At 39.2% G+C, this 568,670-nt stretch overlaps 24 protein-coding genes, 1 long non-coding RNA gene and 2 other non-coding genes across 44 annotated transcripts; 12 read left to right on the forward strand and 15 right to left on the reverse strand.

Annotated features, from left to right (window-relative positions):
- Positions 1 to 1,467: 1,467 nt before the first annotated feature.
- On the reverse strand, positions 1,468 to 4,618 carry LOC125239161 (gastrula zinc finger protein XlCGF57.1-like). Its single transcript, XM_048146671.1, has 3 exons — positions 4,067 to 4,618; positions 3,746 to 3,886; positions 1,468 to 2,967 (listed from the first exon to the last, which is right to left on the reverse strand). The coding sequence occupies exons 1-3, from the start codon at positions 4,386 to 4,388 to the stop codon at positions 1,685 to 1,687; spliced, it is 1,746 nt and encodes a 581-aa protein (XP_048002628.1). The 5' UTR covers positions 4,389 to 4,618; the 3' UTR covers positions 1,468 to 1,684.
- Positions 4,619 to 6,431: 1,813 nt separating this feature from the next.
- Positions 6,432 to 10,805, reverse strand: LOC125239170 (gastrula zinc finger protein XlCGF8.2DB-like). The gene is made up of 2 exons (XM_048146683.1): positions 10,596 to 10,805; positions 6,432 to 7,619 (listed from the first exon to the last, which is right to left on the reverse strand). The coding sequence occupies exons 1-2, from the start codon at positions 10,672 to 10,674 to the stop codon at positions 6,787 to 6,789; spliced, it is 912 nt and encodes a 303-aa protein (XP_048002640.1). The 5' UTR covers positions 10,675 to 10,805; the 3' UTR covers positions 6,432 to 6,786.
- A 5,813-nt stretch (positions 10,806 to 16,618) lies between these two features.
- Positions 16,619 to 28,796, reverse strand: LOC125239156 (oocyte zinc finger protein XlCOF6-like). Its single transcript, XM_048146661.1, has 2 exons — positions 28,572 to 28,796; positions 16,619 to 19,162 (listed from the first exon to the last, which is right to left on the reverse strand). The coding sequence occupies exons 1-2, from the start codon at positions 28,648 to 28,650 to the stop codon at positions 17,115 to 17,117; spliced, it is 2,127 nt and encodes a 708-aa protein (XP_048002618.1). The 5' UTR covers positions 28,651 to 28,796; the 3' UTR covers positions 16,619 to 17,114.
- A 336-nt stretch (positions 28,797 to 29,132) lies between these two features.
- LOC125239191 (zinc finger protein 791-like) lies at positions 29,133 to 65,337 on the forward strand. 3 transcript variants are annotated; one of them, XM_048146707.1, is made up of 13 exons: positions 29,133 to 29,394; positions 34,296 to 34,421; positions 41,158 to 41,661; positions 47,874 to 48,008; positions 48,841 to 48,965; positions 51,513 to 51,587; positions 52,689 to 52,818; positions 53,087 to 53,281; positions 53,655 to 53,864; positions 54,512 to 54,613; positions 55,711 to 55,809; positions 56,437 to 56,532; positions 62,381 to 62,711. In XM_048146707.1, exons 1-13 carry the CDS (start codon positions 29,242 to 29,244, stop codon positions 62,564 to 62,566), a joined length of 2,136 nt encoding a protein of 711 aa, XP_048002664.1. In that variant the 5' UTR covers positions 29,133 to 29,241; the 3' UTR covers positions 62,567 to 62,711. The 3 variants fall into 3 exon arrangements, with proteins under 3 accessions (XP_048002664.1, XP_048002667.1, XP_048002665.1); XM_048146710.1 differs by lacking the exons at positions 56,437 to 56,532; positions 62,381 to 62,711 and adding an exon at positions 65,007 to 65,337; XM_048146708.1 differs by lacking the exon at positions 56,437 to 56,532.
- Positions 65,338 to 66,100: 763 nt separating this feature from the next.
- On the reverse strand, positions 66,101 to 82,743 carry LOC125239320 (zinc finger protein with KRAB and SCAN domains 7-like). Of its 2 annotated transcripts, XM_048146864.1 has the most exons (13): positions 82,626 to 82,743; positions 81,906 to 82,015; positions 80,554 to 80,685; positions 78,511 to 79,689; positions 77,479 to 77,606; positions 75,077 to 75,151; positions 74,440 to 74,569; positions 73,701 to 73,816; positions 71,538 to 71,631; positions 70,025 to 70,174; positions 67,958 to 68,059; positions 67,238 to 67,336; positions 66,101 to 66,490 (listed from the first exon to the last, which is right to left on the reverse strand). In XM_048146864.1, exons 3-13 carry the CDS (start codon positions 80,578 to 80,580, stop codon positions 66,365 to 66,367), a joined length of 2,226 nt encoding a protein of 741 aa, XP_048002821.1. In that variant the 5' UTR covers positions 80,581 to 80,685; positions 81,906 to 82,015; positions 82,626 to 82,743; the 3' UTR covers positions 66,101 to 66,364. The 2 variants fall into 2 exon arrangements, with proteins under 2 accessions (XP_048002821.1, XP_048002822.1); XM_048146865.1 differs by lacking the exon at positions 70,025 to 70,174.
- A 6,543-nt stretch (positions 82,744 to 89,286) lies between these two features.
- Positions 89,287 to 112,240, forward strand: LOC125239544 (oocyte zinc finger protein XlCOF6-like). Its single transcript, XM_048147159.1, has 13 exons — positions 89,287 to 89,449; positions 90,078 to 90,209; positions 90,787 to 91,057; positions 92,272 to 92,498; positions 94,967 to 95,094; positions 103,452 to 103,526; positions 105,273 to 105,402; positions 106,150 to 106,271; positions 107,026 to 107,122; positions 108,675 to 108,827; positions 109,627 to 109,728; positions 110,080 to 110,175; positions 111,274 to 112,240. Exons 1-13 carry the CDS (start codon positions 89,309 to 89,311, stop codon positions 111,412 to 111,414), a joined length of 1,815 nt encoding a protein of 604 aa, XP_048003116.1. The 5' UTR covers positions 89,287 to 89,308; the 3' UTR covers positions 111,415 to 112,240.
- Positions 112,241 to 113,320: 1,080 nt separating this feature from the next.
- On the reverse strand, positions 113,321 to 136,730 carry LOC125239545 (zinc finger protein 345-like). Its single transcript, XM_048147160.1, has 14 exons — positions 136,548 to 136,730; positions 134,759 to 134,893; positions 133,188 to 133,658; positions 131,805 to 131,948; positions 130,995 to 131,138; positions 129,422 to 129,549; positions 127,470 to 127,683; positions 124,988 to 125,088; positions 123,106 to 123,202; positions 121,846 to 122,013; positions 121,595 to 121,708; positions 119,831 to 119,932; positions 114,846 to 114,941; positions 113,321 to 114,448 (listed from the first exon to the last, which is right to left on the reverse strand). Exons 1-14 carry the CDS (start codon positions 136,674 to 136,676, stop codon positions 114,308 to 114,310), a joined length of 2,184 nt encoding a protein of 727 aa, XP_048003117.1. The 5' UTR covers positions 136,677 to 136,730; the 3' UTR covers positions 113,321 to 114,307.
- On the reverse strand, positions 122,216 to 122,289 carry Trnas-cga. Its single transcript has one exon. It is a non-coding gene; the product is annotated as a tRNA-Ser (tRNA).
- Positions 136,731 to 139,590: 2,860 nt separating the features above from the next.
- Positions 139,591 to 157,338, forward strand: LOC125239226 (zinc finger protein 44-like). 3 transcript variants are annotated; one of them, XM_048146757.1, is made up of 8 exons: positions 141,128 to 141,217; positions 144,879 to 145,003; positions 146,521 to 146,595; positions 148,279 to 148,473; positions 150,001 to 150,174; positions 152,863 to 152,961; positions 155,504 to 155,602; positions 156,669 to 157,338. In XM_048146757.1, exons 4-8 carry the CDS (start codon positions 148,324 to 148,326, stop codon positions 156,834 to 156,836), a joined length of 690 nt encoding a protein of 229 aa, XP_048002714.1. In that variant the 5' UTR covers positions 141,128 to 141,217; positions 144,879 to 145,003; positions 146,521 to 146,595; positions 148,279 to 148,323; the 3' UTR covers positions 156,837 to 157,338. The 3 variants fall into 3 exon arrangements, with proteins under 3 accessions (XP_048002711.1, XP_048002713.1, XP_048002714.1); XM_048146754.1 differs by lacking the exons at positions 144,879 to 145,003; positions 146,521 to 146,595 and adding an exon at positions 139,591 to 139,701 and having other exon boundaries at positions 141,092 to 141,217; XM_048146756.1 differs by lacking the exons at positions 144,879 to 145,003; positions 146,521 to 146,595; positions 152,863 to 152,961 and adding an exon at positions 139,591 to 139,701 and having other exon boundaries at positions 141,092 to 141,217.
- Positions 157,339 to 162,473: 5,135 nt separating this feature from the next.
- On the reverse strand, positions 162,474 to 198,375 carry LOC125239240 (zinc finger protein 813-like). 2 transcript variants are annotated; one of them, XM_048146773.1, is made up of 13 exons: positions 198,164 to 198,375; positions 193,526 to 193,654; positions 191,603 to 192,382; positions 189,457 to 189,591; positions 187,509 to 187,636; positions 186,849 to 186,923; positions 183,966 to 184,083; positions 181,673 to 181,678; positions 179,999 to 180,208; positions 177,878 to 178,072; positions 176,965 to 177,063; positions 166,601 to 166,699; positions 162,474 to 162,750 (listed from the first exon to the last, which is right to left on the reverse strand). In XM_048146773.1, exons 1-13 carry the CDS (start codon positions 198,296 to 198,298, stop codon positions 162,595 to 162,597), a joined length of 2,265 nt encoding a protein of 754 aa, XP_048002730.1. In that variant the 5' UTR covers positions 198,299 to 198,375; the 3' UTR covers positions 162,474 to 162,594. The 2 variants fall into 2 exon arrangements, with proteins under 2 accessions (XP_048002730.1, XP_048002731.1); XM_048146774.1 differs by lacking the exon at positions 181,673 to 181,678 and having other exon boundaries at positions 162,475 to 162,750; positions 183,969 to 184,083.
- On the forward strand, positions 191,485 to 191,559 carry Trnaa-ggc. Its single transcript has one exon. It is a non-coding gene; the product is annotated as a tRNA-Ala (tRNA).
- Positions 198,376 to 218,169: 19,794 nt separating the features above from the next.
- Positions 218,170 to 238,421, forward strand: LOC125239558 (zinc finger protein 569-like). 2 transcript variants are annotated; one of them, XM_048147184.1, is made up of 5 exons: positions 218,170 to 218,367; positions 230,881 to 231,019; positions 232,258 to 232,329; positions 235,960 to 236,022; positions 237,690 to 238,421. In XM_048147184.1, the coding sequence occupies exons 1-5, from the start codon at positions 218,239 to 218,241 to the stop codon at positions 238,250 to 238,252; spliced, it is 966 nt and encodes a 321-aa protein (XP_048003141.1). In that variant the 5' UTR covers positions 218,170 to 218,238; the 3' UTR covers positions 238,253 to 238,421. The 2 variants fall into 2 exon arrangements, with proteins under 2 accessions (XP_048003141.1, XP_048003143.1); XM_048147186.1 differs by lacking the exon at positions 235,960 to 236,022.
- Positions 221,204 to 223,238, forward strand: LOC125239557. Its single transcript, XM_048147183.1, has 2 exons — positions 221,204 to 222,113; positions 222,669 to 223,238. The coding sequence occupies exons 1-2, from the start codon at positions 221,253 to 221,255 to the stop codon at positions 222,777 to 222,779; spliced, it is 972 nt and encodes a 323-aa protein (XP_048003140.1). The 5' UTR covers positions 221,204 to 221,252; the 3' UTR covers positions 222,780 to 223,238.
- Positions 238,422 to 241,047: 2,626 nt separating the features above from the next.
- LOC125239555 (zinc finger protein 883-like) lies at positions 241,048 to 278,744 on the reverse strand. 2 transcript variants are annotated; one of them, XM_048147182.1, is made up of 12 exons: positions 278,509 to 278,744; positions 276,956 to 277,081; positions 275,354 to 275,920; positions 273,686 to 273,820; positions 271,354 to 271,481; positions 268,671 to 268,745; positions 268,049 to 268,178; positions 251,073 to 251,273; positions 247,572 to 247,727; positions 245,652 to 245,753; positions 243,657 to 243,755; positions 241,048 to 241,513 (listed from the first exon to the last, which is right to left on the reverse strand). In XM_048147182.1, exons 1-12 carry the CDS (start codon positions 278,644 to 278,646, stop codon positions 241,337 to 241,339), a joined length of 2,034 nt encoding a protein of 677 aa, XP_048003139.1. In that variant the 5' UTR covers positions 278,647 to 278,744; the 3' UTR covers positions 241,048 to 241,336. The 2 variants fall into 2 exon arrangements, with proteins under 2 accessions (XP_048003139.1, XP_048003138.1); XM_048147181.1 differs by having other exon boundaries at positions 276,956 to 277,093.
- Positions 278,745 to 279,369: 625 nt separating this feature from the next.
- Positions 279,370 to 311,767, forward strand: LOC125239554 (zinc finger protein 234-like). 2 transcript variants are annotated; one of them, XM_048147179.1, is made up of 12 exons: positions 279,370 to 279,629; positions 280,464 to 280,592; positions 281,648 to 282,253; positions 284,871 to 285,005; positions 289,129 to 289,256; positions 289,427 to 289,501; positions 293,024 to 293,153; positions 302,591 to 302,785; positions 303,483 to 303,638; positions 304,878 to 304,979; positions 307,749 to 307,847; positions 311,565 to 311,767. In XM_048147179.1, the coding sequence occupies exons 1-12, from the start codon at positions 279,501 to 279,503 to the stop codon at positions 311,739 to 311,741; spliced, it is 2,061 nt and encodes a 686-aa protein (XP_048003136.1). In that variant the 5' UTR covers positions 279,370 to 279,500; the 3' UTR covers positions 311,742 to 311,767. The 2 variants fall into 2 exon arrangements, with proteins under 2 accessions (XP_048003136.1, XP_048003137.1); XM_048147180.1 differs by lacking the exon at positions 281,648 to 282,253.
- Positions 311,768 to 312,971: 1,204 nt separating this feature from the next.
- Positions 312,972 to 314,714, reverse strand: LOC125239268 (serine protease inhibitor 77Ba-like). The gene has a single exon (XM_048146800.1). The coding sequence runs from the start codon at positions 314,399 to 314,401 to the stop codon at positions 313,127 to 313,129; it is 1,275 nt and encodes a 424-aa protein (XP_048002757.1). The 5' UTR covers positions 314,402 to 314,714; the 3' UTR covers positions 312,972 to 313,126.
- Positions 314,715 to 319,027: 4,313 nt separating this feature from the next.
- Positions 319,028 to 334,750, reverse strand: LOC125239115. Of its 2 annotated transcripts, XM_048146609.1 has the most exons (4): positions 334,696 to 334,750; positions 334,486 to 334,598; positions 332,405 to 333,258; positions 319,028 to 321,347 (listed from the first exon to the last, which is right to left on the reverse strand). In XM_048146609.1, the coding sequence occupies exons 3-4, from the start codon at positions 333,222 to 333,224 to the stop codon at positions 320,809 to 320,811; spliced, it is 1,359 nt and encodes a 452-aa protein (XP_048002566.1). In that variant the 5' UTR covers positions 333,225 to 333,258; positions 334,486 to 334,598; positions 334,696 to 334,750; the 3' UTR covers positions 319,028 to 320,808. The 2 variants fall into 2 exon arrangements, with proteins under 2 accessions (XP_048002566.1, XP_048002567.1); XM_048146610.1 differs by lacking the exons at positions 334,486 to 334,598; positions 334,696 to 334,750 and having other exon boundaries at positions 332,405 to 333,672.
- A 13,154-nt stretch (positions 334,751 to 347,904) lies between these two features.
- On the forward strand, positions 347,905 to 358,541 carry LOC125239546 (zinc finger protein 490-like). Its single transcript, XM_048147161.1, has 9 exons — positions 347,905 to 348,067; positions 350,527 to 350,655; positions 350,829 to 351,431; positions 352,565 to 352,692; positions 353,272 to 353,346; positions 354,202 to 354,328; positions 355,293 to 355,475; positions 357,235 to 357,357; positions 358,327 to 358,541. Exons 1-9 carry the CDS (start codon positions 347,942 to 347,944, stop codon positions 358,468 to 358,470), a joined length of 1,638 nt encoding a protein of 545 aa, XP_048003118.1. The 5' UTR covers positions 347,905 to 347,941; the 3' UTR covers positions 358,471 to 358,541.
- A 4-nt stretch (positions 358,542 to 358,545) lies between these two features.
- LOC125239385 (zinc finger protein 878-like) lies at positions 358,546 to 385,027 on the reverse strand. Its single transcript, XM_048146953.1, has 10 exons — positions 384,511 to 385,027; positions 382,160 to 382,294; positions 375,334 to 375,461; positions 373,271 to 373,345; positions 370,996 to 371,125; positions 363,310 to 363,504; positions 362,735 to 362,902; positions 362,518 to 362,616; positions 361,834 to 361,932; positions 358,546 to 359,385 (listed from the first exon to the last, which is right to left on the reverse strand). Exons 1-10 carry the CDS (start codon positions 384,973 to 384,975, stop codon positions 359,236 to 359,238), a joined length of 1,644 nt encoding a protein of 547 aa, XP_048002910.1. The 5' UTR covers positions 384,976 to 385,027; the 3' UTR covers positions 358,546 to 359,235.
- Positions 385,028 to 393,018: 7,991 nt separating this feature from the next.
- Positions 393,019 to 404,355, forward strand: LOC125239547 (zinc finger protein egl-43-like). Its single transcript, XM_048147162.1, has 4 exons — positions 393,019 to 393,358; positions 402,489 to 402,632; positions 404,107 to 404,282; positions 404,347 to 404,355. Exons 1-4 carry the CDS (start codon positions 393,049 to 393,051, stop codon positions 404,353 to 404,355), a joined length of 639 nt encoding a protein of 212 aa, XP_048003119.1. The 5' UTR covers positions 393,019 to 393,048.
- On the forward strand, positions 404,293 to 407,739 carry LOC125239229 (zinc finger protein 260-like). Its single transcript, XM_048146760.1, has one exon. The coding sequence runs from the start codon at positions 404,355 to 404,357 to the stop codon at positions 406,173 to 406,175; it is 1,821 nt and encodes a 606-aa protein (XP_048002717.1). The 5' UTR covers positions 404,293 to 404,354; the 3' UTR covers positions 406,176 to 407,739.
- Positions 407,740 to 408,373: 634 nt separating this feature from the next.
- Positions 408,374 to 427,720, reverse strand: LOC125239099 (zinc finger protein 225-like). 2 transcript variants are annotated; one of them, XM_048146584.1, is made up of 12 exons: positions 427,456 to 427,720; positions 426,200 to 426,325; positions 424,029 to 424,517; positions 422,396 to 422,530; positions 419,427 to 419,551; positions 418,589 to 418,663; positions 414,514 to 414,643; positions 412,791 to 412,982; positions 411,198 to 411,416; positions 409,858 to 409,959; positions 409,568 to 409,666; positions 408,374 to 408,803 (listed from the first exon to the last, which is right to left on the reverse strand). In XM_048146584.1, exons 1-12 carry the CDS (start codon positions 427,606 to 427,608, stop codon positions 408,483 to 408,485), a joined length of 2,166 nt encoding a protein of 721 aa, XP_048002541.1. In that variant the 5' UTR covers positions 427,609 to 427,720; the 3' UTR covers positions 408,374 to 408,482. The 2 variants fall into 2 exon arrangements, with proteins under 2 accessions (XP_048002541.1, XP_048002542.1); XM_048146585.1 differs by lacking the exon at positions 418,589 to 418,663.
- Positions 427,721 to 429,427: 1,707 nt separating this feature from the next.
- LOC125239103 (gastrula zinc finger protein XlCGF57.1-like) lies at positions 429,428 to 453,716 on the forward strand. The gene is made up of 2 exons (XM_048146594.1): positions 429,428 to 429,588; positions 451,802 to 453,716. Exons 1-2 carry the CDS (start codon positions 429,510 to 429,512, stop codon positions 453,403 to 453,405), a joined length of 1,683 nt encoding a protein of 560 aa, XP_048002551.1. The 5' UTR covers positions 429,428 to 429,509; the 3' UTR covers positions 453,406 to 453,716.
- Positions 441,144 to 448,627, reverse strand: LOC125239102. 5 transcript variants are annotated; one of them, XM_048146593.1, is made up of 5 exons: positions 447,519 to 447,913; positions 447,331 to 447,432; positions 446,926 to 447,051; positions 446,662 to 446,816; positions 441,144 to 441,608 (listed from the first exon to the last, which is right to left on the reverse strand). In XM_048146593.1, coding segments are annotated over exons 1-5 (810 nt in total). In that variant the 5' UTR covers positions 447,521 to 447,913; the 3' UTR covers positions 441,144 to 441,183. The 5 variants fall into 5 exon arrangements, with proteins under 5 accessions (XP_048002550.1, XP_048002549.1, XP_048002547.1 ...); XM_048146592.1 differs by lacking the exons at positions 441,144 to 441,608; positions 447,519 to 447,913 and adding an exon at positions 448,453 to 448,627 and having other exon boundaries at positions 442,766 to 446,816; XM_048146590.1 differs by lacking the exon at positions 441,144 to 441,608 and having other exon boundaries at positions 442,766 to 446,816.
- Positions 453,717 to 460,313: 6,597 nt separating the features above from the next.
- On the reverse strand, positions 460,314 to 514,799 carry LOC125239100 (zinc finger protein 852-like). The gene is made up of 12 exons (XM_048146586.1): positions 514,522 to 514,799; positions 513,564 to 513,689; positions 512,279 to 512,782; positions 499,931 to 500,065; positions 481,209 to 481,333; positions 475,134 to 475,208; positions 472,297 to 472,426; positions 467,512 to 467,703; positions 465,504 to 465,686; positions 463,946 to 464,047; positions 462,006 to 462,104; positions 460,314 to 460,691 (listed from the first exon to the last, which is right to left on the reverse strand). The coding sequence occupies exons 1-12, from the start codon at positions 514,672 to 514,674 to the stop codon at positions 460,431 to 460,433; spliced, it is 2,085 nt and encodes a 694-aa protein (XP_048002543.1). The 5' UTR covers positions 514,675 to 514,799; the 3' UTR covers positions 460,314 to 460,430.
- Positions 514,800 to 515,233: 434 nt separating this feature from the next.
- Positions 515,234 to 520,093, forward strand: LOC125239101 (gastrula zinc finger protein XlCGF57.1-like). Its single transcript, XM_048146587.1, has 2 exons — positions 515,234 to 515,403; positions 518,206 to 520,093. Exons 1-2 carry the CDS (start codon positions 515,325 to 515,327, stop codon positions 519,834 to 519,836), a joined length of 1,710 nt encoding a protein of 569 aa, XP_048002544.1. The 5' UTR covers positions 515,234 to 515,324; the 3' UTR covers positions 519,837 to 520,093.
- A 40,425-nt stretch (positions 520,094 to 560,518) lies between these two features.
- LOC125239222 lies at positions 560,519 to 563,769 on the reverse strand. 3 transcript variants are annotated; one of them, XR_007178506.1, is made up of 7 exons: positions 563,442 to 563,769; positions 563,069 to 563,235; positions 562,598 to 562,769; positions 562,314 to 562,485; positions 561,894 to 562,000; positions 561,266 to 561,393; positions 560,519 to 560,700 (listed from the first exon to the last, which is right to left on the reverse strand). It is a non-coding gene; the product is annotated as an uncharacterized LOC125239222 (long non-coding RNA). The 3 variants fall into 3 exon arrangements; XR_007178508.1 differs by lacking the exon at positions 563,069 to 563,235; XR_007178507.1 differs by lacking the exon at positions 562,314 to 562,485.
- Positions 563,770 to 568,670: the final 4,901 nt, after the last annotated feature.

Here is a 568,670-nt window from a genome sequence, read left to right on the forward strand (position 1 = left end):
ACTGGTTAACATTCAGTGCTGAGATCACGTCCTCTGGTAGTTTGTTCCACGTTTTGACCACTCTGTTGCTGAGAAAATGTTTGCGAGGGTTGTTTTTAGACAGTTCAGATATTAGTTTGTACTGGTGGCCTCGCAGACGGGTGTTATTATTGCGCTTGTACAGGTCTTGAAACTGGTCTATGTCATAGTGCCCCATAGCCCATAGTGTATAGCCCATAGATTTAGAATTATTAAACTAGATTGTGTAGTTAGGTCAAAAAGTGTGTCCACATGAGAGGTCATTGTTTGGGCTGGTGTCTCTCTCGCACTTACTGACAATGTCAACATTATTCAGTGACGTCATCACTGTCATACATTGGGGATACCAGTCAATTTTCAAAGTTACTACCAAATCTACTAATACCCAATTGAAGGTATTTTTTAATTATACAAATCTTTGATTTAAGCTAGGAACACACTACGCGGACGTCCGTCGTAAATCGACCGCGGACGGGAATCTGGACAATGGAAATACACATAACCGTGCAAACTATCGGTCGACGGACGCGGACGTGGCCTTGAGCGCACGGACGTCCGATCGAAATCTGGCTCTCTGGATGTTTTGTTCCGTGCACACTGATAGGTCGCGGTCGTTTTACGACGGACGTCCGCGTAGTGTGTTCCGAGCTTTATTGGCATCAAAATAATTACATTATAATTATTTTCCAATTCTTTGAAATAAATCGAAACCCTAGTTTGAATATAACACTAAAATGTATTTATTATTTATTTAAGAAGTTATAAAGTCAGGTAATATACAGATAAAAATACTACTACTATGGTAACCTCATTAACGTGCGATAGGGACACCAGCCCAATTAACAATGCCCTCTCATGTGGACCGTTTTCGCTAGTCTAATACGATCGACTTTCTGATTCTGTGATAAGGTTCAATTGGGTCCATATTGGCTCATATAAAATTATTGCTTATACCGATTTGTGCTCCGAATGATCATTTCTCATAATTTTACTTATCATAATTTTGTTTCATTATTATCAATAGTACTACTATCACTGTTCATAATAATCATTTAGCCGAAAATTTTAATCATAAATTCTATACAAATATTTAATAACATTCATAATTTTGTGTTTAAGAAAATCATTCATCATAAAATTATTCAAAAAGTTTTGGGGAAGTTCTATGAAAAACTTGTGCCATTTATAGAAGCGCTTGGAGCTTTTACAGTGACATATACAATTTACATTAAAAAGTCGTTTCTGGTTTGCTCACGGTCAACCTAACACGCTCCTCCTCACTACGCTCGTCGTCGCACCTAACTGGACTGTCACATGTGATTTATGTTCTGTTAACAATAATATAACGATAAATTATATTACTCGCAATCGTTATGATCACTAAGTATATAAACATAAACATTAGTATAAAACGTATTTATGATGAATGACATTATGAACATAAGTCATTCGAAGTTACGATAGTTATTAACATAAAATTGTTATAAATAATGATCGTTATAATGTAAAATTGTATGAGAAACATTTTCGGATAATCTATATACCAATTTTATATGAACTTTGGCGCACCCGGTTCAATTTCGTATGGAAAAAAATGTGGTTTCGCTGTCCCCTGTAAAGGTCTTTGATGTACTGTGACTACAAATTATACTTTGATAGTAACACTCTATACTCGATCCTCTTTGGTGTGCGTCATCAGGTGAGACTTTAAATGTGCTTTTCGTCTACATTTGTAGTTACAGTGGCTACAGCTAAATGGCTTTTCGTCTGTGTGAATCATCAGATGAACCTGTAATTCAACTTTTCGTCTACACCTATAGTCACAATGGCTACAGCTAAAAGGCTTCTCGTCTGTGTGAGTCATCAGGTGAGTCTGTAAATGTGCTTTTCGTCTAAACTTGTAGCCACAGTGGCTACAATTAAAAGGCTTCTCGTCAGTGTGATTCATCAGGTGACACTTTAATTGTGCTTTGTTTCTACACTTGTAGTCACAGTGGCTACAACTTAAAGGCTTCTCGTCAGTGTGAGTCATCAGGTGTCTCTGTAAATCAGGTTTTCGTCTACACTTGTAGTCACAGTGGCTACAACTTATAGGCTTCTCGTCAGTGTGAGTCATCAGGTGAGACTTTAATACTGCTTTGCTTCTGCACTTGTAGTTACAGTGGGTACAATTTAAAGGCTTCTCGTCAGAGTGAATCATCAGATGAACCTGTAATTCAAGTTTTCGTCTACACTTGTAGTCACAGTGGCTACAACTTAAAGGCTTCTCGTCAGTGTGAGTCATCAGGTGCCTATGTAAATTTGATTTTCGTCTAAACTTGTGGTCACACTGAGTACACCTAAAAGGCTTATTGTCAGTGTGAATTATCAAGTGAGACTTTAATTGTGCTTTGCTTCTACAGTTGTAGTCACAGTGGCTACAACTTAAAGGCTTTTCGTCAGTGTGAGTCATCAGATGTGACCGTAATTGATCTTTCCGTCTACACTTGTAGTCACATTGAGTACACCAGAAAGGTTTATCGTCTGTGTGAGTTCTCAGACGAGTCTGTATATCTGTGTGTGTTTGATGTCGTTTTGAACCATAATTTTCTGTGTTAGAATTTTGTAAAGGTGAGTGAGTGTGAACATGTTTCTTTAAAAACAGCTTATTCCAGAACAGTTGGCCGCAATGGTGACACTGATAGCCGGTGGCGATGGCGCTGGGTGTGTGTGCGGGCTCGGCGGACACGAGAGCGGACGCTGCGACACGATTAGACAGGGCGGCCGGGGCGACTACGGGGCGGTGCGGGCGCTCCGGCCCCAGCACGAGCTCGTCCTTCACCTCGTGCTCGATGTACAAGTCGGCCAGCATGGCTGCCTCGCTCACGCCGCGCCCGGCCGTGCTGCCCGACCACTCCTCCTTCACACGCGCCTCTTCATCCAGGAATACAGCTTCTTCCTTCACAGGGGCTGAAACAAATGGTTATAATTACAATTCGATCAAGTTAGTATATATTTATCTATGTATGTATGTCACTTTAATACATCTAAACAAATTACAACCTATTTTTAATGATTTCCGTTAACATTAAGGGAAGGTTCTTTGGGTAATTATTTACTAGTGTCTTAACTCTTACTGGATTACTAAATTCAATAGTTACAGTGACCACTTTCCATCAGGTGGGCCGTATACCTGTTTGCCACCGATGTGGTATTAAAAAAATAGTTAAACTAGTAGAAAGTAGTTCAACAAACCATACATTACTTCCTAATAGTAGGTATGTATTTTTAACCCCTGACGCCAAAACGACGGGGTGTTATAGAGGTAAGTTTGCAAGTAAGCGTGTCTGTGGCATCGTAACTCCTGAACTGTTGAATCGATTTAGATTTAGTTTTTTTTGTTTGAAAGCTGAGTTAGTCGAGAGTAATCTTAGTCACGTGTCATGAAAATCAATCCACTATGTCGGGGGATTTATCAAAATTTTAATTTTGTGCTACATACTACATACAATTTGTGTGTTCAGTCCAGGGTTCGAGGATTTATATCAGTGGATGTAAATATCCAATATGTATATTTTTTTACAAATATTACATACATACAATCACGCCTGTTTCCCAGAGGGGTAGGCAGAGATCACGAATTTCCATTTACTATGATCCTGCCAAACCATTCTCGCTTCACACACTTTCATTATGTTCCCTGCTTTCATTGACCCAGTAACATAATACAACCTGTATAAATGTTTACCTGATCCCATGTCCCAGTCTGTGTCGCACGTGCCGGTGAGCAGAGTCTCCAGACCGAGGCGCTCCAGCCTCACGGAGCAGTCCCGCAGGAACGGTCTCCGAGGGACACATGACTGCTGCACTTTGATCACCCGGTCCAAAGCTGAAACCAGTGGCAGTTTAAAAAACGACTGGCAACCGGCCTGGCTCAGAAAAAAGAGGCTATATAGATAGATATTATATATATCGTTGTCTGAGTATCCACAACACAAGCCTTCTTGAGCTTACCTTGGGACTCAGTCAATATGTGTAAGAATGTCCTATAATATTTATTAATTTATACCCGCTGATGCGTGTCGCACGGGGCGGCGCTCCACTAGCTCGGTGCCGAGCACGAGCTCGTCCTTCACCGCGTGGCCGGCGTACAGCTCCGCCGCCGCGCGCGCGCTGGCTGACTCCTCTTTTACACTCACTTCTGAGTACGATGGCTCTCTTTTTATAGACACACCATCAGATCTAGGTTCGTCCTTGACGCACACATCGTCCAGCAAATGCTCCACTTTCACAGACACTGCGATCGTTGATAAATCCGTCATACACGCATCCTCACCGGGCTCAGTCTTCACGGTAATACTTTCAGTGCCCTGTAATGCTGACGACTCCATCGTGAAGATGTGTACACTATTTGCTAGTATTTTTGTTCAAGCGAAGTGGGCAGAAGGACCTTTGTCCGAATAAGTATCTTATCGTTTTATATCTGTAAAACATATATTGACAGACGATTCATGGCTATTACACAGATTTATATATGTAGTTTAATGTCTCTGGGTCCCGGGCTATTTATAAAATTTCGACTTAAAAAAATCCGCTGTCAAGATCATTACGTGAATGAATGGCGTTGTGGAAAATGTGGAATGGCGACATTCGACATTGAGTATTGATTGCTCAATTCTATTATCTTTGGGTAGCTCGGCCTTATGGGCCAGACCCGACGAGCTGATCAAATCGGTCAAAAGGAAATTGTAAAATCAATGTAAAATAGCCTCCAGGCACAGACTACTAAGAAGATACTACCCTCTAGGCTATGAGGATGAATATTTTGCGGTGCGACTTCTTGGAGCGAAAATATCGCGACCAGGGTAATCTTCGGACGATGTGATAGTCTGTTAGCGTTATTAAATTTGGTTAAATTAGCTTGTCACTTGGAAAAATGCGTAATCAAAATTTTCTTTGGCTCGACAAAATTGCCGTTCTTTTGCAGTGACAAACGGCTCAGCAAATTTTAGTTGTCATATGGGACCAACGCGCGTAGCCGAATGCACAAACGCTTACGAAACGAAACGCTCTTAGATATCTATCTATATCGCTCTTGCGTATTGGCGCGACAGAGCCAGATAAAGAGATGACTGATATAGGATTCCGTTGTAGGTAAACGTTATTAAAACTACTATTATTTTGGATAATATGTTTTATTTGTCGTGCGATTTTCGTTCCGGAGGTCGCGGGTTCGAACCCAGGCTCGCACCAATGAGTTTTTCGGAACTTATGTGCGAAATGTCATTTGGTATTTGCCAGTCGCTTTTCGGTGAAGGAAACCATCGTGAGGAAACCGGACTTATTCCAATAAGGTCTAGTTACCCTTCGGGTTGGAAGGTCAGATGGCAGTCGCTGTCGTAAAACTAGTGCCTACGCCAAATCTTGGGATTACTTGTCAAAGCGGACCCCAGGCTCCCATAAGCCGTGGCAAATGCCGGGATAACGCAAGGAGGATGATATTTTAAGTATGTATTGAGCATACTCTTGTACGGAGCCGAGACCTGGACGACGTATGCCAAAGTCGAACGCCGTGTCAACTACTTCTATATGCGCTGCCTGCGTAAGATCTTGGGCATATCATGGCAAGACAGGCTGACAAACCGGAGGATTCTAGACTAGAAATCAGCTACCCCAGTCTGGCCTCGCTTCTCAAACAGAAGCGACTGCGTTGGCTGGGGCATGTGCACAGGATGGAACCCTCCCACGCCGTGTTCTTCTAGGCGAAGTAGCGAATGCCAAAAGAGATGTTGCCATTTCGCTTCAAAGACTGCGCCAAGAGGGACATGGCAGCCTTTAAAATTGACTACCAAAACTGGGAGAAGCTTGCGGAGAAGCGGACGGAGTGGCAAAAGTGCGTTGGAGATGGTCGCAAGTTCGTCGATGAGACCTGGTTTGCGGCACTTGCTGACAAAAGGGAAAGAAGACACCATAGCGAAACGTCTCAATCGGTTGCAAGCTTCCCTTGTCAGCTGTGTGGCAAAATGTGTCGCTCTCGCATAGGTCTCTTTAGTCATCAAAAGCGATGTCTCTCGGACATTGCAGTACAAATCGTCTGAAATAGACGCTAAGGCCAGTAGTAGGTAGTATGTTTTATTCAGAAACATGCTGCGTGAAGTGTTGACTGTTACACATGGCACATAACCGTTTACATATCATACATTTAGACCGGTTGATAATTTATATTGCTTTTTATTACAGATTAATAACACGAAACCATATCATCTGTCAAAACCTGCAAAAAATCTCACCAATGGTTTTTCTTTACGGAGGCTGCTCGTCACTACTTTGAAAAAATCTCGTATCTCACGCTGCTCCTCAGAGTTAAAACGCAGTAAGTCTATATGCATTCCATACATACTTACTACAATTTTCTTTTCATTGACAGACGAAATACAAATACAACAAAACAAAACAAACAACACGACGACGAAATATAAGTTTTTAAAGTTTTTAAAGTAGTGACGTGCTATTGGCTTGGCTACAGTAATAATATTAATTTCATTAAAGTCAACTATTCAGAACAATGAATGAAAACAAAATCTCGCTAAATGTAATTTTTATGAGGAATACAATTTTTATAGTATGTGTATTGAAACTTGAATAGTTTTTAACCGGAGTGATTCAACAGGTGTGGCCGTAACTCTCATTTCCTCCTGCACTTGAAGTCTCACTACACATAGTATACATACATGAAGGGTGTCTCCACAGGTGAGCCCCTGTTCTCTTCTTCATTTGTAACCGCAGTCGCTACAAAGGCTCCTCTTTAATGTGAGTCATCAGGTGAGACTTAAAATCTGCTTCTCGTCTACACTTGTAGTCACAGTGGCTACAACTAAATGGCTTCTCGCCAGTGTGGATCATCAGATGAGACTTTAAGTGAGATATTCTTTTACACTTGTAGTCACAGTGGCTGCAACTAAAAGGATTTTCGCCAGTGTGAGTCATCAGGTGAGTCTGTAAATCTGCTTTTCGTTTACAGTTGAAGTCACAGTAACTACAACTGAATGGCTTCTCGTCGGTGTGAATCCTCAGGTGAGACGTTAATTGTGCTTTGCTTCTACACTTGTAGTCACAGTGGGTACAACTGAAGGGTTTGTCGCCAGAGTTAGTCATCAGGTGAGTTTGTAGGGTTGTTTTAAAATTATTCTTGTAGTCTGTGTGTTGTACTCTTGTAGTAGTCAGGTTAGGCTTTGTCGTTTGCTGTCGTTCTATACCATCATATCCTTCAGTTGTAGTATGAGGTAAAGGTGATTGAGAGAGAACGTGTTCTTTTAAAGACGACATGTTGCTGAACCGTCTGCCGCAATGGTGACACTGATAGATGGGTGCGATGGCACTGGGTGTGGGCTCGGCGGACACGAGAGCGGACGCTGCGACACGATTACATAGAGCGGCCGGGACGACTACGGGGCGGTGCGGGCGCTCCGGCCCCAGCACGAGCTCGTCCTTCACCTCGTGCTTGGTGTACAAGTCGGCCAGCATGGCTCCCTCGCCCACGCCGAGCCCGGCCGTGCTGTCCAACCAATCCTCCTTCACGAATACAGCTTCATCCAGGAATACAGCTTCTTCCTTCACAGGGGCTGAAACAAACGGTACAGTTGGATCAAGTTGTAGGACAAAGTTGAGGATGAATCAACATAGATTATTGGCTACTTGTGTGTCCAGGCTGACAATCAGGTCAAATTGCCCCCCCAAATTGCGTTACGTAATACTTGAACGCTCCCTTAGACAAATATACATTATATTTCTTGGAAGTACCCTGTGACAGAAATCTATTCAATTGTTCATAGCCTGACTGAAGCCAACTGTTTATAAAGTCTGTGCGAACAGTGTGAAAATTTCAATTTATTTATTGCATACAATTAACACTAACGGTTAAACCTTACGTGTTTACTGGCATTATATTTCTTAATATCTAACGTGCATTAAACAATATCAAGTGCAGTGAAATGATTATTATAAATAGGTAAAGGTATTAAATTGAATTCAATGGACATTGCAAGATAATAAAATAAATAAACCGAGGGATTACATGTGAAAGGATAGATATGTCAAGGAAATACAATAATGATTAATAGTCATGGCAAAACAAAGAGGAAGTCATAATATTGATATAAAATAAATAGTTCAAATGATTTATAAGCAACGATAAATTGGTCAATTTAATAAAATTAAAGTTAAGTCAAGTGACAGATATATAAACTTAATTATAAACAAATTTGAATAAAGTATTACTACTTATTGCGCGCATTAGGTTAGATTATGGAACTGGCGGTAACAATTGTCTCAACGTAGCGATTTGCTGCAGCTAGAAATTTGGCTTCCGTTGTTAAGAAAATGTCCAGCTCTCTGTCGATGTCCAGGATGGCGTTTAGTAACGTCAGTGCCTGGTGGAGAGGGGACGCAGCGAGCAGGCGCGTGCGGCCCGCAGGCACGGCAAACAGACCACGGATACGGGGCCGTAGCTGTTTCGCAGTGAGACGGGGACTCGCAGTGTTATTTGCAGTAATAATGATGGGTTTGTTACTTGTCCTCGGATTAGTTGAAAAAATATTTTATTAAGTAAATGTTTCTGCGTGCCTCTAAGGATGTATAATCTACCATACCTAAAACGAACAGAGTGGGATAAAGAAGGGGGTAAAAACCGTAAAGCTTCTTATAAAGGAACCTTATAAAACATTTTTGTACCTTCTCTATTAGAAGCGTGTAGTGTTTTTCGTGGGGACTCCAAATAACAGCATTTGTTTCAAGTTTACTACGTTACGAATGCGTTATAAAGTGTAGTCATAGCATGTTTATTGGTAAATGGTTTCGCTTGGTGTAAGACGAATCCCAGGCATCTACGGGCTTCATTACAGGTTTTTGCAATGTGCTCATTAAATGTAAGCTGAGTATCAAACCATGTTCTTAAGTCCTTTATTACCTTGGTGCGTTTTAACAGGTTGCCTTCTGTGACATATGGATGGGTTATGGGGAGCCGAGCACACGAATATGTAATGACTGAACATTTATCTTTATTGAGGGATAGGCTATTGTCACATGCCCAGGCGCAAACGTAGATAGCTATGTCAAGTTGCAATAAAGAAAAATCTTTGTCTTATGTACAATTTCTTTTTCAATTTGCTTAGTATGATTAGATTAGATTTCTTTATTTCATGATAAAAATTACACTAAAAATTTGTTACATACCAAAGTTATGTTTATCTTCTCATCATGATCGTCAAAAATTACATTATAAATTTAAAATAATAAAATGAATAGTTTCTCCCAATAAGGATCGTCATTTACAAAGAGAAATACACAAAACACACCGGTCTGGCTCAGTCGGTAGTGACCCTGTCTGCTAAGCCGCGGTCCTGGGTTCGAATCCCGGTAAGGGCATTTATTTGTGTGATGAGCACAGATATTTGTTCCTGAGTCATGGATGTTTTCTATGTATATAAGTATGTATTTATCTATTTAAGTATGTATATCGTCGCTTAGCAATTTAATTTTCAAGTTTTAAACCTCCATTTATATTATAATCTGTGTTGAAAGATTGCTTTGTCTAGGATTTATACCCTAATAAATAACTAGGAGATAATGCGGTAGAAAGTATTTCCGAATAAATTGGAAAACATACAGCAGCTCCGTAAATCCTGCTTACATTTTTCACGAGTGTAAACGGTTTCAGATTAGATCAGGTATTTACGACGTTGACTGTACTTTAATATAAATTTATATCCCTAGTAGGTTTAACGTATATAAATCAGAAAACTTTGACTATATTCCTTTAATCTTACTGCCAATTAGCTCTGGTCAATTTAGAAAGCACAATCAAATAAACCTTGCAGTATTCCTTTTTGTAATACAATGTCCAATTTAAATCCTTGTTTAAAAAAAGTAAAATAAATACACAGTGTGTATGTTTTGCTTTGCTTAGTTTGGGGCTAAGTTGATCTGTGTAAGGTGTCCCCAATATTTATTTATTTATTTATTTTTATTATTTTATTTACAATAAAATTAACAAATGAAATAAAATCCGAAGTCAGTGTAATCAAATGCATGCTATCACAAATTCAATTCCATGTACTCATTTACAGAGTACAAAGGGTTATCTAACAAAAGGTTTCTCAATTTGCGCTTAAATGCCTTGTCACATGGCTCATTCCTAAGATCAGCAGGTAAGTGTTCATAGTAAGTAGGGCCAATGACACGCGGGTTCTTTCTTGAAAGTGCCATGCGACGGGGGACTGTTCTCAGACGGCCTGTAGCTCGAAGCTGTTTGCCCGGACAGGCAACGCGAGCAAATTGAGATATATTTTGCCTAACAAATAACAGTATATCAAACATATATTGTGAGTAGAGAGTAGTGTGTATTTGATCTCTTTTTTGTATATTCTGTGTGTATTGTGTCGATAAAATAAACGATGGATGTCTATCTAGCACGCAGTAGTTTGCCTGGAAACTTAACGCGCGCTAATATGATAAATATTAATAACATGCATCCACAGATCACACAAGTATTGTGAGTAGTGATATCGGAGTAGATCGCGGTTGATATTGTATGAGCTTACCCATTTCCGACTGGTCCGTCTCGGGCTCCAGCTTCACGCGCGCCGGCGACATGCTGCCAGACTCGGCACTCGTCTCCATCTCTCACTCTCAAAAGTTATACTATTGTGCTAAAAGCGTCTTACTCAACAGTCAAGACGTTTAAATGTGTTCGTATGCCTCCTATGGAAATAAATACCAAATGCAAATAAAATCAATAGCCAAGCTCTGAGGTAGAGACACTGACAGAACAGAAGTGACATCATTGCATTTTGAATGACGTCATCAATGTCATAATTTGGGGATACCAGTCAATATTCAAAGTTACTACCAAATCTACTAACACCCAATTAAAGGTTTTTTTTAATTACGCAAATCTTTGGTTTTATGGCCTCTTAGGCCGGCAACAGACAGTCTTAAATTTCATAATCTTATAAATTCAGATCGAGTACCTTGCCACACACATTCTTCAAAATTGAGATTGTTCGCAATCTGTCAGATCAATCTGAAAAAAATCATAATCTTAAAAAATAAGTTGCGAAATTGTATGGAAATCCGTGCACTCGATCTGATTTCATAAGATTATGATTTATTCAGATTATGAATTTTAAGACTGTCTGTTGCCGGCCTTAATAATGACTTACCAATTCGTTACAAGGTCCCTTACCTCGACATAATACAAAAATAATTTAAGAAGTTTGTAAACTTAGTTATCATACAGGTAAAAATATTACTACTAAGAACTGGCGCAAACCTGTGGTACTAAGTACTGCGGACCGCAAGGCGGTATGGGAGAGCAAGCAGCTACACGGGCGGTTCTACAAGGCCCTCACGGGACCCGATGTAGATCTGCTCGCATCGGTGAACTGGTTACGATTCGGGGACCTCTTCGGAGAAACCGAGGGTTTTGCCTGTGCAATTGCGGACGAAGTTATGATGACGAACAACTACCGGAAATATATCCTGAAGGACGGTACGGTCAACATTTGTCGGGCATGCCGCCGTCCCGGAGAGTCACTCAGGCATATCATTTCCGGTTGTTCTCATCTTGCTAACGGCGAGTACTTGCACAGACATAATCTCGTAGCCAGGATTATTCACCAGCAACTTGCTCTTCAATACGGCCTTGTGGACCGCGAAGTACTGTACTACAAGTACTTACCTGCGCCGGTTCTCGAAAATGGTCGTGCCACGCTCTATTGGGATCGATCTATTATCACTGACAGGACTATTGTAGCCAATAAGCCTGACATTGTGATAATAGATCGACTGCAACGCCGGGCAGTGCTCGTTGACATCACCATCCCCCATGATGAGAATCTCGTGAAAGCCGAGAAGGACAAGTCCAGTAAGTACCTAGACTTGGCTCACGAGATAACCGCCATGTGGGATGTTGATTCGACGATCATTGTCCCGATAGTCGTTTCAGTGAACGGTCTTATAGCGAAGAGTCTCGACCAACATCTCGAGAGACTCTCGCTAGGTGGTTGGATCAAGGGTCAGATGCAGAAGGCGGTGATCTTGGACACGGCGCGGATAGTCCGACGGTTCCTCTCTCTGCAGCCTTAACCACCGGCAGCCTGGGCCCCGCCCCGCTGCTGGCGGCACCCTAGGTTAGGTTTTTTATAATGTGTTTATATAATTTGTATTGTTTTGTATTTGGCCTAGCCTAAGAATTGAAATGAATAAAGAGAATAATAATAAGGGGATGTGACGACCCCGTCGCCCATTGATTTTACCAGTGCAATCAGTCAACGCAGGGCAGCTTGTGGCGAGCTGTTGGGGAACAGCGACCCCACGTACCCGAGTGCTCCTGGGGAGTTCTGTTACCCGTAAGGCGGGTGGGTGGGACAGTACTCTCTACCTCTGGCTTGCCTTGGCTGACCGTCCAGTGTGGAGTCGTTAGGGCTACATGCCCCAGGGGTGGAAGTGAAAATTTGCATAAGACGCGAGTTGGTACAGTGGCTTAACAGCCACTGGGCAGAAAGCGGTGTACACCTCTCGACACTCTTGAGTTCTCACACCGGTGTTGCCCTTGAGCCATCTTGGATGTCGCTTTTTGTGGGGGCCCATCTTGTGGGGACGAGTCACCGTCTGCCGGAAATAAAATTGGATACCGTTTTATTAGGCAGGCGTCCGGTTTTTTATCCATAGCCCAGTATTTATTAGTCCATCACTTTCATCAAAATAGACCAGTTAATTTTAGATTCCATTATCTTTCAAATAGTCCTTACACCCTGGCGGGTGTTACCTCTGCGTGTGTCCCATGATACGGGCAAGGGCAACATCCGCTCGGTGTACCCCTTACATTTCATTAAAGTGTCGAAAGGGCCTCTACGCGTTGGCTTCGGCCCCGCGCACGCCTCCCAAAGGTCCGGAATACCATTGTTCCGTGATGGGAAAGAAATAATAATAATAAAATACTTTATTGTGCACTACAAAAAAAGATGCAATTTACAAAGCCAAGACTAAAATAGCAGATTACAACAGGCGGTCTTATCGCTAGAAAGCGATCTCTTACAGACAACCTTCGGATAGCGAAACGGTGGTAGGAAATAATTTATTGGGCAGTGCAAAAAACTACACTTACTATAGTAATCTTTTAACACTGGTCACACGTGCGAGAGGGAAACCAGCCCCAACTTTGACCCTCTCATGTGGACATACTTTTGCTAGTCTGACAAGAACGCCTTTCTGCACTGGTGATAAGGTTCAATTTAGTATGGCAAAAAAGTGTGAGCTCAGTCCCTATTGAAAGTCCATGCTTCTGACTGATACAGGCTTCCGTTCTCGGTAAGTGTTATTCAAAGACCTTTACAGAGGACAGCTCAATCACATTTTTTGCCATACGAAATTAAACCTTATTACTGAAACAGAAAGTCGATCGTATCAGACTAGCGAAAACGGTCCACATGAGAGGGCATTGTTTGGGCTGGTGTCCCTCTCGCACGTGTTGCCAGTGTTAATGAGGTTCCCATATTAGTAGTATTTTTATCTGTATATTACCTGACTTTATAACTTCTTATTTTATTTTAATGTTATATTCAAACTAGGGTTTCGATATATTTCAAAAAATTTGAAAATAATTATAATGTAATTATTTTGATGCCAGTAAATCAAAGATTTGTATAATTCAAAAATACTTTCAATTGGGTGTTAGTAGATTTGGTAGTAACTTTGAAAATTGACTGGTATCCCCAATTTATGACAGTGATGACGTCACTGAATAATGTTGACATTGTCAACAAGTGCGAGAGGGACACCAGCCCAAACAATTACCTCTCATGTGGACACACTTTTTGACCTAACTAAACAATCTAGTTTAATAATTCTAAATCTATGGTGTTATTAAAAATACTAGGTATTATTATATAATATATGTTTTATTCAGAAACATGCTTAACGACTGTAATTTATCATTAATACTATATGTTATAGCCTAAACTTTTGGCTTGAAACGTGTCTTTAAAAAGAAACCAACAGTGATTGGGTGGAACAAACATGTCCGCGCGGTGCACTTGGAGGCTAGAGATAAATTTAAGTTATGGGTATGGCATGGAAAACCTAAAGCCGGACATGTCTATGATGACATGCGAAATAGTCGTAATGTTTTTAAAGAGCGCCTGAAGTGGTGTCAAAACCATAGCGAACAAATTAAAATGGACATATTGGCAAGTCATCATAGAAATAAAGATTTTCGTAGCTTTTGGAAATCAACTAAGAGGTTAAATGGCAAGCCGAGTCTTCCGGCAAGTATAAATGGCGTTAGCGATCATATCAGTATTGCTAGTATATTTAAGTCTCATTTCACCGTAACATCGCCTTTGGTGGCATCGCCGACAAAAGGTGATGAATGGCCGCGTGGACAGGAAGTTAAAGCTAAATTTGATGCCAGCGACGTTCATGCAGTAATTAACTCAATGGCTCGAGGAAAATCTCCTGGACACGACGGTCTTAGCATAGAACACCTTAGACATGCTGGCTCACACCTTCCTAGAATACTGGCCTTATTATTTAATCTCTGCATCAGCCATTCTTACTTGCCGGATGCACTCATGAAAACTGTAGTTGTGCCAATAGTTAAAAATAAAGGTGGCGATATTAGCGATAAGACCAATTACAGGCCAATTTCTTTAGCAACGGTGATTGCTAAGGTACTCGACAGTCTGCTTAGCACTCAGCTTGACAAATACCTGGTTCTTCATCACAACCAATTCGGTTTCAGGCCGGGGCTGTCAACCGAAACGGCAATATTGTGCTTGAAGCAGACTGTCAGGTATTATACGGATCGAAACACGGCTGTGTATGCTTGTTTTCTTGACCTCTCTAAAGCGTTTGACCTGGTTAATTATGATATATTATGGCAAAAGTTAAAAAGCATCAATATGCCTGCTGAACTTTACCACATTTTTAAATTCTGGTATGTTAACCAGGTCAACGTGGTGAGATGGTCAAACGCATACTCAGATCCATACAGGTTGGAGTGCGGGGTGAGGCAGGGGGTATTTCCTCACCCAAGCTCTTCAACCTGTATGTAAATGCATTAATAGAGGAGCTCAGCAGCACTCATGTCGGCTGCCATATAGACGACGTATGTTTCAACAACTTAAGCTACGCTGACGACATGGTGCTGTTGAGTGCCTCTCCGTGTGGCCTGAGGCGGTTGCTTGGCATCTGTGAGCAATTTGCTCGTAGTCACGGCCTCGTCTACAATGTTAAAAAAAGCGAATGCATGGTCTTTCAGGTCAGAGGTAAAGACCTGCCACCTGTTCCTCCTATACGTTTGTATGGTACTCCATTGAATAGGGTAGAATCTTTTAAATACCTTGGCCATGTGGTTACCTCTGACTTGAAGGACGATGCTGATATTGAGCGAGAGCGAAGGGCGTTGTCTGTTAGGGCAAACATGGTGGCCCGCAGGTTTGCTCGTTGCTCCGCTGAAGTTAAGTTAACTCTCTTTAGAGCCTTCTGTACAACTTTCTACACGAGCAGCCTGTGGATCTCCTATACCCAGAAACAGTACAACGCCCTCCGTGTACAGTACAACAATGCCTTCAGGATGCTGATGGGACTGCCCCGCTACTGCAGTGCATCAGGTATGTTTGCCAATGCTAGAGTAGACTGTTTCTACACCACGATGCGGAAGCGGTGCACATCCCTGGCGCGTAGGGTGCGGGACAGCTCTAGCGGCCTCCTGAGGGTATTTGCGTCAAGGTTTGACTGTCAGTACATCAATCATTGCCATATGATTCATGTACTGACAGGCAAGCCTATATACTGTACATAAATGTGTCTTTTATGTTATGTCCTGTCCTGTTTTATATCTACTAACCATAGCTGCTATAATTATTTATTACTAATTACTAACACATGTTTTGTTTTGTAAATTTTGTGATTTTTTTTGTATATTTTAAATGTATATGGACCTGGTCTGAAATAAATGATTATTATTATTATTATTATTATTATAACACATGGCTTTAACTTATACATTTATCCTTTTACATACCTATCAAACAAATATTTAGATAGTAGGTTGATAACTTGGCATATTGCTTTTTCAGATTAATAACACGAATACAACAATACAACCATATCACAAGACATGCAAAAAATATCACCAATAAAATAAAACTATGGAAACGGATTAAATCGCGTATAATGAATTTAAAATACATCCCGACGTTTCGAACTCTTTACAGCGTTCGTGGTCAACGGGTGACTGAGGAAAAATTAAAATGTGCAAAAGCTACCCACATACAAGAAATATTAACGAACCATGACCACACGATCTGGCTAAATGTAGAATTTATATGATGAGTAATTGAGTACCTATTGAATTGAAACTTGTTTTTTTTTTACCGGAGTTAGAATCAGAATGCTTATTTGAAAAATCTATGTTTTTCAAATAAACATTCTGATTGTAACTCAAATCACTCGGGTGCAAATGTATTTTACTTCTCGTGTGTTAAAAAACTCGCAAGTTCAGGATTCTATTCTCGAACCACTCACTTCGCTCGTGGTTCAACTATAGAATCCTTTCACTTGCTCGTTTTTCAATTCCACACTCGGCGTTAAAATACAACTTTGCCCCCTTGTATAACAAATAACTATTCTTTTTGAACCACGCCCGCGTCCATTATGTAGGCATATCATCTGAAATTTCATCTCGAGCTAAATTGCGCCGCAAAGCCCACTCCCGGTCGGGAACTTTTTAGACCCTACGTTTTTTAAACAATAATGTGGGTAAATCAGGTCGAAACAATTCCCTGAGCCTATTATCATTGTATCACTGTTCATAAATACTTTTTATTAAAAATCGATGAGATTGAGCCAACTCACGCTTGACCGATTTCTTAATATTTTATTAATCAATATTTCAAACACGACCTGTGTGCCAAATTTCATAACGCTAGGATAATTGGAAGTGGCCTTAATGTTTTGATTACCGGTTACTGAGTGAGAGAGTCAAAACTGAGGTACAAAAGGAGTCTGTGTCGAGAGAAGGCAGAAACTACACATTTTACTTTGACAGTAACACTCTATACTCGATCCTTTTTGGTGTGGGTCATCAGGTGAGACTTTAAGTGTGCTTTTCGTCTACATTTGTAGTCACAGTGCTTACAACCAAAAGGCTTCTCGCCAGTGTGGATCATCAGGTGAGACTTTAAGTGTGATTTTTTTTTACACTTGTAGTCACAGTGGCTACAACTAAAAGGCTTTTCGCCTGCGTGATTCAACAGGTGTATCTGTAAAAGTTTCTTTCGTTTACACTTGTAGTCACAGTGGTTACAACTAAAAGGATTATCGTCCGTGTGAATCGTCAGATGAGCCTGTAGCTCTGATTTTCGTCTACACTTGTATTCACAGTGGCTACAACTAAATGGCTTCTCGTCAGTGTGAATCCTCAGGTGAGACTTTAATTGTGATCTTCTTCTACACTTGTAGTCACAGTGGCTACAACTAAAAGGCTTTTCGCCTGCGTGATTCAACAGGTGTATCTGTAAAAGTTTCTTTCGTTTACACTTGTAGTCACAGTGGTTACAACTAAAAGGATTATCGTCCGTGTGAATCGTCAGATGAGCCTGTAACTCTGATTTTCGTTTACACTTGTATTCACAGTGGCTACAACTAAATGGCTTCTCGTCAGTGTGAATCCTCAGGTGAGACTTTAATTGTGATCTTCTTCTACACTTGTAGTCACAGTGGCTACAACTTAAAGGTTTATCGTCTGTATGAGTCCACATGTGAGCCTTTAATGCTGTTTTTCGGTTACACTTGTAGTCACAGTGACTACAACCTAATGGTTTCTCGTCCGTGTGAGTCATCAGGTGGGTCTGTAAATTTGATTTTTTTTTACATTTGTAGTCACAGTGGCTACAACTAAAAGGTTTAATGTTTGTGTGAGTCATAAGGTGATTCTGTAATTGATTTTTTCGTCTACACTTGTGGTTACAGTGGCTACAACTAAAAGGCTTATTGTCAGTGTGAGTCATCAGATGAAACTTTATAAGTGCTTTTGTTGTACACTTGTAGTCACAGTAGTTACAATGTAAAGGCTTCTCGCCAGTGTGAGTCATCAAGTGTATCCGCAAAACTTCTTTATATCTGCATTTGTATTCACAGTAGCTACAACTAAAAGGCTTTTCGTCTGTGTGAGTCATCAGGTGCCTACGTAATTGTGATTTTGTTTTAAACTTGTAATCGCAGTGCTTACAACCAAAAGGCTTTTCGCCTGTGTGAGTCCTCAGGTGAGTCCGTAAATCTGATTTTCGTCTACTTTTGTAGTCACAGTGGCTACAACTAAAAGGCTTTTCGCCTGTGTGAGTCATCAGGTGAACCTGAAAATCTGCTTTTCGTCTACACTTGTAGTCACAGAGGCTACAACTAAAACGCTTTTCGTCTGTGTGAGTCATCAGGTGAGTCTGTAAATCTTTCTTTCGTTTACACTTGTATTCACAGTGGCTGCAACTAAATGGCTTCTCGTCAGTGTGAATCAGCAGATGAGCCTTTAATTGTGTTTTATTCTTACACTTGTAGTCACAGTGGGTACAACTGAAGGGTTTGTCGCCAGTGTGGGTTATCAGGTGAATTCGTAAGGTTGATTTAAAATTACTCTTGTAGCTACATTGATTACACCTAAAAGACTTTTCTCTGGTGCACATAATCAGGTTCGCCTTTTTACACAGTTGTTTGCTGCCGTGTTGATGTCGTTTTATACTATCACCAGTTGAATTATGTAAAGGTGAGTGAGTGTGTACGTGTTTCTTTAAAACCGACTTGTTCCTGAACCGTTTGCCGCAATGGTAACACTGGTAGCCGGTGGCGATGACCCTGGGTGTGTGTACGGGCTCGGCGGACACGAGAGCGGACGCTGCAACACGATTAGACAGGGCGGCCGGGGCGACAACGGGGCGGTGCGGGCGCTCCGGCCCCAGCACGAGCTCGTCCTTCACCTCGTGCTCGATGTACAAGTCGGCCAGCATGGCTGCCTCGCTCACGCCGAGCCCGGCCGCGCTGTCCGACCACTCCTCCTTCACGCGCTGGCGCTCCTCTTCATCCAGGAATACAGCTTCTTCCTTCACAGGGGCTGAAACAAATGGTACAATTGGACAAAGTTGTACAACACAGTTGTGGAGAGAATCGACATAGATTATTTTTTTCATCTTATTTTTGTCGAGGCTTTGGACACTCTGGGTGAACATGTCAGCCTCATGGGTGCTTACAAATCTCCCTACTGAAGGGAGAGATCTATAAAGTGGTATACACTGATTGCCTTGTCTGACATTGGCTCTGCCAACCAGCAATTGATCTGTCCATTGTACATGGAGCCCGAGCCACCAAAAATTCTATTCCTCAAGTCCAAATTCCGGACAAAGTACAACAACACGTGAGACAGGTTATCAGTCTTCTGGCAGTCTAAACACAGTGGGGATGGCTTAACACCCATCATACACAAACTTGTTTGTAGGAATGTGCACAGACCGGACTCGGAAAGCTGAGACTAACACTTTTCTAGCGAGATTGGCAGAGTCAAACCAGGGAATCCATAAGGGTCTAGCTTGAATAGTTCTGTACCAGATTTCTACACCCTTTGACAGCGATTGTTCTCCAAAATGGTATACCCATTTTTGTAAACTCCTGTAAGGAGTATTCAATTAATCGAGGTATATTCCCATTAATTTATTGTAACATTTCTAATTATAAGATGAAATTACATATTTAATACATTTAAAAGTTGTTAAGTTGACTAGTTCCGGTGGCGCCACTCGTCCCCACCATTACCAATACCGAGGTGGCCCCACCGAAGCTGGTGAGCGGGACATTATCGGACTGATTGCGCTAGCGAGCGGTTGTATTAGCGAGGCTTGTGAATTGATAAAAATTAGGCTTGTGCCGTTTCGTTCGTTGATCGGAGCGCTCCGATCTCGTTCAGTCGCTCTCACGAACTAGTTCGCTCTTTTAGGTCTTTTGCTCATTTAGTTCAGCTAGACCAGCGACCATTGCGGTCGGAAAGATCAGAACGAATGGGACCGAATAGTGTCAAAATGATACGAATAGTCCACAGATAGTAACATTCCGGGCCGAAAGGTTGTAAGTAAACGAAGTTTAATATGAAAACTTGACTTTTTTTTTGTTGCTCTGCTGCTCTCGCTCTCGGTCGGCGCAGTCACACATTCGTTCTCGATCCAAACCGCTCGCGTTCGCCGATCCTGTACTGAACTAAATGAGCAAAGACCGATTCTCAGAGCATGGAAAGATTCAGTTCATTTCGGTCATTGATGGGATTTTATTCCTAACAGTTCATAGTTCGTGAACGACACAAGCCTAATAAAAATGATGTACCCTTAATGTTAAGTGATTTCAAATAAAATACAGTTAGAAGTGCACTAATGGGTTTCTTTGTTAAACGCCCTGAAGTTTCACCCAATAATATCAGAAATTGGGATAAACAGAGATCGAAAGGATTTCTGCCACGCCCCACAAACGTTAAGTTATTTTTTTTTCTCTTATCATTTTTATTATTTTCTTTTGTTACTTGCTCTCACGTTATAATTTACTTGGTGCATGATTTATTGAGTAAAACAAAATATAAATATATTGTTGCTTATGAATTTCCGTTCATTGTGAAATATATTACTACTATTATTCTGTGAAATCTATGCTGTACTGTGTTTGAGTTTAAATTGTGCACAAAACAAAGTGTTAACTATAGAAAGGAATTGAAGTGAATAGACAAAACTATATTTACCGTAACGGAGTCAGTCCGGAGGTTTATATGGTTAATCAATTATGTTTATCTTGTCCGGGTTCTCCTTGGAGATAGACATATTTGACGCTCTAGTCAGGTATTATTAGGAATAGACAAAACTATATTTACCGTAACGGAGTCAGTCCGGAGGTTTATATGGTTAATCAATCATGTTTATCTTGTCCGGGATCTCCTTGGAGATAAACATCATTGATGTTCTTTTATGTAGAGTCGAATTATATGTAGAGTCGAATTATATGTAGAGTCGAATTATATGTAGAGTCGAATTATATGTAGAGTCGAATTATATGTAGAGTCGAATTATATGTAGAGTTTACTCGTGAGTAGAGAGATATGCCCTTGTTCAAGTGCTAGAGACACTATTCTAAGACAGTCTGTCATAAGTTTCAGATGGAAGACGACCCAGAGGTGCCCAGGCGAGAGGGCAGGGGCACGAACAGACACCATCTGAGCCCAGGTTAATGGGTCAGGATGATGGTGGAAACTGATACCCAGGAGTGCCCAGGCGAGAGGGCCGGGGTACGGACAGACGTGTGAATTGATAAAAATGATGTACCCTTAATGTTAAGTGATTTCAAATAAAATACAGTTAGAAGTGCACTAATGGGTTTCTTTGTTAAACGCCCTGAAGTTTCACCCAATACTCCTTTTTTAGGGTTCCGTAGCCAAAATGGCAAAAACGGAACCCTTATAGTTTCGTCATGTCCGTCTGTCCGTCTGTCCGTCTGTCCGTCTGTCCGTCTGTCACAGCCGATTTACTCGGAAACTATAAGTACTACAGTGATGAAATTTGATGGGAATATGTGTTGTATGAACCGCTACAAAATTATGACACTAAATAGTAAAAAAAAAGAATTGGGGGTGGGGCCCCCATACATGTAACTGAGGGATGAAAATTTTTTTTCGATGTACATACCCGTGTGGGGTATCAATGGAAAGGTCTTTTAAAATGATATAAAGTTTTCTAAAAAACATTTTTCTTAAAGTGAACGGTTTTTGAGATATCAGCTCTCAAAGTCGTAAAAACAAAGCAAACAAACAAACAAACAAAGCATTTATTGCAAACATAATATGTTTAGGGTCATATAAAAGTATGTCCCCCCCCCTCTATTTTTATAACTACGGGGTATAAAATTCTAAAAAAAATAGAGGTGATGCATGCTAATTAACTCTTTCAACGATTTTTGGTTTGATCAAAGTATCTCTTATAGTTTTTGAGATAGGTTGATTTAACTGTAATTTTGGCAGGTGTATAAATTGACATAATAAGTTTATTATATTTGCTGCTACGGAACCCTTTGTGCGCGAGCCCGACTCGCACTTGGCCGGTTTTTTTTAATTCTGGGAATTACTTCACTTGAGTATGGTTTAGAATCTAGTACAGAACCATCCATTACAGCGGTCTTAGCAAGCTTATCTACATTCTCGTTTCCGGCTAGACCTATGTGGGAAGGAATCCACTGTAATCTGACCACCCTATCATTGCAAGCAAACTCATTAATCAACTGGAGAGCTTCATATGCAATAGGCATGCCTCTTTGTCCATGAACACAACGGTTAAGGTGTTGAAGTGCACTCTTTGAGTCAGATAGTATTACAACGGGAGTACTATCAGCTAGATTATTTGCATAAGACAACGCCTCTTTAATAGCTACAAGTTCAGCTCGCATAATGCACGCGTCATCATGCAGCTTCCACATGAGTGAAACATTGCACTGAGGATCAAACAGAGCTGCTCCAACACCCTGTGCACATCTCGAACCATCAGTGTATAATTTATAGAATTGATCATACTGCTCAGAAAGCATTCTCAATGTAGAATTTTCCAACGCCTCATTCTGATGGTGCCTATGATGCATCGATCTAAACTACCAAGATACACTATCACCTACAAATTCGACACTCAAAAGTGTCCGATCGCCAAGTTGCAAATGTGTGCGTCTAGTTGACAAACGAAAACTTCGCAATGTAGTAAAAACTACTTTAATTTTTTACAAAAACAACGTTATTTCTTAGTACTTAAAGTTCAATTTCAAATGCAAGCAATTGGCGGTTATGACATTAATGAATGTGATCATCGCGAAAGCCATAAAATTTTATTACCGCAGATCGCAGGTGTGCATATTTTTAAACAAATCTACGTCTTATTGCAACCAACATAAGTTTAATTTCGTTCGCGCTGCAACAATCTAAACGCCATTTTTACATTGGGAACGAGGATGGACAGAGGCATAATGGGAGTCGCGCTATGAGATGAAAGGCGAGAATGAGGAAATTTGCGGTATTTTTGCGAAAAACTGTTTTAAAAAATCCTATTAGATAGAAAATTTCTTAAGGAACAAAACGTTTGGTATAACATTTTTCGAGATTTTGCGTATTTTAAGCGAAAAAAGATGAGTTTTTACTGTATGATATTTTTATTGATATTATCTCAAATAAAAAAATATATAAGGTACGGCGGGACAATTTGGACTGGGGGAAAATTGCAACTGATCAATATCTCCACGTTTTGCAATGTTTGCATTATTAAATAGAGTCAACTGAGGTATATACAGGGTGTCCCACGGCGATGCCACATGGAGGGAAAGTACCTTAAATATCGTAGATAGCATATTTTGCTGAAAGAAGACTTCATTTTATTTTCAAAACTTAGTAAAAGTGCATTTAATTTTTTTTAATTTTTACTATGAGGACTTATACAGGGTGTATTTTGATAGCGGGTCAGTAAGGCCGGTATGAGATCCCGTAGTCCTACATGAAAATAGTCTAAGGGGACCATCCATCAATTTCAAATTTATGAAAAATGGCATTTACAGATTTTGGACAAAACATACAGGGTGCTAGAAAAAGGGCATTTTTGACAAACGTATGTATGTATATATATATATATAACATACGTGTGTGTGTGTGTGTGTGCGTGTAGTGAGTGTATGTGTAGCGATTATGTGAAGGTAAACAGTTGAGGGATTGTATGTGGTGCCGTGTGTGTGAGGGATGGTGCACTTGGAGAATATGAATTAAGTAGCTATTAAAACAAAGAAGAATTGAATGATGACATTAATTTATTATTCTACGTAATTTCTTTCAAAGATTTGTGTGGGTAAATCTTCTCTCCGCTCCTCAGCTATAATCTTACGCCATTTTTCCCTTTCAACGTCTTGTTTTGGGAATCTGGAATAAAAACCTTTTTTATTACTTAAAAACGAATTTGCTATTCCCGGGTTGTTTCTTTTTATAATTAAAGTAATTTATAAGATATGTATTAATGTTATTGAATTGAAATCATTTATTTCAGACTTATTGGTCCATAATAATAAATAAATACATACATTATTAATATGAAATAGGCTTCTTTTACAAAAAATATAAATTAGCGACTCCATCATTCCATTTTTAACTATGTTCCACTTCAACCATCTTTTGTCGCCGTCCGCTCATTACTAGTATAGCGCGAGAGAAAGAGACAAACTGCGTGAGACCAAATCAAGGAATTTACTTCAATTATTCTAGAAAATAAATGTTTTTAGTAAGTTAGGAAGCCATTTTGGCCACAAATGCATAACATTATAAAATTATTAACAATTACTTACCTGAAATACGATACGTCATCCTTTTTTAACGTATATAAGGTGTTATTTTTGCACTTTTTTACGGAGCACTTAGGCATGTTGCCGACACGGCGGATGAAGCGCTACTGACCGCCCAATTGTGCTTAGAACATTTTCAAGCACAATTTGCTGCGGACACATTCTAAGCCGTGATGGTGCATCTAGGTAGTTTAGATCGATGCTATGATGCCAGACAGACATGTCAAGCGTCAAACCTATTATTATTATAACACTCCGTCGTTTTTGCGTTGGTGGTTAAAAACAAGAAACCTCCTTCAAAACTTTAATAAAACACAACTTTCTATGAAAATCGGTAAAGTGCGAGTCGGATTTCGACATTTCCATACAAAAAGGTCATGAGCGCCTGACGACATGTGATAGCAACGTACACTAGATTTGTACTTTAAAGATTTTGCGTATATTTTGGAAACTATAAGAGATAGAGCAAATAGACTTCAGATTTTGGTTGTCGGTGGAACAATTTTTTTGTTTTCGTATCTAAACACCATTTTTTGGACCTATTAGGGCAATATTATGGTCAGTGTAGTTCTAAACAGCCGTAAGCGCCTCTTTTTTAGTAGGAACTTAAGTCATTTTGGCAAATGCTTAAAATTTTTAACAATTTCTAAACAGAAATGAATTTCTTTCTACCTGTCCATGGCGCTCACAAAATTTCAAAACATTTAGTATGTACTTGCAGCGGCAGTAAGTGAAAATCTCAATTTGAGTTTTTTTTCTCTTAAGTCCGACTTACGCTTGACTGTAGATTTCTAATAGGTTTTCCTGTAATCTACAGGTAGAGGGCTATCTGGTGTATTTTTTTGAAAATTTTACGCTAAGTAATTTCGGAGATAAGGGGAGGGAATGGTCATTTTTTGCTTATTTTCTTAAATTACTTCTAAATTACCAAAATAAAAACTATAAAAAAAATATATTTGAGATGCTTATAAAATGCTCTTTCATTTGATATGTAGCACAATATAGTTCTAATAACTTTGATTTTTAATTTTCAATTTTACCCCCCAAAAGTGGCCCCTATGATTAAATTTCGTTTAGTTTTATTTAATTATATTACATGTCCGTCTTTGGGCCACTTGTTTACATACGTGTGCCAAATTTCAAGTAAATCGGTCTAGTAGTTTCGGAGAAATCGGCTGTGACAGAGGGACAGACAGACACGCGAGTGATCCTATAAGGGTTCCGTTTTTCCTCTTTGAGGAACCCTAAAAAATGAGTTATGATTCTTAGTATGGAGACTGTAAATCCATACTAATATTATAAATGGGAAAGTGTGTGTGTCTGTTTGTTTGTGAGCTCCTCAAATCTGAAAGGCACATTTATAGTGACTTTGGTATTTTTATAAGAACAGCATGCGCTTACGTCCAGAACATTGACATTTGGTGAAGTGGAACTGCTGATGATTGTCAGAACCAAACTCCTCAAATCTGAACGGCACACTTATAGTGACTTTGGAATTTTTGTAAGAACAGCATGCACTTACGTCCAGAACAGTGACATTTGGTCCAGTGGAACTGCTGATGAAGATCAGATCGGAACTCCTTAAATCTGAACGGCTCACTTATAGTGACTTTTTTAAGAATAGCATGTATTTATTTAAGTTCAGAACAGTGACATTTATTTAGTTATGTTTGTTAAGAATATTGAGTTTACAAGTCAAATTTTGTCAAGCTTCGATTTCTTATAATCGGATTCATTAGGAATTGTTGAGGAAACTCCTGAAACCTGAACGGTATACGTATATGCATTTGTGTTGCCATCAAATAATTAAAATATTAAAAAAAGTTTTAAAAATACCTACACGGTCGCAAGTAGCTTTCACCAGAACCCCAAAGGCGGCGGTTTTTTTCTCTTAAAAATTATTTTTTAATGTATGTTCCACGATATCTCCGTCGTTACTGGACCGATTTTGATTTTTTTTTTTGATTGAATGTATGTGCATACAGATTGGTCCCATTTTTTTCAGAACCCAGTTCTGATGATGGGATCCTGGAGAAATCGAGGGAACTCCTCAAATCTGAATGGCACACTTATGGTGACTTTGTTATTTTTATAAGAACAGCATGCACTTACGTAACAGTGACATTTGGTGCAATGGAACTTCTGATGATGGTTAGAACGGAACTCCTTAAATCTGAACGGCGCACATAAGTGACTTTGGTATTTTTATAAGAATAGCATGCATTTAAGTTCAGAACAGTGATATTTATTTAGTTATGTTTGTTCAGAATATTGAGTTTTCAAGTCAAATTTTGTCAAGCTTCGATTTCTTATAATCGGATTGAGGAAACTCCACAACCCTTAACTGTATACGTATATTCATTTGTGTTGCCATCAAATAATTAAAATATTAAAAGCAGTTTTCTACATAATCCAACATTCGCAAGTAGCTTTCACTTGAACCCCAAAGGCGGCAGTTTTTTTTTTCTTAAAAATTATTATTTTTATCTATTTTTAAATTAAAGGAAAAGTGGAAAAACGTTTCTGCATAAAAAAAAAAAAATTGTTTTTAATATTTTATCCTCTCTTCAACCCCCCTTTTTAAACTTTCATTTTTATTTTATGATAAATTTATTCGCAACCCATAGGCATTAACCCAGTAAATCGGTAAATCATTACCATACCGATGTGCTTACCCAGCCATGATTGCCTACTGTACGCAGATGACACAACTATTATTGTAAAATGTGAAAATATGAAAACTTATAATGATGATATAATCAAGAATAAGTTAGACAAGCACAGTGCTAATTCCACATAACACCTGAAACCTCTACCGACAACTGGATACAGGCTTTATCAGTTACTACAACTGCCTGCCTGCTTTACAAATAATAATAAATAATAATAATAATAATAATCAGGGCGTTAGTTAGCACAGTAGAATGGTTGAACGTGAATAACTTAAAAGTAAATGTAAATAAGTCTAGCTATATTCAGTTCAGTACAGCAAGAGGAAATACACAAAAATTAAACATTGTTCTAGGTAGTGAAGTAGTACAAGAGGTGCAAAATACAAGATTTTTAGGTATAATCATTGACAGCCACTGTGATTGGACGGCGCATGCCGCCAATGTCAGATCTAAAGTAAATGGTATTATCTTTGCACTTAGACGAATTATCCAAACTGTTTCAACCCAGGCAGCAATACTCGCCTATAATGGTTATGTAAACTAAATTTTACGATATGGACTTGTAGTTTGGGGAAACAGCATTGATAAAGATGCCTTATTTATAACACAGAAGCGTTGTATCAGGGCTATGTTTGGCATAAAACATTTGGGCTCATGCCGCAATTATTTTATAGAAAATGACATACTCACCTTCCCCTTTTTGTACATTTTTGAAGTCTGTGTTTTTGTCAAGTATAAATACTTGTTTGCACATAGGTTCGGGCGATGCACAGTGCCTGTCAAGATAACTTAACTTTGTTTAAAGCTTTTTGCACATCACTATACACATGTGCACTATGGGCCAGCTGTACGCAAAGGGCGCAGGGTGACCTCCGCATCCAGTATAACAATGCGTTCAGGGCGCTGTTGCGGCTGCTGCGCTGGTGTAGTGCATCGGGAATGTTCGCGCATGCGCGCGTAGATGGTTTCCAGGCCATGCTGCGCGCGCGGTGCGCGGCATCTTTGTGCCGCCCGCGTGGCAGCCGCAACAGCCTTCTGGCCGTCTTAGCTGATCGCTGGGATAGTCAGCTCCTCATACACTGGACTAAAATGGACTCGGTGGTGGCCACCTACACATATAACTGAGTGTGTATGTGGCTGTTACCAAGGCACTCAGCTTTTTGTCCAGTACATAAATGTTAACTAGTAAATAATTTAATTAGAATAAATTTTTAAAAATGGATTTGCTCACCGTATGGACTTTGGTCTGAAATAAAGATATTTTTTTTATTATTTTTTTATTAACCAAACAAAAAATTTATTGTAATTTTTATCTAAAAATAATCACCATGTGCATTTAACCTGACATGACCTGACAAGACGTTTATGACGCAATTGCGATATATTAATTCTTGTATTTATCAACAGATCACACAAGTATTGTGAGTAGTGATACCGGAGTAGATCGCGGTTATTGTATGAGCTTACCCATTTCCCACTGGTCCGTCTCGGGCTCCAGCTTCACGCGCGCCGGCGACATGCTGCCAGACTCGGCACTCGGCTCCATCTCTCACGGTCCCGCGTCACAACTCGCACTCTCAAAGGTTATATTGTGCTAAAAGCGTCTTACTCAAAGTCACTATGTAGAAGATGTTTGTGCTCCTATTGAAACAAATACGATACGAAATCTAAATAAAATAACTATGAAATAGCCACGCTATGAGGTGAAGAGACACTGACACTATTGACAGTTAAGTGACATTGACATTTGACAGCTTGGCTTTAAGGGCCAGGTCCAACGGGTTGATCAAATCGGTCGGCAGGAAATTGTCGTCAATATCATAGTTTTATGACGTCAGCAGAATCGTGGCACGTGGCACTAATATGACGCAAAGAGATTATTATATAATCTAAGTTTTACTTTACCTTGCTGTGAGGGAGAGAACTTGTCAGATACCTATAAGAAAAATTCGGCTGAATGCGTCAGGAGCGCGATGTCAAAAAAAAAAAACGGGCACATCCCCTGTCATGTCATGTCACTGTCAGTGGACCCGTGATTAGGGTTTTGTTTGATTGTGGTTTTTAACGAAATATTATATAAAAGTAAATACTGTTTTTATTTTAGTTGCACGTGCTTCATGTGTTTAATCAGCCAAAGATGAGTTCTGCAAAGAAAAGTGTCGGGAAACGTCCAGCTAAGCGTAAAAGCGTAGTGAATTGTTGTCGAGCGTGTCTCGCGACGGACGTGAAGCTTGTTCATATGCTCGAGCACAAGCTTGATGAAGAGTTCTTCCGTGTGACGGGGATCGTTGTGAGTATAATAAACTGTTCAGGGTTCGAAATTATCGGATAAATATCTGAGCCCAACTGGTGCGAACGAAAAGCCGATGTCACTCTCCATCGCGTCAGCTGTCTCCACGGAACAAGCTACCAGAGGAAGTAGTCTCAGCACCCGTTTCAACGTTAACAGTTTTAAGAACAAATTAGACAAACATAATAATACGAGGTAAACCTAGAAGAAGAAATCAGAATACAGGCCATATCAGTTGTATTATATCGCGGAAATATCGCCGAAATTCGGGATAGCACATGTGATTGCGTACCTGACAAATCCAGACTGGTTTTGTTGAAGTACCCTCATATTTTGATACACTACATGCCTTTCCCTCGGGATAGTTCACTATAAATCACTGATAGTTCACTAACACTAATTTTCACTGTTTATCGACAGTTCACTAACACTATTAAATTGTCTGTAACAAGGTCCTTACATCCTATCATGCATTTATACTAAAACTAACATTATCATTGTCTATTAAAAGTCTTGGTTTGGATCTTCTGTCTGTTCATAATCAGACTCTGACAGACTCTCATATGAATCCATGGCCACTCTCTTTGCTTCCATGTTTTGTGGTGATAAGGCGATCTCATTCGTTTGTTGGTTGGCGGTATGCGTTCTTGGCTCTGATTGAGTGTATAATCCTGAGGACCGGAAACCCCTATGATATCAGCCCATTGAGAGGCCGGGGTGTAGCATTTACTTTTACATTAAGTTCTTCATCCTCATCACTATCTTCACATGGTTTGGTCTCAGTGTCACGTATTACTTCATGACCTGTATCTTCTGTAGCATTCTGACGGATATCTTCCGCCTTTCCCCCATGACCTTGTATCTGATTAATATGTCTCTTCATTAACTTTCCGTTCCATTTTATTATATACCTACAAATGCCTTGTCTCTTCTCGATGACTCCTTTCAACCAGCGCGGTCCTGAACTGTAATTCCGAAAATACACCATCTGTCCCGTCTGAAATGAACGTACTTGAGTGTTTTCATTCTCGTCACACACTTGCGTCTCTTCCTGGTTCTTAAATGTAAGTGGATTAAGGTGATCAAACTTGGTCCGGAAACGCCTGTTATTTAAAAGTTCCGCCGGTGACTTATCATTTGTACTATTCGGTGTAGTACGCAATCCATACAATATTGTAGGTAATCTTATGTTCCATGGAAGTGTGGACTGTTTCTTTAATTTATTCTTGACCGTCTGTACAGTCCTCTCAGCTTGCCCATTAGACGCTGGATGGTACGGTGGCGTCAAGACTTGTCTTATTCCATTAGCTGATAAGAATTCTCTAAACTGGTCCGAAATAAAACTTCTGCCATTATCACTGACCAAGGTCTCTGGTAACCCTTGTTCTGCAAATATGTCCCGTAAAACAGTTATAAGTGTCCCTGAGCTCATATCCGAGACAATCTTTACTTCAGGCCATTTTGAATAGGCATCTATCAATATGAGAAATGTTTTTCCTTGAAATGGCCCTGCATAATCAACATGCAACCGTGACCATGCTTTCTCCGGCCTTATCCACTTATGGCTCACTTGTGAGGGCATATTTCTGTTTTCAGCACAAGTTTCGCATTTTTTTACCAAATTTTCTATTTCCCTGTCTATAGCCGGCCACCAAAAATAACTTCGCGCTAAGGCTTTTGTTATCACTATTCCGTCATGATTTGAATGTAATTCCTGTAGGATGTACGGCCTCATCTTATCCGGTATAATCACTCGATTGCCCCACAAAATACAGTTTCTATATTCTGATATTTCGTTGCGTTTCTGCCAGTATACTTTATATTCGACATCTACTTTGCTGGGCCACCCGTTTCGAATCCAGTATAACACCTTGCTTAGTGTTTTATCTTTAGTTGTCAGTTTCGCCACTTCACTGGCGGACAGTTCCAGATCTGATGGAGTTTCTTCTATAAGGAGGACTCCTAAATATTCCTCTTCAGCTGATTGGTCCCGGGACGGCCACCTGCTTAAAGCATCAGCATTTCCTAATTTTTTACATTCCACATATTGTATGGAGTAATCATAAGAGTTCAATAGTAATGCCCAGCGGAGCATTCTTGGGGATATAACATTTGTAATGGGTTTTTTAGGTTCAAACAACCCCAATAACGGTTTATGATCGGTTCTGATCGTAATCTTCCTACCACTAATAAACTGGTGGAATTTCTTGAGGCCAAATACTATAGCTGCTGCCTCTTTATCTATCTGACCATAATTCCTTTCATGAATGTTCATTGTCCTTGAGGCAAACATTACCGGTCTGACTGATCCATCTTCCATCACATGTTCTAGAACTGCGCCCAAGCCAAATTGTGACGCATCACATGACATAATTATCTCCTTATTTACATCATAGTGGACTAGAGTGTCAGTACTCGACAACATCTTCCGCAGCTTTTCAAATGCCTTCTGATGCTGCATAGTCCATTGCCATTTCATATCCTTATTTAGCAACTTGTAAAGTGGTTCAGCAATATTAGCCTTGTGCGGTAAAAACCGATCATAAAAATTAAGCAACCCCAAGAATGCTTGGAGCTCTTTTATATTACTTGGTGCCGGCGTACTCTCGATTGCCTGTATTTTATCTTCACAAGGGTGTATGCCACATTCATCAATGAGAAACCCTAAAAATTTCACACTCTGTACTGCAAAGTTACACTTTTCCTTGTTCACTCTTAGGCCAGCTTCTTGTAATTTTTTTAACACCATTTCTAATCTGGAGTTATGCTCGGCGACATCTCTGCCACTTACAACAATATCATCCAATAATACAGCTATTCCTCTTATTCCTACAAGCAAGGAAGACATAAGTCTCTGGAAGATGCCGGGACACGCCTTGACCCCGAAGGCTAAACGTTTCATTTTATAAAGGCCTTTCGGTGTATTTATTGTTAGTAGCTGTGCCGTTGCCTCATCCACACTAACCTGAGTGTAAGCCCTTTCTAGATCAATCTTACTGAAAATGGTGCCACCCTGTATAGCGGTGAAGGCCTCATCCAGAGTAGGTAGAGGGTATGTATCGGTGTCAGTTACCATATTAACCGTAGACCTATAGTCACCGCAAAGCCTTACATTACCATTTGGTTTCAGGACAGGTACTATCGGAGTAGCACACTCAGAGTGTGCGGTTGGTTCCAATACTCCTTCCTCTACTAACCTGTCTATTTCTTTCATTACTCTTTCTCTCAGAGCAAAAGGAATGGGTCTACTTTTCAAAAACTTGGGCACCGCTCCTTCCCGAGGTTTAATATTCACCATTGGGCCTTTATACTTCCCCAAACCTTCTTGAAAAACATCACTATATTTTTGGAGAAGCCTTCTAATCTCATCATTGTTTATTTTCAGATGCATAACTCCCTCAACCCGTATTCCGAATGGCCTGAACCAATTACGTCCTAAAAGACTAGGTCCATCACCCCTGGCTATAATTATCATAAGGTTATCTTGTAATCCCTTGAAACAAGCTTGCACCTTAACTGTCCCCAATATCTGTAATTGGTCCTTTGTCCACGTAGACAATGTGACACCATCTTTCTCTAATATAGGTAATTTCCCCTTCCATATGAGTCTGGCTGTCTCCTCAGAAATTAGAGTATATGCACATCCCGTGTCCACTTCCATTTCAATAACAGAACCTTCAATTGACACCTTTACCATAATAAGGTCAGCTTTATTTTCTCTAACATTGTTTACATTTGCATATAATCCATTGCAGTTTGATTTATGCCTTATATCCATATCCTTTTTATTTTTAGTAAGACATACAGCCTCAATGTGGCCGGTTCTGCCACAAGAATTACATTTACTCCAACGGAATCTGCACTCTCCTCTATGTTGCCTACCGCACCTGAAGCACGATTTATTCTGTTTGTCAACCTTTATGTTAGTGATTTTGTTTACCTCCATGGGCTCATCAACCTCCATATCTGGTTTAGATGATCCTGGCAATATAATAATACTGGAATCAAATGTGGCACTCTCATGCGAAAATGCTATCTCTGTTGCTTGTTTAAATGTTAACTTCTCACATTGCAACAGCTTTCTTTGGACCTCTTTACTCCGAATACCACAAACCAAGCGATCACGCAAAGTCCTCTCCAAGTCTGTGAAATTGCAATGAATACTCATTTTCCTTAAATTTGCTACATAATCTTTGACTTTTTCCCCCTCCTCTTGATTTCTTGAGTGAAACTTAAATGATTCTACAATCTCATTAGGTGTAGGGTGAAAATGAGCCTTCAAAAATTCCAAAATTTTTTTATAGGTTATGTCACCTACACTAGTGGGAGATGACAAAGAAACTATTAAATCAAATAGTTGAGAGCCAACAAATTCGCCTTTTTCTTGTCCTCATCCACTATATCATTTGCACTTAAACAGAATTCAAACCTTGTAATGTAGTTTTCCCAGCAGCCATTAGCCATATCAAATTCACCAAATTTAATACCCATTTTTTGCACTTTGCACTCAAAACCTCACAAAAACTCACTAACACAGTCTTTACACACGCTTTTACTACCAAATTGTCCCGTCGCCACTATTATATCGCGGAAATATCGCCGAAATTCGGGATAGCACATGTGATTGCGTACCTGACAAATCCAGACTGGTTTTGTTGAAGTACCCTCATATTTCGATACACTACAAGTTGTTTTTTCAGCTGCCTGCCTAAATAATATAAATAATAATTTAGATTAAATTGTTCGAAAGCTCCTCTGCACTGTTGGCTTCGGCCCCACATATGCCTCCCAAAGGTCCGGGACCCCATGGTCCCGAGATCTGGAAAGAACATACAAATAATAATAATATTAGTATGGATTTCAAAATTGACAATTGACCATTGTAATTTCTGTTACTTTAGGTAGTTGAGAAGGACATGCTCCCGCTGCACTTGTGCGTGTGGTGCGCCGCGTTCTTGCGGAGCTGCGCTGCGTTCAGGAGCAAGTGTGTCCGGGTCAACGAGCTAATCCTACCGCTGCAAGGCAAGGTAGCTGATTGTGTTACAAGGGAGCAAAATTACACACTTGTACATTTTCAGAATTTGGGACCCTGGATAACGTAGTCGTAAAAAAAAAAACCCACTGTCAGTTTTGGGACGATAATTATTTATTATGTTATTATCATCAATATTGATAATTCAATATATTTTTATATAATAATTTTTTGACATTGACTGATCTCTCGCAGGTCATACAACAATCCTCATAGCCATTTCTTTAGTAATAGAGTGGTAAAAGCTTGGAATCAGCTCCCGGAGGATCTAATATCGGCCCAAAGTGTAAACGAATTCAAGAATAAGACAAGCACAGTGCTAATTCCACATAACACCTGAAACCTCTACCGACAACTGGATACAGGCTTTATCAGTTACTACAACTGCCTGCCTGCTTTACAAATAATAATAATAACTAATAAATTTAGAATTTATTCTAGAAGTTTCTAGATCAGTCTTTTTTATACAATTTAGATTGATATTATTTTATTAAGTAATTCAATATTGTTCATTGCACCAATAAATTGCTCTGATATTTAGAATAAGATGATAATCGTCCATTGTTGATTATTTAAAAGTGCTTATTGCAAGCCTATTTGAATAAAGAATGTTTCTATTGATTGATTGATTGAAGGGTGTGTTCAGAACAGAACACAAGTTTAATTTGTATTAAAACTTTTTGTGTGTGAAACTTTTTAAGTAAAAAGTCTATAAAGCCGCGTATCGACTGCGGGCGGCTGCCGCGCGAGCCATGTTCGACCGCGCCAAACCTGCGTTTTGGTGCGCGAGCCAATTTAAAGCTCAACATTTTCATATAGCGCGGCAGCGGCGCGCGGCAGGCGATCCGTGACCAAACATTCATTTAGGTCCGTCCCAATTGCGCACGCACAACACACTGACGCTCCTTTGCCGCGCCACCAAAAACCGACACGAACTGGTTCGCCGCGCGGCACGTTCGAGCGCGCCAATGTTCAAGCTGCCGCGCGCGGCAGACCCGTCCCCATATTGCGCGGCCGCCGCGCGAGCCAATGTTCGATGATTTGCCGCGCGCAGTCGATACGCGGCTTTACTGGTTTATGGTTGAAAAACAATAGAGGACAGAAGAAAAGAAAATGGGGAAAAATATGTAGGCGGATTGAATGTATTTTTTACTTTTATTATGAAATAAATGATGCAGTGAAAGTTAAAGTTGAGTTTTTTATGTGGAAGCTACAAAAATTGTGGTGACCAACATAAAATGGTCCTTCGAGATATGGAGATGAATTAAGTGAAGAAGTGAGTTGTAGAAGATAATAGTGAGTTGTGAAAAATATAAGCTGTTTGCTGAAAATAAAAGTTAAAAGAAGATTACGATTTACAAATTAAATTGATTTTCAAGATTTTCCTCATAAGTCGCTTTCAAAAATTTTGTCGACATTACTAAAACCATCGATGATGTTAGCTGGACAAAACGTTATTTGAAAATTGTGCCAGCACTAGAAGGGCGCGATCGAACATCCTGTCCGAAGAAGTCGCCGTCCGTGCAGTGATTTGGAGTACGCGGTTCCAGTCAACGCTGCAGCAACGGGTTACGAGTATCCGAACGTACCCGCTCACGTTCAACTCTTCGGCCGGCAGAACTGTCAGTGTCAACGCTCCGTCGGTGTGTTTCAAAAGTTTTCGCGACGTTCAAAGGCGGGCGTAGTTTGTATTAATTTATCGTAATACAATTGTGTAGTTATGTTAGTGACTTATGTAAACATTTAGTGTAAATTGTACAATATGTCGTCTGAATTGAGTCAGTTGAAGGCCAATCGGGGCTACCATAAAGGCGCGATAACGCGCATCGGAACTTTCTGTATGTCAGAGGATTTTAAAACTGCTTCTATCGAATTGATTTTGCAGAAAAAAGAGAGGTTGATAAAATCTTTTAATGATTATGAGTTGTGCAATAGGGCCATCCTGGCGTTAGAGCCGGAGGATGACGAATCATATGAATCCTACGAGACCAAGCGGGATTTGTGTCTTGCACTAATCGAGACTCGTTTAAAACAAGTATCGCCGACTGCACAGGCGACTCCATCCTCCGAGCTGGAAACAAGTAAGTTTAAAAAACTTCCCTGTATTAATATAAAAACCTTCGATGGTGTATCCATTATGGATTACCATCCATTTGTAAATATGTTCAGAGCTGTCATTCATAAGGATGCGAAGTTAAGCACCTGCGAAAAATTGTATTATTTGCGGTCCTTTCTAGCAGGGGAAGCCTTGGACTTGATAAAAAACTTGATGTTAAATGATGAAAATTATGAAGTAGCTCTAAAGCTCCTTGATGATAGGTACAATAACATACCTAAAATTGTAAATTTTCATGTAAATAGCATTCTTGACATGCCAGTTTTGACAAAGTGTACAGCTTCTGCCCTGCGGTCTGTAGTGTCAACTGTAAATATGCATCTTGCAGCTTTGAAAAACTTAAATGAGAAAGTTGAGTTCTGGGATACTATATTGGTTAATATTTTAGCTAAGAAGATTGATTCCTATACATACCGTGGATTTCATCTTGAACATGATGTGAAAGAGGTTCCTAAATTGTGTGAATTCCTTACTTTCCTAGAAAAGAGAGTGATTGCCTTGGAAGCTACCAGTACGGAGGAGCCCAAGAAGACAGTAAAGTCTACTGTGAGTGCCGCGGCCACTATGGGAGTTTCTTGTAAGTATTGCCAGAATTCTCATAAAATATATAAATGTCCCAAGTTTAAGTTGCTTCCTTACCAGGAGCGATGCCAGATTGTTGAGGCCAATGAATTATGTATGTTATGTCTCAATAGTCATCAGGGCAGATGTCTACTGAAGTTGAAATGTGCCACATGTCATGAATTGCACAATACATTATTACATCCTCCAAATACAGGAAAAGTAACTAATGTCTCCTTAGCTGATGAAGCCTCTCAGAAGGTAAGTGACAATTCCAATACTGATGATTGTTGCTTGCCTACCCACTCATCTAAAACTGTGAGCTTTTCTGCTAGGCCGCAGAAAGCCAGTATATTGCTTCCATCCATAATTGTTAAACTAAAGAAAAAGGATGGCACTTTTGTTCATGCTAGGGCCTTGCTAGACTCATGCTCACAGGTGCATTTTGTTAGTGAGGAACTGATAAATGAGGTAGGTGTTTCGGTATACAAGTCTGATGAGGTAGTAACTGGTGTGTGTGATAAGGATAATGAAATTGCAAAGATGGTGGATTTAGTTGTTTATTCGACTGTAGGTGATTTTAAGGTTGAAGTGTCATGCTGTGTAACAAAAAGGGTTACTCGTGCCCTTCCACAGCAGTCATTTGATACTTCTCAATTTAATATGCCATCTTATGCCGAATTGGCTGATGAGAAGTTTAATGAATCGAGTGAGAATTCGTTATTATTAGGGGCCGATGTCTTTTTCCAGGCGTTCCAGTATGTCTGCAGGCAGCTGACACCTGTGGGTCCTTACTTGGTGAAGACGAGATTCGGTCATATTGTAGGCGGGAGGCTGCCCTTCCCTGCTGGCAAGAAGTCCATAAGTAACTTTTGTGTTGCTTCCAAAGGTAAGGCTTTTACTTGTAATAATGTTGTAGAAGATGATTTACAAGCTCCCTTTCCTTGTTTTAAACAAACTGAAGTTTCCTCCCTGTCAAGGAATTGTGAGGCTTCCGAAGATATTGCAGATATAATGTCGAAATTTTGGGATTGTGAGAAGGTACCTAATATCATCAAAGAGACTGGTACTGAGGCCGAGCAGGCTGAACAGATTTTTCAGGAGTCTGTCAAGTTGGAAAATGATAAGTTTACTGTAGCCTTGCCGGTGAAGGTTGATATGGATAAATTGGAGTTAGGCGATTCTTTTAGTAGCGCTTTGCAACGACTTTACAATTTAGAAAAGCGGTTTGCGCGAGATGTTGATTTGAGTCAAAAGTATAAAAAATTTATACTTGATTATATACGTCAAGGTCATGCCAAATATTTTGACATGTCTAATTATGACCTTAATGCGGGAACTGTCATGTTTTTGCCCCACCACCCTGTAATTAGTGCCAGTAAAACAACACCTGTGCAGGCTGTCTTTGATGCTGGTGCTGTCACAAAGAATGGGATATGTTTGAATGATATTTTAATAAATGGTCCCGTGGTTCAAAAGGATCTCTTTGAAATTCTGATTTTATTCAGAACTTTCAAATATGTATTATTGTGTGATATAAAGGCTATGTATCGGCAAATCTTGATTGATGATAAATATCGTTGTTTGCAAAATATTCTGTGGCGTGATTCTCCTGACGAGTCAGTCAAATGTGTGCAGTTGCAGACAGTAACCTATGGGTTAAAAAATTCTGCCTTTTTGGCATGTAGGTGTTTGTTAGAGCAAAGATACAAGGGCCAATATCCTTTGGCTTCGTTCGTGTTGAAGCATACTTGCTATGTGGATGACATTCAGTGTGGTTCAAATGATTTTGATGAGCTTTGTCAGATGAAAAAGGAGTTGATTGATATCATGAGGTTGGGTAGTTTGTCTCTACACAAATTGTGCTCTAATAATAGGGAAATATTGAGCGACATACCAGTCGAGCTGCAGCAGCTCGACAGTAGGAGCTTTGACAAAAATAATGAATATGTCAAAACTCTTGGACTGACATACGATGTTATTACTGATACTCTTCACATGCAGTGCCCTGTTAAGGAGGTTCAAGAAAATACGAAACGTCAAATGCTTAGTTTCATAAGCAAATTTTTTGATCCGTTAGAATTGTGTGGCCCTGTGTTAGTGCAGGCAAAGATTTTGATGCAGCAGGTTTGGTTTGAATCGTTAAAATGGGATGATTTTCTATCTCAGGATCTAAATAAAAAATGGGTTGACTTTAGTATAGTTTAGTTCAGATGTCTGATATTTCTATTGGCAGGAATATCAATGTTCACGGAGTGAAATCGTTGGAGTTAGTAGGATTTTCGGATGCTTCCAATGCTGCTCATGGATGTTGTTTGTACTTACGTGTAATTGATACTGAGGACAGGGTTTCGGTGAACCTTTTATGTTCAAAGTCCCGAATCAATCCTAAGGATAAATTACAATTAACGGTCCCAAAATTGGAACTGAATGGCGCGCTTTTACTTGCGATTCTAGCTCGGAAGGTGTATTCCGCTTTGTTTTTGAAATACTCGGTAAATGTGTATCTTTACAGTGATTCTATGATTCTGCTGGCATGGTTAAAAACACTTCCAGTATTAAAGCTTAACGTGTATGTAGGTAACAGAGTTGACAAGATTCAAAAGTTATCCTCCGGCTTTGAATGGCATTATGTAAATACTCAGGACAATGCCGCGGATATGTTATCTCGTGGTGTAGAGCCCCAAATATTGGAAAAATGTAGCTTATGGTGGCATGGGCCTAAGTTTTTGTCTGACCCTACTTTCCATCACAAGACTGTAGAAGATGATGTTTTCAAATCTTCTGACTTGCCAGAGTTCAGGCCTACAACTAAATGTTGTAGTACGTGTGTTGATGTAAGCTCGAATTCTATTGATGATCTGATACAAAAACATTCAAGTATTAACAAATTAACAAGGATTGTAGCATTTCTTCTTAGATTTGTATTTAATTGTAAAAAGGTAAATACTAACAAACGTCAAGGATTTTTATCTCCTCGAGAACTAGATTGTGCTTTGCATATAATAAATAATTAAATGTGAACAAAGAAAGTTTTTCAGTAATGTTATTGATAACTTAAATAACAACTTGCCATTGAGATCTAGCTTGAATAGTTTGCATCCCTTTCTTGATTCTGAAGGGTTATTACGTGTAGGTGGTAGATTAGAAAATACAGGATTATCCTATGACCAAAAACATCCGATTGTATTGCCGAAAGGTTCTCATGTAACTAAAATTATTATTCATAATGAGCACTTAAGATTGAAACATGCTAGTACCACTTTGTTGTTGAGTACCCTTAATGAAAAATATTGGATTATGAATGCAAATAGGGAACTCAAATATGTTCTGTATAAATGTATAAAATGCTTTAGAATTAAGGCGAAACATGCTTCTCAATTAATGGGTTCTCTGCCTCTTGATCGTGTTAATATGACTCGTCCATTTCAAATGGACTCCTAACTTAGAAATAGGATCTTTAGTTTTGTTGAGGGAAGATAATATCTCTCCGTTGTGTTGGCCAGTAGGTCGGATTGTGGATGTTCAACCCGGTAAGGATGGTAAGGTCCGAGCCTTGCATGTAAAAAATACAAAGGGTTTTATTGTAAAAATGAGTGTCACTAAAATATGTCCCTTACCGATTGACTATAGTGAAGTAGATAAGTGTTTTGTTTAATTTATGTTAATTGACAGAATTAGCTTTCAAGTTTAGTTCGTTTTTTAACGTTGTACATATTTGTTATTGCTTGGCCTGGCCCCCAATATGTTCAGAACAGAACACAAGTTTAATTTGTATTAAAACTTTTTGTGTGTGAAACTTTTTAAGTAAAAAGTCTATAACTGGTTTATGGTTGAAAAACAATAGAGGACAGAAGAAAAGAAAATGGGGAAAAATATGTAGGCGGATTGAATGTATTTTTTACTTTTATTATGAAATAAATGATGCAGTGAAAGTTAAAGTTGAGTTTTTTATGTGGAAGCTACAAAAATTGTGGTGACCAACAGGGTGAAACTACATTCCATAATATTTTTCTTTTTTCTCTTTCTTCTTTTAATGTACTTTTATTTCTAGTTGACCATAGATTCTGTTCGCGCCATGGACCGCTTCGCTAACCAACTGGTAAACCTGACTCTGACTGACATCGAAGTTGAAGGTACCGATGAAAAATCAAGTGTACCGCTTGATTTGAAACCAATAGCAATGAACAATGAAAAGAAAGAATTGTTTGTGGATATACAGAGCTCCTACGAAAATGAGATTAAGATTCATGTAAAGGACGAAATAAAAAAAACTGATCTCGATAATGATGAATATCATGAGACATTTGAAGATGGTTTTGAAAATACAGTGTTTATCGAAGCCAAGTTAGAAAATGTTTCAGATAAGATACATGATACAACGCAAAGTGTAGATACATGTATGGGAATAAAAGGGCAGAAGGAAGTTTGCTATGCAAGGAGAAAAAGGAGGAAAAAACCTCATTTGTCGAGGTCCGCAGAGAACGATTTTTTGCCGGCAGTGGATGTGGAAGAACTCAAGAAAACCTGGAATGTGGATGTCGAAATATTAACACATGTAAGTATAAATAAATAATTATTATAGGACTTTCTTACACTGGTTGACTGAGTCCCAGCTCAAGAAGGCTTGTGTGGTGGGTACGCACACAACGACATATATAATACAATAGCTTTTGCCCGTGGCTATTAAATTAGAAAATTGTGGAATTTTCCATACAAACTTCCATCCCATATTTTAGGGAAGTTGGGGGGGGGGGGGGGGGGGGGGGGGGGGGGTTGGAAAGAAATGAATTTAGCCTATGTTAGTCTCCATCCCTTCAACTATCTCCTCTTAAAAAATCACGCTCCGCTTGCCGCTTGCCGTGAAAGACGGACAAACAAACAGACACACACCCTTTCCCATTTATAATATTATTATAATAAATAAATGTTGGGGACAGCTTACACAGATCAACTTAGCCCCAAACTAAGCAAAGCTTGTACTATGGGTGCTAAGCGACGATATACATACTTAAATAGATAAATACATACGTAAATATATATAAAATATCCATGACTCAGGAACAAATATCTGTGCTCTTCACACAAATAAATGCCCTCACCAAGATTCGAACCCAGGACCGCGGCTCAGCAGGCAGGGTCACTACCGACTGAGCCAGACCGGTCGTCAGTATGGATTTAGCCATCGTGGTTGTAATGTTTAGGAAAAGTGCAATGAAACAATCCGTTTGCCAACTCAAAGAGAACTGATTTATTTCGATCAAGCCTACCCTCAATACATGCATTCCTATTCTACCTACATATACAACATGTCCCTTCTTCGTAACGGGCTAGAATAGGTATAGGTACTTAGGACTAATACTTGTGGTAATCTTAATTACACTTTTCTTACAAAAGTCTAACAAGATAACAATGATTGCATAATTATCATGCCAAATTATTTACAGTTAATTATTTGTTATTTATTTCTACTATTTATTTTTACATTGCTATGTTATTTATTTCTACATTATATTTATTAAATGTACTGTATCGTTTTATTAATTATATTTATCATCTCACAGTGAAGCGGTTAAGATAAAACATGTAGTTACATAGTTATTAAAAATTATTACATTGAGCAGAAAAGTTTAAATAGAGGTATTTTAATAGTTAGGTAACAATATTCCTTCATTGTAAATGCATTTATTTTACTTACATGCTTTATTAGCCTATATTAGTTTACAATTTAATAAGGAACAAGCAGATTGTTGTTGTTTATGACATATGTGTGTGTTTTTACTATGCTTAATTGATAAGTTCCTACCTATATCTATAACTATTATCACAAACGGTCGGGTGGATGGACCTGCCGGCCGGAGCGCGTTACGTAACAGCCAGCTGTTTGCGCGCGCCCAGGATTATCATTGCTGACGATGCGTTGCGATTGTGCATTGGAAATCGTGTTGTTATTGTCTTCAAAATCATCATAATATTTGTTCGAATTGTAAGCAGAGTTATGGTTTCTTTCGCATATAGGCTGGCTATACATTTGGTTATTTTGTGGCTGTGATAGAATGTGCTGTCTGTTTCTACGATACCGTGAGCCGTCCGGCGCGCGAAGCCAGTAGGAGCGAGGCTGAGCCGCCTCTCCCTCCACTCGCGCTGGCACCCAGCGTGCTTTACGGCCAGTGTTCGGCTCCCGCATTCGGACTTGTTCGTTTGGAGCAAGCTGTTTTAGTGGCCGGGTTCCGATATCATATCGTTCTTTTGCTTTTATATATTTATTTAACCTAAATTTTTGAACAGTTACTGAAGTAGGTACCTTTGGCGCTAGTAATTGTTCTGAAACGGGCAGTCTAGTATTGAGCCTTCGCGCCATGAGGAGTTGTGCCGGAGAGTATGACTCGCCGGAGACTGGAGTGTTGCGGAAGTTTAAAAGCGCCAAATATGGATCGGTGCCTTCACTGTGCGCCTTTTCCATAAGGTTCTTAATCGTTTGCACGTTTCGTTCAGCAAGGCCGTTGGATCTTGAATAATAAGGAGAACTCGAATATTGCCGAAAGATTCGAATATTGCCGAAGTAAACTGCCGACCATTGTCCGACACGAGTTTTTTGGGAATGCCGTGACGGGCAAAAATAGATTTTAGCTGGTTAATAATGGTTTCACTTCGAATATCCGATAAAGAAGCAACTTCGACATATTTGGAATAATAATCCACTACTATAATGTAATGTTTATTTCTAAATTCAAATAGGTCAGTGGCTAGCACTTCCCAGGGTCTCCCAGGTACTTGATGTGGGAACAGCGGCTCGCGCGGCTGCGCGGCGCGGCGCTCGGCGCACGTGGCGCACGCCGCCACCAGCGCCTCCACCTGCGCCGACATGCCGGGCCACCACATCACGTCTCGCGCTCGGTATTTGCACTTTTCAATGCCTAAATGTCCCTCGTGGATTCTTTGCAGCATTTCTTTCCGGAGGCTAGTAGGTATTACCACGCGATTGCCTCGGAAAACTATGCCCTTTATTACGTGAAGCTCCTCCTTGATACCCCAATACGGCTTAGCCTCACTTTCAAGGATATTTTTGGTATGTGGCCAGCCTTTCATACAGTACTGCCTGACGTTGTCGAGCCCTGGTTCTTTGTCCGTTTCCTCTTTGATCTTCTTCAGCTTGTCCGAGCTAAAGTTGACGCTGTCGTATAGAGCGTTTACGTGAACGTCAATGTCACTTCCAGTTTTGTCGTCGCACGCGTCGTCGGTCGGAGCGCGTGAAAGTGTGTCGGCGACATACATTAGCCTCCCGGGAACATATTTAATCTGTATAGAGTATTTTTGGAGTCTTAATAGCATCCTCTGTAGTCGTACAGGCGTGTCATTGAGGGCCTTTTTAAAAATCGCCTCTAGAGGTTTATGATCACTCTCCACTAATACATTTTTATGGCCATAAATAAATTGATGGAATTTTTGGCAACCAAACAGAATTGCCAATAATTCTTTTTCAATTTGCGCCCAACGCGTTTCGGCAGGCGTAAGTGTGCGGGCAGCAAAGGCGACCGGCCGCCCGCCCTGCAGCAAGCACGCGCCCAGCCCTCGCGAGCTCGCGTCTACCGACACTACCACCCCCTCTCCGGGGTCATAATATCGCAGCGTTGGCGCCTCCATCAAACATCTTTTTACTTTATTGAACGCGTTTGTGTGAATTTCATACCACTGAAATTCGCTATCCCTCTTTAACAGTCCTCTTAATGGTTCTACCAATTCAGCATAGTTTGGCAAGAATCTCGACACATAATTCGTCATCCCTAGGAACCTCTCTAAATCCTTCCTGCAGCCAGGAGGGGGCATGTCCCTGATCGCTTTCACTCGGTCGCTGTCGGGGCGCATGCCCATTGAATCAAACACGTGACCTAAGTATTTGACTTCCTGCACACCCAAAACACATTTCTCTTTATTAAATCTCACTCCGTTATCTAACGCGCGCTGCAGTACGGCCTCCAACCTAGAATCGTGCTCTTCTTTTGTTCTCCCGTATACGAGCAAATCGTCTATAAAACATTCCACTCCCTCCATTGAAAATATCTTTACCATAGCATTATGAAACACCTCCGACGCGGAACAGATGCCAAAAGGTAAACGTAAGAATTTCCATCTTCCAAATGGTGTAGCAAAGGTACATAATTTTGAACTTTCCTCGTCAAGAACGATCATGTAATAGTACATTACATCAGAGGCCGGGAAAATGAGGATTTCCGGCCAAGTGGGTATATACGGCCGAGCGAGCGTGCGAGCGAGGCCGGATAGGGATACGAGGCCGGGAATCCATTTTCACGCCGAGGCATGTATAGTGCTTTTCTCAAACATACAATGAAATAAAAAAAAATGCTCTAAAGGACAATATTTTATTTATTAAGTGACAAAATACAAATACACTCAAACGTCAAGTGTGACAAGTATCCAGGTCACACAAAAATTAAAAAAAAAGTGACATGACCGTTCTGACAGCTTACTTAAAAAAGTTACTTTGCAGGCCTAGGCCTAAAAAATAATATGAAATCCCTTTACAGTCCTCTCGAGTTGTTGCGCCCAAAAAGCGATACTTCCCAGCCAATTTTAAGGAACGTAAAGACAATATTTCATTGCATGTTTGAGAAAAAACCCTTGCTAGCATCTAAATGTGAAAAATATTTCGCTCCTGCTAGATTTGCTGTAACCTCGTCTAGTGTGGGAAGTTGAAAGTGACTACGTTTAATGGCCTTATTCAAATTTTGGGGATCAATACACAATCGCAATTTGCCGTCCGGTTTCTCAACGAGAACAATACTCGACACCCAGTCGGTAGGTTCATCCACGGGCTCAATAATGCCCAGCTCCTGCAGCCGATCCAGCTCCTCTCTCAGTCGCGGTCTTAGTTTAATAGGTATTTTCCTTGAACATCTTACGACGGGAGGAACTGAATCGTCTACAGTTAATTTGTGTACACCTGGTAAACGACCGATTCCCTCAAACACAGTTTTATATTTGTTTACTAAATCAATGCAATTACTATTATTTGAAATCTCATATATCCTTTTAACTAAATTTAACTCACTACATAAATCTCGTGACAGTAAATTATTACAATTAACGTCTAGCACATAAATTTTGCCTTTGCATTTTTTCTCACTGTTATGATGCGAAAACTCAGCTATAAAATATCCCACCACAGGTAAAATGTTCCTACTAACCTCACGTAATACCGTACCGGCATTACTCAAAATGTCCTCACTGTAGCCTGCCGCCCGGAAGCTGTCGCGCGACATGACGCAGGCGTCCGCGCCGCAGTCCAACTTGAACGTCACAGGAATTCCATTCACCGCTACACTCTCGAACCACCCTTTGCTGTCGAGCGACAAAATCTCCACTCCATGTATGATTTGTTTGCGAGTCGATGGGTAAGTGTGTGCAGCGTCTGTCTGAAGTATTGCGAGATGATGGATGGCAGTGCTGTTTTATAAAACTGTATTTGTAAAGTGTTGTCTTGTGTACCTACCTACTCTAGTATCTAAGTCTGAATTGTACAGTTATTTGGTATATTCTGTTATACTGTATTAATTTTTGTTTGAATAAATAAATAAATAAATTATTAGTTCATCGCAATCACTTATCTCGTCCGTAGTATTATACACTTCCCGTACGTAATTACTTCTGCAGCACCGCATAAAATGTCCGAAACGATCACATCTGTAACACTTGACCTTGTACGCGGGACACTGGTCACGTTCGTGTACGTAGTCGCAGTTTGTACATTTGAATTTAGAACCACTCCCGCCACGATATTGTTGTTGTGGTCGTCGCGGTGCTGGCGCGCCCGCCCCAGCGGCGCGCGAGTTGGACGGCGTCGGCGTCGGCGCCGGCGCGCGGCGGTGAGGGCGCGCTCGAACTTGCTCGACGTCGGCGAGCGGCGCGCTCGTACTTGCTCGTGTCGACTCCGCGCCCGCTCCCCCCCCGCACCACTCCCGCCTGCTCACTCGCTAATTCTGCTGCGCGACACCAAGCCGTCGCATCCTCCAATTTTAAATCCTTTTTCCTTAACATTCTCTCTCTTAATTGACCATCTTTAATTCCCCGGATCACTTGAGTTAGAATCAAACTTTCCCTCAATGTCCCAAACTCACACGTTTTACTTTTAACACGAAGTGACGCTAAATATTTATCGAAATCTTCATTCGTTTGATATGTCTCAAAAAATAAGTGCCGTTCGAAATTAACGTTTTTCTGTGGGTCACAGCGGTCACTGAACTTTGTACATAAAGCCTCGTAATCACTTTGTTCACTCGAACTGATATCAAACTCTTCATAAAGGTCACGGCCAGTTTTACCTATTACATGAAGTAACAGGGCACATTTTTCACGACTTGATGACTTTTCTCGACCCGATGCAATTAGGTACCAATCGAACGTTTGCTTCCAGTCCCGCCAGTTATCGGCGAGGTTGCCCGTGCCCAACATGGCGGGTGGTTGCTGCACCGCCGTGTACGCTGTGCCGCTTGTGACCGCGCCTGATTTATTACGCGCCGCCTTATCACTTTTGCTTTCATTGTCACTCATGTCCACTAAGCAATTGTCACAATCTTTTGATCAATCTAACACGAATATTCACACCTGACACCATGTAATGTTTAGGAAAAGTGCAATGAAACAATCCGTTTGCCAACTCAAAGAGAACTGATTTATTTCGATCAAGCCTACCCTCAATACATGCATTCCTATTCTACCTACATATACAACAGTGGTTATGTTTGTCGACAGGAACAGCAGCTGGCGGAGATAGCGGAGCGCCGAGACTCCGCCGAGTACCGCCAGGCGCAGTACCCGTGCGAGCCCTGCGGGCGCTACTTCCAGGTGGAGAAGGCCTACAGGAACCACATGCTCAAACACGACAGGGTAAGATTTTATTGTGCGCACTGCCAAGGCACATCTCGGACACTGGCGGTCAAATATATGAAAGAGGCGCGTTCCTAGCACACATCCTAAGCTGGTATAGGTGAAGGCGTACCATACTGGTATGGTTAGCATTATGCTGAGGCGGGACCATTTCGTGGTAAACGATAATTTTTATATTATGTTTTAATAATTAAATGTTTGTATTTTTAATACCTATTGTAATTTACCACGAATAAACGATTTCTATTCTATTCTATTCTATACTTGTATGAGTGCGATAGGATAGGTTGACTGTTCGCGTTTTTGACAGGCGGTAACTGTGAGGTAACCGAGAGGGGGTGGGTGGCGCTTTCAACGGGGAGCGGAAGTGGCCATACTGTACGATAGTACTCTTTATTATACTGTGGCCAAGGAGTGGAATTCCTTGCCGGTGGATATGTATTTTTTTTTATTCATATTTAATTTTTAACCCCCGACGCAAAAACAAAGGGGTGTTATAAGTTTGACGTGTCTGTCTGTCAGTCTGTCCGTCTGTCTGTCTGTTTGTCTGTCTGTCTGTGTGTGTGTCTGTTTGTGGCATCGTAGCTCCCGAACGGATGAACCTATTTTGATTTAGTTTTTTTTTGTCTGCAAGCTGAGTTAGTCGGGAGTGTTCTTAGCCATGTTTCATGAAAATCGGTCCACTATGTCGCGGTCGGGGGTTTTTCAAAATTTTAATTTTGTGGTTAGGTTAGTGATATCTGTTTTCGAATAGCAAAGTAAGCCTTAAACAGTTGGTGTGGTGAAAATATTTTTGTTTTTTCTTTTGGTTATAAAAAATGTACTATTTCAGAAAGGACAACACAAGTGCCCAGTGTGCACGATTCGTTTCAGCCTGCAATGCAGGATGTGGCGCCACCTAGACACTCACCGCTTCAAGTACGTGTGCCGCGAGTGCGGGTTCGTCTCCCGGACCAGGTATGTTGTGCCAGGGGCGGCTCCGCGATTTGAGCAACTGCCTTGTGTGAGTGTACTAAATGTACTAGAGAGCAGAATCATTTGGGAGTAGTTCGGTCTAGTACAGTGCAGGGAATCGTGTCTTTTGTACTATTAGTACACGTCCTACACAAGCCTACTAAATAGAATATTGTTTTTTTTCTCGTCTGTATTTAATCTGTTTTTTACTATTTGAGCAGTTCCCGGCAACTTTGTAGATCAGCCACGTCAGAAAATTGCAATTGATCCTATGTTGTTACCAACATTTAGTAATATAAGTCGACTTTCGTAAGATATATACAGGATAATTGTTATAATTAAGAAAATATAGATACTAAAGAACCTTAATGACCAAATAAAACTTATTAAAATCTCAATTCATCAAAAAAATCTTGGTAACAAAATAGGAATAATAAAAACAAATTTTACTTTTTCCTTAATTTTTGTACAAACTTTTCGAGAACTGCTGAAGTACATGCAGTCGGCCGCGAGTTCGCGGCCTCATCAGGGGTGGCGCGCGTTCTCACGGAACGCTCGTTCGCACTTTATATTGTTACTTTAGTGCGTTTTCACATTATCCGATCCGGTATCGGGGGTAGGACCGGACCGATAATCCATACATTGAAGCCGCCATCTTTGATTTTTGCCTTTGAAATCATACGGACATCCGATATCGGATCGGATAATGTGAAAACGCACATAAGTCGCAAGATTTCTAAGGTTCATATACGATATCCGCGTGTGGATTGTCTAATAAAATAATGCTTAGTTAAATACACATCAGGCGTCATCCATATATTACGTCACAGTGTAAGGGGGGGGGGGGTCATACTAAATGTGACAATCCCTGTTAAAGGGATACAAAAAAGCGTGACATGGGGGGGGGGGGGGGGGGAGGGGTCCAAAAACCTGAAATTTGGTGTGACGTAATATGTAGATGATCCCTCATGACTAAAATAGGACAATCTTACACAGATCGTTCAGGATCGTTGACCCAAAATTGCACTAAAAAAAAAGAGCAAATAATTAGTGTTATATTAATTAGGGATGTCACGAATGTCGCATGTGTCACATTCGCGAATGCGAATGCGAATATTCAGAATGCGAATGTGCGAATGCGAATGCGAATATCGCTGAATTTCATAAAAAACCAAAATAAAAACCAAGCAATCACGGTCACCAACAACCCGCTAGGTAAAAATGCTTACTATTGGTCAAAATGCCTAGTACGAACTTCACGCCGTAACGAATTTGAGCTATCTGCGCATGTGCGAGTCGTCAGTCGACAAGTAGCAATTGGAGCGGCCGGCGCGGGCGAGGAACAAGCTGCGACTTGCACACATTCGCATTCGCAAAACATTCGCATCGTTTGAAGCGAATGCGAATGTCAATGCAAATGTTTAAAAGAATGCGAATCATTCGCATATGCGAATGCGAATGCAAATATTCGTAACATCCCTAATATTAATGATATTTAAATTTTAATTGTGTAAATTTTGTATATTATTTTTGACTTGTAAAATGTACTTTTATTTTATCAATAAATTCTGTATTCTGATCTAGGTAATATTGATTAAGTCCCACGGAAAAATTCAAGGCTTGTGATGTTGGGACTTAACAAAAATATATAATTAATAATTTACAGTTACTTAATAACTATTAATTATATATAACTATTAACTATATACTGTATACAAGGTGTATTTTGATAGCGGGTCAGTAATGGCAGCTATGAGATCCCGTAGTCTTACATGAAAATGGTCTAAGGGGACCATCCATCGATTTCAAATTGATGAAAAATGGCATTTACAGATTTTGGAAAAACCATACAGGGTGCGAGATAAAGGTCATTTTTGACAAACTTTTTTTTGACGCCAATCGTTCCCATTCTTATCCAGGGTCTAAAGCTTGTATGGGACCAAAAAAAAATTCCGGCTAGAAACGTCACAAATCGCGAAAAACTTTTCCTATACAATTTGTATGAAGATTTTTTTTTCGCATGGTGTTTTTTTGAAGCCAATCGATTCCATTCCTTATGTGAACAAATATCTGTGCTCATCACATAAATAATGCCCGTACCGGGATTCCAAATTGCAACCCAGGACCGCGGCTTAGCAGGCAGGGACACTACGCGCTAGGCCAACCTGGTAGTCAAAATATTATTAACTATATCTCTTCAATGTAGGTAACAAATCCAATTATTATTAAACATTTTTTTCTTTGATTTGTTTTTTTTAAGTAGTAACACTACTATATATAAATTATAAACTGAAATAGATACCATACACTAAATAAAAAGCGATCAAGCCCACTGGTGGAGAAGCCGGGAATCGAACCCGGGTCTCCAGCTAACGCAGCTGACGTGATAAACCGCTACACGCGGTCGAGGTGGTGTAGCGATTTATCACGTCAGCCGCGTTAGCTGGAGACCCGGGTTCGATTCCCGGCTTCGCCACCAGTGGGCTTGATCGCTTTTTATTCAGTGTATGGTATCTATTTCAGTTTATATATCTCTTTATTTATTTTTAGACAACAAGCGGTTCTACATCACTCTTATCACGAAGGCAAGATGTATACCTGTCAGTACTGCAGGAAACAGTTCAGGTAATTACTGTAGATTATTAATTAAATAACTACTAATAGTACATTACTACACTAGTATATAAGTACCTTCTGGTCGTAATAAATGTATTTTCTTTCTTTCTTTCTTACACAGATTGACAGTCCCACGGTAAGCTCAAGAAGGCTTGTGTTGTGGGTACTCGATATATAATATACAAATACTTATACACCGTATTTTTATTGAATTCCTTTAACTTCGGCATATAGTTAGGTTATAGGAAACAGAATGGCATAGTTAGTTTTCTTAAATTCATTTTTTTTTTTATAAAAAATCATACACCTGCCATAGATGTTACTTTTATTGCTGATTGAGAAACGGGCTTTACAATTAACTCACACTAAGTAGGTGTCAAAACTATGACATGTCCATCGTATATCGATCACACAAAGCCCGCTTTTTCGGAAATTGATGTAACATTTATCGCAGGTGTATGGTGTTTTTCAGAAAAAAGTTACGAATTAAAAAATATCGGGAGCTCGACAAAAATCAAAAAGGTAATCACCAAAGAGCGGAATTCTTCATAGCAAAAATCCAACTGTCAAAGGGATTGACCTAACTGTTTCATCAACTTATCGATGTTACGGAATAATATCGCATTAGGTATCCATAATCAACTTAAAAGATTATTCTGTAACATTTGACCTTTTTGATAAGCAACTTGCATCTCCATATTAAAGTAAATCATGTCAGCGTTACATATGTCATCACTTGAGTTTCCGTGCCGTGTTACTAAAATGGTTAATAATCCTAAAAGATAAACAATAAAAAAATGGATACAGAAAAATTCTTCTCTTAGTTTCAAAGAAGATTCTTCCACAATATATTGCTCTAAATGTTTAACCGTTAATTGGTTTGTATGTATATCCAAAAACCTGATTTCATTACTTTAACTTTGTTTCGTTAAGTGACAAATATTTACCGATAAGTCGATATAACAGTTAGGTCAATCCCTTTGGCAGTTTGATTTTTGCTATGAAGAATTCCGCTCTTTGGTAATCACGGTCTATATCCCGGTCAATATAAGTCTAATGAAAATAACTGTGAATCATTCAAAACTCTTAGTCTTATTTATTATCCATCAGAAAACTTTCGACGTATCTCGGGCACGTTCGGCGACGGCACAAGACGATGCACATCGCTTGCGAGATGTGTGGCGAGACCTTTATCAACAACAAAGGCTTGAGCTACCACAAGGCTTGCGAGCACGGTGTGGTGAGTACCTTACAGGTCTAGAAGAGCTGGCATGGAAAAATGTGTGTTGTACATGACGAGTTAGTTTTGCCGATGATGGCATTAACATGAAGTAAAGTTAAAAAAGCGTAGACGGAACAAATTTTGTTCCGTGGGTCCTTCCGTCATCAGTACACCGCACCCTCGTTGAGCTCTGGCAGCCTTACTCACCGGCAGGAACACAACACTATGAGTAGGGTCTAGTGCTGTTTGGCTGCGGTCTTCTGTAAGGCGATAATTTTGTTTTCAGTCGCTCAAAAAGTATCGTGAATGCAAGATCTGTTCAGTAACGTTCGTCAGCGAAGACGCGTTGAAGAAGCATCAAGAAACCGGCGCACAGAAAGACCACGCTCTGCTCAGCCCGTGCGCGCAGTGCGGGGACAACTTCGATACTGCGGACGCGCTGAAGGAACACGTGGACGGCGAGCATCCGAGCTGCGAAGAGGTGAGTAGTGGCGGTAAAACACTCACAACTTAAGCGAATGTACATAAAACTAAAAAGGTGCTATTAAAAAAGTAGGTTGCACTCCATACCACATGGCGACCGTGACAGGACATATGGCGTGGAGCGTATGAAAGACATGGACGGTTCCTTATTCGTTTTCTTACTCCTTTTTCTTCGTGATTCTTATGCAAACTTAACTCTGTGTCTGTAATACTATGTTATTTACGCTACATATAAATACACACCTCGGCATTTTTATTCGTTTTAAAATACAGCTTTCTCAAGTATATGTGTTTAACGTTACGCCTGCGAAATAATGATGCTATGAAATTTTCATGTGATATTTTTGTTAGAAATTTTATTTCCTTTTTAGTGCAATACAACATTCGTGGACGCGGAGTCATATGACGTGCACATCGAGCGCAAGCATTACGGCGACCCACAAGCCGCCTGGAGAAAGGAGGCCAACCTCCACACGATGGCACTTGGCCAAGAGCCGCCCTTCCGGTTCCGGTGCCGGAATCCGGTAAAGAAAGAAAAAAAATATACGTCTTGTTGCGAGCATTGCGGGAAGGCGTTCACGGTGAGTATTTAATCTTGATTTTCGAAGACAGTTTTCTCAGGTATATGTGTTTAACCCTTCGAGTCCCAAACATCTATATGTATTTACTTATATTTTACTGACATCATATGATGTCGCTGGGGCTCGAAGGGTTAACCATACGCCTGCAAACACTGCTACCTGTTGATATATCCGTTTTCAGTGGTTACAAATCTCATTGTATCTTTAAGAATCGTAATTTTATTAATAAAAACTACCGTCTGTTTTGTTTTATTAGGTCTATTCCGTACCTCTTACGGTCTTATATGTTCTAAGTATATAATTGCCACAAATTGAAGAAAACTTTTTCCACATTTTCCCCATAGTAAAATTTATGGAAAAGGTATCCAATGATTTGTGGGTTTTAGTGCATTGCGGTGAGTTGACCCCTAAGCAAGTAATGATACTGAATAGAAACGGAATCGATTGGCATCAAAAATACAGTAAAAAAAATTTGGGTGCTTCATACATTTAGTCTATCATGATGTCGCTCATTTCTATGGAAGAGACATTTTTTTTTCGCGATTTCAGCATTGGTCCCGTAGTAAAAGTTATTCATTATGTATGACGTCAAAAGTCACTATGCAAAGTTTAAACGGCCCTTCCTTTTTATTTCACTGTTTACGTAGAACATTGGTCTCCTGCGCCTGCACTTGAGGAAGCACACGGGAGAAACACCATACGCTTGCGAGCACTGCCCGAAGCGTTTCGTCACAAAACAAAGAATAGCGGTAAAGTATTCTTTTACTGTACTATATAGTACATTACGAATTTAAGAGTATTAAATTTAAGAGAATTTAAGAATATTTAAATTTTATAATCGTTCATTTACTTTCCAAGCTATTCGACTGTGGAACTCTCTCCCTGTTGAGTTAAGACGTTCTCAATCTATTGCCTCTTTTAAATCAAACCTTAAAAAATACTATCTTTCCCTTCCTTAGATTTTATGAATGACACTGTTGTTTCTTTCTTTATGAATATAAACCTTTTTATATGTGTATTTATGTGTGTATGTTTATGGTTATACTTATTTATGTATGTCTATTTGAATGAGTGTTTTGTGTTGTTTGGTTGTATTTAAATTCTACTCATATTTCTTAGAGCCACCTACCATATATTCTGATTATATTAACTCCAGTACCCAAAGGTTGTCTGGAAGAGATTGCTCTTAAGCGATAAGATCGCCTGTTATCTCTGTTTAATTTGTTTTATTTCTTGTGTATTACTTGTAAACTATGTGAGGTGTGCAATAAAGAATATTGTATTGTATTGTAATATTACGATTTTACGAAACGAGTGGCGATAAATTAAAACACGAACGTAAAGTGTTTTAAATATACACGAGTTACAGATTTCCTTTTTGCATGTGTATGGTACGACGTTTAAAGTGTGCCGACCTATACTAAATCTGTTTTTCTGCATGATAAAATATTAATAGGTATAGTTTGTATCACTCACAGACGTTTCTGAATGATCATCATCCGCCTTGCGCTATCCCGGCATTTGCCACGGCTCATGGGAGCCTGATGTCCGCATTGATAACTAATCCCAAGATTTGACGTAGGCTAGTTTTACGAAAGCGACTGCTATCTGACCTTTCAACCCGAAGTAACTAGGCCGTATTGGAATTAGTCCGGTTTCACGATGTTTTCCTTCACCGAAAAACGACTGGCTAATATCAAATGACATTTCGCACATAAGTTTCGAAAAACTCATTGGTACGAGCCGAGGTTTGAGCCCGCGACCTCCGGATCGTAAGTCGTACGCTCTTACCACCAGCGCTTCTGAATGATAAAAACAAATTTGAATAGTTTCTGCTTGTGTGCAGGCCCATATGCCCGTGCACACGGGGGAGAAACCGTTCAAGTGTGAGCAGTGCGGCGCCGCCTTTACCAACAAGTGCAACCTGCATCGGCACGTGCGAAATGTAAGTATACACCGTGTATTCTGGAGTCAGCTGTCATGAGGACGCACACTCAAGCTGACAGGTGGCCCCATCTTATTACACACCCCCGTATTCATAAAAAGTTACTTAACTTAGGTAGTTAAAAATGTGTTTTGTCTCTTTTTGTCATGCTGACTTCTGTATTTGCGAGAAAGGGACAAAACACTTTTTAACTAATAGGTTCAGTGACTTTTTTATAAATAAGGGGGTAAGAAGTTACTTCTTGCTTTATCTTTAGGTTGTCGTAAATAAATAAATAAATATTGGGGACACCTTACACAGATCAAGGAGTGTACAAGTTTATAATGGGTTGGTAACGCGCACGTGACACTCCTTGAGTTGCAGACGTCCATAGGTGACGGTGACCACTTTCCATCAGGGGACCGTATGCTTGTTTGCCACCGACGTTGTACAAAAAAATGAAATGACGTTTACCGGTAATGTGTAGGGCTATGACACTTAGTGACGATTATAACACTTAAGTTCCCGCGTTTTGTTGCTGTGTTGTAGTGACAGATTGTGAATGTCAGTGACATGCTCGCTTGCACAGGCGCCGCCTGGCTGGATAGAATGTTAGTGTGCCTCCTCATTGTGTCTGTGTGCGTGCAGGCCCACATGACACACGCGGGGGAGAAACCATTCACGTGCGAGCAGTGCGGCGTCGCCTTCACAGACAAGTGCAACATGCAGCGTCACGTGCGAAACGTAAGTTAAGATTAAGGTCCTCTCACACTAATTAATTCATTTATTATGGAAAGGAATAAAATATTTTTTTTTTTCGAATTTAACGAAAAACCATGTACTGCGTGTCGAATTTAACGGAAAACAAAAAAAAACATAGATATAAGAAAAGCATAGATATAAGTTATTTTGAAATCCAATTTATATTTAATAAGTCAGGTAGAAAAATATATAAAGTAACTGAGTTGACCGTGACGTCACTCAATTCGATTTCATATTATTTCCATATTAGCAAGTCGTTCAAAATCGTTTTGACAGTTCTTAAAAAGAAGCTGATTTGACTAGGAGGCAACTAGCCTGAATAGCAATAGGCAATAGCCTTAATTCCGCAACATGGCGCGTCGTCGTATTTTCTGGTATGGCTTTACACCGCGTATTTCATTTCATGGTTAGGCCACAGAATATATAATATTTAGTACAAGTACAAAAGGCTCACTCCTTTGATATTGACCAAATGCCGCCATTCTAAATTCTTACCTACATTAACAAACGGACCGCACGCGAGCAGCACAAATGCGCACAAGCACGCTACAAAGTACATGCCGGCGGCCGCGAGTTCACGGCCCATTCAGTGGTGACGATCTTCGCGCGGCACAATATGATTCAGCTGGTCGCGTGCGGTCCGTTTGTTAATGTAGGTAAGAATTTAGAATGGCGGCATGTGGTCAATATCAAAGGAGTGAGCCTTCTGTACTTGTACTATTATACATATATTCTGTGGTTTGGGACTGGGTTGATCTGTGTAAGGTGTCCCCCAATATTAATTTGTTTATTTTTTATTTATGTACTATCTAATATGCTAAGCCGTGCTTCTGGGTTCGAATCCCGGTAAGGGCATTTATTTGTGTGATGAGATCAGATATTTTCCTGAGTCATGGAGGTTTTCTATGAATGTATTTATCTATTTAAGTATGTATATCGTCGCGTAGCACCCATAGTACAATCTTTGGTTAGTTTGGGGCTAGGTTGAGCTGTGTAAGATGTCCTCCAATATTAATTTGTTTATTTATTTATTACTAGCTTTTGCCCGCGGCTTCGCTCGCGGTTGAAAGAGACAAAAAGTAGCCTATATCACTCTCCATCCCTTCAACTATCTCCACTTAAAAAATCACGTCAATTCGTCGCTCCGTTTTGCCGTGAAAGACGAACAAACAAACAGATACACACACTTTCCCATTTATAATATTAGTATGGATGTATTTATCTATGTAAGTATTTATATCGTCGCCTAGCACCCATAGTACAATCTTTGCTTAGTTTGGGCATAGAAAAATTAGACTACAAAGAATGGGAACTCCGTAGTCCAATTTATATGTTTGACTCGTAAAACAATAGATGGCATTACTATACTCTCGCGACAAATGGTATTGTTCAATTCACGAAATAATTTCATTTAAATGACCCAAGTCGTAATATTTAAAAATTTGGAACTTGATCATACAACATTATCATTATATAACACCGAAATTTACAAAAACAATTAATTATTTTTTTACCAATCGGGTACTTGAATCAGGTTCAATTCATGGTGTTTTGTACGTTTGATGACTAATAGCAAACATTATAATCCGGTAGATGGCGCGTATGCAAGATGCACAAAACTGCATGCGCTGCATGCTAAACAAAATTGCCATATTGAAGATAACAGTTTTAGTATTTGTTTTGAGTTTTTAATAATATTTTATTCCAAGATAGTTCTAAATTACCTTGGACGTACATTCCAGAATAGGCAAAATATGCTACGTAAAATATTACAACACTAAGTGCGTTTTCACATTATCCGATCAGATATCGGATGTAGGAAAGATTTCAAAGGCGAAAATCGAAAAAAGGCGGCTTAAATATATGGGATATCGGTCCTACATCTGATATCGGATCGGATAATGTGAAAACGCACTAAGACGGAAGTATTACTTTCTGATTATTTTATTTTTATTAGTATAAAAATGTTTTACCACAAACAGCTACATATATGTATATCAGCACGACAGAATCAGGTGGCACTATAATCAAAATGAGACAAAAGTTGTCAAATGATTTACGGATTTTTTTTATACTACGTCGGTGGCAAACAAGCATACGGCCCGCCTGATGTAAAGCGGTCACCGTAACCTATGGACGCCTGCAACTCAAACAGTGTCAAAAGCGCGTTGCCACCCTATTAGAAACATGTACACTCCCTTTTGCTGTGTTAAGTACACAGCAAAAAGGAATGTACAAGTTCTAAGGAGGGTTCGGGTAGCCGACGACTCAAAGGACAATAGACGGAACAAGTTAGTTCCGTAAGTGCTCCCGTCATCAACACACCGCACCCTCGTTGAGCTCTGGCACCCTTACTCACCGGCAGGAACACAACACTATGTCTAGTGCTATTATTTATTTGGGGTATTTTTTACATATCGAATATTAATGGGGAATAAAACAATATATTTGTGGGATATTGTTATGCCTCGAATGAAAACCCAGCAATAAACAACGAATAACTTTTATTAAGCAGCAAATAAGAAATTAACAGATTTTACTAAATTCTTTCACGTTCGATCGCTCATCGTTCAAAACTGTTCTCCCATCGCCTTTCACACCTCCTGTCATTCTACTATCATACAACGTTCTGTTTCACGCCATCACCTTACGTTCCGATCCCACATTCTCGGCTGTCCTGCTCTCATATCTGCCTTCAGATGGGCATTTCTCAGTGTTTAAATTTTTTTGTTTTCGGTGGCAACAGTTTTACATGAATCCTGTAAAGAGTCACATGAAATTCTGTCAATTTAAATAGAAGTCGCGGATTTCTACCAGAAACAAAGAAAACTCATGCTACGCTTACGGGGTTCGGGTACTAATGCTGCCACCGAAATCAAAAAGTTGAAACACTCTGAGAAATGCCCAGATATACTTCAACGTTCATTCATCTAACTACATCTCATTCATTCAACATTACATTTCAACATAAATTGAAAAACATCCGACAATATAAGCATTAGATATAAAAACAATGACTGTAACAACTTTTAGCATTTTACAACACAACAACATTTTAAATATTCACCAAACTTACTAAACTTAATAAAGTAACAAATCAAGTTAACTTTTAGGCACCAAGAATTTCTTACAAAGTTAAAGTTTCATCTTCACAGTACTTCTGAAAGCTCTTTTCTTTAATGCTTTACCTCGGGCAAAGGTAATATGTATAATAGGGTTACCAAACGTCTGTCGCTGCAACTGCCACTTGCTAATCACCTCTGCTCTAGATGTCGACTTCATCGGGTAGGGCCACACACACTTGGTGAACGCATCAACAACTGTAATTGTGTGATCGTAGGGCTTCTTCGTCTCAGTGAATGCCCTTTTCCTCGTTCTCATAGCAAAATGACCATTACTATGCACCTTATATGCAACTTCCTTCCCCATTACCTTAGGCACCACCGTTTGCTGTTGGTCTCCTTTGTTTGGCATGCCATTTTCCAAACACAAGTCATTATAGTCACCATCTTTCAAAACTTAATTATTAATTAAGTAATTTATCTATGCCTATATTTGACATCTTAGCTGTGTAATTTATAAAATGTAATAAATTGACTCAATCCTTGTGTATATTTGTAATGAATTATTGTGTAACAAAGTATATTGACATTATATTGTACATACTTTAAATAATTGTTAAATATTGCATGCCTTGCTTGGTAGAACATAAGAACTGCTTTTCAATGTTATCATCTTATGTAATCTCACTATGTTCTTGCAATAAACGATTGACTATTGGCTATAAAATCAGCTGTTTAGTCGCATTGAGCTCTTCATTTCGCCACAGGGATATCATCTTTCAGAGTGATCTTGAGCTCGATCGGCGCTTCCTTAGTCTCCACCGGTTCATACTCGACAACCAAATGCTCGACGTTTTCCTAACAGTACCATCGCGATCAGAAACAGTGAAGTCCTCACTCACGCAATCCACTTTAAATTCGTCGAAAGAGTCTTTGTTGATTAGGTTATATCCACTGCCAGAGTCTATTAACGCCTGCGTTTCTACGTCACATAAACTTTAAAGGTTTTTTTTAGTAGTTTTCGTCTTCATATCATCTACATTATCGTATTAAGTATTTTGTTGCAATGTTTACATCGTGCCGACAACTGTTTCCGCCATGTTGACAGCTGTCTCGTCATTGGCCAATATTCCAAATATGACCGCTTGTCGACGAATATCTGTCGCCGCGGACTGCTTTACCGATGGAGCCGCTTGCTGATGATTCGCCTTTTCTCCCGAGCCATAGGTGCAACACTGCTTTACCGACGGATCTGCGCAACCAGCATGGTCGCGCGATAGACGATAAAATATCAGGCCGTCCCTATCGCACTTACAAATAGTGCGATTGGGACGGCCTGCTATTTTATCACTTATCGAGCGACCATAATTGCTTGCCAGGTCTTCGAAGGACACTCGCTGAGTCGCTGCTTATATGGTCATAAGTCATAATAGACGGAGAGCTGGCAGCTCCTTTTGCTGTGGGCCACCGTTTACGAGGTATTGACGAAAAACGGAGCATGTAATCGATTAAAAAAAACTTTCTTACTAAATTATCCATTTATATATTGATCCTATCGAAAAAACGTACATAACCTTTCTTGTAGGAAATTAAAATATGACGTCCACATAGATATTTTCTGTTTGGGCCCCAAAAAATTAAATCTTTAAAAATTCATAGCTCGATAAAGCCCCGCCCCTTTAGCTGCCAGACTTGCAGACCTGATGTTGGTCATGATTAGAGAAGCATCTGAGCACCTTTCCAGGTTGCCTCAAGGACCTACTCTAAAATCCTGCCAGCTCTTGGACCATAATCATTGCAAAAAAACACTTCAGTCCTTTAGTACATGATCCTCTTGACATGGCGGCAAGTGATTGGAGAGTCGAGTAGGTAGATAGGTACTTCCCTATGGGCCTATCGGTTTTATAAACACACATACAACAAGTAGGCGCGAACAATTTATACTTACTTTTCTATGATTCAACTTCACGTCATATTTTATTTTTCTAATATTCAATTATATATAAAAAAAGTAAAAAACAACAATATAACTGTTTTTCAAACATATTAAAAAAAATCCGGACCTGGGTCTCGAACTCGGGATCATAGACGTGCATGTCAAATACACTAACCCCTAAGCCAAAAAACAAGGAGCCGCCCGGCTCAAAATATTGAATCATATTCATATAAGGTTACTCGGCAATGTAATTAATTATTATCTCACTAGACGACACTTTTAAACATTGAAAATAGCGCCATCTGTAAATAACTCGAAAACTAAGAGGTACCAGCGACGATAACTCGCGTTAAGTAGGCCGTGTAGCGATGTACTGAGTTACCAATCTTTCTTGATTTATCTATGGTTTGGGCTAGGTTGATCTGTGTAAGATGTCCCTCAATATTTATTTGTTTATTTATTTATTGGTTTGACGACCAGTCTGGCGCAGTCGGTAGTGACCCTGCCTGCTGCGCCGCGGTCCCGGGTTCGAGTTCCGGTAAGGGCATTTATTTGTGTGATGAGCACAGATATTTGTTCCTAAGTCATGGATGTTTTCTATGTTGTATAAGTATTTGTATATTATATATATCGTTGTCTGAGTACTCACAACACGTTTTCTTGAGCTTACCGTGGGACTCAGTCGATCTGTGTAAGAATGTCCTATAATATTTATTTATTTAAGTATGTATATCGTCGCTTAGCACTCACAGTATATAATCTTGGCTAGGTTGATCTGTGTAAGATGTCCCTCGATATTTATTTGTTTATTTATTTATTCTTTCTTATCCAGGTGCACTTGGGCATTCGCAAGAACTCCGTTTGCGACATTTGCGGGCGAGTGTTCTCAACAAAGTTCGCGATGATTATGCACGTGCGCACAGTGCACAACGGCGAGCCGTGGCCGAAACGTGCCCCCAGGAAGAAACAAACAACTATAAAACACGCTCAAGATGAAGATATAAACGTATATCCTTGAAGAGATCACAGGATGAACATATGGAGGAGTTTTGAATGATTCACGGTTATCTTCATTAGACCATAAATTAAATATAACAAGATCATACCATCCCATACATTAAAATGCGACCGCCTAAGACCGCGCTTACACTCCATCACACATAGATGGCGCCACAAAAAAAATGTCTTGTAGCTTTCGATTATACTTGTAGATGGCGTTAAGTGTCATTTTTGACATAGATTTACGGATCGGAATTGACACTTAATGGCATTTTTGTGGCGCCATCTATGTGTGGTGGAGTGTAAGCGCGTTCGTAGGCGGTCGCATTTTAATGTATGGGATGGTATGATCTTCATCATCCTCCTTGCGTTATCCCGGCATTTTGCCACGGCTCATGGGAGCCTGGGGTCCGCTTGGAATGGTATGATCTTGTTATATTTAATTTATGATTAGAGTTATATTGACCGCGTGTGAGTGTAGTGTGTTTGGACAACCCATCGAGTGTGAATGCGACCAGTGGTAACGCTGAAAGTGAACGCAGCCGAGGGTAAATCGCGCGCTGTCTACGCAACTTTGACATCCACCCGCCTTCGTCAGTTTTCCGTGATCATGATTCATGCAACTGCGTCGCAATATCGGGAGCTCGACAAAAATCAAAAAGGTAATCACGGTCTATATCCGGGTCAATATAAGTCTAATATCGAGGAGATTATAAGAGAAATAGAAGAGGAAGTATATAAGAGAATATTTAACTCGTCGCCAATTTATATTACCAAAGTATCCCACTTCTGAAGTTTTTTTCCGTAAAGAGGACTTATTTTAATTTTAATAACTACCGTGAGACACTGATATATAAAATCAGGTCATTCACGTAAAATTGTCGAAGATCGCTCGATATGTGTCGCTCCGTAACGAGGAGCATTTTCATTAAGCAGGCGCGATGGTCTTCTTGGTGATTGAGCGATCTTCGACAATTTTGCGTGAGTGACCCGATTTTACATGTTTAATTTGTTATTTTAATATTAAAAATTAATAGTAACAGTGTGTTTTATTACTTCTTTTCTGTATTTCTTCGGGAGATAATACCAAGTTATTTAAGACTAAGTGAGTGTGTTTAGTAAAACGTCTGACTTTTTCGGTTACCAGTAAGGCGAGATTTACTTGTATCTTTATATGAATAAACTGACAAAGTGGCTTTATAGCAATCGACAAAGTGGGACGTTTTCCCGTGCACACTCACATATGTTCAGGCACAATAAAGCACTGTGCACCTACGTAGGCGGCACTGATACTATCCGATCGCGCGCTACCAAATATCAATATTTTTTGTAAATTAATTACTAAAGTAATAAAACTAGTATGTAATTTTAAAGTGCATTAAATTTATTGAAGAACTCCTGATGACACCTTTATCACACCTCGGACACTGGCGATCAAATATATGAAAGAGGCGCGTTCCTAGCACACATTCTAAGCTCGTGTAGGTGAACGCGTACTATGCTTGTATGAGTGAAATTACAGATCGACTTTTCGCGTTTTTGACAGGCGGTAACTGTGAGGTAACCGAGAGGGGGTGTGCGGCACAGCGGGGAGCGGGAGTGGCCATACTGTACGATAGTATTCTTTTTTTAAACTGTGGTTTGGTTGTGCGTGGCGCCGTGCATGGCGGCGGCGTGCAGGCGCGCGGCGCTCGGCGACGACAGCCAGCGGCGGCACACCGCGCAGCGAGCGTACTGCTTCTGGCCCAGGTGTACCTACACACACGACATTAAAGCGTTTAGGTTTTACATGCTTCGCAGGTGAAGGGGGTTTTACATCTTTCGCACTTGTAGGGTGTTTTACGTCTTTCGCGGTGATTTGGTTTTACATCTTTCACAGCGAGCGTACTGCTTCTAGCCTAGGAGTATCTGCAACCGATAATAAAGTGTTTGGTTAGGTTTTACATACTTTGCAGCCGTAGGGGGTTTTACATATTTCGCAATGGTTTGGTGTTACATCTTTCGCAGTGATTTGGTTTTAAGTCTTTCGCAGCGAGCGTACTGCTTCTGGCCCAGATGTGCCTGCCGCAACGATAATTCAAATCGTTCAGGTTTTACATATTTCACAGTGATTTGGTTTTCAGGGTTCATTCATGTTGTACAGTCAAGTGCAAAAATACGTATCGAAATAATCGTCTCATAAATATGGTACTACGCTCTTATTACACCGAACTAAGATGCTATGTTGTATAAGTATTTGTATATTATATACAATATATCGTTGTCTGAGTACTCACAACACGTCGTCTTGAGCTTACCGTGGGACTCAGTCGATCTGTGTAAGAATGTCCTATAATATTTATTTATTTAAGTATGTATATCGTCGCTTAGCACTCACAGTATATAATCTTGGCTAGGTTGATCTGTGTAAGATGTCCCTCGATATTTATTTGTTTATTTATTTATTCTTTCTTATCCAGGTGCACTTGGGCATTCGCAAGAACTCCGTTTGCGACATTTGCGGGCGCGTGTTCTCAACAAAGTTCGCGATGATTATGCACGTGCGCACTGTGCACAATGGCGAGCCGTGGCCGAAACGTGCCCCCAGGAAGAAACAAACAACTATAAAACACGCTCAGGATGAAGATATAAACGTATATCCTTGAAGAGATCACAGGATGAACATATGGAGGAGTTTTGAATGATTCACGGTTATCTTCATTAGACCATAAATTAAATATAACAAGATCATACCATCCCATACATTAAAATGCGACCGCCTAAGACCGCGCTTACACTCCATCACACATAGATGGCGCCACAAAAAAAATGTCTTGTAGCTTTCGATTATACTTGTAGATGGCGTTAAGTGTCATTTTTGACATAGATTTACGGATCGGAATTGACACTTAATGGCATTTTTTGTGGCGCCATCTATGTGTGGTGGAGTGTAAGCGCGTTCGTAGGCGGTCGCTCGATATGTGTCGCTCCGTAACGAGGAGCATTTTCATTGAGCACGCGCGATTCTGATGGTCTTCTTGGTGATTGAGCTATCTTCGACAATTTTGCGTGAGTGACCCGATTTTACATGTTTAATTTGTTATTTTAAAATTAAAAATTAATAGTAACACTTTGTTTTATTTAGTTCTTTTCTGTATTTCTTCGGGAGATAATGCCAAGTTATTTAACTCTTTAACTATTCTGACGTTTGTTCTAGTCATTCGATTTTGAACTGTAGTTCTTATGGTAGATGCGTTTTTGTTTTAACTATGATGGCATTTTTTTACCGCTACCTATTAAAGGGTTAATACTATATGTGAGTGCGTTTAGTAAAACATCCCACTTTGTCGATTACCAATAAGGAGAGATTTACTTGTTTCTTTAAATGGATAAACTGACAAAGCGGCTTTATAGAAATCGACAAAGTGGGACGTTTTCTCGTGCACACTCACATATGTTCAGGCACAATAAAGCACTGTGCACCTACGTAGGCGGCACTGATACTATCCGATCGCGCACTACCAAATATCAATATTTTTTGTAAATTAATTACTAAAGTAATAAAACTAGTATGTAACTTCAGTGCATTAAATTTATTGAAGAACTCCTGATGACACCTTTATCACACCTCGGACACTGGCGATCAAATATATGAAAGAGGCGCGTTCCTAGCACACATTCTAAGCTCGTGTAGGTGAACGCGTACTATGCTTGTATGAGTGAAATTACAGATCGACTTTTCGCGTTTTTTACAGGCGGTAACTGTGAGGTAACCGAGAGGGGGTGTGCGGCACAGCGGGGAGCGGGAGTGGCCATACTGTACGATAGTACTCTTTGTTTAAACTGTGGTTTGGTTGTGCGTGGCGCCGTGCATGGCGGCGGCGTGCAGGCGCGCGGCGCTCGGCGACGACAGCCAGCGGCGGCACACCGCGCAGCGAGCGTACTGCTTCTGGCCCAGGTGTACCTACACACACGACATTAAAGCGTTTAGGTTTTACATGTTTCGCAGGTGAAGGGGGTTTTACATCTTTCACAGCGAGCGTACTGCTTCTAGCCTAGGAGTATCTGCAACCGATAATTAAGTGTTTGGTTAGGTTTTACATCCTTTGCAGCCGTAGGGGGTTTTACATCTTTCGCAATGGTTTGGTGTTACACCTTTATTCGCAGTGATTTGGTTTTATATATTTCGCAGCAAGCGTACTGCTTTTGCCCCAGATGTGCCTGCCGCAACGATAATTCAAAGCGTTCAGGTTTTACATATTTAGCAGTGATTTGGTTTTCAGGGTTCATTCATGTTGTACGTTGTACAGTCGTCATCGCCAATGGCGACTGTAGTTATGTGACTTCTGAGTTACATACTTCACAGTTGTAGGTTTATTCACAATAGGCTAGTTTCCTACTAGTCAAATCAGCTTCTTTTTAAGAACTGTCAAAACGATTTGCTAATATGGAATTACTATGAAATACTGAGGAGTGACGTCACGGTCAATTCATTTACTTTATATCTTTCTCTTTGACTTATTAAATAGAAATTATGTTTAAACATAACCACTGTCCATATATTTCTTCTACAATTATGTGGTGTGGTATTTCCTGCACTGTATAAAATATTTTATTTCAAGTATAGGAAACTAGCCTATTGTATGGTTTATCAGTTTATCTCCTTCTCGGCACTATGCCTATTACATGGCGACCGTGACAGGTTACTTACGGTTTTCTTGTGCCTTGCGAGGTTGTTGGCGTTGAGGAAGGCGCGCGGACATCGCGAGCATTGGTACGGGCGCTCGCCTGTGTGTGTGCGGATGTGAGCCTACACACACACACACACACACATTCAAGATTAGTTCACAGAATAGTACATTACCCTCTAAAGACCCACAATTGCCAATCAAAGAACCAATACCGTTAGAAAAGGGAGTAGATTTTTTTTTAAATCGAACGAAGCAAAACAAAAGCAATTCTATTTCGTTTGTACTGTATGCCATCTGCAATTCTCCTTCAATTGATCAAAGGTTAACTGGAAGAGATCCCTTAAAGGGATAAGGTCGCCTTTGTACTAGTGATAAGCTCTTCTTGTGTGTTGTATTATTTTTTTGGTACAATAAAGTGTTTTACTACTACTTAACTTGTACTTTGTACTAGTATTAAGACATTGAACACCAAGCGGTTACGATACAAGTGCGGAAAAGAGGAAGTTCGAAACAAGTTGCGATAAATTAAAACACGACCGAAGGAAGTGTTTTAAATCGACCGGAGTTACGAATTTCCTTTTCGCACGTGTATCGTACGACGCTTTACAGTACATTTGGTTACTTTCATTTTTAACATAGTTGCGTAATGATCTCATTACCTAACATGTGCTGTAAATTGTCTTTATGTTATGTAATAATGATCTTTCGCAATTGACAATAAAAGCCTGTATTGAAAGTACCTGCAGCGAGTGGTTAACGGCGAAGCTTTTCGGGCAGCGCGTGCAGGCGTAGGGTTTCTCTCCCGTGTGCGAGCGCTGGTGGTACGACAGGGCGGCTGCGGACTGGAGGAAAAAAGGTGAGCTACGTAAACCGTTGCGAATAGATAGACAGACATACGTGGCGAGGGACTTTGTTATTATTAACATCTAAATACATATATAAAAGAAGAAACTGACTGACTGACATATGAACGCACAGCCGATACCGCTGATTCTAGAGATTTTTTTAATACTACGTCGGTGGCAAACAAGCACACGGTCCGCCTGATGGAAAGCGGTCACCGTCACCTATGGAAGTGTGCAACTCGAGGAGTGTCACGTGCGCGTTGCCAATCCATTAGAAACTTGTACACTCCTTTTTGCTGTGTTAAGTACACAGCAAAAAAAGAGACTGAGGTACGTTTTTTTCTTAGACTTTATCCGTCTATACGGAGTTACATGTCTTTGGTACAATAAAGCTTATACATACAAACAAACTCTTGGAAACGCTCTGAGAAATGCCCTTTTACGGTTCACGCCGATCGCGAAGAACTATTTTTTTAGTTTATTTAGAGAACAAACAGCCATTTACAACTACGATTTACAAAAATATATATAAATCTAGGCCTTGAGTTTCCTACATTACTGGGTAATTAAATTCAAGAATGAGATACATCTTAAAAAATCTACTTAATGAAAAAATGGTACAGTTAATAAGGCAACAGTAATTTCCGAACCTTGTTCTTGAAACTGGACAAATTATGAGTAAAAATATCAATATTATTAATCGAATTGTTATAAAAGTTATAAGTGCGCCTACAAACATGCATGGCCCGCCGCAGACAAACATGCATGGCCCGAACCAGAAACTACAAAAAACGAATAGCAATTAAAATAATTGTATTATGTATAGAGAACACAGTTCAGATAAGAAAGCACATCAAATATTTTATATTTTATGTTGTGTAGGTAAATTACATATTTAATGATATTGAGATTCATATTATCTTTTTCTTCTGTGACAATTTGATATGTTTTCTCTGAAGAAGAACGACGTATTATTAAGCAATAATATAATTTATTGAAATTAATTTCCATAGAGTACCTAGTCTGTTCATATTCTTTGATGAATACTTTTGCATGTTAAATTGTATCTTGTTATTTAATGCATGTTAGTTATAAGATGTAATGTTTTGAAAAGAAGTTGCCCGCCGAGTTTCTTGCCGGTCCCATAGTGGATACCCCCCTCCCAACTGAGGGGGGACTGAAATCTTCTCGAGGCTGAGGCGTAGGGTTAGAGCCGGCGTAGCTTTATTTGACGTTCATATGCGCATTGTAATATGCCTACTTGAAAAATAAATATTTCATTTTCATTTTCAAAGAAAGAGTTTTTAGCATACTGTGTGCTACAGCAGGAAAGAGCGAAAGTAGGTTTAGACCGTGAGATGAGCATTTCTTTTTTTTTGCCAATAAAAAAAATTTGATAGTTTTAGGGAATTTTAGGTCAATTACCGGGGTAGACGACCGGTCTGGCTCAGTTGGTAGTGACCCTGCCTGCTAAGCCGCGGTTCTGGGTTCGAATCCCGGTAAGGGCATTTATTTGTGTGATGAGCACAGATATTTGTTCATGAGTCATGGATGTTTTCTATGTACATGAGTATGTATTTATCTATTTAAGTACGTATATCGTCGCTTAGCACCCATAGCAATACAAGCTTTGCTTAGTTTGGGGCTAAGTTGATCTGTATTAAGGTGTCCCCAATATTTATATATTTATAATTGTACTCAGAATCACGAGTACTTTCAATCTCACTGGGAGAAAAAGTGTCCCAGAACTTCCATACATTTTTGTTACTTTCCTCTTTTGTTACCCCATACAACATGTACGGAAAATGGTAACAAAATAAGAAAAAATCCTATGGGACAATTTTTTTAACTACTAGAATTGGAAAAGGTAGTAATTCTGAGTAGAAATAGCATTTTTTTTTTTCAAAAATATCACACTTCATAAAAGTGGCAAAAATAAAGAAATGCTCAGATAATACTTACGTGGTACTTCCTCCCGCAGTGCTCGCACATGGCGGGTTTGTCTCGGGGGCGGACACGGCGCGTGGTGGCGCGCGCGCGGGGCGGGGCGGCGGCGTGCGCGCGCGACACGTGCGCCTCCAGATACCGCGCTGATGAGAACCAGGCGGGACACTGCGAGAGGATTAACCCTTAAATGCATGATTTTTTCTTTTAACGAGATATTAATATATGTGATCTGATAGACAATGGTTTTCTGACTCTGGGAAAAATAATTAAAAAAATATTAAAGATCGATTTTTATACTAAATCAGTGTTATAAGTTAAATAGGCCAAATCTTATTTATATAAATATATCGTAATTGGTAAGTTTTGTTAAAAAAAATGCTACTATTATAAACGTACACTATTTGTGAAACCTTTATGATAAAATGTTTAAACATAAACTAATTACTAACTCCGAAAAAATCAACCTAAATCACATACTAAAAATCGCCATCGTCCTGTTTTTCACACTTTTCCGCCATTTCATCTAAATCCTTAAATAATAAATAGTAAATCGTTATATTATTTAATTTATTTAATTGTATATTAAACAATCATAAATAATGAATAATAATTAAATTCGGGTTAATAATTAATTCCCAATTTCGGGTTGGGAGGTCAGATGGCAGTCGCTTTCGTAAAAACTAGTGCCTACGCCAAATCTTGGGATTAGTTGTCAAAGCAGACCCCAGGCTCCCATGAGCCGTGGCAAATGCCGGGATAACGCAAAGAGGATGATGATGAAATAATGAATAATAATTAAGTAATAAATGTGATTTTGGATAACTAGCTATCGAGCTACGGGCCATCAAATATATGATGCATATATACATCACCATGCATTTAAGGGTTAATAGATTACATACTGCCCAGTACAGAAGGAAATGTCTCACATGTGGCGCCATCTATGTGTGGTGGAATGTATGCTAGGCTTGTGTCGTTCACGAACTATGAACTGTTAGGAATAAAATCCCATCAATGACCGAAATGAACTGAATCTTTACTTGGTCTGTGAATCGGTCTTTGCTCATTTAGTTCAGTATGGGATCGGCGAGCGCGAACGGTTTGGATCGAGAACGAATGTGTGACTGCGCCGACCGAGAGCGAGAGCTACTTAGCAGAGCAACAAAAAAAGTCAAGTTTTCATATTAAACTTCGGTTACTTACAACCTTTCGGCCCGGAATGTTACTATCTGTGGACTATTCGTACCATTTTGACACTATTCGGTCCCATTCGTTCTGATCTTTCCGACCGCAGTGGTCGCTGGTCTGGCTGAACTAAATGAGCAAAAGACCTAAAAGAGCGAACTAGTTCGTGGGAGCGATTGAACGAGATCGGAGCGCTCCGATCAACGAACGAAACGGCACAAGCCTAATGTATGCGCGTTCTTAGGCGGTCGCATTTTAATGTATGGGATGTTATGCTAATCTTATATTCAATCTATGACAATAGTGAACCGTTACCTGCATTATACGAGAATGTAAGACATACCATGTGGCACTGCGCTGGCGTGTCGGCATGCAGTTTTCGGTGACACAGCAACGCCTCATCTGACTCAAAACCGTCTCCACACGAAGAGCAAAAACTGTAACAAAAAAAAAAATTGGACATGAAACAAAAAGAAATGAAAGAACATTTTATGAACATCTGAAAAAAAAATAATTGGACATTCTTTCATACTACGGCTTAACAACGCTGGTGTGAGTACTCAGATAAGGATAAATAGAATAAGGTACAGCGGGGCAAATCTCGACTGGGGGGCAATTGTAACTAGTCCATTTTTTTCATTATTACACTATCATGTTGAGTTCTACATGTATCCATTGAACACACCTACCATATATAACCGGTGGACACTTTATTTAATACTACAAATATTGTAAAACATGGAAAAATGGACCAGTTACATTTGCCCCCCAGTCGAGATTTGCCCCGCTGTACCTTATACAAAGACTTATACATATACAGAGTGTGGATTTAATACGATTCGCCCATTTAAAAAAAAAGCCATTAAAAAAACCCATCTACCTATTAAAAAAAAAATTGTTATAGGCTTCTTATACTCAGTTCAACCTTACTTGTCCAACCATGTAAACGAACACTGCTGGAAAACATTATCTCTCTTTTCTCTGGAATTGCACATTAATCATCACTTAAAATGTTATTATACACTTAAATAAACTCACAAAGTATTGAAATCAATCAAAAAACCACTGAAAAATATCATTTCTAAAACGATTTTCATCAATAATTATAATTACGAACGGATGACATTAAAAACTCCTGACATTACGAAGTCTAGATTGTCTATGAGTCGTAATGTTGGGATGACAACTTATCGTTATGAACGATCGATATTAACGTTTGAGTTTGTATAGCTTGGAAAAAATGCGTTGATATTAACTGCAATAATTTATCAGATTTATTAACCGACTTCGTTACGTTTTATTTCCTACCTCTTTAAAGTCGCCGTCAATAGAATTTGTGAACAATGTAAACAAACCTTGTAGTCAAAATGACTTTAATTTTCATTCTAACTCATCAGATACTGGGTGTTATTTAATCAATTCATATCAAATTGTGATCCTCAACCTTTGAAATAATAAAATTGTGCTAAAATATTGATATTTTGTATAATGGTTTGTTTACATTGTTGGCAATTTCTATTGACAGCGATTTTACAATGAATATTTTACTATCAGTATATTTTTTGTTGTATCAATGTTAATGTCAGGTACTATAAAATGAATAATGTACTAGCCTTTTCCATATGATTGTTGCAAATGTGACGAAACCTAAATAAATTTTGGTTTTTACATAGATGTTGTGTGACGTAAAATTGAAAATCCTCTGATGACGTTAGCAGCGTTTATTTACAAATTATCGTTAATACATCATTTTATCGACATTTCCAATCACTAGTAATTGTCTTTGATCATATTTGACGTTTCGTTTGTTTACATCAGGTTTACATGATAGGACAAGTAAAGATGAACCGACTGTAGGTCCGATACTAATCGTTATTAAGATATTCACCCGTATACACACGCTGTATACAGAAAACATCCATGACTCACGGACAAATATCTGTGCTCATCGCACAAATATCTGCCCTTACCGGGATCCGCCAAGTATCAGCTGGCGGCCCTGGATGCGATAGAGCATCGGGCGCATAGGCTCTTCGGCGTTGACCCTACTATTAAGGCTAAATTGCAGACCCTAGAACATCGCCGTCGAGTCGCTTGTCTGTCGATAGTGGTTTAATAGTGTCTGTTTCTGGGGAGTGCGCTCAAGAACTGCACGACCTAATTCCTCCTTCTCCTTTCCATCTTCGGACGTCCACGCGAGGGGAACGAATGCACCCGTATGTGGTTAGTGTTCCATTTATCCGCACAAAACGATTTGCCTCATCCTTTGTAATGCGGACTGCAAAGGAATGGAATGCGCTCCCAGCATCGGTGTTCCCAGAAAAATACGACCTCGGTCTCTTTAAACGTAGAGTGAATAGGCTATTACTGAATCGGTGAGCTCCATCTTAGACTCTGTCTTCACTTCCCATCAGGTGTGACTAGGGTCAATCGCTGATCAGTTCATAATAATAATAATTAAAAAAAATCGAACTCAGGACCGTGGTTATAAATGTGTGAGAGTTACCGTAGGTCTGTGCAGGCGGTGCCAGCCTCCTTGTGCCGCAGAAACGCCGGCGCGTTGAGAAACTGTATGCGGCACGTGAAACAGTACCACTCCACACAACCCTCACTGTTCGTTACCTAAAGACAAAATACATTTCATAATCAATGTTGTTGTGACGAAGCCCCGCATTGCGGGGCTTCACGCCGAAGTTTCGTGATACTCCTAAAATCTGTTGTATGAGCCGCAGGCAGGGCCCATGAAACATATTAATAGAGAGCTAAATCACGTCTTGATGCCTACACCGCATATGTGTGGCAAAGCCCCGCAGTGCGGGCCACACGCTGAGTGCTATATGTGAATCTGAAAACTGTAAATGTAAATCTGAAAACAACCTTAACTCATGGTGGGGTAAATGCGGCTCACGTTTGTGTGACGAAGCCCCGCAGCGCGGGGCTTCACGCCAGTGTTGTATGAAACTCCTAAATTCTGAATAGGGAGTTGGCTCACGTGTGGATGCCTGCGGTGCATGTGTTGTCTAAGCCCCAGAGCCCCCACGTAACATCTGAATACAGAGTTGAGTCACGTGGGTGCCTTGTCTACACGTGTATGTGTGACGAAGCCCCGCACAGCGGGGCCACTCGTGTCTTAATCTGAATACAAGATTAACTCACGGTGGGGTGACTGCGGCTCACGTTTTACGACGCCCCGCAGTGCGGGTTTTATATGACACTCCTAAAATCTGAATATCGAGTTGACTCACATCTGGGTGCCGGCGGTGCATGTGTTGTCTAAGCCCCAGGGCTCCCACGAATGGGGCCCCGCAGTGCGGGCACCACACGCACGCGGCCGGGTGCTGCAAGCGTATGTGCGACAGATGTGTCGACACTTTACTGTGACATAGAAAAACACAAATATTATCAATCACTATTAATATATTCGTACAATCACCGGTAATCTTATTTCTAAAGCCATCAAAGAGTGTCAGATATTTATGCAGCCTTTTTTTTAACCCCCGACGCAAAAACAATTTGTCTGTCTGTCTGTGGCGTAGCTTTCGAACGGATGAACCGATTTAGAGTAGTTTTTTTTTAATTGGAAAGCTGAATTAGTCGGGAGTGATCTTAGCCATGTTTGGTCAAAACTGGTCCACTATTCCTTTGAACTACAGTATGGGGTTCTTCAAAAAGGAGTGTACAAGTTTCTAATGGGTCGGCTACGCGCACGTGACACCCCTTGAGTTGCAGGCGTCCATAGGTTACGGTGACCGCTTTCCATCAGGCGGGCCGTATACCTGTTTGCCACCGACGTGGTATTAAAAAAAAAACTATGTCGGGATTTTTTCAAAATTTAAATTTTGTATCGTGGTTATTCAATTTTAATATGAATTATGAACTCACCCGAATTGTTCGCCGCAGTATTGGCACGAGAACGTCTTGCCAGCGTGCCAGTGGTAATGCGCCTCAGCGCGCTCTCTGTAAGAATCCGTACTAATATTATAAATGGCAAAGTGTGTGTGTCTGTTTGTTTGTCCGTCCTTCACGGCAAAACGAAGCGACGAATTGACGTGATTTTTTAAGTGGAGATAGTTGAAGGGATGGAAAGTGACATAGGCTACTTTTTGTCTCTTTCTAACGCGAGCGAATAAATAAATAAATAAATATTATAGGACATTCTTACACAGATTGACTGAGGCCCACGGTAAGCTCAAGAAGGCTTGTGTTGTGGGTACTCAGACAACGATATATATAATATATAAATACTTATATACATAGAAAACATCCATGACTCGGGAACAAATATCTGTGCTCATCACACAAATAAATGCCCTTATCGGGATTCGAACCCAGGACCGCGGCGTAGCAGGCAGGGTCACTACCGACTGCGCCAGACCGGTCGTCAAAGCGAAGCCGCGGGCAAAAGCTAGTATAACCATAGAGGAAATAAGTAAGGGAAGAGTTGTAACTCCATACATCAGTAAATGCGAGTTATTTGTAGTGACATCTATCGTCATTCACTCGTCAATCACGCGCCAACTAGCGTAAATTATCAGTACTGCTACTTGTCAATAGACGTCACGACGAACAAAAAGTCTATTGCTCAACAATTTTTAGCTAATATTACAATAGTATTAATCAGTACTTTGCTTTCAATTACTTCAGCTTAAAATATAAGGTGTAAACTGTTTTAATATTACATTTTTGGCAGACGCAATAGTGTCGGCACCTACTGTCGAGTAGCAGTACTGATAATTTACGCTAGTTGGCGCGTGATTGACGAGTGAATGACGATAGATGTCACTACAAATAACTCGCATTTACTGATGTATGGAGTTACAACTCTTCCCTTACTTATTCCTCTATGGTATAACACAAAATCAGGCCTACGTCACTTGCTCGCGGTCGCGCGTTAAGTACCTACACGTTAGCCGTTCATCCGAATGAACAAGTGGCCGAGGGGCAAATTTATTTTTTAACGATGCAAAAACGACGGAGTGTTATAACTTTGTCGTGTCTGTTTGCTTGTGTGTGTTTGTGGCATCGTAAATCCCGAAAAGGTCAACCGATTTTGATTTTTTTTTATTAAAAGCTGAATTAGAGGGAAGAGTTCATAGAAATGTTTCATGGGAAATCGGTTCACTCTGTCAGGTTTTTTTTTAATTTTGTGGTTAGGTTATTGAATAACTCGAATAACAGTAAGAGTTAAGACACTACTTTCTTAGAAAAATTAATTGTAATTGACAAAGTCAACTGAAATCAATACAAACAGATTGCAATAAGCATATCGTCACTACTTTTAAAAAATCTCGTATCTCACGCTGCTCCTCAAAGTTAAAACGCAGTAAGTCTATATGCATTCCATACATACTTACAACAATTTTCTTTTCATTGACAGACGAAGATACAAGTTTTTTTAAAAGTACTGACGATATTTACAAAGGCGGGAAATCATACAGTTGCGAAAGATGTAAAACTCACCTGGTCCTAGCGACGACCTCGCAGCGTGTACAATACAACAGTACTTGTACCGGTGTGTATCGGAGTGGCGGCGGCGGCGCGCCTCGGACTTGTGTGCCAGATATAAGCAAACCATACTGTTGCGAAAGCTGTAAAACTCACCTGGTCCTAGCGACGACCTCGCAGCGAGTGCAACAGTACTTGTACCGGTGCGCCTCGGACTTGTGTGCCAGATATAAGCAAACCATACTGTTGCGAAAGCTGTAACACTCACCTGGTCCTAGCGACGACCTCGTAGCGAGTGCAACAATACTTGTACCGGCGCGCCTCGGACTTGTGTGCCAGATATAAGCAAACCATACTGTTGCGAAAGCTGTAAAACTCACCTGGTCCTAGCGACGACCTCGCAGCGCGTGCAACAGTACTTGTACCGGTGCGCCTCGGACTTGTGTGCCAGATATACGCCCCTACAAAGCAAACCATACAGTTGCGAAAGCTGTAAAACTCACCTGGTCCTAGCGACGACTTCGCAGCGCGTGCAACAGTACTTGTACCGGCGCGCCTCGGACTTGTGTGCCAGATATAAGCAAACCACACAGTTGCGAAAGATGTAAAACTCACCTGGTCCTAGCGACGACTTCGCAGCGAGTGCAACAGTACTTATACCGGCGCGCCTCGGACTTGTGTGCCAGATATAAGCAAACCATACTGTTGCGAAAGCTGTAAAACTCACCTGGTCCTAGCGACGACCTCGCAGCGTGTACAACAGTACTTGTACCGGCGCGCCTCGGACTTGTGTGCCAGATATAAGCAAACCATACTGTTGCGAAAGCTGTAAAACTCACCTGGTCCTAGCGACGACTTCGCAGCGCGTGCAACAGTACTTGTACCGGTGTGTATCGGAGTGGCGGCGGCGGCGCGCCTCGGACTTGTGCCGCGAGCGGCAGATATCGCACGCGAATGGCCCGTAACTCTGAAACGTGGACCACTATCGAATTTCCTATCTTCCGCACTTGTATCAAAATGTACTATTTCTTTAATCACTAACGCAAACAACTAGGGAACTCAAATTTTTTTATTGAATATTTTTTGATTTGTTCTTTTTTTTCAAGTAGTCACTACTATATATAAATTATAAATTGAAATAGATATCATCAAGAAAAAACGACAAGGCCCTCTGGTGGCCGAGCCAGGAATCACCAGTGGCCACCAGTGGGCCTTGTCATTTTTTCTTTCGTGTACCTATGATATCTATTTCAATTTATCACTAACGAAAACGTTCAATGTTTTGTATCTATGGCGTGTAAAACTACCCCTGTGGCCTATTTGCTGAATAAATTATTTGTAATTTAAGTCGACTTTCGTAAGATATATACAGGATAACACATACTACAAATTACACTATTAAAATTATACTAGACTTAGAAAACTAAAACTAAACCTATATAAAAAAATAAATAATAAGTTTTTTGCAAAAAAAGTCATTTTTGGCACAAGCTTTTATCGCCGACTGTACCTTTCTTTCAACAGTCATCTACTGCTTTCCGAGATCTTTCTAAAAACCCCTTACTCGATGGGGATACGACGTTTCATAACAGAGTTCCTATGACCACCTTTCTGCTGCATCATCAGATCAGCTCCATGATACCATAATATTGCATTGTCACGTGATTTATACATGAGCAAAATTTCAGCTCAGTCGGAAACCGGGAAGTGGGTCAAATTTAGCTTTTACGTTTTGAATATGAATATGAATACGCGTCTCGGAGAGCAGTAGATGACTGTTGAAAGATAAGTACAGTCGGCGATAAAAGCTTGTGCCAAAAATGATTTTTTTTGCAAAAAAACTTTTATCAATTTCCGTAAATATCACTCACCGGTTGATGTACTTTTAGATGGTTCTCATACGTCGCCACAGTCTTGAATCCTTTCGCACAATCCACGCATTTGTACGGAGCGATCACATACAGCGTTCCTTCTCTCTTCTTCTGCAACTCTTCCAACTGCTCTTCTCTGCTTAGCTCGAAGATTCTAAAGTTAAAGTCCGCTCCGAACTTGATAAACTCTTTCGATAGTTCTGATTTAATATTATCATCTATAGGAAGTTCTGGCTTGATTATTATTGGTTTAGTAGAAATATTATCGTTGGAATCTTCTGTTTTTATAGTTATGTTACATTTATTATTCGTTTTTGAATCTTTGGTATCTTGTTTACCTTCTTTATTAAGAAGTTTAAGTTTCAAAAGATTTTTAACCGGTTTGATTTTCTTATTCTTAGTTTTAATATCGCGTTCTTTGAAGGTAACATTCTTATCCTTAGTTGTGTTAGGTATTATCTCTCTAAGTAAAGAATCTTCATCTGCTTTCTTAGAAATGACATGTTTTTTCGTAAATTCAAGATCAGTGCTTTCAATTAAGAATTTCTCGTCTAAATAATCGTGGTCTAGAATAAAATTGTTGAAAGTGTCGACTAGATTTGAATCATTATCGTTTACATCATTAGCAATCATTGAAACATCATTGTATGTTATATCTGGTGGTAGATCATTAATGTTTGCTTTGAGCACCTCTTCTGCATCACGAAACGTGCTATTAGTATCTTCATTTTTTAAAGCAATAAGATTTACTTTCTCAGAATTTTTAGTATAAACTTTCCCTTTAAAAGTTTTGTTAATAAGATCTCCAATATCATGACTTATATTTTTACTGATGTCACTTAAATCATTATTGATTTTTCCTCTGAACAATTCCTCGACACTAAAGCTTTTAGCTCTGTCTATGCAAGGGCTTCCATAGTTCATGTCCAATTCATTATCAATTAAATCTAAATCTACGTCATCGTTTAACGTTTTTGTTATTTCCTCGAAATCGTCTAGGACATCTGTAAGTCTGTCTGTCTCATCTTTATCGATAGTTTTGGGATCTTGTTGGTTGGATTTCTTTACGTCGCTATCTTCGTGTACAATGTGGATAATTTTTGAGTTTATGTCGATTGTGAAGTTAAGAAGGAGCTTATTTGATACTCTGTCGACGTTGCGAACTATATTCGTAGTGAGCTGAAAATGTTGGTATGTGTTACCTGATTTCTTATCTGTTTATATGCATATTATATTACGGTCAGTGGTATAAGAGGTGATTTGAAAAATATTTCTGACTTTCAGCACTATTGTTTAACTAATAAAAAAAAATACATCAAAATATTTTTTCCTGAGTCATGGATGTTTTCTATGTATATATGTATGTATTTATCTGTCGCCTAACACCCATAGTACAAGCTTTGCTCAGTTTGGGGTAAGGTTGATCTGTGTAAGGTGTCCCCCAATATTTATTATTGTTTTTATTAAAACGATATGGTCTAAATAATGCATTCAAACTCAGAACATTTACGGTTTTTTTTTTCTTTTTTTTTATTATGGACTGATCAGCGATTGACCCTAGTCACACCTGATGGGAAGTGAAGAAAGAGTCTAAGATGGAGCTCGCCGATTCAGTAATAGCATTAATAGCCTCTTCACTCTTACTTTTAAGAGACCGAGGTCGAATGGAGGTGAAATATTAAAGTATTTTTTGTAAATTATGACAAAACTAGTACCTGTACAAGGATTAAGTACGTAAGCATCACAGTTTCATGGAAGTTTTACATTAAAAATAACATTTCCACCGACTGGGCTGTCAGAATCAATGCCTAGAGCTCTGTATCACACCTCGGACACAGGCGCTCGAATATATGAAAGAGGCGCGTTCTAAGCTCGTGTAGGTGAACGTGTACTATGCTTGTATGAGTGAGATATAACAGGTCGACTGGGGGTGGGCGGCACTTTTAGCGGGGAGAGGGAGTGGCCATACTGTACGATAGTACTCTTTATTATACTGTGTCTGTATTTCTACATTTTAGCTATAGCGTTCGGAAAGGGACTCACCCCGCAATGCTGTAGTATGTCGCCCATTATCCGGTGCGCGGCGCTGCTGCGCTCCTTGAAGCACCTGTATTTGGTGAGCAAACTGCCGCAGCAGCCGCAGACATGCTGCGGCAGCTTGTCTGTTTGTCACACCTGGAATTTAAGATGTCTAAATTGGCATTTTCGCGAAAAAACGAGCCCTTTCGATCCTACTAGGTAAAAAAAAACTTTCCTAATTTATCCACTTGGTTAACATTTTTGAAACACTTTGTATGTTGCATACTTTGGAAAGTATGCAAAATAATAGATAATTTCGGACCATTTTTTGTCTCTTGTTTTTTATGATCCTTAGTAGCAATAATATTTTAAATTATAAAATTTACCTGTCTTAGCAAAAATATGCCTCGTTATTGTTCTCGTGAAAATGCCCAAATGATAACAAGACTACTATGTGGACTAGAGTAGGTACTTTAATAACACAATAATGGTCTAGATCTACTCAAAATTTAAAATCTTTTTTATATATGTAAAGAGAAAATAACAAGTCTTACTGTTACTAGTCTTGTTACAAGTCTTAATTATTAGGTCGGACTGAAAACCAGCATTGCAGTAAAATTTATTTATTATTTAATAAGCAGGCATGCAGTTAAAAAACTGATATAGCCTGTATCCAGTGATCATTATGACAGTAATCATAGCCGAGTTGTAGATGTGATGCTTGTCAAGTCTATTTTTAAACTGATTTACTGCAACATTATGCTGACTCGCGGCCCTTTTTAATATCAAGCTGTTTGATATTGATATTATTTATTTCATAAAATTACATTACTTTATACATTAGTATGTTAATACAACGTGTTTTTTTTTAAGTTTTCCGTTAAATTCGACACGTAGCTAGGTTCATTATCAGGAACCATCCTGTATACCACTTTTAGTTAAATTCGCGAAAAAATTTTTTTCGTTATTTTCATACATAATAAATGAATTTATTAGTGTGAGAGACCCTTAAGAATAACATTCAAGCTAGTGTCAAGTGATTGACGGCGCATGTCAAAACAAATATCATTAAGAATTGGTAAAGGCTGTCACACACGTGTTCAGTAATTATCTTTATTTTTATAATAACTCGAGAACCGTAACAGTTAAGACGCTAGTTTCTTAGAGAAATTAATTGTATTTGATCTAAAGAACCTTGCCTTAAAGTTAACGGAATTCAATAAAAACAGAGTGTATATAAGAATTAATGTGATATTAAATAAAGCCTTTCTATGTCTATGTCTATGTTTTTAGTGCGGACATATAAATACTATAATTCTTAAAATTTTGACTCTAAATCTGACACTAACAGAATGAATAGAGTGTATAATACTTACCGGCAGGCCGGTAACACACTCATAAGTGTCCTTCAGTACACCAACAAGCTTGTACAGTTTGGTGTCCGTAGCGAGACATGCCCGGCATGCGACTAGGTCCGCCTCCAAGCCTGTTTTATCAGGAAAAATAAAATAATACAAAATACATGTAATAATGTATGTAATTTCTTTATTTTAGTAAGACTTACCAATGTAACAAATTAAATTGTGCATGAACCTAAATTTATAAAATGTAAATAAGGTTTTTGAATAGTAAAATGTTTTAATAAAATTGTTAATTAGGATAATAGTCAGGGCTCGGATACCAGTTAAATTTATCAAACCGTTATCATGTACTTGCGGCGAAACCTTTAAATTCCGTTTTTGCTCGAAAATAAAGAGAAAGAAAAAAAAAACCGCTATTTTGAAACCGTGAACGTGCGTCTCGCCGCTCGTCAAAGAAACCGGTTTATTTCGGTTGAAATAAAGTTCTCATAACGTTCGCGTTCTTTTCAAAGTTCGGAGTAAAATCGAAATAAACCGGTTTTGACTGGTAAAAAATAGACCGGTTCCGAGCTTTGATGATAGTTGTAACTATAACTTAATATGATATATTCTGACGACAAAAAAATATTAATTTTTATCAATAAATGCATCTTATCTTATCTTTTTGTTCTTATTGTACCTCATAAAATTGATTCTTGTAACTAAATACTATACAATAAAGGAAAGAATAATTACCAGGAGACACCTCTGAAAACCCTGCGTTATAGTGATCGGTAAACATCTTGATTTCCTTCATTTTGTTGTTTTAAAAACTTGTTATTGATTTTTATAACCAACAATACACATTCAGTTTTCAATATACCCGTAAGTTTTATTCATTTGATTTTAACTGCGATAACTTTGACCAACCCTAAGGTATTATATTCTTTAAAAAATAGGTAGATTCTAGAATTATAATATTGAATTATTAATTTATTAAACAATATTATCATTGGAGGGCAGTGACCTAATTTTCAGATATTCCTTTCTGTCAATTTGACGTTCTTAACATTGCCAGTAAAGAATTTGTTAAGTGGTCTCTTCAAACCAGACCAAAATTCATCCAGTACGCCCGTCTGTTACAGGATGCCATTCGAGAAGCCTTAGGCTCCCCACAGACAGTCTTAAAAATTCATAATCTTAAAAAAAACTTGTATGCAATCTGACAGTTCAAACTGACACTGACAAGACACTGACAGATCTGAACTGTCAGATTGCATACAAGTTTTTTTTAAGATTATGAATTTTTAAGACTGTCTGTGGGGAGCCTTAATCGAAGAATAAACGCTAAACAACTCCATACTAAAATACCTTATTTTATTACGGTATTTTACGGTACCTACAATTTAATAAATGGAGGGAAAAAAATCCATTGACGATCCTGGGGGGACACCTACTTCTATTACAATCCAGAACCCTCCTTCTCCCGCTGCATTTGTGACTGTTCGCAATAATGAGCTTGATATCGAGCCTAAGAATAAATCCTTATCCCGCATCCCCATTAGCGATCTTAAGATAAGAGTGATGTCAAGCTCTCGTCCTCATCTCTCTCAGGCTGGTACAAGTGCCAAGATCGCTAGTCCTAATATAATGGTGGGAATTCCTCTTAAGAATTCCTTTTCTAGTTTACCGCAGATAGTCTCCCAGGAATCACAGGACTCTGAGTTGCCTCTTGGCCAAACTCTGGATTTGAAAGATGAATTGGACAGTAATACCTTCCCAACCCAGCACCCAAAGACAAAAACTAATTCAACAATTAGTGTAAAAGTGAAAAAGATGCTACAGGGACAGGAAGTAAAACTGCCGATGGACTCGGACGATGATACCGATAACTACAAAAGTGAAGATGATGAGCGATTGATGGATGTGTCCAGACAATCTACTAAAAGACAAAGGGAAGACGAAAACGGGAGTACAGATGAAGATCGAGGTTGGAATTCTATAGAAAAAAAAAGGAAAAAAGAAAGGAATACCCCAAAGATCCCAACGGATAATGATGCAGCTTGCCTTCAAGTACATGTCTCTAGTAAGGACATTTTGCCGAAACAGTTTGCCATGGCCCGTCTACTTAAAGAATTTAACATTTCAGGCATCTGTGGCGTAAAGTACGTTAACCCTTATAAAGTTCGGATAGATTTTGATAAAAAAGAAAACATGAATAAATTATTTAGTTGCGACAAAATTTTTGATAAAGGTTGGGATGTTCAAAATTTAATGGAGTCTGGATTGAGTTATGGTATTATTCGAAATGTAGATCTTGATGTGACTGATGAAGATATATTAAAACTAGTGTGTTGTAGTGAAAAGGTAATTTCTGCCAAAAGATTAAATCAAAGGGATAAAAATGATGGTCATTGGTGTCCCAGTGAAGTGGTTCGTCTCTCTTTTAAATGTACAAAGTTGCCCGGCTTCGTGCATGTAGATGGTCTACGGATTAAAGTTGACCCTTACGTGCATCCTGTTATTCGCTGCTATAAATGCTGGAATTTTGGGCATAGCATGAGAAACTGCGCATCGAAGTCGTTTATCTGTCCGAAATGTGGAGGAGACCACCCAAACTGCACCACAACCTGTTTTGAATGCGTAAACTGCCATGGCAATCACCTTTCTATGGCTAAGATCTGCCCAGTGTACCAAAAGGAACGAAAGCTTCGAGAGTTAATGTCTGAACATAGTTGTTCTTATAGAAAGGCATTAGCTATTTATACTGCTTCCATTGACAACCCTTGTTCTACAGAGAATCGAAACGTAAGCTCAAGTAGTCACTCGTCCACACCTTTCCTCCAACATGTCCCTGATAAATCTACCCCAGTCACATCATACAGTACTGCTGTTGCAGAAGGTAAAGTTCTTCGCAACAATAAAGCTCCTGTTCCTGACGCAGTACCTGGTACTAGTGGCACTTCTAATCTTGGACCATTAAAACAAAAGGTGAAAACACAAAAAACTAGCGAAAAAGTGAAGATATCTGCTGCCGAGCCACCAATGACGGAATTATACCATAGTAATAATGATCAAGGTCATAGTCGGGAAAATGAATGCAAGTTTGATAACACTCAAAACGATGATGGTAATAATCGTAAGACTACAATTGGCGAGCTGTTGAGAAGGGTAAAGGAGGTTATTTTTATTAATAGCATTAGTATTCAGGACAAAATCCAGGGCGTTATTAAATTGTTTGTAGAATGGCTAGTTATTCTGGTGGCAGGATTTTTCTCAGATTCAAGCATAATGAAAGGTTTCTTACAATTTGTTAATTATGGCTAGCTCTCGTAAATTAGTTAAATTGAATATCTTGCAGTGGAATGCCCAAAGTCTTAGACCAAAACTTTTAACTTTAGAAAATATTTTAATTATGGAAAAAATTCACATCGCAGCGGTGTGTGAGACTTGGCTAGAACCCAGTAGCTCTTTAAAACTAAACAAATTTAATATTTTCCGAAATGACAGAGACGATGCTTACGGTGGTGTGGCCCTTTTAGTCCACAAATCTATAATATGTAAAGCTATAAAAGTAGAAATCAATAACCGAGGTATAGAAATTGCTTGCGTAAAATTATTCAACTGCGATAGACTACAATATATTGTTTCCGTGTACTGCCCTTCATCTGTCCAAACTAGTGATACCGATTGGGAGGAACTTTTCTCAAAATTTAACAGTAACTCATTAATATTAGGGGATTTTAATGGTCATCATACTAACTGGTCGTATAAAGTAGATAGACGTGGTAGTCAAATATATGATTCCGTACTTAGTCATGATCTAGTAACCTTAAACGATGGATCTTCCACTAGGATTCAACTTGTTAACGGGACGCTAAGAGAATCATCTCCTGACATATCACTTATCTCTACTGATATAGCATTAAACTTTAACTGGAAAGTCAGTAACGAATCCCTTGGCAGTGATCATTTGTTAATCTTAATTACAACGGAATGCATGTCTAATCTAAAATCCGCAAAAAAGCGAAATTTTAGTAAAGCTGACTGGTCGGCCTATTCTATGGAGTTGGAAAAGTCTCTTTCTAACTTCATGATCCCTGATGACTGTCAACGTGCGTATGATCAATTTACATCCGAAATTAACAAAGCGGCAGATTTACATATTCCCTTCATTAAACGTTGTCAGAACCCTAGTAGCAAATTTATACCTAAACCATATTGGAATGCCACCTTATCCAAAGTCGTAGCTGAACGTAGACTTGCACTCAGAACTTTTAGGAAAAACCCCATACCTAATAATCTCATATCTCTAAAAAATAAAATTGCCGTTGCACAGAGACTAATCCGACAGGCTAAATTCAAATCCTTTCATAATTTTTGTACATCAATCGATAACGCGACTTCATCTAGTGATATGTGGAAGAGAATGAAATGGTTAAAAGGCATTAAACACCATAACGAATATGTGGATAACGAACGCGCAACCTTATTACTAAAAAGTTTGACGCCCGACTTTGTATCTTATGAAAAACCGGTTTTTACTTCTAACAATAATACTTTAGATGCCCTAATAACAGTTCAGGAGTTAGAAAAAAGTATTAAGGTATCAGACACTGCTCCCGGGTGTGATGATATTTCTTTTTCAATGCTTCGCCACCTTCCATCCGTAGGTAAAGATATCCTAAAATGCTTGTACAATAGGTTCCTTCTCTATGGGTTCGTTCCGTTACAGTGGCGTGATATTTTCATTATTCCGATCCCTAAACCGGGGTGTGACCCAAATTCCGCGTCATCGTTAAGGCCTATTGCTCTTATGTCATGTATATGTAAAGTATTTCACTCAATAATAAATAAACGGTTAGAGTGGTTTTTTGAGAAAAATGAACTATTCTCTGACTATACCATTGGATTTCGGAAGTCTAGGTCTTGCCTGGATAACCTATGTTTTTTGATATCATGTATACATGCGGGGTTTGCGAAGAAGCATGTCTCATTAGTCTGTTTCATTGACATAAAAAACGCCTACAACAATGTCGATATTAGGGAACTGTTATTGATTTTAGATAGACTTGATGTTCATAAGGCAATATGTACTTACCTGTGGAACTTTTTAACTTTCAGGAACTTAAATATAAAGTTAGAAAATTCTATTGCGTCTAGGAGATCAAGCCAGGGTTTGGGGCAAGGAGACCCACTGTCTCCGTTGTTATTTAATATTGCCACAATCGACATTTGTAAACATATAAAAAACGCACATATTTCCCAGTACGCTGATGATTTTGTCATATTTACAACTGGGGCAAACTTATCAGAGTCAATAATTTCTCTGCAGTTAGCAATAAATACTTTCTCCGTTATATTAGCGAACCTTGGGTTGGAGATATCATCGGAAAAAACAAAATTGTGCTTGTTCAATTCTGGAAATAAGCCGATAAGACATTGTGTCGATATCAAAATTAATGACACGTATTTAAATGTAGTTGACACTGTTAAATATCTAGGTCTCTGGCTTGATCGTTCCTTGCGGTGGGGTAAGCATATAAATGAGATGTGCGTTAAACTTACTAAGCATATAAATCTAATTAAAGTCCTAGCAGGCTCAGGATGGGGGGTACACCAAAAACATCTTAGACGATTGTATATATCTTTAATTCGAAGCCGAATGGATTACGCTTGTTTCTTGTATGACAGTAGCTGCAAAAAGAACCTTATTAAATTGGACAGGTTGCAGAATCAAGCCTTGAGAGTGATAGGAGGGTATATTAAAACTACCCCAATTCATGTCATGGAAGTGGAGCTTCACCTCCCGCCCCTTGAGATTAGGAGGAAATTCCTAGCAGGAAAATTTTGCCTTAAATTGAAATCCTTTAATAACGGTCCTGGTAATACAACACAAAATAATATACATATTATTAAAAATAGCAGGCATTGGAGTCGGAAAAAGATGCCTTTACTTGTTACGTCTCATGATCAGTTAAAAGACACACCTGTTCACTCCATCAAACAGTTAGAAATGTTTACATTTAATACTTGGATCCACAGCATTGACTTAACTGCCATAATAAAATTTAGGGATAATTTTAAAAAAGCTAAACGAAAGTACGATAGGTTAGAGATAAATAAAATTTGTAGCGAGGTTATAGCAAAATATTCTTCATTTCATAAAATTTTTACCGATGGTTCCAAAGCAATGGATAAAAGTTTGGGGGCAGCCTTTTTTGATGAAACAAGTAGGTCTAATATAAAACTTAAAATAAACTGTAATGTATCCATAATGCACGCGGAACTGATTGCCATTTCTGAAGCGCTTTCTTACGCGAAATCCATAAATGCCAACAAAATAGTAGTCTTCACCGATTCTAAGAGCGCACTGCAACATTTGGCTCGGTGTACCACGACCTTTCGAGGAGTACCGATAGCCTACACAATAATAAAGTTAATTCTAGAATTAAAAGATTTGGCAAAAGATGTAATTTTACAGTGGATTCCATCCCATGTAGGTATAATTGGCAATGAAACAGCTGATTTGCTAGCAAAACAGGCATGCATCGACGGGATCGATTTTTTCTTGCTTCCCCAATATAATGATTGTTTTTATATAGTGAAATTTAATTGTCGCGAATTGTGGAAGGAATATTTTGATAAAAGGTCTCGGGATAAGGGTATCTGGTATAGGACTATTCAGCCACAACCATTTCTTTCCCCTTGGATCGACAACATTGAATTGGGTAGGCAGGACCTAGTTCTACTGTTAAGATTGCGTTCCGGACACATTCCATTAAATAAATTTGGCTTTCTCATGCGCAAAGTGAACACGGAGTTGTGCTCCTTATGCAATCGCGTCGAAGATGTGTACCATATTTTAATGGAATGTGTCCGTAACGAACACCCTAGACGCCAATTGTTTCATGGCAGTTGCGTGGGATTGTGCAATTCGTACCTGTCAGACCCCAGGTCTAAGGTTATAGAGTTAATTTTAAATTTGGTTAAATGTGGTCTAAAAGACAGAAACGTATAAGTTAGGTTTGGTTGTAGTTTGTTTTAAATTTTAACTCTGTTAATTAAGTCGTTATGTTGCTGTAGAGGCGACATCTTCGTGAAACGAAAAAGCCTCAAATAAAGAATGAAAAAAAAAAAAAAAACTCCATACTAAAAGTGTAAAAATTCAAGGATAAGACATAAAATATATCATTCTGTAAACAGAACAATTTTTTCAGTTAATCAGCTATGTTTCGCCGATTGACCAAGATACTTTTTTCTACTATTATTCTCAAGAAAACTACTATGCTAATGTGGTAACATTAGACAGTAAACGTCAAACGAAATTACTGAAAATGCACTAACGAAAAATAGAAATACACGAAATGAATAACAATTCATGAATTTATGAATTACAAATAGTACTATTTACTATTTTACTGGGTTCCTTAGTAAAGATGCGTCCAGTGAAAACAGAAATTGCTAGCAGCACCGAGCGTTTGCTTGCTTGCCGGATTTGTTTAGCTACTGAAGCTAAGTTGTACGGTATTCATGAAAATGGATTAAAAAAAGAAATTCTAGAGCTTTTAGGCATCAAGGTGAGGTTGTCGTGCGTTTTTATCTATGTGAATAAATATAATTATAATGCTTATAATCCATACTAATATTATAAACGGGAAAGTGTGTGTCTGTTTGTTTGTCCGTATTTCACGGCAAAACGGAGCGATGAATTGACGTGATTTTTTAAGTGAAGATAGTTGAAGGAATGGATAGTGACATAGGCTACTATTTGTCTCTTTCTAACGCGAGCGAAGCCGCGGGAAAAAGCTAGTACTTAATAAAAATATTACCTAAACTTATATCATAAGAAACAAGTGAAAATTACTGATCATATTCATCCGTTTGAATCAACTTTTTCTTGTTTGTTATTGCCATGGTTACTGTCTCCTGAGTCACGCTGGTTTTATGCAAAAATATGCTACTTAAACTATGCAAACATGCATTTTTCTGGTGTTAACAAGCCCTTTCCCTAATTTGCCACCTATAAACATGGACTACATGCATGCTTATTATGAACCAGCGTGACTCAGGGGTCCATAACCATAACCATGGCAATAACAGACTAGAAAAAGTTGATTCACCCATCATTAATGTTTATCCCATCCCAGATGGGTTATGGTGTAACACTTAATATGCTCTTGAGCATGTTTTGTCTATTTGTTGTAGGTGTCAGCATTAGATGGGTATCCACAGCACATGTGTGTATTCTGTCGTACACTTCTATCCAAGTATAAGCAGTTACGAGTGCGAAGCCAGCGGGCTCAAGAGCTCCTGTGGACCCTTAAGAAACAGCATGGGGTGAGTTCCAAACTATGTAGTGTATATGTAGTCATTCCTCCTCCCCCTACTAGATGGTGCATTCAAATTACTGCACCCATGCAATTAAAACTGCACGAGGCCATGCGCTTGGCGAGGAATAGATGCCTATGGAGGGACCTAGTCTTCAACAGAATGACATGATGTCACCATCCTCAGCATTGAGGGACCGACTGAAGAAGATGTAGTTATTGTGCTTGTTGCCATCCACATACTCTAGTATTACATTTTTAACTATTAGTTAGGATTATTTATATACTATTTACATACTTGATTTTTATTTGTATTAAATACTATCATAACTACACTAATGATGCCGACAAATTTATTTTCCCGGTTTCTGATTGATCTGAAATTTTGCACACATATGTAAATCATGTGACAATGCAATATTATGGTATCATGGAGCTGATCTGATGATGGAGCAGAAAGGTGGTCATAGGAACTCTATTATGAAACGTCGTATCCCCATCGAGAACGGGGTGTTGAAAGAAAGGTACAGTTGGCGATAAAAGCTTGTACCAAAAATGAAATTTTTGCAAAAAAAAAAATATTGCAGATTACAACAAGCACCATCGCCACCATCAACCCTCAGTTCGCCATCCTCACCAGCCACACCAACACGCTTATCGAATACCAATACCAAGACCCAGAACTACCCATTATAGTCAAAGAGGAAGAACCCAAAAATGAAGATATTGTGAAATACGAAGATTCAGATAATATAGACTATGAAGATGAGGATTATAAAGACGAAGTGGACAAGAAAAGAAAGAGGAAGAGGAAGGTTGAGAAAGAAGGTCCTAGGGAGAAAAAGAAGATACCTAAAGGTATGTAGGCCACCATACCTTTTTCTACATACAGAGTGGGGCCTGTAACAAAGGCGAAGAATTGAACTCTAGGCTATTCTCCTTATACTGATCAACATTTGTTCGTCGACTTTTAAAAATAACTTGTATTTTGATTTTTATCACCCTTGAAAGTTTTTTCTAAGAGGTAATGTATTACGAATTCTGTTAAGTCTAAAGTGTGACAGACAACGTCAATGACAACAATAATGGCGTACGTTGAAGCTAATATTTATTTTGTATGAAAAATTAAAAATTTAGAGACTTCATAATTTTTAAAAGTCACTGAACAAATGTTGATCAGTATAAGGAGAATAGCCTACAGTTCAATTCTTCGCCTTTGTTACAGGCCCCACTCTGTATATGGTTCTGAGGTACGTTTTTTAGGGTTCCGTAGTCAACTAGGAACCCTTATAGTTTCGCCATGTCTGTCTGTCCGTCCGTCCGTCCGTCCGTCCGTCCGCGGATAATCTCAGTAACCGTTAGCACTAGGAAGCTGCAATTTGGTACCAATATGTATATCAATCACACCAACAAAGTGCAAAAATAAAAAATGGAAAAAAATGTTTTATTTGGGTACCCTCCTACATGTAAAATGGGGGATGATATCTTGTTTCATTCCAACCCCAACGTGTGATATATTGTTGAATAGGCATTTAAAAATGAGTAAGGGTTTACTAAGATCGTTTTTTGATAATATTAATATTTTCGGAAATAATCGTTCCTAAAGGAAAAAAAAGTGCGTCCCCCCCCCCTCTAACTTTTGAACCATATGTTTAAAAAGTAGAACTTTATAAATACTTTCTAGGAATATTATTTTGAACTTGATAGGTTCAGTAGTTTTAGAGAAAAATACGGAAAACTACGGAACCCTACACTGAGCGTGGCCCGACACGCTCTTGGCCGATTTTCTATAATATGATTCTGAGGTACGTTTTTTTCTTGCACTGTAGCTGTCTAACCTCGTAAGGCCCACCATAGTTAGTTTTCCCATTTTGAATTTGAACCTTATTCTATAAATAAATTGGTAACATTTTCGTTTGTTTCTAAAATCAATGTAACAATGGAAATTCTACTTTATTCAGTTCAAGGAAGGTTCACATTAGATTGCAATACTATGTACATTGTAATGTACATTGGGCCTTACGAGGCTATACGGAGTTACAATATGTATTTGTTACTATTAAACTTTACAGAAAAGAAGATAAAGAAAATGTTTGATTGCGAAGCGGATTTCCCCGCATTCGAGGCCAAGTACAACATGGAGATAGTCGTGTTAACGATGGAACAGCAGCTGGAAAACATGGCGGCCAGGAAGAACTCCTCCAATTATGTCAACTCTCCGTTCAAGTGTCAGCTGTGCTTTAAAGGGTTTTCGTCGGAAGCCACGTTTAAGAATCATACTTTGAAACATCATGATCCGGTAAGAATTCATTCGTAGCTCATTTATTGTACCAAAGAGGATCGAGTATTATAAAGAGTTATTAAGGAAAATGTGTAATCACAGTGCATAGACTGCCATCTCTTGACACAGGCTTAAAACTTATATATTCTTAGCTTGATATGTGTTAAAATGTCAAATATTAATATTAGCGCCATCTAGCCGAGCGTCCTCCAAAGGTGTAAAGCCATCTTGGTCACCGTACCTTTTTCTGTCTGGTTCTGAGGTACGTTTTTTTAGAATTATCTTTCTACCTCTATACGGAGTTACATAATGTCTTTGCTTTCGAGCCATAAAACGATGTCAAAAGTGACACTTAACGCCATCTACGCGTATAATCGAAAACTACAAGACATTTTTTGTGTCGCCATCTATGTGTGGTGTAGTGTATGCGAGTTCTTAGGCGTATTTTAATGTATGAGAGGATGGTATGATCTTGTTATATTTAAGAACTTATAAACTGAAATAGATACCATGCACTAAAGAGAAAGCGATCAAGCCCACTGGTGGCGAAGCCGGGAATCGAACCCGGGTCTCCAGCTATCGTGGCTGACGTAGTTAAGAACTCCTCCAACTTCGTCAACTCTCTGTTCAAGTGTCAGCTGTGCTTTAAAGGGCCTTCGTCGGAAGCCACGTTGAAGAATGTCAATGTGATTCATAATTTATTTATTGTACTGCCCCTTCTTCTTTACATCCTGTTATAGCACGCCTAACGAAGACATTTAACTGTCCGTCGGCGGAAATAATTCGTGTATAGGCGAATTTTGGCATAGTTGTAGGGAATGGTGTTCTAATCCACATACTCAAAGTACTGATGGGTAGGGGAGGAGCTAACGGGTGGAGGGGGGTGTAAAGGTCCCTTTTTTTAGTTTTTCGCGAATAACTCTTAAACTGTGGCACATAGCAAAAAATGTTCTGAAACACAAGTAATCTTCATAAAATTCTCTACAAAAAAGTCTTATACACTTTTTATCTGGGACCAATCGTTCATGAGATATGGAAGGGAAAAGATGGACAATAAAGGAATAAACTCATTTGTTTATGAACAATACGTTTATTCTTATAGAGACGCGGTAACGTGTCAAGCCAGGTTCAAGTAACAAAAGTAGCAAGCAGCACCGTGTGTAATATTACACGAACCGTTTGGAGCCACATTTGACCCCCTTCTAACTCAAAAACTATTTCACATAAACGTGTTATAATGCAACGTAAAAAGATACCAACGCGCGTAGTAAAAGTATGAGCTATAAGCGCTCCTCAATAAGCCCGGTACTAGCAGCCCGCCTTAGTGCGTTTTCACATTATCCGATCCGATATCGGATGTCGGAAGGATTTCAAAGGCAAAAATACGCCTATACACGAATTATTTCCCGCGAGATAGGCTTCATTGAGTGTGCTATTACCCTCTGCTGGGGTCTTGGACAGTTTGGGTGATGATGATGATGAAAACTCATAGAAAAAGTATTGTATTGGGCGAATCCACTTCTTCTTGCCAGTTACTGCCATGGTCCCCTGAGTCACGCTGGTTTTATGCAAAATTTTGCGACTTAAACTATGCAAACATGCATTTTTATGGTGTCAACAAGCCCTTTCCTTAACTTGCCACCTACTTACAAACATGGAATACATGCATGCTTGCATAATTTCAGCAGCATAATTTTGCATAAAACCAGCGTGACTCGCGGCGCAGCGGGGACCGTAACCATGGCAATAACAGGCAAGAAAAAGTTGATTCACCCGTATACAATAGTGATATATTTAAGCTTTTCACTCTTGTACAGTACTATTAGGCCACTCAGCAAGCTTCGTAGCCTAAACACTGTACTCGACTGAAAAGCTCTATATTATATCACGATTGTATAATAGTACATTACGATACGAGTGCGAAAAAAAGTAAGTTCGAAACGAGTGGCGATAAATTACAACATGACCAAAGGGATTGTTTTTAATCGACTCGAGTTACGAATTTCCTTTTCGCACGTGTATCGTACGAAGTTTATCAGTACAGATGGCCCTCCGAAGTTTGGACTTGATATGTTTATTAGAACCACTTCTCGCACTAGTGCGTAAAAAAAATCACCATCTGTAATGAAAAATAGTATTTTGTCTGGTAGTGAATGTTAACACATTATGTTTGTGTAGAGTGTGGGAGCGCAGCAGTGCGAGTTGTGTTTCTCTCGATTCCGTATCCCCGCCTTCCTGCGCACGCACGCCGAGACGCACCGCCTCAAGTTCGTCTGCAAGGACTGCCGCTTCGTCGCCAGCAACAGGTGACACATTACGTTTGTGTACAGAGTGTGGGAGCGCAGCAGTGCGAGTTGTGTTTCTCCCGGTTCCGTATCCCCGCCTTCCTGCGCACGTACGCCGAGACGCACTGCCTCAAGTTCGTCTGCAAGGACTGTCGCTTCGTCGCCAGCAACAGGTGACACATTAAATATGTTTGTGTACAGAGTGTCGGAGCGCAGCAGTGCGAGTTGTGTTTCTCTCGATTCCGCATCCCCGCCTTCCTGCGCACGCACGCCGAGACGCACCGCCTCAAGTTCGTCTGCAAGGACTGCCGCTTCGTCGCCAGCAACAGGTAAATTAATATAGGACTTCTTACACGTTGACTGAGTCCCATGGTAAGCTCAAGAAGGCTTGTGTGGTGGGTACTTGACAACGATATATATACTCGTATGTCGGAGACAAACCGAATATTGGCTTGGACAGTCAATTGTAGCGCAGCGCGCGAAGAGTTGTCCCCACTTCGTGCGTTAGGACGGAGCCGGGATACCTGAGACCCAGCACTCTCTGGCGGACCACGCTAGAGACAAGAAGTCTTAGAGCTACCTCGGAACTGTCCACGCTATAATTGTTCTAAATCAAGTTATTGTAAAATCTTAAGTATGTAACATAAATCGTTGATTACTATCGTCGTCGTCTTAATCTTGAATGACCCAGCAACGCCCTGATGTCTGAAGATGGTGGCAATCCGGACCTATCCCTGTCATATACAAATACTAACTTATATTATACAGAGTGGGGCCTGTAACAAAGGCGAAGAATTGAACTGTAGGCTATTCTCCTTATACTGATCAACATTTGTTCAGTGACTTTTAAAAATTATGAAGTCTTTAAATTTTTAATTTTTCATACAAAATAAATATTAGCTTCAATGTACGCCATTATTGTTGTCATTGACGTTGTCTGTTACACTTTAGACTTAACAGAATTCGCAATACATTACCTCTTAGAAAAAACTTTCAAGGGTGATAAAAATCAAAATACAAGTTATTTTTAAAAGTCGCCGAACAAATGTTGATCAGTATAAGGAGAATAGCCTAGAGTTCAATTCTTCGCCTTTGTTACAGGCCCCACTCTGTATACAAACAAAGACAACATATATGACTCCGGAACAAATATCTGTGCTCATCACACAAATAAATGACCTTACCGGGATTCGAATCGAGGACCGCGAATTAGCAGGCTAGGTCAAAAGGTGAGATACACCACTGTGACTCTCTCTCTCTCTCCAAATAAGTATTATCACTCAGAACATGATTCTTAACCTAACACAATCCCTACTAGTTTTTGGTAAACCTTGTTTGTTTTGACAAGTTTTTGTTGGGTGAAAACGTAGAAGCTAAATTTGACCCACTTCCCGGTTTCCGATTGAGCTGAAATTTTACATACTTCCTGTCAATCCTGCTTGCCTGGTGACGGGTTAAGAATTTCACCACCCCCTTTCTTCCCGTGGGTGTCGTAGAAGTCGACGGTGTGATATGGGTTAAATTGTGGCGTAGGCGAAAGGCTGGCAACCTGTCACTGCAATGTCACAGTTTCGTTTTCTTTCAACCCCTTATTTGCCAAGAGTGACACTGAAGCTTTAGTGGTTTCATGTGCTCTGCTTACCCCTTTATGGGATACAGGCGTGATTGTATGTATGTATGTATGTATATGCCAATCACGTGACAACGCAATGTTATGGTATCATGGATTTGTTTGATCTGATGATGGAGCAGAAAGGGGTCATAGGAACTCTGTTATGAAACGTCGTGTCCCCATCGAGTAAGGGGTTTTTAGAAACGTCTCGGAGAGCAGTAGATGACTGTTGAAAGAAAGGTACAGTCAGCGATAAACGCTTGTGCCAAAAATGGAATTTTTGTAAAAAAAAAAACCGAATCGTGGGAGGTAGGGCACAGCGAATCGTAGGAGGTAGGGCATAGCGAATGATATTCCGCTTTGTGTGGTAGGGCACAGGACAGCGGATATCGTCTCGCTCGAATCTAAAGCAGAACCCAACTGGGGAAGTACCTCCGCCTTACTGAAGACCGCAGCCAAATAGCACTAGACCCTACTCATAGTGTTGTGTTCCTGCCGGTGAGTAAGTCTGCCAGAGCTCAACGAGGGTGCGGTGTGCTGATGACGGGAGGACTTAAGGAACTAACTTGTTCCGTCTATTTTCCTTTGAATTGTCGGCAACCCGAAGCCTCCTTGGAGCTTGTACACTCCTTTTTGCTGTGTACTTGTAAAAGGGAATGTACAAGCTTCTAATGGGGTGACAACGCGCATGTGACACTGTTTGAGTTACAGGCGTTCATAGGTTACGGTGACCGCTTTACATCAGGCGGGCCGTACGCTTGTTTGTCACTGACGTAGTATAAAAATAAATAGATAAAAAACCTATTATTTAGGTGTCCGTGCCTTCGCTTGAACCACTAATGAGATTAACACCTTCATAACTCGGCCCTAATCGAGTGAATTCCTCGACTAGTAGCGCCATCTGGCGCGCCAGTCAAGTACTAGTGTCGCCCGGTTACCAGCGCTCGGCTGCTTTTTCCTCAGTACGCTTTTGTAACTCGGCCGAGCAACACGTTTACAAAAGCAAGTCTTAAAAAGTTCGAGAAATTTAAAACATCGAAAAGATTATGATTACTTCTAACTTCGTGATATTCCGCTCGGTGCCTTTGGCGCAGCGACGAGACGCAGTGACCTCCTGTAGGCACCGTCATAAACACGCGGATACATATGCCTCACTCACGTGAGACTGACATGGCGTCGTCCCGTGAGACGACAGACGTCGTCCCGTGAGACGACAGACGTCGTCCTATGAGACGACAGACGTCGTCCCATGAGACGACAGACGTCGTCCTGTGAGACGACAGACGTCGTCCCGTGAGACGAAAGATGTCGTCCCGTAAGACTATAGACGTTGTCCTGTGAGACGACAGACGTCGTCCTGTGAGACGACAGATGTCGTCCCGTGAGACAACAGACGTCGTCCCGTGAGACGACAGGCGTCGTCCCGTGAGACGACATGACGTCGTCCAGTGAGATGACATGGTGTAGTCCCGTGAGACAACAAGCGTCGTCCCGTGAGACGACAGGTGTCGTCCAGTTAGACGACATGGCGTCGTGCCGTGACACGACAGGCGTCGTCCAATGAGACGACATTGCATTGTCCCGCGAGACGACAGGGTTGTTCCTGTATGGTGGCATGGAGACGATGAAGAAAATTGACAGCGATGGGACGCAGTGTAATCCTACGCACCGTCATAAAGAATATAAGGGACAAATGCCACGCTCACGTAAGACGAAACAGAGCGACGTCCCGTGAGACGACATAGGTTCGTCCCTTGAAAAGTCACAGCTTCGCCTCGTGAGGTGACAGGACACAAGAGATGTCTTGAAACGACAGATGAGCTCCCATTAGATAACCTGGCCTATGAAAAGATAGGGCCACGATCCGATAGGGCATCGCCTCGTGATATGACAAAGGAGATCATTCATTGTGCAGACATGATTTGTCATTAGAGACAACATGAGTAAAGTTGTGCTGTGCGAAAAAGTACACTGTCATATAAATTGACAAACGTCGCCCCGTAAAAGATTAAACTTTGCAGCGACTTGGAATTTGGATTTCGTTGCCCTATGCGATGATTTACGACATCCTGTGAGAACCCATTGGGTTATTACATGCTATGCACTAATTCACCTTTCGTGTCATGAGACGAGCGTTATGATCACGAGGCAAAATGTTGTATTTGTACTCGAATCTCAATGAGATTATGTCGCTTTAACATCTACTTTGCGGTAATTAGCACAACTCTTAACTAAACATACTTTGTATAAGGTATTTCTAAACATATGTACTTCGTAGAAGGTCTTTCGAATCAGAACCACAGCGTACGTGTTAACCTGAGACATACACAATTACACAGTTTAGTCATTGTCTTATTAGACAAAAATCATCACGTGATGGGTTCCCATAAGTGGGGTCGTTTTAGACAGGTAAAGTGAACGAAATCGGCGTCGTCTCAATTGCCTAATTAGCTAATACATAATCAGCGTGGTCACCTGACCAACAGATGAATGATTGTGAGGAATGTCCAAATTTATCTCACTCGTGAATATCTGAACGGCCATAATGATGACGAATGTGTGATCCAATTACTGTAAAGCAACGCCGTTATTGCCAACCTAATTTGTCATGTCAACTTTTAGAATGCTCGTCATGATAGAGGTTTTTTAGCAGGTTTGACGTTGTGAAAATCCACTTCCACATCTAAAAACGTGTGGGTGGAGCTTCGGTAGCAATTAAGTAGCACTTTGTTGTCAGATACTAAGCGAATTAAGAAATATACATAATAGTGATGCTAAACAGAATGAAAAACTACTTTATATTACAAAGCCCTTCTTGCCCAATCTGAAAGGGAGAGGGGGCGGCGAAGATACCAATGGGAAAAAGAAAATCCATTACATAATTTATGCCACTGTTTTACGCTATTCCTAGAGTGCAGATTCTTTTAAATGAAGGAGGCGGCGTCAGGGGCGTCAATAATTGACGCATGGTCTTGGGTCTTGATACGGACTTTAGAAATGCAGAAGAACCACTCAGGTACTTAGCAAATGTTGACTATTAGCTACAAAATAACTTACCGCAAAGGAAAATTCTTGTACTAGGCTCATTACTCTGTGAAACCTGGATATTCGTCTGTATTTCAGCAAACTTATAGCTGTCCGGCTGAAACATCCAGTTGGACTAATGGCGGATAATGTTCCAGTATATGTTGTTCAGTATACCGAACTGACAAAAGTATTACTTCTATAACAATCGACCCAGTAGAGACTTCTGAACCAATTCATTTAGAAATAAAAAGCTACAGCTCGGAAAGTTTTCTAAGTACGATATATACATATATGTACTACAAATTGACCTCAAACTGCCGTTAATCGACCAACGGTTAGAATACTCAATCATGCATTATTACTAACGTTATCTAGACCAAGGTTACAGACAATCCTTGAAGAGGTTAATTACAAAGACAACAAACTCGTACCGGAAATCTGACTCCCAAATATATACGATATTTTGTGGATAGTTTGGCAAAATGACTTAAAGGATATGTTATTTAGTACAATAGCATTTTAGTATGCCTTGTTGCATTGTTACTCAGGACGGACTCTCGTCGTAAAAGGATTTGTCGGTTGCCCAGATCGATGGCGTAATGTTACGAATCCTATGTTTCTATAAATAACTAACGAATTAGATTAAAGAGACGACCGAACAATATTCTCAAACTATTTACAGCGAAGAACTATGGCTTACATCTCTTGACCGAGGTAAATGAAGTTGGTCCTAAACTTAAACAACTACACAAAACAAAGCAAAAAACCGTGTAGGTAAATTGTATTCAAAGTGCTTATTTGTGGTATGAGTATGATATATCGAAAACACTTTAAGCTCATTAAAACCAATAGGGCAATACATTTTCCGAGAGAAGCCGATTTTCACAATTTGCTAAGGCACTCTTATGGATAAAATGTTGAAAGGTAGTCAGTGAATGTGGAGGCCTGTTTCTGAAATAATAAATTAAACGGAAATTGAAGGATGAATCTCTTTCGATTTTAGACCACAGTTTCCTCTTACAAATAAAGAGGCGCTCGCATCCTAAAATTATCGCCCGCTACTGCGGTATTACTAACAGAAAGTTCCCGTTTATTTCATTTGACAAATGTTTTCCGAATAGGTTTCTGGGGCCTAGAGAGATTAACAGAAGTTGTATATTTACAATTAACTTTTGGAATCCATTAGCGCGTTGTAGGATCGATAAACATTTCCGCAGTTGCTTACTAAGCGCCATTTATTAGAATTTTGCGGCGCGACTATTTGTCAGTAACAGAGGAGACGCCACAACTTATTCAAAAACGGTTCGTAAGGTCAGAGGACGAGTCCCAGTCCCAATTGAATTCAGTGTAAGGAACTAGAAATATGATGTTTATAACATTGCTGTGCTTATGACTTAATTTAGAAGACTTCGGACTCCTAATATACCTGACATACAAGAATTTGTTAGGACACTCATAAAAGGGAGCGCAGATTCTAGGCAGAATGGGTTTCTAGTCGTAACAGAAAACTTAAAATTATTGCCGTTTAAATAGATATTGATGAACTATATTTATCAGAAGTAAGGTCTTGACACCTAAATGAAAAATAAAAGCTCAGCGCTTAATGTACGCAGTACTTATAGCTACGATATTTTGACCTATTGGTCTCGGATGACAGGCAAGTGTAAATACCATTGTCATCGTCCGTGGCGCTACATGCTACAGCCGTGCGCACGTACGACTTTTAAGAAAATTCTAATTACATGCCATACGATAAATAAATAATTGTCATCTCGATATAATTGTAGAATCAGGTATTACCCTACATAACAGTTGCATCTTGTTTGTGGGACGTCCCGCTGCATATGGATTTTGGGAAATAAGCAAGAATATTATACAGTAAATATTAACCCGTATGTTTATGTGTATACATCAGTTTATAAAGAACGTGAGACATTTATATTATTCGCACAAAAGAGCAATATAGAATATATTGCTTTGCAATTTGGTGATAAATTACGAAAGTTCTGAAAAGAAAACTATTTACTATCTTAAGCTGATGACTGAATTTTAATTATAAATGGGTAATTAATCGTACATCATTAACCCTTATTTGAAGAGTTATCTGTCGTCTTACATTCTTATTAGAATATCGAAATGGACTAAAGAGCCATAAGTCGTAATGTTTTAGAATTACTAGCTCACGAATCGTACAATTTTGCCTTTATAAATTCGGCTAGTCAGCACATAAGTCATAAAAATGATAAGCCTAAAAATATATGCATCACATATTCATAATTATTCAAACACAAATTAAATATTTCAAATATCGAAAAAAGCATACTAGCTAGACATAGTAAAAGACTAAATAAAGTTGACGCGTATAGTGTAAAGAGGATTCCCGCATTAACATTCATGTATATTCATGGAAGTATCAAAGTCAATTTAATTAGAAATAATTGCCTTCATTTGATCTTCGCCTAAGTATGTGTGACTCATTAGATCATTGATTCGTTTCAATCGCTTGTATCCCAAAGCTTTTTGCTCAGTTGACCCATTTTAATTTAATAGGAAAAATTTGCATAGTTTCTGTTCTCGTAAAGACTTTGAGTAGGAGCTTACCTTTTAATATATGGATCCTAAGCTAATCGTGGCCATGGTATTGTCAATTCAGTCAGAAGCCGAAAATGTATTATCATCTTATTTGCAGTTTTGCTACCAGTCCAGCAGTAACGCATACATTATCGTGATGTGGGTATACATTACAAATTAACATATGATAGCGTACAATTTGTTCCAACTCAAGCGTCCATTTCAATTGTTTTGGCAAATGTATATTTCATATACAGAATTCATAACACATTATGCTATGGGAAATGTTGACATTTGGCAGTGGGCTATGTAAGACAATGTTTAAGCTATGTCAATATTGCTTATTACTCAGTATACTAACAGGGCAATTTTTTTTTTTTTTTTGTTGTATGGTACCAAATTTGGCGTGTCCTACCTCTTTTGACAAAGATTGCACAAATTCTATATCACTTTTTTACAGGCGTTTGATATTTATGCATAAATAAATAAATTGTAACAATAGTATGTGCATATTACATATACATATAGGCGCATTACTTATGGTACAGTAATCAATTTACATGAAAAATAAAAATTTAAACATAATGTCATAATGCTCATGGCAGTGCTATGATATAATTGTGTATTATAGTTACATGATATAATTATAGTTATCTTAAGCAGAAGAAAACTAGTATCTTGGTGAATTTATAACACAAAAAACATGTATATGATCTTGTTCTGACTAGGGACTGTTGTAAGGGAAACGTGAGACAAATTTAGCCGACGTTGATGTAACACCCATTGAGGAAGGGGAAGTTCTTCAGAGTTTGGGTTGCTACAGAAAATTTTCTCACAAAAATGTTATTGAAATAACAGGTTTTATTTCCGTAAATATTGTAATACCGATCTATTAACTACTGGCTTCCTGTCGGTTTTATGTTATACATAAATTAAGTAATTCACCACCATCATAGAGTCATAATGGATAACTGTGCTGTGCTGTGTGGAGTCAGTTTCAACTCATGAAACCTTAGTGACTAAATTTTGAAGCATCCCTTTGTATACCTTCCTATTTCTTATTATAATATTTCTGTATAAATAAAGTATATCAGTCACAGTACGCCCTAACCAGCGCCGGCAGAGGTTTAAACACGTCTCATTAGTGGTTCAAGCGAAGGCACGGACACCTAAATAGAACCATTTTTCCCCCGAAGGGTAAAAAACGGATATTTAGGTTCCTGCCGAAGCTTGAACCACCCTTAAGGGCCTTGCCGGCTAAAGGTACTGAGGAAAAAGCAGCCGAGCGCTGGTAACCGGGCGACACTAGTACTTGACTGGCGCGCCAGATGGCGCTACTAGTCGAGGAATTCACTCGATTAGGGCCGAGTTATGAAGGTGTTAATCTCATTAGTGGTTCAAGCTTCGGCAGGAACCTAAATATCCGTTTTTTACCCTTCGGGGGAAAAACGGTTCTATTTTATATTTCTTCAACAGGTACCACGCCATAACGCATTTCCGCGAGCACAGCGGGTTCAAGTACGTCTGCAAGTATTGTGGAGCTACTTTCAAGTGAGTGCTTTATTAACTAAGGTGTGCAATAAAGAGTATTGTATTGTATTGTATTGTAACTAGCTATTGCCCGCGGCTTCGCTCGCATTAGAAAGAGACAAAAAGTAGCCTATGCCACTCTTCATACCTTCATCTATGTCCACTTAACATATCACGTCAATTTGTATAAAAAAATTATCCTCCTTGCGTTATCCCGGCATTCGCCATGGCAGCCTGGGTTTCGATTTGTCAACGAATCCCAAGATTTTTCTTGTGCACTAGTATTACGAAAGCGACTGTCCATCTGACCTTCCAACCCGAAGGGTATGAAAAAATAAAAGTAGTATTTTGTATGTATTATCCGAAAACCGTGTGGTGACGGGTTAAGAATTTCACCACCCCCTCTCTTCCCGTGGGTGTCGTAGAAGTCGACTGTGGGATATGGGTTAAATTGTGGCGTAGGCGAGAGGCTGTCAACCTGTCACTGCAATGTCACAATTTGGATTTCTTTTAACCCCTTTTTGTCAAGAGTGGCACTGAAACTTGAGTAGTTCATGTGCTCTGCCTACCCCTTTAAGGGATACAGGCGTGATTATATGTATCAAAGAGGATCGAGTATTATAGAGAGTTACTGTCAAAGTTAGTGCATAGACTGCCATCTCTCGACACAAGTTTAAAACTTGTAAACCTCAGTTTTGACAATTTGGCCCATATTGTTAGCTTGATATGTGTTAAAATGTCAAATATTAATATTAGCGCCATCTAGCCGAGCGTCTCCCAAAGGTGTAACGCCATCTAGGCCACCGTACCTGTTTCTATAAGATTCTGAGGTACGTTATTTACTGTAGCTGTCTATACAGAGTTACATATGCCTTTGTATGTATGTATATAGTCCTCCTCATCGTTTTCGATGACGGCGACCCTAAATAAGCCTTACGGACGTTTCCTTGCGTGTGCTCTAATGTGGCTGGCCAGGCCGAACTTGCTTTTAAATACTCGCTGGCACGGGTGGCAATAAAGTTCGTCAGCGGAGTTATACGTGTACACGTAGGAGGGCTTAGGTCTCTCTTTTCGTAATTGGCGCTTTTCATCTAAGGTTTTGAGGCGGTTATCCTCAAATGCCTTACCACCGTTGTAGATGGTAGTTCGCCAAGATGACCTTTTCCCAGCAAGCTCCTCCCAACGCTCATGGTCGATGTCGCAAGCGTTCAGATGTCGTTTGAGCACGTCCTTGTAGCGCAGGTGCTGACCACCGTGCCTTCGCTTACCCGCCGCTAACTCAGAGTAGAGAATAGTTTTTGGCAAACGGTGGTCGCCCATTCTAAGGATGTATGTATGTAAGCATGTAACCAAATTTTTACATGGCGCAGTCGGTAAGCGCTGGTAGCCTAGCGGTAAGAGCGTGCGACTTTCAATCCGGAGGTCGCGGGTTCGAACCCCAGTTCGTACGAATGAGTTTTTCGGAACTTATGTGCGAAATGTCATTTGATATTTGCCAGTCGCTTTTCGGTGAAGGATAACATCGTGAGGAAACCGGACTAATTCCAATAAGGCCTAGTTACCCTTTGGGTTGGAAGGTCAGATGGCAGTCGCTTTCGTAAAACTAGTGCCTTTGCCAAATCTTGGGATTGGTTGTCACAGCGGACCCCGGGCTCCCATCAGCCACGGCAAATGCCGGGATAACGCAAGGAGGATGATGACGCAGTCGGTAGGATTGCAATTTACGAGCGTAGTATTTTTAAATGTAATCGTTTAAATTGTTGTTAGGAAACCCTCGACACACGGCACGCACGTGCGCATTCAGCACCCGCAGGAGAATACATCGTGCGACGTGTGTGGAGAGACCTTTCAGGGGGACTTCGGGTTGAGAATGCACAAGACACGAGCACACAAACAGGTCTGTAGTACAGACACACAGACATTTTTATTATTTGGTTCTTGTTGAATGTATTGTATCGTTTTCTTCGTCTTAAGTTTAAAGATTCAAGATTCAATAGTTTATTCATGGTAAACACATAATTATCTACATAAGTATTATATACAATTTTACAATTAATATTAAAAAAAATGTATGACGGGTTTACCACGAAATGGTCCCGCCTCAGCATAGATGCTGACCCAGGGGTCAGCGCTGATCTTCCGGCGAGACCACTTTGTGGGCCACGAACGCAGCTGTACGGCCTGCCCCTCCGAAACATCTGAACGCGGCCACAATTGCGAGGCGGTATTCAGTGCCATCTAGACTGCGGGTAGGGTTTACAATTTTTTCCCCACGCCTACTGGTTTTTTCGCTGTTTTGGCTTTCTCGCTGTCTTGAAACTTCAAAAACAAATGACAAAGTTTCTTCTTATCCACAAGAGCGCAAAGTAATTTCATACATTTTTAAACCTGGGTGCGTAGCCGAATGGCACAACGCAATTCTATTCTATGATGAATTCGATTTAGTTTATTGTCTCACTCGCTGACAAAGTTTGTTTAACCTTCGTGCCTTGAAACCCGGAACCACTTACAACGCTCAAGATTCCACTTTTTTAATATTCGAATCTTGTGTTTGCTCGGTCATCAATATTGGCACGTGCGATTAAAGAAATTTGCCCCGTTCTAACACAAATGACTTTCAAATTTAATGACATTTCATTTGCAGAATTTGGAGAACGAATCGGAGTCCCTTAATTGTAGCACGTGCGGCGTGCAGTTCGCGAGCTCGTACGCCATGGCGCGACACACGTTCACGGCGCCGGACAACCTCTGCAACCCTAGCGCCAGGTGACCTTACTCAGGCTTTTGACTGACTCTATCTCCATATTCTAATACAACCAAGAACTTTGGAATGATAACGTATGTTTATCTAAAGCTTAGACGATTTCCTACCGATGCGAAGATGTTTTTGTGATGAGAATGAATGAAGTCTAAATGGTAAACAGTAAATCATATCTCGGTGTCGCTCAGGGTGGTGTTCTTGGACCGAACATCTTCCTAAGAAATATAATGAAATAAAGAGTATGAGGTGTAGTTACACTGCGGAACTGCAACTTCAACACAACAACACTGACAAAGTTCAAAACTGTTCACGGCTGCAAGAAAAACAATGTATATAACAGAAATCACGAATCAGACGAGCATTTATGAGGAACGTTATGAGAGTGAGTGAAGCGAAAGTGGTTTGTCAGGATCGTAGCAAATGGAAATACATGATCTCTGCCTGCCCCTTTGAGATACAGACGTGATTGTATGTATGTAAATAAATATTGTGGATACACCTTACATATCAACTTAGCCCCAAACTAAGCAAAGCTTGTACTAAGCGACGATATACATACTTAAATAGATAAATACATACTTATATACATAGAAAACATCCATGACTCAGCAACAAATATCTGTGCTCCTCACACAAATAATGCCCTTACCGGGATTCGAACCCAGGACCGCGGCTTAGCAGGCAGGGTCACTACCGACTGAGCCACACCGGAATCATGTTTGTTTTCGCTGTTTATAAGTTTCCTATTTTTGTGTATAGAGCATGTACTCTGTGCGGAGAGAACCTGGCGACTGATGAGCTGCTGAGGAGCCATACTGAGGAGCGGCATAGCAAACCGGAGACCAAGTGCGATGAGGTAGGGCTGGACTTTCCCTAACTATATCCTCCTGGGGCTCAATGTCCTAATACTAGGACAAAATACCTATAAAATTTGAATCTACGTTAAATGGAATTGAGTTGCTTTTGTTTTGATTCGTTCGATTTTCAAATAAAAGAAATTTAGTCCTGTTTTCTAGTACCATTAATTCAAATTTGGGTGAATCAACTTTTCTTTGCCAGCAAAATTACGCATACTTCGACTACATGTGGTCAGAAAATTTAATTTGTATTCAGTGTAATTAGTTTATACTTATTATATTAAAAACAGATATACAAGCTATGCAATACATCATGTTTTTATAGGATTTGCTATTTTATTACTTTATTTCGAGCAGTGACCCAGTGGACATAGCTGTCCCTCACTTTTGTATGAAAAAAGTGTCTCTTCCACTGGGTCACTAATAGATTTAATTGTAAATGTTTTTTTTTTAATTATTCCCTTAATGTAAAATAAAAATAAGGATCTTTATTCACGATGGCGAGGTTGAAACTCACAAAAGTAGAGCTCATAATAAGTATGGGCAATTCTTGCAAAAAGCAAGAAAAAGTTGATTCACCCATTTATTTGGCAATTTTTTTGTATGGTGGGCCGCTAGAGGTTATTATAAAGTGGTGGGCAAAGTACAAAGAATATTTGGACGGATGCGCTCCTAGCACGGTCATGGTATGGGACGGTCTAGTGGGAAAAGACCTTTACTCTAAAAAAGACCTGGAGGTTCATAAATTATAGAACAGTAAAAATGCATTACACAAGCAAAGCTATGCTAAGGCGAAGGTTATACATAATCAAAGAGGATCGAGTAAAGAGAGTTACTGTCAAAGTAAAATGTGTAATCTCTCGACACAGGCTTAAAACTTTTGAACGTCAGTTTTGACAATTTGGTTCATATTCGTAGGTTGATATGTTTTAAAATGTCAAATATTAATATTAGCGCCATCTAGCCGAGCGTACTCCAAAGGTGTATCGCCATCTAGCTGACCGTACCTTTTTCTGTATGGTTTTGGGGTACGTTTTTTTCTTAGACTTTATCTGTCTACACGAAGTTATATAGGTCTTTGACATAATACAATAACTACAATAAGTATCAAATTATAAAAGAATAGAAAAGTGGTTGCTCATTTGCTGAATGTGAAAGGTAACATTATAAAACAAATCTTTTTATTTTTTAACACCTTTTTAGGGTCGCTATTCGCTATAGCACTTACGAAAAGAAAAATACGCACCTTTAAGCCCCCCCACCCCGCTTCCCCCCACCTAGCGTCTCGCGAGCGTAGCGTCGGGCCTACTGTATGACAAAGAATTATTTTACACAGTTGGCCCGACGCTGCGCTCTCAAGACGCCAGAGAGGGGGGGGGGGGGGGGGGGCTAAGAGGAAAAGTCTTTTATATATCTTTTTAATTGCAAGTGTGATGAAAGACTCGGGGTGAAAGAATATTTCTAACTCGAATCTCTAAATCGTTATTTAAGTTGCTCTCGTTTGCAATGTTTAACTTACTCCACACGTTTCACAATACTGTCTCTCCGCAGTGTAACAAAACGTTTCTCACCGAGGCGTCTCTCAGCGTGCATTACGAGCGCGTGCACCTGCAAGTGAAGGGTGTGAGAAGGAAAGCCTCGCACCATGCGAGAAAGCAGTACGGGGGGGTGGTCATGTGCGAGCTCTGCGGGAAGAGGTGTAAGGTAAATAGACATTTTTTTTACTACGTCGGTGCCAAACAAGCATACAGCCCGCCTGATGTAAAGCGGTCACCGTAACCTATGGACGCCTGCAACTCAAACAGTGTCACATGCGCGTTGCCACCCCATTAGAAACATGTACGTTCCCTTGTGCTGTGTAAGGTAAATATAGTATTTATTTTTCATCACACCCGCACTTTAAATGTGCTATTGCACGTAGGCGGAGCGGGAGTTATAGAAAATTCGTTCTCCCAAGGGCATAATGAAATTTCTTGTACCGTACTTAACTTTTTTACACATATTTACATATTATTTACATTGCGAGTGTGATGAAAAACATTGTGTGTAACTCGGGGAGTATGAATATTACTAACTCGAGTCTTTGAATCGCTCCGGCAAGCCGTCGCGATTTAACTTACCTACTCTTGTTAGTAATATTCAACTTCCTCCCCTTGTGACACAATGTACTATTATAGTACATATGGCGCTATATTACCGCACTTGTTAAGTTAAGCTCATTACGCAACAATATCAAAAAATGAAATGGCCATATGTACTGTAAATCGTTGTACGATACATGTGCGAATAATTAATTCTCAACTCGTGTCGATTTAAAACACTCTCTACGTTCATGTTTATTTGCCTTCGTATTGTTTCTGAAACGTACGAACGTGTCATGCTATTTCAGCCAGTCTCAGTACAAGATGTATTGACATTGATGTACTAGCATGACAAATACGAACGTTTCCTGAAAATACAAAGAAAACCCTTTTCGCACCACATCTGTTGTATTGTTTTACAGAACAGCACCATCCTGAAGTATCACCAGCGCACTCACACAGGGGAGAAACCGCACAGCTGCCCGCGCTGCCCCAAACGATTCGTCTCCCCCATGTTGCTACAAGTAAGTAAACCTTAGCTTAATACTTAGTTCCGCCATGTTGCACGTTTTGCGTCCGTGGCCCAAAAATGGTCTCGCCGGAAGATAGAACATTGAAAACATTCATGACTCAGGAACAAATATTTGTGCTCATCACACAAATAAATGCCCTCACCGGGATTTGAGCCCGGGACCGCGGCGTAGCAGGCAGGGTCACTACGCGCTAGGCCAGACCGCTCGTCAAAAAATAATAGAATAGTTTGATAATTTTAACATATTATTACGTTTTCTTCCAAATATAACACCGTTCTGTTTACTTCTAAAATTGAGGTATGTAAGTTCTCCCCTACAATATACTATTCCGGTGTGTTGCAGTGCCACCTGCGGTCCCACACGGGGGAGAGACCGTACAAGTGTGGACAGTGTCACAAGTCCTTCACGCAAAAGTCTGCGCTCACCGTACACAGCACGGTAGGTACTTACTTCATATCATACTGCTCTCCATGATTTTAAAATTGAACTATAGACGGTAAACAGGGCCGGATTAAGGGTAGAGCGAGTGGAGCGGCCGCTCCAGGCGCCAGATGGTGAGGGGGCGCCAAAATCGTAAATGTGGAAAAGTCCAAATCATAAAGTTTTAGTGCGTGGGCGCAGAGCCCCAAATGGCGAGAGGCCAGGAGTGAATTCAGCTATTAAAAATCTCTCTCAATAATAGGGAAAAATTTCGCGCTCGCTTCGCTCGCGTTTACTATTTCTGTCTAGTATAGGACGCTATACTATATTTACTTATTAGTCAAATGGCTATAACGTGACAGACGGACATAGCGAAACTATAAGGACTCCGTTATTGGTATTTTTAGCTTCGAACCCCAAACAAAATTTAACAATGGCGCCAAAACTATGTCTCGCTCTACCCTGATCAAAAGCGCGGGCCGGCGCTTCAACCAAATCTTGGCAATATATTTATTTAAACCAAAGAGGATCGAGTATTATAGAGAATTACTGTCAAAGTGAAATGTGTAATCACAGTGGATAGCCTGCCATCTTTCGACACAGGCTTAAAACTTTTGAACCTCAGTTTTGACAATTTGGCCCATATTCTTAGCTCGATGTGTTAAAATGTCAAATATTAATATTAGCGGCATCTAGCCCAGCGACCCCCAAAGGTGTAACGCCATCTAGGCCACCGTACCTTTTTCTTTATATGGTTTTGAGGTAGGTAGTTTTACGCGATTAAGTCCCGTTTTCATTTAATAATACAAATATTGGCATTTAAAAAAGGTGGCAAATTTGAAAAATGTAGAGCTCATCAGCCAATGGACTTGATATAAAACGCGTGCCTTTCTAAACCTTGACGTTGGCAGAATGATCGACGAGCAATAACGCTTAAAAATTGATTGAAATGCAGGGGAGAAGGTTTGATTTCCATTGAAAATTTGAATTTCGCGCCTTTTTACTGCCAAAACTTGTTTGTCCGTCTATACCTGCAATGACAGCGATAGATCCTCAGATACTTAGAATCCCTTTACATGTTTAATTGCAAATAAATATTTGATTCTGTTATTTCAGGTTCACACAGGTGAGAAACCGTTTGTCTGCAGCATCTGCGGCAAGTCGTTCACACAAGCGGCCTCCGTGCACACGCACGTTAAATACGTGCACATGAAGATGCCCGCGCCACCGCGGCGCCGGAACCTCAAGCGGGAATAGACTGTCACACTAGGGACAAACCTTTCATCTGCAATATATGTCTAGATTGTGATTGAAACCTTTAGCGCGTGAAAAATTTTAACTCCTTTTTTCAGTAGCCAAAGATAAATGTAATATACGAGTTTCTATGTTTAAAATATACACAGTGTACCTGAGGTACTGGGCATACTTTAGTAGCGTGTTTTATAAATTAAATTAGCTTCAGATACAAAACCTAGGATCGTATTCGGTTACTGTAGTTATAATCTTAATTTTCAACTTGATCCGCATTTTCTTGGATACACCTTACTTGACAAGACAGTGGTCTTGAAAAACATCAGATATTTGAATTTTTAACCCCCGACGCAAAAACGACGGGGTGTTATAAGTTTGACGTGTCTGTCTGTCTGTCTGTGTGTGTGTCTGTCTGTGGCATCGTAGCTCCCGAACGGATGAACCGATTTAGATTTAGTTTTTTTTGTCTGAAAGCTGAGTTAGTCGGGAGTGTTCTTAGCCATGTTTCATGAAAATCGGTCTACTATGTCGCAGTCGGGGGTTTTTTCAAATTTTTAATTTTGTGGGGTTAAAACTAACACTTTAAATTTGTTGGTAACTTCGGTCACACGGTGTATACTTGTATACATACTAGTATATATGACACAGTTTCGTTTTCTTTCAACACCTTATTTGCCAAGAGTGGCACTGTAACTTTAGCAGTTTCATGTGCTCTGCCTACCCCTATATGGGAAACAGGCGTGATTGTATGTATGTATGTATGTATGTATGTATATATAAGAATCTCAATCAATAGTATTATTAGTGCTTAGGAATTGTGCAATATTTTTAAATGGCGTATGAGTAATTATGTAAGGATTAATTTATCATGATTTATTGACATTATGTTGTAAGACTTGTACGTAATAAAATTATATTAATCCTAATAATTGTTTAATTATAACTTACTAGCTTTTGCCCGCGGCTTCGCTCGCGTTAAATTTGAAAATTGCAGAATGCTCCATACAAGCTTCCACCCCCCATTTCAGGGAAGTGGGGGTTAGAAAGTGACAAAAAACAACCCCGAACCCTCCTTGGAACTTGTACACTCCTTTTTGCTGTGTACTTAACACAGCAAAAGGGAATGTACAAGTTTTTAATGGGGTGGCAACGCGCATGTGACACTGTTTGAGTTGCAGGCGTCCATAGGTTACGGTGACCGCTTTACATCAGGCGGGCCGTATACTTGTTTGCCACCGACGTAGTATAAAAAAAAAATGCTTCATACAAGTTTCCACCCCCATTTCAGGGAAGTGGGGGGTTAGAAAGTGACAAAAAATAGCCTATGTCACTCTCCATCCCTTCAACCATCTCCACTTACAAAATCCCTTCAGTTGATCGCTCCGTTTTGCCGTGAAAGACGGACAAACAAACAGACACACACACTTTCCCATTTATAATATTACTAGCTTTTTCCCGCGGCTTCGCTCGCGTTAGAAAGAGACAAAAAGTAAACTATGTCACCCTCCATCCCTTCAACTATCTCCACTTAAAAAATCCCGTCAATTCGTCGCTCCGTTTTGCCATGAAAGACGGACAGACAAACAAGACACACACTTTCCCATTTATAATATTAGTATGGATAACCCATCCTACGGAAGATATGGAGTACAAATAAACTTTGAAATAACGATTTTACAGTGAAAGAACGTATCTTAAAGGCCGGCAACGCACCTCCAATACTTCTGGTATTTCGGGTGTCCATGGGCGGCAGTGATCGCTTACCAACAGGCGACCTTTCTGCTCGTTTGCCTCCTATCGCATAAAAATGACAGCAACCGGTTAAAGTGTCGCCACCTGTCGTAGCAATACTAAAAACTTGTTGTCTTGACTACTACTTATAGGGATAAATAATAAGGAAAAATACTTTAAATCATTTATTTAGATACATTTGCGCATGTTTAAACTAAATACTAAGACTGTACATTTAAAATAATGTCCAATCGCTCTGATATTGAAGTAAAAAGGGTACAGTTTGCCTTATTATTATTGCACTCATGTTATGTATACACTGAAACACTCCTAATTTATTCATCAATAATATTGCGAGCCGCACAGCGGGTAGGAATGTAGTGCGTTCTAGCCCTAAAAATATTATATTAAGCAGAAACGTATATGAGTATTATTTTTATTTATTTGTTAGCCTGTTGTGTCCCACTGCTGGGCAAAGGCCTCCCTCTCTTTCTTCCACGCTTCTCGGTTTAAGGCAATGTTCGGCAATGAGTAATAACACAAAATTTAAATTTATGAAAAACTCCTACTTGAACACGGTTTGAATCTTGCCATAGCTGTGACTTTTAGCATTAATTTACAAAAAAATATTAAGCCCTTATCAAAACGTAGGGAAGGGCTGGCAATAAAAGCTTTGAATGATTCACGGTTATTTTCATTGGACTTAAATTGACCGGGATATCCACCCGCTTTCGTCAGTTTTCCGTGATCATGATGCATGCAGCTGCGTCGAAATATCGGGAGCTCGACAAAAATCAAAAAGGTAATCACGGTCTATATCCCGGTCAATATAAGTCTAACGGCTGGCAATATTCGTCGTTGAAGTTTCTGTTGCAAATATTATACATAAATATGGTTTTATTGCTACATAAATCCTGTTTCGTGACAACCACGCGGGTTTCATCTTCATATACAGCTATCACACTCGTATGTTTTCTCACCTGTGTTACTACATGTCTATTGGCACGACGTATGCTAATGTCTCCGTTGCCACCTCCAGCCTCGTCACCGGCATCGCGGAGGTGGTTTCAGCTTCATGTGCACGTATTTGACGTGCGTGGCAAGCGAAGGTTTTACAGCGATCACACTCTTATGTTTTCTCCTCTGTGTTACTGCACATCTATTGGCACTACGTAGGCTGGTGTCTCCGGCGTCGCGGTGGCGGCTTGAGCTTCATGTGCACGTATTTGACGTGCGTCGCGAGCGAGCCCGACTGCGTGAAGGTTTTACTGCATATGTGGCATGAGAATGGTTTTTCACCTGTGTGTACCTGTTTCATTGAAAATTGTTAAGGCGTTGGTATTAATGGGGTATAAAATTTTGTCGTCGATAAAAAAATACATATTTGCGGGGTCATCTTTTCTGGAAGACGACAGTTAGTCCGTTTTCACATGATCTGATCCGATATCGGATGTCGGAAGGATTTCAATAGAAAAAATCCAAGATGGCGCCTGTAATATATGGGGCATCAGTCCGAACCGATATCGGAGCAGGCGGCAAATCGTGATGGGTGGCGGAAGAAAGGGGAGGCCTTTGCCTCTTAGGCTAGTAAAAAAAATATGTGAAAACGCACTTACTGCGATAAAACATCTGGGTTTAGCGTTTATAGTGTTTGGTGAGTACTAAATCTTGTAGCGAGGTTTCAAAATTTAAGTTATGTTACTAACCAGTTTATGTTTGTAGATGGAGGATTGGTGGAGGAAGGTCTTCGGGCACAGCGAGCATTGCCAGCGCCGCACGCCCGTATGAGACACCGAGTGGCTCTGCGGATTGAGAGGCAACCTTAAAACCTTATCATTGAAAAATAAGATTACAGTGCTCAATCGATATAGTTACAGTTAGGCACAGCGAGCATTACCAGCGCCGCACGCCCGTTTGAGACACCGAGTGGCTCTGCGGATTGAGAGGCAACCTTAAAACCTTATCATTGAGAAATAAGATTACAAAGTTCAATCGATGACCCGCAGATTTTTCAAAGCTAATCTTTAGTAACATGACATTGCGAGTCAAGATATATGCGTCTTCGTAAATTAAATGATCAATAGTTGAAAAAAATATGGAAGAAATCGCAGATTATCTGGTAGATCTACATTGCTGAGTAGGTTCATGACATATAGTCCATGGGCCAGTGAAGAAGTCGGTATAATTTGGGGGTACTAAGTTTCCTTTTTACAGCAGTTAGGTAGGCCTATAAGGATGTTAAAAAACCATGATTGCCATCTCAAAATGGTAGCTAAACAAAATGGCCGCCAATCCAAGATGGCGGATATTGAGTTTTAAAAAATCGACCACAACTCCAGAAGTATTGGTCCGATTTCATTTTTATTTTTTTTAAACGAAAGCTCTTTTTGTGTACTCAAATATTTGTTATATTCATTGTTTCGATAAATTCAACCATTAGTTAGTAATTAACGAAAAATATAAAAAAAATATCTTTTTTTCTAAGACTTTTTGTCAAAAATCATGTTTCTACAAAATACCTTGCATATTCTAATAAATATTTAAATGCAGAAAAATAGTGCTATTAATTACCTTATAGTTGAGGTCCTATCTCATCACATTAACCTTTTGACCACCATGGGCGGATATGGGCGTCGCTGGAAATGCTTCCTAAGGACGCCAACCATGGCCATCAGTTTTGCCAATTACATTGGGGACCCATGCGGGCCTTCTTAACGCCTAATTTTGCTCAAATAATCGCGATCCACGTCTGTCTGGTATCCGGGGCACGACGTATTCTTTTTCACTATTTGGCGTTTAAAAGGTTAAGCCTAACCCTGATCCGTGTTCGAGAAAACTTATATTTAGTTAAAATAATCCTTGCATACAAAAGGTGAAGAACACACCCAAAAAGAAAAATAGTCTTGAGAAATTCACTATAATGCATTAATAAGGCAAATCTATGGAGTATCCGACTACTAAACAACGTGATATAGGTACCTACCGAATAAACCTTAATTTACGCACAGAAATATATTACTTATTACCGTTAATGTAGATTGTAGAGCCAATATCACCAATATCAAGCCTTCAAGACAATCACAGGTAACAGATTAATTTTCTCCTAATTTTTCGAACTTTTATAGCAGGCATTCCACCTTCAATCACGACTTACGTGCCCTGGTCCGGCCCAAGCCCATTTTAGAGTAGCAATACGATCTCTATAATTCTGACCCGTCGCCGCATCAGCATCATCTCGTTTCGCTTCCATCGTAGAAAGACATACCGAACGTGTTGTGCTCTATACCTCTATGCAACTTTTAGCCTCTTCATTTAGTACATTGTTAGTGTCCACGTCTCGCAAGCTTATGTCACGGTGGGAAGTACCCAGTTACACACTGATCAAACATATTGGTCTCCAGTGACTGGTATCCTTGCCGTTAATACGTCCTTTAGCGTACAAAAGGCATCCAAGTCCTCCGTGTGATCTCCGCCGGCAGCGAGGCCGACCCAAGTCTCTGTATTGTGTTATGGTTCGCCACAACTCGACGTTTTGTGCCTATTTTGCGTGATGTGGGGGATTTAGCTAATCCTGCCAGCTTATCTCCTCGAGAAATCCTATTAGACCTTTAATGTTGAGTAGGAGAACTTTGGAGAGGTCTCTCGGGGATCCGAGATGTTTCTTCCTGTATGGAGCCACTCTGCTCACTCCATCACCAGGTGAGAGGCACCCTCGTCACAGGGGAATGTTCATAGCATCTGTTATGAAAATATGTTTGTTAAGTAGTCTACGATCTGTTCTGACATTGGTTACCATTCTCAGGCGGACTTTCCCTAGTTGAAGGAGCGTCTTTGTGAGTTTTCCATTGATGCTAGGCTTGGCTTGTTTGACTGCAGCATTTGATCTGGTTTTGCCAGTGTGCTGTGTGTAGTTTCATATTGAGCATACCTTGCTGAAGGACATCGGGAGAATCGGCAGTCGACCCCAGCTGCCTGGCCAGCTCGTAGGCCGCATCATCACCTCGACATCCACTGTGTCCTTTGGTCCATTGAAGGATGATTTTGTTATTATGACTTACCTCCGTTAGTCGTTTATGGCATTCCTTAACCCAACCTTTATTTGTTGTTCCGGATAACGTATCTTCTGTAGGCCTAGCACATGATGGCCGCGGGAGTATGTCGCCGCGAGATAGATGACACGTCTTTGTCTAATTGTATTAATGACATAAGGACGGGTAGTCTATCTCGCGGCGACATACTCCCGCGGCCATCATGTGCTAGGCCTGCTGTTACTTGTTATAAAGGCTGAAATATGGAGCTTTGGATAAGTCTGTCCTTGCCGTAACTTTCAATTTGTACATACCTCTATATGTTTAACTACTTTGACCCAACACTCACCGACGGCATACAGTTCCTCCAGCATCTGACGGGGAACATGTGCTTCTTTGAAGATGACGATGTTATCCGCATATCGAAGATAATTGAGGCATACATTTATACATCTATCATCCCTATTGAGGCTTTTATAAATGCCTACCTGTTTAAAAAGTTGGCCAGATTGCATAACCCCGGAGTTACTCGCTACTAATTAAGATTCGTCGATACGGGTGCTAACTTTTCTTCTGATTCAATAGCAGGTAGCATAGAAACATTCACATTTTGGTACACCTTTTATGAAAATTCAACTCACGTGAGTAGGTAATTAAAACGTCTGTTATTAACGTCTTCTAACGTTTTTCGTTCGGTAATGACGAACAATACATGTTAATAATATTTGGCTCTACTTTAAGCGGTGATATTTGTCTCAAAGTTTGTCCATCCGGTATTTAACGGCTTCGTTGTTTAGTAATCGGTAAAATATAGGTAAGAAATATCTATTAATTCTGTACTAAAGAACATTTCTAAAGTTTGCCCGAATTCTGGGGGTGCTCTTCACTAACCCGCTCGTGCGTAGGTTTTTTTTTTCAAATCTGAGAGTCCTTGAATGCGGAACGATTTTCAATCCGGAATACGATCTAACCCTTATACGCAAGATGATGACGGAGTATTCCGTCTCCCAGGCACAATCGCAACAGAATTGCATTGCGAATTCGCGAATATATGAGCGTAATTAGGCATTACGGAGTCCCAATTTTATTTCATTTGGCATCCGTATCGTTGGCGTCCTTGGCAAGAATTTCCGGTGACCACCGTGGCCGTCCGTGGCGGTCAAAAGGTTAATGGTTCTACAGTCTCGACACATGTTAGTCATATACCTAGTACACTTAAATACTTAATTTTCATCATTGAGGTGTGTTGCACATATGGTATCTAAACAAATTTTATCCTAGTACTATCGAATATCTACAAACTCATGGATACTATCATGTTCTATTAACATAAACTATTATTCTAATTGTACAATTGCTAAAATAAACTAAAAACAGCATATTTGTACTCTACAACATCTTTTAGTACTGTATGCACCCCAACTGCACACATCTTTTAGTACTGTATGCACTCCAACCTGAAGCTTTTAGTACTGTATGCACAACGGTGAATTTCAACGAAGGCAGCTTTAAATTTAGCCTCTATGTGTTTTTGTAAATTAAATATGTATCTTTTATACATCAAATTAAAGGTGATTAATGGCACTATTTTTCTGCATTTAAATATTTATTAGAATATGCAAGGTATTTTGTAGAAACATGATTTTTGACAGAAAGTTTTAGAAAAAAATATATTTTTTTTATATTTTTCGTTAATTACTAACTAATGGTTGAATTTAGCGAAACAATGAATATGACAAGTATTTAAGTACAGAAAAAGAGCTTTCGTTTAAAAAAAATAAAAATGAAATCGGACCAATACTTCTGGAGTTATGGTCGATTTTTTAAAACTCAATATCCGCCATCTTGGATTGGCGGCCATTTTGTTTAGCTACCATTTTGAGATGGCAATCATGGTTTTTTAACATCCTTATAGGCCTACCTAACTGCTGTAAAAAGGAAACTTAGTACCCCCAAATTATACCGTTTGGCAAAATTAGACCAGCTGGCCCATGGACTAATATCGGAGGTGTGGATTTTTCCTTAAATAAACAAAATTAAAATTTTGAAAAACCCCGACATGGTGGACCGATTTCCACTATACATGGCTAAGAACACTCCCGACTAATTCTGCTTAAAAAATCTTAATCGGTTCATCCGTTCAGGAGCTACAATGCCATAAACAGACAGACACGTCAAAGTACACCCCGTCGTTTTTGCGTCGGGGGTTAAAAATAGTGTTCATTAACGCAATACAATATTCTAAGCTAAGACTTACATAATCCCATATTCTGAGACCCTGGTCACATCTCGGACACTGGCGATCAAATATATGAAAGAGGCGCGTTCCTAGCACACAGTCTAAGCTCGTGTACGTGAACGCGTACTATGCTTGTATGAGTGCTGACAGGTCGACTGTTTGCGTTTTTGACAGGCGGTAACTGTAAGGTAACCGAGAGGGGGTGGGCGGCAGTTTCAGCGGGGAGCGGAAGTGGCATACGATAGTACTCTTTATTATACTGTGCCCTGTAGGCCTAGCACATGATGGCCGCGGGAGTATGTCGCCGCGAGATAGACTACCCGTCCTTATGTCATTAATACAGTTAGAAGAAGACGTGGCATCTATCTCGCGGCGACATACTCCCGCGGCCATCATGTGCTAGGCCTACTGGTCGAGAACGAACCTGTAGCGCGGCGGGAGTCATGTAGCTTTTCGGACACGACGGACATTTGTACGGCCTTTCCCCTGTGTGCGTGCGCTGGTGGTACTTCAACCATGTGGAGCTCTGTAAAAGGTACAAAAATATAAGCTCGTGGGTCGTTGACAGTTCGTACAATTACAAAAAAATTAGGCAAAGTTATTTTGTTGTTTTTTTAGGGTTCCGTACGTCAAAAAGGAAAAACATAACCCTTATAGGATCACTCATGCGTCTGTCTGTCTGTCACCGTCAATTTTCTCCAAAACTACTAAACCGATTAACTTGAAAGGCACGCATATGTTAATCTGTAACCCAAAGACGGGCATGTAATTTAGATTGAGAAAATTTAGTTATAGGGGCCACATTTGGGGGGTAAAGTTAAACTTTATAATCAAAGTTTTTTGAATTATATTGTGTTACATATCAAATGAAAGAGCTTTTTATAAGTGTTTCAAAAATATATCATACACGAAAGAAAAAAAGGACATGGCCCAGTGGCGGCCGAGTTGGGAATCGAAACCGGGTCTTCAGCTTACGCGGCCAACGTCATTACCATTAGACCACCCGTCCGCCGTGTAGGATATCTATTTCAATTTATAATTTATATATAGTAGTGTGACTACTTGAAAAACGACAAATCAAAAAAATATTCAATAAAATAATTTGATCTGTTCCCTAGTTGAGAATGTTTTTCAAATTTTTTGCCAATATTTGGGTGAATCAACATTTTCCTGCCTGTTATTGCCATGGTTACGGTCCCCTGAGTCACGCCGGTTTTATACAAAATTATGCTACTGAAATTACGCAAGCATGCATGTATGTTTGTAGGTAGCAAATTAAGGAAAGGGCTTGTTAACACCAGAAAAAACGCATGTTTGCATAGTTTAAGTAGCATAAATTTGCATAAAACCAGCGTGACTCGGGAGACCGTAACCATGGTGATAACAGGCAAGAAAAAGTTGGTTCACCCATTTCATATTTTTCTACGAAAGTTAATACGCACCGGATACCGGACATGCGTCCTCTTCGGGTAGAGATGGTGCTGGTAGAGCCTTCTTGTAACATGTCTGTCTGTCTGTACGCACCGGATACTTCCCGCAAACCTCACAGATCTCAACGCTCTTGATCTGCGTCCGCTTCGGGTAGAGATGGTTCTGGTAGAACCCGCTCTTGTAGCATATCTGTTTGTCTGTCTGTACGTACCGGATACTTCCCGCAAACCTCACAGATCTATAAGATGGTGCTGGTAGAGCCTGCTCTTCTTATAGCATTAAGGGCCATTTTTTTTTTTTCAAAGTTGTCCACCCCACTTTTTTTGTAACATGGGTATTTTTTACGCGATTCATACTCAGAATCGAGAGCTCTTTCGATCCTGATAGGAGAAAAAAAAAATGTCCCAAGATTTCCATAAATTTTTCGTACCTTCCATTCCGTTACCGCTATAAAAAAATGTATGAAAAAGTGGTAACGGAATGGGAAAAAAACCTTGGGACACTTTTTTCTCTTATTAGGATTGAAAGAGCTCGCGATTCTGAGTGAAAAACACATAAGAATTTCCAAATCTAAAAAAAAATGGGGTGGACCACTTTGAAAAAAATGGCCCTCGTCTGTCTGTCTGTCTGTACGCACCGGATAGCCCTTCCCGCACACCTCACAGATCTCCTCAACGCGCTTGATCTGCGTCCTCTTCGGGTAGAGATGGTGCTGGTAGAGCCCGCTCTTGTAACATGTCTGTCTGTCTGTACGTACCGGATAGCCCTTCCCGCAGACTTCACAGATCTCTTCAACGCGCTTGATCTGCGTCCTCTTCGGGTAGAGATGGTGCTGGTAGAGGCCGCTCTTGTAACATGTCTGTCTGTCTGTCTGTACGCACCGGATAGCCCTTCCCGCACACCTCACAGATCTCCTCAACGCGCTTGATCTGCGTCCTCTTCGGGTAGAGATGGTGCTGGTAGAGCCCGCTCTTCTTATAGCATGTCTGTCTGTCTGTCTGTACGCACCGGATACCCCTTCCCGCACACCTCACAGATCTCTTCAACGCGCTTGATCTGCGTCCTCTTCGGGTAGAGATGGTGCTGGTAGAGTCCGCTCTTCTTCGGCTTTATCTTGAGGTGCACGCGATCCACGTGCGTGCCCAGAGACGACTTGGTCGCGAACGTTTTATCGCACTGGAAATGGAAGGGGCCATTTTTTTACAAGCTTTTATTCAACTTGCCTTGTTAGTATGTTAGTTTGGATGTAGGGAACAAATCAAATTATTTTATCAAATATTATTTGATTTGTTTTTTTTTAAGTAGTAACACTACTATATATAAATTATAAACTGAAATAGATACCATACACTAAAGAAAAAGCGATCAAGCCCACTGGTGGCGAAGCCGGGAATCGAACCCGGGTCTCCAGCTATCGCGGCTGACGTGTTCGACCGCTACACCACCCCGACCGCCCGACCGCCCGGTCGGGGTGGGGGGGGGGGTTCGATTCCCGGCTTCGCCACCAGTGGGCTTGATCGCTTTTTCTTTAGTGTATGGTATCTATTTCAGTTTATAATGTTAGTTTGGGTCAAAAGTTAGAAGCTATCACTTGTTGTTAAGAAACGGGATTTGTGTGTTCGATATCAGATCCTTAGTGTAAGTTAATTTTAAAGCCCGTTTCTCAACAGTCGTGCGACTTTCAATCCGGAGGTCGCAGGTTCGAATCCCGGCTTGTATCAATGAGTTTTTCGAAAGTTATGTGCGAAATGTCATTTGATATTTGCCAGTCGCTTTTCGGTGAAGGAGGAACATCGTGAGGAAACCGGACTAATTACAATAAGGCCTAGTGACCCTTCGGGTTGGAAGGTCAGATGGCAGTCGCTTTCGTAAAACTAGTGCCCAAATCTTGGGATTAGTTGTCAAAGCGGGCCCCAGGCTCCCATGAGCCATGGCAAATGCCGGGATAACGCAAGGAAGGTGATGATTATACCTAGATATTACCTAGATATTTTCCTGCCACGAACGTCGAGTTGTTAGTGCTTGACAAAATAAAAACATCGACCTTTTATCGGTAAATTAAGGTTATTAATTACCCCTAATAAGTTTCAGAAATCTTGTACAATAGGGGTAGGCAGAACACATGAAACTACTGTAATTTATAAGAAAATAATGTAAGTTATCGAAGAACTAAATATTGGAAGGAAATCACTAGTGTCACTTCTTTCGGGCCAGAAAAATATCTAGGTATAGTAATGATGATTCATATCAAACTGGCGGAATACGTACATCGTCGCATTTGTATACCGGCTTGACGTGTGCGCTCTCCGCGTGCGCTGCGAGCTCCTCGCCCGTGTCGAACGCGTCGCCGCACTGCTCGCACGCTCTGAAACATGCGCGCTTTGGAAAATATATCATACTTACACGTACTCACGCCTACATTTCTAAACGGGGTACATTCTTAGTGAGGGTTACTCTCATCTGGCAGAGTACGCTACTTGCCTCCTAGTCAAATCAGCTTCTTTTTAAGAACTGTCAAAACGAATTTGAACGACTTGCTAATATGGAATTTATATGAAATCGAATTGAGTGACGTCACGGTCAACTCAGTTACTTTATATATTTCTACCTGCCTTATTTGACGACCAGTCTGGCTCAGTCGGTAGTGACCCTGCCTGCTGAGCCGCGGTCCTGGGTTCGAACCCCGGTAAGGGCATTTATTTGTGTGATGAGCACAGATATTTGTTCCTGAGTCATGGATGTTTTCTACGTATATAAGTATGTATTTATCTATTTAAGTATGTATATCGTCGCTTAGCACCCATAGTACAAGCTTTGCTTAGTTTAGGGCTAAGTTGATCTGTGTAAGGTGTCCCCAATTTTTTTTTTATTAAATAGAAATTGAATTTAAAAATAACTTCTGTCCATGTTTTTCTAATAATTATCTGATGCTTTATTTCATGCATGATATAAAATATTTTATTTTAACTACAGTAAAGTTCCCTATAATTTTGGTCAGAATCAGAAACACACTTCGCATAAAATGTTTCGTAGAAACACTTTCGGTCGAATGGTCATTTTGCAGAAAACTTAGTTGGCAATATTACTACCACGCATACGACACATTTGGCAGAATATTGTTTAACAGAACATTACTTTGGTCGACTTTGATTTAGCATCATTTTATGTAATATGAATTTGTCCTTTTCAGATACGGAACATATAATGAAGATAACATCCTAACAAATGACACACACACACACACACACACACACACACACACACATACAACCTCACGCATAAACATAATTATTCTCTCTCACACACACTTTCTGACGTGGTGAATGTATAAATTTAAATATCCAATTAGAATTAGTTTTTGCATGTTTAGTTTGTTTAGTTTTAATTTATTTTTAGTATCCAATAGAAAAAAAAATTGTTGTCTTATGCCGCTTATGTAAAATCTTTCTGTTAACCGTACGATTTCCCTCACGGGACAGGCCTAGCCTAGTGTGGGGGTCAGTATAAAATGTAACTTTGTATACCTTAAATTTGGAAATAAACCATTTTTATTTATTTTTATTTATTTATTTTATGTACCATAACAAGAGCAGAATTATGACATGCTATCAAAAAGGAAATAGTCCCAGATTCACCGTTAGGTACGACGACGAGCGAAGCGAGGAGGAGTGTAAGGTGTCTTGCATTCCCAACACGGATGGCTTGCTATCAAAAAGCAATTTATAAGTTTATGCCGCCTAAATATTATCTGCGAAAGTACTATTCGACTAGAAGACTATATTATGCTCATCAACATTATGACAACATATGATTCGGTATTACGAGTATATAAAAACGTTCGAAATGATTTATGCCTAAGCCATAGATTTAGAGATATTAAGCTAGATTGAGTAATCAGGCCAAAAAGTGTGTCCACATGAGAGCATGCACTTACTGACAATGTCAACATTATTCAGTGACGTCATCACTGTCATAAATTGGGGATACCAGTCAATTTTCAAAGTTACTACCAAATATCTACTAATACCCAATTGAAGGTTTTTTTTTAATTAAGCAAATCTTTGATTTATTGACATCAAAATAATGACATTGTAAGTATTTGCCAATTTGCTTTTTAGCATACCTCTCTTCTTCCAGGGTATAAATTTACCTCAATTTGGGGTCGCATCCGTTGGCCGAGTGTTTGACGACCGCGTCCAGGTTCTCAAACTGTACGCCGCACACCGAACACTTCAGCTCTTTGATTGGCATCTGCAACACACAGTTTGGGAACTCTTGAAACCAACAACGAAAAAGAATTTAGTTTATTATATAATATACTCGTATATAAAGATAGATAGACATAAGCCCTCGTTAATTGTGTCATATACTTGAAAATTTGGACCCTTGCCAACGTGACCGAAAGTGCCGCCCACCCGCTCTCGGTTACCTCACAGTTACCGCCTGTCAATAACGCGAACAGTCGACCTGTCATATCTCACTCATACAAGCATGGTACGCGTTCACCTACACGAGCTTAGACTGTGTGCTAGGACCGCGCCTCTTTCATATATTTGATCGCCAGTGTCCGAGGTGTGGTAAGGTGTACTCGGGTAATTCCGAACGTCAAAAACCGTCGGAAAATTCCGAAAAGGGACCATTATTACTATGGAATCAATTATCATTTGAATTTCGGAATTATCCGATTAAAGGCATTACCCGAATACCTTACGGGAGTAGAACAATGAGCTGACCTTCCTATGAGCCATGGTCTTGTGCTGCTGCAGCCCGCACTTCCCGATAAAGGTCTCTCCACACACGTCGCACGCGCCGCCGGACGCGTTCTCTAAAGGGTGCTGCACACGAACGTGCGTGTTGAACGTCGTCTTCTTCTTGAACTACATCTTTTATATTCTAAAGGCTTGCAATAGTTGCACCCTAGTGACTTAGTTTCCCCTTTTTTTGTAATGTAGTTATTTTTTACTTTAAATTTAGTGTTTTAGGCTAGAAATTGTACATACACACATCACCTATTTACATCTGTCACAATTTCCCTTCGTCTGTTAAAAATACTATAGTATACGTGATTTTTTTAGTTTTTTTCTTTTAAGTTGGTGTGTTTAATAACTTTTTTTTTTTCAAAAAAATTGAGATTTTTTTAGCGACAAATTAGTCTAGAATCTTGGTTTTTGGTGTTTTATAATTGCTTTTTTTCAAAGATTTTTTATGCTTATTTAATAAATATGTCAGTGTTTACGGAACTTTGGTATTCAAATTGAAGTTTTTATTAAAATTTTTACTAAACTATTATTTAATTATTTTTTTTGTATATTTTACTAAACTTTTATTTAATTTTTTTTTGTATAATTCGTTTTATTTTATTAAAATCGTTTTGTTATGTATATCGTACTAACCTTCCTATGAGCCATGGTCTTGTGCTGTTGCAGCCCGCGCTTCCCGATAAAGGTCTCTTCACACACGTCGCACGCGCCGCCAGACGCGTTCTCTAAAGGGTGCTGCACACGAACGTGCGTGTTGAACGTCGTCTTCTTCTTGAACTACATCTTTTATATTCTAACGGCTTGCAATAGTTGCACCCTAGTGACTTAGTTTCCCCTTTTTAGGGTTCCGTAGTCAACTAGGAACCCTTATAGTTTCGCCATGTCTGTCTGTCCGTCCGTCCGTCCGTCCGTCCGTCCGTCCGTCCGTCCGTCCGTCCGCGGATAATCTCAGTAACCGTTAGCACTAGAAAGCTGAAATTTGGTACCAATATGTATATCAATCACGCCAACAAAGTGCAAAAATAAAAAATGGAAAAAAAATGTTTTATTAGGGTACCCCCCCTACATGTAAAGTGGGGGCTGATATTTTTTTCATTCCAACCCCAACGTGTGATATATTGTTGGATAGGTATTAAAAAATGAATAAGGGTTTACTAAGACCGTTTTTTGATAATATTAATATTTTCGTAAATAATCGCTCCTAAAGGAAAAAAAAGTGCGTCCCCCCCCCTCTAACTTTTGAACCATATGTTTGAAAAATATGAGAAAAATCACAAAAGTAGAACTTTATAAAGACTTTCTAGGAAAATTGTTTTGAACTTGATAGGTTTAGTAGTTTTTGAGAAAAATACGGAAAACTACGGAACCCTACACTGAGCGTGGCCCGACACGCTCTTGGCCGGTTTTTTTGTAATGTAGTTATTTTTTACTTTAGATTTAGTGTTTTAGGCTAGAAATTGTACATACACACATCACCTATTTACATCTGTCACAATTTCCCTTCGTCTGTTAAAAATACTATAGTATACGTGATTTTTTTAGTTTTTTTCTTTTAAGTTGGTGTGTTTAATAACTTTCTTTTTCAAAAAAATTGAGATTTTTTTAGCGACAAATTAGTATAGAATCTTGGTTTTTGGTGTTTTATAATTGCTTTTTTTTTTAGATTTTTTATGCTTATTTAATATGTCAGTATTTACGGAACTTTGGTATTCAAATTGGAGTTTTTATTAAAATTGAAATTAACATTTTTGTATATTTTAATAAACTTTTATTTAAATTGTTTTTTTTTTTACTAAACTTTTATTTACTTTTTTTTTGTATATTTTTCTAAACTTTTATTAATATCGTTTTTTTTTAGTATATTTAACTAACCTTCCTGTGAGCCATGGTCTTGTGCTGCTGCAGCCCGCGCTTCCCGATAAAGGTCTCTCCACACACGTCGCATGCGCCGCCGGACGCGTTCTCTAAAGGGTGCTGCACACGAATGTGCGTGTTGAACGTCGTCTTCTTCTTGAACGTGAGACCGCAGTATTTGCACTCGAACGTTTTGCCTGAGTGGAAGTCGGAATGCATCATCGCCATGCCTCTGTGAATAAGTAGTATAAATAAATAAATATTATAGGACATTCTTACACAGATTGACTGAGGTCCACGGTAAGCTCAAGAAGGCTTGTGTTGTGGGTACTCAGACAACGACACTTATAGTATACAGATACATAGAAAGCATCCATGACACAGGAACGAATCGTCACTACTTTTAAAAAATCTCGTATCTCACGCTGTTCCTCAAAGTTAAAACGCAGTAAGTCTATATGCATTCCATACATACTTACTACAATTTTCTTTTCATTGACAGACGGAGATACAAGTTTTTTTTTAAAGTAGTGACGAAATACCTGTGCTCATCACACATGCAAGTGCCCTGACCAGGAACCCGAGACTAGGTTGTTTAGTGACGAGAACACAGTTTACAAAAGTGTGTGTACATACTATAAGTCGCATGTTTGTTGCCCACGTGGTATTGTTAGTACTTAGTCTGTGCTCACATGTGTCTAGGTTGTCGCTGACATGAAATACATATGTAACTCCGTATAGACGGATAGTCTACTAAAAAAACGTACCTCAAAGCCACAGAGAAAAAGGTACGGCGATTTAGACGGCGTCACACCTTTGGAAAACGCTCAGCTAGATGGCTCTAATATTAATATTTGACATTTTTACACATAACAAGCTAACAATATGGTCCAAATTGTCAAAACTGAGGTTCAAAAGTTTTAAGCCTGTGTCGAGAGATTACACATTTTACTTTGACAGGAACTCTCTATAATACTCGATCCTCTTTGCTGACGTCGAGTGACCAAACGAGTAGAGTGTGTGTTTCACGAGTCGCAATCGGGTCCCATGCTTGTCGCTCACCTGTGTCTAGTGACGAGGGGACAGAGCTTGCATATGAACTTGAGTGTGTGCGTTTCCATGTGACGTCGCGTGTTTGTCGCTCAAGTGTGTCTTTTGTCGCTCACCTGTGTCTAGTGACGAGGGGACAGAGCTTGCATATAAACTTGAGTGTGTGCGTCTCCATGTGTCGTCGCAAGTGTGTCGGGTGCTTGTCGCTCACGTGTGTCTGTTGTCGCTCACCTGTGTCTAGTGACGAGGGGACAGAGCTTGCATATAAACTTGAGTGTGTGCGTTTCCATGTGACGTCGCAAGCGTGTCGCGTGTTTGTTGCTCACGTGTGTCTGTTGTCGCTCACCTGTGTCTAGTGACGAGGGGACAGAGCTTGCATATAAACTTGAGTGTGTGCGTCTCCATGTGTCGTCGCAAGTGTGTCGGGTGCTTGTCGCTCACGTGTGTCTGTTGTCGCTCACCTGTGTCTAGTGACGAGGGGACAGAGCTTGCATATAAACTTGAGTGTGTGCGTTTCCATGTGACGTCGCAAGCGTGTCGCGTGTTTGTTGCTCACGTGTGTCTGTTGTCGCTCACCTGTGTCTAGTGACGAGGGGACAGAGCTTGCATATGAACTTGAGTGTGTGCGTCTCCATGTGACGTCGCAAGCGTGTCGCATGCTTGTCGTTCACGTGTGTCTGTTGTCGCTCACCTGTGTCTAGTGACGAGGGGACAGAGCTTGCATATGAACTTGAGTGTGTGCGTTTCCATGTGTCGTCGCAAGCGTGTCGCGTGCTTGTTGCTCACGTGTGTCTGTTGTCGCTCACCTGTGTCTAGTGACGAGGGGACAGAGCTTGCATATGAACTTGAGTGTGTGCGTTTCCATGTGTCGTCGCAAGCGTGTCGGGTGCTTGTTGCTCGCGTGTGTTGATGTTGCTCACCTGTGTCTAGTGACGAGGGGACAGAGCTTGCATATGAACTTGAGTGTGTGCGTTTCCATGTGTCGTCGCAAGCGTGTCGGGTGCTTGAAACGCGCGAAACAGAGATGACACTCGTTGGAACCCATTATCTGAAATGTAACTAATGTAAGTAATAAGTAAAACTTATTTTTTATCATACAGAAACGTCTGCGAGCGATACTACATAATTTTAAATTACAGGAAAAATAGAAAAAAATATATTCTTCAATAAGATGACGACGGATTAAGAATTTCACCACCCCCTTCCTTCCCGTGGGTGTCGTAGAAGTCGACTGTGGGATATGGGTTAAATTGTGGTGTAGGCGAGGCTGGCAACCTGTCACTGCAATGTCACAATTTGGATTTCTTTCAACCCTTTTTTGCCAAGAGTGGCACTGACACTTAGTAGTTCATGTGCTCTGCCTACCCCTTTATGGGCTACAGGCGTGATTATATGTATGTATATGTATGAAAATTAACTTCAATGTTAAAATCTTCATTCACCATTGAAATTCATTCAGTCGTTTTTCATTTGTTCATACATAAAGGGCCAGTTGCATCGACCACATTTGACAGACACATCATCGTCACGCAGCAGACGACTATGGAACTTTCCATACAATAAAATTTAACGAAAGCTTTAACGGTGACAGACCCCACTTTTTTGGTTGTCCACCTCACTTTTTTTGTAACATGAGTACTTTTTACGCGATTCATACTCAGAATCGCGAGCTCTTTCGATCCTGATAGGAGAAAAAAAATGTCCCAAGATTTCTATACATTTTTTCGAACCTTCCATTAAAAAAAAATCTATTGCCACATCTTAATACTAAGCCATTCCGTTACCGCCATACAACATGTATGAAAAAATGGTAACGGAATGGGTAAAAAACCTTGGGACACTTTTTTTCTTCCATTAGAATTGAAAGAGCTCGCGATTCTGAGTGGAAACCACATAAAAATTTCCAAATCCAAAAAAAAGTGGGGTGGACAACTTTGAAAAAAACAGGCCAAGAGCGTGTCGGGCCACGCTCAGTGTAGGGTTCCATAGTTTTCCGTATTTTTCTCAAAAGCTACTGAACCTACTCGTATCAAGTTCAAAACAATTTTCCTAGAAAGTCTTTATAAAGTTCTACTTTTGTGATTTTTTTCATTTTTTTAAACATATGGTTCAAAAGTTAGAAGGGGGGAGACGCACTTTTTTTCCTTTAGGAGCGATTATTTCCGAAAATATTAATATTATCAAAAAACGATCTTAGGAAACCATTATTCATTTTTAAATACCTATCCAACAATATATCACACGTTGGGATTGGAATGAAAAAAAAAATCAGCCCCCACTTTACATGTAGGGGGGGTACCCAAATAAAACATTTTTTTCCATTTTTTTATTTTTGGACTTTGTTGGCGTGATTGATATACATATTGGTACCAAATTTCAGCTTTCTAGTGCTAACGGTTACTGAGATCATCCGCGGACGGACGGACAGACAGACATGGCGAAACTATAAGGGTTCCTAGTTGACTACGGAACCCTAAAAAATGGCCCTAGTACCGGGTCGTGCACTTTCTGGTGGTTCTCAAACGTGGCTTCAGAGAGGAAGCCCTTGTGGCACTTGCCGCAGCGCAGCAGCGCGCGCAAGTAGTTGGCCGACTGCTTCCGCGCTGCCATGCCACGTTGTCGCTTCTCTCCGCTCACCTGATTCATTCATTATTCACTCATTCATTCAGTCATTTATGCAAAGTCATTCATTCAGTCTTAATAATTTATTTATTTATTTAAACTTCATTGCACAGTAAAAAAAATGTACAAAAGGCGAACTTAATGCCAGAAGGCATTCTCTACCAGCTAACCTTTGGGCCAAACAGAAATCTATAAGAGCTGTAATAATGTCATTCAGTATTGAAAATATAATTCATCCATTCAATCGTTCAATCATCAGTTCAAGAAAGTATTTCATTAATTCTGTCCTAAAAACTTCACTCATTCACTGTCTAATAAACTTCATTCACTTAAGTGTTCTGTCTTAAGAGTTTCATTCGCTATTTCAATCTTAGGAGTTTCATTTACTTATCTGATCATTGTAAAATCCTTCATTTATTCATTCAGTCGTTCTACATTAATTAATTCTTGAGAATACCGGGCAAAGTGGAGAAGGCTGAGCAGGAAAGCGGACCCTGGCGCTAGGCCGGGAAAATAGGTTGAAGAAGAAGATTCTAATAAGGACTCAACCATCTAATAAGACACTAACAGGCAACATGTGTAAAAATCAACACTTCGGTCAGTACTGACATTGGCAAATTCCCCCTGTGCAAATTGGGAGGGAGTACAAACAGAGTTGAAAAAAAAAACAACAGGTTGTACCGGGTCGTGCACTTTCTGATGGTTCTCAAACGTGGCTTCAGAGAGGAAGCCCTTGTGGCACTTGCCGCAGCGCAGCAGCGCGCGCAAGTAGTTGGCAGATTGCTTGCGGGCCGCCATGTCAAGTTGTTGCTCCTCTTCGCTCACCTGATAAAGTTTTCTTGTTTGAAAATGTCAAAAATGTATTAACCCCCGACGCAAAAACGGGATGTTATAAGTTTGACGTGTCTGTCTGTGGCATCGTAGCTCCCGAACCGATTTGGATTTAGTTTTTATTGTCTGAAAGCTGAGTAAGAGCACAGAATATATAATAGTACAAGTACAGAAGGCTCACTCCTTTGATTTTCACAAAATGCCGCCGTTCTTAATTCTTACCTACATTAACAAGCGGACCGCACGCGGGCAGCCGACATTGAATTTTATTACGCCGTGCGAAGGTCGTCGCCACTGAATGGGCCGCGAACTCGCGGCCCCCGCCTTGTACTTGTAGCGCGGCGATAGCGTCGCGGAGTGAGCCGCCCCTGGTAAGAGTGTTCTTAGCCATGTTTATGAAAATCAGTCTACTATGTCGCGGTCGGAGGTTTTTAATTTTTTTTTTGTGAATTCAACTTTTACCTGTCTATTTCCGTATGTATAGAAGGGGACGCATCGCATAAAGGGGGAGGGGGGGCTGGCCTAGGCCGAGTCATCAAACCCTATGCGAACTGACAGAAAACTGTTCGAACTTATTCTCTGTATAATAAATATCGTCACTACTTTAAAAAAACTTATCCCCTTCGTCAATGAAAAGTAAATTGTAGTATGTATGTAATTCATATCGACTTACTGCGTTTTAACTTTGAGGAGCAAAGTGAGATACGAGATTTTTTAAAAGTAGTGACGATATTACATTGTGCAATTGATAGAGATTTTTTTTTTTTATTATAAATGGGCTTACTCTTGACCACAGACTAGCCAAAGGCAAAGACGTGGCCTACGATATTTCGCGCGTTTGCATTTTTGTTCTGCATTACCCATTTGAATCGAACCCACAATCAAAGTTTTGTTCATACCATTCCTGCCGGCTTTCGTGAAATAATTTGTAGAATTCTAAAACATCTTAATAGACTAATAACCTAACCACAAAATCAAAATTTTGAAAAAACCCCCGACCGCGACATAGTAGACCGATTTTCATGAAACATGGCTAAGAACACTCCCGACTTACTCAGCTTTCAGACAAAAAAACTAAATTCAAATCGGTTCATCCGTTCGGGAGCTACGATGCCACAGACAGACACACACACAGACAAACAGACAGACACACACACAGACAGACACGTCAAACTTATAACACCCCGTCGTTTTTGCGTCGGGGGTTAAAAATGACCGTAATCATCAACTCACCTTAACTATACTGATATTATATTTATTCTCAAACTTAACATAGTCGTCTTCGCAACTGAAAAACCTTTTGAATCCCTTCTTCTTTCTCTTATAAGTCTCTGTTTTATCTTCTATCTCATTCTCTTTCATTTTCCTTTTTTTAATAGTTATTTTTGCTACTTTTTTAACATTTTTACTCTTTTTAACATCTTTGACTACTTTCCGTTTTCTTAATATTTTCTTCGGTGGTTCTTTTTCAGGAGATATTCGTTTCTCTATTTGTTTTAATGGTATATCATAATCGTCATCTAAATCATGATCATCATTGAAAACATCATCTACTATAGGTGGTTCATTGTCTTTAAATTCTATGTATTCTTTATGGTCTTCGTCATATATGATTTCTATTGGTTGGTCTCGATTGTTTATGGCTAGGTGCAGTGAGAGCTGGTTGGATATTCTGTCTATGGTCCGTATGATGTCTGTTGTTAACTGTAAAGAAAAGTTTTTAAAAGAAAAATTAATCGATATCCTTGCTAGACATGTAAATTTTCACAGAATGTTAAGAACACATTTCTATTAACATAAATTTTGTTCTAATAACCCAGGTACAATAGTGTGTCTGACTAAATTTGTTTTTGATTTGGCCAAACCAAAAGTATAATTCTATGTAACTAAAAAAAATATCCCAGGGGGTGGTGAAATTCTTAACCTGTCAAGAATTTCACCACCCCCTTTCTTCCCGTGGGTGTCGTAAAGGCGACTGTGGGATATGGGTTAAATTGTGGTGTAGGCGAGAGGCTGGCAACCTGTCACTGCAATGTCACAGTTTCGTTTTTCTGTCAACCCCTTATTTGCCAAGAGTGGCACTGAAGCTTTAGTAGTTTCATGTGCTCTGCTCTGCCTACTCTTTCATGGGATACAGGCGTGATTGTATGTATGTAAAATAGTATTTTATACAATCGTGATATAATACAAAGCTATTAAGTCGAGTACCATGTTTAGGTCACGAAGCTTGCTGAGTGGCCTAATAGTACGGTACGAGAGTGAAAAGCTTAATTATATCACTATTGTATACAATACTTTTTCTACGAGTCATCGTCTTCATCATCAATGGACGGAAATATCACCATTCATGCAAGTTAAAATTAATGTTAATAGAGTCACCGATGTATCAACATCGAATTACCTAGCAACCAATTGTTTGTAATAACCGTCTCTGATTGGCCGATAATGCGACAGATAAAAAAAAATGTGTTTCAGATGCAGGAAAATTTGCCAGGTATCGCAAATTAGTATAGAAATTGTATGAAGTTCTATTTTTGAAATTATTACAGTTGACTAAAGTCAACTATAATGAGCTTATTATAATTGAGTTGGAACTGCCACAGAGTATCCAACACTGAAAAGTTAGCACTTATAGTTTAGTCTGTGGTGTCCTAATTGACAGATTACAGTCGACAAGTAGAAAACAAAATCATAGACACTTTCAAATTATTTTAATTATTGGATAAAATGTCAATAGGCCAATGTTCGCACCAGAAACATAACCAAATCTTTGGATTAGACAATAGAATATTAACTTCACTTACAAATTGTTGGTGAGCCAGCATTTCCTTGAGTAAGTCCTGGGCTCGGTGGCATCGCCCCCGGAGCGCAGAGCTTTTGAGAAGAAGGGCCCGACAGCAGGAGCACACATACTGTGGCAACCCGTCCCACGCTGACAACTAGTGACAAATAGTAAATAAATAGTATAGGATATTCTTACGTTAGTCATTTAAGGGGGCGTCCATTAATCACGTCAGATACAGGGTTGAATTTTTTTTTGGTTGCTACACTGCACTATAGTTTATTTTACTAAACCATGTTTGTACCTATATTTATAGTTTTTATTAAGCATTATTTAAGAGAATTGTGATTGTTTTAATTTTAGACATTTTTCTATGAAATCAATTTACCTATTTATCTTTATAGTTAGTAAACAAGAAATCATATTTCTGCGGTGTTATTTTTATTTTAATTGACTTAACGTCGTAAGGCCCTCCATAGTTAGTTTTCCCATTTTGAATTTGAACCATGTTCTATAAGTAAGTTGGTACGAATTTCGTTTGTTTCAAAAATCAATGTATCAATGGAAATTCTACTTTATTTTGTTCATGAAAGATTCAAATTCGATTGCAACAATATGTACATTGTAATGTACATTGGGCCTTGCGAGGTTAAAATAAACTGTTTCAAAGAGCTGTACACAGTCGGTTACTTTTATTTCTCAAAGATATTTTTTAGTTTGTCCTCGTCACATGTACAATACTCAAGTGCGTAGACGTAGATTCAGGTATTCGAAAAAAATCTACTTAAGTTGGCATAATAATACACATGATATTGTCCAGGAGGGGAGGGAGGGGTCCAAAATAAGCCAAAAACGTATGACGTGATTAATGGACTCCCCCTAATGTAATATTTCTGTAATGTTAGATTGTAACACAAATTAAATATTCTTAATTTTTAGTTTTCAAATCAAATTGTTCTTTTCTTGTTTCCCTTTAATTACTTATGTTTATTACTGTTAATTAGCAACCCAGTATGGAAGTACGGAGTCTCTTGACACAGGTATCTAGTATATTGAACCTCTAGCGGCCCACTACTATATTACATATTTTTAAATTAAAGGAAAAAATGGAAAAATTCACACCTCCGACAGGACTCAAACCTGCGACCCCTGACTTTTTGTAATATTTCAAATTGAACTTTAAAATTGTATACATAAATTTAGAAGAAAAAACATTCTTTACAAATTATAAGTTTTATGTAGTGTTGTGTTCTGATACGCAAATAAATAGAAAATAAAATCATTATATCTTCTTCACTGTGCCATTATATTGCAATTACTAATGAAATAGTACATTTCGATACAAGTGCGAAAAAGAGGAAGTTAGAAAAGAGTGGCGATAAATTAAAACACGTCCGAAGGGAGTGTTTTAAATCGACACGAGTTACGAATTTCTTTTTCGCACGTGTATCGTACGACGTTTTCCAGTACAGATGGTGTTTTTTTACGCACTAGTGCGAGACGTCGTTCATTATATGCTAGGTCGAAACTTCGGAGGGCCATCTGTACTGAAAAACGTCGTACGATACACGTGCAAAAAAGAAATTCATAACTCGTGTCGATTTAAAACACTCCCTTCGGTCGTGTTTTAATTTATCGCCAGTCGTTTCGAACTTCCTTTATTACGAACTTGTATCGTAATGTACTAATTTTGAATATGAACTAAATGTTGACGCGACAAACATTGCCTGTAAACATTATATACATCAAAAAATATAGATCAGGATACCTACTTTTTTCACGCATACCATATTAACAAGTACTGTATTTACCGTTGTCCCCATCACACCAGCAAAAGTTTCTTCGAGTTGGTGTTCGTATATTCCAAACAGTTTAATATCCGTCGCGAGACAAATACGACATGCTAGCAGATATGAATATTCTGTCTTGATTTCAGCCATTTTATGAATAAAACACTAGCTCATTTTATTGAAATTTGTTAATTAAACAGAATAAATCACTGTTTTATTTCGAAATTATAGTAAACTTTATCATTACAGCAGCAATTACAACACAGAGCATTTCTTTTGACAGTCACGTTCCGGTATTTGCAGATTACGTAAACATAATTTTATAACTCACGGTGTAACCTTCTTGCTTCTTCCACTATTATAAAGTGTATGTTGGTTTGGCAAGCAAGCTAATATATAAAACAAACACATTCGCATCTACCTGACTTGAAGGCTTATTTTAATGTTGCCAGCAACGGATATTAATATTCTATCATTATATAGAGAGAAACTATAAAAGAGCATTTGATTCGTGAAAGAAGGTTTTTTTTATTTCATTAAGATATCTTTTTCTCGCTTTCACTTACACGGGATAACCTTGGCATGGAATAATCTGTAGAGCCTTTCAAACAGTCCCTAGCTTAAAGCTAGGAACATACTACGCGGACGTCCGTCGTAAATCGACCGCGACCGCGACCGATCAGTGTGCACGGAACAAAACATCCAGCGAGCCAGATTTCGATCGGACGTCCATGCGCTCAAGGCCACGTCCACGTCCGTCGACCTATAGTTTGCACGGTATGTGTAATTTCATTGTCCAGATTCCCGTCCGCGGTCGATTTACGACGGACGTCCGCGTAGTATGTTCCTAGCTTAAACATAGAGTATATTGAATAGATGGGCTTTATACGATTGTGTGCTACATAGATTTAGAATTATTAAACTAGATTGTTTAGTTAGGTCAAAAAGTGTGTCCACATGAGAGGTAATTGTTTGGGCTGGTGTCCCTCTCGCACTTGCTGACAATGTCAACATTATTCAGTGACGTCATCACTGTCATAAATTGGAGATACCAGTCAATTTTCAAAGTTACTACTAAATCTACTAACACCCAATTGAAAGTATTTTTTAATTATACAAATCTTTGATTTACTGGCATTAAAATAATCACATTATAATTATTTTCAATTTTTTTGAAATATGTCGAAACCCTAGTTTGAATATAACATTAAAATAAAATAAGAAGTTATAAAGTCAGGTAATATACAGATAAAAATACTACTAATATGGGAACCTCATTAACACTGGCAACACGTGCGAGAGGGACACCAGCCCAAACCAAAGACCTTTACAGGGGACAGCTCAATCACATTTTTTGCCATACGAAATTAAACCTTATTACTGAAACAAAAAGTCGATCGTATCAGACTAGCGAAAACGGTCCACATGAGAGGGCATTGTTTGGGCTGGTGTCCCTCTCGCACGTGTTGCCAGTGTTAATGAGGTTCCCATATTAGTAGTATTTTTATCTGTATATTACCTGACTTTATAACTTCTTATTTTATTTTAATGTTATATTCAAACTAGGGTTTCGATATATTTCCAAAAATTTGAAAATAATTATAATGTGATTATTTTGATGCCAGTAAATCAAAGATTTGTATAATTAAAAAATACTTTCAATTGGGTGTTAGTAGATTTAGTAGTAACTTTGAAAATTGACTGGTATCCCCAATTTATGACAGTGATGACGTCACTGAATAATGTTGACATTGTCAGCAAGTGCGAGAGGGACACCAGCCCAAACAATTACCTCTCATGTGGACACACTTTTTGACCTAACTAAACAATCTAGTTTTATAATTCTAAATCTATGGGTCCACATGAGAGGGCATTGTTTGGGCTGGTGTCCCTCTCGCACGTGTTGCCAGTGTTAATGAGGTTCCCATATTAGTAGTATTTTTATCTGTATATTACCTGACTTTATAACTTCTTATTTTATTTTAATGTTATATTCAAACTAGGGTTTCGATATATTTCAAAAAATTTGAAAATAATTATAATGTAATTATTTTGATGCCAGTAAATCAAAGATTTGTATAATTAAAAAACACTTTCAATTGGGTGTTAGTAGATTTAGTAGTAACTTTGAAAATTGACTGGTATCCCCAATTTATGACAGTGATGACGTCACTGAATAATGTTGACATTGTCAGCAAGTGCGAGAAGGACACCAGCCCAAACAATTACCTCTCATGTGGACACACTTTTTGACCTAACTAAACAATCTAGTTTAATAATTCTAAATCTATGGCCCAAACAATGCCCTCTCATGTGGACCGTTTTCGCTAGTCTGATACGATCGACTTTCTGTTTCAGTACTAAGGTTTAATTTCGTATGGCAAAAAATGTGATTGAGCTGTCCCCTGTAAAGGTCTTTGGTTCCACTATTGTTGTTGCTTCACTCCTTTAAATTAATATTATGGCTTCAAAAGGTTGTTAAAGGGATATTAAGCCGCGTATCGACTGCGGGCGGCTGCCGCGCGAGCCATGTTCGACCGCGCCAAACCTGCGTTTTGGTGCGCGAGCCAATTTAAAGCTCAACATTTTCATATAGCGCGGCAGCGGCGCGCGGCAGGCGATCCGTGACCAAACATTCATTTAGGTCCGTCCCAATTGCGCACGCACAACACACTGACGCTCCTTTGCCGCGCCACCAAAAACCGACACGAACTGCACGGGAAGCATGGTCGCGCGATAGACGATAAAATATCAGGCCGTCCCTATCGCACTTACAAATAGTGCGATAGGGACGGCCTGCTATTTTATCGTCTATCTCGCGACCATGCTTCCCGTGCTGGTTCGCCGCGCGGCACGTTCGAGCGCGCCAATGTTCAAGCTGCCGCGCGCGGCGGACCCGTCCCCATATTGCGCGGCCGCCGCGCGAGCCAATGTTCGATGGTTTGCCGCGCGCAGTCGATACGCGGCTTTAAAGTAATTATCACTTTTGTAGCAAGCGCCCTTCGTAGATTTCAATCTGCAAAACATGGGTACAGTAACGGAAACTGCCGGCAAACTTTCGACAAAGCAGAGCGGTCTGTTTTGTTGTAGAGCGTGTCTGGCGACGAAGGAAAAGTTATTGAATATTCATGAAAACAAGCTCGTTGGAGAATTCTTCCGTGTAACAGGGTTCGTTGTAAGTATTTATTTTGTATTTGACCAAAATCAAAGTAAAACACTTTGTTAGTGGTCTTTTTTGGTTGAAATAGTGTTTAGTGTACAGAGTATAGGTTATTAGGGTTCCGTACCAAAAAGGAACCCTTATGGTGCGACTCTGTCCGTCTGTCTGTCTGTTTTTTTAGTTCATTAAGAAATCGGCACGGCTTAAGAAATTTAAAAATTTCACCACCCCCTTACTTTCATCAGTGGAGCATTCCACGAAAACGTCTACCATTGACCCGTACAAACGCGAATTTTCTGCAAATTGGCAGGTGTAAAAGGACCTTCTTCTAAGTTAATATCCAGAATTGTATGTCTATTTTTGTATGTTGCCCTCCGTGATTTGTCTCACTTAATGGTCTCACCGGAAGACCAGCTCTGGAAGTCGCCAGCAATATGCTGAGGTGAGGCCATTTTGTGACACTTTATTCTATGTGCCTGTATGTGTTTGTAGCCTGTGTGGGGACGGGTTAAGAATTTCACCACCCCCTTTCTTCCTGTGGGTGTCGTAGAAGGCGACTGTGGGATTGGGTTAAATTGTGGCGTAGGCGAGAGGCTGGCAACCTGTCACTGCAATGTCACAGTTTCGTTTTCTTTCAACCCCTTATTTGCCAAGAGTGGCACTGAAGCTTTAGTAGTTTCATGTGCTCTGCCTAACCCTTTATGGGATACAGGCGTGATTGTATGTATGTTTATTCTATTATGTCTCTCATAAATATTATTTATGATTGTTTGTTTACAATTAAAACTGATTCTATTCTATTCTATTCTAATTATGCACAGAAAACATTGCATGATTTAACTGCCGAAAAAAAAGGCGCAACACACGAAAAATTAATGTTTTTGTACGGGACAGTCCGTGGAATGCTCCCAGGGTTGTTGGAGTTGACTGGAATATGGGTTTGATTATAGTGTGACTGATCATAGCAAATTTTTTTTTATGGGATAGGAGGCAAATGAGCAGACATGTTGCCTGATGGTAAGCGATCACCGCTGCCCATGGACACCCGAAACACCAGAGGTGTTGGAGGTGCGTTGCCGGCCTTTAAGATGGGTGCACGCTCTTTTCTTGAAGATTTGTAGGTCGTATCGGTCGGAAATACCGCAGGTGACTATTCATTCCAAAGTCAAAATGATGAAACTACCTGAGTTGATTCACATAGGGGGTAAAAACCGTACCATTCTACCCGAGAGATGGTAGAAGATTTCTCATATGAGAGATGATTTCGACCTGAGTAACTGTGACCTGGGTGGCTGAGAGGATATACATTGGTTCGATTCCAGCCTCAGGCACTGGAGGCCTTGGTCACTTTTCCTTTCATATGTGCATTTTATTTCAGTAGTGATTGTAAATTATTTCAACTTAGGTAACTGCAATGGATCAGCTTCCGCAGCACCTCTGCGTGAGGTGCGCTGGCCTCATGCAGCGATGCGCTTCGTTCAGACGCAAATGTCTCCGGGCTCACGAGTTACTGCTACCTTTGACGGGACTAGTAAGTATAACCTTTGGGTACATACCATAGTGACATTTTTTAAAGTTGGTTAACTACCATTACTAACTATCAGCTAACTAGAGGAGGCCTTTGCCAAGCGGCACACTGAACTAAGAGACATTCTCTAATTCAGAAAAAAATGACTTAATAGATAGATAGATAACTACCATTCTCAATTTCTCACTTAAAAGGGATTCCGCTTTGTGTGGTAGGGCACAGCACAGCGGATATCATCTCGCTCGAATCTAGAGCAGAGCCCCACTGGGGTAGTACTGGGGGGATTCAGAGATATTTCTCTAAAATTGTGTTTCATGATTGTAACTCGGGCAACTATGAGACCAATGTCGCTAGATGTCAGTTAACTATGCCTATGCAAACCATAGATTTAGAATTATTAAACTAGATTGTGGAATCACATTTTTTGCCATACTAAATTGAACCTTACTACTGAGACAGAAAGGTGATCGTATCAGACTAGCGAAAACGGTCCACATGAGAGGGCATTGTTTGGGCTGGTGTCCCTCTCGCACGTGGCCAGTGTTAATGAGGTTACCATGGTAGTAGTATTTTTATCTGTATACTACCTTACTTTATAACTTCTTATATTATTTTTAGTGTTATATTCAAACTAGGGTTTCGATATATTTCAAAGAACTGGAAAATAATTACAATGTAATTATTTTGATGCCAATAAATCAAAGATTTGTATAATTAAACAATATGTTCAAATGGGTATTAGTAGATTTGGTAGTAGGTAACTTTGAAAATTGACTGGTATCCCCAATGTATGACAGTGATGACGTCACTGAATAATGTTGACATTGTCAGTAAGTGCGAGAGGGACACCAGCCCAAACAATGACCTCTCATGTGGACACACTTTTTGACCTAACTACTCATTCTGGTTTAACTGTAATTCTGTGATACAAACCATATACTAACCATAGCTCGGACAAGTCATCGCAAAAACAGAAATGGACATGGAACAAGACTCTATAGAGTCGAGACTTATGATTATTATTATCTAAAGCCGATATTAAAATCTTAATATAACATTAATCGAGGGTTTACTGGTGGAACCCGATAAATCGAGATAATTTGTCCTTGAAACAACAACATTGTGGAAATGGTACATAAGGCCTGTACCGAAAAGTTTTTTTACATACCGTAATTATGATATTAATGAAACTATGATGACCAGCAAAGATATTTTATTTTAGTTATATTATGGATAGTGTCTATTTACAAAAAATATATACATTTTATATTTTTTGAGTTTTGCGGCTGAATAAGCGGATTTTTCTCTTCAAGCCTGCCATTAAGTTTTGCACGGTGGTTTCGGTGACTTTCTTGGCGTGTTTTTTCCACTTCTTTTTAAAATCTGCTTCTGATGTTGCTGGTGAACAGTTCTTACGCAGCTCTGCTTTTACTAATGCCCAATAACGCTCGATGGGCCGTAGTTGGGGGCAGTTCGGGGGTTCATATCTTTGGCCACACATTGCACGTTATTTGAAGCCAGACACTCTTGTGTGGCTCGGGCATAGTGTGCAGTAGCCAGGTCGGGCCAAAACAACACATCCCCTTCATGTTGCCGTATAAATGGTAAAATAAATCTTTTTATACATTTCTGGACATAAATATCTGCATTTATCGTACCTTTTGTAATAAATGACCCAGTGCGTTTCCCGCAGGAGCATATTGCTTGCCATATTAAATATTTTTCTCCAAACTTCTCCATAAAAATATATTTATTTTGATCGCTGATATTCGCCTTAGATTCGGTTGTAAAGAATTGATCACCTGGCAAAGTCGAAAAATCTTTTTTCACATACGTCTCATCGTCCATGAGCACGCATGCTCCGTTCAAATCGCAAAGCAGCTTGTACAATTTTCTCGATCTTGTAACGGAACTATTGAATTGTGTTATCGACTGTTTTGGGGCTTTTACTTTTTTATAAGACTTTAAATTTTGACGTACTTTCGCTCTCTGGACCATAGAAGTACTAGTTTTTAATTTTTTTGCCACGTCCCGCACCGATAAACTACAATTTTTCTTATAAGCAGTCACTATTTTCTTTTCTAAAATTTTATTTGACGGACCTATGGGGCGTCCACTTCGAGCTTTGTCTTGAATTCTGTATTCATTGAAGTAACGATTAACTATATTTCGCACCGTTGCACGACTTACATTTACCATTTTTCCGACCGCCGCAAAAGATGAACCGGGATTTTCCAGATACGTTCGCAAAACATTTTCTCTCCGAGTTAATTTATCGTCTTGCATTTTGAATAAAAACAATGCCCAGCCTAAATTAACAATGTCAATTGATACATTAAAATGACATAAGCTGAAAAATATAAACAGAAAAAAAAAACTTTTACCAGCCAGTATTTTAGTAATATGCAAACTTTGTAAAAAAACTTTTCGGTACGGGCCTTAGTTCGAAATACAAAAGCCAGTTTGCTCAACTTATCGGCTTTCATCAGTAAACTCTCGAATTTGACCTTTTTTGTCGCATATCTGTCATGGGTTTGTCAAAGTGACATGCTTAAAACGTCAAAGTGACATGATTTAACTTAATAATGGTCTTTCAAAATAATGTAAAATCGTGGAGTCACGGGACAGACTCTGCCTAGTATGATCCACTAAATATGTGACTAACTAAATGTCTTATTTTTGAAATAAATTTTACTTTTACTTTTTTTTTACTTTTTATAGTTATTTCTAAATATTTTAAATATGGAGAATTTTGGGTTACAATAATAAATATTATTGAAAAATACAATTAAATACTACTTGCACATTTATTTTTAATTTTTATTTCACATAATGCGACTCTATTAATCTTGTTCTATTGCCGTGTTGCTATTGTTTTGCGATGACTTGTCCGGGCTGTGCAAATAACTCGCATTTACTGACGTATGGAGTTACAACTCTCCCCTTACTTTTTTTTAATACTACGTCGGTGGCAAACAAGCATACGGCCCGCCTGATGTAAAGCGGTCACCTTAACCTATGGACGCCTGCAACTCAAACAGTGTCACATGCGCGTTGCCACCCCATTAGAAACTTGTGTTAAGTACACAGCAAAAAGGAGTGTACAAGTTCTCAAGGAGGGTTCGGGTTGCCGACGACTCAAAGGACAATAGACGGAACAAGTTAGTTCCGTAAGTCCTCCCGTCATCAGCACACCGCACCCTCGTTGAGCTCTGGCAGCCTTACTCACCGGCAGGAACACAACACTATGAGTAGGGTCTAGTGCTATTTGGCTGCGGTCTTCTTAAGGCGGAGGTACTTCCCCAGTTGGGCTCTGCTCTAGATTCGAGCGAGGCGATATCCGCTGTGCTGTGCCCTACCACACAAAGCGGAATATCATTACTTATTCCTCTATAATGGGTTGCAGTCGTGATTGTATGTATATCTAAGCCGCGGTCCTGGGTTCGAATCCCGGTAAGGGCATTCATTTGTGTGAAGAGCACAGATATTTGTTTCTGAGTCATGGATGTTTTCTATGTATATAAGTATGTATTTATCTATTTAAGTATGTATATCGTCGCTTAGCACCCATAGTACAAGCCTTGCTTAGTTTGGGGCTAAGTTGATCTGTGTAAGGTGTCCCCAATATTTATTTATTTATTTATTTTATTTATCTAATTTTCAGGAAGGAGAATTTGAATGTCCGGTCTGCACGATTCGGTTTAAGTTAAAAGGCAAACAGTGGAATCATTTCGACAAGCATCGCATCAAGTACGTGTGTAGAGACTGCGGGTTTGTGTCCCGGTCGAGGTATGTTTAAAACGCAACTGTAGGGACCAGGGATAACGACTCATGCGCGGATCCAGGGGCGGGGTCATGGAGGTCATGCCCCCCCCCCCCCCCCCTCCCTGGAGCCTATTGTCCCAGAGCTGTAAGAACCTCTTTTTGACACATGACAGCGTCCACAAAACGTAAACTCACGCAACCTAATGAAACTTTAAATAAAATCCTGTAATAATATTTAAAAAAATCAAGTACTTAAAAACAATATTTCACTTATTTTAAACATAATCTAACACATGTTAAATTTTTGCGGATCTTCGTTAGTGAGTATTTTACGATATTAATTTATCACGCAGGATTTACTTATTATGTCATTTATCATTCATTTTTATTTTTAAACTAGTGCTGTGGCAGTCTGTCATTTCGATTCAAATGACATTTCAGTAAGTTGATAGAAATCGTATATTTGTTTAAGCACCTCCTTGTACATAAGGCCTAATCGATTCAACCAATTCGAAATTAATCGTTAGATTTGGCAAACAATACGTCTTAGCCACATCGCAACATACTTCAAAACAAATGTGTCAAAAATGTGAACTTACAAATCCGGGACAATAGGTTGGCCTTACAAATAGACCACGTGACCCCCCCATGGGGCCTGGGCCTTTACCCCCCTGGGCACGAAGCTGGATCCGCGCTTGTAACGACTAACCCCAATTTTTTATATACTTACCCTTTTATTCATAAAGGTTCACTAAAGTTAAAAAGTAGATAAAAATCGTTTGTCCCTTTCTATCACACCAGCACGTCAGAAAGGGACAAACGTTTTTTTATCGACTTGATAACTTTAGTGAACCTTTATGAATAAAAGGATAATTAAAGTATATAAAAAAATGGCATTCTGTTTAGTCCGTCAGTTAGGTCGTCCATAAATACCGAACACATATTTTTCGCTATTTCTAATTAATGAAAAAATAAAAAGATATAGAGCATCAAAGTTCTTGTGACGTCACTTCTAAGTAATAATTGTACCTAGGCGTGACGTCACGCGAAACTTTAACGCACTGTACCGTCGCCATTTTTCGTTTAAGAGAAAAAAGAAAAAATACGTGTCTCAAAATTATTTGATAATCTAACTGACGGACTAATTAGTTTTTTTAGTCGTCTCTAGGTTGATCTGTGTTAGGTGTACCCCAAAGAGGATCGAGTATTATAGAGAGTTACTGTCAAAGTAAAACGTGTAATCACAGTGCATAGACTGCCATCTCTCGACATAGGCTTAAAATTTTTGAACCTCAGTTTTGACAACTTGGCCCATATTCTTAGCTTGATATGTGTTATAATGTCAAATATTAATATTAGCGACATCTAGGCGAGCGTCCCCCAAAGGTGTAACGCCATTTAACTCACCGTACATTTTTCTGTTTTTTTCTTAGTCTTTATCTGTCTATACGAAGTTATATAGGTCTTTGGTGTACCCTAATATAATTTTTAGTACCATGATTTGGTTCACCGTCTATATAGGTACTATTATGTGATTGCAGACACCAGGCAGGGTTGCATCACGCTTTCCACGCCGGCAAGAGATACCAGTGTCAGTATTGCGACAAAGAATTCAGGTAAAAATCAAATGCTCCTGTATGCAGACGCTTGCTTCATTGATTGATTTTAGTTTTAGCAATGACCTGTTATTGACTTGCTAGATGTAACGTGTTTTGTTACTTGGCCAAATAAAGAAACTTGAAACTTGATACAAATACACATTAATTTTCATTCAGTCATTCATTCATTCCATTTAACAAACATAGATAAACTCACACCTCTATTCCCAAAACGGATAAGCGGAGGACATGAAGTGTATTATAGAGAGTTACTGTAAAATCTCTCGACACAAGCTTAAAACTTTTAAACCTCAATTTTGACAATTTGGCCCATATTCTTAGCTTGATATGTGTTAAAATGTCAAATATTAATATTAGCGCCATCTAGCCGAGCGTACCCCAAAGGTGTAACGCCATCTAGCCCACCGTACTTATTTCTATATGGTTCTGAGGTACGTTTTTTTCTTAAACTGTAGCTGTCTATACGGAGTTACATATGTCTTTGGTTTAAACATCTGTGTATGAAATAAATACATTTTATTTAAACTGAAATAGATACCATACACTAAAGAAAAAGCGATCAAGCCCACTGGTGGCGGTCGAGGTGGTGTAAGGGTTTAGCGCGTCAGCCGCGATAGCTGGAGACCCGGGTTCGATTCCCGGCTTCGCCACCAGTGGGCTTGATCGCTTTTTCTTTATTTATCTATTTTAGCCCGTGTGGTGACGGGTTAAGAATTTCACCACCCCCTTTCTTCCCGTGGGTGTCGTAAGAGGCGACTGTGGGATATGGGTTAAATTGTGGCGTAGGCGAGAGGCTGGCAACCTGTCACTGCAATGTCACAGTTTCGTTTTCTTTCCCATAAAGGGCCACATGAAACTACTAAAGCTTCAGTGCCACTCTTGGCAAATAAGGGGTTGAAAGAAAACGAAACTGTGGCATTGCAGTGACAGGTTGCCAGCCTCACGCCTACGCCACAATTTAACCCATATCCCACAGTCGACTTCTACGACACCCACGGGTATGTCGTGCGTTTACTGGGGAAAAATAAATTAAAATTAAATAAAATGCCTGTGTGGTGACGGGTTAAGAATTTCACCACCCCCTTTCTTCCCGTGGGTGTCGTAGAAGTCGACTATGGGATATGGGTTAAATTGTGGCGTAGGCGAGAGGCTGGCAACCTGTCACTGCAATGTCACAGTTTCGTTTTCTTTGAAACCATTATTTGCCAAGAGTGGCCCTGAAACTTTAGTAGTTTCATGTGCTCTGCCTACCCCTTTATGGGATACAGGCGTGATTGTATGTTCGTATGTATGTTTGAAACTACTCAAGTTGGCACTAATGCCATTCCACTTAAGGGGTTGGAAGAAAACGAAACTGTGACAATCATACATTCACATTACGAATAAATGCCCTTACCGGGATTCGAACCCAGGACCGCGGCTTATCAGCCAGGGTCACTATCCGCTAGGCCAGGCCGGTGGTCAAATACACACAATCACATACATACACACAATCACGCCTATATCCCATAAAGGGGTAGCCAGAACACATGAAACTACTGAAGCTTCAGTGCCACTCTTGGCAAATAAAGGTTTGAAAGAAAACGAAACTGTGACATTGCAGTGACAGGTTGCCAGCCTCTCGCCTACGCCACAATTTAACCCAAATAAGTATTAAATATAGAATAATTTGTTTCCCAGTCACGAAGAAAGTATCGCGAATGTAGAACCTGCTCTGTAACGTTCATGAGCAACGACGCATTGAAGAGGCACCAAGAAACCGGAGCACAAAAGAACCACGCTCGGCTCAGCCCGTGCGTGCAGTGCGGGGACAACTTCGAGAGCGAGGACGCGTTAAAACAGCATGCGGACTCGGAACATCCGACCTGCACAGAGGTTAGTAGCAGTAAACCATAAAAGGGAAATATTCATACGGAAACTAAGTTTTTTTTTTTTTTTTTTTTAATCATAATTTAAGGAGCTTAGTCGCTGAGCGATTATGGCGCTCCATACGTTCGCGAACATTATACAGTAGCAATAAATTAGTTAATATACATACATTCCTTATAAATCTTGTACAGTAGTTTAGCTTGCTCTGACTCAGGTTTGGCGAGCACAACATTGCAGAATCCAGTGTAAAAGGTTCCACGGCGATGAGACTCCCCCCGTACACACTCCATCAATATGTGGTATACGTCCTCGATGACCCCACAATCATTACAGTTCGGGTTTTCAACCTTACCCATCATGAATTTAAATTTATTCGAAGGAATGTGTCCAGAACGGAGTCTCATCGCTATCACAAGGTCCTGACGTGTAAGCGAACACTGGGTCATCCAAGGAGACTGTAACGGTTCAGGCTGTATAGTGCGGTACCATATACCCTTCTCTTGGGATCTTTTATTAAAAAATTCCTTCCAGCGATTGGCACAGTGCTTTTTGACTTGAGCTAGTACCTCGGTATAAAAAGGTGTAACCTTAATAACTACGCCTTCAGAGGATGCTTCTCTCGCTAGTTTATCTGCAGCTTCGTTACCATCAATACCTATATGGGATGGAATCCATTGAAGCATAACAGTTTTATCTTTGGACATACAGTTTCGCATGAGCTCTAAAATGAGATAAGCTGTCGGTGTTCCTCGACTAGTCGAGGTACATCGAGCTATATGTTGTAAGGCACTTTTTGAGTCCGAAAATATTACTATACGTTTTGCCTCAATTGATTCCACATAGGCCAAGGCCTCCACAATAGCCTGCAATTCGACTGACATAATAGAAACTTCGCCCTGTATTTTAAAACTCATCCCTGTGTTTAATTGTCTATCGAAAAAAGCTGCCCCAGATCCACTTTCATCCTTAGACCCATCTGTGTATATTTCGTAAAACCCAGAATATTTGTTATTGAGGAACTCGTTACATAAATTTCTCAGACTAAGAGCACTGTATTGTTTTTTCGGCCTGGTTGCAATATCAATGTCAGAGCAAATGTTAGCAACGTTTTCGTATGTGACCCACCAATCATAAGAAAACATTTCTAGTTTTTCACTACAATGCACAGGTATGTTTTCAAATGTTCTATGCACTATCCATAGTAGCGGTTCTTTTTTTCTCTTCCACAGGAAAGACTTTTCACGTAAGTCATCCAACAGAGATATCACGGAATTATTAAATTTAAGAGATTTACTTTTAAACCAAAATTTCCCACCTAAATATCGTCTCCTTACATCAAGGGGCTGCAATTCAAAGAGCAAATTAAATTTAAGACATCCATCTCAGGCATATGTGTTTGACCATACGCCTGCGAAAACTGCTGCGTGTATTTAATTTCTTATGTATGAAAAAAGATGAAAGTAGTGATCGATATGTTTCGGTCTGACTATTTTAAACACCATAATAGGATTCATGTATGTTTTCCCTTTTCAGTGCAACTCGACGTTCCTGAACGCGGAATCATACAACGTACATATCACGCGCAAACACCTCGGCAAAGGCAGCTCCCAGCAGAAAGAGCGGAAGGCGGGCTACCAACGCGCGCGGGTTCGCGTCCCGCCGCAAATGAAAAATAAGTGCTGTGAGCTCTGCGGGAAAATGTTCAACGTGAGTTGTTCAAAAATCAAAATCAAATTAATTTATTCAGCAAATAGGCCACAGGGGCACTTTTACACGTCACATGTACATATTTAGAAAATATTTAAATTTGAATTGAAATTACAATTTAATTGATACTATTATATACTAATTCTAAGTTCTAACTAAAGTTAACTCTATACAATTAGTTAGAGATGTAGAAGGTCTCTAAATGTCGAATTACAACCAAGAACTACACTAAATATAAAAGTACAAATACAAAAAAAAAGTCTAAAATTACTTTAGAGGTGCAAATGACTCTAAATGTCACAACTAAAGATAAAATGTATATCTACTTAATCTAATTCTCCTTAGAGATGTATATGGTCTCCATGAGTCAAAATCATATATTTAAAATATTCACTAAAAGAAAGGAAACAAACGACAACCGAACAAAGTGTCCTAATTTAATAAAATTTAGAATTAAAGTGTGGCGACCATCTACATTAATGTATAGCCGCCTTTATAAAATACAACAGCAACACCGAGCTGTCATGTTGACACTCGTCGTAACCTAGATCTAGAGATTGCAACACGTGTAATTTATAATTGTCTAAAACTAAGATTTGTCGACGTGTAATGATGTAATCCAAATAAACCGATTTGTATCCCATACACGGTTGTTGTTTAATGTTCCTGCCATCATTTCATCGCACTCCCAAAAAAGTTAGTAAGTTATAACAGCCCCAGTAAGCTTAAACAGACCGGTCTTCACAGACGGCACCCGTTCACGAGTATGACGCGTGTCTCAGCCATCGCCTCCCTCAACCTTTATTCGGGAAGGTGGCGACCCGATCAACGACGCCACCGCAGCAAAGACTTTTAAGTGTGCATGACATGTTCAAGCTCCCAGGGTAAATTAAATGTTCAAATAATAAAATATAGCTGTAAGACACTATATTCTGCGCTCGTATGTTACAAAGGAAGAAAATATAGATTTATACAATAAAATTAAAGTAAGATAAACATTGAACACATAATCTTGGAGATGTATAAGGTCTCCAAGTGTCCACAACTGTTATTGTTAACAACAGCTTTCTCAAGCGTATGGGTTCAACATACGCCTGTAGCGTGTGTTTGCGTGATTTTTCTTACACGTATAAAGTTGATCTTACTGAATAGAGAGCAAAAGAAGTATAGGAGGCAGGAAGCTAGCTTGGATGAATAATATTAAAAGCAGGACTAGTAATTGGAGTGGAGTAGTATAAGAACGCTGCCAGCACAGGATAGGAATTTCCGAGGAATTTCCGCCGACGTCCGATGAGGACACGGCACAACAAGAAGTTGATCTGTTAGTTTTTTTTTAGATAGGTAGACGTTTGACCACGATCACACCTGATGGTAAGTGATGATGTGGTTTACGGTGGAGCACGCTTACCTATGAGCAGAATCGAGTATTATAGAGAGTTACTGTCAAAATAAAATATGTAATCACAGTGCATAGACTGCCATCTCTCGACACAAGCTTAAAACTTTTGAACCTCAGTTTTGACAATTTGGCCCATATTCTTAGCTTGATATGTGTTAAAATGTCAAATATCCGTTATAGCGCCATCTAGCCGAGCGTTCCCTAAAGGTATAACGCTATCTAGGCCACCGTACCTTTTTCCCTAGGGCTTTGAGATACGTTTTTTTCTTAGACCTTATCTGTCTATACGGAGTTATATATGTCTTTGCCTATGAGATACCTATTTACTCTTGCTTTAGACTTTTGAAGAGACCTGGATTGTACTCATGCGGAAACAGCAGCAGGGCATTCCACTCCTTGGCGGTTCGCAAAAGAAATGTTGAAGCGAAACGCTTAGTGCGCATTTTTGGAATACTGACCATGAAGCGATGCCGCATTGCCGCTTGTCTGGTGGTCCTATGGTGAAATGGGGACGGAGGAACAAGGTTGTACAGTTCCCCAGCTCACTCCCCGAAATGTATCCTGTAAAATACAGTAATACCCCGCTTAACGCGAGTGATGCGTCCCAGGGAAAATCGCGTAAAGCGAATTTCGCGTATATCGGGGTCACTTAATTAAGGTACTAAATTTAAAATCAAACCGAAAAAAGTATATATTTTACTTGAAAAATTACATTCATATAGCTTGTTTAACAATCTAATGCTGTTTGAGTGGCGTTTTGCTTCCGATCCATCAAAATTTAAAAGTCGCGTTTTAGCGAATCCGCGCTAAACCGGGTCGCGTAAAGCGGGGTATTACTGTACCGATAAACAATACAATACAATACTCTTTATTGCACACCTCACATAGTTAATAGGATGTATATCTAGATTCCTAAAGTTTTTTCTTCGATTTTTAGATCGCCTAAAATTTTTTTGGCATAATGATCATTTGGCCTAATTTAAATGTCCTAATATTGTTTCGCCTAACGCCGTTAAAACCCACTTTTTTAGAAGCGATTCGGATTTGTGTGAGGTCACGGTTCTAACCTAACCTAAACCTACCTTTCTAACAGCGAATCGGTTCTGGGTAATGTCATTTTTGGGGCAAAATTTAAATTATGCCAAATGATCGTTAGGCCAAAAGAGCGTTAGGCATTTCATAATTCGGCCAAATGAGTTAGGCCAAGTGATTTTCGAACAAACGTCATTAGGAATGTAGAGGTAGTCCCAGTTAATAAACTGGCAAGCTTCCGACCTTTGTTTGTGCAGAGTTTCCAGCTGCGCATCCACATGAGGCAGCACACTGGGGAGCTGCCGTTCGCGTGCGACCATTGCCCGAAGCGCTTCGAATCGAAAACCAAAATAGGTGTGTGTGTGGATTGAGTGAGCACCTTCCGAAAATAAAAAAAAATATGCTGATCATTTAGTAAAAGTTCTAAAACAATTGTAAAACGAATCTCTGAATTTGTAAAAAGATAAATCAAAAGATACAGCCATTAACATGTGCTCACTCAGTTCTCACAAACTACCAACGAAAACAGTGAATATATTCATTTAACATATAATATTTATATACTAACATTTAGTAAAAAATAGGCCAACCTACCTCTATAAATATTAGATCACCTAGTGACGTATTTAATTTTTTACAAATAGTTTCTTATGCTCACTCAATCCTCACACTTTTGAAAAGCCGAATTTTGATGAAAAACATAAGATTTAGACCGCTATTATATGTGTATAGTTTAGTAAAAGTGAAATGGGAATTTGTAAAATACAAAACGAACCACTAACGTGTCAGGTTTTTTTATAATAAATTTTTGTAAGTGCTCACTCAGTCCACACGTTTTGAGAAAGTTAAAAATGTAAATATATTACGATTTGTAGCACCTAAGACACTCGAAAGTACTTCAACATTTAGTAAAAATTTTTACTAAATATCCACCATCTAATATTTTATATTCGTTGTCTGGTTTTAAAGATATTCAGACATAACTTTTCTCATACAAATGTATCAAGTAGGGTGACCGCACTATGTCGGCTCCTGATTTTCCCCACCTTCCCATTGTCATATTGAGATTGGGGAGTTTCGTTCAATTTTGATAATAGTTTATATTAAACTAATACCATATTAATTCTCCATCTGCAAACTGTTTTTAGGTTATGTTCTTGGCCTAGTGATGATGTGTATTGTGTAATTTTTATCGACGTCAGGATAATAACCATATCGACATTCATGCATTAAAAAGGACATGAATGATAATTGGTAAGAAACAAAGAATATAATACTTCAATAGTAAGAAACCAGAACCTGGTATTCTAATCGTGATAACAGATGAGCGTACCGGATTTGTAAGTGGGAGCGAGAAAATAATAACTATTTCTAGCTCCCATTTACAAGCTAGCAAGCATCCATATGGATGACCTTGGTGCGGTACGGTGGTCGTACGGTCATGTGTTAGCAGCTTTACAGCGTGCGTAGCCGAATGGCATTACTCCGACGCCAAACGAAAACGAAACACCGTGCCAGTTAGTCTGGCTCTGTCGCGCCAATACGCACGAGCGATATAGATGTCGATATGGTTATTATCCTGACGTCGATAAAAATTACACAATACACATCATCACTAGGCCAAGAACATAACCTAAAAACAGTTTGCAGATGGAGAATTAATATGGTATTAGTTTAATATAAACTATTATCAAAATTGAACGAAACTCCCCAATCTCAATATGACAATGGGAAGGTGGGGAAAATCAGGAGCCGACATAGTGCGGTCACCCTACTTGATACATTTGTATGAGAAAAGTTATGTCTGAATATCTTTAAAACCAGACAACGAATATAAAATATTAGATGGTGGATATTTAGTAAAAATTTTTACTAAATGTTGAAGTACTTTCGAGTGTCTTAGGTGCTACAAATCGTAAGATATTTACATTTTTAACTTTCTCAAAACGTGTGGACTGAGTGAGCACTTACAAAAATTTATTACAAAAAAACCTGACACGTTAGTGGTTCGTTTTGTATTTTACAAATTCCCATTTCACTTTTACTAAACTATACACATATAATAGCGGTCTAAATCTTATGTTTTTCATCAAAATTCGGCTTTTCAAAAGTGTGAGGATTGAGTGAGCATAAGAAACTATTTGTAAAAAATTAAATACGTCACTAGGTGATCTAATATTTATAGAGGTAGGTTGGCCTATTCTTTACTAAATGTTAGTATATAAATATTATATGTTAAATGAATATATTCACTGTTTTCGTTGGTAGTTTGTGAGAACTGAGTGAGCACATGTTAATGGCTGTATCTTTTGATTTATCTTTTTACAAATTCAGAGATTCGTTTTACAATTGTTTTAGAACTTTTACTAAATGATCAGCATATTTTTTTTTATTTTCGGAAGGTGCTCACTCAATCCACACACACACCAAAATAGCGGTAAATGATACTATTTTATACTAAAACTTTAAACTTTAGCCACATCTCGGACACTGGCGATCAATTATATTGAAAGAGGCGCGGTCCTAGCACACAGTCTAAGCTCGTGTAGGTGAACGCGTACCATGCTTGTATGAGTGAAATATGACAGGTCGAATGTTCGCGTTTTTGAAAGGCGGTAACTGTGAGGTAACCGAGAGGGGGTGCGCGGCACTTTCAGCGGGGAGTACAATAGTACTCTTTATTATACTGTGATGTAGTGTAGCACAGAGGTACAAAAAATACACGTGATATGTTCCTTAAACCATGGTGATAGCTAGTGATTTTTCTATGACCCCTCCCCCTATACAGTATGACGTGATTAATGGATGCCCCATTTTATAAAACAACACTTATGTTATGTTTTAACGCCTCTCATTATGCACCAGTAACATAAATAACGATTGTCTTCATGTCTACAGTTCCACATGAGAGCGCACACGGGATACAAACCCTACAAGTGCGAGCACTGCGACCTCGCCTTCTCAATGTTTAGCAACCATCAGCGACATGTCATGGTTGTAAGTATTAACACCGTATTTTTTTTTTATTTTTTATTGAGAAGTTCAACAGCGTGTATAGTATAAAATACAATTAGAAATATACTTATAAGTATAGCCAATAACAGAACTCCCTAGAATTTATACAAAAATATCATCTGTGTTTTTTTTTCGTTCCGCGTAAGCTGAAGACCCGGGTTCGATTCCCGGCTCGGCCACCAGTGGGCCTTGTCATTTTTTCTTTCGTGTCTGATATCTATTTCAATTTATAATTTATATATAGTAGTGTGACTACTTAAAAAACAAATCAAAAATATTTAATAAAATAATTTGATTTGTTCCCTAGTTGTATTATAGGACATTCTTACACAGATTGACTGAGTCCCACGGTAAGCTCAAGAAGGCTTGTGTTGCAGGTACTCAGACAACGATATATATAATATATAAATACTTATATACATAGAAAACATCCATGGCTCAGGAACAAATATCTGTGCTCATCACACAATAAATGCCCTTACCGGGATTCGAACCCGGGACCGCGGCATAGCAGGCAGGGTCCCTACGCGCTAGGCCAGATTTTATTGTATGACTATGTCAGACCTGAACCGATAGCATGGACGCGCGTTAAACGATAAAACATCAGACCGTTTCTATCGCACTTACAAATAGTGCGATAGGGACGGCCTGCTATTTTATCGTCTATCGCGCGACCATGCTTCCCGTGCAGGTATATATCGGTATTTATATACTACACACATTTTACTAGGTCACAGATAGAATTTTGCTCCTTTGTAACACAAAATGACATACATACATACATATGATCACGCCTGTATCCCATAAAGGGGTAGACAGAGCACATGAACTACTAAGTTACAGTGCCATTCTTGGCAAAAAGGGGTTGAAAGAAATCGAAATTGTGACATTGCAGTGACATTGCCAGCCTCTCGCCTACGCCACAATTGAACCCATATTTCACAGTCGACTTCTACGACACCCACGGGAAGAAAGGGGGTGGTGAAATTCTTAACCCGTCACCACACGGGTAACACAAATTAAAATCTACTTTCTCTACCGTCATCAGGTGCACAAAGGCGTCCGCAATAGCGCCAAGTGCGACATCTGTTGGCACGTGCTCGCGACTCCCTCCACGCTCAGGATGCACGTGCGCACCGTGCACAACGGCGAGCCGTGGCCTAAACGTGCTCCCAGGAAGAAGAAAAACAAAAATGTTGAAAAGCCCCCGAAATAGACCGATTTCCATCAAACAAGGCTAAGAACACTCCCGACTAATTCAGCTTTAAAAAAAAAACTTAATTTATATCGGTTCATCTGCTATAATTTAGTAGATATGTGGAACTCATGTGTGTATACCAGCGTGGTAGGGTTTGGAGGATAACATTATGAGCTATTAGACCTGCAACCATTGTAACCTAAACTCAACACACAATAAAATATTTCATTTCATTTCTGTTCGGGAGCTACGATGCCACAGACATGCTATGCTGATGATGCTGGAGGTGCGTTGCCGGTCTTTAATATGAAATATCTCTTTTCTTGAAGGTTTGCAGGATAGAGGAAATATCCCGTCGGTCGACAAACAATATTTTAAAATTTGACAGCTACCTCGGTGCGTCTTCAATAAAAACCGGCCAAGAGCGTGTCGGGCTGTCGGGCCACGCTCAGTGTAGGGTTCCGTAGTTTTCCGTTTTTCTCTCAAAAACTACTGAATTTATCAAGTTCAAAACAATTTTCCTAGAAAGTCTTTATAAAGTTCTACTTTTGTGATTTTTTTCATAATTTTTAAACATATGGTTCAAAAGTTAGAGGGGGGGGGACGCACTTTTTTTTCCTTTAGGAGCGATTATTTCAGAAAATATTAATGTTATCAAAAAACGATTTTTTTTTTTTTTTAATTTATTTACAAAAACGGTACATGCCTCGGTATACAATTTTAAATTTTCGCCAAACTGTAACCAGTTTGTTACACGTGCAATCTAGTAAACCCGTATTCATTTTTAAATACCTATCCAACAATATATCACATGTTGGGGTTGGAATGAAAAAAAATATCAGCCCCCACTTTACATGTAGGGGGGGTACCCTAATAAAAGATTTTTTTCCATTTTTTATTTTTGCACTTTGTTGGCATGATTGATATACATACTGGTACCAAATTTCAGCTTTCTAGTGCTAACGGTTACTGAGATTATCCGCGGACGGACGGACAGACAGACATGGCGAAACTAAAAATGGCGGATCCATCTGGCTTCTTTACGGATTATATTAAAATATGAGGGTGCGGTGTGCTGGTGACTGAAGAACCTACGGAACTAATTTGTTTCGTCTATTGTCCTTTGAGTCGGCAACCCAAACCCTCCTCAGAACTGCTCCTTTTTGCCGTGTACTTAACACAGCAAAGGGGAGTTGTACGAGTTTCTAATGGGTTGGCAACGCGCATGTGACACACCTTGAGTTGAAGGTGTCCATAGGCTACGGTGACCGCTTTCCACCAGGCGGACCGTATGCTTGTATGCCACCGACGAAGTATTAAAAAAAATTTTTTTTCTTCTCGTCGCCAATCTATATAACTAAAGTATCCCACTTCTGATGTCTTCGTCCGAAAAAGGAGGATTGTTATTTTTGAAATAAAACCCAATAGTAATAATGAATGTTGTTTTTTTTCTAAGTATGTCCTTTAATGTTTATTTTGGTGTTGGAAAATTACCGCCCTGAGTGAGTCATGAATCCAGAGTATACATGGAAAACACTCATCACACAAATATATGCCCTTACCGGGATTCGAACCCATAGCTGGGCACCGTTAATCAAATAGTTAACTTCGATAATCGTTAATCCGTGACTAAAAAAGTTAACTTCGTTAATCGTTAAAGCGATACATTTCGACAAATTTAACGTAAGTCAAAGTTAATCGATAATCCGTTAACACATGAAAAAAATTGAATTTTAATGTAGGTATTTAGATGTATTAAATCCACTATAATGTGTTATTACTTACTGTAAAAGCCCGAAGTACAGCAATGATCGCCTGGTTATCATATCTCTAGTATCTTTAATCTGCGGGGGCCCTTTCGGATACACTTCGCGCCATCGGGATCTTTTGTGCAATTACCCCCTAAGATCCTTAAGCTATTCAGGAGCTTCTCGACCATCTCCACGTATCGGATGATGAGGCTCGTGGGTAGCTCTCTGAAGTCCTTTGGTCGCCTGGTTACTGACGAGAGCTGTGTCAGGAGAGCTGCAAGATCACAGCAGACGGGAGCGTGACGGTGGTGTTGGACTGTTGAGGCACTTGGGCGGTAGAGGCTAGGGAAGTGAATGCGGTCGTAAATTGGGCTCGAATTTGCTGCCCTGTCACTAGAACAGTTGCCATGGTAAATCTTAGGATTCACCGAATCAACGTTGGTAAAAGCGAACCCACGTGAACACTCATACTCACTACATAACTCAGTATAGATAAAGTCTAAAAAAACGTACCTCAATACTATATAGAAAAAGGTACGGTGGCCTAGATGGCGTTACACCTTTGGGGTACGCTCAGCTAGATGGGGCTAATATTAATATTTGACATTTTAAAACATATCAAGCTAAGAATATGGGCCAAATTGTCAAAACTGAGGTTCAAAAGTTTAAGCTTGTGTCGTGAGATAACACAATATGTTTAAAATGTCAAATATTAATAATAGCGCCATCTAGCTGAGCGTACCCCAAAGGTGTAACGCCATCTAGGCCACCGTACCTTTTTCTCGGCTTTGAGATATGTTTTTGTCTTATACTTTATCCCTATACAGAGTGGGGCCTGTAACAAAAGCAAAAAATTAAACTCTAGGCTATTCTCCTTATACTGATCAACATTTGTTCAGCGACTTTTAAAAATAACTTGTATTTTGAATTTTATCACCCTTGAAATTTTTTTCTAAGAGGTAACGTATTGCGAATTCTGTTAAGTCTAAAGTGTGACAGACAACGTCAATGACAACAATAATGGCGTACATTGAAGCTAATATTTATTTTGTATGAAAAATTAAAAATTTAAAGACTTCATAATTTTTAAAAGTCACTGAACAAATGTTGGTCAGTTTAAGGAGTGTAGCCTACAGTTTGATTTTTTGCTTTTATTACAGGCCCCACTCTGTATATGGAGTTACATATGTCTTTGCCAGAAATATATGACTATTGTCAGGAGCACGCTGTTATTCTGATGTATGCAGTGGCAGTTCAGTATACTATATACAGGGTGTAAACCTAATACGGGCGAACCTTTTAACGGTGGTGAGTATAGGACATAAATAATGGAATTAGATAACTTTTACTTAAAATTGAAATACTTTTTTTATCCATACAAATTAATTCAGCCCGCAACGTAATGCAAACACACTCGCGTTAAACGCTCGTTGACAGTTGTCATTGATTGTCATCGCAACCACGTTTACAGTACATTGCTGCTGGAATTTTTTTCAAAAATTCATTATGGGGTGAAAATTATCGCCCTTATTAGGTTTACGCGCTGTATATGGAGTTACATGGAGTTTTCTCTGAAGAAGAACGACGTATTATTAAGCAATAATATAATTTATTGAAATTAATTTCCATAGAGTACCTAGTCTGTTCATATTCTTTGATGAATACTTTTGCATGTTAAATTGTATCTTGTTATTTAATGCATGTTAGTTATAAGATGTAATGTTTTGAAAAGAAGTTGCCCGCCGAGTTTCTTGCCGGTCCCATAGTGGATACCCCCCTCCCAACCGAGGGGGGACTGAAATCTTCTCGAGGCTGAGGCGTAGGGTTAGAGCCGGCGTAGCTTTATTTGACGTTCATATGCGCATTGTAATATGCCTACTTGAAAAATAAATATTTCATTTTCATTTACATATGTCTTTGCCAGAAATATATGACTATTGTCAGGAGCGCGCTGTTATTTTGATGTATGGGATGGCAGTTCAGTTTAGTTTGAAGAAAATAGTTGTAATGAAATTCCGCAAGATGGCGCGTAGTCATATATTTCTAAGTCAGTGTCCGTAGCCGAATGTAGAAACGCTCACGATAATATCTCTTTCGTAGCTGTCTATCTCTATCGTTCTGTATTGGCGCGACAGAGCCAGGCTACATTTCTGCGGCGTTTCGCGTCTTTACCCATCTTAAAGGCCGGCAACGTATCTCGCTGGTGTTTCGGGTGTCCATGGGCGGCAGTGATCGCTTACCATCAGGCGACCTGTCTACTCGTTTGCCTCCTATCCCATAAAAATAAAAAAATGCTATTCGGCTTCGCGGCCAGGATTTACATTGCAACAACTATGTACATTAGGTATTACAAATTGATTGATAGATAGTCCTTTTCCTTTGGCTGAGGTCGCGGCGCGGCCAGCCGCCGCTGTTGTGGACGGCCTGCATGTGCAAAACAGTTTGTTGGCAAATAAAAAACACCTCGACTTATAATTATTTATTAACAACTTCATTAATACACCCATATAATACGTTAATTACAGTTTCCAGCTTTGCACCAAAACGTAGAAATGTAACTAAATTATTTTATCATAGAAACACTTACTGTTGCTCGCGACTCAATAGTTGCCACTTGCAAAACGGTTTACATATACGGTGGCGCTCCTATTAATTTGTACTCTTTTTTTTACCAGCCTGTAAATAGGCTACTAGACTCATATCGAATTTGGCATAAGAAATTCTGTAATATTTGACAATTTGGAAAATAAATTCTGTAATATTTGATAATTTGGAAAATAAATTCTGTAATATTTGATAGTTTGGAAAATAAATTCTGTAATATTTGATAATTTAGAAAAGAAATTCTGTAATATTTGACAATTTGGAAAAGAAATTCTGTAATATTTGACAATTTGGAAAAGAAGTTCTGTAATATTTGATAATTTGGAAAAGAAATTCTGTAATATTTGACATAAGAAACCAATGTTTATAGATTTTGGATATTAAAGGTGTATGGTGTATTTTCGTGTAATATTTTTTTTTCAACTTTGGCCACCGAAAACGCTGTCAGCCATGTAGTGACGTCATAGAACCTAACTTAACTTCAGTGATTATTTATTTAAGCGTATGGCGTATATTTGCAGACAATTAGTATTATAAGTCGACATCCAGGTTACGCAACCAACCGATCGCGTCAGGTGTCAAATTGGTATAGAGATCCACCGGGCTGCCTTGGAAACGTCTCTTAGGGCATCGTTCGATTATGTGCTGGGTAGTTTGATCCTCAAGGCCGCAGTCACGTAACGGACTCTCGTTCCAACCCCATTTGTATCGCATGTGATTGCATCTGCCATGACCCGTGCGAATTCTATTTAGGCGGCACCAGTATTTCCTTGGCAGCGAGAAGCCCTTCGGCTTCTGAGTAGGATTTTGGGTACTTTTGCAATGGCCAGTTGCCATCTCCGACCATTCTTCCTTCCATGCCTGCTCTAGCTGGAACCCGACAGCCCTCAGTTTTCTTCCTGCTTCGCTCGTAGGTCGGCGCGATTTGAGTCGCTGCGGTGGTGGGTTACAATACATCGCTCCGTTTTGCCGTGAAAGACGGACAAAGAGACACATACACTTTCCCATTTATAATATTAGTATGGATCTCAGACGAAGGATACTATAGACTTGACGCAAGCGTACACCCGTAAGGGCGACAGATATAGAATAATGGACGAATTTAAGAATCACTTTAAAAATGGCTGACAGTTTACCATATAAACAACCTACGTAATTTGGGCGGATAATAAGCTTGACAAGTCACGTCTTTATTGTTTGCCACAAACTCGTTTGTGGCAATGGCGGAAAAGTGAAACTATGACAAAGACAAAAAATAACATTTTGCTCTCTGTCACTCTTATTATAATTTGTATGTGACCATCTCGTTCGGTAGTGGTATTATTATTTGGCTGTCTAGTCTATAGTATCCTTTGTTTAAGGTATGGATAGACTTTAAAAATGGTCAAGTAGCCTATTGTCTGGGTCAGATCTGGAGCAAGTTATTGAGCGATACTCTTTTTCCTTTGGCTGCGGTCGCGGCGCGGCCAGCCGCCGCCGCGGTGGACGGCCTGGATGTGCACCTTCAGCGACGCTTTGGTGGTCGCCGTGCTCTCGCACAGCGGGCACGGGAAGATCTCGCGCTTGTTCAGGTGGGTCTGGAATATAATAATCTCACTAAAACACTTTCATTTCAAATTTCGCCAAGAGACTGAAAGGCTCGCTTGGCAAAAAGAGACAACTTCAAACCAAAGACATATGTAACTCCTTAAAGACAGAAAAAGTCTAGAGTCTGGCTAATGAAAGAAAAAACGTGGCAATTTCAAAAAAATTGGAGCTGGCAACACATTGATAACATGGTTTCTTTTTTATTATTTCTAATTTATTTACAGCACTTACTTTACTAATTTTTATGGTGTTATTCATTATTATTTATAGATTTCGCTGTTAACTTTAAGCGAAATTCGTTAAAGTGACAGTCACACCGACAGATGACAATCGATGATATGACATCCAGAGTTGCTGTTTTAAAAAAAATACTGGGTTTAACTTTCATTAGCCAGACTCTAAGAAAAAACGTACCTCAGTACCATAAACAAAAAGGTACGGTGGCCTAGATGGCGTTACACCTTTGGGGGACGCTCGGCTAGATGGCACTAATAAAAATATTTGACATTTTAACACATATCAAGCTAAGAATATGGGCCAAGTTGTGAAAATTGAGGTTCAGTTTTAAGCCTGTGTCGAGAGATGGCAGTCTATGCACTGTGATTACACATTTTTACTTTGACAGTGACTCTCTATAATATTCTATGCTCTTTGCTTCAAAACAAAGGCGATATAATACGGGACTAACAAAGCCAATACAAAAAAGCGTACCCCTGAATTGTATGGGCCTGAAATGTAGGCTTACAACTAGACGGTGCTGTTTCGCCTGGAAGTGGCCAAAATCAAATTTTCCCCTAAATATTTCGGCGTGTTTTTATTTTTTATAAGAACAAATGACATGCTTCTTTATTTTAATATAATGACATCACGTCAATACACATTTTGAAAAAAAAAATTGTAGGCATCATCAATGTAGTTATGATAGTATTTAATAGGTGGCGCTAAAAAATGAGGTACGATTCATAGTATGAAGTTTGTAAATCCATACTAATATTATAAATGGGAAAGTGTGTGTGTCTGTTTGTTTGTCCGTCTGTCACGGCAAAACGGAGCGACGAATTGACGTGATTTTTTAAGTGGAGATAGTTGAAGGGATGGAGAGTGACATAGGCTACTTTTTGTCTCTTTCTAACGCGAGCGAAGCCGCGGGCAAAAGCTAGTCCTATATAAATAATCCTGGCTTTTTGACTGCGCCATTTAAATATGATGTAGATTTTAACCCCCTTAGCAGAGTATAATAAAGAGTACTATCGTACAGTATGGCCAGTCCCGCTCCCCGCTGAAAGTGCCGCCCACCCCCTCTCGGTTACCTCACAGTTACCGCCTGTCAAAAACGCGAACAGTCGACCTGTCATATTTCACTCATACAAGCATGGTACGCGTTCACCTACACGAGCTCAGACTGTGTGCTAGGAACGCGCCTCTTTCATATATTTGATCGCCAGTGTCCGAGGTGTGCCCTTAGTCATAAGCATTCACTAAAGTTAACAACCTTAGAGTTAATAATAATAGTTTGTCCCTTTCTATCACACCAATACGTCGGAAACGGACAATAGTACATTGCGCAACAGAGGTAAGGGGGATTTTGACAACAAGTGTTAATAACTCGCGACAGCCGGAGCACACCTCGGACACTGGCGATCAAATATATGAAAGAGGCGCGTTCCTACGCACACAGTCTTAAGCTCGAGTCAACGCGTACCAAGATTGTGTGAGTGAGATAAGACAGGTAGATTGGTCGCGTGGGACAGGCGGTAGCGGAAGCGGGAGTAGCCATACTGTACGATAGTACTCTTTATTATACTGCGGCTGAGGTGTGTGTATTCACTATTATACTGAGGCAGGCCTGTCCCACTCGCGCGTGTAGGTATCGAATCGTAAGCACCCCTCGCGAGTGGTAATCAGTAGGGCCTCACGGGAGTCACGGGCGAGCGGTGACGCACGCGCGAGAGGGTGTTCGTCGCATACCTACGTACTGATTCGACCGCTGTCACAGAATTGATACGAGTATTAATAAAAAAAGGCCAAAGAAATATTGCGCAGTGTTTAGCTGTCCTAACACGGATTGCAAACCAAATTTAACTTTATTTAAGCTCCCTAAGGACGATGAAAGGTAAGAACTGTTTTTAATTTGTTATTATTGGGTTGGTAAGAAAGTAATGAGCGAAAAATAACCAATATTGTAATTTTTATTTAATTTATTATTTTAATCATTTATCAAAAATATAACGGCCTTCGTTATCTACTACTTGTCTCCATCGTTCTGGTAAAGAATGAATAGCATCGGCGAAGAAGTTCTTAGGTTTAGATTCAAAAAACTCAGCTATGTACTGTCGTAGATGGGCTTGATCATCGAACTTTTTTTCATTCAAGGCATTGCTTAGCGATCTGAACAATGCGTAATCCGTAGGTGCCAAGTCTGGAGAGTACGGTGGATGAGGTATCACTTTCCAACCTAGCTCCAATAGCTTTAGCCGAGTCACTTTTGCAATGTGTGGGCGAGCATTGTCGTGTAAGAAAAAACTTTAGCATGCTGTGGACGATTCTGACAGATTTTTTGGTTTAAATTTTCAAGCTGATTACAGTATACTGATGCGGTAACAGTCATTCCACTTGGTAGGAGTTCCCAGTGAATAATACCATGAATATCCCACCAAACGGACAGCATAACTTTTTTCGGGTGAGGCTCTGTTTTTGGTGCCTCTATTCCTTTTTCGTTTGGAGCTAGCCACTGACGTTTGCGTGTGTGATTTATATATAAGACCCATTTTTCATCTCCAGTGATAAGATGGTCCAACCAGTTGAATGTGCGGCGAAAAGACAGAAGTTGTATGCAGATATCGGCACGGCGGTTTAGTTGATCTCTATCAAGTTCGTGCGGTATCCAAACACTGTATTTGTAGTTTTTTCCCAACTCGTGTAAATGTGTTTCTATGGTGACATGAGAGCAGCCTAACTCGGTAGCAAGAGTACGACTCATTAGCCTCGGATCTCCTTTAATTAAGGTTTTTAATTTGGCTACATCAATCTTCACCGGTCGACCAGACTTAGGTTGATCTGATAATGAGAAGTCGCCACTACGAAACCGCTGGAACCATCGTTTCGCCGTGGCCTCAGACACAACTTCAGGAGCAACACGCTGACATATATTACGCACTGCTTCGGCGGCTGAATGGCCAGACTGAAATTCATATAGTAAGCAATGCCTTACATGCACTTTTAATTCGTCCATTTTCTTCCTTATATTAGCTCGGCGACAGCTAATGAATGACTGACAACAAACTATGCGACTCGCCCTTTATATACTTTCGACCATAGAAGATTCTAGAACTCTCTCAAAAATTTTATGTGGAATTCAATCGATCGCTCATTACTTTCTTACCAACCCAATATTATTATAGGTTTACATCCAATTACCATTACATATCATTATATGATTATACTAAATAGGTTTAATACTTCTAAGTAAAAACTCCTAACTAGTTACACGCGAATTTATTAAAATTAAAGCTAAATACCACTAAGGCATAATATCTTAGGTTTATTCGAGCTAAAGTAGAGCAATATAAAAAGGTACTAGTTAAATATTAAGATTATATTACTTTTTAAAAGGAGACTACCCTATATCGTCATAAAAGGTACGAGTTACGCGATAGAAAGAGAGCGCGCTTCTACGTCAATATAATTGTAGGCATTTAGTGTTGCGCGGTCGGAATTTCAACTTAATGGTATCGTAGCGCGAGTCGTTATTTCTTTAGATGGGCTGTTGGAGTGGGCTTTCTGTACTTGTACTAATATGTATTCTGTGACTGAGGTGTAGTAGTTGAGGTGTGTACTCACAACATTGTAGTGCCGTTTCAAGTTGCCCTTTATCGCGAAGGCGAGCGGGCATTCTGTGCACTGGTGAGGCTTCTCGCCCGTGTGAGATCGCAAGTGGTCCTGCGCAAACATATAAATAAATAAATCCATATTAATACTATAAATGGGAAAGACGACCGGTCTGGCGCAGTCGGTAGTGACCCTGCCTGCTGCGCCGCGGTCCCGGGTTCGAATCCCGGTAAGGGCATTTATTTGTGTGACGAGCACAGATATTTGTTCCTGAGTCATGGATGTTTTCTATGTATATAAGTGTTTATATATTATATATATCGTTGTCTGGGTACCCACAACACAAGCCTTCTTGAGCTTACCGTGGGCCTCGGTCATGGTCAATCTGTGTAAGAATGTTCTATAATATTTATTTATTTATTTTATTTAAAGTGTGTGAGTGTGTGTCTGTTTGTTTGTCCGTCTTTCACGGCAAAACGGAGCGACGAATTGACGTGATTTTTTAAGTGGATATTGTTGAAGGGATGGAGAGTGACATAGGCTACTTTTTGTTTCTTTCTAACGCGAGCGAAGCAGCGGGCAGAAGCTAGTAATAAATAAATATTGGGACACCTTACACAGATCAACTTAGCCCCAAACTAAGCAAAGCTTGTACTGTGGGTGCTAAGCGACGATATACATACTTAAACAGATAAATACCTACATACTTATTATATACATAGAAAACATCCATGACTCAGAAACAAATATCTGTGCTCATCACACAAATAAATGCCCTTACCGGGATTCGAACCCAGGACTGCGGCTTAGCAGGCAGAGTCACTACCGAGTACCGACTGAGCCAGACCGGTTCACAACAATGAGTCCACAGAAACAAGTTCATCTATTTGTGTGGCGGCCGAGCGTGTTAGATTTTGTACTTGCCTGTGATTTTAAATATGTCTCAGGCCCTTGAGTGTTCATAATTTTTATTTTGTTGCATTTTAATATCACGCACTTCGTTCTACCATCGGACTCTTAGACGCACGGCCGGTCTCCATCCTTACTTGGCGGATATTCCACGAATCCGCACGAAGCGCTTTGCTTCTTCTTTTCTTATGCGCACTGCCAAGGAGTGGAATTCCTTGCCGGCGGCTATATTTCCGAGCTCATATAACCCGGCAACCTTCAAATCAAGAGTGAACAGGCATCTTCTGGGCGATCTCACTCCATCGTAGGCCACGTCTGTGCCTTTGGCTAGTCTGTAGCCAAGAAAAAAATGTTTCTTTTATTTGCGCGGGAATACTTATCTTTTGTTCGTTTTTATAGCCGATAGCTCATAGTTTACTAGCTGTGGAACCAGTGCCTTAAGAGTTGGTGTGGTAGATAACTATAATTACATATTGACTGACGACCGGTCTGGCGCAGTCGGTAGTGACCCTGCCTGCTGCGCCGCGGTCTCGGGTTCGAATCCCGGTAAGGGCATTTATTTGTGTGATGAGCACAGATATTTGTTCCTGAGTCGTGGATGTTTTCTATGTATATAAGTATTTACATATTATATATATCGTTGTGTGAGTACCCACAACTCAAGCTGTACGAGCCGTACACCTTAGATGATATGATTCTTGATGGTTGATTGTAGTCTTGATAGAAACACTGATTTTGATACACTTATAAATTTATTGATAACCAAGGTATTTTGAGTACTAGCTAGGAGCACGTATAAACGTAAACTAATGCATAAATCGATGTATGGCGTAATCGCAAATACAGCAATTAAAATAAAGTCATAATTATATTAATTTTAATGCTGACGCGAGAAATGTGCGATGCTTGCATTGTACATATTCCCGGCCAAGAGATGAGAGATTGATAAAAGATGCTGATACATTATTCTTATATAAATCTGATCATTACAGTGAAATGAATTGAAATATTAGAATCAAACAAATGAAATAGAATTTAAGTTGCAAGGAATTATTTGATTGAAGTAAATCCCCTAAACATAGAAATGTTTGTAGAGTTAAGCGCAGTCGCCGCGACGCGATGATCTTGTCTCTCAGGGGGTTGTCCATTGTGGTGGTGCTCGGTCGCTGATGGGATAGAGCTGCGCGATGTGATGGACATCGAGGTTAGTCTGCGGCCGCTCTCCCGGGGGGCGGCGGCGGCGAACGGAGGGGTGAGGCGCGCGACGAGTTGCCGTCGACGAATGTAGCGGCGCACGTACAGCACTGCTAATACTGCGACAATGCCCATGACCACGTAGATTACTGTGTAATGATGAATGTCGTGGTAGTTGATTCTGTCTGATAGGGCTCCCTCGTTCTTCATATGTTCAATTTGATCTCTGATAACCTTGAAATATTTGTCGTTGTTTTCAAGAGCTGTTGATTCGCCTTGCAAGACTGGTACTGTTAGGTTTATAACGTTGTTGATGGAAGGCACGTCGAACTTAACAACGTTTGATTGTGTTTTGATTTCGTTCGAGAGTTTCTTCTGGGGAAATATCGTAAAGACGTCTCCATTCAACACGCACTCTGTTCGAAGGGTTATGATTCCTGCCTTGTTCAAATGCTCAGCCTTGACCTCCTGTCCGCATATGATTCTCGCAGTACATTCGTCACAACAAAAGTATAGGTATGTATTCATAGTGCTTAGTTCCGTCCATATGTTTCGACAAGTGTCAGAGTCAGCTGAACACTCGTTCGACATTTGATCGGCGATGCAGAGGTGTGAGTCAGACTTTAGTTGATAAATTGGACCTTGTAGCGTACAAATGAGAGTATATGAATCGTAGTGCGAGCATTTATTTACAGTTTCATCCAACATAGGTATATACGATTCTTTTTTGATGTTTATAGCCACTTGTTTTGCTATGGGTCGTATTTTGATCATATTTTTTCCAACTTGACGTGGGATTGATATTAATCTGAAGAGTTCATACACATCTTGAAAAACTAAGGGAATCTTGATTTCGAAGATAAGGTACTGACGGGTCATTCTTGTTCGCACTTTCATTAATTGATATAGTTTGTGTAGATCTGTGTTGATGTTCTCGCAGGGTAGAGTCAAATCCTTTGGCATCTGCCCGGCTATGATGTTCAGCTCATCTTTCAACTGTTGTGGTGTCAAGAGATGCACGTTAAATTTGCCATAAATAACGTTAGCAATGGTGTCCAATAAAGTGTCTTGTATGCTCTTCAGGTTCACGAGTATGTTGTTAGCGATGATTGATGATACGGTGATTTCATTTATGTGGGTTGATTCTTGCTTTTCAGTTGCCTGCTTGTTAAGGCTCTTCTCGATGTTGTTTATGTGTTGATTGAACGTTTTGTGCTGATTTTGCATTGATGTTTCAACTCTTTTCAGTAAGTTAGCTTCCGCCTCGATAACCGAAGTTTGATTCCTCCATAATTGTGCTAAATGTTTCTCATTAGCTCTGGTCAGGTCGATGTCCTTCTGATATTGTTCGGCAAACTGTTCATCGAGCACGCCGAACAGGCTGTGAGCGACGTTACCGACGCCGTTGAAGAAGGCCCTTCTCTGTCGTGGGGACTCGACGCGTTGACCGAGTAGCATGCTGTCGTAGTATTTTAGTTCCGAAAAGGCGTGGCGCAGTTGAGTTAGGACGATGTTGCACTGTTGTTTATTTTCGAGGGCGTGACACATATTTTCCAAGTGTCTGATGTATTTGGAAAATAGTTCTGATCCTTCCCAGTACGGATTGATGTCATAATAAACTATAAGTTTCCACTCGTCTCGGGCCAGCTTCATGTTCGTTATTTTATCAAAATAAATGCCTTGTCCCTCTTTGAAATGTGACACGCTATGATTGCATTGTGCCGGTGATATAATTAACATAAACAGCATAAGCGCCATAGTGATGTAATTGATGAGTTTTGATCTTGTTTTCCTTTGTTTTGTTTGTTTTGCTGGGGGCGCGACCGACGAGGGCAACGTGTCTTCTTTCTGTACTTCTTTGGTTGATGATGATGATTCGTTTTCTGATACTGGCAGTTTAGACAGTTTGATAATGGGCCTTTTGATTATTGAATTTTTTGTCTTCACTGAGGCGACACGGACAAGTCCATCCTTTCCTTCGTGGACTTCTGATACCCTGCCAAGGGCCCACTTGCCAGCAGGTAAGTTTGCGTCGTGGATGATTACGACGTCGCCGATCTCAATGTTTGGCTTGAGTTGTGTCCATTTACAGCGTGATTGTAGCTGACACAGGTATTCAGTTTGCCATTTCTTCCATATATCTTGGAATATTTTCTGTGTTAGGCGCCACCGAGTGCGTTCGTCCCTTTCTGTTTCAACGATGTGGAGAGTCGGCCCGCTCGATAAAAAGTGTGCCGGCGTGATGTAATCCAAATCGTCAGGGTCTTCGGTCAATGCGCACAGGGGACGTGCGTTTAAACAACCTTCTATCTGTGCCAATAGAGTCGAAAATTCTTCGAAGGTTAGATGTTGTTCTCCCAGCACTCGGTGAAGATGATGTTTGAGACTCTTCACCGCTGATTCCCACAGGCCTCCTGCGCTGGGCCAAGAAGGAGCGTTGAAGTGCCAGCTGATGTTCATATCGCTGATGGCGTTGAAGAATGATTCATCAAGCGAAGCAGTGATCTCTTCATATTCTCTTCTGATTGCTTTGTTGGCTTTAGTAAAATTTGTGCCATTGTCACTGAAGATGTGACGTGGTGCTCCACGCCGGGCGGACATCCTCCGTAGAGCGGCCAGAAATGATTCCGAGCTTAGGTCTGAAACTAGCTCTAAGTGCACTGCCTTTGTCGCCATGCAAACAAACACAGCAATGTAGCCTTTAGTCGTTTTGATGCCGCGACCTTTGCTTGCCTTCACTGATACGTATCCCGTATAGTCAACACCGGTGTTAAAAAACGGCCTTGATGGATTTGATCTCGACTCAGGTAAGTCTCCCATGAGTTGTGATTGCTTTGGGGGTTTCTGCTTGAGGCATGTTATGCAACGACGGAGGCGATTTTTTGTAGCTCTATTACCTCCTATGATCCAGACTGATTCTCTTAGCTTCGAGTGAGTGAGTTTGGCAGTTCCGTGCAAAGTAGCTTTATGTGCTTGATCTATAAGCAACTCGGTCAAACGACCTCTATGTGGAATGATAAGAGGATGCTTCATTTCCCAGCTGATGTGTGCGTTGTGAAGGCGTCCTCGAACGCGTAGCATTCCATTTTGATCCAGGAAAGGTCTTAATTTCACAATATTGCTTTTTAAATGCACTGATTGATTTGTTTTCAAATTTATTATTTCATTTGAAAACTCTCTTTCTTGCACGTACTTGATGATTCTATTTTTAGCTGTGTTTAACTCGTCAGCTGTTAGGTAACTCGAGCTTTGCTGACGCCGCGAAGCCACTCGTAGTATCCAGGCGAGTACGCGGGTGCAATGAGTCATGTTGCTATGCTTACATATTAATTCATTGATAATATCGCCGTCTGTTTGTTGACATGTTACCGCGTGGCTTTGTTTTGATATTTTAACCTCTTGATCCGTAGTGAACGTGGGCCTTTCTTGATTTTCACTGTATGATGACAGCCAGTTTGGTCCATTCCACCAAAGATGGTGTTTTAATAACTGCTGGGCCGTGATTCCGCGACTAGCGCAGTCGGCCGGGTTTTCTTCGGACTTGACGTAGTTCCAACAAGTCGGTGGTATGATTTTTGTAATTTTCGTAACTCGGTTAGCTATAAATGGCTTCCACTTGCTAGGTTCGCCGTTTAGCCAGCCCAAAACTGCTGTACTGTCAGACCAGCAGACCATTTTGATTTGGTTTTCTGACAGAGATAGCTTGACCTTCTCCATGAGGGCTGATAGAAGTAGAGCTGAACACAGTTCTAGTCTCGGCAAGGACACAGCTTTTTTCGACGGTACAAGTCTTGATTTTGCTGCTATCAGTACCGGCGGCGGCGGCGTTGCTTTTTTGTCGTCGGTGGAGATAACACGGCAGTAGATTGCGCATGCGTATGCTTTAGTTGATGAGTCACAATAACCGTGTAGTTCGATTTCTTGATTCTTGCAGGTATTTAGCCAACGCGGGATTTTGATATCTTTGATAACTTGGAGGTCTTGTGAAATTGTGAACCATTCTTTCTTGATATTTTGGGGTATTTGATCGTTCCATCCGATGTCATTTGATATGACATTTTGAAACAGTAACTTCAGTTTCGTGGTTACTGGTGACAGCCATCCCAGAGGGTCAAATACTTGTGCTATATTCGACAGCAACTCTCTCTTCGTCATTGTGATTGATGTTTGAGTTGGGAGTGGTGCAATTTTTAGTTGGAAACTGAATACATCTTCCTGAGGATGCCAGCGTAGACCCAGCGTTTTCGTTGTTTCTTGATCTTTAAATTCGAACGTTTCTTGCTGATCTTGAGTCTTACTAGCTCCTTGCAGTAGTTCGGGCGTGTTTGATGCCCATTTGCGAAGATTAAATCCTCCTGATTTTAATAAATTGATCAGATCTTGTTTCATTTTCTTCGCTGATTCGAGATCGTGACAGCCGTGTAGCAGGTCATCCATGTAAAAACTCTCTTCAACGACTTTAGCCGCTTGAGGATAGTTGTGGCGTTCGTCGTTAGCCAGCTGTCTTAAAGTCATCATAGCTAACCATGGAGCAGCCTTGGTGCCATATGTTGTTGTTGTTAGAGCGTATTCACGGAACCTTTGATGTTCATTGTCTCTCCATATGATTTTCTGATATTTTTGATCTTGAATGTTCATACCAATCATTCTAAACATTTTTTCAATGTCTGCCACGTACGCCACCTTATATTGTCTCCACTTGATGATGAGTGACAATAAGTCGTGTTGTAAATTGGGTCCGCTGTACATGATGTCGTTCAGACTTGTCCCATTTGACGTTTTGGCAGACGCATTGAAGACCACCCTATGAGATGTAGTTGCTGACTCAGGTCTTTTCACGCAATGATGTGGCAAAAAGCACTCCTGTGTCGAGTTGGATGGCCCGTCGACTTCGTCTGTACATTCGCGCATGTGGCCTAAACTAATGTATTCTTGTATAAACTTCTTGTACTCCTTTTCGATATTTTGATCCTTTCGAAACTTCATCTCGAGTTGCCTGAACTGTGCTATGGCTATGTTCTTTGAGTATCCAAGCGCGTCTTCCTTATCTGGCTTCAACGGCAACCGAACGACATATCTTCCGTCCTCTTGTCGAAAAGTAGTTTCGCGGTAGAAGTCTACACAATGTTGATCTTCTGATGACAAATTTGATGTTTCATTGATGTCTTCAATGGTCCAAAAGCGCGAGATATCACTCATGTTGTTGACGATGGTGCAGCATTGTTGATACGATGGCAATGGGACCTTTCCGTTAATGATATACCCGAGTTTCGTTTTCTGAGCTACGGGGAGGTCATCGTCTTTTACTATGGTTCCATTTTGGACGAATTTGGCGTAGATTTCTGTTCCTAATATGATATCAATCTGTCGGCTGATGTTGTAATCTGGATCTGCCAGTGGTAGTCCTCTTAAATATGACAAATCGGGCTTGACGAAGGTTTGATTCGGCAGTGGCAGAGTGAGTTTATTCATGATAAATAACTCGGCGTCAAATTGAAAGTCACAATGCAGTGATGACAAAGTGACGTTTATAACGCCGTTACAGGAGTTTCCATTAATTCCCAGGCCGTACATAGTGTCATCACAGCTTTCCCGGGGTATTTGGAGAAGTTGAGCCGCAGCCTCCGTGATCAATGACATCTGTGCTCCAGGATCAATAAACGCCCTCAAAGTGTGATACTTTCCATCTACTGCCCTTACTTTGATGAGGGCGGTAGGTAATAAAACTTCTATATTTTTTCTACATTCTTGCGTAATACTTGCAACAGTTTTGCGCTTATTAAGTGGATCGGAAGTCTCTTGTTTCTGACTGTAGGCATCATGCACGAGCGTGTTATGTCGTTCATGACACGTGCGGCATCGACTCGTTGAAAAACATTCCTTATCGTAATGATTATAAAGGCAATTTTTGCATAGATTCAATCTTGCAATAGTGCTTCGTTTGCTTTCTGGTCTTGCACTTTGAAATGTTTCGCAATTAAATATGCCATGATTTTTATTACAAACCGGGCAATGTTTTCTTTGATAATAACTTGATTTAACATCATTTGATTTATTTTGTGATAATGATGAATCTTTTATGCCCATAAATGATTTGTAATAAGGTTTTCTTGGTGCTTCTGATTGATGAGATGTTTTTGGTGTATCCAACTTGCGGCGGCTCGCTTCATATGATGTAAATTTCATTTCTAGAAAATCTAGGAAGTCCTTTAAGGTCGGCAAGTCACGTGGGTTCTTCAATGATTCGACGTACTCCGTATGACTTTCCGGGTCCAATTTTTGTGATAGAATATGGACGATAAGGGGATCCCATGACACGATGTCCACGCCTAGGTTCCTGATGGCGTTTAGGCACTCGTTGGTGGTGTCATGTAGGCGCTTGATTTGTTGATATGATTGTTGTTGCATTGTTGATAGCGAAAGCAGGTTGTTGAGGTGTGCGGTGAAAATTAGTTTCGTGTTGTTGTACCTGTGATTTAGGATATCCCAACAGGTTTCATAGTTTTCTGAGCTGATGTTCAGATGTTGAATGAGTTTTTCAGCTTCACCTTTAACCTTATTTTTCAAAAATTGCATCTTCTGTGCATTAGACATCGAGCGGTTTTGGTGTATGGCTTCATTAAATAAATCCTTGAATGAAACCCACTGTTGATAGTTTCCACTAAAGGGTGGGATGTCCATGACGGGGGTTGATTTTTCACGGTGGACCATGGACCATATTTTGGAATTGATAGATTTTTTCATATCTTGGAATTTCTTCTCATATTTGCAAAACGTTTGATTATAAGTTTCGTCGTTTTCGAAAAGTTCACTGTCGATGTCCCAGTGAAGAGTGTCAATAGTTGTCCAACGAGACTGAACTGATTTAAGTAAATCTTCCAATTCCCACTTTTCATTTACTGTGGAGAGGTCGATGTAGTGTAGAGTACGTGCGAAGGCCTTGAAGTTGCTCTGTTGCTTTCTCATGTTTTCTGACAACTTGGCAGCATCGACGCTTGGTTTTTCGGTGATATTGAAAATAGGTGCAATTGCGAAAGCAGAATTGATTGTAGCCTGGGTGGCCGACCTTTCTTGATCTACAGATTGATGGGTAGGGACGGCGCGGCTTTGAAAATCCGATGGCCCAGGTTGCTTTTCTTCATTTTTGGTTCTTTCTTCAGCCCAGTTGGGCATCTCTGACGAAGGGAGTGGTGAACGTTCTGTTGGTTTCGGTGAAATTGGTCTCGGTCTCGGTGATAAGGCAGCCTTTTGAACTGTATCCAAATGATCAAGCAATACAGACCGAGCTGATTCGTAGAAGGATTTGGTTTTGATGTATGTTTTTTCGGCAAAAGGAGTGCAGTCCTCGTTCTGGAATTCTAATAACCTTGCATGATTGCTTTGAAACTCTTGCCAGAACCCGTCGAGGCCGGCCAACTTGTTATTGATGTTAGACATAGTCCGACGGCTTGGACTATCTTTCTTGTAGTTCTCAAATAGCCTGTTCATATTGGCCATGAGCTGATTTTGATCACTGCAAATCGCTTCCATTTCCTTGTCTAAACTCATCTTGATTTATTGATATGTAGTAGAGTAGATTGATAATTTGATAGTGAGTATTAATCAAAATATTTGACAATACTGTGGCCACTGATGTATGATATTGATATTGATTACCTTGGTTAACTGATTAAAAATTGATGATAATTTGATAATAGCTGCAGCACTATAATGATGATTTTACAAGTTCGAGATTCCTCTTACTTGAATTGATGGTAGACGTCTTCTGTTGATCTTGATATCTTCGATGATGAACTGATTTTTCTATGACAATGAATATAGTCAGGCTTTGATGATTCACTACGCCTGTTTCATCCGCACGGTGAGACCCGCTTGTGGGAGGCCGATTGGACGAAATCACTGTCACAGTCACTGATGGTTTCGAAGGACCATTAAGATGTACGAGCCGTACACCTTAGATGATATGATTCTTGATGGTTGATTGTAGTCTTGATAGAAACACTGATTTTGATACACTTATAAATTTATTGATAACCAAGGTATTTTGAGTACTAGCTAGGAGCACGTATAAACGTAAACTAATGCATAAATCGATGTATGGCGTAATCGCAAATACAGCAATTAAAATAAAGTCATAATTATATTAATTTTAATGCTGACGCGAGAAATGTGCGATGCTTGCATTGTACACAAGCCTTCTTGAGCTTATCGTGGGGCTCAGACAATCTGTGAAAGAATGTCCAATATTTATTATTATTTATTTATTATATTACCTGAAGAGTATATCTCGTAGCGAACGTCTTCGGGCAATGAGGGCAGGCGTGGGGCTTGACGGCGAGGTGCGTCACCTTGTGGTACTCCAGAAACGCCGACTGTCGCAGAATCAAATAAATGAATAAACAAATATTTGTAGGGTAGTCACAACATTAAATAAATGTCATATACAAAGAAAAAGTGACCAAGGCCTCCAAGTGTTCCGAGCTGGAATCGAACCAGCGTCCTCCGTTAACCGGACGGATGCCTGTAAAACCACTCGGCCATCGGATCACGAAAGCAAGGCTCGAAATTTCCAAGTATATGACACAATTACTGAAGGCTCATGGCGTCATTTCATTATCATTTTAATGTTTATAGTATAATAGTAGTGTTACTAATTAAAAATACAAGTTAAAATATTTTCAAATGAGAATAATTTAATTTGTTCTAAGATTAGGGTAGTCACAAAATTTGTTGGTTAACCAACCAAATACAAAACTAAGCGGATTTTTCACTGACCTCTTTTAAACCCTTTTATTTGGTCGTTTTAAATCCAATTTCTATTTAATAAGTCAGGTAGAAATATATAAAGTAACTGAGTTGACCGTGACGTCACTCAATTCGATTTCATATTAATTCCATATTAGCAAGTCGTTCAAATTCGTTTTGACAGTTCTTAAAAAGAAGCTGATGTGACTAGGAGGCAATTAACCTATAGTTGCCAAGAGTGACATTGATACTTGAGTAGTTTCATGTGCTCTGCCTACCCCTTCATGGGAATACAGGCGTGATTATACGTATGTATAGTTCAGAGTATAAATCTGTAGGTCTAGTGTGTAGCCTATAAGTCCGAGGTGGGACTTGTGCCCCTTTTCACCGAGTCAATTTGAGTTATACCCTTTTTCACTAGGCCCACAGAAATGCACTCACCCGCACAAGTTTCCCGCACTGGTCGCACATGGAGCGCTGGTTGTTCTGTTTATACTTCTTCCTGAGCGCCTTAACTTTCTGGTAGGCGGCGCGACGCTGACGGTCCACCAGCGACCAGTTCTGGTAGCGCTGGCCCAGGTGCTTGCGGCGCGTATGCGTGTCCAACGCTAGCTCGTTGTTAAATGATAGTGTGCACTGGAATATAAACGAAATAGCTTTGCACGGGGTTACCCTCATCTGGCAGAATAATTTTAGTCCGAAACACACTTCGCATAACAGTTTTCGCAAAAACACTTTCAGTCGAAAGGTAATTTTGCAGAAAACTTAGTTGGAATATTGCATTACAGAACATTACTTTGGTCGACTTTGATTTAGCATAATTGTACATACCATAATAACCTTATTTGAAAATTTCGGAATGCTCTAAGGTACAGCGAGGCAAATCTCGATTAGGGGACAACAGGCTACTTGCCTCTTAGTCAAATCAGCTTCTTTTTAAAAACTGTCAAAACGAACTTAAACGACTTGCTAATATGGATTTAATATGAAATTGAATTGAGTGACGTCACGGTTAACTCAGTTATTTTCATAGATTTAGAATTATTAAACTAGATTGTGTAGTTAGGTCAAAAAGTGTGTCCACATGAGAGGTCATTGTTTGGGCTGGTGTCCCTCTCGCACTTACTGACAATGTCAACATTATTCAGTGACGTCATCACTGTCATACATTGGGGATACCAGTTAATTTTCAAAGTCATTACTAAATCTACTAATACCCAATTAAAGGTATTTTTTAATTATACAAATCTTTGATTTATGGGCATTAAAATAATTACATTATATTTATTTTCTAATTCTTTAAAATATATCGAAACCCTACTTTGAATATAACACTAAAATAAAATAAGAAGTCTTAAAGTCAGGTAATATACAGATAAAAATACTACTAATATGGTAACCTCATTAACACTGGTCACACGTGCGAGAGGGACACCAGCCCAAACAATGCCCTCTCATGTGGACCGTTTTCGCTAGTCTGATACGATCAACTTTCTCTGTCGGTGATAAGGTTCAATTTAGTATGGCAAAAAATGTTATTGAGCTGTCCCCTGTAAAGGTCTTTGGTTATTTTATATATTTCTACCTGACTCATTAAATAGAATTGGATTTAAAAATAACTTCTGTCCATGTTTTTCTTATAATTATCAGATGCTTAAAGACAGGTAGAAATATATAAAGTAACTGAGTTGACCGTGACGTCACTCAATTCGATTTCATATAAATTCCATATTAGCAAGTCGTTCAAATTCGTTTTGTCAGTTCTTAAAAAGAAGTTGAGTTGACTAGGAGGCAAGTAGCCTATTAGTGACATAATTATAATGTAAGTTATCGACGAACTAAATATCGGAAGGAAGTCACTAGTGGAGCATTTCTTTTTTTTCCATTTTTTTATTTTGATTCTTTTAGGGAATTTTAGGTCAATTGTACTCAGAATCACGAGTACTTTCAATCTCACTGGGAGACAAAAAGTGTCCCAGAATTACCATACATTTTTGTTACTTTCCTCGTTCGTTACCCCACACAACATGTACGTAAAATGGTAACACAATAATAAAAAATCGTATGGGACAATTTTTTTAACTACTAGGCTTGAAAAAGCTAGTGATTCTGAGTAGAAATAGCATATTTTTTTTTCAAAAATATCACATTTCATAAAAGTGGCAAAAAAAAGAAATGCTCAGTGTCACTTCGTTCGCGCCAGAAAAATATCTAGGTCTCATCATAGATTAAATATAACAAGATCATACCATCCCATACATTAAAATGCGACCGCCTACGACCGCGCTTACACTCCACCACACATAGATGGCGCCGCAAAAAAAATGTCTTGTAGCTTTCGATTATACTTGTAGATGGCGTTAAGTGTCACTTTTGACATAGATTTACGGCTCGGAATTGACACTTAATGCCAGTCTACAAATAATCGGTGGCAACAAGGCATTTTTTTGTGGCGCCATCTATGTGTGGTGGAGTGTAAGCGCGTTCGTAGGCGGTCGCATTTTAATGTATGGGATGGTATGATCTTGTTATATTTAATTTATGGTCTCATCAATATTTTACCTTGTCACACGGATATTCCTTCTTCTCATCGGGGTGAATGATCCCCATATGCTCCTTTAGTGCCGTCTCGCTCTCACAGTTCTCTCCGCACTGCTCGCACGCGTGCAGGTCCTTGCCTATATGCTCTCCGGCCAACTCCGCGTGTATGGCCAGCGCCTCTTTATTGGTGAAGTCAGCGGAGCAGATGGTACATACGAATTGATGCACTCTCTGAAATAATAGTACATTACTACAGAGGCCGGGACAAAGGGGGTTGCCGGCCGAAGACATATAGGTCTGAGGCGGGCAACCCCATTTCCCGCCGAGGTATGTATAGTGCTTTTCTCAAACATGGTATGAAATAAATAAAGTCTACTGAAAATAGTAACTTTGGATGGCTGTATCTCCTAAACGGTGCGTCGTAGCGCAAAAATAATCGAATTTTCGTTCCCCTTTGATACCCCGTATACGCTTATAAAAAAACAAAAAGTTAAAAACAAAAAGTTAAAAAATAAATAAATAAAAAAACGAAAAATTTTTTTTTTGTATGAAAACGCACCCAAAATCAAATATTGTCTAGGGCCCGTACCAGTTGCAGTCGGCACGTCTATAAAGCCCCTTATAGTTTTTTTTTATTGGCTAAATACCTGGATGTTATGTCACAATTATCTGTGTTTGGAAATTAAAAAAGAGGACTTTGCCGCCTTGGCCTGCAAGGTTTGTATGAAATTCCATTATCTATCAATCGTCCTAGCCGCACCTGCAACGTCATACTTCGCTGCCAATTATAAGGCACATAACATCAATATTTCATACCATGTTTGAGAAAAATAAATAAATAAACATTGGGTACACCTTACACAGATTTGTTTTTTATCATGCAGAAACGTCTGCAAGCGATATTACATATTTTATAATTAAAGGAAAAATTCACACCTCCGGCAGGACTCGAACCTGAGACCTTTGACCTTGCCGGGGCCAACACGCTACAAACTGCGCCACGGAAGCCTGCTGGATGTGTGCGAATTTATCCATGCTTCCCTCAATTCTCAACCGCCTTAGGGTGGCGTTATAGCAAACATCTACCCGTAAGAATAGATCTTAACCGGCACTGGAGTCTCAATTTAAATACACCTTACACATATCAACTTAGCCCCAAACTAAGCAAAGCTTGTACTATGGGTGCTAAGCGACGATATACATACTTAAATAGATAAATACATACTTATATACATAGAAAACATCCATATGACTCAGGAACAAATATCTGTGCTCATCACACAAATAAATGCCCTTACCGGGATTCGAACTCAAGACCGCGGCTTAGCAGGCAGGGTCACTACCGACTGAGCCAGACCGGTCGTCGAATAAAATTTAAAATTTGAAAAAAGAACCCCGACATTAACTTTCAACATTAATTCAGCTTTGAAACAAAAAAAAACGAAATTTTATTCGGATGATCCGTTCGAAAGTTGCGATGCCAAAGGCAGACAGACAGACAGACAGACGCACACACGCACGCACGGGTGTCAAGTATGTCGCGCTCTTGACACACCATCTGTGTCAACAATACCTTGTGGAGCTGCCGCAGTCCGTAGAGGCTGACGAAGGTCTCCCCACACTCCAGGCAGTCCACGTTGGCCTCGGGGTGTCAAGTATGTCGCGCTCTTGACACACCATATGTGTCAACAATACCTTGTGGTGCTGCCGCAGTCCGTAGAAGCTGACGAAGGTCTCCCCACACTCCAGGCAATCCACATTGGCTTCGGGGTGTCAAGTATGTCGCGCTCTTGACACACCATATGTGTCAACAATACCTTGTATTCGTACAATGTATACCTTGTGTACTGTAAGAGGTTTCGCATTCAGAATGAAACCTTTTACAGCAGTCATGGTCGCTGACTGGCAGTCCCTGATTTAAAATTGGAACAGTATAAGAACGTCAAGGAAAACAGACACTTAAAAGGGGCATTCAGATAGAAGCAGCGATTGAGAGTGAACGGTTGTACTTAGCTCCTAAAATATAAAAAAATATTGATTCAAAGCGTTGTTTAAATGTTTGGATGCTCTCCACTGATAGGCCGACTCTCTTACATGATGGAGGCGCTAACGTCTGATAGTTTCCCCTAGTTTCGGTTTCAGAGCTTTCAGACAACGAACCCCGACCTCATAGCGCGAGGAAGCACATGCCAAGCGATAAGCCAAACGCGCTTTAAGAAGAAGGATTTCATAGTGACCATCGTCGCCACTACATAGAGCTATCCCGGGTGATATACTTCTTATTATTTAATACTCATTATCACCCATTCCGTAGTTAAAATATAGCTGTGCAGAATTGACGTAAAAATGGAATGCGAGACATTCAACAGAGCAACGGCCGCTCAAGATTGTGTTGTTCAAGAAACTCAACGACTCCTCTTCGGTGACCATGGGCGTCGACGCAAATTGCGTGAACATCAGCTCCATCATACCTATATACTTAATCATACACATATGCAGTAAATCTTCCTAGATATGTAGGTTACATTAGATAGGCAATGTAAATTTAGTTTCAATCTTTTAATTATACATTATATTGTATAACTTACGGAATAATTGTGATTAGTGAACTAAAATGTACATTATTTCAAAGGAAAAACGACTTGTGACAGAAAATGTCATTTGCCTATCCCTAATGTTAAAAAGGATAATTATTTGTAAATAACCACATAGAACTAATTATTTTGGCGCAATATATAACATGTAGAATACTATACATATTATTTATGCAATGTTTATATTAGAATAAAAACTATTTGATAGGCTTATTTATTCCATAATGTTTTCCTATAGCTACCAATACGGTTAAGTTATATAAAAACATGTAAACTGTGGAATAAAACACACCCCAAACTGTAAATATTTAATAAATAGATATAATTGTTTAAAGTTATAGAGTAATACGTCACAACACCCTTATAATTTCCTGACTACAAAGAACAATGTTCATACACATTTCTTTTACATGTATCAAGACAAGGCCGACTAGATGACCAGTTGATCCAGCTGTTCACGGTGTGGCGAGATGGCTGGCGGTCATATGCAACCCCCACTTCGTCGTCATCACCAACGTGCAGCGCACTGCAGCTGCAGCAATCTTCATGAGCCGTTCGGGCTCCACTTCACTTCGCAACCGGCGCGGCGGGAAGATTGGCGGCCATGAGAAGCCCCCACTTCAACGCCACCGCCAACAAGAATCGGCATCTTCAAAATTTATTATGTTTTTTCATGTGAAATAAACGTTTTGCCTTGTTTTTTTACTTGAAGTTAGGTGAATTTGCTAACAGCTGTCATGTCAATGTCATCTAGTCATGGCCACAGACAATTAGCTGTCAGAAAGTTCAAAATAAAAGGGTTTAGTCGATGGGCAGGGGTTAGGTTTTTGCCATTGGTTTTCCTAACCATAGTCCATATCTGACTAATTTGCGAGGACCTTGGCTATAGTCCAACTATCCAAATTATGGCGGTCTCAACCGTGGACTAGGCAACCACGCAAAGAGCGTTAGATGTTGGCTACCTTGAATGAGGCTGTCACTATTGGGTGTTAGGAGATTTTTTTTTTTTTTTTTTTTTTTTTTTTTTTTTTTTGTGTTTAGGGGGGCCTGGGTTAGGTAGGGCCAACCGGTAGTTAGGGTAGAATAGGATAGGATAGGGTGTAGTATTGTGAACAATGGCTGCTTCTAACATAAGGGGGAGGGATATGTAAGAGGTTTCGCATTCAGAATGAAACCTTTTACAGCAGTCATGGTCGCTGACTGGCAGTCCCTGATTTAAAATTGGAACAGTATAAGAACGTCAAGGAAAACAGACACTTAAAAGGGGCATTCAGATAGAAGCAGCGATTGAGAGTGAACGGTTGTACTTAGCTCCTAAAATATAAAAAAATATTGATTCAAAGCGTTGTTTAAATGTTTGGATGCTCTCCACTGATAGGCCGACTCTCTTACAGTACCTTGTAGTGCTGCCGAAGTCCGTAGAGGCTGACGAAGGTCTCCCCACACTCCAGGCAGTCCACGTTGGCCTCAGGGTGCATGAGCCGCACGTGCGACAAGTACGTCGTGCTCTTCCTGAGGGCACACCATTAGTGTCATTAATTATAACATAAATTAAATATAACATGTTATATTTAATTTATGGCCAAATTCGATTCGAGTCTAGTAGCATATTCTCGGGATTTTTTAAAGTGGAGATATCTGAAAGGATGGAGAGAGACATAGGCTACTTTTTGTCTTTTTCTCACCCCTACTCGGGGGCGTCCATTAATCGCGTCATACGTTTTTGGCTTATTTTAGACCCCCCCTCACCCATAGTGATCTTTGGTGATATTTTCAGGACCCCCCCCCCCCCTGGCCAATATGACGTGTAATTTTTGGCAATTTAAGTAGACTTTTTCCAACCCACGAATCAACCAAATCTTGGCGCGAAATTCAAATTTTCTATGAGAATTAAACCTTCGCCCCCTCATTTTTAAGGTTCCGTAGCTCAAAAATGAAACCACTGAACCGATTAACTTGTTTGGCACACATATGTAAACTTGTGACCCAAAGACGGGCATGTAATTTAAATAAAATAAAATAAAAAACAACTATAGGGGCCACTTTTGGGGGTAAAAGTGAAAATTAGAAATCAAAGTTTTTTGAAATAGTTTTTTAGAGTGTTACTTATCAAATGAAAGAGCGTTAATTGGGCAATTTTTTTTTCAAAGTTGTCCACCCTACTTTTTTTTTACTTGGAATTTTTTATGTGCTTTCCACACAGAATCGCGAGCTCTTTCAATCCTAATAGGAGTCAAAAAGTGTCCCAAGGTTTTCCCAATTCCGTTACTATTTTTTCATACGTTTTGTATTGGCGGTAACGGCATTCCGTTACCGCCAATTAAAAGAAAGTTTAAAAAAATATGGAAATCTTGGGACATTTTTTTCTCCTACCACGATCAAAAGACCTCGCGATTCTGAATATGAATCGCGTAAAAAAATACCCATGTTACAAAAAAAGTGGGGTAGACAATTTTGAAAAAAAATGGCCCTATACGTATTTCAAAGATATATGTTTTTAATCATTTTCAGTCAGGTAATTTTCAAGTAATGTAAGAAAACAGGCAAAAATGACCATTCCCTTATCTCCGAAACTAATTAGCATAAAATTTTCAAAAAAATACGCAAGAAAATAAAAACAAAATATTACAAGAAAATTGTGGTGTAAATTGATAATATTAATATTTTCGGAAATAATCGCTCCTAAAGGAAAAAAAGTGTCCCCCCCCTACCCTCTAACTTTTGAACCATATGTTTAAAAATATGAAAAAATCACAAAAGTAGAACTTTATAAAGACTTTCAAAGTAAATTGTTTTGAACTTGATAGGTTAAGTAGTTTTTGAGAAAAATACGGAAAACTACGGAACCCTACACTGAGCGTGGCCCGACACGCTCTTGGCCGGTTTTTTATAAATTGTTCAGAATATCGATTATTTTATTTTCAAAAATGACTTAGCGCCTCCAGAAGGCGCTTAAGCTCTTCTTGTGATGTAAGGAACCCTTGCAACACGAGTCCAACTCACACTTGGCCGGTTTTTAAGTGTTATGGCTCGTCTATGATTCCGCCAACGTCAAGGTTTAGGAAGGCACGCGGTTTTTGAAGACAGTTGGCCGGTGAGCTCTACATTTATCAAATTCGCCGCCTTTTTTCAGTGCCATGATTAGGTTGACCGTCTATAACCGACTGTCCGTGTACACGTGATGAGGGCAAACTAAAAAAATCTTTGAGATTTAAAAATAACCGACTGCACACAGCTTTTTTTAGGGTTCCGTAGTCAGTAGGAACCCTTATAGTTTCGCCATGTCTGTCTGTCCGTCCGTCCGTCCGTCCATCCGCGGATAATCTCAGTAACCGTTAGCACTAGAAAGCTGAAATCTGGTACCAATATGTATATCAATCACGCCAACAAAGTGCAAAAATAAAAAATGGAAAAAACAGTTTTATTAGGGTACCCCCCCTACATGTAAAGCGGGGGCTGATTTTTTTTTTAATTTCAACCCCAACATGTGATATATTGTTGGATAGGTATTTAAAAATGAATAAGGGTTTACTAAGATAGTTTTTTGATAATATTAATATTTTCGGAAATAATCGCTCCTAAAGGAAAAAAAAGTGCGTCCCCCCCTCTAACTTTTGAACCATATGTTTAAAAAATATGAAAAAAATCACAAAAGTAGAACTTCATAAAGACTTTCTAGGAAAATTGTTTTGAACTTGATAGGTTCAGTAGTTTTTGAGAAAAATACGGAAAACTACGGAACCCTACACTGAGCGTGGCCCGACACGATCTTGGCCGGTTTTTTCTTACTTGATGGTCTCATCGGAAGATCAGCGCTGGAAGTCACCAGCAACACGCTGAGATGAGGCCATTTCCTTCTACATTCCTTTCTGTTTGTGTTGTAAATGTTGTAATGTGTAATTAATCTTGACTTTGTTCACGAATAAATTATATTCTATTATATTCTATTCTGTTCTCTTTGCACTGCACAACGCAAGTTCTGACTGTAAAAGTTGATATAAAAATAGCTCAGAAATATGATTTTTTCTTTACGTTAGTGTAACAAAAAAAAAAATACACGTGATTTGTTCCTAACCCCCCCCCCCCCCCCCCCCATGGTGATATTTGGTGATTTTTTCATGACCCCCCCCTCCCCCCCCCTATACAGCATGACGCGATTAATGGACGCCCCCTTCCCTAAAATGTGGGTAGAAGTCTGTATGGAGCATTAAGCCATTTTCGAATTTAACGCGAGCGAAGCCGCGGGAAGCAGCTAGTGTTATAATATTTGTACTTACAGGAAGATTTTCTCGCAGTGGGGGCAGGTGTAGGTTCTCCCCGCGTGTACCCCGTAGTGTTTGAGCGCTTGGTTCCTGCGTCACAAATTATTCATGATCATTTTTGTGGTACAGGCTTAGCATGCTTCGCAAGCGTATGTTTGAGCCCATACGCTTGCGAACATTGTACAATTTGGAGTTTAGAATAGTTAACTTATTCTTGGAAACGAAAAGAGTAATTAACGATGTGTAGTACTATGTGTAGTTTGTGAAAGTCTTTAGCAGGATTGGTCCTATGAATCCAACGGTGGATTTAGGTGAGGAAAGATTAATGATGTGAATTTTTATCAATACAGTAAAAACATATAAAATACACCGTGCCTTTTTATCTTCGTAATATTCGACAGGGTGTTAGGTTAATTGACGGAAGTTAATTGGTTAAGGTTGTGATTCACTTGTTCAGTCATTAATAAGATTTTTTGAATGACCCAATATCAGTAAGAGTGGAGAAACTAGTTTCTGAAAGAAATTATTTGTATTTTATAGAAATAAATATATATTTTTGAAATCCCAAACCAATAGCTTTCTTTGATCATGTAGCATACTTCGCAGGCGTATGTGCGAGCCCATACGCCTGCGATAAATGTAGAATTCATTCATTCAGGTGTAAGATGAACTAACTTGTCCCTGGACACGAAGTTGCACTCATTGCAAATGAACTTCAGCTGGTGCCGGCGCTCGTGGGTGTGGAGCAGGCTGCGGTAATGCATGCGCACGCCGCAGACGCCGCACGCGTGCGGACCGCTGCTCTAAAATAACAAAAACACATATGTTAGTCAAATAAGCTAGTTTCCTATACATAAAATATTTTATGCAGTGCACGAAATAAAGCACCACATAATTAGAAGAAAAATATGGACAGAAGTTACTTTTAAACATTTCTATTTAATAAGTCAAAGAGAAAGATATAAAGTAAATGAATTGACCGTGACGTCACTCCTCAGTATTTCATAGTAATTCCATATTAGCAAATCGTTTTAACAGTTAATAAAAAGAAGCTGATTTGACTAGTAGGAAACTAGCCTATTTGAATCCTGTTAAATTGTAGTAGTAGTAGTAGTAATCACTTTATTGCGTACAACAGATTCATATCTCTAATAACTCTCATACCCAAATCTAATGTTTAATTAGTTTATTTTTTGTATGTCTTTTGTATTTTTTTTTGTAAGCCTTGTTTTGTATTTTTGTAGTTTCACAGTGCCTTGGTGTAAACTGTAATGCTGTGTTACTTTTTGATTAAATAAATAAAATATACAGTTTACAGGAACAGAGGTACAGTCTACTACAAAGAGATGTATCCCTCTTTGTAGTAGACTGTACAAAGGCGAACTTATACCTATAAGGGATCTCTTCCAGCTAACCTTAGATTAGATGAGAGGAACATTAAAGTAGGCAAGATAGACAAACTTACAGAAGTACAATAAAGGTCAGAAATAAACCAAAATAATGTCCACAAGTAAATAAACTACTTAGATAATAAATCATATTATGAAATAAACTACATACTACATACACAAATAAAATACGGTATATATAACCCTATACCTCCTGCCCTATTAAGGGTTAACACATAGCTCACCGCTGGGCGAGTAACTATAAACATCGCCGTCTCTTTTATTTGCACGGGAGTGGTTATCTTTTGTTCGTTTTTATAGCCGATAGCTCATAGCTTACTAGCTCGCGGTGGGACCAGTGCCTTAAGCATAAAATCTGTCTAAAACTGAACTTTTTCCTTCTGAATGTAGATTATCGCTTAAAGTTTACGTAATTAACACAAAAGAATATTTTTACTGAACTTTTATGCTTAATTATCGTCACAAATCTGACAGCGAGTTAATTTTTGTTAACGACTTACGCAAATGTTACCCAACATTAACCCTAATTCTGAAAATGGCCAAAATGAAAAAAAAAATCAAGGGTGAATCCACGTAAAAGTAACGTGAGTCACAACTTCATTGAGTGTTTATTTGAACTACAGCTGCATATGAAAGGATTTATGCATATATCGGGAAAGTAACACTTATTTAGATATAGATTATCACTTATACCCGTGTGGTGACGGGTTAAGAATTTCACCACCCCCTTTCTTCCCGTGGGTGTCGACTTTGGGATATGGGTTAAATTGTGGCGTAGGCGAGAGGCTGGCAACCTGTCACTGCAATGTCACAGTTTCGTTTTCTGTCAACCCCTTATTTGCCAAGAGTGGCACTGAAGCTTTAGTAGTTTCATGTGCTCTGCTTACCCCTTCATGGGATACAGGCGTGATTGTATGTATGTAGATTATCACTTAAACTTGCATCGTGAATAAATGGAACATGCCATAAAATCGTGACTCATGTTACTCTTGCCTCGGATTGACCCTTGAGCACACTCCCCTAAGTGAAAATGAAATATCTATTTTTCAAGTAGGCATATTACAATGAGCATATGAAGGTCAAATAAAGCTACGCCGGCTCTAACCCTACGCCTCAGCCTCGAGATCAGAGTGCAACCTGTAAAGTGTAAAACACCGACTGACTGGCCCGGTTAAAATGGACCAGAGCTAAATGGAGTGAGTGAGCGCACTGACCGGACTGTGCTTGGCTCGGTGGTTCTCGTAAGAGGTGACCACGCCGAACCCCTTCCCGCAGTCCTCACATTTGAACGGGCACTCCAGGTAGTTCCGGGACTTCTTGCGCTCAGCAATCTCTTCCAGCTGCTCTTCCTAGAAAGAAAGTTATTCAGAAAACGCTTAAATTTAGGAATTACATAGACAATACGACTAATTTATTGTTCAGCGTCACTGAAAGGGTCTCCACTCAGCTTAATGTCAAGATACCACTTAAGGATCTCGACGCTGGTGTTCCGTGGAAACCCTTCCAAGTGAGCGCAACTACATGCTAAAGTACACAATAGTGTCTATATATAGGTAAGTGCAAAACCTGAAATAGATACTATACACCAAAGAAAAAGCGATCAAGCTCACTCGTTTAAGCAGGTGCAAAAAGTTTCAAAGATTTAATTAGATATAATTGATATTCTTTAACCCTTTAACCGCCAGAGTCTGATATATAAGACATCACATATCCAGCTCATTCTGCCATAGTCTGATAAATAAGACAAAGATCTGATTTGGTTTTTACAGCCCATTTATAACTCCCATAACTATGCCAACCTTACTCTGCGTGGTACAATACCTGTCGGTGGCGACACAAGCACACTCGATCAAAAATTTCTGGCGGTTAAAAGGTTAAATGAAAACCACAGAAAGAAAGAAATTACGGCACCGGAACAGTCGTCATTAAAGGTGAAGTAGAATTTAACACTCTAATAACCACAAAATTAAAATTTTGAAAAAACCCCCGACCGCGACATAGTGGACCGATTTTCATGAAACATGGCTAAGAACACTCCCGACTAACTCAGCTTTCAAACAAAAAAAACTAAATCGAAATCGGTTCACCCGTTCGGGAGCTACAGTGCCACAGACAGACACACACACAGACAGACAAACAGACAGACAGACAGACAAACAGACACGTCAAACTTATAACACCCCGTCGTTTTTGCGTCGGGGGTTAAAAAGTAAGTTAAGTAAATATTCTTTTGTGGTAACTTATATGTTTAATTTCTTTTATTTGCTGTTTCTGTTTTCTTACTTGTGTATTTTGTAGTTATCACGAATAAATAATTGATTGATTGATTCTTTTCCCCTCACTAGCTCGGAAACACGTGTTTTGTCCTTTTCCGCTCACTAGCTCGGAAACACGTGTTTTGTCCTTTAATACCAGCGGGTAAAAACGCATTTTATCCACTAGTGGGTAAAGTAATTTGACCTTGAATAAAGTTAAATTAACTGCTTTAAAATTGATAAAAGTAGGTGAATCTAGCAATAAAGATAATTTACCACCTATGGAACTACTGGAAGCAGTGATTAAACGCATTTTTTGCGTTGTAGTTTCCTCGCTATAGTGAGGGGAAAAGTTTTGTGTTACACACGGGTGCAAATGTATTTTACTTCTCGTGTGTTAAAAACTCGCAAGTTCAGGATTCTATTCTCGAACCACTCGCTTCGCTCGTGGTTTAACTATAGAATCCTTTCACTTGCTCGTTTTCAATTCCACACTCGGCTTTAAAATACAACTTTGCCCCCTTGTATAACAAATAACTATTTCAGTAGAGATGGTGTTTTTTACGCATTAGTGCGAGAAGTGGTTCATTATATGCCAGGTCAAAACTTCGGAGGGGCATCTGTACTGAAAAACGTCGTACGATACACGTGCGAAAAGGAAAATCGTAACTCGTGTCTATTTAAAACACTTCCTTCGGTTGTGTTTTAATTTGTCAATACTCGTTTCGAACTTCCTTTTTTACGCACTTTTTTTTATACTACGTCAGTGGCAAACAAGCATACGGTCCGCCTGATGGAAAGCGGTCACCGTAACCTATATGAGTTGCAGGCGAACTCAAAGAGTGTCGCATGCGCGTTGCCACCCCATTAGAAACTTGTACACTCCCCTTTGCTGTGCACACACAGCAAAGGGGAGTCTACAAGTTCAAAGGAGGGTTTGGGTTGCACTTGAGGGAAGGCATGGATAAATTCGCACACAGCCAGCAGGCCTCCGTGGCGCAGTTGGGAGCGCGATGGCCCCGGCAAGGCCAGAGGCCGCAGGTTCGAGTCCTGCCGGAGGTGTGAATTCTTCCATTTTTCCTTTAATTTCAAAATATGTTCTTACCTTACTCAATGTAACAATTTTATGGTTAATTAATTCCAAAAATTTGTCTGTATCTGCTGCAGACACCAATCGCTTCATTGTCATCCCGTCTTCTTGCACTTCTACAATTTCGTCATTATTTTCATCAACTTTAACATTATTAATTTCAATTATGTTATCTTTGACTTCAATTGTCATCACTTTCATTTCTTCTTTGTTTTCTTTTCCCATTACCACCAAATTTTTATCTATAGGTTTATTACATTGTGTTATTAAAACTACATTTTGGTTCACGTTTGGTTCACTCCGTTTTTTTAAGTTCTTATCTATATCCATAGCTTCATTGCACTGTTTTATTAAAACTACATTTTGGTTCACATTAGTTTCACTCCGTTTGTTCTTATCTATATCCATAGCGTCATTGCACTGTTTTAATAAAACTATATTTTTGTTCACATTAGTTTCACACTGTTTCTTCTTTGATTTCTTTTCAGTTTTGACAACTTTTTTCTTCTTTTTTGGAGACTTATTATTTTTATTACTATTTAGAAATAATTCTTCAGTTATAACAACATTCGAATCATCATCATCAGTGTCAATTGCATCTTGCTCGACATCAACTTCGGGATAATAATCATCTATGTCGTGATCCGGAATAACTTGTTCTTCAAATTTTTGATTCAGTCTTTGTTTATTGAATAGATCTTTTGACGGGTCTACCTCGATCGTTTCTATGTTAGTTTTAGTTAAGTTGCAGGGAAGGTGAGTGGGTTGTAATTTGCGAACATAATTTATATCCAGCTGAAAACATAATAAATAATAATCAGTGATTTTTTTTTATACTACGTCGATGGCAAACAAGCATACGGCCCGCCTGATGTAAAGCGGTCACCGTAACCTATGGACGCCTGCAACTCAAACAGTGTCACATGAGCGTTGCCATCGCATTAGAAACTTGTACATTCCTTTTGCTGTGTTTTGTGTGTTTGCTCTGTGATTGGGGATTTGGATGCCACACTGCGGGCTGTCATGTAGAAATAATGATATGGATATGCCGTTCGGCCCGTGTTAATTTTTCTTATGTCATAGATAAATGATCAGACGGATCGTCTGATGGTAAGCAACTACCGTAACTCATAAACAATGAGAATACAAGTAACTGGTCGAAAAATAAACGCAATTCCCGTGTAGGTAATATACAGTATGTAAACTAACGAAAACCATTTACTGTAACCCGTAAATGTCCAGGTGATACTGAGAAACTTTTACTATGGGATCAACCCCGAAATCACGAAAATATCTTCTGACAGTTTCATAGGTAGTTTTATTTTATAGTAAGTATTTCCTATGGGAGAGTCAATTTTTATTTCGCGTTTTGGGTGTTGGTCTTCAGTAAATGGTTTTCGTTGGTTTACATACATAACCTAACCACAAAATTAAAATTTTGAAAAACCCCCGACCGCGACCTAGTGGACCGATTTTCATGAAACATGGCTAAGAACACTCCCGACTAACACAGCTTTCAAATAAAAAAAACTAAATCGAAATCGGTTCATCCGTTCGGGAGCTACGATGCCACAGACAGACACACACACAGACAGACAAACAGACAGACAGACAGACACGTCAAACTTATAACACCCCGATATCGAATAAGCAAGTGTTGGTTATGATATTAGGTCAATAGGAATGATTATATAAAAATTATATTCTGAGACCCTGGTCACACCTTGGCACTGGCGAATGAAAGAGGCGCGTTCCTAGCACACAGTCTAAGCTCGTGTAGGTGAACGCGTACCATGCTTGTATGAGTGAGATATGACAGGTCGACTGTTCGCGTTTTTGACAGTGACTGTGAGGTAACCGAGAGGGGGTGGGCATAAATAACAAGGCAACATAATAACAAGGCAAGTTGAATAAAAGCTTGTAAAAACCAATAGTTACCGTCCCCTTGAGCAGCGCAGGAGTTAGCAACATCACCGTCCGCATACACATGTCTCTGAAGGACGAGCATTTGAGGAGCAACACCAGGCAATACGGGCAGAGGTACTGTGGCAACCGGTCTTTGGACACCTGCAATCATTATAACTTATTTACATTAGGAAGTACTCTTTTTAGGGTTCCGTAGTCAACTAGGAACCCTTGTAGTTTCGCCATGTCTGTATGTCCGTCCGTCCGCGGATAATCTCATAGTCATAGTCATACTCATACTCATTTATTCATAATATTCTTAAAATATTACATGTCAACAACAGGGAATAAATTATTTTGTATGATCAATTCAAAACATATTTGTAACATCTATCTCAGTGACCGTTAGCACTAGAAAGTTGAAATTTGGTACCAATATGTATGTCGATCACGCCGACAAAGTGCAAAAATAAAAAATGAAAAAAATGTTTTATTAGGGTACACCCCCTCCTGACTGTTTTTTTTTTTCATTCCAACCCCAACGTGTGATATATTGTTGGATAGGTATTCAAAAATGAATAGGGGTTTACTAAAATCATTTTCTGATATTGTTAATATTTTCGGAATCGCTCCTAAAGGAAAAAAAACTTGCGTCCCTCCCCCTCTAACTTATGAACCATATGTTTAAAAAATATGAAAAAAATCACAAAAGTAGAACTTTATAAAGACTTTCTAGGAAAATTGTTTTGAAATTGATAGTTTTAGTAGTTTTTGAGAAAAATACGAAAAACTACGGAACCCTACACAGAGCGTGGCCCGACACGCTCTTGGCCGGTTTTTAGGGTTCCGTAGTCAACTAGGAACCCTTATAGTTTCGCCATGTCTGTCTGTCCGTCCGTCCGTCCGTCCGTCCGTCCGTCCGTCCGCGGATAATCTCAGTAACCGTAAGCACTAGAAAGCTGAAATTTGGTACCAATATGTATATCAATCACGCCAACAAAGTGCAAAAATAAAAAATGGAAAAGAATGTTTTATTAGGGTACCCCCCCTACATGTAAAGTGGGGGCGGATATTTTTTTTTCATTCCAACCCCAACGTGTGATATATTGTTGGATAGGTATTAAAAAATGAAGAAGGGTTTACTAAGATCGTTTTTTGATAATATTAATATTTTCGGAAATAATCGCTTCTAAAGGAAAAAAAAGTGCGTCCCCCCCCTTTAACTTTTGAACCCTATGTTCAAAAAATATGAAAAAAATCACAATAGTAGATCTTTATAAAAACTTTCTAGGAAAATTATTTTGAACTTGATAGGTTCAGTAGTTTTTGAGAAAAATCCGAAAAACTACGGAACCCTACACTGAGCGTGGCCCGACACGCTCTTGGCCGGTTTTTTTTTAAATATACATGGTGTAACATGTGGTAACCAAATAACATTAACAGCGACGACGACGAGCGCTTCAGCTCAGTCGGTAGTGACCATGCCTGCTGAGCCGCGGTCCTGGGTTCGAATCCCGGTAAGGGCATTTATTTGTGTGAGAAGCACAGATATTTGTTCCTGTCATTTATCTATTTAAGTATGTATATCGTCGCTTAGCACCCATAGTACAAGCTTTGCTTAGTTTGGAGCTAAGTTGATCTGTGTAAGGTGTCCCCAATACTTATTTATTTAATTTTAACAGAATATTCCTTACAACTAGGGAACAAATCAAATTATTTTATTGAATATTTTCCCGGCTCGGCCACCAGTGGGCCTTGCCGTTTTTTCTTTCGTGTATGATATCTATTTCAATTTAGAATATTCCTTGTCATATTAGAAGGGTAAAATGTCATACTTTTCTGGATTTAGCCTACATTCAGAGTTATACGCATTTTCCACTTTTAAATTTATTCTAAGCCTAGTGGCATCTATTGCAGACATTTCTGCTAATCAAAAGTTAAACATTCAGTACAGTGCGAAAAGTTCACAGAACTTAATTTAGATAGATGAAACAAATTCATATATTTGTATAGGGGCCGAGCGTGTCAAATTTTGTACTGAAGTTGATTCTTGCCTGTAATTTTAAATATGTCTCAGGCTCTTGATTGTTCATAATTTTTGTGTTGTTGCAATTGAATATCACGTAAAGAGGCATTTTTTATGTTTTGGTTGACTTCAACTTACAAAAATTGACGCCCGAAAGCTTCAAGCTGCGAGTAAAGACGGACAACTCAGTGGATTTCACTGAGTTCATTTGACACGCTAAGTAGATACGTTTGCTTGATCTATGGTATATATGACATCTGTGGAAAAGTTCATATTTGACTGACTAAAATAGTATAACTTGTTTGTATGTTTAAGTAAGAATACAAAGGAAACACTTTTCGCACTACAACTGTACAGCCAACCAATTGGAACATTTGGAGGCCACTCTACAACCATGTCAAAATGACAAGCAGTAAGAGATTTCTTACAATCTGATTTATAACGTCACTATGACATAGTTCTACAGTGGGCTAGGGTTCCAATTGGTTGACTGTACGTGTACACACACATTACAGCCTCCTGAGCGTAGTTGCTGAGAGATGGGACAGTGGCCTCATCAAGCACTGGTCCTCTCTCCATGTATCTCTAGTACCTAAGTTAGTTATTTAAGATTATTTTTAAGTTAACCATAGTTTTATGTTTTAGGTTAAGTTATACTAACAAAATATGGACCTTGTTTGTCTGAAATAAATGCATTTTATTTTATTTTTTATTTTATTTTATTACAAAGAGATTACATATTTTTATTGGTAAAAGAAAATTCCATGTCCAGTGGTTACATTACTTTACTTAAGTAAACTTCTACTGTCAAATGTCAATAAAAAAAGTTAATTATAAGGCCAGCAACAGACAGTCTTAAAATTCATAATCTTAAAAAGACTTGTATGCAAATCCCCGATCACTGATTATCACAGAGTACATTGTATTCACAGAATACGTTATAAAATGTGTACAATTAATATTTATAATAGACTAGCGACCCGCCCCGGCTTCGCACGGGTACTATACCTACATGTAAACCTTCCTCTACAATCGCTCTATCTATTAAAAAAAACCGCATCAAAATCCGTTACGTAGTTTTAAAGATTTAAGCATACATAGGGACATAGGGACAGAGAAAGCGACTTTGTTTTATACTATGTAGTGATGAACATTTCATTTAATTTTTTTACATCGTATGTGTGCAAGTTGATGACACCGTGTTGAGAAATTCATCAATAGTGTAACAGGCCATATCTAGTAATAACTTTTTAAGTTTGCGACTATATCATTTAAGAAGTTTTTAAGTTTTGCGACTATGAAACAAGCAAGGGGACCTAAGACACGTTTTTATGGCAAAATCACTGATTTAAACTTTCACGATTATTACACATAATTATTTTTAAAATCGGGACTTAATCGCGTATGACTACATATTAAACTGACCTACGCTACTGAACTGTAGTCATACGTGATAAAGTCCCGATTTTAAAAATAATTATGGCAATATCACCACTGCATTACTTGTAAACTATGCGAGGTGTGCAATAAAGAGTATTATATTGTATTGTATCACACAGCAACAGTGCTTTGGTTTTTTAGTGTTGTGTCTTGAATAATCCATACTAATATTATAAATGGGAAAGGGTGTGTGTCTGTTTGTTTGTCCATCTTTCACGGCAAAACGGAGCAACAAATTGACGTGATTTTTTAAATGGAGATAATAAATAAAATAAAATAAAAATAGCCTTTATTATTGAAGTTTCATTTAACTACATTTTTTTTTTTACTCATTTACATCGGCAACTCCAACTCGTCCTTTGACGAAGGCCTCCTCCAAAGTCCTCCACTGGTTCCTGTCTCTTGCCACAGTCATCCAAGCCCTTCCACCCGTCCCTCTCAGGTCCCCGGACCATCTACATTTTTGAGGCCCGCTTTTTCTTGTGCTGTACCTAGGGCACCACTCTACAAGCTCTCGAGTCCACTTGTCTCTGCCCTCTCTCATTATGTGGTAAATGGAGATAGTTGAAGGGATGGAAAGTGACATAGGCTATTTTTTGTCTCTTTCTAACGTAAGCGAAGCCGCAGACAAAAGTTGTAATAAATAAATCAGAAGGGCTACTAAGATGAGGGGATGAAATACCTCAGATAACACAAGTACAGTCTAATGTGTGTGTAATGAGAATCACTTAAAAAATGAACTAGACAAGCATGTTACATCCACAACTCTGCTATGATTGCTGTCGTAATCATGACTGGATACAAACTATATGTTACTAGAGTATTAAAGATTACTTTAACGAGACATATGATTAAGTAATGTATCACAGTTCCTACTATTGTTAAGATATAAATATATTGTTAAACATTATATTTAAGTTAGATGTAAGTATTAGATTTGCTTTGATTTGTGTCCTTACAGGACGTCACACAAAACTAACCACACATTATATGTAACACCTTTATATCTGGTTTGTGACATGCAATAAACGATTCTATTCTATTCTATATCAGTTTTTTAACTGCCTGCTTGCTTATTATGCTTGCTTATACTGCGTGAAGTGGCGCTGGATAAGACAGAGTGGCGATCTCTTGTGTCAGAGTCCAAGATCCTTATTGGGTCGCTGAGCCAGTGAAGTAAGTATTAGAAACTCTAAAACACTTACAGAACTCCCCGAGATGCGAGCAAAGGTGTCGGCGAGATTATATTCATCAATATTGTAGAGCCGACAGTCCGTCATTAGACATACGCGGCAGCACAACAAGTTGTTCTGCAATAGCGTTTTTTTCCTTTTACTCATTGTCGAATAGTTGTTTTACAATCTGAATAGTATGGTTTATTTTAGGCAAAAGTAATGAAAAGCAAGCATATAGCGTAGTTTTGGAAATACAACCATAGACTCAGATACATTTAATCAACTGTCAGCCATCTGTCAGTTGTAACCATAGACAAACCAAGATGTCGGTATCAAATTGATGCGTTCAGAAATCAACTTATTGAAACTCTACATAACAGACATGCGTACCGGACGCGACTTGTAGTCCGGGATGTGGTGTGATCGAGTGGAAGGTGGTTTGTTAAAGTTGTAACACACGACCGCACAGCACCAAGGTCATTCACATAACGCATTGGTTCATACTATCCTGTAAAGTAGCTGATAAACGACGCCACGTAAGTGAGAGCGAGGAAGAAAAACTATCTCGCATTTAAATTGCTATTAATAAGTCCGCACAGTACCAAGGTCATCGACATACTATCCTGGTATGTGGATGACCTTGGTGCGGTGCGGTAAATGGGAGCGAAAAATATCCAAAGTCGCTGTACGGTGCGGTCGTTTGTTAGATACGTTACAGGATATAGCAATATGTGAGATGGAGGACATGATGATCGGATTGTAGTGTAGTGTGACAACCCTGATGATATATAACTCATCTCATACAGAGTGACAACCCTATGCTCATGCAGCTGTGTGTTATGGATCATAGGCTCCCCACAGACAGTCTTAAAAATTCATAATCTTAAAAAAAACTTGTATGCAATCTGACAGTTCAGATCTGTCAGTGTCTTGTCAGTGTCAGTTTGAACTGTCAGATTGCATACAAGTTTTTTTTAAGATTATGAATTTTTAAGACTGTCTGTGGGGAGCCATAGAGTTTTACGATGTAATTATAAGTAATCATAAAGTTTATGGTATAATTGTTATTGTGAAGGTTGAATATGCAATCGACTCATGCTTGACCAAATTTAAGTTTGGAACCTCAGTTGTCTATGTGCAGACTTTTGAGTTTTCAAACGACACTCTTTTGACAGGACTCATGATGTAAACATGTTTGTGTAAATATATATTAATAAATTATAAATAAATAACGTTCGGATAATCCAAAGTGCCTTCCTATTGTTCCAAGGACCTCCTGTGGGAATTACCACAGGTTATGGCCCATACGCAACATTAAGGAACATTGTGTTTAAAGCTAGGAAGTGTTATTATTTTTTCAGCATTATTTAGTCAGCTTTCGTACGGCGAGAATAACGTTAGCAACCACAGTTGTTGACAACATAACCTTAGCAACGAGAGTAACATCATAGTTAAAGGAAAACCGTAAGTAAATTACATCATGGACAGCAAGGACAACATAAAGACTTTGAAATTAAATACGAATTATTCTAATTGGAGAAAACTAGCTAAATTATTTCTGGATGCAAAAGGAATTGGAGCTGATGATAAAGGTAAAGACGCAAAAGCTAAATACTATATTTTAAATTCAATGGATGAAAATATTTTACATTATGTGATTAATTGCTCAACCACAAAGGATATTTTTGAAAAATTAGATATTGTATTCAATTACAAAGTGGAAAAAGACAGTCACCTCAGAGTTATAGAATTTTATAACTACAAATTTACTGGAGATATACTTCAAGATATTAGCAAATTGCAAAATATGTGTTTTGAACTAGAATCTACCGCAAATAAAATAAATGATGACATGCTTATACAAAAGATTTTGACCATTTTACCTTCAACATTAAATTACTTCAGGACTGTATGGGAGGTAACTCCGAAGTCTGACCAAACCATACATACTTTGATCGAACGAATTCAAAAAGAACTTAAGCTTGTTGATAATAATTATTCAATTGTAGTCAATTCTGATATAAATCACCAAACAGAGGAAGCAATGAAAAGCAATTAAAGAATTTGTTTTAATTGTAACCAACAAGGGCATATTGCGAGATTCTGTAATAATAAAAAATGCACAATATGCAATAAAAGTGGCCACACTTCCAGTGAATGTTTTTCTACAAAGGTATGTAGGAAATGTAACAGGAAGGGACACATTGAAAAATTTTGTCGCACTTTTAGTCTGGTGAGTGAACAACAGAAGCATACAACTAGTATTAGAGCCATTATTGATTCGGGTGCATCCTCTCACATGTTCTATAATAATGATGTCATTAACTCCACAGAAAATGTAAATGTAGAAATAAGATGTGCTAATGCAGAGAACCTCGTCGCACAAGCCATAGGTACAGTAAAAACAAATGGTTTTGAACTGGAAGATGTACTACATGTTCCTGCAATTTCTAGAAACCTGATATCTGTAAGTTCAATCACTGATCATGCAGCTTCTGTACTCTTCGTTGGAAACAAGGTAACTGTAAAGAAATATAATCGCATTATTCTTACGGGATATAAAACTAGAAACGGTCTTTATGAAACAGAATTTTCTGCTAACACTGTTCGCGAGGTTTTGCTTTCTGAGAACGCCGATATTTGGCATCGTCGGCTAGGTCACGTATCGGATGTGCCGCGTCTAGCTAAACTGGTGAACGGTATCAAAATTGGGGGGGAACATAAAGAAAACTTTTGTGAAATATGCATTAAAGCAAAAATGACTAGAAAACCTTTCAAAAATAATAGAATTAAAGCAAAATTTCCTTTAGAAATTATCCATACGGACATTTGCGGTCCGATAGAAATTCCCACTTGGGATAATAAAAAATATTTTATTACTTTTTTGGATGACTTTACACATTTTTGTGTTGTCTACTTAATTACTTTTAAAAGTGAAGCCTTTGATAAAATAAAACAGTTTGTGACTTTAGCGGAGAACCATTTCAATACAAAAGTTAAGAAAATCAGATGCGACAACGGAAAAGAATACTCGAACAATAACCTAATGTCTTGGTGCAGCTCTAAGGGCATAATTATGGATCTAACAATACCCTACACTCCTCAATTAAATGGAAAAGCAGAGCGATTAAATAGAACCTTGTTAGAACGAACGAGAGCATTAATATTCGATGGTCGAGTTCCAAATTATCTATGGGGTGAAGCTCTTATAACTGCAAGTTTCTTAATCAATAGAAGTCCTACCGAAGGCAAAGACAAAACTCCAGCAGAGATGTGGTTTGGCATCAAACCTGATGTATCACATGTAAGACGTTTTGGTTCAACAACTTTTTATAAAATAAACTCTGGTGTACGAAAGCTAGATGTCAGATGCAAAAAGGGAATCCTGATTGGCTATATCAGGAATGGTTACAAAATATGGGTGGATGAAACAAAAACAATTGTAAGAGCGAGGGATGTAAGAATAAATGAAGATGAGCAAGGTATATATACAAATGAAGAAAATGATGAAACTATTAGAGGTCTTTGGACAATCAACGAAGAAACTAAAGAGACAGTTAGGGAAGGCACAACACAAAATGAAGATCAAATAAACAGGCAGGAAGAAAATCAGGTCAGAAGAGTCAACAGTAATGAAGGTCGAGAAGGAGATACATTAAGAAGAATTGAAACAAGTAGCAATGGAGAGGAGGGTCGAGAAGGAGGTACATCAAGAAGAGTTGGAGGAAGTAGTAATATAGAGAAGAGTCGAGAAGGTGATATGTTAAAAAGAAAAGTAAGAAGTAGAAATGCAGAGAATGTTCGAGAAGGTGTTATTCATTTAAGAAGATTAGGAAGCGAAACAAGTGAAGATGAAACAAAAGAAGATGAAACAAAAGAAGATGAAACAAAAGTAGATGAAACAAAAGAAGATGAAACAAAAGAAGGTGAAACAAAAGAAGATGAAACAAATGAAAGCGAAACAAATGAAGGCGAAATAAATGATGGCGAAACAAATGAAGGTGAAATAAATGAAGGCGAAACAAATGAAGATAAAACAAAAGACAATAATGAAACAAATGAAATAGAAACAATTGAAGAAGAAGAAAATAATGAAGTATTTTATGATGGGAATGAAGAATTTTTTGATAATGAAGAAGTTGAAAATCGAGTTGGAAGTATTGAAAATCAAAATATTGATAGTGATGTTAATCAAAATAGAAGAGTTCAACCTGCTAGAGACCGCAGATTACCTGATAGATATAAAGATTATTTAATGAATTATGATACTGAAGCTTCAATGTTAACTTACGAGGAGGCAATAGAATCAAAAGAAAAGGATAAATGGAAAAAGGCAATAAAAGAAGAAATTAAATCACTTGAAGAAAATAAGACGTGGTCATTTGTGGATGAACAGGAAGCAAAAGGAAGAAAATTAGTTACTAGCAAGTGGATTTTTACAGTAAAGTCTGATGGCAGATATAAAGCCAGACTAGTTGCAAGAGGCTTTCAACAAAAGTACAAAATAGATTATGACGAGACGTACAGTCCGGTAGTTAATAGTACGTCTTTAAGAATCTTACTATCTATTGCAGCGGCAAAAGGGTTAAAAATAAAACAGTTTGATGTGAAGACAGCCTTTTTACATGGAGACTTGAAAGAATGTATATACATGAAGGTACCCAAAGGCTATAGCAACAAAGAAGGCAAAGTATGCAAACTAAACAAGAGCTTATACGGTCTGAAACAAGCTCCACTAATGTGGAATATTAAGTTTACAGAGTTCTTAATAAAGATGGGGTTCAAGCAGATGAAACTTGATCAATGCATTTTTGTTATGGAGGGTGAAAGGAAGATTATTCTTGCGGTATATGTCGATGATGGATTAGTTCTTGGAGAGAAAGAAGAAGATCTAGTGTACATAATAGAAAGAATTAGAAAGGCTTTTGAACTAAGAGTCTTAGATGAAGTCACCAATTACATTGGTTTGGACATTAAGCAAGATGAAAATGGGATTAAAATTTTTCAGAAAACATACAGTGAGAAAATCATTAAGAAATTTAACCTAAACAATGCCAAAGAATGTAAATGTCCAACAATTCTGATAGAACAGCATCCGTCAGTAAAGGTTGATACTAAGTCTCATGAGCTTTACCGAGAGATGATAGGGTCATTGTTATATCTTTCGAATAAAACGCGACCAGACATTAGTTTTCAAGTGGGTTATTGTTCGAGGCATCAAAATTCTCCAAATTTAAATGATTTGAATAATGCTAAGACAATTTTGCGATTCCTGAAAGGCTCAACAGAAAAAGGGATTCACTTTAATAAAGATGATAAAGTACTCAGGGGTTATTGTGATTCGGATTTCGCGGGAGATCCAGACACTAGGCGCAGCACTTCTGGTTTTGTGATTTGGCTGAATGGTGGACCAGTGGCATGGAGCTCAAGAAAACAATCAGTAGTCGCACTGAGCAGCACAGAAGCAGAATTCATAGCAGCAGCAGAATGTTGTAAAGAACTACTATTCATAAGGGATCTGATTTTTGAGATAACCAAGGAAAAACTAGAAGTTGAGATGAGAGTAGATAATCAATCTGCAATTTGGCTTATGAAAAAAGGAATCATGGGGAGAAGAAGCAAACACATAGACGTAAAATACTATTACCTAAAAGAGAAAATTGACGAAAATCAGATTACAGTTAAATACTGTCCGACGGGATCACAGCTGGCTGATATACTAACTAAAAGTTTACCGGCTGTAAAGTTTGAAAAATGTCAACGAAGATTAGTGTTTTAGTGATATTGTGGCTAAAATGAGTCATTGAGTGTAGTATAAGTGCGGGCTAAAGTGAACGTTAATTATTTTTCGGCTCATGTCGGGGTTTGTTTATAATAATCGTAGTATGTAAGTTTTTTATAGGGTGTGTAAAAATAATACAGGAATGTGTATTGAAAGAAAACTTAAGGATTCTGGAAGCATGAAATAAAGTTAGAATTAAGGGGGTGCTTAATAATGATTCACTTAAGGGGGTGGGGTGTAAGTGTACTAATGGTAAGTGAATCAATATAAAAGTAACCAACAAACCAACTTGAAAAAGAGTAAAACCACACATTCATTTAATAATTATTATTTACACAGTGTTCTGAAGTTATCCTTAAGTATTTTTTCTAAATTTTATTTATTCCAAATATTATTATAATTTTTAGTATTTTAGTATTTGTTTAGAGAAGGGAAGGATACGTAAATTTTATAATCGATATATATATATTTGGCAATTAGTAATGATGTATCGAGCGGTGGAGAATAAAGATAAGTATGAGTCGAGAGGTGGAATAAATAAGGGAGATAGATGTAGTTAATTTATATATTAGTAGCGATGTATCGAGTGGGAGAATAAAGATAAATATAAAGCGAGAAGTAGAATAATTAACTGTTTATTTATATATTTGTAGCGATGTATCGAGTGGGAGAATAAAGATAAATATAAAGCGAGAAGTAGAATAATTAACTGTTTATTTATATATTTGTAGCGATGTATCGAGTGGGAGAATAAAGAATAATATGAGGCGAGAAGCTGAATAATTAACTACTTATTTATATATTAGTAGTGATGTGTCGATTAGTGGGAGTTTATATTATATGAGAGTACATGTAGATATGTACTAATTAATATTTGATGATAATGTTTTTTGAAACCTTTTGTTTTTTGGTAAACTAATGTGATGAAAGTTTTTGAAATATTGTTCTGGAAATGAGATTGTGGCCTTTTAAATAAAAGTTGTAAAGTATTAGATAAAAGTTGTAAAGTATGTACTAACGCTTCAAGCAGAGTCGATTGAGGGGGTGTGTTATTGTGAAGGTTGAATATGCAATCGACTCATGCTTGACCAAATTTAAGTTTGGAACCTCAGTTGTCTATGTGCAGACTTTTGAGTTTTCAAACGACACTCTTTTGACAGGACTCATGATGTAAACATGTTTGTGTAAATATATATTAATAAATTATAAATAAATAACGTTCGGATAATCCAAAAGTGCCTGTGGGAATTACCACTATTGTCATTACAATAAAATGTAATGTTAAAACAGATGGGAATGGACCTGACCTGACTTGACTTTTGAGTTATCATTACACCCGAAGCACCCCACACGTCATGGCGACCCTGCCAGTCGGGCTTACAGCCGTAGCCTGTAGCCCCAGCCGACCATGCGTAAGCCGAGCGCCGCTAAGTCACCAAGCCACGCTAAGCCTCGCCGCAGCTAGTATACCAGCAGCACCGACAACAAGGCGGCCGACGATAAGTGATTATGCGTGCCGAGCCAGTCCACCGCAGCATCGTCGACCCACGTCCCGCAGCGCAGCACCGCGCACTGTACCCGCTCCAGCCATGGACCACACGGTATAATATAACCTGTATTATTACGTCACCAGCGTACAATTTACACTAACAATGTTTCTTTTTTTTCCTTATTAAGTTTTCTATATACTTTTTTAATAAGTTCTTATATTTAAATAATAAGTTTAATTTTTAACAGCCAAAAAAAAAACTATATTAATATATTATTATAATCTTAGTTAAGACTCTTTGAGTTATTTCAATTTAATGTCATGAAAAAATCGTTTCTTGTTCAGATTCAGAAACAATGTTCATATTTTTTTTTTAAGTTCAAATTGATTTAATATAATGCCATCCAGATTAAATTACCTACTTAGTGTTTTGTAAACTAAGACAGACAGGATTTTCAAGAACGCTTAGCCTGATCCACTTTAAGTTTCTGAAATCTTCTTGTATATGGATGTTTTTGAATTAGGTATTTGTTTATGAAAGGAAAAAAATGAAGGTAATTGATTAAAAATAGGTATGTCTATCGCACCATCGGTAGCCCGAGAGGCTTTGGGCGATACATAGCCAGGGTACGCCAGGATACAAGCAGGTACGATATCCTTGACGGCTGACCATGATTCGATCGAGAATCAATCGTGGAGACCTATGGACACACACAAATAGTATTGTGTGATGCGTTTAAAAGCAATGCCTGAATGTATGAAATATACTAGAGTATATTGTAATCGCCAGTGTGAGCGATATTTTTTTTTCTTGTATCCTGAGCAAATAAATATGTATTGTGCTGAGTAATAGCCATAAATGAAAATGCGTTGTGTACCCTTACCGTTTGTGATGCATTTAGTCTGCACACAAAAATACGGTTAAAATTGTTTTTATCCCTTTCAAATAAATACAGAAGTCAATATGACAGGCAAAGACAACAGATCTAATGGAAGATTGTAAAGTGTTTATGAATAATGTCATTAGTAAAATTAAAACATATTATGATCAGATGACACCATCCAAGTAAGGAATTGCTAAAAAAAAAACACTCATTGGCACACATATACACACCTATACACTATACACATATAGCTATCTTAAACTTATAATGATTTTTTTTTGCATATCCAAGTAGCAATAAGATTTTTTTTATTATATTCAGATTTTAATTAAGAATCTATAATCAATTAAAAATGTATCCCAGTAGAAATAAGTAAAAAAAAAAAGAGTAAAAAGCCAAAAATTCATCATTTCATCATTTCACGTCAATAATAACAGTCCACAACCCCGCTAGCTATCAATTCAAAGACCTTTACAGGGGACAGCTCAATCACATTTTTTGCCATACGAAATTAAACCCAAAATTTGAAAATAATTATAATGTGATTATTTTGATGCCTGTAAATCAAAGATTTGTATAATTAAAAAATACTTTCAATTGGGTGTTAGTAGATTTAGTAGTAACTTTGAAAATTGACTGGTATCCCCAATTTATGACAGTGATGACGTCACTGAATAATGTTGACATTGCCAGCAAGTGCGAGAGGGACACCAGCCCAAACAATTACCTCTCATGTGGACACACTTTTTGACCTAATTAAACAATCTAGTTTAATAATTCTAAATCTATGATGTCAACATTATTCAGTGACGTCATCACTGTTGTACGATCTAGCTATCGTACAGCGTAGGTATAGCATATACTGTAGCAATGTCTTTACGCAAATATGCGCACTCGCGCGACCTAGATTATTTATTCAACACGTGTAATTGCATTAAGTACAAAAATCAGTGCATTAAAGACTATGGTTAACAACAAACGTATGTGAGTTATTTATGGGTTCCTGGGATTCTGACAGTACCGTCAACTGGCGCGTACATGTTGGTCCTTCGAGCTTAGTGATGGTGTTCAGAGAAAGTTAGTGTGGTTACCGTTTCAACTCGGTTGGCCTCCCACAAGCGGGTCTCACCAACTTAGTTGAGAGGACGTGGTGTCGCACAATGGATTTCAAGAATACCTACTAAGGAACCGTGACAAGCTATTGAATTTGACATTTTGCATTGGGCATTTTATTGCTATTGACACTTGCATTATTGACATTGACATTTATAGTACTATTTAAGGTACTTTATGACATTGGGCATTTTATTGCTATTGACACTTGCATTATTGACATTGACATTTATAGTACTATTTAAGGTACTTTATGACATTGGGCATTTTATTGCTATTGACACTTGCATTATTGACATTGACATTTATAGTACTATTTAAGATACTTTATGACATTTTGACATTTGACAAATCATACCTGCTTGAAGAGCCATGGATGATTACGATCGTATATTGCAACGTCAGAGGGAGATCATCGATGCTATTCAGCGAGTGGAAACGAACTTCAAGAAAGACTCTGACTTCAGGAAAACCGAAGAATACTTACGGACGAGAATTGGCGCCGTAGACACGTTATGGGAAGAATTTGAGAAGAATAACTTGAAGCTTCGTGACGCACCTGACCAAACTGGGGAGTATTTTGTGGATAATGTGTACCAGCAAATGCAGGTTCGTACTGACAACATTCGTACGATGCTTTCAAATTACCGTTTTGGGGAGCCATCGACTCCTAAGGCCACAGATACTCAACAGCAGCAGCAAACTAGCAAACTTAACGAGCTTTTTAGTGAGCAGAAAACTAACTTCAGAGCTTTTCAAAGAATTTTGAGCTATATTGACATTGACAAGATATCTGAGAAATGGGAAATGGAGGATGAACTTCGTAACCTTCAGACTCGATGGGACACTATTGACACTTTGCATCTGAAAATTGACAACTTGCTCCAGGGATCGGATAAGGATTACGAAGAAAGATACTCTGTGTATGAAAAGAAGTATCGACTGACAAAGAGGGCGCTAAACCAGAAAATTTCTGCTGCAACACATTTACACAAGTCAACGCCGCAAATGGAGATACCTAACTTCTACGGTGACTACTCTCAATGGCCTACATTTATAGATTTGTATAAGACTGCAATCCATGACAACCCTGTGCTATCTAAAGCACAAAAAATGCAACATTTAAAGGGAAGCTGAAAGGCGAGGCACTACGGCTCATTCAGCATCTCAGTGTGACTGCTGACAACTATCTCACTGCATGGGACTTGCTGTATCATCGCTACAACAATAATCAGTTACTCTTCACCCGGCAGATAGAGATATTTTTGAATCAACCTACACTGCACAAGCAAACTTCTCATGACATTAAAAAGCTGCATGACACTACTATGGAATGTGTACATGCCATACACAACCTTGGCATAGACACAACTACTTGGGACCCACTTCTTGTTCACCTTCTGGCTAAAAAGTTGGACCCATTGACACTAGCTGACTACAAGGAGTCTCGTAAAGCGCCGCGAGAGCTGCCGACTTTAGATGAATTCACCGCTTTCTTGGAAACGAAGTTCCTCGCACTGGAACCTATGAACAGGAAAGATCGAGAATCTGCAGGATCATCATCATGGTCATCTAATAAACAACTGACATTCAAGCCCAAGGATACATTTTCCCCGGCCTACAAACGAACATCGTCCGGTAAACCAAGTTCATTCAACTTCAATATTAATGCAAGTTGCGTAGTATGCAATATAAACCATCCATTATACCAATGCAAGAAATTTGAATTGATGTCACCGGACGAAAAATGGAAAACAGTTTCGAAACACGGAATGTGCAAAAACTGTCTCTATGTACATGAGCGCAATGTATGCAATTCTACAAAAACATGCAAAATTTGCCATGAAAGGCATAATACTTTACTACATGACGCGATAAATGAACACGCCGGCCCAATATCGCGGTCGCCGCCCGCCGCCGCTAAGCAACAACAGCGTCAGCAATATAACCGGGAATCGTCAAGTAATCACGTTGCGGACGACGATGGCGAAACTTTATTGACAACTGTACAAATACGTGTACGAACGAATGACAATGGGTATGTGACACTTCGGTGCCTTTTAGACCAAGGCTCACAGATTTCACTGATCAGTCAAGATGCTATGCACCGGCTGGGAATACCCTGCCAACAATTAAACGCATCCGTTACAGGAATCGGCAAAAGTACAAGAAAGGTTAAAGGGAAGGTCAGACTCGACTGCAAATCAATTCATGATGACTTCGCCTTCCATACCAATGCGTTAATTTTGCCGAAGCTTATTAATAACCTGCCTAGCAACTCATTTGAGAAACAAAACGATGAACATATTCAACATTTACAACTGGCTGACCCAGACTACAATATTTCGAAACCGATTGACATTTTGCTTGATGTAAGGGTCTATTCTAGAATTATAATGGGAGGTCTCGTCAGAGGATCGGACCAGCAGCCCATTGCCCAACAGACTCTTTTGGGTTGGATCATTTCCGGGGGTGTAAACGCTACCTCTCTGCAATTACGTAACTGCAACGTCATAATTAATGACCTGCGAGCAATCGCCAACTACTGGGAGCTGGAAGAACTCAGCGGCCAGGACAGCACTGCAACTGAACAGGAACAATATTGTGAACAACTATACTCACAAACTACAAGACGGTTGCCTAATGGAAAATATGAAGTTAGGCTGCCCATGCAAGACAATTTTGAAGCTAAATTGGGTCAATCAAAATCAAAGGCTCTCGCCCAATTTCATCATCTAGAACAACGTTTGACAAGAAACCCCAAATTGCGAGAAAGCTACAAAAAGTTCATGGAAGAATACTTGGAATTGGGCCACATGGAAGAGTGTACGACTCGGCAGGAGCCCTCATGCTATCTCGCTCATCATGGGGTGCATAAGATGGACTCTACCACTACCAAATTGCGTGTGGTATTCAATGCTTCATCCCCCACAGCCTCAGGATACAGCTTAAATGATCTGATGGAATGTGGGCCCAAACTGCAACAAGATATTCAAGATCTCCTACTGAGGTGGAGAACATACAAAATCGTCTACACTGCAGACTGTGAAAAGATGTATCGGTGCATACTTATCCAGGAAGATCAACAACACCTGCAAAAGATACTGTGGAGAGACCATCCTCAAGATCTTCTAAAGGAATACAAACTCTGCACTCTGACCTACGGCATGAAAGCCGCCCCGTTCCTCGCACTAAGAACTATGGCTCAACTAGCCATCGATGACGCTGACAAATATCCCTTAGCCTCCAAGGTCATGCAGACGGATTTCTACGTTGATGACCTACTAAGTGGATGCAATAATATTGACGAAGCGCGAGAAACGCAGCAACAGCTCATTGACATGCTCCGTGGTGCTGGTATGAACCTAAGAAAATGGGCCAGCAACACACCTCAACTATTATCTAACTTATCACCTGACAAAATAAATCAATCTGCAATTGACATTACAAATGACATGAAATCAACAAAGGCGCTCGGATTACAATGGAGTCCGCTTACCGACACCTTTACGTTTCATTACAAACATAAACAATCGAACTCGGATAAATACACAAAACGGATATTGCTATCCGAAATATCCCGAATATTTGACCCTCTCGGATGGCTTTCACCCGTAACCATCAGAGCTAAACTATTATTCCAAAAGGTTTGGCTCACCGGGACTGACTGGGATCAAGAAGTGCCACAAGATAATCAGCAAGAATGGTCCAGAATTCGTGATGACTTACTCAACATTGACAAATTGACAATACCCCGATGGATCGGAGACACCACACAGGCGCTTGCAGTCCATGGCTTTTGCGACGCTTCGGAAAAGGTCTACGCATGTGTTATCTATCTTAAATCCATCAATGACAGAGGAGAAATTACGACAAGAATCATTGCTTCGAAAACGAAACTTGCACCGAAAAAGAAGCCACTGACATTGCCTAAACTGGAACTTTCGGGAGCTCTCCTATTATCTAAACTAATGGCAAAGATCCTTAAAACACTGCCAAATGCATCCATACCTATTTACGGGTGGTGTGACTCACTTGTCACATTGGGATGGTTAAAAGGAAACCCATCGCGCTGGAAGACATTTGTAGCCAATCGGGTAACCGAAATCCTTGACATTATGCCCTACACATGCTGGAGACATGTAAGCTCGCAGAATAACGCCGCAGACTGTGCGACGCGAGGCATCTCTACTACTCAGTTGACAACACACGCGCTATGGTGGGAAGGGCCTCACTTCATAAAAGGGGAAATTCCTGACAATGTTGACAAAATTGCATTACCCCAATGTGAGGCCAAACAAGAAAAGAAGACCTGTCTTGTCCTGGCAACATCTTCAACTATTGAAGATTTATTGGAAAAACACAGCTCACTGTCCCGCATAGTACGAATCATATGTTACGTATCACGTTTCATAACAAACCTACGACATCGCGTGACGTATGCGCAGCCGGCTACGTCGGGCGAACATGACTCCCTAGGCGTTTTGCAAAACAAACCTATATACACGAACTACTTGACAACTAAGGAAATTGAAAATGCATACAATATTATGGCAAAGGTAGTACAGCGGCAAGAGTTTGACAAAGATATAACTGACATCGTGCTCATCAAGGAAGACTTTTTACCACCCGCGAAGTGGGCCATGGGTCGTGTGACAGACGTACATCACGGCAAGGACGGATACGTCCGTGTTGTTACGCTAAAAACAAAAGGAAGAGAAATCCAAAGACCCGTGGTCAAAATAGCTCCGCTGCCTATTCAAAAGTCAGAACAAACCAGTCCCATAGACCCGGACATGAAATCTGACTCCGTTCCACCAAAAACGCATAAACGAGCACGAGGCAATAAACAATGTTTTATAACATCGATGTTACTGTTATTAATGACATGTGTGCTACCGGCTACCGCCCAGACACTCCATATTGACAAGATACAAACCAACAACTCGCTTTATTTTGACAAAATTGCAGACATAAGGATCATACAGGATGAGTGGAAGATGGTCGCATTTTACAACATGACGACATATTGGGATAGCATATGTTCAATTGAAAAGTACATTCAACTTATAAAAACAAAATGCAACAATGACTACACATGTGCTCCAATTATTGCACAATTCGAACACGAGTTAAATGAACTGCGTCACTACAACGATTTGCTGACAAGTCACCCTAACACAAACCGCCAACGAAGAGGTCTAGCCAATGGAGTCGGCTATTTAGCTAATACCTTATTTGGCGTACTTGATGATCGATTTGCAGAAAAATATGAAAAGGATATTGACACAATTACGAAGCGAGAAGATCACATTTTCAACTTGTACAAAAACCAGACATCCATACTTGAAGCTCACAACAATATTCTCAAACGCAACGAGATTATCATGAAAAATCAATTTGACTCAATTGCAAAAACCGTCCATAATCTAATCGAAGATGTGAATCAAGCACAATCCACGAGTTTACGTTTACTGAACTCGTTCTCGCTACTTTCGTCTATGGTAGCGGCGGATGTCATCATCTCAAATTTAAGAAGAATTCAAGATACCCTAGTTGACACCGTCACTGACATATACCATGGTCGATTAAACGTGCATTTACTACCCCCGGTGCAACTCCAACAACAGTTAGAACTGATATCGGGGCATATACAGGATGACCTCACCATTCCAGTTGACAGCGCTGAAGACCTGTACGGATTGCTCCATATCCACGTAAAAGTGACTCGAAAGACCTTAATAATGGAGATACGGCTACCATTATTAAACCGTGAACAGTTCGAGTTAGACGCTATTATCGACCTTCCACGCAGAAACGGAGACAACGCCATTTACATCTCAACAGCAACGAAATACATTGCAATTAACGTCAAGAAAGACACCATAATTCCAATGACAGAAACTGACATTCACGCATGCAACGCTCACAAAAATGATAAAATGTTCTGTCCTTTAAATCACCCTGTATACACAATGAAAGTCGGTGAATCTATTTGTGACATGCAATTGTTATTAAACAACAATAACAAACCTTATTGCCAAGCGACAGCCAAGAAATGCGCTGACAGGTGGATCAAATTACATGCACAGGACACCTGGCTGTATTCCTACTGCCAAGAGCACCCAATACGCGTGATATGTGATAACGGCGTATCCACTGAGACATTGATCGACACGGGTTTGGTCACAATTCCTGCAGGGTGCGCTATGAGAGGAAAATCCTTCGTCATACATTCACAACATGATTACAAGAGTCAAATGTTTGTGCAAGACTTGTACATGGAAATTCCGAAAATATCACCGATCAATGACGTAATAAAAACATCCTTACCGAAAGATGTTCCTATTTTAACAGAAGATCATAACGAAGAATTTCTTGACATAAGCCAGAAATTAACGGCCATTAAAGAAGCACATTTGGACACATTTGATAGAAATGACACCACACATTACGTCATAATCTACATTGCATTGGGAATTACTTCAACCATAACTATTATACTTGCTATCTGCAAATTGAAACGCAAGTCGACGCCTACTCAACCTGACACCCAACTGCAAGCAGTACTATCACTGACCCCTGCGGCCGCTCCTGCGACGACGAGCACGTCGGCGCCTCAGCGTGCTACGTCCTTCTCAGACATCCCAATGACGCCGCAGCAGAGACGAAAAGTTAGCTTTAGGGACTTAAATGAAGAAACATAATCATTTACCTACCTTCTTTTACAGTGTTCACTACTATTTTTATAGCATTTCTTTGTTAAATTGACATATGGTTTTTACTCATTTATTTAACGGTTATAATTTTGCATACTCTTAGGTTGCTTCTCGTTGTTTTGCTTTATAAGTGGCAGTACCATAAATTGGGGATACCAGTCAATTTTCAAAGTTACTACTAAATCTACTAACACCCAATTGAAAGTATTTTTTAATTATACAAATCTTTGATTTACAGGCATCAAAATAATCACATTATAATTATTTTCAAATTTTTTGAAATGTATCGAAACCCTAGTTTGAATATAACATTAAAATAAAATAAGAAGTTATAAAGTCAGGTAATATACAGATAAAAATACTACTAATATGGGAACCTCATTAACACTGGCAACACGTGCGAGAGGGACACCAGCCCAAACAATGCCCTCTCATGTGGACCGTTTTCGCTAGTCTGATACGATCGACTTTCTGTTTCAGTAATAAGGTTTAATTTCGTATGGCAAAAAATGTGATTGAGCTGTCCCCTGTAAAGGTCTTTGGATGCCAGTAAATCAAAGATTTGTATAATTAAAAAATACTTTCAATTGGGTGTTAGTAGATTTAGTAGTAACTTTGAAAATTGACTGGTATCCCCAATTTATGACAGTGATGACGTCACTGAATAATGTTGACATTGTCAGCAAGTGCGAGAGGGACACCAGCCCAAACAATTACCTCTCATGTGGACACACTTTTTGACCTAACTAAACAATTGCTTGCAATCTGATTTGTAACGTCACTATGACATAGTTCTACAGTGGCCTAGGGTTCCAATTGGTTGACTGTACATCGGATTTACTATTTCGTTTGACTGAATACACCGTGGTTTTTATCGCCGATAGGCTCATCGCTTTACTCGCTTTCGGTTCGACCAGTGCTAATATCAAACAGACTAGCAGTTTGCGCAGCTGGTGAAATTTGGTGACGCGACGTGTAAAGTAGATTTCCTCTGTAGTTTATTTCCTATCTTGATCATCATCTATTAAGGTCAGCTATATCAAGGATACCTACTGAAACCATTTAGAGGGTGCGCCCACGGGTGACTTTTTTGTCGTGTCCCAAAGGTGTAATGCCATCTAGGCCACCGTGCCTTTTTCTGTATGGTACTGAGGTACATTTTTTTCTTAGACTTTATCGGTCTATACGGAGTAATATATGTCTTTCCTTCGTACTAAGAATCATAGAGTATATTGAATACGAGGGCGGTTTGACATGTAACTTGTTTCGGGTACTAAAAGATGGCGTTAGTGGTAACTATCTTTTTATTCATAAAGTTTGATAACTAACTGTATTTAATCTGTGGCATCAAAGTAATTGTCGGCGGGAATTTTAGTTTTGACAGCTGTTAGAAAAAAGTTATCAAGTTAAATCGGTATAATGGAGAAAATTGGAGTTCGTGGTGTGATTCAATTCTTTTTTTTGGAAGGGAAAACGGCGAAAGAAATTCATGAAAGGATTTCTCCTACGTTGGGCAACTCTTGTCCTCCGTACGAGACCGTTCGACTGTGGGTAAATGAGTTCAAGCGTGGCAGGACAAGCATTGAAGATGCACCCCGACCAGGTGCTCCGAAAACGGCGGTTTTACCAGAAATCGTAGATAAAATCCACGATCTAGTTTTAGCTGATCGACGATTGAAAATACGTGAGTTAGCTGAAGTCTCAAGCATCTCGACGGAGCGGGTACATTTTATTTTGCATAATGAATTACACATGAAAAAGCTTTGTGCAAGGTGGGTGCCGCGGCTTCTCACTCCAGAACAAAAGCGTATCCGCATGCAAACATCTGCTGCAAACTTGCAGGTGTTTAATAAAAATCCCGTGGAGTTTATTCGACGTTTTGTGACCATGGACGAAACCTGGATTCATCACTATATTCCAGAGACGAAACAACAGTCGAGACAATGGATTAGCCATGGTGAGTCGGCTCCAAAGAAGGCGAAGTGCGTCCCATCAGCTGGAAAAGTGATGGCGTCAGTGTTTTGGGATGCAAAAGGGATTATTTTAATCGACTATCTTGAAAAACTATCACTGGGGCATATTATGCGTCCCTTTTGGACCAATTAAAGGCAGCGATAGCTGAAAAACGTCCAGGGTTGGCAAAAAAAAAGGTCATGTTTCACCATGACAATGCTCCGGTCCACTCATGTCATCTCGTTGAACAAAAATTGGCGGAATTACGGTTTGAAATGCTTCCGCACCCTGCTTATTCGCCAGACTTAGCTCCTTCAGACTATTATCTATTCCCAAAACTCAAAAATTTTCTGTCAGGCCAAAAATTTCAGTCTAATGAAGAGGTGATACTAGAAGTAAACGCATATTTTGAAGACCTGGAAGAAACCCATTTCCGTGAAGGCATCGATAAGTTGCAGAAGCGCTGGGATAAGTGCGTTGAACTTCGGGGAGATTACGTAGAAAAATAAAATATATATAACACATATATTCTTTTTTTATCATATCAAACCAAGTTACTTATCAAACCACCCTCGTAGAATGGTACCTCGATTTTTAGCGCCACCTATTATTTAAAAATAATATCATAACTACAGTTGATACCAACTTACAGTTTTTTTTTTAAATGTGTAATTTTTTTTCAAAGTCGCCTGGTTTACGAGATTTTCACACTTTTTAAAATTTTAGGTAGTATTAGAATTTCAAAAAGTGTGAAAATCTCGAAAACCAGGCGACTTTTACTAAACTTAAAGTCGATTTTCTGGACCAATATAAGGTGCCCTCTTGGTGGTAAAAGGTTGTCCATTAATTACCGGGCACCCGGTATATGTAGAGGTATTTTTCATGACGTGTGTAGGGACAAGGGAAGTTTATACAAGTGTTATTCGCTTCAGGGTCATTGTTTGATTTCGTGTGCACGTGTTGAACGCGAGTTTCGTCGCAGAGTAAATAATTTGACATCAATTACCAATTCGGAAAATCATCATTTCATAAAATTATATAATAATTACTAGCTTCTGTCCGCGGCTTCGCTCGGGTTAGAAAGAGACAAAAAGTAGCCTATGTCACTCTCAATCCCTTCAACTATATCCTCTTAAATAATCACGTCAATTCGTCGATCCGTTTTGCCGTGAAAAACGGACAAAGAAACAGACACACATACTTTCCCATTTATAATATTAGTACGGATGATATTAGTAATAATGACGTTTATTCAAAAGTTTGAACACAGATTCATCGACGTGATTTTTTAAGTGGAGATAGTTGAGAGTGACATAGGCTACTTTTTGTCTCTTTCTAACGCGACCGACGCCGCGGGAAAAAGCTAGTACATTATAAAAGTACACATGCATGCTTACAAACTAATTGAAAAGTTAAGTGGCTCAACTAATGTCTGTGCCAGAGGGCCTTCGAGGCGCAGCGGCAGCAAAGGACGCTGTTATTCTAGGGTTAGATTTGGTTATAGCCAGCAGACTAATTCCTTTCTGCTAGGAGGGAGCAAAGTGGCACTTTTCCTCCCTGCTATGAATGGGCAAAATTACCTTTTTCTGTTCAAGAATACAGTAAATGTGCACGCAGGAGAAGCGGAAGTTATAGCAAAATCTTTCCTCTCTCTAGAATCGTCCCACGATAAGTTTGCAACGATTTTCACACCCTCGCCAGTGCAGATGTTATTTTAAACGTCAAACTTTGATGAAATTATGACGTTTACTTAACCCTTGCAGAGGCGGGGCTATTAAAATCTATGCAGACTTATCGTGGGACGATTCTAGGAAGTTATAAAATTTCTAGTACCGTATTTAACTTTTTTATCTTTTTACACTATTTCTTCAAATTCCAAAGATCAATCATAAATGAGGTCAAAACAGAGATATCTTATATTTTTCTTGCTCTGAATTATGGCCGTTACATATCCGTGATACACATAGTACGATGCGGTAGTCTGTTAGCCAGTGTTAGCAAATCTAGCTGGCTTAAAAAAAAACTGACGCTGTCATGTGTCAATGTCACATTCATTTGTTTAGTTGTTTAATGGTTGTTTACCGTTCTAGGTTAGATTTGTTAGAATTGTTAGTGTCCGTGTAGCATGTATAATCGTTTGAATAAAACTAGAATTAACAATAATAATGGACGTAATGAATGCGTGTCGCTGTTGCCTTAGGCGCCCTGCTGATAAGGATCTGATGAGACCGTATAAGCATCTCGGCAAGACTGAGATATACGCGGAAATGCTTAAAGAATGTTTTGATTTACATGTAAGTACTTGGTGTAGAGCGAAATGGTTTTCCTTCGTATATATTATTTATATATTTCCTTTATTTATCTTCCTTCTTAAGTTAGGTTTTGTACAATATGAGTATAAAAGTAAAATAAAGAAAACACTTACAAAACAATATAAAACATATAAACACATTACAAAAAACCTAACCTAGGGTGCCGCCAGCAGCGGGGCAGGGCCCAAGCTGCCGGTGGTTAGGGCTGCAGAGAGAGGAACCGTCGGACTATCCGCGCCGTGTCCAAGATCACCGCCTTCTGCATCTGACCCTTGATCCAACCACCTAGCGAGAGTCTCTCGAGATGGTGGTCGAGACTCTTCGCTATGAGACTGTTCGCTGAAACGACAATCGGGACAATGATCGTCGAATCAACATCCCACATGGCGGTTATCTCATAAGCCAAGTCTAGGTACTTACTGGACTTGTCCTTCTCGGCTTTCACGAGATTCTCATCATAGGGGATGGTGATGTCGACCAGCACGGCCCGGCGTTGCGATCGATCTATTATGACAATGTCAGGCTTATTGGCTACAATAGTCCTGTCAGTGATAATAGATCGATCCCAATAGTGTGGCACGACCATTTTCGAGAACTGGCGCAGGTAAGTACTTGTAGTACGGTACTTCGCGGTCCACAAGGCCGTATTGAAGAGCAAGCTGCTGGTGAATGATCCTGACTACGAGATTATGCCTGTGCAAGTACTCACCGTTAGCTAGATGAGAACAACCGGAGATGATATGCCTGAGTGACTCTCCGGGACGGCGGCATGCCCGACAAATGTCGACCGTACCGTCCTTCAGGATATATTTCCGGTAGTTGTTCGTCATCAGGCGTCATCCATATATTACGTCACAGTGTAAGGGGGGGGGGGGTCATACTAAATGTGGCAATCCCTGTTAAAGGGATACAAAAAAGCGTGACATAGGGGGGGAGGGGTCCAAAAACCTGAAATTTGGTGTGACGTAATATGTGGATGATCCCTCATAACTTCATCGGCAATTGCACAGGCAAAACCCTCGGTTTCTCCGAAGAGGTCCCTGAATCGTAACCAGTTCACCGATGCGAGCAGATCTACATTGGGTCCCGTGAGGGCCTTGTAGAACCGCCCGTGTAGCTGCTTGCTCTCCCATACCGCCTTGCGGTCCGCAGTACTTAGTACCACAGGTTTGCGCCAGTTCTGTTTCGCCAAGGAGAGCGGCGTGAGGTTTCCGTCTACTGCCACCACATCACGATGCATATTTATTTATTTATTTAATTAATTATTTATTTAATTATTACAATCAAAGGTAACTTTATTATAAATATACAGTGCTCCACTAAACTAGGCTAAGTTTGACTGTGGAGTCAAGAAATTAATTAAGTAATTACTTCTAAGGTTAACAGTCAGTTAAAAAGTCCCTGAAGAGGGATAAAAGGATATCATCAGGGATAACATTTGAGTACTTATAAACATTAAAATCACATGACTATTCTGAGATATATGTAAATCGGCACTACTTTGAAAAAAACTTGTATCTTCTTCAGTAAATGAAGAGAAAAATGTATTAAGTATGTATGGAATGCATATAGACTTACTACGTTTTGTATTTCAGGAGCAGTGTGTGAGATAAGGTTCTTTCAAAGTAGTGACAAAATGCAGGATTTGTCAAGCTGGTTATGGTCCCAAAGCCTGTAACAACCTCTTTTTGACACATGAAAGCGTCCACAAAACGTAAACTCGCGCAACCTAATGAAATTTTAAATAAAACCCTGTAATGATATTAAAAATAATCAAGTACTTAAAAACAATATTTCGATTACTTTAAACATAATCTAACTTATCTAACACATGTTACATTTTTGCGGATCTTTGTTAGTGAGTATTTTACGATATTAATTTATCACGCAGGATTTACTTATTATGTCATTTATCATTCATTTTTGTTTTCAAACTAGTGCTGTGGCAGAGTCTGTCATTTCGATTCAAATGACATTTCAATAAGTTGATAGAAATCATATATTTGTTTTATTGAATTCCGTTTCCTTTAAGGGAAGATGCATCAAATACAATTAACTTCTCTAAGAAACTAGCATCGTAACTCTTACTGTTATCGTGTTATTAAAAGAATAAAGGTAATTACTGAACACGTGTGTGACAGCCTTTACCAATTCCTAATGTTATTTGTTTTGACATGTGCCGTCAATCACTTGACACTAACTTGAATGTTAAGCTAGGAACACACTACGCGGACGTCCGTCGTGAATCGACCGCGGACGGGAATCTGGACAATGACATTACACATAACCGTGCAAACTATCGGTCGACGGACGCGGACGTGGCCTTGAGCGCACGGACGTCCGATGGAAATCTGGCTCTCTGGATGTTTTGTTCCGTGCACACTGATAGGTCGCGGTCGCGGTCGTTTTACGACGGACGTCCGCGTAGTATGTTCCTAGCTTTATTCTTAAGGTGGCTCGCTTTCCATACAAAAAACATCTACCATTTATTTAGTCACCGCACACTACAACTAAATAAAAATATGCGCATACATCTACTATACATTATCCGTCGTAGTGAATGAAATACATTGTTTCATACAGAAATCATGGACAAATCCATGTGAATTTTTTATTAATTTTACGTAAATGTGCGTGCCAAATTTTGTGTACAGACACAGAGCCGTCATATTTCGCGCATTTTTAGTTGACATTGTCATCAGTGACATTTGGCATTTGGCATCTGAAAAGTCTGGAAATGGGACTGTTGAGTAGCGCGTTGTGTGAGTGGTTCGATTTTTAGGTTATATTCCCGTAAATAAAACAATTTTCCTTATTTTCTAATCAGGTGGTGGTTTATTAATACATAAAACCAAAGGTTAGTTTAGATGGACGGCAACGAGAAGGAGAAGCCTCCAGACGAGGATGGTGATAACGGTATGGACTGGGAGAAATACACGCGCAAGCGTAACTTGGATTTATCACCAACCAAGCTGGAGCCTTCCCCCAAAAAAATTGTAATTGACCCGGCAGAGTCCGAAAAGCAGTCGGGTAATACAAATAGTGCAGTTGAGGAGCCCGGTACTAGTAGGATGGTCGAGTCTCATGCGAACAGTCAAAAAGAGTCAGTTGAAATAAACAAAAGTAACTCAACTGAATTTAACCCGCATCTATACAAACACCCCAGTCTAGACAGCAAATCACGAGAGTATGGTGCCAACGATGATGGACCTTTCATAGTGCATGTCTCTAGAGAGGCCGCCCCTTCCTCCAGTGCCACTCTAAAACCCATAAATGTAGGCCTTTTACTAACTCAGGCAAACGTCAATAACATCCAGAAGGACGGTGGCATTAAATCGGTGGGTCGCAACAGAGTAGCGGTCACTTTCTCCACAGCTGCGGATGCAAATAACTTCCTTAAGCACCCGCTTCTAGGCAAAAATAAGTTTATAGCTGATATCCCTTCATATCATGTATCTCGAATGGGAGTGGTGCGAGGAGTTCCTTCAGACTGGACTATGGAGGAATTGGTCAATGGAACGTCCCTTAGAGAAGGTAAAGGGAAGATCCTTAAAGCTCGTCGACTTCAACGGAAGATACTTAAAGATGATGGCTCCCCGTCTTGGGTTCCGACTCAATCGGTAGTAGTAACCTTTGAGGGTCAAAGCTTGCCTGCCAAAATTTTTGCATACTACACCTCATTAGTTGTGGACGTGTATCAGCTGCCAATAATCCAATGTAGGAAGTGCCTCAGGTTTGGTCACATCCAAGCACAGTGCCGGTCTGATGCTAGGTGCTACAAATGTTCACAAAAACACCCTGGGGATGGATGTAACATTGCTCCTGAACATGTTAGATGTATATTCTGTTCCGGCAGACACTATGCGACTGACAAGACATGTAACGAATTTGGTCGACAGAAAGCCATCAAACTGGCTATGTCTGAACAGAGTATTTCGTATGCAGAGGCAGCTGCTCAGTTCTCATCAGTACGCCGCCCATACTCTGACGTAGCGAGACTCATGTTTGAGCAGATTCCAGACTCTTCTAGATCGTCCGAGTCACCCTGCCATACGTTTATGCCAACATCCCCGCCTACGACATCTTATCGTAAGACCATTTATCGAGCGCCCCGGGCGAGGGTCCCCCTCTCCCCAGGTTATGACAGAGAGGCCCACAATAATATTGTTCGTACTCCCCCACCACAGCTCCCCAATGGCCAGGCCCTGAATGGTGCTTACAATAGAGTCACCCCTCAGGAGGACCTAATGGAGCTGTGTTTGAAGTTACTAACAAATATCATCGCCAAATGGAGCGACATTCTACCGAACGACGTTGCGCCTTTAATGGTCACACTTGCAGAGCGACTCACCTTTCATAATAGGTCACCAGGTCAACTTTTTACAATGGAATAGTCGGAGTATCATCCCAAAGAAACCAGAACTTACCCAGTTGATCAATGATCATGCTGTGTCCGTTGCGGCCATCTCGGAGACATGGTTACGTCCCGGGGCTCTTTTTAGAGTACCGGGGTTCTCGTGCCTCCGGGAGGACCGTAGTGACGGACGTGCTGGATGTGCGTTATTGATTAAACATTGTTACCCATTTTCTCAAATTTCTATCCCTCCCCACTCGGATGGGATTAATGCCGTAGCTGCAAAGGTTATGGGCATTAATTTCATCTCTGTATATATACCCCATACTGAGGTAGTTGATATAGACGAATTGCATTCTATTCTCTCATCTGTACCACACCCTCTGGTAATTCTAGGAGACTTCAATTGCCACAATATCTCTTGGGGATCATACCATTCCGATGCTTTTTCAACAGCTCTGCTGGATTTATTTGATGACATTAACGTGGGAGTCATTAACGACGGTACCTCCACGCATCGGGTTTACCCAGGTCAGAACCCCCAATCTGTTCTGGATCTGACTGTATGTTCGCCGAACCTATCGTCCTTGTTATCGTGGAGGGTTTTGCGCCAATCATATGGTAGTGATCATTTTCCGATAATTATCACTAAACCAACGTCGATCCTCCCTTCACCACCGCCAGAGCCGCTGCTGAAATACAAAATACAGTCAGCAGACTGGCCCAATTATGCTTTTTTTGTCGAAGAGAGTATCAAAGAGAGGAACCCCACTGAGATGGACCAAGAGGGAAAGTATACGTACTTCAAAAATATCATTTTGGAAGCTGCCGACAAATTTATCCCGAAAAAGAAGCCTGCCAGGGTTAAAATTCCTTCCCCCCATGGTGGAACGCAGATTGCACGACTGCCATCAAAAAAGAAACGATGCGGAGCGCCTCTTCAATGAATCCGGTAATTTGGACGATTACATTACTTTTAAAAAAGTTTCGGCTCATACAAAACGTTTCTTAGCAAAGGCTAAAAAGAGGGGCTGGAAGGGGTTCTGCGAGAGCCTATCTCCTAGAACCCCTCCATCTCTTGTATGGCGAAATATTAAGAGATTTAGGGGTTCATTTAATCCAGAATCTAAACCAACAATAGATTCCCCCTGGATGGCAGAATTCGCAGATAGGCTTGCCCCGCCAACTGTCCCTGAGGCGTCCTGTTTGATATCCCCCCCGCTGCCACGTTCCTCCTGTTCTCTCGACCAACCCTTCTCATTTTCAGAGCTTAACCTGGTAATTAATGGTTTAAGGAATACTTCACCTGGAGAGGATGGGATTCCATATTGTTTCCTGTCTAAGCTAAATACTCCCGGACAGGAATATCTGCTTGGCATCATAAACCATGCCTTTAACACAGGAGAGGTTCCAGCAGATTGGAAGTCCCAGGTAGTCATTCCTATCCTAAAGCCGTCTAAAAATCCAGACGAGGCTAATTCCTATCGACCAATCGCTCTTTCTGCAACAATGGGAAAGATATTAGAACACTTGGTTAAAAATAGGCTTGAATGGTTTGTGGAAAACAATGGAATTTTAGCAGACACACAGTTCGGTTTCCGAAAGGGGCGTAGCACTATGGATAGCCTAAACATTTTAACGAGTGATATTAGACTTACTTTATCAAAAAACGAATATCTGCTGGGATGTTTCCTCGACATCTCTGCTGCATATGACAATGTGCTTCTTCCGGTGCTCAGGGCTAAAATGCTACAACTGAGCATTCCCGCGAAGATTGTACACATTGTCACCTCGCTATTCATGGGCAGGTCTATCAAAATTAGACAAGGCAACTCCTATTGTCCTCCTCGGACTTTGTGGAGAGGTCTCCCTCAAGGATCGGTACTCAGCCCCCTTCTTTACAACATATACACATATGACTTAGAACAATCTGTCTTATCCTTCTGTAACATCTTGCAGTACGCTGATGATCTTGTCTTATATACGATGGCAAAGTCAATGGATAAAGCAACTGCTAGTCTGAACACGGCTCTGGGTTACCTTGGGGATTGGCTCGGTGACCATGGGCTTACTCTATCTCCGACAAAGAGTTGTACTGTTACATTTAGCCGCAGAAGGAACATGCCAACAACTGATGTATACTATGACGGTGTCAGAATTCCGAGTAAGGAGTCTGTAAAGTTTCTAGGTGTTATTTTGGACCATAAAATGTCTGGCACTCTGCACCACAAATACATAATAGGTAAATGTGAAAAAAATATCAACATACTACGAGCACTGTCCGGGGTGTGGTGGGGTTCTCATCCTTATTGCCAGAAGTTACTATATAATGCCATCATACGCAGTCATATAGATTATGGGTCACTTTTAATGGAACCTTGCAATAGGGATGGCCTTGACAAACTAGACCTCATCCAGGCAAAATGCTTGAGGATTATACTTGGCGCTATGAGGTGTTCTCCGAAGAATGGCATGCAGGTAGAAAGTGTTGACCCTCCACTGGCTCTCCGCAGACAGTATCTTGCGGACAGATTCTTAATCAAGAGCAGCTCATACTATAGCCACTTGATGCTTCCACGCTTGTGGCCGCTGGCGCTGGAGGTCACTGAAAACAGATATTGGACTTTTAAAGTTTTCCCAAGAACAGTAATATCTTTTTCCAAATTAATTAATATCTACCCCAATTTATATAAATCCGGTACTAATCCCATATTTGAAGTAGCATTTGAAACCCTTATATATACTCCTAAAGTAATATTAGATATAGGCATTTTCAAAAATGATCCAGGAGCAAACAATAAATTCAATAAATTTTTAGAAAAATGGTCAAATTACTTACCGATGTTTACTGACGCTTCCAAGATGGATGCGACCAGTTGCGTGGGAGCAGCAGTGTGGATTCCTCGATACAATATAGCTCTCCCATTTAAATGTCCTCCACAATCTTCAATTTTTACAGGCGAAGCAGTTGCTATCCTTGAGGCTGTCAAATATGCAGAGACACACAACATTAGTAAAGCTATTATTTTTACTGATAGTAAAAGTTGCCTGCAGGCTATTATTGGCAACCAATTTAAAATGAAAATAAAGTTCCCTTTGATTTTAGAAATCAAAACCGTACTTCGCAGGTGTGAGTCAAAGGGTCTAACCATAGTTCTGAGTTGGATTCCTAGCCACTGTGGCATTAATGGCAATGAGATGGTTGATACATGGGCAAGGCAAGCTATCGACATTGGTTCAGTGAAATCGGTAATTTACAGTACTGACCTTTTGAGTGGCGCACTCGCAGACATGTTTGCCACATGGCAGGAGCAATGGGATATCTCGAAATTGCAGACGGGCAAGCACTATGGATGTGTGCAACCTCGTATCACTCGGAAGCCGTGGTTCTATCGTTTTCGTAATTCTCCTAAATGGGTTATATCCACAATTTGCCGGTTGCGATTGGGAAAAGTATGCACTCCGTTATTTCTGGCTATGATTGGTGTCCGCGCGAACTCATTATGCCAATGCGGGCAAGAGGAGGGTAACTTGGATCACATCTTCTTTTCTTGTTCAATGTGTAGCTACTCACTGTACGATGTATTGCCCGAAAGTGTACCACGACCTATATGCTTTAGCTCGCTACTTTGTTACATGGATTCGACCTTAACTTCTATCCTAATTAAATATTTACAAACAAATAAAATTAAACTATAAATAACGTAAATTCATTCTCACTCTCATCTATAATATTCTATTACTTCATTTATTCCTATTATACATATAATATGGTTTTCTTTTCTTTCATTTCCCTCATGTTGGCATTACTAACATTCTGTCATCCGCTTCCCGCTTCTTCGCTAATCAATTTGTGTAAGTGTTGTCATGTGTTTGTCAGTGACGTCCATAACAAATGTTTTGTTTTAGGTTTTCCCTTCACATCCTTCATAAAAAATAAAAAAAAATAAAAATACCGAACATTCTCCTCACGTGTGAAAGTCAAAGCTACGATAACACCAAGCCAACACTGACATTGGCAAATTCACCCTGTGCAAATTGGCAGGGAGTAAAAGCCAAAAAAAAAAAAAAAAAAAAAAAAAAAAAAGTAATTATTTAAAGATATTGGTTTAGTTAACTCAAGCAGACTCAGAAATAATGACGCATTATGTCAACAAAGATACATATCGTGTATTTCGACACTGCTAATGTAAATCGAAATGGCGTCTCGGTCAAACGACCGACTATGATGCAGAACGTGGGTTCGAGTACGAAGTTTTTTTTAATCATTTGAACTTTTATGGATTTATTAAGTATTTTTTATTTTTTTAATGGAATATTTGACTATTACTATATTGCTTTCCTATTTTTTATTTTCATACAAAAATACAATAAAATCCTTTATTATTCCTTTGTTGATAAAATAAAATATTACACGTCTGGTATAATACATTATACATAGGTCATAGTGTGGGCATAGTATTAGTAAAGTATTGCATTTACTGAGCTGGTTGACCTATGTTATTATTGTGTGAATGTTTTTCTTCAACAACAAAATGGTTATATACAAGAATATGGGTAGCTTTTGCACATTGTAATTTTTCCTCAGTCATCCGTTGACCACGAACGCTGTAAAGTGTTTGAAACATCGGGATGAATTTTAAACTCATTATACGCGATTTAATCCGTTTTCATAGTTTTTATTTCATGAGTAACTATCTCGGTAACTGAAGACAATATTAACTAAATGGTTACAAATAATAATTATCATCAATATAATCTGGTCCAGGCAGGCAATTATGGTCGCGCGATAAATGATAAAACATCTGGCCGTCCCTATAATCGCACTTACTAATAGTGCGACAGGGACGGCCTGATATTTTATCGTCTATCGCGCGACCATGCTACCCGTGCTGTACTAGCTTTTGCCCGCGGCTTCGCTTGCGTTAGAAAGAGACAAAAGTAGCATATGTCACTCTCCATCCCTTCAACTATCTCCACTTAAAAAACATGTCAATCCGTCGCTCCGTTTGGCCGTGAAAGACGGACAAACAAACAAACACACATTATCTTTGGTGAAACAACGAATTCTTCCACTTCAGATTATAGAGTAACCAGCTTTTCCCATTTATAATAAACTAGCTTTTGACCGCGGCTTCGCTCGCGTAAGATAGAGACAAAAAGTAGCCTATGTCACTCTCCATCCCTTCAACTAAATCCCCTTAAATAATCACGTCAATTCGTCGCTCCGGTTTTGCCGTGAAAGACGGACAAACAAACAGACACACACCCTTTCCCATTTGTAATATTAGTATGGATTTGACATTATTATTTATATTTAAATAATTATATATGTATAGCCCAATTTCGTCGGTAACAGCGTGTTATGTAATGGCGTCGTTGGTGAATAGTCGTCTGTCACGCCGTGAAGGTGCGTTCGATTCCCAGGATTCTATAAACTTTTTGTATTTTTTTGGATATAAATTTCGTATTTTTTATTGACCGAGCAAGAATGGAGAGCCGAAGGTATCAATTTTATCTTAGAGAACATATTGATTTTTTTATTGTCATTTTGATTTTCTATTTATTAAGTTGAGATATAAAACACAACTTTTAATACCCTCGCTAAATATAATATTTTATCGAAATTACTCCTTAGATAAAAAAAGTCCACTTGAGTTTTTAAAGCATTACGTTACTCAGTTAACTATTGCATTTTCATTTACTAATTTAAGATTTCAAAAGCGATTTAAATACCCTTGCTCCATCGAAAATAAACAATTAGAAAAAAAAAACATTCGAATCGTAGTTTAGAAACTAAAATTTATCTATACTTTTTTGGAATTTTTTAAAATATCAGATTAGGATAATTATGTTAGAAATTCTGAGTTCGACGAACCCAAAAAATATTACCATGTAAGAGAATAGGTTTTTAATCTTTTTTGTGGAAAACGCTCAGTAACTACTGTACGAGTACATATACATTTATGTATTTATGTATAATAATAAAACAAAAAATAGTGTCTCATAGTGTTGTGTTCCTGCCGGTGAGTAAGGCTGCCAGAGCTCAACGTGGGTATGGGGTGCTGACGACGGGAGGACTTACGGAACTAATTTGTTCCGTCTATTGTCCTTTGAGTCGTCGGCAACCCAAACCCTCCTTTGAACTTGTACACTCCTTTTTGCTGTGCACACGCAGCAAAGGGGAGTGTACAAGTTTCTAATGGGGCGGCAACGCGCATGCGACACTCTTTGAGTTGCAGGCGTCCATAGGTTACGGTGACCGCTTTCCATCAGGCGGACCGTATGCTTGTTTGCCACCGACGTAGTATAAAAAAAAAAGAGAAAAAGTCCTGGATTCGAACCCAGTACTTCCATGCAAATCATGCGATGGCACATATTTACCGCAAGGCTATTTAAACAAGCTGTCACCGCGTGAAATTATCGACTAGAAGGAATACAAAAACACTGTTTGTATGTGTGAGTGGTACTTAAAAATAGTGTAAAATAGTAAATTTATCTACATTAAGGGGATTAACGTTACAATGAGAAGTTGAATGTTTGTTGTAATACGTCAATTTTAATATTAAATGTTCGCGAAGCATAATTGAAAGTATATAAATGCCTGTACAACTCCACGAAAAAAATAAGACTGGTAATTTGCAGATTAACGCCATCTAACGCAGCCTGAGCTTCGGGTAACCTAAGCGAGCCACCTTAAGGGTCTCTCGCATTAATTCATTTATTATGTATGAAAATTCGTTCACAAAACGGACAGCGAGCTAATTTTTGTTGTTAACAACTTATGCTAATTGGGGGGACCCAAATTCTGAAAATGGCATCAATACACATACATACATACATACAATCACGCCTGTATCCCAGAAAGGGGTAGGCAGAACACATGAAACTAAAGTCAAAGTCAATGTCAAAGTCAATAGTTTATTGCAAGAACATAGTGAGATTACATAAGATGATAACATTGAATAGCAGTTCTTATGTTCTACCAAGCAAGGCATGCAATATTTAACAATTATTTACAAGTATGTACAATATAATGTCAATATAATTTGCTACACAATAATTCATTACAAATAAACACAAGGATTGAGTCAATTTATTACATTTTTAGGGTTCCGTAGTCAACTAGGAACCCTTATAGTTTCGCCATGTCTGTCTGTCCGTCCGTCCGTCCGTCCGTCCGTCCGTCCGTCCGTCCGTCCGTCCGTCCGTCCGCGGATAATCTCAGTAACCGTTAGCACTAGAAAGCTGAAATTTGGTACCAATATGTATATGAATCACGCCGACAAAGTGCAAAAATAAAAAATGGAAAAAAATGTTTTATTAGGGTACCCCCCCTACATGTAAAGTGGGGGCTGAAATTTTTTTTCATTCCAACCCTAACGTGTGATATATTGTTGGATAGGTATTTAAAAATGAATAAGGGTTTGCTAAGATCGTTTTTAGATAATATTTTTATTTTCGGAAATAATCGCTCCTAAAGGAAAAAAAAGTGCGTCCCCCCCCTCTAACTTTTGAACCATATGTTTAAAAAATATGAAAAAAATCACAAAAGTAGAACTTTCTAAAGACTTTCTAGGAAAATTATTGTGAACTTGATAGGTTCAGTAGTTTTTGAGAAAAAAACGGAAAACTACGGAACTCTACACTGAGCGTGGCCCGACACGCTCTTGGCCGGTTTTTATAAATTACACAGCTAAGATGTCAAATATAGGCATAGATAAATTACTTAATCTCAGGATTTACATTAAATTGAGATCTTGGCAACTTAAATATTCTTTTACCGAGTAAAAACATTTGTCTAGTAGCCATTCCGTAACTACTAAAGCTTCAGTGCCACTCTTGGCAAATAAGGGGTTGAAAGAAAACGAAACTGTGACATTGCAGTGACAGGTTGCCAGCACCTCGCCTACACCACAATTTAACCCATATCCCATAGTCGCCTTCTGCGACACCCACGGGAAGAAAGGGGGTGGTGAAATTCTTAACCCGTCACCACACAGGCAAATGGCATCAATGCCGTTAAAAAAGCCTTTCGTACACTTAACGTTCGACATTTCAGTCTTATAATTAGGAATGGGCTGTTAAAATCTCACAATGCTCATGAGCACCGTTTATGTATGTGACACTTGTCTTTCCAGCTGTGGGTGAGTGAGTCAATATTCAGCGGGATCTGCTCCACGTGCGTGGGCCGCCTGCGAGAAGCCAGCGACTTCAAGCTGCAAGTGCAGCTCAGCCAAACCGAGCTGCTTGCTGAGCTGCAAGCGTGCAAGCTCGAAGGTAACTTATCTTCCCCTGCCTGCTACGCCGCGGTCCCGGGTTCGAATCCCGGTAAGGGCATTTATTTGTGTGATGAGCACAGATATTTGTTCCTGAGTCATGGATGTTTCCTATGTATATAAGTATTTGTATATTATATATATCGTTGTCTGAGTACCCACAACACAAGCCTTCTTGAGCTTACCGTGGGCCTCAGTCAATCTGTGTAAGAATGTCCTATAATATTTATTTATTTATTTATTTATTCTCTCTCTTCGCAACTTCCAGTGAACGAAAAAACCATGGAAGCATTTTGTGAGCATTTCTTTTTTTTTTGCCACTTTTATGAAGTGTGATATTTTTGAAAAAAAAAATGCTACTTATTTCTACTCAGAAAATAATGTCTCACTGCCGTAGAGTAGTATCACTGGTCTCACTACTGGAAGGTAACTTGTCCAAGTGCCTTTTATTATCTTACTAACTTTTGCCCAGAACAGAGACAGAAACTAGACTATGCCACTTTCCATCCCTTCAACTATATCCACCTAAAAAATCACGTCAATTCGTCGCTGCGTTTTGCCGTGAAAGACGGACAAACAAACAGACACACATACACACACTTTCCCATTTATGATATTAGTGTGGATTTATAATCCATACTAATATTATTTACGTCTTTCACGGGAAAAAGGAGCTACGAATTGATGTGATTTTTTAAGTGGAGATAGTTGAAAGGATGGAGAGTGGCATAGGCTACTTTTTGTCTCTTTCTAACGCGAGCGAAGCCGCGGGAAAAAGCTAGTAATGAATAAATTCCTCTCTGCAGCCCTAACCAAAGTCGTGATTACCTTTTTGATTTTTATTGAGGTCCCGATATTTTGACAGTTTTGAAATGAACCATAAATTAAATATAACAAGATCATACCATCCCATACATTAAAATGCGACCGCCTACGAACGCGCTTACACTCCACCACACATAGATGGCGCCACAAAAAAAATGCCTGGTTGCCACCGATTATTTGTAGATTGGCATTAAGTGTCAATTCCGAGCCGTAAATCTATGTCAAAAGTGACACTTAACGTCATCTACAAGACAAGTATAATCGAAAGCTAAAAGACATTTTTTTGTGGCGCCATCTATGTGTGGTGGAGTGTAAGCGCGGTCTTAGGCGGTCGCATTTTAATGTATGGGATGGTATGATCTTGTTATATTTAATTTATGAATGAACATAGGATAATGTACTGCGTTTGTTTAGAGAAACTGCCCAAAGATGAGTGCCTCACGGACGAAAACGGTCTCAGTGAGGCGAGCGACGCGCCAGTGTCGTGTGAGTACAAACAGCAACACCCTTAACTAAAGACTTATGTAACTCCGTATAGACGGATAAAGCCTAAGAAATAACCTAACCACAAAATTAAAATGTTGAAAAAAACCCCGACCGCGACATAGTAGGCCGATTTTCATGAAACATGGCTAAGAACACTCCCGACTAACTCAGCTTTCAGACTAAAAAAACTAAATCTAAATCGGTTCATCCGTCCGGGAGCTACTATGCCACAGACAGACACACACACACACAAACAGACAGACAGACAGACACGTCAAACTTATAACACCCCGTCGTTTTTGCGTCGGGGGTTAGAAAACGTGCCTCAAAGCCCTAGAGAAAAGGTACGGTGGCCTAGATGGCGTTAAACCTTTGCGGTAGGCTTGTGCCGTTTCGTTCGTTGATCGGAGCGCTCCGATCTCGTTCAGTCGCTCCCACGAACTAGTTCGCTCGTTTAGGTCTTTTGCTCATTTAGTTCAGCCAGACCAGCGACCGTTGCGGTCGGAAAGATCAGAACGAATGGGACCGAATAGTGTCAAAATGATACGAATAGTCCACAGATAGTAACATTCCGGGCCGAAAGGTTGTAAGTAACCGAAGTTTAATATGAAAACTTGACTTTTTTGTTGCTCTGCTAAGTAGCTCTCGCTCTCGGTCGGCGCAGTCACACGCTCGTTCTCGATCCAAACCGCTCGCATTCGCCGATCCTGTACTGAACTAAATGAGCAAAGACCGATTCTCAGAGCACGGAAAGATTCAGTTCATTTCGGTCATTGATGGGATTTTATTCCTAACAGTTCATAGTTCGTGAACGACACAAGCCTACTTTGCGGAACGCTCGGCTAGATACCGCTAAGATTAATATTTGACATTTTAACACATCAAGCTAAGAATATGGGCCAAATTGTCAAAACTGAGGTTCAAAAGTTGTAAGCTTGTGTCGAGAGATGGCAGTCTATGCACTGTGATTACACATTTTACTTTGACAGTAACTCTCTATAATACTCGTGCAAGGGCACAAAGGTCATGCCCTCGTAATAAGGATTACAAATGTACAGCTGACAGTTTTGCCGATGGTACTGGTTAACACATTATACCAACAGTCTACAGTAACTAAACCAATCTGAACTAATGAAAAAAAAAAATGAAAATGAAATATTTATTTTTCAAGTAGGCATATTACAATGCGCATATGAACGTCAAATAAAGCTACGCCGGCTCCAACCCTACGCCTCAGCCTCGAGAAGATTTCAGTCCCCCCTCAGTTGGGAGGGGGGTATCCACTATGGGACCGGCAAGAAACTCGGCGGGCAACTTCTTTTCAAAACATTACATCTTATAATTAACATGCATTCAATAACAAGATACAATTTAACATGCAAAAGACTAACTTTTCATTAAGCAGAAACGTCTGTATAACAAATTTCTATGCCACCCTAAGGCCTGATTTAGGCGGCGTACGAACTCGCATGCTTTTTTAGTTAAAGAAAGAAGAAGAAAGAAAGCACATCGTTTAACCACGATAAAATACTGACTGAAAATTCTTACAAGAACAACCTGTAACTACAATTAAGTATTCTTGCAAGTAAATTATATTGATTGATTGATTGATTGAAAGAAAAAGCATTTATTAGCACAAAATACATATCAATAACTATCTATAAAACCGCCTTCAAAAATAAGCGCGTTACAAAACACGGAGAAACTAAAAAGCCAAAAATAATAAACCTTTCAATTCAGATTTCTTATCGTATTGCAATAAGCTAAACATCCAAATTATAAACAAATCAATTATTTTTGTAGTCGGTACCAGACCTATTCGTCGCCTTGCTATTGCCTGTTTGCCCCACCCAACCATACACAGGCTGGTACCGACTCCAAAAATAATTGATTTGTTTATAATTTGGATGTTTAGCTTATTGCAATACGATAAGAAATCTGAATTGAAAGGTTTATTATTTTTGGCTTTTTAGTTTCTCCGTGTTTTGTAACGCGCTTATTTTTGAAGGTGGTTTTATTTTTTGTTAAAAAGTTTATTTATGTGTTGATTTTTAGTGGTTCCTAGTGATATTATATGTATCAGTCCGAATACATGTACAGTAGTGAAAGAATTATCCTTTAACTCCTAACCATTGAGGAGTTGACCTTCCATCATCAGCTCAGCGACATAAAATTATTACCATCAGACGTAAATACTGGTGTACCTTTGAAAAATAGACTAAAAACATTACATGTGCCTATAACATTTGAAGAGTTCCCTCGATTTCTCCAGGATCCCATCATCAGACCCTGACTTGGTGCCAATGGGACCATCTCGGGGTTATACCGGTTCGATCAAAAAAAAAATTTTGAAAATCGGTCCACGATTCTCGGAGATATCGAGTAACATACATACAAAAAAAAATAATAAAAAAAAAAAAACATTCAGTCGAATTGAGAACCTCCTCCTTTTTTGAAGTCGGTTAAAAACTAAAACTAGTTACAAACAAAAAATTATAAGTTGCGCTAAATGGTCCTTACTCAGCTAAGTGTCACGGTATGGGCCGCATGGCACACTCCGCAACGCTGGTTTTCTGTAAGGCCTCGAAGATGGACTAGGTTAGTAGCACAGAATATATAATAGTACAAGTACAGAAGGCTCACTCCTTTGATGTTCACAAATCGCCGCCATTCTAAATTCTTACCTACATTAAGAAAGGGACCGCACGCGTGCAGACGACATTGAATTATATTGCGCCGCGCGAAGGTCGTCGCCACTGAATGGGCCGCGAACTCGCGGCCGCCGGCATGTACTTGTAGCGCGGCGAAAGGATCGCGGAGTGAGTTAGTAGTTACATTGTTACATTAGTTACATTGCGGGCTGTTGAGGTTACATACAAGGCAGCCCAACCATCAAATACCGCAATGTAATAAAACTCGTATGCGAGTTTTCGTACCGTCTAAATGGGCTCTAAGGCGTTTAAGCGCATGCATGCATGGAAAATTCGCACACATTTACTAGGTCTCAGTAGCTCAGTTGGTCAGAGTAATTGGCACGGTGTCCTATACTCACAGGTTCGAGTCCTGGTAGCGGTGTGTTTCGATTTTTTATTTAATTTGCAAAATTAAAAAGTCTCCCAAAGGAGAAATAGTTGTACTTCAGAACACAGAAGATACTTCCTGCAGAACAAGAATTTGGGGCGGGCGGGAGGTCTAGTGGTAATGACGTTAGCCGCGTAAGCTGAAGACCGGGTTCGATTCCCGGCTCGGCCACCAGTGGGCCTGATCGCTTTTACTTTAGTTTATAACAAAATATAACTCCGTATAGACAGATAAAGAAGTTTGAATCTAAGAAAAAAACTGACATCAGTACCATACAGAAAAAGGTACGGTGACCTAGATGGCATTACACCTTTGGGGTACGCTCAGCTAAATAGCGTTAATATTAATATTTGACATTTTAATACATATCAAGCTACGAATATGGGCCAAATTGTCAAAACTGAGGTTCAAAAGTTTTAAGCCTGTGTCGAGAGTGGCAGTCTATGCACTGTGATTACACATTTTACTTCTACAGTAAGTCTCTATAATACCACAATACTCGATTCTCTTATAATATCCAGTAGCTTATAAAAAAAATGTTCGTTTCAGCTGAAGACGCCCCGATGATAGTAGAGATGCTAGAAGAAGACGTCTTCGATGAAGATATAGAGCGTAAGTTAACTGTTTCACTCACAGTAGAAGAAACAAGTTCATCTATTTGTATAGGGGCCGAGCGTGTCAAATTTTGTACTGAAGTTGTTTCTTGCCTGTAATTTTAAATATGTCTCAGGCTCTTGATTGTGCATAATTTTTGTGTTGTTGCAATTGAATATCACGTAACGAGGCATTTTTTATGTTTTGATTGACTTCAACTTACAAAAATTGACGCCCGAAAGCTGCAAGCTGCGATTAAAGACGGACAACTCAGTGGATTTCACTGAGTTCATTTGACACGCTAAGTAGATACGTTTGCTTGATCTATGGTATATATGACATCTGTGGTTTCACTCTCAGAGCATACACCGTGTTTTTTTTTTCTTCCCGTATACCACTTTTAGATATATTCGCAATAATTTTTTCATCGTTTTCATACATAATAAATGAATTAATCAGTGTGAGAGACCCTTAAGGATAACATTTAAGTTAGTGTCAAGTGATTGACGGTACATGTCAATAATTATTACATAAATCACATATTTTTTTATCATTGTATGAAATACAACATAAACACACAACAACATAAATAATTGTGTGTGTCTGTTTGTTTGTCCGTCTTTCACGACAAAACGGAGCGACGAATTGTACGTGATTTTTTAGGTGGAGATAGTTGAAAGGATGGAGAGTGACATAGGCTACTTATGTCTCTTTCTAACGCGAGGGAAACCGCGGGCAAAAGCTAGTATTATAATAGTATTAATCAGTACTTTGTTTTCAGTTCCTTCTGCTTGTAATATAAGTTGTAAACTGTTTTAATATTACATTTTTGGCAGACGCGACACTGTTGGCACCACAGAACTATATTTAGATAGAAGAAACAAGTTCATCTATTTGTATAGGGGCCGAGCGTGTCAAATTTTGTACTGAAGTTGTTTCTTGCCTGTAATTTTAAATATGTCTCAGGCTCTTGATTGTTCATAATTTTTGTGTTGTTGCAATTGAATATCACGTAACGAGGCATTTTTTATGTTTTGATTGACTTCAACTTACAAAAATTGACGCCCGAAAGCTGCAAGCTGCGATTAAAGACGGACAACTCAGTGGATTTCACTGAGTTCATTTGACACGCTAAGTAGATACGTTTGCTTGATCTATGGTATATATGACATCTGTGGTTGGCACCTAGTGTCGAGTAGTGGTACCTGCTGATAATTTACGCTAGATGTCACTACAAATAACTTGCACCAAAGACCTATATAACTTCGTAAAGACCGATAAAGTCTAAGAAAAAAACGTACCCCAAAACCATATAGAAGAAGGTACGGCGAGTTAGATGGCGATACACCTTTGGGGTACGCTCAGCTAGATGGCGCTAATATTAATATTTGACATTTTAAAACATATCAAGCTAAGAATATGGGCCAAATTGTCAAAATTGAGGTTCAAAAGTTTTAAGCTTGTGTCGAGAGATGGCAGTCTATGCACTGTGATTACACATTTTACTTTGACAGTAACTCTCTACAATACTCGATCCTCTTTGCTTGCACTTCTGATGTATGGAGTTGCAACTCTCTCCGTACGTATTCCTCTATGGTTAAGCTATGACGTGTCCAGTATAAAATGAGCTAGAAATGGATCAACAATTCAAGTCTGTGACCGTACATTGTCCTATTTTTTTACAGCATCTATGCTGAAAAGGGAATCCTCTCCTGAGTGGCGCCCCCGCCCCCTCCCCCGCCCGCGCCCCTTCCAGTGCCACGACTGCCGCCGCCGCTTCACACTGAAGAAGGACATCTCCCGCCACATACAGTACAACTGCACCCAAGGCCCTCTAGCTTCTAAAAACAGAAATATTACCCGCTACACCTGCGCTCGCTGCCCTTACTCCACCAAAAACAAACGCAGCCTATACTTCCACGAATTCAGACACGTCGGACAGAAACCCTACCAGTGCGACCGCTGCGATTACAAAACTACACGAAAAGCGGACTTCGAACGCCACCAGAGCATACACACGGGCGATAAGCCCTTCGAGTGCGACTCCTGCGGTTACAAGTGCATTCAGAAACATACGTTGTTGATTCACAAGAGGATACACACGGGTGAGAAGCCTTACGCTTGCGATTATTGTGACGTACGGTTCAGTCGGATACAGACCTTGCGGAGACATCAAAGGCGGCGGCATCAATTGCAGCTAAAAACGCTCTGCACCTACGGATTTCAGACAAATGATACTCCGTGGTAGTTTTAAGTTTTGAATGCTTTGAAATATGACTCCGTACGTTGGATTCCTTTTTTTTCAAACACATAATATTACGTCTGTGAGCATGATAAAAAAATAAGTTTACATACTTGTAATGATTACCTCAAAGTTTTCGTTACTACTGATGCGTTAAGTAATAAACAAAAGTTTTACATAATGTTTGGTTTTTTTTTTAAACCGAAGTATAGTCTCAACCGAAATAGTATTTTATACAATCGTGATATAATACAAAGCTTTTCAGTCGAGTACCATGTTTAGGCCACGAAGCTTTGCTGAGTGGCCTAATAGTACGGTACGAGAGTGAAAAGCTTAATTATATCACTATTGTATACAATACTTTTTCTACGAGTCATCATCTTCATCATCAATGGACGGAAATATCATCATTCATGCAAGTTAAAATTAATGTTACTAGCGTCGTTCACCTTAGTATCAACATCGAATTACCTAGCAACCAATTGTTTGTAATAACCGTCTCCGATTGGCCGATAACGCGACAGATAAAAAAAATGTGTTTCAGATGCCGACAAATTTGCCAGGTATCGCAAATTAGTATAGAAATTGTATGAAGTTCTATTTTTGAAATTATTACAGTTAACTAAAAGTCAACTATAATGAGATTATTATAGTTGAGTTGGAGCTGCCATAGAGTATCCAACACTGAAAAGTTAGCACTTATAGTTTAGTCTGTGGTGTCCTAATTGACAGATTACAGTCGACGAGTAGAAAAATGTTATAATGTTGCTGCAGCTCCCCTGTGGGTAGAAAGAGACAAAAAGTAGCCTATGCCAGTCTCCATCCCTTCAACTACCTCATGTGCGTTCCCATTGAGGGTCCACGTTAGAATTTCTAGCTTTTGAATGTGTCAGCCTTTAGTAAAAGTTCTCAAACGATTGTAAATTCAACCAATAATTTGTAAAAGTAAGCACTCAAAAGTTACATTCGGTTAAAGTCGTGCATGTCAGGTATCCATATTTCATAGTCCACTTCAAATTTACAATTTCTGTAAATGACTACTCTTAGTAAAAGATTTGTAAAACTAATTTCATTAATTGTGACTCCTTTCTGCTAACTCAATGCGAAAAAATGTCATGTAGAATGTGGTCCCTCAATCGATCGCGATAAGTTCGCATTAAGAGAGAACAAGAGTATTATTTAAAGTATAGGTGTGACTGAGAGTTAGTAAAAGTACTCGGATCATTGTAAATTCAAGCTTTAGTTTGTAAAAGATGCCATTCAAAAGTTTCAATCGAAACGTTTGTCATAAAAATAAATCAATTTACTTAACAATTGGTTGTTAAATAGACAATTGCTAAAGTCTACTCGTTAGTAAATAGTTATTTGTTATACAAGGGGGCAAAGTTGTATTTTAACGCCGAGTGTGGAATTGAAAAACGAGCAAGTGAAAGGATTCTATAGTTGAACCACGAGCGAAGCGAGTGGTTCGAGAATAGAATCCTGAACTTGCGAGTTTTTTTAACACACGAGAAGTAAAATACATTTGCACCCGAGTGTAACACAAAACTTTTCCCCTCACTATAGCGAGGAAACTACAACGCAAAAAATGCGTTTATCACTGCTTCCAGTAGTTCCACAGGTGGTAAATCATCTTTATTACTAGATTCACCTACTTTTATCAATTTTAAAGCAGTTAATTTGACTTTATTCAAGGTCAAATTACTTTACCCACTAGTGGATAAAATGCGTTTTTACCCGCTGGTATTAAAGGACAAAACACGTGTTTCCGAGCTAGTGAGGGGAAAAAATATTTACTAACTGTTGCTCATCGATCGGTAAAAACAAATGTACCGTTTTACTTAAAATAATAATCAAATGCCTGCGAAGAAATACTACGGGGCAGGTGACCACATATTGGGAATATGTTGGATAACTTTGACATCTGTCCTATATCTTTGAACTTTGACATCTGTCCTATATCAGATTCATTTAGAATCTGATATAGGACATTTCAAAGACAGACTTCAAAGATTCCTTTAATATAAATAGGACAGGGGTTCCCAAAGGAACTATTACTTAGGTAATGTGTGATGTGTGCACTTGTTTAGCGGTCCCCCGCCCCCATTATAATGTAGCCGCGGGGCGCGCCCCAGTTTGAAAACCGCTGGAATAATGTGAAAACGATCTTAGGGTTGAAAAAAAACTCAATTATAATCTCCTAATTACTTTATTACATAACTGTGTGTGTGTGTATGTGTGTAAACACGCGCCCGCAGATCGTGCACGGCACACTGTTTGAAAACCGCTGGTATAGGATATCGGTCCGATATCAGATCGGATAGCTATTAATGTGAAATCGCTCTTAGCGCGTTCTCATTCTCACATTATCCGATCCGATATCGGATGTCGGACCGATATCCCATACATTACAGGAGCCACCTTGGATTTTTTCCATTGAAATCCTTCCGATATCCGATACCGGATCGGATAATGTGAAAACGGATTTAGGGTTGTAAAAAAACGAATTCGAATTTCATAATTAGGTACTTTATTACATAAATGAACACATTTACTGCCAGCAACACAAACCTTGCGTCCATCCTTGTACAAAATCATACCTACTGGTATAGGTCGATTCACGAAAGCTGGCACGAATGAAATGAACGAAACTTTGATTGTGTGAGTGACACCTGTATTGGTATACAGTCGTAACTGTCAAGAGCCACCATTTTATTGGTTAATCTGTCACACACATGCATATTTTCATTCAAACATTCGTTCCATTCGTGCCAGCTCTTGTGAATTGAGCTATACCTATACTGATGTGCAAGTGGAAACTTTCCAAAAAAAATTTCTTGGAAATTTCATGAAACTTTCACCAGAAATAAAATAATTTTAAATGGATATAATGGAAAGTTTCAATCTCCATACTAAAATGAGGAAAGTTTCAGATTATTTCCTATCTTGAAAATTTGGCAATTTTTGAATGTTTCCACATTAGTGCCTACTGACAATGAATGTGTGTGTGTGTGTGTGTGTGTGTGTGTGTGTGTGTGTGTGTGTGTGTGTGTGTTTGTGTGTGTGTGTGTGTGTGTGTGTGTGTGTGTGTTATATAAGGCTGGCGGGCGACTCTGGTATCTTGCCGTACTTGGTCCTCTTCCGGTTCCGCTTGGGCCCCGGCTGTCCGTGGTGCACCGTGTTGATGTGGATACGCACACACGAGTTGGTCGTGAACACGCGCCCGCAGATCGAGCACGGCACGCTGTTGCGGAGACCGAGGTGCACCTACAAATAAATAAATAAAATAAAATAAATAAATATTGGGGACACCTTACACAGATCAACTTAGCCCCAAACTAAGCAAAGCTTGTACTATGAGTGCTAAGCGACGATACACATACTTAAATAGATAAATACATACTTATATACATAGAAAACATCCATGACTCTGGAACAAATATCTGTGCTCAACACACAAATAAATGCCCTTACCGGGATTCGAACCCGGGACCGCGGCGTAGCAGGCAGGGTCACTTCACTACCGACTGCGCCAGACCGGTCGTCATGTTTGATAACTGTGTGCGTAGCCGAATGCACAAACGCTCACGATAATATCTCTTTCGTAGCTATCTATCTCTATCGCTCTTGCGTATTGGCGCGACAGAGCCAGACTACATTTTTACGAAAGAGATATTACAGTGAGCGTTTCGTGAATTCTGCTACGCACACTGATGTTGCCCAGGACCGGGAGAAGTGGCGTACAAGAAGAGAGGCCTATGCTCAGGGTGTGTAATGATTGGTATAACTTTTTTTGGTATAGTAACATTTGATATAACAACATTTGGTATGTAATCAAAGGATAATAATACCTCACTTGACATAATTAACATTTGGTATAACCAAAATATAACTAAAAATATATCAAAAAAAGTTATATTGATCGATACGCACCCCTATGCTCAGCAGTGGGCGATAAAGGGCTGATATGATGATGATGAAGCGCTGGTGGCCCAGCGGTAACAGCGTGCGACTTTCAATCCCGAGGTCGCGGGTTCGAACCCCGGCTCCAATGAATTTTTCGGAACTTATGTGCGAAATGTCATTTGATATTTGCCAGTCGCTTTTCGGTGAAGGAAAACATCGTGAGGAAACCGGACTAATTCCAATAACGCAGTAGTATCGCTGTCTTACTCTACCTGTATAGAGACAGAGAGAGACTCACCGCCTTGTGGTGCCGCTTGAGGTTGGACTTGATGCTGAAGGCGCGAGCGGATGCGCCACTGTGTACAACACAGTAGTATCGCTGTCTTACTCTACCTGTATAGAGACAGAGAGAGACTCACCGCCTTGTGGTGCCGCTTGAGGTTGGACTTGATGCTGAAGGCGAGAGCGGATGCGCCACTGTGTACAACGCAGTAGTATCGCTGTCTCACTCTACCTGTATAGAGACAGAGAGAGACTCACCGCCTTGTGGTGGCGCTTGAGGTTGGACTTGATGCTGAAGGCGAGAGCGGATGCGCCACTGTGTACAACGCAGTAGTATCGCTGTCTCACTCTACCTGTATAGAGACAGAGAGAGACTCACCGCCTTGTGGTGCCGCTTGAGGTTGGACTTGATGCTGAAGGCGCGAGCGGATGCGCCACTGTGTACAACGCAGTAGTATCGCTGTCTCACTCTACCTGTATGGGGACAGACAGAGACTCACCGCCTTGTGGTGCCGCTTGAGTTTGGACTTGATGCTGAAGGCGGGAGCGGATGCGCCACTGTGTACAACACAGTAGTATCGCTGTCTTACTCTACCTGTATGGGGACAGACAGAGACTCACCGCCTTGTGGTGGCGCTTGAGGTTGGACTTGATGCTGAAGGCGAGAGCGGATGCGCCACTGTGTACAACACAGTAGTATCGCTGTCTCACTCTACCTGTATGGGGACAGAGAGAGACTCACCGCCTTGTGGTGGCGCTTGAGGTTGGACTTGATGCTGAAGGCGAGAGCGGATGCGCCACTGTGTACAACACAGTAGTATCGCTGTCTCACTCTACCTGTATGGGGACAGACAGAGACTCACCGCCTTGTGGTGCCGCTTGAGGTTGGACTTGATGCTGAAGGCGCGAGCGGATGCGCCACTGTGTACAACACAGTAGTATCGCTGTCTCACTCTACCTGTATGGAGACAGACAGAGACTCACCGCCTTGTGGTGGCGCTTGAGGTTGGACTTGATGCTGAAGGCGAGAGCGGATGCGCCACTGTGTACAACACAGTAGTATCGCTGTCTCACTCTACCTGTATGGTGACAGAGAGAGACTCACCGCCTTGTGGTGCCGCTTGAGTTTGGACTTGATGCTGCGGGAGCGGATGCGCCACTGTGTACAACACAGTAGTATCGCTGTCTTACTCTTCCTGTATGGAGACAGAGAGAGACTCACCGCCTTGTGGTGGCGCTTGAGGTTGGACTTGATGCTGAAGGCGAGCGGGCAGTCGGGGCACTGATGCGGTTTCTCCCCCGTGTGAGACCGGATGTGCCACTGTGTACAACAACAAATTATCATTCAGCAGTTCTCGAAAAGTTTGTACAAAAATTAAGGAAAAAGCATTAATTTATTTGTATAATAAAAATACATTATAATAAAACATCAGGGACATAAAATTATCTTACAATAAAACTAAACTATTAAATCTAAAATTAAACTTAAAATAAAATTAAAATTAAATTAAACTAAATAAATCTAAAATTAAACTAAAGTAAATCTAAAAACGGCCTTCTTCGGTACTATGCCACAGGGGCCGTTTTTAGATTTACTTTAGTTTAATTTTAGATTTATTTAGTTTAATTTAATTTTTATTTTTATTTTATTTTAAGTTTAATTTTAGGAAAAAGTTAAATTTGTATTTTTTTATTGAGCATTTCTTTTTTTTTCTTTTTTTTGGGAATTGTAGGTCAATTGTACTCAGAATCACGAGTACTTTCAGTCTCACTGGGAGACAAAAAGTGTCCCAGTATTTCCATACATTTTTGTTACTTTCCTCTTTTGTTATTTATCATTATTCATTATTCATTATTCTATATTGTATTATTGACATTGGTTATTTTTGATTTGTACTATGTAGTACTAAACCTGTATTTATTTTATTTTTACCAATATGACATTTTAATATTTTTTTGTTCACACTACTTTTTTCCATTTTTATTTGTAATTTTAATTTTATTATTTCTTTTGTAACGATCGTTATACGAATAGTAATATAAGCTGAAATGTAAATTTTAATTGTGTGAAATTTGTATAAACGAGATAAATAAACTAAACTAAACTGTTACCCCATACAACATGTACGGAAAATGGTAATAAAATAAGAAATAATCGTCCGGGACAATTTTTTTTAACTACTAGGATTGAGAAAGCTATTAGTGATTCTGAGTAGAAATAGCATTTTTTTTTCAAAAATATCACATTTCATAAAAGTGGCAAAAAAAAGAAATGCTCTATTCCTTTTTTGTTACCAAAATTTATTTCATGAATTGAGATATTAGTAAGTTTTATTTGGTCATTAAGGTTCTCTAGTATCTATATTTTCTTAATTATAATGTCTAAATTGTATATATCTTACGAAAGTCGATATATACAAGACGAGTCCGTTAGCATTTTTCAAGTTAACTTAAAAGTTAATTGAAATGTTAACTTCGTTAATTAACGATTAACGAGTTAATGCCCAGCTATGTGTAAATAGATGTAAAAAAGTTAAGTACGGTACAAGAAATTTCATTAATCCCTTGGGAGAACGATTTTTCTATAACTCACGCTCCGCCTGCGTGCAATAGCACATTTAAAGTGCGGGTGTGATGAAAATATATTTACTACTTAAGGTAGGTAAATTTTATGCTTTTCCTATTCAGAATCACGAGCCCTTTCGATCTAGGACAAAAAAATTGTCCCAAAATTTTCAATTGTTTTGTTTTGTAACCGCTTACAAAGTGTTTGAAAAATAGTAACGAAGTGGAAAAAACACATTTGAGACGGTTTTTTCCGCCTAGTAGGATGAAAAGGGCTCGTAATTCTAAGTAGGAAAAACATTAAATTTACCTACTTTATAAAAAAAGTTTTTGAATCTTTTTTTGCGAAAATGCCCATGTACTGTAATAGTACATTGTGCAACAAGGGGAGGAAGTTGAATATTACTAACGAGAGTAAGTTAAATCGCGACGATTTAAAGACTCGAGTTAGTAATATTCATACTTCCCGAGTTACACACAATGTTTTTCATCACACTCGCAATGTAAAAAATATGTAAATAGATCTAAAAAAGTTAAGTACGGTACAAGAAATTTCATTAATCCCTTGGGAAAACGATTTTTCTATAACTCACGCTCCGCCTGCGTGCAATAGCACATTTAAAGATGAAAAATACTATAAACAGCTGCTTACATCGAGCGCTCGTTTCGTGGAGAAGCTCTTGGGACACTGGCGGCAGGCGTGCGGCTTCGCAGTCTTGTGGTCTCTCTTGTGGTAGCGGAGCGAGGTTCGACTCTGCAATAACTCATCTAATTATAATATATCAATATATGGACTAGAGATGGGCCGAATATGGACTTTGCCGAATACGAATATTCGGCCGAACATTCGGTTCAGCTCTTACCGAACCGAACATTCAGCCGAACATTCGGTTACGCCATGTTTTTTAAGGGGATTCATTAAAACTATTAAATGATTGATAATCCTTACATATGTATACATAGTTGTCTATGTTTTTATGATTTAGTGGAAAACTAAAACTTAATTAAAACTCTGAATTCTTCTCAACTCATTAACACCGGGTTTTTAACTAAAAAAAAAAATTGTATTTATATTTTGACGCATAGGTTTCTCTTTTTTTGCAGTTCCCTAAAAAGCTTCTAAAATAAGAGCTTATTATCCAATGGAGTACGTAAGATCTTCATTAGTTAATTACTTTGTTTATTCGGTAAATACGAACAATTAAAAACTTGCCGAATATGCCGAATACCGAATATTTACCGAATATTTTTTTTTATTTTTTGACGACCGGTCTGGCGCAGTCGGTAGTGACCCTGCCTGCTACGCCGCGGTCCCGGGTTCGAATCCCGGTAAGGGCATTTATTTGTGTGATGAGCACAGATATTTGTTCCTGAGTCATGGATGTTTTCTATGTATATAAGTATTTATATATTATATATATCGTTGTCTGAGTACCCACAACACAAGCCTTCTTGAGCTTACTGTGGGACTCAGTCGATATGTGTAAGAATGTCCTGTAATATTTATTTATTTATTCGGCCCATCTCTAATATGGACGTAGGGAACAAATCAAATTATTTCATTAAATCTTCTTTGATATGATTTTTTTAAGTAGTAACACTACTATATCGTCACTACTTTAAAAAAATCTCGTATCTCACGCTGCTTCTCAAAGTTAAAACGCAGTAAGTCTATATGCATTCCATACATACTTACTACAATTTTCTTTTCATTGACAGACGAAGATACAAGTTTTTTTTAAAGTAGTAACGATATATAATAGGCTACTCGCCTCCTAGTCAAATGAGCTTCTTTTTAAGAACTGACAAAACGAATTTGAACGACTTGCTAATATGGAATTAATATGAAATCGAATTGAGTGACGTCACGGTCAACTCAGTTACTTTATATATTTCTACTTGAATTATTAAATATAAATTTGATCAAAAATAACTTCTGTCCATGTTGTTTCTTATAATTATCTGATGCTTTACTTCGTGGATGGTATAATATATTTTATTTTGACTACAGTCAAGTTCCCTATTATATTATAAACTGAGTGAGTGAGAGGGGGGAATAGTGGGAGACAGAGGACAGAGAAGGGGGAGAGGGAGACAGAGGAAGAGCGGGAGAGAGGTAGGGAGATAGAGGGAGAGGGGAGAGGGAGACAGAGGAAGAGGGGGAGAGATAGAGGGAGAGGGAGAGAGATGGGGGAGTGGGGAGAGATAGAGGGGGAAGCGATGGGGGAGAGATAGAGAGAGATACCGGCAGTATCCGTCCGCACTGCTCGCACACAAACTGCCCGGGGACTGACGGCTCCCGGTGCATGGTCTGCCGTCCCGCTGCGCTGAAGGGCTGGTTGAGAGAGAGAGAGGGGAGAGAGGGGGGGGTAGAGTGAGAGAGAGAGAGAGAGAGGAAGAGTGGGGGACAGGGGACAGAGGGAGACAGAGAGGACGAGGGGGAGAGTGATGGAGGAGAGGGGGAGGGAAGGGAGAGGGAGAGAGATAGAGGGAGAGGGATGATGGGAGTGGGGAGAGATAGAGGGGGAAGCGATGGGGGGAGGAAGAGGGGGAGAGATAGAGAGAGAGATACCGGCAGTATCCGTCCGCACTGCTCGCACACAAACTGCCCGGGGACTGAAGGTTCCCGGTGCAAAGTCCGTCGTCCCGCCGCGCTGAAGGGCTGGTTGAGATGCTTGCGCCGGTGGTGCAGGTCGTACGCCGCCGCGCTCGCGAATGACGCGTCGCACTGAGAATAAATCATAGATTTAGAATTATTAAACTAGATTGTGTAGTTAGGTCAAAAAGTGGGTCCACATGAGAGGTCATTGTTTGGGCTGGTGTCCCTCTCGCACTTACTGGCAATGTCAACATTATTCAGTGACGTCATCACTGTCATACATTGGGGATACCAGTCAATTTTCAAAGTTACTACCAAATCTACTAATACCCATTTGAACGTATTTTTTAATTATACAAATCTTTGATTTATTGGCATCAAAATAATTACATTATAATTATTTTCCAATTCTTTGAAATATATCGAAACCCTAGTTTGAATAGAACACTAAAATAATATAAGAAGTTATAAAGTCGGATAATATACAGATAAAAATACTACTACTATGGTAACCTCATTAACACTGGCCACACGTGCGAGAGAGACACCAGCCCAAACAATGCCCTCTCATGTGGACCGTTTTCGCTAGTCTGATACGATCACCTTTCTGCCTCAGTGATTAGGTTCAATTTCGCATGGCAAAAAATGTGATTCCGCTGTCCCCTGTAAAGGTCTTTGGAATAAATAAATAAATATTATAGGGCATTCAAATCAAGAGTGAACAGGCATCTTCTGGGCGAGCTCACTCCATCGTAGGCCACGTCTTTGCCTTTGGCTAGTCTGTGGCCAAGAGTAAGCCCGTTTGGGCTGGCAATGCGCCTGTGGCACTCCTTGAGTTGCCTGTGACACTCCTTGAGTTGTCCATAGGTTACGATGACCGCTTTCCATCAGGCGGACCGTATGCTTGTTTGCCACCAACGTAGTATAAAAAAATATAATTAAAAAAAAAACATTCTTCCACAGATTGACTGAGTCCCACGGTAAGCTCAAAAAGGCTTGATTACTCAGACAACTATATACACAACTAGCTTTTGCTCGCGGCTTCCCTCGCGTTAGAAAGAGACAGAAAGTAGCCTATGTCACTCTCAGTCCCTTCAAGTATCTCCACTTCAAAAATCACAACAATTCATCGCTCCGATTTGCCGTGAATGACGGACAAACAAACAGACATACACTTTAATAGTGTAATTATAAGTATGGATATATAAATATGTACTATAATGCTCTAATATACATATTAAACGTCCATGACTCAGGAACAAATAGCTGTGCTCATCACACAAATAAATGCCCTTACCGGAATTCGAACCTGCGAGCAGGCAGGGTCAACCCGCTAGGCCAGACCGGCCGTCAACTAATGTAATATATCGTTACTAAATCGAGTGGCAATACCTACTCAGGACGACATTTTCAATGACATTTACGCACGTATATCAACGACTTTATTTTATTATAGTAAAAAATTTAATACAGAATAATAACCACAAAATTAAAATTTTGAAAAAGCCCCTAACATAGTGGACCGATTTTCATGAAACTTTCAACTTTCAAACAAAAAAACAAATAAATCTAAATCGGTCCATCCGTTCGAGAGCTACGATGCCACAGACAGACAGACGTACAGACACGTCAAATTTATAACACCCCATCGTTTTTGCGTCGGGGTTAAAAACACAACCACAGTATAATAACGAGTACTATCGTACAGTATGGCCACTCCCGCTCCCCGCTGAAAGTGACGCCCACCCCCTCTCGGTTACCTCACAGTTACCGCCTGTCAAAAACGCGAACAGTCGACCTGTCATATTTCACTCATACAAGCATGGTACGCGTTCACCTACACGAGCTTAGACTGTGTGCTAGGAACGCGCCTCTTTCATATATTTGATCGCCAGTGTCAGAGATGTGACACAACTGAAGGGAGTGTTTTAAAAAACCGAAATCTCTCATTGCACGTATTTTATACGAGGTTTAACAGCACATATGGCCATTTTAATTTTTGACACTGTATCGTAGTAAAAATTTAAAAAAAAATTACAGTTTCGGTGGCTGCGATTCCTGTAACTCACCAACAAAGTGTCAGCTGACGTTTATAAGCGTTAATTACTCACAGTCGTCAACCACTATAAGAAGTTCAACTTTTTGACAAGCAGAAACTCCTGCAATCGATGCCATTAGGTTTACAATAAATTTAAAAGCAGAAAAAAACTGCCTCAGCCAGAGACCGTGAGTAGGGTGATGCATATTTTATCAATGTTAAAAAGTTCTATGTCTCACCCCCTCAAATTGTTCTCTGGTACAAAAAAATAATTTTAATTTTTTTTCAGAATTTTTAGTTACATTTTAGGGGTAGCTACCACACGTTGAAAAGTTTGATTCTTCATACAAAATGTTTTTTTTTTAATGTTTTTATGACGAATCATTGTATTCGAGTACCTAAAATTTGATATAACATTACAGTTGAATTTTTTTTATGCATAAAATTCGTGTTTTAGGTGTTCTAAACACTGATTTTAGTGGATTTTATTGACTTGTACCAACAGTACAGGAATAAAAATTATTCTTAATATCAAATATCCTCAAAAACAACTTTAAATACCTTAATGCATTGTTTTAGACAGAAAAAACTAAAAAAATATATATCAAAAAAATCATTTTATATGAAAAATTAAAATTTTCGTTGTGTGGTAGCGACCTCAAAAATTTAACAAAAAATTGTAAAAAAAATTACAATGATTTTTTTAGTACCAGAGAACAATTTGAGAGGGTGTGACATAGAACTTTTTAACTTTGATAAAATATGCATCACCCTAACCGTGAGTTCAAGTACTTTTGAAATTCTAAGCACAATATCGTATCGTGATGATTGACGAAATTTTCGCCAAGCGCGGGCTTTATAGACCGTCTACATATAAAATAACCATTACCACAATACAAAATTTTCATTCTGAAAAACCCCCCACAGTGAAGAACACTCCCGACTAATTCAGGTTTCAGACAAAAAATATCAAAATCGGTTCATCCGTTCGAGAGCTACGATACACAGACAGACACGTCAAACTTATAACACCCCATCATTCTTGCGTCGGGGGTCAAAAAGTAACAAACCAGTGTTTAATCTCTGTCAAACAAGTCTGTCAGTAAATAAGAACAAAGAAAACTATATGCATCCTTTTCTTTAGGGTGCTAGAGAAAAGGATACCTATAGTTTACTTTAAATAAATAAATATTACAGGACATTCTTACACAGATTGACTGAGCCCCACGGTAAGCTCAAGAAGGCTTGTGTTGTGGGTACTCAGACAACGATATATATAATATACAAATATATACATAGAAAACATCCATGACTCAGGAACAAATATCTGTGCTCATCACACAAATAAATGCCCTTACCAAGATTCGAACCCGGGACCGCGCGGGTACTTTGTTCTTATTTACTGACAAACTTGTTTGACAGAGTATAAACTATACCTCTTCACACCGATGTGAGTCAGCGGGGTGCATCTCCGCGATGTGTTTGCTTAGCGCCGTCTCGCTCGCACAGTTCTCTCCGCACTGCTCGCACGGATTCAAAGCCCCGTGGTCGCCGGCGGCCGCCGCGTGTCTGCTCAGCGCTTCCATGTTCAGGAACGTGGCTGAACATATCTCACACTTATACTGCTCCGGTTTGCTCTAGAAAAATAATATGGATGACAACTACATAAAAAACCGGCCAAGAGCGTGTCGGGCCACGCTCAGTGTAGGGTTCCGTAGTTTTCCGTATTTTTCTCAAAAACTACTGAACCTATCAAGTCCAAAACAATTTTCCTAGAAAGTCTTTATAAAGTTCTACTTTTGTGATTTTTGTCATATTTTTTAATCATATGGTTTTTGTCATAGTTAGAGGGAGGGGGGGGGACGCACTTTTTTTCCTTTAGAAGCGATTATTTCCGAAAATATTAATATTATCAAAAAACGATCTTAGTAAACCCTTATTCTTGATTGATATACATATTGGTACCAAATTTCAGCTTTCTAGTGCTAACGGTTACTGAGATTATCCGCGGACGGACGGACGGACGGACGGACGGACAGACAGACAGACATGGCGAAACTATAAGGGTTCCTAGTTGACTACGGAACCCTAAAAATGGCATTCTGTTTAGTCCATCACTTAGATTGTCCAAAAATACTACATACATACATACAATCACGCCTGTATCCCATAAAGGGGTAGGCAGAACACATGAAACTACTAAAGCTTCAGTGCCACTCTTGGCAAATAAGGGGTTGAAAGAAAACGAAACTGTGACATTGCAGTGACAGGTTGCCAGCCTCTCGCCTACGCCACAATTTAACCCATATCCCACAGTCGCCTTCTACGACACCCACGGGAAGAAAGGGGGTGGTGAAATTCTTAACCCGTCACCACACAGGCAAGTTCGTCCAATAACCTAACCACAAAATTAAAATTTTGAAAAAAAAAAACCCTCGACTGCGACAGGGTATCATGTACCTCCTACTTTACAAATAACAACTATGTATTGTAATAATGTACCTGATAAAGCAAATAAATGAAACTGAAACATACATTTTCATGAAATATGGCTAAGAACACTCCCGACTAACTCAGCTTTCAGACAAAAAAAAACTAAATCTAAATCGGTTCATCCGTTCGGGAGCTACAATGCCACAGACAGACACAAGCACAGACAGACAGACAGACAAACAGACAGACAGACAGACAGACAGACGGACAGACAGACAGGCAGACAGACACGTCAAACTTATAACACCCCTTCGTTTTTGCGTCGGGGGTTAAAAATACTGAACACATATTTTTCGCTTTTTCTAATTAATGAAAAAATACAAAGCATCAAACATGTGTTGTTTGATGCTGACACACAAGGTTCAGATTTTTCTATGACGAAAATATCGAACTTTCGAAAAGTCTTAGTAGGAGGTAGGGCATAGCGAATGATATTCCGCTTTGTGTGGTAGGGCACAGCACAGCGGATATCATCTCGCTCGAATCTAGAGCAGAGCCCGACTGGGGTAGTACCTCCGCCTTACAGAAGACCGCAGCCAAATAGCACTAGACCCTACTCATAGTGTTGTGTTCCTGTCGGTGAGTAAGGCTGCCAGAGCTCAACGAGGGTGCGGTGTGCTGATGACGGGAGGACTTACGGAACTAACTTGTTCCGTTTATTGTCCTTTGAGTCGTCGGCAACCCGAACCCTCCTTGGAACCTGTACACTCCTTTTTGCTGTGTACTTAACACAGCAAAAGGGAATGTACAAGTTTCTAATGGGGTGGCAACGCGCATGTGACACTGTTTGAGTTGCAGGCGTCCATAGGTTACGGTGACCGCTTTACATCAGGCGGGCCGTATACTTGTTTGCCACCGACGTAGTATTAAAAAAAAAAAGTCTTCATCGGTACATCAATACGCCGAGCTCTTACTGCAGAAACCTGTACAACCTGCGTGTTTCCGCTTCTTGTGCATCTTGAGACCCATGTATGCGATGCCAGGCTACGTAGCCAAGTGCACTTAAACACTTACGATAATATCGTTATCGTAGGTAGCTATCTCTGTCGCTTTTCCGTATTAGCATAGATTAATTAAATAAAGAAAGATTGGTAACTCAGTACATCGTGTAGCGACCTACTTAACGCGAGTTATCGTCGCTGGTACCTCTTAGTTTTCGAGTTATTTACAGATGGCGCTGTTTTCAATGTTGAAAAGTGCCACCTAGTGAGATAATAATTAATTACATTGCCGAGTAACCACATCTGAATATGATTCAATATTTTGAGCCGGCGGCACCTCGTTTTTTGGCTTAGGGGTTAGAGTATCTGACTTGCATTTTTGAGATCTCAGGTTCGAGACCCAGCTCCGGTTTTTTTTTTAATGTGTTTAAAAAGAATTATGTTGTTGTTTTTCGCTTTTTTTTTTCTAGTTGAATATTAGAAAAATAAGTATGATGTGAAGTTGAATCATAGAAAAGTAAGTATGAATTGTTCGCGCCTACTTGTTGTGTGTTTATAACCCATAGGCCCATAGGGAGGTACCTATCTACCTACTCTACTCTCCAATCACTTATGTGACGTTGTCTCTTTCCAAAGACCGATGTGCAAGTTTTATCGCCCTTTACTATATTTATATAAATTTATCGGTACCCATAAGTATTAAAAATCTTTATTTAGGCACCTACAGCTATACAGTCAAGGAATTTGATTCCCTGCCCATTTAATTGAATCGTTGTTAGAAATACGTATATAATATTTTATTTTATTCCATATATATCTTTGGTTATACTTACCTAGTATTGAAATGTCAAATTACTTAGCACTGTTTTTGACATTTCAAATTAACTCGACCAAATTATGTAGGTTGCTTATAGGCGTGTCGTCCGAAACTAAACACGTGTTTCTAATTTAGTAGCGTTGCTAATGTTTTATGCATCAACATCATCAAAGCAACGTCTTCATCTAGCTAGATCTTATGGTGAGTTTTCTGTACTACATATATTAAACCTTAATCCGTTTTCACGTTATCCGATCCGATATTGGATGTCGGAAGGATCCTTTTCTCTAGCACCCTAAAGAAAAGGATGCATATAGTTTTCTTTGTTCTTATTTACTGACAGACTTGGTTGACAGAGATTATGTCATAATTTTGAAGTAAAGCGTAACATGCAGTGTTGCCACCGCGATTTTGAAGATAGACTGATGTCTGACTGATGCCAAAAATATGCTAAAATGTCACCTAAAAAAGACAAAGACGCTAGAATATATAAATAAATTTGTGTGTAAGTTTATAATGTCATTAATGCATAGTATGCAGAAAAATACACTTGATTACTTGACTGTTAGGGCTAATGATGTTAAGTTAGTTCCGTAAGTCGTCCCGTCACCAGCACACCGCACCCTCGTTGAGCTTTGGCAGCCTTACTCACCGGCAGGAACACAACACTACGAGTAGGGTCTAGTGCTATTTGGCTGCGGTCTTCTGTAAGGCGGAGGTACTACCCCAGTTGGGCTCTGCTCTAGAGACACAAAGCGGAATATCATTCGCTATGCCCTACCTCCTCCTGAAATGTATTCTATATATATCTATCTATTCTATCTATCTATATCTATTGGGTTGGTAAGAAAGTAATGAGCGATCGATTGAATTCCACATAAAATTTTTGAGAGAGTTCTAGAATCTTCTATGGTCGAAAGTATATAAACGGCGAGTCGCACAGTTTCTCGTCAGTCAATCACTAGCTGTCGCCGAGCTAATATAAGGAAGAAAATGGACGAATTAAAAGTGCATGTAAGGCATTGCTTACTATATGAATTTCAGTCTGGCCATTCAGCCGCCGAAGCAGTGCGTAATATATGTCAGCGTCTTGCTCCTGAAGTTGTGTCTGAGGCCACGGCGAAACGATGGTTCCAGCGGTTTCGTAGTGGCGACTTTTCATTATCAGATCAACCTAAGTCTGGTCGACCGGTGAAGATTGATGTAGCCAAATTAAAAACCTTAATTGAAGGAGACCCGAGGCTAACGAGTCGTACTATTGCTACCGAGTTAGGCTGCTCTCATGTCACCATAGAAACACATTTACACGAGTTGGGAAAAAACTACAAATACAGTGTTTGGATACCGCACGAACTTGATAGAGATCAACTAAACCGCCGTGCCGATATCTGCATACAACTTCTGTCTTTTCGCCGCATATTCAACTGGTTGGACCATCTTATCACTGGAGATGAAAAATGGGTCTTATATATAAATCACACACGCAAACGTCAGTGGCTAGCTCCAAACGAAAAAGGAATAGAGGCACCAAAAACAGAGCCTCACCCGAAAAAAGTTATGCTGTCCGTTTGGTGGGATATTCATGGTATTATTCACTGGGAACTCCTACCAAGTGAAATGACTGTTACCGCATCAATATACTGTAATCAGCTTGAAAATTTAAACCAAAAAATCTGTCAGAATCGTCCACAGCATGCTAAAGTTTTTTCTTACACGACAATGCTCGCCCACACATTGCAAAAGTGACTCGGCTAAAGCTATTGGAGCTAGGTTGGAAAGTGATACCTCATCCACCGTACTCTCCAGACTTGGCACCTACGGATTACGCATTGTTCAGATCGCTAAGCAATGCCTTGAATGAAAAAAAGTTCGATGATCAAGCCCATCTACGACAGTACATAGCTGAGTTTTTTGAATCTAAACCTAAGAACTTCTTCGCCGATGCTATTCATTCTTTACCAGAACGATGGAGACAAGTAGTAGATAACGAAGGCCGTTATATTTTTGATAAATGATTAAAATAATAAATTAAATAAAAATTTCAATATTGGTTATGATTGGCTCATTACTTTCTTACCAACCCAATATATAATATAAAGCTACAACCCGACTGACATTTTTCAAAAAATGGGCAGAAGGAGTTTTCGCAGGTGGCAGTGTTTGGTGTGGTCGTATAGAGGTTGGTCCTGCGACCCCGGATAGATCAGACCGTCGGTCTACCGGTTCCGGGTAAAAAAATGTTGGACGGCCTGGCCAATCGGCTGGAGTTAGCCGGGGAGTGTTCGACCAAATGTCATAGAGGACCCTAGGCAGTTTTTGACGCCGCCATTTTTTTTTCAAAATGGCCGACTTTTTTTTTTATGATTTTTCAAGTTTGTCGTAGAGAGCTCAAATTTTGGTCATAGAATCTCCAAGTGGCCTTGATTCGAATGAAATAAAAACAAATTGAAAAATGCTACAAATGTGGGAAAACTGGCCACTTTTATTTTGTATGGCAACTTTTAAACCGTAAGAGATAGCCGGGGGGGTGCTCGACCAAATGTCATACAAGTATCCGAGTAGAAAAAAGTTGCATTAAAAAAATTCAAAATGGCCGACTTTTTTTTTTTTAATTTCAAAATGGTCCTAGCGCGCTGAGATTTGGCACACGGGTGGAAAGTAGTCCCAAGATTTATATTCAAAAAGAAAATTTTGAAAAATTCAAAATGGCGGCCTTTGAGGGCCAATTGAAATTTGTATGGAAGTTTTTTTTTTAATCGCCATAGCTCCGTAACGGTACAAAGAAGTGAAAAGTGCTCGAACAAATGTTATACCGTCATCCAAGGTCCATAGCATGGCGTTTAAAAAAAATCAAAATGGCCGACTTTTTTTTTTTGAAAAATTTCAAAACGGTCTGAGCGCGCTGAAATTTTGCACACGGGTGGACAGCCGCCCTTAGATTAGTATACAATAAGAAAATTTTGAAAAATTCAAAATGGCGCCCTTTAAAGGCCAATTGAAATTTGTATGGAGGTCTTTTTTTTTAATCCCCATAGATCCGTAACGGTAGGAAAAAGCTTAAAAGTGCTGATCGGCTCGCCGGCGGATCGGGAAGTTGGAGTTTAAACACGACCCAATAGTAAAAGTGTCTTAGAGAAGCGAAACGACGGGATTGGGTCGTGTTTAAGCTCCAACTTCCCTACAACCCCCACAGTAACTACGCGGAGGGCCGAAGGCCCGGAGCGTGTCTTACAAGCTCCCAAGCACGCGAGGCCGCAGGCCGAGCTGCGGGCAGAGAGTGCTCCCAAGCACTCAAAGGCTAAAGCAAAAAAGCAAATAAGCAAAGCAAAAAAACAAAAAAGCATAGCTCAAAAACAAAAAGCAAAGAAACAAAAAAGCAAAGCACAAAAACAAAAAAGCAAAGCACAAAAGCCCAAAAAGAACACCGCGGGGCCCTCGGGCCCCGCTCACCTTTAAAAAACTAGTATAAATACTAAAAACACTAATACAGTAAGCTGTGACCAAAATAAATAAACCGTCTTGCGTAGCCAAAACCACGATACATCACACGCGATGCATCACATCAAGTGCAAAGACGTCTTTCAAACCCGCGCGCTTCATCTGCATTGCGTATAGTTCAAAAACTACTCAACGGATTTAAATGATTTTTGTTTTATTTTGCAGATGACATTATCAGGTTTTATTTTAATAAATAAAAATGTGACCATATCTTAGAAAATTTACTAGTCAATTTCATGAGATTGATTTTTTAAGTTTCACATTTTTCGGCCGCCGTCTTTTATTTTATCAATGATTTTGATTTTTATATGAATAAACTTTTCAATGAAAACTGATAGACATCCCAATCATTAAAATCAGTGCAGCCGTTGTGATTCCATAAATTTTTACATCACGTGCAAAAACGTCTTTCAAATCCGCGCGTTCCTTTGAAACGAGTATATATAGATCAAAAACTACTTAACGGATTTTCATTATTATTTGAATATATAAAAATGTGGCCATATCATAGAAAATGAAAATTTCACTAGAAAGAAAAAAAAGTTTGAAAATTTTATATTTTTCTTATTATTCGCCCGCCATCTTTAATTTTTTAGTGTTGTGTTCCTGTCGGTGAGTAAGGCTGACAGAGCTTAATGAGGGTGCGGTGTGCTGATGACGGGAGGACTTACGGAACTGACTTATTTCGTCTATTGTCCTTTGAGTCGTCGGCAAACCGAACCCTCCTTAGAACTTGTACACTCCTTTTTACTGTGTACTTAAAACAGGAAAAGGGAATGTACAAGTTTCTAATGGGGTGGCAACGCTCATGTGACACTCTTTGAGTTGCAGGCGTCCATAGGTTACGGTGACCGCTTTCCATCAAGCGAGTCGTACGTTTGTTTGCCACCGACGTAGTATAAAAAAAATAAGCGTTTTAATACAAACTGATTGACACCCCAACCATCAAAATCGGTGCAGCCGTTGTGATTCTATAAATTTTTAAAAATACGAAATATAGAAAATGTCCGCCATCTTGAATTCTAGTGGATGAAAATTGTGTTTCCTCGGAAGAAATCATTTATATTGGTCCCTAGTATCACTGTACAAAGTTGCTTGCTTTTTGCATAAAGTGCAGCTTTTTTGACCACAATTTCGTTTCGCCGTAAGCCTTATATCTCTTTTCGTTTTTGTTTCACTATTGATAGCTAGCCAAGGCGCGTCATAATTTTGTCTGTGACAAGAAGTGAGAGGAATAGTTCCCGTCATAGTTATCATTGTTATCAACAAACAATATTTCTTTAATCTTCACAAAACATTAAACTATTTGTTATAAGGGCCCGCGCAGACGGGCGACAAAGTCACTCGACGACTTTTTTGTCTCTGTCGTAACTCCTTGCGACAATTTCAAAGGTGCGCACACGGGAACGACAGCGATGCAACCACAGACTACTATGAAGATACTACGGACGCAACTTTTTCTTTTTTCATGAAATTAAGAGCCTACCCAAAAAACATTTTTGGTACTTCAGAATAAGTGTTTAAAAGTTTTGATGAACTCGTTAGAATTTTACAACCCGGCATCGTTTTCCTCAATATTGTAGGACTATTCTTTTAAATTCTTGTCATATAAAGTCGGTCTTACCTCTACTTCTGAAGAATTGAAATTAAACGACAGGTATCAATGTCGACTTCAACAATCGGCATTTAAAATTATATTTTTTTCGAATAATAACATACGTTCGCCCAGGCGGTTGAGTGATAACTGTCAAAATGACAACCGACCGGCGACTATTTTGTCACCGTGTGCGCACTTGCATTGAAACATTATAGAGAATGAGACAGTTACGTCGCAGGCTTGTCGTCACTCGTCGAACCCGCAGACAAAAAGGTTGCGTCGCAACGTGTGCGCACTTTCATACTAGCCCATAGACCGATCTCCGCAGACAAAAAAATTGAGTCACCCGTCTGTGCGGGCCCTAACGCATACTTTGCAATTCGCAGGAGATACCAACGCCTGGACTGGCAACACCGACCGGGTTAAACGTCAAATTCAAGCTTCGTGCTTATATCATTTCAATAATGTGTTATAAATATTAAAAATCTAAAATATAAGGAATTACAGTGATGTATCGTATTTTAATTAAAATGAGAAAGTGTTATCATAAGTTTTCATGCAGCCTAAGAAGCCAAATATTGACGAAAAAACTACGCCAACCGTCAACGGAGTAGCGTTCAAGATTTAAAATAAATTATAATTAATTAGCGTTTTTTACAGATGGGTATAGCTTACTTAATATTTAAGTGTAGTTTTTCAGATTATTTGTCTAGAACTAGTAACTGTCATAGGTTATTTTTGTGTTTTCTGTTTGTAAACATTTGAAGTACATAATAGTATTTTAACTTCCATATTTACATTTTCTTTGTTAAACCAACTCGAGATAATAAAACCTTACTCACTGCTATCCCGTGTAACTTGCAACAAAGTGAATTACAAAGTTTGTTATATGAAATCTTGTTAACAAATCAAGGCTGTGGTTCCATATTCTTGTATCTTAATCACATTATATCCTGTTATAAGCCCTATTTAATATATTTTAACAATACATTTAGGCTTCAATATCTCACATGATGAATAATGTTACAGAACAAACTAGCAAGGTTACAACACACCGGGATGTGATGGTGGCTAGAATGAAACAAACACAAGCCTCAAAAATCAGCAATCAGCCAACCAAGATGTCAAGTAACACAAGCCTCAAAAATCAGCAATCAGCCAACCAAGATGTCAAGTATGAAGACCTGCAAGGACAACGGGATGACCTCTAGGCAGTCATTGATCGGTTCCAGCAATGCCAAGAGATACATGAGCAGGCATTACAACGCATCCGGGACCTCGAGCAGCAACTGCAGGAGTCGGATTCAAAATGGTATTGCAAGTATTGCTCCGGGAACTCCGCTCTGGCTGAAAACAATTTAAGTATATTTGCTGAATATAATATATTTGATTTAGATGTGGTTCATGACAGTGCATCATGCTCCCCAATGAAAGGCCCTGTAGATTTAAAACAGTCTGTGCACATAGAGGGCGGCAGTGATCCCAGAGTGACGTTGAAAGGGTCAAATAAAATTAAAAAATATCTAAAGCTAAGCAAATTCAAAATACATCAAAATGTAACAGCTGCCTTAAGCGATGAGCTTCTAAACTGTCAATACCAACTTGACCTGACAGCACAGGAGTTGAACCATCGCTCCGATGAATTTCACAAATTAGAATTGAAACTAAAAGACCTGAATAATAGGTATGAACTGACAAGTAAAGCATTACACGAGTACTTCTTTTGTGAATAACGTTCTAGATCCATCGAGCGTGTACCCTGTGTGCATGGACTCGCCTGCGCCCGCTTGTTCGAGCCGCGCCCGAGCCGGCTTAGCCCCGCTCCCACAAGCCCGCGCCGTGCGCCGTCGCGCCGGCTCCGTCGCCGTCGAGCCTTCTGCAGCTGGCGCTGTCGCGGCTGGCCGCCGAGCCTCCTGCAGCTGGCGCTGTCGCGGCTGATCGCCGAGCCTTCTGCAGCTGGCGCTGTCGTGGCTGATCGCCGAGCCTGAGCCTCGGCCGCCGGCCCCCCGCCGCCGCTCCGCCCCGCGGCGGCATTATATATTTTTTTTTCTTTAGTTGAGACATCAAGAGTCTTTTAAAACTCTAAAGTTATTTTAGTTATTTTTTATTTGTATCAGTTCGTTTTTTTTTTCTTCATCATGTATATTTTTTTTATTTTTTTAGATATACCTTGACACTTCGAGACTCTATACAGTATCTCTAACATCTCTTATTAAGCATAGTAGCTTTGTACTTTGTATAATTTATTGAAATTAATTTCCATAGAGCAGTCTGTTAATATTTTCTTTATGAATACTTTTGCATGTGTATTTTGAAAAAAAGTGGCTGAGGCGTAGGGTTAAAGCCGGCGTAGCTTTATTTGACGTTCATATCATTGTAATATGCCTACTTGGAAATAGTGCATTACGATACAAGTGCGTAAAAATCGACACGAGTTACGAATTTCCTTTTCGCACGTGTATCGTACGACGTTTTTCAGTACAGATGGCCCTCTGAAGTTTAGACCTGACATATACTCGTAATGAACCACTTCTCGCACTAGTGCGTAAAAAAAAAACACCATCTGTACTGAAAATAAATATTTCAATGCATTTCAACACTTAGCATGATAATTAAGAAACTTTTCAAAGAATTTAATTAATAAAATTGACTTATAAATATATTGTTTTATTCCACATTCATATATTAAAAAAAATCGATGATGAAATGATGAATGTTGATCATAAATTAGCCGCAAATCGTACAACTTCTGTCTTATTCTGATAATAGTGCCATCTGACTCTGTCGTGCTGATATATGTAGCTGTTTGTGGTAAAACATTTTTATAGTAATAAAAATAAAATAATCTGAAAGTAATACTTCCGTCTTAGTGCGTTTTCACATTATACGATCCGATATCGGATGCAGGACCGATATCCCATATATTTAAGCCGCCATTTTTGATTTTCGCCTTTGAAATCCTTCCTGACATCCGCACTTAGGGTTGTAATATTTTACGTAGCATATTTTGCCTATTCTGGGATGTACGTCCAAGATAATTTAGAATAATCGTTAAAACTTGTGCAAAAAAAAAAAACAAATACTAATGATAATGAATGTGCATATTGAGAGTCAAGAGTATTGTACGCCAAATTCTGGCAGATTGTGATGTTACAAAATACTAACCCTATCATCAATTCATCATTTATAAAGTCGCCGTCAATAGAATTTGTGAACAATGTAAACAAACCTTGTACGTTGTCAAAATGTCTTTAATTTTCATTCTAACTCATCAGATACTGGCTAAATCCAACCTTTGAAATAATAAAATTGTGCTAAAATATTGATATTTTGTATAATGGTTTGTTTACATTGTTGGCAATTTCTATTGACAGCGATTTTAACTACTCACATTCGAACAATAGATAAATTGAATTTAAAACTTATCTTCAATATGCCAACTTTGTTTAGCATGCAGTGTTGTGCATCTTGCATACGCGCCATCTACCGGATTATAATGTTTGCTATTAGTCATCAAACGTACAAAACACTTCCCATGAATTGAATCTGATTCAAGTACCCGATTGGTAAAAAATGACTTAATTGTTTTTGTTAATTTCGGTGTTATATAGTGATAATGTTGTACGATCATGTTCCAAATTTTGAAATAATACGACTTAGGTCATTTAAATGAAATTAAAAATTAAATTAAAAAATTAAAATTAAAATTATTTATTTCATAAATGACAGTTTACATGATGTAAGGTGATGGTGCCGCCCGGTAAGCAAAATGCCTGTGTTGGGAGGCGCCGCTCTTCCTTTAGGTTACATAACCGTTTTATTATAATTACATAAGTACTTATGTTATAACTAACTCCAATTTACTGGCCAAAACACCAGTTTGTACTATCTAAACTAGAGATTACGTTATACTAATCACATTTACTAACAATAATTAATGTTATATGTGTGTGTGTGTGTGTGTGTGTGTGTGTGTGTGTGTGTGTGTGTGTGTGTGTGTGTGTGTGTGTGTGTGTGTGTGTGTGTGTGTGTGTGTGTGTGTGTGTGTGTGTGTGTGTGTGTGTGTGTGTGTGTGTGTGTGTGTGTGTGTGTGTGTGTGTGTGTGTTTGTTATACGTCTCTGTGTGTGTGTGTGAATGTGTTAATATAATAAAGCCTCTGTCTCATCATATGTTATAGTCTTCAGCCAGTTTGTAACATCTCTTTTGCAGTAGTGATAATGTTTCGAATAGATATCAAGTACTTTGTTCACATTATTGTATACATGCGATGATTTTGAAAAGAACTGTCTGCGAGCGAATAAGGTCCTTGTTTTTGTGGTTTTTGCTACAACAACTTTTTTCTCTTGTTTTTATAGTCTTCATCATAGGGTAGTAACTTATGTTTTTTTAATGTTATATGCAGAATGTATAATTTTCTAACAGTAAGGAGATTGCTTATTAAATATAGTTGATCTGTTGGGAATCTAATTTTTTTAAAGTACATTATTTTAATTAATGCTCGTTGGGCGCGTTCAAGGTCAATGAAGCGACTTTTTGCCGATCCGCCCCAGACGGAAATACAGTACACAAGGACAGATTGGACCAGGGATATATATATTTCGTTTAAAATGTTACGCGAATTTTGTGTACTGTTTTTCGCCGGTACAATGTGCCTCAGCGTTCTAAAAATCCATGTTAGTTTTCTAACTCTACTTATTACCTGATCAAGTTGCGAATACCAGTTTAAATGTTCATCGACTATAACTCCTAGGTATTTAGTTTGAGCAACACGTTCTATTTCTGGACAGTCACAAGTAGGTGGGGTTAAAGACGGGCATGAGTGAATCTTGATCAGCATATCATTCATGGGTTGTGTATTTTTCGAGATGCTGAAACATGTGTAATTTGTTTTCTTTGTGTTTAATGTTAAATAGTTTATTTTTAGCCAACTATCTATGCGTCTCAGTCCGTGTTCAGCATATTCTTTGACCTGGTTCCAGGATTTGCCAGTAAATATTATTGCTGTGTCATCAGCATATGAGAACAGCTTTGCATTAGGAATGGTGATATTGCACAGGTCGTTTATATACACCAAGAATAGAGTTGGTCCTAGCACACTTCCTTGTGGGACACCATAAGCGACATCTTGAAACTCACTGATTACATCACCAAGTTTGACCCTCTGTTTCCTGTCAGTAAGATAGCTCTCAAATAGGGACAGCGGTGTTCCTCTAACTCCTATTCTATGGAGTTTCTGTGTAAGAATAGTAACAGAGACGGTGTCAAAGGCTTTTTTCAGATCCAGGTAAACAGCCAGGCATTTGTTGTTTTTGTCCAAATTTTCAGTGACTAGAGACGTCAGTGCAAGTATAGCGTCTTCGGTTGATTTTCGCTGTCTAAATCCAAACTGGGCATCAGATAATAGGTTAAATTTGTTAAGGAAGTTTAAGAGTCTGGTGTTTAGTAGCTTTTCGAAGATTTTTGATAAAGCAGTTAGAACTGAGATCGGCCTATAATTATTGACATCGTCTCTGTCCCCTCCCTTGTAAACTGGGGTGATTATTGATTTTTTTAGTGAATCAGGGAAGATACCGCGTTCAAAACTAAGGTTTATGAGATGAGTTATAATTGGGACTATTTCTTTAGATGTTTTCTTTAGATAAGTTGTTGGTATATTATCGTATCCGGGTGCACTTTTGGATTTCAGATTTGTTATCACATTTTTAACTTCTTCGTGGCTAACAGGAAGTAAGACGAAAGAATGGAGGTGTGTATTTGTATTATTCATAGGTGAAGGATGATTTGCTGAGATTTTCATCGCAAGATCTTTTCCTATGGTAGCAAAATATTTATTAATATAATTAGCTGACTCGTAAGGAGTATTTTTTAAGTGAAGTAATTCTGGATGAAGTTTTTTTGATTTATTAGTGTAGGTTAGGGTTTTTATATTTTTCCAAAGTAATTTGTTGTTGTTAATTGATTTTTCAATAAGCTCTCTCTCATATTTTCTTTTTAGTTTTTTAATAAGGCTATTACAGTAATTTCTGTACCTTTTATATGTTATTTTAAGTACAGTATTAAATGGGTTTTTGCGTGAATCTCGCTGTAGTTTATCACGATTTCGTATACAGCGCAGTAAACCGTGGGAGATCCACGGTTTTATAATACGTTTACTACTAGGTATCACAGTGATTTTTGTATTTTGTTTTATGGATTCACTTAGTACATACGTAAGGCGTTCAGTTACGATATTAGGGTCTTCACAAAACATTAAATCAGAAAGATTTTCATTTTTCAGATAATTTATAGCTGCATCAAAATCAATAGTGGTTTTAGTTTTATTTATCTCTGGTGTGTTCTTAAATTTAGAGAGTGTGAGAAATGTAGTGAAATGATCAGTTGTGGTAGTTTTTATGATTGCTATAGTGGAAGAGTATTTCGCTTTATTGAATTTAAGTATGAAGTGATCTAAGCAATTGTTCTCTCTGGTCGGTCGAGTGTGACCAGCTAAATGGCCAAAATTTGATAGCATATTCAGGTAATTTGTTTTATTCCTATATTCATGTAAAGGTTCGAGAAGCTTAGATTTTATATTTATGTTTATATCTCCTGTAATAATAATATTATTATGAGATTTTAATACTTCTAATTGAGTTTTTAAGGAGTCTATAAATTCATCAGCATTGGTATGTGAAGGGGATCGGTAGATACAGAAAATAGTATTATCCAAAATGTCTAGCTGGAGACAGGAAGCCTGTCTGAGCCCCACTTCCCTTACTTTATGCTTCAGAGTGTTCTTAATATAAATAACCACACCATCGTTTTGATTTTGTTGACATGTAGTAAAATATGAGTCATAGTTTTCAAGTTGAGGTAGTGGTTTATTTAAATTAAGTCTACACTCTGTAAGAACAATTACATCATTTTTGAAAGTATAATTAGATAGTGAAAGTAAAAAATTGTCAAAATTACAATATATACTCCTTATGTTCTGTGCCGTAATTGTAAAATCACTTTTGTTAATGCGTATTTGTTTCGAAAACTCTTCAGTACTGTCACACTCTATAATATGTGAAATCTCGATGTCGTCAATTTCTGTTATAGACTGTAGCGTATTACACACTGTTATAGTCTAAGGATAAGCTAGTTATAATTTGTACGTAGTTGTATATATATTTGTATAAGGTGTATCTGGCGTATTGCGGTATGAATGATTCGGACCATAATGATTCTGATGGGAGTTTTATGTCAGGAAAATATGATGATGAGCAGACAAAAATTATGTTTATATGTAGATTTCGAGTTTCAGTGTGTGTGTGGCTGATTGTTTGTTGTATGCGTGTAGGTCTGTATGTGTATGTATGTTGGCAAGGAATAGTTTTGTAATATAAGCAGGAGAGTTGTAAATTAAAAATAACAGAGATCGTTGTACATTTTGCATGCAGATAGTAATCATTGTTAGACAAATATTGTACGTTACAGTCTAGTCAGTCCTGAAATAACCGTTGCACTTGCTCCTCGGAGTTGATCTGGATAATTTGGGACTCGTCTGTTTTTCGCACGTAGACTTTGCCATAGGACGTCCAGCAGTGCTTGTAGCCCTTAGATTTTTTGAGGTCTCTTGCTAAGAAGTATAGGCGGGATCCCTTAGCAGTCAAGTGCTCCGATAGGTATATCTGTTGGTCTTCATTATAGGTGAAACCTAGGTGCCTGGCACACAGCCTTGAGGGGTTCTTTCTGTTATATGCTTTTGCTGCTTTGATTAGTTCCAGCTTAAGTAATGCGGAATTAGTCTCCAGTATTATTGGCATGGATTTATTTTCGCCCTTCACTCTCACCCGGTAAATATCCTTTATATCAGATTTACTGATACTGCACTCTAGGTTTGTGGCTAGACTTGTAACCATTGCTAGGAGGTCTGCTTTTGTTTCATTTTTCTTTGATGGCACATTTTTTATTTCAATATTGCTTTTCCGATTGGACATCTGACTTTCTTCTAATTTGTTTTCTAAGAATACAATATAGTCGTTGTCTTCTTTCAACTGTTTTTCTATTTGATCAAATCTTTTCGAAAAATCCTCGTTCTGTTTTGTCAAATCCGCAATCGACGCTTCAATATTTTCGTTAGTGTGTTTGATCTCTTTCATTGTCGCGCTAATTTCGCGCAACTCAGCTGTCTGGTTTTTTGTGAAGTAAGTAATCAACTGTCTCATTTCTATTCTAAATTCAGCTAGTTGAGAGCTAGTGATATTACTAGAGAGCGCTCCATCCCCAGGGTCTCCTTCGTCCAGCGACTCGTTTCTGTCCCTGTTTTGACGCTGTCGCTGGGTGACGATCTCAGTGGTCGGCTCACCACTAGCCGTCTCCGACTCGCATATTGACATGTTTGTATTTTCGTTTCCGCCAGACATAATGATTTGCCGGCGCTACGTCACTCGCCTTAAGTCGCGTACACTTTTGTACCAGGATCGCAGAAGTTGCTAGGAGATCGGCTACGCCGCGTAGCAAATAGTCGTAGCAGCCGTAGCAGGTGACGTATGACGCACTCACCCAAGCGGTTTTTTTCGTAGTAGATGCGGCGTGGCGTGGCGCAGTCACAGGTATACCACTGTTTATTTTATGCACTCCTAGTAATTTGGTCGAATAAATTGAAGTTAATTTCGAAAATATTTATTTAAAATAAATGCAGCGCGGGTTTAGTGGACACGTCCGTCCCTTGCGGGGGTCCGGGGGAAGAGGGAAATTATTTCGTGAATTGAACAATACCATTTGTCGCGAGAGTATAGTAATGCCATCTATTGTTTTACGAGTCAAACATATAAAACGATGTACTGAGTTACACGTCTTCTTTATTTAGTTTAGTCTATGGTATTAGCGCGACAGATCCAAACTGCGTTTCAATCCGCGTCTAGTATCAACGATTGTAGGCTAGGCCGCCTGTCGTGAAGCGATGTGTACCTGTGCGTGTTTCCGCTTCTTGTGCATCTTGAGGCCCATCTGCCCCACGAAGGTCTCGCCACACTCGTCGCATGCCACATTGCGGCACGTGCGACAGATACATCTAGCTCTTACTGCAGAAACTATACCTGAGCGTGTTTCCGCTTCTTGTGCATCTTGAGGCCCATCTGCCCCACGAAGGTCTCGCCGCACTCGTCGCATGCCACGTTCAGCGCCGGGTGCGCCAGCCGCACGTGCGACAGGTACGTCGAGCTCTTACTGCAGGAAAACGTCGTAACTAGTATTTAGTTATTAAAGCTTTTTACATTCTACATTGAAAATTTAATATAATTTTTACATGACTGCGTGTTTTATTTTTAACTTAACGTCAGTGCCTGTTAAGATGTATTCTTACGGGTCGATAAATAAAATAAATAAATAAATATTATAAGACATTCTTACACAGATCGACTGAGGCCCACGGTAAGCTCAAGAAGGCTTGTGTTGTGGGTACTCAGACAACGATAAATATAATATATAAATACTTATATACATAGAAAACATCCATGACTCAGGAACAAATATCTGTGCTCGTCACTCAAATAAATGCCCTTACCGGGATTCGAACCCGGGACCGCGGCGCAGCAGGCAGGGTCACTACCGACTGCGCCAGACAGGTCGTCAGATGTTTGTCAATCCGGAGTATCCGGACCCCATGAGCCGTGGTGAATGCCGGGATAACGCGAGGAGTATGATGATGATGATGCTCACCTGAAGGTCTTCCCGCAATGCTGGCACTCATACAGCTTGCCCACATGCATCTCGTGGTGCTGCTTGGCTTGATGCCTACGTCATTCAGATAAACATACAGATTTATTATATAAATTAACAATTACAGAAAATCTCGACCCTGTCTCCGCAGTTTCGTCGCACTACTACCTTAATCTATATTAGAGATGGGCCGAATATTCGGTAAATATTCGGTATTCATCATATTCGGCATGTTTTTCAATGTTCGTATTCGGCCGAATAATTCGGTTGCATTGACGAATAGTTACCGAATAAACAAAGTAAATAATTAATGAAGATCTTACGTATTCCATTGGATAATAAGCTCCTATTTTAGTAGCTTTCTAATGAACTACTAAAAAGAGACAATTATGCGTCAAAATATAAATACATTTTTTTTGTAAAAAAGTTAAAAAAACGTATTTTAAGAGTTGAGAAGAGTTCAGAGTTGTTTTAAATAAGTTTTAGTTATCCACTAAATCACTTTAAAAATATGGCGTAACCGAATGTTCGGTTCGGTAAGAGCTGAACCGAATGTTCGGCCGAATATTCATATTCGGCAAAGTTCATATTCAGCCCATCTCTAATCTATATTATATACATACATACATACAATCACGCCTGTATCCCATGAAGGGGTAGGCAGAGCAAATGAAACTACTCAAGTTTCAGTGCTACTCTTGGCAAATAAGGGGTTGAAAGAAAACGAAACTGTGACATTGCAGTGACAGGTTGCCAGCCTCTCGCCTACGCCACAATTTAACCCGTATCCCACAGTTGCCTTCTACGACACCCACGGGAAGAAAGGGGGTGGTGAAATACTTAACCCGTCACCACATGAGCAATTCTATATTCATATTTATTTATTGCATCCATGGTGTTATAAGATGTTACAAAGTAGGTATACGATATTATATATCTATACAAATTGTGCAGAGTTACATAAAGAAGTACAAAAAGCTTACAAATAACATTTTTTGCAAGCTAAATAAATTTCAAAATAAGTAACAAAAAGTTTTAGGGCCAATTTTTATTTTGTTTTCGGTTTCCCTTTTTTTTTTTTTGGTAATTTTTGTACTTTTTGTACAAGTTAAACAGGAGAGCATAATATCTCAAGCAATAAATCATCAATATCATCATACATGTTGCTTATAGTTGAGCCACTTTTTTTTTCAAAGTTGTCCCCCCCACTTTTTGTAACATGGGTATTTTTTACGCGATTCAGACTCATAATCGCCAGGTTTTTCGATCCCCATAGGAGACAAAAAATTTCATACAAATGTTCATTTTCTCCTGAGTTCAAGTTCGATGACAAATTGTAACTCAGTGGGAATAAAAATGTAAGAATTTTTTTAAGAGCTCATGATTCTGAGTATGAAATATAGACATTCCCACATTAAAAAAAAAAACAGACGACAAAATAAAAATCTGCCCTTAAGTGAATATTTTTTGGGGTCTAATAACTTGTTTGTAAAAATAGTCGCGTGTTATACATAATATAACCGATGCAAGTCTGTGCACGCTCAATACTTTGCTTCCTGAAGCGTTTTACATATGTCGCATGCGTATGGGCAAAACTATACACCTGAGAAGTATGGGTTTTAGTATTAATACAAATTCTATTTAACTCGATCAAGAGACAGTTTTAGAGACACAGCTTAGCATTTTTTTTTTAAATTGTACATTTGGACAAAGTCTTCGATATCGATAAAAATTTGTAGGCTGGTAGAGTGCATGAAATATTCCTTTTTTTTTTTGTTACTAGATTTCTATAAATTTTCAGTATATCAACTGTTGTGCAAAAAGTAGATTTTTTTATATTTATTAGACAACTAATTGAGCCACTACACGTCTTAGAGAATATTGTATAGCTATGGATATTGCAGAGATATGACCAGGGATCGCATCTTTTCCAGCAATTTTGGTTCAGCGTTATCGCGTCTAAGGAATATATATGTCCGAAGCCACCTGGAATACTTGATTAAGAAAAAAAAAGTATGAATTTCTTTATTTCTACAACACTGCACCAAAATTGCTGGAAAAGTTACGATCATTGCATATGACAAACCCATACTCATACTCATTTATTTATAATATTGTTACATATTACACGTCACAATTGATACGCCTGCAAAGCATGCTGCATCAACTTACTTGGTTCTGGAGCCGATGCTACACTCCTTGCATGCTCTGCTTCGTGAAGCGGACCTTGCAGACCTCACTTTCGCAGTTATATGGGCTAACACATACACCTGAGATAGATGTCTTCAAGAGTATGAGTTGAATATTGATTGAACCTGGTTTTGGAGACGAAGCTGCACTCCTTGCAGAAGAACTTGAGCCGGTGCATGTCCTGGTGCGTGTGCCAGATGCTCTGCTTCGTGAAGCGCACCTTGCAGATCTCATTTTCGCAGTTATATGGGCTACCACATACACCTGAGATAGCTGTCTTCAAGAGTATGAGTTGAATATTGATTGAACCTGGTTCTGGAGACGAAGCTGCACTCCTTGCAGAAGAACTTGAGCCGGTGCATGTCCTGGTGCGTGTGCCAGATGCTCTGCTTCGTGAAGCGCACCATGCAGATCTCACTTTCGCAGTTATATGGGCTACCACATACACCTGAGATAGCTGTCTTCAAGAGTATGAGTTGAATATTGATTGAACCTGGTTCTAGAGACGAAACTGCACTCCTTGCAGAAGAACTTGAGCCGGTGCATGTCCTGGTGCGTGTGCCGGATGCTCTGCTTCGTGAAGCGCACCTTGCAGATCTCGCAGGGGAAATTGCCTGCGCTCTGTAAAGGAAACAGACTGAAATAGATACCATACACTAAAGAAAAAGCGATCAAGCGGTGGCGAAGCCGGGAATCGAACCCGGGTCTCCAGCTAACGCGGCTGACGTGTGACCGCTACACCACCCCGACCGCCGAGGTACCCGTCGGAATTTCTCTAGTGTATGTTATCTCTGAAGGCTAGGCGCTTTTGACCAACTCTAAGGGCGAGCAATTTGTGCTTAACATACACTAGCGGCGTATTATCAATTTTCGGCGTCGCCTCAAATTGTTCCTCATTACAAACCCAGTTAAACACCGTTGCATACAATACTTATTATACGATCATGCACTTTCCTTTTTTAATAGTTTCCGTGAAATACACACTGTTTCTTAGATTTTGACACAAAGACCTCCCCTCTTTTCCTTCACCCAACCCTGCTGCTTGCATTACCTGGTGCATAGGAACAGACTAGGCTTATCTTGACATCTTTTATGTAGGCTTTAAAAGATCTATACACGACCCTGTAAATGACGAATAACAGTTCGGGAGTAGAACATTACGATATAAGTGCATAATAAATAATAACCACAAAATTAAAATTTTGAAAAAACCCCCGACCGCGACATAGTAGACCGATTTTCATGAAACATGGCTAAGAACACTCCCGACTAAGGGCCCATTTAGACGGTACAAGAACTCGTATACGAGTTTCATTACATTGCGTATTTGATTGATGCGCTGAGTTGTTTGTAACCTTAACATTCAGAAATGTATCTAAAATCGCATGCGAGTTCGCACCCCGTCTAAATCAGGGGGCCGATTTTTGAGTCTCACTGTCACTAAAATACCGGTTGAAAACGGTGAATTGCCTATTATTTTCAGTGACAATTTTCTGAATTCGAACGCCGTGAGACTCAAAAATCGGCCCCCAGGCCTAACTCAGCTTTCAGACAAAAAAAAACTAAATCTAAATCGGTTCTTTATAGGCAACTTGACTGTACTTAAAATATTTTACAGCATGCACGAAATAAAACATCAGATAAATGTAAGAAAAACATGGATAGAAGTTATTTTTAAGTCCGATTTCTATTTAATTCAATATATTTTTTTCGAAAATTAAAAATCCATAGAGTGTTAGTAAATATCACAAATCCTTAAAACTATGTTAGTACTAAAACTAACTTAATACTTATTGACTATATATAAATAAATTTAATAACGACGTGGAGTGGCGATTGGCGGCGCGTGCAGCCGGACCCACCGCGCAAACAAAGGCGAATCCCAGCGCTGCGCCAGCACACTTAGGATACTGTTTGGGCTGTCACGGAGACGACTGAGCAGTGACGCGCACCTTTTTCTAACTATTGCGTCAAAACCATCAGTGCGCGCCTCAGCAAACATAGTTGACGCACTACAGTACCGCGGCAGCCCAAACAACACCCTAAACGCGTTATTATATTGCACTCGCAGTGCGCTGTATGCCCGTTGCGTAAAATTGACCCACAGATTGCACGTGTAGAATGTTTGGCAGTATGCTTTAAAAAGCGTTAGCTTTACTTCATTACTGCAACGAGCAAATCTGCGAGCCAACATGTTGCTCCGAACACACAACGCCCTGCGCTCCCTCTCGATATCATCATTATCTGACATGTTTTCGGTTACCCAGTGGCCAAGATACTTAAACTTTTGTACAACTTTTAAAGCAGTACCACAAAGCGTAACAGGTGTCATTTTGTATGATTTTGTCCCAGCTTTAAATTGCATTACCTCGCTTTTTGAAGTATTGTATCTTAACCCATGGGCAATTGCATATGTTTCACATATTCCCACTAATCTCTGTAGTGCGCCAACCGAAGGGCTCAGCAACACCATGTCATCTGCGTAACTGAGGTTATTAACACATACCCCGTCCACGTGACATCCGACATAGGTACTGCTGAGTCCCTCGATTAGCTCGTTCATGTATAGATTGAACAGCTTTGGTGAGCTTAAACCGCCTTGTCTGACACCGCAGTTCATCCTATACACGTCAGAGTGCACGCCAGCCCATTTAACAGCATTAATAAGTCAGGTAGAAATATATAAAGTAACTGAGTTGACCGTGACGTCACTCAATACGATTTCATATAAATTCCATATTAGCATGACGTTGAAATTCGTTTTAACAGTTAAAAAGAAGCTCATTGGACTAGGAGGCAAGTAGCCAACTGTAGAATATATTTACCGGACTGTGGCGGGCGCGGTGGTTGTTGTAGGACTCCTCGGCCACGAAGCCTTTGCCGCAGTCCTCGCACTGAAACGCGGACTCCTGGTAATTGGCGGACTCTTTGCGCATTGCGATCTCTTCCAACTGGTCCTCCTGGACGTGAAAACAATATTGTAGGTCTGTATTAGCTGTTTATGTAAAACTAGCTTTTGCCCGCGTCTTCGCACGCGTTAGAAAGATAAATAAAACCGGCCAAGAGCGTGTCGGGCCACGCTCAGTGTAGGGTTCCGTAGTTTTCCGTATTTTTCTCAAAAACTACTGAACCTATCAAGTTCAAAATAATTTTCCTAAAAAGTATTTATAAAGTTCTACTTTTGTGATTTTTTTCATATTTTTTAAACATATGGTTCAAAAGTTAGAGGGGGGGGGACGCACTTTTTTTTCCTTCAGGAGCGATTATTTCCGAAAACATAAATACTATCAAAAAACGATCTTAGTAAACCCTTATTCATTTTTTAATACCTATCCAACAATATATCACACGTTGGGGTTGGAATGAAAAAAAATATCAGCCCCCACTTTACATGTACCCTAATAAATCATTTTTTTCCATTTTTTATTTTTGCACTTTGTTGGCGTGATTGATATACATATTGGTACCAAATTTCAGCTTTCTAGTGCTAACGGTTACTGAGATTATCCGCGGATGGACGGACGGACGGACGGACGGACGGACGGACAGACATACATGGCGAAACTATAAGGGTTCCTAGTTGACTACGGAACCCTAAAAAGTAGCCTATGTCACTCTCCATCCCTTAAACTATCTCCAATTAAAAAATCACGTCAATTCGTCGCTCCGTTTTGCCGTGAAAGACGGTCAAACAAACAGACACACACACTTTCCCATTTATAATATTAGTAAAGTATTTTGACGGCCGCAATGAAGTGATTTCTTATTCCTTAAGTCGAGATAGTTGAAGGGATGGAGAGTGACATAGGCTGCTTTTTGTCTCTTTTTAACACCCCACTTCCCCAAAATGGGGGGTGGGAGTTTGTATGGAACATTCTACAATTTTCGAGTTTAACGTGAGCGAAGCCGCGGGGAAAAGTTAGTTAGGGTTCTGTAGTCAACTTAGGAACCCTTATAGTTTCGCCATGTCTGTCTGTCCGTCCGTCCGTCCGCGGATAATCTCAGTGACCGTTAGCATTAGAAAGCTGAAATTTGGTACCAATATGTATATCAATCACGCTGACAAAGTATTAAAATAAAAAGTAGACAAAAATGTTTTGTTAGGGTACCCCCCCTACATGTAAAGTGGGGACTGTTTTTTTTTTTCATTCCAACCCCAACGTGTGATATATTGTTGGATAGGTATTTAAAAATGAATAAGGGTTTACTAAAATGGTTTTTTGATAATATGATATTAATATTTTCGGAAATAATCGCTCCTCAAGGAAAAAAAGTGTGTCTCCCCCCTCTAACTTTTAAACCATATGTTCAAAAAATATGAAAAAAATCACAAAAGTAGAACTTTATAAAGACTTTCTAAGAAAATTGTTTTGAACTTGATAGGTTTTTTAGAAAAATACGGAAAACTACGGAACCCTACACTGAGCGTGGCGCGACACGCTCTTGGTCGGTTTTTTTTATTAATAACACAACTCTAAACCATTGTTACTAACCTTGCTTAAAGTGACGACATGGACCGAATACATGTTCTCAAACGCGGCTATAGCAAACTCCGGCAGATATCCGTTAGCCGGGTTCCTCCTCTTAATCTTCAACTCCCTCACCGGTTTCTCCTTAACCTTCTTCTCTTTCTTACCTTCTCTCTTCTTCTTAACTACCTTCTTTTTTACTTTTCCCTTTTTGAGACTCTTAGCTATATTTTCTAAAGTAACATCATCATTATCATCAAAATCTATGTCCATACCATCATAATCAAAATCATCATCTTCGGTTTTAATTTTTTTCTTTGACTTTCTTTTTCTTGTGTTAGTGTCATTATCATCATCAATGTCAGTAACAAGAAATACTTGTTCTAATTTATCCTCATTGATTTCGACTTCTATTTTGAAGTCTGTCTTCTTGCTGTCAGTAATTTTTATATTTTCTACATCGGGTTCGTTCTTGATGTCTTCGGGAGGCTTGAGGTTGACACACTCTAGAGTTTGTACCGGGTTGGTCGTTAGGTTTAGGAGGAGCTTGTGGGAGGAGCGGTCGATAGTGCGAATGTAGTCTGTATCCAGCTGGAAATAACTAAATAAATAAATATTTGGGACACCTTACACAGATGAACTTAGCCCCAAACTAAGCAAAGCTTGTACTATGGGTGCTAAGCGACGATATACATACTTAAATAGATAAATACATACTCATATACATAGAAAACATCCATGACTCAGGAACAAATATCTGTGTGCATCACACAAATAAATGCCCTTACCGGGATTCAAACCCAGGACAGCGGCTTAGCAGGCAGGGTCACTACCGACAGCCAGACCGGTCGTCAAACAAATTAAACTTTTTGATAAGCAGAAACTGCTATTGATACCACTAGGCTTAGAATAAATTGAAAAGAAGACATTTTCAGTAATCATAAGAATAGTGTCTAAAAATACTTGTTTTATTCATCATACATTTGAAGTAACCGTGCAACAGCAGCGCTGCTATTAGCTAATTTATCAATAAACACTAATTTGACCTTTTTCAAAACTATCGATATGAACAGCATTGACCGAAATGTGGGTACATTTGTGCATTTGTGCTGTCAAATTTTTTTATTTATTTATTACTGTCAAATTAGTGCGCCATTTTTTTTTATCTTTATTAGAAAAAGAAGGGGATTCGTCACACAGTGACTATTAATATTGGAGCCGACTTTAACAGGTTCAATTCCACTAGACTTATATTGAACGGGATATAGACCGTGATTACCTTTTTGATTTTTTACTAGCTCTCGATTTTGTTTTCTGCGATCAAGATGCATGCAACTGCGTCGATTGTCAAAAAGGTAATCACGCTCTATATCTCGGTCAATATAAATCTAATGAAAATAACCGTGAATCATTCACCAATCTTACATCCACTACCAGACAAAAAAGGCGCACTACGACAGAAACCTGACGTAAATTACACACTACGTCAGAAACCTGACGTAAATTACACACTACGTCAGAACCTGACGTAAATCGCACAGTACGTCAGAAACCTGACGTTATCTAGAACCGCCCGCTGGAGAGAACCCGCCCAGCGGATTTTTGGTTGCGAAAGTGTTAACTGACCTCTCCCTGATGCTCCTTGGAGTTGAGACACTGTTGCGCGCGGAGACACTTGCTGCGGAACGCTTCGCAGCGGAGAAGCGACGCGCTGCAGAAGCTGCACAGGTACTGCGGCCCGTGTTTGTACACCTGCAATCCATGCTAATATTATAAATAGAGAGGGGCCGAATATTCGGCAAGATTTTTAATGTTCGTTCGGCCGAATAGTTCGGTTACATTGCCGAATATTTACCGAATAAACAAAGTGAATAAATAGCGTACGTTGTTCCGTAATTCATCGGATAATGACATCCTATTTCAGCATTCTAAGGAACTACCAAAGAGAGTTAAAAAATGTGTTGAAATACAAATACAATAAATTAGTAAAAATACCCTGGACCAGCGGTTTTGGCTGTGCGTTGATATTGTCAGTCAGTCAGTCAGTTTCTTCTTTGATTTAGACGGGAAAATGTCGCTTTCACAGGAATTTCGTCACGCGAACGCTGTGGTTGTGGTGCCGAGGCATTCCCGATGAACTACAGTAAGGGTTCTTCAAAAAAGGAACGTACAAGTTTCTAATGGGCCGGCAACGCGCATGTGAGACCCTTTGAGTTACAGACGTCCATAGATTACGGTGACCGCTTTCCATCAGGCAGGCCGTATGCCTGTTTGCCACCGATGTGGTATTAAAAATATGTGTGTGTGTGTGTGTTTGTTTGTCCGTCTTTCGCGGCAAAACGAAGCGACGAATTGACGTGATTTTTTAAGTGGAGATAGTTGAAGGGATGGAGAGTGACATAGGCTACTTTTTGTCTCTTTCTAACCCCCCACTGCCCTAAAATCAGGGGTGAAAATTTGTATGGAGCATTGCGATTGTATGACCATTTTTTACAAAGTTGTCCCCCCCCCACTTTTTTTGGATTTGGAAATTTTTATGTGGTTTCCACTAAGAATCGCAACCTATTTCAATCCTAACAGGAGAAAAAAGTGTCCCAAGGATTTTATCCCATTCATTTACCCTTGTTTCATACAAATTGTATGGCGGTAACAAAATAAAATAAAAATAAAATTCGTTTATTTCAGATCCATCATTGATCCATAAGATGTTAGTACAAAAAATAAAAAATAAAAAATTAGGAGCTATGTTAGTTAGTTTCTACATTAAACACTGAGATAATAACTAAAATTAAGACCTACAGCAAGTACCTAAAGAACTAAATGGAAAAATGGAAGGTATAAAAAATTTAAGGAAATATTAGGACATTTTTTTTGTCAAAGCAAGACCTCACAATTCTGAGTACGAATGGCGTAAAAAAAATAAAAAAAGTTACAAAAAGTGGGGTGGACAACTTTGAACTATGTATGATGATTTATGGCTTGAGATATTATGCTTTTCCGTTTTCCTTGAACAATTACGTTTCGAAAGCTCACGATTTCGTGATCTCTAAGACCAAAGGACAGACGACGTCCTCGAAACGTCGCATTTACTAAGCTTAATTATACACGACCAAGTTCCATAATAAATTATAATATAAAAAAATCGTGCATGTTTAAACCAGCGCCAATACAATACTTACAAAACTCCCCACGATGTGATAGAAGGCGTCCGAGAGTTTATAATCATGGATGTTGAAGAGTCTCGCATCAGTCGCGAGACAGGCGCGGCAGCACAACAGCGAATCATTGCTTACGGATAGATCGTGTATCATATCCATTTTACCACTTAATATACGCTTTTGGTTCAATATAAATATAAGAAACAGATTAGTTTACTGATTTCTCGCAGTCTACATTTCTAAAAGAGGAAATAATGCGATAATTACACTGCATACAGCATCTATTTTATTGATGTCAATGACAAATTGACAGTTGCATTGCGTTCGGAAACTTTTACAACGCTATATAATGTACAACCATGACAGTGCTTGACCATACTACGAGTATACAATGGATATAAAAATTGGCCAAGTAATGAGCCGATAATATAATTAATATTTTGATTGTCAATATAAGGCACGCCACAGACAGTCTAAAAATTCATAATCTTAAAAAAAGATTTGTATGCTATCTGTCAGTTCAAACCGACAGAATTTTCAGATTGAACTGACAGATTGCATACAAATCTTTTAACTTTTAAGGCTTCCCACAGACAGTCTTAAAAATTCATAATCTTAAAAAAAAACTGTATACAATCTGACAGTTCAAACTGACACTGACAGATCTGTCAGTGTCAATTTGCATACAATTTTTTTTTAAGATTATGAATTTTTAAGACTGTCTGCGGGAAGCCTAATACTGTCTGTGTCGTGCATAAAAAATGCTTTTTAGTAAATATATAATCATTATATAATGTATGTGTAGTTCGTCTGTTATAGTAATCGACTGAAAAGTGATTTCCGAACGAATCAAGTTTGACAGCTGCATTGACAGCTATTGTATTGACTATGTTACTATAGGTATAATTGTAAACAGTTTATAGCTTTTTGAGAGCGAAATCCTAGTGAAATAAGTAGATTATCAATGTTATTTCAGTATTTATTTCTATTCTAAGTTAACGTAGTACTAAATCATGGATATATCAAGTGAATCTTCAAATTCTTTGTTATGCTGCCGAGCCTGCCTGTCGACCGAACGCAGGCTGTTCAATATCCATGAATGCAAGCTTACAGACGCCTTTTATCACATCTCCGGAGCCCTTGTAAGTATAATTTTAGTTATAGATAACGTGTGTAAAGTGACGCCTTGGTTAGAAGTTCTAACCAAGGCGTCACTTTACACTTCTAACACTTCTTTACAGTTCTAACTTAGAACTGTAAATTACATAGTTTTATCACAGAATATATAATAAACTTAAAAACAAAGTACGACCTAATCCTAATTTTACCTACAACCATATATATAAGATATTATTAACAAATATTTTTAGTTTTTGAATAAATTCAAACATAAGTAATGATGTAAATCATTTTAGTACTCACTTAATATGCTGACTATTAGTATTACTAGTAGAATAGAATAGTTTGAAATATGTAAGATTTTCTTAAACTATGTGTGTCAATGTATCATTTAAAACCTTATCTTATCTTTAAAAATTATCTTATCTTATCTTAAAACCTATATTGTAATTTCTGTAAGTATTTATTTTCTCTACAAGCATTTCTAGTGTATTTAAAGTTAATTAATTTAATGTATTATAATTTTAATAATATAGTTATGATCCTATGTTGATCGCAGATTAAATAAATGAAATGAAAATTTCGCATTACCCAATAGGTTTTCTTTTCTTACTATTAAAAAGTAAATACTTTAACCTCGTAACGCCCACCATACACAATCTTTGCTAAGGAATTTTGATTCTAGTTGTACTTGAAATTGAGTTGAGTTTCATTTGTTCGAAAAATTTTAGAAACAAAAGAAATTATACTTTAATTGTTCATGAAAGTTAAAATTCCATTGAAACCAAATGTACATCTGATTGCACATTGGGCGGCAAGAGGATAAACATAATAACCATTTCTTCCTCACCCTCCAGGTGTACCAGGACTACCTCCCGCAGCACCTGTGCTCGTTCTGCCGCGCCACGCTGATCAAATGCACTTCCTTCAGAGAGATGTGTCTCCGCACACAGCAGACGCTGTTACCAGAGCTGTACAGGGGAGGGGTAATGTCTATGGGCAATATGGCCTGGAATCATCATCCTCCTTGCGTTATCCCGGCATTTGCCGCCGCTCATAGGAGCCTGGGGTCCGCCTTGACAATTTGGCATAGGCACTAGTTTTATCCATCTGACCTTCCGACCGGAAGGGTAACTAGGCCTTATTTGAATTAGTCCGGTTTCCTCACGATGTTTTCTTTCACCGAAAGGCAATCGGAAAATATCAAATGACATTTCGCACATAAGTTCAGAAAAACTCAGTGGTACGAGCTGGGTCTGAACCAGTGATCTCCGGATTGAAAGTCGCACGTTCTTACCGCTGGGCCACCAGCGCTTCTTATATTTTATTATGACATTTATGACTTAAAAACCGCAAAAAATATTTTTAAAGAATACTTTTACGTAATCAGGCGAAAACAACATCAGCCATGTCATCTATTAGATTATCTGCGAATGAAGTCATTCAGTGCGAAAACAACACTTTCTGCCACTTTAATTACGAGGCATAAAGGTCATTAATTAAGTCAGTACGTCAAAGGTCATGACGTCACTACACGGCCGACGGCGTTTTCGGTGGCCAAAAAAAAACTTACATTTTTAAATTAAAAATACGTAGTAATCGTACACATTTAATATCCAAAATCATTAAATATTGGTTCTTATGTCAAATAGGCTAGTTTCCTACTAGTCAAATCAGCTTCTTTTTAAGAACTGTCAAAACGATTTGCTAATATGGAATTACTATGAAACACTGAGGAGTGAGGAGTGACGTCACGGTCAATTCATTTACTTTATATCTTTCTTTTTGACTTATTAAATAGAATTTATGTTTAAAAATAAGTACTGTCCGTATATTTCTTCTAATTATGTGGTGCTTTATTTCGTGCAAGTACTGCATAAAATATTTTATTTTAAGTATAGGAAACTAGCCTATTATTAGATATGAGTCTAGTAACCTATTTAATATATTTATTTGACAGTCAATATAACTTTAGGCATAGTTAGGCACACACATTAAAAACAATCACACATAAATCAGTCTTAATATCTTTTTTTTACAGTTAAATACGGAATATATCCACAGTATACCCTCCAACACCATCTACAACTATACTATAACTCATTTAGACCCTCAACAATGCGTGGACACTCCACCTGATGTAGAAATCAAAGTCGAACCAAACATAGACATAGTTGACATAGACAACATCATCAAGAATGATTTGAAAGAAGAATTAGAAGAAGAAGCTAATGATGATAAAGATATCGTTTTTGTTAAAGATATTGAAAGCAGAAATAAAAAAAGAAAAGGATCTATAGGTAAAAAATATAATGAAGATGATGATGATGGTTATAATGATATCAATGATGATGACAGTGTATTTAGTTTAGAAGATAAAAAAGATCTACATATAGAATCTGAAGATATTAGTGACGATGATCTCAATAGAAGAAATGGTAAATCTAAAGTGAAGAAAAAAGGTAAAAAAAGGAAAAAGGCAGTTGCAGTTAAAGATAATAAAAAAATGAAAATTATACGCAAACCGAAAGAGGGTGCCAAGAAGACAGGTGCGAAATATCCTAGAGATCCCACTAATGATATGCCGCTGTTCGATTTTGATAAGTTTGAAAAAGCACACGCCGTACAAATTGTTACTTTAACCAAGGTAAGAACACTTGGTCCATTTTTTTATGTCTTACAATGTTTGTATTATTAAATAGAGTGTCCACCGGTTGTATAGGTTTAAAGACATTTATTCCCATTTAAGATATACATCACTTCCATGAGAACATTGTTGTTACATAAATACACCTGTGTGGTGACGGGTTAAGAATTTCACCACCCCCTTTCTTCCCTTGGGTATCGTAGAAGGCGACTATGGGATATGGGTTAAATTGTGGCGTAGGCGAGAGGCTGGCAACCTGTCACTGCAATGTCACAGTTTCGTTTTCTTTCAACCCCTTATTTGCCAAGAGTGGCACTGAAGCTTTAGTAGTTTCATGTGTTCTGCCTACCCCTTTATGGGATACAGGCGTGATTGTATGTATGTATGTATGTATAAATACATCATGCATTTAACTAGGTTATTGTCACCGCAATTGTCAAGTAGGTAGGTAGACAACACATACCTGCATCAGGGGCGGCTCACTCCGCGATTCTATCGCCGCGCTACAAGTACATGCCGGCGGCCGCGAGTTCGCGGCCTAATCAGGGTTGGCGCGCGTTCTCACGGAACGCACGTTCACACTTTCTATTGTTGCTTTACGTCGCGAGTTTTTTTTAAGGTTCATATGCGATGTCCGCATGTGGAATGGCTAATAATGCTTAGTTAAATAGACATCATGGATAAAATAGGACAATCTTACACAGATCTACTAATGATTAAGTCCCACGGAAAAATTCAATAAGGCTTGTGATGTTGGGGCCCAAACAAAAATATATAAATACTGTATATACTGTATCTAAAAAGTACCCAAGGCTTAATAGTATAACATTTTATCTGAGTACTTATTAATTCTTTTTAATCCATAGGCAACCCTATCGTCCGACGCTGCGCACGTGCGGCTCGTTTCTTTGTTAGAATTTTGTAGGCATTTAAAAAGGCGGCATTTCTTGAACATCAAAGCAGTGGGCCTTCTGTACTTGTACTATTAAATATTCTGTGCCTGCATTAAGACAAAAAAAAATACTTATGATAAACAATAATTTTCAATAACATGCAAAAAATAATACTAATACAAGTACTAATTAGCAATTTTTTTACTTTTTTTGACATTTAGAATTTATTCTAGAAGTTTCTAGACTAGTATTTATACTATTTATACAATTTGACATTTTATTTAATTAATTCAATGTAGTTTTAAAACAATATTGTTCATTGCACACATAAATTGCTCTGATATTTAAAACAAGATGATAATTTTACATTGTTGAATATTTAAAAGCCTATTTAAATAAATAATATTTAAATTGATTGATTGATTTTACAGTCTTCGTTTTTTTGCTTATTATGACTAAAAGTTGTATGGTAGGCGTGTTCAGTGGATACATGTAGAACTCAATATCGTAGTGTAATAATGGAAAAAATGGATTAGTTAATGCTCCACTGTCGAGATTTGCCCCGCCGTACCTTATAATAAGTCCCTTGCGCTATCATCGCTTACTCGTATTTCAGCAGTTCTCGAAAAGTTTGTACAAAAATTAAGGAAAATAGTTAAATTTGTTTTTATTAATTCCTATTTTGTTACCAAGATTTTGTTGATGAATTGAGATTTTACTAAGTTTTATTTCGTCATTAAGGTTCTCTAGTATCTATATTTTCTTAATTATAACAATTAACCTGTATATACAGGGTGGGGCCTGTAACAAAAGCAAAAAATTAAACTGTAGGCTGTACTCCTTAAACTGACCAACATTTGTTTAGCGACTTTACAAAATCATGAAGTCTCTAATTTTCTAACTTTTCATACAAAACAAATATTAGCTTCAATGGTTCCATTGTTGTCATTGACGTTGTCAGTCACACTTTACACTTAACAGAATTCGCAATACATTACCTCTTAGAAAAAACTTTCAAGGGTGATAAAAATCAAAATACAAGTTATTTTTAAAAGTCGCTGAACAAATGTTGATCAGTATAAGGAGAATAGCCTACAGTTTAATATTTTGCTTTTGTTACAGGCCCCACTCTGTATATTACGAAAGTCGACTTATATTACTAAATGTTGGTAACAAAATAGGATCAAATAAAATTTGCTGACGTGGCTATGTATGTACAAAGTTGCCGGGAACTGCTCATTTATGTTTTCTTGTTATAAGGGCATTTTCAGAATTTGGGTCCCCCCAATTAGCGTAAGTTATTAACAAAAATTAACTCACTGTCAGTTTTGTGACGATAATTAAGCAAAAATACATAAACTTTGCGATAATCTACATTCAGAATGTTTTTTTTTTCTTAGCCTATTTGAGTGTCCCACTGCTGGGCAAAGGCCTCTCCCCTGGCTCTCCATAATTCCCGATTCTCCGTTACTTCCGGCCAGCTGTTTAGGAAGTCGTCAAGGTCATCCCGCCATCTTTGCCTGGGCCTACCCCGCCCAGGCTTTTTCGTCGGCATCCACTTAGTGGCTATGTTAAAAAAGAAGAATTCAGAATGTGAAAAAGAAAAATTACACAGATTTTATGCTTAATTGTCGTCACAAAACTGACAACGAGTTAAATTTTGTAAAAAACTTTTGCTAATTGGGGGGACCCACATATTGAAAATGCCCATAATATCTGTGTAGGAGGAGCAACTGGAAGAGATCGCCGCGCGCAAGAAGTCCCGCAACTACCTGGAGTCCCGTTACCGGTGCGACGACTGCGGGAAAGGCTATGACGCTGAGGCGGCGTACACCAACCACCTGCTGCGACATACCACGGTGAGTCAATTTGACCGATCTGGCTCAGTCCTGGGTTCAAATCCCGGTAAGTGCATTTATTATTAGATCACGATGCACAACTTGTCATCTTTAAAAATCAGATAATTTTAGGATCAAAAGTGAAACAATATCAATTTAAAAGAAACTACTCCATGCCTAACATGAAAAGTTTTAAGTCTGATCTAGAGAAAGTTTGTTGGGATGACGTATATACAACTAAAACTTGCGAACATAAACTAAAAGTATTTTATGACATATTTTACCATTTTCTGAATAAGCATTTCCCGAAAAAGAGATTAAAAGTACGCAATCAATCTAAAACGTGGATAACGCGTGGAATTAGAATATCGTGCAGGAAAAGGAGAGAGTTATTAATACAAATGAGAATAAATAAACATGATAATCAACTAAAAACTTATTTTAAACAGTATACTGCAATATTAAAAAAAACTTTATCTACTGCAAAAAACTTACATGTCTCTCGCGAGGTTAAAAATGCTAAGAATAAAAGCAGGGCTATATGGAAAATTGTGAATGAAAACACGGGTAAAAAAGTAACCAAAAATGTGTCATCAATTAAATTACAAGTAGACAATAAAATAATTGACGATCCTAAAGATGTTGGCAACGCGTTTAACGACTTTTTTGTAAACGTTAGTAAATTTTCAAGAACAGAAGGAAAGTTTTTTGGTCAACATATCCCAATACTCCATAATTACAAAATAAATAATATGAAATCAATGTTCATGTCACCCATAGACGAAGTTGAGATTATCAAAATAGTAAAATCATTGAAAAATACAAATTCCTGTGGCCCTGATGATGTATGCACTAAAATAATAAAATTCAACATTGAAGTTCTGTGTATACCATTGTGTCACATATTTAATGCCTGTATTGAAGAAGAAACTTTCCCCTTGCAACTTAAGCGGGCAAAAGTAATTCCTTTGCACAAAAAATGTGACAAAACTGATAAAAATAACTACCGTCCTATTTCTCTTTTATCTATACTTTCCAAAGTCTTTGAAAAGGCTATTGCTTCTAGAATTACAGACCATTTCAATCAAAATAATTATTTTTGCTCTCAACAATTTGGTTTTATGCAATACCGGAACGCTACCACAGCGGTCACTGACTTGGTCACAGAAATAATGAATGGTTTGAACCAGAAGAATAAATGCGCTGGGATTTTCTGTGATCTGAGTAAGGCGTTTGACTGTGTCAATCATCAGATACTCATTGACAAATTGCATTACTATGGAATACGTGGTCCAGTTCTGAATCTCCTTAAGTCGTATTTAACAGGCAGAACTCAATATGTTCAAATAACGTACATTAATAACTCGGAGTGTTTGCAAGAAGTCAATTCAGATGATAAAAATATCTACTGTGGCGTCCCACAAGGATCAGTACTAGGTCCACTGCTCTTCATTATTTTTATAAATGATCTCCCAATAAATGTAACAAATGGCAAAACATACCTTTATGCAGACGACACCAGTATTATTTTCCAAAATCATGATTTAAGCACATTAAAAACCGAAATTAGCAATACTTGGTTGGAGCTTGTCTTTTGGTTTGAGAGTAATGGTCTCAAATTAAACGTTGAAAAAACGAATTACCTAACCTTCAATAAACATACAAATAGTATACCTTATGAGTTGCCACTTCCCATAGTAAAAGTAGACAATACAAAATTTCTGGGAGTAGAACTGGACGAGCAACTGAGATGGTCTAATCACATTGACTCCACGCGAAAAAGATTAGCTAGTGCTTGTTATACTCTCCGAAATTTATCCAAAATGCTTACTTCAACAGTCCTTAAGACGGTATATTTCGCCTACTTTGAGAGTATTTTAAGGTACGGCCTGGAGGTTTGGGGAAGCAGTGTTCACGTAAATGCTATACTTATTTTACAAAAGAAAGCAGTTAGAAGTATTGCAAAAACAAAACCTGGAGAACACTGTCGCCCACTTTTTATAGAACACCAAATAATGACTGTCATATCGCTTTACATCTACCTAATTTGCATACAAATTCATACAAATTTATGTAAATATAGGTACAAAGGAGAGAAAAAGATACATGCATTGAGAAGTAACACAAGTATTGAGTTACCAAAATGTAACAATTACCTACACTTTAAGAGGAGTCCTGAATATAACGGAATAAAAATATACAACACTTTAAGTAACGACATTAAACATTGCTGTAATATAGATGAATTTAAAAATAATTTAAAATCGTTTTTAATTAGTAGACCTTTCTATTCCTTAAAGGAATTTTTTGAAAAAATATACGATTGAATGTTTTAATCATGTAAACTATTTTGGAATATTATTAGTACTATTTTGTTTAATTCATGATTATTTTATTTTCTGAATATTTTAATGTAATTTTGACATGGCTTACTATTTATATATATTGCACTATGTGTTGATTGATAATATAATAACTATGTGTGGCTTGTAATATAATAAGTTTAAACATATGTATTCCCTTTAGGAAGCTTAATTAGGCTCTTTAGGCTAAGACTAGCTTTAGTATAGGATTAATATTTTGCATGCCTTGTGGCGTAATATGCACTCATGAATTTGTACCGCACCAACATGACCTGTATTGTAATCTGTGTGTATTAGCAAATAAACAAATACAAATACAAATTTGTGTGATGAGCAGTATGAGCACAGATATTTGTTCCTGAGTCATGGATGTTTTCAATGTATATAAGCATGTATTTATATATTTAAGTTTGTATATCGTCGCTTAGCACCCATAGTACAAGCTTTGCTTACTTTGGTGCTAAGCTAATCTATGTAAGGTTCAAAAAAAAAATTCAAAATTGTTTATTTCAAAAAATACACATAGAATATGATACAGAGGATGGTGCTACCCTGTAAGCAACAAATGCCCGTGTTGGGTAACGCCGCTCTTCCCTATTTAACTATTAACATATTACATATTGTTGAAAATTCTATTCTATTCTATTTAATTTTAACTAACTTAAACTAAGTTATATACAATTTTACAATACCAAAAATAATAACAATCTAATGTACATATACCAATAAAAAGGAAAACAGAAATAAAAGAACAACTCTCTCTTTGTGTGTGTGTGTGTGTGTGTGTGTGTGTGTGTGTGTGTGTGTGTCCAATATTTATTTTTTGTAAACAGTCAACAACAACAAGTCAACACAACTAGTGTTGCAAAAAATCGGTTTTTTTTTTGGTTTGAAAAAAAAAACATAGAAAAGAACCGTGAAAAAAAACCATTTTTTTTCTGGAGTATGTTCTTTTTTCTAAAGTACGAAATGTCAAAATTTACAAAGCAGTTAATATTTTTATACGATTTTTTTAGACTTTATATGTTAACTATTAAACGAATTTAATCAAATAACTTTGGTTTTATAAAAGTCACATAAATGTGTAATTGGCAGTTATCGCTATTTAATGTTGGCAACACCGCCGCCTCACCACGCTGCACGCCGCATCGGGGATTCCCCAATAAACGTTTGTATACTGAATGTTAACCGAGCTAAAATGCAAGTTATTGTTATTGAATCGTTACAACTAACGAAAAACCGTTATTGTCGAATTATGTGGAAAAATAAACATATTTAGACATTACCACTAGAAAATCGGGCGGGTGGTCTAGTGGTAATGACGTTAGCCGCGTTAGCTGAAGGGGTTCGATTCCCGGCTCGGCCACCAGTGGGCCATGTCGTTTTTTTCTTTCGTGTATGATATCTATTTCAATTTATATGTATTAATAACATGTTAAATGATGGTTAATGTGTGATTCCAGAGAAATTTCAGATAATGTTTTCCAGCAGCGTTTGTTTACATGATTGGACAAGTAAAGTCGCCGTCAATAGAACTTGTGAATAATGTAAACAAACCTTGCAGTCAAAATGTCTTTATTTTCCATTCTAACTCATCAGATACTGGCTAAATCCATGTGTTATTTAATCAATTCATATCATTATGATCCTCAACCTTTAAAATAATAAAATTGTGCTAGAATATTGATATTTTATATAATGGTTTGTTTACATTGTTGACAATTTCTATTGACAGCGATTTTAAAGATAAATCTACTTTAATTTTTTTTTATTAATTGTAGAGTATGGGCCAACACCCCTGTGAGATCTGCTCCGTGCGCTTCAAGCTGAAGTGCCGGCGCCAGCAGCACCAGGACCTGCACCGGCTCAAGTTCCTCTGCAAGGAATGCAGCTTCGTCTCCAGAACCAGGTTAAATACTCAATACTCACTTTTGAACACATCTCTCAGGTGTATGTGTTTGCCCATACAGCTGCGAAAGCTGAAGCAAATGTTCTCAGGTGTATGTGTTTGCCCATACACCTGCGAAAGCTGTCGAAAAAGCTTTCGTCTATTACAATGCATAATCTGTGTTATTTCAGGAGCCAAGCTAAGAGGCATCACGCTATGCATGCGGGCAAGACATACGAGTGCCAACACTGCGGAAAGACGTTCAAGTAAGTCTGTAATTGCAGACGTTTCTGCTTGTCAAAAAGTTAAATTTAACCTAGTATTACTACGTCTCCGTGTGGTGACGAGTTGAGAATTTCTTCACCCCCTTTCTTCCCGTGGGTGTCGTAGAAGTTGAATGGGTTAAATTGTGCCTGTGTTGCCAGGCTGGCAACCTGTCACTGCAATGTCACATTTTCGTTTTTTTTTTCAACCCCTTAATTGCCAGGAGTGGCATTGAAGCTTGAGTGATTTCGTGTGCTCTGCCTACCCCTTTGTGAGATGCAGGCGTGGTTGTATGTATGTGTTATTAGTCGTAATCACGTGGGGTAATAGTTAGCATGTATCGAAGTTAAAGATACTCCCAAAGTACCAATTTAAAGCTTTTAAGAATAAAAGTTGCTTTTATAAATCTTTTTACGGTACATATTTCACTATACACCCTGTTTTTATTGAATTCCGTTAACTTTAAAGGGAGGTTCTTTAGATCAGATAAAATTAATTTCTCTAATAGACAAGAACGAGTTATTAAAAAAATTAAGATAATTACTGAACACGTGTGTGACAGCCTTTACCAATTCCTAATGTTATTTGTTTTGAGATGTACCGTCAATCACTTGACACCAACTTGAATGTAATTCTTAAGGGTCTTTCACACTAATGAATTCATTTATTATGTATGAAAACGATGTATTTTTTTTTTTGCGAATTAAACTAAAAGTGGTATACAGAATGGTTCCTGATAATGAACCTAACGACTTGTCGAATTTAACGGAAAACAAAAAAAACACGGTGTATGTATTACCGCACTTGTTTGGTAATGACGACCGGTTTTGACGACCGGTCTGGCTCACTCGGTAGTGACCCTGCCTGCTGAGCCGCGGTCCCAGTTTCGAATCCCGGTAAAGGCATTTATTTGTGTGATGAGCACAGATATTTGTTCCTGAGTCATGGATGTTTTCTATGTATATAAGTATGTATTTATCTATTTAAGTATGTATATCGTCGCTTAGCACCCATAGTACAAGCTTTGCTTAGTTTGGGGCTAACTTGATCTGTGTAAGGTGTCCCCCAATATTTATTTATTTATAATGAGGTCTTTATGCAAACGTCAAAAATTTAAATGACCGTATGTGCTGTAAAACGTTGTACAATACATGTGCGAATAAGTAATTCGCTACTCGTGTCGATTTAAAACACTACGTTTGTGTTTCAATTTATCGCCACTTGTTTCGAATTTCCTGTTCATAGCACTTGTATCGTAATTTACTAGGATGAGTCAACTGTTTCTTGCCTGATATTGCCATGGTTACGGTTCCCTGTGTCACTCTGGTTTTATGCAAAATCATGTTACTTAAACTATGCAAACATACATTTTTCTGGTGTTAACAAGCCCTTTCCTTAATTTTCCACCTACAAACATGGACTACATGCATGCTCGCATAATTTTGCATAAAACCAGCGTGACTCAGGGGACCGTAACCATGGCAATAACAGGCAAGAAAAAGTTGATTCGCCCTAGTTTCCTACTGGTCAAATCAGCTTCTTTTTAAGAACTGTCAAAACGATTTGCTAATATGGAATTACTATGAAATACTGAGGAGTGACGTCACGGTCAATTCATTTACTTTATATCTTTCTCTTTGGCTTATTAAATACTAGCTTTTACCCGCGGCTTCGCCCGCGTAATAAAAGTATTCATTAAGATTTTCATTTGGATCCGTAGGGACCGTAGGTTTCTCTGTAGGTATATTTATCTGCGATTATTTCGATTGCACATGATACTTTTGCTTGCAATGATTGTAGAAATATTACACATCGACCACAGCGTAGGTAATTCTATATACGCTGGGGAAACCTTTATAAACATCCCACATAGCCCGTATTTAGACACTATGATCGGTGGGTAAAAAGTATTTTTTTCTATTATCCCTTACAATTTTTTACATTTTGCTTATACTTATCGAATAGAATAGAATAGAATAGAAATCGTTTATTCGTGGTAAATTACAATAGGTATTAAAAATACAAACATTTAATTATTAAAACATAATATAAAAATTATCGTTTACCACGAAATGGTCCCGCCTCAGCATAATGCTAACCATATCGTATCGCTAACGTAATCTTCAAACCAAGCAAACAACGATCGTCTTAGAGCACATTGATTGTAAGAGACCGCCGACCGATTATCCGTATCCCTCTAACGATACCCATATTATCCGTATCCGTATCGCTATCGCTATCGCTAACGCTATCGCTATCGCTATCCCTATCGCTATCCCTATCGCTATCCCTATCCCTTATCAAGATGTTTAATGATATAACACTTTAAGTTCTCGCGCTTTGTACACATATTTAAAGTCACATACAGGTCGAACGCGATTAATTAACAATATCTGGGCGACCGAGCTTCGCTCGGTTCTATTTTAATATATCACGTCTTTAGATAAAAAAAAACTCTTATAAATACAAAAAAAAAAAAAGACAAAAAACAAAAACTTAATTTCTGACCGGGATTCGAAACCCTGACACCTACGATCTATCTGCGTACATTAGACCGACCTCGTGCGACTGAGCTAAGCGGAATCGATGCGCGCGCGGCGAAATTAAGGACCATATTTTACGTTTACAAATGCGAAAGAAAAACTCATGAAAACTCGAAAATTCGCGTTTTCCGGGATCTAAGGCTACGCTAGATCGATTTTTCACCCCCGAAAACCCCCACAAAACAAATTTCAGCGAAATCGTTAGAGCGGTTTCCGAGATCGTCGGTATATATAAATAAATATATAAATAAATAAATAAATAAATAAATAAATATACAAGAATTGCTCGTTTAATAGTATAAGATTATTTTTACCTTTTTTCCCAACGTTTCGGCCAGGTTGCACTGGCCGTGGTCGCGGAAGACTGACGTCCCAGCAAAATGTCACCGGAGATGTAAACAACACAAAACTACCCGATATTAATTTATATAAATGTTCGGGGTAGACAAATAAATATAATCTACCCGCTTTTAGGTAATGTTTATTTCCCACCATGTTTATTTTAAAGGTAAAAATAATGTTAATAAATCGCGTTCGACCTGTATGTGACTTTAAATATATGTTTAATGATTTCTTATCAAGTGCTAAAATATAAAGTTTCATGGTTTTATCATTTAAAATTAAGAAATCCCATACAAACTTTCAACCTCTTTTTCAACCCCTTCATCCCTTTTTTTCGAAATAAAAAGTAGCCTATGTTCTGTCTCAGGGTCTAAAGATTGTCTGTTCCAAATTTCATCAAAATCGGTTGCGTGGTTTAAGCGGGAAAGCGTAACAGACAGACAGACAGACAGACAGACAGACAGACAGACAGAGTTACTTTCGCATTTATAATATTAGTATGGATAAATTATGTTTAAAATTAACTACTGTCCATATTTTTCTTCTAATTATTTGGTGCTTTATTTCGTGCACTGCATAAAATATTTTATTTTAAGTATAGGAAACTAGCCTATTATGTTCCTAATATGTCCGCGTCAGGATGAGTTCAACGTACCTGACACACGTGCGCCGCGCTCACGCCGCGCTGAACGTGGCGTGCGACGTGTGTGGAGAGACCTTTGTCGGGGAGAAGGGACTCAAGCTTCACAAGAAGAGGACGCACTCTGAGGTACACTATACAAATACATATATAATACAACCTGTTTTTATTCAATTCCGTTAACTTTAAGGGAAGATTTTTTAGATCAAATAGAATTAATTTCTCTAAAAAACTAGTGTCTTAACTCTTACGGTTATTGAGTTATTAAAAAAATAAAGATAATTACTGAACATACATAATTCAGGGTAGCTTTAGTATAAGCTGTAAATAGTTATAGTTTTCGTTCCTTACATGTGTTTATTTCATGCTGCGCATACATGTTTTGGGTGGCATTCTAACTTAAAACCTATGTGTATACTATTTTATATCATGTTGTAAATGTCAGCTGTTTTGTGTGCCTAATAAATAAAATAAAAAAATAAGTAAAACATGTGTGTGACAGCCTCTACCAATTCCTAATGTTATTTGTTTTGACATGTGCCGTCAATCACTTGACACTAACTTGAATGTTATTCTTAAGGGTCTCTCACACTAATAAATTCATTTATTATGTATCAAAATGATGAAAAATTTTTTTTTGTGAATTTAACTAAAAGTGATATACAGGGTGGTTCATGATAATGGTCGAATTTAACGGAAAACAAAAAAAACACGGTGTATTATGTTGCAGCAGTCGCTGTTGTTGCAGCGATTATTATAGCAGTAATCAGCAAAAATTTCCAAGATGATGCCGGCTGTGAATTTTGATACAACTCAATTAATAGGCTTATATTATCACTTACTGTCCAATTAACCGAAAAAAAATCACTGTATTCTATTATGACTTGTAAACCGCAAAAAATATTTTTAAAGAATACTTTTACGTAATCAGGCAAAAACAACATCGGTCATGTCATCCATAGATTGTCTGTGAATGAAGTCATTCAGTGCGAAAACAACACTTTCTGACACTTTAAGTACGAGGCATAAAGGTCATTATGTCAATGATTGATTTGACATGAATTCTATGACGTCACTACACGGTCGACAGCGTTTTCAGAGGCCAAAAAAAAACTCATATTTTTTAACTATAATATAACGAAAAAAAATCACTATATTCTATTATGACTTGTAAACCGCAAAAAATATTATTAAAGAATACTTTCACGTAATCAGGCAAAAACAACATCGGCCATGTCATCTATATGTAGATGTTCTGTGAATGAAGTTGAAGCAGGGATGTAACGGAGCTCTGCTTCTGCTTCCGTTTCTGCAGAACTTCCGTTTTGTTTTGCACATCCGCTTCTGTTCCGGTTCTGTTATTTTTCAAACGGAAGTTATAACGGATGTCGGAACCTAGCGCGACGGTGGGACATGAGCGGCGTACATCAAAGACCAACAGGTCTATACCTGTCATTCGCTCATTTCTCTGCTTGCCACGTGCTGCGATACTAAACGCTAAGGCGGAAGGCCAAGCCAGTTCTTAAATTCTTAGTTAGTAAACAGTAAACACCTAAAAGTTCTAGGTAATTTAATTAGTTTTGATTTATGTTATACCTATGTGGTATTTTTTCTTTTCGTTTTTAACATCCATAAGTACCGCTTCTGGTTCCGGTTCCGCTTCTGCTTCTGTTACGAAACCGTTCAAAAATCACCCTGATTTTGATCCTGTATTCGTTAGACTAAGTTAATTATTTTTGTTATTAAAAATCAATTTTCAATTTTATAAATTTAATAATAATCATTCATTTTAATTCTAATTCATTATCATGTAACTGTTGACATTTCAATTTGTATATTCTTTGACTAAAATATTCAGTATTGTTCGAGTCGACATTATGCATTTTATAAATCTTCAGTATTAATTTATTCAATTTTTAATTTCATGTTATTGGTAATGTTTTAATTCATTCACATACTACTTGACTATTTTTTAAATAAAATATTCATTGAATTGTATAATTATAATAATATTTCAAATCTCTAGTTAAATCTAAATTTACAAATGGCAATGTGATAAGTTCAAATTTGACAGCTTTTAGAGCTTTTTGAAAACTTACGGTTATTCCGCCTCCAACGACATTCACTGTACCACTTTCTTTGTCCTCACAATTTGCATTTATTCACATTTTTTACAATTTGGAATCCATATCCATGTAATTTGGATTTTACATGGTCCTTACGAAGCCTCTGGATTGTGAGAGGACAAGATTGTGGCTCTGAGTCAGGCTCCACCTATACAACGGGTCTTCATCGCCGAAGCCGTGGGTCGACCAGATTGGCGTAGGGCGTATCCAGCTGCGTGCCAGTTCCGGAGCTGCCACTCATCGCGTCCCATAAGTCAGGAGCGACGAGTGAATTCACACTCAGCATTCACCGGACACACGGAGCATCCCACTACAGTGGGAATTCACCGTAACCAGGACAGTTACGGAATCCAGCCCATCCAGCACCAATCAGACCAGTCCAGGAGTCCAGTGGAGAACAGCGGGAGTCAACAATCAACATCCACATTCATATCCAGTCGCAGCATCCAGCACAGGAGGAGAGAGAAAACGAAAAAAGTGAGATCGTTCCATTTCCTTTCTTATTCAATCCATATTCCTTTGTTTCTTCCTTTTCTGTGTAGCTGCACAATTCATTAGGTATTATTCATTAGTATTCAATCATACCTACTCAAATACCTAATTCATTGCTTTCCCATTAAGTGCAGAAAGTTAATTCATTGCCATCATTTGGATTAGAAGCCAGTAGACATTTCGATAGGATTATTCACTAGAGATATTCATTTTAGTAGGTATAACCTCTTGACCCAGTTCACAGTAATATATAAGATTTTAATACAAACTATCACTTTCACATAATTCCTATACAATACAATAACAATAATTCAATCATTTTGTAACTTTATTACGCTAATTTCAATTAAAAACTTCAAAAACAATAGGCAAACACGTTCTTAAAACAATCTTGATAACTAACTGCAGTGCAAATAAGTCGTAAACAAGGTTACGTAATACAAGTGCATACCTTTGATTCGCATAGCAAATAGTTTTAGCGCCTGGAGATTTTTTAAGAGCAAAGTTTTTATTTAAGGTCATAATTTGTACCAATATTTATAGGCTCATTTTTTAGCATTTTATTATGCCACAATGTCATCGTCACAGGATTTACATCAACTTAATTACAAACGTGACCTTATCAAAGGTAAACTTACTGTTTTTCACAATTTTGTGTCACAACTAGCTGCTGAACCGCGATTAAATGAATTACAGCTTGCAGAGTTGCAGCTCCGATTTGACAAAATAGGGCTTTTATACAATGAGTTCGATACATTGCTGCTAGACATAGACATATTGTCAGAATTCACAAGCGGAGAGTACATAGAAGATGAGCGGGCACTCTTCGAAGACATTTACTTCGCTAGCATGTCGAATGCACAAGTGCTGATTCATAAGTATTCAAAGCTTAATTCAACAGTGAAAGTGTCCACTCAGGCTATCAAAAATATGTTAGATAGCACGATAAACACACAAGTATCCATATCCGCACATAAAACTCCCTCAATTACAAATATTCAGTTTATGGTTAGGGAATTAGATTCAAATGTTCCGAGAGACAGTTGTACAATACAATGTCAGTGTCCAAAAGCTGTTCATGATCAGCAATCTACAACATCCATCACGTTGAATGAGCCGCCGACAAATGGCTATATAATTCACAGATGCAATCCCAATCGTGTGGCGGGAGCACCGATCAACTCCATGTACGGTCACGTCATTGATAATTCAGAGTTGCTCAGTTTCAATCATCATCATTATTGTCATGTGCACATCTTGATATTCAAGTATTACCGTCTCACTTTCTTGCATGCAGGGCCTTTGTTGAACATGAAAACGGTACAGCTCTTGTTATGTAACTTAACAAGAGAGCGTGAAGCACTAGAGGATTCACCTATTCATTTACACATTTTTCACACATTTTACGCACATTCACATAGGTACATCTACTGATTCAAATTTCACCCAAACAGATTCCAGTCTCTTCCTCCTTCCTTCCCACTTCCTGATGGGCGATCCACACATTTCGTTCCACATGCACAGATTGCAGCCTCCAAGACATCACCGGTACGTGGCACACAGCAGCAGGACAACTTGGAAGGCATCCATGGCAGCGACGGTATCTCACGGTCTGCAACAACGTCTACCCTCCCCCTCGGCATACAGTTGAAGTCACAGACTTCAAGGCGGGAGCATGTTACGAAACCGTTCAAAAATCACCCTGATTTTGATCCTGTATTCGTTAGACTAAGTTAATTATTTTTGTTATTAAAAATCAATTTTCAATTTTATAAATTTAATAATAATCATTCATTTTAATTCTAATTCATTATCATGTAACTGTTGACATTTCAATTTGTATATTCTTTGACTAAAATATTCAGTATTGTTCGAGTCGACATTATGCATTTTATAAATCTTCAGTATTAATTTATTCAATTTTTAATTTCATGTTATTGGTAATGTTTTAATTCATTCACATACTACTTGACTATTTTTTAAATAAAATATTCATTGAATTGTATAATTATAATAATATTTCAAATCTCTAGTTAAATCTAAATTTACAAATGGCAATGTGATAAGTTCAAATTTGACAGCTTTTAGAGCTTTTTGAAAACTTACGGTTATTCCGCCTCCAACGACATTCACTGTGCCACTTTCTTTGTCTTCCACAATTTGGATTAAACCAGCACCAAACTACAGTCCGCTTATTATTTCTACCACCACTACGAAGACCTGAGACCAGCGAAGATTTTACAGCTTCCGTTGAACTAAATTCAAAACTTCTGCTTCCGCTTTCGGTTCCGTTAAAAACACTTCCGTTACATCCCTGGAATGAAGTCATTCAGTCCGAAAACAACACTTTCTGACACTTTAAGTACGAGGCATAAAGGTCACTATGTCAGTGATTGATTTGACATGAATTCTATGACGTCACTACACGGTCGACAGCGTTTTCGGAGGCCAAAAAAAAATTACTCACATTTTTGAACTAAAAATACGTAGTCATCGTATACATTTAATACCCAAAATCATTAAATATTGGTTTCTTATGTCAAATATTGCAAAAGACAATCATTTATTGTGCCAAATTAGATATGAGTCTAGTAGCCTATTGCAAGGAAGCATCTTCGGTCCGCTTTTTCATGATGCTCGGCTTGAGCGACCGACGTCTGTCCCTAAACACGTCCATGAATCCAATAAATAATTGATTGATTGATGACCGCGAAGAAAATCCCTTTGTGTTCGTCAAAAAACGAAACGCTGGGAGCGCGCTCGTTCGAGGCTTGACAGTCGGTCCACAGTAGAAGAATTGTGTTCAGCTCGTTTTCAGCTTGCCTATTGTCCCAGATTTGTAAGTTCACATTTTTGACACATTTGTTTTGAAGTATGTTGCGATGTGGCTAAGACGTATCGTTTGCCAAATCTAAACCAATGGCCAATCGATACATTATTACAATAAGATACCTAGTCACATTACAGACTTACCAGACAAAACTTTCAAAACAGTTGTAAAAGCACGATTAACTGAAAGATCTTACTATAATGTGTCAGACTATTTGAAGGACAAACTTGTTTGGGTGAATTGCAAAATTGTAACTTTAGAATAAATAGGCATTAGTGTACTAGTAATAAGTCAAAGCGGGCCCCAGGCTCCCATGAGCCGTGGCAAATGACGGGATAACGCAAGGAGGATGATGAGTGTACTAGTAATAAGTGTAGTAGTTATTAGTAAGTAATAACAGTTGTTTTAGTTGTATGGAAAAACCTGACGGACATAAGTCTATCTTGCACACCTATATGAGAAATAAATAAATAAAAAAAAAAACGATTAATTTCGAATTGGTTGAATCGATTAGGCCCTATGTACAGTCAAGTGTAAAAATATGGGTGTACACATCTTACTCAAAAATATGTCCTGTAGCATCTTAGTCCGGTGTAATAAGAGCGTAGTACCATATTTATGAGACGATTATTTCGATACGTATTTTTGCACTTGACTGTACAAGGAGGCGCTTAAACAAATATACGATTTCTATCAACTTACTGAAATGTCATTTGAATCGAAATGACAGACTCTGCCACAGCACTAGTTTAAAAATAGAAATGAATGATAAATGACATAATAAGTAAATCCTGCGTGATAAATTAATATCGTAAAATACTCACTAACGAAGATCCGCAAAAATGTAACATGTGTTAGATTATGTTAAAAGTAAGCGAAATATTGTTTTTAAGTACTTGATTTTTTTAAATATTATTACGGGATTTTGTTTAAGGCGAGATGATCTGTCAAACTAACCAAACCAAGGGGGTGAGGTGCGCGGCGTCCGGGCAGCTCCGCCCGCGCGGCTCTGTTCGCTTGTCGCACACGGGAACTCAAATTCGCGCGGCAGCATGACACAGACGGATCGCAGTATAATGATCGCCGTATTTTAACTGGGCTTTCTTAGTTGTTTCATAAAATAGGAGGCAAATGAGCAGCTGTATCGCCTGATAGTAAACGATCACCGCCTTATTTTATTTTATTAGGTTTCATCATTTGTGTAAGTAATACGAATGATTTATAGTTACAGTATGTTTGGTCAGCGTTGTCGTTGCTTTTAAGGACGTCGGAAGCTACAATCAATTTTATCGATGTTTTTGGATTCTCCAACTGCCATCGTCGAAACTTCTTAGTAATCGCACTTAGCTACAAATCGACAGGGTGAAATGAAAAGGACCATTCAGACTTTGCATAGCGACTTTTGATGTCATTATGAGCAACTTTTATTAAGGGTCCAATGCTGAAACCACGAAGATAAAATTGGATTTCCATAGAAATGAGCTGTATCATAACAGTCCAAATGTATACAATAGATTTTTTTGCGTTTTCATCATTAATTAGTCCCATAATAAATAGGAGCATAATTTGAAAATTACGAGTTACAATTATTTACCTGCAAAGATAGTAGAGAATTTTATGGAAATATACCTACTTCTCCTAAACATCATAACCGTAGCTTTTACGGTTTTCTTGAATATAAAAAAAAACTGAAAATGGGGACATAAAAATGGGGAGGCGGGAGGAGGGGAAAGATTAACATCTCGGCATAAAACATGCCGAGATGTTAATACTTTATGTAGAAGTTTTTTCTTATAAACCTATTGTTAACAGAACACAGTAACCATCAGCTTCTTTGACCATAGACTTTATGTAAAAAGATATTATGTCATGTCACTGTTGTTTAAAAAGACACATAAAATTTGTCAGTCGTGAATAAATAACGCTTTCTCTTTTTCATATTGAAAGCCTTTAAGCTGTATATATGCCAAAGTTTCGAATTTTATTCTTGTTGTTTATGAACCTACAACTTCAAACAAGATGAAGTCACTCAGCCAGTCACTGATGAAATCTGTGCTATTTATATTAAGATATGAATAAAATCTAAAGTATGAAAACTATGCAATTGAAACTTTGTCTATTTAATAAAGTTGCTATTGATATCATATCCTGACAATTATATTTATCTGGTTTAAACCAGACCCAAAATTCGAGGATTCAGAAGAACGACAAAATGCTTCAAGAAAACAGCTTTTCTCTTCGCTTGACTCGTGTTGGCGGGGGCACTACCGCCACTACCGTACCTCCAAATGGAATACAACCCAGCACAGAATAAATTATCAATACCATTCTATGCTTTATCAATGTATATGATTATGGACTTTCATCAAAATTTATTGAAAAGTTAAAATACTGAAATCTTTTAACTATTGTGGAAAAATGGCGATAGTTGTCAAACAAAATTTCTGTCAGGCTGGCCACATGTTTGGCATAGACACAGAAAAAATATAGACGGAGGGTAGCACGATCTAATCAACCTTATATCAAATTTTGAAAGACAGAAATACCTACCGTACCTGATCTTCAATCAGTACTGTACCTACCGCCGCCTTTTTTCGAACAATTCAATATTTTTATGAAAATTTTGCGTAAGTTTGTTCACTAGCTGGACATCAGTTATATATTTTCTAAGTGGAAAAGTTGTGCTGTAATGGCGTCACAGACCCGTCATCTAGGGGTTTCTAAAATCTATGATGTTTAGATATCGTAAATGTCACTTGATAACATCATATGAAAATGAAATACTTACGTGTATATACAAATTATCATTTTCTTACCTTTTCACGGGCTTTGATTAGAATTTTCTTTATTTATTTGTTTTCTAGCACGCAATTATTTTTTCTGCCTCCTCAAAGCTTTGTTCCCCATTGTTTCAATGACACGTGACCACGCGGAGAAAACTGACACAGGTCCATCCTCTGAAAGCGCCGCCGCGCGACTGAAGAGGCCATAAGTGCCATCGAAAATGTTTTCAATTTCAAAACAATTTACAAAAATTTTTTTTTTTTTTGCAAAAACAGGATTAGTAACAGGTCTTAAAATTGGGTTCATAGTTGTTCCATCTTTCCTTTGCGGATTTGGTAGTATTTGGTAAATATTATATTATTTTAATGACGCTACCGGCACAAACTCATCAGATTCGTCTAGATAATCTTATTACCTATATATTGAAGTAAAAAACAAGTCAAAAAAGTTCTATTCCATGGGAACGATTTATTGTTAAGAGAAGAGGTAACTTTGGAGTCATTTTCTATCGAGCGAAGTTGTAACATTCATGTTGTTCAACTCCATAACATACTCACCAGATCCTGAAATTTAACATATATCGTTTTCAGATTTTTCCATTGCGTTTTCATATGTTTTTAACGGCTTCAAAAAACGAGTGCGCGCAGCGACTACGGAAATATATCGCCTTAAAATTTCGTTAGGTTGCGCGAGTTTACGTATTGTGGACGCTGTCATGTGTCAAAACGAGGTTCTTACAGCTCTGGGACAATAGCGTAGACGCACGTTTAGGATTGAAAAAGCTTTTGAGTGGAAACCACATAAAAAAAAACAAATCCAGAAAAAACTTTAGAATAAATGGCCCAAACCCATATGACGTTTGCGCCTTTATACACATTTTGAGTGAACCAACATCTGACACAGCGAATATGGTGTATAGGTTGGCGGACGCTATTCTTAACAACAATATAATTTGAGGTTTGAAGCCATGAAAAGACTGACAGGGCCGATATGTATTTTTTATAAAGATTCTTTAAAAAAAATAAAAAAAAAACCTGCCTTGCCTGTGTGGTGACGGGTTGAGAATTTCACCACCCCCTTTCTTCCCGTCGGTGTCGTAGAAGGCGACTGTGGGATATGGGTTAAATTGTGGCGTAGGCGAGAGGCTGGCAACCTGTCACTGCAATGTCACAGTTTCGTTTTCTTTCAACCCCTTATTTGCCAAGAGTGGCACTGAAGCTTTAGTAGTTTCATGTGTTCTGCCTACCCCTTTATGGGATACAGGCGCGATTGTATGTATGTATGTGGATCCTTTAAAAAGTTTAAAAAATAAATGGCCCAAATAATCGTTTCAGAACATGCCACTACGTGTCAAGTGCGGCGTCTGTTCAGCGAGCTTCGTGAGCGCGGAGGCGCTGAGCCGGCACGCGGCGGCCGGCGACCACGGAGCGCGCGCGTGCGAGCAGTGCGGGGAGAACTGTGCGAGCGAGACACAACTACAGGCACACGTGGCGGAGATGCATCCCGGGGAGCTCCGGCGGTGTGAAGAGGTACATTTCGTCACTACTTTGAAAATCTCGTATCTCACGCTGCTCCTCAAAGTTAAAACGCAGTAAGTCTATATGCATTCCATACATACTCATTGTAGTCTGACTTTTTAAACATTTCATGGATGTTTTCTATGTATATAAGCATTTATATATTGTACATATCGTTGTCTGAGTACCCACAACACAAGCCTTCTTGAGCTTACCGTGGGCCTCAGTCAATCTGTGTAAGAATGTCCTATAATATTTATTTAACTACATATTTAAAAGTAGAATTGGTATATGCCATACGATAAATAAATATATTTACTGCCATTTTCTTTTCATTGACAGACGAAGATACAAGTTTTTTTTTTAAATAGTGTCGATATAATGATTTAAAGCAAAGATAATCGACTATTATAGAGAGTTATTGTCAAAGTAAAATGTGTAATCACAGTGCATAGACTGCCATCTCTCGACACAGACTTAAAACGTTTGAACCTCAGTTTGACAATTTGGCCCATATTCTTAGGTTGATATGTGTTAAAATGTCAAATATCCGTTTTAGCGCCATCTAGCCGAGCGTTCCCCAAAGGTGTAACGCCATCTAGGCCACCGTACCTTTTTCTCTATGGCTTCGAGGTATGTTTTTTTCTTAGACTTTATCCGTCTATACGGAGTTACATATTTGGTAGTAATGTATTATTTTTATTCCCAGTGCGGGCTGACGTTTGCCTCTGCGTCTGCGTTCGACGCGCATCACCGGCGCAAGCACGCGCCGCGCTACAAGGACGCCCGCGTCACGCGCAAGCGTCACGCCTCCCGCCCGCCGCGCGGACAGTTCGTGTGCGAGCAGTGCGGCCGCATACTGCCGGTATACCCGTCTCTTTCTATCATAGGGGCTTCCAACAGCGACTGAAATCCCGAAACCCGTCATGTGTAGCTGCCCAGAGACTCCGGGGCTTTGACATCCGTGAGACGTGGAAAGAAGAATGGACCGCTGCGGACTCATGTTCAGGAATCGTGGACCCCACACTCCAGCTCCCAGGGTTTGACCTTCCCCGAAAACTATGGTGCCGTCTTAACAGACTCAGAACGGGCCATGGTCGTTGCAATTATACCTTGCACAAGTGGGGTTGGAAGGATTCAGCCTTGTGCGAATGCGGCGCGATCCAAACCATGGACCACATCATCGAACGCTGCCCTCTGCACTCATACACCGGGGCTAGAGAAAACCTACTGCGACTCACACCAGACGCTGCCGAGTGGCTCAATTGTCTAAATGTTGACCTATAGCTTTTATATTTGTATTCTTTTTGACTGGTTTTATTGTATAAAACTTGTTATTTACCTATGTTCATGCCATATGATTAAATAAATAGGGGCTTCCAAACTGTTTGCCGCGCCCCTCTAATGGCCCAGCCACGACATTGGTCTAAGCGCGACAGCGGTGAGCGGCAGCCATACGTGCGAATGAAAAGTCCCATCGCTGTGTCTCGCTCCAATGTATGGCCGCCGCTCACCGCTGTCGCGCTTAGACCAATGTCGTGGCCGAGCCGTAAGGGTGCAGCAACATCATAACACAAACCTGATAGGATTTCATGGCACTCTGGTGTGTGAACAAAAAAAAGGCGGGGGGAGGTGGGGGGAACGTCGGACAAGTCACACATCACACATTTCATTTGGACATATAGATTGATAGTTTATTGGTAAAACACGCTATAATATTTGGGGAAAATATGATTTTGGCAACTTCCAAGCTGAGAACAGCGCCATCTAGTTTTAAGTCTCAAAAGCCCATACATTTCAGGGGTACGCTTTTTTGTATGGACTTTGTGAGTACTATCGTACAGTATGGCCACTCCCACTCCCCGCTGAAAGCGCCGCCCACCCCCGCTCGGTTACTTCACAATTACCGCCTCTCGAAAACGCGAACAGTCGACCTGTCATATCTCGCTCATACAAGCATAGTACGCGTTCACCTATACAAGCTTACAATGTGTGCTAGGAACGCACCTTTTTCACATATTTGATCGCCAGTGTCCGAGGTGTGCCCGTATTATATAGTTCTTGACTTGATTGTGCAATAAAGATTTGCTTTGTATGGTGACAGAACGCGACGCTGCTCCGGTACCACCAGCGTACCCACCAGGACGTGAAGCCCTACGCTTGCTCCGAATGCCCCAAAACCTTCGCCCTCAAATCCTCCTTAAACGTAAGCTAGCTGTTTTCATAGCATTAACGTTAATCTTTCTTGACACATACTCTAAGAACCTGCTGCTGTTTGCCTGTGTGGTGGCGGGTTAAGAATTTCACCACCCCCTTTCATTTCGGTGCCCGATTGATATTCCGAAATAAAATACGCCGATTTTCGGTACGCCGACAACGATTCGCCGACGTCTGTTTTGGCCGAATAACGATTGGTAAATTCTCATTTCGCATAATATTCGTTCGTAAACGGAGTCGGTAGGCAGAAATTTGATACGCCGATTTACTTTTCGACGAATAATCATTTAGTAATTGTAAAAATTGGCCGACACAAAATTGGTCGAAACACAATAGGTCGAGTGATCATTTGGTATTTTTTTTTGGTGAGTTGGCTGGAGCCTGGAACTTGCGTACAAAGTGTTCTTCGGATTCAAAAATCTAGTTGTTAGATCGTTTGTATGAGTAATTCACATTTATTTCATTTACTTATTTATATTAATCATCATGTTCTGATTCCAAGGATTAATTTCAGTAAATTATGTATTGTTGTTTTCAATTCACCAATTTTTTTCAAGAACATAATGTTGCCAGTATATGTAAATTTCACATTATACATTGTTTAAGAACCCCCCCCTCCATTCTTCCCGGGGGTGTCGAGGAGGTCGACTGTGGGGTATGGGTTAAATTGTGGCGCTGTCACTGCAATGTCACAATCTGCATTTCTTTCAACCCCTTTTTGCCCCAAGAGTGGCACTGAAACTTAATAGTTCATTACTCTACCTACCCTTTATGGGCTACAGGCGTGATTATATGTATACTGTATGAATGTAAAAAAAAAGTGTCTATGGAGTGCGTAATTTTTTTACAACAGCGATAATTCATTCGTTGGAAAATATTTTAACAATGTATAAAATGTGAAACGTTACTCGACTAAACATGGCCTAAACGAAAATATTACTTTGCTAAATGAAAAATGTCCAATAGTAGTTCGGATAATTTGCACAAAAGCGAACTGAACTGTATACGAACCAAGATTCTACGTTACGTTATTCGACCAAAAGTGACAGCGATAGTTTGATTATTCGGCTAAACGGCATTCGGCGAATCGTTGTCGGCGAATCAATAATCGGCTAAAAAATTGTCGGAGAATCATTAGGTAGCCTTTCATTTCATTTCATTTACAGTACCGGTCAAAAATTTAAGTTCACTCCTTGTTTTCAGTACAATTGACTATTTTAGAGAGATAGTTTTTTGTAGTTCAGACGTCAAAATTTGTTTCGTAAACAATTTATATTTTTTTAACATCTGTTTCCCTCAAATCTTATAGGCTAAATAATTATTTGGCCTATATTATCTGGCTAAAACTGTGTTTCGTGTAAAGATGTGTCTAAATTAGTGGCAAAGGCAAGGCCATAAATATAACTAGCATTTTGCCGTCATGTTTATTAGATTTTAGTGAAAGAAAGGTACGTGAATTGTGTCTAACTAGTAAAACAAATCTCCACAAAACAATAAATATAAGTTGAAAACATATTTCGACTACCAAACCGAAGATAATTATCGTACAAAAGTACTCATTTGTACCGAAATCAAAGGGTGAACTCAAACTTTTGACCGGTACTGTATTCAGTATTGCATTGTCATGTACATAATAGGTGTTACATTACTTAAGACAGTGAGTCATGACACCCTGTAAGGGCACACAATAATAAATCTAATAATAACTACTTATAAGATTTTTTCTTCCCGTGGGTGTCGTAGAAGGCGACTGTGGGATATGGGTTAAATTGTGTAGGCGAGAGGCTGGCAACCTGTCACTGCAATGCCACAGTTTCGTTTTCTTCCATCCCCTTATTTGCCAAAAGTGGCACTTAAGCTTTAGTAGTTTCATGTGCTCTGCCTACCCCTTTATGGGATACAGACGTGATTTTATGTATGTGCGTATGAACTCTAAGAACAAATTATAGGTACTTGTTTTACAAGGGGGCAAAGTCGTTGTTTAACCGCACGTGCCAATATTGATACCCGAGCAAAGGAAAGATTCCAATATTGAACCGCTACGGTTCAAAAAGTAGAATCTTGAGCGTAAGTGAGCTTCCGAGTCCTTTTTGTGAGCGTCAGAATGGCGGGTGTACATCAAGCAATCCTGGTGTGGTATACGTCAGGAGTTAGTGCTAGCAATGTGCCAAATGTGCGCCAAAATTTGAGCAATGTGCTCTTTAAACTCCAGAGATATTTAAGAAATTAGTGACACCCGCCGTTCTGACGTCAGGTCGGCGGGTGCACTTCCAGTTCTAGCTAATGGCTGCTTACTCAAGGGTGAAAGTACTGCCTAAGGTTAGTGCTCGCAATGTGCTTCCACATATATGAAACACAAACTAATTTAGAGAACCATTGAAGAGTGATATGGGATTGAATAAATATCTATAAGTATCACTTTTTTTGTGAAAAGCGCCTGCATGTTAATGCTGCATTGCAGGCAATTAACATTGCTATTTTATTTCAGCAGGCGTTATAGATATATTTATTCAATCCCATATTACTCTTCAACGGCTCTCATTAATTTCTTAAATATCTCTGGAGTTCAAAGAGCACATTGCTCGAATTTTGGCGCACATTTGGCACATTGCTAGCACTAACTCCTGACGTATACCACACCAGGATTGCTTGATGTACACCCGCCATTCTGACGCTCACCATTATAAGGAAGGTAAAGAGATTATTTCATTGCATGTTTGAGGAAACGCAATTAACACGATATTATATCTGTATGCAGTTCCACATGCGATCCCATACTGGAGAGAGACCCTTCCAATGTCCGCTGTGTCCGCTCGCCTTCACAGTCAAGGCCAACCTCAACCGCCACCACAGGACGGTGAGTATGAGTATAATAAAGACTAGTAACGTACAATATGGCCGCTCCCGCTCGGGTTACCCTCATCTGGCAGAATAATTTTAGTCCGAAACACTTCGCATAACATGTTTCGCAGAAACACTGTCGGTCGAATGGTAATTTTGCAGAAAACTTAGTTGACATTATTACTACCACGCATAATAGATCAGTCAATGAATGCTCAAAAGGGGGGTCTAGGTGGAATGGCCGAAAGCAGAAAGTTTCACTACGGGATGTTGTTAGGGGTAGTCAGGAGACATACATACTAAAAGTCCTCGGACTTTGGACGTGAGCTCGAAGAGGGGGGGGATGAAAAAAGGTCCCATTTTTTGGTTTTTTGCTTAATATATAATTTCAAAAACTATGCGTCATACGAAGTTTTGGTTTACTACACCTTGAAAGCTTATAAAATTCTCTATAACTTTGATCTAGAATTTTTTTTCTATTCTCAACCATTATCTAGGTATGAGCTCCTAAAAACTGTTAATTTTTTAAAAATCGTTTCCCCCCCCACTTTTTGCTTCATACATTGCTCCATATCTTGAAAAATATTTATCTTAGACAAAAGTTTTCTTAGAAAATCTTGTAGATCATTCAAATACCTTTCATAATATGTGTACATATGCTTCCGGGTCATGTACCGTTGAATAATTATACGACTTTAAAACGAAATGAAACAACAAATGTATGTGATAAACGTGTAAAATATGTATTTCATGAACATGATTGTATTATGATGCTGTATAAATGCATTCACACAACAGGTAACAATACAATTAGCTGTACATAAAGGCCTTCTCACACCCACATCTACCACTACTACAATCTGTGGTGCACCGGCAAAATATTGACTTCAGTATTTCTTCCGGAGCAGCTGGTACTTTGGTTTGCACAGGAATCAGTAAGTTGCTTTCGTTCCGTGCCATCCCCATTCATCATCCTCCTTGCGTTATCCCGGCATTTGCCACGGCTCATGGGAGCCTGGGGTCCACTTTGACAACTAATCCCAAGATTTGGCGTAGGCACTAGTTTTACGAAAGCGACGGCCTTCTTACTTTCCAACCCGAAGGGTAACTAGGACTTATTGGAATTAATCCGGTTTCCTCACGATGTTTTCCTTCACCGAAAAGCGACTGGCAAATATCAAATGACATTTCGCACATAAGTTCAGAAAAAAGTCATTGGTATATTAGCGAGGGAGGTAAAAAAAGTGTGGAATACTAATACAACTAACTAACTTAGTTTCGGAGGTAAAAACTGCAAATAACAGCTTAAGTTACAATTATGTCCTAACTCTTAAAAGTTTTCTACTACTATTCTACTTTAAATCAAATTTTAACGTAAAAAAAAAGGTTTTTACTTGACGAATACTGGACCAAGTGCGCTAAAATACTCGTATACTCTTAGATCATAAACTGTTATAAATTTGAAATTCTCATGAATGCAGAAATAACCTCATTGATTTCGTTAAAACAAATCCGAATTTTTATGTTATTACGTGAACAAATATGTTAGTTATGTTACTTTGTACCTTTGAACGGCTCTCCTCTGTAAAATCATGAGTTTGCACTTGCCTCAGTATCCTTAGGAGGTATGGATATAACTTACACGTGTTTTAATTTACTCGCTGCCTCTTTGGGCGGGATGATACTAATCGGTCTTCTTTGTTTGTTTGAAATGCTGTCGGTCTCACACCTTACTACTGTCAACACTGCAATTCTCTAACCTTGTGTGTTACTGTGTTTGTTATCCCAAATAAATCAAACAAATTGAAACTGTTTCTTCCATGTCATCTGGATCAGATGTGACAACCGTATCTTAGACAATATCCTCCCCGCCGTTATCATCAGTGTCTTCCTCTATCCTGGGGGTGTCGTTGACTTTCGATCCGGAGGTTGCGGGCTCGAACCCGGCTCGTACCAATGACTTTTTTCTGAACTTATGTGCGAAATGTCATTTGATATTTGCCAGTCGCTTTTTGGTGAAGGAAAACATCGTGAGGAAACCGGACTAATTCCAATGTCCTAGTTACCCTTCGGGTTGGAAAGTCAGATGGCAGTCGCTTTCGTAAAACTAGTGCCTACGCCAAATCTTGGGATTAGTTGTCAAAGTGGACCCCAGGCTCCCATGAGCCGTGGCAAATGCCGGGATAACGCAAGGAGGATGATGAATGGGGATGGGCACGGAACGAAAGCAACTTACTGATTCCTGTACAAACCAAAGTACCAGCTGCTCCGGAAGAAATACTGAAGTTAATATTTTGCCGGTGCACTACAGATTGTAGTAGTGGTAGATGTGGGTATGACAAGGCCTTTATGTACAGCTAATTGTATTGTTACCTGTTGTGTGAATGCATTTATACAGCATCATAATACAATCATGTTCATGAAATACATATTTTACACGTTTATCACATACATTTGTTGTTTCATTTCGTTTTAAAGTCGTATAATTATTCAACGGTACATGACCCGGAAGCATATGTACACATATTATGAAAGGTATTTGAATGATCTACAAGATTTTCTAAGAAAACTTTTGTCTAAGATAAATATTTTTCAAGATATGGAGCAATGTATGAAGCAAAAAGTGGGGGGGGGGGGGGGAAACGATTTTTAAAAAATTAACAGTTTTTAGGAGCTCATACCTAGATAATGTTTGAGAATAGAAAAAAAGTTTCTAGATCAAAGTTATAGAGAATTATATAAGATTTCAAGGTGTAGTAATACTTAGTAAACCAAAATTTCGTATGACGCATAGTTTTTGAAATATGAGCAAAAAACCAAAAAATGGGACCTTTTTTCATCCCCCCCTCTTCGAGCTCACGTCCAAAGTCCGAGGACTTTTAGTATGTATGTCTCCTGACTACCCCTAACAACATCCCGTAGTGAAACTTTCTGCTTTCGGGCATTCCATCTAGAATCGTTCGTTGACCAAGCTATAAGATACATTTGGCAGAATATTGTTTTACAGAACATTACTGGTATGTACCATAACAATCTTATAGCATAATATTACATTAGCAGAATTATTACTCGCTATCAGAAAAGAAAAACTGCCCCAGAGTCACCGTTCGGTACGACGAGCGAAGCGAGGAGGAGTGTTAGGTATCTTGCATCCCCAACACATCCAACTCGCTATAAAATAGCAAATTATAACTTTATGCCGCCTAAATATTATGCACAAATATTATCTGCAAACGTATTGTTCGACTAGAAGACTATTATGATTTATGCTCATCAACATTATGACAACAGATGATTCGGTATTACAAAAATCTGCGATATGATTTATGTATGCCACAGCATATTTTGATATTTTCTTGTGAATAAGGATTAAAAAGGAAAGTAAATCAATTCACGGCAATAAATAATGTGCTCTCGTGTAGAACTATTTTGAACAGCTGACCGAGAGCCGTCATCTTGTCGAGCAAATTGGCTCGGGCGAGGCAAACGTGCGCGCATGAGCACGAGCGTTTTGCGCGCGAGGCATGCCTCGCGAGGCGCGCGGCAAGTGTGGACCCGGCTATAATGTATTTTTTCCCTCACTAGCTCGGAAACACGTGTTTTGTCCTTTAATACCAGCGGGTAAAAACGCATTGTATCCACTAAACGGTAAAGTAATTTGACCTTGAATCCATACTCGGCGTTAAAATACAACTTTGCCCCCTTGTATAACAAATAACTATTATTTTTTCAGGCGCACTTAAAGCTGCACCCACGAATCCCGTGCTCGATCTGCGGGCGCGTGTTCACGACCAACTCGTGTGTGCGGGTTCACATCAACACGGTGCACCACGGACAGCCCGGGCCGAAGCGCGACCGCCGGAAACGGAAACCGGACGACCCCGAGACCGTCTCTACCCGCACTCAATAATTTAAAAAAATACAAGTAATAATATAATGTCACTATTTTGTTTTCTTTCAACTCCTTAATTAAGAGTTTTGAATGATTCACGGTTATTTTCATTAGACTTATATTAACCGGGATATAGGCCGTGATTAGTAGTGATTACCTTTTTGATTTTTGTCGAGCTTTTTTTTTATACCACGTCGGTGGCAAACAGGTATACGGCCCGCCTGATGGAAAGCGGTCACCGTAACCTATGGACGCCCGCAACTCAAGGGGTGTCACGTGCGCTTTGCCGACCCATTAGAAACTTGTACACTCCTTTTTTGAAGGACCCCATACTGTAGTTCATCGGGAATACCTCGACAGGGAGCTCATTCCATAGCCGGAGCGTTCGTGGGAGGAAATTCCTCTGAAACCGTACGGTGCGCGACCATTGAGGTTGTAAGGTACTCCCGATATTTCGACGCAGTTGCATGCATCATGATCACGGAAAAAAATCGGGAGCTCGACAAAAATCAAAAAGGTAATCACGGCCTATATCCCGGTGAATATAAGTCTAACTCCTTAATTGCCAAACGTTTTCTGAAACGAGTAGGTGCTCTGCCTACCCCATTATGAGATACAGGCGTATGTGTATGTATGTTTTAAAATTAAATTGGCGTAAACTATTGTTTTACATGAACTTTTGGCTATAAATAGCTACCATCCACACTCATAAGACGCATGTCTTGTGACGAGCAACAGACGTCTCCGCCACGCCGCCTGAATGTAATTCAAAAAATGTCTCCTCAGTACATTTTGTATAGGAAGGACGTAAGACGCGCCCCCAAGCGGCGTGGCGCGCAAGCATAAGGAAAGGCACACGCGAAATAAACGCTAATCTGTGCAACAATGTTTAACATTTTAATAATTATTTGAAAGGTATCGGTCCATACAAACCCCCGATAAGAACTGGGTAAAGAAATGTCCGAGACGTAATGTCGAATTTTAATAAAATAAAAAAAAAAACAATATTGGGCTGTTGATTCATTCGAAATTCCATAGATGTAATAAAGCTGGGGAACCCCGATCTATACGGATATACCCCGATACCTGTAGGCCTAGCACATGATGGCCGCGAGAGTATGTCGCCGCGAGATAGATGACACGTTTTCTTCTAACTGTATTAATGACATAAGGATGGGTAGTCTATCTCGCGGCGACATACTCTCGCTGCAATCATGTGCTAACCCTGCTGATAGGTATAAAAATAACCAAAAAAATGTAGAACTTGAATTTGTATTCGTAGAGCATAGAAATTATTACAAAACTAAAAAAAATATTAACTGGTCTCAATTACTTAAAAATACCAGTCATTAAACATCTTAAAATACCATTTGGATCTTTTGATATTTTTTTGTATTCACAACTCAATATAAAACAGGACGTTGGTAAACTCCTTCCAGTACAATAGTGTTCGAGTGTTTTTCCACAATAAAATAAATAAAAGGCCTGTTGGCTTCAAATGTAAAAACAGTATTATCATTTGTAAATTCTGAGGTGTTACTCCCGGACGAGAATGGCGCACTAACTTCTGCAGTAACATCGATTTCTGATTTATGTATGACTTTTATACCACGAATCGGCCAGCGGCTGGTTAAGCCAAACAAGTAGCCTTTCTCGGGGTTAAAAAGATCGTGTATTCCCATGCTGTGTTTCAAAATTTCATTTAATTCAAAATTTGAAACAATTCTGAATCGTGGGATGTAACATTCTATTTCAACAGCACGCTCTTTAGAGACTCTTAGTTCCTGAAACACTGTATTAAAATGTATTTGAAGGTTTACGATCATATTTTGTAGAGTGATACCAGGGTTTGGCAGCATTAATATCATAGACATATGGTTATCAACACCATAAGGCAACTCGATCACACTTGCTTGAAGTCCACTAATGTTCGCATACGGGTATGTGTATCTACTATACATCATGTTAACTTCGCCTATCTTTTCTCCAACGCTGTTAAAGAAATCTCTTTTAACTGTAGAATCATTAAATGGTGCAGTCCATTTCCCTTGAAAATAAACAGCACTGGTGATAATGAGTTCAGTATTATTCAAATGGCTTTCATCAATGATTGTGGGAATTCTGTCTTCGGTAGTCAAAGACACTGCTCGGTTGATGGTGGCCGCTGTTGCTTTGTTTTCGAAGTTTAAGTCAACTGCTTCTGTATTATAGTATTCCTCCGCGATTTGACGGAAGCTATCCTTTATTCCAAACCAATCACCCCTGTGAATGAATATTCCGCTGAAATTCTTATATTCGGCAGTAGTTTTGTCGACGATAAGCTGCCTCGTGATTTCTTGGTGGTAGAACCTGACCACCTCAATCGCCTGTTTAGGGAGGAACCGCAAGGCGACGAGCAGCTCCTGGCGGGAATAGCCCAACGCGCCTTCGGCAGTCACGGCCAACATTGTCCACGCTGCGACCGGCGACAGGACAAAGTTCTGCTCCCCTTGTTGTTTTGCCGCATATAATAACTCTATTGAAAAATTTGTCGTTGACTCACGGATTTTATTTACATCTTTTTGATATTGCGGGACTTCAACGCCTTGATTTTGTCCTAGACACAGCACAATACACGCGCACAATTTGAGCACAAACAGGATCATACTGATTAAAGGTTTGTCAGTAGATATTTCCATTTTTGTTTTGCCGCGTTCAACGAAGGCGTCAGACTCACACGATGGCGATTCGCACAGTTAGGAGGAAAACCATTAAAAAATATCCATATTCAAACAACAGTTTCTATAATCTTATGCAACGTTTTGGGCCAGTTAATGTTGTCATGAAAAACACTATTAGTAGCATGGATGGAAAAAATTGTCTATTAAGCATTGATGTATCATTAGATATATAGTCTAAGTGAAATTGGTATCTGTTTGCAGATTAGCTTACAATTAATTCGTAGATACATGAATTTGGCTTTATAAGTGAGAACCGGCCTGAGCCGGCTATTAATACACTGAGCGAATTGGTCATCTTGGAACTGGTTATAGTACCGTGACCGACACGATACACTGTAATTTACTTTGTATGTGTGTTTATTTTGTATTCATGTGATCGAATGACTGAGGTGGTTATAAAAAGTGAGTTTTATAATTAACAATTTTTAACATACAACTAATAACATACAAATCAAATTATTTTACTGAATATTTTTTGATTTGTTCTTTTTTCAAGTAGTCACACTACTATAATATAAATTATAAATTGAAGTAGATATCATACACGAAAGAAAAAACGACAAGGCCCACTGGTGGCCGAGCCGGGAATAGAACCCGGGTCTTCAGCTTACGCGTCTTCACCACTAGACGCGCGCGCTGGCGGGCGGGTGGTCTATAGTGGTGAAGACGTTAGCCGCGTTTTAAGCTGAAGACTGAAGCCACCAGTGGGCCTTGTCGTTTTTTCTTTCGTGTATGATATCTACTTCAATTTATAATTTTTAACATTTTAATGTCATTGAATAGCAATTGTTTTTGTTAACAAATCGATGTGCCTTGTGTTGTGTACAAAGAATATAATACTCACTAGGCTGAAGCCCCCGAAGAAGAACTCCGTTCTCGGCTCCGGATTCATCAGTGAAGTATGAACGTTCTCCTCCCCTACAATAGAAATAGAATAATAAGAACCACATTTATAAGCTTAAGAGCTTTCCTTATTTCTTCTAAGGTTGAACAATGGTAAGACTTACCGGAAAAAACTTCAGCAGACCAGCATTAAAATAATTAGGTCTCGGTGTGGCCGACTCTCCCCCAACCACGTACGGTATATAAATAAGACCGTAAAAGGGGAAAGGCGGCCACTAATATATTAATGTGGGGGTGTAGGGGTAACAGAATGCTTAGCATACATACCTTCATCTCCTATGAAGGATTCTTTGTCCTCGCTCTCTCTGATCCACTTCTCCTGGGCCAGGGGAGCTTCAATCTGCTTCGCTTTACTTATGGCGGCTAGTTGTATACCACCGAGATCTGTGGGTTTAATTGCTCATGAATATGGTATTCTCATACAACCATCACCTACTATACTTGTACGATTATCTCTACAGCAAAAGAGAACCATCTTACCCGGCCAGACGAAGGTTCAAAGGACCCCCCCCGCGGGGAGTCCGCCGACACATCAAAGGTCGGATAACTCGGACGCCTAACATCCGAGCCGAGGTATACTGCCGCACATCGACACACCTCTAGCCGGGCTGCCGAAGCCGCCACGGCTCTCGCACGCTGGGGCACGTCAAGTCTACCCAGGTGGAGTTGAAAGCTGGGGCACGTCAAGTCTTACCCAGACAGAGTTGAGAGCTGGGGCACGTCAAGTCTTACCCAGACAGAGTTGAGAGCTGGGGCACGTCAAGTCTTACCCAGACAGAGTTGAGAGCTGGGGCACGTCAAGTCTTACCCAGACAGAGTTGAGAGCTGGGGCACGTCAAGTCTTACCCAGACAGAGAAACCTAGTCTGCCTTACCTAAGATGGTCTCAGGAATAGCTTCCACGGCAGGTTCCGTGGCAAGCTAAACTCATACGAACTTACTGTTCTTCTATTAAGGAGATCATTGCATAGAGAAACCATACCACCACTGCGAGCACCAAGTAACATAAAATACTTAGCTTTAGACGACTCAGGACAGCTGTGGGCTTCCTCACTGTATCTTACACTTTCATGCACTCGCACGCTTCGCGCCATACCGGGTTTAACCTTACTACTTGCCACGTTGGAATAACTTACCACAGTTCCACCCACGAGGGCGCTGTTCAGTGTTGCCGCTAGGAAATTCGTATTGTGGCATTAGATATTCGCGCCTGTCGCGACACACCCCGCCTCAGGCAGCAGCACGGCGAGTAAATTGCTGGTCCATTCCTTGATCTTCTCAAGGGCTCGGAGAGCTGCCGCTCTCTTAGGTCTTGATTCTTCGTGTTGTCCTTCTGGCGTAACTTCCTCTAGGTGGTGTGACTCGGGATCATTCTGGTCGTAAAACTCGAGGTCGACGACCGCGAGTGGCTCTGGTTCGGACATAGACTTAGGCTTAGGCTCGTTTAACTCACTAGACATAAACTCAACCGCTTGTTTAGAGGAACACTTTCCCTCTACTGGCGAGGCATGAGGCTGTACTTCTTCTTGCTGATCTCTAACTTCATGAGTGAATCTCTGCTCAGATGAAGGCTCAGCAACGTCGTTGAGGATTCCACTGTCTGGTCATCCTTGCCTGATGGACGTGGAAGATCAGGAAGCTGCACCGGTTCTTCAACACTTTCGTCATAAGATGATGTTTGTTTGCACTGCTCTTCTCCATCTTCGATCTCTAGCGGGTAGAGATGCGCGATAGATCTTGTATACTCTGTATCTCCTACTCGTACCTTGGCGACCCTACATAAACCGTCGGCGCCTTCCTTTAAAGATACTATTTTCCCAACTTTCCAATTTATCCTGTTCTTCGTGTCACCTTTAATCTGCACGATTTGACCTATCTTAGGTGCTAACTTTGATGTTACTCTAGGTTCTTTAGGATGGTGGGAATATCTTTCTCTCAAATTTAGGAGATACCGGTTCTCAAACATCTCTTTAAATTCTCGTAGAATTATCCGTGCTTTCTTCCAACCTTTAATTAAGTGGTCCTTAGTCACCGTCCCTTGCGACGTTGTAGGATCCTTATCTGAAGTTTCCATAATGATACACTTTCCCATGGTAAGAAAGTCTGAAGGTTTTAGTACATGATCCGGCTCTGAATCTACGTAAGTTAAGGGTCTTGTGTTAAGAACTGCTTCTATTTCTTTCACCGCTGTTACTAGCTGGGTGTCATTCAACAAATGTTTCTGTAATGTTTTCTTCATACAGTTTTTAACTAAACCAACTAATCTCTCATAGAATCCTCCATGCCATGGTGCTAATTGTGGTATAAATTTCCATTTTATCTCTTTCTCTACGCAGTATGGGTTCTGAAGAATCTCTGAGAGTAACTTGTAGTGAGCCGCATTATCAGACGTTATTAAGGTAGGTACACCTCTTGCTGAAATCATTCTACGTAAGGCCATTAAACCTTCTTCCGCAGTTAAGTCCTTTACAACTTCTAAGTGAATGGCTCTTACGGCTAAGCATGTGTAGAGGCTAATCCACCTTTTACAATTGCCATTCCCATTGTTAACTAGAAGTGGTCCCAGATAGTCGGTACCAACGTATGTGAATGGAGAGCTATAATTGACCCTCTCTTTTGGTAACGCAGGAGTTTCCGGTAGTTTATATGGCCCTCCGTCATGCTTCATACATTCGGAGCACTTCCTCAAAATCTTCTGAACTTGGCTTCTTCCTTGTGGTATCCAGTAAGTTTCCCTTATCTTGTCTAGCGTGTGACTTACTCCAACATGCTTATTTTCTTGATGAGTCTTCATTATAATTTCGTTGGTGAAATCTGAATCTTTCGGTATAAGTATAGGGTAGCGTTTATCAAATGACCAGTCTGCGTGTTTCATACGACCTTTACACCTCAGTAACTCATCTATGTCTTTAAATACGCCTAAATTCAAACTTAGACTAGTTACCTTTCCTTCTACCTCTAGAGGAAAGTATTCAGCTTGAATTTCTTTCAAATTTAGTAACTGATCCGGTATCTGATCATTGTCTTGACTCGCTACTTCCTTTGTAGTTGTACTCTCCTCCGTTTCCATCGGACTAACATTGTGTATGTCTGGATCAACTATTTCCATCAGTTCTTCGTCTTCTTGGATCCCAAGACCCTCCCCAATCAAGAGAGAACTGGTTGGTCCACCGCCAGAAGTTGTTGGCCACGTCTTCGGATCTTGAACTATAAATTGTGGACCACTCAGCCATTTCTCCCTGTCCTCTCTTGAACAGGTGGGTCTGGTGCCGACGTCAGCTGGATTTAGGTCTGATGGAAGGTATCTGATCTCCAGATCTTTATTTGTTTTGATCTCTTCTATCCGCCTGGCAACGAAGGGTGGCAATAGCTTGTCAGATTTGCACCATTCTATGACGATCTGGCTGTCGGTCCATAAGACTTGCCTTACTATCTTCTGCTGGAGAAACTTAAGAACAAACTTTATCAGTCTACTGCCAATCAGTACTCCTAAAAGTTCAAGACGGGGTATCTTGAGACTCTCCTGATCCTTTATTGGTATCAGACGGGATTTACCAATAATGAAGCTTTTCTCCGAGCCGCAAACTAAAAAGACTGATGCTGCATAAGCCTGTAGAGAGGCATCGGTGAAACAGTGTAGTTGGTAGCCTTTTCCCACTGGTGTCTTCCTGTAGCATCTGTCCACCGACACCTTCCTAATGGCTTCTAAGTTCTGTCGGATCTTGTTCCATTCTTCCGTTAGTTCGCTTGATAATGGTGAGTCCCATGACACTCCAGCTTTCCAAAGCTCTTGTAAAAAGAGTTTACATGATAGGGTATAAGGTACTGCATAACCACATGGATCGTAGATTGATGCAATAGTTTTCAGTATTCCTCTTTTCGTGACAGCTTCTTCTTGTAAGTTAGGTTTCAACTGGAGAGTATCCTTTTTGATGTCCCATTCCAAACCAAGTACCTTTACTTTATCTTCTTTACATGTATCAGAGACTTTCTTCATAAATTCCCTAGAATTCGAACTCCAATCCCTGAGTGACATTGAAATGTCTTGAAAAGATCCTTTTAGATTTTTGTAGAGTTTCATCGCCTCATCCGTAGTGTCGGTACCCGAAACAAAGTTATCCACATATATGTCATTTGCTTTCTGTCTGACTTGCTGATCTTCTGCGTTGGACAGGTGGTGCTTAATAGTCGCATTAAGCAAAAACGGTGATGAAATGACGCCAAATGGAACTCTACAAAACCTAAGGTATAGTAGGTTGTCTTGAGATACCGGTTTAGAGGTATCTTTGAGCCACAAGAATCTGGTTACATCACGATCCTTCTCGTGTAACGCCATCTGTAAAAACGCCTTTTCAATATCTGAGGTTAAACCTATCCGATGAGTTCTAAATTTTATAAGTAAGCCAGTGAGGTCTTCTAACATGAGTGGTCCTCTGTACAAACATTCGTTCAGACTCTTGGTGTCTTTGCTACTCTTAGAGCTAGCATCATAAACTATTCTCATAGGTTTTCCTCGGTGACGTACTCCATGGAAAGGTAAGTAGTGAACGACGTTACCCGTTGACGTTCTTGAAGTAGGTACAACTTCTATTATACCTTTATCTAATTGTTCTTTAAACGTATCGCTGTATGCTAATAACGTATCTTGATCCATACGCTTCAATAAGCTTGATAAACGACCAAAAGCCATTCCAAAATTATTAGGTAAATCCGGTGGATAAGTTATCCAAGGCCAGCTTACCGTGTAACGATTATTTAATTTTAAAGTTGTATCATTAAAATATTTGATGGCTTCTTCTTCTCTAGTTGCTCTTGGGGAATCACTAATACCTATACATTCTAGTTCCCAAAGGCTCTTTATGTCTCCATTACAAAGAGGTGGATCTGGCTGATGAAGCTTCGTTTCAATGCAAGTCTGAGTGTAAGTCACTACGTACGACTCGTCTCTAAGCTGTGGTTCTGCTCTACCACTAATTATCCAACCAAGTGCAGAGTCGATTAGAAACAAATTGCTATCCAGTTGTACCTTTTTCTCGTAAGTTATGTTGCAGTAATATTCGTTTCCAACCAAGATCTGTACAGGTCCGCTTAGCGACCCGTCGTCCGCTAGTGTATATGACTCCGGTAAGTTCTTCATCTTGACATTAGGTATATAACCTCTGGAGATATGCTCTACGCAGTTAGCCTGTATTACTATGTTCTTGTTTGTTCTAGATAGTAGATGAAGGGTGACTATTGGGCTATGTATCTCTCTGGGAGGATCGTCGCCGAAGGTGAATACTACTAGATGACTCTCTTCTTCGACGGGAAGTTTTAATTCCTTTGCAGTCCGGAATGTTACATAAGAGCGTTGGGAACCTGGATCTAAAAGAAGCCTATATTTAAATTGTTTATTCTTATCATCTATGGGGCTTGCATAAACTGTTGCCGTTTGGAGTGCTGTGATTCCCTCTTCTAGAACCGTCAGGACTGACTCTTCTCCGTTGTATCCTTCTGAAAATTTAAAGGACATAATGCTCTATTATGCGGTACTTCTCCTTTACAACGGGCACACCTTCTCTTTCTCCAGCAAGCATTTGCTACGTGATTCTTACTGAAGCAGATGTAGCATCGTCCTGCAAGTCGTTTCTTCCTTTCTGCTAAAGTAGATGCTTCAGGGCAACTATCATTATAATGGCCCCCTTCGCAAAATATACACACCAATCCCTTCTTAGCCCCTGGAGTACTTCGCTGAGTTTCTGCCTGATCTTTGTTTGAAGTTGAAGTTTGGTTTGGTCTGTTTCCTTTATTGTCATATTTCTTGAAACCCTTAAACTTCTTTAGTACCGGTCTCTTATCAAAGCGTCCCTGATGGTTTTGTTTACTCTGGTTACTGTGTTGTAGTTGGGACTGGTTTGCGTATCTCGCACGTTTTGCATTCACATGAAGAGTCCCGACCGTACTAGCTTCTGTCTCTTGAGGGCGTTTCCTACCCGATATCCTTTCCGCGTCCTCTTTGGCAGTTGTACCAAAGGGGGATATTCAATACATATTTGATTATGATAATTAGTAATAGTTATTTAGTGTTCCTTTAATCATAAATACTGGCCTGAGTTCTCATTGAATTATAACTCAGTGAATATTCAGTTACTGCTTCGCTTTTATATATATAATTAATCTGGGTTTAGAAAACTTGATATCTCAATTATAAGGCATCAATATTATTATTAAATGTGGTCATCCTTACCTCTATATGTTATGTTACAGTGCTCCGAAGGTCCCCAACCATCGCAGCCTTTCATTAACAGCTAATGGTAGTCGTCTCTCCAATCTGTTTAAAGATTGTTAAATTGATTCCTTCTGAATCACTAAGCACTTAATCTAAGACACAGTTATGGATAGATCAAGGTTAGGAATTATTTCACACAATAAGAATTATTGGGTTTAAACGTTCAAGACATTCTCAAAGGTGGACACATGCGAACATTCAACATACATCCCTCATTCATCAGGTTATGCCAGTCACTCTGTTGGATCTCCTGACTACAAACATGAAGCTCACGTGCTAAGGTTCTGGAAATCTCGAAACAACCTATATGGAAGACATCTCCAGATCTGATACTAAGACGACGGTGCACCGTATCCACAATTTCTATAGTCTCTATCCAGCCCGACATGGCTAAAGAAATTAGAGTTCATGAAAGCATGGTAACATATAAATTAATTCATCATGTCGATCGTCGTTTTATACTTTCTAATTGGGATATTTATAAATATTGGTTTATTCTAAATACTTAGCTTTATCTCGTTAACTGCGAATTGGAGATCTTCGTGCACAAACACTGATTCTAATATAGTTTATGAATTTAAAGTTTAAGAGTTTACTCACAAAATATGAAAACAAGATGTCACTCACCCATAGACAAATTTACTTATTTTTTCTTTTCTTCATAATGTTGCTATTTACAATTTTTACAATCATCGCGTGTTTCGCGACACTCCCGCCTCTCAGAAATTAATTTATGGCTGACATCAAATCTCGCGTCCATCTATGAATTTTTTGCATAGCTTGGACCGCGGCAGTTCTGCGTTGAGCACCTGAATCAACAGCTTGACTCGAGGCTTCTTCATTGTCAGATTCTGTGTCAGTAATGGGAGTTTGTACTGGAGCAGTATCCTCTCTTTGTGTCAAATCTGAATCTATCAACAATTCACTGTGGTCATTTAAATTTAATTCATTTTCGATATCATTATTTGAATTTTTATGATTGTCCTCAGAACTTCCTGCACTTGTAGAGTCGTACGCCTGAGTCTCATTAGTTCTCAATGGTAAGGTCTGAGATTCTTCTTCTAAGTTAATGCATACGCCTCTAGCTTCATTGTCTAAGGATGTTCTGATAGGATCTTGGAAAGACGTATCTTCATCAGCTTCCAAAGGATATAAATGTGCTATTGACCTTGTGAATACACCGTTTTCTACTTTAACCTTTGCAATTCTACATAAACCGTCTTTTCCTTTGATTAATTCTGAGATTGTTCCCACCTTCCATCCTTCCCTATTCTTGGCTTCACCCTTTATTTGTACTACATCTCCAATCCTTGGAATTCTCTGACACCTCACCCTTGCTTGTTTGGGTGAATTTCGATATCTTTCTCTTAAGCTCAACAAGTACTGGTTTAAGAACATTTCCTTGTATTCGGCCATTATCATGTTGCCTCGGTTCCATCCTTCTATAAGTTGTTTTTTAATAAGTGAACCGGATAATGGTAAGCTTTCAGTGAGTACTTCGACACTGAAACACTTTCCTGGTGTCAGAAAATCTGCAGGTTTGAGAATGTGATCTACATTTGCTCCCACATATGTGAGCGGTCTTGAATTGATTACTGCCTCAGATTCTTTCATTATTGTCAATAACTGGTTATCATTTAAAATGTGCTTTTCCAACGTTCTTTTTAAACAATGTTTCACTATAGAAATCAATCTTTCATGAGTCTCTTTTATGAGTTTTTCAGTAAATTCACAATCTTTTGGCAAAAGGATTGGATGTTTTGCATCAAATGTTAAATCTGAATATGTCAGGCGACCGTCACAGCGTAAGATTCCATTTGTGTCACAGAACAAACCTAAGTTGCGAGCTAGACTTGTCTTTTTTCCTTGTACTTCTTCTAAAAACCATTTTTCTTGTAGCTGTCTTATTTCTTGTACTTCAGGGTCTAGGTTAGGCCCAGAACAAGATTTAGTTGACAAGGTTTTTGCTCCTTGATGTTCTTCTGTCTTGGACGGACCCTCCCCCAACAGAAGAGAAACTTCTATATTCGGATTGTTCGGCCAAGTTTTCACATCATGTTTTAAGAAGACGGGTCCTTCTAGCCACCTTTTCCTCTCTTCCGATGAGGCATTCGGTCGCGTTGCGACATCAGCTGGATTTAGTCCAGATGGAACATATCTCACAACCAGTTTGTTGTTCTTTTTGATTTCAATTCAATTCAATTCAAATTCAATTCAAAATATCTTTATTCATGTAGGCCTAGTTACAAGCTCTTATGAATAGTTCATTACATATATATTATGATCTTAATCTAACCTAATTATCAGAGCAATTTATTGTTGTAAATTATTGTTCATAATAATATTGAGTCTATAATATACAATTTCATATAAAAATAATCGTTAAACAAAAAATATATAATTAGGTATATGTATATATAAAAATACATGTCTAGAATATTTCTAGGAAAAATCCAATGTCCAAAAAAATACAATATTAATTTCATCAACAATAATAATAATAAAAAACGTAAAAATAAGAAACCATTTCGAATAACAATTAATCCCACGTTGTTTTATCATTCATGTAGTCTTGTGTTGTATAATAAGCTTTGGAAATGAGTACACGCTTTACATGATTCTTAAATTTATTAATTGACAAGTCAGTAATATGATTCGGAAGTTTATTATAAAATCGAACACAATTACCCATGAATGATTTTTTAATTTTACAGAGCCGTGTGAAGGGCACCGCGAGTTTATGTTTATTTCTAGTATTTATATTATGTACATCACAGTTTTTCTTAAAATTACAAATGTTTTTATGTACATACATAATATTCTCATAAATATATTGACAATGCACTGTCATTATATTAATGTCCTTAAATTTATCTCTAAGTGAGTCTCTATGGTTCATTTTATATATTGCTCGAATAGCCCTCTTCTGCAGAATAAATATGGTATTTATCTCTGAAGCACTGCCCCAAAGTAAAATACCATATGACATAATGCTGTGAAAGTAACTAAAATAAACTAATCGAGCTGTTTTCACGTCTGTTAACTGACGGATCTTGCTCACTGCAAAAGCTGCAGAACTAAGTCTATTCGAGAGGTTAACAATATGGGGACCCCACTGAAGTTTAGAATCTAAAGTTATACCAAGAAAAACTGTACTATCTACCAGTTCTAATTCCTCATCCTTCACAACGACACTTGTTTGCTCATTCCTTACGTTACTATTAGTGACAAACTTGTATTCTTCTGGACACGAACGGTTCCAATAGTTTGTCTGAGTAAAACCAGCTTTTCACTATTTGGCTGTCAGTCCATAATATCATTTCACTTATATTCAACTGCAGGAATTGTAGTACATAGTTTATAAGTCTACTTCCAATTAAAACGCCCAACAATTCGAGTTTAGGTATCTTCAGATTTTCTTGATCTTTGATGGGTATAAGTCTTGATTTACCTATCACAAATTGTACGTTATTTCCTTGTACCAAGTATACAACAGCCGCATATGCCACCTTCGAAGAATCTGTGAAACAATGCAATTGTGCTTTCTTCTCATTTGGTACAGTCATCTTTCTTGGTAGACTTATTGATTGAATTTCATCTAGGTCTTCCCGTATATTTATCCATTCTTGTTTCCTTTCATTAGATAACGAGCTGTCCCATTTGATCTTTTCCTTCCATAGTTTTTGTAGAAGTAACTTGGCTGGTAATACTATGGGTACACTAAAGCCACACGGATCATATATTGCAGCAATGGTTTTAAGAATTCCTCTTTTAGTTATAGCATTTGTCTTGTTTATCTGTGCTCTAAGATGTAATGAGTCTTCTTGTAATTTCCAGTTTAAACCTAAAGTTTTCACTGTTGTTTCTGGTGCTGCATCTGGTATTTGATCAAGAAAATCCTTTGAGTTAGAGCTCCATTCTCGTAGGTTCATTGATATATCGGAGAACTTTTCCTTTGCCTCTTTGTACAAGTCGATTGCTTCGTCTAATGATTCTGTACCGGTAAGTAAATTGTCTACATATATGTTTTTAGCAAGTTGTTTTGTGTAATTTCCTTCGCATGTTTGGAGATGAGTTTTGATCGTCGCATTTAACAAGAATGGACTGGATATAATTCCAAAGGGAACTCTAGTGAATCTGTATTGTACAAGATTGTTTTCTGTAACAGATTTTTCAGTATTCTTAAGCCATAGAAATCTAGTTACATCTCTATCGTCATTATTCAATCCAACTTGTAGAAATGCCTTTTCAACATCTGCTGTCAATCCTATATCGTGACATCTAAATTGAATCAATAGACCAGTTAGATCTTCCAGCATCATGGGACCAGCATATAAGCATTCATTAAGACTTTTCTGATTCTTTACCTTTGCTGAGGCATCATACACTAGTCTGAGAGCCTTACCTGGAGCCATTACTCCGTGAAAAGGTAAGTAATGTACAGGATGTTTCTTCTCTTTAACATTAGGGACCCTTTCTATAATTCCTCTCTGTAATTGTTCATTCAGTGTCTTGTCGTATATCGACAAGGTGTTTTTATCTAGTCTTTTTACTAGTCCTACCAGTCTTCCATATGCTAATCCATAGTTGGTGGGTAACTCTGGGGATAATCCTGCCAAGGCCAACTGACATAATATCGACTTTCCACTAGCTTGGTATTTTCATTAAAGTGTTTAATAGCTTCTCCTTCTCTATTTGTGTTAGGTGAGTCGACGATACCTATAGATTCTAGATCCCATAAAGTCTTCATCGATGCATTGTCCAGTGGCAAGTCAGGTTCATTTAATTTGGTTTCGTATGCGGCCTGAAAGTACGTGAGTGCAGATAAATCATCTCCCCTTTCCTTTCTTGACCGACCGGATAAGATCCAACCAAACATTGAGTTCACAAGATATAAATTTTCTTTTATTTCTACCCTTTCAGGCAACATAATGGATTGATAGTAATCGTTACCAATCAGGATATCAATGCGATCCTCCAGAGATCCGTCATCGGCTAAAACATACTTATTATGGTGTTCCCAGTCTAAGAAATCTTTATTTTGTGTGCATACTTCTCTCGTGATTGTAGGTACTACATTGACATATATAATCCTTGAGTTATTATTTTTAGATTGCAGACAAAGTCTAACTAGAGGGCTTTCAATTTCGCGCGGTTCTTCCTTACCGAAAGTGAATACTGTGAGGTGATGGTTTTCTTCAGGTTCTAAATTGAGATTTTTCGCAACACTTTGTAAGACGTAGCTCCTCATACTGCCGTTATCTAAAAGTACACGGCATTTCTGTGCAGTTTTGTCTCTTCCTATAGCGTTGACAATTATCGTCTCAAGCACAGTAGATCCGCAATCACTGACATGTAAAGAAGTGGTCGTTTCTTTCTTAGGCTGGTCCCTAGATGGACAGAGTGCTCTATTGTGTAGTCCCGTTTTACCACAATGCGGGCAAGTTTGTAATTTAGCTTTGCACATTCTTCCGAAATGGCCCAGCCCTAAGCACTTGTAGCAGCGATTATTAAGTTTTGCCTTTCTGAGTTGCAATGATTTGACTTTGGTACACTCATCGTTGAAATGATTTCCACTACAGAATATGCATGAAAACTTCCTTTTCTTTTGAACAGGTGCAGAGGTATTCTCTTCATCAATTAGTTTTCTTTTGTTTTGATATGTCTTTGTAAACGCTGTCAAAGTTGGTTTAAATTTCTTACGCATATTGCATTTGACATCGGGTTTTCTTTGTTTTACTCGCCTTTTGTTTCCAGAATCCTGTACGAGTAAAGTTTCTGTAGTGAAATTCTTCACTTTACTACTGCCTTCTTCACAAGTTCTTTTTGCTTCTTCTCTAGCTGTGAGTACTACCTGTAGCACTTTCCTTAACTCTTCTACGGATTCGTCCTTTAATTTCAATTTTAATTCGTATATTATTTCTTCCGGAAATTTCTCCATGATTAAGAATCTCAAGTGATTGTGTTCTATGTTTTCACCTAAAGAATTTAGTACTCTTAGGTGTCGTTCAATGTCATCTAAAGTTTTCCTGCATTCATCTGGATTTTCGGCACGTTTTAGTTTATACAAGGTGGAGTAATGCGCATCGACTATCTGTGATTTTTTGCCATACCGGTTAGTAAGGGTCTCTACAGCTATTTTATAGTTATCGTTAGTTGTTTCTAGTCCATCTAAAATGGTTTGTGCATCCCCCTTCAGAGATGTTTTTAAATACAGAAGTTTATCTACGTCTTTTAGCTCTCTCTGGTCAATATTTGATTTAAACTGATCCCAAAACGGTGTCCACTGAAGAACGTTTCCATCAAAGGTAGGTAAATTTAATTCTGGCAACTTTCCTCTATTTGTGGGCTTACCTTGGAAGGAGGAAGTATTAGTTTTTTCCCTTTGGGATTGAATTCGCGAATTGATCTCAGCCAAGGACTCTTCTCCTTCTAATTGTTCAGTTGTTAAGATGCTTATATCATCCGCATTAGGGTTACTAGCCATCTTAAAATACTGGTACAATTCTGTATTGAAACGGGTAACTACAGCTTGCAACTTAGCTGTAGTGATCTTAGCTTGATCATATTCTTCTTCATTCCATGATCTTGACGCACAAAGCTCCTTGGCCTTATTAGATAGATTCTTTATTTCTGACACAAATTTATTTAATCTTTCTATATGGATTTCTTCCATTTTTTCAAAATACTGCAATTCTTATAATGAAACCTGAAATCATCATAATTCCACGGTTATTCATATAGTCTCTTAATAGACTCAGTGTTATTCATTAATTTGTTTACGGTAAGTGACTTTCTAGTTAAAATTTGCTGATTGATTGTACCGACTGTGAATTTATTTCATCGACCAATATCCCTTTATGGTATATATTAAACTTTATTAATTACTGGTCGTCATTCTAGAAATTAAACTTGTCAATCAAAACTTTATTATATTCACGTCCCTCACATAGTTCGGCTTAGTTTATTTAATTTTAATACCCGAACATGACAAACTTTACATTTAAATGTTTCATTAATTTAATTTGGACGTGAAACTAATCCCTTTTATTAATTAATATTCATATCCAGGTCCCACATGGTTTGGTTTAGGCACACAGGCCCTAATTACCAAACCGGAGTGACACATCTTATAGTTTATTACTCTTAATTGACCTGGAGCTGACACGACCATGCCTTGATCATTATTAATTTCAAATCCAAGTCCCAGTATTTCGGCTTAGTTTGGTTACCGACCCGATGACACAACCCTTTGTTTGCCACCGTTAATTGACTTGGTTTGAACTGGCCATACCCTTGGGTTAATTTAATTTTTGAATCCAAGTCCCACTATTTCGGCTTAGGATAGTTACCGACCAGATGACACAATCTTTTGTTTGCCACCGTTAATTGACTTGGTTTGAACTGGCCATACCCTTGGGTTAATTTAATTTTTGAATCCAAGTCCCACTATTTCGGCTTAGGATAGTTACCGACCAGATGACACAATCTTTTGTTTGCCACCGTTAATTGACTTGATTCAACCTGGCCAAACCCTTGGGTATATTTAATCTTTGAATCCAAGTCCCACTATTTCGGCTTAGGATAGTTACCGACCAGATGACACCTTTTGTTTGCCACCGTTAATTGACTTGATTCAACCTGGCCAAACCCTTGGGTATATTTAATCTTTGAATCCAAGTCCCACTATTTCGGCTTAGGATAGTTACCGACCAGATGACACCTTTTGTTTGCCACCGTTAATTGACTTGATTCAACCTGGCCAAACCCTTGGGTATATTTAATCTTTGAATCCAAGTCCCACTATTTCGGCTTAGGATAGTTACCGACCAGATGACACCTTTTGTTTGCCACCGTTAATTGACTTGGTTCAACCTGGCCAAACCCTTGGGTATATTTAATCTTCGAATCGAAGTCCCACTATTTCGGCTTAGGATGGTTACCGACCAGATGACACAACCTTTTGTTTGCCACCGTTAATTGACTTGATTCGACCTGGCCATGACCATGCACATTGGGTCTGTCTTTAATGTAACAGGGATCTTAGAAACAATTTCTAGTTTTAATTTTAAATATTCACAGACAGCACAATTCTTTTAATTAAGCCCTTTTCATTTATTTATTTTCATTAATGCAATTGACTACTCATTGTTTATTTAGTTTAGAATGACTAAACTTAATTTCATTCATTACTCCATGTGCTTTATTTTAAATGTTCACTTCATATAACACAAATATCTAATTTATTATGTGTTATCAGACAATACTTAAGATCACATGTAATTTCAGGTAGCCAACACTGCTTTAGTAATTTTAAACTGCCCCTTTCACAAAGGGATCCTTCATAGTATGAAATGTAAATGTGACATCATTACTCACAAGTAATTCTCTTATGTTATATTTATTTGTACTTAATTGTCTTTGATAAACAATGTAGTATGTAACTATTATAAACTGATTTATTTCTCATTATCAATTAGTTATTTATCTAGTATCAATGTGAGTTTAGTTGTGAGAGAGTAGTTCAATCTTTTAGGACAAATCATTTCACTGTAAGTAGGAAATTTACGTACCTGATTTATTCAAGAAACTGATTTCCAATAAGTAGCCTTTTCACGTGAAATTTTCTCACATTTCCATGTGCGATGGGAAACCTTAGTGAGTAAATAACAATTACTTTATTATGAGGTGTTTCCTAGTATTTGTAGTTTAAAATCAGTGACAATTTAATTCAATTTATAAATTGCGGAAAGTTTCCGCCATTGTGATTTCATTTTATCTCTAATACTTAACAAAACGCTTTAGAAGTATGTAACATAAATGTTCTCACCTGTAAGGACAATAGCTTGTTCCTTATTTTTGATTCACGAGCACTTTTGCTTGAAAGTTTATCTAACTTGCAAATAAACAAAGTTCTCTTCCACACTGATGGTGATTGCTTACTGTAAAAACGTCATTAATGTCACTTCACTGATACGTTTCGTTCAGTGATCGGAAATACTTATTTCAATTTCAAATTTTGCCAAAATTCTTATTTAAATAATGGCATAAATTAATTTATTATTTACTGTGATTAATTTTCATTATTGAAAGTCGAATTTATTTACAAATAAAAGGATTTTCAATATCGATTTTCCAATATACGGTTGACAACGCCATCTGCGGAAGAGTAGCCAAACTAAAAGTCTCCTCCTATGCTAACGCCATCTATGAGAGAGTAGTCACACCATGAAGACTCTCTCGCGCTAACGCCATCTATGAGAGAGTAGTCAAACCATGAAGACTCTCTCGTTCTAACGCCATCTATGAGAGAGTAGTCAAACCATGAAGACTCTCTCGCTTTAACGCCATCTATGAGAGAGTAGTCAAACTATGAAGACCACTCTATCCAATCTTTAGCTGAAAAGGGTATCACAAACTGAGGGCATAATAAATAAAGTACAAACAATTTCTTTATTTTGAAGAATCCGTCGCCTGAAGCTTCCACCTGGGCTTATGCTGAAAATGTTTTGACATGATAACATATTTTAAGTACTATAAACGAAGTACTTATGATTTAAGATACTGTAAATTAAGTACCAATCTTACTACACCCTTTCAGGGTCCATGTATTGTAAAATATATTTGCACCGCTCCTCCACAGATGTCGCCTCAACTACTTGATTTAATTATTCTCATTTATTTATCTTTCTGACTGTATTTCAAAATAGGATGACTACATTCGTTTTATTGAAGCCTTTGTTTACTTTATAGCAAATATGAGTAGAATATATGCTCATTAATCAGATCCCCATCATCATTCCACCAAAAATATGTACCAAAGGGGGATATTCAATACATATTTGATTATGATAATTAGTAATAGTTATTTAGTGTTCCTTTAATCATAAATACTGGCCTGAGTTCTCATTGAATTATAACTCAGTGAATATTCAGTTACTGCTTCGCTTTTATATATATAATTAATCTGGGTTTAGAAAACTTGATATCTCAATTATAAGGCATCAATATTATTATTAAATGTGGTCATCCTTACCTCTATATGTTATGTTACAGTGCTCCGAAGGTCCCCAACCATCGCAGCCTTTCATTAACAGCTAATGGTAGTCGTCTCTCCAATCTGTTTAAAGATTGTTAAATTGATTCCTTCTGAATCACTAAGCACTTAATCTAAGACACAGTTATGGATAGATCAAGGTTAGGAATTATTTCACACAATAAGAATTATTGGGTTTAAACGTTCAAGACATTCTCAAAGGTGGACACATGCGAACATTCAACATACATCCCTCATTCATCAGGTTATGCCAGTCACTCTGTTGGATCTCCTGACTACAAACATGAAGCTCACGTGCTAAGGTTCTGGAAATTTCGAAACAACCTATATGGAAGACATCTCCAGATCTGATACTAAGACGACGGTGCACCGTATCCACAATTTCTATAGTCTCTATCCAGCCCGACATGGCTAAAGAAATTAGAGTTCATGAAAGCATGGTAACATATAAATTAATTCATCATGTCGATCGTCGTTTTATACTTTCTAATTGGGATATTTATAAATATTGGTTTATTCTAAATACTTAGCTTTATCTCGTTAACTGCGAATTGGAGATCTTCGTGCACAAACACTGATTCTAATATAGTTTATGAATTTAAAGTTTAAGAGTTTACTCACAAAATATGAAAACAAGATGTCACTCACCCATAGACAAATTTACTTATTTTTTCTTTTCTTCATAATGTTGCTATTTACAATTTTTACAATCATCGCGTGTTTCGCGACAGCAGTGATGATTTTATCCAGGTGGCTTCTCAGTTCTTGAATGGAATCATCCTTAACTTTAAGTTTTATTTCGTATACTAGATCAGAAGGAAACTTCTCTAGTAGCATGAAGCGCAGATGGTTGTGGTTAATGTTCTCACCTAGTGATTCTAAAATCTTAAGATTCCTTTCGATTTCGTTGAAAGTCCTTCTATAGTCATCCGCACTGCCTTTGGCCATCTTAATTTTATATAATGTTGCATAGTGCGCGTCTATAAGATGTGAAGTTTTCCCGAACCTTTCCTTCAGTATCGTAACGGCAATAGCATAGTTGGTGCTTGTAGTCGCTAGACCGTCAATGACTTTTTTGGCATCTCCCGTGACTGAAGTCTTAAGATAAGAAAGCTTGTCAACATCCGGCAGGTTCCTTGCATCGATGTTGCTTCTGAAGGCATCCCAAAATTCATACCACGCCAGTACATCCCCATTATACACCGGCAGCTGGAGCTTAGGAAGTCTGCACGAGGAGTTCGCTTCAGTCAGCTTCTCTGATGGTTTGCTTGATGTAGATATCTGGTCAATCTTCGCCTTAAGTTCAGCTAAAGTCTCCTCTGCTTGAAGTTGAAGTCCACTTATCAAGCAGATTTCATCAGATGCGGGTGTCGAAGCCAGCCTAAAGTACTCCGTCAGGTCTCCGCTAAGTCTTTTCAGTGTTGCTTCTAATTTACTGTAGGTGATCTGAGCCTGCACTAAATTTTCTAAATTAACAGTACCCGGAATTACTTCTAAGTCCGTTGTGAGTTTGTCGTTAATGAGCCTAAGCCTTGCTAAAAGAATGTCGTCCATTCTGTTGTTTGTCTAGACCGTAGTCTTGTCTAGCCTGTAACGCACAGAAACAAACCCGTTTAACCTTAATTCCCTAATAATATGAACGGTCACACCAATAAAGTAATTTAATATTTTAGGTTAATTAACTTTTAATAACTCCACATATTATTTATTTTAATAATCTCAAAGTATTGAAATTTAAATCCAACTAAAAATCTCTAAAATCCATTCAAGTTTGAAACTAAAGAAAGAAAAGTCGAAGTCATTTAAATTTAATTAATTAAAACAATTGACTTAATTATGAACAGATGTTTCTTTTATTTGAAATTATTATGAAAGGAAGTAAAATAATAAATTTATGATAGGCAACATAACATACACACTGACATACGAATGTGTAATCTTTGTTTATCATTTATAGATTACAGCAGCCTAAGTCATGTCAAAATCAGTAAGTGACGTTGACGTTTATACACTGGTAACACAATACAAAATCTTCTGTCACTAACTTAAGCTCGCTTGCAAAATGATGAAAGTTAACGTTTTTATTTTGTTTATTTGTTTGGTTTATTTATTTATTAACTTTTTATTTTTACTTCACTTGTTTGATAGTTAATTATTTAAAAATTATTTAGTTTTATTTCACTCATTTGTTTGTTTAATTATTGGAACACTTCACGAAACACTTATTTAATAAATCTAAAAACACTTAAATGTCACCACAATATCCTGTAAAGAAGATGTTAGCTTATATATACACACAGCACAATTGTTATTTTTATAAACTGCAAACCCAATCAGAAAGGAAGTAAGTTGTATTTCTAAACTTCCAATAAGATGCATGATGAAATAAAAATATACCTAACTATATATCTTAAGGACCCTAGAAAATGTTCAAAAAGGTCCTTTATAGACTGTGAAAATATTAAAATCCGCCATGTACATCCGATGTTCTAAACCGCGCTAATAAGAACCGTATTACCATGATGATAGGGTCCATTTTCATCTACTAAATATCACTTCGTTAATTTCTAGAAAGTTAAAATATTTTAATAAAAGAACGTAATAGACCCGTATTTCCATGGTGATCCTCATAAATATCGAAAGAAACTTCACTAAAATTAGATAATTTTCCTTGGTTGGTTGGACGTCCAAAGTTAGCCCAAACTTTGGACAACAATCATGGCCGCCGTCGCTCACTTCGAAGTAAATGACGATCGCATTCTCTTGTTTTAAAGAATTAAGTTGTATTGCTGCAATGTAGATGTTTAAAACTTACCGAGAAGTAGTCTTGTCCGGGTATTAAGTAGTCTTATCCGGGGGTTTGGCCAATTCCGATGTAAAAGTTGTTTGTCTTGTCCGGTGTGGTTGGCGGTGGCGAATTCACTGTACCTATGAACGTAAATGAACAAACTTTTGATGATCCAACTTATTTACACGCTCATCACTTCGTCGGTGCACTTTTTATTACAATATTTACAATGATTACCTGTATAATTTAAGGAACCTTCCTGTGGAACTCGCGACTGTTCAACGACCTTCCGCCAACGATTCAAAATAGACGGACGAGTACTGTACAACCTTCAATGTTGCCAAAGTCAACTTAATTCCCCCCCAAAATTTCGATAAAATATGAAACGAATTTCGGACTCTTATCGGTAATTCTCATAATAATTATATTGATTCCTTATAAATAGCCATACACCCGAATTCTTAAAACTAAATTTATAATTCTAAAGTAAAAAGAAAACATACGAAGTAAAATATAGAGTGCAAACCCGTCTTTACTACGCGCATATTTCCTATAAGATACTTATTAGTTATTACGACTATTATTTGTCTTCTTATTATACTCCTATAAATCAGCCAATTTTTCAATATATTAAACAATTAATATGTCATAAAATTGAATAGGTTACCTACTTATATCTAGGCACAGCTTGTTATAACTTAATTATCTAACCGTCTAATTGGAAAATTAGTTCTTGCATAAATTTTCCAAGTCGAATCCGTTTAGTAACCGATTTCTTCATCTTCTTTAGTTATCTTGATAATCCCGACAATCCGTACATTTCCGTCGATTTTGTGGGTAATCTTCTTAGTGTAGCAACACCTGCCCTCATCTGGTACCATTACTAGACGCCTTGCGTAGCCTATTCTTGCGGTTATGTTGGTAACACGAAGGCACTATTACACAATGGTATTTCTCTTAAAATTAAATTAATGAATATCATACTTGATAAATACAGACAAATGCTCCAATATTTTTTATTTATTTTTATCTCTGAATATTCTTCCTGATAATTTACAACTACATTCTAATTGTAAAATAAATCATAAATACATCCATCCACAAGGTTTTATACCAAATACGAAATCTTTTGAGTGAGGAAGTACGTAAGATTTTATGTGAATCACTGGTTCTGTCTAAGCTGAATTACGGAGACATAGTGTATGGTCCACGTCTACAAGACAAAACACGTCGTCTTGTACAACGAGTACAGAATGCCTGTTACCGTTTTTGCTTTTCAATTCCGCCTAGAAGTCACATAACGCCATATTTAAATAAGGCTTCAATACTAAATATGTCGTCTCGCAGACACCTACACCTTGCAAGTCTTTTGTTCGGTGTCATGAATGATAAGACTCCTGACTATTTGCATGCAAAAATACGCGTTTCCTCATTTCATACACGACACGGTACTAGAGCAACTAGGCGCTGCCTTTTGGAAACACATCCACACAAAACTGTAGCCTTTACTGGGTGCTTCCGGTATCTCGCAACCAAATGCTGGAATAATATCCCTCCACCATTAAGATGCCTTAAGACTAAGAATTCATTCAAATTTCATTTCAAAAAATACCTACTGGACAAGCAAAATTTAGGAATCCCATACGGGTACTTGGTTGCAGATTACCGGATCTAATCTAGTCTGTTTTTAGTGTACATACACACACACACACACACACACACACACACACACACACACACACACACACACACACACACACACACACACACACACACACACACACACACACACACACACACACACACACACACACACACACACACACACACACACACACACACACACACACACACACACACACACACACACACACACACACACACACACACACACACACACACACACACAGACACACACACAGTCACACACACACGCACACTCCTTGTAATTTTATTTTTTGCAATTTATGTTTATGTCATGTTACTATAATGCAATCGTTTAGACATAGGCAAACTATTACTATTATTATTACTTTTTTTACATTTTTTCTTGTACAACGATCTGTTAGTGACCTGGGTTCTAGCAGAATTACCAGTTGCTTCGCCCGAAAGAGTGGAGCATATAACTGAGCCAGGACCCTTTTGTTTTTGCTGCAACGCACACAGCAAACCCACCCATATTTTAATGTATGCTATTGTTGTTTTTTCTGTAGTGTTAGTACTTTTCATTGTTTATTTTTGTTTTAATTGTTTAATTTTGGTGTGTATTGTAGCAAACAAATAAATGATTATCTTATCTTATCTTATCTTATCCATAACGGAAACGTAATCGTTCTGTTTCCGGCCACCATGATGCAATTTCTTCAAGTTGGTACTCCGTACATTCCGTACAATTGATATTCCGCTTGTTACGCAAAATATAAAATATGACTTATTTACTCAAATTATCTTCAATTAATAAATACAAATGCCAGCCTCTTTATTTAAACGAGCCTAAATTAATGCCGAACCAGACTTCGTAAGAAAACACTTCAAACATATTCGCATAAAATAATATCTCGCAGCTTCTGTTACCAGTAGCGCCATCTATGATTTCTGTTAGTAAAGATGTCTGGTTATATTGAAAATGTATGCCTTGCATTCTTTATTTATATTATAAGCCTTGATTCTTTATCTGCTGGATCCCAGCATTAACCACCATTGTGGCCGACTCTCCCCCAACCACGTACGGTATATAAATAAGACCGTAAAAGGGGAAAGGCGGCCACTAATATATTAATGTGGGGGTGTAGGGGTAACAGAATGCTTAGCATACATACCTTCATCTCCTATGAAGGATTCTTTGTCCTCGCTCTCTCTGATCCACTTCTCCTGGGCCAGGGGAGCTTCAATCTGCTTCGCTTTACTTATGGCGGCTAGTTGTATACCACCGAGATCTGTGGGTTTAATTGCTCATGAATATGGTATTCTCATACAACCATCACCTACTATACTTGTACGATTATCTCTACAGCAAAAGAGAACCATCTTACCCGGCCAGACGAAGGTTCAAAGGACCCCCCCGCGGGGAGTCCGCCGACACATCAAAGGTCGGATAACTCGGACGCCTAACATCCGAGCCGAGGTATACTGCCGCACATCGACACACCTCTAGCCGGGCTGCCGAAGCCGCCACGGCTCTCGCACGCTGGGGCACGTCAAGTCTACCCAGGTGGAGTTGAAAGCTGGGGCACGTCAAGTCTTACCCAGACAGAGTTGAGAGCTGGGGCACGTCAAGTCTTACCCAGACAGAGTTGAGAGCTGGGGCACGTCAAGTCTTACCCAGACAGAGTTGAGAGCTGGGGCACGTCAAGTCTTACCCAGACAGAGTTGAGAGCTGGGGCACGTCAAGTCTTACCCAGACAGAGAAACCTAGTCTGCCTTACCTAAGATGGTCTCAGGAATAGCTTCCACGGCAGGTTCCGTGGCAAGCTAAACTCATACGAACTTACTGTTCTTCTATTAAGGAGATCATTGCATAGAGAAACCATACCACCACTGCGAGCACCAAGTAACATAAAATACTTAGCTTTAGACGACTCAGGACAGCTGTGGGCTTCCTCACTGTATCTTACACTTTCATGCACTCGCACGCTTCGCGCCATACCGGGTTTAACCTTACTACTTGCCACGTTGGAATAACTTACCACAGTTCCACCCACGAGGGCGCTGTTCAGTGTTGCCGCTAGGAAATTCGTATTGTGGCATTAGATATTCGCGCCTGTCGCGACACTCGGCACAACCACCGAAGCGCCAACGCATATCAGTAACAGCTGTGGTCTGAGGATCTATTGCTCCTGTCCTCGATGTTGAAACTACGAGGGCCGATTGATAAGTATCCGAAACGAAGAGGAAAACTCAGAGTTATTTGAATAAAACGATTTTATTTTTCAACATAGGTTCCTCCTAGCTCAACAAACTTTGACCAACGCTTCTCTATTGCCATAATTCCATTTTTATAGAAGCTTCTGTCAAGACCCTGAAAATAGCCGTTAACGGCGTCAATGACTTCAGAGTTAGGGCCAGTTGCATCAACCACATTTGACAGACACATCATCGTCACGCAGTACACGTCTATGGAATCTCCCATACAATAAAATTTAACGAACGCTTTAACGGTGACATACGGTTTGATGCAACCGGCCCTTAGTCGAAAATTTTTGTCTCCCTAGCCACTTTTACAAATTTGGAAACAAATGGAAATCGCAGGGGGCCAAGTCATTCGAATAAGGCCAGTGCGGCAGTATTTCGAGGCGTAATTCTTGAATTTCTGACATCGCAACTTTTGCCGTGTGAACCGCTGCGTTAGCGTGGTGGAAGAAGATTTTTTTCTTATCTAAGTGGGGTCTTTCTTGTTCGACTACATCGCTCAGCTTTTGCAACAAATTTGCATAATATTGGCCGTTTATTCTTCTTCCCTTTTCAAGATAATCTACGTAGCATCCCAAAAAACGGTTGCCATTACTTTGCCAGCGGCCAAGGTCGTATTTGCCTTCTTTGGGGCGGGTTCACCACTTTTTGTCCACTGCTTGGATTGCTCTTTAGTTTCCGGCGTGTAGTGGTGGATCCAAGTCTCATCGACCATTAAGAAACGACGATGAAATTCTTTAGAATTCTGTCTAAAGATTTGCAAACACTCTTTAGAAACATTCACTCGGTGTTTCATTAGCTGGTCATTCGAAAACCGCGGCACCCATTTAGCACAAAGCTTTTTCATAGACAAATGCTTATGCAGTATATTAAAAACACGTTCTAACGAAATATTTACAATCTCTGCTATCTCCCGAAGTTCTAATCGACGGTCCCTCAATACAATGTTTTTTATTTTAGAGACCATTTTTGGGGTTGTTACCTCATTTGGTCTTCCACTACGGGGAGCATCATTGCAGCTCTGTCGTCCCCTAACACACGATCCAGCTTTGTTTTAATATGAGTTGCTGTTTTTCCTTTTAAAACATAAAACTTTATAACGGCACGAACCTCCATTTTCTCCATTTTCACGAAAATTATCGACTTTTCAATTCAGATGAGAATATTTTATTAATAAAACAACTATTATCTCATGAAATTACATTTATCGGAATCGTAAAAGATTGCAGATGACGTATCTAACAAAAGTTTTATTTTAAATTTATTTTTTTAATATTGTTTCGGATTGTTTTCAACCAGCCCTCGTATCTCTGACTTTTCATTACCACTAGATCAAAACTTTTTGTCTTTATGCACCTTTAAACTTCCTCAAGGTGCTTACACCAAAAATAATCATTATTATAAAATAAAATTAATTAATCCACATATTTTGTAAGAAAACGCCTTGTTTCTTCACCTCCAGAATTTTCCATTTTTTCCCCCTTTCATTTGTTCATGTTCTAATACTCTTATTATACTCTTTGCATTTGTTCTTCCAATATCAAAATTTAAATTCCCCACTTGTTCCCCACCATAGAGGTAACCACAAACTACTAAGAAGATATGGAGGTAACTAGCCAAAAAGTCCTGAATAAACTAGATGAACAAAACCTTTATGCTGAAACTATAAAATAGACTGAAAGTATAGGAATGTAATTTTATTAATTTAAATTTAACTAGAACTATAGCGTGTAACACTGGCTTTACGCCGAACGCGTCTCAGAGAGACGGTACCACGGGACGGTACGAGTCAGTCTGAGGGAGATAGAAGACTGCCAAATAGGACCAACAGAGGTAGACCCCCGTCTCGCTTCCTAACGGACTAAGCCGCGGGTCAACCTTAGCTGGCTATCGTGTGTAACTTGTTTTGTCCAATCACGTAGCGGCTGGCAGCGCTGCGCATTGCAAGACAGTGGCCGTTAGTGTGGAAATTCCCACAGGAGGTCCTTGGAACAATAGGAAGGCACTTTGGTTTATCCGAACGTTATTTATTTATAATTTATTAATATATATTTACACAAACATGTTTACATCATGAGTCCTGTCAAAAGAGTGTCGTTTGAAAACTCAAAAGTCTGCACATAGACATTAACTGAGATTCCAAACTTAAAACTTGGTCAAGCATGAGTCGATTGCATATTCAACCTTCACAATAACACACCCCCTCAATCGACTCTGCTTGAAGCGTTAGTACATACTTTACAACTTTTATCTAATTCTAATACTTTACAACTTTTATTTAAAAAGGCCACAATCTCATTTCCAGAACAATATATCAAAACTTTCATCCCATTACCAAAAAAACAAAAGGTTTCAACAAACGTTATCATCAAATATTAATTAGTACATATCTACATGTACTCTCAATAATATAAACTCCCACTAATCGACACATCACTACTAATATATAAATAAGTAGTTAATTATTCAGCTTCTCGCCTCATATTATTCTTTATTCTCCCACTCGATACATCGCTACAAATATATAAATAAACAGTTAATTATTCTACTTCTCGCTTTATATTTATCTTTATTCTCCCACTCGATACATCACTACTAATATATAAATTAACTACATCTATCTCCCTTATTTATTCCACCTCTCGACTCATACTTATCTTTATTCTCCACCGCTCGATACATCATTACTAATTGCCAAATACATATTCGATTATAAAATTTACGTATCCTCCCCTTCTCTAAAACAAATACTAAAATACTAGAAATTATAATAATATTTGGAATAAATAAAATTTAGAAAAAATACTTAAGGATAACTTCAGAACACTGTGTAAATAATAATTATTAAATGAATGTGTGGTTTTACTCTTTTTTTTTTTTTTTTTTTTTTTTGGTTTGAATTGCTTTTATATTGATTCACTTACCATTAGTACATACACTTACACCCCCTTAAGTGAATCATTATTAAGCACCCCCTTAATTCTAACTTTATTTCATGTTTCCAGAATCCTCAAGTTTTCTTTCAATACACATTCCTGTATTATTTTTACACACCCTATAAAAACTTACATACTACGATAATTATAAACAAACCCCGACATGAGCCGAAAAAATTATTAACGTTCACTTTAGCCCGCACTTATACTACACTCAATGACTCATTTTAGCCACAATATCACTAAAACACTAATCTTCGTTGACATTTTTCAAACTTTACAGCCGGTAAACTTTTAGTTAATATATCAGCCAGCTGTGATCCCGTCGGACAGTATTTAACTGTAATCTGATTTTCGTCAATTTTCTCTTTTAGGTAATAGTATTTTACGTCTATGTGTTTGCTTCTTCTCCCCATGATTCCTTTTTTCATAAGCCAAATTGCAGATTGATTATCTACTCTCATCTCAACTTCTAGTTTTTCCTTGGTTATCTCAAAAATCAGATCCCTTATGAATAGTAGTTCTTTACAACATTCTGCTGCTGCTATGAATTCTGCTTCTGTGCTGCTCAGTGCGACTACTGATTGTTTTCTTGAGCTCCATGCCACTGGTCCACCATTCAGCCAAATCACAAAACCAGAAGTGCTGCGCCTAGTGTCTGGATCTCCCGCGAAATCCGAATCACAATAACCCCTGAGTACTTTATCATCTTTATTAAAGTGAATCCCTTTTTCTGTTGAGCCTTTCAGGAATCGCAAAATTGTCTTAGCATTATTCAAATCATTTAAATTTGGAGAATTTTGATGCCTCGAACAATAACCCACTTGAAAACTAATGTCTGGTCGCGTTTTATTCGAAAGATATAACAATGACCCTATCATCTCTCGGTAAAGCTCATGAGACTTAGTATCAATCTTTACTGACGGATGCTGTTCTATCAGAATTGTTGGACATTTACATTCTTTGGCATTGTTTAGGTTAAATTTCTTAATGATTTTCTCACTGTATGTTTTCTGAAAAATTTTAATGCCATTTTCATCTTGCTTAATGTCCAAACCAATGTAATTGGTTACTTCATCTAAGACTCTTAGTTCAAAAGCCTTTCTAATTCTTTCTATTATGTACACTAGATCTTCTTCTTTCTCTCCAAGAACTAATCCATCATCGACATATACCGCAAGAATAATCTTTCTTTCACCCTCCATAACAAAAATGCATTGATCAAGTTTCATCTGCTTGAACCCCATCTTTATTAAGAACTCTGTAAACTTAATATTCCACATTAGTGGAGCTTGTTTCAGACCGTATAAGCTCTTGTTTAGTTTGCATACTTTGCCTTCTTTGTTGCTATAGCCTTTGGGTACCTTCATGTATATACATTCTTTCAAGTCTCCATGTAAAAAGGCTGTCTTCACATCAAACTGTTTTAATTTTAACCCTTTTGCCGCTGCAATAGATAGTAAGATTCTTAAAGACGTACTATTAACTACCGGACTGTACGTCTCGTCATAATCTATTTTGTACTTTTGTTGAAAGCCTCTTGCAACTAGTCTGGCTTTATATCTGCCATCAGACTTTACTGTAAAAATCCACTTGCTAGTAACTAATTTTCTTCCTTTTGCTTCCTGTTCATCCACAAATGACCACGTCTTATTTTCTTCAAGTGATTTAATTTCTTCTTTTATTGCCTTTTTCCATTTATCCTTTTCTTTTGATTCTATTGCCTCCTCGTAAGTTAACATTGAAGCTTCAGTATCATAATTCATTAAATAATCTTTATATCTATCAGGTAATCTGCGGTCTATGGCAGGTTGAACTCTTCTATTTTGATTAACATCACTATCAATATTTTGATTTTCAATACTTCCAACTCGATTTTCAACTTCTTCATTATCAAAAAATTCTTCATTCCCATCATAAAATACTTCATTATTTTCTTCTTCTTCAATTGTTTCTATTTCATTTGTTTCATTGTCTTTTGTTTTATCTTCATTTGTTTCGCCTTCATTTATTTCACCTTCATTTGTTTCGCCATCATTTATTTCGCCTTCATTTGTTTCGCTTTCATTTGTTTCACCTTCTTTTGTTTTATCTTCTTTTGTTTCATATTCTTTTGTTTCATCTTCTTTTGTTTCATCTTTTGTTTCATCTTCACTTGTTTCGCTTCCTTATCTTCTTAAATGAATAACACCTTCTCGAACATTCTCTGCATTTCTACTTCTTACTTTTATTTTTAACATATCACCTTCTCGACGCTTCTCTATATTACTACTTCCTCCAACTCTTCTTGATGTACCTCCTTCTCGACCCTCCTCTCCATTGCTACTTGTTTCAATTCTTCTTAATGTATCTCCTTCTCGACCTTCATTACTATTGACTCTTCTGACCTGATTTTCTTCCTGCCTGTTTATTTGATCTTCATTTTGTGTTGTGCCTTCTCTAACTGTCTCTTCAGTTTCTTCGTCGATTGTCCAAAGACCTCTAATACTTTCATCATTTTCTTCATTTGCATATATACCTTGCTCATCTTCATTTATTCTTACATCCCTCGCTCTTACAATTGTTTTTGTTTCATCCACCCATATTTTGTAACCATTCCTGATATAGCCAATCAGGATTCCCTTTTTGCATCTGACATCTAGCTTTCGTACACCAGAGTTTATTTTATAATAAGTTGTTGAACCAAAACGTCTTACATGTGATACATCAGGTTTGATGCCGAACCACATCTCTGCTGGAGTTTTGTCTTTGCCTTCGGTAGGACTTCTATTGATTAAGAAACTTGCAGTTATAAGAGCTTCACCCCATAGATAATTTGGAACTCGACCATCGAATATTAATGCTCTCGTTCGTTCTAACAAGGTTCTATTCAATCGCTCTGCTTTTCCATTTAATTGAGGAGTGTAGGGTATTGTTAGATCCATAATTATGCCCTTAGAGCTGCACCAAGACATTAGGTTATTGTTCGAGTATTCTTTTCCGTTGTCGCATCTGATTTTCCTAACTTTTGTATTGAAATGGTTTTCCGCTAAAGTCACAAAGTGTTTTATTTTATCAAAGGCTTCACTTTTAAAAGTAATTAAGTAGACAACACAAAAATGTGTAAAGTCATCCAAAAAAGTAATAAAATATTTTTTATTATCCCAAGTGGGAATTTCTATCGGACCGCAAATGTCCGTATGGATAATTTCTAAAGGAAATTTTGCTTTAATTCTATTATTTTTGAAAGGTTTTCTAGTCATTTTTGCTTTAATGCATATTTCACAAAAGTTTTCTTTATGTTCCCCCCCAATTTTGATACCGTTCACCAGTTTAGCTAGACGCGGCACATCCGATACGTGACCTAGCCGACGATGCCAAATATCGGCGTTCTCAGAAAGCAAAACCTCGCGAACAGTGTTAGCAGAAAATTCTATTTCATAAAGACCGTTTCTAGTTTTATATCCCGTAAGAATAATGCGATTATATTTCTTTACAGTTACCTTGTTTCCAACGAAGAGTACAGAAGCTGCATGATCAGTGATTGAACTTACAGATATCAGGTTTCTAGAAATTGCAGGAACATGTAGTACATCTTCCAGTTCAAAACCATTTGTTTTTACTGTACCTATGGCTTGTGCGACGAGGTTCTCTGCATTAGCACATCTTATTTCTACATTTACATTTTCTGTGGAGTTAATGACATCATTATTATAGAACATGTGAGAGGATGCACCCGAATCAATAATGGCTCTAATACTAGTTGTATGCTTCAGTTGTTCACTCACCAGACTAAAAGTGCGACAAAATTTTTCAATGTGTCCCTTCCTGTTACATTTCCTACATACCTTTGTAGAAAAACATTCACTGGAAGTGTGGCCACTTTTATTGCATATTGTGCATTTTTTATTATTACAGAATCTCGCAATATGCCCTTGTTGGTTACAATTAAAACAAATTCTTTCATTGCTTTTCATTGCTTCCTCTGTTTGGTGATTTATATCAGAATTGACTACAATTGAATAATTATTATCAACAAGCTTAAGTTCTTTTTGAATTCGTTCGATCAAAGTATGTATGGTTTGGTCAGACTTCGGAGTTACCTCCCATACAGTCCTGAAGTAATTTAATGTTGAAGGTAAAATGGTCAAAATCTTTTGTATAAGCATGTCATCATTTATTTTATTTGCGGTAGATTCTAGTTCAAAACACATATTTTGCAATTTGCTAATATCTTGAAGTATATCTCCAGTAAATTTGTAGTTATAAAATTCTATAACTCTGAGGTGACTGTCTTTTTCCACTTTGTAATTGAATACAATATCTAATTTTTCAAAAATATCCTTTGTGGTTGAGCAATTAATCACATAATGTAAAATATTTTCATCTATTGAATTTAAAATATAGTATTTAGCTTTTGCGTCTTTACCTTTATCATCAGCTCCAATTCCTTTTGCATCCAGAAATAATTTAGCTAGTTTTCTCCAATTAGAATAATTCGTATTTAATTTCAAAGTCTTTATGTTGTCCTTGCTGTCCATGATGTAATTTACTTACGGTTTTCCTTTAACTATGATGTTACTCTCGTTGCTAAGGTTATGTTGTCAACAACTGTGGTTGCTAACGTTATTCTCGCCGTACGAAAGCTGACTAAATAATGCTGAAAAAATACAAACACTTCCTAGCTTTAAATACAATGTTCCTTAATGTTGCGTCTGGGCCCATAACCTGTGGAAATTCCCACAGGAGGTCCTTGGAACAATAGGAAGGCACTTTGGTTTATCCGAACGTTATTTATTTATAATTTATTAATATATATTTACACAAACATGTTTACATCATGAGTCCTGTCAAAAGAGTGTCGTTTGAAAACTCAAAAGTCTGCACATAGACAACTGAGATTCCAAACTTAAAACTTGGTCAAGCATGAGTCGATTGCATATTCAACCTTCACAATAACAGTTAGCTTTAGTAGAGAACGCATGCGTTTGCGCATGTCAGACCCTACGACCCTTTGGCTCCCCACAGACAGTCTTAAAAATTCATAATCTTAAAAAAAACTTGTATGCAATCTGACAGTTCAGATCTGTCAGTGTCTTGTCAGTGTCAGTTTGAACTGTCAGATTGCATACAAGTTTTTTTTAAGATTATGAATTTTTAAGACTGTCTGTGGGGAGCCTTTGTCTCTTTAATTATGTTTTTCTACTCCCGTACTGTTATTCGTGAGTTACAAGGTCGTGCATAGAACTTTAAAACCCTACATAAAAGATGTCAGGACAAGTCTATTTAGTCTATACCCTGAAAACATTTAGTAGCAGTAGCACGATATAGCTGTTACAGTTCAGTAAATACATTGCTACCAACTTAACAAACCAATTCGCAGAGTCGAAACTCCTTCGTTTTCTGCTGCGTTCATTGGCGACGCGTCGAATCGCATTCAAATGTATGAGAACTCGATTCAACTCGGCTCGATTCGTCTTAGTGGCCAGGCTTCAAAGAACCATACCATAGACAGTTTTATTTTCATGTTTGCACTCAAACTGCATATTCAAAATGGTAGGCGGTCCACTAGATAACTAAGATGACTGAAAGTAGGTATTTGTTGATTTATAATTTTCTTTCAAAATAAGTGCTTGGTCGTAGAAAAAGTATTGTATGCAACGGTGTTTAACTGAGTCAAAAAATGCTCGTGGCGTCTTTTTTAACAATTTTCGGCTTCGCCTCAAATTGTTACCCACGCCACTCACCTTTTTTGACCTCTTTTAACCACCAGTTGCATAAAATACTATTAACTAATATAGCTCGGATTCATTTGTTTAATATAACCAAACCTTGTGTACTTTGTTTGATACAAAATAAACTTTGTTCTAACGTCAGTGCCGGTGTTGTTATTACAAATCGTCCCGCTATAGAACATATTATTTTATTTATTAGAAAAATAAAATCATAAAAGTACAAAAATACATACCACGTTAGTAACACTGATACTCACTGGGTGTCGCTACGTGACAGCCTGATGGAAAGAGGTCACCGTAACCTATGGACGTCTGCAACACTTTAAATAGTACTAACACATGACCGCAACGCATCGAGGTCATACAAGTATTATCAATTATCATCTAAGAAAGAGTTATTTGTTTCTCGCTCTCACTTAAGTAAAAAATATTTAATTAATTTTATTAGCATTTTCCTAACGCACCGTCATCCACATCATTCCACATACTATCCTGCAAGAGGGAGCGAGAAAGAGTTATTTTGTCTCGCTCTTACTTACGTAGCAACATTCCAAGGTCGCCGTACGGAGCGGTCGTCTGTTAGCAACTTAAGGCTGGTCTTCAATACGTCAAGAATGGAAAGGTGAAACCGTTCATAAACCTTAAGATATTATGGCTTTCTAGGACTCACAAATGTTTTGCAATAAGCTTTAGTATAGCCCATAAAGCCATAATTTTATTAAAAACATTGTGTTTCATAATTAAAAATAATATAAAAAAGGGTTGATGTCTTAAAATATCTTCGATTGAATTTTTCTAAACTCATATCGGAACGTACGTGAACTTGGGAACAGATGGTCGATCGATATGTAAACAAATGGTAAACAAATACTTTGGTTGATGTTTACTTGTAAAATTATGCCCAATTCATAATATTTCAATAAGATGAGTGCAAAAGAGGAAGGGCAAGAGTTGTTGGTGTGCAGTATTTGCCTGGTAACCGACACCACGCTGTATAATATACAGGGGTCTACGCTACTGAAAGTTTTTAGTGATCTTATTAACACTGAGGTTAGTACGATTTTAAGTATAGATTTGGACAATTTTAAATATTCTTTAGGCTAGTTTTAATAAATTTAGTGAACTACATATCAATTTACCATATATGACATATAGTACTGAACTATAAATCCACAAATTTACAGATAATTACGTATTAATCTTTATGAATGTTTTCCTTTCTTTTTAGAAGCTTTTATTCAACTTGCCTTGTTAGTATGTTAGTTTGCGTCAAAACGTGGAAGCTAAATTTGACCCACTTCCCGGTTTCCGATTGAGATGAAATTTTGGACACATAAGTAAATCACGTGACAATGCAATATTATGGTATCATGGAGCTGATCTGATGATGGAGTGGAAAGGTGGTCATAGGAACTCTGTTATGAAAGGTCGTATCCCCATCGAGTAAGGGGTATTTTAGAAACGTCTTGGGGAGCAGTAGATGATTGTTGAAAGAAAGGTAACAGTCGGCAATAAAAGCTTGTGCCAAAAATTAAATTTTTGCATAAAAACTTATCTATCTATCTATCTATCTATTTAGCCTTTTCTTCTGAACGTGGTGTTTGTGATTGTTTGTTTAGATGAAGTCGCGTAGTTCAGTGTGCCTGTTGGCATAGGCCTCCTCCAGCTCTTTCCAGTATTTCCTCTGCCTGGCCAGTCTAGTCCAGAAAGGCCCTACAGTGGTTATAATTTCGTCCTCCCATCGTTTGAGTGGTGGGCGTTGAGGTCTTGAACCATCTCTGGGGTGCCACATGAGGACTTTTTGACTCCATTTTTCGGTCTTACATCTTACAGTGTGGCCGGCCCACCTCCATTTTTGCATGTCTATGTGTGTGAGGATGTCTCTAACTTTGGTTCTTTCCCTTATGTCGATGTTACGGCATTTATCCTTCAGTTTTACACCCAACATACTCCTCTCCATAGCTCTCTGGCACTTCGCAAGTTTGTCTCTTTGTTTTACAGTGAGGGACCAGGTTTCGCAGCCATAGGTTAGACATGGCAGGACACATGTGTTGAAACTTATACTACAGTTAGTTAGTTTTGCGGCAACTATTAAATTTGTCCCCAAATTCGACGTAGGGATAATTATTTTATATTACTTTAAAGGCGCCTATCCTTCAGAGATAACATACACTAGAGAAATTTCGACGGGTACCTCGGCGGTCGAGGTGGTGTAGCAGTTTAGCATGTCAGCCACCATGCGCGGATCCAGGGGGGGGTCATGGGGGTCATGACCCCCCCCTGGAGCCTAGGCTGGCCATACAAATAGACCACGTGACCCCCCCGGGGGGGCCTGGGCCTTTACCACGTGACCCCCCCCTGGGCACGAAGCTGGATCCGCACTTGTCAGCCACGATAGCTGGAGACTCGGGGTTGATTCCCGGCTTTGTCACTAGTGGGTATGATTGCCTTTTCTTTAGTGTATGGTATCTATTTCAGTTTGTCCCCATATAATTATATTGTCTTAGGTTGCATTGATGGACCTTTGCTGACGGCACTCTATCAACAATATTAACCCTTTGTCTGTGTTTGATAAGGATCCTAACATAAGGCGTTTCACTTTAAAATAATATATCAAATTTAATTGTTTTATGACAATTTTTTGACAGACACAGACGAAGCGAAGGGTTAAATATAATAATCATGGAAGAGCGGTGCCTCCCAACACAGGCATAGTACATTACATCAGAGGCCGGGAAAATGAGGATTTCCGGCCAAGTGGGTATATACGGCCGGATAGGGATACGAGGCCGGGAATCCGTTTTCACGCCGAGGCATGTATAGTGCTTTTCTCAAACATACAATGAAATAAAAAAAAATGCTCTAAAGGACAATATTTTATAAAAAAAAGTTACTTTGCAGGCCTAGGCCTAAAAAATAATATGAAATCCCTTTACAGTCCTCTCGAGTTGTTGCGCCCAAAAAGCGATACTTCCCAGCCCATTTTAAGGAACGTAAAGACAATATTTCATTGCATGTTTGAGAAAAATATATTGCTTACCACCCAGACACCACCTTTGCCTTCGAATTGCTACGGAAACGTACGAACGTGTCATGCTATTTCAGTCAGTGTCAATACAAGATGTACTGACATTGACTGAACTAGCATGTTGTAATTTAGTTTTGTTTAGTTATTTCTAAGAATGTTTTAATCGTTATTCTTTCACCAATCTATATTATATTTGACCATTCGTTGGTAAAAAAAAAAACTAGCATGACAAATATGAATGTTTCCGAAGGAAACCCTTTTTGCACTACATCTGTACTGTTTTTTATGAAATAAAGAATTTTATAATTTGTAAGGCACGCCACAAACAGTCTTAAAAATTCATAATCTTAAAAAAGATTTGTATGCAACCTCTCAGTTCAAACTGAGAGACCTGATCTGTCAGTAAAAGAAAAGAAGAAGATTATGAATTTTTCAGACTGTCTGTGGCGTGCCTAATGCGTAACGTGTGTTTCTGTGGCAGGAGGGCGGTTTGATCGGGCGCTGCGTGTGCAGCGTGTGCCGCGCACAGCTCGCTCGTGCGGCCTCGCTGCGGGCCCGCGCGCGCCGCGCTCAGGCCTTGCTCGCTGACGCTCTCCAGCAAACGCAATATGTGAGCACAAATTTAAATTATTAAATACTAGCTTTTTCCCGCCACTTCGCTCGCATTAGAAAGAGACAAAAAGTAGCCTATCCCTCCCTTCAACTATGTCCACTAAGACTTTATCTAATAAGTTCAGTAAAAAAATATAAGAAAAAAAAACTAATTTTCACTTTCATTTACAGATAACCTTAGACTACATTCGAACCATCGACCGCGTGACCGAAAAGTTATGCCTAAATCTAAAGTCTTGTCTCATCCACACTTCCGATTCTACCCTCCCGGATGTCAAAGAGGAAATTAAAGAAGAAACTGATTTTACAGAAAACATATTCGTTGCTGAGCCTACTTTAGATGATTATGAAGATTACAGAGAAAATACTGAAGAAAATAATGATTATATTGATGAAGTATCCATGGATGGAAAAGTTAAAATTATGCGGAATGAAAATAGTAAACATATACCAAAATCTACTAAAGGGAAGCGGAAACTATTGGAATCTACCAAAACTAAACTAGAATCTACCACGGAAACACTACCAACACTAAAAAGGGTTATAAAAAGGCGTATGGCAGCCAACGGATTTTTGCCGGACTTTAATTTTGCAGAGTTTGAGAGTAAATATGATTGTAAAATAGATATTTTGTCTAAAGAAGAACAGTTGAGGGAGATAGAGGGTCGGAAGATGATGCCGAGCTATACGCTCGCTGCGTTCGGGTGTGAGACGTGTGGGAAGGCCTTTGCGACGCAGCAGGTGTATGACGGACATATGAAGAAGCATGATCCGGTGAGTATACTACTTGTGATACAAGATAAGATCTGTGGGAGCTTTGCTAAGGCACTGGTCCCACCGCGAGCTAGTAAGCTATGAGCTATCGGCTATAAAAACGAACAAAAGATAATCACCCCCGTGCAAATAAAAGAGACACGGCGATGTTTATAGTTACTCGCCCAGCTATGAGCTATCAAAATCGCCGTGTCTCTTTTATTTGCACGGGAGTGCTTATCTTTTGTTCGTTTTTATAGCCGATAGCTCATAGCTTCCTAGCTCGCGGTGGGACCAGTGCCTATAACACATGTAAAATCAAAAATGCGAGATAATACCTATAAGTAGCTAAATTGAAACTAAAACTTGAAACTTTCATACTTAACTATAAAACTCCCGTGAGACTCATACATATTTAAAAATATGTTAAGCGGGTTACTCACGTATTAAGTCGATATAGCGTTCGACATGTTTCAATCCAATTTCGAGGATCTTTCTCAAGAGTAGCGTGAATAGGAGGAGGTAGGGCATAGCGAATGATATTCCGCTTTGTGTGGTAGGGCACAGCACAGCGGATATCGTCTCGCTCGAATCTAGAGCAGAGCCCAACTGGGGTAGTACCTCCGCCTTACAGAAGACCGCAGCCATATAGCACTAGACCCTACTCATAGTGTTGTGTTCCTGCCGGTGAGTAAGGCTGCCAGAGCTCAACGAGGGTGCGGTCCTGATGACGGGAGGACTTACGGAACTAACTTGTTCCGTATATTGTCCTTTAGAGTCGTCGGCAACCCGAACCCTCCTTGGAACTTGTACACTCCTTTTTGCTGTGTACTTAACACAGCAAAAGGGAATGTACAAGTTTCTAATGGGGTGGCAACGCGCATGTGACACTGTTTGCGTTGCATGCGTTCATAGGTTACGGTGACCGCTTTCCATCAGGCGGACCGTATGCTTGTTTGCCACCGACGTAGTATAAAAAGAATACGTGAGTAACCCGTTAAAATATTTTTAAATAACTTTCATACTTTTGGGAAAGCAAGAGATTCTGTAATTATATTAAAATACAGCAACCGAATATTCGGCCGCATGTTCGTATTCGGCTAAGTCTGTATTCGGCCCATCTCTAGCTCACAACTTTTAATGATGGTGTACAGGGTGCGGGCAAGCACGCGTGCGACGTGTGCGGCGTGCGGTTCGGCACGCGGTCGCGCGCGCACGTGCACGCCGACGCGCACCGGCTGCGGTTCACGTGCCGAGCGTGCGGGTTCGTCACGCGCACCAGGTATCTATAGAATAGGCTAGTCTTATGGCTTTCACTGCTCGGTCTTTTTTCCGAGGTGGATTTTGCTAATGACGACGTTTCTCAACATACAACGCACGTGAAGAATGTTGCCTCGTAGTGAAATCAGCTTCTTTGTAAGAACTCTCAAAACGAATTTAATGAATTGCTAATATGAAATCGAGTTCAGTGACGTTACGGTCAATCCAGTTACTTTATATATTTCTACCTGACTTATTAAATAGAAATTGGATTTAAAAATAACGGTTGTCCATGTTTTTCTTATATAATTATCTTCCGATGAGACCATCAAGTGAGAAAAAAATCACGGACGGTAACAGACACGCGCACCAGGTATAGTGTGTGTGCGTGCGTGCGTGCGTGCGTGCGTGTGTGTGTGTGCGCGCGCAAGCGCGCGCGCGCTTGAGTCTTAGTAAGAAATTGTGAAAAATTTTGTTAAACATTAAAAAAACAGACGAATTGATAACTTCCCCCTTTTTACATGAGATTTGAAGTCGGTTGGTCTCATGATATTCATAATAAATGCAAACATTTGATGTGGTAATTATTGTGTGGTTCCAGGTTTATAGCCAAGAATCACTTCCTGTCCCACTCGGGGACCACGCACCCGTGTCCACACTGCGACGCTACTTTCTCGTAAGTTTATGAAATTGTGTATTTGATAACAAGAACATCATACCGATTATAGACTACAAAAGCCCGCGGCTTCGCTTTAGAAAGAGACAAAAAGTACCTATGTCACTCTCCGTCCCTTAAACTATGTCCACTTAAAAAATCACGTCAATAGGCTACTTGCCTCCTAGTCAAATCAGCTTCTTTTTAAGAACTGTCAAAACGAATGTGAACGTCTTGATAATATGGAATTAATATGAAATCGAATTGAGTGACGTCACGTTCAACCAGTTACTTTATATATTTCCTCCTGATTTATTAAATAGAAATTGGATTTAAAAATAACTTCTGTCCACGTTTTCCTTATAATTATCTGATGCTATATTTCGTGCATGGTATAAAATATTTTATTTTAAGAACAGTCAAGTTTCCTATTCGTCGCTCCGTTTTGCCGTGAAAGACGGACATACAAACAGACACACACTTTCCCGTTTATAATGTTAGTATGGATTAAAACTGAATTTTCAGATTTAAGACTAGTAAAAAAAATCATCAAAAAAACTAAATTTCTAAAAAGTTCTCTAGATTATTTGAAATCGGATAGAAAAATTGCATTTTATCCACAAGAGTGCAAAGTATTTTCATACAAATTTTAATTTGTCTGGTTAATGATGAATAATAAAAGCTGATAAATGATGATTTTGAATCATAAATATTCAATAAATTGATGGACTTGATGTGCTCAAGATGCTAATTTACGAACCATTCGCTACGGTAGCGGTTAAATATTGGAGCCTTTCGTTTGCTCGGGTGTTAATATTGGCACGTGAGTTTAATAAACAACAAGTTTGCCCCCTTGTAAAAAAAAAAATGTTGCAGGAAGTACACATCGTACCTGACGCACGTGCGTCGCCGCCACCCCGCCATGAATGTGGCATGCGACGAGTGCGGCGAGACCTTCGTCGGCCGCACCGGCCTGCGGCACCACAAGGCGCGCGCGCACACGGTATGCGGCATGTGGCATGCTACACGGTGCGGTTCGTGGCATGCCACACGGTGCGGTTTGTGGCATGCCACACGGTGCGGTTTGTGGCATGCCACACGGTGCAAGCCGCACCAGCAGGGCTAGCACATGATTGTCGCGAGAGTATGTCGCTGCGAGATAGATCACACGTCTTCTTCTAATTGTATTAATGACATAAGGACGGCGACATACAATTTTTTGAGAGGCCAAGCTTATGATGTCTTTAACATCATAATTTCATTAAATTCAACTAAATAAAAAGCTAATAGCTATAAGGGATATAATAGTTAATTGTGCAACAAGGGGAGGAAGTTGAATATTACTAATAATATGACTTAGTAATATTCATACTCCCCGAGTTACACACAATGTTTTTCGTCACACTCGCAATGTAAAAAATATGTAAATAGATGTAAAAAAGTTAAGTACGGTACAAGAAATTTCATTATTCCGTTGGGAGAACGGTTTTTCTATAACTCGCGCTCCGCCTGCGTGCAATAGCACATTTAAAGTGCGGGTGTGATGAAAAATCTAAATGTCAAATTACATCTAAAATAACATTAAGATGATATAAAGAAATACAAAGTGATGCAAAAAGAAATCTAAAATAACTTTAGGGACCGTCCACAATCAAGAGACGCATGTCCGCCGACGCGGAATGGACGTCAGCGCCACGTCGCCTAAATGTAATTTAAAAAACGTCTTCTCAGTTTGTATAGGAAAGGCGTAAGACACGCCCCCAGGCGGCGCGGCGCGCGCCAAGCGACGTCCCTTGCGCATCCTTCCTATACAAAATGTACTGAGGAGACGTTTTTTAAATTACATTCAGGCGGCGTGGCGCTGACGTCCGTTCTGCACATGCGTCTCTTGAGTGTGGACGGTCCCTTAGAGGTGTAAAAGACTCTAAATTTCACGACTAAAGATACCTAATATACTTTATTCGCAGCAGGTAAAACCGCGCTCGACTACCGTGCCGTGCACCGAGTGCTCGCAGACATTCGTGGACCAGCCATCGTGCGATACGCACTACCAACGCGTGCACCTCAACATCCGCCTGAAGGAGCCGCCGCGCGCACGCAGCAAAAACGCACGCGCGTTCATCTGCGAACTCTGCGGCGCCGAGTGCTGCGTAAGTGCGTTTTCACATTATCCGATCCGATATCGGATGTCGGACCGATATCCCATACATTACAGGCGCCATATTGGATTTTTTCTATTGAAATCCTTCCGACATCCGATATCGGATCGGATAATGTGAAAACGGCCTTAGTCATCCTCCTTGCGCTATCCCGGCATCTGCCGCGGCTCATGGGACTCCGCTTTGACAACTAATCCCAAGTTTTGGGGACTAGTTTTACGAAAGCGACTGCCATCTGCCACCTTCCATCCCAAAGGGTAACTAGGAAAATCATTATTGGAATTAGTCCGGTTTCTTCACGATGTTTTCCTTCACCGAAAAGTGACTGACAAATATTAAATGACATTTCGAACATAAGTTCCGAAAAACTCATTGGTGCGAGCCAGGGTTCGAACCTGCAACCTCTGGATTGAAAATCGCACGCTCTTACTGCTAGGCCACTGGCGCTAAGTCATCGCCAAGTGCTGCGTAAGTATACAATATTTATTTATTTATTTTATTGCCCGCGTCGTGTGGTGACGGGTTAAGAATTTCCCCACCCCCTTTCTTCCCGTGGGTGTCGTAGAAGGCAACTGTGGGATATGGGTTAAATTGTGGCGTAGGCGAGAGGCTGGCAACCTGTCACTGCAATGTCACAGTTTCGTTTTCTTTCAATCCCTTATTTGCCAAGAGTGGCACTGAAGCTTAAGTTTTATGTGCCCTGCCTACCCCTTGATGTAATACGGGCGTGATTGCATGTATGTAGATATATTATTGTACTAGCTTTTGCCCACGGCTTCGCTCGCGTCAGAAAGAGACAAAAAGTAGCCTATGTCACTCTCCATCCCTTCAACTACCTCCATTTCAAAAATCATGACAATTCGTCGCTCCGTTTTGCCGTGAAAGACGGACAAACAAACAGACACACACACACTTTCCCATTTATAATATTAGTATGGATTTATTTGGGGCATCAACAACAATACAAAAAGACATGCAAAACATGATTCCTTATGTATGTGTATGATAAACATAGGCAATAACAGAAGTCCACAAATATACAACAAACATGCAATTAACATAAATGTGGCATGCTATACTGCGCAGTTTGTGGCATGCCACAGGGTGCAAGCCGCACCAACAGGGTTAGCACATGATTGTCGCGAGAGTATGTCGCGGCGAGATAGAACACACGTTTTTTTCTAATTGTATTAGCCGTCATTGGAGATGGTACAATGTAAGATGTTTGCTTGTCACTCCTCGGCTCTTCGCTCCTTTCGCTCTCATTCTATTGCGCGTGTGTGAGTGTACTAAATGTACTAGAGAGCAGAATCATTTGGGAATCATCGGTTTAGTCATAAATTAAATATAACAAGATCATACCATCCCATACATTAAAATGCGACCGCCTAAGACCGCGCTTACACTCCACCACACATAGATGGCGCCACAAAAAAATGTCTTGTAGCTTTCGATTATACTTGTAGATGGCGTTAAGTGTCACTTTTGACATAGATTTACGGCTCGGAATTGACACTTAATGCCAATCTACAAATAATCGGTGGCAACAAGGCATTTTTTGTGGCGCCATCTATGTGTGGTGGAGTGTAAGCGCGTTCGTAGGCGGTCGCATTTTAATGTATGGGATGGAATGATCTTGTTATATTTAATTAATTTATGGTTTAGTACAGTGCAGGGAATCGTGTCTTTTGTACTATTAGTACAGGTGGTACACAAGCCTAGTATGTAGTTAAGTTCTGTTTGTTGGCAGTCCGTGTCGAGCCTGTCGGCGCACCAGCGCGCGCACGCGCGGGCGCGGCCGCACGCGTGCCCGGCGCCCGGCTGCGCGCGCCGCTTCGCCACGCTGCACAACATGCAGCGCCACCACCGAGTGGTATTATAACAGTTTAACCCCCTTATTCATAAACGGCAGAAAAAGCGTCCAAAATTTAATTTTTCCACTTCGTTACCTGAGTAGGAAAAACATAAAATAGGCTAGTTTCCTATACTTAAAATAAAATACATATAGTATAAAGCACCTCATAATTAGAAGAAAAATATGGACAGTAGTTATGTTAAAACATAATTTCTATTTAATAAGTCAAAGAGAAAGATATGGAATAAATGAATTGACCGTGACGTCACTCCTCAGTATTTCATAGTAATTCCATATTAGCAAATCGTTTTGACAGTTCTTATAAAGAAGCTGATTTGACTCAAAAATCAAAATCAAAATAATTTATTCAGCAAATAGGCCACAGGGGCACTTTTACACGTCACATGTACATATTTTGAAAATATTTAAAATTGAGTTGAAATTACAATTGATACTATTATATACTAATTCTAAGTTCTAACTAAAGTTAACTCTATACAATTAATTAGAGATGTAGAAGGTCTCTAAATGTCGAATTACAACCAAGAACTACACTAAATATAAAAAGTACAAATACAAAAAAAAAGTCTAAAATTACTTTAGAGGTGCAAATGACTCATGTCACAACTAAAGATAAAATGTATCTATATCTACTTAATCTAATTCTCCTTAGAGATGTATATGGTCTCCATGAGTCAAAATCATATATTTAAAATATTCACTAAAAGAAAGGAAACAAACGACAACCGAACAAAGTGTCCTAATTTAATAAAAATTAGAATTAAAGTTACTAAGTTATAACAGCCCCAGTAAGCTTAAACAGACTGGTCTTCACAGACGGCACCCGTTCACGAGTGTGACTAGTAGGCAACTAGCCTATTTATCTACCTTAGAAATTTTTTTTGTGATGCTTCTCGCGAATTGCCCATCCACACCAATGCCCGACCTGTCGTGTATGTAAAAATTAAAAGCAGTGATTTGTGGCAGGTGCACCTGGGCCGGCGGCCGGCGGTGTCGTGCGGCGTGTGCGGCAAGCTGCTGGCGCATGCGGCGTCGCTCAAGCTGCACGTCAACACCGTGCACCTCAAGCTGCCCGCGCCGCGCCGCCGCGACAAGACATTACATACATAACACACGTCACTTGCTCAGTACACATACATAACACACACCACTTGCTTAGCACACATACATAACACACACCACTTGCTCAGTACACATACAATACATAACACTCACCACTTGCTCAGTACTAGGGTTGTAAATAGAAAAAAAAACCAAATGGATTTTTTTCTAGTCATGAAACTCATGGATGTTTCCTCCGGATATTCTGGAATCATGACTCACTCAGAGCGGTAATTTTCCAACACCAAAATAGACATTAAAGGACATACTTAAAAAAACCAACATTCATTATTACTATTGGGTTTTATTTAAAAAATAACAATCCTCCTTTCTTGGACGAAGACATCAGAAGTGGGATACTTTAGTTTTATAGATTGGCGACGAGGTGGAATTTTTTTAATACTTCGTCGGTGGCAAACAAGTATACAGTCCGCCTGGTGGAAAGCGATAACGGATTAACTGATTTCGATTTAGTTTTTTTTTTAACTTCTGATTAGCAGAAACGTCTGCAATCGATGCCACTAGAGACCGTGACACAGGCCGACAGGACAGGCAGGAGAGACAGAGGCCGTGAGTTCAAGTCTCACCCAAGGCAGACATTTTCCACTTTTAAAATTCTAAGCTTAGTTTTTTTTGTTTAAAAGCTGAGTTAGTCGGGAGTCCACTATGTCGAAAAGTTTTTTCAAAATTTTAATTTTGTGGTTATTCATAGATTTATTGTTGTTTAAAATAAATAAGCTGGGCCTTACATGGGGCAGGTACTTTAACTATCTTTTATTTTTGTGTCCTCTTCTTCCTGGGAGCACGTTTAGGCCACGGCTCGCCGTAGTGCACGGCGCGCACGTGGATCTTGAGCGTGGAGGGCGTCGCGGACACGTGGCCGCACACGTGGCACGTGGCAGTCTTGCGAATGCCCTGGTGCACCTAGAGAACGTACAGTTGTGTTGTTAAGGCCGTGTTGCACGTTTATTTTTTTTTATGGGATACGAGGCAAACGAGCAGACAGGTCGCCTGATGGTAAGCGATCACCGCCGCCCAGGGACACCCGAAACACCAGAGGTGTTGGAGGTCCGTTGCCGGCCTTTAAGATGAGTGCACGCTCTTTTCTCGAAGATTTGAAGGTCGTATCGGTCCAGAAATACCGCAGGCGACAATTCATTCCACAGTTTAGCTGTGCGGGGCAGGAATTTTATGGGTCAAACAGATTTTAATGTATGGGTAATTGGTTATATCTCTCCTGTGGACATTACAAAAGTTAAGAAAATCTAGTGGTAATTTTTAGACAGCATTCTAATGACGGGAAACATTTTTTTAGTTCTTGACACTTCTCTGCTGCGTACTTAACGCAGCAAAAGGGAATATACAAGTGTCTAATAGGGTGGCAACGCGCATGTGACACTGTTTGAGTTGCAGGCGTCCATAGGTTACGGTGACCGCTTTCCATCAGGTGGACCGTACGCTTGTTTGCCAGCGACGTAGTATATAAAAAAAAAACAGAAAAAACGGGATACGAATGTACCAGAGTCGTTAACTTTTATAACATTGTCCTTTGAAGTGACGTTTTTACTAAATCTTTTTGACCCTTATGCGTCCGTGGCTCACAAATGGTCTCGCCGGAAGATCAGCGCTAACCCTGTGGTGAGCATTACGCTGAGGCGGGACCATTTCGTGGTAAACAACTAGGTATATGGGTTTTTTTTTCTTTGTTTTTTAATTATTCATTTTTCTAGTGTCTTTTGAATGTTCTTGTATTGTTTTATATGTGTTGTATCTTGTTTATCACGAATAAATTATTTGATTTGAAACAGTAGATCATTATTGGTGTTACAAGGGACTAGGGTTGCAAAAAAACGGTTTTTTTTCTGGCTTGAGAAAAAACATGAAAAAAAACAGTTTTTTTTTTCTGGAGTATGTTTTTTTTCTAAAGTACGAAATCTCAAAATTTGCAAAGTAGTTAATACTTTTATACGGTTTTTTAGACTTAATGTTAACTATTAAACGAATTTAATCAAATAACTTTCATTTCTGGTCTTATAAAAGTAACATTTACGAAATCTCTAGTTGGTAGTTATCACTATTTACTGTTGGCAACACCACCGCCTCTCCACGCTACACGCAGCATCAGGGATTCCCCAATAAACGTTTGTATACTGAATGTTAATTGAATTAAAATGTACGTTATTGTTATTGAAACACGTTACTACTCACGAAAAACCGTTATTGTCGTATTATTTGTTCATCTGAAAAAAAACCATATTTAGAAAAAAAACCATGGTGTTTGGTTTTTTTTTCATAATTCTGAAAAAAAAAACATTTGGTTTTTTTTCTATTTACAACCCTACAAGGGACAAAAAAGTTTTTTGCTAAAATGTCATTTTTGGCACAAGCTTTTATCGCCGACTGTACCTTTCTTTCAACAGTCATCTACTGCTCTCCGAGACGTTTCTAAAAACCCCTTACTCGATGGGATACGAACGTTTCATGACATATAGTTCCTATGACCACCTTTCTGCTCCATGATACCATAATATTGCATTGTCACGTGATTTACATATGTGTGCAAAATTTCAGCTCAATCGGAAACCGGGAAGTGGGTCAGATTTAGCTCCTACGTTTTGACGAACACTAACATACTAACCAGGCAAGTTGAATAAAAGCTTGCAAAAATAATCGAGACGACTAAAAAATAGTTATTTGTTATACAAGGGTGCAAAGTTGTATTTCAACACACGAGAAGTAAAATACATTTGCACCCGTGTGTAACACAAAACTTTTCCCCTCACTATAGCGAGGAAAGTACAACGCAAACGCGGTTGTCACTGCTTCCGGTAGTTCCACGGGTGGTAAATCATCTTCATTACTAGATTCATCCACTTTTATCAATTTTAAAGCAGAAAATTGGACTATATACAAGGTAAAATTACTTTATCCACTAGTGGATAAAACGCGTTTATACCCGCTAGCATTAAAGGATAAAACACGTGTTTCCGAGCGAGTGATGAGAAAAACTATTTAGTCTATCATAAACTGACTGAAAATTTTGAAAACATGTTTTTTCTTTTTTCTCGTAAACGACAAATTACGACGGTACAATGCGTTGTAGTTTCGCGTGACGTCACGCCTAGGTACAATTTTTACTTAAGTGACGTCACAAGCCCCCACTGGAAATTTGATGCTCTATATGTATTTTTTCATTAATTAGATAAAGCGAAAAATGTGTGTTCAGTATTTTTGGACTAACGGACTACACAGAATGCATTTTTTTAATGTACTCGTCATCCCTATTGTATGTCTTAGAGAAATGAACTATAGGTCCGACATAAAGAACTTTTCCATAAATTTAACTAAAAAAACACGGTGTATAATACTTACAACGTTGACATGCCGCTGATGGTTGCTTTTAATGGAGAAGGCGAGGCCGCAGTGCTCGCACTTGTAGGGTTTGTATCCCGTGTGCGCTCTCATGTGGAACTGCCGACACGAAAACAACAGTTATGTGACTGGTGCACAATGAGAGGCATTAAAAAACTAGTGTTTAATGAGTTTTTCGGAACTTACGTGCGAAATGTCATTTGATATTTTGCCAAATTGCCAGTCGCTTTTCGATGAAGGAAAACATGGTGAGGAAACCGGACTAATCCCAACAAGGCCTAGTTACCCTTCGGGTTGGAAGGTCAGGGGCCCGTTTCTCGAAAAGTATAAGCCTTATATTACAAGTGTGTTTCCATGACAACATTGACAACCCATACGATTTGACAGTTCGCGCACTTGTAATAAAAGGCTTGTATCCAATATGAAATAGCCAATATTGCCATGCCCTACCGGGGTGCCATGCGACCTCCTTCATACTGTAACATCTGTAATGTAATACCATGGTTTGCAATAAATGATATTGATTGATTGATCTTTCGAGAAACGGACCCCAGATGGCAGTAGCTTTCGTAAAACTGGTGCCTGCGCCAAATCTTGGGATTAGCTGTCAAAGCGGACCCCAGGCTCTCAGGAGCCGCGGCGAATGCCTGGGATAACATAAGGAGGAGGATGAGTATTATTTACCATTATGCTGCTTTTCGATCCGAAGCGCTTCGGGCAATGATCGCACGCGAACGGCAGCTCGCCCGTGTGTTGTCTCATGTGAATTCGCATGTGGAAACTCTGCACAAACAAATCTAATTACGTGTAAGCAAAACGATGCAAATACACGCTACAGCTTTCGCAGGCGTACGGTCAACCCATACGCTTGAGAAAGCTGTTGTAAACAATAACAACTCACGTTATACATTTTCCCGCAGATCTCACAGCACTTATTTTTAATTTGCGGCCGGCCACCAACCGCATGGTTGCGCGTCCTCCGCTTGCCCTGCTGGGAGTTGCCTTCGCCGAGGTGTTTGCGCTTGACATGTACGTTGTACGATTCCGCGTTCAGGAATGTCGAGTAGCACTAAAAAGGGAAAACTGTCATGAAACCTATTATGGTGTTTAAAATATGTGAAATCGAAACATATTGGTCACTACTTCCATCATTTTTCACACATAAGGAATAAAATACACGCAGCAGCTTTCGCAGGCGTATGGTCAAACACATATACCTGAGATGGATGTCGAAAATTTTATTTGCTCACAAGGGATCATCCACATATTACGTCACACCAAATTTCAGGTTTTTGGACCCCTCCCCCCCCCCCCTATGTCACGCTTTTTTGTATCCCTTTAACAGGGATTGTCACATTTAGTATGACCCCCCCCCCCTTACACTGTGACGTAATATATGGATGACGCCCAAGAAACATCTTTTAACAACCTAGTTTTCGTTTTAATATTTCCGTTTTGTGGTTTACTGCTACTAACCTCTGTGCAGGTCGGATGTTCCGAGTCGGCGTGCTGTTTTAACGCGTCCGCGCTCTCGAAGTTCTCCCCGCACTGCACGCACGGGCTGAGCCGAGCGTGGTTCTTTTGTGCTCCGGTTTCTTGGTGCCTCTTCAATGCGTCGTTGCTCATGAACGTTACAGAGCAGGTTTTACATTCACGATATTTTTTTGGCGTCTGGAAAACAAATTATATATATATTAATTTAAATTTATAATTTTTTAATTATTATTTTTTATTTGTAAATAGTAGTGTGACTACTTAAAAAAAACACAAATCAAAATATTTGTTAAAAAATAATTTGATTTGTTCCCATAGTTGCGTAAATTATATATATTTAATTTACTACTTATTTGACGACCGTCCTGGCGATGTTTTCTATGTATTCAGGTTGTATTTTGATAGTGGGTTAGTGAGGGCAGCTACCAGATCCCGTGCTGCTACGCGAAACCAGGAGACCATCCTTCGATTTTAAATTTGTGAAAATTGGCGTTTACAGATTTTGGAAAAAAAACATACAGGGTGCGAGAAAAGGGTCACTTCACAAACTTTTTTTTGATGCCAAACGATCCCATGCCTATCAAGGATCAAAAAGTTTGTATTGTATATAGCCAAGTGAGCAAATTTTAATTGATATAATTATTTTGTTACCAACATTTAGTAATATAAGTCGACTTTCGTAAGATATATACAGGATAATTGTTATAATTGAGAAAATATAGATACCAGAGAACCTTAATGGCGAAATAAAACTTATTTAAATCTCAATTCATCAAAAAAATCGTGGTAACAAAATAGGAATAATAAAAAAAAACAAATTTAACTTTTTCCTTAATTTTGGAACAAACTTTTTGAAAACTACTGATGTGTAATTTTTAAATATTAGCAAGGACCATTTAATACTAGACTGATATAGCCCATACAAAAAAGCGTACCCCTGAAAAAAGCTTAGTTTTTGCTTTAAACCTAGATGGCGTTGTTTCGTAACCCGGGAGTGGAAAAAAACATATTTTCATACATATTTTTACTTGTTTTTATATTATACTATGAATAACTATCAAAAAACTTTATTTTAATATCAAAATATTGGCTCAAAACACAATTTTTACAAATTATATTTTTTGGTCGGCCTCGACGTAGTTGTGATCGCTTCGCTGGCTAAGTTTGTTCGCATGTTGTCTAATTATTGCCAAAAAAAATGACTAGATGACGTTGGTGGACTAGGAAAATGTCACATCCGTTTCGTTGTTCATTAATATAATATACTTAGTGATAAACCTATATGTTGAGCTCAAATACGTTCAACAAAACGCAATCATTGTGCCAACAGATGTGACATCTGACATCCATGTCACATCACAAATGTCATTGTATGATTTATTGAGTATTCATAATATATGGATATTAAATATTTTAGAATCGCAGCAGCAATGCGAGTAGAGATACAGAATTAATAACTGTATAAATTAATAATTGTATGACCAATGACCTCATACATAAAATTACCAGTTTAGGTGACAGAAGGCGAATCCAATTTGTAAACATTAAATGTGCTAAGGAAAAGAATCTTTCCGATTTTCAACGGGACAGGGCTGGAGGGGCAAGCTGGTTTCGACTGCGCCCATGCATCTCAATTGTCCAGAAAGTTCATTCGAAGATCATTTTGCTTATAATAATCTGAGTAATCACAGTGAATGGTTTGACAGTATTTCAGATAACATGTAGAGAGACTTGCTAGCTCGTCGGTCAGGTTTCGTCTTGGACACAACGCGGATAGTTAGGCCGCCAGGTGTGGCACTTTGGATTACGTTTTTATAATAAATTAATGATAGTTTGTATTGTTTTGGTAATATATTTTCTACTCGTATACTACTCGTTTGGTACTCGTATAAACCTAAACTGAGATAATAAATGAATAAAAGGAAATAATTAGTGAAACTCTGACATAAGTAATAATTAATGAGACTAAATGCGTTTTCACATTATCCGATCCGATATCGGATGTAGGACTGATACCCCATACATTACAGGCGCTATCTTGGATTTTTTCCATTTAAATCCTTCCGACATCCGATATCGGATCGGATAATGTGAAAACAGACTAAGACAATAGATACCTTGTTAGTGTTGTACATATACCTATGCCTATATATATCCCACCAAAAACATTCTGTAAAAATAGCCGTCTCGATGGAGCTGCTTGTTTATCTCTAAAAAGTAATGAAATCTACATAAAGTTCCTTACTGCGATTTCTTTATTATTATAGTTAACTAGCCTTTGCCCGCGGCTTCGCTCTCGTTAAATTCGAAAATCTCTCCACAAACTTCCATCCTCCATTCTAAGGAAGTTGGGGAATATAAAAAGAGACAAAAAGTAGCCTATGTCACTTTCCATCCCTTCAACTATCTCCACTTAAAAAATCACGTCAATACGTCGCTCCGTTTTGCCGTGAAAGGGACAAACAAACAGACACACACACTTTCCCATTTATAATATTAGTATGGATGTTGTGTGACTTGGCCGTTGAAGTGTAGCGGTGCTGGCGACAGATTGGTGCAATGGTGTCATGGAGCACCTGGTTATAAACTTCTTTATACCCTTGTGTATAAAGAAGTTTATAAGTTTCATATTCGATGGTCCGAGCTAAGGTTCGTAAAGCCATGAAGCCGAGCTGATAATCATTGTCGCTAAACGCCGATCGAAACGCAGTCTGAAGTGGGTGATAAACGTACGATACGAGCAGGTATGCGTACTTATGGCTCGACGACCTTTTTCGATAGTGTGTCACCGTAAGTACGCGTAAAAACCGCTGCGCATAGTAGTCGACCATCCAACGCGTACTTGCTCGTACGCCTATCACCCACTTGACGTCGCGCCAACACTTCATGGAAAAAGCGGGTTTTCGACAACTACCAATAAGATTTTAGACATTCAAAAATCTTCAATAATACTCAACTGTTTCGGTCGCACTCGTTCAAATATAGGATAGGATTGGTGTGAGCGAGACGGTCAGGAGATTGATTGTCAACATGATATCTATCATAAACACCGTTCGAAATGGCCTCATTAAAATCTAAATTTTAAATATATTGAAAGTAATATTACTAATCATTGACGTCACGCTCAAAATGAAAGAGATAGAAAATTTGACAGTATGGTACTCTTTTGCATGATTGTCATAATTCAAAATAAGAACGATGGCTTGCGTTGTAAACAGGGACTGAAACATGACACGGGCCCCTAGCGTCATCTATATACTTTTCACTGTATCACTTATAACGCCGTTGAACTACCGCGTGCGTATTTAAAAAAAAAAAACGACATTTTTATTCAAATGACACTCTTAGTGACATCTAGTGACATAGATTTACGGCTGCCAACGGGGTACGGTATTTAGTATGGACTCTGCTGGTCCTTTATAATCGTCCTTGAATATTAGTTAATAACTAATTTTAAATATTTAAATATTAGTTATTTACTAATAGTTATATCAGTTATATTTAATCAAGTTTTTGAATAGTTATTTTTAACCCCCGACGCAAAAACGACGGGTGTTATAAGTTTAACGTCTCTCTCTGTCTGTCTGTGTGTGTGTGTGTGTGTCTGTCTGTGGCATCGTATCTCCCGAACGGATGAACCGATTTCGATTGTTTTTTTTTGTTTGAAAGCTGAGTTAGTCGGGAATGTTCTTAGCCATCTAAATATATAAAAGAAGAAGCTGACTGACTGACTGACTGACATATCAATACACAGCCGAAACCGCTGGTCCTAGAGATTTCAAATTTGGCAAGTAGGTTCCTTATATAGTGTCTCAGGAGCACTAAGAAAGGATTTTCCAAAATTCACTTCCTAAGGGGGTCAAATGGGGGTTCAAAGTTTGTATGGGGAAGCAAGATTAGTTTGACTATTTTATTCGAAACTTCACAGGAAGATTCCTTAAGACATATGACTGAATACGTGTTTCAGGTTTTTTGAAAATGTAATCCCTAAAAGGGTAAAAAGGGGGTGATAAAGTCAAAAAATCAATATGGGTATCGTTTTTATGGTTTATCGGGTCGCTGATCACGATAAATACAACGTTTTTAAAATCTAACGAGGCGGAAGTGAAATACCTTCTCCCCTGTTGTGGTGCAATGGGGTTTGAATATATAAAAGAAGATATTGACTGACTGATTGACATATCAACACACAGCCGAAACCGCTGGTCCTAGAGAATTCAAATTTGGCACACAGGTTCCTTATATGGCGTAGAGGAGCACTAAGAAAGGATTTTTCAAAATTCTCCTCTTAAAAGGGTGAAATGGGGGTTCAAAGTTTGTATGGGGAAACAAGATTAGTTTGACTATTTTATTCGAAACTTCACAGGAGGATTCCTAAAGACATATGACTAAATACATGTTTCAGGATTTTTGAAAATTTGACCCCTAAAGTCAAAAACACAATATGTGTATCGTTTTTATGGTTTATCGGGTCGCTGATCACGATAAATACAACTATTTTAAAATCTAATGAGGTGGAAAAGAAATTTTCTCCCCTGTTGTTGTGCAATGGGGTTAAAATATCCAAAATAGCCATAAGTATAGCTTTAGTTTTTATCTTTACTTCTGGTTCAAGAGATTTCAAATTGACACGGAAGTTCCTTAGAGGAGCACTAAGAAAGGATTTTTCAAAGTTCACCTCCTAGCATGATAATTTGACAGGGGCAAGGACAGGGACAGGTCCAGGGACAGGGACAGGGACAGGGACAGGGACAGGGACGGGCACAGGAACGGGATAGGGTTAGGGATAGGGATCGGGATAGGGATCGGGATAGGGATCGGGATCGGGATAGGGATCGGGATCGGGATAGGGATCGGGATAAGGATAGGGATAGGGATCGGGATAGGGATCGGGATAGGGATAGGGATAGGGATAGGGATCGGGATAGGGATCGGGATCGGGATAGGGATAGGGATCGGAATCGGGATCGGGATAGGGATAGGGATAGGGATCGGGATAGGGATAGGGATCGGGATCGGGATCGGGATCGGGATCGGGATAGGGATAGGGATAGGGATAGGCATCGGGATCGGGATCGGGATCGGGATAGGGATAGGGATAGGGATCGGGATCGGGATAGGGATAGGGATAGGGATAGGCATCGGGATCGGGATCGGGATCGGGATAGGGATAGGGATCGGGATCGGGACAGGGACAGGGATAGGGATCGGGATCGGGATCGGGATAGGGATAGGGATAGGGATCGGGATAGGGATAGGGATCGGGATCGGGATCGGGATCGGGATCGGGATAGGGATAGGGATAGGGATAGGGATAGGCATCGGGATCGGGATCGGGATCGGGATAGGGATAGGGATAGGGATCGGGATCGGGATAGGGACAGGGACAGGGATAGGGATAGGGATCGGGATAGGGATAGGGATAGGGATAGGGATCGGGATCGGGATAGGGACAGGGATAGGGATCGGGATCGGGATCGGGATCGGGATCGGGATCGGGATAGGGATAAAAATATGGAACGGGGACGGGGATAGGGATAGGGGAGGGACGGCGACGGGGATAGGGATAGGGGAGGGACGGCGACAGGGACGGGACGGGGACGGGGACAAAGATAGAGATAGGAACGGGGATAAGAATAGGGATTGTGGTCGGAATAATCGGTCTGCAATCGATATCTAGGCAGTGTAAAATGCAGGTGGCTCAGTGGGAAGGGATTAGTAAGTAGGCATCGGCGAGTATCCTGCATCCCTAATAACTATTACATTCAATGTGCTGTGAGAAGATCGTTGTTTTGCTTGCCTTTTATATGTTTACGTTTGCAATAAGTATAAGCAAAATGGAAAAAAAATTAAGCGATAATGCAAGGAAGTACTTTTTACCCTACCTACCATAGTGTCGAGATACTGGCTATGTGGGTTGTATGAAGTTTCCCCAGTATAAATATTTATATATTTAAAATACATACATATTCGTACCTAATTATTTTTATTTTTAAAAACCGGGACTTAATCGCGTATAACTACATATTAAACTGACATACATATTCGTACCTACTACCTACGCTGTGGTCGCTGTGTAACAATTCTACAATCATTGCAAGAATTTATTTAAAAACAATAGTAATATGTGTAAGGTACAGTCAGCCAAAACCGGACCGTACAGCAAATAGATCAAAGCTTCCTTCCGTTCCGTACAAAGGTTGTCCTTGCGCAGTCGCTTTTGATTCCACTTCTGGATTATGCGGATATCGCATTTTTGGACCTTACCGAGGAGCTACTTGACAAGCTCGAACGTTTGCAAAATGTGTGCATCAGATACATTTTTAATTTAAGAAAATTTGACCACATCTCTCATTTCCGCTCCCAGCTGGAGTGGCTGCCCATCCGTCGCCGTAGAGACATGCACGTGGTTTCTCTCCTGTATAATGTTTTATTTTCTCCTACTTCCCCTCCCTATCTTTCAGAACGATTTAAATACTTGGCTGACGGTAGCGGGCACCGGCTCCGTTCCAGTGTGAATCTCACTTTGAGTATCCCGCCCCACCAACATAGGTCCTATAATAAATCGTTTACAATCTACGCAGTTAAATTGTGGAACTCCTTGCCTTTATCTCTTCGACAGTGTCAGTCGGTCGCGTCGCTGAAGGCTAATCTAAAAAAGCTTTGGCTCTCTGATGAAGACTAAGGTATTGGATGTATGCGGTTTTGTAGTTGTAGCTTTTATTATGTAAATATATATTTAATTTATATATTATATATTTATGTCATTTGCTATTTGTATAGTTGTATATTATGTATTTATTCGTATATATTGCATGTTAGTGTAAGTTATAATTTATTATTACCTAGAATCCGTTTCCTGCGCCGTTTGTACTGTATGCCTACCATCTCCAATTCTCCCTCAATTGCTCAAAGGTTAACTGGAAGAGATCCCTTAAAGGGATAAGTTCGCCTTTGTACTTATAATAAGCTCTTTTTCCTGTGTGTTGTATTATTTTCTGGTACAATAAAGTGTTTTACTACTACTACTACTAGATCAGTTACAATGGCCCCCCAGTCGAGAATTGCCCCGCTTTACCTTAATCGAAATAATCGCGGACAGATGTATTTGGATGTGTGGTGTGACAAGACTGGATAGGATTCGGAATGAGTATATAAGAGGAAGCCTGAAAGTAGCACCAGTGACAGAGAAATTGAGAGGAAGTAGATTAGCATGGTATGGGCATGTAATGCGGAGGGATGAAAGCAATGTTATAAAACGAGTGGTAAATATGAAAGTGGATGGATACAATGGGAGTGGAAGGCCAAAAAAAAGATGGATGGAATGTGTGAACAACGATATGAGAGTGAAAGGTATTAGTATGGAAATGACGGTTGATAGAGAGAAATGGAGGAAGATGATCTGCTGCGCCGACCCCAAATAATGGGAAAAGGGCAAGGGAATGGTGATGATGTATTTACAAAGAAACCTACGGATCCAAATGAAAATCTTATTTTTTGTAAACGTTTCAATAAGAATACTTTTATTACGCGGGCGAAGCCGCGGGTAAAAGCTAGTGTTTCATAAAAATCAGTTCACTATGTCGCGGTCGGGGGTTTTTTCAAAATTTTAATTTTGTGGTCAGGTTATTAAGTATGATTGTGTGTAATTGTGTACTCAGTACTCACCACACCATGTTCGCGAGCCTTGTGCATCTTGAGCCCCATCTCGCCGATAAAGGGCTCCCCACACATGTCGCACGTCACGTGCATCGTTTTATGTATAATGCGGACGTGGGAGAGGTACGACGTGCATTTACTATGGGAGAAATAAATTAATGGTTATTTGTTATACAAGGGGGCAAAGTTGTATTTTAACACACGAGAAGTAAAATACATTTGCACCCGAGTGTAACACAAAATTTTTCCCCTCACTATAGCGAGGAAACTACAACGCAAAAAATGCGTTTATTACTGATTCCAGTAGTTCCACAGGTGGTAAATCATCTTTATTACTAGATTCACCTACTTTTATCAATTTTAAAGCTTTTTAAAGTTAATTTGACTTTATTCAAGGTCAAATTACTTTACCCACTAGTGGATAAAATGCGTTTTTACCCGCTGGTATTAAAGGACAAAACACGTATTTCCGAGCTAGTGAGGGGAAAAATTAAATAATAGTAAATTGCGATTCCAGTGACGTGTGGTGACGGGTTAAGAATTTCACCACCCCCTTTCTTCCCGTGGGTGTCGTAGAAGTCGACTGTGGGATATGGGGTAAATTGTGGCGTAGGCGAGAGGCTGGCAACCTGTCACTGCAATGTCACAGTTTCGTTTTCTTTCAACCCCTTATTTGCCAAGAGTGGCCCTTTATGGGATACAGGCGTGATTGTATGTATGTATGTATGTATATATTAAATAATAGTACATTACGATACAAGTGCGTAAAAAAGGAAGTTCGAAACGAGTGGCGATAAATTAAAACACGACCGAAGAGAGTGGAGAAAATGAATTCATTTTCAGTACAGATGGTGTTTTTTTACGCACTAGTGCGAGAAGTGGTTCATTATATGTCAGGTCGAAACTGCGGAGGGCCATCTGTACTGAAAAACGTCGTACGATACACGTGCGAAAAGGAAATTCGTAACTCGTGTCGATTAAAAACACTCCCTTCGGTCGTGTAATCGTGTTTTAATTTATCGCCACTCGTTTCCAAGTTCCTTTTTTTCGCTCTTGTATCGTAATGTACTATTATTTCAGACTATATTCAAACTTAATTTAAAATCAATCAACTAACCTATACAATAAATATACTCACGCCTGTTTTCTATAGAGGGGTAGGCAGAGCACATGAAACTACTAAAGTGCTACTTTTTTATTATTATGAATGGGCTTAAATAATCTTGGCCACAGACTAGCCAAAGGCAAAGACGTGGCCTACGATGGAGTGAGCTCGCCCAGAAGATGCCTGTTCACTCTTGATTTGAAGGTTGCCGGGTTATATGAGCTCGGAAACGACCGGTCTGGCTCAGTCGGTAGTGACCCTGCCTGCTAAGCCGCGGTCCTGGGTTCGAATCCCGGTAAGGGCATTTATTTGTGTGCTGAACACAGATATTTGTTCCTGAGTCATGGATGTTTTCTATGTATATAAGTATGTATTTATCTATTTATTTAAGTATGTATATCTTCGCTTAGCTTTGCTTAGTTTGGGGCTAAGTTGATCTAGTGTATGATGTCCCCAATATTTATTTATTTATTTTATTTAAATATAGACGCCGGCAAGGAATTCCACTCCTTGGCAGTGCGCATGAGAAAAGAAGAAGCAAAGCGCTTCGTGCGGATTCGCGGAATATATACCAAGTAAGGATGGAGCCCGGCCGTGCGTCTAAGAGTTCGATGGTAGAATGGGGACGGTGGAATAAGCTCGTGTAGCTCTGAGCAACTCTTGGCAATTAAAGGGTTGGAAGAAAACGAAAATTGTGACATTGCAGTGACAGGTTGCCAGCCTCTCGCCTACGCCGCAATTTAACCCAAATCCCACAGTCGACTTCCACGACACTCACGGGAAGAAAGGGGGTGGTGAAATTCTTAACCCGTCACCACACGGGCGACCTAACAAACCTGAGCATTTGTTTTTTTTTGCCACTTTTATGAAATGTATTATTTTAAAATTATGCTATTCCTACTCAGAATCACTAGCTTTTTCAATCCTAGTAGTTAAAAAAATTGCCCCATACGATTTTTTTCTTATTTTGTTACCATTTTCCGTACATGTTGTGTGAGGTAACAAAAGAGGAAAGTAACAAAAATTCTAAGACACTTTTTGCCTCCCAGTGAGATTGAAAGTACTCGTGATTCTGAGTATAATTGCCTAAAAAAATCAAAATAAAAAAAGGCAAAAAAAAAAATAAGAAATGCTCACCTAAGTGACCTTTACTTGTAAATTATTAAATTAATATTTTACCTGAATTGTTTGTCGCAATACTTGCATTGGTATATTTTGCCGGCGTGAAACGCGTGATGCAATCCCGCCTGAGTTCTACAATCACAAATATTATAAATGGTCGACCAAATCTTGACACTGAAAAGGCGGCAAATTTAAAATAATGTAGGGCTCAGCCACAGATGTCATATATACCATAACGTATCTACTTAGCGTGTCAAATGAACTCAGTGAAATCCACTGAGTTGTCCGTCTTTACTCGCAGCTTGCAGCTTTCGGGCGTCAATTTTTGTAAGTTGAAGTCAATCAAAACATAAAAAATGCCTCGTTACGTGATATTCAATTGCAACAACACAAAAATTATGAACAATCAAGAGCCTGAGACATATTTAAAATTACAGGCAAGAAACAACTTCAGTACAAAATTTGACACGCTCGGCCCCTATACAAAATAGATGAACTTGTTTCTTCTATATAAATAAAGTTCTGTGGGCTCAGCGGCCTATAGGCTAGTTTCCTGCTAGTCAAATCAGCTTCTTTTTATGAACTTTCAAAACGATTCGCTAATATGGAATTACTATGAAATACTGAGGAGTGAATGAAAATAGAAATTATGTTTAAAAGTAAGTAAGTAAGTAGTCTCTTTGACTTATTACTCGTAAATAGAAATTATGTTTAAAAATAACTTCTGTCCGTATTTTTCTTCTTATTATTTGGTGCTTTATTTCGTGCACTACATAATAGTACATTACGATACAAGTGCGTAAAAAAGGAAGTTCGAAACGAGTGGCGATAAATCAAAACACGACCGAAGGGAGTGTTTTAAATCGACACGAGTTACGAATTTCCTTTTCGCACGTGTGTCGTACGACGTTTTTCAGTACAGATGAGCCTCCGATGTTTCGACCTGGCATATAATGAACCACTTCTCGCACTAGTGCGTAAAAAAAACAACATCTTTACTGAAAAATATTTTATTTTAAGAATAGGAAACTAGCCTATTGTATAACACTAATTCCTTCTAAATCACAGTTTAAAAAGTAGATTAGGTTAGAACTGTGTCCCCTACACACAACTAGCTGCTACTAGAAAAATAGGTTAGGTTAGATAGATAGATAAATAACTTTATTTGTATCCACAACACAACATATAAAGGCTTATAATAAACAGGAAAAAAGAACTGTGAGTACACCGCTTAACTTAACTAACCAAGGTTAGAACTGTGGCCCTTAAACATATGTACCTACTGCTATCAGAAAAGTAGGTTAGGTTAGGTTAGGTTAGAACTGTCATCCCATCAAAAAAGAATAAATCTAATGCATGAAATATTTTATACTGTTTGCTAGTTATACATATACTCGTATATCAATAGATAATTATACCATATAACGGTTATTGTAAATAAGTGTTATACGAAATAATGATTATACAAAATAAAAGTAGATATTTTGTTGCTATACCAAAATTACCAAATGTCAATTATGTCTAATGAGTGATTATATTTTTTAAGCAAATACCAATTGTTATATCAAATGTTACTATATCAAAAAAAAATTATAGCAATCATTAAACACACCCCACGCTGTATCCATACTAATATTATAAATGGGAAACTGTGTGTGTCTGTTTGTTTGTCCGTCCTTCACGGCAAAACGGAGTGACGAACTGTCGTGTTTTTTTAATTGGAGATAGTTGAAGGGATGGAAAGTGACATAGGCTACTTTTTGTCTCTTTCTAACGCGAGCAAAAGCTAGTATGTATATATAGTGAATGTGTGGTGAGTAAGGCTGCCAGAGCTCAACGAGGGTGCAGTGTGCTGATGACGAGAGGACTTACGGAACTGACTTAATTATTCCGTCTATTGTCCTTTGAGTCGTCGGCAACCCGAACCCTCCTTGGAACTTGTGCACTCCTTTTTACTGTGTATTTAACACAGGAAAAGGGAATGTACAAGTTTCTAATGGGGTGACAACGCGCATGTGACACTCTTTGAGTTGCAGGCGTCCATAGGTTACGGTGACCGCTTTCTATCAGGCGGGCCGTACGCTTGCTTGTCACCGACGTAGTATTTAAAAAAAACATACCTCGTCCGGGACACGAACCCGCACTCCCGGCACACGTACTTTATGCGATGCGTGTCGTCCAAATGATTCCACAGTTTGGATTTTAATTTAAAACGAAATTTGCACGCCGGACACTCGAATTCTCCTTCCTGAAAATAAAAATGTTGAAGCTATGAGCTATCGGCTATAAAAACGAACAAAAGATAAGCACTCCCGTGCAAATAAAAGAGACACGGCGATATTGATAGTTCACCGCTGGGCGAGGAACTATAAACATCGCCGTGTCTCTTTTATTTACACGGGAGTGATTACCTTTTGTTCGTTTTTATAGCCGATAGCTCATAGCTTACTAGCTCGCGGTGGGACCAGTGCCTTAGTGGACCGATTTTCATGAAACATGGCTAAGAACACTCCCGACTAACTCAGCTTTTAAACAAAAAAAAAATCTAAATTTGTTCATCCGTTCGGTAGCTACGATGCCACAGACAGACACACAGACAGACAGATACGTCAAACTTATAACACCCCGTCGTTTTTGCGTCGGGGGTTATAAAAACATACATACATAATAGGCTTGTTTCCTATACTTAGAATCAAGTATAATTTATAAATAAATAAATATTATAGGACATTCTTACACAGATTGACTGAGGCCCACGGTAAGCTCAAGAAGGCTTGTGTTGCGGGTACTCAGACAACGATATATATAATATATAAATACTTATATACATAGAAAACATCCATGACTCAGGAACAAATATCTGTGCTCATCACACAAATAAATGCCCTTAGCGGGATTCGAACCCGGGACCGCGGCGCAGCAGGCAGGGTCACTAAGGACTGCGCCAGACCGGTCGTCATTTATATAGTACTAGCTTTTGCCCGCGGCTTCGCTCGCGTTAGAAAGAGACAAGAAGTAGCCTATGTCACTCTCCATCCCTTCAAGTATCTCCTCTTAAAAAATCACGTCAATTCATCGCTCCGTTTTGCCGTGAAAACGGACAAACAAACAGACACACACACTTTCCCATTAATAATATTAGTATGGATTGACAGTTTGCATAGTATGGAGTCCATATCCATACTAAGAATCGTACGCGCCACCAAAGACCTATATAACTTCGTATAGACAGATAAAGTCTAAGAAAAAAAGTTGGGTTGTCTGTAAAGTCGGCTTACGGACAGTAGTTTGACGTGATAACGTCAAACATTACAGTAGTATAGACAGGGGCGGCTCACTCCGCGATTCTATCGCCGCGTTACAAATGTACATGCTGGCGGCCGCGAGGTCATGGCCTAATCAGGGGTGGCGCGCGGCGCCTTTTTACCGAACTCACGTTCCCACTTTCTATTGTTACTTTACGTCGCGAGTTTTTTTTAAGCTTCTTTTAAAGTGAATGGCTTATATATAATGCTTAGTTAAATAAACATCATGAATAAAATAGGACAATATTACACAGATCTACTATTGCTTAAGTCCCACGGAAAAGTTCAATAAGGCTTGTGATGTTGGGATGACTGTACATGTATATACCTAGAAAGTACCCAAGACTTGAATATAATAGCATTTTATCTGAGTATTAAATCGTTTTAATTCATAGGAATCATAGGCAACCCTATTGTGCATGCAGCCCGTAGTAATGTAATGGAAAACACAGCTATTTGTTTGGTAGAGGCGTGGCCGTTGGAGGGCCAGACCCAGCGCTGCGGCTCCTCGTGGTTCCGACTGGCAGGTGCGGAGTGACTGGAAGCTCCGGCCAGCTGAGAGGGAAGACCATCGCCTCGCCGCTTCAAACCAGCTAAGCCTTATAACGTTGTTGCCGCTCTCTTCTCCGGCCTAGTAGTTCTGTAACATCTCCGTACTATAGCGCAATCGACCAAATATCACCTTGTGTTCCCGTAATTAGATAAGTTATAAGCTAAAAGGCCCTAAGCCATAAGTAGTTGTCAATAAGCAAGCCCATTTGGTGCAGAGTTAAATAAATTTTGTATGTTACTACTCTGAGCAGTTTTCTTCCCCTCCTCTAGTACACCCCGAAGGGAAATAAAAAAAAGAATAGTATTTCAGTAACGAGTTATTAGACGTTGTCACGTCAAAAATACGTTCAAATGGGTACAGAATACATAAAAGTACATTTTACAAGTCAAAAATAATATACAAAATTTACAATAATTTACACAATTAAAATTTAAATATCATTAATATAACACAATTATTTGCTCTTTTTTTTTTTTTAGTGCAGTTTTGGGTCAACGATCCTTGGTTGTTATTATACACATAAATTCTTCAATCGAGTAGCAAGCATGACTAATGAGTAATAGTTTAAGGTCTTTTTTAAAAATTGAGTCACTTTTCGAGTCCTTTAATTTAGACGGAAGTGAATTATAAAGCCTTGGTCCGATTACACCAAGTGACCGTCGTGATTTAGCAAGCCGGCGCATCGGAACAAGTAGAAGGGGAGGTCTGCGGGGGGGCAGGTCGTGAGTATGTATAGGTGCACTAGTTTTATACATATTTATATTTGTTCTGACGTACATACAGGCCGACAAAACAAATATACTAGGTAAAGTTAGTATGTTATGTTTTTTAAATAACAATTTTGCTGGGTGGTCAGTTGGTTTACCATCGATTATACGGAGGGCGCGTTTTTGCATCCTGAACGCCCTATCCCGGTCTGCAGCAGTGCCCCAAAGATCAACACCCTGTGTAAGGATCGAATGGAAATAACCGTAATACGCCATTTTGAGATTTTCAGTAGTCAGACTGGGCGCTAACCTGGACAGCGCGTAGCAGGCAGAGGCCAGTCTATCGCAAGTCGACTGGATGTGGGGGCCCCATGTCAGCCCGGCATCGATTTCAAAACCGAGATATTTAACTGTATCAACCTGAGGAATAAGGGTGTCATTGAGAACTATGTTTAATTTTGTTTTAATTGTGTTTCTTAACTGAAAGTGAACGATGTTCGTTTTATCCAAATTTAATATCATTCCATTAGCTTTAAACCATTTGACTAGTTGATTCATTACATAATTAAGTTTTATTTTTAAAGTTTCGAAATCATCAGCATGGACAATGACGCACGTATCGTCAGCGAACATTATATATTCTGAGCCAGGGCAGGCGCTCGTGATGTCGTTAACAAGGATCAAAAATAGGTTGTTACCAGCAATTGATCCCTGTGGAACCGCACAATCACCTACTGACTCTAGGTTGGACCTGGAATTGTGGACAAACGTGCATTGTTGTCGGTTATTTAAAAAAGATGCAATTGTCTGATGAAAAACGCCGCTTACACCATACCGAGATAATTTAGTTAGGAGGAGAGAGTGGTCAATCATCTCGAAGGCGCGCGACAGATCGCAGAAGATGGCAGCGACCTGTCGGGCGTCCTCGAGGTGACGCAGCACTCGCGACACGACGTCCCGCGCAGCGTCCGTCGTTGACCTTCCCGGCTGGTATGCATATTGTTGACTATTTAACAAGCTATTTGAATGTATGTGTTTCATCAGTCTCACGCTAATTAGGCGTTCAAAAACTTTTGAGATGATAGGCACTAGGGATATCGGGCGATATGATTTGGGTGCGTCTTGTTCACCTTTCCCCTTGTAAATCGGTTGTATTTTTATTAGCTTTAAAACATCAGGGTATACACCAGCGGTTGCGCACTCATTAAACAAAGATAGAATGAGCGATACAACCACAGGCGATAAACAATCAAGAATTTGAGTTGACATATCGTTAATGTCTTTCGAAGATTTTCGTTTTATTTTATTTATAGACTCAATCATTTCACTTAAGGTGAATTCAGTAAAAACAAGTGTAGGAGGTGTTTTGTCCAGATAATCACTCAAATATTCGCAAGCAGTTGCACTGCATGGTTTAAAATTGTTTACGTTGGCGTTAACGTAATACTGGTTCAGTAGCGATGCAGCGGCAGATGCGCGCGCACTCTCGCACTCGCCCTCCGACCGGCTTATCAGTATGTCTATTGCGCGGTTCCCAGTCTTGTTTTTCCTGCATGTTTCGTCAGCAATTACTCGCCAAACACTACGACACATATTGTCACTACTATTTGAAATTTGCCTATTTATATAATCCTTACGTAGTTCTTTCAATAGTGCCCAGTACAATGGTTCTGTTTTTAAAAGTTCTGAAAGTGACTCGTGATCATCAAGGTTATGTGCAAGATTAGTTTTTAGTCTGCGTAATTTATTTCGCTTATTTTTTACAAGTTCGTTAACCCAAACATCGCGATTTGTTTTAACAGGCTGTTTTTTTATAGGGAAATGTACTTCAAAATAATGCTTTATAACGTTTAATACAGATTCAAACCTTTTAACTGGGCAACAGTTTTTTGCTAATAGACAATCCCAATCATAAAGGTCTAAACTACGTGTAAAGTCCAACCTGTTACTGTGTGAAAACATTCTTTTTAAAATGTGTTGTTTACATTGTATTTTGTTTGTAGATATATTCAAAATTACATTTACAGATAAGTGATCTGATAAGTGCAAGTCATGACAAAATACGTTAACAATGCTAGTTTTAGTTAAATTAGAATACGCGTGATCAATACACGTTTTTGAGTATTCGGTTATCCTTGTTGGTACATTGATAAGGCTTTTGAATCCGTTTATTTTGATAATATCTAGTAGATCCTTAACCGTATTATTCTTCGTTAATAAGTCTATATTCATGTCACCAGTTATTAAAACATTATAATTTTGTATAGCATTTAAATTTAATAATTCATTTAACTTCGATAAATATAGGGATAAATCTCCGTTAGGAGGTCTATATATACAAACAACAATAAGGTCAAGGCCAACGCACTCGATTGCACACACTTCAAACTGCATTTCAACAGACAAGTTAGTGATTTCTTTGCGCTCCATTGTGATGATCTCGGGGCTGGCGTAGATGCAGACTCCTCCACCCATCCTCGACGGTCGGCAGTAGTGGGCCCGCATACGGAAGTTGACTATGTTAACAGAGGTTATTTGTTTTGTATCCAGCCAGTGCTCGGACAAGCACAGAATGTCAACCTTATCACGAAGTTGCAGTTCACTTTCTAGTTTGTACGTTTTATTATGCAATCTATTAATATTTAAGTGTAGTACGTCAAGCATTTTATCATTTGTTTTCACTTGGTGCGGGGGTGTTGGAGGGAGACATGGTCTCCTGCGTCGGAGAAACGGCTGCCATTCGGAGATTTTAATGTTTAGAGGCCAAACTGATGTAGATAAAAACTTTTCATACACACCGCTGGGGATTCCTATCTTGAATGAGTTATAACTGTCCCGTTTGGATGGTATTTTTTCTACTGTATAGTCGACACCACCATGAACGCTATTTAGGTGATTTATCACGGATTCAGGTGTTGTGTCGTTACTGAAATAACATCCATGTAAATACCTATGTATCGTTACTCCTTTTAAGGAGGTATCTGTTGCGGTTCCTTTAATCGATACAGTAGCTTTGCGATTTTTTCGACGACTGTTACGACTTTGAGCTGTTTCCCATACATTTTCAGCGGGCTTACTAGTAATTATCGACGGTTCTGGGTCGTCTAATTCTGAGTCAATTGGGTCTGTAAGCGAATCAATTACCGTTAACGAGTTAGAGCAGTTACCCGCGGTCATATTTATTTTATCGTCCACCATTGTCCGTGGCGGGTCATCTTTCGGTGGCAGATCGGTGCGCTTCGCCCGGGTCGGTTGTTTTGCCTGAGATGCTATTCTCTCTTTCGTTTTCACGGCGGCCGATCGCTGTGCACGGGTCGGAGGCAGTGTGGGAGCAGGACGGCTAGTAGGTGTTGACGTGTTGTTCGTTGCGACCGGAGCTGGCTGCGCGGGCGCAGAGTTAAGTTTGTAATTGTTTACCACTTTGCTCGAGGAGCTCTCAGTACTGTTTGAGAAAATAACCGATTTAATTTCACTGATTTCATTAGATAAACTATCCAGTTTTTTGTTTATTTCACTGATACTACGTTCAAAAGGTTTTAATACACTTGTAAGTAACTTTTTAAACTGTTCACTGTCCTTTAGTGCCATTTTTCAACATTTATTATTTAACTACGTGAGTATTTGTTGTTGGTCCTACCGCCCGCGACCCGCGACTGATGCGCGCGGGTATTAGTAGATTTGGTACAGACGGTATATGTTCTGTCAAAAAGTCGTGGTATAAATTGAAATAATTAATTTTCTTTTCATTTAACATATTAAATGAGAACACGTTCATATTGGAAGCCATCTTTTTATTCTGCCTAGGCACCACACACTAAAATGGTCCATACATAAACCACCTTCACATGACTTACAACACTATGTTCACTTCACTTTATAAACATTAAATTTGACGAAAACAGTTCACGTGTATCTTTTGCGCTAGGCTAATCGAGTAGAAGGGAGATAGATGCAGCACGAACCGAACTGAGCCGATCGCTCGAGCCGATCACGCTTCTCTCTCGTTCGTGCCGCGCTCTCGCTTGCGGGCCTTGCGGAACGGGACAATGACGTCATCTTTTTCGTGCATGCAGCCCGTAGTAACGAGTTATTAGACGTTATCACGTCAAAAAACGTACCTCAAAACAATACAGAAAAAGGCACGGTGAGCTAGATGGCGATACACCTTTGGGGTACGCTCGGCTAGATGGCGCTAATATTAATATTTGACATTTTAAAACATATCAAGCTAAGAATATGGGCCAAATTGTCAAAACTGAGGTTCAAAAGTTTCAAGCCTGTCTCAAGAGATGGCAGTCTTTGCACTGTGATTACATATTTACTTCGACAGCAACTCTCTATTATACTCGATCCTCTTTGATACTAGTAAGTAGTAACTTACCCTGTCGTGCTTGACTCTGTGACGTCTGTATGTCTCCTCGCACCGGAAGATCTTGCCGCACGGCGCGCACTTGTGTTGAGACTGTCTATAATCCTCAGAGTCCCGGCGAGCCGCTATCTCTGCCATCTGTTCCTCCTGGCGACAAACATTGTTATCAAACACGTGTACACGTTGAAATAAAAAAGACCGTTCAAACTTTGCATAGTTTCTTTTGGGGTCATAATGAACAAGTTTTACTATGGGACCAATGCTTAAATCGCTAAAAAATTTAGTTGTTTCAAACATTGTATTTATATTTTAAGTCACATACAGGTCGAACGCGGTTAATTTATATTATTTCACCTTTTTTCCCGACGTTTCGGCCAGAAATCTGACCTGTATGTGACTGTAAATATGAGCACAGAATATATAATAGTACAAGTACAGAAGGCTCACTCCTATGATGTTTACAAAATGTCGCCATTCTAAATTCTTACCTATACATTAACAAACGGACCGCACGCGAGCAGCCGACGTTGAATTCTATTGTGCCGCGAGAAGGTCGTCACCACTAAATGGGCCGCGAACTCGCGGCCACCGGCATGTACTTGTAGCGCGGCGATAGAATCGCGGAGTGAGCCGCCCCTGATATGAGTACAAAGCGGTAGCGGCAAGACGGGTATACACCGTGATTTTTTTGTTTGAAACGGTGTCCTGCCGTTTCGCCAAAAAACGTTTCGTCAAATTTCATTTCCCAATAATCATATCGCAATAGTTTCATTTCCCAAAGTATTGTTTGGCAAAGGTATGTTTCGCAATGAATTTGTTTAGTCAAATTATCATTTGGCACAATTTTACTTAGTCAAATTTTATTTAGACAAAACTTTATTTCGCAAACGTTTTTAATGGCAAAACTTATATCTCAAAAACATGTTTGGTCAAAATATCACATCGCAAATTTCGAAAATATTTAGGCATTTGCATTTTCATTTCTACGGGATCCATTTAATTTACCGAAGATTTTTTTGTCAAATTTCATTTCTCAAACAAATTTTGCCAACTAACCCATATTAACATTTGACAAACTTAAAATCTGTCAAATGATAATTTCCCAAACTTTTTTACTGTTTTATTCCCAAGTGCTTTAGCTGGACAAGAAAAGTTTGCTCAACTTTATTTTTGTCAAATTAATTACTGGACAAAATTATTTTGTCAAATATTTTTTTATCAAAAAATGTTTCTACAAATTACACCATGCAAAACCACGTTTGACAATAAATATTACAAGGCATAAATGTAATGTAATAATTTTATTAGTATTGTAACAGAAAACTCGTGTGCGACAGGGTCAGTTTAGGTGCGACGACGAGCGAAGCGAGGAGGAGCGTGTTAGGTTGACAGTGAGCAAACTGGAAATGGCTTTTTAAAGTAATTAAAAATTAATAGAACATAATGGTCTCGAAAACATAAGGTTTCTTTTTAATAAAATGTATCCGGACATGTAAGTGAAAATGTCATCTTTGACATTTGCAGCAGGAGGAAAAGAAGTACGACATACACATTATTTCACACAAATCTTGGACACAAAGTATAAAATCAACAAACAAATTTCTAGTGCGCCATTTAATTACAATATATTGGGAAATGGAAATTTTGCCTAACAATACCTTTGACTAAATAATATTTGGTAAAATGAAATTTGACCAAGTAAATATTTTGGGAAACAAGTAATTGCCAATAAAAGTTTTGCTAAATGTCAATTTGCGATAAGTTGTTTTGCCAAACGTTTATTTGGGAAATGATAATTTGGGAATAATAGTTTGGGATGTGAAACTTTGGGAAACGTTTTTTGGCGAATCGTCAGTAAACCGTTTGAAACATATCAATGAATGAATTACTGTAGCAAAGAATATAGGCCGGCCCCATTATCAAAATTGAGGTTCAAAAGTGTTAAGCCTGAAGCTCGCGAGGACGCTGGTTCGAACCCAGCTTTGGACATTTGGAGGCCGTGATCATATTTTCTTTGTATATGACTTTTTATTAAGTTTATATTTCGAAAAGTTGAAATTACCTGCAGTGAAGGTTGCCCTACTGTACTCTAATATCCATACTAATAAAATGGGAAAGTGTGTGTGTATGTTTGTTTGTCCGTCTTTCACGGCAAAACGGTGCGACAAATTGACGTGATTTTTTAAGTAGAGATAGTTGAAGGGATGGAGAGTGACATAGGCTACATTTTGTTTCTTACTAACCCCCCACTTCCCTAAAATGGGTAGTGGAAATTTGCATGGAGCAGTTCGCGCAATTTTCGAATTTAACGCGAGCGAAGCCGCGGGCAAAAGCTAGTTAATTTATAAAAGGTATATCCTTACATGAGTTAATATTTCAACATCAACATTACATGTCTTCTTCAATTCTTCGAAGTTCACCGTCGGCAAGTAATCGTTCTCCGCAGATCTGTAAACCATCTTCCCTCTTCTCACTCCCCTTATTTCTTTATCTTCTGCACGATTCATGCTCTTTCTCTGTTTTTTAACTTTTGACGTATTTACATTTCTCTTCTCTGCCTTAGTACTCGTATCATCTGTTGTAACTTTTTCAAAATCATTTTCACTTACATTGTCAGCTACACTTTCAAGTTCTGCATCTACTCTATCCTTATTTCTTTTCGTTTTGATTTCCTTACATGTTTCAACTTTTCTTTTTCCTGCTTTACAAATTTTATCAATCGAAACTATTTGTACTACATCACTCTCAGTTATGTCTGCTTCGATTTTAACTGATGTATCGTCATAAATATCTTGAAAGTCATCAAGATACTCAACATCTATATACATGTTATCAGTTTCATTTGTGATAACATCAGTAAGTTCATCTTTTATATTAATCTCACTTTCGGTAAAGCTATTTGTATTTTTCAATTCTTTTTCTGCTACACTAGTTGTTGCAGATTGTTTTTTAAGTGGCGTGACTTCGTCTATTTTGACTGTTAGGACACGTGTTGTAGTGAGGTCGACCAGTCGGTTAGCTGAGCGGTCGATGGCTCGAACAAAGTCTGTAGTCAACTAGAAACAAATAAAATTTTGTTACAAAAGTAGGGATGTACCGACTATTGATTTAGCCGACTAGGCCGACTACCGACTAGTCGGCGCTGGGGTGGCCGATTAGTCGGCTAGTCGGCCAAAACAGTTTTTTCTACTAAATTCACATTTTGAATGTCATTTTTGGTCGTTCGTTCGCGCTTTTCATGATTTTTTAGTTTTTTTACAGGTTCAAAGTTCTATGAGAATATTTATATACATTTTTCATTTGTAACAACCGGTTTGGTAGTTAATTATCACAGATATTTATTGTTTTGACTAAGAAAGCCACAACAAATTGGTACATAATACAACCACATCACCTGTTGATTTATTTTTGTATTGTTTTTCTATCACTTATGAAGTACGAAATCGAAAAGAGAACAATTTTTTGTTTTGAAGTATTTAAATATTCTTTATTGCACCACAAAGATAACAGATTACAAATTTAATAGCAGAATAATATTCAACATATGGGTAGCAACAGACGGTTTTATCGCTGTAAGCGATCTCTACCAGACAACCATAGCTGGGCATTAACTCGTTAATCCGTTAATCGTTAATTAACGAAGTTAACATTTCGATTAACGGATTAACTTTTAAGTTAACTTGAAAAAATGTTAACGGACTCGTTAACTTCCGTTAAATTTCTCCGAGTCCGTTAATCGTTAATCTAGTAGGGCACAGGCGCCATCTGCGCTGCAAAAAACACGTTCCGAACGCTACTATAAAAGCCCGAAGTACGGCAAATCCTATGATTTGCCGGTAAACCCTAGGTTTTTACCGATGTCGATTGCTAAAAGTCCGAAATATTACCTAAAAAAGTATTCTTCACGTGGATTTGCTTTTACTAACTTTGATTCGGTGAATCCTAAGCTTTACCACGGCGACTGTTGTAGTGATAGGGCAGCAAGTTCGAGCCCCATTTACGACCACATTCGCTTCCCTAGCCTCTACCGCCCAAAGTGCCACAACAGTCCCGTCACCGCCACTCAGGCGATCACTGCCTTCCACGTGCAGCCTAGAGTTCAATAGGCTAGCTGTACTTCGGCCTTTTACAGAAATATAATACGTTATAGTGGATACTGATGCAACTAAATATTTAAAGAAAAGTTCTTTTTTTTTCACGTGTTAACGGATTAACGATTAACTTTAACTTACGTTAAATTTGTCGAAATGTATCGCTTTAACGATTAACGAAGTTAACTTTTTTAGTAACGGATTAGCGATTAACGAAGTTAACTATTTGATTAACGGTGCCCAGCTATGCAGACAACCTTACGGTAGCAGGAAATAAAGAATAGAAATTTTGAAATATTACTATGGAAATGGATTAAATCGCGTATAATTAATTTATAAGTCGTCCCAACGTTTCGAACACTTTACAGCGTTCGTGGTCAACGGGTGACGGGTTTATTTCATGAGTAACTGTCGCGGTAACGGAAGACAATAATAGAAATAATGAATTTTGAATTTTTCTAAGAATGGTTGTTGCAACATTAAAAAATGACATTATGGTAGGAGCTCTCTGTATCTAAAGGATATACTTACTTGTCCTGTCAAAGGTAGCAGTAACTCATGAGCCCGGAGACATTTGCGTCTGAACGAAGCGCATCGCTGCATGAGGGCAGCGCACCTCACGCAAAGGTGCTGGGGAAGCTGATCAGTTGCAGTTACCTGAATTGTAAGAATTTACAATCAAAACTGAAATAAAATGCACATATGTAAGGAAAAGTGGCCAAGGCCTCCAGTGCCTGAGGCTGGAATTAAACTAGCGTATATCCTCTCGGCCACCCAGGTCACAGTTGCTCAGGTTGAAATTATCTCTCATATGAGAAATCTTCTATATAAGGACTAGCACCCCCTGGCCATCTCTAGGGTAGAACGGTATGGTTCTTGCCCCCTATGTGAACCAACACAGGTAGTTTCATCATTTCACTATGATCACTACAATCAAAGCCATACTCCTTATAGACGGATACAATCTAAGAAAAAAACGTACCCCAAATCCATCCTCCCCCAAATTCATCGTGCAAAGTGAACTATGATGTCTATGATTTAGATGTACCAGCATCCGCTGCCTGTCTATAACGAAATAATAATAATAACGCTCGGCTAGATGGCGCTAATTTTAATATTTGACATTTTTACACATATCAAGCTAGGAATATGGAAATCGTAAACTAGAACTTTCCTTTGCTAATCCGCGAATAGATAACGTGCAAGTCAATCAGTGCTAACCTGTTATAATTACTTGCGTATTTTTTACATGCAATTAATTTTCCCACCCTCCCACCGCAAAAATAAAAATAAATACGCAAATAAATATAACAACCCACCACCAAAAATACAAAACTCGACACGTGTTTCGCCTCTACGAGGCATCCTCAGGAGCTGATGTTGACAGTCCGAAGTCCCGCAACTGACTGATCGTCCCCAGAATGGTCGGCCATATTTATACTTTGTCCACCCCCCCTACCAAGCAAGTTAGATGGAAAAATTCGTAATAACGGCGATGACGCAACATTCAACTGCTCATTAAGGATTAACCCCCTATTGTTGTACCTAATTATCTCCAACTGTTCCAGAACCCCCAAACGCAGCCCTTTCTCACATACATGTAAAACATCAAAAGAATGATTCTCTGATACAGGAAAATTAATTGCATGTAAAAAATACGCAAGTAATTATAACAGGTTAGCACTGATTGACTTGCACGTTATCTATTCGCGGATTAGCAAAGGAAAGTTCTAGTTTACGATTAACATGGATTTCCGCAAAGTAACGCCTGATTCCATCGATTATTAGGAATATGGACCAAATGTCAAAACTGAGGTTCAAAAGTTTCAAGCCTGTGTCGAGAGATGGCAGTATTTGAACTGTTGTTTGAGCCTGAACTCAATTGTTTAAATAAAACAGTATAAAATATTACCATTTCTTTTAATGGATTTTAAATTACAGGTTTTGTCTAGGACACGCGACAGAGAGAGTTTTCGATTAGTAAAAAAAGGGATGCTGGTGCCGCGCACCGTGCTTTTATAGTGTCGCGACGGGGGAAAACCGCGGCGCTTCAGTCTTTCGCGGTGTTAGTGCGAGAAGTGTTGAGTGTTTGTGTGGTGTGTAAGTATGTATTGTGACGTCTCTTACATACCCGGCAACCGTTCAGCTTGCACTGACGGGTCTCATGGTCCGGTCGGAGGCAGACATGGCACAGCTTTAGACGTGACGCCTGCGACCAGCGCTCGTCGACTGACATCTTTTTAAAGGCTGGGCAGTCGTACACTCTGTGATCACCATGGCACACGATGCACGGCCTACCCTTGTGGTCATCTTGTTTCTCTGAAATCACGAATGTTTTTATGTTTTTATCATGTTTAAATGAAGTTTTATTGGCCACAGGCTCTGGCTTGTGGTTAGATTGTTTTTCTCTCCTAGAGCGATACAGATTTTCTAAGATGTCTGCACGATTACTAAGAAATCCCCTAAAGTCATCGAGTGATGGCCACTCTTTGAGAGTGTTCCTATGTTCTTCCCATTTTGCATTAGTATTGACGTCTAACTTAGCCGTCAATAGGTGAACTAAAATTGTATCCCAATGCTCTGTCGGTTGACCTAATGTCTTTAGGGCCCGGAGATTTTTAACTACATGATCATTAAGGAACCTTAAGGCCTTATCCGATTCTCGCTGTATAGGTTCTAAATTAAATAGAGAATTTAAATGGTTAGTAATCAGCTGTCTTTTATTACTGAACCTGTCACACAAAATTTTCCAGGCTTCAGTATAATTGTTAGCGGAGACTTCTAAGTTTGCTATCACTCTGGCCGCATCCCCTTCAAGATAAGAGCTCAGATAATGGAATTTATGAATAGGTTTAATGTGATCATTATTGTGAATTAAAGATTCATAAAGGTCCTTAAATTCCATCCACTTATAATATGAACCATCAAATTTAGAGATTTTAATTTGAGGAAGCTTGAAGCCGAGATGCTCAGAATGACAGCCGTTCGATGAACATGTTCTGACAGAAGTCTCTGGACAGGGTTTTTGAGCTTGAGAGCGTTCAAGAATACACTGAGCTGCAGCTATAGCATTATTGATATGGGTTTCATTGTTGTCCCGTTCTGCAAGTTCAGTGTCTAAATTTTCAAAATTAGCAATTTCGATTGAAGTTTGCAGCTCGTCAAGTCGCGTGGATAACTCTATAACCTTGTTTAATCTTAAGGTCAGCTCATTGAATTTAACACCTGATAACACTTCATCATCTGAAATTTTGTCTAAGTAAATGCGGAATTTGGAAACTTGACCTTTAATCGATCCGCGTTTAGTACGCAATTCTGCTAGAAGAGCCTCCCTTTTAGCTGCCTCAGCCATGTTGAATTATGTTTTTAACTGGGCTAGCAAACAAGTCAAATACAATTTTAAAAATAAAATGTCAAGTTTAAAGTTATCCACGTTAGAAATAAAAATGTGAAAACAGCTTACGCGCCTTTTAAACTTCAACAGCTAGGCCGAGGTGTGTTGCGGCAGCAGTCCCTTGGACAACTTGCCACGTGGTGGCAGGTATGGGCGTGGCACTACAGATGTGGCACGCGACACGCACTGCGACGGTTGTCCACGGAATCCACTGAAATTGTGCAAACGAAACTGTGCATAAGCGAACACAAACCAAGATGCAAGAAGGCGCGATGTTAGAATAGAACCACTTTGCGTCAGCGTAATTAGAAAGAAATAGATACAGTTGAGTTTAAATTCACCTTTTTAAAGAAAGCAGTGCCTTTGATTGCAAATGAATTTATCACCTTACGTTTTTATCACAAAATAAGGATGGCATATGCAATTTCTATTAAACTTTAAACGAAACTCAATTTTTAAATTAAAGTATGGAAAGAACAATGCACTTTACTGTTTTAAGCAGAAAAAACTCGAAATGCAGTATGCGTTAAGCTATGCTATAGCAACGTTTATGTGCCAGCGTGGCTTTTGAGGTTAACGTCACACTGACAATTTGCAGATGCGTTCTGAAACTAAAACACAAATGAAGGCAATAATACGCAGCGAGCTCTCTCCTAATTTTAGATTGATGGGGAACTAGTGAAATTTGAATTTAAAGTAAGGTTGTCAAGTCAGTACGGGTAAAGGTCAAATAGAGGTTAAGTTGTTTACGAGTTCAAAGTTGAGTAAGTAGGTAGATATATAAATTGATGTTAGCTAAGTTGGGTTGGAATGAATTTAAATTTAAGGTTTGTAAATTGGAAAATGAATTTAAATTGGAAAAAAGACTAGGGCTAATTAAGAAATTCGGGGAAACAGAATTAGGTGGGTATGGGCACTTCTCACGGCACTTTCCTTAAAAACTCGCCAGCCGCCACACGCTGCCGCCGGGTGCCGCGCCTTCGACGCTCGTCAGGTTTTTTCTTTGTTCGCCGCAGCTGTCCCCCAGGAGACTTCGGGAACTTGATATTCGGCTGGCGGCGATGTCCCTTTTCTGGCTTGCGACGTCTTCTTCTGCTCCAGGCCCAACCCGTTCCGCCAAGATGGCCGTTGTCTTGAGGTGGCTATAAAAATTTAGAGTTCCTCTCTCCGCACGTGTCCTGTCACGGTCGCCAAAATGTTTGAGTTTTCGATTAGTAAAAAAAGGGACGCTGGTGCCGCGCACCGTGCTTTTATAGTGTCGCGACGGGGGAAAACCGCGGCGCTTCAGTCTTCATTCCTATTGGTCCGGCAGCTCGAGGCTCTGGCCGCTGCTCATTGGATCAGCGGGGTGACCGGAGGTTGGCTATCCTGTCTGTGTTGCCAGTCAGGGCGTTAACAACTGTGATTGCACATTTTACTTTGACAGTAACTCTCTATAATACTCAATCCTCTTTGCTACAATCAAAGCCTATAGTCAACTTCAACATTGAGAGCATTCCATGGGCTGTCCCGCACAAACACATTATTTTTCGTGTATTGCAACTTTTTTACATACATTCTTACATATAATCACGCCTGAATCCCATAAAACGGTAGGCAGAACACATGAACTACTAAGTTTCAGTGCCACTCTTGGCAAAAAGAATTCTTTCAGAAATCCAATTGTGACATTGCAGTGACAGGTTGCCAGCCTCTCGCTTACACAACAATTTAACCCATCTCTCACCCACGGGAAGTAAGGGGGCAGTGAAATTCTTAACCAGTCACCACACGGCACATTACCCTTTTTTTCGGTGGTTAAGGCATGAAATCAGTTACCTTAGAGAAAGGTCTTTTTACACCAGCCAATTTGCAGAAAATTCGCGTTTGTACTGGTCAGTGGTAAACGTTTTCGTGGAATGCTTAACGGATGAAAGAAAAATGTTGGAGAAATTTTAAAATTTCATTGTCACAAGGCCAGATTTCTTAATGAACTAAAAAATAGACAGACGGACAGAGTCGCACCATAAGGGTTCCTTTGTACCTTTTTGGTACGGAACCCTAATAACCTATACTCTCTGTACAGTCAAGTGTAAAAATATGGGTGTACACATCTTACTCAAAAATATGTTCTATAGCATCTTAGTCCGGTGTAATAAGAGCGTAGTACCATATTTATGAGACGATTATTTCGATACGTATTTTTGCACTTGACTGTACTACACATTATCTCAACCAAAAAAGAACACTAGCAAAGAGTTTTACTTTGATTTTGGTCAAATACAAAATAAATACTCACAACGAACCCTGTTACACGGAAGAATTCTTCAACGAGCTTGTTTTCATGAATATTCAATAACTTTTCCTCCGTCGCCAGACACGCTCGACAACAAAACAGATCGCTCTGCTTTGTCGAAAGTTTGCCGGCAGTTTCCGTTACTGTACCCATGATTTGCAGATTCAAATGCATGAAGGGCGCTTGCTACAAACTACAACAAATACTTTCATATACCATTAACAACCCTTTAAAGCCATAATATTAATTTAAAAGAGTGAAGCAATAACAATTTTTAGAGTGGAGCAGGATACTGTCTCCGCCTGACAGTCGGGTGTTGATGTTGATGTTGACAGATGACATACAGTTTTTTTTTTTACAAATAACCATAGATTTATATATTGTTAAGCTAGATTGAGTTGTTAGGCCAAAAAGTGTGTCCACATGAGAGGGTAAAGTTGGGGCTGGTGTCCCTCTCGCACTTATTGCCACTGCCAAAATTATTTGAATGACGCATAGATTTAGAATTATTAAACTAGATTGTTTAGTTAGGTCAAAAAGTGTGTCCACATGAGAGGTAATTGTTTGGGCTGGTGTCCCTCTCGCACTTGCTGACAATGTCAACATTATCTAGTGACGTCATCACTGTCATAAATTGGGGATACCAGTCAATTTTCAAAGTTACTACTAAATCTACTAACACCCAATTGAAAGTATTTTTTAATTATACAAATCTTTGATTTACTGGCATCAAAATAATTACATTATAATTATTTTCAAATTTTTTGAAATATATCGAAACCCTAGTTTGAATATAACATTAAAATAAAATAAGAAGTTATAAAGTCAGGTAATATACAGATAAAAATACTACTAATATGGGAACCTCATTAACACTGGCAACACGTGCGAGAGGGACACCAGCCCAAACAATGCCCTCTCATGTGGACCGTTTTCGCTAGTCTGATACGATCGACTTTCTGTTTCAGTAATAAGGTTTAATTTCGTATGGCAAAAAATGTGATTGAGCTGTCCCCTGTAAAGATCTTTGCACTGACAGTAACACAAGTGACATTGACATATTCGACATATCTGTCATAGTTTTTTTTGGACTTGCTTCAGCCGTCGTCAATGCCCCCAAATAGTGTTTTAAGTGCTTACGATGGAGTCGCCGGCTTTACAGGGCACAGAACATGTTTGCAAGAAGTCCAAGGCCTGTGAGGATGTGTGTATAACGGATTTATCGACGATCGCAGTGTCTGTGAAAATGGAGCATTTGCTGGACGATGTGTGCGTCAAGGACGAACCTAGATCCGATGGTGTGTGTATAAACAGTGAGCCATCGAGCTCAGAAGTGAGTGTAAAAGAGGAGTCAGCCAGCGCGTGCGCGGCGGCGGAGCTGTACGCCGGCCACGCGGTGAAGGACGAGCTCGTGCTCGGCCCCGAGCTAGTGGAGCGACACGCATCAGCAGGTATGTTGTCGGCCATTTTGTTAACTCCTCAACCGTGCTGCACGGGTAGCATGGTCGCGCGATAGACGATAAAATATCAGGCCGTCCCTATCGCACAATTAGTAAGTGATTGCGATAGGGACGGCCAGATGTTTTATCATTTATCGCGCGACCATAATTGCCTGCCAGGAACCGGCCGGTAGGCGGTACGGTTGGTTATACCAAATTGTATTTTAATATGGCGTTGACAAAACCATGTAAAAGTCGCCGTCAATAGAACTTGTGAATAATGTAAACAAACCTTGCAGTCAAAATGTCTTTAATTTCCATTGTAACTCATCAGATACTGGCTAAATCCATGTGTTATTTAATCAATTCATATCACATTATGATCCTCAACCTTTAAAATAATAACATTGTGCTAGAATATTGATATTTTATATAATGGTTTGTTTACATTATTGACAATTTCTATTGACAGCGATTTTTTTTAGGGTACAATCTGCAATTATTTTTTTCAGAAAATTGCACTGTTCAACTTTCGTATGAATATCGGTTTTTTAAAGAAACAACACTATTTTGTCTTTAGCTTCCGGTGTGTTTAGCCCGGCACTAATCATTTCCGGTAGCCATTACCTCACATTCTTTTCGCTCTCGATCTAACTTGCGAACGCGTCGCTGCATTAAAATTGCCATTTATTGCTAATTGAATAGTTAAAGTCACATTTTCCCAATAATTATCGTAAAATTAAGTTTAAACTCAGTGCTAGTCACATTATCAAAGTGGACAGGAAGAAAGCTCTGCTCCAAGAACAGTTCTGGGCTCGAGGAGACGGTAAGCCGGGCCCGCACGTGCGCCTTGCATACCAAGGCTGATGGTAAGCGAGCTGAAACCAACCCACTGGAACCTCATGCTAAAAGGTATGTGACATATGCACTGTTTTTTCCCCAGTAAGTGTTTGTTTAAATCTCTAAAATTTCGAGTTATCTTTGTCAATTTCGTCTTAAAGATATTTTATTAAATTACAGTCCGCTCAATTAGTTCATCATTAAACATTTGTTCCTTCGGCCGGATCCGTTGAAAAGTTACCTATTTTTAGTAAAATATCAAATTTGTCGTGTCGTAATATTTTTCTAATAAATTGGTGGGTAAAACTTTAATTCTCGATTCGGTTAATGGCTGACCGGAAGTGTGACTTTTATAGTAGAATTTAGGTTGGTAGCAGTGTGACAGTTCGTTCAATCCGCTCATCTCGTTCGGTCTTAGTCTATGCTTTGGTGTATGGCAACAATTCGGTTGTCATCTCATCTGTCATTGTCAAAGTCAACAAGTTAATTTTATTGAGTAACGTAAACTGTTTATTTATATTTTCGTTCTCGTTTTTCGATAAATCTACAGTGATTATTACGTGAAAAATGTCGGACATTGATGTGAGCAATAGAGACGTTGACATGGATAGGGTTGAACGCAATTACGCGGTTATGCGGTTAGAGTTAATCTTTGATTGTATAGATTTAGAGGGTTATGTCGCGGCCGACTTAAACCCAATAGTTGAAGACTTTCATCGTGCCCAAAAGGCTATAATGAAGAAAACAAAGGATGTAAATACGGAGTTCTCGGTTACTGTCGATTTTGAACAAAAAGTAAAGTCAATCTTGACAAGGTTAAGGAAAGCTGAGCCTGTCATTACAAGCAAACATGAAACTGTTGACAAACAAGATAGTAGTGATAATAATTCAGCGAAGTTACCTAAAATTGTTGTGAAACCATTTGATGGCTCCTTGCACAATTGGTTGTCATTTAAGGAACTCTTTGATTCCTTAATTCATAAAAGGAATATTTCGAACATTGAAAAGCTGCATTATCTTATGACATCGTGTCAAGGTAAGGCTTTAGATTTGATTAAGAATTACCCAATTTCGGACAACAGTTACATGGATGCTTACAATGCTTTAAACAATTTTTACAATAGAAAACGGCAAATTGCCTTTGGGTACTATGAAAAGATTTTACTTTGTGAACAGGTGAAGACCAAGTCTTCAACTGAATTAGAAAAAGTTCATCGTGTTTTTAGAGAAACATTACAAGTGTTAGAAAGGTTCGACTTACCCGATAAAAACTTTATGTTATTTCATCTGTTGTGGGGAAAATTGGACAAGGCGACTCGGGAGGCCTTCCTCCTCGAGTTCAATTCCAATGAAATTCCAAAGTTTGAATTGCTACAAGAGTTTGTTGAAAAACAAGTCCGCGCTCTGGAAGTAACGGAGGTTAAGCCCGTAACAAGTGCCATTAAAGGTAAAGGCAAGGTAACACTAGTTGCCACACAACAAAATATATGTGTTTTCTGTACTGAACTGCATAACTTAGAGAATTGTAAAAAATTTAAAGTTTTAGACACTTCGGAGCGGTTTAAGGTGGTGAAAAACAAGGGCTTGTGTGTTTGTTGTTTCTCCAAAACTCATAAAGTCAAACAATGTCAATCAGATTGTCGGTGCAGTATATGCGGTTGTTCCCACAACACTTTATTACACTTTGGAAAAAGGGAACCGGCTTCGCCAGAGGCTGAACCAGCACCTCAGCCAACGGTGAGCGGTTTAAATAGCAAAGTGACTTTGACGTCGGTCCAAAGTAATGGATTAGTTTTATTTGCTACTGCTCGGGTAGCTGTTCGGGATAGTTCAGGCAATTATCAAATAGCTCGTGCTCTTTTGGACGGTGCTAGTGGTGTCAATTTTATTTCCCATGACTGTGCTCGAAGATTAGGTTTACAGGTAGATGATACTAGCGAGCCAATTACTGGAATTGGACTATCTGAAGTTGCACCTAAGGGTATGTTATCATGCTCTGTTAAACCTATTGGATCAGAAATGGTTAATTTTGACTTCCAAGCGTCAGTGCTTCCAGTTATCTGTCCGGAGCAACCATACTATAGAGTCAATACATCGGAATGGCATCACATTCAAGGTCTACCTCTCGCTGACCCTGACTTTGCGAAGCCGGGCCCAATAGATTTACTCTTAAATGCAGAGATCTTTGCATCTTCCATTTTAAGTGGTAAGAAGGAGGGCCGGAAGGGGCAGTCAAAGGCTTTGGAGACTGTTTTCGGATGGGTTCTGATGGGTGACTGTTATGCCTCTCGTACACAATCTTTCACTAATTGTCGGAAAGATTGTTTTTTCGTGTCGAATGCTTCACAATCAAACTTGTCGCTGTCGTTGGATGATTCTCTTAAAAGGTTCTGGGAACTAGAAAATATTTGTGGTCCGAGTAAACCTATCTTGTCAAAAGAGGATCAACTATGTGAAGATAACTTCCGTGCAAATTATTGTCGCACGAGTGAAGGCCGGTTCGAGGTACCTCTACCTTTCGTCGATCCTTCGAACAAGCCTACCTTTTCGCACACTCGTGAAATTGCAATGCGGAGATTTTTTTCGTTGGAACGCAAGCTTACAAAGCATGCGGATTTTCGTAAAGCTTATGCCTCCTTTATGGAAGAGTATGAGGTCAGTGGTCATATGGAGCAGGTTGCGCCGCCTGTCTCTAGTGTCGGGAATTTTAATTACATCCCACATCATGGTATTTTGCGCCCCGAATCTGTCAGTACACCTCTGAGAGCCGTTTTTGACGCAAGTTGTCGTGACAGCAATGGGATTTCGCTTAATGATACACTACTAGCTGGACCTAAGTTACAAACTAATATTTTTGATGTCCTTACTAGGTTTCGATGGCATAAAATAGTCTTTACGGGTGACATAAAGGCCATGTATCGTCAAATCCTCGTGCCAAACGAGGACGCTGAGTATCAGCGGATATTGTGGCGACCTTCGACTGACGGCCCAGTTAAAGACTATCGTTTGCGGACGGTAACTTATGGTGTGAAATCGGCTCCGTATCAAGCTTTGCGCACAATAGCACAGATAGCGGAGGACACTGCTGACTCCTATCCTGAAGGGTCACAAGTGCTTGGGAGAGACATTTATGTTGATGATGTCGTGACAGGCGCTGACTCTATTGAGCAAGCTTTAAAAATTAGATCAGATTTATCTGAAATTTTGTCGTCGGGTGGGTTCCATTTGAGAAAATGGACCTCCAACCATAAAGGTTTTATCGTTGACCTTCCATCTTCTGAGTTGTATTCGAGTGATTTTAAACATTTTGATGAACTTTCGGATTTGTCCCTTAAAATATTGGGATTGTTATGGCGTCCACAAACAGATTCGTTCCAATTTGAGGTTGCAACACCACGTGATCAGAAATGTACTAAACGTACTATTTTATCGAATATAGCGCGCATATATGACCCGCTAGGATTCTTATGTCCTGTCACGTTTCACGCTAAATATTTAATGCAGGTCTTGTGGTCATCTGGGGTGCAATGGGACGATGATGTTCCAGAAGCAATCACATCAGAATGGATGAAATTTACCGATCAACTTCCGTCGTTGAAATCTGTCGTTATTCCCCGTCGCATCATCCATTCGTTTGTTTCATTACAATTGCATGGATTTTGTGATGTGTCGGAGCGTGGTTACGCTGCTGTCGTCTTCTGTCGTGTCGATGACACACAAGGCTCTACTTTTGTAGAGCTTTGCTGTGCCAAAAGTAAGGTTGCGCCTCTGCGTAAATTATCAATTCCTCGATTGGAACTGCAGGCTGCCGTGTTGTTGGCAGACCTGATGCAGTCAACACAAGAGGCATTAAAACCTCTCTATGTTGTTCAGGAAATATTTGCATGGTCAGACTCGACCGTAACGTTAGCTTGGATCAAGTCGTGCCCTTCACGCTGGAAAACATTTGTTGCAAATCGTGTGAGCCATATCCAGGATCTTGTTGCTCCTGATCGCTGGCGTCACGTCAGTACACACCACAATCCTGCTGATGCAGGATCCAGGGGGTTACTGCCTGAAGATTTGGTAGAGTGTGATATTTGGTGGAAGGGTCCGTCGTGGTTGGTAAAGGAAGAGAAGGATTGGCCTTGCTCACCTTTGCACGATCCAAGCAATGACTGTATTGTAGAGGAACAACGTATTTGTAGCTTACTCGTGACGGCCGATCCTAACTTAATTGATGAAGTCCTTAGCAGGTTCTCCTCGCTTTTCACATTAAAGCGTGTGTTAGCCTACTGTTTCCGTTTTTTACGGTCAGCTAAGGATGGAAAAGTTGTCGGATCTCTACAGTCAGCTGAAACCACTGCAGCTCTCATGTTTTTAGTAAAACATGTGCAGCTCACTTCGTTCAGTGTAGAGATCAATCAATTAAGGGAGGATCGTTTGAACGCATTGCCAAAGGGTTTGCGCAAGCTTTCATTATTCATTGACAGTCAGGGTATTGTCAGGGTGGGCGGTCGCTTGGCAAATTCTCCTATTAAATTTTCTGTCAAACATCCCATTTTATTGCCTCGCTCCCACCGACTCACTATTTTAATAATTGACGAATATCATAAAAGATTTTTACATCCAGGTGCCCAAACTTTACAAAATTTACTTGCGCAAACGTTTTGGATTTTGTCGCCAAAGCGAGCAATTCAGGCAGTGATTGGAGGCTGCGTGAAATGCTTTCGTGCCAATCCCTCTGCGGCATCTCCGCCGCTTATGGGAAATTTGCCTACTTTTCGCGTCTCGCAAATTAAACCTTTTTCGAGTGTCGCCATTGATTATGGAGGACCATTTGATATCGCTTTCGGTCGTGGCCGTGGTGCGAAAACGTACAAAGGTTACATCTGTGTTTTTGTATGTACTAGTACCAAAGCCATTCACATAGAGCTTGCTTCAGAGTTGTCGACAGAAGCTTTCCTCTGTGTTCTTAAACGGTTTGTCGCTCGTCGTGGTCGATGCAGTAACATTGTCTCTGACCAGGGTAGGAATTTTGTGGGCGCTAGTAACTATCTTGGTTCACTCATGAAAGGTGCTGCTGATGCCCAAGAAATTAAATTCTCGTTTAACCCTCCGGGTACGCCTCATTTTAACGGATTAGCTGAAGCCGGGATACGCTCGGTTAAGACTCACCTCGCACGGGTTGTAGGTAATCAAAGGTTAACCTTCGAGGAATTTTATACAATTCTGACTCAGATTGAGTCTATGCTCAACTCTCGTCCATTGACACCTCTTAGCTCGGATCCTAGTGATCTCTCAGCCTTAACTCCAGGCCATTTTTTAACTCTGGAACCGTTGTCGATTGTCCCAGAGGAAAATCTTGTAGATAAAAAAGTAAGTGTCTGTAATCGTTGGAAAATGATACAGAAAATGCATCAAGACTTCTGGCGTAGATGGCACGCTGAGTACGTCCATACTCTACAACAGAGGACTAAATGGAATAAAGTAAATACAAACATTGTCGTGGGTTCCTTGGTCTTGTTGATTAACGAACAAACAAGCCCTTTAAAATGGCCCCTTGGGCGCATCGTTGCTCTACATCCCGGAGTTGACGGTGTCTGTAGAGTGGTCACAATTCAAACTGCTACTGGTCAGTACAGAAGACCAGTTGTGAAGCTGTGTCCTTTACCACTTTCAAATTAACTTTCGTCGTTCTAGTATTATCACTTAGTTTAACATTATAGTTTTTAAGTAGTTTGTCGAACTCTAGCACTATTTGTAGAGTAAATATTGCATATTTAGGTGAGCGGTATGTTCAACTTTCGTATGAATATCGGTTTTTTAAAGAAACAACACTATTTTGTCTTTAGCTTCCGGTGTGTTTAGCCCGGCACTAATCATTTCCGGTAGCCATTACCTCACATTCTTTTCGCTCTCGATCTAACTTGCGAACGCGTCGCTGCATTAAAATTGCCATTTATTGCTAATTGAATAGTTAAAGTCACATTTTCCCAATAATTATCGTAAAATTAAGTTTAAACTCAGTGCTAGTCACATTATCAAAGTGGACAGGAAGAAAGCTCTGCTCCAAGAACAGTTCTGGGCTCGAGGAGACGGTAAGCCGGGCCCGCACGTGCGCCTTGCATACCAAGGCTGATGGTAAGCGAGCTGAAACCAACCCACTGGAACCTCATGCTAAAAGGTATGTGACATATGCACTGTTTTTTCCCCAGTAAGTGTTTGTTTAAATCTCTAAAATTTCGAGTTATCTTTGTCAATTTCGTCTTAAAGATATTTTATTAAATTACAGTCCGCTCAATTAGTTCATCATTAAACATGCACCTTACCCACAACATACAAGGTGCTATCTGCTATAAAAGGATATTGCAGACTTCGCCTTGTACGTTGTTGTCATTGATGGGCTGATTTTTTTTTTTATTAAACTCTTTAACAGGAAAAGTTTCTGTTTCATGACACTAGTTTAGTTAGTGGTGGGCAAACTTTTTTCACTGGGGCCAAAATATGGAGGAATTTTAGAGGCAGGCCAGATTTAGAATAGAATACAATAAACATTTATTCGAGAACATAGGCAAGACAAAATACACATAATAACACCGAGACGAAAGAGAATGAAGTGCCACGAAATGGCCTCATCTCAGCATGTTGCTGGGGACTTGAAGCGCTGTTCTTCTGATGAGACATGAGACCATCAAGTGAGAAAGATTCATGGAGGGCAACAGACAGAAGAAGTGCAAAGCACATACGAGAAAAGTGGTCAAACAGTTCAAAAGAATAAAAGTGAAAACATTACAGGAAAAATAACAACAGACTGTTATCAATATATATAAAGACAATAAAAAAAAAGTCGTACACCAGAATGCACACACACGCGTTCCAATTCACACTAAAAATGCGTTTTTACTACACTGCTGGCCATATCAAACGCTATTTTGAAGGACCGGCGGCAGGCCGGATAAAACCCTTTTGCAGGCTGCACTTTACCCACCACTGTAGACCTAAAGAACCTTCATTAAAGTTAACAGAAAACAAAAACAATTGTAGGAGGTAGGGCATAGCGAATGATATTCTGCTGTGTGGTAGGGCACAGCACAGCGGATATCATCTCGCTCGAATCTAGATCAGCCCAACTGGGGAAGTACCTCCGCCTTACAGAAGACCGCAGCCAAATAACACTAGACCCTACTCATAGTGTTGTGTTCCTGCCGGTGAGTAAAGCTGCCAGAGCTCAATGAGGGTGTAGTGTGCTGGTGACGGAAGGACCTACGGAACTGATTTGTTCCGTCTATTGTCTTTTGAGTTGTCGTCAGCCGAAACCCTCCTTAGAACATGTACACTCTTTTTGCCGTGTACTTGAACACAGCAAAAAGAAGTGTACAAGTTTCTAATGGGTTGGCAACGCCCACGTGACACTCGTTGAGTTGCAGGCGTCCATAGGTGACAGTGACCGCTTTCAATCAAACGGACCCTGTGATTGTTTGCCACCGACGTAGTAACAATTCAATTCAATTCAATTCATTTATTTCAAGGACCAACTGAGATCATTGTTGTTAGTACGCAATTACATAATAATTAAATATATGGTTAGTATTCTACAAAACTAAATTTTCTATCAATGTCATTACAAAATTAGAATAAATAAATTAATTGAAAACCATGGAAGCGAAATTAAATCAAATATAACTAAAATAAATGTCAGTAAAACAATATTAGTAACGATGTGTTGTTATTGAGTTGTGTATTGTGTAATAATATTGCACAAATCAGAGTTTTGAATGATTCACGGTTATTTTCATTAGACTTATATTGACGGGATATAGACCGTGATTACCTTTTTGATTTTTGTCGTGCTTCCGATATGTCGACGCAGTTGCATGCATCATGATCACGGAAAACTGACGAAGGCGGGTGGATGTCAAAGTTGCATAGACAGCGCGCGATCTGCCCTCCTTCGCGCGAAAAAGGTAATCACGGTCTATATCTATATTTTGACGACCGGTCTGGCCTAGCGCGTAGTGACGCTGCCTGCTACGCCACGGTCCCGGGGTTCGAATCCCGGTAAGGGCATTTATTTGTGTGATGAGCACAGATATTTGTTCCTGAGTCATGGATGTTTTCTATGTATATAAGTATTTGTACAAGTATATTATATATATTAATTTATCGTTGTCTGAGTACCTGCAACACAAGCCATCATGCGTTTACCGTGGGACTCAGTCAATCTGTGTAAGAATGTCCTCTAATATTTATTTATTTAATATTTCCATCCCGGTCAATATAATTCTATTTGCACAAATATTTCAACTGCCACTGGTTTCAGCTTCCGACGGGGCGATCGTAATAGTGCGGCAGTCATGTGTCCCTCGGAGACCGTTCCTGCGGGACTGCTCCGTGAGGCTGGAGCGCCTCGCTGTGGAGACTCTGCTCACCGGCATGTGCAGCACAGACCGGGACATGGCATCAGGTAAACATTTATATACATACATACAGTCAAGTGCAAAAATACGTATCGAAATAATCGTCTCATAAATATGGTACCTACTACGCTCTTATTACACCGGACTAAGGACATATTTTTGAGTAAGATGTGTACACCCATATTTTTACACTTGACTGTACAGTCACGCCCGTTTCCCAGAGGGGTAGGCAGAGATCACGGATTTCCATTTACTACGATCCTGACAAACCACTTTCGCTTGACACACTTTCATAACGTTTCTCATACACGCTCGTCGGTTTCGTGTACTTCTCACCTGGCCTTTTTGCAATATTTCCCCGATTTGATCTAGAAAAGTTCGCCTAGGTTTTCCACTTGCAACATTTATATAATACTAGCTTTTGCCCGCGGCTTCGCTCGCGTTAGAAAGAGACATAAAGTAGCCTATGTCACTCTCCTTCCCTTCAACTATCTCCACTTAAAAAATCACTTCAATTTGTCGCTCCGTTTTACCGTGAAAGACGGACAAACAAACAGAAACACACACTTTCTCATTTATAATATTAGTATGGATTTGAATTATATGGTTTTGACTCTTGGAGTATTTAAGACTCTAGTCTTACAAATTGAAATAATTATACTCTGTGTTAAAAAAACACATTGTTCAATCAGCTTGAAAAGCCAGGTAGGAAATAGTCGAGAACGTTTGTATAGAGAACTAGCTATTGCCCGCGGCTTCGCTCGCGTTAGAAAGAGACAAAAAGTAGCCTATGTCACTCTCAATCCTTTCAACTATCTCCACTTAAAAAATCACGTCTATTCGTAGCTCCGTTTTACCGTGAAAGACGGACAAACAAACAGACACACACACTTTCCCATTTATAATATTAGTATTGATTGACCCCTTCCGTTCCGACTTAAATTCAATACCACTATAAGGTCTGTGTAAGGCACTGGTCCCACCGGGAGCTAGTAAGCTATGAGCTATCGGCTATAACAGCCATACTCAAAAATGTGCTCCGCGGTGCCCTAGGGCTCTGCAAAACCTCTCTGGGGGCTCCGTGTGAATTTTGGTTGACTGATATGCGACTTCAACTCTCTTTCATATAACCAAAGATTCCCCAATTGTAAAAATAAAAACAGTTCCATGTAATACCTCACATTAGAATCTAGTGATTAGATTTTACTATTATGATTAAGACTTATTAAAATAAAGGTTGCTATAAACTATTTTATTTTTTTATTTAATTTAAGGGTTCTGTCAGATATTTTGCTTTCCAAAAAGGTTCCATGGGAAAATAAGTTTGAGAACCGCTGGGCTATAAAAACGGACAAAGATAATCACTCCGGTGTATTTAAATAAAAGAGACACGGCGATATTGATAGCTCACCGCTGGGCGAGTAGCTATAAACATCGCCGTGTCTCTTTTATTTACAGTGAGTGATTATCTTTTGTCTCGCGGTGGTAAAGTTTAGTAAAATAAACCAATTTTTGTTGCAGGACAAACTCCACAGGAGAAATCGAGTGGAGGAACCGACACCTACAGATGTGCGCACTGTAAATATACGACGGTTAAGAAACTGCGCTTAATTAAGCATTTGAGTAAACACACCAGTGAGAGGCCGCACAGGTGTGACCAGTGTAACTATGCTTGCAACTCCAATGATAATATGAAAGCTCAAAAGCCCTTTAAGTGTGACCAGTGTAACTACGCTACCAGCTATCAAACTCATTTAAAAGCTCATCTGATGACACACACTGGTGACAAGAGAATACACATTGGTGAAAAGCGCTACAAATGTGACCATTGTAGTTTTACTAGCAAGGCCAAGGATTACATGAAAATTCATATCAGAATTCATACTGGGGAAAAGCCCTTTAAATGTGACCTGTGTGACTACGCTAGCGGCCGAAAGAGCACTTTGCGAGTACATATGAGGACACACACTGGTGACAAGCCATATAAATGTAACCGATGCAACTACGCTTTCACCCAAAGAAAAGATTTACAAGCTCATGTATCGAAACACACTGGTATGAAGCCTTTTAGATGTGATCTGTGTAGTTTTGCTACTGCCCACGAGCGTTCTATTGCAAGACATAGAATGATGCACAATAAGCCAAACAGGCATGACCAGGGTATCGATGTTAGCAGCCAGATAAGGCATTTGCAACGTCATGAGAGAATACACATTGGTGAAAAGCTATATAAATGTGACCAGTGTAGCTATACTTGCAAGGCAAAGGATTATATGAAAATTCATATCAGAATTCATACTGGGGAAAAGCCCTTTAAATGTGACCTGTGTGACTACGCTAGCTGCCGAAAGAGTACTTTGCGAGTACATATAAAGACACACACTGGTGATAAGCCATACAAATGTAACCGGTGCAACTACGCTTGCTACCAAAAAAAAGATTTACAAGCTCATGTATCGAAACACACTGGTATAAAGCCTTTTAGATGTGATATGTGTAGTTTTGCTACTGCCCACGAGCGTTCTATTGCAAGACATATAATGATGCACAATGAGCCAAACATGAGTGGCCCGTGCAGCAATACTTGCAGTTCCGAGAGTAGTATGAAGCACACTGGCGAAAAGCCATTTAAATGTGACCTTTGTAACTACGCTACCTGGTATAAAACTAAATTAAAAAGTCATTTTAGGACACACACTGGAGACAAGCCATATAAATGTAACCAGTGTAGCTTTACTTGCAAGGCTAAGGATTATATGAAAGTTCATATTAGAATTCATACTGGGGAAAAGCCCTTTAAATGTGACCTGTGTGACTACGCTAGCTGCCGAAAGAGTAATTTGCGAGTACATATAAAGACACACACTGGTGATAAGCCATACAAATGTAACCGATGCAACTACGCTTGCTACCAAAAAAAAGATTTACAAGCTCATGTATCGAAACACACTGGTATGAAGCCTTTTAGATGTGATATGTGTAGTTTTGCTACTGCCCACGAGCGTTCTATTACAAGACATAGAATGACGCACAATAAGCCAAACATGAGTGGCCCGTGCAGCAATACTTGCAGTTCCGAGAGTAGTATGAAGCACACTGGCGAAAAGCCATTTAAATGTGACCTTTGTAACTACGCTACCTGGTATAAAACTAAATTAAAAGGTCATTTTAGGACACACACTGGAGACAAGCCATATAAATGTAACCAGTGTAGCTTTACTTGCAAGGCTAAGGATTATATGAAAGTTCATGTCAGAATTCATACTGGGGAAAAGCCATTTAAATGTGACCTGTGTGACTACGCTAGCCGCCGAAAGAGTACTTTGCGAGTTCATTTGAGGACACACACTGGTGACAAGCCATATAACTGTAACCGGTGCAACTACGCTTGCTACCAAAAAAAAGATTTACAAGCTCATGTATCGAAACACACTGGTATGAAGCCTTTTAGATGTGATCTGTGTAGTTTTGCTACTGCCCACGAGCGTTCTATTGCAAGACATAGAATGATGCACAATAAGCCAAACAGGCGTGACCAGGATAGCGATGTTAGCAGCCAGATAAGGCATTTGCAACGTCATGACTCATGAGAGAATGGTGATTGGTGAAAAGCTATATAAATGTGACCAGTGTAGCTATACTTGCAAGGCCAAGGATTATATGAAAATTCATATCAGAATTCATACTGGGGAAAAGCCCTTTAAATGTGACCTGTGTGGCTACGCTAGCTGCCGAAAGAGTACTTTGCAAGTACATATGAAGACACACACTGGTGACAAGCCATATAACTGTAACCGGTGCAACTACGCTTGCTACCAAAAAAAAGATTTACAAGCTCATGTATCGAAACACACTGGTATAAAGCCTTTTAGATGTGATCTGTGTAGTTTTGCTACTGCCCACGAGCGTTCTATTGCAAGACATAGAATGACGCACAATAAGCCAATCAGGCGTGACCAAGGTTCGTAGCCATATGCACACTGCACAAACTTACGCAACTTCTAGAGTTAGCGTGGAGAATTTATTCTTAAATCTGCTGTTTCTTTTATATTCGATATTCTAGTTGATTATACTCTACGTTCGTTGATTACATACAGTCAACCAATTGGAACCCTAGGTCCTACAACCATGTCAAAATGACAAGCAGTAAGAGATTTCTTACAATCTGATTTATAACGTCACTATGACATAGTTGTACAGTGGCCTAGGGTTCCAATTGGTTGACTGTATGTGTGAAGTGTTAGTGTATTATCATAGTCCACACAGATTACTAGCAATTCGTAATCCCCATTACAAAGATAAGGCTTTAGGTATCTTATCAATTGTCAATCATACAAACTGGGCTGGAACTAAAGTCGATAAGGCTATAGTTTGTTACCAATTATAAGAAAACCAGCCCTTATTGCCTGAAATACGGTAGTGACATTGACATTGGCAACTGACATTCGCTTTGTAGTAATAAGAAATAATTTTGACATGTAAGAAATTTATAGCCTCTTGCCGCCCAATGTGCAATGGGATGTACATTTGGGTTCATTAGAATTCTAACTTTCATGTGAATAAATAAAGTTACATTTCTTTTGTCTCTAAAATTTTTCGAACAACTGAAACTCAAATTAAAATGCAACTAGGATCAAAATTCTCTAGATTTTTTTTGTATGGTGGGCGTTACGAGGAAGTGTAGTGTAATTTTTCATGAAATAAATAAATCTAAATCTATATTTTTTTGACATCATCATCAACGTTTTTCATTGTCGCCCCTTTATTATCCATTACTCCCTTGGGAACAACATAGTACATTATTCTTCAGTGCACGTAGACGCAATGAGACCTTTAAACAGCAAATGTGATGAAAAAGGTAGTTCAGTCTCATTAATCTTCAAATGCTTTTATTTATTAAGTTTGTTATGGCGTTATTCATAAAGCCGAATTAGCTAATTCGTCGTGTTGTAAATGAAATCGACGTTTTATTTATGTATTTCCGAGAAAGGCATAGAATACAAATTATTGTCTTCGGTAGCGAGATAGTTACTCATGAAATAAAATTATGGAAACGGATTATATCGTCTAGTTACCCGTTGATCACGAACGGTGTATAGTGTTCGAAAAGTGTATGTATTGTAAATTAATTATACGCGATGCGATCCGTTTCTATAGTCACACACACACACACACGCGAACGCACGCACGCACGCACACGCGCATAAAAGTGATAATGTAATAGGGTGAATCAACTTTTCTTTGCCAGCAAAATTACGCATACTTCGACTACATGTGGTAGTAGATATTTTGATAATGTAAGTTACCATTATTATTTTATTTCATATCTCAAATATTTAACTGTGTACAAATAAATGTAATTGAAAACTGAGGAAGAGCGGGGCTTCCTGTCACAGGCATTATACATACTTACTAGGAAGTCTCAACCTGCGAGAGTTATGTTGTAAATTAGTTTATGAAATAAATGCTTTTTGATTTTTGAGTAATATATCATGGATAGAACACAATAAAATTAAACAGGACCTTAAGGTTTTTTTTTTATTAATAAGGAGGTTAATTTGTAATTTCTACTGATGTGCAAGTTGTAGAAATTATTCAAAATGGAAGTTTTGGGCATTCCTAGAAAACGTTTTCATTTTTCTTAATAATCTTTAAACCAAATAGATAAATCAGCATTTATTATATGCAACATGTGTAGGCAGAAATAATTAAACACAGTTGCGGATGGATGGTTAACTTAATATTATCTCCCGAAGTAATGCAAAAACGAACGAAATAAAACGAATTGTTACTATTGTTTTTATATTAAAATTACAAATTAGTCTATGGTCCTCTTTACGGGAAAAACATCAGAAGTGGGATACTTTGGTGATATAAATTGGCGAAGAGTTAAATATCTAATCTACTTCCTCTTCTATTTCCTCTATAATCTCCTCCATATGTTCATCCTGTGAAATCTCTTCCAGGATATACGTTTGCGTGTCTTCTTCATCTTCGAGTGTGTTTATAGTGTTTGCTCGTTTCTTCCCCGGGGCGGTGTGTGCGTCTACATCTTCGTCTCGAGCGTGTTTAGTGTATGTTGGTTTCTTCCTGTTCCTGGGGGCACGTTTGGGCCACGGTTCGCCGTTGTGCATGGTGCGCACGTGCATACGCATCGCGAACGCCGTCGTGAACACGCGCCCGCAAATGTCGCAGTTCTTGCGAATGCCCAAGTGCACCTGGATAAGAAAGATATTAATTACATTACTACACAGTATACAATAAATACATTAAATTAATAAATATTATAGGACATTCTTACACAGAATTATTTTTAAAATCGGGACTTAATCGCGTATGACTACATATTAAACTGACCTCCAACGTTTCAGGTCAACGTTTAGGTTACACCTCGGACACCTGCTGATGAAATATATGAAAGAGGCGCGTTCCTAGCACAGTCTAAGCTCGTGTAGGTGAACGCGTACCATGCTTGTAGGAGTGAAATATGACATGTCGACTGTTCGCGTTTTTGACAGGCGGTAACTGTGAGGTAACCGAGAGGGGGTGGGCGGCACTTTCAGCGGGGAGCGGGAGTGGTCATACTGTACGATAGTACTCTTTATTATACTGTGGTTTAGGTCAGGTCTTCTCTAAGACCACGGGGACAACGCCGTCCCTGAAACGTTGGAGGTCAGTTTAATATGTCGCGGGTTCGAATCCGGCTCGTACCAACGAGTTATTCGGAACTTATGTGCGATATGTCATTTGATATTTGCCAGTCGCTTTTCGTTGAAGGAAAACATCGTGAAGAAACCGGACTAATTCCAATAAGGCCTAGTTACTCTTCGGGTTGTAAGGTCAGATGGCAGTCGCTTTCGTAAAACTAGTGCCTAGTGGTTTAATTGTCAAAGCGGACCCCAGGCTCCTATGAGCCGTGGCAAATGCCGGGATAACGCAAGGAGGATGATGATGATGGTGTATGAATTATGATAATACTTACGCTGCGCAAGTGCCTCTGCAAGTTGCACTTGGCGGTGAACGGGACGTCGCACAGCTCGCACTTGAAGGGTTTCTCTCCCGTGTGTACTGGCATGTGGGACTGCAAGCAAACAGAAACTATTATAAAAGGATATTCGTAGGGTTGCAAAAAACGGTTTCTTTTCTGGCTTGAAAAAGTATAAAAAAGTAAGTAGTAAAAGTAAGAAAAAGATTACAAGATATCAAAAGCAATTAATACTTTTATACAGTTTTTTAGACGTTATAAAGCACATAATTAGCATAAAAGAATACCACTAATTTTTGTTTCAAGTCGAATCGCTTCGGGCAGTGCTCGCAGGCGAAAGGTGTCTCTCCCGTGTGCTTCCTCAGGTGTAAGCGGAGAAGACTGAAATTCTACGCAAAAAAAAAACAGTAATTGATGTGATGTGTATTAAATAAATATTATAGGACATTCTTAAACAGATTAACCGAGCTCCACGCTAAGCTCAAGAAAGCTTGTGTTGTGGGTACTCAGACAACGATATATATTTCATTCCCAATATTTCAAATAACATAAAGTCTGATCAAAAATATATAACTACGCGCCATCTTGCGGAATTTCATTAGAACTATTTTCTTCATACTATACCAAAGAGGATCTAGTATTATAGAGTTGCTGTCCAAGTAAAATGTGTAATCACAGTGCATAGACTGCCATCTCTTGACGCAGGCTTGAAACTTTTGAACCTCCGTTTTGACAATTTGGCCCATATTCTTAGCTTGATATGTTTTAAAATGTCAAGTATTAATATTAGCGCCATCTAGCTGAGCGTACCCCAAAGGTGTAATGCCATCTAGGCCATCGTACCTTTTTCTGTATGGTACTGAGGTACGTTTTTTTCTTAGACTATCTGTCTATACGGAGTTATACATGTCTTTGTAATAAACTGAACTGTCACCGTATACACAAGATAACAGCGCCCTCTTGACGATAGCCATATATTTTGACGACCGGTCTGGCCTAGCGCGTACCCTGCCTGCTACGCCGCGGTCCTGGGTTCGAATCCCGGTAAGGGCATTTCTGTGTGATGAGCACAGATATTTGTTCCTGAGTCATGGATGTTTTCTATGTATATAAGTATTTTTATATTACATATATATATCGTTGTTTGAGTACCCACAACACAAGCTTTCTTGAGCTTACCATGGGAAGCAGTCAGTGTAAAAATGTCCTATAATATTTATTTATTTATATATTTCTGGTCAGGATTTAGTTCTCGAGATATTAATATTGAGACAGACCGACAAATTTTGGTATTGAACCCTGGTAAAACAAAAGACTTAATACAAAATTATCAGGAAGACGATTCTTAAAGATACAATGAGTTTTCTAACACTGAGTCCAGTATTTTTTTATTTCAAATTAAATTCTTACCCCTTATTCATAAACTGTCACTAAAGTTATCAAGCCGATAAAGTACGTTTGTTCCTTTCCAACGCATTGGTGTGATAGAAAGGGACAAACGAACTTTCTCGGCTTGATAACTTTAGTGAACGTTTATGGGTTGGGTTTTAACGGATTAAAAACAGGCAGCAGTGTTTGCAGGTGTGTGGTTAAACACATGTACCTGAGAAAACTGTTTATAACTCACCGCGAACACTTTCCCGCAATGCTCGCAGCATGCCGTATATGTTTTGTCTTTCTTTGGGTACCGGTACCGATACCGCTGCCGGAAGGGCGGCTCGAGGCCGAGCGCCCTCGCGCGGAGGTTGGCCTCCTTTCTCCTTTCGTTTAGTAGGTCGCCTTGGCCGAGATGCTTGCGCGCGATGTGCACGTCATATGAATCCGCATTCAGGAATGTTTTATTGCACTAAAAAGGAAGTAAACTTTTAAAAAAATTAGTATATTGAGACAAAAACGCCTAAATTGTCTATAACAATGCTTAAGTCAAAACTGCGGTCCTCTCTCCTCGATAACAAGCCAAGGTCAACAGATGTGCTAGCTATTAACGTAAACACAACAGCCGAGAACACCACACGCATGTTATCGAGGAGTGAGTACCTACCTTATCATTATTTAATTTTCCCCTCACTAGCTCGGAAACACGTGTTTTGTCCTTTAATACCAGCAGGTAAAAACGCATTTTATCCACTAGTGGGTAAAGTAATTTGACCTTGAATAAAGTCACGTAGGCCACGTCTTTGCCTTTGGCTAGTCTGTGGTCAAGAGTAAGCCCATTTATAATAAAATAAAATAATTAACTGCTTTAAAATTGATGAAAGTAGGTGAATCTAGTAATAATGATGATTTACCACCTGTGAACTACTGGAAGCAGTGATAAACGCATTTTTTGCGTTGTAGTTTCCTCGCTATAGTGAGGGGAAAAGTTTTGTGTTACACTCGGGTGCAAATGTATTTTACTTCTCGTGTGTTAAAAAACTCGCAAGTTCAGGATTCTATTCTCGAACCACTCGCTTCGCTCGTGGTTCAACTATAGAATCCTTTCACATGCTCGTTTTTCAATTACACACTCGACGTTAAAATACAACTTTGCCCCCTTGTATAACAAATAACTATTATTTAGCCTACGCGTAAGTACCTATAGCATGTATGGTAATTATGTAAATATGTAGGTTAAGATATATAATTTAAGATTGTTTAAAAAATGAGCGCATCTTGCCATTAAACGTTTTTTTAATGTAAAAAATTAGTTTACATTGTTAAAAAAAAAAGTCATGTTATAAGTTTTATACCAAATAAATATGTTTATAACCGCCGACGCAAAAACGACGGGGTAATAGGCTACTTGACCCTTTTTTAAAGTCTATTTTATATTATTTATTACTGTCTAATTAAACGAAAAAAATAGTACCATATTTATTACGACTTAAAAACCTGAAAAAAAATATTTAAAGTTTACTTTTACGTGATCAGGCAAAAACAACATCAGCCATATTAATCTATAGAATATCTATGACATGACGTCAGTATATTTAGAAAAAATATTTGACACTGTCACAGCTGAGCAACGACTAAGAATTTTAATACAATAGAGGTTGCTTCTATGGAGATCATTTACTTTATATCTTTGTTTTTAACTTAAATAGAATTTATATTCAATCATAACTACTGTCAATGTTTTTCTTCTAATTATGTGGTGGTTTATTTCGTGCACTGCATTTTTTTTTTAAGTACAGGAATCTAGCCTATTGCCTGGATAACGCACGCAAGGAGGGTGACTCACCTCTTGGCAGCTCGGATGCTCGGCGTCCACGTGTTCCTTCAACGCGTCCGCAGTCTCGAAGTTGTCCCCACACTGCACGCACGGGCTGAGCAGAGAGTGGTCCTCTGCACCAGTTTCTTGATGCTTCTTTAACGCGTCTTCGCTGATGAAGGTTACTGAGCAGATCTTGCATTCACGATACTTTTTGCGCAACTGTAAACAAAATAAGTCCATACTAATATTATAAATGGGAAAGTGTGTGTATCTGTTTGTTTGTCCGTCTGTCACGGCAAAACGGAGCGACGAATTGACGTGATTTCTTAAGTGGAGATAGTTGAAGGGATGGAGAGTGACATAGGGCACTTTTTGTCTCTTTCTAACGCGAGGAAATGCTAGTATAAAATAAATAAATAAATATTATAGGACATTCTTACACAGCTTGACTAAGTCCCACAGTAGCTCAAGAAGGCTTGTGTTGTGACTCAGACTACGATATCCATACTAATATTATAAATGGGAAAGTGTGTTATTTGTTTGTCCGTCTTTCACGACAAAACGGAGCGATGAATTAAAGTGATTTCTTAAATGGAGATAGTTGAAGGGATGGAGAGTGACATAGGCTACTTTTTGTCTCTTTCTAACGCGAGGAAAAGCTAGTATAAAATAAATAAATAAATATTATAGGACATTCTTACACAGCTTGACTGAGTCCCACAGTAGCTCAAGAAGGCTTGTGTTGTGGGTACTCAGACTACGATATCCATACTAATATTATAAATGGGAAAGTGTGTTGTTTGTTTGTCCGTCTTTCACGGCAAAACGGAGCGATGAATAAAGTGATTTCTTAAGTGGAGATAGTTGAAGGGATGGAGAGTGACATAGGCTACTTTTTGTCTCTTTCTAACACAAGCGAAGCCGCGGGCAAAAGCTAGTATATAATAAATCAATCATACTGTCTTAGTCATAAATGGCAGGACTCCTTAACTCAAAAAATCTTTATTAGTTAAGATTAGTCGTTAAGAAAAAACATGTAATTTGTAATTATTTATATAAATAAACAGTTAAAATTTTTATAATACTAGTATTTGCCCGCGTCTTTGCTCGCGATAGAAAGAGACAAAAAGTAGCCTATGTCACTCTCCATCCCTTCAACTATCTCCACTTAAAAAATCACGTCAATTTGTAGCGTCGTTTTGCTGTGAAAGACGGACAAACAAAGAGACACACACTTTCCCATACATAGAAAACATCCATGACTATAAGGACACGCGATTTTTGGCTAATTCAGGTTTTTAAAGCGTTAATGAAAAGCGCCATTAGTAGTTGATAAGATATTATTATCTATTAACACTAGAATAAGTCTTTCAATATAATTTAAGGTACTAACTTTAATAACCTAACCACAAAATTAAAATTTTGAAAAACCCCCGACCGCGAGCTAGTGGACCGATTTTCATGAAACATGGCTAAGAACACTCCCGACTAACACAGCTTTCAAATAAAAAAAACTAAATCGAAATCGGTTCATCCGTTCGGGAGCTACGATGCCACAGACAGACACACACACAGACAGACAAACAGACAGACAGACAGACACGTCAAACTTATAACACCCCGTCGTTTTTGCGTCGGAGGTTAAAAATGAGTGCTTCATTTCGCCGTTAAACGTAAGTTTGGCGAAAAAATTAGAAATTGTATGTAATCTTTGTTTTCAATAAATTAGAAAAAAATGTAAGGTACTCACCACACCGTGCTCGTAAGCCTTGTGGGCGTTCAATCCCTGCTTGTTGATAAAGGTCTCGCCACACATCTCGCAAGCGATGTGCATCGTCTTGTGCCGCAGCCGCACGTGTCCGAGGTATGTCGAGAATTTTCTGGCGGATAAATAAATAAATATTAACATAGAGGAATTAGTAAGGGAAGAGTTGTGATTACATACATCAGTATCATTAAGTGTGTTCTACACGCAACTATGGGAACAAATCAAATTATTTCTAACAAATATTTTGATTTGTGATTTGTGTTTTGGATTGCTAAAGACGCCGATTCGAATCCGGCCTTCACCACTGGTGGTGCTCGTCATTTTTTCTTTAATATATGACATCTTATTTCGATTTTTAATTTATATATAGTAGTGTGACTACTTAAAAATACAAATCAAAATATTTGTTAAAAATAATTTGATTTGTTCCCATAGTTGCGTACAGATGGCAGCACCAGCTATATCGTAAACCTGTAAAGGTTTCGTAAAGGAAGTGCAAGCACCTACTGCATGCCCTCAGAGTTGGTCAAAGTAGCCTAGTCTTACAATGAAGACATATGCAGAAGAGAAATTTTGACGGCTTCCGCTATGGCGAGGTGGCCTAGGGGTTCATGGCGTTAGCCCGGATTGCTAAAGACGCCGGTTCGAATCCGGTCTTCACTACTGGTGGTGCTCGTCATTTTTTTCTTTAAATCAGAAAACCTTAACTGCGAGAAAAAACATCACGTTATTTACTTTTGTTCTAATTGTCCACTTGAGTTATGTTAACATGGTAATGAACTGCGCTCTCAATACCGATCGGTGACTGACCGCACGCGCGACACCGTATATGGCAGGGTCGCCATGTAAGGTGAGGGTTCGGAGTAGAGTGGAAACGACTGTTTAGATTAAATGATGATTTAATACTACTCTCATACATGAGTAATTGGTCCTTATATATAACTTATCAGCTACGTACATAACTATACATAGTATACACTACAATAGTTATGACATCTTATTTCGATTTTTAGTGTGTTCTATTTATAATTATTCTTTTTATAGTTTTTATTTTTCTTGTAGCGTTTTTTTTCTCTTTGCTTTCACTTTCTTAACTGTTTGACCACGTTCTTGTATGTGTTTTGTATTTCTTCTGTCTGTTACCCTCCGTGAATCTTTCTCACTTGATGGTCTCATCGGAAGATCAGCGCTGGAAGTCACCAGCAACACGCTGAGGTGAGCCCATCTCGTGGCACTTCATTCCTTTCTGTCTTGTTGTTATTATGCGTATTTTGTCTTGCCTGTGTTCACGAATAAACCCACAACACAAGCCTTCTTGAGCTTACCAAATATATGAAAGAGGCGCGTTCCTAGCACACAGTCTAAGCTCGTGTAGGTGAACGCTTACTATGCTTGTATGAGTGAAATATGACAGGTCGACTGTTCGCGTTTTTGACAGGCGGTAACTGTGAGATAATCGAGAGGGGGTGGGCGGCACTTTCAGCGGGGAGCGGGAGTGGTCATACTGTACGATAGTACTCGTTATTATACTGTGGCCTTAGCATCTATTTCAGACGATTTATGATGCAATGTCCGAGAGACATCGCTTTTGATGACTAAAGAGACCTATGCGAGAGCGACATATTTTGCCACATAGCTGACAAGGGAAGCTTGCAACCGATTGCGACGTTTCGCTATGGTGTCTTCTTTCCCTTTTGTCAGTAAGTGCCGCAAACCAGGTCTCATCGACGAACTTGCGACCACCTCCAACGCACTATCCAATACTAATAATGTACAATTAAATACATATTTAATTAATTGATAATCTACATATTATTAAATTAAAACGGGACTTAATCGCGTAGAAGATGTTGATACAAATCCCAGCCAGTCTACCCGTGACCACGGACGTAATGTAACGTCCGAAACGTCGGGTTAACCCTTAAATGCATGGCCTGTGGCTCAATATGCAGCTATCCAAAATCATATTTATAGCTTAATTATTATTTAGTATTTATTTTTATTTAATAAATAATTAAATAATATAATGATTTACTATTTATTATTTACGGATAAAAATGAAATGGCGGAAAAGTGTGAAAAAACAGGTTGATGGCGATTTTTAGTATGTGATTTAGGCAGATTTTTTCGGAGTTAGTAAGGTGGATGTACTAGTGCTCGACGCGGTACTAGTACTCGTCACCCATGGTTTAAATAGCGATTAATAAGATAAGATTACCGTTACATTCATCGCAATTAGATTTATTAGATGAGAAATGTTTGTAGCCTTCACATTTCATACGCCATATTATAAAATATAGAAACTTTTTTCAATTAATGAATAATATATGTGATGACATTGTCATGAGCAATCAATCTCTCAATTTTGTTAGCGATTTGGTTAAGCTTTGCTCGTATTTGCTGACTTATTTAAAATACTTTCACGGTAAGTTGTGAACATATTCTATAATTGTGTTGGTGCTAGAATGTGCGGGAAGATATTTAAGTAATTAAATATCGATTTCGTTCATTGTTACTGTGATAAACAAGCGTGTCATTTATTAGGACTGAAAACCGTCGCAAGTCTAAAACTCGACACGGCTGGCATTTATTGGGACTGTTACGTTATTTTCCAAGTCCCAATGTTTGTCGAGCCGTTTTTTCAGGATATCACGATTAAAGTAGCCAAAACGAATCGTTTACAGTTTCATATTATCAGCATATTTTTCTGTAAGTCACATTACTGAAAAAAACAAATTACATGCACATAGACAGTTTTTTGTATATCTTTTACGGTTTTATTGATATGTTTTCTCGTTAAATGTAGTGAAATCTGTATAATTTCTTTGGGTAGTGCTTGACATGTCATTTTTCACAAAACATTTTCCTGGATCTGTTCTTCGTGATGCTTCCAGATACAGAGGTGGATTTAAACGACGAAGAAGTGGAGCCGGCAAAGTATTGCAGAACCTGTGGAATACAATTTTTATTTTGGGGGAATCCCTATTTTAGTTCATTACATAATTTATTTTGCTCAAAATGCGGAGCCGACTTATTCTATTTTATTACATAAATGTAACACGTAAAAAGTAAATGTTATCAACAGAATACGTTTTTTTTATTAAATTATTTAATTTTGTAGTAAATTTTAACCCAAAATCTTGTTTTTTACTGTTTTTCCTGAATCATACTTAGATGTCATCTATTAGGACTGCCAGCAAAAGCACCTGTCAGTTATTCGGACAAGCGTATTGACTTACGTTTTATTTAATTTTGAGATTTTTTTATATTATCACTGTATGAAACTAATTGCATTTAATAAAGTTAAAGGTCACATCTCCCAAAAAAGATGGATATGTTTTGTATAGATGGGTAAATTATCGTAATATCACGAAACACATAAATATTTTCCCTTAACCTGTCGAGCAGTGGTACATCCACCTTAATTAGTTTATGTTTAAACATTTTATCATAGAGGTTTCACAAATAGTGTACCTTTCTAACAGTAGTAAAAGTTTACAAATAAAACTTACATACATACATACATACAATCACGCCTGTATCCCATAAAGGGGTAGGCAGAGCACATGAAACTACTAAAGCTTCAGTGCCACTCTTGGCAAATAAGGGGTTGAAAGAAAACGAAACTGTGACATTGCAGTGACAGGTTGCCAGCCTCTCGCCTACGCCACAATTTAACCCATATCCCATAGTCGCCTTCTACAACACCCACGGGAAGAAAGGGGGTGGTGAAATTCTTAACCCGTCACCACACAGGCACAAATAAAACTTACCAATAATTATTTATTTATATAAATAATTTTTGGCCTATTTAACTTCTAACACTGATTTAGTATTCAAATCGGTATTAAATATTTTTTTTTTATTATTTTCCCCAGAGTCAGAAAGCCGTTGTCTATCACATATATTAATATCTCGTTAAAAGAAAAATTCATGCATTTAAGGGTTAAATAGTTATAAACGTAAGTTTTACGCGATTAAGTCCCGTTTTATTTTAATAATATGAGTGAAGATCGTGTTAGTTTAAATCAATATATTGATGATCTACAGTCATTACCTGAACTCTTTACTGCAGTACTGACACGTATACACCTTGCCCTCGTGATACAAGCGGTGCAGACCCGCCTGGGACCTGAAGACATATTTATTTATTAGTAAAAAAAAAACATACAGATGAATTGAAAACCTTCCTTCCTTGAGAGATTTGAGGCGGCGGTTAAAACATGTTTACATGACATTACAGTAAAACCAATGCGTCACGAAACTTAGATAACGATTTTTAAGAACTGTCAAAACGATTTGCTAATATGGAATTACTATGAAATACCGAGGAGTGACGTCACGGTCAATTCATTTACTTTATATCTTTCTCTTTGACTTATTAAATATAAATTATGTTTAAACATAACTACTGTTCATATAGTTCATCTAGTTATTTCATGCACTACTAAGACGTAACTTCGTATAGACAGATAAAGTCTAAGAAAAAAAAAACGTACCTCAGAACCATACAGAAAAAGGTACGGTGGCCTAGATGGCGTTACATCTTAGGGGGACGCTCAGCTAGATGGCGCTAATATTAATATTTGACATTTTAACACATCAAGCTAAGAATATAGGGCCAAATTGTCAAAACTGAGGTTCAAAAGTTTTAAGCCTGTGTCGAGAGATGGCTGTCTATACACTGTGATTACACATATTACTTTGACAGTTACTCTCTATAATACTCGATCCTCTTTGGTGCACTACATAAAGGTATCCGTGCCGATTGGGTAACCCAATGATAGGGTAACCATAACGTTACGACTATGATGGGGTCACAGTATAGAAGTGATTAATCGAAACGAAGGGGTTTTCCGATCCCCGCTACACATTCTGTTCGCAGCACAACATACCTGGTCCGGGACGCGAACCCGCACTCGCGGCACACGTACTTGACGCGGTGCGCGTCAACGTGCATCCACATCTTGCTTTTGCGGTCGAAGGGGATCGTGCACACAGGGCATTTGTGCGCTCCGGGCTGAAAATCACATTCTTTATTTTTATTTATTATTTATTTAATCTTTATTTTTAAAATCGGGACTTAATCGCGTATGACTACATATTAAACTGACCTCCTACGTTTCAGGGACGGCGTTGTCCCCGTGGTCTCGGAGAAGACTGGCTTGAAATGACATCAACACCTTCTGACAGCCGCGCGAGTTTTTCGAACTACCCGCACTTGGTTTTGATTATCAACTTGAACTGTTTGCGCACTAGGGATGTTACTCTGTCGATATACAACACTGACGATACTCGATTTAACAACTGTCGATATTATTTTCCGCTTACACTTATTAAAAATAATTAGTCCCGATTTTAAAAATAATTATGTGTAATAATCGTGAAAGTTTAAACCAGTGTTTTATTTAATCTTTATTGTACACAAAGAAAGAAAAACTTATAGTACAAAAGGCGGACTTAATGCCAAACAGCATTCTCTACCAGCCAACCTTTAGGCAAAGCAGAGATATTGTGGGCGGTGATATTACTAAAACTTTAGATAGTTACCTACATAAGAAGTTACATAATAGATATACATAAACCTAAATATATATTTCCAAAAATACATACCACTACTTTTACTATAAAATCATGCTCAGTCAATCTGTGTAATACATTATACACAGATTGACTGAGGCCCACGGTAAGCTCAAGAAGGCTTATGTTGCAGGTACTCAGATAACGATAAATACACCGTGTTTTTTTTTTATTCCGTTAAATTCGACACGTAGCTAGGTTCATTATCAGAAACCACCCTGTATATCACTTTTAGTTAAATTCACAAAAAAAAAAACATTTTCATACATAATAAATGAATTTATTAGTGTGAGAGACCCTTAAGAATAACTTTCAAGTTACTGGCAAGTGATTGACGGCACATGTCAAAACAAATAACATTAGGAATTGGTAAAGGTTATCATTGTCACACACGTGTTCAGTAACTATATTTCTTTTTTGAATAACTCGATAACCGTAAGAGTTAAGACGCTAGTTTCTTAGAGAAATTAATTGTATTTGATCTAAAGATCCTTCCCTTAAAGTTAACGGAATTCAATAAAAACAGGTTGTAGAATCAGGCTCAGTCAATCTGTGTAATACATTATTATTACACAAATTGATTGAGCCCCACGGTAAGCTCAAGAAGGCTTGTGTTGCAGGTACTCAGACAACGATAAATATAATATACAAATACATACATAGAAAACATCCATGACCCAGGAGCAAATAGCTGTGCTCATCACACAAATAAATGCCCTTACCGGGATTCGAACCCGGGGCTTAGCAGGCAGGGTCACTACGCGCTAGGCCAGACCGGTCGTCGAACATATAGATAGATAGATAGATAAATAAAATACTCTTTATTGGCACATCTCAGCAAAAGATACAGTGGAGACAAAACAAATATATATAATTGTTGTAAATAAACCAGTACCACCCCCAATAGTCTACTTGCCTCCTAGTCAAATCAGCTTCTTTTTAAGAACTGTCAAAACTAATTTGAGCGACTTGCTAATACGGAATTTATATGAAATCAAATTGAGTGGCGTCACGGTCAACTCAGTTACTTTATATATTTCTACCTGACTTATTAAATAGAAATTGGATTTAAAAATAACTTCTGTCCATGTTTTACTTATAATTATATGATGCTTTATTTCGTGCGTGGTAGAAAATATTTTATTTTAACTACTGTCAAGTTCCCTATTGTTGAGTATAATAAGGGGTGACGACAACATAAAATAACCTAACCACAAAATTAAAATTTTGAAAAAAACCCCGACCGCGACATAGTGGACCGATTTTCATGAAACATGGCTAAGAACACTCCCGACTAACTCAGCTTTCAAACAAAAAAAGCTAAATCGAAATCGGTTCATCCGTTCGGCAGCTATGATGCCACAGACAGACACACAAAGACAGACAAACAGACAGACAGACAGAAAGACGGACGGACAGACAGACAGACACGTTCAACTTATAACACCCCTTCGTTTTTGCGTCGGGGGTTAAAAATGGCATTCTGTTTAGTCCGTCAGTTAGATCGTCCAAAAATACTGAACACATATTTTTCGCTTTTTCTAATTAATGAAAAAATACAAAGACATAGAGCATCAAAGTTTCGGAGTGGGGGCTTGTGACGTCACATGTAAGTAAAAATTGTACCTAGGCGTGACGTCACGCGAAACTTCAACGCACTGTATATACCGTCGTAATTTTTCGTTTACGAGGAAAAAGAAAAAAATACGTTCTAATTAACACAAGTCAAATTATATTCTATTGAAAATATTTCAACTTGTGCTATCTTAAAGTAGTCACACCACTATATATATAAATTAAAACCGAAATAAATTACACATATGAAAGAAAAAGTGACCAAGGCCTCCAGTGCCTGAGGCTGGAATCGAACCAGCGTACCCTGCAATCGCGGCAGATGCCTATTTACGCTCGGCCACCCAGGTCACAGCTGCTGAGGTCGAAATTATCTCTCATATGAGTAATCTATACTCGTAGCGCCCTCTGGCCATCCCTGGTTTTAAAACAATACGTGTCTAAAATTCTTTGATAATCTAACTGACGGACTAATTAGTTTTTTTTGTCGTCTCGCCTATTATAATTTATTTATTTATTTAATCAAAAAGTAACACAGCATTACAGTTTACACCAAGGCACTGTGAAACTACAAAAATACAAAACAAGACTTACAAAAAAAAATATAAAAGACATACAAAAAATAAACAAATTAAACATTAGATTTGGGCGACGACGTAACAGCCGCACACGCGTACGTGCGCCGCGCAGCGTGGCTCCGTCAATATCTTACCCTGTCATGTTTGAGCATGTGGCGCTTGTAGGCCTTCTCCAATGTGAAGTACCTCCCGCAGGGGTCGCACGGGTACTGCGCCTGGCGGTACTCGGCGGTGTCTCGGCGCTCCGCTATCTCCGCCAGCTGCTCCTCCTGCCGTAGGGTTGCAAATGTTGCAATTAGAAAAAAAAAACAAATGTTTCTTTTTTTAGAATTGTGAAAAAAACCGAGCACCATTGTTTATTATTCAGATGAACAAATAATTCGACAATAACGGTTTTTAGTTAGTTGTAACGTGTTTCAATAACAATAACGTACATTTTAATTCAATTAACATTCAGTATACAAACGTTTATTTGGGAGTGCCCGATGCGGCGTGCAGCGTGGAGAGGCGGTGGTGTTGCCAATAGTAAATAGTGATAACTAAAGATGTCGTAAATGTTACTTTTATACGACCAGAAATTAAAGTTATTTGATTAAATTCGTTTTATAGCTAACATTAAGTCTAACAAATCGTATAAAAGTATTAATTGCTTTGCAAATTTTGAGATTTCGTACTTTAGAAAAAAAACATACTCCAGAAAACAAAACTGTTTTTTTTTTCAAGCCAGAAAAAGTTTTTTTGCAACCCTATCCTATCGTTTACCAACATCATCATCCTCCTTGCGAATCCCGGCATTTGCCACCGCTTTGAACCGCTTTGACAACTAAAGCTAGGAACATACTACGCGGACGTCCGTCGTCGCGCGCCCGCGGACGGGGATCTGGACAATGAATATCCACTTAACCGTGCAAACTATCGGTCGACGGTCGTGGACGTGGCCTTGAGCGCATAGACGTCCGATCGAAATCTGGCTCGCTGGATGTTTTGATCTGTGCACACTGATCGGTCGCGGACGCGGTCGCTCGACGACGGACATCCGCGTAGTATGTTCCTAGCTTAATGCGTTCAGGCTGTGTTAAGGCTGGGTTGCACGTTTTTGCGTCCATGGAACACAAATGATCTCGCCGGAAGATCAGCGCTGACCCTGTGGTTAGCATTACGCTGAGGCGGTACCATTTCGTGGCAAACTTTTTTTTTTTAATACTACGTCGGTGGCAAACAAGCATACGGCCCGCCTGATGTAAAGCGGTCACCGTAACCTATGGACGCCTGCAACTCAAACAGTGTCACATGCGCGTTGCCACCCCATTAGAAACTATTTCATTGATATGTGTTTTTTTTTCTTTGTTTTTTAATTATTATTTTTTCGTTAACTTTTGAATATGCTTGTATTGTTTTATATGTGTTATATCTTGTTTATCACGAATAGATGATTTGTATTGTATTGTATTGTAATCCCAAGATTCGGCGTAGGCACTAGTTTGACGAAAGCGACCGCCATCTGTCCTTCCAACCCGAAGGGTAACTAGACCTTATTGGAATTAGTCCGGTTTCCTCACGATGTTTTCCTTCACCGAAAAGGGACTGGCAAATATCAAATGACATAAGTTCCGAAAAACTCATTGGTACGGATCGGGATTCGAACCCGCGACCTCCGGATCTAACGTCGCACGCTCTTACCGCTAGGCCACCAGCCGCTAGGATAGGCGCTGTGTAAGAATATCTTAGAACAATTAATAATAATATTAGTTACTATAGTATACTTACATGTGTTAATATTTTCACATCCACATTAAAGGTTCTCCTAAGTTCCTCCTCATCCACTGTCGGCAAAAAATCGTTTTCTGCAGACCTCAACCTGTAAGGCTTTTTTCTTCTCTCATTGCAAACTTCTTTCTGCTCTTCGATCCCCATAGATGTATCTACACCGAGCGTTGTATCATCAATCTTATCCGGAACATTTTCTACGACGGCTTCACTAAATGCTGTATCTTCAAAGTCATCTTCAAGATATTCAACATTGTAGAGTTCAGTTTTCATTATTTCTTCTTTAACAACATTAATTTTGATCTCATTTTCATTGGAGCTCTGTATTTCCATGAGCAAGTTTTTCTTTTCGTTGTTCATTGCTATAGGTTTCAAAACGAGCGGTAAGCTTGATTTTCCATCAATACTGTCAACTTCTATATCAGTCCGAGTCAGGTCAACCAGTTGGTTAGCGAAGCGGTCCATGGCGCGAACAGAATCTATAGTCAACTGGATAAAAAGTTCATTACAAAAAGGAAAAAAAAAATAAGTTTCAGCCTTCAAATGCAGCAGGAACTAATTGGTCTGCATCCCGGATACACTCAACTCAATTCTTCGATTATTTTTATTTCTTTTATTCTTAAGTTAGATAATTTATAAGCTGTGGTCCAGGGTTCGCATCCAGGTAGGCATTTTCAGAATTTGGATCCCCCCCCCCCCCCCCCAATAAGCGTAAGTTTAACAAAAATTAACCACCTGTCAGTTTTGTGATGACAATTAAGAATAAAATACATACAATACATACAATCACGCCTGTATGCCATAAAGGGGTAGGCAGAACACATGAAACTACTAAAGCTTCAGTGCCACTTTTGGCAAATAAGGGGTTGAAAGAAAAGGAAACTGTGACATTGCAGTGACAGGTTGCCAGCCTCTCGCCTAGGCCACAATTTAACCCATATCACATAGTAAGAATAAAATATGTCTAAAAATTTGCTTTTTCACATTCTGAATGTGGATTATCGCTTAATTAACACTAAAACAATATATTTATTGACATTTCATGCTTAATTATCGTCAAAAATGCGTCGTAAATTTTTGTTAACAACTTATGCTAATACAATACAATACAATAGTTTATTGATAACGCCAAGTTACATGTCAGTTGATGTCAGGTATAAACATTTGATTATAATTGTTTAAAAATACATTGGACATTACATTAATGAAGTATTTGATTCACATACACAGTAATAATTGAATAGAAATTATACAGTAGGTAGTTCGTAAAACTCATTTACGGAATAAAAACTATGACAGAGAAGCCACTTCCGTAATCTAGCTTTGAAGACCACCGTAGAAGTTGCACTATTTGTTATTTGGTTAGGTAGTCTGTTATATATTGACGCGCCCGAGATGTATACCGACCTTTCCGATTTTCGTAGTTTATGAGCGGGGGTGACTAGTTGATGAGCGAGTTTGTTGCTACGCATTGCGCGGGATATGTTCACACCCCGGCGTCTAAACGTTTCGCAGTTTTTATGTGTAAAGAGAGCTATTTGGAAGATGTATTCGCAGGCAAGTGGTAAGATGTTCAACTCTCGGAATAACTCTCTGCACGAAGTGTCCCCAGGCACGCCCGCGATGGCCCGAATCGCCTTTTTCTGCATCCTGAAGACGCGATCGGCGTCAGCAGCCCGCGCCCAGTGCTCAACGCCGTAGGTGATGAGGCTATGGATGGTCGCGAAGTAACATGACAACACGACGCTGCGAGAAGCGGTGCCTGCAAGACGACCCAGTGCGAAACATGCACGACCAAGCCTAGAGCACATGCCGTCTATATGATGGTCCCATGTGAGACCGCTATCAATCTGGAAACCTAGTAGTTTCGCCGATTGTACCATTTGTAACGCAGTTTGTTCAGCATTGACTGAGTACGACGGTGGTGCCGTGCCGTTGAGCTTAATTGGGGGGGGTCCCAAATTCTGAAAATGTCCGTAAGGGCATGTATTTGTGTAGTGAGCACATATACAAATATTTGTACCTGAGTCATGGATGCTTTCTACGGATATACATATTTATATATTATAAATATCTAAATATCATCCCAGTACCCACAACACACCCATCTCGAGCTTACCCTAGGACTCAGTAAATCTGTGTAAAAACGCCTATAGTATTTATATACATACCTTGCCCTTCAGTGGTAGGATTAACTCATTGGCCCGAACACACTTGCTCCTGAACGCAGCACAGCGCTGCAGGAATGCAGTGCACAACACGCACAAGTGCAGCGGAAGCTTGTCTTTCTCAACCACCTAAAGAAACATTACAAATATCAATTGTCAATTTTGAAATCTAAAATAATATTAATGGGAAAGTGTGTGGGTCTGTTTTTCTGTCTTTCATAGCGAAACGCAGCAAAGAGTTGACGTGACTTTTTAAGTGGAGATAGCTGAAAGGATGGACAGTGACATTGGCTTTTCGTGCGTGATGACAACACTCGCTGGTCGTTCGCACCAGCTTACATCCGATATTACAAATACAAAATACAAAAATTCTTTATTTCAGTAAATAGGGGATACATAATAATATTAGGGATGGAGTCGCCCATTAAGCATAACTATGCTTGTGTCGGGAGATACTGCTCTTCCTTAGGTAGGTACAGTGTTACAGAAATAATAACTAACACTATTCTAAATTATAACTAGTATGTACATACATACACATACATATAATCACGCCTGTATCCCATAAAGGGGTAGGCAGAGCACATGAACTACTAAGTTTCAGCAGGGGCGGCTCACTCCGCGATTCTATCGCCGCGCTACAAGTACATCCTGACGGCCGCGAGTTCGCGGCCTACTCAGGGGTAGCGCGCGTTCTCACGGAATGCACGTTCGCACTTTCTATTGTTACTTTATGTCGCGAGGTTTTTGCAAGCGATTTCCGCGTGTGAAATGCTAATAATATTTAGTTAAATAGACATATTGAATAAAATAAATACCATAGGACATTCTTAGTATTCTTACACAGATCTACTACTGATTAAGTTCCACGGAAAAGTTCAATAAGGCTTGTGATGTTAAAACTTGAACAAAAATATATAAATACTGTATATATACCTAGAAAGTACCCAAGACTTGAATATAAAGTATAACATTTTATGTGAGTATTAATTCGTTTGAATCCATTGGTAACCCTATCACGGGACGCCGCGCACGTGCGGCTCGTTTCTTTGTAAGAATTTTGTAGGTATTTAAAAGGCGGCATTTCGTGAATATCAAAGCAGTGGGCCTTCTGTACTTGTACTATTATATATTCTGTGGTTTCAGTGCCACTCTTGGCAATAAGGGGTTGACTAGTATGTAATTCTACTTTTATCCGATAATTATCACGAAGCGTAATTATTTTGATAATTTCGAAGCCTGAACAAGTCTATACTCACAACGATCCCTGTGACACGGAAGAACTCTCCAACAAGCTTGCGCTCAAGCATGTTGACAAGCTTCCCATCCGTCGCGAGACACGCTCGGCAACAAGGCACTATGCTTATAGGCTTAGGTACACGTAACCCGCCACGTTTCTTTGCAGAACTCATCTTTGGCTGATTAAATACGTGAAGCGCGTGCAACGACAATAAAAGCAGTATTCACTTTTTTATAATATTTCGTTAAAAACCACAATCAAACAAAACCATATTCACGGGTCCATATATGAGACAAAATGTGACAAACGGACAAACTGACATTGACGTTACTGAAATGTCAGTTTTTTTTTTTTTTTTTTTTAATTTATTTAGAGCATTGGCAACACGGCCATCAGCTCAAACCAAAGACTTTTTATAGGGGACAACTCAATCACATTTTTTGCCATACTAAATTGAACCTTATCATCGAGAGAGAAAGTTGATCGTATCAGACTAGCGAAAACGGTCCACATGAGAGGGCATTGTTTGGGCTGGTGTCCCTCTCGCACGTGTGACCAGTGTTAATGAGGTTACCATTGTAGTAGTATTTTTATCTGTATATTACCTGACTTTAAAACTTCTTATTTTATTTTAGTGTTATATTCAAAGTAGGGTTTCGATATATTTTAAAGAATTAGAAAATAATTATAATGTAATTATTTTAATGCCCATAAATCAAAGATTTGTATAATTAAAAAATACCTTTAATTGGGTATTAGTAGATTTAGTAGTGACTTTGAAAATTAACTGGTATCCCCAATGTATGACAGTGATGACGTCACTGAATAATGTTGACATTGTCAGTAAGTGCGAGAGGGACACCAGCCCAAACAGTGACCTCTCATGTGGACACACTTTTTGACCTAACTACACAATCTAGTTTAATAAATCTAAATCTATGGCTCAAACAGAGACATAACAAAGATACAAAAAATACATAAACAACAACAAACAAATTAGTAATTTACAATAGGCCGAAGGTATGCTTGGTAAACTCATAAACTACTCTATACAAATCATAATTCAGTTTTTTTTTATATAGTTCAGAGACAACAGACTTTTTTAATCCGTGGCTGCGATCGTAATTAATAAGGGCCCCCGCACACGGATGCAACAGTTGCACGGCGACATTTTTTTGTCTCTGTCGTCACTCCTTCTCCTTAGACGCACGACAGAGACAAAAAATGTCGCTGTGCAACTGTTGCATCCGTGTGCTCGGAGCGTAAATACTAAACTATAGTAGATGACTGCTCCGGACCGCAATCTAGTACGTCCAGTTTGAGAATTTTTTGTCAGGTCTGGCCCTTACGGAACTGGCCCCAGCCCATAGATTTAGAATTATTAAACTAGATTGTTTAGTTAGGTCAAAAAGTGTGTCCACATGAGAGGTAATTGTTTGGGCTGGTGTCCCTCTCGCACTTATTGACAATGTCAACATTAGTCAGTGACGTCATCACTGTCATACATTGGGGATACCAGTCAATTTTCAAAGTTATTACCAAATCTACTAATACCCATTTGAACATATTTTTTAATTATACATATCTTTGATTTACTGGCATCAAAATAATTACATTATAATTATTTCCAAATTTTTTGAAATATATCGAAACCCTAGATTGAATATAACATTAAAATAAAATAAGAAGTTATAAAGTCAGGTAATATACAGATAAAAATACTACTAATATGGGAACCTCATTAACACTGGCAACACGTGCGAGAGGGACACCAGCCCAAACAGTGCCCTCTCATGTGGACCGTTTTCGCTAGTCTGATACGATCGACTTTCTGTTTCAGTAATAAGGTTAAATTTCGTATGGCAAAAAATGTGATTGAGCTATCCCGTGTAAAGATCTTTGCCCCAGCCAAGCCCCAGCCCCAGACGTCAAGTCCAAAAAAAAAAAAGTATTATATTCTCTTTGGCTCTGAGCGTGGTTATTTATTTTATCGGAATTCCTTTATTGTTTCAATACTATAAATATTTTGCATATAGTTACTGTTGAGTAAAACATAACTTTTGAGAGTGAGAGATGGAGAAGAGTGCCGAGTCTGGCAGCATGTCGCCGGCGCGCGTGAAGCTGGAGCCCGAGACGGACCAGTCGGAAATGGGTAAGCTCATACAATGCTAACCGCGATATACTCCGATATCACTACCTTAATACTTGTTTCATCTGTAGATTCATGTAAGAGTTAATATAAGAATAGTGCGTTAGGTTTTCTGGCAAACTACTGCGAGCCACAGGGAGTGTAAAGGGGAAGATAAACTGCAAGCCTTTTATACTAATTTACATCCTTTCCCCCTTTCCCCCTTATTCATAAACGTACTCTAAAGTTATCAAGCCGATAAAGTTCGTTTGTCCCTTTCCGACGTATTGATAGATAGATAGATAGATAGAATACTCTTTATTGGCACACCTCAGCAAGAGATACAGAAAAAAGATACAGCGGAGACAAAACAAATGATTATAAATAGAGGCAGACAACAGGCGGTCTTATCGCTAAAGAGCGATCTCTACCAGACAACCTTTGGGTAGCGGAAATAAAAAACATAATCAGAAAGAGTAGGTGCTTCGAAATGAAAAATCATACTTATTCTAATTTCCAACACACAAATAGATGAATAGATATGATGTGATAGAAAAGGACAAACAAACTTTATCTGCTAGATTAACTTTAGAGTATGTTGATGAATAAGGTTTGTCTATAAGCTAAATTTTATACCGTAATAGTAAAATCCATACTAATATTATAAATGGCAAAGTGTGTGTGTCTGTTTGTTTGTCCGTCTTTCACATCAAAAGGGAGCGACGAATCAACGTGATTTTTTAAGTGGAGATAGTTGAAGGGATGGAGAGTGACATAGGCTACTTTTTGTCTCTTTCTAACCTGAGTGAAGCCGCGGGCAAAAGCTATTAGTAATAAATTTTAATTGTGTCATAGATAGATAGATACATTTATTGGTATGGTACTAATCAAGCGCGGATCCAGCTTCGTGCCCAGGGGGGGGTCACATGGTAAAGGCCCAGGCCTCAGGGGGGGGTCACGTGGTCTATTTGTATGGCCAACCTAGGCTCCAGGGGGGGGGTCATGACCCCCATGACCCCCCCCCCTGGATCCGCGCATGGACTAATCATCACATTCATCCTCACTTTCTCGACACGTGGCAAACCAAGAACAAACGGGCCTCCCGCTCGTTTTTGCCCAGAACGTGCAAGTTGTGGAATGAGCTTCCTTCTGAGGTGTTTCCCTTGCGCTATGACATGGGGTTCTTCAAGAAGCAGGTATTTAGGGTTCTCAAAGGTCGGCAACGCATAAGTGGCTCCCATGATGTTGCTTATGTGCATGGGCGGCGATGACTGCTTACCATCAGGCGGCTCGTCTGCTCGTTTGCTGCCTATTTCATAAAAAAAAAAAAATCATACACCGTCAAACACAATATCAGGTTAAAGAATGCCGTCTTGCTTGCTTGCTGCCGTAATGCTTTTGGATTACAAAGGACACTGATTCTTATTGAAGCGTAAAAAGAAACATAATCAATTGCCTATTTGCTGGCACACCGCTAGTCAGATGTGTAGTCTTGACCACACTATAACTCTCTGTCTTTTTTTGAGACAAAAATAGTGCTAGTTTTGTTGGGCATTTTCTGCAAGTTAATAACTAAATATTGTGGCTTTTTCAATACTCAGTCATTTATTGCACATAATGGTTACACAGGTGGGATATATATTATAAAGTCGCCATCAATAGAACTTGTGAACAATGTAAACAAACCTTGTAGTCAAAATGTCTTTAACTCCCATTCTAACTCATCAGATACTGGCTAAATCCATGTATTATTTAATCAATTCATATCACATTATGATCCTCAACCTTTAAAATAATGAAATTGTGTTAAAATATTGATATTTTATACAATGGTTTGTTTACATTGTTGACAATTTCTATTGACAGCGATTTACACCATGGTTTTTTGTTTTCGTTGATTTCGACATAACATTAGGTTCGTTATCAGGAACCATCTTGTATAACACTTTTAGTTAAATTCGCAAAACAAATTCTTTCATAATTTTTATTCATAATAATAGTACATTACTACAGAGGCCGGGGCAACCCCATTTCCCGCCGAGGTATGTATAGTGCTTTTCTCAAACATGGTATGGTATAAATAAAGTCTACTGAAAATAGTAACTTTGGATGGCTGTATCTCCTAAACGGTGCGTCGTAGCGCAAAAATAATCGAATTTTCGTTCCCCTTTGAAGCCCCGTATACGCTTATAAAAAAACAAAAAGTTAAAAAAAAAATAAAAAAAAACGAAAAAAATTTTTTTTGTATGAAAACGCACCCAAAATCAAATATTGTCTAGGGCCCGTACCAGTTGCAGTCGGCACGTCTATAAAGCCCCTTATAGTTTTTTTTAATTGGCTAAATACCTGGATGTTGTGTCACAATTATCTGTGTTTGGAAATTAAAAAAGAAGACTTTGCCGGCCTTGGCCTGCAAGGTTTGTATGAAATTCCATTATCTATCAATCGTCCTAGCCGCACCTGCAACGTCATACTTCGCTGCCAATTATAAGGCACATAACATCAATATTTCATACCATGTTTGAGAAAATGAATTAATTAGCGTGAGAGACCCTTAACACTAATATTCAAGTTAGTGTCAAGTGATTGATGGCACATGTCAAAACGAATAACATTGGGAAGTGGTAAAAGCTGCTACACACATGTTCAGTAATTATTTTTATTTTTCTAGTAACTTGATAATGTAAGAGTTAAGACACTAGTTTCTTAGAAAAAATAATTGTATTCGATCTTATAAATTACATACATACATACATACATACATACAATCACGCCTGTATCCCATAAAGGGGAAGGCAGAGCACATGAACTACTCAAGTTTCAGTGCCACTCTTGGCAAAAAGGGGTAGAAATAAAACGAAATTGTGACATTGCAGTGACAGGTTGCCAGCCTCTCGCCTAGCCACAATTTAACCCATATCATATAAATTATGACTCTAAATTTATACATGGCTAAAATATATCTATATTTTGCTAAATTCATCATTTAAATATTCATTTAAAATATGATAATACAAACCATATTAGTAAATTTTTCAGTTTGCGGGAGTAACACTGTTTCAGTAGTTTCCTCTTTTATTTCGTCTGGCAATCCATACTAATATTATAAATGGGAAAGTGTGTGTGTCTGTTTGTTTGTCCGTCTTTCATGACAAAACGGAGCGACGAATTGACGTGATTTTTGAAGTGGAGAGAGTTAAAGGGATGGAGAGTGACATAGGCTACTTTTTGTCTCTTTCTAACGCGAGCGAAGTCGCGGGCAAAAGCTAGTTTATTTATATATTTTTATTGATATGATCATATGACAAAAGGACCAGATTAAAACATCTTTCATTTTGACGCTGGAAGTAAAAGCCTGTTTTTGTAACGCATAGAACGATTTTGTGTTACATCTTCGCGTATATTGCTTGAAATAGACGAGGTAGCAGTTGCTGACGACGGGAGGACACTACAACTACTAAACTTGTACACTCCTTTTTGCTGTGTACTTATACTTAACACAGCAAAGGGGAGTGTACAAGTTTTTAATGGGGTGGCAACACGCATGTGGCACTCTTTAAGTTGCAGGCGTCCATAGATTACGGTGACCGCTTTCCATCAGGCGGACCGGACCGTATGCTTGTTTGCCACCGTCGTGTATTAAAATAAATAACTAATTTTATTTTCTAATAGTAATTAAAGTGATTATAATGGTACAGTCAACTAATTGGAACCCTAAGGCCACTGTAGAACTATGTCATAGTGACGTTATAAATCACATTGTAAGAAATCTCTTACTGCTTGTCATTTTGACATGGTTGTAGAGTGGCCTAGGGTCATAGATTTAGAATTATTAAACTAGATTGTGTAGTTAGGTCAAAAAGTGTGTCCACATGAGAAGTCATTGTTTGGGCTGGTGTCCCTCTCGCACTTACTGACAATGTCAACATTATTCAGTGACGTCATCACTGTCATACGTTGGGGATACCAGTTAATTTTCAAAGTCGCTACTAAATCTACTAATACCCAATTAAAGGTATTTTTTAATTATACAAATCTTTGATTTATGGGCATTAAAATAATTACATTATAATTATTTTCTAATTCTTTAAAATATATCGAAACCCTACTTTGAATATAACACTAAAATAAAATAAGAAGTTTTAAAGTCAGGTAATAAACAGATAAAAATACTACTACTATGGTAACCTCATTAACACTGGTCACACGTGCGAGAGGGACACCAGCCCAAACAATGCCCTCTCATGTGGACCGTTTTCGCTAGTCTGATACGATCAACTTTCTCTCTCGGTGATAAGGTTCAATTTAGTATGGCAAAAAATGTGATTGAGCTGTCACTGTACATGATAACCTATATATTGGGAGTTCTGGACCCTGAAACATGGCTAGCCTATATTGGGAGTTCTGGCTCCAGCTTCGCTTCGCTCGCTGTCGCAGTCGTGGTCCAGACACTCCCAATATATAGCTACGTGCGTGGTTCAGAAACTCTCAGTATATAACCATCATTTGCAACGTTGGGATAAAATATATACTCTAAAGCTTATTAAAATATACTACTGGCATATTGTCTTTCAAGTTAGTTGCACGTGTCTATTGATAATATGAAGTTTGTAAAACAGTCTCAGAAATTGCAGTTGGATGCTGTTTGTTCTTTGTCCAAGAAACGCTATTTTCGACATGGCTCACTTTTACCTGACACCATACGCTGTATAATATGCGGCCCATCCAACTGTGGAAAAACAAATTTAATTGTTGGTTTGCTGCTACATGAACAAGGTCTACGCTTTGAAAATGTTTATGTATACTCTAAAACCTTATTTCAACCAATGTACCAATTTCTTGAGCAAGTTTTAAAACTAGTTCCATCAGTTTCATTTAAAAATATAGTGTAAATGATGAAATCTTAAGTCCTCATATAGCAAACATGAATTCCATTATAATATTTGATGATGTTGCGTGTGAAAATCAAAATAATATACGAGATTACTTCGCAATGGGAAGACATAAAAATATAGATAGCTTTTATCTGAATCAAACGTATAGTAAAATACCTAAACAATTAATAAGAGATAATGCTAACTTAATCATTCTTTTTAAACAGGATGATATTAATTTAAAGCATGTTTATGATGAACATGTAGGAAGTGATATGTCATGGTCTCAATTTCGTGAAATGTGTGCACAAGTATGGAAGATACCGTTTGATTACTTAGTCATAAATAAAGATTGTAATAGAAATTCAGGATGTTATAGAAAAGGATTTGATACATTTATAATTCTAGATTAACTTGATATATAAAGGATAGTATTACATTAAAAACTTATTGTTGAAAATGAAACCATCCAGTTCAGACATGGAACATAAAATTAACGAAGAAAAAATATTTAAACATAAAGTACTCAAATCTGCTGAAGCAGTAAGAAAAAAGTTAAACGCATTCGTGATGTTAAAACAAACGATAATATGATGTTGGAAGCAATGTTAAAACCAATCACAGACCCACTTGGTGAAATGGTAAAAAAACATAGTAGTAATGATAACAATCTTAATATTAGTGCCTCAGATTTCGATAACGATAGGTTTAAATGGAATAAGTCGGTAAAAACTTTGAAATATAGTCCTTCAGAAGATGGGATGAAAGAAAGTTTGGATAATAAAACAATGCTGAGAAAGTCATTTGAATCTGAACCAAATTATAGTGAAAATGAATTAAATGATAGTGAATATAGTGATTCTTCATCTCAAAGAAGTGGGAACCAAAGTGATTCTGATACAACAAATAATGTATCATTTAGAACGTCAGACTCGTTTTATTCTCCTCGCGATGATCCTGCTTGGCAAAAACAATATTTTATCATGAATATTCCATTCGGTGTACGAAATGAGCGCGGAAAGCTAATGCTTGGATCTTACCCAATTTCTGTTAATGATGACAAACTCGTAATAGGTGGAGAAAGCTATTTTTTAACACGAGGCTTAAATGATTTGTTGTTTAAGAAAGTACCTGACTTAAAACTAGTAACTGAAGATGATAAACGATTGTATAAAACATTGTTATTGAAAACGAATGCACATAGACGTGACTTTGATCCAAATAAACCCATAAAAAGCAACAAGGGTATGAAATATTTAAACGTTATAAAACCCCTTTTCAAATTATCCAAACAACGCACAGTAAGTGAAGAATTATGTGTATCCGGTGAAGGTTTACCATCAATGAAAAAAGTAAAAAGAGATATTTCATATGTATATTGGGATGATCCAAACGAATTAGTAGACAGATTAAAACTGCTTATGGCATCGCGAGACGCTGGTAATACTGGGTTAGATAACGAAATCATATCCATAATTGAAGAATTACGTGAAGCAGGCTTGATAAATAATATATAAGTGAATACTCTTACCTTTCTAATCAGTCGAAGTTTGACTTTCAAGTAAAAAATGAATATAGACAAATTCGGACACCATGTTCATAAACGTTTGCGTACTGATGAAATCTCTGAGCTCAAGTACAAAGCTTTGCTTCGAACAGAAGCAGGAAATTTTGATCTAAAAACTGTTAGATTAAAAGGAGTTGTTAAACCATTATCTTCCGATGATGCAGTTAACAAACAGTACGTTGATGAATACATTCAAAACATGTACGAAAAGAAGTATATAGACTCTTTGTTTAACACAATAAATAATCAAATTCACCAACTCGTAACTCAGTTAAAACTGAACTTTTACACGAAGAAGGAGGTAGATGATATTTTAAAAAAAATAAATAATGGCAAAACAACAAATAGTGAACGAGATCCACCGGTCAGCGCGAAGAAATTTTAAGCGACGATCGGTTGTACTAAAAGAAATTGATGATTTATGGCAAGCTGATTTGATAGATTTACAAAAGCTTCATACTGTTAACAGAGGATATAAATATATTTTAGTCGTTATTGACACATTTTCAAAGTATGCATGGTGTACACCTATTAAGTCTAAAACTAAAACAGAAGTCAAAGATGCATTCGAACTAATAATCAAAACATCTAAACGGAGACCTAATAACTTACAAACTGATCTAGGAAAAGAATTCTACAATCATGAATTTGATTTCTATTTAAAATCATTAAACGTAAATCATTACTCAACTTATTCAATTAAAAAGGCATCTATCGTTGAAAGGCTGATAAAGACCATTAAGTTTAAACTCTACAAACATTTCAGTTTAGTTGGTAACTATAAATGGGTTGGTAAGCCATTAGACGATGTAGTAAAATCGTATAATCAGACCGTACATCGCACAACAAAAATGAAACCTATTGATGTAAATGTTGATAATGAAATGCAAGTATTAAAAAATATTAAAAGATCACAAGCCACTTTGTCTTATAAATTGAACAAATTTAATAAAGGAGATTGTGTACGCATTAGTAAGTATAAAAATGCCTTTCACAAAGGTTACACACCTAATTGGTCAACAGAACTTTTCACTATTACTCATGTGAATCGCACTCAACCTGTTACGTATCACGTTCAAGACCAGCATAAAAACACTATACTCGGTACATTTTACGAAGAAGAACTTCTGAAAACCAACCATCCAAACGTTTACCTTGTAGAAAAGGTTATTAAAAAAAGGGTAGAAAGTTGTATGTTAAATGGTTAGGCCTTGATGATAGCGAAAACAGTTGGATTGATAAAAGTGCCATTGTTTAATGTTATTTATATAATATCCTTTTAATGATAGTGTTATTATCTTACGGGATATGAAAGGGAGAGGACTCTTAAACAGCGCTATTAATAATTTGCCCTTCGAATTACACTTACCTGGTTATAACTATTGTGGTCCGGGAACGAAATTGCGCAAAAGGTTACAAAGAGGTGATAAAGGAATTAATGCGCTAGATAATGCGTGTATGAAACACGACATAGCATATGATAATTATTCTGATTTAGCTGGTAGACATCGTGCTGATTTAGAACTATACGAAATGGCGAAACAAAGAAGAAAGTCGAAAGATGCAGGGAGAGGAGAAAAAATTGCTTCATGGTTAGTTAGCAAAGTGATGAAATCGAAAATAAAGGCCGGTGCGGGTATAAAACCTTTTAAACGTTTTGTGTCCAAGATACGCACTGAATTAAAAAAGAAACCAAAAACAAAACGTAATATAATTGATCGAGCTCTTATTGCTGCGACAAAAATTTTCAATACCAATTCCAAGGTACGGGTACCTCGTATTATACCAATTCCAAAAACTGGAGGCTTCTTACCGCTGATACCTATTTTTGCCGGTCTGTCTGCGCTGGGATCATTAGCAGGAGGAGCTGCCGGAATTGCTAAAGCTGTAGGTGATTACAAAGCCGCCAGAAAAAATTTAGCGGAATCAGAGCGACATAACAAGATGATGGAATCTATTGCATTAGGAAAAGGCTTACACATTAAACCATATAAAAATGGCAAAGGATTATGTTTGAAAATTTCAAAAAACTAAATGAGAGGTTACCCAGGCGCGCTCTTTCAAATATTGATATTTTAAAACACTCATCTGATATTCCATATTTTCGAGGAGTTTATATGAGAGACAGTTTACCAAAGAGTCCTAAAAAAGTAGAATGTGGAATTGTTAATTTGGACAGTTCTAAAAACAATGGTACACACTGGGTAGCCTATGTAAAAGATAATAATTATTGTGAATATTTTAATAGTTATGGAGACCTTCCACCTCCGCTAGAATTAAAGAGGTATTTAAAAAAATATGATATTTACTATAATTATGACACGTACCAAAAGTTTAACACTGTCAATTGTGGTCATTTATGTCTAAAATACTTAAAACAATATTGGTATAACCGTTTAAATATCATCGCACAATAAACAGTTTATCATTCTCACAATGTCTTTCACTTTGTCTATAACTGGAACATCTTCCACTCTGTTAACAAACTATTCACCAGCTCTTCAACTGGATGGTGAATATGAGTGTGGGCTATTGTATATGTCAACTTTTAATTCTATACCCAACATAGACAACAGAAATAATAAGTTATATTATGGTAAAAACAAAGTAATTAAAATTCCTGAAGGATCATATGAACTTCAAGATATTGACGATTACCTTAAAGAACATATTGAAGGATGCTCTTTTGCATTAACATGCAATAATAATACCTTAAAAACATCTATTTTATGCTCTGAAAATATTCATTTCAACAAAGAAGGCTCTATCGGTAATTTACTTGGCTTCGGTTCAGAATCCATTCAAGCTAATATATTAACCGAATCCCCTTATCCTGTTTCCATTCTGTCGACAACTATAGTACGCATTGAATGTGACATAGTGAGCGGTTCATTTGTTAACGGAAAACCTAGTCATATAATTCACGAGTTTGTACCAAATGTGGCACCTGGTTATCGGATTATAGAAACACCAAAAAACGTTATTTATTTCCCTGTAACCCAAAACAGCTTAAATACAATTACGATAAGAATTTTAGACGTTAAAAATAATCTAGTTAATTTACGAGGTGAAGAAATTCAGATATACTTACATCTAAGGAAAAAATGATAGACTTCAATAAAACTTCAATCTCTCTTAAAAAAACTATCAGTACTCATCCTGCAATCATAAAAGAAGACCTAAAGTGAAACTTACGAAACAAAATAAGCAATTCCTCCAAAGCTTACGGCTATTAAAATGAGTATATTAAACTTAACAGAACCTTTTGTCTTTGATAATTCTATCGAGAGCTTTGAATATCATTCATATAAGCCGTACGTAACAAGTTTTAATTTCAACGATGAAATACGTATACCTATAAACCAACAAGATCTTTATGTACTACCATCAGCAAGTTCTTTATACATAGAAGGTACTATAACCGCATTCAATAGAGAAACAAAAGCCGAGGTAAAAAGTGTTCTTTTTACAAACAACCCCATACTTCATCTATTTCAAGATATTCGATATGAATTAAATGGAATCGAAATTGACAAAATTAAAAACGCAGGAGTTACAACAACTATGAAATCTCTTGTATCTATGAATGAACTGGAAGCATCTATGTCTAAGTTATGGGGATTTGATGTCAAAGGCATAAAAAACACGCAAGGTTCATTTTCCGTGTCTGTACCCTTAAACAAGATTCTCGGGTTTGCTGAGGATTACAACAAAATCATAATTAATTGCAAGCATGAACTCATTATTTTAAGATCCAATACTAATTTGAATAGCGTTAAACTAAATGCGAATGAATATATAGACAATATTACTATATCTAAAATAGTATGGCGCATGCCTCATGTTAAAGTGTCTGATCGAGAAAGATTAAACTTACTCAAATGTTTGGAAAGTGATCGTGCCATTCAGATAGCATTTAGGACTTGGGATTTATATGAATATCCGCTCTTGCCTGAGACGTCAAAACATTCTTGGTCTATCAAAACTTCATCTCAAATTGAAAAGCCGCGTTATATTATAATTGGTTTGAAAACGGGACGAAAAAATGACGCTAATAAAGACATAACACATTTTGATCACTGTAATTTGAGAGATGTTAAAGTTTTTTTGAATTCAGTCTACTTTCCGTACGAAAGTTTTGATGTTAGTTTTTCGGGTGGAAAGTTTGCTATATTATACGAGCAGTATGCGAAATTTCAGCAGTCTTATTATAACCGTCTACAAGCGCCGTTGTTAAGTCCTCAAGACTTTAAAGATATAGCTCCTTTATTTGTTATCAACTGTTCTCGTCAAAACGAAACCTTAAAAACCGGATCGGTAGATGTGAGAGTTGAATTGGATTGTGAATCTGATATACCAAAGAACACTGCAGCTTACTGTCTGATTTTAAATGATAGTATATTTGAATATAAGCCCTTAAGTAATATTACGAAAAAAGTATCGTAATGCAGCATATATTTGTAGACCTTCAAGGATTTAAAACAAAAGAAAATGAATTTATTGTCAAAGAATTTGCATACAGCACGCTAGAATACACTCAAGTTTTCTTAATAAAACCCCCTTTTCGTTTTTCTAAATTGGCGGAAAGTGAAAAGAGGCAGACAAGATGGATTGAAAAACATTTAGGTATTTTATGGCACGAAGGTTATGTTGATTATAGAGAATTTAGAAGACTTATTGATAACCATATAAAAGATAAGACAATCTACGTTAAAGGTTTGGAAAAAGTTCAATGGATTAAAGATTTATATCCAAAATGCACTATTTTAGATTTGGGTGAAAAAGATGTGCCTAATTTAAAAGAACTGTATAAAAAATATTGTACTAATGAATGTATTTTTAACTGTGTGTATCATAAAAAATCTTGTGCATTAAAAAATGTTTTATGTATAAAAAAATGGTATTTAGACAATCGACAAATCTAATTTTAATTTGTATTCAAAATGTGTTTCTTAAAATAAATGTTTGTTATTAATTATATTAGTTTTTTTTATACCATTCTATATAACTACTGATAACTACCTAATAAGTTTTTTATAGTAAATGTTATATTTTTAATTTTTAGCTTAGATTTTACATAATTTGCATAAGAAAAACTTATTAGTTAGTATGGATATAAATAAAACGACAACTTACTCATATAATATTTATTACTTATATAATATTTAAAATACAACTTTAATAACTAGTACTGTATCCACAAATTTTTTTTGAAATTTTATTTATTAAAGCCTCTGTGCTGTCAATAATTTCATCAAAATTATCGCCTGCAACATACTGCGCGCTCAGTAATACATTTTCGTTCTGTTCATCGTTTTGATCCCTTACATCCTCTGTTATGTTGATTATTTGAATTTTGATCAGTTTATTGCCTTTGATCTCATGATTATTTATCACAAAAGATGGTGGGTGTCCTTGAGTCCTTTTCACTACTTTATTATGAATGTTAACTTTATTACGTTTCTTGGCTTTAGGGTTTTCGATGTTCTTTTTAATTTTTTTATATAAGTCGCTATCGTCAAATTCTTGTGGTAGCTCAAACTCTTGTGCATATTGCGAAAATGGAATTGGGATGTCTTCGCTGTCTGCCATTTTTTGAAAACCTAAGACAAAACGAAAAATTATATAATATTGATAAATCAGATTACACAACGAACAAAAATGTATATAACCACAAATAAATTAATTTTAATGTTTATTTGATTTGTAAAATATAATATATAATTTTAATATATATATAATATATATATATATAATTTTAATAAGTAGTTAGTTAAAAAACAACTTACCAGGTCTATGTCTGCGAGTGGATAATAAAGACGCGTTGATGCTATTCGAATGTAACCAATTAAAAATTACTTTGCGCTTATAAAGGTTAGCTATTGTTTGTTCAGCAAAATATAAATGCGCAATCCTGTTATATGATAGCTTTAACTTTACACGTGTGTATGTCTTTACCTAAACAAGTCACAACTTGTTTTATGAACACGTTTATGAATAAACTATCTATAGAAATGTTTAAGGTAAATTAAAATGAAAACAAGAAAATAATAAGATAATATATTTATTTATCATAAGACATCACTGAATAATATTGTTAAAATAAAAACACAATAAGTATAATAAGTAGAAGAAAGATTTATTTTTAGGACATATAATTGAATTAGTTATTATCTTCAACTTATATTTATAGTTTTTAATAGATTTATAAAATTAATATCAAAATGTTGTTTCAATTATATGTGCTATTCAATTTACTAATGACCTCTGACTGCATATAGTACAATTTATTTTATACAAAACATGACAATTGATTACAAATTAAACATTAAGTATTGAGGTATGCCCCAAGCTTTCGTCACTATTTGGTTGTCAGATATCATACGCTTATCATCATTAGCTGAAAGGGCGACTTTATTTACACTTTGGGTAAATATATTGTGCTTAATCGACTTAAATAATATGTTTCTTCTTTTTATTTCATCTCCTTGAAATAATGATTTCACGTAATGAGAAAACTCAAATTTGCATACTACAGGTTCTCTCACACCCTTAGCTTTTTTAATAATTTTATCAACTGTTTTGATAGAATACACTTTAGAACGAAGTCCAACATACTCTTTAATCATTTTTCCTTTCATTTCATCCTTAAAAAGTCCTGGCACTTTTTATTTTGAACAGGTAATAAAAATTTATTATCAATATCGTAACAACTAGTATCGAAATATGTTAAAAAATGCATTCTTAAATCTTTAAAAAGTCTTTTGTTTGTATATAATAAACAAAACTATCTGTATCCGTGTAACACATTTGTAGACGAGTATCATAAAAACGTTTAAATACTGAATAATGAAAATCATACATATGACTTTTAGATAACTCTAGTACAGCGAAACCAATGTAGATCGGTTTATCTAAAATTATTAGATCTGGTTTCAATTGAACTGCCACCAAATTTTCAGTAAAAACTGATACACTGTGAAAATTTGGCCTTGCAATTAATCTGTCAGCGGTGATTTTCTTTTTTGTTGTGTTATCATTGTCTGTCCACTGATTAACTAAGCGCACATCAACCCTTTTCTCAGTATTTTCTAAAGTTTTACCAAATATACTGTTATTCATCAATTTACAAAAATCTTGTTCAAAGACAGACGTTGCCTCTTGACGTAGCCTTGTATTCATATCAATATATTGTTTTAAGTAAGGGGACTGTTTGAACGTAATTACTCTATGTACTTTTTTTAATTTTAAACCATGTTTAAGACACGTTTTCAAATGTACATAATGAATCACATACAAATATTTGTCATATAGATTAGGTACCAGTTTATAATGCGTCCCACCTGGTGGAACACATTTTTCGGGACAAAATGGTAAATCATTATGTTTATCATGTAAATCATTGGGGTAAATAATATCAACTTCTAGAATGAAACCATAATCCGAGTCATCAGGGATTTGAGTGATATTTAAAGCACTTATTTCATTGGTTTCTAGAAACCTAAAGTCTGATAGGGGCATATACTGACACATGCTGTAACCATATAAATTATTACAGTCGATATAAATTAGGTATGAGTCTATCTGGGATGAGTCATAGTGAGGTAAGTATATGTTATTAGCCTTTGCATATCGTAGAGAGGTCATACAGACTCCCCCTCTTATTCCAGATTGGATCATCTTAAGCATGTTAAAGTCATCTATAAGCTCTAATTCAATACCAGTTTTCAGAAGCATGGCATCAAATGATAAGCTAGGTGTAGTTAAATAAAAAGCAGGATCCAAGTCATAGTGTTGTTTGCAAGTAGCGCGAAACTTTTCAAAAATATCGGTTAGCAGAAGAACATCCGTTTGCAAATATAGGTCTGTATATTCACCTAAATTTTGAATTTTAAACTGTTGCCATACTTTTTGCGCATGATTATAATCTTTTACAGAAATGTTCTCATCAGTGAGCGAATTATGAAAACAGTCAATACTTGGCAGGTATTTTTCTTCAAAACATTGCCATTTATTCATATACTCATAGGGAAACACACCTTTTCGTGTAAGTAATTCAAACTCCTCATCATTACAAAAATATTTATGTAAATGAACAAAGTCAGATTTCTGCATAGTTGTAGTTAGTTTTTCTAAACTTGTATCTAAAAATTTGAAAGAATCTACAAAACGAAGCTGAAAATACTCATTCTCGATAGGGATAAATTTAGTAAAAGAAATATAGTTTTCTTTGGTTTTAGGTATAACTTTGACGTTTCCAGGTGCCTCCCCCAATTTTTTGATAAATAGATGGCAATCATAACCAGACAGATTGTGAAAAAAATAGGTACGAAACAAGGACGTTTATATTGTAAGTTACATATATTATGTGCCGCTCCCCGATATCTTCCTGTAATGTGACAGTGATCTCGAACCCGATCAGAAAATAGAAAATGGTTACAAATATGACAACGTTTAGCGTTCAAAAAGTTTTGGTCGTCATTCTCATTACATATTATTGGGGTATTTTTGTTCACAATTTTATAAATTTTAGCAACATCTTTGTAGATTGCCTCAATAAATTTATCGACGCAATCAGTACCGCGATAAGAGAAATAACGATTATGACTCGGATCTGCGTTACAAACAATATGATACCCAAAGGCAGCTGGTATATGATGATGCAAAGTTGTAGTGTTAGGGGTAAGACTATCACTAGTATCAGTATCAGAGTCACTAGTTTCAGTTGGTTGTAGTAACGATTCAAAATCTGCATATATAACGAATGGAACATTCTGTTTACGATCGAAATGTTTAAATTTAATTACTGTCCCCTTTTCTGGTAAAACGGTAACTATTCCAGTACACAAGTGATTTGCGAGTTCTTCCTGCGTGAGAAAAAATAACAGACAGGTTTCGCAAAAGTATATCTTACTATTATGCTTTGTTACTTGTCTGCGCACAAGACGACTCAAGTCTTTAATTAGAACATAATGTGGTGGGTGACTACCATCGTCTATTAAAAGTAGGTTTATATTTTTTCTACATTTCTGATTACTAGATACTTTAGACTTGTAAAGGGGGCCCACAACAATTTTATTATTTTTCAAACCAAAAATCGTCAATGAAATCATAGGGTTATTTTTTTCGAATATTCTTATGTCATCAAATGTGACTGGAAAAGAAATTTGAGAAATATTCAAAACGTCTCGAAAATTAGGATAAGATGATACTCTTTCAGGGTGTTTTGTAGAAGGATGCAAAGCCGCTGTTACACACCATAAAAAACAGCATTGATCGTTGTTTTGTATATTTATACATGCTTTTTTGTTTTTTATGAACTTTGGCAGGTCAACATAGCTTGAACCTCGTAATGGTTGATACTTGTTAATGTTGATCTCTAAATGAGAGTTACTAACAAAAGCCCATCCACTATCACGGTCTTGAAATTCCTCAAATTTTTTCTTTAGACAGTTAACAACTTCGCAAAACAGTGACTCAAAATCATAACTTAAGTATAAAATTTTATTTTTAGTTCCAAATGATTTTATTGATTGACTATTATCTTTGAACATTAAAAACAATCCAAAGAGCTCGAAATTTACTTTTACGCACGTATGTTTCGTAAGTGAATTATCTAAAAGCCGTTTTATTTTGTTTCGAATAGAGTTCATAAACGCATCGACAGACGCCAGACTTTGGTCGTTGGTTGCTGATATACGATAAGTGGCAATGCGCATCCGAAATGCAGACTCTACTACTTCAACACCATCATTAAGTAATTTGTTAGAACATACAGTTGTTTTATGTGCAGTGCTTCGAAGATGACCTGTCCATTTATTTTTGTCTACAGATGAACTACACGGTACACAGAAAGGCATAATGAATTATGTTAATGCAAAAGATGTAGCTAAACTCACTAGGCTATTTTGAAACCGTAATTTGTCAAACACTAATTTAATACATCTATTTACTATTAGCATACGTTGTATTAATCAAAACAGTTGACTCGACTGACTTCTCATTAAGAATGCAATGAATTGTTAACACTATGCAAAGTATGGTAGTATAAGTCTATAAATATAAATCAAATAAAGTCGCAGTATTAAATTATCGCATTCGAAAATATTCTTTAAATTTAACAGAAAGTAACCTTTTATCTTACAAAAATTAATTTCTGTATTTATTCATTAAAACTTTTTCGCACATAAAATATTGAAAACCTATAATATTTAAGTATCTATTTTTGTACACAAACTATTTATATAAGCGTACGATAATATCGTACGCTATACGAATATATTATATTCTTAATGCAAAAACCATATTCGAGATTTAGTTATAGACGTAGGTATCTACCTTTGCTATTAACTATAACTTGATTTTGTCAACAACTTTGAATAAAAAATAACAAAATTTTGTTTAAATAGAATTCTCTTACTGTGGGAGATTTGAAAATATTCAACTAATTTTTTTTATAATTATTATAATAAACAGGTTCACATTCTCCAAAAATATTAAAGGCTTGACCTAAGAACGTTTGTATTTGATTCCACTCGGAGGAATTCTCTTGACATTGCAATTTAACCGACGCTAATGCTTTTTTATAACGTTCTTCAGGCTCAGATTTTTGGTAATCATTAATGTTATACACTTTTAAATCAATGAAAAAATTACCGTCTGTTATCGTAGTGCGTCGACTAGAACCTGTCGATACGCGGCTGGTAAACGATGATGTTGTCTTGACGGTTTTCGAACTGCCCTCGCTGGTGATCTTCTCTTCTTCTCTTATGATTTTGAAGATATCGGTTTCAGGCGATTTTTTGGAAGAACTGAAAAAATAAAACAGAATTACAATATTTCAAGCAAATACATTATGTTATAGTTGCACAATCACAATAAAGTAATTTAATTTTAAAAACAACTAAAAATAAGTAGTACCTAGAGCCAACATTCTTATTTTCACTGGTTGACGTTCGTGCTTTTTTGGTTGTTTTTTTCTTTTGCGCGCAAGGTGTTGGTGAGGATGAATGTAGTACCCGTCGATTTTCTGTTTCAACTTCGGACCTTAAATAAGAAAAACAATATTAAATATATGTCAATTAATAATAATTATGTTGACACAAAACTAAACCAAGTTCATAGTTATGACTGACAACGTTATAAATAGATGAGAATAAGATAACTGAGAAATAAATTAACGTGATAAACACACAGATATGCCTTACCAGGATTAAATCCTGTAACCTCAAGCTTAGAAAACAGAGTCACTAACGACTAGACTAGCAGGAACTGTTAAATATAACTCTAAGGATTATTTTAATTAATATAAAATAAATGAATTACCTTGCGGCTGAGGATGATTTCCTTTTCTTGATATTCTTTGTAGCAATCTTCTTCGGTTCAGGTGAGGGCGTGCGCGTGTATACTGAACATTCGGAGTCAGACCTTCAAAAAGAATAAAAATATACCAACAATACTTAAATCAAAGTTTTAAAGAGATTCGATATATAGGGTTATAAATACTTACTAACATTTTAAATGAAGTTGAAAGTTGCAGATTCCTCACTTAACAAAAATAACGAGCAGCTTCACGTCGCAATACAGAATAGTAAAGAAATTGTTGCATAAAAACGCATTATTTTATAGTGAAATATTTGATGAGTTGATATTAAATCGAAACATAAATATATGACTAAAGAACCAAGTTCTGACATTCAACTTTAGATCTAAATATTATAAATTTAAATAAATATTATCGTTTTTATAAATTGAAGCACATAATTTATATTCAAAGTATATTACCACTTGTATTTCACAAAGCGCCGACAAAGTATCGAATTAACAAATAATACCGCAAGTCTTGCAACACGTGTAAATATGACCGCTACCACGAGTACTTACCGATTAAGTTCAAAATGTTTTTTATTTTTTATTTCAGTATATATATATATATATGACAAATACCATCAACACTATCGTTTTTCGTTAGTTTGGGTGCTACCTACGTAAGTATTAAACATTTTTGAAAGAAGAAAGAAAGTAAGAAAATAAAGACATTAATTGCAGCCAAATAAAATATACAATATGAGGCTTACATACTAAACAGTACAAAATCAGTTACATTGGGTTTGGTTTGTGGTTGCAAAAGGACACCACTCGACATATGCTCTGACACTGATGGTGGCACAGCGCTGGTCTTCCGTGGAGCCTTGGGTCGGGCGATAGTGCAATACAATAATTATTATACAATTAAAGGCACAGAGTAATTAAGAAAGTCAGTGACACACTATACAAGAACAAGACTACTTATAATATTTTTGAACATTTATGGAAAACAACTTAAAAACAAACCTTCTTCAATGCATATAATATGTATTAACATATTATATGCATTAATTATTTACACTAAATTATTATAAAATCATTAAAGAACAACAATGTTTCATACAATAAAACACAACTCACCTTTATAGAATGTTGGTTAAATAATATCATGGTATAGGACAATAAACACAGCGTCATCATTTTCAGTAAGTAACATGCAATTCTCATATCAGCGACATTGTTGATTGAAATAAAATACCTCGACACATTGTGATTAACACAACAGAAGCGTCATTTCGAATAATAGTTGTTGATATGCAGAAAAAATTATTACTATTATATATATATATAAATGTAATTAACTTAAATTCAATACACTATTCTTTTCAATAGACTTATTTGTCAAAATAATTTGAATTTGCGATAGTGAAAAGCAAAAAGGTTCGCGTCTTTCCTGTAGATCATTTCAAAAATAAGGGTTTAAATCCTATCTTTTATTTAATCAGTCTGTATTACCATTACTTTTCATTCATTAAGCTTATCAGTATTATGTTCATAAACTTAGATGCGTATATGACTTAGGTAGAAACAGTAACCAATCTCTTATTTTATTCTTTAATCGGATTATTACATATCAACATATCGGACTCGACTACCTGTTATCGCATGTTCCGTCACTTGTTTATTTATATATTATATCCAAAGTATGACAAAGACAAAGCATAGCAGGTTCGACTATTTACGTTTCATAAACAATTTAGAGTATTAATACATACGTACTTTGTTAGTCTTACGATCATATGTATGTATGTAACTATAGACTTAAATAAAAATTATGCTTTATTTTCAGTGGATAACATTGTTTTTTGATTTAACCTTACTTTAAGTTTTGTTGGTTTTACATTATGAACTAAGTTTACATGAAGATAAAATTACATAAATGTATTTTGAACTTGAATACGATCGGACTATGGTTGAAATCGGTACTAGTAAAGGCAAATTACGTTAAATCTCGTAACACCAACGTCACATTTAACAACCAATCACATTGTCAGGTCTACATCGCGCTATTGAAGTTTTTTGTATTCGTTTGTATATATACAATTTACAATGAAAGGCATGTCGGAGTGACTGTGGCTATACCGACCGATAGTCTCAGGTACTCTTACCTCTTCGATGTTGCGAGGCATGGCCAACCTTGTGACATTGACTTGGTAACGCGGTGGCGTGTGCAACATACTTGGTTCTAATAACCCTACCTTGGGCAGGGTATGTATGCATGACACACTACAACGTGATGACGGTTAAACACATACGTGATGACGTATACAGCGATAAATTCCTGTCTCATGGTAGGTGCTGTATTACACGGGTGATCCATGTTGCTAGACGGTCGTAGTAACGTTGGAGATCCCATCCATACTCTAACATTACAGTCTCTGGCCAAGTCTGTGTTGTGAGAGTGTGAAAAACACCGTAATAAACCTAGCCCGGCAAACCTCTACCCGATGCAAATCTGGGCTATGATGGTGCGTTACGAGATCTGGTTCTCAAATAGAACAAGATCTGGTGGGTGCAATGCTAGCAGTACCCGTTGTGTTAAGCCTTTTGCATTTTTTTATCGTAACATAAAATCAACCCTCACTTAACATAATATTTTGGATTTAGCTGAATACAACGTTAACGGCTACGTATCGAGAAAATCCAAATGCATCTCGGTGTTCTACCCCAATGATACGACTACGTATAGGGAAACGGGTTCTACCCCACTGATACGAGCTATATATTGGGGGTTTCTGGACCACGACTGCGACAGCGAGCGAAGCGAAGCTGGAGCATTAGGAGTGGGGCAGAACTCCCAATATATAGCTACTCATGGCTAAGGCACACTCCCGACTAACTCAGCTTTCAGACAGAAAAAACTAAATCTAAATCGGTTCATCCATTCGGGAGCTAAGATGCCACAGACAGACACACACACACAGACAAACAGACAGACAGATACGTCAAACTTATAACACCCCGTCGTTTTTGCGTCGGGGGTTAAAAATGATTTCGTACAAAATGTGGGGATTTCGTTTGCTGCATTATTAATTACAAAATATCTGGGCAACCGAGCTTCGCTCGGTTCTGTTTCGTATCATTGACATGTGTCGCCATCTAGTTCAAAAATGAATAGTACCTACATCGAGCGAAAGAATTCTCAGCCTTAACAACACAACTACTCCACACGAGATGGCGCGCATTTCGCCACAAAAACTCAAATAGTGTATTTTCTATTCGTTTTAGCCTTGACCTGTGTCGCCATCTAGTGTTTGCAATAAATAGTACTTACATCGACCGAAAGAATTCGGTCTTAACAGTACAACTACTGCACACGAGATGGCGCGCGAAGAAAAACGCATGAAAACTCGAAAATTCGCGTTTTCCGGGACCTAAGGATAAGTTAGAGCGATTTTTCACCCCCAAAAACCCCCACATAACAAATTTCTGCGAAATCGTTAGAGCGGTTTCCGAGATCGTCAGTGTAAATAAATAAATATATAAATAAATAAATAAATATACAAGAATTGCTCGTTTAAAAGTATAAGATTAGACGGTTCTATGGCAAACGTGCTGTGTAGAGGTGCCTCGTGCAGGTGGAGCGCGCTTTTTGCTCGGCTGCGCCACCTGCCTCGGCCAAGGGACGTCTACGTAGCGAGGTTAACTCGGGGGAAAATTTCCTCGCTACGTGCCTCACTGTGTGTGAACGGTTCACTATTATCTGGCAGAAACTTTTTACGCATATATTTGATTGGCAGAAACACCTTGCGCAGAATATGCTTTGGCATAAATCATTGCGCAGATTTTTGTAATACCGAATCGTCTGTTGTCATAATGTTGATAAGCATAATAGTCTTCTAGTCGAACAATACGTTTGCAAATAATATTTGTGCATAATATTTAGGCGGCATAAAGTTGTAATTTGCTATTTGATAGCGAGTCGGATGTGTTGGAGATGCAAGATACCTAACACTCCTCCTCGCTTCGCTCGTCGTCGTACCTAACGGTGACTCTGGGGCAGTTTTTCTTTTCTGATAGCGAGTAATAATTCTGCTAATGTAATATTATGCTATAAGATTATTATGGTACATACAATTATGCTAAACCAAAGTCGACCAAAGTAAAGTTCTGTAAAACAAAATTCTGCCAAATGTATCTTATGAGTGGTAGTAATAATGCCAACTAAGTTTTCTGCAAAATTACCATTCGAATGAAAGTGTTTCTGCGAAACATGTTATGCAAAGTGTGTTTCGGACTAAAATTATTCTGCCAGAGGGTAACCCATGTGAACATGTGAACCCGACTAATAAGTAATCCTTACATATACTTTGCCGTGTTCACCTGATTGTCAGAACGAACACACGCAATAATCTATGTTGATTCATCCACAAATTTGTCATATAAATATAACTTGATCCAACAGATCCAAATGTATCATTTGTTTCAGGATTTTTGGAGGTAGAAGCTGTATTCATGATTAAAGAGGAGCGTGTGAAGGAGGAGTGGTCGGACAGCACGGCCGTGCTCGGCGTGAGCGAGGCAGCCATGCTGGCCGACTTGTACATCGAGCACGAGGTGAAGGACGAGCTCGTGCTGGGGCCGGAGCGCCCGCACCGCCCCGTAGTCGCCCCGGCCGCGCTATATAATCGTGTCGCAGCGTCCGCTCTCGTCTCCCCTGCTGCGGTGTCGGGTGTGCGCCGCTCGTGCTCGGTCAGGCTGGAGCGCCTGCTGGTGGACGCGGCGCGGCGCACCTGCCGGGTCGCGCGCCGCACGTACAAGCTGCGCGCCGCCGAGCCCGCACACACACCCAGCGCCATCGCCACCGGCTACCAGTGTCACCATTGCGGCAAACGGTTCAGGAACAAGTCGGTTTTAAAGAAACACGTACACACTCACTCGCCTTTACATAATTCAACCGCAGGAGATTATGGTTTAAAGCGACATCAAACGCTACACAATGGTATAAGACGGTCTCCACAGGCTTACATTACGCACACAAAGTTACAGACTCATCTGAGAACTCACACAGACAATAAACTTTTCTGGTGTTCTCAATGTGACTACAAGTGTAGACGAAAAGCACATTTGCAGACTCACCTGATGACTCACTCAGACGAAAAGCCTTTTCGTTGTAGTCACTGTGACTACAAGTGTAGACAAAAAGCCACTTTAAAGACTCACCTGATGACTCACACAGGCGAAAAGCCTTTTAGTTGTAGCCACTGTGACTTTAAGTGTAGACGAAAAGCCAAATTAAAGTATCATCTGATAATTCACACTGACGAAAAGCCTTTCACTTGTAGCCACTGTGACTTAAAGTGTAGAAGCAAAGACAATTTAAAGTCTCACCTGATGACTCACACTGACGAAAAGCCTTTTCGTTGTAGCCACTGTGACTACAAGTGTAGACAAAAAGCCACTTTAAAGACTCACCTGATGACTCACACTGATGCAAAGCCTTTTAATTGTAGCTACTGTGACTACAAGTGTAGAAGAAAAACATTTTTACAGGCTCACCTGATGACTCACACAGGCGAAAAGCCTTTTAGTTGTAGCCACTGTGACTACAAGTGTAGACATAAAACAAGTTTACAGACTCACCTGATGACTCACACTGGCGAAAAACCTTTTAGTTGTAGCCACTGTGACTACAACTCTAGACGAAAAGCAGACTTAAAGGCTCATCTGATAACTCACACTGACGAAAAGCCTTTTAGTTGTAGCCACTGTGACTACAAGTGTAGACATAAAACAAGTTTACAGACTCACCTGATGACTCACACAGGCGAAAAGCCTTTTAGTTGTAGCCACTGTGACTACAAGTCTAGACATAAAACAAATTTACAGACTCACCTGATGACTCACACTGGCGAAAAGCCTTTTAGTTGTAGCCACTGTGACTACAAGTGTAGACATAAAACAAGTTTACAGACTCACCTGATGACTCACACAGGCGAAAAGCCTTTTCGATGTAGCCACTGTGACTACAAGTCTAGACATAAAACAAGTTTACAGACTCACCTGATGACTCACACAGGCGAAAAGTCTTAGTTGTAGCCACTGTGACTACAAGTCTAGACATAAAACAAGTTTACAGACTCACTTGTTGACTCACACTGGCGAAAAACCTTTTAGTTGTAGCCACTGTGACTACAACTCTAGACGAAAAGCAGACTTAAAGGCTCACCTGATAACTCACACTGACGAAAAGCCTTTTAGTTGTAGCCACTGTGACTACAACTCTAGGCGAAAAGCAGACTTAAAGGCTCACCTGATGACTCACACTGACGAAAAACTTTTAAGTTGTAGCCATTGTGAATTTAAGTGTAAAATCAAAGCAAAGTTCAAGTCTCACCTGATGACTCACACTGACGAAAAACCTTTTAATTGTAGCCACTGTGACTACAAGTGTAGACGAAAAGCTGATTTACAAAGGCACCTGCTGACTCACACAGACGAAAAGCCCTTTAGTTGTAGCCACTGTGACTACAAGTGTAGACAAAAAACCCATTTGCAAAGGCACCTGAAGTCTCACTCAGATGAGAAACCTTTAAGTTATAGCTCAGTATAAACCAGTAATAACTCTTCTAAGAATATACGCCGCGCGGGTGTGCACACAAGCGCATCGTGTACGCACGCAACACATGAAATGAAATAGTTTATTAATAACAAAGTTACACGTCAGGTTGGTATTATGTATAAGATTTGTATACATTTATTGACATAAATAATAATTTTAAAAGTTATCAGGATTATTATAGAGTAATTAAGTACAAATTACAATTTCATTATAATATTATGTCAGGATAGGTAGGTTCAAAAACTCTTCAAGAGTATAAAACAAGTGGGTCAATAGCCACAACTTTAATTTGTTTTTGAACGCCGCGGTGGTAGCTGCAGTTCTAATAGTGTCGGGCAACCGATTATATATACAAGGTCCCAAAATTTGTGTCAATTTTGCAACACATGCAAGCGGATGCAGTTGCACTCTGATGACCCAGTTGGGGCTAAGCGGCGCCCTGTTCGGAGAGTGAGGAAATAAGGGAACATACTGTTGTGGGTATCTATAGGTTTTGAGATGTACCCTCTTTATAAAATAAATAAAATAGAATAAAATGCATTTATTTCAAGCACAATTGCTCATAGAGTACAGATTAAAATAATAATAATTCCTAATATAATAATTAACCTATTTCTAACATAACTAACAACTATTTATCTACAAATCTAGCCTATTCCAGTTTTTACATGCCTGTCGCAGCAGTGCGTTATATAGGGACAGTCCACTCTGGCCGCGATCATCGCCAGGACGGCGTTGGAGCTGCTCCGCACTCGCTGTACCATAGATGCTGCGCGCACGCGCATGGTGGCATGAAAGCATGGCTTGCGAGCCTCCGCAAACATGCCCGAAGCACTGCAGTAGCGAGAGGCAACAACAAATTGTTTGCATCGTTCTTGTCTGACCGTCAACAAGCGGTTAAAATGTCACTTAATGGCCAAAAACATGTATCAGAAACAGGCTACATTAATTTGGGTATTCCTCAAGGATCAGCGGCCGGAAATACGCTATTTTTACTATTTGTGAATGATCTGCCCTCTGCCATCACAAATGGACTGTCGGTGTTATTTGCAGATGACACCACCGTTGTTGTTAAAGCAAAAACACATGCGCAGTTGGCCGAGGCAATCAATGTAGCTTGTGAGCAATTACAAACATGGTTTTCATCTAATGGCCTACTGTTGAATATAGCGAAATCCAATGTGATGATATTTTCGGGACGCAACACTCCAATACCTCCATGCTTAAGTAGCTGCCCAATGCCATCATGTAACGAAATCAAATTTCTTGGTTTTGTACTTGACTCGAATCTTAATTGGAAGTGCCATGTCGATCAGCTTTGTAATAGGTTGAGTAGTTCAATATTTGCATTAAAGAAACTACAACCATTGTTATCACGGAAATCACTTAAAAATGTGTATTTTTCGCACTTTCACTCGTTGATTGAAAAGTTGGTATACACAATTTATGTAAGACCTATCATGTTAACACTTTTTAAATGCGAATAAAGAATTATGAATTATGATGTCATACGGTATACTGATTTGGGGAAATTCCACGGAGGCCAAGAGAGTACTGATTCTCTAAAAACGTGCGATCCGTTTACTGGCTGGAATTAAACAAACATGTCACTGTAAAGAACTTTTTCAAAAGTATGGTATAATGACGCATTTTTCGTTATACATTTTTCAAGTTTTGATGTTCGTACGGAGAAACTTGTCTATGTTTAAACGCGTCGAAGTCATAGGCAAGCAGATCAGATCGACGGGAAGACTGCGAACAGTGCCGCGTCGCATGGCACTTTCATGCAAGAACCCACGAGTAATAGGCCCTACTTATTACGAACACCTACCCGCTGAATTAAGAACTGAGGTATCTGACGAAGCATTTGAACGGCAATTGAGGAACTTTTTATTTAATAATCCATTATATTCAGTAGATGAATATATGGAATTAAAATTGTAATAACCTGCTTTAAATTGTTTTGACATAGTTTTAATTTTACTATGACGATCACTATGAGATACCTACATATTAGATTTTAATTTGACCTGTATTTTATTGTTTACATATTTACTTAATGACAGTAGTTTTGAAATACCATTTGAAATTCAAATTGTTCTTTCATGTTTTCTATTGCTTATGATTATCATTGACATAAATATTATTGTACCTCTTATATGTTTGCATGCCTAATTATAATTATCATTATTGACGATCATAATGTAAATTCATATAGGTTAACGTAGATTAATTTATACTGTAATTTATCATTATGTAATAAATAAACTAAACTAAACTATATTTCCAAGATATCTCAATTTAAAAAGTCTGTTTATTTGGTCACAAAAAATATTTGATTAAAATTTGTATAGTTAAGCGCGCTTGTAATTACCTTCTGTCTTCTTTTAATTTAAATTAATTTCAAAATTTTGGTATCTTGTTCTTCTTTAAATTTCTTTATTATTGTCATATAAAAATTGTATTAACATGCTATAAATTATAATAAGTATAACTCATAGTCATGTTGTGTACATATAATTTTGGACTGTAATCTAGTTCTTAAGCTTTTCTAACCTGTACCTCTTTTGTTATTTCGATTACTGTCTGTTTTATGTACCTTATGAAATAAAATAAAAATAAAAAACTGACTTTTATTCACGTTATATTTCAACCCATGACTGAAATCGTACTCCTCACATGTTCGTAACAGCCGCCTGAGACCGCAAACTGACGCGCTCAGCAGGACCATGTCGTCGGCGTAGCTTAAATTATTTACGCACACTCCGTCCACCTGACAACCGGCATGCTGCCTGCTGAGCGCCTCAATCAGCCCGTTCATGTACAGGTTGAACAATGCGGGAGAGGTTAAGCCCCCCTGCCTCACCCCGCACTCCAAACATTGTTGATCTGATGTCCATACCAGTACTGCTGCAGGATGCTAATCAATTCCCTGGGTAATTTAATTGATTTAAGCTTTTCCCACAGCACTTCGTAGGACACCAGATCAAAAGCCTTCGACAGATCGAGGAAGCAAGCAAAAACCGGGGTGTCACGATCTGTATAATATCTGACGGTATGCTTAAGACACAGTATAGCACTTTCTGTGGACAGGCCAGGCCGAAACCCAAACTGGTTGTCGTGCAAGTGTAGGTATTTGTCCAACTGTGTATTTAAGCATAGCGTCAAATACCTTTGCTATGATCGGAGCAAGAGAAATGGGCCTGTTTACTTTTATCAGCTAAATCGCCCGTTTTGTTCTTCACTACAGGCACCAATATCGTCTTCAGCATGTCCATAGGCATATATGAGTGGCTCATGCACAGATTATAAAACATAGCCAGTATTCTATTTAAAATATGTGGGCCGGCATGGTGCAGGTGCTCCATGCTCAGGCCGTCATGGCCTGGGGATCATAGCTGGGCATTAACTCGTTAATCCGTTAATCGTTAATTAACGAAGTTAACATTTCGATTAACGGATTAACTTTTAAGTTAACTTGAAAAAATGTTAACGGACTCGTTAACTTCCGTTAAATTTCTCCGAGTCCGTTAATCTAGTAGGGCACAGGCGCCATCTGCGCTGCGAAAAACACGTTCTGAACGCTACTATAAAAGCCCGAAGTACGGCAAATCCTATGATTTGTAGGTAAATCCTAGGTTTTACCGATGTCGATTGCTAAAAGTCCGAAATATTACCTAAAAAAGTATTCTTCACGTGGATTTGCTTTTACTAACTTTGATTCGGTGAATCCTAAGCTTTACCATGGCGACTGTTGTATTAGTGATAGGGCAGCAAATTCAAGCCCTATTTACGACCACATTCGCTTCCCTAGCCTCTACCGCCCAAAGTGCCACAACAGTCCCGTCACCGCCAGCATCTGACACAGCTCTTGGCAGTAGCTCAGGCGATCACTGCCTTCCACGTGCAGCCTAGAGTTCAATAGGCTAGCGGTACTTCGGCCTTTTACAGAAATATAATACGTTATAGTGGATACTGATGCAACTAAATATTTAAAGAAAAGTTAATTTTTTTTTCACCTGTTAACGGATTAACGATTAACTTTAACTTACGTTAAATTTGTCGAAATGTATCGCTTAAACGATTAACGAAGTTAACTTTTTTAGTAACGGATTAGCGATTAACGAAGTTAACTATTTGATTAACGGTGCCCAGCTATGCTGGGATTTACCTCTCGAGATGGATTTAATCGCGATCGCCACATTCTTAGCCGTAAATAAAATTCCCAACGTTTCAGCCTCGGTCTGCTCATCGAGTATCACCTGCTTATTAGGACCCAGCTGAGATTGTACTAGAAAGTGGTTCTTAAAAATATTTGCTATGCCTTTCGGATCACTCACACCCCCGATACTCACCGGTATACCAGGTCGCACGTTTACTTTTTTCGTACTACGCCAAAATCCCCGAAAGTTGCCACTGGCATGTTGTTCCGCCAGAGCATCCATTTTCAATTGCTCTTCGTGAGTTTGGCACCACCTTAAACGTGACTAGAATAGCTTGCGACTTGCACGCATTTCGTCAAACACCAAACCTATCCTCGGCTTTTCACATGCCACCCAGTCTATGAACTTTGACCTGGCCTCCCGGTGAGCATCCGCGACGTGTGCATTCCATCCTACCACTCGCCGCCCCTTGCCACCCCGACCACCGCCCTTTCTTTCACATACCGCTGCCTCAGACAAAGCTGTCACAATACAATCATACACACCATCAAGAATACGCCTATGAGCCAGATTATTACAATAACTATCAGCACATTTAGAAAAGTTGCTTTATGACTGAATAATCAGTTGTTGTCATGGACTCGTGCTGTTTCATTTAACACTACATGGTGACAGCGGTGGGATACGAACCCACGCCTCCGAAGAGACTGGTGACACTACAATACCCAAAGTACTTGACCACATGAGAATAAGAATCCTGCGTCCATTGTCAGTTACCCATAATTAGAGATGTGGTAGTCTGCCATTAATGCCATTATCGAGTTATTTCACATTGTAGCTTAGATTTACATTAGCATACTAGTCGGATTGTTTAAGAAGCACTAGTAGCCTAGCGGTAAGTACGTGCGACTGTCGTTCCGGAGGTTGCGGGTTCGAACCCCGGCTCGCATCAATGATTTTCGGAATTTATGTACGAAATGTCATTTGATATTTGCCAGTCGCTTTTCGGTGAAGAAAAACATCGTGAGGAAATCGGACTAATTCCAATAAGTCCTAGTTACCCTTCGGGTTGGAAAGTCAGATGGCAGTCGCTTTCGTAAAACTAGTGCCTACGCCAAGTCTTGGGATTAGTTGTCAAAGTGGACCCCAGGCTCCCATGAGCCTTGGCGAATTCCGGGATAACGCAAGGAGGATGATGAATGGGGATGGGCACGGAACAAAAGCAACTTACTGATTCCTGTCCAAACCAAAGTACCAGCTGCTCCGGAAGAAATACTGAAGTTAATATTTTGCCGGTGCACCACAGATTGTAGTAGTGGTAGATGTGGGTGTGAGAAGGCCTTTATGTACAGCTAATTGTATTGTTACCTGTTGTGTGAATGCATTTATACAGCATCGTAATACAATCATGTTCATGAAATACATATTTTACACGTTTATCACATATATTTGTTGTTTCATTTAGTTTAAAGTCGTACAATTATTCAACGGTACATGACACAAAAGCATATGTACACATATTATGAAAGGCATTTGAATGATATACAAGATTTTTTAAGAAAATTTTTGTCTAAGACAAATATTTTTCAAGATATGGAGCAATGTATGAAGCAAAAAGTGGGGAGAACAACGATTTTAAAAAAAATATCAGTTTTTAGGAGCTCATACCTAGATAATGGTTAAGAATAGAAAAAAGTTTCTAGATCGAAGTTATAGAGAATTTTATAAGCTTTCAAAGTGTAGTAAACCAAAATTTCGTATGACGCATAGTTTTTGAAATATGAGCAAAAAACCAAAAAATGGGACCCTTTTCATCCCCCCCCTCTTCGAGCTCACGTCTAAAGTCCGAGGACTTTTAGTATGTACCCTCCTAACTAGAAATATCCCTAACAACATCCCGTAGTGAAACTTTTGCTTAATTTCGGCCATTCCACCTTTTGAGCATTCATTGACTGATCTATAATTAAAAATACGCAGTCATCACGCACTTTTAATCCTCGCAAGCTATAGATATTGATTTCTTAAGTCAAATACTACAGAAAACAATAACTTGATGTGCTAAATTCGATATGAGTCTATGTTGTTTTGAACTTTGGGCCAAGTTTTGGGCTAAACATATATCAATCAGAACATACTTCAAAGTTATAGTAAACAACTTGGTATTCTTGGCATCCTTCTCGAAAATAACGCAGAAAGGGAAGAAATAAAACGCATTATTACAATAACTTTTTCTATTATATCAAAATAACAAATAAGGAGTCTCCTATTGTTTACAAAGACTTCAGAAGTGGGATACTTGGGTAATATAAAATTGGCGACGAAGTTAATATTTGTTATACTTCCTCTATTTTTATTTCTTCTATAATCTCCTCCATATATTCATCCTGTGAAATCTCTTCTATGATATATTTTGGTGCGTCTGCGTCTTCATCCTGAGCATTTCTTGTAGTGTGTGTGTGTTTCCTCCTGGGGGCACGTTTGGGCAGCGACTCGCCTCTATGCACGGTGCGCACGTGCAAATTCATGGACCACGTCGTCGTGAACACGCGCCCGCAAATGTGGCAATCGGAGTTCTTGCGAACACCCTTGTGCAACTGGATACAAAATATATTGATTTAAACTAACACGACTTGCACTCATAATTTTAGAACAAAACGGGACATAATCGCTAAAACACTTACATCTAACCAGGGCTCTTGCGGCAAAACCTTTAAACTTCGTTTTCGCTCGAAAAACCGCTATTTTTAAACCGGTTTTTAGGGGAACGTTTTCATAAAGGTTTCGTTCGATTGGGTTTAGAACATAACCACAAAATTAAAATTTTGAAAGAACCCCCGACCGCGACATAGTAGACCGATTTTCATGAAACATGGCTAAGAACACTCCCGACTAACTCAGCTTTCAGACAAAAAAATCGAAATCTAAATCGGTTCATCCGTTCGGGAGCTACGATGCCACAGACAGACACACACACAGACAGACACGTCAAACTTATAACACCCCGTCGTTTTTGCGTCGGGGGTTAAAAATAGACCGGTACATTCCGCAGTATGATAGACAATACTGTTCTAACCAAACAAAAAAAGTCGTTGCGTGAAGGTATTTACGCGGTGCCGGCGCGTCTCGCCGCTCGTCGAATAAACCGGTTTATTTCGGTTAAAATAAAGTTCCCATAACGTTCGCGTTCTTTAGAAAGTTTGGAGTAAAATCGAAATAAACCGGTTCCGAGCCTTGCATTTAACTCGCGGCTAGAAGATGTTGATGCAATTCCTCGCCAATCTACCCGTATGTGATACCCATAATGTGATGTTCGAAACGTCGGGCCAAAAATCTAAGTGTTTACGCGATTAAGTCCCGTTTTGTTCTAAAATTATGGATACAAAATACAATAGTTATTTGTTTTACGAGAGGGCAAAGTTGTTATTTAATCGCACGTGATTAGATTCTTGATAAGCATTGCGAGGGTTTCAAGGTACGAAGGTTAAACAAACTTTGCCAGCGAATGAAACACAACATTTTTCTTCACACCTACACCAACAAAATACTGACTATAAAACATCTTACATAATCAAACCTTTCAATTTATCTAATATTTATGCTTCAAAATCATCATTTATAGGTAAATTATATCAGCCAGCTTAAGACATTAAGGTAAAATTTTGTGTGAAATTACTTTGCACTCTTGTGGATAAAATGCAATTTTGCTATCTGTTTCCGAATAGCAAAGTAAGCCTTTACCAGTTGGTGTGGTGAAAAAACATTTATAAAGCTAATAGGCCTCAGGGACACTTTTATGTCCATCAGGCAGATCGTATTGATCGCCACTGATGTGATATAAAAAACGCGAGTGAAGCCGCGGGCAAAAGCTATTGCAGGAATAAAAATACAGGGTGTATATTAATACTTACGATGTTCACGTGTTTCTGCATATTGCCCTTTCTGGAGAAACGAGCGCCACACTGCTCGCACGTGTACGGTTTCTCTCCCGTGTGCGCTCTCATGTGGAACTACAAGCAAACAGACACAGTTGGCTAGTTTCCTATATTACGTAGTAATATGTTATGTAGTGAGCGAAATAAAGTACCACATAATTAGAACAACAATATAGAAAGATATTAAAGTGAATGAATTGACTGTGACGTTACTCCTCAGTGTTTCATAGCAAATCGTTTTCACAGTTCTTAAAAAGAAGCTAATTTGACTAGTAGGAAACTACCTACCTACCTATACCTACATACCTATATACCTAAGTATATATTTTTTGTTTAACGATTATTTTTATATGAAATTGTATATTATAGACTCAATATTATTATGAACAATAATTACAACAATAAATTGCTCTGATAATTAGGTTAGATTAAGATCATAATATATATGTAATGAACTATTCATAAGAGCTTGTAACTAGGCCTACATGAATAATAGTTATTTGTTATACAAGGGGGCAAAGTTGTATTTTAACGCCGAGTGTGGAATTGAAAAACGAGCAAGTGAAAGGATTCTATAGTTGAACCACGAGCGAAGCGAGGGTTCGAGAATAGAATCCTGAACTTGCGAGTTTTTTAACACACGAGAAGTAAAATACATTTGCACCCGAGTGTAACACAAAACTTTTCCCCTCACTATAGCGAGGAAACTACAACGCAAGAAAATGCGTTTATCACTGCTTCCAGTAGTTCCACGGGTGGTAAATCATCTTAATTACTAGATTCAACTACTTTTGTCAATTTTAAAGCAGTTAATTTGACTTTATTCAAGGTCAAATTACTTTACTCACTAGTGGATAAAATGCGTTTTTACCTGCTGGTATTAAAGGACAAAACACGTGTTTCCGAGCTAGTGAGGGGAAAAGATATTTTGAATTGAATTGACTAGCCTATTACAGATGTAGTGCAAAAAGGGTTTCCTTCACGCGCGTGCGTGTTATAAAAACGTGTTAAAAACTGCGCATAACGTCAGAAATCGGACGTAATCTATAACCGCTCCCTTGTATAACCCGCCCAGCGGGTTGTCGCCATCTGAGCAAAGGAAGGGAGTAGTTATTAGACTTAGTAGTTAAGAAGTGGTAAAGGGATGCCACACACGTGTTCAGTAATTTTTTTTTTAATAATTCGATAACCGTTAGAGTTAGTGCGGTTTTACATTATCCGATCCGATATCGGATGTCGGACCGATATCCCATACATTACAAGCGCCATCTTGGATTTTTTCTATTGAAATCCTTTCGACATCCAATATCGGATCGAATAATGTGAAAACGGCCTTAAGATGCTAGTTTCTTAGCTTTAATTGTATTTGACCTAAAGAACCTTTCGTTAATAGTTAACGGAATGCAATAAAAACATGGTGTATAAGTCGGCTCCAAAAAAAGGCGAACTAAATTGACCCACTCGTTATGCACAAATGTTACCATAACTAAGCCATTGTTGTTGATAACAGCCAACATTTTATTTTATCTTATAATTTATGGATTGAAACTAAACCAAAAAATGGATACAAGTATTTTCATCACACTCGCTCGTAAACGGTGTTATTACATGCCGGCATACCGATACGTAATAAGCTATTTTACCGCCCTAGGGCGGTAAAGTGAATATTTGGGTGGGGCCTTCCACTACCTATCAAAAATCAAGATGGCGGACGCATGTTCGAAATGTCAGCGTAGATATTTCAATACATTTAGTTTGGTTATTACTTCGCGAGTGTGATGAAAAACATTGTGTATATCACGGGCGGCTGAAGGATTACAAACTCGAGTTATTCAAACAGCCTCTCGTTCGCAATCCTTCACTTTCCGCCCTTAATACACAATGTACTTTTGGTACAGTGTAAAATAATACTTTACCTGTATTTTTTGTTTTGTGTTGTAGCGCTTCGGGCAGAGATCGCAGGCGAACGGTTTTTCTCCCGTGTGCTGCATCAAGTGCTGGCGGAGATGAGTGCGATTCTACGCAAAAAATCAACGTTTCAATTGATGTTACATACATACAATCACGCCTGTTTCCCAGAGGTGTAGGCAGAGATCACGGATTTCCTTTTAGTGGGGTAATTACTGGCAGATTTGTATGGACGACCTTGCAAAATGTTCGCAAAGGAAGCCACTAGGCACAGTTGTTCCTTGAGTCAATCTAAGCTATTTAAGCCCGGTTGACACGCGGTACCCCCCGTCAGGTAGGACGGGGAGGGGGGTAAAGGTACATCTCCCGCACTACATTCTGGGCTCTATATCTTCCCGCAGAAAGTTACCAGATCGAGTTTGGTGTCGTTTTCATATAATTCGAGGGTGGGCTATTCATTTCTGGAACAAACTGTATGCCCGTCTATAGAAAAAAACGGAGAAAAATCACAAAATTATTCGATGAAAATTTTGGGAAATTCGTCCATTATACAATCAAGTACTTGCGAAATTAACTAGACAAAAAATATGGTCACATAGCCCAGTTAGTATTAAATATAAAAAATATAACTTAAAATCCATATTTAATATGTTAACAGATAAAAAAAATTATAAACGAAGACGGCGGCCGCCCCGCGCTCACGAAATGTACATCTCCCGCACTACATTCTGGGCTAAATATCTTCCCGCAGAAAGTTACCAGATCGAGTTTGGTGTCGTTTTCATATAATTTGAGGATGGGCTATTCATGTCTGGGACAAACTTTTTGCCCTTTCGTAGAAAAAAAAACGAGAAAAATTAAAAATTCGAAAATTTATTTAATGAAAATTTTTGAAAATTCGTCGATTACAATCATATTGTTGCGAAATTAACTAAATAAAAAATATGGTCATATGGCCCTGTTAATATGAAATATAAAAAGTATTACTTAAAAACCATATCTAATGTATTAATATATCAATAAAATTATATTGGATAACGGAAAGTGTATTAGTATTTCACCGACTAAAACTATCAATTTTACATTCTTTTGACGTTTTTTTTTAAAGCACCTGTGTGTGACTTTCAATATAGGGAGACGATTCTTAAACATACAATGAGCCCCAGTTATGTTGTCGCACAGACAGTAAAGCGTGAATGTTCATTTATCGAGCGTCTTGATATCGATGTTTATAAAATACAACCCCCCCTTTGCCCGTGTGGTGGCGGGTTAAGAATTTCACCACCCCCTTTCTTCCCGTGGATGTAGAACTCGAGGAAGGCGACTGTGGGATGTGGGTTAAATTGTGGCGCAGGCGAGAGGCTGGCAACCTGTCACTGCAATGTCACAATTTCGTTTTCTTTCAACCCCTTTTTGCCAAAAGTGGTGCTGGAACTTGAGTAGTTCATGTGCTCTGCCTACCCCTTTATGGGACACAGGATTGTATGTATGTTAAGAATTTTCGACTTATTGTTTTCGTTATATAACCAGTATGATAGATTTTTTTCCGCTACTGTAACTACTCACCATGAACACCTTTCCGCAATAATCGCAGCATGATAAGTCTTTCTTCACAGGACACTGGAGGCCGAGAGCCCGCGCGCGTAGTTTGACCTGCTTATTCCTGGCGACCTGTCGGTTACCTTTCCCGAGGTGCTTGCGCGCGAAGTGCACGTTATATGACTCCGTGTTCACGAATGTTGTATTACACTAAAAAAGGAAGTAAAATTGCTACCGATATCACATGAAAATTTCGTAGCACCTTTCGCAGGCGTAAGGTCAAACACATATACTTGAGAAAGCTGTATTCGAAAACGGCTGTCCCAAATCAAAAACTGGCAGGGGACGTGTACTTTCAATGCACTTACTAGGTTTTGATTAAGGACAGCCGAAAAGTGCTGAGGTGTGTATGTAGCGTAAAACATAGTATAGTACGAAATAGAGTTAAGTGTCCTGTCACGGTCGCCATGTCGTGTGGAGCGGATTAAATGAAAGACATGTACGTTTCCTCATTCGTCTGTAAGACTGAACATGAATGTTGCATCTCAACTTAACTCTATATCTTACTACAGATGTAGTGCGAAAAGATTTGCCTTCGTATTGTTACGGAAACGTACGAACGTGTAATGAATGCCATTTCAGTCAGTCTCAGTACAAGTTGTACTGATTTTCAGATTTCAGATCTTTATTGGTAAAAAAAATAATAGATTTTTACAAGTCATATAAAAACAATAACATGCATTTAAGACTAGGCTTAAATTATGCGATAGATATTATTACAATTACATGAGAATCATAATTTCAGTTAGGTATATGTTTTAAATTTATAAACAATCGGTCAAAATTATACATTAAATTAATTTCATTTTTAGGGTTCCGTAGTCAACTATAAGGGTTCCTTATAGTTTCGCCATGTCTGTCTGTCCGTCCGTCCGCGGATAATCTCAGTAACCGTAAGCACTAGAAAGCTGAAATTTGGTACCAATATGTATATCAATCACGCCAACAAAGTGCAAAAATAAAAAATGGAAAAAAATGTTTTATTAGGGTACCCCCCGTACATGTAAAGTGGGGGCTGATATTTTTTTTCCTTCCAACCCCAACGTGTGATATATTGTTGGATAGGTATTTAAAAATGAATAAGGGTTTAATAAGATCGTTTTTTGATAATATTAATATTTTCGGAAATAATCGCTCCTAAAGGAAAAAAAAAGCGCGTCCCCCCCCCTCTAACTTTTGAACCATATGTTTAAAAAATATGAAAAAAATCACAAAAGTAGAACTTTATAAAGACTTTCTAGGAAAATTGTTTTGAACTTGATAGGTTCAGTAGTTTTTGAGAAAAATACGAAAAACTACGGAACCCTACACTGAGCGTGGCCCGACACGCTCTTGGCCGGTTTTTATGTCAGGAATTCATTTGACTGACATTCACTGACATTTACTGAATCATGACAAATACGAACGTCTCCGGGAATATACGAAGGAAACTCTTTTTGCACTACATTTGTATACTAGCCTGATGGTAAGAGATCACTGCCGCCAATGGACACCCGAAACACTAGAAGTGTTGGAGATGCATTGCCGGCCTTTCACTGTACGGGGTTGTACCTTAGTGAAACTTAGTTTTTTAATCGTACCTTTTTACTTCTGGGCCATTTTTTTCTAAGTTATCTACCCCACTTTTTTTGTAACATGGGTATTTTCGCGATTCATACTCAGAATCGAGACTATCGAGAGCTTTTTCGATCCTGGTAGGAGAATAACAATGTCCCAAGATTTCCATACATTTTTTCGAACCCTCCATTCCGTTACCGCCATACATAATGTATGAGGAAATGGTAACCGAATGGGAAAAAAACCCTTCGGACACTTTTTTTCTCCTATTAGGATTGAAAGAGCTCTCGATTCTGAGTGGAAAACACATAAAAATTTCCAAATCTATAAAAAAGTGGGGTGTACAACTTTGAAAAAAAAAAATGGCTCTTTTATGTAGATTTGCGTAAGTTGTGACTGTTTTACCGCCACTACTCACCTCTTGGCAGCTCGGGTGCTCGGCGTCCACGTGTTCCTTCAGTGCGTCCGCAGTCTCGAAGTTGTCCCCGCACTGCGCGCACGGGCTGAGCAGAGCGTGCTCCTTCTGTGCGCCGGTTGCTTGGTGCTTCTTCAACGCGTCTTCACTGATAAACGTTACTGAACAGATCTTGCATTCACGATTTTTTTTGCGCTGAAAAAAAAAAGAAATTATACAAACAAATTTTTACTAACAAGTTGTCCATTAATTACCGGGCACCCGGTATTTTTCGACATGAAATAGGTCGGAATCCTATGAGTCCTATTAGTCCATGGGCCAGCTGGTCTAATTTTGCCAAACGGTATAATTTGGGGGTACTAAGTTTCCTTTTTACAGCAGTTAGGTAGGCCTATAAGGATGTTAAAAAACCATGATTGCCATCTCAAAATAGTAGCTAAACAAAATGGCCGCCAATCCAAGATGGCGGATATTGAGTTTTAAAAAATCGACCATAACTCCAGAAGTATTGGTCCGATTTCATTTTTATTTCTTTTAAACGAAAGCTCTTTTTCTGTACTTAAATACTTGTCATATTCATTGTTTCGCTAAATTCAACCATTAGTTAGTAATTAACGAAAAATATAAAAAAAATATCTTTTTTCTAAAACTTTCTGTCAAAAATCATGTTTCTACAAAATACCTTGCATATTCTAATAAATATTTAAATGCAGAAAAATAGTGCCATTAATCACCTTTAATTTGATGTATAAAAGATACAGATTTAATTTACAAAAACACATAGAGGCTTAAATTTAAAGCTGCCTTCGTTGAAATTCACCGTTGTGCATACAGTACTAAAAGCTTCAGGTTGGAGTGCATACAGTACTAAAAGATGTGTGCAGTTGGGGTGCATACAGTACTAAAAGATGTTGTAGAGTACAAATATGCTGTTTTTAGTTTATTTTAGCAATTGTACAATTAGAATAATAGTTTATGTTAATAGAACATGATAGTATCCATGAGTTTGTAGATATTCGATAGTACTAGGATAAAATTTGTTTAGATACCATATGTGCAACACACCTCAATGATGAAAATTAAGTATTTAAGTGTATTAGGTATATGACTAACATGTGTCGAGACTGTAGAACCATTAACCTTTTGACCGCCACGGACGGCCACGGTGGTCACCGGAAATTCTTGCCAAGGACGCCAACGATACGGACGCCAAATGAAATAAAATTGGGACTCCGTAATGCCTAATTACGCTCATATATTCGCGAATTCGCAATGCAATTCTGTTGCGATTGTGCCTGGGAGACGGAATACTCCGTCATCATCTTGCGTATAAGGGTTAGATCGTATTCCGGATTGAAAATCGTTCCGCATTCAAGGACTCTCAGATTAGAAAAAGAAAAACCTACGCACGAGCGGGTTAGTGAAGAGCACCTCCAGAATTCGGGCAAACTTTAGAAATGTTCTTTAGTACAGAATTAATAGATATTTCTTACCTATATTTTACCGATTACTAAACAACGAAGCCGTCAAATACCGGATGGACAAACTTTGAGACAAATATCACCGCTTAAAGTAGAGCCAAATATTATTAACATGTATTGTTCGTCATTACCGAACGAAAAACGTTAGAAGACGTTAATAACAGACGTTTTAATTACCTACTCACGTGAGTTGAATTTTCATAAAAGGTGTACCAAAATGTGAATGTTTCTATGCAACCTGCTATTGAATCAGAAGAAAAGTTAGCACCCGTATCGACGAATCTCAATTAGTAGAGAGTAACTCCGGGGTTATGCAATCTGGCCAACTTTTTAAACAGGTAGGCATTTATAAAAGCCTCAATAGGGATGATAGATGTATAAATGTATGCCTCATCTTCGATATGCGGATATCATCGTCATCTTCAAAGAAGCACATGTTCCCCGTCAGGTGCTGGAGGAACTGTATGCCGTCGGTGAGTGTTGGGTTAAAGTAGTTAAACATATAGAGGTATGTACAAATTGAAAGTTACGGCAAGGACAGACTTATCCAAAGCTCCATATTTCAGCCTTTATAACAAGTAACAGAAGATACGTTATCCGGAACAACAAATAAAGGTTGGGTTAAGGAATGCCATAAACGACTAACGGAGGTAAGTCATAATAACAAAATCATCCTTCAATGGACCAAAGGACACAGTGGATGTCGAGGTGATGATGCGGCCTACGAGATGGCCAGGCAGCTGGGGTCGACTGCCGATTCTCCCGATGTCCTTCAGCAAGGTATGCTCAATATGAAACTACACACAGCACACTGGCAAAACCAGATCAAATGCTGCAGTCAAACAAGCCAAGCCTAGCATCAATGGAAAACTCACAAAGACGCTCCTTCAACTAGGGAAAGTCCGCCTGAGAATGGTAACCAATGTCAGAACAGATCGTAGACTACTTAACAAACATATTTTCATAACAGATGCTATGAACATTCCCCTGTGACGAGGGTGCCTCTCACCTGGTGATGGAGTGAGCAGAGTGGCTCCATACAGGAAGAAACATCTCGGATCCCCGAGAGACCTCTCCAAAGTTCTCCTACTCAACATTAAAGGTCTAATAGGATTTCTCGAGGAGATAAGCTGGCAGGATTAGCTAAATCCCCCACATCACGCAAAATAGGCACAAAACGTCGAGTTGTGGCGAACCATAACACAATACAGAGACTTGGGTCGGCCTCGCTGCCGGCGGAGATCACACGGAGGACTTGGATGCCTTTTGTAAGCTAAAGGACGTATTAAGGGCAAGGATACCAGTCACTGGAGACCAACATGTTTGATCAGTGTGTAACTGGGTACTTCCCACCGTGACATAAGCTTGCGAGACGTGGACACTAACAATGTACTAAATGAAGAGGCTAAAAGTTGCATAGAGGTATAGAGCACAACACGTTCAGTATGTCTTTCTACGATGGAAGCGAAACGAGATGATGCTGATGCGGCGACGGGTCAGAATTATAAAGATCGTATTGCTACTCTAAAATGGGCTTGGGCCGGGCCAGGGCACGTAAGTCGTGATTGAAGGTGGAATGCCTGCTATAAAAGTTCGAAAAATTAGGAGAAAATTAATCTGTTACCTGTGATCGTCTTGAAGGCTTGATATTGGTGATATTGGCTCTACAATCTACATTAACGGTAATAAGTAATATATTTCTGTGCGTAAATTAAGGTTTATTCGGTAGGTACCTATATCACGTTGTTTAGTAGTCGGATACTCCATAGATTTGCCTTATTAATGCATTATAGTGAATTTCTCAAGACTATTTTTCTTTTGGGGTGTGTTCTTCACCTTTTGTATGCAAGGATTATTTTAACTAAATATAAGTTTTCTCGAACACGGATCAGGGTTAGGCTTAACCTTTTAAACGCCAAATAGTGAAAAAGAATACGTCGTGCCCCGGATACCAGACAGACGTGGATCGCGATTATTTGAGCAAAATTAGGTGTTAAGAAGGCCCGCATGGGTCCCCAATGTAATTGGCAAAACTGATGGCCATGGTTGGCGTCCTTAGGAAGCATTTCCAGCGACGGCCATATCCGCCCATGGTGGTCAAAAGGTTAATGTGATGAGATAGGACCTCAACTATGTCTAGTTTATTTATTTTGTATTATCTCGGTTGGTTGGCGCTGTATCACTAAAGAAATTTTATACAAATAATCAAATATCTAAAACTGTACTTTACCTATGACATATTTTATTATATTCTTAAAGCTAATGGATTTCGGATACTAACATGTTCAGTTCTTTTCTTAATTGTAAGTACAATTGCAGAAATATACTAAAAACAGCATATTAGTAATCTACAACTTCGACCTGAAGCTTTTAGTACTGTATGCACAACGGTGAATTTCAACGAAGACAGAATTAAAATTAAGCCTCTAATGTGTTTTTGTAAATTAAGTCTGTATCTTTTATACATAAAATTAAAGGTAATTAATAGCACTATTTTTCTGCATTTAAATATTTATTAGAATATGTAAGGTATTTTGTAGAAACATGATTTTTGACAAAAAGTCTTAGAAAAAAGATATTTTTTTTATATTTTTCGTTAATTACTAACTAATGGTTGAATTTATCGAAACAATGAATATAACAAATATTTGAGTACACAAAAAGAGCTTTCGTTTAAAAAAAATAAAAATGAAATCGGACCAATACTTCTGGAGTTGTGGTCGATTTTTTAAAACTCAATATCCGCCATCTTGGATTGGCGGCCATTTTGTTTAGCTACCATTTTGAGATGGCAATCATGGTTTTTTAACATCCTTATAGGCCTACCTAACTGCTGTAAAAAGGAAACTTAGTACCCCCAAATTATACCGACTTCTTCACTGGCCCATGGACTATATGATGTCACTACATCGCCGACAGAGTTTACTTGTATATATGTATATAAGTATGTATTTATCTATATAAGTATGTATATCGTCGCTTAAAATTAGCACCCATAGTACAAGCTTTGCTTAGTTTGAGGCTAAGTTCCTCCTTGGAACTTGTACACTCCTTTTTGCTGTGTACTTAACACAGCAAGAGGGAATGTACAAGTTTCTAATGGGGTGGCAACGCGCATGTGACACTGTTTGAGTTGCAGGCGTCCATAGGTTACGGTGACCGCTTTACATCAGGCGGGCCGTACGCTTGTTTGCCATCGACGTAGTATAAAAAAAAAGTTGATCTGTGTAAGGTGTCCCCAATATTTATTTATTATTATTTATTTGTTACGAGTCTAGTACCTAGCCTATAGACCTAAGATACCCACCACACCATGCTCGTGGGCCTTGTGCATGTTCAAGCCGAGCTTGCTGATAAAGGTCTCGCCACACATCTCGCAAGCGATGTGCATCGTCTTGTGCCGCAGCCGCAAGTGCCCGAGATACGTCGATTGTTTTCTGGTGGATAATTAATCCATATTAATATTATAATTAGAGATGGGCCGAATATTCGGTATTCGGAATATACGGCAAATTTTTCAATGTTCGTATTCGGCCGAATAATTCGGTTGCATTGCCGAATATTTACCGAATATGAAATGAAATGAAATATTTATTTTCCAAGTAGGCATATTACAATGCGCTTATGAACGTCAAATAAAGCTACGCCGGCTCTAACCCTACGCCTCAGCCTCGAGAAGATTTCAGTCCCCCCTCAGTTGGAGGGGGGTATCCACTATGGGACCGGCAAGAAACTCGGCGGTCCACTTCTTTTCAAAACATTACATCTTATAATTAACATGCATTAAAAAACGAGATACTCGTACAATTTAATCAGCAAAAGTATTCATCAAAAAAAGAAATATTAAATTAACAGACTAGGTACCTACTCTATGGAAATTCATTTCAATAAATTATACAAAGTACAAAGCTACTATGATTAATAAGAGATTTTAGAGATGTATAGTCTCTAAGTGTTAAAGTACATCAAAAAAGAAAAAATATACATGATGAAAACAAAAAAAAAAACGAACTGATACAAATAAAAGATAACTAAAATAACTTTAGAGTTGTAAAAGACTCTTGATGTCACAACTAAAGAAAAAAAAAAGTAAATAACTAATGAAGATCTTACGTATTCCATTGGATCATAAGCTCCTATTTTAGTAGCTTTCTAAGGAACTCCTTTAAGGTTTTTCCTTTTTTCCTTTTTGCTGTGTACTTAATGCAGCAAAAGGGAATGTACAAGTTTCTAATGGGGTGGCAACGCGCATGTGACACTGAGTTGCAGGCGTCCATAGGTTACGGTGACCGCTTTACGTCAGGCGGGCCGTATGCTTGTTTGCCACCGACGTAGTAAAAAATCTCGCTGTCAGTTTTGTGACGACAAATTAAGCATGAAATTTCAATAAAAATATTGGTTGTCTTAATTACATACCCCCCTATTCATAACACTAAAGTTATCAAGCCGATAAAGTTCGTTTGTCTCTTTCTATCACGCCAATACGTCGGAAAGGGACAAACTAACTTTATCGGCTTGACAACTAGTATACGTTTATGAATAACGGGGATAAACTTGAAAGTCATAATCTACATCAGAATGTGAAATAACTACAAAATCAAAATTTTGAAAAAACCCCCGACCGCGACATAGTGGACCGATTTTCATAAAACATGGCTAAGAACACTCCCGACTAACTCAGATTTTTAACAAAAAAAACTAAATCGAAATCAGTTCATCCATTCGGGAGCTACGATGCCACAGACAGACACACACACACACACAGACAGATAGACAGACAGACACGTCAAACTTATAACACCCCGTCGTTTTTGCGTCGGGGTTTAAAAAGTAAAATTTTAGACAGGTTTTATGCTGTAATTGTCGTCACAAAACTGACAGCGAGTTAATTTTTGTTAACAACTTTTGCTAATTGGAGGGACCCAAACTCTGAAAATGCAGATAACTGCCCGCTTGTATGGCGAGCACCCGCCAGACGGGTTCTCCGGCGTCTGAGCAAGTTTAACGGCCCGGCCACGACATTGGTCTAAGCGCGACAGCGGTGAGCGGCAGCCATACCACAGTATAATAAAGAGTACTATCGTACAGTATGGCCACTCGCGCTCCCCGCTGAAAGTGCCCCCCACCCCCTCTCGGTTACCTCACAGTTACCGCCTGTCAAAAACGCGAACAATCGACCTGTCATATCTCACTCATACAAGCATAGTACGCGTTCACCTACACGAGCTTAGACTGTGTGCTAGGAACGCGCCTCTTTCATATATTTGATAGCCAGTGTCCGAGGTGTGGCCATACACTCAGTTCAACCATGCTTGTCCAATCATGTATACAAACACTGCTGGAAAACATTGTCTCACTTTTCTCTAGAATTACACATTAACCATCACTAAAAATGTTATTATACACTTAAAGAAACTCACAAACCACTGAAAAATATCATTTCTATAACGATTTCCATCAATAATTGTAATTACGAACGGATGACATCAAAAATCCTGACATTACGAAGTCTAGATTGTCCATGACTCGTAATGTTGAGATGACAACTTATCGTTATGAACGATCGATATTAACGTTTGAGTTTGTATAGCTTGGAAAAAATGCGTTAATATTAATTACAATAATTTATCAGATTTATTAACCGACTTTTTTAAAGTTTTTATTACCTCTTTACAATAAATATTATATCAATATATTTTTTGTTCTATTAGTGTTAATGTTAGGTACTAAGTATAAAATGAATACTGTACTAGCCTTTTCCATAGGATTGTTGCAAATGCGACGAAACCTAATTAAATTTTGGTTTTTACATAGATATTGTGTGACGTAAAATTGAAAATCCTCTGATGACGTTAGCAGCGTTTATTTACAAATTATCGTTAATAGACAATTTTATCGACATTTTCAATCACTAGTAATTGTCTTTGATCATATTTGACGTTTCGTTTGTTTACATGATAGGACAAGTAAAGACGAACCGACTGTACCTGCGAGTGAAAAGTCCCATCGCTGTGTCTCGCTCCAATGTATGGCCGCCGCTCACCGCTGCCGCGCTTAGACCAATGTCGTGGCTGGGCCGTAATGGAAATGGGCCAGATGGGTTCTTGTTTGCAAAACTGTTAATTAATAATCTACAGTGATTACCTGCACTCTTTCCCGCAGAACTGACACGTATACACCTTGCCCTCGTGATACGAGTGATGTAGGACCGCTTGTGCCCTGAACATAAGTGGATAGATATACACCGTGTTTTATTGAATTCCGTTAACTTCGGCATATAGTTAGATCCATAACAGCAAAGAGGATCGAGTATTATAGAGAATTACTGTCAAAGTAAAACGTGTAATCACAGTGCATAGACTGCCATCTCTCGACACAGGCTTAAAACTTTTGATCCTCCATTTTGACAATTTGGCCCATATTCTTAGCTTGATATGTGTTAAAATGTCAAATATTAATATTAGCGCCATCTAGCTGAGCGTACCCCAAAGGTGGTTCGCCAATCTAGCTCAACGTACCTTTTTCTGTATGGTTTTGAGGTATGTTTTTTTCTTAGACTTTATCGGTCTATACGGAGTTATATGTATATGTCGGAGACAGACCGGATATTGGCACGGACAGTCAATTATAGCGCAGCGCGCGAAGAGTTGCAGCTGGACAGCTGACGTCACAACCAACCAGTTGTCCACCCAACCAGTTGTTGTCCCCACTTCGTGCGCTAGGACGGAGCCGGGATACCTGAGACCCAACACTCTCCGGCGGACCACGCTAGAGACAAGAAGTCTTAGAGCCTCCTCGGAACTGTCCACGCTATAATTGTTCTAAACCAAGTTGTTTACCTATCAGTTATTGTAAAATTTAAAGTGTGTAAAATAAATCGTTGATTACTATCGTCTTTGTCTCAATCCTCGATGACCCAGCAACGCCCCGATGTCTGAAAATGGTGCCAATCCTGACCTGTCCCCGACATCAGAAGTGGGATCACATCGAGGCAAAGAGACGCAAAATAATTGCACCGGAACGGAAGTGCCGCCATATTGGTAATTACTTGAAGCGCAAAATCAACAAATGCGCGCCCTTATCGAGACACTGAAAAGTTCGTCAATACTAACCTATAATCCACGGGTGACCTTTCCGGACTTGGAACCCGACAAATAAGAAACCAACGCCATGACATGGTGTGCTACCGCCGACGTGTGTATGGCCAACCCACCATTGGAGGGCGGCCAGCTTGTCGTCGCCATCCGCAAGTTGCAGTGACTATGAAGCCTTTCAGGAAAATGTTGTTTATGAGTGATAACAATGGAAACGATCATACCAGTTTTCATAACCGAAAAAAAAGAGGAAGTACCCGCTAGAAAAAAATGTGTCAACGAGTTAAAAGGAGCAGCCACATAGACGGCTTTCGCAAATCGTTTACACAGTACAGCAATAATAACTCTTGTTACAAACTTCACGACGCAGCGTGAAGCGAATACATGCGAAACTGGGAAATATTGGATTGGACACTCTTGTGTTGACGTGTGTGTGAAAAATGACGTCAGTGCAGAGGACATCTCGTTACGGCAGTGTTTATGGGTGGTAAAGGCTTAACGTGGGAGCAGTTCCAGGAGCTGTTTAAAATGCGAGCTAATTCCTAACCTAGAAACGTGGTAGTAAGGTCACGTGTCTAACCTTGAAAGCAGGTGAGTGATGCATTCCATTATGTTATTTGGCGAATTGTGGATTCCTATTTGTGGAAATTTTGAGAGTACACTAAAGTCTTGGTGAGAATGAAAACAATCATCTCTCTCAATCTCAATGAATCTCTTATTGAAAACGTAGTGATTATAAAATTCCAAAAATTGTAATTATTGTTTGTGCTAAAATTATTTAGTGTCTTTTAATCTTAAAACGGAGATTCTTATTCTGATTTTGTTAGTTTCCAAGATCCGTATTCTGTAACGTTCCGTAGTTTATCAAATTTGACAAGTTATTGCCAGTATTAGAGTAATACTTACCCCTTAATTTGTGATTTATCTCAAATTGTTCATTGAGTGAAAACAGAAGCTACGCATATGAAATTTTATGTTGCAGTGTGCTACAGTCAAGTCTACACAACGTGAGGTATCTAAAGTCGCGTGTACCATCACGCGAGTACCACAGACAATGCTCAGCACTGCATTTCTTGATCTGAAGGATGAAATGTGATCTGGAGAATGGAAAAAAAGGGACAGGTTTCGTTCCAATTGTTTATTATTGAATTTTATTCAGTGTCATGGTTAAGCAATCTAAGAAAAGCCAAAGGTCTAAGTAAAAATTTAAAGACTTAGAAACACGGTCATGTCCCTACTTGTTGTTTTCATTTCAAGTTTTTAATTTAGTATCAGGGAAAGTTCATAAAATAATAATTGTTAAATCTCATATCTAAGACAATGCCAGTCGTTGTTTATTTGTGAATTTGTTTCCCTTTGAGTTTTTACTTCGGTAAACAATGAAACTGATACCGTGCAAATTATTATTTCAGTAATGGCCAGCTATGAAACGATGTCGCGTCGTGATTTCATCTGATGCTGCAGCAGCGATAGCAGTGGCAACTGAAGCCTTGAGCTTTCGTACGTGAATAAGAACACACCTTTGGACTCTGATACTTTATCTGGTGAGCAGTTCTCATTTTATTGGGATATTGTTGAGATATTTGTTCTGTTTAGATTGTGAATTCTAAACAGAATGAAACTCATCTGTTGCTAATGCTAAAGTAAATTCATTTTTTTTGGTAAACATTAGTTTGCAATCGAAGAATGAAACTCGTTGTTTTCATGGTTAACGTAATTTTTATTTTGTACCATATTGCTATGTGTTGCTTTGGCTCAGACTGCGTACACCATTACAATCATTCGTAAACGTAGGAGTAAAATTCGGATCTATTTTTCCGTTTCTGTGCGGCCACGTGTGGGTGGCGTGCGTTTGGTTTGGTGGTGTAATCGGTCGATGTTGGATGCCGTATGGAGGTAGTCCATATTCATGTGATGAACACCGGGTAGAGGTGGTTCATATGTCGCCGTGTGTCAGCTGTATGACGTGTGTCAAGTTGCCGAATGGATGCAACTGTTAGAGCACTGTAACTCATTACCTTGATTCTGATTTAGTGACATTTTGATCAGTGAGATCAACACGTTGAGTTTCATTCTACTATTGTTGACTTATTTTGGGTTCACTATTATCTGGCAGAAACTTTTTGCGCATATATTTGATTCGTATAATAGTTCTTGGCAGAAGTCAAGTTTGGCAGAAACACCTTACGCAGAATATGCTTTGGCACAAATCATTTCGCAGATTTTTGTAATACCGAATCGTCTGTTGTCATAATGTTGGTGAGCATAACAGTCTTCTAGTCGAACAATACTTTTGCAGATAATATTTGTGCATAATATTTAGGCGGCATAAAGTTGTAATTTGCTATTTGATAGCGAGTTGAATGTGTTGGGGATGCAAGATACCTGTAATAATTCTGCTAATGTAATATTATGCTAAAAGATTATTATGGTACATACAATTATGCTAAACCAAAGTCGACCAAAGTAATGTTCTGTAAAACAATATTCTACCAAATGTCTCTTATGCGTGGTAGCAATAATGCCAACTAAGTTTTCTGCAAAATTGCCATTCGATCGAAAGTGTTTCTGCGGAACATGTTATGCGAAGTGTGTTTCGGAGTAAAATTATTCTGCCAGATGAGGGTAACCCCTTATTTTGGTACCTACATACAATTTTGAAAAGGTTTTTTGTCCTTAACTAAAATGATAGGACAAAATATAAAACTGGTAAAGTTGACTTTTTGGTCATGTTTTAGTTAGTTTCATAATAAAGAAAAAGTGAAAGGCTTTTTTTGATCTTACAATTTTAATTGCGGATTAGAGTCGTTGTTTTGCGAACCATGAATTTTAGGTAGTTCTGTGACAGCAAACAAATAGGTTAACATTTAATGGGCTCACGATAGATTGAGGAAAATGCCAGATAGCCACGTACCATTTGATGATTTAGATGTAAAGATAGCGAGTGTAATATTGAGAATGAGGATCTCAGTTCGGCTGGTCAGACCGTACCAGAGGCTTCACCGTAGTCGTAGCCCGTTAGAAGTCGGTATCTGCTGTGTGCAGTCCGTGGGTGCGCGATGCGCGGGGAGCTCTGGCGGAGGTCGGGTCTTGCAGAGACCGTAGAGTCACAGGGTTGACTCGGCGATCCCGTGGGGATGCGCGTAGTGTGTGGTTATGGTATAACCAATAGGCCACGAATGAGATACTTGTTTGGATTTTATGAAATTAAATGTGTTGAAGATTTTATTGTGAAAAAAGACAACATTTGGTACTCGGTTGTTTTGGCATTGCATATAGTGTGTAAATAATGCTATCCATTTTATCAAATTTAATATTTTGAAGATTTTATTGGGAAGAATAAATAACTAAATTGGAACTTGGTTGTTTTGGCATTGCGTATAGTGTGTAATAAATGCTATCCATTTCTTGAACTAAATTGGCACTTGCTAATTAAATAACCGTTTTGGCACTACGTAATAGTGTGTAAATGCTATCTTAAAGTTTTTAACGTTGATCATTTTACTTTGAATTACCGATTTTTTTTGAGATTTCGTCAGGAGTGACCGAACGGTGTACTTTGCGTGTCTATTATTGTTGCAGAGTAAAACACACGAGGACGTGTGTAGGCGCAGGAAGGCCGTGTCGGAGACAGACCGGATATTGGCACGGACAGTCAATTATAGCGCAGCGCGCGAAGAGTTGCAGCTGGACAGCTGACGTCACAACCAACCAGTTGTCCACCCAACCAGTTGTTGTCCCCACTTCGTGCGCTAGGACGGAGCCGGGATACCTGAGACCCAACACTCTCCGGCGGACCACGCTAGAGACAAGAAGTCTTAGAGCCTCCTCGGAACTGTCCACGCTATAATTGTTCTAAACCAAGTTGTTTACCTATCAGTTATTGTAAAATTTAAAGTGTGTAAAATAAATCGTTGATTACTATCGTCTTTGTCTCAATCCTCGATGACCCAGCAACGCCCCGATGTCTGAAAATGGTGCCAATCCTGACCTGTCCCCGACATATAAGTCTTTGATAACAGGAAACAGAATAGCATAGTTAGATTTTTTAAATTCGTAACCTTAATTTTCCTGAAAAATACCATACACCTGCGATAGACGTTACATCAATTGCTGTTAAGCAACGGGCTTTGTGTGTTCGATATGCGATGGACATGTCATAGTTTTGAAACTTAGTGTGAGTTAATTGTAAATCCCCGTTTCTCAAAGCAATTGAAATAACATCTATCGGAGGTGCAGTTTTTTTTTTTTAAGAAAAAATACGAATTTCAGAAAACTTACTATGCCATTCTGTTTCATATAATGAACCTAACTATATGCCGAATTCAACGGAATTCAATTAAAACACGGTACATTTAATAAGTTTTCTTGCAAAAAAAAAACATGTTGGCGCAACCTTTTATCGTACTGTACCTTTCTTTCAACAGTCATAACGTTCGCGTTCTTTAGAAAGTTCGGAGTCAAATCGAAATAAACCGGTTTTAACCGGTAAAAAATAAACCGGTTTCGAGCCTTGATTAAGAGCTTGTAATTAGGCCTACATGAATAAAGATATTTTTGAGTTGAGTTGAGTACAGTGCAAAAATAAGTATCGAAGAAATCGACTCGAAAATATGGTTGTTGTTTTTGTATGTAATTTGTTATATATATATATATATATGTATTTGTATGTTTATGTATTGTATTTTATTTTTATGTGTGTAGTATATTGTTTTGCGTAGTATAGTTTGTGCTAGATTTCCTCTAAGTGTACATTTAGTACACCTACTTACAAGGTTAAATTTATTATTCTCCACTACCTAGGTTGTCTGGAAGAGATCGCTCTTTAGCGATAAGACCGCCTCTTGTTTTACCTCTTAAGTTGTTGTTTATACTTGCTATGTTGTTTCGTGTATTGAGGTGTGCAATAAAGAGTATTTGTATTGTATTGTATTGTATGTCCTAAGGCACCCCATAGGTGCATAGGGCCTCCACAAGATCCTTCCACGCCTTTCTAACTTGAGTCACCGCCTTGGCCTCGAAAATATGGTACTACGCTCTTATTACACCGGACTAAGGTGCTATAGGAAATATTTTTGAGTAAGATGTGTACACCCAAATTTTTACACTTGACTGTACAACATACCTGGTCCGGGACGCGAACCCGCACTCGCGGCACACATACTTGATGCGGTGGGTGTCGACGTGCCTCCACAGCATGCCCGCGTTTTTGAAGGGGATCGTGCACACAGGGCATTTGTGCGCTCCGGGCTGAAAAACATATTTTCTATAAGGTCATCATCATCCTTGAGTTATCCCGGCATTTGCCATGGCTCATGGGAGCCTGGGGCACAGTATAATAAAGAGTACTATCGTACAGTATGGCCACTCCCGCTCCCCGCTGAAAGTGCCGCCCACCCCCTCTCGGTTACCTCACAGTTACCGCCTGTCAAAAATGCGAACAGTCGACCTGTCATATTTCACTCATACAAGCATAGCACGCGTTCACCTACACGAGCTTAGACTGTGAGCTAGGAACGCGCCTCTTTCATATATTTGATCGTCAGTGTCCGAGGTGTGCCTGGGGTCCGCTTTGACAACTAATCCCAAGATAGGCACCAGTTTTACGAAAGCGACTGCCATCTGACCTTCCAACCCGAAGGGTAACTAGACCTTATTGGAATTAGTCCGGTCTCCTCACGATATTTTCTTTCACCGAAAAGCGGCTGGCAAATATAAATGACATTTCGCACATAAGTGAAAAACTCATTGGTGCGAGCCGGGGTTCGAACCCGCGACCTCCAGAACGAAAGTCGCACGCACTTACCGCTGGGCTACCAGCGCATTTTATAAGGTACAGCGGGGCAAATCTCGACTGGGGGTCAAATGTAACTGGTCCATTTTTTCCATGTTTTACAATGTTTGCATTATTAACCCTTAAATGCATGGTGATGTACCTCTATATATGCAATATATGCGTTGTTTAAAAGGGACGGTAAACAAGGAAAAGATATTGAAAGGAGAGTGAATGCTGGGAATAGAGCATAGACTAACTAAATAAAGGAAGACGTGTAACTCAGTACATCGTTTTATATGTTTGACTCGTAAAACAATAGATGGCATTACTATACTCTCGCGACAAATGGTATTGTTCAATTCACGAAATAATTTCATTTAAATGACCTAAGTCGTATTATTTCAAAATTTGGAACATGATCGTACAACATTATCACTATATAACACCGAAATTAACAAAAACAATTAAGTCATTTTTTACCAATCGGGTACTTGAATCAGATTCAATTCATGGGAAGTGTTTTGTACGTTTGATGACTAATAGCAAACATTATAATCCGGTAGATGGCGCGTATGCAAGATGCACAACACTGCATGCTAAACAAAGTTGGCATATTGAAGATAAGTTTTAAATTCAATTTATTTATTGTTCGAATGTGAGTAGTTAAAATCGCTGTCAATAGAAATTGCCAACAATGTAAACAAACCATTATACAAAATATCAATATTTTAGCACAATTTTATTATTTCAAAGGTTGGATTTAGCCAGTATCTGATGAGTTAGAATGAAAATTAAAGACATTTTGACAACGTACAAGGTTTGTTTACATTGTTCACAAATTCTATTGACGGCGACTTTATAAATGATGAATTGATGATAGGGTTAGTATTTTGTAACATCACAATCTGCCAGAATTTGGCGTACAATACTCTTGACTCTCAATATGCACATTCATTATCATTAGTATTTGTTTTTTTTTTTGCACAAGTTTTAACGATTATTCTAAATTATCTTGGACGTACATCCCAGAATAGGCAAAATATTACAACCCTAAAGTGCGGATGTCAGGAAGGATTTCAAAGACGAAAATCAAAAATGGCGGCTTAAATATATGGGATATCGGTCCTGCATCCGATATCGGATCGTATAATGTGAAAACGCACTAAGACGGAAGTATTACTTTCAGATTATTTTATTTTTATTATTACTATAAAAATGTTTTACCACAAACAGCTACATATATCAGCACGACAGTCAGATGGCACTATTATCAGAATAAGACAGAAGTTGTACGATTTGCGGCTAATTTATGATCAACATTCATCATTTCATCATCGATTTTTTTAAATATATGAATGTGGAATAAAACAATATATTTATAAGTCAATTTTATTAATTAAATTCTTTGAAAAGTTTCTTAATTATCATGCTAAGTGTTGAAATGCATTGAAATATTTATTTTCAGTACAGATGGTGTTTTTTTTTACGCACTAGTGCGAGAAGTGGTTCATTACGAGTATATGTCAGGTCTAAACTTCGGAGGGCCATCTGTACTGAAAAACGTCGTACGATACACGTGCGAAAAGGAAATTCGTAACTCGTGTCGATTTTTACGCACTTGTATCGTAATGCACTATTTCCAAGTAGGCATATTACAATGATATGAACGTCAAATAAAGCTACGCCGGCTTTAACCCTACGCCTCAGCCACTTTTTTTCAAAATACACATGCAAAAGTATTCATAAAGAAAATATTAACAGACTGCTCTATGGAAATTAATTTCAATAAATTATACAAAGTACAAAGCTACTATGCTTAATAAGAGATGTTAGAGATACTGTATAGAGTCTCTAAGTGTCAAGGTATATCTAAAAAAATAAAAAAAATATACATGATGAAGAAAAAAAAACGAACTGATACAAATAAAAAATAACTAAAATAACTTTAGAGTTTTAAAAGACTCTTGATGTCTCAACTAAAGAAAAAAATATATATAATGCCGCCGCGGGGCGGAGCGGCGGCGGGGGGCCGGCGGCCGAGGCTCAGGCTCGGCGATCAGCCACGACAGCGCCAGCTGCAGAAGGCTCGGCGGTCAGCCGCGACAGCGCCAGCTGCAGGAGGCTCGGCGGCCAGCCGCGACAGCGCCAGCTGCAGAAGGCTCGACGGCGACGGAGCCGGCGCGACGGCGCACGGGCGCGGGCTTGTGGGAGCGGGGCTAAGCCGGCTCGGGCGCGGCTCGAACAAGCGGGCGCAGGCGAGTCCATGCACACAGGGTACACGCTCGATGGATCTAGAACGTTATTCACAAAAGATGTACTCGTGTAATGCTTTACTTGTCAGTTCATACCTATTATTCAGGTCTTTTAGTTTCAATTCTAATTTGTGAAATTCATCGGAGCGATGGTTCAACTCCTGTGCTGTCAGGTCAAGTTGGTATTGACAGTTTAGAAGCTCATCGCTTAAGGCAGCTGTTACATTTTGATGTATTTTGAATTTGCTTAGCTTTAGATATTTTTTAATTTTATTTGACCCTTTCAACGTCACTCTGGGATCACTGCCGCCCTCTATGTGCACAGACTGTTTTAAATCTACAGGGTCTTTCATTGGGGAGCATGATGCACTGTCATGAACCACATCTAAATCAAATATATTATATTCAGCAAATATACTTAAATTGTTTTCAGCCAGAGCGGAGTTCCCGGAGCAATACTTGCAATACCATTTTGAATCCGACTCCTGCATTTGCTGCTCGAGGTCCCGGATGCGTTGTAATGCCTGCTCATTTATCTCTTGGCATTGCTGGAACCGATCAATGACTGCCTAGAGGTCATCCCGTTGTCCTTGCAGGTCTTCATACTTGACATCTTGGTTGGCTGATTGCTGATTTTTGAGGCTTGTGTTACTTGACATCTTGGTTGGCTGATTGCTGATTTTTGAGGCTTGTGTTTGTTTCATTCTAGCCACCATCACATCCCGGTGTGTTGTAACCTTGCTAGTTTGTTCTGTAACATTATTCATCATGTGAGATATTGAAGCCTAAATGTATTGTTAAAATATATTAAATAGGGCTTATAACAGGATATAATGTGATTAACATACAAGAATATGGAACCACAGCCTTGATTTTGTTAACAAGATTTCATATAACAAACTTTGTAATTCACTTTGTTGCAAGTTACACGGGATAGCAGTGAGTAAGGTTTTATTATCTCGAGTTGGTTTAACAAAGAAAATGTAAATATGGAAGTTAAAATACTATTATGTACTTCAAATGTTTACAAACAGAAAACACAAAAATAACCTATGACAGTTACTAGTTCTAGACAAATAATCTGAAAAACTACACTTAAATATTAAGTAAGCTATACCCATCTGTAAAAAACGCTAATTAATTATAATTTTAAATCTTGAACGCTACTCCGTTGACGGTTGGCGTAGTTTTTTCGTCAATATTTGGCTTCTTAGGCTGCATGAAAACTTATGATAACACTTTCTCATTTTAATTAAAATACGATACATCACTGTAATTCCTTATATTTTACATTTTTAATATTTATAACACATTATTGAAATGATTTAACACGAAGCTTGAATTTGACGTTTAACCCGGTCGGTGTTGCCAGTCCAGGCGTTGGTATCTCCTGCGAATTGCAAAGTATGCGTTAGGGCCCGCACAGACGGGTGACTCAATTTTTTTGTCTGCGGAGATCGGTCTATGGGCTAGTATGAAAGTGCGCACACGTTGCGACGCAACCTTTTTGTCTGCGGGTTCGACGAGTGACGACAAGCCTGCGACGTAACTGTCTCATTCTCTATATGTTTCAATGCAAGTGCGCACACGGTGACAAAATAGTCGCCGGTCGGTTGTCATTTTGACAGTTATCACTCAACCGCCTGGGCGAACGTATGTTATTATTCGAAAAAAATATAATTTTAAATGCCGATTGTTGAAGTCGACATTGATACCTGTCGTTTAATTTCAATTCTTCAGAAGTAGAGGTAAGACCGACTTTATATGACAAGAATTTAAAAGAATGGAAAACGATGCCGGGTTGTAAAATTCTAACGAGTTCATCAAAACTTTTAAACACTTATTCTGAAGTACCAAAAATGTTTTTTGGGTAGGCTCTTAATTTCATGAAAAAAGAAAAAGTTGCGTCCGTAGTATCTTCATAGTAGTCTGTGGTTGCATCGCTGTCGTTCCCGTGTGCGCACCTTTGAAATTGTCGCAAGGAGTTACGACAGAGACAAAAAAGTCGTCGAGTGACTTTGTCGCCCGTCTGCGCGGGCCCTTATAACAAATAGTTTAATGTTTTGTGAAGATTAAAGAAATATTGTTTGTTGATAACAATGATAACTATGACGGGAACTATTCCTCTCACTTCTTGTCACAGACAAAATTATGACGCGCCTTGGCTAGCTATCAATAGTGAAACAAAAACGAAAAGAGATATAAGGCTTACGGCGAAACGAAATTGTGGTCAAAAAAGCTGCACTTTATGCAAAAAGCAAGCAACTTTGTACAGTGATACTAGGGACCAATATAAATGATTTCTTCCGAGGAAACACAATTTTCATCCACTAGAATTCAAGATGGCGGACATTTTCTATATTTCGTATTTTTAAAAATTTATAGAATCACAACGGCTGCACCGATTTTGATGGTTGGGGTGTCAATCAGTTTGTATTAAAACGCTTTTTTTTTTTATACTACGTCGGTGGCAAACAAGCGTACGACTCGCTTGATGGAAAGCGGTCACCGTAACCTATGGACGCCTGCAACTCAAAGAGTGTCACATGAGCGTTGCCACCCCATTAGAAACTTGTACATTCCCTTTTCCTGTTTTAAGTACACAGTAAAAAGGAGTGTACAAGTTCTAAGGAGCAGGAGGAGAGGAGTTCTCAGCGCGCTAGGACCATTTTGAAATTAAAAAAAAAAAGTCGGCCATTTTGAATTTTTTTAATGCAATTTTTTTCTACTCGGATACTTGTATGACATTTGGTCGAGCACCCCCGGCTATCTCTTACGGTTTAAAAGTTGCCATACAAAATAAAAAGGCCAGTTTTCCCACATTTGTAGCATTTTTCAATTTTTTTTTATTTCATTCGAATCAAGGCCACTTGGAGATTCTATGACCAAAATTTGAGCTCTCTACGACAAACTTGAAAAATCATCAAAAAAAAACTTTTTTTTTTCAAAATGGCCGACTGCCATTTTGAAAAAAAAAATGGCGGCGTCAAAAACTGCCCAGGGTCCTCTATGACATTTGGTCGAACACTCCCCGGCTAACTCCAGCCGTTTGGCCAGGCCGTCCAACATTTTTTTACCCGGAACCGGTAGACCGACGGTCTGATCTATCCGGGGTCGCAGGACCAACCTCTATACGACCACACCAAACACTGCCACCTGCGAAAACTCCTTCTGCCCATTTTTTGAAAAATGTCAGTCGGGTTGTAGCTTTATATTATATATTGGGTTGGTAAGAAAGTAATGAGCCAATCATAACCAATATTGAAATTTTTATTTAATTTATTATTTCAATCATTTATCAAAAATATAACGGCCTTCGTTATCTACTACTTGTCTCCATCGTTCTGGTAAAGAATGAATAGCATCGGCGAAGAAGTTCTTAGGTTTAGATTCAAAAAACTCAGCTATGTACTGTCGTAGATGGGCTTGATCATCGAACTTTTTTTCATTCAAGGCATTGCTTAGCGATCTGAACAATGCGTAATCCGTAGGTGCCAAGTCTGGAGAGTACGGTGGATGAGGTATCACTTTCCAACCTAGCTCCAATAGCTTTAGCCGAGTCACTTTTGCAATGTGTGGGCGAGCATTGTCGTGTAAGAAAAAACTTTAGCATGCTGTGGACGATTCTGACAGATTTTTTGGTTTAAATTTTCAAGCTGATTACAGTATATTGATGCGGTAACAGTCATTTCACTTGTTAGGAGTTCCCAGTGAATAATACCATGAATATCCCACCAAACGGACAGCATAACTTTTTTCGGGTGAGGCTCTGTTTTTGGTGCCTCTATTCCTTTTTCGTTTGGAGCTAGCCACTGACGTTTGCGTGTGTGATTTATATATAAGACCCATTTTTCATCTCCAGTGATAAGATGGTCCAACCAGTTGAATGTGCGGCGAAAAGACAGAAGTTGTATGCAGATATCGGCACGGCGGTTTAGTTGATCTCTATCAAGTTCGTGCGGTATCCAAACACTGTATTTGTAGTTTTTTCCCAACTCGTGTAAATGTGTTTCTATGGTGACATGAGAGCAGCCTAACTCGGTAGCAATAGTACGACTCGTTAGCCTCGGATCTCCTTCAATTAAGGTTTTTAATTTGGCTACATCAATCTGAAGACCAGACTTAGGTTGATCTGATAATGAAAAGTCGCCACTACGAAACCGCTGGAACCATCGTTTCGCCGTGGCCTCAGACACAACTTCAGGAGCAAGACGCTGACATATATTACGCACTGCTTCGGCGGCTGAATGGCCAGACTGAAATTCATATAGTAAGCAATGCCTTACATGCACTTTTAATTCGTCCATTTTCTTCCTTATATTAGCTCGGCGACAGCTAGTGAATGACTGACGAGAAACTGTGCGACTCGCCCTTTATATACTTTCGACCATAGAAGATTCTAGAACTCTCTCAAAAATTTTATGTGGAATTCAATCGATCGCTCATTACTTTCTTACCAACCCAATAGATATAGATAGATAGAATAGATAGATATATATAGAATACATTTCAGGAGGAGGTAGGGCATAGCGAATGATATTCCGCTTTGTGTCTCTAGAGCAGAGCCCAACTGGGGTAGTACCTCCGCCTTACAGAAGACCGCAGCCAAATAGCACTAGACCCTACTCGTAGTGTTGTGTTCCTGCCGGTGAGTAAGGCTGCCAAAGCTCAACGAGGGTGCGGTGTGCTGGTGACGGGACGACTTACGGAACTAACTTAACATCATTAGCCCTAACAGTCAAGTAATCAAGTGTATTTTTCTGCATACTATACATTAATGACATTATAAACTTACACACAAATTTATTTATATATTCTAGCGTCTTTGTCTTTTTTAGGTGACATTTTAGCATATTTTTGGCATCAGTCAGACATCAGTCTATCTTCAAAATCGCGGTGGCAACACTGCATGTTACGCTTTACTTCAAAATTATGACATAATCTCTGTCAACCAAGTCTGTCAGTAAATAAGAAAAGTATATGCATCCTTTTCTTTAGGGTGCTAGAGAAAAGGATACCTATAGTTTTCTTAGTTCTTATTTACTGATAGACTTGTTTCACTTGTTTGACAGAATATATTATGCTGAGTCGAGTTGTTTTCTCTTCGCAGTTTACTTTGCTAATCCTTGCGCCCACGCTCATTTTGTTTTGTCGATAGTGGTATACGCCTTACGGACTCCGATATTCTGCTAAATTGAGTGATTTGCTTGCCCCCGGATTTTGATTATTGCCTAACACAACGACCTGCGCTTGACCAACGGACTTGAGCATTTCGGACGAATGGATTTCGTTTACTTTGTGGCCTTTTTAAATTTGATATATATATATTAAGTGCGGTTACGGTAAGTATCAATAGAATATCAATATTTTTTTTTAATATGGATTAGTTTCTCTTTTCTAAATTGTACGTATAAGTTAATTTTATTGTTTCTTTCAGAACATTATGCCTCCTTTGAAATGTCAATATCATGATTGTGACAATACAAACAATACCAAGTCCATGTTTTCCTTCCCTGTCAATGATGAACCTCGGTTAAAATTATGGATACAACATTCTGGTAAGAATCATACTGCATTCTTAGTTTCTTTATTCATTTTATATATATATATTCATAGATAAATACATACATACAATCACGCCTGTATCCCATGAAGGGGTAGGCAGAGCACATGAAACTACTCAAGTTTCAGTGCCTCTCTTGGCAAAAAAGGGGTTGACAGAAAACAAAACTGGATTATATATTCATTAAGTGCAATTTTTTTCCCATTCAGTCATATTTATTGTCTGTTTTTGGTTCGTGTAAAAAATAGCGCACGACATGAGCGCGGCCTGTTGCTGGAACTGTTTGCGCACTTCCGTGCGCTTAGATTGTCATCGAGCATATAATAATTTCAGGTAACATAAATCTGACGTCTTTGACACACCAAGAATTGAAGAGACGTTACATTTGTGAGGATCACTTCAAAACTGAAGATGTATCGAATAATAACTTTAGGTCCAGACTTCTACCTGCAGCTGTGCCTCTAAAGCGTAAAGCAGCCACACCAACACGTAAGAATTGTTTGCTTAGGCTGATAGTACACTATCATATGTTTATCATAAACATATGATCATAGACCTGTATGCCTCCCTTTTTCTCTGTGAAGAAAAAGGACGGCATGTTACCTATTATATAAATATTTCTATGATAAACATGTGATAGTGGACAATTGGCTTTGGTTATATTGATTTATGATAATGTAGTTATTCTCTTTAAATCATATAAGTAAATATAAAGTATTAATAAACACAGGGTGTCCCACGCTATGCCAAATGGAAAAGGATAAAAGGAAAGTATACCTACTATTTTAAATTGTTCTAGGTCTTGTCGAGTCTCCAGAGGTTTTAAAAATTAAAACTCCACAAAAATGTTACCATCGGAAACGAATTGACTTGCCTCCTCAACCACAAGAAAACTCCTCACCATGCTCGTCAATGTTAGATGCTCCAGTGAACACCAAACAAATTCATAAACGTCGAAGGGTTCCATCTGAAGGCGAAGACGATCAGCCTGAAGTGAAGCGATTGAAGAAGCTTGCAGTAGAATTAAAAGCCAAGAACAGGAAGCAACAGTCACAGATACGTCGTTTGAGTTTAAAAGCTAACAAAAAAAAGAGAATAATTTTGGAATCACTTCGGTTCTCAAATGACATCGCAAAAACGATGGCTGTGATGCAATTACGGAGGCGTCAATCAAGACGAAAATGGACTAAAACAGAAAGAGAACTGTGTCTTTCAATTTATTACAAATCTCCTTCAGCATATGTTCACATGAGACGTCAGGGGGTTATTTTGGCATCGCCATCAACAATACGAAAATGGCTAGCTCAAACTAATTGTCTCCCTGGAATCCAAAATGATGTATTCAAGAATATCGAACAACGATTTCAAAATGCTACGCTGTCAGAGAAATCTTGTGTTTTGGCATTTGACGAGATGTCAATAATGAGCTCGCTGGAATATTCAAAAAAATTTGATCAATTTGAAGGTTTTCAAGACTTTGGAAAAGGAGATAGGGCACCTATTGTGGCCAAGTATGTGTTGGTGTTTCTAATTAGAGGACTATACAATGGATGGAAAGTACCGGTAGCATACTTTTTGTCAGCAGGGAATGTTGCTGCTACAAAATTAACTCTGTTAATTAAAGTGATAATAAATAAACTTTTTGATATAGGACTTCTGCCAAAAGCCATTGTTTCGGATCAAATATCAACAAACCAAAAAGCATTGAAGGATTTAGGTGTGTCACATGGTTCTCCATTTTTTTTTTGTAATGGCAGAAAAATATTCGCTTTTTTTGACATACCACACGCATTAAAAAATATAAGAAATAACCTACTCACTAGCGATTTCACAGATGGCGAGAAGATATTCTCGTTTAGTGACATAGTTTCAGCGTATGAAATTGACAAAAAAAATAAAAGCAAGAGTTTACACAAGTTGACGCCAACGCATATTAGCCCTAACAGTTTTCAAAAAATGAAGGTTAGTTTGGCAGCTCAAATACTGAGCCGTTCTGTAGCTGCTTCTATCAGAACTGTGGTAGCAACCGGAGAATTAAAGAGTAAGACAGCGCTAGATACAGCCAATTTCCTAGAAATTATCAACGACGCATTTGACGCGTTAAACAGTAAAAAATTAAAATCAAAAAATCCGTGTAGACGTGCACTGACAAAAGGCCAAAATCGAACTAGACAGGCATTACAAGATGGGAAAAATTTGCTGACGAAATTAAAGAAAATATTGAAAAAGAAGAATGGAAACACCACATATACTAGACCACCAAGCTTTGACGGATTTATGCAAAGCATTGAAGGAGTACTACAAATATTTGAAGAGGAATCAAGCGGAGGTATAAAATATTTAATAACAAGCCGTTTAAACCAAGACGTCTTAGAAAATATATTTGCTGTATTTAGGCTCAAATCTGGATTTAACAGAAATCCCACTGCCAAAGTGCTAAGAACAATATTTAGAAGCACTTTCATTAATGCGCTCATTAAAACGACAGACGGGAAAAACTGCATGGCAGACGAAGACGTTTTCATCGATAACGAAATCGTCCAAGAAAATAAACTAGAACAAAACAGAGACAAAGAAAATTTAAACCCTATGGCGGAAACTGCGGAACAAACCACAAGTGCCGCTTGTTCGAATCAACCAAAAAGAAAAGAGAAACTGCCAGGAAAACAGGTTCCTGAAATAACATTGGAGGAGTGTTCGGTGGCATACTTTGCTGGATATCTAGCTAAAAAATGCTTAGATAAATACGGGTGCGAGATCTGCCGGAACTCGTTAATAAAAGAAAACGAAGAGTTACGTGAAAAACACGAACTTCTAATTTTAAACAAAGTGTACCCCAGTGCACATGCGCCCAAGCTTTTTGCTCCGTCAGAAGCTTTATTGCATTTGGTAGACGCATCATTAAATATATTTAAGGAATACTTTGAGTCATTGATGCACCAACCTAACTTAAAAAGAAAATGCATCAATGCATTCAGCAAAATTTGTATGTATACAACATATACGAGAGTAATGAAAAAGTTTGCGAACTCCACAAGAAATATATTATAGATCTGCTGCTGTTAGTTAAAATTTTTGATTTCGGAAAGGCATACAAAAAAAATGTGATGGAAAACAAATTGAACAGTAAATTAAGAATATTAAAAAATATGTAAAATACTTTTGTGTTCGTATTTTATTTAATCATTCCGTAATTTAACTGTACCATTCATTCCGTAAAGCTAAATCAACGTTTAAGTCACAGCAGCGAGATGCGAAATTGCATGACCACATTATTAACTAAAATTAGTGGCCATACAATTGTACACTTGTTGCTCGTTATTAGCCGGGTCCACACGTCGCGAGGCAATGTGCTCACGCTCCAAAGCTCCAGGTTGCGCGGCCGGGGAAAACGCACGCATTGCCTCGGCCGAGGCACATCTACATATCACGACTGCCGCGCGAGAGAGGATTGAACATTTGCCATAATATTGGGATATACCTACTAATAAAAATACCCAGTACAGTCGAGAAATACATTTCTTACTCATCTAAGTGCGTATTCACATTATCCGATCTGATATCAAAGATATATTGAAATATTCTATTTTCTCTGCTGATATGGACAGTGGACCTATACATCTTTGACATCCTTCGTACATCCAATATATCTTTGGTACATCCGATATGGGGTCGAATAATCTGAAAATGAAAACCCAAGTGCGAAGTGTTGAAGTGTGTTTTCCCATTATCCGATCCGATATCAGATTTCGGACCGATATCCCATACATTACAGTCGCCATCTTGGATTTTTTCCATTGAAATCCTTCCGACATCCAATATCGGATCGGATAAGGTGAAAACGGATTAAGGTTTAATATATGTAGTACAGAAAACTCACCATAAGATCTAGCTAGATGAAGACGTTGCTTTGATGATGTTGATGCATAAAACATTAGCAACGCTACTAAATTAGAAACACGTGTTTAGTTTCGGACGACACGCCTATAAGCAACCTACATAATTTGGTCGAGTTAATTTGAAATGTCAAAAACAGTGCTAAGTAATTTGACATTTCAATACTAGGTAAGTATAACCAAAGATATATATGGAATAAAATAAAATATTATATACGTATTTCTAACAACGATTCAATTAAATGGGCAGGGAATCAAATTCCTTGACTGTATAGCTGTAGGTGCCTAAATAAAGATTTTTAATACTTATGGGTACCGATAAATTTATATAAATACAGTAAAGGGCGATAAAACTTGCACATCGGTCTTTGAAAGAGACAACGTCACATAAGTGATTGGAGAGTAGAGTAGGTAGATAGGTACCTCCCTATGGGCCTATGGGTTTAATAAACACACAACAAGTAGGCGCGAACAATTCATACTTACTTTTCTATGATTCAAACACACAACAAGTAGGCGCGAACAATTCATACTTACTTTTCTATGATTCAACTTCACATCATACTTATTTTTCTAATATTCAACTAGAAAAAAAAAAAGCGAAAAACAACAACATAATTCTTTTTAAACACATTAAAAAAAAACCGGAGCTGGGTCTCGAACCTGAGATCTCAAAAATGCAAGTCAGATACTCTAACCCCTAAGCCAAAAAACGAGGTGCCGCCGGCTCAAAATATTGAATCATATTCAAATGTGGTTACTCGGCAATGTAATTAATTATTATCTCACTAGGTGGCACTTTTCAACATTGAAAACAGCGCCATCTGTAAATAACTCGAAAACTAAGAGGTACCAGCGACGATAACTCGCGTTAAGTAGGTCGCTACACGATGTACTGAGTTACCAATCTTTATTTATTTAATTAATCTATGGAATAGAGTGAATGGAGCACTAAACGCTTTTATGGGCAACCAGAAAGTGTCGCAAAAAGCACGCCTGGCGGTGCATAGAGGAGTTTTAGTGCCTACACTTATGTATGGTAGTGAAAGTTGGGTGTGGGAGAAAAGACATCAAAGTCAAGTGAATGCCGTGGAAATGAGAGCGTTAAGAGCGTTATAACATTTCGGCGTCGGGCGAAATTAGGTATTTTACCCGCCGCGCGAGCCCAATATGCCGACCCTTTCTAGCACGTCTTATCACTCGCTCGCACTACAATAATGGACAAAACAATCTTGATCCTTTCTATGGAATTTTGATAACAACCACAATCTACTATCTCGATATAAACTTTTGGTTTCTAATAAACATTATTTTGTACGAAAATACGAGAATATAGCGCGAAATAATATCAATTATGTTAAAATTTATTTAAAAAATTAAAGTAATAATTATAAAAGTAGATCCCATCCCAAATATTTGCTTTTGTTATATGATAAGTATTAGAGTAAAGTATATATTAATATGATGATAAAATAAGACAAATACAATTCTAATTACTTCAAGGTGGTGCTCAGGGTCTGATGATGGAGCCAGATGGTGGTCACCAATACCAATGAACAATATGACTATACAACTTCGTGGTTTACATGTCATTCTAGCATTTTTAACCGACTTCAAAAAAGGAGGAGGTTCTCAATTCGACTGAATGTTTTTTTTTTTTTTTTGTATGTATGTTACTCGATATCTCCGAGAATTGTGGACCGATTTTCAAAATTTTTTTTTTGATCGTACGGGTATAACCCCGAGATGGTCCCATTGGCACCAAGTCGGGGTCTGATGATGGGATCCTGGAGAAATCGAGGGAACTCTTCAAATGTTATAGGCACATGTAATGTTTTTAGTGTATTTTTCAAAGGTACACCAGTATTTACGCCTGATGGTAATAATTTTATGTGGCTGAGCTGATGATGGAAGGTCAACTCCTCAATGGTTAGGAGTTAAAGGATAATTCTTTCACTTGTGTGCATATATTCGGACTGATGCATATAATATCAATAGGAACCACTAAAAATCAACAAATAAACAAACTTTTTAACAAAAAATAAAACCGCCTTCAAAAATAAGCGCGTTACAAAACACGGAGAAACTAAAAAGCAAAAAATAATAAACCTTTGAATTCAGATTTCTTATCGTATTGCAATAATCTAAACATCCAAATTATAAACAAATCAATTATTTTTGGAGTCGGTACCAGCCTGCGTATGGTTGGGTGGGGCAAATAGGCAATAGCAAGGCGACGAACAGGTCTGGTAGACTGGTACCGACTACAAAAATAATTGATTTGTTTATAATGTGGATGTTTAGATTATTGCAATACGATAAGAAATCTGAATTCAAAGGTTTATTATTTTTTGCTTTTTAGTTTCTCCGTGTTTTGTAACGCGCTTATTTTTGAAGGCGGTTTTATTTTTTGTTATCACTTTCACATTTCAAGTGCATATACCACGAGTATAGGTTTTCGGGTGTGCTGATTTAAAAATTAATGACCGATTTGGAATCTGTCATTGCTGACTGTCACTTTGACACAGAAGTCATCATGGGTGTCGTAAAATAGGTTTTAGGGGGTGCTGATTCCAAAATTAATGACCAATGTGGAATCTGACATTGCTGACTGTCACTTTGACACAAAAGTCGTCATGGGTGTCGTCAAATAGGTTTGCGGGGGTGCTGATTCCAAAATTAATGAACAATGTGGAATCTGACATTGCTGACTGTCACTTTGACACAAAAGTCGTCATGGGTGTCGTAAAATTGGTTTTAGGGGGTGCTGATTCCAAAATTAATGACCAATGTGGAATCTGACATTGCTGACTGTCACTTTGACACAAAAGTCGTCATGGGTGTCGTCAAATAGGTTTGCGGGGGTGCTGATTCCAAAATTAATGAACAATGTGGAATCTGACATTGCTGACTGTCACTTTGACACAAAAGTCGTCAAGGGTGTCGTAAAATAGGTTTTAGGGGTGCTGATTCCAAAATTAATGAACAATGTGGAATCTGACATTGCTGACTGTCACTTTGACACAAAAGTCGTCATGGGTGTCGTAAAATTGGTTTTAGGGGGTGCTGATTCCAAAATTAATGACCAATGTGGAATCTGACATTGCTGACTGTCACTTTGACACAAAAGTCGTCATGGGTGTCGTAAAATTGGTTTTAGGGGGTGCTGATTCCAAAATTAATGACCAATGTGGAATCTGACATTGCTGACTGTCACTTTGACACAAAAGTCGTCATGGGTGTCGTCAAATAGGTTTGCGGGGGTGCTGATTCCAAAATTAATGAACAATGTGGAATCTGACATTGCTGACTGTCACTTTGACACAAAAGTCGTCATGAGTGTCGTAAAATTGGTTTTAGGGGGTGCTGATTCCAAAAATAATGACCAATGTGGAATCTAACATTGCTGACTGCCACTTTGACACAAAAGTCATCATGGGTGTCGTAAAATAGGTTTTAGGGGGTGCTGATTCCAAAAATAATGACTAATGTGGAATCTAACATTGCTGACTGTCACTTTGACACAAAAGTCATCATGGGTGTCGTCAATGTCAGATTCCAAATTGATCATTAATATTGAGATCAGTACCCATGAAAACCTATTTGAAGACACCCATGATCACTTTTGTGTCAAAGTGACAGTCAACAGTGTCAGATTCCAAATTGGTCATTAGTTTTCAAACACCTCCGGATACCTATTTGACGACACCCATGACGACTTTTATGTCAAAGTGACAGTCAGCAATGTCAGATTCCAAATTGGTCACTAATTTTGGAATCAGCACCCCCTAAAACCTATTTTACGACACCCATGACGACTTTTGTGTCAAAGTGACAGTCAGAAATGTCAGATTGAACATTGGTCATTAATTTTGGAATCAGCACCCCTAAAACCTATTTTACGACACCCATGACGACTTTTGTGTCAGAGTGACAGTCAGCAATGTCAGATTGAACATTGGTCATTAATTTTGGAATCAGCACCCCTAAAACCTATTTTACGACACCCATGACGACTTTTGTGTCAAAGTGACAGTCAGCAATGTCAGATTCCACATTGGTCATTAATTTTGGAATCAGCACCCCTAAAACCTATTTTACGACACCCATGACGACTTTTGTGTCAAAGTGATAGTCAGCAATGTCAGATTCCAAATTGGTCATTAATTTTGGAATCAGCACCCCTAAAACCTATTTTACGACACCCATGACGACTTTTGTGTCAGAGTGACAGTCAGCAATGTCAGATTGAACATTGGTCATTAATTTTGGAATCAGCACCTCCTAAAACCTATTTTACGACACCCATGACGACTTTTGTGTCAAAGTGACAGTCAGCAATGTCAGATTCCACATTGGTCATTAATTTTGGAATCAGCACCCCTAAAACCTATTTTACGACACCTATGACGACTTTTGTGTCAAAGTGACAGTCAGCACTGTCAGATTCCAAATTGGTCATTCATTTTGTAATCAGCACCCCTAAAACCTATTTTACGACACCCATGACGACTTTTGTGTCAGAGTGACAGTCAGCAATGTCAGATTGAACATTGGTCATTAATTTTGGAATCAGCACCCCCTAAAACCTATTTTACGACACCCATGACGACTTTTGTGTCAAAGTGACAGTCGGCAATCTGAGATTCGTAATCTGAAAGTAATCAAGTCAATAATTTCAGTTATTTTGAATCGACTATGATTCCGAGTTATTGGTAATAGTAATGATTGTATAGATGATTAGTGATTCCTTTACATGTAATGGTAATTTACCGTTTCACTTGATTACATTACAAGTAATCTGACACCCAGTAGTGTCAGATTACAAAGTAAAATCAAGTAATCGTGTAATCCGGAATCGATTACGATTTCCCCATCTCTGGGTTTAGTTATATGGTTCATTGGTACTGGTGACCACCATCTGGCTCCATCATCAGACCCTGAGTACCACCTCTTGTCAAAGGTCTTGTTGAGACGAACCCAACGAGCCTAAACACGAAGTCGTTTACTTACATGGTTCACTGGTACTGGTGACCACCTTCTGGCTCCATCATCAGATCCCGAGTACCATCTTGATGTGTGTTATCATCTTGACCGTATTGTAATTTTCACATTTTTATCATCACAACGTTGTAATACTTTAACATTCAAACATAACAAAGTATTACAAAAGCAAATATTTACGGATCTAGGATCAAAATCGTTGGTCGCTGTTTACACACACACAATGCGAGGATAGCCCGTGTAGAAACATGGCGTCCGACCCACACAACAATAAATATTCTCGACGTTTGCGATGAAAACTCGGAGACCAAAGCGACATACGTCTTACCTGCTCGAGCTCCGGCGCGGCACTGAAATCGCAGGCGTCCGTCGCCGGTAAAATAGCGACAGGAAGGCTAGTTTTCAAAAAATTGGCAAAAAATCATGATAAAATATTATAACGACAAATGGATAACAGCAGTTTAAGCACATTGTGCAGATTATTTATATACTAAAATAACTTCGATAACATGTAGATTTTCGGAGAAATGATCACTTGTTTCGATGTATTTTCAAGACAAAATTGAGTTCGTTTTACTTTCAATTTCTCAATTTCAAAGGATTAAATGATAAATATTGTTTAATGGGCCTTAAGTACAAGATATTTGGAACTTAAATTTACCTCATTTATGAGAGTGATCTTATCAAATTGTACATAATAAGAGCTCCGAATTCTGTGCTTCACGCGGTTTTTCCTAAACGAGCATCAGAAAAACAATCATTACTAATTGAAAAAGCTTTTTTTTTCATATGTTTTTTATTTAACCGACAGTTAATAAGATGTTCTAACTGAAACAAGTACTTTCACTGTCTTTTAGTATGAGTAAAGTGTACAATTTTGTCGATAAATATTGTGCATTTTACAATATATCGCCTTTTTTTGTCATAGCGCTCTTAAGAAGCATGGCTGGTGTGAAGTTGAGTGATAGGATCAGAAATAGCGTGATAAGAGAGAAGTGTGGAGTGGATGTAGATGTGGTGACAAAGATTGAGATGGGTATGTTAAGGTGGTTCGGGCATGTAGAGAGGATGGATGAGAGGAGATTAACGAAGAAAGTATATGAAAAAAGAGTGGAAGGGTCAGTTGGAAGTGGAAGACCTAGGCGAACTTTTCTTGTTCAAATCGGGGAAATATTGCAAAAAGTCCGTCAGAAGTACTCGGAACCGACGAGCGTGTATGAGAAACGTTATGAAAGTGTGTGAAGCGAAAGTGATTTGTCAGGATCGCAGTAAATGGAAATCCGTGATCTCTGCCTACTCCTCTGGGAAACAGGCGTGCTTGTATGTATGTAAAATAAAAAAATAAAAATATTTTACCCTGTCGTGTTTGAGCATGTGGTTCCTGTAGGCCTTCTCCACCTGGAAGTAGCGCCCGCAGGGGTCGCACGGGTACTGCGCCTGGCGGTACTCGGCGGAGTCTCGGCGCTCCGCTATCTCTGCCAGCTGCTGTTCCTGTTGACGAACATTCAATATGGGTTTATAAGGGCGTTCCCTGCGCCAATGACCTTCGATTTGAATCCATTGATATTATGGGCAGGGCTTGGATACCGGTTAAATTTTCAACTTGCGGACAAACCTTTAAATTTCGTTTTCGCTCGTAGAACCGCTATTTTTTAACCGGTTTTTAGGAGAACTCTTTCATAAAGGTTTCGTTCGATTAACCGGTTTAGAACAAAATAAACCGGTTTATTCCGCAGCATGATAGGTAATACTGTTCGAACCAAACAAACATTTCGCTGCGTGAACGTACACTGAGAGAAAATACAACCAGTTTTCATGTTCGTTCAACAAGTTTTTTGGTTAAAATAGCGCCTACGTGCTCTTTGGTTCAAACAACAAGCTACTTATTGATTTAAACTAACACGATCTTCACTCATATTAAATAAATAAATAAATAAATAAATATTATAGGACATTCTTACACAGATTGACTGAGGCCCACGGTAAGCTCAAGAAGGCTTGTGTTGTGGGTACTCAGACAACGATATATATAATATATAAATACTTATATACATAGAAAACATCCATGACTCAGGAACAAATATCTGTGCTCATCACACAAATAAATGCCCTTACCGGGATTCGAACCCGGGACCGCAGCGTAGCAGGCAGGGTCACTACCGACTGCGCCAGACCGGCGCAGATATTATTAAATTAAAACGGGACTTAATCGCGTAAAACTTACGTTTTATATTTAACCCGACGTTTCGGACATGACATTACGTCCGTGGTCACGGGTTGTTCCAAACTCTGGGGAATAAGTTTGGAACAAAAAGAATTAAAACATTGCCTGAATTCATCTCCAAAGGTTTATCAACTATAACTGCTATCATTATAACTCAATCTGTATAAACGTCAGTCAAGCAAAGGAATGATTCATACCTTTGGTTAGCAGTGGCTACACTGCATGTATGGAATGACTGTTAGAGCCTTTCTCTAACCGCTGTCCTCGTTGCCTCCACACTGGTCAGCATGACTGGCATCTCAAGATCTGTATTAAAAAAGGGGTAACTATGACTTACAAAGTCACTAAATTATCTCTATATAATATCACACATTTAGTTCTATGCAAGTATTATTACAAGGTTAATCTCATATTATATTCTTTCCATTATAGGTTCTCAAATCTCACTGAAATCATTAATTCCAAGTTGCTTATTAAAGTTATCACAGTTCCAACTATTTCATCATCATCATCATTATCATTATCATGACCATTATTATTATCATGACCATTATCATTATCATTATCATGACCATTATTATTATCATGACCATTATCATTATCATGACCATCATCATGTTAGTTCCCTTTGAACTACATAAATGTAGCACTTAAATACATATGTAAAGTATCTCAAAGATACTTTCCAGCCACCATTATGGTGCCTCAATATTCATACCAAAGTACTACACAAATAATGCAGTAAATCAGTAAACAAAGTCAATTTCTAACAACATTTGTCTTTCATTATAGTTGCTATTATCTCAACTAATGTATTGAGATATATCAACTCAATTCAGCATATTCAGGATACAAAATTCCACATATGATAGTCAAACTCAATATGAAAGCTTTGTAACCATTCTCTTACAAAGTACACTTCTCAAACATGTCTCTCATAAACACAACTAAGGCAAGTACATTAACACCACACATAGATCAACACATTACAGATTATTAGAGATATTTCATAAACAACAGAACACCTCTGTCGTACACATATTATCAAAGCCACTTATAGTTACATCATAGATGTTTCATAAGCCACAGAACCTTTCTGTGGTAACCACATTATCAAAGCCACTTTTAGGTAAATCATAGGTGTTTCATAAACCACATTATCATATCAGTAATTACTTTCATAAACATGAATTTAACCAACACATGAAAAACCCATAGGGAAATCAGGTAGTTCTTTCATCTGGCACATTACCAAATCCATCTTTATCAAATCATACATTTTCTTAGATACAATATACAAACTTAAAGCTATACATTTACATGGTATGTCACAACGCTCCACACTAGTGGCCAACGCCTGACAAATATCATTATTAGACCCAAAATGTGTATGAAGGTTCGTCAACCCTCTCAGAGTAGCGCTAGTCTGTACACATGCCCGAGGGCCCTTACAGTGATCACCATCTTGGGGGTCCTCCCAGAGGATGCGTGAACCCATGGCCTTCAGGTGTCAGCGGCCAGGTCTCACAAACTCACTGGCGTTTACCAAGGCCTGGGGCGCGACTCCAACCCCAGCCAAACTCATAACTTTCCTCATATTAAATAGATAGCACAATTACTAAGGCTGGACCGCACCCCAGCCCCCGGTGGCGGTCATACCAGCATCAGGGCTACCCGATGCCTGGTCCCAAACTCGTTGGGGCCGCGCTGACTTACAGCCACGTTGGCTCTTTCCCGCATTCAACATGCGCCATTTTGTGATGCAATCATGTTAACTACATGATCTTTATATGCATAAACGTGTAACAACTCCCTGCCACACTCATTTCAATATATCATCCATAACGGAAACATCATCATTATCATAAAGCTTGTAATAATGTATAGCAATAATCGTCCATCATGAGAAGTTAAAGTTATAAGTGAAATGAACAAGAAAGTTTTGGGAGAACCACTCCTCTTTAAACCTAGAGATATAAAACACCACTTAGCTTTCTTTGGTGACTCGGCTCCCCTTGATGAGCACTGATTCGAATATTAATTTACATAATTAAATTCAACACGCCATAAAGTGACAAACAGGTTTTTACTGGTTTGAATGGAGGTTGTTTCGTTCAGTTGGTAGTGTTGCCAGGTAACTCGCGAAACGTCGCGACACACCCGACGACGAAAGTTTAATGAAAAGGAGTTAGTGTGAGCAACAAGTGGCGGGACCACTCTTTGATCTTCTCCAATTGCTTGGACCGCTGTTGCTCTCTTTTGTCTCTCATCTCTAGGCGTCACTGACTCTATGCCATCTTTTGCAAATCACTCTGACATATTTCCAGAGGTATACATGATTTCTGTTTCATTGATGCCTTCTACTTAAGCCTATATCCACCTTATTTTATCTCTGAGTACTTAATATGTTATTATCCACTATCTCTTCCTTTGATCTATTTTCCATTATGTTTCACATCTTCTCTTTGAACCGGTATATCTACTTCTATATCAAGATCCATCACTTCTTCCTCATAGGATGTTTATCATTTAATATGTCCTTTGCAGGATCCACAGACACCATTGATTCTCCTGTCTCAAGGACACAAATGTGCTATATATCCTATAAATATAGTATTACCTAATTTGCTTTGGCCACTCTACATTGCCCATTTATTTCTGTAATTAATTTTGATATACGATCAACTTTCTGAGTCTCTCTGTTCTCTTGATTTTTTCTTAATTTGTACATACTATGTCACCAACACAACACGTGGTGCCACCTTAACTTGAACTCTCACTTGTTTATTCTTAACCTCTCACAATTCGAGAGACCCTCCCGCGCCAGAAAAAGAATTGTCAATCATCTGATTGTTAAAACATTTAGATGGGCTATATAACAAGAACTTCAGGACAATTTAAGTAGCCAAAAATGTAACTTTTCTATGTCACTTAACGGTCCTTTTGCCACATCAGCCGGATTCAATTTGGAGGGTATATTAACGCAGATCCAAGTTTCTGTTCTTTTACATTTCTTCTATCCCTTTTGTTACAAATAGTACAAGTAACTTGTTTGACTGCCACCTATAACAATCTGACTGTTATACTCTAATGTTTGCTTAGTCACCTTTTATTGGGAGATATCTTTTTACATATTATATTAATCTATTTTCTATTGAGGTGCCTCATAGTTCTAAACGAACTATTTTTAAATCATCCTTGATTTCTTATAAGAGTCAGTCTATTTCAGTTAATGCCTTTGCTGTATACATTATAGTTAGTATCTCTATGCACTATAGCAGAATATGCATTGACTAATGCGTCTGTGAAACTATATATTTGACAAGTTTCTTCCCTGGATATATTTCTAGGTAAGTATACCTACATATTTCTTTTACTACCTCTACACAGTTATATAGTTTTCCAGTATGTTACAATTTCTTTTAATAAGGTAGAGTTTCATCTAATATTTTTTATTTACCCATAAAGATTGTAAGAGCAATTTAGCTGGTTAAAAGATAGGCGCTGCAAGCCCACACGGATCATAGATGTAAGCTATGGTATTTAGTATTTCTCTTTTGGTGAAAGTATTTTTGTTAGATTTGTTCTTAATTTAAGTATCTTTGCACATATCACAAACCAAACCTAAGGTTTTTACTGTGCCTTTATTGTTTATTTCTGGAATTTTCCAGATCCATAGGATTCGTATCCATAGAATACGTTTTGTTAATGTTCTATAGCCATAAAATCTAGTCACATCTCTTATCCTTTTCATTTCGTCCGATTTATAAGAAAGCTTTTTCTATATCAGCTATTTGTTATTCTATGACATCTGAACTTGACCACGAGTTGGAGGAGATCTTTTAGCATCAGAGGGCCATGATAATTATAGACTCAATCAAGCTTTTACCTTCTCTACCCTCTGCTGAAACGTTGTACAGTTCTCATGGCCTTTCCACTCAAGGAAATTCCATGGTGGGCCAAATTAATCTACCTGGCTGTGATTAGGGACAAACTCTATAATCTCTTTATTCAATCGGTCTCATGGGATTTTTTCATAAATGAGCAGTGCGACTCTCTATTGCAGGTAGACCCGTAGGGTACTCATTACACAACTAGCCAACCGTATAGCGGTTGTTAATAATAGTAGTGGTCTCGTTAATTATTAATAGTTTCTTCGTCTCTATCCGTGCTAGAAGTATCTGTGATACTAATGGATTCTAGTTCTTTTCTAGTTCTAGTACTTTTACATTTCCTAACATCTAAAGTAGGGTCAGGTTTTGTTAATTTATTCTCATACAGAGTCTGAAAGTAAGTTAAAACCATCAGGTCATTTTGTCTTTATGATCAGGTTTTCCTGATAAGATTTAGCCTAATATAGATTTTCTGAAAATTCTGTTTCTCAGTATTCATAAAGAATAATAATAATAATAAATGAGCAGGCTCGAAAGACCCGAGAATTTTAAACGGAGATGCAAATAATAATAATAATCTCTTCCTATAAGTATGTCAATACGATCTGACAAAGGGTTATCATCTACTAAATTTATCCTTTTATTGTAATTGCTCACATATGTAAGCAGATCTTCTCTGGGACATGATGCACTTGGTGTAATTGCTGGTACCATATTGGTAAACAATAATCTTAATACCTATATTTTCAAGCAAATTCTAATCAGTTTACTTTTAATTTCCTTTTGTTTCTCAGTTTCAAATATGAAAATAAATAGGCCAATTTTCTGTTCTGTGCTTAAATATAATTTATTTTCAATTCTTTGTGTCATATAACTTCTTTGAGAACTACTGTCCCTCAATAAGTGACATTTATTTCTTGACAATTCCATTCCTTTTTATAGCAGACAAGACAATGCAGCTGTTTGTAAAACAGTGGTTCCTTCTCTGTGTATGTGTAAGGTGTTGACAGGTTTTATTTACTATTTGAAAATCATAGCTTCGGACACAAGGCCTTGTTAAGGTATTGCAATAAACGCATTTGAGATTTTGATTATATTCTTTTCTCTATGTCTTCCTTTAACACAAATATAGCAGCTGTTTGTTAATTTCTTATACGGTTTTTCATGACCTCATAGATAAGGCAAAATCACTGTAATAATACATACATACATACAATCACGCCTGTATCCCATAAAGGGGTAGGCAGAGCACATGAAACCACTAAAGCTTCAGGGCCACTCTTGGCAAATAAGGGGTTAAAAGAAAATAAAACTGTGGCATTGCAGTGACAGGTTGCCAACCTCTCGCCTACACCACAATTTAACCCATATCCCATAGTCGCCTTCTACGACACCCACGGGAAGAAAGGGGGTGGTGAAATTCTTAACCCGTCACCACACAGGCAGGCTGTAATAATTGTTTTCACAATTTTCTAGCTTTCCATTTAAGTTGATATTTTATATTTTCACTTTTGGTGTCATAAGGCCTCTTTAAAAAAGGAGAGCCTAAATTTTAATAGGTGATGAAGTATAGATAACCAACCTTAGTTATCAGATTGCTGTCGATATACTCAAAAATAGGTCTGAAAACCCAAGCAAGTGGTTAATATCCATTATGCCACTCTATACAGAGTGAAAGGTTTGAAGATTGGCACAAGACCATAAATGAGATCCAATAACATCTCATATTCTTAACATTCATTAGGGGAAAATATTGATCATCATCACTTGAGGTTCATAGTCATAGAAAAGTTTCCAGAATATATAATATATGAAGTGAAACTAAGTAAGTTTAAATCTACTCAAGAACTTAGAAAACAACTTGATATTGTTATAATGGCAAGAGAATCCTCTCTCTCTCCTTTCGAGGTCACATGAAAATTAACAAAACTGAAGAAGTTCAATTTAGTACTGAGGTCCTCCATACCTCCTTTAGGTATATTAATTTATCAACATCACATCAGTCCCACTGACTTATACAAGAATGAAACTGGTCCCATCAAGGGGTACCAGTCCAATACATTTCCTTAAACTTGTGGAGTATAAACTCAGATAATTTGCTTCGCTTATTAACCCGTAGTTTACTTAATTGTATGTTAGACACCTTTATATTAAATTGTAGAATTAAGGCATTTTCAAATTCAGCTAGTACTTCTTCACCTCCGAGCTGTGAGGTAGGTAGTCACTTTAGAAATTTCATTGGTACTTGTTTGTTTACAATTTTAAAATACTGATAAAGTTCAGTATTTAACCGGTTTATTATAGTGTGTAATTTTTGATGAAATGATGACGCTTTGTTCTGATTTGTTTTTAACTCATGGTATTAGTGCACTTGGTGTCAGTGGTTAACTTCTCTATATTACTAACAAATGTGGATACTTGGTCAAGCAGGCTTTGTTAATATGGGCATAAAATGGTTGATTCCAATAAGAAGTATTTTAACAACGTCAATTATGCGGTTATTTCGTAGTTCATTTTCAGAAAATTTTCATGTGATTAAATTGCAAATGATGAATCATCAATATTTTAATTTTATGTGATGTCAAACAGCACAATTCACAATAACACTATAATGATGAGTACCTATACTCAATGCGTAAAGATATTTTGAGATGAACACATTCGTACAATACAAATTTGCGTGGAATTTCATTATTTATCATTTGCCAAAAGATGCAAAACTGAACATGTACAAAACACCTTTATCATTCATATCCCCTGACTTTAAAGTAGTTAAAAGCTTTTACAACACTCACCGAGTCTTTCAACATTTTGCCCCAAGGGCGTTCATATCGCCACAAGGGCGTCCTTGTTAGGGATTAAACCCCAAACCTCTTTGCTGTGCCTGCTTCCCAATGAGCCATAAAACCGAATGTCTGCATTGGGACCACAGTGGCTAGAATTAGCGTAGATTTATCCTGGTACTACCTCCCTGTGTAGAAACGGACTCCCCGTCATATTTTCAGGTAATCAACAAGTAATTTCACTACCTTTGTTTATATAAACACATATTTTGCCGGTCACAATATTTACATTTACAATCCTTTAATGTCATATGTCAAAGACAGACGTTCGGAAATCGACTGTTTTTTATGCGTGTTTATCGATCACATCGATTTTTCATTTATGTTTTAAGAACCAATAATTACAGAAAGCAATTATTTGTCCTTTTATTTGTGGTGTATTAATTTTGTTAATGTTTAACATATTTATTAATTTATAATAAGCATTTGAAAATAAAATGTTGTAAGTACTAACAAACCTCGTAAACTTGAGCTCTACAAACTTCGTAAACTTGTACTTATCAAACTTCGTAAACTTGCACCAATTGTCAACCTCACTTTGTCGAACAACAAACAAACATTCTTTATCAATATTTCTACACATAATTGGTATGAAGGGAAATCACAATAAAATAAGTATACAATTCGTACATTCATGCTTAAATAAAAGAGCAATATATCTTTATTATAACACACATAACGTAAATGCTATGCTGCCAATTTCTGTGTCCATCTCGTGGCTATCACTTCTACTCGACGCTAGATGACATTAATAATTTCAAATCAGCTTCTTCTAGTACCTGTTAAACCTATTTTTCGTTAAATTGATGAATGTAGAACACAAATAAATAATTTTAAATGATATGAATCACACATCCCATGAACTGACGTCTTTATGCAATTTCTCAGATACCATAATAGAATTTTAACAAATGAAATGTACTTTTAACTTTATTCTTTCTGTGATTTTGGCAGCGTCTCCCCAGCCACTACCAAATATCCCAGACTAACTCAACCAATTTTGTTCCAAACTCTGGGGAATAAGTTTGGAACAAAAAGAATTAAAACATTGCCTGAATTCATCTCCAAAGGTTTATCAACTATAACTGCTATCATTATAACTCAATCTGTATAAACGTCAGTCAAGCAAAGGAATGATTCATACCTTTGGTTAGCAGTGGCTACACTGCATGTATGGAATGACTGTTAGAGCCTTTCTCTAACCGCTGTCCTCGTTGCCTCCACACTGGTCAGCATGACTGGCATCTCAAGATCTGTATTAAAAAAGGGGTAACTATGACTTACAAAGTCACTAAATTATCTCTATATAATATCACACATTTAGTTCTATGCAAGTATTATTACAAGGTTAATCTCATATTATATTCTTTCCATTATAGGTTCTCAAATCTCACTGAAATCATTAATTCCAAGTTGCTTATTAAAGTTATCACAGTTCCAACTATTTCATCATCATCATCATTATCATTATCATGACCATTATTATTATCATGACCATTATCATTATCATTATCATGACCTTTATTATTATCATGACCATTATCATTATCATGACCATCATCATGTTAGTTCCCTTTGAACTACATAAATGTAGCACTTAAATACATATGTAAAGTATCTCAAAGATACTTTCCAGCCACCATTATGGTGCATCAATATTCATACCAAAGTACTACACAAATAATGCAGTAAATCAGTAAACAAAGTCAATTTCTAACAACATTTGTCTTTCATTATAGTTGCTATTATCTCAACTAATGTATTGAGATATATCAACTCAATTCAGCATATTCAGGATACAAAATTCCACATATGATAGTCAAACTCAATATGAAAGCTTTGTAACCATTCTCTTACAAAGTACACTTCTCAAACATGTCTCTCATAAACACAACTAAGGCAAGTACATTAACACCACACATAGATCAACACATTACAGATTATTAGAGATATTTCATAAACAACAGAACACCTCTGTCGTACACATATTATCAAAGCCACTTATAGTTACATCATAGATGTTTCATAAGCCACAGAACCTTTCTGTGGTAACCACATTATCAAAGCCACTTTTAGGTAAATCATAGGTGTTTCATAAACCACATTATCATATCAGTAATTACTTTCATAAACATGAATTTAACCAACACATGAAAAACCCATAGGGAAATCAGGTAGTTCTTTCATCTGGCACATTACCAAATCCATCTTTATCAAATCATACATTTTCTTAGATACAATATACAAACTTAAAGCTATACATTTACATGGTATGTCACAACGCTCCACACTAGTGGCCAACGCCTGACAAATATCATTATTAGACCCAAAATGTGTATGAAGGTTCGTCAACCCTCTCAGAGTAGCGCTAGTCTGTACACATGCCCGAGGGCCCTTACAGTGATCACCATCTTGGGGGTCCTCCCAGAGGATGCGTGAACCCATGGCCTTCAGGTGTCAGCGGCCAGGTCTCACAAACTCACTGGCGTTTACCAAGGCCTGGGGCGCGACTCCAACCCCAGCCAAACTCATAACTTTCCTCATATTAAATAGATAGCACAATTACTAAGGCTGGACCGCACCCCCAGCCCCCGGTGGCGGTCATACCAGCATCAGGGCTACCCGATGCCTGGTCCCAAACTCGTTGGGGCCGCGCTGACTTACAGCCACGTTGGCTCTTTCCCGCATTCAACATGCGCCATTTTGTGATGCAATCATGTTAACTACATGATCTTTATATGCATAAACGTGTAACAACTCCCTGCCACACTCATTTCAATATATCATCCATAACGGAAACATCATCATTATCATAAAGCTTGTAATAATGTATAGCAATAATCGTCCATCATGAGAAGTTAAAGTTATAAGTGAAATGAACAAGAAAGTTTTGGGAGAACCACTCCTCTTTTAAACCTAGAGATATAAAACACCACTTAGCTTTCTTTGGTGACTCGGCTCCCCTTGATGAGCACTGATTCGAATATTAATTTACATAATTAAATTCAACACGCCATAAAGTGACAAACAGGTTTTTACTGGTTTGAATGGAGGTTGTTTCGTTCAGTTGGTGTTTCGTTCAGATTTGGTATTTGAATGCAATATATTTGAATCAACAAGTCGATTTTATAAAAACAAGAAACATATTGTTTTAAAGATACGTTTCTGATTCAAACGGATAAACCGCAACAAGTCGAACTTGTTAAATTCACAATGCAAATTTCTCTCAGTGTAGGTACTTAGGTGCATCTCGTGAATCTCGTCGCTCGTCGAATAAACCGGTTTATTTCGGTTAAAATAAAGTTCTCATAACGTTCGCGTTCTTTAAAAAGTTCGGAGTAAAATCGAAATAAACCGGTTTTAACCGGTAATAAATAAACCGGTTCCAAGCCTTGATTATGGGAGACCCTAAACAAACTGTGCACCACATCGTTTTCGAATGCCCCTTCGCCTGTCAATTTTTGACAATTGAAAAAGTGACCTTGACATTTAAAATAATAGATTAAAATTCCCACGCACTGATCAGTGCTTAGACATACGAAAGGTTAACTAAGTACTAAGGGTTACCCTCGGACTTCGAAATCCTCACGAGCGACGCTTTCGAAGTATCGAATATCTACAGCAGCCATTCTCAAAGCATGAGCGGATCCAGGGGGGGGGTCATGGGGGTCATGACCCCCCCCTGGAGCCTAGGTTGGCCATAAAAATAGACCACATGACCCCCCCTCTGGGGCCTGGGCCTTTACCACGTGACCCCCCCCCCCCCTGGGCACGAAGCTGGATCCGCGCTTGCTCAAAGTGTGTTCCGCGGAGCCCTAGGGCTCCGCAAAACCTCTCTGGGGGCTCCGTGTGAATTTTGACTGACTGATATGCAATTTCAACTCTCTTCCATAAAACTTAGCTATAAACTATTTTTTTTATTTCATTAATTTAAGGGTTCCATCAGATATTTTGCTTTCCAAAAGGGTTCCATGAGAAAATAAGTTTGAGAACCGCTGATCTACAGAATGCTAAATTTAAATTGTGATTTGCATGTAAGATTGTAAACTTGCCATACGATTGATATGATAAATAAATACATAAATGGGCATTTTCAGAATTTGGGACCCCCCCCTTCCCCAATTAGCGTAAGTTGTTAACAAAAATTAACTCGCTGTCAGTTTTGTGACGATAATTAAGCATGAAATTTCAATAAAAATATTGTTTTTGTGTTAATTACATAAACTTTAAGCAATAATCTACATTCAAGAATGTGAAAAAAGTAATTTTTTTGACAGATTTTATGCCGTCGTAATAGGCTAGTTTCCTACTAGTCAAATCAGCTTCTTTTTAAGAACTGTCAAAACGATTTGCTAGTATGGAATTAATATGAAATACTGAGGAGTGATGTCACGGTCAATTCATTTACTTTTTATTTTTCTCTTTGACTTATTAAATAGAAATTATGTGTTAACATACGCTCACAGTCTCTCTGCTTAGCCTCGAGGTTGACTGGTAGAGAATGCCTTAAAGCATTAAGTCCGCCTTTTTGTACTGTAAGATTTTTCTTTTGTGCAATAAAGATTAAATAAATAAATAAATAACTACTGTCGATATTTTTCTTCTAATTATGTGGTGCTTTATTTTGTGCACTGCATAAAAAAAAATATTTTAGGTATAGGAAACTAGCCTATTGTCGTATTTGTGTAGTGGGCCTTGTCGTTTTTTCTTTCGTGTATGATATCTATTTGAATTTATGACTTACATGTGTTAATATTTTGACATCCACATTCCAGGTTGTCCTAAGTTCTTCCACATCCATTACCGGCAAATAATCATTCTCTGCAGACCTCAATGTATAAGTCTTTCTCTTTCTCGCATGGTCTTCACCCTTCTGCCCTTCGATTCCCAAAGATGTGTCTAAACTTAACGTTGTATCATGAATCTTGTCTGACACATTTTCTACGTTGGTTTCTCTTAAAACTGTATCTTCAAAATCATCTTCTAGATCATCGAGATACTCAACATCATAGAAATCAGTTAACTGTCCTTCTTCTTCTTCTTTTACAACATTAGTTTTAGTCTCATTTTCGTCGGAGTTCTGCATTTCCATAAAAAGTTCTTTCTTTTCATTTTTAATTGTTGTAGGTTTCAAAACAAGTGGTACACTTGATTTTCTGCCTGTACTGTCAACTTCGATGTCAGCCGGAGTCAGGTTTACCAGTCGGTTAGCGAAGCGGTCCATGGCGCGAACAGAATCTATGGTCAACTAGAAACAAAGTACATTACAAAAAAGACAGGCAGAAAGGAAAAAAAATAAGTTTCACCCTTCAAGTGCAGCGGTAACTCATTGGCCCGAATCCCAGATACACTTGTACGCCTCTCTGAGGCAGGACATGCAGATTCTTGTACATACTAATCGAGGGTTTACTGGTGAAACCCGATAAATCGAGAAAATTTTTCTTTCAAATAGGAAAATTGTGGAAATAGGCGTGACAACTAAAAAAAACTAATTAGTTGGTCAGTTAAATTATCAAAGAATTGTACACACGTATTTTTTTATTGTTTCTCGTAAACGAAAAATGACGGTACAGTGCGTTAAAGTTTCGCATTATTAAAATTTAAGTATGTATATCGTCACTTAGCACCCATACTACAAGCTTTGCTTAGTTTGGGGCTAAGTTGATCTGTGTAAGGTGTCCCCAATATTAAAAAAAAAATCTCTGTACATCTCTGTAACTCATACCAAAGACATATCATCACTACATTTAAAAAAAACTTGTATCTTAGATAAAAAAAAAAATTATAGTAAGTATGTATGGAATGCATATAGACTTATTGCGTTTTAACTTTGAGGAGCAGCATGAGATACGAGATTTTTGTCAAAACTGAGGTTCAAAAGTTTTAAGCCTGTGACAAAAGATGGCAGTCTATGCACTGCAATTACACATTTTACTTCGATGGTAACTGTCTATAATACGATCCTCTTTGCTCATACTAATGGCCAACAATAATTGCTTTGATTGATTGATTGTAGCACAATCAACTACCTTGCCCTTCAGTGGCAGGATTAACTCGTTGACCCGAGCACACTTGCTCCTGAACGCAGCGCAGCTCCGCAAGAACGCGGCGCACCACAAGCACATGTGCAGCGGGAGCATGTCCTTCTCAACTACCTAAAGTAACAGAAATTACAACTGTCAATTGTCAATTTTGAAATCCTTACAATATAATCAGACATCGGATTCCATGGGGCGAAACTTCTTGACAGCTAGGGACTTCCTATATCGATAAACTCATTTATCGATACTAGTTCTAAATACTGTATAGAGATGTATAATATATATTTTTTTAAAGAGTATGCGCATGTGACACTGTTTGAGTTGCAGGCATCCATAGGTTACGTTAATCGCTTTCCACCGCACCGGACCGTATGCTTGTTTGCCACCGACGTAATATAAAAAAAATATATATATATAATAAAATAAGAACTCAATTTTCTTCTTCTTTTTTTGAAAACGTTTTTAAGAGTTTACTCCTCACAATTTATTGCAACGCTATTTATTTTAGACGCTATGAATGAATTTCATACTGGTCTTCAGAACAATAGTTACAAAAAACACACAATGTTGGGGGCGGTCACAAGTATATAGAACTAGTATCGATAAATGAGTTTATCGATATAGGAAGTCCCTAGCTGTCAAGAAGTTTCGCCCCACGAAATCCGATGTCTGAAGTCTCTTTCACGGCAAAACAGAGCGAGAAATTGACGTTATGTTTTAAGTGGAGATAGCTGAAGGGGTGGAGAGTGACATCGGCTTTTCATGCGTGATGACACGACTCGCTCTTCGTTCGCATTAGCTTATAGGTACCCGATATTTATCACGAATCGTAAATTATCTTGATAATACAAGTGCAGTGATATACACGCATCAGCTATCAGCTGCTAATGTATCAAACAATATAATATAATATAATTTCGAACCCTATACAGTTTATTATACTCACAACAATCCCTGTCACACGGAAGAACTCTTCATCAAGCTTGTGCTCGAGCATATGAACAAGCTTCACGTCCGTCGCGAGACACGCTCGACAACAATTCACTACGCTTTTACGCTTAGCTGGACGTTTCCCGCCTCTTTTCTTTGCAGAACTCATCTTTGGCTGATCAAATACACGAAGCACGTGCAACGGCAATGAAATCAGTATTCACTTTTATTTTGTTAAAAAACCAATATCAAACAAAACAAATCCATGAGTCCATGAAAGATATATTTTTTTTAGTGTGACTGACATGCTGACATGTATTGACAATTCTCTTTGGTGGTTACTTTTTTTCAGTATAGGTCAGAGACAACATAATACTTATTTTTAATATCCAAACTGTAAAAGACGACCGCTCCTGATCGCTGATCGCAATCATGGTTTGATCTGTGAACCGTGACTATATTTATTTATCTCTAATGACCTAAACCGACTAACTGACCGCATGCTACCCAGAAACTGGATAAGAATTTTACATATTGGCTCGAGCTTCCAGCAGCGATGTATTTGTATTATAGGCCCTTCCAAAAGCCCGACCAAATTGATCATCCCTTCACGACTAGCGAGTACAATATTTTTTTGTCGAGTCTGGCCTTTATGGCAGTTACGTTACGGCCCAGCTGTCAAACTTATTATAAAAAAAAGTTATGCGTGCTCTTGGATTGCTCTGAGCGTGGTTATTTTATTTATTTTATCTAGATTACTTTTTTATTGAGTAAGATTACACACGTTTGACTGAATAGCATAAATTTAGCGAGTGAGAGATGGAGACGCGTGCTGAGTCTGGCAGCATGTCGCCGGCGCGCGTGAAGCTGGAGCCCGAGACGGACCAGTCGGAAATGGGTAAGCTCATACAATACTAACCGCGATCTACTCCGATATCACTACTCACAATACTTGTGTGATCTGTTGATACGTGTAAACGTTGTTATGATTCGTCTCTACTTTAAAAAAATCTCGTATCTCACGCTGTTCCTCAAAGTTAAAACGCAGTAAGTCTATATGCATTCCATACATACTTACTACAATTTTCTTTTCATTGACAGACGAAGATACAAGTTTTTTTAAAAGTAGTGGCGAATTGTATATCTCAATAGCGCGAGTTATGTTTCCTAGCAAAGTACTGCGCTACAGGGCATCTATAAACATTTTCCAGTCGCCTGTTACTTTCAAGATTTCAAATCATTTAGTCATGTGATAAATAATTAAATTATTTAAGTACCGATTAAGTAAAATTTGTTGGATTTTAACCTTCTGTATTCAATGAGTATGTGGAATTAAATTTATACATACCGGGTACTCGGTAATGAATGGACAACCTTTTAACCACCAAGAGGGCACCTTATACTGGTCCAGAAAATCGATTTTAAGGTTTAGTAAAAGTCGCCGTACGCCCGTACGGGGAAAAGAAAACGTAAGTGACATGTCAAAACAAAACATTATAATAAATTATATTTAAGCTTTGTTTACCTAATATTGTTCAATACGCTGTTAGTATTTACCCTACCGTAAAAGATTATGCTTAAAGATTCAGGCCTAGCCTGGGAATAGGCCCGTGTCGGATATTTCTGCGACCGCGGACATGACTAGGTACTTACGTTTAGATTTGTTTTATATGAATTTACGGGACGGAGGTTTAGCGAATACCATATCACTAGCTCTAAGAACTTGTACCATTACTCCTATGTTCTTCAAGATTCCTTATATACCCTCCCAGCACCAATTTATTGACTCTTTCTGTAGTCTGGGGTTGGAAGTTTATACCGTGAGTAATGCTTTGGAAACTGATTTTTGGTATTATATCCATGTCTTTATAATCTATCTACCTAAATTACACTTGAAATAGTAGCTCTTGTTATTCCATTTATTTAAAATTAACGAACAACTGTTAAAATAGGGATACCCCCATTTGCCAGAATTTCATTTGCCATAATTTTATTTGCCATCCTATTCAACAATCATAATATTGTTTCTCATAACATCTTATGCCATAATCATTGTTTACTATATTAATCTAGTGCCAGAAACTTTGTTTCCCATAAAGTCAGTTTCCATAATGTCATTTGTCAGAATCATCGAAATCCGTAATTACCACATTCCATACCATCATTTGTCATACAAATTAGCGTCCAGAAAAGTCAATTTCCATAATGTGCTTTGGCAGAATCGAAAACTACTATAATAGGTACTAGAAGGACTAGAGAATGAAACTGCTATCAGAAAGTAGGTTAGGTTAGAACTGTGACCCCCTGGAAAATGAAACTGCTATCAGAAAGTAGGTTAGGTTAGGTTAGGTTAGAACTGTGAACCTCTGGAAAAGGAAACTGCTTGAAAAGTAGGTAAGGTTAGGTTAGAACTGTGACCCCCCGGAAAATGAAAATACTATCAGACAGTAGGTTAGGTTAGGTTAGAACTGCGACCCCCTGGAAAATGAAACTACTATCAGAAAGTAGGTTAGGTTAGGTTAGAACTGTGACCCCCTGGAGAATGAAACTGCTGGAAAAGTAGGTTAGGTTAGGTTAGAACTGTGACCCCTGGAAAATGAAACTGCTGTCAGAAAGTAGGTTAGGTTAGGTAATAATATGGGCAACAATTAATATGGCAATAATTGCTTATGGCGTTTGAATATTCTATGAAACCATATTATTGCACTTAATAATATGGCTAACAAATAGTATGGCATTGTATGATTATGGAAGGTAATATTCGGATAAACAACGAGTATGTCATATGATTTTTATGGTAAACAAATCATTCGGGTAAATGAAATTCAGGCAAGTTAGATTCGGGCAAATGAATATTATGTTAAATGACTGTCGGGCAAACAATAGACAACCGTTAAAATATAATGTTTGTTTACATGTCATTTTTTGACATTTTCCACTTCAAGTTCAAATGGTAGTGGGCGTAATTGTCGTGCACGTAGCCAATAGGCCGAAGTTATTTTTCATCAACTATCTCCACCCCTCCCCCCTCTGCGTCACCCCTCTACCCTCCCTTAAAGAGCCGAAAATGCGGTCTTTCTCGATTTCTGACAAAACTGTTGAAGATACAGAAAAAGCGTGCAGGATCGAAGCAATCCTTAATAAATTTACTACAAATATTTCATTGGCACTTTAGTTCTAGCACTTATGGTTTTCGCGTGATCCGTCACGAAAGTTGCTTCTTGTTGCAATTTTTCTTTAATGAATGTTAAGTTTTCACCCAAAATGCTTACGAAATCGTCGAAATTTGTTTGATATGACTAAAATATTGTAAAATAAACTCACGACCATTTAAGACGTGTAATATTTTCATAGTAGAAGTCGCTAGAGCGGTACCATTGATCCATATAGTAGATCGCTGACTGGGGATGAACTGTTGGTAGAGCAGAGACTTAGAGTATTAATCCAGAAGCCGTGAGTTTAAGTCCCAGCCATGGTAGTGATTTTCCCCCTGAAATTCCATGACCAACATCGCTTAAAAAATTGCATTACTAAAGTGGGAATGGGCCGGTCATATCCGCCAGAGAGATGACAATAGATGGAGCCCGCTACTACTGCTGTGGAGACCTTGATTGGGAAACTGTAGTGACGGGAAACTAAAAGGCAGATAGTCGGACAAGATCAAAAAGACAACTTGATCCAATAGAACCATTTGTTTCAGCCCCTGTGAAGGAAGAAGCTGTATTCCTGGCAGAGGAGCGTGTGAAGGAGGAGTGGTCGGACAGCACGGCCGTGCTCGGCGTGCGCGAGGCAGCCATGCTGGCCGACTTGTACATCGAGCACGAGGTGAAGGACGAGCTCGTGCTGGGGCCGGAGCGCCCGCACCGCCCCGTAGTCGCCCCGGCCGCGCTATATAATCGTGTCGCAGCGTCCGCTCTCGTCTCCCCTGCTGCGGTGTCGGGTGTGCGCCGCTCGTGCTCGGTCAGGCTGGAGCGCCTGCTGGTGGACGCGGCGCGGCGCACCTGCCGGGTCGCGCGCCGCACGTACAAGCTGCGCGCCGCCGAGCCCGCACACACACCCAGCGCCATCGCCACCGGCTACCAGTGTCACCATTGCGGCAAGCGGTTCAGGAACAAGTCGGTTTTAAAGAAACACGTACACACTCACTCTCCTTTACACGATTCAACCGCAGGAGATTATGGTTTAAAACGACATCACATGCTACACGACGAAAAACGGTCTCGACAGTATTACATGACTACACACACAGATTTACAGAGTCATTTGATAACTCACACAGACGACGAGAAGCGTTTTAGTTGTAGCCACTGTGACTACAAGTGTAGACGAAAAACAGTCTTAAAGACTCATCTTTTGAATCACACTGGCGAAAAGCCTTTTAGTTGTGGCCAGTGTGACTACAAATGTAGACAAAAAGCAAATTTACAGACTCATCTGATGACTCATACTGACAAGAAACCATTTAGTTGTAGCCAGTGTGGCTACAAGTGTAGACGAAAAGCAGACTTACAGACTCACCTAATGATTCACACAGACGAAAAGCCTTTTAGTTGTAGCCACTGTGACTACAAATGTAGACAAAAAGCAAATTTACAGGCTCATATGATGACTCATACCGACAAGAAGCCATTTAGTTGTAACCAGTGTGACTACAAGTGTAGACGAAAAGCAGTCTTAAAGATTCATCTTTTGAATCACACTGACGAAAAGCCTTTTAGTTGTAGCCACTGTGAGTACAAATGTAGGCGAAAAACTTATTTAAACTCTCACCTGATGACTCATACTGACGAGAAGCCATTTAGCTGTAGCTACTGCGACTACAAGTTTAAACGAAAAGCAGAATTACATATTCACCTGATGACTCACACAGACATGGATCCTTTTAGATGTAAGCAGTGTGACTACAAGTGTAAACAAAACTTAGAATTACAGATTCACCTAAAGACTCACACAAACATGAAACTTTATAGTTGTAGCCACTGTGACTACAAGTCTAAACGAAAAAGTGGTTTGCAAACTCATCTGATGACTCACACAGGCGAAAAGCCTTTTAGTTGTAGCCACTGTGACTACAAGTGTAGACAAAAGATACGTCTAAAGCGTCACCTGTTGACCCACACAGACGAAAAGCCTTTTAGTTGTAGCCAGTGTGAGCGCAAATTTAGACAAAAAGCTGATTTAAAGCGTCACCTGATGACTCATACTGACGAGAGACCATATAGTTGTAGCCTCTGTGATTACAAGTTTAGACAAAAAGGAAAACTACAGAGGCACCTGATGACCCGCACACATAAGTTGCGGTTATTACACGTAGAAGAGGAAAACAGTTAGGGGCTCACCTGTGGAGCGCCCTTCATGTATGTATACCGTGTGTGGTGAGGCTTCAAGTGCAGGAAGAAACCAGAGCTACGGCCACACTTAATGAATCACTCTGGTGAAAAACTTTTCAAGTTGCAGTACTCATACATAAAAGTTGTATTGTAACACTGGTAATAAACAATTTATTATTTTTAACCGACTTCAAAAAAGGAGGAGGTTCTCAATTCGACTGAATGTTTTTTTTTTTTTTGTATGTATGTTACTCGATATTTCCGAGAATATTGGACCGATTTTCAAAAATTTTTTTTTGATCGAACGGGTATAACCCCGAGATGGTCCCATTAGCACCAAGTCGGGGTCTGATGATGGGATCTTGGAGAAATCGAGGGAACCCTTCAAATGTTATAGGCACATGTAATGTTTTTTGTGTATTTTTCAAAGGCACACCAGTATTTGCGCCTGATGGTAATAATTTTATGTGGCTGAGCTGATTATGGAAGGTCAACTCCTCAACGGTTAGGAGTTAAAGGACAATTCTTTCACTACTGTATATATATATAATATCACTAGTAACCACTAAAAATCAACAAATAAATTAACTTTTTAACAAAAAAATAAAACCGCCTTCAAAAAAAGCGTGTTACAAAACACGGAGAAACTAAAAAGCCAAAAATAATAAACCTTCGAATTCAGATTTCTTATCGGATTGCAATAATCTAAACATCCAAATTATAAACAAATCAATTATTTTTGGAGTCGGGGCCAGCCTGCGTATGGTTGGGTGGGGCAAACAGGAAATAGCAAGGCGACGAACAGGTCTGGTACCGACTACAAAAATAATTGATTTGTTTATAATTTGGATGTTTAGATTATTGCAATCCGATAAGAAATCTGAATTCGAAGGTTTATTATTTTTGGCTTTTTAGTTTCTCCGTGTTTTGTAACACGCTTTTTTTGAAGGCGGTTTTATTTTTTTGTTAAAAAGTTAATTTTAAAGTTGTATGCCTCATAGGAATGTTATATTTAGCAAGGTGTTTTCAATTCATTCTTCTTTAATAGTTCACCGCAGGTACTGTGGCCTTGGCAGCCTCTGTAAATAACAATCATTGGGAATATTTTTTACAAGGTTTCACAGGTGATATGTTTGTATGTTATTCGTCTGAAAAAAGTAATATAATAACCACAAAATTAAAATTTTGAAAAAACCCACGACTGTGACATAGTAGACCGATTTTCATGAAATATGGCTAAGAACACTTCCGACTAACTCAGCTTTCAGACAAAAAAACTAAATCTAAATCGGTTCATCCGTTCGGGAGCTACGATGCCACAGACAGACAGACAAACAGATAGACAGACAGACGGACAGATAGACAGACAGACGGACAGATAGACAGACAGACAGACACGTCAAACTTATAACACCCCTTCGTTTTTGCGTCGGGGGTCAATAAAATTATCATGCAGCAATGTTAAAGCCATGTGTAATCATAGCCAAAAGTTTATACAGGTATACGCAGCAATGCACGCTACGTATACGCGTTTCTAAATAAAATATATATTATACACAATAATAGTATTTTTAATAAAATTTGCCTACAACAGAAAGCTCATCTCTTTATTTATACGTGAGCCAAAGTTGACCCTGTGTTAATGTAACGGACTCTACAGTAAACTTGGTCGAACGAGTGAAGCGATGTTCTTCAATTCAATTCCAGACGACTGGTAAGAGGGCACGTTCCAGCATTCCGATGTTGTTAACCTGAACTCTGAGGGAACATCCCCTTGTTCCTCGTAGGCAACACAGTTTGGTAACTGGTTTTGTTATGAGGAAACATAATTTTTCTTAGCTAACTGGGTTATGAAAGAGGATTTTTTATTTCTTCGTAGAAAACCATTCTTTCTTGCAATTTTCTATGACGAATTTTTTTCTGTTAGTGGTTAGTTTTGTATTAACTGATGGTGCATGTTAATGAATAGTTATAAGTATTTAATATAAGAGTGCATAACCTCGCCGTTAAACTTTGGTTTGGCGAAATTGTAGCAGTAAGCATCTTTAAGCTAGGAACATACTACGCGGACGTCCGTCGTAAAACGACCGCGACCGCGACCTATCAGTGTGCACGGAACAAAACATCCAGAGAGCCAGATTTCGATCGGACGTCCGTGCGCTCAAGGCCACGTCCGCGTCCGTCGACCGATAGTTTGCACGGTTATGTGTATTTCCATTGTCCAGATTCCCGTCCGCGGTCGATTTACGACGGACGTCCGCGTAGTGTGTTCCTAGCTTTATAGTGTTATTAGAAATAAATAAAAAAAAAAAATAATAATTCGTCCGGTCTGGCCTTTGCGGTAGCAGTCAAGTCCACGGAAGTATAACCAAATACTATACATATACTAGTTAATACGTGCAGCTTCTGACGTTTCCCATACAATGGAGCGGCAACAATTTTACTAGCGCCATCTAGCGGTACGAGTTGTTCAAAGTAGTTTGTCAGACTTTTATTTTAGTAAATTAAAATAGAAAATGCGATTACTTGATCTACTTTAACATTTTTAGGCGGAATAAAACAAAAAAATAAGAATGTGTGACTTTTTAATTTTATACTGAATGAACTAAACTATTTTGACCAACTCATGCCGCTAGGGGCGCTAGTATCGCATGTTGCCAACTTTGGCACCAAGCTGCACGTATTAAAGCTAGGAACGTACTACGCGGACGTCCGTCGTAAATCGACCGCGACCGCGACCGATTAGTGTGCACGGAACAAAACATCCAGCGAGCCAGATCTCGATCGGACGTCCATGCGCTCAAGGCCACGTCCACGTCCGTCGACCGATAGTTTGCACGGTTATGTGTAATTTCATTGTCCAGATTCCCGTCCGCGGTCGATTTCGGTTTAAAGAAGTTTATTTTCTCATAAGAATATTTACAATTCACTTACATGAGAAATTAACACTAACTTAACTATGTTGAGCGTATGTATGCGTATTATAATTTGATTACAAAAGAAGTGCTTAACCTAAATAATTATAACTTATTTTTTTATATAATGTAGGTACAATAATAATTTACCAGTTTCTAAACTAATAGTATACAAAAAGAGTTGGTATGTGTTCGTAGGGTAAACATAAAATTAGTAGGTAGACAAACAAAATAAAGATCAGAAAATATAACTGCACAAAAAAATGTGTGTTTACGACTTTACGCTTACACTAAACCCAAGCGATAGATAACGCGCGGTGAACACAGATTAAGGTTGGATAGATGTGGCTTAAAGCGAGTTGCGTGTCTCAGAGCGTGCTTGGTCAGTCACGTAATGTTTAAGTAATTTTTTAAAAAGTACCATTGATTTTAGTACGGGGCGGTCGGAGTACCAAGTTATTGCAGTTTCTTAATTTAATTTTTTGTATATCTTGTTTCTTTTTAAATGATGTTTGAATATGAAGTTTATTTTGTATTATTTGACGTATTAGTACACAGGTATTGTATTTATAACTTTGACTTATATTCATTATTTTTGTCTTTTTGTATAATGTTATAGAGGGTGTAAGGTAATCGAGATTAAACAGGACCTTTATTAGCTTATTTTGTGCGCGTTGGATAGCGTTCAAGTGTATGGCAGCGGCAGAGCCCCATATTTCAATGAGGTAGTCTAAATGTGGTTTTACAAATGTGTTGTAAATGGTATAACGAACTCGCATCGCGATTTACGACGGACGTTCGCGTAGTGTGTTCCTAGCTTAACTCGTAGAGTTTACCCTGGGCGCACACGGAGGCGACAGTTGCACGGCGACATTTTTTGTCTCTGTCGTTACTACATGCGTCCAAGACAGAGACAAAAAATGTCGCCGTGCAACTGTCTCCTCCGTGTGCGCTCAGCCTTATATAGTAGTTCAGTTCAGTTTTTAAAATTAAATGGCTTCAGTCCATTGGGACTATTCCGCCAGTGTCAAGGTGATATGAGCTAATAAATATTAGTAATTTTTGTACGGTAAGTACGACATTGTACGGTGACTTAGCACTTGTAAATTGATAACTAGATTTTACAAGAGCACGTGGACTACCGGCCGTTTACGACAAAAAAGAGGCTAAACGCGTTTCGAGAACAATTCTTCATCAGCTTCTCACTACACCATTAGTTTACTGCATAATACGCTATCAATATTACACTTTAAACAACATTAATGAGTAAAAGAAAAATAAATTATTCACGACACGAAACCGCTATGATGGCGTCCCAACCGGAAGTCCCTTACATAGTATTTGGTATAACTGTCAAGTCAATGCATTTGCTTATTAGTCTGTGGTATGTCCTGTCACTGTCAGGGCTGTCAGTAATCACAATCAGTATCGACAGCGTCCATTCCATTCCATTGATTCCATATTCACCTCTGAGCGTGTTATTTAATTTACATTTCACATTCGTTTCAATAGTCTCACAAACATCTTGCACATAATTACTGTTGAGACGCTTTTGGAACAATAATATAACTTTTGAGAGTGAGCGATGGAGACGCGTGCCGAGTCTGGCAGCATGTCGCCGGCGCGCGTGAAGCTGGAGCCCGAGACGGACCAGTCGGAAATGGGTAAGCTCATACAATGTGACGAATTCTTGCCTATACATTTTTCCATATTTAATTTTGGAATTTGATTTAAAAAAAATTATAACCTGCCAGTCTAGAAATAATAATCTGCGGCGTAAGCACAATCCATGATTCTCAGTGATATTCCTTCTGTAAAAATTGACTTAAATAAATTGTGTCCTTTAAACAAAGTGTTTTCAATAAAGCGGATCCATCGTATATAATATTAATCGCGATCTACTCTGGCAGTATCACTACTCACAATACTTGTGTGCTCTATTGATGTAAGAATGAATATATCGCAATTGATCACATTAACTTTCCTGGCCAACTACTGCGTGCTGCAGTGTGTTTAAGAACAGATCCCTGTCACATGGTACTATTAAGAAAGAACTCGCGAGTCATTGGCACAACTTATTAAAAACACGTTCCTGTCAATATAAAAAAAGCTGTGTGAAAATTACGGTGTCCTGCCGTTTCGCCAAAAAACGTTTCGTCAAATTTCATTTCCCAATAATCATATCGCAATAGTTTCATTTCCCAAAGTATTGTTTGGCAAAGGTATGTTTCGCAATGAATTTGTTTGGTCAAATTATCATTAGGGACAATAATTTTACTTAGTCAAATTTTATTTAGACAAAACTTTAATTCGCAAACGTTTTTAATGGCAAAACTTATATCCCAAAAACATGTGTGGTCAAAATTTCACATTGCAAATTTAGAAAATATTTAGGCATTTGCGTTTTTGAAGATGTTTTTGCCAAATTTAACTTAAAATCTGTCAAATGATAATTTCAGTTTTATTCCCTAGCGCTTCAGTTTTTTTTAAATTAATTACTGGACAAAATTATTTTATCAACTATTTTTTTTGTCAAAACATACGCGACGCGACCACGCTACTTTATTATAAATATGGGTGAATCAATTTTTTCTTGCCTGTTATTGCCATGGTTACGGTCCCCTGAGTCACGCTGGTTTTATGCAAAATTATGCTACTTAAACTATACAAACAAGCATTTTTCTGGTGTTAACAAGCCCTTTCCTTAATTTGCCACCTACAAACATGGACTACATGCATTTTTGCATAATTTCAGTAGCATTATTTTGCATAAAACCGGCGTGACTCAGGGGACCGTAACCATGGCAATAACAGGCAAGAAAAAGTTGATTCACCCACATAATAAGGGTGTGTCAACTTCAGATACTGACTGAACTAAGTGTTCTAGATTTAGGAGTGAGCTTAAAAAATTTAGGGTGTTTTGATGCTAGCATGTTTTGAAACTTTTATTTTAGAAAATGGTGTATTTTAGGATTAGTCTATGATGGGATTAGTTTGATCCGAGTTTCAACTCTATGACATTTAGGTGATGCGGGAGTAGTACATAATTAAGTTAAGTTCTTTTTGTTTTTAGGGTGTTTTGGGACTAAGGTATTTTGGTGTTAGTTTATTTTGAATTTAGGTGTTTACGAGTGTATGTGGTTTTAACCTTACGTTGTACTATGCAATAGGGTAATTTGAGTTTAGGTTCAAGTGAACGGAGTGAACCGGAGAAAAGTTAGGTTTAGTTTAGTTGCACATGTATTCATTCTTCTTTTCTTTGTAAATATAAAGGCCAATTAAATAGCCAGATTTGCCAGTAACCAATGGTAAAAATTAAATGCGTATTACATTAAAGTATTATCTAATCTAATCTGAACATAGTCCTTTACTTTAAATATCAGAGCTTATCATGATGTGTGGGATTTCATTGAGAGACAGAATTCAAGATGAAGATATTTGCCAATGCACAAAAGTGACCAACATCGCTTAAACAATTGCATTAAAAAAGTGGGAATGGGCTGGTCATGTCCGCCAGCGAGATGACAATAGAATAGATGGAGCCCGCTACTACTGCTATGGAGACCTTGATTGGGAAACTGTAGTGACGGGAAACTAAAAGGCAGATAGACGGACAAGATCAAAAAGACAACTTGATCCAATTGAACCATTTGTTTCAGCCCCTGTGAAGGAAGAAGCTGTATTCCTGGATGAAGAGGAGCGCGTGAAGGAGGAGTGGTCGGCCAGCACGGCCGGGCTCGGCGTGAGCGAGGCAGCCATGCTGGCCGACTTGTACATCGAGCACGAGGTGAAGGACGAGCTCGTGCTGGGGCCGGAGCGCCCGCACCGCCCCGTAGTCGCCCCGGCCGCGCTATATAATCGTGTCGCAGCGTCCGCTCTCGTCTCCCCTGCTGCGGTGTCGGGTGTGCGCCGCTCGTGCTCGGTCAGGCTGGAGCGCCTGCTGGTGGACGCGGCGCGGCGCACCTGCCGGGTCGCGCGCCGCACGTACAAGCTGCGCGCCGCCGAGCCCGCACACACACCCAGCGCCATCGCCAGCTATCAGTGTCACCATTGCGGCAAACGGTTCAGGAACAAGTCGGTTTTAAAAAAACACGTACACACTCACTCACCTTTACACGATTCAACAGCAGGAGATTATATTATAAAACGACACGATGATTTATACAATCATCTGAGAACTCACACAGACGATAAACCTTTCTGGTGTAGTCAATGTGACTACAAGTGTAAACGAAAGAAAAATTTACAATCTCACCTGATAACTCACACTGTCGAGAGACCGTTTAGTTGCAACCACTGTGACTACAAGTGTAGTCAAAAGATAGGTCTAAAGTATCACCTGTTGACTCACACAGACGAAAAGCCTTTTAGTTGTAGCCATTGTGAGTTTAAATGTAGGCGAAAATCTGATCTAAAGTCTCACCTGAAGACTCATACTGACAAGAAGCCATTTAGTTGTAGTCACTGTGGCTACAAATGTAGACAAAACGCAGATTTACGGACTCATCTGATGACTCACACTAACGAAAAGCCTTTTAGTTGTAGCCACTGTGACTACAAATGTAGACGAAAAACAAATTTACAGACTCACCTGATGACTCATACTGACAAGAAGCCATTTAGTTGTAGTCACTGTGGCTACAAATGTAGACGAAACGCAGATTTACGGACTCATCTGATGACTCACACTAACGAAAAGCCTTTTAGTTGTAGCCACTGTGACTACAAATGTAGACAAAAAGCAAATTTACAGACTCATCTGATGACTCATACTGACAAGAAGCCATTTAGTTGTAGCCGCTGTGGCTACAAATGTAAAAGCAAAGCCAATTTAAAGTCTCATCTGATGATTCACACTGACAAGAAGCCATTTAGTTGTAGCCACTGTGACTATAAATGTAGACGAAAAACAAATTTACAGGCTCATCTGATGACTCACACAGACGAAAAGCCTTTTAGTTGTAGCCAATGCGACTACAAATGTAGACGCAAAGTAGATTTACGAACTCATCTGATGACTCACACAGACGAAAAGCCTTTTAGTTGTAGCCACTGTGACTACAAATGTAGAAAAAAAAAATTTACAGACTCACCTGATGACTCATACTGACAAGAAGCCATTTAGTTGTAGCCAATGCGACTATAAGTGTAGACGAATAACAGTTTTACGGATTCATCTGATGACTCACACTGACAAGAAGCCATTTAGTTGTAGCCACTGTGACTACAAGTGTAAACGACAAGCATTATTACAGACTCATCTGATGACTCATACTGACAAGAAGCCATTTAGTTGTAGCCACTGTGACTATAAGTGTAGACGAAAAGCAAAATTGCAGATTCACGTGAGGACTCACACTAATGAGTAGCCTATGTAGCCGCTGCGACTATAATACAAGTGTAGAAGAGGTGATCAGTTGGGCTCACCTGAGGAGACGCCCTTCATGTATGTATAGTAGGGCTTGCATTCCGGAATTCCGGAATCTCGAAATTCCGGAATTTCGGACAATTTTTCCGATATTACAGTTCCGGAATTGAAAGACATAATCTCGAAAATTCCGGAATTTAAAAAAATATATATTTTTAGATAAAAACGTGTAATATCAGCCTGGTTATTCTACAAAATTACCACAGAATGTATAAGAAATATGTAAATTCATAAGTTAGACACTGCTCGGACTCAGGTAGTACCCTATTTTATGGCCAAAGGGGCTAGTTAGAGCGAGATAGTGTAATTTTAAATTTTAACCCGCTAATGGCGCTAATATTAACCATTGTCACTTTCTGGTTTTGTGAACTTAAATTCAGATGCGAAACGTAGTATTTGGTATTACATTCATTCACAAGCATAACGTCGTAGTTACTTATACACTTTTCACAAAGACGTGTGCATATTTTACTAAACTGGTGGACTTTACTGCAATGTATGGAAAATGGTGGATATGAAAACTATGCTTTATTTTTTACAAGAATTCAAGGTCTATATGTACATGTACCTAGGTATAAATCAGGAAGTCTGATTTTGGGCCTCGAGTCTGATACAGGTAATTCAATATTTATTGTATTACATTTATGTGAATAAGACGTTGTGCCATTGTTGTAAATTATTACTTTTACATTATTTCGGTGGACAATCGATGCATTTATGCATTTAAAAGTTTTAAAACCTTTGTTTTTATTAGATTAAATTGATAAAACAATAATGTTGTCCTCGTCCATATTGCTGTAAATCCTCAAATATGAAATAAGTTCAGAAGGAAAACACTGTATTTGGGGTAGTTTTATTTAGTTTTTGTCTAAAATATGTAGTTTTTATTACTGAATGATGTGTCAAATAATATTAAATAATAATGCTAAATATATTTACTTTAATGTTAACTACTATCACAAAACTGGCACTAAAACCTCGTTTGTATCGTTTGTTGTTGTTCGAAATACTTAGCAAGACCGATTTTGACACAAAATGGGCTTTCCTGTAAAATTATTAAAATGAAAATTGCAGTGTTATATGCCTTTTAGGTACAGAGTTATTGTCTTAAACGTCGATTAATAATAAATTATAATTTAAAATTGTATTATTTCATCAGAAATCCACCAAAAAACAAAACAAAAAAAAATTGTCCAATTCCGGAACTAGTTCCGGAATTGAAGTCCAATGTCGAAAACCAGTTCCGGAATTGAAAATCGTCCGATATTGCAAGCCCTAATGTATAGTATACTATGTGTAAGTGAGGCTTCAAGTGCAGGAGGAAATGAGAGTTACGGCCAAATCTGTTGCAGCACTCTGGTGAAAAACTATTCAAGTTTTAGCACACATCATTTAAACATTGTATGCATCATAATATTATGTATAAATTTTACATTAAGTGTTTCCAATTCATTCTTCTGAATCATTAGCTTAATAATTAGTTTTAGTCTAGGTAAGATTCATTGTAAACTCTCGCTATATCTGTATTCTTCGCATCGCCATTTTGGTTAATCTTCTGGTACTTCACTGAGCCCCCACGTCACAGGCTTGACCTAGTGTGAGGGCTATTGCTAACCATACTGTATTTTATCTCTGAATGTAACTATACCTACTGTTTACTCCTATATTTTATCTATGTCTGGTAATGAAATAAACTTCTTGTAATTTTTTCTTGAATAGTTCAACTTAATTAAATCGACATTAGAACTGTGGCTATAGCAGCCTTCATGAAGAGCAATCATTGGGGATATTTTTTGTAATTCTTGACAGGTGATATGGTTGTTATTCATGTTATTAAGCTGAAAAAAGCAATGTAACTTATCAACATATCTTAATTTTTGATATGTAAAAGGTTTATGTATAAATGTGTAATAATGGCCAAAAGTTTAGGTAGCAATTGTAACATACCGGCTTTTAAGCATGTTTCTAAATAAAATATATTTTATACACAATAATTTATTATTTAGCTTTGTTCTCACACATCCCATATTTATTTTGTTTATTATATATTGATGTGTGATCCCTTGAGGGTAAAAGCCTCCTCCATCTTCTTCCATTTGATTTTGTTTTCCGCAATATGCTCCCAATTATTTCCTGCGGTTTCTATGATGTCATCATTCCATCTTTTTCTTTGTTTCCCTCTGTTTCTTTTTCCAAGAGGACCTTTCCATTTGGTTGTCAGAACAGTCCACCTATTATCTTTGTACCTTGCCAAATGTCCGGCCCATCTCCATTTTTGCCTTAAGCTATACTGCAGTGCGTCTGTTACTTTTGTTTGCGATCTAATAACAGTGTTTCTGACTTTATTTATTCTTTTTAGGTTTAAAAGGCTTTTCCATCCCATGTTGGCAAGATAAGATTTTTCCTCGTACTTTCTCGGTGAAAACCCATGTCTGGCATCCATATGTCAAACTGGGTAGTATGCAAGAATCCATGACTATTTTCTTTATTTTTAAACTGTAATTTCCTTTTAGGATTTCTTTATGTGACCAGTATTTTCTCCAAGCTATGTTTATCCTCCTATCTACCTCGTTTTCGTTGCTGTTAGGGTCAAATGAAATCATTTTTCCTAAGTATACATAGTTGTTCACATATTCTATTGCTTTTCCTTCTACAGTTATACATGTTTTGTGACATGACATTACATACACCATACACAATAATAGTATTTTTAATAATATTTGCCTACAACAGAAGCCTCATCTCTTTATTTATATGTAGGTAATGTAGGCCAAAGTTACACCCTGTGTTAATGTAACCGGCGTAGCTTTATTTGACGTTCATATGCGCATTATAATATGCCTACTTGAAAAATAAATATTTCATTTTCATTTAACGGACGAACGAGCGAAGCGATGTTCTTCAATTCAACTCCACACGACTGGTAAGAGGGCACGTTCCTGCATCCCGATGTTGTTAACCTGAACTCTGAGAGAAGTTCTTGTAACCATAATTTAAGTAAATTGTTTTGAATTTTAATAAAATTACGTTAACGCAATGTCTGGCACGCAAGTATAGTCGCGCGATAAATTATAAAACATCAGGCCGTCCCTATCACACTATTCGTAAGTGCGATAGGGACGCCTAGATGTTTTATCATTTATCGCGCATCAATACTTGCCTGCGGTCATATTTACCTTCTTGAATTATTATGAGCTGGTTCAATCAAGGGGTTTTGGTGCTACAAGTCTAGAAAACTAAACTCCTATTTATTTGTTAGAGGTCTTGCTGTAGTTGCTAATTCCTCGGCAAAACACAAACAGAAAAGTAATCGCAGGTAGAGCGTTGGTACGCCGACCACTGGTCCCATATGGCAACTAAAGTTTGCTAACTCATTTCAGTCACTGGAAAAGAACGGCAAATGTAAAAGATGTAGGCGAAAATAGTAATTTTGCTTTTTTTTCTGGTGACAACTAGGTAAATTGCACTTCATAGCGCTAACAGATGACCACACCGCCTCAAGATCACCTTGGTGTAGAAAGTGGAGTCACAAGCAGGGTGGCCGACCGAATAATTCGTCCGGTCTGGCCTTTGCGGTAGCAGTCAAGTCCACGGAAGTATAACCAAATACTATACATATAAACTCTAGAGTTAATACGTGCAGCTTCTGACGTTTCCCATACAATGGAGCGGCAACAATTTTACTAGCGCCATCTAGCGGTACGAGTTGTTCAAAGTAGTTTGTCAGACTTTTATTTTAGTAAATTAAAATAGAAAATGCGATTACTTGATCTACTTTAACATTTTTAGGCGGAATAAAACAAAAAAATAAGAATGTGACTTTTTTTAATTTTATACCGAATGAACTCAGAATGAACTAAACTATTTTGACCAACTCATGCCGCTAGGGGCGCTAGTATCGCATGTTGCCAACTTTGGCACCAAGCTGCACGTATTAACTCGTAGAGTTTACATAGTATCACCAAATACTATGTAAACTCTACGAGTTAATACGTGCAGCTCGGTGCCAAAGTTGGCAACATGCACACTAGCGCTCCTAGCGGCATGAGTTGATCAAAATAGTTTAGTTTCATACAGCATAAAATTAAAAAAAGTCACACATTCTTATTTTTTTGTTTTGTTCCGTCTAAAAATGTTAAAGTAGATCTAGTAATAGCATTTTCTATCTTCTATCTATATAATATAAAGCTACAACCCGACTGACATTTTTCCAAAAATAGGCAGAAGGGGGATTTGAAGGTGGCAGTGTTTGGTGTGGTCGTATAGAGTTTGGTCCTGCGACCCCGGATAGATCAGACCGTCGGTCTACCGGTTCCGGGTAAAAAAATGTCGGACGGCCTGGCCAAACGGCTGGAGTTAGCCGGGGAGTGTTCGACCAAATGTCATAGAGGACCCTGGGCAGTTTTTGACGCCGCCATTTTTTTTTCAAAATGGCCGACTTTTTTTTTTGACGATTTTTCAAGTTTGTCGTAGAGAGCTCAAATTTTGGTCGTAGAATCTCCAAGCGGCCTCGATTCGAATGAAATAAAAAAAATTTGAAAAATGCTACAAATGTGGGAAAACTGGCCACTTTTATTTTGTATGGCAACTTTTAAACCGTAAGAGATAGCCGGGGGGTGCTCGACCAAATGTCATACAGGTATCCGAGTAGAAAAAAGTTGCATTAAAAAAAAATCAAAATGGCCGACTTTTTTTTTGAAAATTTTCAAAATGGTCCTAGCGCGCTGAGATTTGGCACACGGGTGGACGGTCGCGCTAAGATTAGTATTCAAAAAGAAAATTTTGAAAAATTCAAAATGGCGGCCTTTGAGGGCCAATTGAAATTTGAATGGAGGTTTTTCTTTTAATTACCATAGCTCCGTAACGGTACAAAGAAGTGAAAAGTGCTCAAACAAATGTTATACAGTCACCCGAGGTCCATCGAATGGCACTAAAAAAAAATCAAAATGGCCGACTTTTTTTTTGAAAAATTTCAAAATGGTCCGAGCGCGCTGAAATTTTGCACACGGGTAGACAGCCACCCCAAGATTAGTATACAAAAAGAAAATTTTGAAAAATTCAAAATGGCGCCCTTTGAAGGCCAATTGAAATTTGTATGGAGGTCCTTTTTTAAATCCCCATAGCTCCGTAACGGTAGGGAAAAGGTTAATAGTGCTTGAACTAATGTTGTACAGTTATCTGAGGTCCATCGAATGGCATTTACAAAATTTCAAAATGGCCGACTTTGAAATTTTTTTTTTTTTTTTATTTTCGGTCCGTGCGCGTTCAAATTTGGCACGTGGTAAGAACGGGAGCCAAAAATAGAAATGAGAAAAAAAAAATTTGGAAAAGTCAAAAACGGTGGCGAGAGGGGACAAAGTCAAATTTCCCTACCAGTTTGTATGGAGGTTTTTTTAAATCCCCATAGGTCCGTAACGGTAGGAAAAAGGTTAATAGTGCTTAAACTAATGTTGTACAGTTATCTGAGGTCCATCGAATGGCATTTACAAAATTCCAAAATGGCCGACTTTGAAATTTTTTTTTTTTTATTTTCGGTCCGAGCGCGTTCAAATTTGGGACTTGGTAAGAACGGGGGCCAAAAATAGAAATGAGAAAAAAAAATTTTTGGAAAAGTCAAAAACGGCGGCGAGAGGGGACAAAGTCAAATTTCCCTACCAGCCTGAGGGAGCGTTCTACAGCCCGACGGTCATTGCTCCGGTCCAAGTTCCGAGCTGCGTACAGACAGTGCTCCCAAGCAAGAAAATATAAGTAAAAGTGTCTAAAAAGCGACGCGGCGGGCCGGAGGCCGCAGGCCGGAGGTCCAACTTCCCTACAAATCTTACAATCCCCACAGTAACTACGCGGAGGGCCGAAGGCCCGGAACGTGTCTGACAGGCTCCCAAGTACGCGAAGGCCGCAGGCCGAGCTGCGGGCAGAGTGCTCCAAGCACGCGAAGGCCGCAGGCCGAGCTGCGTGCAGACTGTGCTCCCAAGAAAACAATAACAAAAAGTATCTTAACAAGCGAAGCGGCGGGCCGAAGGCCCGACGCGGAGCTTCGAAACCCAGCGAAGGCCGAAGGCCGAGCTCCGCGTAGGGCCGAAGGCCCGGAGCGTCCCTGATCGGCTCGCCGGCGGACCGGGAAGGGCCGGAGGCCGCAGGCCGCAGGCCCGTCGTGAGCTTCTCAAGACACTTTTACTATTGGGGCGTGTTTAAGCTCCAACTTCCCCACAACCCCCACAGTAACTACGCGGAGGGCCGAAGGCCCGGAGCGTGTCTGAGAGACTCCCAAGCACGCGAAGGCCGCAGGCCGAGCTGCGGGCAGAGAGTGCTCCCAAGCACGCGAAGGCCGCAGGCCGAGCTGCGTACAGACTGTGCTCCCAAGCGAAACAATAACAAAAAGTATCTTAACAAGCGAAGCGGCGGGCCGAAGGCCCGACGCGGAGCTTCGAAACCCAGCGAAGGCCGAAGGCCGAGCTCCGCGTAGGGCCGAAGGCCCGGAGCGTCCCTGATCGGCTCGCCGGCGGACCGGGAAGTTGGAGCTTAAGCACGACCCAATAGTAAAAGTGTCTTAGAGAAGCGAAACGACGGGCCGGAGGCCGCAGGCCGCAGGCCCGTCGTGAGCTTCTCAAGACACTTTTACTATTGGGTCGTGTTTAAGCTCCAACTTCCCTACAACCCCCACAGTAACTACGCGGAGGGCCGAAGGCCGGAGCGTGTCTGACAGGCTCCCAAGCACGCGAGGCCGCAGGCCGAGCTGCGGGCAGAGAGTGCTCCCAAGCACGCAAAGGCTAAAGCAAAAAAGCAAACAAGCAAAGCAATAAATCAAAAAAGCATAGCTCAAAAACAAAAAGCAAAAGCAAAACACAAAAACAAAAAGCAAAAGCATAAGCAAAACACGAAGAGCAAAGCACAAAAACAAAAAAAGAACACCGCGGGGCCCTCGGGCCCCGCGCACCTTTAAAAAACTAGTCTATATAATATAAAGCTACAACCCGACTGACATTTTTCAAAAAATAGGCAGAAGGGGGATTTGAAGGTGGCAGTGTTTGGTGTGGTCGTATAGAGGTTGGTCCTGCGACCCCGGATAGATCAGACCGTCGGTCTACCGGTTCCGGGTAAAAAAATGTTGGACGGCCTGGCCAAACGGCTGGAGTTAGTCGGGGAGTGTTCGACCAAATGTCATAGAGGACCCTGGGCAGTTTTTGACGCCGCCATTTTTTTTTCAAAATGGCCGACTTTTTTTTTTGACGATTTTTCAAGTTTGTCGTAGAGAGCTCAAATTTTGGTCATAGAATCTCCAAGTGGCCTCGATTCGAATGAAATAAAAAAAAATTGAAAAGTGCTACAAATGTGGGAAAACTGGCCACTTTTATTTTGTATGGCAACTTTTAAACCGTAAGAGATAGCCGGGGGGTGCTCGACCAAATGTCATACAGGTATCCGAGTAGAAAAAAGTTGCATTAAAAAAAAATCAAAATGGCCGACTTTTTTTTTGAAAATTTTCAAAATGGTCCTAGCGCGCTGAGATTTGGCACACGGGTGGACGGTCGCGCTAAGATTAGTATTCAAAAAGAAAATTTTGAAAAATTCAAAATGGCGGCCTTTGAGGGCCAATTGAAATTTGAATGGAGGTTTTTCTTTTAATTACCATAGCTCCGTAACGGTACAAAGAAGTGAAAAGTGCTCAAACAAATGTTATACAGTCACCCGAGGTCCATCGAATGGCATTAAAAAAAAATCAAAATGGCCGACTTTTTTTTTTGAAAAATTTCAAAATGGTCCGAGCGCGCTGAAATTTTGCACACGGGTAGACAGCCACCCTAAGATTAGTATACAAAAAGAAAATTTTGAAAAATTCAAAATGGCGCCCTTTGAAGGCCAATTGAAATTTGTATGGAGGTCCTTTTTTTAAATCCCCATAGCTCCGTAACGATAGGGAAAAGGTTAATAGTGCTTGAACTAATGTTGTACAGTTATCTGAGGTCCATCGAATGGCATTTACAAAATTTCAAAATGGCCGACTTTGAAAATTTTTTTTTTTTATTTTCGGTCCGAGCGCGTTCAAGTTTGGCACGTGGTAAGAACGGGGGCCAAAAATAGAAATGAGAAAAAAAAATTTTTGGAAAAGTCAAAAACGGCGGCGAGAGGGGACAAAGTCAAATTTCCCTACCAGTTTGTATGGAGGTTTTTTTTTTAATCCCCATAGCTCCGTAACGGTAGGAAAAATTTTAAAAGTGCTTGAACTAATGTTGTACAGTTATTTATGGTCCATCGAATGGCATTTACAAAATTTCAAAATGGCCGACTTTGAAATTTTTTTTTTTTTTTTTTCGGTCCGAGCGCGTTCAAATTTGGCACGTGGTAAGAGCGGGGGCCAAAAATAGAAATGAGAAAAAAAATTTTTGGAAAAGTCAAAAACGGCGGCGAGAGGGGAAAAAGTGAAATTTCCCTACCAGCCTGAGGGAGCGTTCTACAGCCCGACGGTCATTGCTCCGGTCCAAGTTCCGAGCTGCGTACAGACAGTGCTCCCAAGCAAGAAAATATAAGTAAAAGTGTCTAAAAAGCGACGCGGCGGGCCGGAGGCCGCAGGCCGGAGGTCCAACTTCCCTACAAATGCTACAATCCCCACAGTAACTACGCGGAGGGCCGAAGGCCGGGCGTGTCTGACAGGCTCCCAAGTACGCGAAGGCCGCAGGCCGAGCTGCGGGCACAGTGCTCCCAAGCACGCGAAGGCCGCAAGCCGAGCTGCGTGCAGACTGTGCTCCCAAGAAAACAATAACAAAAAGTATCTAAATAAGCGAAGCGGCGGGCCAAAGGCCCGACGCGGAGCTTCGAAACCCAGCGAAGGCCGAAGGCCGAGCTCCGCGTAGGGCCGAAGGCCCGGAGCGTCCTGATCGGCTCGCCGGCGGTCCGGGAAGTTGGAGCTTAAACACGACCCAATAGTAAAAGTGTCTTAGAGAAGCGAAACGACGGGCCGGAGGCCGCAGGCCGTAGGCCCGTCGTGAGCTTCTCAAGACACTTTTACTATTGGGTCGTGTTTAAGCTCCAACTTCCCTACAACCCCCACAGTAACTACGCGGAGGGCCGAAGGCCGGAGCGTGTCTGAGAGGCTCCCGAGCACGCGAAGGCCGCAGGCCGAGCTGCGGGCAGAGTGCTCCCAAGCACGCGAAGGCCGCAGGCCGAGCTGCGTACAGACTGTGCTCCCAAGCAAAACAATAACAAAAAGTATCTTAACAAGCGAAGCGGCGGGCCGAAGGCCCGACGCGGAGCTTCGAAACCCAGCGAAGGCCGAAGGCCGAGCTCCGCGTAGGGCCGAAGGCCCGGAGCGTCCCTGATCGGCTCGCCGGCGGACCGGGAAGTGCGGCCTGCGGCCTCCGGCCCGTCGTTTCGCTTCTCTAAGACACTTTTACTATTGGGTCGTGTTTAAGCTCCAACTTCCCTACAACCCCCACAGTAACTACGCGGAGGGCCGAAGGCCCGGAGCGTGTCTGACAGGCTCCCAAGCACGCGAGGCCGCAGGCCGAGCTGCGGGCAGAGAGTGCTCCCAAGCACGCAAAGGCTTAAGCAAAAAAGCAAACAAGCAAAGCAATAAATCAAAAAAGCATAGCTCAAAAACAAAAAGCAAAAGCAAAAAAAAAAAAAAAAGCAAAAAGCAAAAAAAAAAAGAACACCGCGGGGCCCTCGGGCCCGCGCACCTTTAAAAAACTAGTCTATATAACTAGTTTTTTAAAGTGCGCGGGCCCGAGGGCCCCGCGGTGTTCTTTTGTGCTTTGCTTTATTGTTTTTTGCTTTGCTTTGTGTTTTTTTGCTTTGCTTGTTTGATTTATTGCTTTGATTGTTTGCTTTTTTGCTTTAGCCTTTGCGTGCTTGGGAGCACTCTCTGCCCGCAGCTCGGCCTGCGGCCTCGCGTGCTTGGGAGCCTGTCAGACACGCTCCGGGCCTTCGGCCCTCCGCGTAGTTACTGTGGGCGTTGTAGGGAAGTTGGAGCTTAAACACGACCCAATAGTAAAAGTGTCTTGAGAAGCTCACGACGGGCCTGCGGCCTGCGGCCTCCGGCCCGTCGTTTCGCTTCTCTAAGACACTTTTACTATTGGGTCGTGTTTAAGCTCCAACTTCCCGGTCCGCCAGAGAGCCGACCAGGGACGCTCCGGGCCTTCGGCCCTACGCGGAGCTCGGCCTTCGGCCTTCGCTGGGTTTCGAAGCTCCGCGTCGGGCCTTCGGCCCGCCGCTTCGCTTGTTAAGATACTTTTTGTTATTGTTTTGCTTGGGAGCACAGTCTGTACGCAGCTCGGCCTGCGGCCTTCGCGTGCTTGGGAGCACTCTGCCCGCAGCTCGGCCTGCGGCCTTCGCGTGCTTGGGAGCCTCTCAGACACGCTCCGGCCTTCGGCCCTCCGCGTAGTTTCTGTGGGGGTTGTAGGGAAGTTGGAGCTTAAACACGACCCAATAGTCAAAGTGTCTTGAGAAGCTCACGACGGGCCTGCGGCCTGCGGCCTCCGGCCCGTCGTTTCGCTTCTCTAAGACACTTTTACTATTGGGTCGTGTTTAAGCTCCAACTTCCCGGTCCGCCGGCGAGCCGATCAGGGACGCTCCGGGCCTTCGGCCCTACGCGGAGCTCGGCCTTCGGCCTTCGCTCGAATCCGAAGCTCCGCGTCGGGCCTTCGGCCCGCCGCTACGCTTATTAAGACACTTGGGGTAAGCAGTTTGACCGCGTGGGTTCGCCCCGCGGGCCTTGCGGCCCGCCGGGCTCACGTGCCGGCCCCTCTCAGGGACGCTCCGGGCCTTCGGCCCTACGCGGAGCTCGGCCTTCGGCCTTCGCAGGGTTTATTTATATACTTTTTGTTTTGCTTGGGAGCACTCTCTACCCGCAGCTCGGCCTGCGGCCTTCGCGTGCTTGGGGGCCTCTCGTACACGCTCCGGGCCTTCGGCCCTCCGCGTAGTTACTGTGGGGGTTGTAGGGAAGTTGGAGGTTACACACGACCCAATAGTAAAAGTGTCTTGAGAAGCTCACGACGGGCCTGCGGCCTGCGGCCTCCGGCCCGTCGTTTCGCTTCTCTAAGACACTTTTACTATTGGGTCGTGTTTAAGCTCCAACTTCCCGGTCCGCCAGAGAGCCGACCAGGGACGCTCCGGGCCTTCGGCCCTACGCGGAGCTCGGCCTTCGGCCTTCGCTGGGTTTCGTTTCGAAGCTCCGCGTCGGGCCTTCGGCCCGCCGCGTCGCTTTTTAGACACCTTGATTATCGTTCTGCTTGGGAGCACAGTCTGTACGCAGCTCGGCCTGCGGCCTTCGCGTGCTTGGGAACACTCTGCCCGCAGCTCGGCCTGCGGCCTTCGCGTGCTTGGAAGCCTCTCAGGCACGCTCCGGGCCTTCGGCCCTCCGCGTAGTTACTGTGAGAGTTGTAGGTCCTTCCCGGTCCGCCGGCGAGCCGATCAGGGACGCTCCGGGCCTTCGGCCCTACGCGGAGCTCGGCCTTCGGCCTTCGCTGGGTTTCGAAGCTCCGCGTCGGGCCTTTGGCCCGCCGCTTCGCTTATTTAGATACTTTTTGTTATTGTTTTCTTGGGAGCACAGTCTGCACGCAGCTCGGCCTGCGGCCTTCGCGTGCTTGGGAGCACTCTGCCCGCAGCTCGGCCTGCGGCCTTCGCGTACTTGGGAGCCTGTCAGACACGCTCCGGGCCTTCGGCCCTCCGCGTAGTTACTGTGGGGATTGTAGGATTTGTAGGGAAGTTGGACCTCCGGCCTGCGGCCTCCGTCGCTTTTTAGACACTTTTACTTATATTTTCTTGCTTGGGAGCACTGTCTGTACGCAGCTCAGAACTTGGACCGGAGCAATGACCGTCGGGCTGTAGAACGCTCCCTCAGGCTGGTAGGGAAATTTCACTTTTTCCCCTCTCGCCGCCATTTTTGACTTTTCCAAAAATTTTTTTTTCTCATTTCTATTTTTGGCCCCCGCTCTTACCACGTGCCAAATTTGAACGCGCTCGGACCGAAAAAAAAAAAAAAAAAATTTCGAAGTCGGCCATTTTGAAATTTTGTAAATGCCATTCGATGGACCTCAGATAACTGTACAACATTAGTTTAAGCACTATTAACCTTTTTCCTACCGTTACGGAGCTATGGGAATTTAAAAAAAAACCTCCATACAAACTGGTAGGGAAATTTGACTTTGTCCCCTCTCGCCACCGTTTTTGACTTTTCCAAATTTTTTTTTCTCATTTCTATTTTTGGCCCCCGTTCTTACCACGTGCCAAATTTGAACGCGCTCGGACCGAAAATAAAAAAAAAAATTTTCAAAGTCGGCCATTTTGAAATTTTGTAAATGCCATTCGATGGACCTCAGATAACTGTACAACATTAGTTCAAGCACTATTAACCTTTTCCCTACCGTTACGGAGCTATGGGGATTTAAAAAAAGGACCTCCATACAAATTTCAATTGGCCTTCAAAGGGCGCCATTTTGAATTTTTCAAAATTTTCTTTTTGTATACTAATCTTGGGGTGGCTGTCTACCCGTGTGCAAAATTTCAGCGCGCTCGGACCATTTTGAAATTTTTCAAAAAAAAAAAGTCGGCCATTTTGATTTTTTTTTAATGCCATTCGATGGACCTCGGGTGACTGTATAACATTTGTTTGAGCACTTTTCACTTCTTTGTACCGTTACGGAGCTATGGTAATTAAAAGAAAAACCTCCATTCAAATTTCAATTGGCCCTCAAAGGCCGCCATTTTGAATTTTTCAAAATTTTCTTTTTGAATACTAATCTTAGCGCGACCGTCCACCCGTGTGCCTAATCTCAGCGCGCTAGGACCATTTTGAAAATTTTCAAAAAAAAAGTCGGCCATTTTGATTTTTTTTTAATGCAACTTTTTTCTACTCGGATACCTGTATGACATTTGGTCGAGCACCCCCGGCTATCTCTTACGGTTTAAAAGTTGCCATACAAAATAAAAGTGGCCAGTTTTCCCACATTTGTAGCACTTTTCAATTTTTTTTTATTTCATTCGAATCAAGGCCGCTTGGAGATTCTACGACCAAAATTTGAGCACTCCACGATAAATTTGAAAAATCGTCAAAAAAAAAGTCGGCCATTTTGAAAAAAAAATGGCGGCGTCAAAAACTGCCCAGGGTCCTCTATGACATTTGGTCGAACACTCCCCGGCTAACTCCAGCCGTTTGGCCAGGCCGTCCAACATTTTTTTACCCAGAACCGGTAGACCGACGGTCTGATCTATCCGGGGTCGCAGGACCAAACTCTATACGACCACACCAAACACTGCCACCTTCAAATCCCCCTTCTGCCCATTTTTGGAAAAATGTCAGTCGGGTTGTAGCTTTATATTATATAGACTAGTTTTTTAAAGGTGCGCGGGGCCCGAGGGCCCCGCGGTCTTTCTTGTTGCGTTTTTGTTTTTTTTTGCTTTGCTTGTTTGTTTTTTTGCTTTGCTTTTTTTGCTTTTTTGTTTCTTTGCTTAGCTTGTTTGTTTTTTTGCTTTACTTGTTTGCTTTTTTGCTTTAGCCTTTGTGTGCTTGGAAGCACTCTCTGCCCGCAGCTCGGCCTGCGGCCTTCGCGTGCTTGGGAGCCTGTCAAACACGCTCCGGGCCTTCGGCCCTCCGCGTTGTTACTGTGGGGGTTGTAGGGAAGTTGGAGCTTAAACACGATCCAATAGTTAAAGTGTCTTGAGAAGCTCACGACGGTTTCGCTTCTCTAAGACACTTTTACTATTGGGTCGTGTTTAAGCTCCAACTTCCCGGTCCGCCGGCGAGCCGATCAGGGACGCTCCGGGCCTTCGGCCCTACGCGGAGCTCGGCCTTCGGCCTTCGCTCAGTTTCGAAGCTCCGCGTCGGGCCTTCGGCCCGCCGCTACGCTTATTATGACACTTTTAATTATTGTTCTGCTTGGGAGCACAGTCTGTACGCAGCTCGGCCTGCGGCCTTCGCGTGCTTGGGAGCACTCTGCCCGCAACTCGGCCTGCGGCCTTCGCGTGCTTGGGAGCCTCTCAGACACGCTCCGGGCCTTCGGCCCTCCGCGTAGTTACTGTGGGGGTTGTAGGGAAGTTGGAGCTTAAACACGACCCAATAGTAAAAGTGTCTTGAGAAGCTCACGACGGGCCTACGGCCTGCGGCCTCCGGCCCGTCGTTTCGCTTCTCTAAGACACTTTTACTATTGGGTCGTGTTTAAGCTCCAACTTCCCGGTCCGCCGGCGAGCCGATCAGGGACGCTCCGGGCCTTCGGCCCTACGCGGAGCTCGGCCTTCAGCCTTCGCTGGGTTCCGAAGCTCCGCGTCGGGCCTGCGGCCTGCGGCCTCCGGCCCGTCGTTTCGCTTCTCTAAGACACTTTTACTATTGGGTCGTGTTTAAACTCCAACTTCCCGATCCGCCGGCGAGCCGATCAGGGACGCTCCGGGCCTTCGGCCCTACGCGGAGCTCGGCCTTCGGCCTTCGCCGGGTTTCGAAGCTCCGCGTCGGGCCTTTGGCCCGCCGCTTCGCTTATTTAGATACTTTTTGTTATTGTTTTCTTGGGAGCACAGTCTGCACGCAGCTCGGCCTGCGGCCTTCGCGTGCTTGGGAGCACTCTGCCCGCAGCTCGGCCTGAGGCCTTCGCGTACTTGGGAGCCTGTCAGACACGCTCCGGGCCTTCGGCCCTCCGTGTAGTTACTGTGGGGATTGTAGGATTTGTAGGGAAGTTGGGCCTCCGGCCTGCGGCCTCCGGCCCGCCGCGTCGCTTTTTAGACACTTTTACTTATATTTTCTTGCTTGGGAGCACTGTCTGTACGCAGCTCGGAACTTGGACCGGAGCAATGACCGTCGGGCTGTAGAACGCTCCCTCAGGCTGGTAGGGAAATTTGACTTTGTCCCCTCTCGCCGCCGTTTTTGACTTTTCCAAAAATTTTTTTTTCTCATTTCTATTTTTGGCCCCCGCTCTTATCACGTGCCAAATTTGAACGCGCTCGGACCGAAAATAAAAAAAAATAATTTCAAAGTCGGCCATTTTGAAATTTTGTAAATGCCATTCGATGGACCTGAGATAACTGTACAACATTAGTTTAAGCACTATTAACCTTTTTCCTACCGTTACGGAGCTATGGGGATTTAAAAAAAAACCTCCATACAAACTGGTAGGGAAATTTGACTTTGTCCCCTCTCGCCACCGTTTTTGACTTTTCCAAATTTTTTTTCTCATTTCTATTTTTGGCCCCCGTTCTTACCACGTGCCAAATTTGAACGCGCTCGGACCGAAAATAAAAAAAAAAATTTCAAAGTCGGCCATTTTGAAATTTTGTAAATGCCATTAGATGGACCTTAGATAACTGTACAACATTAGTTCAAGCACTTTTAACCTTTTTCCTACCGTTACGGAGCTATGGGGATTAAAAAAAAGACCTCCATACAAATTTCAATTGGCCTTCAAAGGGCGCCATTTTTGAATTTTTCAAAATTTTCTTTTTGTATACTAATGTTGGGGCGGCTGTCAACTCGTGTGCCAAATTTCTGTGCGCTCGGACCATTTTGAAATTTTTCAAAAAAAAAAGTCGGCCATTTTGATTTTTTTTTAACGCCATTCGATGGACCTCGGGTGACTGTATAACATTTGTTTGAGCACTTTTCACTTCTTTGTACCGTTACGGAGCTATGGTAATTTAAAGAAAAACCTCCACTCAAATTTCAATTGGCCCTCAAAGGCCGCCATTTTGAATTTTTCAAAATTTTCTTTTTGAATACTAATCTTGGCGTGACCGTCCACCCGTGTGCCAAATCTCAGCGCGCTAGGACCATTTTGAAATTTTTCAAAAAAAAAGTCGGCCATTTTGAATTTTTTTTTAATGCAACTTTTTTCTACTCGGATACCTGTATGACATTTGGTCGAGCACCCCCCGGCTATCTCTTACGGTTTAAAAGTTGCCATACAAAATAAAAGTGGCCTGTTTTCCCACATTTGTAGCATTTTTCAATTTTTTTCTATTTCATTCGAATCAAGGCCCCTTGGAGATTCTATGACCAAAATTTAAGATCTCTACGACAAACTTGAAAAATCGTCAAAAAAAAAAGTCGGCCATCTTGAAAAAAAAATGGCGGCGTCAAAAACTGCCCAGGGTCCTCTATGACATTTGGTCGAACACTCCCCGGCTAACTCCAGCCGTTTGGCCAGGCCGTCCAACATTTTTTTACCCGGAACCGGTAGACCGACGGTCTGATCTATCCGGGGTCGCAGGACCAAACTCTATACGACGACACCAAACACTGCCACCTGCAAAAACTCCTTCTCCCTATTTTTTGAAAAATGTCAGTCGGGTTGTAGCTTTATATTATATAGACTAGTTTTTTAAAGGTGCGCGGGGCCCGAGGGCCCCGCGGTGTTCTTATTTGTTTTTTGTTTTTGCTTTTTGTTTTTTTGCTTTTGCTTTTGCTTTTGCTTTATGTTTTTGTGTTTTGCTTTTGCTTTTTGTTTTTGAGCTATGCTTGTTTGCTTTTTTGCTTTAGCCTTTGCGTGCTTGGGAGCACTCTCTGCCCGCAGCTCGGCCTGCGGCCTCGCGTGCTTGGGAGCCTGTCAGACACGCTCCGGGCCTTCGGCCCTCCGCGTAGTTACTGTGGGGGTTGTAGGGAAGTTGGAGCTTAAACACGACCCAATAGTAAAAGTGTCTTGAGAAGCTCACGACGGGCCTGCGGCCTGCGGCCTCCGGCCCGTCGTTTCGCTTCTCTAAGACACTTTTACTATTGGGTCGTGTTTAAGCTCCAACTTCCCGGTCCGCCGGCGCGCCGATCAGGGACGCTCCGGGCCTTCGGCCCTACGCGGAGCTCGGCCTTCGGCCTTCGCTGGGTTTCGAAGCTCCGCGTCGGGCCTTCGGCCCGCCGCTTCGCCTATTAAGATACTTTTTGTTATTGTTTTGCTTGGGAGCACAGTCTGTACGCAGCTCGGCCTGCGGCCTTCGCGTGCTTGGGAGCACTCTGCCTGCAGCTCGGCCTGCGGCCTTCGCGTGCTTGGGAGCCTCTCAGTACACGCTCCGGGCCTTCGGCCCTCCGCGTAGTTACTGTGGGGGTTGTAGGGAAGTTGGAGCTTAAACACGACCCAATAGTAAAAGTGTCTTGAGAAGCTCACGACGGGCCTGCGGCCTGCGGCCTCCGGCCCGTCGTTTCGCTTCTCTAAGACACTTTTACTATTGGGTCGTGTTTAAGCTCCAACTTCCCGGTCCGCCGGCGCGCCGATCAGGGACGCTCCGGGCCTTCGGCCCTACGCGGAGCTCGGCCTTCGGCCTTCGCTGGGTTTCGAAGCTCCGCGTCGGGCCTTCGGCCCGCCGCTTCGCCTATTAAGATACTTTTTGTTATTGTTTTGCTTGGGAGCACAGTCTGTACGCAGCTCGGCCTGCGGCCTTCGCGTGCTTGGGAGCACTCTGCCTGCAGCTCGGCCTGCGGCCTTCGCGTGCTTGGGAGCCTCTCGTACACGCTCCGGGCCTTCGGCCCTCCGCGTAGTTACTGTGGGGGTTGCAGGGAAGTTGGAGCTTAAACACGACCCAATAGTAAAAGTGTCTTGAGAAGCGCACGACGGGCCTACGGCCTGCGGCCTCCGGCCCGTCGTTTCGCTTCTCTAAGACACTTTTACTATTGGGTCGTGTTTAAGCTCCAACTTCCCGGTCCGCCGGCGAGCCGATCAGGGACGCTCCGGGCCTTCGGCCCTACGCGGAGCTCGGCCTTCGGCCTTCGCTGGGTTTCGAAGCTCCGCGTCGGGCCTTCGGCCCGCCGCTACGCTTATTATGGCACTTTTAATTATTGTTCTGCTTGGGAGCACAGTCTGTACGCAGCTCGGCCTGCGGCCTTCGCGTGCTTGGGAGCACTCTGCCCGCAGCTCGGCCTGCGGCCTTCGCGTGCTTGGGAGCCTCTCAGACACGCTCCGGGCCTTCGGCCCTCCGCGTAGTTTCTGTGGGGGTTGTAGGGAAGTTGGAGCTTAAACACGACCCAATAGTAAAAGTGTCTTGAGAAGCTCACGACGGGCCTGCGGCCTGCGGCCTCCGGCCCGTCGTTTCGCTTCTCTAAGACACTTTTACTATTGGGTCGTGTTTAAGCTCCAACTTCCCGGTCCGCCGGCGAGTCGATCAGGGACGCTCCGGGCCTTCGGCCCTACGCGGAGCTCGGCCTTCGGCCTTCGCTCGGCTCCGAAGCTCCGCGTCGGGCCTTCGGCCCGCCGCTACGCTTATTGAGACACTTGGGGTGAGCAGTTTGACCGCGTGGGTTCGCCCCGCGGGCCTTGCGGCCCGCCGGGCTCACGTGCCGGCCCCTCTCAGGGACGCTCCGGGCCTTCGGCCCTACGCGGAGCTCGGCCTTCGGCCTTCGCTGGGTTTCGAAGCTCCGCGTCGGGCCTTCGGCCCGCCGCGTCGCTTATTTAGGACACTGTTTATTATTGTTCTGCTTGGGAGCACTGTCTGTACGCAGCTCGGCCTTCGGCCTTCGCGTGCTTGGGAGCCTCTCAGACACGCTCCGGGCCTTCGGCCCTCCGCGTAGTTACTGTGGGGGTTGTGGGGAAGTTGGAGGTTACACACGACCCAATAGTAAAAGTGTCTTGAGAAGCTCACGACGGGCCTGCGGCCTGCGGCCTCCGGCCCGTCGTTTCGCTTCTCTAAGACACTTTTACTATTGGGTCGTGTGTAACCTCCAACTTCCCGGACCGCCGGCGAGCCGATCAGGGACGCTCCGGGCCTTCGGCCCTACGCGGAGCTCGGCCTTCGGCCTTCGCTCGGCTCCGAAGCTCCGCCGTCGGGCCTTCGGCCCGCCGGCTACGCTTGTTTAGACACTTTTGTAAGGAATTTGTATGGGAGCACTTTCTGCCCGCGGCGAGGCCTTCGGCCTCGCCTGAAATTACTTGGATTTGGCCCGGGTGGGAACCTAAAGTCGAGCTCCGGGCCTGCGGCCCTCCGCGGGGTCGGCCTTCGGCCTCCCACCCTGAAGCTCGCCCTTCGGGCTCGCGAAATTACTTGAAAAATTGATTTTGCCATAACGGCGGCCATCTTGGATTTTTGAAAAAAATTTTTTGACATTTGTAATCTGGGGGGCCATACCTCTCCGCATGCCAAATTTGAGCGCGCTCGGACCAACTTGAAAAAAAAAAAAAAAAAAAAAAAAGTCGGCCATTTTGAATTTTTTTTGATGCAACTTTTTCTACTCGGGCTCCTGTATGACATTTGGTCGAGCACCATATAGCTATCTCTTACGGTTTAGGAGTTGCCATACAAAAAAAAAGTGGCCAAATTTTTCGCATTTGTAGCATTTTTCAAAATTTTTTTTTATTTTTGAAATCAGGGCCCCCCAGAGATTCTTTGACCAAAATTTCAAATCTCTAGGATGAATTTGAAATTTGGTCAAAAAAAAAAAGTCGGCCATTTTGAAAAAAAAATGGCGGCCTCAAAAACTGCCCAGGGTCCTCTATGACATTTGGTCGAGCACCCCCCACCTAACCCCCACCGTTTGGCCAGGCCGTCCAACATTTTTTGACCCAAGAGTCGGAGACCAGATCCCATATTTTTCCCATACGTCTCCCTACTCCCTCTATACAAAGACACTTCGACCGTGAAAATCGGTTTAGCCGTTCTCCAGATATAGGGAGAGGTTAGAAATCAGTGGTTTTGCAGCTATATATAATATTAACTAGTTTTTTAAAGGTGCGCGGGGCCCGAGGGCCCCGCGGTGTTCTTTTTTTGTTTTGCTTTTGTGCTTTGCTTATGCTTTTGCTTTTTGTTTTTGAGCTATGCTTATGCTTTTTGTTTTTGAGCTATGCTTTTTTGTTTTTTTGCTTTGCTTGTTTGATTAATTGTTTGGGAGCACTCTCTGCCCGCAGCTCGGCCTGCGGCCTCGCGTGCTTGGGAGCCTGTCAGACACGCTCCGGGCCTTCGGCCCTCCGCGTAGTTACTGTGGGGTTGTAGGGAAGTTGGAGCTTAAACACGACCCAATAGTAAAAGTGTCTTGAGAAGCTCACGACGGGCCTGCGGCCTGCGGCCTCCGGCCCGTCGTTTCGCTTCTCTAAGACACTTTTACTATTGGGTCGTGTGTAACCTCCAACTTCCCGGACCGCCGGCGAGCCGATCAGGGACGCTCCGGGCCTTCGGCCCTACGCGGATCTCGGCCTTCGGCCTTCGCTGGGTTTCGAAGCTCCGCGTCGGGCCTTCGGCCCGCCGCTTCGCTTATTAAGATACTTTTTGTTATTGTTTTGCTTGGGAGCACAGTCTGCCCGCAGCTCGGCCTGCGGCCTTCGCGTGCTTGGGAGCCTCTCAGACACGCTCCGGGCCTTCGGCCCTCCGCGTAGTTACTGTGGGGGTTGTAGGGAAGTTGGAGCTTAAACACGACCCAATAGTAAAAGTGTCTTGAGAAGCTCACGACGGGCCTGCGGCCTGCGGCCTCCGGCCCGTCCTTTCGCTTCTCTAAGACACTTTTACTATTGGGTCGTGATTAAGCTCCAACTTCCCGGTCCGCCGGCGAGCCGATCAGGGACGCTCCGGGCCTTCGGCCCTACGCGGAGCTCGGCCTTCGGCCTTCGCTTGGTTTCGAAGCTCCGCGTCGGGCCTTCGGCCCGCCGCTTCGCTTGTTAAGATACTTTTTGTTATTGTTTTGCTTGGGAGCACAGTCTGTACGCAGCTCGGCCTGTGGCCTTCGCGTGCTTGGGAGCACTCTCTGCCCGCAGCTCGGCCTGCGGCCTTCGCGTGCTTGGAAGCCTCTCAGACACGCTCCGGGCCTTCGGCCCTCCGCGTAGTTACTGTGGGGGTTGAGGGAAGTTGGAGCTTAAACACGACCCAATATTAAAAGTGTCTTGAGAAGCTCACGACGGGCCTGCGGCCTGCGGCCTCCGGCCCGTCGTTTCGCTTCTCTAAGACACTTTTACTATTGGGTCGTGTTTAAGCTCCAACTTCCCGGTCCGCCGGCGAGCCGATCGGGGACGCTCCGGGCCTTCGGCCCTACGCGGAGCTCGGCCTTCGGCCTTCGCTGGTTTCGAAGCTCCGCGTCGGCCCTTTGGCCCGCCGCTTCGCTTATTTAGATACTTTTTGTTATTGTTTTCTTGGGAGCACAGTCTGCACGCAGCTCGGCCTGCGGCCTTCGCGTGCTTGGGAGCACTCTGCCCGCAGCTCGGCCTGCGGCCTTCGCGTACTTGGGAGCCTGTCAGACACGCTCCGGGCCTCCGGCCCTCCGCGTAGTTACTGTGGGGATTGTAGGATTTGTAGGGAAGTTGGACCTCCGGCCTGCGGCCTCCGGCCCGCCGCGTCGCTTTTTAGACACTTTTACTTATATTTTCTTGCTTGGGAGCACTGTCTGTACGCAGCTCGGAACTTGGACCGGAGCAATGACCGTCGGGCTGTGGAACACTCCCTCAGGCTGGTAGGGAAATTTGACTTTGTCCCCTCTCGCCGCCGTTTTTGACTTTTCCAAAAATTTTTTTTTCTCATTTCTATTTTTGGCCCCCGCTCTTACCACGTGCCAAATTTGAACGCGCTCGGACCGAAAATAAAAAAAAAAAAATTTCAAAGTCGGCCATTTTGAAATTTTGTAAATGCCATTCGATGGACCTCAGATAACTGTACAATATTAGTTTAAGCACTATTAACCTTTTTCCTACCGTTACGGAGCTATGGGGATTTAAAAACAGGACCTCCATACAAATTTCAATTGGCCTTCAAAGGGCGCCATTTTGAATTTTTCAAAATTTTCTTTTTGTATACTAATCTTGGGGTGGCTGTCTACCCGTGTGCAAAATTTCAGCGCGCTCGGACCATTTTGAAATTTTTCAAAAAAAAAAGTCGGCCATTTTGATTTTTTTTTAATGCCATTCGATGGACCTCGGGTGACTGTATAACATTTGTTTGAGCATTTTTCACTTCTTTGTACCGTTACGGAGCTATGGTAATTAAAAGAAAAACCTCCACTCAAATTTCAATTAGCCTTCAAAGGCCGCCATTTTGAATTTTTCAAAATTTTCTTTTTGAATATAAATCTTGGGGCCACCTTCCACCCGTGTGCCAAATCTCAGCGCGCTAGGACCATTTTGAAATTTTTCAAAAAAAAAAAAGTCGGCCATTTTGAATTTTTTTTTAATGCAACTTTTTTCTACTCGGATACCTGTATGACATTTGGTCGAGCACCCCCGGCTAACTCTTACGGTTTAAAAGTTGCCATACAAAATTAAAGTGGCCAGTTTTCCCACATTTGTAGCATTTTTCAATTTTTTTCTATTTCATTCGAATCAAGGCCACTTGGAGATTCTATGACCAAAATTTGAGATCTCTACGACAAACTTGAAAAATCGTCAAAAAAAAAAGTCGGCCATTTTGAAAAAAAAATGGCGGCGTCAAAAACTACCCAGGGTCCTCTATGACATTTGGTCGAACACTCCCCGGCTAACTCCAGCCGTTTGGCCAGGCCGTCCGACATTTTTTTACCCGGAACCGGTAGACCGACGGTCTGATCTATCCGGGGTCGCAGGACCAAACTCTATACGACCACACCAAACACTGCCACCTGCAAAAACTCCTTCTGCCCATTTTTTGAAAAATGTCAGTCGGGTTGTAGCTTTATATTATATAGACTAGTTTTTTAAAGGTGCGCGGGGCCCGAGGGCCCCGCGGTGTTCTTTTGTGCTTTGCTTTTTGTGCTTTGCTTATGCTTTTGCTTTTTGTTTTTGAGCTATGCTTATGCTTTTTGTTTTTGAGCAATGCTTTTTTGTTTTTTTGCTTTGCTTGTTTGATTAATTGCTTGGGAGCACTCTCTGCCCGCAGCTCGGCCTGCGGCCTCGCGTGCTTGGGAGCCTATCAGACACGCTCCGGGCCTTCGGCCCTCCGCGTAGTTACTGTGGGGTTGTAGGGAAGTTGGAGCTTAAACGCGACCCAATAGTAAAAGTGTCTTGAGAAGCTCACGACGGGCCTACGGCCTGCGGCCTCCGGCCCGTCGTTTCGCTTCTCTAAGACACTTTTACTATTGGGTCGTGTTTAAGCTCCAACTTCCCGGTCCGCCGGCGAGCCGATCAGGGACGCTCCGGGCCTTCGGCCCTACGCGGAGCTCGGCCTTCGGCCTTCGCTCGGTTCCGAAGCTCCCCGTCGGGCCTTCGGCCCGCCGCTTCGCTTATTATGACACTTATAATTATTGTTCTGCTTGTGAGCACAGTCTGTACGCAGCTCGGCCTGCGGCCTTCGCGTGCTTGGGAGCCTCTCAGACACGCTCCGGGCCTTCGGCCCTCCGCGTAGTTACTGTGGGGGTTGTAGGGAAGTTGGAGCTTAAACACGACCCAATAGTAAAAGTGTCTTGAGAAGCTCACGACGGGCCTGCGGCCTGCGGCCTCCGGCCCGTCGTTTCGCTTTTTAGACACTTCACTTATTGTTCTGCTTGGGAGCATTCTCTGCCCACAGCTCGGCCTGCGGCCTTCGCGTGCTTGGGAGCCTCTCAGACACGCTCCGGGCCTTCGGCCCTCCGCGTAGTTTCTGTGGGGGTTGTAGGGAAGTTGGAGCTTAAACACGACCCAATATTAAAAGTGTCTTGAGAAGCTCACGACGGGCCTGCGGCCTGCGGCCTCCGGCCCGTCGTTTCGCTTCTCTAAGACACTTTTACTATTGGGTCGTGTTTAAGCTCCAACTTCCCGGACCGCCGGCGAGCCGATCAGGGACGCTCCGGGCCTTCGGCCCTACGCGGAGCTCGGCCTTCGGCCTTCGCTTGGTTTCGAAGCTCCGCGTCGGGCCTCCGGCCCGCCGCGTCGCTTTTTAGACACTTTAATTATTGTTCTGCTTGGGAGGATTCTCTGCCCGCAGCTCGGCCTGCGGCCTTCGCGTGCTTGGGAGCCTCTCAGACATGCTCCGGGCCTTCGGCCCTCCGCGTAGTTACTGTGGGGGTTGTAGCGAAGTTGGCGCCCCTCTCAGGGACGCTCCGGGCCTTCGGCCCTACGCGGAGCTCGGCCTTCGGCCTTCGCTGGGTTTCGAACCTCCGCGTCGCTTTTTAGATACTTTTACTTATATTTTTTTGCTTGGGAGCACTGTTTGTACGCAGCTCGGACTTCGGACCGGAGCAATGACGTTCGGGCTGTGGAACACTCCTTCAGGCTGGTAGGGAAATTTGACTTTGTCCCCTCTCGCCGCCGTTTTTGACTTTTCCAAATTTTTTTTTCTCATTTCTGTTTTTGGCCCCCGTTCTTACCACTTGCCAAATTTGAACGCGCTCGGACCGAAAAAAAAAAAATTTTTCAAAGTCGGCCATTTTGAAATTTTGTAAATGCCATTCGATGGACCACAAATAACTGTACAACATTAGTTCAAGCACTTTTAAACTTTTTCCTACCGTTACGGAGCTATGGGGATTAAAAAAAAAACCTCCATACAAACTGGTAGGGAAATTTGACTTTGTCCCCTCTCGCCGCCGTTTTTGACTTTTCCAAATTTTTTTTTTCTCATTTCTATTTTTGGCCCCCGTTCTTACCACGTGCCAAATTTGAACGCGCTCGGACCGAAAATAAAAAAAAAAATTTTCAAAGTCGGCCATTTTGAAATTTTGTAAATGCCATTCGATGGAACTCAGATAACTGTACAACATTAGTTCAAGCACTATTAACCATTTCCCTACCGTTACGGAGCTATGGGGATTTAAAAAAAGGACCTCCATACAAATTTCAATTGGCCTTCAAAGGGCGCCATTTTGAATTTTTCAAAATTTTCTTTTTGTATACTAATCTTGGGGTGGCTGTCTACCCGTGTGCAAAATTTCAGCGCGCTCGGACTATTTTGAAATTTTTCAAAAAAAAAAGTCGGCCATTTTGATTTTTTTTTAATGCCATTCGATGGACCTCGGGTGACTGTATAACATTTGTTTGAGCACTTTTCACTTCTTTGTACCGTTACGGAGCTATGGTAATTAAAAGAAAAACCTCCATTCAAATTTCAATTAGCCCTCAAAGGCCGCCATTTTGAATTTTTCAAAATTTTCTTTTTGAATACTAATCTTGGCGCGACCGTCCACCCGTGTGCCAAATCTCAGCGCGCTAGGACCATTTTGAAAATTTTCAAAAAAAAAAGTCGGCCATTTTGAATTTTTTTAAATGCAACTTTTTTCTACTCGGATACCTGTATGACATTTGGTCGAGCACCCCCCGGCTATCTCTTACGGTTTAAAAGTTGCCATACAAAATAAAAGTGGCCAGTTTTCCCACATTTGTAGCACTTTTCAATTTTTTTTTATTTCATTCGAATCAAGGCCGCTTGGAGATTCTATGACCAAAATTTGAGCTCTCTACGACAAACTTGAAAAATCGTCAAAAAAAAAAGTCGGCCATTTTGAAAAAAAAATGGCGGCGTCAAAAACTGCCCAGGGTTCTCTATGACATTTGGTCGAACACTCCCCGGCTAACTCCAGCCGTTTGGCCAGGCCGTCCGACATTTTTTTACCCGGAACCGGTAGACCGACGGTCTGATCTATCCGGGGTCGCAGGACCAAACTCTTTACGACCACACCAAACACTGCCACCTTCAAATCCCCCTTCTGCCTATTTTTGGAAAAATGTCAGTCGGGTTGTAGCTTTATATTATATAGACTAGTTTTTTAAAGGTGCGCGGGGCCCGAGGGCCCCGCGGTGTTCTTTTTTTGTTTTGATTTTGTGCTTTGCTTTATGTTTTTTTGCTTTTGCTTTTTGTTTTTGAGCTATGCTTATGCTTTTTGTTTTTGAGCTATGCTTTTTTGTTTTTTTGCTTTGCTTGTTTGATTAATTGCTTGGGAGCACTCTCTGCCCGCAGCTCGGCCTGCGGCCTCGCGTGCTTGGGAGCCTGTCAGACACGCTCCGGGCCTTCGGCCCTTCGCGTAGTTACTGTGGGGGTTGTAGGGAAGTTGGAGCTTAAACACGACCCAATAGTAAAAGTGTCTTGAGAAGCTCACGACGGGCCTGCGGCCTGCGGCCTCCGGCCCGTCGTTTCGCTTCTCTAAGACACTTTTACTATTGGGTCGTGTTTAAGCTCCAACTTCCCGGTCCGCCGGCGCGCCGATCAGGGACGCTCCGGGCCTTCGGCCCTACGCGGAGCTCGGCCTTCGGCCTTCGCTGGGTTTCGAAGCTCCGCGTCGGGCCTTAGGCCCGCCGCTTCGCTTATTAAGATACTTTTTGTTATTGTTTTCTTGGGAGCACAGTCTGTACGCAGCTCGGCCTGCGGCCTTCGCGTGCTTGTGAGCACTCTGCCCGCAGCTCGGCCTGCGGCCTTCGCGTGCTTGGGAGCCTCTCAGACAGTAGTTACTGTGGGGGTTGAGGGAAGTTGGAGCTTAAAGCGTGTTTAAGCTCCAACTTCCCGGTCCGCCGGCGAGCCGATCAGGGACGCTCCGGGCCTTCGGCCCTACGCGGAGCTCGGCCTTCGGCCTTCGCTTGGCTCGAAGCTCCGCGTCGGGCCTTCGGCCCGCCGCTTCGCTTGTTAAAATACTTTTTGTTATTGTTTTGCTTGGGAGCACAGTCTGTACGCAGCTCGGCCTGCGGCCTTCGCGTGCTTGGGAGCACTCTGCCCGCAGCTCGGCCTGCGGCCTTCGCGTGCTCGGGAGCCTCTCAGACACGCTCCGGGCCTTCGGCCCTCCGCGTAGTTACTGTGGGGGTTGTAGGGAAGTTGGAGCTTAAACACGACCCAATAGTAAAAGTGTCTTGAGAAGCTCACGACGGGCCTACGGCCTGCGGCCTCCGGCCCGTCGTTTCGCTTCTCTAAGACACTTTTACTATTGGGTCGTCTTTAAGCTCCAACTTCCCGGACCGCCGGCGAGCCGATCAGGGACGCTCCGGGCCTTCGGCCCTACGCGGAGCTCGGCCTTCGGCCTTCGCTGGGTTTCGAAGCTCCGCGTCGGGCCTTTGGCCCGCCGCTTCGCTTATTTAGATACTTTTTGTTATTGTTTTCTTGGGAGCACAGTCTGCACGCAGCTCGGCTTGCGGCCTTCGCGTGCTTGGGAGCACTCTGCCCGCAGCTCGGCCTGCGGCCTTCGCGAACTTGGGAGCCTGTCAGACACGCTCCGGGCCTTCGGCCCTCCGCGTAGTTACTGTGGGGATTGTAGCATTTGTAGGGAAGTTGGACCTCCGGCCTGCGGCCTCCGGCCCGCCGCGTCGCTTTTTAGACACTTTTACTTATATTTTCTTGCTTGGGAGCACTGTCTGTACGCAGCTCGGAACTTGGACCGGAGCAATGACCGTCGGGCTGTAGAACGCTCCCTCAGGCTGGTAGGGAAATTTGACTTTGTCCCCTCTCGCCGCCGTTTTTGACTTTTCCAAAAATTTTTTTTTCTCATTTCTATTTTTGGCCCCCGCTCTTACCACGTGCCAAATTTGAACGCGCTCGGACCGAAAAGAAAAAAAAATAATTTCAAAGTCGGCCATTTTGAAATTTTGTAAATGCCATTCGATGGACCTCAGATAACTGTACAACATTAGTTAAAGCACTATTAACCTTTTTCCTACCGTTACGGAGCTATGGGGATTTAAAAAAAAACCTCCATACAAACTGGTAGGGAAATTTGACTTTGTCCCCTCTCGCCACCGTTTTTGACTTTTCCAAATTTTTTTTTTCTCATTTCTATTTTTGGCCCCCGTTCTTACCACGTGCCAAATTTGAACGCGCTCGGACCGAAAATAAAAAAAAAAATTTCAAAGTCGGCCATTTTGAAATTTTGTAAATGCCATTCGATGGACCTCAGATAACTGTACAACATTAGTTCAAGCACTATTAACCTTTTTCCTACCGTTACGGAGCTATGGGGATTTAAAAAAAGGACCTCCATACAAATTTCAATTGGCCTTCAAAGGGCGCCATTTTGAATTTTTCAAAATTTTCTTTTTGTATACTAATCTTGGGGTGGCTGTCTACCCGTGTGCAAAATTTCAGCGCGCTCGGACCATTTTGAAAATTTTCAAAAAAAAAAGTCGGCCATTTTGATTTTTTTTTAATGCCATTCGATGGACCTCGGGTGACTGTATAACATTTGTTTGAGCACTTTTCACTTCCTTGTACCGTTACGGAGCCATGGCGATTAAAAAAAAAACCTCCATGCAAATTTCAATTGGCCCTCAAAGGCCGCCATTTTGAATTTTTCAAAATTTTCTGTTTGAATATAAATCTTGTGGCCACCTTCCACCCGTGTGCCAAATCTCAGCGCGCTAGGCCCATTTTGAAAATTTTCAAAAAAAAAAGTCGGCCATTTTGATTTTTTTTTAATGCAACTTTTTTCTACTCGGATACCTGTATGACATTTGGTCGAGCACCCCCCGGCTATCTCTTACGGTTTAAAAGTTGCCATACAAAATAAAAGTGGCCAGTTTTCCCACATTTGTAGCATTTTTCAATTTTTTTTTATTTCATTCGAATCAAGGCCGCTTGGAGATTCTATGACCAAAATTTGAGCTCTCTACGACAAACTTGAAAAATCGTCAAAAAAAAAAGTCGGCCATTTTGAAAAAAAAATGGCGGCGTCAAAAACTGCCCAGGGTCCTCTATGACATTTGGTCGAACACTCCCCGGCTAACTCCAGCCGTTTGGCCAGGCCGTCCGACATTTTTTTACCCGGAACCGGTAGACCGACGGTCTGATCTATCCGGGGTCGCAGGACCAAACTCTATACGACCACACCAAACACTGCCACCCGCAAAAACCCCCTCTGCCTATTTTTTGAAAAATGTCAGTCGGGTTGTAGCTTTATATTATATAGACTAGTTTTTTAAAGGTGCGCGGGGCCCGAGGGCCCCGCGGTGTTCTTATTTGTTTTTTGTTTTTGCTTTTGCTTTTTGTTTTTTGCTTTTGCTTTTGCTTTTTGTTTTTGAGTTATGCTTATGCTTTTTGTTTTTGAGCTATGCTTGTTTGCTTTTTTGCTTTAGCCTTTGCGTGCTTGGGAGCACTCTCTGCCCGCAGCTCGGCCTGCGGCCTCGCGTGCTTGGGAGCCTGTCAGACACGCTCCGGGCCTTCGGCCCTCCGCGTAGTTACTGTGGGGGTTGTAGGGAAGTTGGAGCTTAAACACGACCCAATAGTAAAAGTGTCTTGAGAAGCTCACGACGGGCCTACGGCCTGCGGCCTCCGGCCCGTCGTTTCGCTTCTCTAAGACACTTTTACTATTGGGTCGTGTTTAAGCTCCAACTTCCCGGTCCGCCGGCGAGCCGATCAGGGACGCTCCGGGCCTTCGGCCCTACGCTGAGCTCGGCCTTCGGCCTTCGCTCGGTTTCGAAGCTCCGCGTCGGGCCTTCGGCCCGCCGCTTCGCTTATTTAGATACTTTTTGTTATTGTTTTGTTTGGGAGCACAGTCTATACGCAGCTCGGCCTGCGGCCTTCGCGTGCTTGGGAGCACTCTGCCCGCAGCTCGGCCTGCGGCCTTCGCGTGCTTGGGAGCCTGTCAGACACGCTCCGGGCCTTCGGCCCTCCGCGTAGTTACTGTGGGGGTTGTAGGGAAGTTGGAGCTTAAACACGACCCAATAGTAAAAGTGTCTTGAGAAGCTCACGACGGGCCTACGGCCTCCGGCCTCCGGCCCGTCGTTTCGCTTCTCTAAGACACTTTTACTATTGGGTCGTGTTTAAGCTCCAACTTCCCGGTCCGCCGGCGAGCCGATCAGGGACGCTCCGGGCCTTCGGCCCTACGCGGAGCTCGGCCTTCGGCCTTCGCTCGGTTTCGAAGCTCCGCGTCGGGCCTTCGGCCCGCCGCTTCGCTTATTTAGATACTTTTTGTTATTGTTTTGTTTGGGAGCACAGTCTATACGCAGCTCGGCCTGCGGCCTTCGCGTGCTTGGGAGCACTCTGCCCGCAGCTCGGCCTGCGGCCTTCGCGTGCTTGGGAGCCTCTCAGACACGCTCCGGGCCTTCGGCCCTCCGCGTAGTTACTGTGGGGGTTGTAGGGAAGTTGGAGGTTACACACGACCCAATAGTAAAAGTGTCTTGAGAAGCTCACGACGGGCCTGCGGCCTGCGGCCTCCGGCCCGTCGTTTCGCTTCTCTAAGACACTTTTACTATTGGGTCGTGTGTAACCTCCAACTTCCCGGACCGCCGGCGAGCCGATCAGGGACGCTCCGGGCCTTCGGCCCTACGCGGAGCTCGGCCTTCGGCCTTCGCTCGGCTCCGAAGCTCCGCCGTCGGGCCTTCGGCCCGCCGGCTACGCTTGTTTAGACACTTTTGTAAGGAAATTGTATGGGAGCACTTTCTACCCGCGGCGAGGCCTTCGGCCTCGCCTGAAATTACTTGGATTTGGCCCGGGTGGGAGCCTAAAGTCGAGCTCCGGGCCTGCGGCCCTCCACGGGGTCGGCCTTCGGCCTCCCACCCTGAAGCTCGCCCTTCGGGCTCGCGAAATTACTTGAAAAATTGATTTTGCCATAACGGCGGCCATCTTGGATTTTCGAAAAATTTTTTTGACATTTGTAATCTGGGGGCCCATACCTCTCGGCATGCCAAATTTGAGCGCGCTCGGACCAACTTGAAAAAAAAAAAAAAAAAAAGTCGGCCATTTTGAATTTTTTTTGATGCAACTTTTTTCTACTTGCGGTCCTGTATGACATTTGGTCGAGCACCCCCTAGCTATCTCTTACGGTTTAGAAGTTGCCATACAAAAAAAAAGTGGCCAAATTTTTCGCATTTGTAGCATTTTTCAAAAATTTTTTTTATTTTTGAAATCAGGGCCCCCCAGAGATTCCTTGACCAAAATTTCAAATCTCTAGGATGAATTTGAAATTTGGTCAAAAAAAAAAGTCGGCCATTTTGAAAAAAAAATGGTGGCCTCCAAAACTGCCCAGGGTCCTCTATGACATTTGGTCGAGCACCCCCCCACTATCTCCCCCCGTTTAGCCGGGCCGTCCAACATTTTTTGACCCAAGAGTCGGAGACCAGATCCCATATTTTTCCCATACGTCTCCCGACTCCCTCTATACAAAGACACTTCGACCGTGAAAATCGGTTTAGCCGTTCTCCAGATATAGGGAGAGGTTAGAAATCAGTGGTTTTGCAGCTATATATAATATTAACTAGTTTTTTAAAGGTGCGCGGGGCCCGAGGGCCCCGCGGTGTTCTTTTTTTGTTGTGCTTTGCTTATGCTTTTTGTGCTTTGCTTATGCTTTTGCTTTTTGTTTTTGAGTTATGCTTATGCTTTTTGTTTTTGTGTTTTGCTTTTGCTTTTTGTTTTTGAGCTATGCTTTTTGATTTTTTTTTTGCTTTGCTAGTTTGTTTTTTCGCTTTGCTTTATTGCTCTTTGGTTTTGGCTTGCTGTTTGTGTGTGGGAAGCACTGTCTGTCCGCAGGTCGACCTGCGGCCTTTCGTGCTTGGGAGGCTCTCAGGGATGTTTTGGGCCTTTGGCTCTACTCGGAGTTTGGCCTTTGGGTTTTGCATTATAGTTATGGTGTTATTTGTACGGAAGTTGGAGTTGAAACACGCCTTATTAGTTGATTGTTTTAAAAACTTACTTTGTTGCCGGTCGTTTCATTTAGTCACTTTTATAATTGAGTGTCTATAATATTATTGAAAAGTTTAATTTAAAAAGAATGTTTTGTATCAAAATACATTTTTTGGTATTTATTAGAATAACTGAATATTATAAACTTTTATTACATTACATAATAGTGCCACCTATAGGATTTGTTTTGTCAATAATTGTTCGATATTCAATACGCGTCTAGTAAGGTGTGTAGTTTTCAATATTGTTTGCAGGTGGCGTTGTCATTAAGTATTTATTTCAACTAAACACATATCTTTTTCCTGAGTTTTGTTTTTGAATTTGATGAATGAAAATGAATAAAAAAAATTAATCATATGAGTGGACTGACGGAGCTAATTCTATCTTTTCTAATTTTAACTAAGGTAAAATTTTAGCGCCATCTGTACGATTTTGTATGTATCAAGTAGCTTATTGGTAATTAATGCGCTGTCAGTAAGGCGCGTGCGTAGTTTGTACTCCATAGATGGCGTTGTTTTTAAGTATTGATTTTTATTTGTTTAATAAGGATATTTTGTTTTGATCTCATTTCTATTTACCTTATCGAAACGATGTATATACACATTTTACAGTACGTACACGGTGTTATTGAGCTTACTATGCAACTACTTACGTCAAAAATTAAAATAGCCATATGTACTTTCAAATGCAGTACAATACTTGTGCGAATAAGTAATTTGTAACTTGTATCAATTTAATGTTTCTGTTTTAATTTATTTCTACTCGTTCCGTATTTTTTATTTATTACATTTGTATCGTAATACCTTGCGAGCAATATAATGTATTATAATCCATTTGAATTATAGCAGTCAACATATTCTTACATGTTCGGCAAACATAAATTTGTGCCAGAAAGTAAAAAGTGTTTCATTCGCCATGTATATTTTTAATGGATCATATAAGAAGCTGTTGAAGGCTGGTGACAACATTTTTATTTTGTAATTAAAACACATGTTTTCATTTTTAATACGATTTTATTAAATAGAATAAAAAGATAGTGTATATATTATACACAACAATTATTAGTTAATAAAATGCAGGTCTGGAGCTTTCTGCACAGTTTTCAGGTAATTTTAGGCGGGATGAAGGCTCAACGTTGCTACAAATGCTCCCATACGATTTTGGGTCGGTCAAATCTGAAAAAAAGAAAACACTATTTGTGAATGAATACATTACATACCTACGTATTGATATTCGTTAATTATGAACAAAATACAATTAACATTGGGCAAAGAGATTATTTCATAAATATTTGACAAGTTCTTATGGCTTTACAAATAGATATTATTGCAGCAATTTGTTAGTGCGATTAATCAATTGAAATATAGACATTATAGGACAAAGGATTTTTACAAGTTTGATTACTTGTACTGTACAATTTTTATTTTCGAGGTGCTAAGTTAAATAACATATTTCGAGAAAGAAAGAAATTCCCGTAAGTGGTCGTTATGTGGATTTATGTTCATGTCATCTTAGTATTGTTGAGAAATTTTATTAGAACTATTTTCTTTTACTATATACTGAACTGTCGCCTCATACATTAGAATAATGGCGTTCTCTTAATTTCAGTTTTGATTTTAGTAATTAGTAAAATATTATTATTTGGACACGTTCTTCACATTTCCCTTACAACGAATGTTAATTTTAATGACGTGTATATCTTCAAATCGAGGATAAGAATATTACAAGTTGTTTTCTTACGTGTATTGTTTATAGCGTTTAGCGGCGGCGGACGTTGTTTGCATGGTCTCAGTACAGTCCCGCAGTCTCGGCCGCGGAGCTGCGCGCGTTGTCCAGTTGTTGTTCCAGGCTCCGATGCTTTGTAGTTGCTGAAAATATTTTTTTGTAAATATTATGAAAAGGTATTGTCAATTCGTCATTCGTCGATAGCGCCATCTATGTTAACTTATTAATATTATTTCGAATCTTTGATGGCTTTTCTCAAGGATTTTTATGTATCCGGTCGATTGGTTATTAGTTCTCAATAGTGCCGATAGGTGGCAGTATTACCAATAATAAAACAATATGCACTTAAACATGTAAATACACGTACAGATGTAGTGCGACAAGCTTTTCCTTTGTATTTTCCCGGAAACGTTAGTATTTGTTATGTTTGTTCAGACAGTGTCAATACGTCTTGTACTGAGACTGACTGAAATAGCATGACATGTTCATACGTTTCCGTCAAATACGAAGGTAATTTTTGCACTACATTTGTATTTGAAATATAGTATAATTGAGATGGTTTTATGATTCACTGTTAGATATCAGTATCAGATAATGAACCTACTGTATTTATTGTTCATAAATAAAAGTTATTAATACATACCAATTGAGTTGTAACATTTTGGTTGAGTTGAAGATGAAGGTTTAGGGTGTAGAAAACGTCATGACTTCAAAATCGTAGCGATGTCGTATTTGCAAGTGATTTGTGTTCTGAAATCAATCATATAATTATATTAATATTACTGAAAACTTTACACGTATAGAATGTAGTGTGAAATGCTTTTTTTTTTCTTTTGTGTTTTTACTAAAAGTCAAAAGCGTGTCATGTTCTAGTACTTTTTGTACCTACTGAGAATAACTGAAATAACATTAATAGTTTGTGAATTTCAGTGAATATAGGTCCGCATTTTGGCGATATTACACTATTATTCCATATTACCTTTTACCATAATTTCCGAAACGTATTATCAATGAGCCATTTGTTATGGTAGAAATTTTGTTCTGCTATAAGTTATCTTCTTACTTTCATTGTCCATGGTGTCAGGGACGACAGATGTCGTTGTTGTGGTTCCTCTGCTGCGGGGAGCGAGCGAGCTGTCCATGTACTCTATGTGGCGGCCGGCATTAGTCGTGTTGCGGCTTCGCGAGACGCTGGAGACTGCAGTTCTTCTAATTGTGACGTAGCGATTTGTATTCTGAAATCATACATAAGTTGCTTTAGCATTTTTGAAATCATTACGTGTACCTACAATGAGTGTGGTCAATGGCGTAATGAACATTTCATGTGTAGATAAGTTGTCTTCTTACTTTCATTGTCCATGGTGTCGGGGATGGCAGACGTCGTTGTTGTGGTCCTTCTGCTGCGGGGAGCGAGCGAGCTGTCCATGTACTCTATGTGGCGGCCGGCATTAGTCGTGTTGCGGCTTCGCGATACGCTGGAGGCCGCAGTTCTTCTAATTATGACGCAGCGATTTGTATTCTGAAATCATACATAAATTACTTTAGCATTTTTGAAATCTTTGCGTGTACAATGAATTTGGTCAATGTCGTAATGAACATTTCATCTGTAGAAACTCTATAGCATTTATTATTTGTGGTAGCTTAGTATTGTACCTTGATGGTAGAACAATGAAAAACGTTTGTTAAAGTGTCATTATTAGAAGGGAATATTTATTATTTATGGTAGCTTAGTATTGTACCTTGACGGTAGAACAATGAAAAACGTTTGTTAAAGTGTCATTATTAGAAGCGAATATGCAGTATATTTAATTTACTTACATTGTGTTGGTGTCGGGGATGGCAGACGTCGTTGTTGTGATCCCTCTGTTGCGGGGAGCGAGCGAGCTGTCCATGTACTCTATGTGGCGGCCGGCATTAGTCGTGTTGCGGCTTCGCAATACACTGGAGGCTGCAGTTCTTTTAATTGTGACGCAGCGATTTGTATTCTGAAATCATACATAAATTACTTTAGCATTTTTGAAATCTTTGCGTGTACAATGAATTTGGTCAATGTCGTAATGAACATTTTATCTGTAGAAACTCTATCATTTATTATTTGTGGTAGTATTGTACCTTGACGGTAGAACAATGAAAAACGTTTGTTAAAGTGTCATTATTAGAAGCGAATATGCAGTATATTTAATTTACTTACATAAATTTGTTATTTCTGGCATTGCTCTTCATAACCATGGGTAATGATTGAGTTATATCTGTAAAAATGGCTGTCAAAAATAGAAGAACGACTGTTTGTTTTAGTTATACATTTTCCTATACGGTAGGACAATGTATTTAACGGGCGGTATCCAGCGAGAAGGATACAAACAGTCTTGTTTGAGGGATTGTAGCAACTGTGAGCTACTCCTCAAACCATTCACCAGATTAACCATAAAGGTTAAAATAGACGTAAACCCAATGCAATTAGCAACCGGTTGCAAAATTTATGTTGCTTTGGACTTACGTCCGCCCATCTAACTACTGTTAACTACTTTGTCTATTATTACTCTATCTAATGGAAAATGTAAGAGTAAACTAATAATGCATCATGCATGAATGTAGAAAACGGCATTTAATATTGTGTGTCAGTACAAATTATTATGACGCAAATGAAATGCACGGTATCCATACATGAAATTTTTTTATCTACAGTAAAATAAGTAAATTTCTTATATGGTATAATGAGAATAATTATACACTATCTACTAATACGTATATATATTTATTTACCTTATATCGATTGATGATCCGGCGATTAGAAATGACATCTTAACAGGTTCATTCCTGTTATAAACAACGGTTTTGAAAATTTAATATATTGAAAAATATTATTAAAATAAAGACAATATTTCAATAATATTTGTTTATAAGTACATTCTTATTTCATAAATTTGTATGGATACCAAGTATGGTATGGAATCAATTTCCTTTTATGTGATGTAATGTAGTATTTATGAAGCAATTCCTGTAACATAAGAAACATATTAAAGGGTTTATTGATAGATTTTTTCTCTGAATGTTGGTTCGGCTCGTGGTAAGTGAAACCATGTTGAAGTCCTTCTGAAAACAAAACAAAAAATAAATAATGTTATACAATAGCGACTGATTATTTTAGTTCTACCTATTTAAAGTCGGCAGTAAATAGGAAGTTAACGGGCAGCAACCGCGGGAAGGAAATAATCAGACTTGTCTCAAGAGTTCTTAGCAAATGCAAGCTCACCCTGAAACCATTCGGCCAACCATGGAATAAAAGCCAGTTCAACTCGCGACCGGTCGCAAATTTTTCATTGATCTGGCCCTATTTCCGCCCAACTAACTACGTGTGGATCGTAAGATTTACTGTACAGTGTATGTGGATTTGATTATATATACATTATATACAATAAAAGTGTCATGCCTAAGTATATGTTTGTAAATGAAATGTTGTTATGAGATTGAGAAAAAATTGTGTGAGTATACGTAAAATTATCGTAGTTGGTCGATTGCTGTGTGAGAAAAATACACAAGACGAGTTTATGAAACTATACAGTTTATAATATATCAATGAATCGGAACTGTACAAGACAAGAGCCACTTATACAGGATTTGACGATTGGATCTAAACAGATTGGTATTGTTAAATATTATTCAGCATAGAGACAGTGAAATCTGTTGCTATATGAATTGAAATGAAAATTACTATCACTTTCCTAAGAGAAAACACAGCAGAGCTGCGTTATTTCCTAGGATAATGAATAATTGTGTCTAGTGCATTAATTGAGTTATGGTATCGAGGACAGTGCACACGTGTAGCTCACGGCGGAGGAACGAAATAACAACACTAAGTGTGTCCGAAGTCGACGTACGGTGCGACTGATGACTTCGGACAAGAAAGTCGCCAGGGTGACCGGTGTTGCGGTGTTCAGCGCACAGGTCGACCGAGCGGTGTGAGTAGGAACCGTCTCAGCCGTTGGTCAATCCCTCTTCGACCCAGTATTCAGAAGTTCTCGAACGCAGCGAAAGGTTGAGTTTGTTATGTACACCTGATACCCACCCTCTCACCCACTGTCATTGATCGCTTCCATTGATATTGACGAAAACATTGAATTTGTATCAAATTGAGAATTGACTGCTTCCCCCCCCCCCTCCCCCTCCTTATTGTCATGACCCCTCTTACATGTGAAGAAAATAAAAAAAATGTAAAGTAAAAATAAAAAATATAAAAAATAAAATACAAATGTTTATTAATGATCATTTTGAATAAAAATATCAACACTCTTATTTGGTCCAATATCTGTATTAGTTAATTGACTTGTTATAATTAATAAATACTTGTGTGTGTTATGTTGGAAATAATATTGTTCTTTTCTACTCCACAATTGATATTTGTGAATAAAGTGACTACTTCTGATATTGAAAGCAACATCACAAGGACTCTAATTACCTCGGTGCGACCAAACGGAGGCATCTGAACAGTATTCTAATAATGGTATTGGAGATTTTTATACATATATTGTTTTGCGACTGTTACTTTTCTCATTTATTTATGATTTGCTGGTTAACGTCTATACACTAATATTTACTTTAATCTTATTTTTAATGTTAAAGTGTTTGCTGCTGTCTTTGTAAGAATGATGTGTGTAACAACCATTATATAGTTAGGTCTTAAAATTTTAAGGCGTCTTTATAAAATTCAATTTCGTTTCGTTTCGTAATTTTAGTATCCGAACATTGAGCAATGTATCAGTTTCACAAAAATATGCAATGAAAATGTTTATTTATCAAATTTAATTATACTATTTTACTATGAATGAGTTTAGGAGTTAAAATGTACATATCTTTAATATTTTAAAAAAGACATCACACATGTGTAACGATTTGCATGTACGAGGAGTTTATTAAATTGTATCAATGTAAAAAGAACATAAGAAATTTATAAGTATTTTTGAAATATTTGATAAAATGTGTAACAAAATTTATGACAACTGTAAATTAAATTACTATATTAATAGATTAACAAATTCAATCATTAATGAGCTCTAAGAACAGATGGATTTGTTTAACACATTTATAGTCACATGTATTGTTATTTGTTTCTTCATTAAGTATATATTTAAATTATGTAGAATTTTTGTTGTATGTATAAGTGACATACAATATGTTTTGTTTATTTAATTATAACGTTAGGATACTAACTAAGAAAGGTCTCAAATTATATGTCAAGTAACAAAAATACCTTTATATGCATTTAAAATGAATGTGATTTCCATTTTTAATCTAATACGTAATATTCTTTTTACGTATATATGTATATATATATTTTTTTGTTTTGTTTTATGTTTTTTTTTTTTTTTTTTTTCTTTGTTTTGTTTTTTTTTCTGTTTTTTTTTATGGAATTTCGTGCTTTTTTTGTTCTTTTTTTTTTGCATGGAAATACACGTACATGTTACCTGTTAAATTAATACCTATTTAATAACAATAATTGAATATACTATGTGTAATAAAAAATGCCATTTACACCTTTTTCGTGATCTTGTCTTCTGTCTTCTTTTTCAATATCCAATTAGGGTGAATGTTATTATATCTTTTGAAATTGTAAGCTGTCATGTCATATTATATATGTGAGTTTCTTGTGCTTCATATCTTCATTTAGTGTTGAGATCAGTGTTTTCTTGATAGTTTGTTCATTAACCGATTCGTCGTGTGTTCCATTTTCGAAAACTTTATGCTGTGGCGGCGAACAACTTCTGTCATATTAAAATGATACGCCTGGCGTGTCATAATACACCACACGTAAAAAATCTTAATGGTACGCCTCTTGCTGCAAGCTGAAGTGGCAGTGGGCTGGCCATATTAGCCGTAGAACCGACAACCGTTGGGGTAAACGAGTTCTTGAGTGGAGACCGCGTCTAGGCAAGCGTAGTGTAGGACGGCCTCAGGCAAGGTGGAGCGACGATTTGCGCAGGATGGCTGGCAGCAGCTGGATGCGAGCAGCCGAAGATCGGAAACGGTGGCGTGAAATTGGGGAGGCCCATGTCCAGCAGTGGACTGCGATAGGCTGATGATGATGATGATGACGCCTCTTGTATCATCCGCACAGAAACTTTTGTATTTTTTCATGTGTATAATGGTTTATGCACGAAGATCAAATTACGTCACTTATGTTATAATGTTGTTGAACAAATCTGTTCATAAAATAAATGTTCACAGTAACGTATTTTCTTGTAAGTGATACGGATCATGGTTTTATTTTATCTTCTTGTGCAAATGGAGAATTGAGTTTCTTGGATATATCTGTTTTCCATTTTATATGAGCTATTTTCGATCATGAAAAAGTAAACTCTGACAACTTGTTTCTTGTATTTACAGGTGTTAAATTTCATAAGATGTGGTTAGATTTGTACAATCATTTCTTCTTCACCAGCTTATGCAGAGAATCTAGTATGATTTCCTGGTTGATTCTTGAAGTAGTTGAAGAGTGGCTTTTACAGGTGGTAATGGCAATTTGTACTTAAAAGTAATACAAAAACACATTGAATTTATTTATTATTATGCAAATCTTGACATATATTTTGAGATTTATCGAAACGACTTTTTTTTTGTAAGATTACATGTTAATAAATATGTTGCAAAAATATTCAATAGTTTTAATTGCGTTGTAATTTTTAGGGTTTTTATTTTATTTTTAACAATACATATGACTTATATGAGTTACATTTTAATCTTTACTGATTTACATTAAATTAAAAAAATGTCTTTAATCACGATGCAATCTAAAAAAAGTATATATGTAATAATTTTTAAAAATTACTAAAAGACATTTTATTAATGATACATTAAGACAGGTTGGCATGTTTTTATTAATCAGTACCTATAAATTTTTAAGTAGGTAAGTACCTATATATAAATTTTGCTATATTGAGCATTTTTTGGGAAATTGACCTGCGTGTGAGCTGTAAGTTTGTTTGTTTTCGGTTTTTGATTTATTTTAATATCAATGTCTTAAATCACGATGCAATCTAAAATATACATTATACTTTTAATAAATTACTAAAAGACATTCATATTAAATTATATCAAGAAAAGTTGGCATGTTTTTAGTTATCATTATTTGTAAGTACCTACATATAAATTTTGCTATACTCGGCTCTTTTTTTGGGTAATTGACTCGCGTGTGAGTTACAAGTTTGGTTGGTTTTTGTTTTTGATTTATTTTAATATCAATGTCTTAAATCACGATGCAATCTAAAAAATACATTATACTTTTAAAAAAATTACTAAAAGACATTCATATTAAATTATATCAAACAAATTTGGCATGTTTTTAGTAATTATTATTTGTACTTACAGTTGTTTATATTACACTGTTTATTTTCGGATTTTGATTTATTTTAATATCAATGTCTTA

This window comes from Leguminivora glycinivorella, chromosome 25 (genome assembly GCF_023078275.1).
Source record: "Leguminivora glycinivorella isolate SPB_JAAS2020 chromosome 25, LegGlyc_1.1, whole genome shotgun sequence".
In the NCBI taxonomy this organism is placed as follows: domain Eukaryota; kingdom Metazoa; phylum Arthropoda; class Insecta; order Lepidoptera; family Tortricidae; genus Leguminivora; species Leguminivora glycinivorella.

What these genes read in the sequence shown, in the direction of transcription:
- LOC125239161 (XM_048146671.1), bottom strand. Translation starts at nt 4,388, where the DNA reads ATGGAGTCGTCAGCATTACAGGGCACTGAAAGTATTACCGTGAAGACT. An exon ending in CGTGCGACACGCATCAGCGG is followed by an intron (nt 3,887 to 4,066) that starts GTATAAATTAAT and finishes CACTGGTTTCAG; the next exon opens with CTTTGGACCGGGTGATCAAA. An exon ending in AGACTGGGACATGGGATCAG is followed by an intron (nt 2,968 to 3,745) that starts GTAAACATTTAT and finishes CATTTGTTTCAG; the next exon opens with CCCCTGTGAAGGAAGAAGCT.
- LOC125239170 (XM_048146683.1), bottom strand. Translation starts at nt 10,674, where the DNA reads ATGGAGACGAGTGCCGAGTCTGGCAGCATGTCGCCGGCGCGCGTGAAG. An exon ending in GACGGACCAGTCGGAAATGG is followed by an intron (nt 7,620 to 10,595) that starts GTAAGCTCATAC and finishes CGTTTGTTTCAG; the next exon opens with CCCCTGTGAAGGAAGAAGCT.
- LOC125239156 (XM_048146661.1), bottom strand. Translation starts at nt 28,650, where the DNA reads ATGGAGCCGAGTGCCGAGTCTGGCAGCATGTCGCCGGCGCGCGTGAAG. An exon ending in GACGGACCAGTGGGAAATGG is followed by an intron (nt 19,163 to 28,571) that starts GTAAGCTCATAC and finishes CATTTGTTTCAG; the next exon opens with CCCCTGTGAAGGAAGAAGCT.
- LOC125239191 (XM_048146707.1), top strand. Translation starts at nt 29,242, where the DNA reads ATGAGTTCTGCAAAGAAAAGTGTCGGGAAACGTCCAGCTAAGCGTAAA. An exon ending in GGGTTCGTCTCCCGGACCAG is followed by an intron (nt 48,966 to 51,512) that starts GTATGTTGTGCC and finishes ATTTATTTTTAG; the next exon opens with ACAACAAGCGGTTCTACATC. An exon ending in AGCATCCGAGCTGCGAAGAG is followed by an intron (nt 53,282 to 53,654) that starts GTGAGTAGTGGC and finishes TTTCCTTTTTAG; the next exon opens with TGCAATACAACATTCGTGGA.
- LOC125239320 (XM_048146864.1), bottom strand. Translation starts at nt 80,580, where the DNA reads ATGGGCGACATACTACAGCATTGCGGG. An exon ending in TGCACCGCCGGCACCCAGAT is followed by an intron (nt 73,817 to 74,439) that starts GTGAGTCAACTC and finishes TTTTGTCTTTAG; the next exon opens with GTAACGAACAGTGAGGGTTG. An exon ending in ACTGCGGGAGGAAGTACCAC is followed by an intron (nt 68,060 to 70,024) that starts GTAAGTATTATC and finishes TTTTTCCTCCAG; the next exon opens with TCCGCAGCCGCCCTGTCGTA.
- LOC125239544 (XM_048147159.1), top strand. Translation starts at nt 89,309, where the DNA reads ATGCGTCCAGTGAAAACAGAAATTGCTAGCAGCACCGAGCGTTTGCTT. An exon ending in AGACACGAGCACACAAACAG is followed by an intron (nt 105,403 to 106,149) that starts GTCTGTAGTACA and finishes TTTCATTTGCAG; the next exon opens with AATTTGGAGAACGAATCGGA. An exon ending in TCTCCCCCATGTTGCTACAA is followed by an intron (nt 109,729 to 110,079) that starts GTAAGTAAACCT and finishes GGTGTGTTGCAG; the next exon opens with TGCCACCTGCGGTCCCACAC.
- LOC125239545 (XM_048147160.1), bottom strand. Translation starts at nt 136,676, where the DNA reads ATGGCTGAAATCAAGACAGAATATTCATATCTGCTAGCATGTCGTATT. An exon ending in CTGGTGTGATGGGGACAACG is followed by an intron (nt 134,894 to 136,547) that starts GTAAATACAGTA and finishes ATTTGTCACTAG; the next exon opens with TTGTCAGCGTGGGACGGGTT. An exon ending in TGTGCGGGAAGGGGTATCCG is followed by an intron (nt 121,709 to 121,845) that starts GTGCGTACAGAC and finishes CGGTGCGTACAG; the next exon opens with ACAGACAGACAGACATGTTA.
- LOC125239226 (XM_048146754.1), top strand. Translation starts at nt 141,101, where the DNA reads ATGGATCAGCTTCCGCAGCACCTCTGCGTGAGGTGCGCTGGCCTCATG. An exon ending in AATCGAAAACCAAAATAGGT is followed by an intron (nt 152,962 to 155,503) that starts GTGTGTGTGGAT and finishes TCATGTCTACAG; the next exon opens with TTCCACATGAGAGCGCACAC. An exon ending in ATCAGCGACATGTCATGGTT is followed by an intron (nt 155,603 to 156,668) that starts GTAAGTATTAAC and finishes TACCGTCATCAG; the next exon opens with GTGCACAAAGGCGTCCGCAA.
- LOC125239240 (XM_048146773.1), bottom strand. Translation starts at nt 198,298, where the DNA reads ATGAGTAAAAGGAAAAAAACGCTATTGCAGAACAACTTGTTGTGCTGC. An exon ending in CTACGAGATATACTCTTCAG is followed by an intron (nt 166,700 to 176,964) that starts GTAATATAATAA and finishes ATGTTTGCGCAG; the next exon opens with GACCACTTGCGATCTCACAC. An exon ending in TGAAACGGCACTACAATGTT is followed by an intron (nt 162,751 to 166,600) that starts GTGAGTACACAC and finishes ATTATATTCCAG; the next exon opens with ACCCACCTGAACAAGCGCGA.
- LOC125239558 (XM_048147184.1), top strand. Translation starts at nt 218,239, where the DNA reads ATGGACGTAATGAATGCGTGTCGCTGTTGCCTTAGGCGCCCTGCTGAT. An exon ending in AAGAATGTTTTGATTTACAT is followed by an intron (nt 218,368 to 230,880) that starts GTAAGTACTTGG and finishes TTGTCTTTCCAG; the next exon opens with CTGTGGGTGAGTGAGTCAAT. An exon ending in GCAAGCGTGCAAGCTCGAAG is followed by an intron (nt 231,020 to 232,257) that starts GTAACTTATCTT and finishes GCGTTTGTTTAG; the next exon opens with AGAAACTGCCCAAAGATGAG.
- LOC125239557 (XM_048147183.1), top strand. Translation starts at nt 221,253, where the DNA reads ATGGACGGCAACGAGAAGGAGAAGCCTCCAGACGAGGATGGTGATAAC. An exon ending in TAATCCAATGTAGGAAGTGC is followed by an intron (nt 222,114 to 222,668) that starts CTCAGGTTTGGT and finishes ACAAATATCATC; the next exon opens with GCCAAATGGAGCGACATTCT.
- LOC125239555 (XM_048147181.1), bottom strand. Translation starts at nt 278,646, where the DNA reads ATGGATATGATACACGATCTATCCGTAAGCAATGATTCGCTGTTGTGC. An exon ending in AGAAGCGGAAACACGCTCAG is followed by an intron (nt 251,274 to 268,048) that starts GTATAGTTTCTG and finishes TTATTTTTCTAG; the next exon opens with AGCAAACCGGAGCAGTATAA. An exon ending in TCAAGCGCCACCACAAGGCG is followed by an intron (nt 241,514 to 243,656) that starts GTGAGTCTCTCT and finishes ATTTATTTGTAG; the next exon opens with GTGCACCTCGGTCTCCGCAA.
- LOC125239554 (XM_048147179.1), top strand. Translation starts at nt 279,501, where the DNA reads ATGGATATATCAAGTGAATCTTCAAATTCTTTGTTATGCTGCCGAGCC. An exon ending in ATCACATCTCCGGAGCCCTT is followed by an intron (nt 279,630 to 280,463) that starts GTAAGTATAATT and finishes CTCACCCTCCAG; the next exon opens with GTGTACCAGGACTACCTCCC. An exon ending in AGCTCCGGCGGTGTGAAGAG is followed by an intron (nt 302,786 to 303,482) that starts GTACATTTCGTC and finishes TTTTATTCCCAG; the next exon opens with TGCGGGCTGACGTTTGCCTC.
- LOC125239268 (XM_048146800.1), bottom strand. Translation starts at nt 314,401, where the DNA reads ATGGAAATATCTACTGACAAACCTTTAATCAGTATGATCCTGTTTGTG.
- LOC125239115 (XM_048146609.1), bottom strand. Translation starts at nt 333,224, where the DNA reads ATGGACGACATTCTTTTAGCAAGGCTTAGGCTCATTAACGACAAACTC. An exon ending in CCACCTGGATAAAATCATCA is followed by an intron (nt 321,348 to 332,404) that starts CTGCTGTCGCGA and finishes CCTTTGGTACAA; the next exon opens with CTGCCAAAGAGGACGCGGAA.
- LOC125239546 (XM_048147161.1), top strand. Translation starts at nt 347,942, where the DNA reads ATGAGTGCAAAAGAGGAAGGGCAAGAGTTGTTGGTGTGCAGTATTTGC. An exon ending in GGGTTCGTCACGCGCACCAG is followed by an intron (nt 352,693 to 353,271) that starts GTATCTATAGAA and finishes GTGTGGTTCCAG; the next exon opens with GTTTATAGCCAAGAATCACT. An exon ending in CACTGCGACGCTACTTTCTC is followed by an intron (nt 353,347 to 354,201) that starts GTAAGTTTATGA and finishes AAAATGTTGCAG; the next exon opens with GAAGTACACATCGTACCTGA.
- LOC125239385 (XM_048146953.1), bottom strand. Translation starts at nt 384,975, where the DNA reads ATGTATATAGATGTTGAGTATCTTGATGACTTTCAAGATATTTATGAC. An exon ending in AGGCTCGCGAACATGGTGTG is followed by an intron (nt 363,505 to 370,995) that starts GTGAGTACTGAG and finishes TTTGTTTTCCAG; the next exon opens with ACGCCAAAAAAATATCGTGA. An exon ending in TCTGCGGGAAAATGTATAAC is followed by an intron (nt 362,617 to 362,734) that starts GTGAGTTGTTAT and finishes TTGTTTGTGCAG; the next exon opens with AGTTTCCACATGCGAATTCA.
- LOC125239547 (XM_048147162.1), top strand. Translation starts at nt 393,049, where the DNA reads ATGGAGTCGCCGGCTTTACAGGGCACAGAACATGTTTGCAAGAAGTCC. An exon ending in GGAGCGACACGCATCAGCAG is followed by an intron (nt 393,359 to 402,488) that starts GTATGTTGTCGG and finishes CACTGGTTTCAG; the next exon opens with CTTCCGACGGGGCGATCGTA. An exon ending in AGACCGGGACATGGCATCAG is followed by an intron (nt 402,633 to 404,106) that starts GTAAACATTTAT and finishes TTTTTGTTGCAG; the next exon opens with GACAAACTCCACAGGAGAAA.
- LOC125239229 (XM_048146760.1), top strand. Translation starts at nt 404,355, where the DNA reads ATGACACACACTGGTGACAAGAGAATACACATTGGTGAAAAGCGCTAC.
- LOC125239099 (XM_048146584.1), bottom strand. Translation starts at nt 427,608, where the DNA reads ATGAGTTCTGCAAAGAAACGTGGCGGGTTACGTGTACCTAAGCCTATA. An exon ending in TCCGTGTCACAGGGATCGTT is followed by an intron (nt 426,326 to 427,455) that starts GTGAGTATAGAC and finishes ATGTTTCTTTAG; the next exon opens with GTGGTTGAGAAAGACAAGCT. An exon ending in AGCATCCGAGCTGCCAAGAG is followed by an intron (nt 411,417 to 412,790) that starts GTGAGTCACCCT and finishes CTTCCTTTTTAG; the next exon opens with TGCAATAAAACATTCCTGAA.
- LOC125239103 (XM_048146594.1), top strand. Translation starts at nt 429,510, where the DNA reads ATGGAGAAGAGTGCCGAGTCTGGCAGCATGTCGCCGGCGCGCGTGAAG. An exon ending in GACGGACCAGTCGGAAATGG is followed by an intron (nt 429,589 to 451,801) that starts GTAAGCTCATAC and finishes CATTTGTTTCAG; the next exon opens with GATTTTTGGAGGTAGAAGCT.
- LOC125239102 (XM_048146592.1), bottom strand. Translation starts at nt 445,865, where the DNA reads ATGCCTTTCTGTGTACCGTGTAGTTCATCTGTAGACAAAAATAAATGG.
- LOC125239100 (XM_048146586.1), bottom strand. Translation starts at nt 514,674, where the DNA reads ATGAGTTCTGCAAAGAAAAGAGGCGGGAAACGTCCAGCTAAGCGTAAA. An exon ending in ACATGCTCAAACACGACAGG is followed by an intron (nt 481,334 to 499,930) that starts GTAAAATATTTT and finishes TATGTTTTTCAG; the next exon opens with CCCGGAGCGCACAAATGCCC. An exon ending in AGCACCCGAGCTGCCAAGAG is followed by an intron (nt 465,687 to 467,511) that starts GTGAGTAGTGGC and finishes TTCCTTTTTTAG; the next exon opens with TGTAATACAACATTCGTGAA.
- LOC125239101 (XM_048146587.1), top strand. Translation starts at nt 515,325, where the DNA reads ATGGAGACGCGTGCTGAGTCTGGCAGCATGTCGCCGGCGCGCGTGAAG. An exon ending in GACGGACCAGTCGGAAATGG is followed by an intron (nt 515,404 to 518,205) that starts GTAAGCTCATAC and finishes CATTTGTTTCAG; the next exon opens with CCCCTGTGAAGGAAGAAGCT.